The 576716-nt window shown below is 44.4% G+C and overlaps 1 protein-coding gene, 1 long non-coding RNA gene, 2 other non-coding genes and 1 pseudogene across 4 annotated transcripts; 1 reads left to right on the plus strand and 4 right to left on the minus strand.

Annotated features, from left to right (window-relative positions):
- Window positions 1-21124: 21124 nt before the first annotated feature.
- LOC126426518 (probable cytochrome P450 6a13) lies at window positions 21125-76661 on the minus strand. The gene is made up of 5 exons (XM_050088423.1): window positions 76623-76661; window positions 76324-76532; window positions 51692-51782; window positions 31712-31835; window positions 21125-21375 (listed from the first exon to the last, which is right to left on the minus strand). The coding sequence occupies exons 1-5, from the start codon at window positions 76659-76661 to the stop codon at window positions 21125-21127; spliced, it is 714 nt and encodes a 237-aa protein (XP_049944380.1).
- Window positions 42677-42751, minus strand: Trnat-ugu (transfer RNA threonine (anticodon UGU)). The gene has a single exon. It is a non-coding gene; the product is annotated as a tRNA-Thr (tRNA).
- A 27923-nt stretch (window positions 76662-104584) lies between the features above and the next one.
- LOC126427330 (uncharacterized) lies at window positions 104585-440300 on the minus strand. Its single transcript, XR_007576634.1, has 3 exons — window positions 440197-440300; window positions 290064-290164; window positions 104585-104620 (listed from the first exon to the last, which is right to left on the minus strand). It is a non-coding gene; the product is annotated as an uncharacterized LOC126427330 (long non-coding RNA).
- On the minus strand, window positions 343869-343986 carry LOC126427498 (5S ribosomal RNA; annotated as a pseudogene).
- A 70132-nt stretch (window positions 440301-510432) lies between the features above and the next one.
- Window positions 510433-510507, plus strand: Trnas-cga (transfer RNA serine (anticodon CGA)). Its single transcript has one exon. It is a non-coding gene; the product is annotated as a tRNA-Ser (tRNA).
- The last annotated feature ends 66209 nt before the right edge of the window (window positions 510508-576716 follow it).

Raw genomic sequence — 576716 nt, forward strand, 5'->3', positions numbered from 1 at the left:
TCTATCTTACCCCTAGTGAGATAAGCCTCTACATCCTTACATTTGTCCTCTAGCCATCCCTGCTTAGCCATTTTGCACCTCCTTTCGATCTCATTTTTGAGACGTTTGTATTTGTTTTTGCCTGCTTCATTTACTACACTTTTATATTTTCTCCTTTCAGCATTTAAATTCGATATTTCTTCTGTTACCCAAGGATTTCTATTAGCCCTCGTCTTTTTACCTGCTTGATCCTCTGCTGCCTTCACTACTTCATCCCTCAAAGCTACCCATTCTTCTTCTACTGTATTTCTTTCCCCCATTCCTGTCAATTGTTCCCTTATGCTCTCCCTTAACTCTGTACAACCTCTGGTTTAGTCAGTTTATCCAGGTCCCATCTCCTTAAATTCCCACCTTTTTGCAGTTTCTTCATTTTTAATCTACAGTTCATAACCAATCAAGTGTTAGCTATGATTAAGTTGTGCTCTGTCAAAAATTCTACCAGGCGGCTTCCTCTTTGATTTCTTAGCCCCAATCCATATTCACCTACTACGCTTCCTTCTCTCCCTTTTCCTACTATCAAATTCCAGTCACCCATGACTATTAAATTTTCGTCTCCCTTCACTACCTGAATAATTTGTTTTATCTCATCATACATTTCATCAATTTCTTCGTCATCTGCAGAGCTAGTTGGCATATAAACTTGTACTACAGTATAAGACGTGGGCTTCATGTCTATCTTGGCCACATTAATGCGTTCTCTATGCTGTTTCTAGTAGCTTACTCGTACTCCTATTTTTTTTATTCATTATTAAACCTACTCCTGCATTACCCCTATTTGATTTTGTATTTATAACCTTGTATTCACCTGACCAAAAGACTTATTCCTCCTGCCACTGAACTTCACTAATTCCCACTCATCTTACTTTAACCTATCCATTTCCATGTTTAAATTTTTTAACCTACCTGCCCGATTAAGGGATCTGGAATTCCGTGCTCTGATCCATAGAATGCTAGTTTTCTTTCTCCTGATAATAACATCCTCCTGAGTAGTCCCTGCCCGGAGATCCAAATGGGGGACTATTTTACCTTCGGAATATTTTACCCAAGAGGATGCCATCATCATTTAACCGTACAGTAAAGCTGCATGCCATCGGGAAAAATTACGGCTGTAGTTTCCCCTTGCTTTCAGCCGTTCGCAGTAACAGCACAGCAAGGCTGTTTTGGTTAGTTGTTACAAGGCCAGATCAGTCAATCATCCAGACTGTTGCCCCTGCAACTACTGAAATGGTTGCTGTCCCTCTTCGGGAACCACACGTTTGTCTGGCCTCTCAACAGATATCCCTCCGTTGTGGTTGCACCTATGGTACGGCTATCTGTATCCCTGAGGCACGCAAGTCTCCCCACCAACGGCAAGGTCCATGGTTCATGGGGTGGGGGGGTGGGGAGGGTGGGGGTGGGGGGGGGGCAAATGCCATGCATTTTACTTTTTCTTCGCACTGTTTGATAATGTTGTCCAGGACCACATTGAATAAAAGTGGTGAGTGACGATCTCATCATGTGGTCGCTATACGTATCTCAAACGCTTCTGAGATTATTGATTGGCGACTCCATGTTGTCTTGTGCACTACGACCAGGTAACAGGTATACTTGAAAAAAGAGACAGCATTGGTCGTATATTTTTTACTATTGCAAAATCGATTTTCAGTCACTGAGTGACCATCTTCACAATATAGCACTGAAGATGGTCACTCAGTGACTGAAAATCGATTTTGCAATAGTAAAAAATATACGACCAATGCTGTCTCTTTTTTCAATCTTCTGAGATTATGTTTTAATTTTCCTGACGCTAATTAAATTAACAGAGAACTGTAATTAAGTTTAAATCCACCCAAAATTAATGTTGCCTTTTGAGAAACTACACCTGTTAGTTTCAAAATTTTGACATACTTTAGTTGCCTTAATTTTTCTGTACTGGTTGACACCCTTATTAACTTTTCAAGCCCCTAATTAAGAATCTGCATAGTTTCAAATATGGCAGCTTTACTTGTAAGATTGAATTGCTGGAGTAGAGATAAAAAATAGTTTTTTTAACCTTTGTAAATTACTAATTAACTACTCATTATGTAAACCAAGTCAATGTTGTGATTATAGTCATTCACTGTAGTAAATTTCAAACATTGAGAGTCATAAACAAAAACATAGCTTCCAAAATCCAACAGTATTCATATGCAAGTCCTTAAATATCTAATCCCACCCAAAAATCTGCAGTCCCGAGTGAGCTTGCAAATAGGTGATAACTATGTAATGAGCCCGCATTGAGCTAGCACACGATAAACATTTACAGAGTCTGATGCTAGCTATTACCAAGTTAACAGCTATGTAACAAGTCTTTGACCGACAAACACGTGAGGAAGAACTATGTAATGTGTTATAGGTGAGTTGTATGATCAACGTATGTGTGTGACTCACGCAATGTGTTAGCATCAAGTTGTGACTCGCAGTACTCTCTATTAACTTCTGGTGTAATTTTCATTCCAGTCACATCTTTATTTCAACAAATGCACTTTTATGTACAAGGGGCGTTAAAAAGAAACGAGCCGGAGGCATAATTACAGAAACCAGTACCTGTATGTTAGAAGTATTGACCCTGGCTGTTGAGACAGAAGTCCCGCTGTGACAGAAGGTAGTGAACGGCTGTCTCATAAAATTCCTGGGGCTGCGATGTTAACTAGTTCCATACATACAGCTGGACATCATTGTCCTAGGTAAATCGTTTGCCCCTCAGAGCCTTTTTAAGGGGTGTAATCACAGGGAGAGAGGTCCAGACCGTATGGAGTGTGGCCGAGAACCTCCAATCCGAATCTCTGTAGGAGTGCCGCAACTGTGTTTGCTGTATGAGGCTTTGCACTGTAGTGGAGCAGAGTGACCCCACGGGTGAGATTGCCTGATTGTTTTGATATGATCGCTTGGCAAAGGGTGGTCAAGGTTTGTGAGTAACACTGGGCATTCACTATTGTCTCGTGCTCCAAGAAGTGAATCAGAAGGGGGCCATGTTGGTCAAAGAAGAATGTCAGCATAACCTTTCTTGCACCGTGTGGACGGCAACATCCAGCTGTATGTACAGAACTCGTTAACATTGTAATCACAGAAGTTTAATGAGACAGCCATTCACTGCCTTGTGTCACATTGGGACAAGTGTCTCAACAGCCAGTGTCAGAACTTCTAACTTACAGGTACTGGTTTCTGTAATTATGCCTCTGTCTGCTTGTGTCTGTATATGTTCGGATGGACATGAGTGTGTGTGCGCGAGTGTATACCTGTCCTTTTTTCCCCCTAAGGTAAGTCTTTCCACTCCCGGGATTGGAATGACTCCTTACCCTCTCCCTTAAAACCCAAATCGTTTCGTCCTTCCCTCTTTCCTGATGAAGCAACCGTTGCTTGCGAAAGCTTGAATTTTGTGTGTGTGTTTGTGTTTGTTAGTGTCTCTATCAACATGCCAACACTTTCGTTTGGTAAGTTACATCATCTTTGTTTTTAGATATATTTTTCCCACATGGAATGTTTCCCAAACAAAGATGACGTAGCTTACTAAACGAAAGCACTGGTAGGTTGAATGACACACAAACAAACACAAACATACACGCAAAATTCAAGATTTCGCAACCAATGGTTGCTTCTTCAGGAAAGGGAACGAGAGGGAAAGATGAAATGATTTGGGTTTTAAGGAAGAGGGTAAGGAGTCATTCCAATCCCGGGAGCGGAAAGACTTACCTTAGGGGGAAAAAAGGACAGGTATACACTCGCATACACACACACATCCATCTGCACATACACAGACACAAGCAGACATTTGTAAAGGCAAAGAGTTTGGGCAGAAATGTCAGTCGAGGCGGAAGTACAGAGGCAGAGATGTTGTTGAATGACAGGTGAGGTACGAGCAGCGGCAACTTGAAATTGGCGGAGGTTGAGGCCTGGCAGATAACGAGAAGAGAGGATATACTGAAGGGCAAGTTCCCATCTCCGGAGTTCTGACAGGTTGGTGTTAGTGGGAAGTATCCAGATAACCCGGACGGTGTAACACTGTGCCAAGATGTGCTGGCCGTGCACCAAGGCGTGTTTAGCCACAGGGTGAGCCTCATTACCAACAAACACTGTCTGCCTGTGTCCATTCATGCGAATGGACAGTTTGTTGCTGGTCATGCCCACATAGAAAGCTTCACAGTGTAGGCAGGTCAGTTGGTAAATCATGTGGGTGCTTTCACACGTGGCTCTGGGTTTGATCGTGTACACCTTCCGGGTTACAGTACTGGAGTAGGTGGTGGTGGGAGGGTGCACGGGACAGGTTTTACACCGGGGGCGGTTACAAGGGTAGGAGCCAGAGGGTAGGGAATGTGCTTTGGGGATTTCATAGGGATGAACTGAGAGGTTACGAAGGTTAGTTGGACGGCAGAAAGACACTCTTGGTGGAGTGGGGAGGATTTCGTGAAGGATGGATCTCATTTCAGGGCAGGATTTGAGGAAGTCGTATCCCTGCTGGAGAGCCACATTCAGAGTCTGATCCAGTCCCGGAACGTATCCTGTCACAAGTGGGGCACTTTTGGGGTTCTTCTGTGGGAGGTTCTGGGTTTGAGGAGATGAGGAAGTGGCTCTGGTTATTTGCTTCTGTAACAGGTCGGGAGGGTAGTTGCGGGATGCGAAAGCTGTTGTCAGGTTGTTGGTGTAATGGTTCAGGGATTCCGGACTGGAGCAGATTCATTTGCCACAAAGACCTAGGCTGTAGGGAAGGGACCGTTTGATGTGGAATGGGTGGCAGCTGTCATAATGGAGGTACTGTTGCTTGTTGGTGGGTTTGATGTGGACGGATGTGTGAAGCTGGCCATTGGACAGGTGGAGGTCAATGTCAAGGAAAGTGGCATGGGATTTGGAGTAGGACCAGGTGAATCTGATGGAACCAAAGGAGTTGAGGTTGGAGAGGAAATTCTGGAGTTCTTCTTCACTGTGAGTCCAGATCACGAAGATGTCATCAATAAATGTGTACCAAACTTTGGGTTGGCAGGCCTGGGTAACCAAGAAGGCTTCCTCTAAACGACCCATAAATAGGTTGGCGTATGAGGGGCCCATCCTGGTACCCATGGCTGTTCCCTTTAATTGTTGGTATGTCTGGCCTTCGAAAGTGAAGAAGTTGTGGGTCAGGATGAAGCTGGCTAAGGTAATGAGGAAAGAGGTTTTAGGTAGGGTGGCAGGTGATCGGCGTGAAAGGAAGTTCTCAATCGCAGGGAGGCCCTGGACGTGCGGAATATTTGTGCATAAGCAAGTGGCATCAAAAGGTTACAAGGATGGTTTCCGGGGGTAACAGATTGGGTAAGGATTCCAGGCATTCGAGAAAGTGGTTGGTGTCTCTGATGAAGGATGGGAGACTGCACGTAATGGGTTGAAGGTGTTGATCTACGTAGGCAGAGATACGTTCTGTGGGGGCTTGGTAACCAGCTACAATGGGGCGGCTGGGATGATTGGGTTTGTGAATTTTAGGAAGTAGGTAGAAGGTATGGGTGCGGGGTGTCGGTGGGGTCAGGAGGTTGATGGAGTCAGGTGAAACGTTTTGTAGGGGGCCAAGGTTCTGAGGATTCCTTGAAGCTCCGCCTGGACATCAGGAAGGGGATTACCTTGGCAAACTTTGTATGTAGTGTTGCCTGAAAGCTGACGCATTCCCTCAGCCACATACTCCTGACGATCAAGTACCACAGTCGTGGAAGCCTTGTTTGCCGGAAAAATGACAATGGAACAGTCAGCCTTCAGATCACGGATATTCTGGGCTTCAGCAGTGGTGATGTTGGGAATAAGATTAAGGTTTTTTAAGAAGGATTGAGAGGCAAGTCTGGAAGTCAGAAATTCCTGGAAGGTACGCATTTCTCCTCCTTACACGAGGCATCAGAACAACATTTCACTGTGCAACACCGGTCAACTTTTGTTTGTGTATGAGAAATTGGTTGGAATCTTTCCTCATGTGAGCACGTTGTAGGTGTCCCCACCGGCGCCAACCATGTGTGAATGCTCTAAAAAGCTAATCATTTGCATATCACAGCATCTTCTTCCTGTCGGTTAAATTTCGCGTCTGTAGCACGTCATCTTCGTGGTGTAGCAATTTTAATGGCCAGTAGTGTATACTGATGACGAGTTTTGTTTAATAAGTTCACACTGACTGCATTTTTTGAAGTTAAACAGCATGCCGGGTGTACGCCACTATGGGAATAAGTGGGTTTCGTGAAATGCCAACTATGAGTGCTGACTTCATATACAGACTTCATGTTTTCAAATGATCAAAAGCTGTATTGTGAGGATAACTCCCATCTACACAGTTCAGAAAAGGATCCTAGCAGCAGAAGTTGTGAAGCAGCTATTGTTGAATTCGGAGCACGCTACGCTCAGCATTGTGTTCTGCTACTGGCCGATCAGTTCTGCTCTCGACCACAGTTTGGCGGTGGTCATTCATTCTGGTGGACAGCTGACTGATGATCCTGCCCACGTAAAATGCTGTGCAGAAGTTGCAGCACAACTGGTGTATGACGTGAATGCTGTCACATAGGTGGCCTGGCTCTGATGGAATAGGAGAAGCCTGTTACAGGGCCGGAGCAGGACGTGTTGGGTGGGTGGATTGGACAGGTCTTCCACCTGGGTCTCCCACTGGGATTTTACCTGTGCGGCAAAGGGTCAGAGAGAAAAACGACAGTTCAAAAATACAAGAACATTGCAGCGAAAAATAATAAATCTGATACTATGTTACAGATCATATTTATTTTTTTAGATAAAATATTTATTGTCAGTCTCAAAACCACATATAAATATGACTGAGGTAACAAATTTTAAGTACATAAAAATTTGACATCAACATTATAAATATTTTCAGAGAGTGCACAATGTCATGATGCATTTATGATACTTTTTTTTTTAAATTTTAGATAAGTATTCTTAATTCTTATTCATTCATGTTTAGTTGTATTTACAGATTACATTAACAGCTTGTGTGCAGCTGTAAAGGAGAAGAAGAGGTTTCAAAATCTGAGTCTTTTACTGTCAGCACAATAATGACATGACAATTTCGTGACTGATGGAAATCTGTTCCAGAGTCGGACACGAACCGGGACTTCCTGCTCATAACAAGAAGCAGCCACAACTGTCAGGCCATCTGAGCACGCCTCCTGGCCTCATCAGACTTCCACTGTCAGTCATATTTACAGTTACAATTTCAGAATACTACCTTTGACGTAATTCAGTTGATAATAATCACAAGTGTCATTGGTTACATATCACTAAGGAATTAAGGCAAGGATAATATATTTGCTGAACACTATTTAACGAATTGTAGACGGAGCTCAATTAGGACTTGGGAGTGGCACAGTTGCTTAGGTGGGCCATGCCTGAATGTCACTCACTACTGCTCTCTATTAGTAACCGTGTAGGTTGCAGAAGGGAGAGTCACTGCATTGTTATACCATATACAAGGCGTGTTTTTTAAGTAAGTACCATTTTGAAATTTAAAAAAGACGTGCTAAGACATCCCAATAATTTTATTTTTACATGAAAGCCTGTACCTTAATCTATACGCACTGACGCCATTACAGTCTGATTCTTCCTCGTTTATGTTGTGTACTGAGTGTTTAAGATGCCTCCGATAATCGTGAGTCCCACCTACTGTGAAGTACGGGCTGTTATAAGATTTCATAGTGCTAAAGGCCTAAAACCGATCGATTTTCATCGTGAGATCTGTGCAGTTTACAGAGAAAACATTATGAGTGATGAAATGGTAATAAAGGGGGTGAGAGCATTTAAAGATGGCCGCACAAATGTGCATGATGAACAACGGAGTGGGCGTCCTTCGGTCATTAGTGAAAGTTTGGTGCAGGAAGTGGACAATAAGGTGACAGAAAACAGACGGTTTACAATTTCGTCCTTGCGGGATGACTTTCCTAATGTTTCTCGTAGTGTTTTGTACGTCACTGTGACCGAGCACTTGAATTACTGAGAATTGTGTGCACGTTGGGTACCAAAAATGTTGACAGTGCATTTCCTTTCCTTGAGCAGTACCAGAACGACGGTGATGATTTCTTAAGCCAAACTGATATGGGCAATGAAACACGGGTGGCCAACGTCACACCAGAATCAAAGCAATAGTCCGTGGAAGTTGAGCAAGGGTACCGTTTTGCTGCAAGACAATGCCCATCCGCATGTGGTGAATCAGACCACAGATCTCATCACATCTTTTCGATGTGAAACTCTAGATCATCCTCCATACAGCCCCAATCTTGCACACAGTGACTACCGTCTGTTCCTGCACTTGAAGAAACACCTGGGCAGTCAGCGTCTTCAATACAATGACGAAGTCAAAACAGTTGTGATGCAGTGGTTAACAAGTCAGGCGGCGACTTCTATGAAGAGTGTATTCAAAAACTGGTATAACTTTATGACAAGTGCCTCAATATTGACAGAAATTATGTAGAAAAGTAGATTAAGGTACAGGCTTTCATGTAAAGATAAAATTATTGAGATATCTTAGCACGTCTTTTTTAAATTTCAAACCGGTACTTACTTAAAAAACACGCCTTGTAATTCTCCTATTCTGAACTATCTGTACCCCAAAAAATCACATTCTGTGTTTCTGCTCTGTACTGAGTCCCATACTGCTTTCGTCTGCTACCTGTATCTTTGTTGGCCCACTCCTCGTGCTCAAGGTAGTTCTGATAATGTGCATTTTGATGACAGCAATGTTTGCAGTGCCCTGGAAGAAGAAATCAGCAATTCTGACTCAGAAGGGGAAGCCGATGATATTATTTGGATATGTAGCTGACAGTGCAGCCTTAGCAGAATCAGAGGAAGAGATGGCAGAAACTCAGGAGATTTAGCAAATAATGCCAGTGGATTAAAGTGGAAAAGAGTGAAATGATAGAAGTATCCAGACAGGCCCCTAAAAACGCCCCATCACATTTAGGAATACAGAACTTAGCCAGAGTGGAAAATTTTGAATACCTCAGCACCTGGTTGGACAGGCATAATAACTTTGACAAGAATTCAAACAATATATTGCCAATGGGTCTAAAACTTATTTCAGTCTGAAACAGGTAATGTTATCAAAAAAATGTGTCAATTAAGACCAGACTCCAAGCCTATAATGCAGTGAAAGTACCAGTTTTATTATATGGACCAAAAACGTTTAGTACTGCAAAAAAGATTAAGAGAACCTGGTGATCCTTGAATGGGAAACCACGAGAGAGATCTTCAGACTAATCCGCTAAGAGAATGCCTGGAGCTGTAGATAGAACTGAGAACTGTAGGATGTGATGAAACATCCGAAAATTGTGCAGTAAATGGAAGTGGAGAGGGCACATTTCCAGGATGCCAGACACCTACTGGGCCGATGGCAGGATGAACTGCAGAAGGAATTTCAGTAGCTGGGCATGAATGAGAACTCAATCCAAATTGCACAAGATTGCCATCTGTGGAGGAACACTGTAAAGTTGGCACATGTCTTCAGGGTTTGTCATCAGTAGTATGTATGTATGTATGGATGGATGGATGGATGGGTGGGTGGGTGTATGTATATATGAATGTATGTGCATATTAATAAGAACCTGAACTGGAAGTCGTATGTTACAGATTCTCTTGAACATTTACTCTCATTGCAGACAATATCAGATTTTGGAGGTGAAAATGTCAAAAAACTTTATCTTTCCCATTTTCATTCATTAATATTGGTGGCATGATATTCTGTGGTAATCCATCATTGAGGAGAAAAGTGTGTGTTGCACACGAGGCTGCAATAAGGGTGGCATGTAGTGTTCACACTAGGACCTCTTGTAGAGAACTCCATAAGCAGTTGAGTATACTGACCACAGCCACACAGTGCATCTACCCCCTTATGGAGCTTGTTGCCAGTGATCAATAAAGGTTAAAAAAGAAGAGTACCATTCATAAATATAATACTAGAAGTATAAATTGAATATTAGAAGTATAAATAATGTACTCATTCACCCTTAGTGTGGCCCAGAAAGGAGTGAAGTACTCAGTCATAAAAAATCTTTGACCACCTATACAATGATTGAAGTACTTAATGGATAAACTTCAGGCACAAACTGAAATCATATACAGGGTATCCCACGAGGGATGGACAATATTCAGAGATAAGGCAGGAATAATCATTTGAATTGAAAAATCTTCATACAAAGATATGCCGTATTCCGAATGGTTTCCGAGATAGAACGCATTTAATGTACCTTGTTATTTACTTTCTGTATTGTTCAGTACACTGTCATTGTTTACAACAAGCCTCTATAGTGCTGAGACAAGCAATTTGATATAGAACACATGTGGTCTTTCAAGTCGGGAACCTACCTCGAATTGTTCCACAAAAAGTACCTAAGCTACAGCAAACGCAAGTGGTGCGTAATTTTCAGAATTATCTCCCTCTCTTCAAGCTAGCTGTTAGTCCTAAAGAAAAAATGAATAGGAACTTTTTTGTAGAAAATCTGATGTAGTTTAATTTTGTACTGTGACTCATTTTCGTTAGGTGCCACAGTTTTCGAGTTATTCAAAAAACAGGTAGAAAAGTGACATGTAACACGTTTTATCTCAGAAACCATTTGGAATAGGGTGTATGTATATATAAAGTTATTTGCTTCAAATGAGTGCTCATGTCTTCTCCCTGATATTGAATGTTCCTCCTGGGACACCATGCATACGCTTGACAGTTGACACGGAGGGAGGGGTTAGAGACAAGATGGGAGACATACAGACAGATGGGAAGGGGGGGGGGGAGGGAGAGAGGGAGAGAGAAAGAAAGAGAGAAGAGAGAGAGAGAGAGACTGAACATAGTTAAGTATAAATCACTGTACACATGTAAAAAAATTAAAAATTATAACTTAAGAAATTGTGTGAATGGCCAGCAGAATGGCATATTTTGCATTGAGAAAGTGTTCACAGAGTGGAAATGACTAAACTAAACTAATTTGTTTGTGGCATCTCCTATTTCCAAACTGGCAACGTGCTTCAAAGAGTTAACAGAGGCGTATGTGGCTGTAGGTGGTGAGGGAAATGCATGCACTCCTCCTTATCAGCACCTCTGTTCCATGCAGAGGGCTCCAAGTGAGTACAAGGAGAGTACGAGTTACTTCGTAGTCACTGTTTCAAATGTCAGGAAGAACTCTTTCTTATTTATATATGACATACGTCAATTTGAAATTTCCTTCTGTATCTTCTTGCAGCTACCTTTTAGGAAAAAAGGAGAGATATACAAGGTTATTTTAAAAGAAGCATCCAATTTGATTAACACAATGAAACATAAGTTGATGAAGCCAATGAGTGCTATATGCGAAAAATTATTTTTTGTACTGAAGGGTTGTAGAGATAGAGAGAGCTGTAACATAGCCCGAGGTCTAGGTTATGCTGTGCCATAATGGAATAGTTGCGAGTAGGAGGAGGCTAATGAATGTGATGTCTAGAGAAAACACTCATAATCACTTGCTGATGCTGTGACAATAAGCCTCACTGACCAGTATTGAACCATTCAAGTTGTAATTTTGGCTGCACATTGTGCATCATAAAATTAGTTTTATTGTCATAGTGAATATCTTGCCACCTAATGATCAGCACTGTTCTTGTGAATAAATTGCACATTCCATGGTTATATACACATCAGAGTTTGGCACAATTATCTCAACTCTTTGCGAAGTACAGTGTACTGGGAGAATTGTACCTGTAAAGGAGACAGCCTACAGAACAGTTGTGTGACACATTCTCAAGTACTGCTCAAGTGTTTGGGATATACAGAGTGTAAGACTAATGGAAGACATTGGAGCAATTCAGAGATGTGTTACGTGTCAGTTGACCATTAACAGCGTGTTAAAAAAGCAAGTAATTTTGGCTGCACATTGTGCATCATAAAATTAGTTTTATAGTCATTGTGAATATGTTACTAATTAATTATCAGCACTGTTATTGAGAATAAATTGCAACAATGACACTCTACAGAGGATGTTAAGGGAACTAACATTTGTGACAGACTGCACAACAATTTATTGCCTCGAATTTTCATACTTTATGAGGATCATGAGGATAAAGTAAGGGAGATTAGGGCTTGTAAAGAGGCAAACAGGAATTTCTTTTTGCAAGTGAAAACAAAATGGGGCGATGACTCATAATCGTACAGAGAAACACTGTACGCTGGCTTTGAGAGTGTGCATGTAGATGTGGCTTCCACAACAGAAGTCAATTTACTGTATAGCCTGTACTTTTATTGTGAAATTATCACTTGATTCCATTATTTAGCAATCGATTCCATTATTTAGCAATCAGTTAATTTCATCCTCTTGGATGTTCTCAGGCTATTAAAAAATTGGTTTTGGCATGTCATGATCCACACAGCATTTGTGGAAGAGAAAGCAACATATGATGGCAACCCCAGTAAGAGTTCTCTGCAACCATGCTTGCTAGGTACAGCCACAACTCTCCCAATGTGAAGGCCACCTGTAAAATGTAAGGAATGCTGCCCTTATGCAGGTTTCATCACTGCACCAGCATACATGGCTTATTGCAGTATGGTAGTGTAGCTGATAAAGTGCAAACACACATGGTGTGGTCAACATATTTTAACAGGGATGATTTTTTTTTCATTTTTACATGTGGACTTAACATATGCAATAGGATGGCAACATTATAAGTAATTTGTATTTTTGCACTTTTTCATGTCAATTGTGTTAAATGTTGATGTATACAGTTTGTGCCCATACTAATATGGTTGCGTGGAATTATTATTCGGGACATCATCACTAATTTGTGGACCATGACATTATAATAATAATTTTTTTGTGATATAGCTCAATAAATGCACCTCCGTAGCTGAGGTTGCTAATGCCCACTCTTGCGGTGGCACTCGACTTGCAGGCATATTGGTTCGTATCCTGGTGATGGAAAATTTTCAATGCCAGTATTAGGCTGGCAAGGGGAGCAGAGGTCATGGCATGAAGTTTCTGACTGCCAGACTTTGCACCAATGCGCTGGATTTCATTCCAGACCTCTCCACAGTCTCTCATCAAAATGATACTGCGACAATGTAGGTGGTGATCCCTCCACCAGAAGGAACTGTTAAGCTCGGTAGCCCTGACGGTGCTATTCGAGAAGAGCCGGATGTGTGCCGGCACTAAGTTTCATCCTCTTCCTTAAAAACTAAACTAAACGCCTCCCAAACAGGCCACGAAGGCCCAATGGTACCAACCGGCCGCCATGTCACCCTCAATCCATAGGCGTCACTGGATGCGGATATGGAGGGGCATGTGGTCAGCACACCGCTCTCCCGGCCGTATGTCACTTTCCGAGACCGGAGCCGCTACTTCTCAATCGAGTAGCTCCTCAGTTTGCCTCACAAGGGCTGGGTGCACCCCGCTTACCGACAGCACTCGGAAGACCGGATGGTCACCCATCCGAGTGCTAGCCCAGCCCGACAGGGCTTAACTTCGGTGATCTGACGATAAACGGTGTTACCACTGCGGCAAGGCCGTTGGCCATCCTCTCCCTTACCTTCATCCAAAACAGCACAAAGCCAACACTAAACTGTACAAGCATTCGTAACAGTCACCCGTATGACACAGGTACACATTTGGCACTCGGTAACAGGTCGGGGTAACGCAATGGCGAACAAACTCCACTACAGTGCGCCTGGAATGGTGATGCAGGATTCCTGCACCTGTTCTCCCAAACTAATTCCCTGAATATGGGACTACCTTGACTCTGAACTGAACAGGATGCTACCCAAGTGGGCGAAATCAGCTGATTGCTGAATAATGAAATAAAATGTTCATTTCAAAATTGAAACAACAGCCTATGCAAGAAAATGACTTTCTCTGAGAATTCTATAGTGATTGCAGATCCACACACAAATAAGTATTTAGATGTAGAATTTTGTCCCATTCAGTGACAAGCAGAATAGAAAAGAAAGGAAGTAACAGTTATTCCAGGTACCCTCTGCCATGGCTTGTGGGACATGCAGATATAGGCTGTAAATAATGATGGCATAGTAGCTGCTGTTTCTGATAATGATGTCAGTAGTGAAATATTACCTGCATAGTGAGCACACCAACAAAAATTGTACTAGAAATGGACCTGAAGAGTTACAACAATTACCTACCCACTTTTTATACAGCTTTATTTATGTCAAAATGCCTTTCAGGTCTTCAGCAGTTTTCGGTTGGTGTAATAAATTTCACTGCTTCTAGTGGCTATTTTGAATGCTACAGTGGACCAGTACAAAATAGTAATGTTGCTTTTACTGTGTGAAATATGCCATATCACTTTTGTAAAATTCAATATAATTTAGTTATCATTCTATTAATGCTACCCAGCCATTATTTTACTAGACAGATATGCATTCATGTTAATTCCTATTAGTAACCATTTTGTATCATTAACACTAAGAAAATCGAAAAGAAGCTAGCCATAAAATAACCTAGCACGATTCATTACAGAATACACATTGTATATTAACCAGGTTTGTAGTCTCATAAAAGTGTGTCGGAAATTTTAAGGTCGGCAGAATTAGGTCTGTAGACATAACTGAATTGAGAAATAGTTTTTGCAGTCTGTGAGGAAAGCTGTTAACTTGACTTTCGATGTAATTTCCAATAAAAACATTTGGGGAATGCTGCATTGCATCAGCACATCTGAAAGTGTATGGGCTGCACAGATAAAGGAGAAGGCACCTAACTATTAATTAAACGTAAATATAGAGCTTGAGAAATTAGACAGTCACTATTTTGCACAGGACAGCTGCAGCATGCAAAATACAGTCAACAAAAATGTTATACTCACGAAGATATAAATCTATTACTCCAATTAAAAGTGGACATAAGCCCAAAACAAATCTCATTGTAAATCCTTTCTTCTTGTGCCTGTTCCTGTTTCTCTGTGATGTCGGAATATGAAGCAGGTTGAGTTATGTTACCGGCAGTCGGTGGCCAGATACCATTCCTGATGCGATCGCTGCTCACCTGGGACAAAAGTCGCGTACCCCACGTGTATGAGTTTAGAGTAAATCTCGTGCTCAAGTTTGTGACTGCTTTTTTAAATGTTTCCATAGCGCATATCAGAGATGGGATGTTTGTACCAGTCCAGTATTTACCTAGTTGGATGTGGGAAACTGCCTAAAAACCACATACACATCGCCCAGCCCACTACCCCCACTATCCACGAGGCGGATTCGATCCGAGCTAGGGTCGACTCCTCACATGTTGGAAGTGGCACGTTACTACACTCAGGTATATGGGCAGGTCAAAATCTTTCTATAAATAGAGCTGCATAATAAGTGGTTGGTTGCTGTATCTCTTCCAGTAATTTATTCCAGTCTCAGAGCTCAACTGCCATTAACATGGATAACTTAATGAGAACTTGTTATGTGAGCAGTGATTAATTCTGTGCTGACAGTAAATGAAAATAGAGGTGAGTGTTAACAACTATATCACGCTTACTGCTACATGCCAGTACACAGAATCACGTTTCAAATTTCTTACTTCAGTTTGTGTAAACAAAAAAAATATTTCATATGTGACTTTTAGCCATTATCTGTACTTCTGTCTGATACAAAATATGTATTACGAAGTGTGTGCTAAGGCTACACACGGTCACATAGCGTCTCGGCATATTACGGCACAGGATACGCGTGTGTAGACACCGACAGTGCCGAGAGGGCAGCTGTCGTCGCTGTCGATAGTGAAGTCGGTATTGAAACGTTAATCGAATGGCGAGGACACTGGTAACAGATACTGTGGTAACAGTCTAGGAGTGTGCGTGGCACGCAGACGTATGAAGTGTGTGGAGAAGTGGGCTCGACGCAGCGTACTCCAGAACGACACGAGGTCGGCCCGCAGCCTCTCTCCTACGACTGCGTCTGCCGAGGCGTGAAGCGCACCCACGCGCCGTCCCGCGGTGCCACCACCTGCGCCCGCGGCTCCAGCCGGGGAGGGAAGACCGTGCGGCCCGGCACGGGCGACAGCTCGAAGTGCCTCACCACGGAAGCGATGGCCAGTTTCAGCTGCAGCATCCCCAGCCGCTGACCTGAAACACCGCACTGAGCTGCACTCGGCGCACTGTCCACTCCTCAATCTTGCCTAAAATGACACATTATTTAATTTTGGTGCCAATATACCTGTGGAAACTCATTTGTGTGATACCCTTGAAGAACACGTTGACTGTATTGTGAGCAGGGATGTATTGCACTCTGTCTTTCTATTGATATAAGTAGTTTATTCAGTTTCCTTTTGTTTTTCACAACATCACAAAATACCAAAAAATTTTACGTTAGTCAGCATGGCATTGCCTCGGGCCAAAAGGAAATGCTTCATGGTTCAAGTACAATAAGGCATCAGGCAAGTGGACAAAAACATACATGTGGGCACCCCATGCTAGGACTGTTATGGCAGAACCACAGCCAATATAAAGGAATCTTTCAGATTTAAAACTCCTGGAAACATGTTTACGTGCAAAATGCAAAATTCAAATGACAGTTTCAATAGCTGCAATTGGCAGACCAAAAATATGTTTTTTTTGGCATGTTGGCTTTTCAGATTGGTGTGCTGGATGCCATAATGCGTTTTGATGATGGAGTAACAAGCAGATTAAAAACTGTGAGCAGACTAGGTATCAAAACTGGGGACAACATGTAAAATGGACTACTATGAGTGGACAGACATGTCTCTGATGTTGAAAAAGCAGCTCAAAGATTGGCAAAGGAGACCAGAACAACAAAGGAAAGAAAGAAAACATAAGATGAAAAGGAACCAGAGACAGCAAGTGTTTTAGCTTAGGTATCTTCACCTCATCTAATGTTAAAGGTACAAAAACAAAATTTTGCACGAATAACAACACAGTACTTGCCTACAAAGTGAACATCATTATCCCACGAAATATTCAATATCTTAAGTTGGAGCTCGTCATCTGTTCTTAATTTATCACGAGAAAAAAATCAGTTTCTAAAAAACATTTTTGTAAATACACAAAACAAGAAATTGGTAAATTTTCCTACTTTATTCTTTTAACATCTTGACAATTAAAAGAATATAATTTGTTTTAATCTTTTATTTGTGATAGTATGGAAGTATAGGGTACCCAAAATAAAAATTAAACATAATTCCTTATTGATTTTTCTCATTATGAGAGTATTGAAGGGCAATCTGTTTTAATTGTAAAAACCATTGAAAAGTCAAGATTGCACAAATATTTTTCTTTTTTATTCAAGACAACCAGTTTCAATTATCTTAATCTTAGGCCTGAGGATGACAGCTACGACTGTTGAAACCAACTGCCTTGGAGAGAGAGGGGGGGAAAAAAAGTGATCTCGGCTTTTGAACAGTTTTTAACAATAATTTGTTATGTAAGATAAAAATCAATTTTCACTCTATTATGAATTCCACAGTTTCTATATTTTCTTTGCATAGACACCAAAATATACTAACTGTTTGGTTAACGTTTCATTTCAATATACATTAAATTTTTTGTATTATTATATTTCAAAATACCAATAAAAATGATATCCAGATCTCCTTACGTTCTTATCCACTTTAAATCTGAGGAATATGATCATGTCGATCCCTTCCAAAAAGTGATTGTTATATTGTATTTTAAGTCCCACACATTTCAGTTGTTTAGTTTTTAAATGTACCGTGTGCATTTTTAAATGTTCACTTTCAACCCACAGGAACATTTGTTGGGCAGGCAGCACCTCGGCCGTACGTACCGATGCAGACCCTGGGCCCGTCGCCAAACGGCATGTAGGCGGGGTTCCCCCTGGAGCTAGCGACGAGAAACCGCTGCGGCCGGAAGTCCTCCGGGTCCGGGAAGTGGCACGCGTCTCGCTGTATGGCGAACACGGGCACCACGAGCCGCGTGCCCGCCCCCACCGACACCTCCCTCGCTCCTCCTTCCTCACCCTCCTCGCTCCAGTGCGGCAGCCGGTACGGCTGCGTGGCAACGCGCACCAGGTTTGGGCTCGGAGGGTACTTCCGCAGCGTCTCTGCAAATGTACACACATAAATAAAGTTTGAGAACAGCTGCAGCCTCCACACTGTTTCCCGTGCCTTCGTGAAAGTCTCTCTCTGAGACAGTCACACGACATCTGAGCTATTAATAACCACAAAGGAACCACCATTACACAATGAGACAACAATTCTGTAATTTTGTCTTCTGGGCACGCTTGAATCTCTGTGATATGATATGTGTGGCTGCACAAGATACTACCATATAGGTACTAGTAAGGTAGCCAAAAGTTTTGGGCTCATCCAATTTTAAGAACTCAAGATATATACCACTTTTAATCCCCCTTTTTAAAATGTATATAATATTAAGGGAAAACTTTACAAAATTTCTAAATTACGTTATTTGAAACTTCCTGGCAGATTAAAACTGTGTGCCAGACCAAGACTCTAACTCAGGACATTTGCCTTTCACGGGCAAGTGCTCTACCATCTGGGCTACCGAAGCACGACTCACACCCCGTCCTCACAGCTTTACTTCTGCCTGTAACTCACCTCCTACCTACCACATTTAACAGAAGCTCTCCTGTGAAACTTACAGGACTAGCACTCCCAGTAGAAAGGATATTGTGGGGACATGGCTTTGCTGCAGTCCGGGGTATGTTCTCAGAATGAGATTTTCTCTTTGCAGTGGAGTGTGTGCTGTTGTGAAACTTTCTGGCACATTAAAACTGTGTGCCCGACTGAGACTCGAACTCACGACCTTTGCCGTTCACAGGCAACTGCTCTACTGACTGAGCTACCCACGTGCATGTCACGACCCATCCTCGCAGCTTAACTTCTGCCAGCATCTAATCTGCTACCTTCCAATCTTAACAGAAATTCTCCTGTGAAACTTGCTGCGAGGAAGAGTCGTGAGCTGTGCTTGTGTAGCTCAGTTGGTAGAGCACTTCCCTGTGAAAGGGAAAGGTCCCGAGTTTGAGTGTCGGTCTCACACACAGTTTGAATTTGCCAGGAAATTTCATATCAGCACACTCTCCACTGCAGAGTGAAAATCTCATTCTGTATACTTTGTTATGGCTCTGGTGTAATTCGAATCAAGTAAGGTACTTAAAAAAAAAAAAAAAAAAAAAAAGGAGGAGGTCAGAGTAACTCAAAACAGATATCTACTTTGTAGCTAAAAGATGATATTCTAATGAGGTTCAATTAAAATATTACTGAAAATACATCCATAATTTTCAAAATACAAAGCACAATTTCTGACTTGTACACCCCAAACGTTGTAGGTATTCAAATTGAATACAAAAATTTAAAAGAAAAAGACCAAAGCAAGTTTTGAACCAGATATCCATAGAAAACCTGATTACTATTCACTGATGCTACTGAAACAGCCACACATCTTGTTCACAAAACTGGCTTAACTTTAGTAAGCAAAGTTCCTGAGAAAACTTCAAAGCAGATTTTCACTTTAACCTTGTGAAAAACATTAAAAAAACTGTTCCTCATCTGTTTTCAAGGGTGTCCCATGAATGTGTTTCACTACACAGCAGGAGACGGCATAAACCATTTTTACAGTTCATATTACCATTGTGATAATCTAAGAACAACTAGCGTTTACACAGACTGTACACTATTTTTTAGATACAAACTACATAGCTCAGGTATGATTAAGAAAATGTTGATGGCTGTTAATACATTAGAATGTCTTGAATTTTCATTTACAAAAGATACCTAATTTTTTTCTGTATAAGATATCTGATATATAAGTGTAACAACTTCCAAGAGAATAGTTACAAAACAGCCTCACCCCCTTCTAAAGACTCTCCACTACAACTAATACATTTGTCCCACTGGTGCTTCCACTGTTCGAAACATTTTTTGTAGTCATCTTTAGAAATGGCTGACAGCTCCTCCCTGGTTTTTTTCTTGACTTCTTCAGTGTTGTCAAATCACTGTCCTTTCACACCCCTTTTCTTATGTGGAAACAAGAGAAACTTACATGGAGCTAGGTCATGTGAGCAAGGTGCATGGGGCAGTGGAACAATGCCATTTTTAGCTAAAAACTGCCTAACAGAGATGGCTGGGTGTGCAGGTGCGTTGTCGTGCTGGAAGAACCAGTCTCCTGTCTGCCACAAATTGAGTCTTATTTGATGAACACAGCTGTGCAATGTTCTTAAAACTTCCAAATAAAAGGTGTGATTGACGGTTTGATCTTTGGGAACAAACTCTGAATGAACTATTATGTTCTTGGCATCAAAAAAGCATATTAGCATTGTTTTGATGTTTGACTTAACTCGATGACATTTTTTTGGACTGGGTGATGATAACACCTTCCATTGGCTTGACTGTTGTTTTCTTTCTTTGGTTGTAACCATGTCTTACCACCAGTAATGACCTTCAACAGAACATCTGGAACAGTTTCAAGCTGTTGTTTCAAAGCACAACATGTTTCAATTCGAAATCCCTTTTGATTGTCATTCAGAACCCGATGAACAAACTTGCCAGCAACACTTTTCATTCCCATATCTTCTATTAAAATTCACTGACGAAGCCCCAAGATAACTCACTAACGTCTGATAGTTGATCAATTGTCTGTCGATGGTCTGCGAGTGCAAGCACTCGAATTTTTTCGTCGATTCGGGCAGTTGATGGATGTCCAGAACGAGGTTTGTCATCAATCGACATGTCACCATTTCTTAAATCGAGCCAACCATTCGTACACTTGAGTTTTTCCCATAATGTCATATCGGTAAGCTGTTTTCAACATTAAAACAGTTTCAGCAGCGTTTTTATCGAGAAGAAAACAAAATTAATTTCACAGCTGCTCATTGTCACTTAAATTTCCAGTTATATATATAAAAGAAAAAAAAAGGGAATAAAATAGCGCTAGCAAAAACAATCACTGCAGATGAACAGAACAAGCCAAGCTGATGACACAGGCGGCAATGAACTGACAATGAGTTGCGCTATACATGGCTTGTGGCAGTTTTTTTTTTTTAAGAACCCTCATCATATGTGTGCTACTGCGCTAACAAATCATGTTTGAGTTTGTTTACGTCAGGTTTATTCTTACGACAAACAAATCATAATTACGCTGGAAATTCTGCTGCAGAGTGAAAATGCTTTTAGGACAGTAACGGTTAAGTACAATGATAAAGTGGCTCAGACAACGTACCGGCAACGATGGCATCCAAAAAGGGCAGTCCCTGGAGCTCCTCGTAGGCAGGCGGGTCCTGCACCCCGGCCTTCTCCAGCTCCAGGAAGGCCTGCTGCTGGATGTCCGGGGCGTGGGCCAGCTCCAGCAGGCACAGGCAGACGGCACTGGCCGTCGTCTCGAGCCCCGCCGCGAAGAACGCCACCGCCTGCGCTGCCACCACCGCCTCCGTCAGCTCTGCGCGCCGACGCAGTGGGGTAAAGTGAGAGTGAGCAAGAAGCTGTATACTTGCACACATAGTAGTCTCAACAAAAATAGCTACTACTATACAAGTCCCTTTACGAACCTCGAGCACTTGTAGAGGGGAGTGAGTACATAATATTTTAAATAGGACTCCATGTGCAGAAACATACCATTTCCATTCTACGATGGTTTCAATTCGCATGAGTAATGCACACATCTGATGAAGGAAAGAGAAAACTCTCAAAGCTGCTTGTCCTGGTATGCAATATAGGGTTGACAAGATGGTGTGTACTGTATCAGACGATTACCTGATTTCACTTAACATCTGCCCTGCTGCGAGACCTATTTCGTACCTGTGAGTTTCCGGTACAGTAAATGTGGTTCGTTACACATTTTTGAAACATGCAGACATGCTACTCGCTTACAATGTAGCTCAAGCTAACAGAAGAGTAGCTAGTCGGCCGTATCACGAATGTTTTCTGCAATGTAACATGTCATAGCACAAAAGTTTTGCTAAAGTTATGCAGTGGCTCCAAGAAACAGGTACATTCAACATGAGGAGACAAGACTGTGGTGCTCCAAGGCAACACCGCACACACTAGGTACAATGTCTGCAACAATGTCGACGGTCAACACATCAAGCTGCTGATGTAGTACAAAGGGCATTCAAAAAGTTTTGCACATTCGTCTCTATTTTTTTTATTTTTTGCAGGAGGAGAATGAAATTTTTTGTGAAGGTACTTGGAACATTTAGCTATAAATTGGTATATAAAAGTATTTTCTTTTATTTACATGTGAGCCATAATGGACCGTGAAGTAGGTGTCAGGTTGCGACAACAGTCGGCGACGGAGTTCCTCTTCGAGACTGGCGATGACTCTGCCACATTGGTTCACAGGAAGTTGCTCCCTGTTTGTGGGGAGGACACAGTGGATCACAGCAGTATCCAGCGGTGGTTCAGAGGTTTAAAGAAGGTGATTTCTCTCTACTGGACAATCCACGATATGGTAGACCATTGACAGCAGTGAGTGATGTGAATTAGGAGACCACTGATCAAATCATCGAAAATGACAGATGTGTGATGACACGACAGCTTGCTGAAATGACTCGTTTGTCATTGGGTAGTGTGGTACCACTGGTGCAGTCACTAGGGTACACAAAAATCTGTGCACAATGGATGCCTAAATTACTGAGAAAAGAAATGAAAACAATGTGTGTGAGGGTCTCATGAAGACCTTTACTGAAGAGTGGATACAGTGTTTTGATATTGTCATTGCCCAGGATGAAACATGGGTGTTTTTGTCCGAACCTGAGAGCAAAACCCAATCCGTGTAGTGGTGTCATCCGAGTTCCTCTCGGAAGAAGAAACCGAGAATTTCACAAACAGCAGGCTGAAAGGTGATGGTCTCCTTCTTCTGGGATCAGTGTGGTGTCATTTTCATGGACTTTTTGGAACCTGGCTCCACAATTAACCAGGACTATTACTATTTGTCACTGGACAAGCTGTGACGTACCATCAAGGCCCACAGACCACAGCTTCAAGGTCAGCTCATCAGACTACGCCATGACAATGCCAAACACCATACAGCTCTTATGACGCGCAAGAAAATCGGGAAAATGGGTTGGAAAATTGTTCCCCATCCTCCCTACAGTCCAGACTTGGTTCCATCTGATTTTTACATCTTTGGTCATCTGAAGGCCCACCTGCACGCTAAAACATTTGATAGTGAAAAAGACCTTATTTCCTGTGTCAGGCGATGGTGTAAAAGTCAATCCCACAATTTTACCAAAGTGAATTTACATCACGGAAACAAAGTTGGCCCAGATGCGTCACAGCTGACGGAGGCTACACTGAGTAGGCTCAATGTAGAGTTAAACATTCCAAGTATGAAACTTCCTGGCAGATTAAAACTGTGTGCCAGACCGAGACTCGAACTTCTGTAAAGTTTGGAAGGTAGGAGACGAGGTACTGGCAGAATTAAGGCTGTGAGGATGGGGCGTGAGTCATGCTTGGGTAGCTCAGTTGCCAGAGCACTTGCCCGCGAAAGGCAAAGGTCCCGAGTTCGAGTCTCGGTCCGGCACACAGTTTTAATCTGCCTCCTGCAAAAAATAAAGAAATTGGAGATTACTATGAAAAAATTTTTGAATGCTCTTTGTGCATCAGTACTGTTCTGTACAGTATCCTGGGTTCTTTTTTGTTTTGGAAAAACGTAAACATATAATGCTTAAGTGTTAAAACAAACAAATGTGCTGTCCACAGCTCACGGTCTAGTGGCTAGCGCTGCTACCTCTGGATCACGGGGTCCTGGGTTCGACTCCCGGCCGCATTGGGCATTTTCTCTGCCTAGGTCATGGTGTTTGTGTTGTCCTCATCATTTCATCATCGTCCTCATCATTCGTGACTGTGGCTAGATTGGACTGTGAAAAAAATTGGACAGCGAAAAAATTGGGGACTTTGTACGGGCACTGATGACCACGGAGTTGTGAACCCCACAAACCAAACATCATCACCAACAGATGTGCTTAAATGATAAATGGATGTTTCATTATGTTTCCTTTCAAACTATTACTAAATAACTGTACAGCAGCATGGCTAATTCAATTCCTCAAGCAGAAGTGGATGAGTTAAACACCTGAACTGAAACTGTCATAGAATGGAAATGGTACATTTTTCAGGCATCAGTTCCTAATCAAAGTATTATGCACTCACTCCCTTCTACAAGTCCTAGAAATCAGTAACAAGAATTTATGAACATCCTATGTTTGTATCAGTACTGAGCAAATCAAATGGTGGGTATTTCAGTTTAAACTGTCACTGGGTCCACCAGGTTCTAATGGAATATATGATACTTTATTTTCGTGAAGAAGCTTATACAAGTGGATTTTTTGATTTTCTTCCCCGAATTTTGGTGCTGTCATACAGTTTTTAGTGGATAATGATTTTGCTTCATCTTAAAATTAGGTTTTGCATTTTGCAAAGTTAATAATGTCATGTATGATTGACACTATTGCACTCTGGGGGAAATCTAGGTTGACATGAAAATAGAAGTAACAAATTTCAAAATGTGAAGCTCACTTTAGTGGAGCAGTTATTTGTATTATCAGTGGAGTCTAAATGTGGTTTTTAAGTGAGCCTGAGCTTATATATTCGGTGCACTATGTTATTTAATGATTCTTTTACTTTTGACATGTGAATATACTACCCCACGCATTTCATTGGAATGGCTGTTCATTATATGACACAAATTATTGTACATATGGACAAGATTTTTCAAGTGTAGTGCATAAGATCCGAAGATGGCAACATAGTTTGTCGAAACTGGTTATCTGAATAAATGCTCTGCTAAAGAGACTGTGGCATTTTGAAGTTTGTTTCTTCCATATTCAACATAATAATGTCAGTTAAAAATATACATGTATTGCACACTTAAATGCATATGTAACCTAAATTATGAAATTTTACACAATGGTTGTTTTATTTTAATCAAAATTAAAACTGATTATGAATTTAGTTCCATTTTAAGTACAGTAGCGTTCGCTCAAGGTGTTCATGGTGAAACACTTTCAATGTCTATCAGTATATTTATAGATACCCTAGCAGAGGGCAGAACTATCTCAGATTCATTTACTGCACATATTCCAGCCACAGAGATGAACGAGTTGTTGAAAAAAAATTTCTCTTTCACCATAACAATCCGTTAGCCCCCACACCTGTTGTTACCACAGCATATTATCACGGTTTTGTACCACAAAGCGGTGCATCACCCCACCCTGTTCTCAATTCTGCTCTGAGTGACTTCTCTCCTCACTGCAAACCTTAAAAATTCGTTATGTGGGAAGAAATTCACATCCAGAGAAGATGTCAAGGCACCAACAAACTCTTAGTTCACAGAACTCATAAAATCATATTATTTTCTTTTTCTGGAAAGGTTTCTTTTTTATTTTTATTTTCCCCTCAGTCTTGTGACTGGTTTGACGCAGCCCATGACAAATTCCGCTCCTGTGCCAACATTTCCATCTCAGCAGCAGCAACCCACCTCTTCAATTATTTGCTGGATGTATGACAACCTCTGTCTTCCTCTACGTTTCTTACCATCTACAGCTCCCTCTAGCACTATGGAAGATTTTATTGGACATCTTAACAGATGTTCTACCACCCTGTCCCTTCTTCTTGTCAGTGTTTTCCATACATTTATTTCCTTATTGATTCTGTAAAGATCCTCATCATTCCTTATCAGACCAACTAATTTTCAACATTCTTCTGTAGCACCATATCTCAAATGCTTCAGTCCTTTTCTGCTCTGGTTTCCCCACAGCCCGTCTCTCACTATCATACAATGCTGCAGTCCAAACATGTTGTCCTCGATGGTGAGTGTTCATCAGGGGTGAGGGTATCGTCTGGAGTGCCCCAGGGAAGTGTGGTAGGTCCGCTGTTGTTTTCTACCTACATACGTTATCTTTTGGATAGGGTGGATAGCAATGTGCGGCTGTTTGCTGATGATGCTGTGGTGTACGGGAAGGTGTTGTCGTCGAGTGACTGTAGGAGGATACGAGATGACTTGGACAGGATTTGTGATTGGTGTAAAGAATGGCAGCTAACTCTAAATATAGATAAATGTAAATTAATGCAGATGAACAGGAAAAAGAATCCCGTAATGTTTGAATACTCCATTAGTAGTGTAGCGCTCGACACAGTCATGTCGATTAAATATTTGGGCGTTAACATTGCAGAGCGATATGAAGTGGGACAAGCATGTAATGCAGTTGTAGGGATAGCGGATAGTTGTCTTCGGTTCAATGGTAGAATTTTGGGAAGATGTGGTTCATCTGTAAAGGAGACCGCTCATAAAACACTAATACGACCTATTCTTGAGTACTGCTCGAGTGTTTGGGATCCCTATCAGGTCGGATTGAGGGAGGACATAGAAGCAATTCAGAGGCGGGCTGCTAGATTTGGTACTGGTAGGTTTGATCATTACGCGAGTGTTACGGAAATGCTTCAGGAACTCTGGTGGGAGTCTCTGGAGGAACGGAGGCATTCTTTTCGTGAATCTCTACTGAGGAAATTTAGAGAACCAGCATTTGAGGCTGACTGCAGTATAATTTTACTGCGGCCAACTTACATTTCGTGGAAAGACCACAAAGATAAGATAAGACAGATTAGGGCTCGTACAGAGCCACATACGCAGTCATTTTTTCCTCGTTCTGTTTGGGAGTGGAACATGGAGAGAAGATGCTAGTTGTAGTACGAGGTACCCTCCGCCACGCACCGCATGGTGGATTGCAGAGTATTTATATAGATGTAGATGAATCACGCACATTTCATACTCAAAGTAAGATCAATGTTTGATACTAGTAGACTTTTCCTGGCCAGGAATGCTCTTTTTGCCAATGCTAGTCTGCTTTTTATGTCCTCCTCACTCCGTCCATCATAGATTATTTTGCAGCCCAGGTAGCAGAATTCCTTAAATTCATGTTCTTCATGATCTCAATTCCGATGTAAAGTTTTTCACTGTTCTCATTTCTGCTACCTCTCATTACTTCCATATTTCTTCAATTTACTCTCAATCCATATTCTGTGCTCATTAGACTTTTTCATTCCATTCAACACATCCTGTGTAATTCTTCTTCACTTCCACCAAGGATAGCAGTGCCATCAGCAAATCTTATCATTGATATTCTTTCACCCTGAATTTTAATACATTCTTGAATCTTTCTTTTATTTCCCTCATTGTTCGTTGAGGTAAAGATTGATACATCCCTGTCTAACACCCTTTTTTATCTGAGCACTTCTTTCTTGGTCTTATACTGTCATTGTTCCCTGTTGGGCCATCTACATACAGTATACTACCCGTCTTTCTCTATAGCTTATTCCTACTTTTCTTAGGATTTTGAACATCTTGCAGCATTTTACACTGTTGAACGCTTCTACAGTTTGTCAAATCCTGTGAACGTTTCTTGATTTTTCTTCAATCTCGCTTCTGTTATCAAGCATAACATCAGATCAGCCTCTCTGGGGCCTTTCTTTACCTTTCCTACAGCAAAACTGACTGTCATCTAACAGATCCTCAATTTTCTCTAGTCTTTTGCGTATTATTCTTGTTAGCATCTCGGATGCGTGAGCTGTTAAGCTGACTGCACGATAATTCTCACACTTGTCGGCTCTTGCTATCTTTGAAATTGTTTGGATGACGTTTTTTTCCGAATGTCTATTGGTGCATCGCTAGTGTCATACATTCTACACTCCAGGGTAAACAGTTAATGTTATAAATTATGATGAGAAATAAAGGTGAATTTTTTTGAGAATAATGCTATTTTGTTTAACCCTTTCACTACCACTGAGACGTACGTGTCCTGCAACACATTATCAGAGACCCAGTGGGAATTTGCTGCATGTTATTGTTATGTATCAATGTCCCATTGGCAAAGGGAAGCCTGCTGGCAATCTGCAAAATTCTTACAATTACAAGTTGCACCCACACACTGAGGTGAGGAAAGTCATGGGATGCACATATACAGATGGCGGAAGTATTGCATACACAAGGTGTAAAAGGACAGTGTATTGGTGGAGCTGTCATTTGTAAGCAGGTGATTCGTACGAAAATGTTTCCGACACTATTACGGCCGTGTGATAGGAATCGGCAGACTCGGAACGCGGAATGGTAGTTGCAGCTAGATGCGTGGGACATTTCATTCCAGAAGTTGTTAGAGAATGCACTATTCGGAGGTCCTCCGTGTCAAGAGTGTGCTGAGAATACCAGATTTCAGGCATTACCTCTCACCACGTACAATGTAGTGGCTGACGGCCTCGGTTAATAACCGAGAGCAGCAGCATTTCTGTAGAGTTGTCAGCACTAGCAGATAAGCAACACTGCGTGAAATAACTGCAGAAATCTACACGGATCATACAGGGTGTTTCAAAAATGACCGGTATATTTGAAATGGCAATAAAAACTAAACGAGCAGCGAGAGAAATACACCGTTTGTTGCAATATGCTTGGGACAACAGTACATTTTCAGGCGGACAAACTTTCGAAATTACAGAAGTTACAATTTTCAACAACAGATGGCGCTGCAAGTGATGTGAAAGATATAGAAGACAACGCAGTCTGTGGGTGCGCCATTCTGTACGTCGTCTTTCTGCTGTAAGCGTGTGCTGTTCACAACGTGCAAGTGTGCTGTAGACAACATGGTTTATTCCTTAGAACAGAGGATTTTTCTGGTGTTGGAATTCCACCGCCTAGAACACAGTGTTGTTGCAACAAGACGAAGTTTTCAACGGAGGTTTAATGTAACCAAAGGACCGAAAAGCGATACAATAAAGGATCTGTTTGAAAAATTTCAACGGACTGGGAACGTGACGGATGAACGTGCTGGAAAGGTAGGGCGACCGCGTACGGCAACCACAGAGGGCAATGCGCAGCTACTGCAGCAGGTGATCCGACAGCGGCCTCGGGTTTCCGTTCGCCGTGTTGCAGCTGCGGTCCAAATGACGCCAACGTCCACGTATTGTCTCATGCGCCAGAGTTTACACCTCTATCCGTATAAAATTCAAACGCGGCAACCCCTCAGCGCCGCTACCTTTGCTGCACGAGAGACATTCGCTAACGATATAGTGCACAGGATTGATGACGGCGATATGCATGTGGGCAGCATTTGGTTTACTGACGAAGCTTATTTTTACCTGGACGGCTTCGTCAATAAACAGAACTGGCGCATATGGGGAACCGAAAAGCCCCATGTTGCAGTCCCATCGTCCCTGCATCCTCAAAAAGTACTGGTCTGGGCCGCCATTTCTTCCAGAGGAATCATTGGCCCATTTTTCAGATCCGAAACGATTACTGCATCACGCTATCTGGACATTCTTCGTGATTTTGTGGCGGTACAAACTGCCTTAGACGACACTGCGAACACCTCGTGGTTTATGCAAGATGGTGCCCGGCCACATCGCACGGCCGACGTCTTTAATTTCCTGAATGAATATTTCGATGATCGTGTGATTGCTTTGGGCTATCCGAAACATACAGGAGGCGGCGTGGATTGGCCTCCCTATTCGCCAGACATGAACCCCTGTGACTTCTTTCTGTGGGGACACTTGAAAGACCAGGTGTACCGCCAGAATCCAGAAACAATTGAACAGCTGAAGCAGTACATCTCATCTGCATGTGAAGCCATTCCGCCAGACACGTTGTCAAAGGTTTTGGGTAATTTCATTCAGAGACTACGCCATTTTATTGCTACGCATGGTGGATATGTGGAAAATATCGTACTATAGAGTTTCCCAGACCGCAGTGCCATCTGTTGTTGAAAATTGTAACTACTGTAATTTTGAAAGTTTGTCTGCCTGAAAATGTACTGTTGTCCCAAGCATATTGCAACAAACGGTGTATTTCTATCACTGCTCGTTTAGTTTTTATTGCCGTTTCAAATATACCGGTCATTTTTGAACCCTATATGACTAATGTACCCATTAGGAAATTTGGCATTAATAGGCTATGGCAACGAACAACCAAAGTGAGTGCCTTTGCTAACAGCACGGCATCGCCTGCAGCACCTCTCCTGGGCTCCTGACCGTATCGGCTGGACCCTAGATGAGTGGAAAACTGAACTGGTTATGTAAGTCGTGATTTTAGCTCATAAGAGTTGATGGTAGGATTCAAGTGTGGCACAGACCCCAAGAGGCCGTGGATCCAAGTTGTCAACAAGTCACCGTGCAGGCTGGTGGTGGTTCCACAATCATGTGGGCTGTGTTTACACTGAATGGCCTGTGTCTTCTGGTCCAAACTTAACCGATCATTGACTGGAAATTGTTATGTTTGGCCACTTGGAGACCATTTGCAGCCATTCGTGGACTTCATGCTCCCAAACAATGGTGGAATTTTATGGAGTTCACATTTGGTTTGAAGGACATTCTACACAACTTGAGTGAATAGTCACCCACTGAACATTTATGAGATATAATGTAGAGGTCAGAATGTGCAGAAAATCCTGCAATGGTCTTTCACAATTATGGATGACTTTAATGGCAGCACGGGTCAGTATTTCTGCAGGGGACTTACAATGACTTGTCGAGTCCGTGCCAAGTTAGGTTGCTGCACTAAAATGTCGTGTCATTAGGGTCTCCTGTCGGGTAGACTGATCGCCGGGTGCAAGTCTTTCGATTTGACCCCACGTCGGCGACTCGGGTGTCGGTGGGGATGAAATGATGACGATTAGGACAACACGACACCCAGTCCCCGAGCAGAGAAAATGTCCGACCCAGCCGGGAATCGAACCCCTCTCCTCAGGATTGACATTCTGTCGCACTGACCACTCGGCTACCGGGGGTGGACAGTTTCTGCACTATGCCAGGCAAAAGGAAGTCCGACACAATATTAGAAGGTACTCCACGATTTTTTTCACCTCAGTGTAGGTCATGGTGTGTTGAAGTTTCATTGTTAACCCTTTGCTCCGTATTGTCACACTAATTAGCTCAGGCCTGCAGACAGGCAATTCAGTGAACAGGTTTGCAAAGCAGGCTACTGTCGCAACGTCTCAGACAATTTATCTGTATTGTATTGTATTGTATGTCATCCGGGGGCCTAGAAACAGCGGAGAGGCTCCGTCCCCACCGCAGCCACAGTGGTCCACAACTCCACGACGGCTACCGCAGTCCGCTTCACACCTCCACCGCCCCACACCGAACCCAGGGTTATTGTGCAGTTCGGCCCCCGGTGGAACCCACAGGGAACGTCGCACACCAGACGAGTGTAACCCCTATGTTTGCACGGTAGTGTAACGGTGGTGTACGCGTACATGGAGAACTTGTTTGCGCAGCAATCGCCGACACGGTGTAGCTGAGGCGGAATAAGGGGAACCGGCCCGCATTCACCGTGGCAGATGGAAAACCACCTAAAAACCATCCACAGACTGGCCGGCTCACCGGACCTCGACACAAGCCTGCCGGGCGGTTTCGTGCTGGGGACCAGGTGCTCCTTCCCACTCTGGAAAGCCGTGCATTAGACCGCATGGCCAATTTATCTGAGTCACAAAACTGCATGCCATATTGACATTTCCAGCATTACAAATGGTGCTGACATTGAGCAGCTGCAATGTGAGCTCAAATCTGGAGAGATACTCTGTTTTTGTATATCTTTTGGTGTTTGCACAGTTATCTTCTGAGACCCTGGAGATATTTCTGAGTAACCCTGTAGGTGCTACCCATTCCCACAATGAGCAATATTTTTTCGTATTTTTGTATGTGACTAAGACTTTAATTAAGAAAACTCCAAAAGATATACATAATGAAAGTATTAAAAAGTGACGGATTTATCAGCACACGGAGAGACGTACCGATGCCGCCGAGGGAGTTGTCGCCGTCCCTCCGCCCCTCGCTCCTCAGGTCGAGCAGCGTCTGCAGAAAGTCCTTCCGCGCCACGCCAGACTGCTCGCGCTCGTCCATCGAGTGACGCACCACCTGAAATACACACGCTACATATGTATAAGGGAAATTTATCTGTTTATCGAGTTCTGTGGAACCACGGCAGCCACAGCTACTCGGTCCTCAAATGAGTCTGTAGGCACACGGTCCAGTCACACGAAGGTCATCATAGCCTACATTATATGTCAACATGCAACAACCAGTCAAAGACAGCAGACAGCAGCATTAGCAGTGGAGGGTATATTAAGCGGGTTGGAGGATGTGGAAACAGAGCAGCAGTTGTAACGTGGAAACAGAGCAATTTATCTGATGTCCAAATGGGCACAATCAGTGGTTTTCAAGACAAGGATACAAGTATTTCAGAGATGACTAACTTTAGGGGTGCAGCCACGGTTAAAGTGTGCCACGCACGGCAAAATAGCGCTCTCTAAAATTGGCACCTGTCGTGCACCGTGGACCATGGACCGTGGATGAGAGGAACAAATGATGGCTTTGGGGATGTGCACTGTAATGGTACTCGAATTACGTAACCATTATGGCACCTCACCTCAACCTCTCGACACCAGCAATATTCTACTGTGTTTCTGTAAAATACGAGGTGCGGCTAGAAAAAAACCGGACTGATGCTGGAAAAAACATTTATTTACAATTTCATGTTATCTCCTTCAATGTACTCTCCTCCTCGGTCTCTACACCGCTCCATACGAATTTTCCACTGTTCATAGCAATGCTGCAGATCATTTTCGGTAAGTCCATACATTACTTCCGTCGCTTTTTCTTTTACTGCTTCAACAGTCTCAAATCTAGTTCCTTTCAAAGCTGACTTGACTTTAGGGAAAAGAAAAAAGTCACAGGGGGCCAAATCAGGTGAGTAGGGTGGATGATTTAAGATGGGAATGTTGTGTTTTGTCAAAAACGTCTTCACTGACAACGCACTGTGAGCTGGGGCATTGTCTTGGTGAAGGATCCATGACTCTTTTCTCCACAAATCGTTCCGTTTTCTCCGTACTCGCTCACGTAGGGTAGCCAGGACGCTAATGTAGTAATGCTGATTCACTGTTTGTCCCTCTGGTACCCAATCAATGTGCACAATCCCTTTGATGTCAAAAAAAAAAAAAAACAATCATCATTGCCTTGAATTTCGATTTTGACATTCGTGCTTTTTTTTTGTCGTGGAGAACCAGGAGTTTTCCAATGCATCGATTGCCGTTTAGTTTCGGGATCGTAAGTAAAAAACCACGATTCATCGCAAGTAATAATATTTTGTAAGAAGGTGGGATCACTTTCAATGTTTTCCAGGATGTCAGAACAAATCATTCTTCGGCGTTACTTCTGTTCAATTGTGAGACACTTTGGAACCATTTTTGAACACACTTTGTTCATGTTGAAACTTTCATGAAGCATCTGCCTAACACTTTCCTTGTCAACTCCTGTTAACTCAGACACTGCTCTGATTGTTAAACGGCGACCTTGTCGAACAAGTTTACCGATTTTTTCAATGTTTGCATCAGTTTTTGCTGACAATGGTCTCCCAGTGCGAGTGTCATCACTGGTGTCTTCGCGGCCATCTTTAAATCGTTTAAACCACTCAAACACTTGTGTTCGCGATAAACAATCATCGCCGTACACTTGTTGTAACATTACAAACGTTTCACTTGCAGATTTTCCTAGTTTGAAACAGAATTTGATGTTAACACGCTGTTCTTTCTGTACACTCAACATTTTCCGACGCACAGACAAAACGTCAACTACTTAAAACAGACGCCACGGGCAGACTGAGTGCAGGAGGCAGATGAAACTCGAGCAGTAGGCGGAGCGAGAGTCACGTGACAGGCCACGCGACTTTCAGCCTTATTGCATTCGTTTTATTGTTTCACCAGTACTATTCCGGTTTTTTTTCTAGCCACACCTCGTAGTTAACATATTTCTGTGACAACATTCAGATTTGATTTCATTAATGTAGAGGTACTCCGATACATCGGTATGTATATATTGCAATGATATTTTTCTTATGTGTATTCTTTCTTTTGTCACTATGATCATTGACGTACTTGTAACTCTGATTTTTGGGCACGTAAGCAGTTATTAGAGAGTCAAGCTTTGGTCGTCATGTTAAAAAAGATGCTAATTGCAGTCAGTTTATGAAATGTGAACTTTAACAGTGAGGAAGATATTTTTAAGTATGTTTTATATTGTGAAGTGATGTTTTGGAACAAGTTACGTGATAAAAAAGAAGTGTAACTTAAATTTGGAGTGCTGATTACTTTTTTACATCACCATTGTCCTAATTTGCAAAAGTTTAATCTTCAATAATGGTTTATGGAACACATCTGTAAAACTTTTAAATATCGCAGAATAACACCTAGGCCTCTTTGCATCCGAGCTTGGAATCATCACTACTTACATTTTCGACAATTGAGCCACGAGTTCACAATGAGACCAGCGTGGGAAACACGAAAAGATGAGTGCCTAGTTTATCCATTATTTCAAGAAACGACTTTATTAACTGTGCTCTTATGACACCTGCCACATAAAATAACTTTGTTGTTGCCTTAAAATGCAATATTTATCAGCGTGAGCAACATTACAATCATAATTAATTTTTGACCTTTGTTGTGGTAGGGTTGTTAGAGCATCTACCAATAGAGATGCAATTATTGAGGAACTGATTGCAAAGTTGAATCAAGGCAAAACCAACAGTGTGTTCTCGACAACCATTTACCAAACGTTGTTTTGTACGGGTCTCCGCAGTAGGCACTCGGTTCGTGCACCCGTGCCGACTGTTGTTCATCAGCAACGAAGGCTGGAATTTGCTTGCCAATATCGCAACTACATATCCACTGAGTGGTGACATGTGACCTTTTCAGATGAATCATGTTATGACTGTCAGTGTCTGTGGCACAAAAGGTCTGAAAGCAGACACTATGCAACAACAGAAGGAGTGTTAGCGAGTTGTGAATGCTTTTGTGGCATTCCCTAGGTGATCTTGTTATTTTGGGAGGCACAATGAATAAAAACAATTATTCAATATAATAGAAGGAAACATTCCACGTGGGAAAAATTATATATAAAAACAAATATGAGGTGACTTACAGAACGAAAGCGCTGGCAGGTCGATAGACACACAAACAAACACAAACATACACACAAAATTCAAGCTTTCGCAACAAACTGTTGCCTCATCAGGAAAGAGGGAAGGAGAGGGGAAGACGAAAGGAAGTGGGTTTTAAGGGAGAGGGTAAGGAGTCATTCCAATCCCGGGAGCGGAAAGACTTACCTTAGGGGGAAAAAAGGACAGGTATACACTCGCACACACGCACATATCCATCCACACATACAGACACAAGCAGACATGGTCTTTAAATATGTCTGCTTGTGTCTGTATGTGTGGATGGATATGTGTGTGTGCGCGACTGTATACCTGTCCTTTTTTCCCCCTAAGGTAAGTCTTTCCGCTCCCGGGATTGGAATGACTCCTTACCCTCTCCCTTAAAACCCACTTCCTTTCGTCTTCCCCTCTCCTTCCCTCTTTCCTGATGAGGCAACAGTTTGTTGCGAAAGCTTGAATTTTGTGTGTATGTTTGTGTTTGTTTGTGTGTCTATCGACCTTCCAGCGCTTTCGTTCGGTAAGTCACCTCATCTTTGTTTTTATATAAGACAATTATTCAACTATTCTTGAGCCAATGACCACACCCAAATGCAGTTTGTTTTTCCTCGGGCTGACAGTATCGACCAGCAGGACAGTGCAACACATCGTACAGCTAGCAGTGTATGTGTGTGGATCAGAGATCACCAGGATGAGTTTAGCTTACTCTGCTGGCCATCAAACTCTGCAGGTTTAAACCCAGTTGAGAATCTGTGGGACAACCTACACTACTGGCCATTAAAATTGCTACACCAAGAAGAAATGCAGATGATAAACGGGTATTCATTGGGCAAATATATTATACTAGAATTGACATGTGATTACATTTTCACACAGTTTGGGTGCATAGATCCTGAGAAATCAGTACCCAGAACAACCACCTCTGGCCGTAATAACGGCCTTGATACGCCTGGGCATTGAGTCAAACAGAGCTCGGATGGCGTGTACAGGTACAACTGCCCGTGCACCTTCGACACGATACCACACTTCATCGAGAGTAGTGACTGGCGTATTGTGACGAGCCAGTTGCTGGGCCACCATTGACCAGACGTTCTCAACTGGTGAGAGATCTGGAGAATGTGATGGCCAGGGCAGCAGTCGAACATTTTCTGTATCCAGAAAGGCCCGTACAGGACCTGCAACGTCCGGTCGTGCATTATTCTGCTGAAATGTAGGGTTTCGCAGGGATCGAATGAAGGGTAGAGCCACGGGTCGTAACACATCTGAAATGTAACGTCCACTGTTCAAAGTGCCGTCAGTGCGAACAAGAGGTGACCGAGACGTGTAACCAATGGCACCCCATACCATCACGACGGGTGATACGCCAGTATGGTGATGACGAATACACGACACAGCCACGGTCTCTGAGCTGATGGTCCATGCTGCTGCAAACGTCGTCAAACTGTTCGTGCAGATGGTTGTTGTCTTGCAAACGTCCCCATCTGTTGACTCACGGATCGAGACGTGGCTGCACGATTCGTTACAGCCGTGCGGATAAGATGCCTGTCATCTCGACTGCTAGTGATACAAGGCTGTTGCGATTCAGCACCCTCCTGAACCCACCGATTCCATATTCTGTTAACAGTCATTGGATCTCGACTCATGCGCGCAGCAATGTCACGATATGATAAACCGCAATCGCGATAGGCTACAATCCGACCTTTATCAAAGTCGGAAACGTGATGGACCGAATTTTTCCTCCTTATACGAGACATCACAACAACGTTTCACCAGGTAACGCCGGTCAAATGCTGTTTGTGTATGACAAATCGGTTGGAAACTTTCCTCATGTCAACACACTGTAGGTGTCGTCACTCGTGCCAACCTCATGTGAATGCTCTGAAAAGCTAATTATTTGCATATCACACCATCTTCTTCCTGTCGGTTAAATTTCACGTCTGTAGCACGTCATCTTTGTGGTGTGACAATTTTAATGGTCAGTAGTCTAGATCGGGGAGTCTGTGCCGTGGATCCTCAATTGGGAAACGTAGTACAGCTGACTATGGCGCTGGAGCCCGCCCCGTTAGCTGTGCAGTCTAACGCACGTCTTTTCGGGCAGGAAGGAGCGCCTGATCCCCAGCACGAATCCACCCTGTGGACTTGTGTCGAGGTCCGGTGAGCTGGCCAGTTTGTGGGTGGTTTCTAGGCAGTTTACCATCTGCCACGGCGAACACGGGCCGGTTCCCCTTATTCCACCTCAGCTTTTGACAGGTAGTTACATTGATGGGTCTGGACAGTGTAGTTTGCAGACAACTGACAAGATCTTCAGATAAAAACAAACTGAACGAAACTGTTCAGATAACTGTATGCATTTGCATGCCACTCGTGAGATTTGAAGCTACAGATGACCCTGGATCAAATCCACTGGGAGGATTAATAACAGGAGCCAGTGTGTTGCCCAGCCTGGATGTAGTTTATGGGTGGTTTCCCACATCCGACTAGGTGAAGAGTGGGTTGGTATTCACGTCCCACCTCAGCTACACAATGTTCCCACACTTTCACACTGGATAACACCTGACGCAGAGAGTCTGGGATACACAAATTCCGTCTTAGGGGATGGGGTGATGCGGTGGGCGAGGGATAGTGACAGGAAGTTGATGCAGCCACTCTCTACCATTAACATTTCCAAATACAGAACAACATGCCAGGAAAAAGAAGAAGAAGAAGACAAAAAGGAACTACACAAATAATGAAACATGGAAAAAAATTATGAGAGTAAGGGAAATAAGTAACATACACTCCTGGAAATTGAAATAAGAACACCGTGAATTCATTGTCCCAGGAAGGGGAAACTTTATTGACACATTCCTGGGGTCAGATACATCACATGATCACACTGACAGAACCACAGGCACATAGACACAGGCAACAGAGCATGCACAATGTCGGCACTAGTACAGTGTATATCCACCTTTCGCAGCAATGCAGGCTGCTATTCTCCCATGGAGACGATCGTAGAGATGCTGGATGTAGTCCTGTGGAACGGCTTGCCATGCCATTTCCACCTGGCGCCTCAGTTGGACCAGCGTTCGATCTGGGCGTGCAGACCACGTGAGACGACGCTTCATCCAGTCCCAAACATGCTCAATGGGGGACAGATCCGGAGATCTTGCTGGCCAGGGTAGTTGACTTACACCTTGTAGAGCACGTTGGGTGGCACGGGATACATGCGGACGTGCATTGTCCTGTTGGAACAGCAAGTTCCCTTGCCGGTCTAGGAATGGTAGAACGATGGGTTCGATGACGGTTTGGATGTACCGTGCACTATTCAGTGTCCCCTCGACGATCACCAGTGGTGTACGGACAGTGTAGGAGATCGCTCCCCACACCATGATGCCGGGTGTTGGCCCTGTGTGCCTCGGTCGTATGCAGTCCTGATTGTGGCGCTCACCTGCACGGCGCCAAACACGCATACGACCATCATTGGCACCAAGGCAGAAGCGACTCTCATCGCTGAAGACGACACGTCTCCATTCGTCCCTCCATTCACGCCTGTCGCGACACCACTGGAGGCGGGCTGCACGATGTTGGGGCGTGAGCGGAAGACGGCCTAACGGTGTGCGGGACCGTAGCCCAGCTTCATGGAGACGGTTGCGAATGGTCCTCGCCGATACCCCAGGAGCAACAGTGTCCCTAATTTGCTGGGAAGTGGCGGTGCGGTCCCCTACGGCACTGCGTAGGATCCTACGGTCTTGGCGTGCATCCGTGCGTCGCTGCGGTCCGGTCCCAGGTCGACGGGCACGTGCACCTTCCGCCGACCACTGGCGACAACATCGATGTACTGTGGAGACCTCACGCCCCACGTGTTGAGCAATTCGGCGGTACGTCCACCCGGCCTCCCGCATGCCCACTATACGCCCTCGCTCAAAGTCCGTCAACTGCACATACGGTTCACGTCCACGCTGTCGCGGCATGCTACCAGTGTTAAAGACTGCGATGGAGCTCCGTATGCCACGGCAAACTGGCTGACACTGACGGCGGCGGTGCACAAATGCTGCGCAGCTAGCGCCATTCGACGGCCAACACCGCGGTTCGTGGTGTGTCCGCTGTGCCGTGCGTGTGATCATTGCTTGTACAGCCCTCTCGCAGTGTCCGGAGCAAGTATGGTGGGTCTGACACACCGGTGTCAATGTGCTCTTTTTTCCATTTCCAGGAGTGTATTAGAGAGGAAAGTTCTCAACTAGGATGTGGAATTCTTGTACAGAGCAGAAGGAGTGTACGGCAGTGAAACTTGGAATTGAAAACTTAAGGTTTATCACTCAACGTCTTATGTTCTGCTGAATACTGCACACGTTTCTGTACAGTGCTTAATGAAGTGTGATCCAAAAGCATATCACTGTTCTGTCCGGCGGCCACTAAATAAATGTTGCAGTTTCTTCTGAATGACTTAATACTGACAACAACAAATTGCACGACTGGGTATATGTACAGGGATGGCAGACTCACAGTTCCAACGCATCTGAACAATGATCTACACGAAGATCACGAACTGACATTGCAGATCAGTCTGACTGCCCTTTTCTTGCCACAAAAAATTCTTGGTGAGCACAAAGAGTTAGCACATAGTGTGATAAAGAGTTTTGTAAATGAAAATATGTGCTAAATTCTAGCATTATCAGAAGGGTCTTAGGAAAACTACTTCAAACAAGCGTACGTGCCCATGTTTACACAGATAGCTTTTCTGGAAACAAGTAAGCAGACAAAAGGCTTTATAGAAAGATGGGAGTCTGGCATCTGCGGTGTTTATACCGCAATAGCTCCTTTAGCCAACCTTCCCCTTTGGTTTTACACATTTATTGGATACTTTATACACACATGCTCATAAATTAAGGATAATTGCAGAATGTGGTGCCACACAATGTGGTACTACACAAAACTGGCACTAATAGCATAGGCACATAGGGAACACACACGACACAGGTCTGTAAGTCCACGGTATTGGTGATAAGTTGAGAAAACCGTCCCGAAACGTTGTTACAAAACGCCACTGTTTCCTGTGCATGTATCCCGACATCAACATGGGATATGATCGCCGTGCACACGTACACAGGCCGCACAACGGGTTGGCACACTCTGGATCAGGTGGTCGAGCAGCTGTTGGGGTATAGCCTCCCATTCTTGCACCAGTGCCTGTCGGGGCTCCTGAAGTGTCGTAGGGGTTTGAAGACGTGCAGTGATACGTCGACCGAGAGCATCCCGGATGTGTTTGATTGGGTTTAGGTCTGGAGAACAGGCAGGCCACTCCATTCGCCTGATATCTTCTGTTTCGAGGTACTCCTCCACGACGTCAGCTCGGTGGGGCTGTGTGTTATCATCCATCAGGAGGAAGGTGGGACCCACTGCACCCCTGAAAAGGCGGACATACTGGTGCAAAATGACGTCCCGACACACCTGACCTGTTACAGTTCCTCTGTCAAAGACGTGCAGGGGTGTACGTGCACCAATCATAATCACACCCCACACCATCAAACCACGACCTCCGTACAGGTCCCTTTCGAGGACATTAAGGGATTGGTATTTGGTTCCTGGTTCATGCCAGATGAAAACCCAGGGAGAATCACTGTTCAGACTGTACCTGGAGTCGTCCGTGAACATAACCTGGGACCACTGTTCCAATGACTGTGTACTGTGTTCTTGACAGCAGGCTTTATGGGCTCTCCTGCGACCAGATGTCAGTGGAATGCATCTTGCAGGTCTCCGGGCGAATAAACTGTCTGTTCAGTCATCTGTAGACTGTGTGTCTGGAGACAACTGTTCCAGTGGCTGCGGTAAGGTCCCGAGCGAGGCTACCTGCAGTACTCCGTGGCCATCTGCAGGAACTTCTTGTGGTGTTGTACACTGTGGACGTCCAATACTGTAGCGCCTGGACACTTTTCCTGTCTGCTCGAATCATTGCCATAATCTTGAGCTCACGCTTTGTGGCTCACGGAGGGCTCGTGCTACGACCTGCCTCCAGTCACCCTAGTATTCTACCCTTCATAACGTCATCAATATGTGTTCTTTGAGCCATTTTCGACACACAGTTACCAGTAGCACGTCTGAAAACGTCTGCACACTTACTCACTGCACCGTACTCTGACGTGCACCAACACACCTCTGTGTATGTGGACTGCTGCCAGCGCCACCGTGCGACAACCGCAGGTTAGATGCACCGCCTGGTCATACCCAGAGGTGATTTACGCCTGCAAACTGCCCACCAGAGCGTTGTTTCACCATGTACCAGCATTATATTTAACTTATGAGCATGAGTGTAGAAAAGTTTCAATATCAACCTTATTAAAGTGTTATAGTATCATACTCTTTATTTAGAGAGCTTCCAAATGTTGTTAGGGAGCGTATAACTACATTTAAAACAACCATAGTTTCTTCAGTATTTCAGCTGATACAACAGCTAAGAGTATTAGACATACAATCAAATTGTGTGCCCCTCTGTTACTATCATTCGCTGAAGAGCTCGTTTCAGTATCAGTATCATAAACTGAGGATAAATAAAAAAGAAGTGTTGTGTCTTACGTGACTACCTGCAGACTATCTGATCGTATCCAGAGACGCTCACTTAATGCAGAATTGAGCACTACATATCACAAGGGGCTGACCTAGCATTATAAAGGAGGCGGGTCGTATTGTGCTGAGTAGAGAAGCAATTAACAGCTGAAAGGGTCGGTCAGTAGGGCTCAGTTACTTGCAGCATGGACTGGTCATTGGATGTCATCTGAGTAACAAATACAGGGTGTTTATAAATGGATATTGGGGTTTTAATGCTTTATAATACTTATTACATTAAACTTACAGTTATAAATGATATGTCAAATGAAAGAGCAACTCAAACAGTTGTGTTTGGCACCAGTGCGCATGCGCAGTGCAAAGTGTTTCCGCCACAATCTGCTAGACAGCGGTAGTAGCAAAGATGGTGACTAGTGAACAGAAAACGTTTTGTGTTTTGCAAAGACCGAATCTGTAGTTACTGTGCAACTTGCATTCCGGCTGAAGTTCGTCTGTGATCCTCTAAGTGATAATAACATTCGTAGATGGTATCATCAGTTTAAAGATACTGGCTGCCTTTGTAAAGGGAAGAGCACAGGACGACCAAGATTTAGTTAAGAGAATGTTGAGTGAGTGAGAGAGTCGTTCACTCGTAGCCCAAATAAATCAGTACGGAAGGCTAGTCGTGAATTACAAGTTCCCATGTCGACTCTCTGGAAAGTTTTAAGAAAATGCGTACAACTACGTCCTTACCATTTACAGTTATTACAGCCTCTAAAGCCGGCAGACCGTGGATTATGTGCCAACTTCGCAAACGAAATGTTATTTCGTTATGAAGATTTTCTGGATCATGTTGTCTTCAGTGATGAATCGACCTTTTACCTCAGTGGACATGTTAACACTCATCCGGGTCTCAGAAAATCCTCAAAAGGTGGTACAAATGCAATGAGATTCCCCTAAAGTGACCGTTTTGTGTGCTGTATCCTGGCGGAAAGTTTATGGGTCCTTTTTTGGTGAACCTACTGTAACTGGCACTTCTTACCTTGATACACTAGAGCAATAGCTCTTCCCTCAGTTGGAAGAAGATGAGTTAGAGAATTTCATATATGAAGACAGTAACTGTTCTTGAAAGAACAGATTACTGTTGTTGACCGTGCGGCTTTTCCCTGGAATAAATGATGACTAACCGAAACCCTCAGCTGCCGACAGGTGTTGTTGATATACCTCGATGTGGACAGCTGAAAATGTGTGCCCCGACCGGGAATCGAACCCGGGATCTCCTGCTTACATGGCAGACGCTCTATCCATGTGAGCCACCGAGGGCACAGAAAAATAGCGCGACTGCAGGGACTTATCCCTTGCACGCTCCCCGTGAGACTCACATTCCCAACTGTCCACAATTCTGCACGGTCAACAACAGTAATCTGTTCTTTCTAGAACAGTTACTGTCTTCATATATATAGTTAAAGGCTACCCAGCCATTGACCTTCGTCTGTGCGAATGCGCACAGGTTGCCCAAACTCTTACGGGAGTTGCCAAAGCGTGCGCGAGTAATGAGTGGGTGGGCAAATGTCTATAAGGTACTTTACATATGTAGAATTGTGGACAGTTGGGAATGTGAGTCTCACGGGAAGCGTGCAAGGGATAAGTCCCTGCAGTCGTGCTATTCACCTGTGTCCTCGGTGGCTCAGACTGATACAGCATCTGCCATGTAAGCAGGAGATCCCGGGTTCGATTCCCGATCGGGGCACACATTTTCAGCTGTCCACATCGAGGTACGTCAACAACACCTGTCGGCAGCTGAGGGTTTCAGTTAGTCATCATTTATTCTAGAGAACTTCACTTTCCAGCAAGACGGTGCGCCACCTCACTGGCATAGCGAAGTATGCGATTGGTTGAACTTCACTGTACCCGAGCGCTGGATAGGCCGCAAGGGGCTCAGTGACAGGGGTCGCTTTGCACGGCCTCCACGTTCACCCGACCTAATGCCATGCGATTTTTTCCTTTGGGACTCCATCGAGGATCGTGTATACGTGCCTCCGCTACCGGCAGACCTCCACAAATTATGAAACCGGATTGAAGCAGCCGTTGCTACAATCACTGAAGACACACTTATCGACATTTGGGAAGAACTCGGCTGTAGACTTGGTGTGTGCCGTGCGACAAATGGTACTGACATTGAAAATTTATAAGGTTCTTGGTAAAACTGTTTGAGTTGCTGTTTCATTTGACATACCATTTATAACTGTAAGTTTAATATAATTAATATTATATTATAAAGTGTTAAAACCCCGATATTCATTTATAAACACCCCGTACATCAGGGACAGTTCAACCTTCCTACAGTAATCCAAATCGACTGTTGTTGACCTGACTGTGAAGTGGAAAAGCAAAGGAACAGTCACAACTAAACTGACACCAGGCAAACTTCGTGTACTGGTGGACAGCGACTGTCGAGCACTGTAGAGGGCGGTTGTAAAAAATTGCACGAAATCAGTGGAAGGGATCACTCGTGAACTACAAAGTGTGGTGTCACCGCCAGACACCACACTTGCTAGGTGGTAGCCTTTAAATCGGCCGCGGTCCGCTAGTATACGTCGGACCCGCGTGTCGCCACTGTCAGTAATTACAGACCGAGCACCACCACACGGCAGGTCTAGAGAGACTTCCTAGCACTCGCCCCAGTTGTACAGCCGACGTACCTAGCAACAGACACTGACGAAGACTCTCTCATTTGCCGAGAAGATAGTTAGCATAGCCTTCAGCTAAGTCAATTGCTACGACCTAGCAAGGCGCCGTATTCAATTGCTATAATACTTCTGTATCATCAAGAGCGATGTTCTCCAATTATGAATTAAAGTTAAGTATTCCAGAAGCTATGTACTATTTTTGGCAACTATAATTTCCGTTATTGTTCCAGACCTCACGCCATCCTGCGTGAGCTTATAGCGTGCATTTCGGCTTCATCAAACAACACGGTGTTGGCACTTCTGCCGACACTTCACAAAGTGTTACCAGCAGTTCACCTAGAACAATGAGTGTGTATAGGGAGATAAAGAATGAAGTACAATGGTCGAGGAATCCACACGTTTCTGTAGTGAGTGCTAAGCAACACTTAAGGTCGTGTAAATGTTGAGTGTTTATGGAAAAAGTTCAAGGCAATCGTAAAATGCGTTTTAGACAGGTACGTGCCGAGTAAAACTGTGAGGGACGGGAAAAACCCACCGTGGTACAACAACAAAGTTAGGAAACTACTGCGAAAGCAAAGAGAGCTCCACTCCAAGTTTAAACGCAGCCAAAACCTCTCAGACAAACAGAAGCTAAACGATGTCAAAGTTAGCGTAAGGAGGGCTATGCGTGAAGCGTTCATTGAATTCGAAAGTAAAATTCTATGTACCGACTTGACAGAAAATCCTAGGAAGTTCTGGTCTTACGTTAAATCAGTAAGTGGCTCGAAACAGCATATCCAGACACTACGGGATGATGATGGCATTGAAACAGAGGATGACACGCGTAAAGCTGAAATACTAAACACCTTTTTCCAAAGCTGTTTCACAGAGGAAGACCGCACTGCAGTTCCTTCTCTAAATCCTCGCACAAACGAAAAAATGGCTGACATCGAAATAAGTGTCCAAGGAATAGAAAAGCAACTGGAATCACTCAATAGAGGAAAGTCCACTGGACCTGACGGGATACCAATTCGATTCTACACAGAGTACGCGAAAGAACTTGCCCCCCTTCTAACAGCCGTGTACCGCAAGTCTCTAGAGGAACGGAGGGTTCCAAATGATTGGAAAAGAGCACAGATAGTCCCAGTCTTCAAGAAGGGTCGTCGAGCAGATGCGCAAAACTATAGACCTATATCTCTTACGTCGATCTCTTGTAGAATTTTAGAACATGTTTTTTGCTCTCGTATCATGTCATTTCTGGAAACCCAGAATCTACTATGTAGGAATCAACATGGATTCCGGAAACAGCGATCGTGTGAGACCCAACTCGCCTTATTTGTTCATGAGACCCAGAAAATATTAGATACAGGCTCCCAGGTAGATGCTATTTTTCTTGACTTCCGGAAGGCGTTCGATACAGTTCCGCACTGTCGCCTGATAAACAAAGTAAGAGCCTACGGAATATCAGACCAGCTGTGTGGCTGGATTGAAGAGTTTTTAGCAAACAGAACACAGCATGTTGTTATCAATGGAGAGACGTCTACAGACGTTAAAGTAACCTCTGGCGTGCCACAGGGGAGTGTTATGGGACCATTGCTTTTCACAATATATATAAATGACCTAGTAGATAGTGTCGGAAGTTCCATGCGGCTTTTCGCGGATGATGCTGTAGTATACAGAGAAGTTGCTGCATTAGAAAATTGTAGCGAAATACAGGAAGATCTGCAGCGGATAGGCACTTGGTGCAGGGAGTGGCAACTGACCCTTAACATAGACAAATGTAATGTATTGCGAATACATAGAAAGAAGGATCCTTTATTGTATGATTATATGATAGCGGAACAAACACTGGTAGCAGTTACTTCTGTAAAATATCTGGGAGTATGCGTACGGAACGATTTGAAGTGGAATGATCATATAAAACTAATTGTTGGTAAGGCGGGTACCAGGTTGAGATTCATTGGGAGAGTGCTTAGAAAATGTAGTCCATCAACAAAGGAGGTGGCTTACAAAACACTCGTTCGACCTAAACTTGAGTATTGCTCATCAGTGTGGGATCCGTACCAGGTCGGGTTGACGGAGGAGATAGAGAAGATCCAAAGAAGAGCGGCGCGTTTCGTCACTGGGTTATTTGGTAACCGTGATAGCGTTACGGAGATGTTTAATAAACTCAAGTGGCAGACTCTGCAAGAGAGGCGCTCTGCATCGCGGTGTAGCTTGCTCGCCAGGTTTCGAGAGGGTGCGTTTCTGGATGAGGTATCGAATATATTGCTTCCCCCTACTTATACTTCCCGAGGAGATCACGAATGTAAAATTAGAGAGATTAGAGCGCGCACGGAGGCTTTCAGACAGTCGTTCTTCCCGCGAACCATACGCGACTGGAACAGGAAAGGGAGGTAATGACAGTGGCACGTAAAGTGCCCTCCGCCACACACCGTTGGGTGGCTTGCGGAGTATCAATGTAGAATGTAGATGTAGATGTAAAGAGTGACAGTACTGGACAGTGGATGACTGGAAATGAGTAATTTGGAGGGACGGGTCATGCTATATCCTTTGGCTGTCCAGTGGAAGGGTTTGGGATTAGTGAAAGCCTGGAGAACTTTACCTGCCATCATATGTAGTGCCAACAGTGAAGCGTTTAGGAGTCAGTGTTGCGGTATGGGAGTGTTTTTCACAGTTTGAGTGTGGCCCTCTTATGTGCCGAAGAAAATGCTAAATGTGGAAGGATATGAAAACATTTCACAGTACTGTGTACTCCGTGTAGTGCAGCAACAGTTCAGAGGCAATAACTGTTTTTATCAGCATGACAGTGCACTCTGAATAAGCAGCCAATGGTTTGAGAACAATGACGTTCTTGCAATAGACTGGTCTGTCAAGAGTCCTGACCTGAACCAATTGGAACACGTTTGGAATGATTCCAGAATAAAATTTTCGCTCTGCATGCAAGTGTGCACCGATATGAAACTTCCTGGCAGATTAAAACTGTGTGCCGAGCTGAGACTCGAACTCGGGACCTTTGCCTTTCGCGGGCAAGTGCTCTACCATCTACCCAAGCATGACTCACGCTCCATCCTTACCGCTTTACTTCCGCCAGTATCTCATCTCCTATCATGTTCTGCAAGGTTTTCAGGAGAGCTTCTGAGAAGTTTGGAAGGTAGGAGACGAGGTACTGGCAGAAGTAAAGCTGTGAGGACGGGGCGTGAGTCGTGCTTGGGTAGCTCAGTTGGTAGAGCACTTGCCCACAAAAGGCAAAGGTCCCGAGTTCGAGTCTAGGTCCAGCACACAGTTTTAATCTGCCAGGAAGTTTCATATTGGCAGACACTCCGCTGCAGAGTGAAAATCTCGTTCTGGAAACATACCCAGGGCTGTGGCAAGTAAATTTCCGCAATATCCTTTCTTTCAGGAGTGCTAGTTCTGCAAGGTTCGTAAGAGAGCTTCATTAAAGTTTGGAAGGTAGGAGACGAGGTACTGGCAGAAGTAAAGCTGTGAGGACGGGGCGTGAGTCGTGCTTGGGTAGCTCAGTTGGTAGAGCACTTGCCCACAAAAGGCAAAGGTCCCGAGTTCGAGTCTAGGTCCAGCACACAGTTTTAATCTGCCAGGAAGTTTCATCTTTGGGATGAGTTGGAATATCAACTTCGAGCCAGACCAGGTCTGGATCTGGAGGCGGGAAACCAGGGTATCTGCTCTGGGTGCCAATTTTGGGGGGCACCAAATTCATATTGTTGAAGAAAAAAAACTTGTTTCACAAAGCGCATCCAGCGCATATTTGTCTATCAATTATTCATATGATTTTAACGCATTCCTGTTGGTTTGTGAACATTTTTGAAATCATTCTAAGTTGATTTCTGAATGAATTGTAAGTTGAATTTGAATGCATGCGTAGTGTCCATGAGAGGAAATGCAATCTGAAAACAAAGGAAGTATGTTACAGCACACTTGTTCCCCCAACTGCTCGAATATTGCTCACCAGTGTGGGATCCATACCAGATAGGGTTGATAGAAGAGATAGAGAAGATCCAACAGAGAGCAGCGCGCTTCGTTACAGGACCATTTAGTAATTGCGAAAGCATTATGGAGAGGATAGATAAACTCCAGTGGAAGACTCTGCAGGAGAGACGCTCAGTAGCTCGGTACGGACTTTTGTTGAAGTTTCGAGTACATACCTTCACCGAGGAGTCAAGCAGTATATTGCTCCCTCCTACGTATATCTCGCGAAGAGATCGCGAGGATAAAATCAGAGAGATTAGAGCCCACACAGAAGCATACCGACAATCCTTCTTTCCACGAACAATACGAGACTGGAATAGAAGGGAGAACCGATAGAGGTACTCAAGGTACCCTCTGCCACACACGGTCAGGTGGCTTGCGGAGTATGGATGTAGATGTCTGCCAGGAGAATCCCTGTCACGTCTAGAAATAAACAACTTTCCAGCAGAAAAAAGGGGATGGGGCTATATGAGCTGAGTCGAATAAACCGAAATGGGTGAATGCCAGTCACTGTTTATATGGTTGATTGGGAGTGTGAATGGTCAGTGTTATAATTATCAGCAAAATCCACAGATTCAGGCTACCAGAGTGGAAATAAATGACCAACCAGAGTGGAAATAAACAACCAACAGGAATAACAGGTAATAAACATTACAAATTATCATCTCGGCATACACAAAAAAATGAAATTTTGATAGAAAGTTTTTGCCAGATCGCTACACTACTAGAGGCCTATTGTAGAGTCCTCTGTTAGCAGCTGCTTAAGTATGGTTGTCAGAATAGCAGCATAATGTGTTGTTCAAACATGTAATAATACCTAAATGGAGAATAAATGCAGGATAATTAAACTGGTGGTTCTGGCAAGATTAGTGAAGTTAACCAGAGAATTAATTTTCACAATGGCAGGAATAGTTACAGAATTTGTGATGACAAGATTGTATGTTAGAACAAGGAAGGAGAAGAAACAGGGACATCACACAAATTATATCGAAGGATATGACAATTCCAAATTTATATGAAGAATTCGTACTACTACTTTTTGATCTCATGCTTGAGAAACTGGAGCATATGGATGGAATGTGAAACTATTTGCTAACTTTTTGCTTGTAGTAGCCTTAACAGGCATTTGATATTGGTACTTCATGAATTATACTCTGTCACGTTATTGATATAAATGAGGTACAGAAAAATGACCGTTTGTGCCAGAACACTCCCACATATTTCGCGTGTGTTACAATTGCTGCAATATTAGAAAAGCCTATTTCATTTTATCTAACAGACAGTGACAAAATAGAAGTGATCAAATAGAGAAACCTCACCGGCCTTGTGTACTATATGTATTAACAGCTTTTTCAGTATTAGACAACAACATTTTGATTTTTCATGCAGCAAAGTGTTTGACTTTGATGAGGTAATAGATTCTCTAGCAGAAAGGAAACTATGCCGTGTAAAGCTGTAGCCAGATTGGAGAGGAAAAAAATTCTGGGACCTAAGGACTGAAGAAATGTGTATTGTCTCTTGTCTTTCCTGGTTTTATGTCTCCTATATTTCATTTCATGTCACACAAAAGAGAAAGTTCTTAGCTAGCAAACAACAAAGAGTGCCAATTTTCTGAAGAGTTCTCATTCTCCTGGTCACAAATAATCTGACACAGTATTAATTGTGAGTCCTTTTTTAAGCAGGGTAGGATGTCAAACAGGCTGACTGGAAGCAGAAGAGGCACCATGAGACTTTTTTTTCCACTGTCCTGAATACAGGTTTGATGGCTTTCATTACAAAATATATACGTTTGTATTCGACAGAGAGAAACACAGTGATATGGATTAATAATGCTTTGTGAAGAGGCATGACACTGCACTTTGGCACACTTAAGACCAAACAACACGTCTTACATTTCCTCGAACATGTATGTTTTATATGCCAAACCTCTTCAGAAAGATGTATGCTACAAAATGAACAATTTTTGGAAAATCAATATACGGAAGCGTACGATCCCGCCCATCTACTTTCACCCATGACGTCACAAATACGGCGGAAACGACCATAAACCACGATTCCAATATGGCGCATATAATGTCGTTACGTACACATTATGAGGACGGAAATACATCGAAAAACAAACACACACACGTTCCACAAAAAGCCTAATGACACTAACAGGACAAGCGCGGGAAAAAGGGGGATTTTGGGTGAGGACAAACTAATTATAAACAAATTTAGACACCCACCCCCATACAAAACGACGAAAAAAACAGACATCACAAAACTCCCCAAATACCACTAAACACAATATCATCTGGAATCGGACACTTCCCTTGACCTATATAGCTCAACAGCAGCTCCCGATCCCATAAATTAGGACCTAACACTTCCCTTGACCTATATAGCTCAAAAACATCTCCCGATACCAATCCCAACATTCACAGCCACACATTGGGATCGAACACTTCCCTTGACTTGTTATCCTTACGACATCTCCACATACAGCCGTCCCTGGCCCGAGACGCCGGAACTTTAAGTAAGCCTCATTTCTTCACGACATACTGAACACTTCACGACTTCATCAAAAAACCAGAATAGTTGAAGAAATTTTATTAGAGACAACGGACTGTTCCTGACAACCGAAAACCCTGTCAGTCATATCCATACCTACCAAAGACATAAAAAAAGCAATTTACCAAAATTCACACACGACGCCACACTCGCAAACTAAACCAAAAACATCACCTAACACACCACCAGAGAGCGCAACCGATCGCATCAAAATGACACCTACAAACACGCCACTCTCACAAACTAAATTCCTCGCCGTCGTGACGTCACACACCACAACAGCATTACGTCACAGGTCAAAGGCGACGGGTGGGATCGGACGCTTCGGTCGACCCTATTTTTAAATTTTTGACACCTTATCTCAAATGCTCAAGAAGGAGGGGGGGATGCGGGGCAGGAGGGGGGAGATGATACTATCCAGGTTTTGCTTCAGTTCAGAGATATCGTAGATCTGGGGCTGCTCCAGACCCTAGCTTCCAACATAACTACTTTCTCTGGTTTGGGCTGTTGAGGGAGAATGGGCTGCCATTAGTCTACAAACATTCAGACAGCACATTGACACTGCCCCCGGGAGTTCTGAATCTGTCATAAAGGCAAAGGTTTGACGCACCCCATACTGATGTCCACTAATAAGCATCCAGATACTTTTTAACAGGCAGTGCACATGAAGAAAAGCAATAGGTGCAGAACACAACCTGCGGCTCCTGTCACTTTACATGAACAGAGTCAGATTCAAACCTCTTCCTGTCTATGGACACTGGAGGACAATCAATGGTTTTCCAATCTCCAGATCTCAAGCTTTCACTCCAATGCCATAACGTAAACTAATGTAAAAGTACTGCACGGTCCACAAAATCAAATGCTTTCATTCAGTCAAAGAAAATACAGAATGTTCCCAAACTATCAACTCCTGCTGCAGCCTCACACAAAGAAAATAAATAAACAGCAAATACAGTGGATACTCCCTTCCTGAAGCAAACTGGTGACAAACTACGTGCACTGATTTATGCCACTGCTCTGACACAGAATGCTTTCCCAGTGAGGCCGGCACGTACCTCACAGAAGAAATCCGCCACGTCCTGCGGCACAGAGCGCACCTTCAGGCGCCGGTAGAACCACTCGGGGAGCAGCAGCCTTGCAAACCTCCTGCAAATTGACAGAATTACAAAATAAAAACACTACCCGAAATCACCTATCTGTTATGTATAGATATATACACTAGGCCTACTGGCCATTAAAATTGCTACACCACAAAGATCACGTGCTACAGACGCAAAATTTAACCGACAGGAAGAAGATGTTGTGATATGCAAATGATTAGCTTTTCAGAGCACTCACACAAGGTTGGCGACGCTGGCGACACCTACAACGTGCTGACATGAGGAAAGTTTCCAACCGATTTCTCATACACAAACAGCAGTTCACCGGCGTTGCCTGGTCAAACGTTGCTGTGATGCCTCGTGTAAGGAGGAGAAATGCGTACCATCATGTTTCCGACTTTGATAAAGGTCGCATTGTAGCCTATCACAATTGCGGTTTGTCGTATCGCAACATTACTGCTCGCGTTGGTCGAGATCCAATTACTGTTAGCAGAATATGAAATCAGTGGGTTCAGGAGGGTAATACGGAACACCGTGCTGGATCCCAACGGCCTCGTATCACTAGCAGTCGAGATGACAGGCATCGTATTCGCACGGCTGTAACGGATCGTGCAGCCACGTCTCGATCCCTGAGTCAACAGGTGGGGGCGTTTGCAAGACAACAACCATCTGCACGAACAGTTCGACGACGTTTGCAGCAGCACGGACTATGAGCTCGGAGACCGTGGCTGCAGTTACCCTCGATGCTGCATCACAGACAGGAGCGCCTGCGATGGTGTACTCGACGACGAACCTGGGTGCACAAATGGCAAAACGCATTTTTTCGGATGAATCCAGGTTCTGTTTACAGCATCGTGATGGTCGCATCCGTGTTTGGCGACATCGCTGTGAATGCACATCGGAAGCGTGTATTCGGCATCTCCATTTTGGCGTATCACCCGTCGTGATGGTATGGAGTGCCATTGGTTACACGTCTCGGTCACCTCTTGTTCGCACTGACAGCACTTTGAACAGTGGACGTTACATTTCAGATGTGTTACGACCCGCGGCTCTACCCTTCATTCGATCCCTGTGAAACCCTATATTTCAGCAGGATAATGCACGACCACATGTTGCAGGTCCTGTACGGGCCTTTCTGGATACAGAAAATGTTCGACTGCTGCCCTGGCCAGCACATTCTCCAGACCTCTCACCAATTGAAAACGTCTGGTCAATGGTGGCCGAGCAACTGGCTCGCCACAATACGCCAATCACTACTCTCGATCAACTGTGGTATCGTGTTGAAGCTGCATGGGCAGCTGTACCTGTACACGCCATCCGAGCTCTGTTTGACTCAATGCCCAGGCGTATCGAGGCCGTTATTACGGCCAGAGGTGGTTGTTCTGGGTACTGATTTCTCAGGATCTATGCACCCAAATTGCGTGAAAATGTAATCACATATCAGTTCTAGTATAATATATTTGTCTTATGAATACCCGTTTATCACCTGCATTTCTTCTTGGTGTGGCAATTTTAATGGCCGGTAGTGTATAAAGCAGTGTGTATGTGTGTGTGTGTGTGTGTGTGTGTGTGTGTGTGTGTGTGTGTAGTGGAGAGTGTAAGTACATGAAACAATTACTGAAAACTGTGAGTATTTAAGCCTTTGTCCACAGCTCACGGTCTAGTAGCTAGCATCATTTCTGCCTCTGGATCACGGGGTCCTGGGTTCGATTCCTAGCCGGGTGAGTTTTTTTTTTCTGCCTGGGGACTGGGTGTTTGTGTTGTCCTCATCATATCATCATCATTCGTGACAGTTGATAATTGGACTGAGTGAAAATTGGACTGTGTAAAAATTTGGACTTTGTATGGGCGCTGATGTCAAACATCATCATCATTATCATTTAAGCCCTTTATTGTGCAGTCGAGTTATGTGATGCCTGATGCCACAGTGGGCAGGCAACATCTTAAAAATCCACCAAAATAAAACCAATGAAAATAACACATGAAATGAAGTATTAAATTTTTGTCTGAGTAAATTATTTGAGTTAGTTTAACGAAATCTTATTGCTAATTTACGTGAATTACTTGCGAAACATCACTGAAATATACTTTGTGTAACAAGAAAATAACTCTCAAATTGAATGTAAGCTACCTAACCTAATGGCTGCTTTGTTGTGCAAGGACACTTCTTTTTTTTATGCTGGAAAATAATGCCTCCGAACTTTTTAATCTGTTCTCAAGATCAGTTGAGATATTACGTGTCGTGCACGTTATTCGGTCGACTTTCCCCTCTTCGCTCAAGCAAGTTACAGCCCTTTGCCGCTAGAGGACTCAGAATTGTAGCATGTAACATGGAGATGTGTAATATGACTATATCAGTGCATGCGAGGGCCTCAGAAAACTGAAAGCACAAATTCGAAGAGTTCGTCCACATATGGAGCACCTTATAATTCAGCATAACAATGCGAGGGCAAGGACATCTGCAACAATCCGACGCCTTATTTTCACTGTCACCGGCCATACTCCATACTGTAAAGATGTAAAATGGTAATAAAATTTATTTATTTAAAAAGCTTTAAGAGTTTTCATATAAAAAAATTCGGAGGTATTACTTTTCAGCACGCCGTCTTAAAACCGACCTCCACCAAGCTGCTCACAATGATCGCAATCTAATCCTGGCGGAGGTTCGAGTCCTCCCTTGGGCATGGGTGTTTGTGTTTGTCCTTAGGAGAATTTAGGTTAAGTAGTGTGTAAGCTTACGGACTGATGACCTTAGCAGTTAAGTCCCATAAGATTTCACACACATTTGAACATTTCTTTGATCGCAATGTTTCATGAAACCCTGCAAGTGTGTCATTCATGATCGAAACAATAAGACACTAAACCAGGTACGTATTTTATCATCCATAACAGAATCTATTCTCATTATCAAGCGCAAATATTTGTGTTGACTGAGTCGTGGTAAAAATGGCTGTTTTGAAGAGCGCGGCGGAGCGCGTAATGTGAAGCAGTCGCCCTCCGTTTCTGGCGGTGGCGCCGCTGTGGCAATCGCAGCTTTGGTGTCTCCCTCTGGTGGGGAAGGGGAGAGGTTGCCTGTTCACCTGCATTTAAGGGGCGCTACGAGCTCGCCAGTCCATCAACTCCTCCTCCCGTATGATGCCCTCCTACCAACTCTGATCCTCACTCCCCCTCCTTTCCTCTGTCCTTTTCCCGGGCTCCCTCTCCCCCCTTCCATCCTCTTTCTTCCCCCCCTCCCCTCTCTTTGCCCCCTTCTCTCCCCCGCGTCCTTTTCCATTTCCCTCCTCTGCCTCCTCTCATTCCCTCTCGTGTCTGCCCTTCTCCCCCTTTATTAGTCCTCTCCCTCCTTGGTTCCCCCCCCTTTTCGTTTATTCCTCTCCTCCCTCCTTGTTTTCCCCCTCCTGCAGGTCCCCCCCCCATCTGCCTTTGGATCGGGAGTGCCCTATTTGTGCCGCCTTTTTCGTGCAGTGTTTTACGGTGTGTTTTTCCAGTGAGTGTTCCGTGTTGTGTCTTTTGGGAAGTGTCGCGAACAGCCATCATACTGTCGCTGGGTGTGCTTTTTTTTTTAATCTCTTGCGAACAGAAACCAGACTGTCGCCATGTCTTTTTTTAATTGTGTGTCTACTATGTTACTTGTCTGATTCCTGTGTATTTTATCTACATTGCCAACCCCTTTTGCTTTCTGTTTTAACTTTCCGCATTTTTACGCCATTTTACACTTTAAATCACCATCTTATCGCCTGTTTTTCCTTGTTTCTTTCTTGTTCCTTTATTTAAAAAAAAGTCTGTAGGCTGTAGAGCAGCGTAGTAAGCTGCCGCCAGCCCGCCCTTCGGGGGGGGGGGGGGGGGGGAATTGAAAATCAATAAAGAAAAAAAAAAAACTCGCCAGTCGGTCAGTCTGGGTCTTGGGTCTGTCTCTCGTCCGCATTTGTTAGTGTCGGCAAAATGAGTCTTTCCACTCCGCCAGTAAGAGAACTCAGCGAGTGGTCGCCCGGTCGGGGCTGAGTTCCTGCATCCGAGTCTGCGCGTTAGGCCGCCAGTCTGCTGCAGTTTGCTCAGGCAACGGTCATTGGCGGTTGGATCGATCGGTTAGTCGGTCGCGCACTGACAAGGAAAAATCTCCATCGCACCCCTCTCAGTTGGCACAGTGGATAGGCATTAAAAAACTGAACACAGATCAATCGAGAAAACAGGAAGAAGTTGTGAGGAACTATTAAAAAAATAAGCAGAATATACCATGCGGAAGATAAACGACATCAAGGAGAGTATGAACTCGGGAGCGCCGTGGTCGCGTGGTTAGCGTGAGCAGCTGCTGAACGAGAGGTCCTTGGTTCAAATCTCCCCTCGAGTGAAAAGTTTAATTTTTTACTTTCAGACAATTATTATCTGTCCGTCCGTCCGATGCGAGGTAACTGCGCCGTAGTATGGGGACGCTACACCTAAACAAACATCGAAACACACGACGTCAGTCGACTACAGCGCGCGGAAGAGAGAGTATTCCTGCTAACGAGGCTCCCTGGCTGGCAGTTTACTGTTCGCTACTTTGAACGAGAGTGCATTAAATACGTGAGATGCATTCCGTGGGCAATATGAATCCAGCAAATATAGCTCGCCACTTCAATAACAATGTCAATGAATATTTTCCGAACTGTAAGGCATCGGAAAGTTCCTTAAGGGATCGAACGATTGTCGAATATTTGTATGATTATTTCCTACATTTGTTGATAAACAGTACGTGTGGTGATGATTGTCTGAAAATAAAAAATTAAACTTTTCACTCGAGGGAAGACTTGAACCAAGGACCTCTCGTTCCACATCTGCTCACGCTAACCACGCGACCACGGCGCTCCCGAGCTCGCAATATCCTTGATGTTGCTTATCTTCCCCATGGACTACTCAGTTTGTATATTTTGCTTATTTTTTTCATAGTTCCACACAACTTCTTCCTGTTTTCTCGATTGACCTGTGTTCAGTTTTTCAAGGACTATCCACTTGCCAATGTATAACTAAATCTGACAGGGGTGCGGTGGGGATGTTCCCTTGTGAGACACAAGATTGTGTGCTGTTGTGACTGTGTATTGTTCTACTTCTCTTGCTCTGCAGTCGTCTTTTTGCGGTTTTACTGCAATAGAAAAATATTAAGTCTCGTAATAATGCTAAAAAATAGTATTTTTCTGTCTGTTTACTTGCAGGTATTCCGCAATCTTCGTGGTGCAGAAATCGACCCACAACCAAAACATCACTGACACCGCAGTCTAAAATAACAATCGCGACCATAGACAAAATAATGTATGTCTATGATCGCGACCATCATGGCGACCATAGAGTAGAAATATCTCTGGAGTGAGCATTCAGAAGCGCAGAATTGATTTTGTGTTGTCAACATACGTTGCCGCAATAGTCACGTGATCTCGGGACGCCGTAGATTTGTCCGACATTTGTCCTATAAATTTTGAATGGTGTCATATCGCTAGTAAAGACATATTCCCTTCGTAAGTGCTGTGGATTTAGTATAGACGTTTTGCAGGCACCATAGCAGTTTACGTCTGATCTTTGAAATAAATTGGGCTCTTAGCTTTGAAGTGCAAAATGAACGAGCATGATGCCACAGAAGCTTCACGTCAGCATGTATTTACAACGTCTTTTATGTCACATATCGTCAAGTCGCTTAACTCAGTACCGAACGGCGAAATTGGGGTTTTGAGTCACCATCCCTAATATGCATAAAATGTAAAGTATCAGAACTGAGGAGCTAACAACGACAAAATTTGTCAATGGCCGAAGCAAACTTTATAACCTATGTTCTTGATCAGTTATGTTTGGTAAATTACTGAGAAGTGAGACAACGTTTCAAAACATCGACAATTATTTGCCAGGGAAAATATGTACATTCATACACATCAAAGAAAGCTTCAAACGAATTAATGAAGCCTGTTAAACTTATCCATGATGTTTTTTCTTACGTAATTAATAACGTCATAAACAACTGTATTTTACTCCTTCATTAAAGCTGACTTTTTTGCTTAAAATGTCATTGGGTGGAATTTGCTTCGTCTACTTATGTTCTTATACATATACATTGTGGGCGTCAGCGCTGCTGTGTTATCGTAAAACCTAAATAACTTTCCGCCTTCAGATATACGACCTCGGTTGTGTAAGAAAGTGGAAAAAATATCCCAGTCGTCATGGAACATCTCCAGTTTGTCACTAAAACAAAGCGCTATTCTAAAATATAGATTATGAAGATATAACAGCACAAAATCCACTATTATAAGGAGAATGAGCGCGGGCGAAAATTGGTTAACTTAAGACGTTAACAGACTGGTACCGTCAAAATTTTCTTCCCGAGAAACCTTGACGTACCGTGAAATGACGTGACGTTCCGTTGACGGCCTGTGCGAATGCCTCCATTCGAAAGATATTGTAGAACGTCTTGGTGTTGTGTGTCGAGACGTGACGTCACCTGATGGCGGACGCGAATTGGCGTTAAACAATTGACGTCGTCCCTATATCACGTGGCAATTCCAGTTTAATGTTGACAGCATGCGCAGGACGCAGTGCTCACTCCAGAGATATTTCTACTCTATGATCGCGACAAAGACCTTGTAAAAAATAACTAGACTCACTGATGGCGCTGCAGTTGCGGGATAATTTGAACCTTCGGCTGGACGCCATTATAGTGGTTGTAGTCTGATGTGTTGTGTAGTACTGTTGTTTATGAAGACCCTGATTCAACGTCGTATATTTGTTGGGGGCGTATATACAGTATTTGTTACTCGTAATTCTACTGTCTGTACGTTCCAATCAAAAGAAGTACAATGGTGAAGAGTTGTGCAGCGATTAATTGTACAAATAAATTCGAGAAAGGAACGAATATTACATTTCACAGGTATGTGGATGTTTTAAGTTGTTTTGTATGTCAGTGCACTTTCTTAGTAAATGTTTTTGTAACACGGTATTAGCATAAGGTCTGTGCATATATTTGCAGGTTTCCTTTCTCAAACCCACAGCTGTTACAAAAATGGTTACACGCTGTCAGGAGGCAACATTTCCGACCGACAGAATACCATTTTATATGTTCTGATCATTTTGAAGAAAGTTGGCTGATCTGTAGTGTTTTCATGGTCTAGGTTAGGTTGAAACTTGATAATTTGGTCGTGAGTTGCCAAAGCACTATGCCATATATAACGCACTTCTCGTCATAAAATCTAAAGCAAGGTAGAGTCAGAAAATATCTATGAATATAGTGGGCAAATCTTCGAGTATTTTGATGCATTTTGCGTACATCTATCGTAAATGAACTACGAAAAATGCTAGGGGTCCAGTACGTAACTTTTAGCTACGGCAGATTCCATGTAGTACGTAAGATAAATTCATAAACAGTGACTAGTTGCTGTTTGTTCATAAATTAAAAAGTATACTGTAGTGACGTATTTAAATGAGGCATTATGTTTGTGACCTAACTCAAGGGAAGGCATTTTATGACCAAAAGCGATGTATAAACATTTGAACTCCGCGCGTCAGTTTACCACTCTAATGGCCGCCGCCCAGCTACTCAATTTGTCGGCTCTTCACAGTCGACCACTCGTGCGGTTGTGGGGGCCTGGATCGCGACCATACACCATATATAACATAGACTGTTTTAACGCTTGAAACCAACATCTAAGTCACGTGACTCGGGGCAGAAGGCCGAGTTTCTGTCACGTCCAGTGTGAAGTGGAGCTGACACTTAACAGTTTCTCTCGTTCTTAGCTGAAATTAAGCTCTGATTTTGACAGTGCAACGAACTGTAATACTACTCTTATACATGTGGTAGTGCAGTTAACCTAGTTTCTCCGAAATTCCTGATAATAAATCAATGTTTATCGTTTCTACATGTGGCCAAGTTGAAATGTATTGATAGTTCTTTTAACAAGCGACAGAACGACTGTTCTGTACTGTATACTTTTTTTTTTTTCCACTGTGAATTCTTGTAGCTCACCGCTTCCACAGGAGTGGAAGACAAAATAACAATTTTGAATACAGCATTCGTTTTCTACAGATTCCACAAGAATATGTGTGAAATGCTTTAGTAAGCTTCTGTAAGAAAGGAAATTCGTTCATGTGCGTAATATCATCTATTTACGTAAAATAAGCACATATGTTTTTTGACTTTTACTTAATCCATTACAGATACCGAAACGATATCAAGATAGGAAGCGTAATATATTACAAAACGTTGACTATACTTGTTTAGTGAGCTATACAGGGTGTTACAAAAAGGTACGGCCAAACTTTCAGGAAACATTCCTCACACACAAATAAAGAAAAGATGTTATGTGGACATGTGTCCGGAAACGCTTACTTTCCATGTTAGAGCTCATTTTAGTTTCGTCCACCTACACTCAATGGAGCACGTTATCATGATTTCATACGGGATACTCTACCTGTGCTGCTAGAACATGTGCCTTTACAAGTACGACACAACATGTGGTTCATGACCGATGGAGCTCCTGCACATTTCAGTCGAAGTGTTCGTACGATTCTCAACAACAGATTCGGTGACCGACGGATTCGTAGAGGCGGACCAATTCCGTGGCCTCCACGCTCTCCTGACCTCCACCCTCTTGACTTTCATTTACGGGGGCATTTGAAAGCTCTTGTGTACGCAACCCCGGTACCAAATGTAGAGACTCTTCGTGCTCGTATTGTGGACGGCTGTGATACAATACGCCATTCTCCAGGGCTACATCAGCGCATCAGGGATTCCGTGCGACGGAGGGTGGATGCGTGTATCCTCGCTAACGGAGGACATTTTGAATATTTCCTGTAACAAAGTGTTTGAAGTTACGCTGGTACGTTCTGTTGTTGTGTGTTTCCATTCCACGATTAATGTGATTTGAAGAGAAGTAATAAAATGAGCTCTAACATGGAAAGTAAGAGTTTCCGGACACATGGCCACATAACATATTTTCTTTCTTTGTGTGTGAGGAATGTTTCCTGAAAGTTTGGCCGTACCTTTTTGTAACACCCTGTATAACACAGACAGCGTGTTAACGCTTGAAACCAACGTCTAAGTCACGTGACTCGGGGCAGAAGGCCAAGTTTCTGTCATTACGTCCTGTGTGAAGTGGAGCCGACAGTTACGGTCTCTCTCGTTCTTAGCTGAAATTAAGCTCTGATTTTGACAGTGCAACGAACTGTAGCACTACTCTTATACATGTGGTAGTGCAGTTAACTAGTTTCTCCGAAATTCCTGATAATAAAGCAATGTTAATCGTTTCTACATGTGGCCAAGTTGAAATGTATTGATAGTTCTTTTAATAAGCGATAGAATGATTGTCCTTTAGTGAACACTTTTTTTTTTTTTTCACTGTGAATTCTTGTAGTTCATCGCTTCCACAAGAGTGGAAGACAAAACAATAATTTCGAATGCAGCATTCGTTTTCTACAGATTCCACAAGAATATGTGTGAAATGATTTAGTAAGCTTTTGTGAGAAAGGAAATTCGTTTATGTGCGTAATATCAATTATTTACGTAAAATAAGCATATATATTTTGTGACTTTTACTTAATCCAGTACAGATATCAAAAAATGGCTCTGAGCACTATGGGACTCAACTGCTGAGGTCATTAGTCCCCTAGAACTTAGAACTAGTTAAACCTAACTAACCTAAGGACATCACAAGCATCCATGCCCGAGGCAGGATTCGAACCTGCGACCGTAGCGGTCTTGCGGTTCCAGACTGCAGCGCCTTTAACCGCACGGCTACTTCGGCCGGCGTACAGATATCGAAACGATATCAAGACAGGGAGCGTAATATATTACAAAACGTTGATTATGCTGGTATAGTGAGCTATATATTAACGATGTCGTCTCAAAATCTTAGTCATTCACCAAGTTTTACTTGCAAGAACCAACATCCATCCTAACTTTCAACTTATGGAAGTACCTCTGCAAGTATTTTAAAGTAATTCATTTACACAACGGAGATTTTTGTCACTTTATCTAATCAGTAGGATACAAAACAAGACTTGTCTGAGCATACGTGAAGGTCTTTACTTCTGCATCTAGTAAAAAGCACAACATTTGATCTGTAACAAAAGTGTCATTAATTGCGCACTATAAATGAGTAATGATCTGAGTCACGTGACTTAGACGTTGGTGTCAGTAAAATGCCGTCATGCGCAGTCTACGTTATCCATGGTCTATGATCGCGACACTCCGTTTGGTTTCTGTTGCTCCCCAGCGATTGCAGCGCTCGAAGTGGCCAGCAAGTGACACTTCTGAATATGATTTCGGATGAGTGCGAATACGAACGTTTCTATTGATTTGTAACATAGTTTTTACAACAAAGAGTGTATGTAGTTCCATAAAAATCTAATAAAAGAATTACACCAAATTTGTGATTATTTAGTTTCCTAAGGACCTTTGGAGATATGAAACGGTGCATTACATGACAGTTTATCTACGATTCTCTTGTAACGTACAGACATGTACGGGATAGTGTCGTTTTCCTTCAATAACAAAAACCTGTTAGTAAACACCAGGAGACCTGAGCTTTTGCAGAAAGAAGTCGTATATCTATCCAACAAAGCAGAGTTTTGTTCACTACATTTTCAGTCAAATCAGTGAATGTGGAAAGTACTAAACCTTTATGGAATGTAAGACCTACATTATTTCACGCACCAAATAAGCCACACATTTGTAGCTTACAGGAAAACCACACAGACGTGATAATAAATCGTCAAAAGCAAATTCCACAATTGTTGCTAAATATGAGCCTTACACGGCAAGAAAATTCAACACATTCGCTTTTGAACCAAAAGTAATTAAATTTATAAAAAAATTCGTGTATCAGAAAATCGAGTGAACTACACTCCTGGAAATGGAAAAAAGAACACATTGACACCGGTGTGTCAGACCCACCATACTTGCTCCGGACACTGCGAGAGGGCTGTGCAAGCAATGATCACACGCACGGCACAGCGGACACACCAGGAACCGCGGTGTTGGCCGTCGAATGGCGCTAGCTGCGCAGCATTTGTGCACCGCCGCCGTCAGTGTCAGCCAGTTTGCCGTGGCATACGGAGCTCCATCGCAGTCTTTAACACTGGTAGCATGCCGCGACAGCGTGGACGTGAACCGTATGTGCAGTTGACGGACTTTGAGCGAGGGCGTATAGTGGGCATGCGGGAGGCCGGGTGGACGTACCGCCGAATTGCTCAACACGTGGGGCGTGAGGTCTCCACAGTACATCGATGTTGTCGCCAGTGGTCGGCGGAAGGCGCACGTGCCCGTCGACCTGGGACCGGACCGCAGCGACGCACGGATGCACGCCAAGACCGTAGGATCCTACGCAGTGCCGTAGGGGACCGCACCGCCACTTCCCAGCAAATTAGGGACACTGTTGCTCCTGGGGTATCGGCGAGGACCATTCGCAACCGTCTCCATGAAGCTGGGCTACGGTCCCGCACACCGTTAGGCCGTCTTCCGCTCACGCCCCAACATCGTGCAGCCCGCCTCCAGTGGTGTCGCGACAGGCGTGAATGGAGGGACGAATGGAGACGTGTCGTCTTCAGCGATGAGAGTCGCTTCTGCCTTGGTGCCAATGATGGTCGTTTGCGTGTTTGGCGCCGTGCAGGTGAGCGCCGCAATCAGGACTGCATACGACCGAGGCACACAGGGCCAACACCCGGCATCATGGTGTGGGGAGCGATCTCCTACACTGGCCGTACACCACTGGTGATCGTCGAGGGGACACTGAATAGTGCACGGTACATCCAAACCGTCATCGAACCCATCGCTCTACCATTCCTAGACCGGCAAGGGAACTTGCTGTTCCAACAGGACAATGCACGTCCGCATGTATCCCGTGCCACCCAACGTGCTCTAGAAGGTGTAAGTCAACTACCCTGGCCAGCAAGATCTCCGGATCTGTCCCCCATTGAGCATGTTTGGGACTGGATGAAGCGTCGTCTCACGCGGTCTGCACGTCCAGCACGAACGCTGGTCCAACTGAGGCGCCAGGTGGAAATGGCATGGCAAGCCGTTCCACAGGACTACATCCAGCATCTCTACGATCGTCTCCATGGGAGAATAGCAGCCTGCATTGCTGCGAAAGGTGGATATACACTGTACTAGTGCCGACATTGTGCATGCTCTGTTGCCTGTGTCTATGTGCCTGTGGTTCTGTCAGTGTGATCATGTGATGTATCTGACCCCAGGAATGTGTCAATAAAGTTTCCCCTTCCTGGGACAATGAATTCACGGTGTTCTTATTTCAATTTCCAGGAGTGTATAAGAAAGAGCAAATCATCTGACACCATACAAAATTTTTTTTAAGTGTCAAGAAAAGTGTCTATGAAGACGACAACGTACGACAGCAGTAGCGCATGAAATGTGTTTATATTCTCTTGCATTCAGCGAAATAAGCTGTAAGTATAGACATATTCGAAAGTATTTCTTCATGAATGAGTTATGGCTCATGTCACTGAATCAGTGTGATTCGTCTGTTTTTACATATATTTCGCAGTAATCCGCACCTCTTGGTAACTTTTTAATGCATGGAACGCAAAAATATAACAATTATTCCGTTAATTAAGTCGAAATTTTCATCTAGTTACCGAATTTAAACATTTGTCAAAATCTACAAAGTAAAACGTACAATTTTACACCAAAGGTTTAACACAGTAAGACAAGGCTTACAGTCAGAATCAGTGCACGTTGTCTGTACAAAAAATTCCGGAACATTCATAATTTCGCGCAAGTGGCTTGTTGGAGCGAAATGCGGCTGGCATCCCTGCAAAGTTTCATTGTTGCATGTCTGTTAGTTATTGTTCAGTGCTGCAAAGAGTAGAAAGTTGTGTCGCACAGTTTGCGAATTTCGAGGTGGCAGAGTTAGAGGAGCAACGCGTCTGCATTAAATTTTGCGTGAAACTCACAAAAACCTTTACAGACACACACCAATTCATGCAGGAAGCCCACGGTGTCGAGTAGTTGAGCTGTACTCGGTGTTATGTATGGTTCACGGAGCTTAAAAATGGCCGGGTGGACGTTAAAGACGACCTTTGATGTCTACCGACGACGCTCGTGTCAGGAATGTCAACGAAATTGTACGTCACAATAGAAGAATGACTGTCCGAGAGATTGCACTACTGGCCATTAAACTTGCTACACCAAGAAGAAATGCAGATGATAAACGGGTATTCATTGGACAAATATATTATATTAGAACTGATATGTGATTGCACTTTCACGCAATTTGGGTGCACAGATCCTGACAAATCAGTACCCAGAACAACCACCTCTGGCCGTAATAACGGCCTCGATACGCCTGGGCATTGAGTCAAACAGAGCTCGGATGGCGTGCACAGGTACGCTTCAACACGATTCATCGAGAGTAGTGACTGGCGTATTGTGACGAGCCAGTTGCTCGGCCACCATTTTCAGTTGGTGAGAGATCTGGAAAATGTGCTGGCCAGGGCAGCAGTCGAACATTTTCTGTATCCAGAAAGGCCCGTACAGGACCTGCAACATGCGGTCGTGCATTATCCTGCTGAAATGTAGGGTTTCGAAGGGATCGATTGAAGAGTAGAGCCACGGGTCGTAACACATCTGAAATGTAACGTCCACTGTTCAAAGTGCCGTCAATGCGAACAAGAGGTGACCGAGACGAGTAACCAATTGCACCCCATACCACCATGCCGGGTGATACGCCAATATGGCGATGACGAATACACGCTTCCAATGTGCGTTCACCGAGATGTCGCCAAACACGGATGCGACCATCACGATGCTGTACCTGGATTCATCCGAATAAAATGACGTTTTGCCATTCGTGCACCCAGGTTCGTCGTCGAGTACACCATCGCAGGCGCTCCTGTCTGTGATGCAGCGTCAAGGGTAGCCACAGTCACGGTCTCGGAGCTGATAGTCTATGCTGCTGCAAACGTCGTCGAACTGTTGGTGCAGATGGTTGTTGTCTTGCAAACGTCCCCATCTGCTGACTCAGGGATCGAGACGTGGCTGCACGATCCGTTACAGCTGTGCGGATAAGATGCCTGTCATCTCGACTGCTAGTGATACGAGGCTGTTGGGATCCAGCACGGCGTCCCGTATTACCCTCCTGAACCCACCGATTCGGTATTCTGCTAACAGTCATTGGATCTCAACCAACGCGAGCAGCAGTGTCGCAATACGGTAAACCGCAATCGCGATAGGCTACAATCCGACCTTTATCAAAGTCGGAAACGTGATGGTACGCATTTCTCCTCCTTACACGAGGCATCACAACAACGTTTGACCAGGCAACGCCGGTCAACTGCTGTTTGTGTATGAGAAATCGGTTCGAAACTTTCCTCATGTCAGCACGTTGTAGGTGTCGCCAGCGTCGCCAACCTCGTGTGAATGCTCTGAAAAACTAATCATTTGCATATCACAACATCTTCTTCCTGTCGGTTAAGTTTTGCGTCCGTAGCACGTGATCTTCGTGGTGCAGCAATTTTAATGGCCGGTAATGTAACATTTCGGTTGGATCATGTCACGAAATTCTGACACAGCATTTTGGAATGCATCGTGTTGCCGCCAAGTTCGTCCCACGGCTGATGAGTCGAGACCAGAAAGACCTTCGCCTAGCAATGTGTGAAAAGCTTTTGGATCGCGCGAATGAGAAAGAGACGTTCCTTAAGAGAATCATAGCTCTTGAAGAGACGTATGCCCAGGGTTATGAGACCATAGTTCAGTCTTCACGATGGGTCAGTAAAGATTCTGCAAGACCAAAAAAGCTCGTCAGGTCAGGCCAAATGTCAAAGCCATGCTGATAGTGTTCTTTGACTTTGAAGGATTAGTTCATCATAAATTCGTACCACAGGGACAAACTGTCAATCGATGGGACGTTTGCGAGTAATGTGAGAAGGAAACGGTCTGAAATGTGGCCGAGGTAAATGCACTGTAAGATCACGTTTTTATGCACGGCGTTTCGGAACATACTGGCAACACATGCTGTGACATGCATACCGATTTGTAAATTAATCAGAAGTTTGAATCTGTATTAAACATGGGAGTTAGAATGCTTCAAAATCGGGTATTTACTGGTTATACTATTTCCTTGCGTATATTGAGCGACATGTATGAAGAAACGAATATATACAGGGTGATTCAAAAAGAATACCACAATTTTAAAAATGTGTATTTAATGAAACAAACATAATATAACCTTCTGTTATACATCATTACAAAGAGTATTTAAAAAGGTTTTTTTTTTCACTCAAAAACAAGTTCAGAGATGTTCAATGTGGCCCCCTCCAGACACTCGAGCAATATCAACCCGATACTCCAACTCGTTCCACACTCTCTGTAGCATATCAGGCGTAACAGTTTGGATAGCTGCTGTTATTTCTCGTTTCAAATCATCAACGGTGGCTGGGAGAGGTGGCCGAAACACCATATCCTTAACATGCCCCCATAAGAAAAAAATCACAGGGGGTAAGATCAGGGCTTCTTGGAGGCCAGTGATGAAGTGCTCTGTCACGGGCTGCCTGGCGGCCGATCCATCGCCTCGGGTAGTTGACGTTCAGGTAGCTACGGACAGATAAGTGCCAATGTCGTGGCGCTCCATCCTGCTGAAATATGAATTGTTGTGCTTCTTGTTCGAGCTGAGGGAACAGCCAATTCTCTAACATCTCCAGATACTGTAGTTCAGTTACAGTAGCACCTTCGAAGAAAAAGGGACCAAAAACTTTATTGACTGGAATGGCGAACAAATGTACAACTAAATGAAACTTTATAGCTTCCTTAATTCGCCGACAGATAGTGCTTAGCTCTGCCTTTTGTCGTTGCAGAGTTTTAAATTCCTAAAGTTATGGTATTCTTTTTGAATCACCCTGTATATTGTCAATGAAAATTTTTTCTCCTTGCTTTTTGTGGTGTACAAGCTCTTTCATTAAATCCACTGTATTTGATTTCTGGAAGTGATGGAGTATTCTAAGATCTCCTTCTATACTTGCGAATTGGTTTCAGCGTTTTCTTATGTGTTTTGTAAATGCCTGATTTTGCGAACTGGTTAGGTGTGTAACAGGTCCATAGAAGCCGAACACAACACACACACACACACACACACAATCGCCACATAAAATACCGACCTAGATATTTTCACCTGATAATATTCCCGAAAAACGTCGTGCTATGCATGAAGAATCGTGACTGGTGCAGTGTTTTGTTATTTAAATCATAAATGAAGCTGTTGAATTGCGCCGTTCTCATGCCACTGATGCAACCCCGCAATGACGTCAAGTGCAGCGGGTTGCCGATAAACCTGGTGTCAGGCGTCAAGTGTTGGAAGAGTGGATACTTAAGCCTGGTTTACACTGGGGCACTGGGGAAAACCGACCTGTTGAATCTGATAATGGTATTTTAGCTCCGTTTAACCGGTACTTTAGGTTATAACAGGAGTTTTTTTTATTTTTACAAAAACAGAAATATCAATTATCCATTGCAGCAGTGCCACAATTTCTTGTTTTTAAATAAACCTTTCTTGGTTCAAATGGCTCTGAGCACTATGGGACTTAACATCTGTGGTCATCAGTGCCCTAGAACTTAGAACTACTTAAACCTAACTAACCTAAGGACATCACACACATCCATGCCCGAGGCAGGATTCGAACCTGCGACCGTAGCAGTCCCGCGGTTCCGGACTGAGCGCCTAGAACCGCTAGACCACCGCGGCCGGCTAAACCTTTCTTGAAAGCAAAGTAATTTTATACGTAAAATTTGGGTTATTCTGAAATATTGAGTTATTGCAGAAAATGTGAGAAACGACCATTGCTTTCTTTAATAACAATGCCGACAGAAACGAGCAGTAAAGACATGGCATAAAAATTAGTACAGTACTGGTGAGACAACAATGCCGCTGTTGCCATGTGTCGTGGCTCAGGTACGCGCGTACTTGCCGTGCGCAAGATTGCCCCCGCCTGGTCTATACGGTAGTTTCTTGTAGTCGTCACCGGGCACCCGCTGTATTGCAGAATGGCACCAACCCTAGACTGGAAATATTTCGACGAAGTGACGTAGCAATGAAGTACAATGCTCCATTTGCTTTAAAAGATTAAAGAGTTGTCTGAAGAGGGAGGAAATTATCGTAAGACTAATAAATTAAAAACTTAACAAAAGTCCATTCACAGTTGACAATAAAAATAGACAGTAGCTGATCTGCTGCCGGTGTCTATATACCGGGTGATCAAAAAGTCAGTATAAATTTGAAAACTGAATAAATCACGAAATAATGTAGATAGAGAGGTACAAATTGACACACATGCTTGGAATGACATGGGGTTTTATTAGAGCCAAAAAATATAAACGTTCAAAAAATGTTCGACAGATGGCGCTTCATCTAATTAGAACAGCAATAATTAGTATAGCAAAGTACGACAAAGCAAAGATGATGTTCTTAACAGGAAATGTTCAATATGTCCGACAGCAGTCCTCAACAATAGCTGTAATCGATGAATACTGTTGTGAACAGCACTGTAAAGCATGTCCGGAGTTATGGTGAGGCATTGGCGTCGGATGTTGTGTGGTGTCACCGCCAGACACCACACTTGCTAGGTGGTAGCCTTTAAATCGGCCGCGGTCCATTAGTATACGTCGGACCCGCGTGTCGCCACTGTCAGTGATAGCAGACCGAGCGCCACCACACGGCAGGTCTAGAGAGACTTACTAGCACTCGCCCCAGTTGTACAGCCGACGTTCATAGCAATGGTTCACTGACAAATACGCTCTCATTTGCCGAGACGATAGTTAGCATAGCCTTCAGCTACATTTGCTACGACCTAGCAAGGCGCCGTATTCAATTGATAATTAATATTATGAAGCATGTACCGTAACGAGAGATGTTCTACAATTGTGGATTAAAGTTAAGTATTACATCATCTACGTACTTTATTTGCAATTCTCAAGATGTCCTGTTCCAGACCTCACGCCAGTCAGCGTGTAATTAAACGCGTGCATTTCGGCCTCCTCTAGAAACAAAGTGTGGGCTCTTCTGCCAACACTACATGTTGTCTTTCAGCATCCCTAGAGATGTCGGTCGATCACGATACACTTGCGACTTCGGATAACCCCAAAGCCAATAATAGCACGGTAAGTGGGGACCTGCGTCTAGCAATATGGGGTGTTTTTTTTTTTTGTTCTAATAAAACCCCATGTCATTCCAAGCATATGTGTCAATTTTTACCTCTCTATCTCTATTATTCCGTGGTTTATTAAGTTTTCAAATTTATACTGACTTTTTGATCACCCGGTAATATGCCTCTATCTATTTGTAGCCCTCGAAGACGGACAAATTAACACGAAAAATAGAGTTCTCGAACCTCAGTTTTCACTCTAACATTTTCATAATGGCCAAAGATTGATATGATCCCGGTGACAACATGATTTTTGAGCAGAGTTTCAAGAATCAATAAGAGAATACTGGTGATCTGTACTTTTCAGCCACTTACTATCACTTTTCAAGAATAACAACGAACGGTGGACGGAGGAAGTTTTCTTTTATTTGCCTATTAAATATTTTGATTCTATGAATCTCTAAACTTAGAGACTAATTTTCTCAGTCTTTGTTCGACTTCTGCGTTTATTAGAGGAAATAATAGGAACAAGAAACAAAAAAATCAGTTATTTCAGAAACCAGCTATTTTGAGCAGTTTTAACAGCCAACTTAAACAGACATGGAAAAAAAGCGACATAACGTAAAACGGGCTGTTTCAGCGCTAACTGCCATCGCTAACAATGACAAGGGGACGGCCTCAGACACGGACAACCGATTTGGCACGTCGCTTGTGTACAACCTAAAACGAAGGAATATAAGTTATTTTGGGTCAACACCCCCGCGTTTTTGAGAAAATCACTCCTAAAGGTTGTAAAGAGCAATCGACTCAAAATTGGAGGGATCGATAGATAATTGTAAATAGAGCATTTTTCATCATCGGGTATGGGGTCCGCAAACGCAAACTTTTCCAGAAATCGAGGAAAGAAACTTATATAGCTGCCGCTCCTGTACCCACATGGTAAACGCTATTCGCCGACAGCACTGATAGCGCACCGGCCAAGGCTGGGTCTCGAAGACCCCGGGTTCGAATCTCGAAAGATAGGACACAACAAACAATAACTAGTTACTACAGCATAAACAGACGAGCTAATTACTACAAACTACATACAGTACTCGTCATATGTTACTTACGGAAGGGCACTTTATTTATTCACAAAACGTATTTCATTCGGTGCATTAACGATGGAAAAATAACTACATGTATCCGCGAGGTTCGCGGCAGCCTAATGACGGAAAACAACTCTTTCCGATTGACTTCTATAAGGCTCGTGCTGGACACCTCCACTCTTCACAACTATGATATGACGAAGAGGCACACCGTGACAACTTAACTCTCCGCGCGTGCATTCTATGCCGTGCCTCGCTGTAAACAAGCGTCGCGCGGTTGGCAATCTGTGATCCCTCGTGAGGAATTCGCAGCACTCTTACTCCGAGTTGTTCTCATGTGACAAGCCTTGAAAGTTTAATACTTTACTAACTCACGGCGTTTGGGAAATTAGTTTGCCTACCTTATTATTATCATTCCTTATTGATTTACTTACAGGGTGTTTCAAAAATGACCGGTATATTTGAAACAGCAATAAAAACTAAACGAGCAGCGATAGAAATACACCGTTTGTTGCAATATGCTTGGGACAACAGTACATTTTCAGGCAGACAAACTTTCGAAATTACAGTAGTTACAATTTTCAACAACAGATGGCGCTGCAAGTGATGTGAAAGATATAGAAGACAACGCAGTCTGTGGGTGCGCCATTCTGTACGTCGTCTTTCTGCTGTAGCGTGTGCTGTTCACAACGTGCAAGTGTGCTGTGGACAACATGGTTTATTCCTTAGAAGAGAGGATTTTTCTGGTGTTGGAATTCCACCGCCTAGAACACAGTGTTGTTGCAACAAGACGAAGTTTTCAACGGAGGTTTAATGTAACCAAAGGACCGAAAAGCGATACAATAAAGAATCTGTTTGACAAATTTCAACGGACTGGGAACGTGACGGATGAACGTGCTGGAAAGGTAGGGCGACCGCGTACGGCAGCCACAGAGGGCAACGCGCAGCTAGTGCAGCAGGTGATCCGACAGCGGCCTTGGGTTTCCGTTCGCCGTGTTGCAGCTGCGGTCAAAATGACGCCAACGTCCACGTATCGTCTCGTGCGCCAGAGTTTACACCTCTATCCGTACAAAATTCAAACGCGGCAACCCCTCGGCGCCACTACCATTGCTGCACGAGAGACATTCGCTAACGATATAGTGCACAGGATTGATGACGGCGATATGCATGTGGGCAGCATTTGGTTTACTGACGAAGCTTATTTTTACCTGGACAGCTTCGTCAATAAACAGAACTGGCGCATATGGGGAACCGAAAAGCCCCATGTTGCAGTCCCGTCGTCCCTGCATCCTCAAAAAGTACTGGTCTGGGCCGCCATTTCTTCCAAAGGAATCATTGGCCCATTTTTCAGATCCGAAACGATTACTGCATCACGCTATCTGGACATTCTTCGTGAATTTGTGGCGGTACAAACTGCCTTAGACGACACTGCGAACACCTCGTGGTTTATGCAAGATGGTGCCCGGCCACATCGCACGGCCGACGTCTTTAATTTCCTGAATGAATATTTCGATGATCGTGTGATTGCTTTGGGCTATCCGAAACATACAGGAGGCGGCGTGGATTGGCCTCCCTATTCGCCAGACATGAACCCCTGTGACTTCTTTCTGTGGGGACACTTGAAAGACCAGGTGTACCGCCAGAATCCAGAAACAATTGAACAGCTGAAGCAGTACATCTCACCTGCATGTGAAGCCATTCCGCCAGACACGTTGTCAAAAGTTTCGGGTAATTTCATTCAGAGACTACGCCATATTATTGCTACGCATGGTGGATATGTGGAAAATATCGTACTATAGAGTTTCCCAGACCGCAGCGCCATCTGTTGTTGCCAATTGTAACTACTGTAATTTCGAAAGTTTGTCTGCCTGAAAATGTACTGTTGTCCCAAGCATATTGCAACAAACGGTGTATTTCTATCGCTGCTCGTTTAGTTTTTATTACCGTTTCACATATACCGGTCATTTTTGAAACACCCTGTACCTTATTAACCCTCCTATCCCTATCAATTGAGATATGGAAAGATAAAAACGAAAAGAATAACATCCGCTAGGTTTCTTCGAGATTCGAACCTGGGTTCTCCCATTCCGAGCCAGTTACCTTGGCCATTGCGCTATCGGCGCTGCCGCCGAAAAGCTTTTTGCATGTCGGTACAGAAGCGGCAGTTATAAAAGTTTCTTACCCCCATTTCTGGAAAAGTTTGCGTTTTCGAACCCCATACCTGATGATGAACAATGCTCTACTTACAATTATCTATCGATCCCGTCAATTTTGTGTTGATTGCTCGTCATACATTTACGGGTGATTTTCTCCAAAACGAGGGAGTGTTGACCCAAAATATCTTAGATTCCTTCATTTTACGTTGTACACAAGCGACCTGCCAAATTTGAGGCGAATCGGTTGGCCGTGTCAGAGGCCTTCCCCTTGTGAGTCGCGAAACTTGAGGCACGACTGTGAAACTAGTTTAGTAAATGGCTGTCTACACGGCGACGTGAATGTGCAGTTCTGTTTCGACATTTTGTGAGTATCGAAGCTCAATTTTTGTCTCTGAAATTAAATTGATAAGACTGAGAAATTCGCTTCTGTGGTACAAATATATAATATGTGGTCAACAGTATCCGGATACCTCCAAAAACATACGTATTTCATATAAGGTGCATTGTGCTGCCACCTACTGCCAGATACTCCATACCAGCGACCTCAGGAGTAATTACACATCGCGAGAGCGGAATGGGGCGCTCCATGGAACTCACGGACTTCGAACGTGGTCAGGTGACTGTGTGTCACTTACGTCATACGTCTGTGCCCGAGATTTCCACACTCCTAAACATTCCTAGGTCCACTGTCTCCGACGTGATAGTGAAGTGAAAACGTGAACGGATACGTACAGCACAAAAGCGTTCAGGCCGAATTCGTCTGTTGACTGACAGACACCGCCGACAGTTGAAGAGTGTCGTAATGTGTAATAGGCAGACATCTATCCAGACCGTCACACAGGAATTCCAAACTGCATCAAGATCCACTGCAAGTACTATGACAGTCAGGCGGGAGGTGATCAAACTTGGAATTCATGGTCGAGCGGCTGCTCATAAGCCCCACATCACGCCGGTAAATGACAAACGACGCCTCGCTTGGTGTGAGGAGCGTAAACATTGGACGATTGAATAGTGGAAAAACGTTGTGTGGAGTGACGAATCACGGTACACAATGTGGCGATCCGATGGCAGGGTGTGGGTATGGCGAATGACCGTTGAACGTCATCTGCCAGCGTGTGTAGTGCCAACAGTAAAGTTCGGAGGCGGTGGTGTTATGGTCTGGCCGTGTTTTCCGTGGAGGGGTCTTGCACTCCTTGTTATTTTGCGTAGCTCTATCACAGCTCTGGCCTACATCTTCTTGTTTCCCACTGTTGAAGACCAATTCGGGGATGGCGACTGCATCTTTGAACACATGTTCATAATGCACGGCCTGTGGCGGAGTGGTTGCACGGCAATAACATCCGTATAATGTACTGGCCTGCACAGATCCCTGACCTGAATCCTACTGGGGTGTTTTGGAACGCCGACTTCGTGCCAGGCCTCACCGTCCGACGTCGATACCTGTTCTCTGTGCAGCGCTCCGTGGAGAATGGGCTGCCATTCCCCAAGAAACGTTCCAGCACCTAATTGAACAAATGCCTGCGAGAGTGGAAGCTGTCATCAAGGCTAAGGGTGGCCAACACCGTATTGAATTCCAGCATTACCGATGGAGGACACCACGAACTTGTAAGTCATTTCCAACCAGGTGTCTGGATACTTTTGATCACATAGTGTACTTTATGTTATTAACTATTTTCATTTGCACTCGTATTAGCTTTCCTCTTAGCATAAACTTACTTAACATATTATGAAACAAAATTGTCCATCGTTCATCAGCAGAACAATGCTCTTAATGAGATTGCAGCGGAGTGTGCGCTGACATGAAAATTCCTGGCATATTAAAACTCGAGACCTTTGCCTTTCGCGGGCAAGTGCTCTACCACCTGAGCTACCCAAGCACGACTCACGCCCCCTGCTCACAGCTAGGAGATGAGTTACTGGCAGAAGTGAAACTGTGAGAACTCGGCGTGAGTCGTGCTTGGATAGATAAAAAAAAGGAGAGAGAGAGAGAGAGAGAGAAGTAGAGCACTTTCCCGCAAAAGGCAAAGGTCCCGGGTTCGAGTCTCGGTTCGGGACACAGTTTTAATCTGCCAGGAAGTTTCTCAGGATTAAATACTTTTTGAGTCCCATTCATTAAAAAAAATTCATTTTGGATGGCAGTTATAAGAATCGAGGGACATGAAAGGGAAGCAGTGGTTGGGAAGGGAGTGAGACAGGGTTGTAGGCTCTCCCCGATGCTATTCAATCTGTATATTGAGCAAGCAGTAAAGGAAACAAAAGAAAAGTTCGGAGTAGCTATTAAAATCCATGGAGACGAAATTAAAACGTTGTGGTTCGCCGATGACATTGTAATTCTGTCAGAGACAGCAAAGGACCTGGAAGAGCAGTTGAATGGAATGGACAGTGTCTTGAAAGGAGGATATAAGATGAACATCAACAAAAGCAAAACGAGGATAATGGAATGTAGTCGAATTAATTCGGGTGATGCCGAGGGAATTAGATTAGGAAATGAGACGCTTAAAGTAGTAAATGAGTTTTGCTATTTGGGGAGCAAAATAACTGATGATGGTGGAAGTAGAGAGGGTATAAAATGTAGACTGGCAATGGGAAGGAAAGCGTTTCTGAAGAAGAGAAATTTGTTAACATCGAGTATAGATTTAAGTGTAAAGAAGTCGTTTCTGAAAGTATTTGTACGGAGTGTAGCCATGTATGGAAGTGAAACGTGGACGATAAATAGTTTGGACAAGAAGAGAATAGAAGCTTTCGAAATGTGGTGCTACAGAAGAATGCTGAAGATTAGATGGGTAGATCACATAACTAATGAAGAGCTATTGAATAGAATTGGGGAGAAGAGGAGTTTGTGGCACAACTTGACAAGAAGAAGGGATCAGTTGGTAGAACATGTTCTGAGGCATGAAGGGATCACCAATTTGGTACTGGAGGGCAGTGTGGAGGGTAGAAATCGTAGAGGGAGACCAAAAGATGACTAAGCAGATTCAGAAGGATGTAGGCTGCAGTAGGTACTGGGAGATGAAGCAGCTTGCACAGGATAGAGTAACATGGAGAGCTGCATCAAACCAGTCTCAGGACTGAAGACCACAACAACAACTGTTTGGGAGTGGAACAGGGAGAGAAGATGCTAGTTGTGGTTCGCGGTACCCTTCGCATGGTGGGTTGCGGAGTATTTATGTAGATGTAGAAGCATTAAACAATGATACTGACAGTCTAGGGGCAGCTTCAGTGAAGGCAGCTTCCCGGTACAGACCTGAGCACGGCCGAAGGAGTGGGCCGGATGACGCGCCGCGCCATGACGCCGAAGCGCTGCGAGGAGTCGACGTCGGCGTCAGCGGCGCCGCGCCCCCGCAAGGAGCCGAAGTCGAGCGCGAAGGCGACGCGGCCGATGACGTCGGTGGCGTAGTGGGCGGCCAGCTCCCTGGCCTCCAGGTCCGCCGAGCCGGCGCCGGACTCCAGCGCCTGGTGCCGCAGCGCGGCGGCGAGGGCGGCGGCGCAGTGGGCGACGGCGGGGGCGGCGGCGGCGACGCGGCCCGGCGAGAAGGGCGGCGCCAGCTTGCGGCGCAGCGCCGCCCACGCGGGGCCGTCCATGGTGAGCAGGTGGGCGGCCAGCGGGTCGCCGCGCGCGTCCCAGGGCACGCCGCGCGACGAGAAGCTCACGAAGTCGGGGCCCAGCAGCCGGCGCGCCAGCACCGGGTCCCGCACCTGGAAAAAAATGTGTGCAATCTCATAGGAGAGGAGGAGGAGATTACTGTTTAACGTCCCGTCGACAACGAGGTCATTAGAGACGGAGCGCAAGCTCGGGTGACGGAAGGATGGGGAAGGAAATCGGCCGTGCCCTTTCAAAGGAACCATCCCGGCATTTGCCTCAAGCGATTTAGGGAAATCACGGAAAACCTAAATCAGGATGGCCGGAGACGGGATTGAACCGTCGTCCTCCCGAATGCGAGTCCACTGTGCGAACCACTGCGCCACCTCGCTCGGTAATCAGCGAAAAGCAGCGCGATTCGTCATGGGGACATTTAGTCAGCGCGAGAGCGTTACGGAGATGCTGAACAAGCTCCAGTGGCGGACACTTCAAGAAAGGCGTTACGCAATACGGAGAGGTTTATTATCGAAATTACGAGAGAGCACATTCCGGGAAGAGATGGGCAACATATTACTACCGCCCACATATATCTCGCGTAATGATCACAACGAAAAGATCCGAGAAATTAGAGCAAATACGGAGACTTACAAGCAGTCGTTCTTCCCACGCACAATTCGTGAATGGAACAGGGAAGGGGGGATCAGATAGTGGTACAATAAGTACCCTCCGCCACACACCGTAAGGTGGCTCGCGGAGTATAGATGTAGATGTAGATGGGACTTAGCTGCTAAGATCATCAGTCCTTAAGCTTACACACTGCTTAACCCAAATTATCCTAAGAACAAACACAAACACACCCACGCTCGAGGGAGGACTCCAACCTCCGCCGAGACCAGCCGCACAGTCCACGACTGTAGCGCCTGAGACCGCTCGGCTAATCCCGCGCGGTGCCTCACCTGACACGTACGTACAGTACAACACGAGAAGGCACAGCACACAGTAAGCAGGCAAAGTGCGCGACCACTGCCTGCTACATAGGTGAAGCACCCAGAAGTCACGGTCGGATGTCAATGTAACTTCATACAAGCATATAACATCATTGGGTTTCTAAATATACACACATCAAAAAAGGTTTTGCATCACCTCGGTTCCGAGACTTCCGGAACCTGTACAGAAAACTGGAATAGATATCAACATAAACATCATTTACGCCCTTTTTATTGCTCACCATACATCGCATGTTGTACCACCATATAGCGAGACCTTCAGAGGTGCTGGTCCAGAATGCTGTACACACCGGTACCTCTAATACGTCATCTTGCACTGATCCATGGCTGTATTCGTCGTGGCATACTATCCACAAGTTCATCAAGGCATTGTTGGTCCAGATTCTCCCACTCCTCAACGGCGATTCGGCGTAGATGCCGCAGAGTGGTTGTGGGTCACCTCGTCCATGCCGGCCGGAGTGGCCGAGCGGTTCTAGGCGCTTCAGTCTGGTACTGCGCGACCGCTACGGTCGCAGGTTCGAATCCCGCCTCGGGCATGGATGTGTGTGATGTCCTTAGGTTAGTTAGGTTTAAGTAGTTCTAACTTCTAGGCGTCTGATGACCTCACAAGTTAAGTCGCATAGTGCTCAGAGCCATTTGAACCATTTTGTCGCCACTATCAGTGATTGCAGACCGAGCGCCGCCACACGGCAGGTCTAGTCTAGAGAGACTCCCTAGCACTCGCCCCAGTTGGACAGCCGACTTTGCTAGCGATGGTTCACTGTCTACATACGCTCTCATTTGCAGAGACGACAGTTTAGCATAGCCTTCAGCTACGTCATTTGCTGCGACCTAGCAAGAATCTATTCTGAGCAGATAATATTGTGAATCATGTGCCGCCAAGAGCGACGTTCCTCATTAATGGATTAAAGTTAAGTATCAAACTAATTACGTATCGCTTTCTGAATTCTAATTCCTTGTCATGTCACAGACCTCACGTCAGTGTAGTTCTTCTCTCCTCACGCCAGCTTGCGTGAGCTAAAAAGCGTTCATTTCGGACTCCTCTAGTAACACTGTGTTGGCTCTTCTGCCAACACAACAGTATGTGCATCAAAAATGTTTCCAGACTTTGAAGAAATCATTAGTAAAGCTGGAAGAGAAGTGTGAGCTAATGTAAGAATCCAAGGTTGTACATTTCATATAACAAAAGAACTAGTGGCGAAAGATACAAATGTTGTGACTTGCACGTCACAACTGTTCCAGAAATGAAATCGGAAAGTTTCTACCTTATACATTCGATTTGCCAATGCTGGATCCCAATATGCTTGGTGATCGCTATATTGAGGACTTAATGACAACGATGCCTGTTTCTGAAAAAAAACTGCAAACTTTTTGCGACCACTTAGTGGATAGTTATACCAGCGAAAACGCACTCTTCCGCTCATCCGCCTGTGCAAAACTAAGTTGCACTAGACAGAGAACCGCCAATGCTTCCGAAAGTTTCCACGGAAAGTAGAATATACACAAAGACAATTATTGAATTATATGAAATAAAAAGTCATTGCCGGCCGGAATGGCCGAGCGGTTCTAGGCGCAACGGTCTGGAACTGCGCGACTGCTGCGGTCGCAGGTTCGAATCCTGCCTCGGGCATGGATGTGTGTGATAGGTTAGTTACGTGTAAGTAGTTCTAAGTTCTAGGGGACTGATGACCTCAGAAGTTAAGTCCCATAGTGCTCAGAGCCATTTGAACCATTTCAGCTATTAACGGACATTATATTCCAATGGTATACCCTTTGCTAAGCGATAAAAGAACGCCACCTTAACAGCATAACTTTTGATCAATGGTTGCTAAATCTAGCTCTGAAAGTATCTGTGGTGTCACCGCCAGACACCACACTTGCTAGGTGGTAGCCTTTAAATCGGCCGCGGTCCGTTAGTATACGTCGGACCCGCGTGTCGCCACTATCAGTGACTGCAGACCGAGCGCTGCCACACGGCAGGTCTAGTCTAGAGAGACTCCCTAGCACTCGCCCAGTTGGACAGCCGACTTTGCTAGCGATGGTTCACTGTCTACATACGCTCTCATTTGCAGAGACGACAGTTTAGCATAGCCTTCAGCTACGTCATTTGCTGCGACCTAGCAATAATCTATTCTGAGCAGATAATATTGTGAATCATGTACCGTCAAGAGCGACGTTCATCATTAATGGATTAAAGTTAAGTATGAAACTAATTACGTCCGCTTTCTGAATTCTCATTCCTTGTCATGTTCCAGACCTCACGTCAGTGTAGTTCTTCCCTCCTCACGCCAGCCTGCGTGAGCTAAAACGGTTGCATTTCGGCCTCCACTCGTAACACGGTGTTGGCTCTTCTGGTAACACAAAAATCAGTCCCTACGCTTACACACTACTTAACCTAAATTACCCTAAGGACAAACACACACACCCATGCCCGAGGGAGGACTCGAACCTCCGCCGGGACCAGCCACACAGTCCATGACCGCAGCGCCTCAGACCGCTCTGCTAATCCCGCGCGGCATCGCACCTGACATGTACATACAGCACAACACGATAAGGCACAGCACACAGTAAGTAGGCAAAGTGCGCGACCACTGCCTGCTAAAAAGGTGGAGGACCCAGAAGTCACGGTCGGATGTCAATGTAACTTCATACAAGCATATAACATCAGTGGGTTTCTAAATATACACACATCAAAAAAGGTTTTGCACCACCTCGGTTCCGAGACTTCCGGAACCTGTACAGAAAACTGGAATGGATATCAACATAAACATCATTTACGCCCTTGTTATTGCTCACCACACATCGCATGTTGTGCCACCAAACAGCGAAACATTCAGAGTTGGTGGTCCAGATGGCTGTAGACGCCGGTACCTCTAATACCCAGTAGCACGTCCTCTTGCATCGATGCATGCCTGTATTCGTCGTGGCTTACTATCCACAAGTTCATCAAGGCACTGCTGCTGCAGATTGTCCCGTTCCTCAACGGCGATTCGGCGTAGATCCCTCAGAGTGGTTGGTGGGTCACGTCGTCCATAAACAGCCCTTTTCAGTCTATCCCAGGCATGTTCGATAGGGTTCCTGTCTGGACATGTTGGCCACTCTAGTCGAGCGATAAGTTATTCACAAGATGTGCACGATGGGGGCGCGAATTGTCGTCCCTGAAGACTAATGCCTCGCCAATATGCTGCCGATATGGTTGCACTATCGGTCGGAGGATGGCATGGACGGCACTTTCCATGAACACCAATGGCGTACGTCGGCCCACATAATGCCAAAACTGTAGTAAACCTCGACGTTGCTGCACTCGCTGGACAATGTGTCTAAGGCGTTCAGCTTGACTGAGTTGCCTCCAAACACGTCTCCGACGATTGTCTGCTCGAAGGCATATGTCACACTCATCGATGAAGAGAACGTGATGCCAATCCTGAGCGGTCCATTCGGCATGTTGACCGGCCCATCTGTACCGCGCTGCATGGTGTGGTTGCTAAGATGGACCTCGCCATGGAAATCGGGAGTGATGTTGCGCATTATGCAGCCTATTGTGCACAGTTTGAGTCGTAACACGACGTCCTGTGGCTGCATGAAAAGCATTATTCAACATGGTGGTGTTGCTGTCAGGGTTCTTTCTTTTGCTTTTTTTTTTTTTTTGCTACTGCCTTTATCCCGCAGTGAGCGCAGGGTTGGCAGGGGTTAAGTAGGGAATTGGCATGATTAATTTTAAGGGGTGGCCAGATGCCCTTCCTGCCGCTACCCCATACCCCAGCTGTCTGCATCTAGTGTAAATCGTGAAAGGGTGTGAATGTGTTTCAAATGTCTGCGAGTCGTGTAACTGAGGCGGGACGTGGGCACCAGCCCGGTATTCACCTAGTAGGATGTGGAAAACCGCCTAAAAGCCACATCCAGGCTGGCTGCCGCACCGGCGGTCGTCGTTTATCCGCCGGGCGGATTCGATCCGGGGCCTACCTGAGTCCAGGAAGCAGCGCATTAGCGCTCTCGGCTACCCTGGCGGGTTTGTTGCTGTCAGGGTTCCCCCGAGCCATAATCCGTAGGTAGCGGTCATCCACTGCAGTAGTAGCCCTCGGGCGGCCTGAGCGAGGCATGTCATCAACAGTTCATGTCTCTCTGTATCTCCTCCATGTCCGAACAACATCGCTTTGGTTCACTCCGAGACGCCTGGACACTTCCCTTGTTGAGAGCCCTTCCTGGCACAAAGTGACAATGCAGACGCGATCGAACCGCGGTATTGACCGTCTAGGCATGGTTGAACTACAGACAACACGAGCCGTGTACCTCCTTCCTGGAAGAACGACTGGAACTGATCGGCTGTCGGACTCCCTCCATCTAATAGGCGCTGCTCATGCATGTTTCTTTACATCTGTGGGCGGGTTTGGTGACATCTCTTAACAGTCAAATGGACTGTGTCTGTGATACAATATCCACAGTCAACGGCTATCTTCAGGTGTTATGGGAACTGGGGTGATGCAAAACTTTTTTTGACGTGTGTAAATATACACTCCTGGAAATGGAAAAAAGAACACATTGACACCGGTGTGTCAGACCAACCATACTTGCTCCGGACACTGCGAGAGGGCTGTACAAGCAATGATCACACGCACGGCACAGCGGACACACCAGGAACCGCGGTGTTGGCCGTCGAATGGCGCTAGCTGCGCAGCATTTGTGCACCGCCGCCGTCAGTGTCAGCCAGTTTGCCGTGGCATACGGAGCTCCATCGCAGTCTTTAACACTGGTAGCATGCCGCGACAGCGTGGACGTGAACCGTATGTGCAGTTGACGGACTTTGAGCGAGGGCGTATAGTGGGCATGCGGGAGGCCGGGTGGACGTACCGCCGAATTGCTCAACACGTGGGGCGTGAGGTCTCCACAGTACATCGATGTTGTCGCCAGTGGTCGGCGGAAGGTGCACGTGCCCGTCGACCTGGGACCGGACCGCAGCGACGCACGGATGCACGCCAAGACCGTAGGATCCTACGCAGTGCCGTAGGGGACCGCACCGCCACTTCCCAGCAAATTAGGGACACTGTTGCTCCTGGGGTATCGGCGAGGACCATTCGCAACCGTCTCCATGAAGCTGGGCTACGGTCCCGCACACCGTTAGGCCGTCTTCCGCTCACGCCCCAACATCGTGCAGCCCGCCTCAAGTGGTGTCGCGACAGGCGTGAATGGAGGGACGAATGGAGACGTGTCGTCTTCAGCGATGAGAGTCGCTTCTGCCTTGGTGCCAATGATGGTCGTATGCGTGTTTGGCGCCGTGCAGGTGAGCGCCACAATCAGGACTGCGTACGACCGAGGCACACAGGGCCAACACCCGGCATCATGGTGTGGGGAGCGATCTCCTACACAGGCCGTACACCACTGGTGATCGTCGAGGGGACACTGAATAGTGCACGGTACATCCAAACCGTCATCGAACCCATCGTTCTACCATTCCTAGACCGGCAAGGGAACTTGCTGTTCCAACAGGACAATGCACGTCCGCATGTATCCCGTGCCACCCAACGTGCTCTAGAAGGTGTAAGTCAACTACCCTGGCCAGCAAGATCTCCGGATCTGTCCCCCATTGAGCATGTTTGGGACTGGATGAAGCGTCGTCTCACGCGGTCTGCACGTCCAGCACGAACGCTGGTCCAACTGAGGCGCCAGGTGGAAATGGCATGGCAAGCCGTTCCACAGGACTACATCCAGCATCTCTACGATCGTCTCCATGGGAGAATAGCAGCCTGCATTGCTGCGAAAGGTGGATATACACTGTACTAGTGCCGACATTGTGCATGCTCTGTTGCCTGTGTCTATGTGCCTGTGGTTCTGTCAGTGTGATCATGTGATGTATCTGACCCCAGGAATGTGTGAATAAAGTTTCCCCTTCCTGGGACAATGAATTCACGGTGTTCTTATTTCAATTTCCAGGAGTGTAGGACTTAAGTGAAAGCAAAAGCTTATTACTAAGAGAATTGAACCAGCCTATTCACAATTATAAAACTTTTGCTCTAAATACTGCGCTACCAGGGACTAAAATGAAATGTTTTGTGCTTGAAAGGTGCTGGTATTTTTTTAATTTCAAAGGCGTTTTCTTTTAGAGATACTTTACACGACAAAGCTTAATACTGCATACGATAATTTGCAACGTATCAAAAAGGTCTTAATAAACCTACATCTCATATATGTACATACTCAATTTTATCTGATGACATTTTGTGGGAAAAGAGAGAATGAGAGAGCATAACAGTAGAGCCCCACCTGACCATGTTTCCACCGCAACAAAGAAATGGTTCAAATGGCTCTGAGCACTATGGGACTTAACTGCTGAGGTCATCAGTCCCCTAGAACTTAGAACTACTTACACGTAACTAACCTTAGGACATCACACACATCCATGCCCGAGGCAGGATTCGAACCTGCGACCGTAGCGGTCGCGCGGTTCCAGACTGTAGTGCCTAGAACCGCTCGGCCACTCCGACCGGCACAGCGCAACAGCCGGCTTTTTCGGCCACCTTCCCCTTCAGGTTTATCTCATTTGTCGGACATTTTCACTGAAAGTTTCAGGGGCACTATTAACAATCCGTGTGTGTCTGTACTTGTCGTCTCAAGAGCTTTAGAATGTCGCTGAAAAGTAAATCGTCCCATTCACATTTCGCGACACTTTAGGCCAACGAACTGCACCATAAAAGGTGCATTTTGGAGACATCTTTAATGCAGTGTTTGACTGAAACTGTATATTTTCGTAACACGCTTTTACAAATATGAAAACCACTAAATACGGCAGGTTAGCTTCGTAAACATTAAAAGTCAACATGGCGACTGCTTGGTTTTCTTCTGTCAGCCAATCACAGCACAGGACACGGGACAGCGCCAACAAATCACAGCACAGGGGATGTGACTGAGGTTGAGGTTAAGTTGGGATCTATTAGCACAGGCTAATAGTCTTGGTTATCACAAATATTTGTTTTTTCGAAAATATCACAATTGCTGATTGCGCATTGTGTAGGATGTACCGCAACCTGGAAAAACTCTGATAGAAGTCCGTCCCATGAACAAAGTGTAAGAATGAAACAGAAAGAAAAACTACATGTTAATCTAAAAACACCTATTACCCACAGTTGTAAGCAAATGTGAAACCGCGGAAAGAGGAAAAACACCTACAGATTGTATTAGTCCAAAGATCCCATATTATAGAAAGTCCTTGATTATGAACTACGTGTCTGACGGTAAAGAAGAATGCTTTTACTTTTTTTCTAGAAACGAAAAGCTACGGACGTAGCGGTGAATATATGTATCTTTTCGCAATACACAGTGTGTTCTGAAATTCCTGTTACACGCTTTTACGAGTTGTAGAGGAGATTGAGTGCATAATATTTCGGATAGAAACCCACGTCCGTAATCATACCGTTTCCGTCCCTCAACGGTTTCAATTCAGATAACTCATTCACTTCTGCTTGAGGGATTTAATTAGGCGTGACCGAATACAGATATTAGGTTATTCGAAAGGATTGCCGGATTCAGCTCCTATGAACTACACGCAAAGTTTAATTTGCAAGACTCCTGTAGAGACAGAGAAAGGTCTGCTGATACGAGTTAAATATCTGAACTGAAACCGTCGTAGAAGAGAACCGGTACGTTTCCGGACATAGATTCCTTTTGAAAATATTATGTGCTCACTCTCCTCTACAAGCCCTACAAGTCTGAAACGGGAATTTCCAAACACCCAGTATGTATTAAACGTAATTATCTGTACCTCCATTTCATCTCCCTCCATGTGAAATAATTAAGAAAATAATAACACAAGAATCTGGTAGGGAGATTCTTTTGAACATCTGCTTTTCATTTGTGGTAATGGCGCAGAGGCAGCCATTACGTTAAACTTGGAAACATTAATTATTTACGGCCTTCAGCCGAAAAGATAAGCGTAGGAAATAGTTTCAATCAGTCTTGCGTAATATCTGAAGGTCATTACATTAAAGTCTGACTGATTGCAATCTGAATTTAAGTAATATGCTTGATCAATAACAGTGAGATAACAGCTTTCGTTAAAAAATAAAATTAATTTCTATCGAAATACTTAAAAGCATTTCGTCGTCAAATCAGGTCAGAACAGGATATTATCATTATGACTGTTGCCTCAATATAGCTACATAGGTGATTACGTCATCTCTCTCTTCAACACCGTTTTGTACCCGGCAATATTGATGTGATTTTTAATAAGCTACCTGTATGGTATATGCCTGGAGCGTATTTGTATTTGGAGGCCGGACGGAGTGGCCGAGCGGTTCTAGGCGCTACGGTCTGGAACCGCGCGACCGCTACGGTCGCAGGTTCGAATCCTACCTCGGGCATGAATATGTGTGATGTCCTTAGGTTAGTTAGGTTCAAGTAGTTCTAAGTTCTAGGGGACCGATGACCTCAGATGTAAAGTCCCATAGTGCTCAGAGCCATTTGAACCATTTGTATTTGGAGAACTTCTGCAAATTCTGTTTTTGCCTGGGCAGCGCAATTCATTGCTTCCAACATATAAAACTTGCCGCTCGTGCGAACATGTGAAGCCCATATTAAAAATTGTAGGCGCACTTGAAGGAAAGAGGGACAATATAGGGATCTTACAGTACAGTTTAAATTGGTGTGAGAAAAGACAGACAATTATTACAGGCAACCAAGGTTATAAAACGTGATTCCTACTCACTTTACTGGGAGCAATTTTAGATGTGCTGTTATTTCCCAACCTAACTGCAATTCCAGCCCTGTGCTGTCATATGCTGACTATATCAAGTGTCCCGTATTGTGATTGGCTAACAGAAACAAACAGGGTTGCCACCATGCTGACTTCAGTGCTTGTAAAACTAACATGCCGCATTCGGTGATTTTCGCATTTATACTTGCATATTTCGAAAATATGGACTTTCAGTGTTACACCACATTAAAGATGTCTCGAAAACGGACCACTTTTGGCGCAATTTTTTTGGCTAAAGTGTCGGCAAATGAGACGCGGGTATATAAAAACGTTACCAAAAAAATTTGCACTTGATTTAATACACTCCTGGAAATGGAAAAAAGAACACATTGACACCGGTGTGTCAGACCCACCATACTTGCTCCGGACACTGCGAGAGGGCTGTACAAGCAATGATCACACGCACGGCACAGCGGACACACCAGGAACCGCGGTGTTGGCCGTCGAATGGCGCTAGCTGCGCAGCATTTGTGCACCGCCGCCGTCAGTGTCAGCCAGTTTGCCGTGGCATACGGAGCTCCATCGCAGTCTTTAACACTGGTAGCATGCCGCGACAGCGTGGACGTGAACCGTATGTGCAGTTGACGGACTTTGAGCGAGGGCGTATAGTGGGCATGCGGGAGGCCGGGTGGACGTACCGCCGAATTGCTCAACACGTGGGGCGTGAGGTCTCCACAGTACATCGATGTTGTCGCCAGTGGTCGGCGGAAGGTGCACGTGCCCGTCGACCTGGGACCGGACCGCAGCGACGCACGGATGCACGCCAAGACCGTAGGATCCTACGCAGTGCCGTAGGGGACCGCACCGCCACTTCCCAGCAAATTAGGGACACTGTTGCTCCTGGGGTATCGGCGAGGACCATTCGCAACCGTCTCCATGAAGCTGGGCTACGGTCCCGCACACCGTTAGGCCGTCTTCCGCTCACGCCCCAACATCGTGCAGCCCGCCTCCAGTGGTGTCGCGACAGGCGTGAATGGAGGGACGAATGGAGACGTGTCGTCTTCAGCGATGAGAGTCGCTTCTGCCTTGGTGCCAATGATGGAAATGGCATGGCAAGCCGTTCCACAGGACTACATCCAGCATCTCTACGATCGTCTCCATGGGAGAATAGCAGCCTGCATTGCTGCGAAAGGTGGATATACACTGTACTAGTGCCGACATTGTGCATGCTCTGTTGCCTGTGTCTATGTGCCTGTGGTTCTGTCAGTGTGATCATGTGATGTATCTGACCCCAGGAATGTGTCAATAAAGTTTCCCCTTCCTGGGACAATGAATTCACGGTGTTCTTATTTCAATTTCCAGGAGTGTATTTCGACTGATATAAAAAGTTGGATGATTAAATATGTAACAAAATTTACCTACCCTCTCCATTGTAACGTTTGTTGAAACCTTAGTTTCTATCTAAAGAGCGCAATTTCAATACGTGTAATGTCCACTGGAGGAAAAAATTGAGTTTGATATGAACTCGTGTATCTACTGACCCGTTCTACACACTCCTACGCTCAGATATTGTCAAAAGTCGTTTTAAAACCATCGAAAGCAACAAGCAAATTCCATTGAACATCATGAGAGAGCAGAATGGGGCGCTCCGCAGAACTCACGGACTTCGAACGTGGTCAGGTGATTGGGTGTCACTTGTGTCATACGTCTGTACGCGAGATTTCCACATTCGTACAGGCCGACCTCGTCTGTTGACCGACAGAGACCGCTGACAGTTGAAGAGGATCGTAATATCTAATAGGCAGACATCTGTCAAGACCATCACACTGGAATTTCAAACTGCATCAGGATCCACTGAAAGTACTATGACAGTTTGAACAGTGGAAACACGTTGTGTGGAGTGACGAATCACGGTACACAATATGGCGATCCGCTGGCAGTGTATGCGTTTGGCGAATGCCCGGTGAACGTCATCTGCCAGCGTGCGTAGTGACAACAGTAAAATTCGGAGGCGGTGGTGTTGCGGTGTGGTCGTGTTTTTCGTGCATGGGGTTTCCACCCCTTGTTGTTTTGCGTGGCACTATCACAGCACAGGCCTACTTCATGTTTTAAGCACATTCTTCCTTCCCACAGTTGAAGAGCAATTCTGGGTGGCAATTGCATGTTTCAACACGATCGATCACCTGTTCATAATGCACGGCCTGTGGCGGAGTGGTTACACGACAATAACATCCCTGTAATGGACTGGCCTGCAAAGAGTCCTGACTTGAATCCTACAGAACACCTCTGGGATGTTTTGGAACGCCGACTTCGTGCCAGGCCTCACCGACCGACGTCGATACATCAGTGCAGCACTCTGTGAAGAATGGTCTGTCATCCCCCAAGAAACCTTCCAGCACCTGATTGTACGTATGCCTGCGAGAGTGGAAGCTATCATCAAGGCTAAGAGTGGGCCAACACCACATAGAATTCCAGCATTACCGATGGAGGGCACCACGTACTTGTAACTCATTTTCAGCCAGGTGTCCGGATACTTTTGACCACATAGTGTATGTGAGTGGATGGAAGACTTCTTAAGTAATAGAAACCAGTATGTTGTCCTCGACGGCGAGTTTTCATCAGAGACAAAGGTATCGTCAGGAGTGCCCCAGGGAAGTGTGGTAGGACCTCTGTTGTTCTCTGTATGCATAAATGGTTTGGCGGATAGGTTGGGATGCAGTGTGCGGTTGTTTGTTGATGATGCCGTGGTGTACGGTAAGGTGTCGAAGTTGAGTGATGTAGGAAGATACAAGATGACTTAGACAACATTTCCAGTTGGTCTGATGAATGGCAGCTAGCCCCACACGTGGAAAAATGTAAGTTAATGCGGATAAATAGGAAGATCAAACCTGTAATGTTCGGACACAGTATTGCTAGTGCCCTGCTCGAGACGGTTAGGTCGTTTAAGTATACGGGCGTAACGTGGCAAAGCGATACGAGATAGGACGAGCGTGTGAGAACTGTGGCAGGGAAGGCGAATGGCCGACTTCGGTTTATTGGGGTTTATTGGCTACAGAGCCAGGGATCATCAAATGGTTCAAATGGCTCTGAGCACTATGGGACTTAACTTCTGAGATCATCAGTCCCCTAGAACTTAGAACTACTTAAACCTAACTAACCTACGGACATCACACACATCCATGCCCGAGGCAGGATTCGAACCTGCGACCGTAGCGATCGCGCGGTTCCAGACTGTAGCGCCCAGAACCGATCGGCCACTCCGGCCGGCTGCAGCAATTATCGGCATAATAAAAGAAGGGAAATCAGAACTCGCGCGGAAGGATACAGGTGTTCGTTTTTTCCACGCGCTGTTGGAGAGTGGAATACCAAAGAATTATACAAATTTGAGGATATCTCTAAAGCAGATATCTACATCTACATGGATACCTTGCAAATCACATCTAAGTGCCTGGCGGAGGGTTCATCGAACCACCTTCACAATTCTCTATTATTCCAATCTCGTATAGCGCGCGGAAAGAACGAACACCTACATCTTTCCGTTCGAGCTCTGATTTCCCTTATCTTATCGTGGCGATCGTTTTTCCCTATGAAGGTCGGTGCCAACAACATATTTTCACATTCGGAGGATAAAATTGGTGATTGGAATTACGTGAGAAGATTTCGTCGCAACGAAAAACGCCTTTCTTTTAATGATGTCCAGCCCAAATCCTGTATCATTTCTGTGACACTCTCTCCCATATTTCGCGATAATACAAAACGTGCTGCCCTTCTTTGAACTTTTTCGATGTACCCCGCCAGTCCTATCTGGTACGGATCAAAATTGGCTCTGAGCACTATGTGACTTAACTTCTGAGGTCATCAATCCCCTAGAACTTAGAACAACTTAAACCTAACTAACCTAAGGACACCACACACATCCCTGCCCGAGGCAGGATTCGAACCTGACACCGTAGCGTGGTAGGGATCTCACACCACACATCAGTATTCTAAAAGCGGACGGACAAGCGTGGCATAGGCAGTCTCCTTAGTAGAGATCGCACGTAGCACGTTGGTGCGACCTACTCTTGAGTACTGCTGGAGTGTTTTGAGATCCGTACCAGGTCGGACTGAAGGAAGTCGTGGAAGGAATTCAGAGGCGGGCTGCTAGATTTGCTACCGGTAGGTTCGAACAACACATGAGTGTTACGGACATACTTAGGGAACTCAAATGGGACTCCTTGGAGGGAAGACTACGCTCTTTTCGAGAAACACTATTGGGATAATTTAGAGAACCGGCATTTGAAGCTGACTGCAGAACGATTCCACTGCCGCCAACATACACTGTGTGTAAGGACCACGAAGATAAGATACGAGAAATTACGGCTCATACGGAGGCATACAGATTGTCGTTTCTTCCTCGCTCTATTTGTGAGTGGAAAAGGAAAGTACACTACTGGCCAATAACAGTGCTACACTTCAAAGACGACGTGCTACAGACGTGAAATTCAACCGACAGGAAGAAGTAGCTGTGATATGGAAATGATTAGCTTTTCAGAGCATTCACACAAGGTTGGCGCCCGTGGCGACACCTACAACGTGCTGAGATGAGGAAAGTTTCCAACCGATTTCTCATACACAGACCACAGTTGACCGGCGTTGCCTGGTGAAACGTTGTTGTGATGCCTCGTGTAAGGAGGAGAAATGCGTTCCATCACGTTTACGACTTTGATAAAGGTCGGATTGTAGCCTATCACGATTGAGGTTTATCGTATCGCGACATTGCTGCTCGCGTTGGTCGAGATACAATGACTGTTAGCAGAATATGGTATCGGTGGGTTCAGGAGGGTAATACGGAACGCCGAGCTGGATCCCAACGGCCTCGTATGACTAGCAGTCGAGATGACAGGCATCTTATCCGCTCGGCTGTAACGGATCGTGCAGCCACGTCTCGATCCCTGAGTCAACAGATGGGGACCCCCTCCGTCTAATAGGCGCTGCTCATGCATGGTTATTTACATCTGTGGCTGGGTTTAGTGACATCTCTGAATGGTCAAAGGGATTGTGTCTGTGATACAATACCCACAGTCATCGTCTATCTTCAGGAGTTCTGGGAAACGGGATGATGCAAAACATTTTTTGACATGTTGTAAGTAGGCTGTTTAGGGTCTTATATTGGTAACGCCACGTAGCTCTGTATGAAAATCACTGGCTGTGCTGTGTGCAGTATGTGGCTAGTTTGCATTGTTGTCTGCCATTGTAGTGTTGGGCAGCGGCAGTTGGATGTGAACAGCGCCTAGCGTTGTGCAGTTGGAGGTGAGCCGCCAGCAGTGGTGGATGTGGGGAGAGAGATGGCAGAGTTTTGAAATTTGTCATGAACTGCTATATATATTACGACTATTAAGGTAAATACATTGTTTGTTCTCTATTAAAATCTTTCATTTGCTAACTATGCCTATCAGTAGTTAGTGCCTTCCATAGTTTGAATCTTTTATTTAGCTGGCAGTAGTGGCGCTCACTGTACTGCAGTAGTTCGAGTAATGAAGATTTTTGTGAGGTAAGTGATTTGTGAAATGTATAGGTTAGTGTTAGTCAGGGCCATTCTTTTGTAGGGATTTTTGAAAGTCGGACTGCGTTGCACTAAAAAATATTGTGTATCATTTTAAGGACAGTCATGTATAATTGTTTAAAGGGGACGTTTCATATGGCGACCCTGCCAGGATACCTCACTGGGATCTTCTGATTTTTTTCTCGTAGTTTGTGTAATTAGTGTAGCTATTGTTTATTGCTAGCATGTAATTGTAGAGAGAATCTCCTTTATCGTTGCAGCCTTTCATTGTTGTACAGTAAAACAGTTGTGGCATGCATGTAGATTTGCACCAAGTATTTCGCTGCTGCGCTTCCAATTAACGAGATATTATTTTCAGTGCTATGTTAATGTGTTCTCTTATGTTTGCTCCAAATTGTGCTTTTCTGTGTTATTGTGTGAAATATTGTGACAATAATGGCGTGTGAAAAACGTAACACTAGGCTCCAAAGTAAACTGAGAAATAATAGTGACGACGAGTGTAGCTTACCAGCACCGCTGTGTAATGAATTAACAGACATTCAAAGTAGTAATTTGGTAACTGTGTGTAGGGAAATGGAGCGGGCGTCAAATAATGGTGTAGACAGTGAAACAGGTAGTGAACAGGGAAGCATTATCGATCGATCGGTCGGCAACAGCTCACCTCAGGAATCGGGAATGACAGAACACAATATTGCAAATACTGTAGACTCAGGTTTTGGGTTCTCACCGTTTTCTCAAATGAGTCAAGAAACATTTTCTGCTTGTCAAAATGTGAATGTTGCCGGTGCAACTTCACTGCCGAAAAGCACTGAGGAACATGTTTCAGACACCAGTGCATTGTTGTTACAGTTAATGCAACAAATGGGACAAAGGCTACAAAAATTGGACACAATGGAACAAAATCTTCAAAAGTTAGACACAATGGAACAACACCAGAGACAAACACAGCAACAGTTAGACACAGTGGAACAAAATCTCAAAAAGTTAGACACAGTGGAACAAAATCTTAAAAAGTTAGACACAATGGAACAAAATCTTCAAAAGTTAGACACCACACTCGAACAAACACGTGAAGATTTAACTACTGAGTTACATAACATTGAATCGAAATGTCAAAAAGTCTGTAATGACGTAAAAACACAAATTTGTGAGCATTTTCAACCTATTTTTTCGCGGCATGAAAATGCATTACAGAGTCATGAAGCAGCCATAAAAGAACTGCAAACCATTGTTCATGAAAATCATGAGACCTTGTGGGCTAAAATTGACTCTGTTGCATCTACCGATTCGGTTACGCAACTTGCAAAAACTCAGGAAATCTTGAAGGACACAGTAGATTCGATTTCAACACAAATGGACACTCTGAAACTTGGTTCAGAAAAACACACTGAGGAAATGTGTTCACTATCGGAGAAAGTAGCCGAACTTTCGTATCAGGTCACTAACTTATCTACAAAGGTAGATGATGATCTGAATGACACAAGACCTGTAGCCTTCACTGACACAGAAGAGTATGAACAAATTAGAAAATTCAAACAAAATCAAAATCAAATCAATACACAGTACAAAAGAGAAATCCGGGAAGTACAAGATCAGTTGACGCAGGTAATACAAGAATTACATATTTCAGAGGACACTCGCGCTCCAGTACGGGAAGAGGGACATAGAAACACAGAACAACCACAAAATAATAACACAGGACACTTCGGAAATTATGAAAGAAATTGGCAAGGCGCATTGGATTTTGAGATGGAACCGCCGACACGACGTAACAATGACCGATATGCGACTCGCCGACATGATGATTTTGACTATAAGCTGTTCATTACTACACGTAAATTCAAAACGTTTAAGAATTCTGCCAACGACATTCATCCACTAGCGTGGCTCCATCAATTCTCTCATTGTTTTCCTCCCAACTGGTCATTGGAGCACAGGTTAGAATTTATGTGTGGCTACTTGGAGAATGAACCAGCTGTAAGAATGCGATCGGTCATTCACGATTGTCACAGTGAAGGAGAATTTTATCATGCCTTCCTCTCAGTGTATTGGTAAGCTACACAAGACCGAGTAAAACATAGCATCATAATGATGAAACGTTTCGAACAATCTGAATTTTCCAGTCTTATGAAATATTTTGAAGACATGTTGCATAACAATCAGTATCTTTCAAACCCATACAGCCCCTCAGAACTCGTCCGCATATGCTTAATCAAATTGCCTGAACATTTACGGCATATTATTTTGGCAGGACGTTGCAAAGACGACATAGAAGCTTTTCAAGGACTCTTACAAGAATTAGAAATTGACACAGATAGTCGCCGGATGCGAAAACAGGAAAATAATCACTACAGGTCACATACGTCACAATTCCGTGACGACAGAAACAATAACTGGACACGACAAGTCTATTCTTACAACGCAAATCGTGACCAAAACAGACACCACCCATATGACAACCACTGGCAGAGTAATAATAGTTACAGAGAAAGATCGCATTTCCGTAGTAATGAATATGACAGAGACAATCATAGAAACAGACAATATGGTAACCAGAACTATTTTTATCAAGGGAGACAGAATACTTTCAGACGCAACAGTTCAGCGTGCAGTTACGATTCAGGAAGAAATTCTCCACCACATGACCGACAAGAAAGGAAGTATGAAATCTACCGACATGACGACAGACGAGATAATCATAAGGACAGACCTGAATTTCATCAGAACTGGCGGGATTCAAACACAGCAGGGCACTTTCGACGACGTGAATTTGTAGAAGCTAGGTCTCCAAATCCCAATAACGACGCGCGCCAACAAAGAAACAGACAATGACTCGCACCGCAGGCAGCCACCTGCGCCGGCTGGCTCAGGAAAAAATAGCATACAGGCTAACCTTGAGAAAAGATTTAGCATTCCTTACCGACGTATACAACATGATAATTGCATTCAAATCAAACTGTGAGTACTATGAAGAGTAAAGGATAGCACCACACTTCACATGTAAAACCATTAATTTAAAGATAATCTGTTTTTTAACTTAGTCTTTGCTATAAAATTTTTCACTTTACATTGCTAGTATGCTTTGTCAGACTTAGAATCTGTTAACATACAACAATGTTTGAAGTTAAATATCCAATCAAGAACCAAGAGAACTTATTTAAACAGAAATTACGAATGCATTGTTATAGTGAACAGAAGTCACAGTGTTATTGTGTGTGTACATTCTTGCTTGTTAGTTGCACGATTATGTAACGACTATAAGGCTTACATACTTAGAACATTTACCAGTACTGCTAATGAGATTTTAATGCAACATTTTGGTTTACTTGAAAATACATTCTGGAGTTTATGTGACAACTACACGGCTTTATCACGACGCTACTAATGAGTGACAATTTACAATGTTGCTTTTGCGGTGTTTCTGTTTTATATCTGCACAGTTTTTCTGCATTATTCTGGAAAGTAAAACATGTTTTAGTAGTAACTTTTGTGGTATAGCAATAATGAGACAGCCTTTTCCGTAGCACAACAATACGTTACAGCACAGTACTTTCTTCATCACGGAAATAAGCATGATAACTACGATATCTATACGCAAAGCATTTCACTTTTGTTTATGATGAGGTAAGTACATTGACTTCAGCAGAACTACGACACTTCCACAGAGATTATCTTACAACAAGACGCACAGTTTAGCGCTACAGTACACGTATTTGAGTGATTAATTTTATACTTAAAACATTTATTTTTAAAGATATTTGAAGTACAATGATACAAAGGTTTTCCATAATAATTTCATTCCATTGTTGTAATCTGTAACACCTGGGGGTATAATTACATTAATCCTCAGGGGGGTACACGCTTACTTTGTGTACCATGTGTTTGGCAAGCACAAGGAGCCCTAGCTAATATGGTATTTGCTTATACAACTTTACACATCGGTACCATGTTTCTCTAACACACAATTACACAGATATCTGATTATTTAACAGAGAAACAAACATTTCTTTACTACATCAGTGACAGATGTTTACGTAATTACACAGTTGGATAACTTCACACTTATGAAATTGTATTTTGTCAGTACTTTGTGAACTCTTCATATTTTTTCAGAACCATTATGATACTATGAGAGCTTTGAATGATGTATTTGGTAAGGGATCATGATTTTTAAGGTAGGTTTGAGGTAGATGACACTACTGACATGAGCAGAGAATTTTTTTTAGGTTTTGAAATTATTGGAGGTAGCTACGACGATTTTGAGAGTTGACTGAGGTGTTATGATATTATTACGATGACTATGTGTATTATGCTGTTGCGGTATGTTTATGATCAATAAGCTGATGCTATATGAGTTATTTGAGTATACTACGTATCTGTTATGATGAAATATTGAAGAAGTGTCGACGAGTAAGGTAAGGAATAATGAATAGTGGTTAGGGACCCTGGTTTGTGAAAAAGGATGTTGGAAACCAAGAATCGTACTTTAAGAGTTATGAAACGTGTGTAAATGCGTTAATGTATCACAATGCTGGCGAAAATTTTTTTGGACACTGTTATATTCATAAGATTTTGTATCTACACATTTGCAATGCAAATTCTCGACCTCTGAAATTTTTTATATGAGACTGCCACTGTAGCGGAAACTGCTGTCGTAAATATTTCCGTAAGAAAGTTAAGTGACCACCTGCACGTAATGTGTCATGGGCACCCAGCTGTGTCAGACGCCTGGAGAAAAAGCCATTAGTGTGTGTGCCATTTCAGAGGCACAGGTAGAAAAGACAAAAAAAAAAGGGAGGCCATTATCCTCGCTATTGACATTCCTTTGTAGAAAGCACCGCAAATACGACACGCTCATTACTTGGAAAGATACTTACATCTGCACACCTGATTATGACAAGCGTCTTTCTCGAGAATTGAGAGAATTTTTACTGCCTTATGAAATGCCATATGGCTAATGAATGATGTTTCATGCCGTCCTTTGTACATATTTGCTCATTTTCTTTAATATCTAGTTTCTAGCTGCACTGCAGCATTGGTTAAAATAAAATTTAATATATGTACTAATATAGTTATTTTATGCCTACAGATCCAGTCAATAAGAAATTTATGATCGACTTCCAAGAAAACGAGGGCACATAAATAGACATTTCCCTTCACAGGAATTGCATAAATAATTTCTTTACGATTTGGTAACTTATCTGGTAGTGTAAGTTCTCGTGATGCATCACTCTAGTGTTAAGATGTGACATAGGTATTAGACATGGCCATTTTTAGTGTAATATTTTTTTCTGCTTGAGCTTTGTCATATTTAGGTATAAGTTATTTCATTTTCTGCTGCTGTTTGCCAGGCATAGTGCTACTGAATTTTAATTTGTGTTACTCTGCTAAGCCAGATTTATTTCTCTTGTTTGCTGCACATTGCCTTATATTAGTTGTAATATTGCAATTGCTTTGCTAATTTCTATAATGCTGCTTGCTTTGCAAATTTGAATTTTTTTGTCATTGCTGTTTGTGTTAATTGTTTTGTGCTGCTGCATTGCCTCGTCCCTTAGTTTAGCATCTGAGCTCAGTAGATTTAAGTTAGCTTAGGAGGGGGTAGACTATATAAGAGAATGAGTTGCGATGAATTGGAAGAAACGCATTGAGAAGATATAAGAAACAGATTTGGCAAAAATGAGTATTGTGCACTGAGAAATAATTATTTTGAAAGAAATATGAATAGAATACAGAAAGCAGGTACGGATACGACTTTTTGGGAATAATGATGAATGAAGGGAGATCTCCAAGAAGTAAAGAAAGTTTTGTTTGCAAAATACTGCAGTAAAACAAACCCTGTCCTTTCCTTTTGTATTATTATGCTATGTGTTTGTGTACCCTTGTGTATTTCTTTTCTTCCTGTCTCTGTGTACTGTTTCATAGAAATTTTTTTTCTGTTCTAGTACTATGATGAGGAATACTGTTATCCTCAAATATAATTTGCATTTATAATATGTTATTTTCTTTGTAAAGATGTTTAGACATTATTTATTCTGTTTTGTTTTAATGCTCATGTGTGAAGTTGATGTTTCGAAAGTTATTCAGACCTTTTATGTATGTACTTATGTCATAATTCCTGTAACACTGATGTATATGTTCTTTCAATTCTTTTGCAAAGCCCATATTACTACAAATGTTATCTGTACTATTATGTTCTTTAATGATGTATTTTGTACGTTTGTAATTTTATTTTCATGTTGTAAATTTATAATTGTATAGACACCAGTTCTTCAAATTAAGTTACATTTCACTGCACATGTTTCTGTTGGTCATAGTATATGGACAATATGTGAGAAGTAGGGACTGATAGTGTTTGCACGTGTGTTAATAATTCAGCAAGGGACTGGATAACAGCATTGCTGGTTCTAAAGACATTTCAAACAAATTTTTTGTGAATGGACAAGTGGTGGTTTATGGACTTGCTATATTATCCGCAAGACTCTTCAATAGTTATTGTGCACCTGCACAGTCACAACAGATGGCTGCTGGCCATCTCTACAAGGACTACAGTGGGTCTACACCTTCAGTGATCCACCAATACCATTATTTCTACAAGGACTACAGTGGGTCTACACCTTTGATGATTCATCAGTGCCATTATTTCTACAAGGACTGTAGTGGGTCTGCACCTTTGGTGGCCCACCAATACCATACTCTCTACCAAGACTATAGTGGGTCTGCTCTGTGATGACCTACCTACCAATATTCTTCAAAACTTCGAATGACTCTGCTGTGGGTTTGCTCTGTAGTGGCCCATTACCTGTCTGCATGTCAAGAGTCAGCACTGTCTTTCCGTTGGAAGGACAACACTGCTTCTTCCAGACTGCATGGAAATCCACTACTTCCGTGTGCATTTTCTGTTACTACTCAGACTTTGAGAAAAACGCTGCTATTTTACTGTAATGAACGATCAGGACTGTCTTTAGGACTGTGAGAAAATTTTAGCTTTTGACCAACATTGTATCAATAAGTGCGTGCATTTGATATCTTTGTTATTGTAATTATGAAAAATTTCTTCAAATCATTCTTGGCCACTGCCCAAAACAATTTGTAAAATTTTTTGTGGGGAGCCTGGTGGCTATGTAAGTAGGCTGTTTAGGGTCTTATATTGGTAACGCCACGTAGCTCTGTATGAAAATCACTGGCTGTGCTGTGTGCAGTATGTGGCTAGTTTGCATTGTTGTCTGCCATTGTAGTGTTGGGCAGCGGCAGCTGGATGTTAACAGCGCGTAGCGTTGCGCAGTTGGAGGTGAGCCGCCAGCAGTGGTGGATGTGGGGAGAGAGATGGCGGAGTTTTGAAATTTGTCATGAACTGCCATATATATTATGACTATTAAGGTAAATACATTGTTTGTTCTCTATTAAAATCTTTCATTTGCTAACTATGGCTATCAGTAGTTAGTGCCTTCCGTAGTTTGAATCTTTTATTTAGCTGGCAGTATTGGCGCTCGCTGTACTGCAGTAGTTCGCGTAACGAAGAGTTTTGTGAGGTAAGTGATTTGTGAAACGTATAGGTTAGTGTTAGTCAGGGCCATTCTTTTGTAGGGATTTTTGAAAGTCAGATTGCGTTGCGCTAAAAAATATTGTGTATCAGTTTAAGGACAGTCATGTATAATTGTTCAAAGGGGACGTTTCAATGTGTATCACAGCTGCTGCATGATGGCCATAGAACGTCACTATTTATACTGAAGCTAAAACATTCTCGGAGGTCTTGCAATCCCTGAGATCGATATATCAACCGTAGTAGTGTCGACAACAGGTGAAAATATTCCATATTCTCGATTCTCGGAATTGATGAACTCTATGTATATACGTAATTAAGTTTGAACGGAACCCTTATTTGCGAGTCCTACTCACCACTGGCCAGTTTTTGCAAAATACTAACGCGAATTCTTTACAGACGAATGGAAAAACTGGTAGAAGCGGACCTCGGGGAAGATCAGTTTGGATTCCGTAGAAATGTTGGAACACGTGAGGCAATACTAACCTTACGACTTGTCTTAGAAGAAAGATTAAGAAAAGGCAAACCTACGTTCCTAGCATTTGTAGACTTAGAGAAAGCTTTTGACAACGTTAACTGGAATACTCTCTTTCAAATTCTGAAGGTGGCAGGAGTAAAATACAGGGAGCGAAAGGCTATTTATAATTTGTACAGAAACCAGATGGCAGTTATAAGAGTCGAGGGACATGAAAGGGAAGCAGTGGTTGGGAAAGGAGTGAGACAGGGTTGTAGCCTCTCCCCAATGTTATTCAATCTGTATATTGAGCAAGCAGTAAAGGAAACAAAAGAAAAATTCGGAGTAGGTATTAAAATTCATGGAGAAGAAGTAAAAACTTTGAGGTTCGTCGATGACATTGTAATTCTGTCAGAGACGGCAAAGGACTTGGAAGAGCAGTTGAACGGAATGGACAGTGTCTTGAAAGGAGGATATAAGATGAACATCAACAAAAGCAAAACGAGGATAATGGAATGTAGTCAAATTAAATCGGGTGATGCTGAGGGGATGAGATTAGGAAATGAGACACTTAAAGTAGTAAAGGATTTTTGCTATTTAGGGAGTAAAATAACTGATGATGGTCGAAGTAGAGAGGATATAAAATGTAGACTGGCAATGGCAAGGTAATCGTTTCTGAAGAAGAGAAATTTGTTAACATCGAGTATAGATTTAAGTGTCAGGAAGTCGTTTCTGAAAGTATTTGTATGGAGTGTAGCCATGTATGGAAGTGAAACGTGGACGATAAATAGTTTAGACAAGAAGAGAATAGAAGCTTTCGAAATGTGGTGCTACAGAAGAATGCTGAAGATAAGGTGGGTAGATCACGTAACTAATGAGGAGGTATTGAATAGGATTGGGGAGAAGAGAAGTTTGTGGCACAACTTGACTAGAAGAAGGGATCGGTTGGTAGGACATGTTTTGAGGCATCAAGAGATCACAAATTTAGCATTGGAGGGCAGCGTGGAGGGTAAAAATCGTAGAGGGAGACCAAGAGATCAATACACTAAGCAGATTCAGAAGGATGTAGGTTGTAGTAGGTACTGGGAGATGATGAAGCTTGCACAGGACAGAGTAGCATGGAGAGCTGCATCAAACCAGTCTCAGGACTGAAGACCACAACAACAAACAACATGCGCACTGCAAAACGTGAGCAATATTTTCTTTCCGCCCCTCTACTGTACAAGCATCCTGTCTTCTCCTATTACGTAGAAGAATATTTTTATGCCCATTGTATTACATTTGCCAGTTGAGTCGTGGTAAAAATTGCTGTTTTGAAAAGCGCGTAGTGTGAAGCAGTCGCCCTCCGTTTCTGGCGGTGGCGCCGCTGTGGCAGTCGCGGCTTTGGTGTCTCCCTATGGTGGGAAAGGGGAGAGGTTGCCTGTTCACGTGCATTTAAGAGGCGCTGTGAGCTCGCCATGGGGAGTCTGGTCAGTTGGTCAGCCGGGTCAATGTGGGGCAGTCAGTGTCTGTCTGTCTGTCGTCCGGAGTGCTAGTATGTGTCAGGCCGCCAGTCTGCTCGAGTTTGTTCAGGCAACGGCCATTGGCGGTTGGATCGAATCGGTTGGTCGGTCGCGCACTGAGACACGAGATGACTTGTCCGCCTGGAGCGTCGGCGCATGTGAGGTCGCCACGTGAGTCCAGTGGGCCGCGCCGTATAGCGAGGGGTAGTGGCTTCGCGGCCGACACGAGAGCAACAGGAGTCAAACCACGACGTCGGTCTGGCCGGCGCGAGCTGCGACGCCGTGAGACGGGAGATCGGCGCGCCTTCCTGCGTCCGTTGAAGCGGCTGGCAGCGGACGGTTCGGGAGAGCGATTTGGGGGTGCTGCGCCAGGTCTTCGCCAGAAATCGCAGTTTATTAGAAGTTAAGTGACTGGTGATATGTTGTTTGATTTATTCTTGTGAAATTCTACTTCTTTTCTTGGTGAGGTCACCAGCCGTTTTGTCTTGGGGTCGTCCCAGCATTCTTCTCCGTTTGCTCACTCGCGGGAAGGTGGTTGTTTATAAATTGGGTGGTCCGTCTTTCCCTTGTGGAGTACGGGCGGGTCAGAGCAACCTGCGGTTCGGGTTGTTCGGTAATCTGCCTATCAATCTACCATACGTTAGTAGCTGCCTCTGTCATGTTTGTCGGATTTGGAGTTAACAAATTTATTGCTTGGAGTGTAACGGCCTAATACCTGAAATATGTTTTGATCTTTGGAAACTTTGATATTATTGCCTATGATCTTGAGAGGCGGTATCTGTGTACTGTAGAGCATCTAAACTATTGTTTGGGCAACCTTGTAGAATTTTATATAAGATTGCATTTCATGAGCTTTTATTTAAATGATCAGTTTAGTATATAAAGTTGCCACCCTTTCACCGTAATACTTTTCTTAGAAGTTAAAATCAACTTGCACCTTCGGTGGCAAGATTAATATTTTAACTGTAAGTGTTTTGTACTATTTCCATCCCTTCTACAGGGGGGTGCATAGTTTGTGCGTGTGTATAAATTGTTAAATCTCTTAGTTTAGAGTTATCTGGTGTGTTGCAGATTTTCACCAGTGTAGTCTTTCAGAGCCTGTTGTGAGCTGTCGTAACTACGGCCGTGTCAAAAGGGAACAGCAAGCTTCTCTGCCTGAAAGCTCATACTATCAAAATTTGTTTTTTTCTGCCTCTGAATAAATAGTAACCTTGATACTTAGAGGGTGCTTTCTGATTATAATTTTAAATCTGTTTCTTTTAAAAAATTCTTTTAGGCACTATTAAAGTCAATAAAATTCCCATTTGTTAAAAGGAGTTTGGTTATGATTTGATCAGTTACTCCCTGGCACCTACTTCCATGCTTACATGTTGTTGTTGTGGTCTTCAGTCCTGAGACTGGTTTGATGCAGCTCTCCATGCTACTCTATCCTGTGCAAGCTTCTTCATCTCCCAGTACCTACTGCAGCCTACATCCTTCTGAATCTGCTTAGCGTTTTCATCTCTTGGTCTCCCTCTACGATTTTTACCCTCCACGCTGCCCTCCAATGCTAAATTTGTGATCCCTTGATGCCTCAAAACATGTCCTACCAACCGATCCCTTCTTCCTGTCAAGTTGTGCCACAAACTCCTCTTCTCCCCAATCCTATTCAATACCTCCTCATTAGTTACGTAATCTACCCACCTTATCCTCAGCATTCTTCTGTAGCACCACATTTCGCAAGCTTCTATTCTCTTCTTGTCCAAACTAGTTATTGTCCATGTTTCACTTCCATACATGGCTACACTCCATACAAATACTTTCAGAAACGACTTCCTGACACTTAAATGTATACTCGATGTTAACAAATTTCTCTTCTTCAGAAGCGCTTTCCTTGCCATTGCCAGTCTACATTTTATATCCTCTCTACTTCGACCATCATCGGTTATTTTACTCCCTAAATAGCAAAACTCCTTTACTAATTTAAGTGTCTCATTTCCTAATCTAATTCCCTCAGCATCACCCGACTTAATTTGACTACATTCCATTATCCTCGTTTTGCTTTTGTTGATGTTCATCTTATATCCTCCCTTCAAGACACTGTCCATTCCGTTCAACTGCTCTTCCAAGTCCTTTGCTGTCTCTGACAGAATCACAATGTCATCAGCGAACCTCAAAGTTTTTACTTCTTCTCCATGAATTTTAATAGCTACTCCGAACTTTTCTTTTGTTTCCTTTACTGCTTGCTCAATATACAGATTGAATGACATCGGGGAGAGGCTACAACCCTGTCTCACTCCCTTCCCAACCACTGCTTCCCTTTCATGTCCCTCGACTCGTGTAACTGGTTTCTGTACAAATTGTAAATAGCCTTTCGCTCCCTGTATTTTACCCCTGCCACCTTCATAATTTGAAAGAGAGTATTCCAGTTAACATTGTCAAAAGCTTTCTCTAAGTCTACAAATGCTAGAAACGTAGGTTTGCCCTTTCTTAATCTTTCTTCTAAGGTAAGTCGTAAGGTTAGTATTGCCTCACGTGTTCCAACATTTCTACGGAATCCAAACTGATCTTCCCCGAGGTCCGCTTCTACCAGTTTTTCCATTCGTCTGTAAAGAATTCGCGTTAGTGTTTTGCAGCTGTCACTTATTAAACTGATAGTTCGGTAATTTTCACAATGCTTACATAGTGTGATTAAATGTGTTAATGTTCTTGATGAGTCGCTAGTAAATAAAATAAATTCTTAAGATTATACTTTGAAAATAAATCACGGTTCACCAGTTTCAGATACACTTGATAATGGCCTAATACGAAGATCGAAACCTCTCGTGTGTGGAAAGTTCGACTTGAGCAACGGGAGCATCTTTTCATTAATCAAAATGCATCACGCCCAAATTAGCTTATATCAAATAGAAGACAAGGACCACAGCTGAGTATGTAGCAGGTACTGACCAGCAGGGTGGGGTGGCGGGCCTGGTAGATGCCGATGTACCTGGCCCGGGGGAAGGCCTCGTAGAGCCGGCGGTAGCCGTCGGCGGCCGCCTCTCGGAACGTGAGCACGGGCCGCACGTTGCCGAACAGCGGCTCCGGCGGCGGGTGGGGGACGCCGAGCGCCGCCCACGTGCCGTGCAGCAGCGACGAGTAGCGCCGCAGCGCCACCCACGCCGCCCACAGCAGCGCCGCCCACCCCGCCAGCAGCCACCCCGCCGCCGTCACCCACCACATGGCCGCAGCCCCCTCCTCTCACTGCGGGCCTGCAGGCGCACCGAGTCACACGTCACACATAGAGTGCCGAGGCAGTCGAGGTTGTGGGGAAGAATATGATACATATGATGGTGGTATTGTCAGGGGCAGTGAGGAGACAGAAAAGAAGGAGAGAGATGATGAACGAACAGGTCGGGGTGAAGAAGCTGACAGGTAACAGAAGAAATTAAAGGAGAAGATACATACCTGAAAGAAAAAGCATGTGAGATACAATAACACAATGAAGGAAAAGTAGCATACAATGAAGGAAAAGTAGCATACAAATGAATAGGTAGAAACAGACTACGTGGAAGAAACATGTGCCCTGGATGAAAGAGATGAGGCAGATGAAAGAAATGAGGTGGCCAAAATAGATGAGATGGAAGAGAGAAAGATGAAGTGTGAGAAACAGCTGAGGTGAAACAAACAGGTGACCTGCAAGATGACGTGGAAGAAAGAGATGGGTGTGAAAGAAAGATGGGGGGGGGGGGAGGAAGGGTGCAAAAGAGAGGTGAGGTGGAAAAGGCAGATGAGGTGGAAAGGAAAAAGGTATGGAAAATACAGATGGGATGGAAGGCAGATATGATAAAAGATAGATGGGATAGAAAATACAGATGGGGTGGAAAAGAGAGATCGGGTGGAAAACAGACATCATGTGGTAAAGAGAGATCAGGTGCAAAAGACAGATGGGGTGCCAAAGAGAGATGAGGTGGGAAAGACAAATGAGATGGAAAAGACAGATGAGATGGAAAAGACAGGTGGGGTGGAAAGGGAGAAGCTATGGGAAAGACAGATGGGATGAAGAGAGACATGATAAAAGGTAGATGCGGTGAAAAGACAGGTGGGGTGGAAAAGAGAGATAGGATGAAAAAGAGAGATGATGTGCAAGAATTAGATGATATGGAAGAACGGATGAGATGTAAGAGAAGAGCTACGGTGGATGAACCAGACAATATGGAATACCCAGATGAGATGCAAGAGATGAGGTAAAAGAAATAGATGAGCTGGAAGAATGAGATGAGATGGAAGAGAGATATGAGTTTCGAGAAACAGCCAAGGTGGAAAAAAACCACATGACCTGCAAGAAAGAGGTGAGATGGAAGAAACAGATAAGGTGGAAGAAAAAGATTAGGAAGGATAAGCAAATAACTAAGAAGAAGCAAATAAGATCCACATCAAGTGGATAAAGAGATGATAGAAACAGGTGAGGAAGAACAAGCAGGTTGATAAGTGTAATTAAACAAATCAGGAAGAACAAAATGTTGATGAAGATAGAGGAGGAAGGGAAAAGAAAGCAGTTGCAGGACAACAAGAAATTGATGAGTAGGGAAAATGGATTGGATAAAACAAAATGGTGTGAGTACAGGAAAGGGGGGGGGGATAAATGTATGAGAGAACATAAGATGAAGAAATGTTTATAAGGAAGAGGAAACAGATGAGACAGAACGAAAAAAGAGGCGGAATAGGGCGGGGGAGGATATACAGATGGAGGACAGAGAAATAGATGAGGTGTAAGAAATAGTAGAGATAGAACAAACAGACAATGCAGAACAAGGATGTGAAGGAAAAGTTGCAGATGTGAGGAAGAAATAATTCAGAGTTATGAAACAAAGCAACAAGTGAAGTGGGAAAGAAACAGATGACAGGGCATATGCATCAGAGGACGAATATCAATATGAGGGTAAAGAAATAAATGAGGAAGGACAGGATAGGAAGAAGGAGTAACTTGGGATTTATATACAGATAAAGAAAAAGAAACAAATTAGATATACGAAAATCACGATGGCAATTGTTGCAAGCACAGGACTCAAGAAACACCTGAATATCAATACAGCTAACGCCTCAGCGATTGGGACAATTCGTTGTACCACAAGACTACGATGTCATATGCTGAACTGTTTGGAATGTTACTAATACTATTAATCGTGTAGTATATGATTCTTTCACTTTTTGAAAAAAACATACAGATTCTTCTCCATCCACTCATACAGCAACTTATACTATTAATCGTGTAGTATATGATTCTTTCAATTTTTGAAAAAAACATACAGATTCTTCGCCATCCACTCACATAGCAACTTAGTGTTTTTAAAGAACAGTACAACATACGTCCAAAAAGTTACGAGATTGATTTCATTCCTTGCGTATAAGGACCGTCGGCGCAGCAACTTGAACTAACAACCGCAAACGAGAGGTGTGCATTCAACCAGTCACTTCTGAACAGGCAGTGTTAAGCAGTGAATGTGCAGCCGCTGTGAGTCGCAAATCGCAACGTAGCGAGATTCATAAATCAAGTATTCAAGACATTCTCCACAGTTTTTCGTACAAGAGATAAACGTGTTCAAAGGTTGCCCACTCACCTCCCGATCAAACGACGACGTCAGGAGCGATTTGACTAAAATTAAAAACGAAACTACCACAAAACGAAAAAGTGCAGAAATTCGGATGTTCGGTGAACGCTTTGAAGCAGGTTGGTTCAAATGGCTCTGAGCACTATGGGACTTAACTTCTGACGTCATCAGTCCCCTAGAACTTAGAACTACTTAAACCTAACTAACCTAAGGACATCACACACATCCATGCCCGAGGCAGGATTCGAACCTGCGACCGTAGCGCTCGCGCGGTTCCAGACTGTAGCGCCTAGAACCGCTCGGCCACTCCGGCCGGCTTTGAAGTAGGACTGTTGATATTTTTAAAAATATCGGTAGTCCGATACATCGACGTTTACCAAAATATCATTAACGGCTTTCGACATATCGAAAATAATACATGTTTATGATATATTGAAGGAAGAATATCGACGCACCCGCCTATAAAAATATCGGCTTCACATTGTAAATGTACTGCCAGTTTTGGAGCTGTATATTTAAGTATTAATTTACTATTAGATATTCTGTACACCAACAAGCTAGCAGCGTGCTTATCCCCCCCTTACAGCGAGAATTGAAAGGACAACGAAGCTGGTTTACGTTTGGCGATAACCGCTTTGCTAACAATGGTAGCTGCATGTAAGTGGCACAATATAAAGTGTCCGATGGATCCATCGTTCACTGATTTATCCGGAAGACTTCATATCGACTTTCCTGTTTGTTTTTTTCCATTTCTGCAAAACGCCTACGACGTAGCAGCTGTCGTGTCAAAACTGCGTGGTACAGTTAGACATTGGAGTTTCTGTTGGTAGCGCTAAGCGCCGAATACGTCAACATTTCCCTTCACACGTCTCCGATGACCGCAAAGAACAATGTTGTGATTTAGATTTTTGTTCGTCATTTTCAGCAAATGTTTTTCAAGTACGCTGGCGTCAAGAAATAGCACACTAGTTACGTTAAACATTTTTTTAAGGCAACTAGAGTGCTGTTTATTAACATCGGATATCTTGTCGTTCCACTGACACAGCCAGCCCCTAGTGCAATCGGACCTTTTTTTGTGCCACATACACTCCTGGAAATTGAAATAAGAACACCGTGAATTCATTGTCCCAGGAAGGGGAAACTTTATTGACACATTCCTGGGGTCAGATACATCACATGATCACACTGACAGAACCACAGGCACATAGACACAGGCAACAGAGCATGCACAATGTCGGCACTAGTACAGTGTATATCCACCTTTCGCAGCAATGCTGGCTGCTATTCTCCCATGGAGACGATCGTAGAGATGCTGGATGTAGTCCTGTGGAACGGCTTGCCATGCCATTTTCACCTGGCGCCTCAGTTGGACCAGCGTTCGTGCTGGACGTGCAGACCGCGTGAGACGACGCTTCATCCAGTCCCAAACATGCTCAATGGGGGACAGATCCGGAGATCTTGTTGGCCAGGGTAGTTGACTTACACCTTCTAGAGCACGTTGGGTGGCACGGGATACATGCGGACGTGCATTGTCCTGTTGGAACAGCAAGTTCCCTTGCCGGTCTAGGAATGGTAGAACGATGGGTTCGATGACGGTTTGGATGTACCGTGCACTATTCAGTGTCCCCTCGACGATCACCAGTGGTGTACGGCCAGTGTAGGAGATCGCTCCCCACACCATGATGCCGGGTGTTGGCCCTGTGTGCCTCGGTCGTATGCAGTCCTGATTGTGGCGCTCACCTGCACGGCGCCAAACACGCATACGACCATCATTGGCACCAAGGCAGAAGCGACTCTCATCGCTGAAGACGACACGTCTCCATTCGTCCCTCCATTCACGCCGGTCGCGACACCACTGGAGGCGGGCTGCACGATGTTGGGGCGTGAGCGGAAGACGGCCTAACGGTGTGCGGGACCGTAGCCCAGCTTCATGGATACGGTTGCGAATGGTCCTCGCCGATACCCCAGGAGCAACAGTGTCCCTAATTTGCTGGGAAGTGGCGGTGCGGTCCCCTACGGCACTGCGTAGGATCCTACGGTCTTGGCGTGCATCCGTGCGTCGCTGCGGTCCGGTCCCAGGTCGACGGGCACGTGCACCTTCCGCCGACCACTGGCGACAACATCGATGTACTGTGGAGACCTCACGCCCCACGTGTTGAGCAATTCGGCGGTACGTCCACCCGGCCTCCCGCATGCCCACTATACGCCCTCGCTCAAAGTCCGTCAACTGCACATACGGTTCACGTCCACGCTGTCGCGGCATGCTACCAGTGTTAAAGACTGCGATGGAGCTCCGTATGGCACGGCAAACTGGCTGACACTGACGGCGGCGGTGCACAAATGCTGCGCAGCTAGCGCCATTCGACGGCCAACACCGCGGTTCCTGGTGTGTCCGCTGTGCCGTGCGTGTGATCATTGCTTGTACAGCCCTCTCGCAGTGTCCGGAGCAAGTATGGTGGGTCTGACACACCGGTGTCAATGTGTTCTTTTTTCCATTTCCAGGAGTGTATACTTGCTTACACAGTCAAAGAGAAAGGTTGGACTCTATGAATGTTCAGGAAGTAGTAAGACTCCTTCACACAGTCAAAGTACGAGGGTAGTCCCAAAAGTAAGGCCTCCAATTTTTTTTATAAGTACAGAACTCTGTTTGTGTGGCAGTTGGCCACACTGTTATGAAGAGTGCTTCACGCGCTGTGTGTGAACATATGCACGCCGCGCTGAGGCGCTGTCTAGGCTCGGCACCCGTCGAGAATGGAGCTTCCGTTGGATGTTACCGCCAAGTGCGAATTGCGCGCAATTATTCGGTCTTTGAACGCAAAGGGCACTACGCCGATTGAAGTCCATGCACGGATGTCAGAAATGTTCTTAAGTGGTTTAGAGAGTTTGCAGCTGGTCGGACCGAAATTCACGACGAACAAAGGAGCGTGTAAGGGGTCCGTAGACCCTTACTATAAGTTTTGCGACAGCACAGGTCGACAGGACAAACAATCGATAGTGTGCGTCGGGTGGCGAGAGCGAGAGCGAGTGTTGAGATAGCAGTAGAGTGTGGTACGCGCTGCGGGCCGAGCCGGGTGGAGTTCTGTTACTGGAATGCAGGACCGTACCGACAAAGGGAGTGGCCACCGCCGTGGTTTAACCCCTTTGTGTTAAAAATATACGGGAAAGTGAAAAAGTATAATTACTAGTGTGATTCAGTGACATTTTTGTGCCGATATTGTAATTACGCGTCTACCGCGCCGGCATCATTTGGATTGCAGTGTTGGATACAGTGATTAAAATTTGCGTGTGACGATAATGAATAACAAAGAGGCCTGTGCTGTGATTAGCCGTTATTAATTCTGTACGACGAAGGCGGTGGCTGTCTCCTTACGTTGTGTTTTTGGTGATAAATATAGGTTGTTGATTAATGAAGCTGTGTTGCTGTTCTTCTTGGCACCAGACAATCATTATTACAGCATTTGAGAAGGACAAAATGGAATGTAACAATTCCGTAGCAGTCCAATCCGATTGCCAGCCCCATTAGGTACACGGTCACATTAATTAATATCTATTTGGGCTGCTATCAGATCCCGGTCGAGCGGGATAAGTCAGTAAGAATAAACCGGAGTGTTACAAGCGGGAGACAGCCAGTTTCTGAGGAGACAGTGTTGAAGGTTGAGCAAAGGATGCGCGAAGATCGGCGGATCACTCTGGATGATCTCTGCACGTTGGTTCCTGAATTTTAACGGAAACATTGAACTACCGGAAGGTGTGCGCAAGATGGGTGCCACGCATGCTGACTGAGGACCACTTGAGGCAACGAGTTGATGCTTCCCGCGCATTTCTTCACCGCCTTGCAGCCGAACAGGACAACTTTCTGGACTCAACTGTCACGGGTGACGAATCCTGGGCATACCACTTTACACCTGAGACCAAGCAACTTTATTAACAGCATGGCGACGAGCTGGTATGACATGGGCATACAAAAACTCACACAGCGTCTACAAAAATGGATCGACAGAAATGGTGATTATGTCAAAAGATAACTAAATGTTCGAGTTGTAAACTGATGTAAACCATTGTAGAAATAAACAGGTCTATGTACTTACAAAAAAAGTAGGAGATCTTACTTTTGGGATTACCCTCGTAAGATTATGTTCTACTACAATTTCAAAATAATAACTTGAAATATTTACCGAAAATTGTAAAAAAAAACATAATATTAAAAATATATCGTCACTCTATATTGACATTTTGATATCGATATATCTGTGGAGAAGTGTCGATATATCAAATGGTTCAACTGGCTCTGAGCACTATGGGACTTAACATCTGAGGTCATCAGTCCCCTAGACCTTAGACCTATTTAAACCTAACTAACCTAAGGACATCACACACATCCATGCCCGAGGCAGGATTCGAACCTGCGACCGTAGCGGTCGTGTGGTTCCAGACTGAAGCGCCTAGAACCGATCGGCCACTCCGGCAGGCCATCGATATATTGATGTTTTCTAAACAGCACTTCTTTGAAGACGTACCCGACGTTCAAATCCAATGTGACACTCGAGTTTGCAAAACATCTCAAAAAAGGATTATTCCGACAGTTGTGTGAACGTTCTGTGCGTTGTGCTCAAGTCGGGACCGAACGTCTGCAGAGGGAAAGAGAAAAGTTTCAGAGCTGCTTCTTCTGGTGTAGCATAGGATAGAGAGGACGACGTGTTTTACGTACTACGGACTACTTCCGGTGAGGTCGTATGCAAAGTTTAATTTACGAAACTCCTGTAGAGACAGAGGAAGATGCTGGCACGAGATCTGACCGCTGCGCTACAAACTGAACAGACACCGGCCAGGTGCGATGAAGAGTGTGTACAAGAACAGTAACAAAATTGCTGGTCGTCACATCGAGCATGGTTCTTTTTTCTTTTGGATTAATATAAGCAGGTAACGTTTAAGTGTTAATACAGACAAATGTAGTTAAGCGATAAATCGATGTTTCGTTATGCTTTCTTTAGAATTAGTACCGAATAATTTTACTGCATCACCGCTAGTTCAGTTCCTCAAGCATAAGTGGATGAGTTAAGCATCTGAATTGGAACCGCCATAGAAAGGAAACGGTACGTTTCCGGACATGGGTTACTAGTCAAAGTACACAATGTGATCAAAAGTATCCGGACACCTGGCTCACAATGACTTACAAGTTGCAAAGCTGCAATTCAGAATGGCGTTGGCCCACCCTTAGCCTTGGTGACAACTTCCAGTCGCGCAGACAGGTGCTGGAAGGTTTCTCGGGGAATGGCAGCCCATTCTTCACGGAGTGCTGCACTGAGGAGAGGTATCGATGTCGGTCGGTGAGGCCTGGCACGAAGTCGGCGTTCCAAAACATCCCAAAGGTGTTCTGTAGGATTCAGGACAGGACTCTGTGCAGGCAAGTACATTAGAGGGATGTTACTGTGGTGTAACCACTCCGCCACGTGAAAAACACGACCACACCATAACACCAACGCCTCCGAATTTTACTGTTGGCACTACACACGCCAGCAGATGACGTTCACTGGGCATTCGCCATACCCAAACCCTGCCTTCGGATCGCCACATTGTGTACCGTGATTCGTCACTCCACACAACGCTTTCCCACTGTTCAATCGTCCAATATTTACGCTGCTTACACCGAGCGAGGCGTCGTTTGGAATTTTCCGGCGTGATGTGTGGCTTATGAGCAGCCGCTCGGCCATGAAATCCAAGTTTTCTCGCCTGCCGACCAGCTGTGATAGTACCTACAGTGACTCTTGATGTAGTTTGGAATTCCTGTGTGATGGCCTGGATAGATGTCTCCCTATCACACATTACGACCCTCTTCAACTGTCGGCGGTCTCTGTCAGTCAACAGACGAGGTCGGCCTGTACGCTTTTGTGCTGTACGTGTCCCTTCACGTTTCCACTTCACCACCAGATCGGAAACAGTCGACCTAGGGATGTTTAGGAGTGTGGAAATCTCGCGTACAGACGTATGACTCAACTGACACCCAATCACCTGACCACGTTCGAAGTCCATTAGGTCAGCGGAGCACCCTAATCTGCTCTCTCACGATGTCTAATGACCACTGAGGTCGCTGATATGGAGCACCCGGCAGTAGGTGGCAGCACAATGCACCTAATATGAAAAACGTATGTAAGTCAACACGTGCCAAACAGGCGGATATTGCCCTAAACCACACATGTAGAATTATAACAGGCTGCCTGAAGTCAACTCCAGTCAAACGGCTCTGCCACCTTGGAGGAATTGCACCACCTAATGTTCGAAGAGAAACTGCTGCAAACAGGGACAGAACGAAACCCGAGCAGGAAAAAACGCAGCCCATGCATGGGCAACAACCCTATCCACGACGACTACGGTCGAGGAAAAGTTTCCTCAGGACATTGTAGAAACTAACAAATACTTTTGAAGAAGCCAGGCTGCAACTGTGGATGGCTGAGACATCCCACCCTTCTGGTTAGAAACTATTTTCAGAATCTTTACGCCCTGTCACGATGACAATTGGCCAGTCTGGAATTCCTCGAACAGGCTCAGGTCCCCACTGGGCAGATCACGGTTTAACCTGGCAAAATGGGGATACGTTGAAGATAGAAAACCCATTATGACTGAGGGTAAGTAAAGGCTGTTCAAGATGTGCTACAGTATCGACTGTGTCCGGCCGACGTCAGAGAAGATTGCCTTCATCAGGCAACGGAAAATGCCCTGGAAGTTGCCAAATTTTGGTCAAATATTATACAAACTGTCAACAATTGCCCTGTGTTTTATCTATTTTTCTGACACAATAATAATAATAATAATAACAATAATAACATATACAGAGTGAGTCACTAACTATTGCCACCTTGAATAACTCTGAAAGTATGATAGGAGCCGAAATGTTTGTGGGACAAAAGTTGCATGGGACAACGGGGGTCATAATATGACGTTGGTTTTTTGCTGCTAGGAGGGGTCACGTCAGAAATACGAAGGTCAACTATGTTTTTTTTTTTTTCTTTCAAGAGTAGTGCTATAGTTTGGTACTTATTTTCTGATAGCGGATATCGAGACGAACAGTGATGTGTAACAATAAGGTCTTGGAAGGTCAACGAAGGTCACATAGGGGGCATGAACTTCTATCTACGGAAGGTGTTCGAAGTGATGACCATTGGTATCAGTGCTGTGCTGCAATCTTCTTATCATGGATTGAGTGGTATTCCGTATCAAAAAAATGTAGAAATGTGTGTGAAATCTAATGGGACTTAACTGCTAAGTTCATCAGTCCCTAAGCTTACACACTACTTAACCTAAATTACCCTAAGGACAAACACACACACCCAAGCCCGAGGGAGGACTCGAACCTCCGCCGGGACCAGCCGCACAGTATTCCTTATCACTTCGGCACTTACCGAGGCACAAGCTCTTGACAATTCTCTCTCGTATATCGTGCAAATAGCAAACATTCTCCTAATACGGCATGTCCATCTAACGTGCCATTGACAAGTACACACCATTCGACGGTTTCGCAATACAACACTAATAGGAACGGTAAGGCAAGTATTGTCGAATCAAGCGAATGTGAATGAAGCATTTCTTACAAGGGAACCTCCCCATCGCACCCCCCTCAGATTTAGTTATAAGTTGGCACAGTGGATAGGCCTTGATCAACTGAACACAGATCAATTGAGAAAACAGGAAGAAGTTGTGTGGAACTGTGAAAAAATAAGCAAAATATACAAACTGAGTAGTCCATGGGCCACATAAGCAACATAATGGACAATGTGGGCTCACGAGCGCCGTGGTTCCGTGGTAGCGTGAGCAGCTGCTGAACGAGAGGTCCTTGGTTCAAGTCTTCCCTCGAGTGAAAATTTTACTTTCTTTATTTTTGCATAGTTATTATCTGTCCGTTCGTTCATTTACGTCTCTGTTCACTGTAATAAGTTTAGTGTCTGTGTTTTGCGACCGCACTGCAAAACCGTTCGATTAGTAGACGAAAGGACGTGCCTCTCCAATGGGAACAGAAAACATTTGATCGCAACGTCATAGGTCAACCGATTCCACCACAGGAAAACACATCTGATATATTCTATACGACACTGGTGACGGCATGTGCGTCACATGACAGGAATATGTTGTCGACCCACCTAACTTGTACTCTTGGCGAATGGGTAAAAAGATTCTTCTACCTTGCCCGATTTACGTTTTCTTGTGGATGTGATAATCACTCCCAAAAAAGTGATGAAAACATTAGAGTTTGACACATAACCTGAAAATAAAAAATTAAACTTTTCACTCGATGGAAGATTTGAACCAAGGACCTTTCGTTCCGCAGCTGCTCATGTTACCACGAGACCACGGCGCTCCTGCGTTCACAGTGTCCTTGATGTTGCATATCTTACCATGAACTACTCAGTTTGTATATTTTGCTTATTTTTTCACAGTTCCACACAACTTCTTCCTGTTTTTTCAATTGATCTGTGTTCAGTTTTTCAAAGCCTATCCACTGTGCCAACTTATAACTAAATCTGAGGGGGATGCGATGGGGAGGTTCCCTTGTTAGAAGAACAAGTCGATATGCTTCTCATTTACGCCGGCCGCGGTGGTCTCGCGATTCTAGGCGCGCAGTCCGGAACCGTGCGACTGCTACGGTCGCAGGTTCGAATCCTGCCTCGGGCATGGATGTGTGTGTTGTCGTTAGGTTTAAGTAGTTCTAAGTTCTAGGGGACTGATGGCGACAGCAGTTGAGTCCCATAGTGCTCAGAGCCATTTGAACCATTTTTCTCATTTACGGAGAATGCCAACGAAATTGAGTGAGAGCTAGAGAGTTATACGCTCAAAGGTATCCTCAACGTACTCACGCTACACGTCGTACATTTAAATATGTGTGTGATAAACTGAGAACAACTGGATCTTTAATGCATCGGAAACATATACGGCAAAGGAATGTTACCAACGAGAAAACGGAAATTGGTACTGTAGCCACTGTGATTCGAGATCCTTGTGTCAGTTCGCGTCATATCGCAAGGCAATCAGTCATGAGCCAGAGTAGTGTTGTTCGTGTTCTGCATCGCCATAAATATCATCCTTACCATATCAGTCTCCACCAAGAATTAACTGGTACGGATTGTATGCGTCGCATTGAGTTCTGCCGTTGGGCTCGACTTCAGATTCAGAGGGATGACACATTTTTAATTTGATTTTATTTACTGATGAGGCTACATTCACCAACCATGGAAATGTTAATTTGCATAACATGCATTATTGGGCAACAGAAAACCCATGTTGGCTGCGGCAAGTTCCACACCAAAAACTGTGGTCGGCGAATGTATGGTGTGGGATTCTGGAGAACAGATTGTAGGCCCCTGTTTCATCGAACCAAACCTTAATGGTAGGAAATAGACCACATTTCTGCAAGAAACATTAGGTCTGTTATTGGAAGAATACATTTCGGAAAAGTAATAGAATTTGGTATCAACACGATAGATGTCCGGCATATTTTTCGCTGATAGCTAGACCAGGCTGCTGTTGCCGAGCGGTCCTAGGCGCTTCAGTCCGGAACCGCGCTGCTGCTACGGTCGCAGGTTCGAATCCTGCCTCGGGCATGGATGTGTGTGATGTCCTAAGGTTAGTTAGGGGACTGATGACCTCAGAAGTTAAGTCCCATAGTTCTCAGAGCCATTTGAACCATTTGAGAAGCGCGTAGCGTTGTGCAGTTGGAGGTGAGCCGCCAGCAGCGGTGGATGTGGGAAGAGAGATGCCAGAGTTTTGAGCGGACCACCTGGACGTGTGTCCGCCAGAAAAAGGAAATTTGTCAAATTGGATGTAACGAACTTATATGTATTCGAGGCGTGTCTTTTAAGTAAGTACCGTCATGAAATTAAAAAAAGACGTGCTAAGATATCTCAGTAATCTTATTCTTACACGAAAGTCTGTACCTGAATCTACGCAATGACGCCATTACAGTCTGATTCTTGCTTGTTTACGTTGTGTACTGAGTGTTTAAGATGGCTCCTGTAATAGTGAGTCCCGCCTTCTGTGAAGTACGGGCTGTAATAAGATTTCTTGGTGCTAAAGGCCTAAAAGCGATCGATATTCATCGTGAGATTTGTACAGTTTACGGAGAAAACATTGTGAGTGATGGAATGGTAAGAAAGTGGGTGAGAGCATTTAAAGATGGCCGCACAAATGTGCACGATGAACAACGGAGTGGACGTCCTTCGGTCGTTAATGAAAGTTTGATGCAGGAAGTAGACAGTAAGGTGGGAGAAAACAGACACTTTACGATTTCCTCCTTGCGGGATGACTTTTTCTAATGCTTCTCGTAGTGTTTTGTATGGCTTTGTGTCCGAGCACTTGAATTACCGAAGATTGTGCACACATTGGATAGTACCGAAAATGTTGACGGATGTGCACAAAACCGAACGTTTAGACAGTGCAATGACTTTCCTCGAGTGGTACCACGACGACGGTGATGATTTCTTAAGCCAAATTTTTACGGGCGATGAAAAGGGGGTGGCCTACGTCACACCAGAATCAAAGCAACAGGGCGTGGAAGTTGAGGAAGGGCATCGTTTTGCTGCAAGACAATGCCCGACCGCATGTGGCGAATCGGACGAAAGACCTCATCACATGTTTTAGATGAGAAACTCTAGATCATCCTCCGTACAGCCCCGATCTTGCGCCCAGTGACTACCATCTGTTCCTGCATTCGAAGAAACACCTGGGCGGTCAGCGTCTTCGAGGCGATGACGAAGTCAAAACAGTGGCGATGCAGTGGTTAACAAGTCAGGCGGCAGACTTCTATGAGGAGGGTATTCAGAAACTGGTACGACGTCATGACAAGTGCCTCAATTTGGCCGGAAATTATGTAGAAAAGTAGATTAAGGCACAGGCTTTCAAGTAAAAGTAAAATTATTGAGATATCTTAGCACGTCTTTTTTTAATTTCAAAACGGTACTTACTTAAAAAACACGCCTCGTATTATGACTTTTGAACACTATTAAGGTATATACATTGTTTGTTCTCTACCAAAATCTTTGATTTGCTAACTATATGCCTATCAGTAGTTAGTGCCTTCAGTAGTTAGAATCTTTTATTTAGCTGGCAGTATTGGCGCTCGCTGTATTGCAGTAGTTCGAGTAACGACGATTTTTGTGAGGTAAGTGATTAATGAAGGATAGGTTATTGTTAGTCAGGGGTATTCTTTTGTAGGGATTACTAAAAGTCGGATTGCGTTGCGCTACAATATTGTGTGTCAGTTTAGAAATGATCAGAACAAGTAAAGAAAAAACTGTCTGAGGACGTTCAGTTTTCCTCAGCTGTTTCAGTACCAAATAACGTAGAAGTTTACCAGCACAGTCTTTCTTTACATTCAAAGGGGAAGTTTGAGTTTCAAAGGAGATGATTTGAGTTATTTGAGTTTGTGTGTGTGTTTGGGGGGGGGGGGGGGATGGTGGTGTGCGCTTGTTTGTCTGTTTGTGTGAGAAATACACGGTTTTTACAAATGATTGAAGCGATTTCACAGCTCTACAATAACTTTATTATTTGAGATATTTTCACAATGCTTTGCACACACATACAAAAACTCAAAAAGTTTTTTTAGGCATTCACAAATGTTCGATTTGTGCCCCTTTAGTGATTCGGCAGACATCAAGCCGATAATCAAGTTCCTCCTACACTCGGCGCAGCATGTCCCCATCAATGAGTTCGAAAGCATCGTTGATGCGAGCTCGCAGTTCTGGCACGTTTCTTGGCAGAGGAGGTTTAAACACTGAACCTTTCACACAACCCCACAGAAAGAAATCGCACGGGGTTAAGTCGGGAGAGCGTGGAGGCCATGACATGAATTGCTGATCATGATCTCCACCACGACCGATCCATCGGTTTTCCAATCTCCTGTTTAAGAAATGCCGAACATCGTGATGGAAGTGCGGTGGAGCACCATCCTGTTGAAAGATGAAGTCGGCGCTGTCGGTCTCCAGTTGTGGCACGAGCCAATTTTCCAGCATGTCCAGATACACGTGTCCTGTAACGTTTTTTTCGCAGAAGGAAAAGGGGCCGTAAACTTTAAACTGTGAGATTGCACAAAACACGTTAACTTTTGGTGAATTGCGTATTTGCTGCACGAATGCGTGAGGATTCTCTACCGCCCAGATTCGCACATTGTGTCTGTTCACTTCACCATTAATAAAAAATGTTGCCTCATCACTGAAAACAAGTTTCGCACTGAACGCATCCTCTTCCATGAGCTGCTGCAACCGCGCCGAAAATTCAAAACGTTTGACTTTGTCATCGGGTGTCAGGGCTTGTAGCAATTGTAAACGGTAAGGCTTCTGCTTTAGACTTTTCCGTAAGATTTTCCAAACCGTCGGCTGTGGTACGTTTAGCTCCCTGCTTGCTTTATTCGTCGACTTCCGCGGGCTACGCGTGAAACTTGCCCGCACGCGTTCAACCGTTTCTTCGCTCACTGCAGGCCGACCCGTTGATTTCCCCTTACAGAGGCATCCAGAAGCTTTAAACTGCGCATACCATCGCCGAATGGAGTTAGCAGTTGGTGGATCTTTGTTGAACTTCGTCCTGAAGTGTCGTTGCACTGTTACGACTGACTGATGTGAGTGCATTTCAAGCACGACATACGCTTTCTCGGCTCCTGTCGCCATTTTGTCTCACTGCGCTCTCGAGCGCTCTGGCGGCAGAAACCTGTAGTGCGGCTTCAGCCGAACAAAACTTTATGAGTTTTTCTACGTATCTGTAGTGTGTCGTGACCATATGTCAATGAATGGAGCTACAGTGAATTTATGAAATCGCTTCAATCATTTGTAATAGCCCTGTATATGAGATATATCATTTTTCGTGGTCACTTGAAACGGTGATAGCTACTTCCTGCAGCACGCTGCACTGTTAGGAGATAAACGACAAATACGTAAACAGCTGCAGCTGGCGGAACAAACATATGGTCCGCTGTATCGCGTTTGACCTCCCAGTTCAGGGAACAGAGAGAGCGTCAAATACGGCAGCGAACCCCCTGCTGCCCGCACTCACAAGGGGACTCACTTAAACCGTCCACACACGGAACGTGTCTCTCATCGCGATGCACGCCAGAGGAGGTGTTCATCGTGTTCGCTGCGTACTCTGAAACAGCCCGGCTACATCTCATCGTGATTTGCGACCGCAGCGCTCTCCAGCGGCAGTTCTCCGCTTTATTTGGCTCGCAGACAGCACAGTTTCTTTACCAAAATGGACGAGAGTCAAAATAGCTGCGTCACCTGTCGGAGAAGAGCGGAAAAAAATCGTGAAGAAGATTCTGGACTCACCGATGACTTGAATAGCGAATTGCTCGTAGAGAAACAATACATAATTATGTACAACAATCTAAGATACAAGTTATTCTCTAACTCAACTGAACCTTCATACCATTTTCGCTTTTAAATTAAATATCGTTAATGTATAGTGTCTAATGTCAGTTTGTGCATCCACAATATTTGTATTCTCTGTGTCCTTTTGACTACCATCACTGTGGAGCAATGCACTTCATCAGACAGATCTCAAGATCGAGATCCGGTTCCTAATTCCATTTGAATAGAAGAGGAGACTTTTTCGAAGTTGCTCCCCATCAGTGGAAAAGATATTTAACGGTAAGATACAAACATGAGTCTGTTTCATGTATATAACTTGTGTTTGCTTTTGACATAGACTGGCAGTCACGTTAACATTACTGGTCACTGCAAGAACATTTCAGTCAATTGGCCTTCGCAACAGGAATTGCCGAAAATACATGATTTATAATAAATAATAAAAACATATAATACAATTATACATACCAGCAAGGCATTTTCTTCAGCTTCTGAACTCTCCTGAACCAAATCATAATATGGAATTTTCAGATATTAATGAAAATGTGGAAGAAGATTTACCACCAGCTATAGAAGCAATTGAAGAAATAATTAAAACCTTCAAAGCCAGTACAGCTAATGGAGAAGACTCTATTACAACTGATCTTTTTAAGTGGCCCTTGCGAAATATAGCAAAGGAGCTAAATTTACTCTTTGAAGAAATCTGGAAAACAGAAAAAAATCCCAGAAGAATGGAAAATAAACAGGATGTAAGCAACTACAGACGAATCTCTTTGCTGCCAGTAGCGTATAAAGAATTTTCCAAGACTTTATTAAGCAGAATAGAACAACACTAGACAGTCATTTAGGTGAGTATCAAGGTGGTTTTAGGAAAGGAAGGATGTACTCAGAGTAAATATTTAATCTCGAGTCAGTAATTCGCCACAGATTACATACTTAATTCAAAGGACATTATAATTATGTTTGTGGGTTTCAAAAAGGTTTTTGATTCTGTTGACTGAGAATCGATACATAAAATGATTCGAAAATTTGGTGTAAACTCTGAACTGGTACACCTAATCCTTGAAACACTTACAGTCTGTGAAGTAAAATTTATGGTAGAAATTATCCCCAATTCTTTTTAATAGTGCGTTAGAGGAAACAGTGAGAATTGGAACGAAAAACGTATTGAACTCAACATCTCGCCTATAAGGTCAGGAAGAGGAAGCAAAAAGATCGAAATCAACTGTCTTGCATTTGCTGAAAATGTGGCATCTGTTATCACACAGCCGGCCGGCCGAAGTGGCCGTGCGGTTAAAGGCGCTGCAGTCTGGAACCGCAAGGCCGCTACGGTCGCAGGTTCGAATCCTGCCTCGGGCATGGATGTTTGTGATGTCCTTAGGTTAGTTAGGTTTAACTAGTTCTAAGTTCTAGGGGACTAATGACCTCAGCAGTTGGGTCCCATAGTGCTCAGAGCCATTTTTTATCACACAAATAAACGTCCTGGAAGAAATAGTCAGCAGAACTGGCTTACGAATTTCAGTAGAAAAAACAAAATTTATAACTAACGTTTAAGGATGGTCCAAAATTCCTGTAAACAGATATCGGCCAGGATAAAAAGATTCAAATATCTAGGAGACATAATTCAAGAAAAATCTGCAATAGACGAAAGGTTGCATAAAACGGTGAGAGCATAAGGTATCACCAAAGACATCTACAATAAAAAGAGCCCATCCAAAAATGAAAACAATTAGGCATTACAACACAGTAGAGGAGCCAGATGCCTGGCTATACACATGCGGTTGCCTGGCATGAAACTATAATTCAGATAAATCAGAAGTACTAGAAAGCCGAATTATAAGCAATATATTAGGATTGCAAAATTTTGTACATGACTGCACGTTCAGAGACCGTGAATAGTTACAATTGAAAGAAAAACAGCCCTCGGTCACTATTTTTAACGAATTAACCGGGTTTCAACACCGCTAGGAGTTTCTTCCTCAGAATTCAAATCAAAGAATGGTCTGTGACCATGTTACACTGCTAGGAGTTTCTTCCTCAGAATTCAAATCAAAGAATGGTCTGTGACCATGTTACAGACTATTCTTTGATTTGAATTCTGGGGAAGACACTCCTAGCAGTGTTGAAACCCGGTTAATTCGTTAAAAATAGTGACCGAGGGCTGTTTTTCTTTCAATTGTATATATTAGGATCATAAACACGGCAGAAGATTGGAAATTACGAAGTAATGCTGAAATATACCAAAATATAGAAAATATTTCAAACATAAAGAGAGAAATAAGACTCGTGTTTTTTGAACATTTGTTTCGAATACAAGACAGTAGATTAACTAATAAGATTTTCAACTATTTGTGGGGTAAGAAGTCCATAAAAAGTTGGGTCACATTAACTAATGCGATTTTCAAATATTTGTGGAACTAATGATGAAGTATTGAATAGAATTGGGGAGAAGAGGAGTTTGTGGCACAACTTGACAAAAAGAAGGGACCGGTTAGTAGGACATGTTCTGAGGCATCAAGGGATCACAAATTTAGCATTGGAGGGCAGCGTGGAGGGTAAAAATCGTAGAGGGAGACCAAGAGATGAATGCACTAAGCAGATTCAGAAGGATGCAGGCTGCAGTAGGTACTGGGAGATGAAGAAGCTTGCACGGGATAGGGTAGCATGGGCGGGCTGCATCAAACCAGTCTCAGGACTGAAGACCACAATAACAAAAACAAGAAGTCCACAAAAAGCTGGGTCAACGAAGAGTTAAAAAAAAGGGTTTGAAAGAAACAACATAAAAAAAGAAAATATAAACAACAGAGAGGCGTTTCGGGAAAAAGTATTGAAAATGGAAACATTTCAAGGGAGAGTAGCTAAAAAGACTGGTTAAAAATGGTCTAAAGACAGAAAGAAGAAACACAATGAACTGTTGAAAGTATAGTGGAAGTAAATAAAAGAACAAAGAACGAGGAACTGGAATTGGAATGTGGTCCTCAGATGGCCCATTCGCAGTAAAAAAAATAATAAATTTACAATAAATAACATCGACTATTGAAGACAATTATTAAATTAATTAGAAAGACCCGCAATATTTTAGAAAATAAAATGCGAAAAAAAATTTGGAATGAGTGAGGCACGAAACTGTAACATATCTCTTAGCAACACAGAACGCAATCAATTAAGCTGCAGCTTCGCCATAGTAATGAGTTCTCCATATAAGGAACAACCCATTTAAAGACCATATCTACAGAATTTGACGTGTAAATATTATCAATTGTACCAAAACGATGCGCTTTTGACAGATCATCATTGTGCCATACCATTTAAAGGGTACACTTTCGTAGCACACAAATTATGACATTAAAAATATCAAACACTGGAAGCCCATAACCACCGTTATGTCGTTTCCTGTCAATTAATTTATTATAACAAATCGAAGGCATTTTCGGGAGAGCCATAATTTGGTTATGCTTTGAAGCAGCTTATATTCACGCCACATTCTCTACGACAAAGAAAAACCCACCATATACGAAAGCGTGCGATGTGGCGCGGTGATCAGCACACTGGACTCGCATTCGGGAGGACGACGGTTCAAACCCGCGTCCGACCATCATGAGTTAAGGTTTCCGTGATTTCCCTAAATCGCTTGAGGCAAATGCCGGGATGGTTCCTTTGAAAGGGCACGGCCGATTTCCTTCCCCATCCTTCCCTAATCCGAAGGGACCGATGACGTCGCTGTCTGGTCCCCACACCCACATCAGCTAACCAACCAAATACGAAATTTCATTTGACACAATATGGCGGCTCTTGTGGTCTGCACGTGACGTGAAAGAGAAGTCGTATCACACGGGCCACGTCCCTGTGCACGAGGCAGATGTCTGACTTGCCAGATTCTTCGTTTCACGCTCCGCCGAATAGTGGGACGTTGAATACCACGCGGTGACGTCACCAGCTCCTGGTCCACGAGTTTTTTCACGTCCCGTGAGAGGACGGCTTTACGGGATGGCTCTCATATCTAAGGGAATAGGAGGTCAGCTACCGGCCACCTATATCACTAACCGAAACCAATCATTCCAGCTGACCCTTACATACGAGCTCTCTTTAAAAAATTCCGGAACATTCGTAATTACACGCCAGTGGCGTTTTTGAGCGAAATCCCTGTACACGCCTGCGTTAAATGTGTAACTGCCGGGAATCGAACCCGGGACCCAGAGGTAACAACGCTAGCCACTAGGCCACGAGCTGACAGTTTCATTATCGTATGTCTGTTAGTTATTGTTCAGTGCTGTGTTGAGTAGAACTTCGTGTCGCACAGTTTGTGGATTTCGAGATGGCAGAGTTAGAGGAGCAATGAGTCTGTATGCAGGAGGATCTGCAGCGGTTAGGCACTTGGTGCAGGGAGTGGCAACTGACCCTTAACATAGACAAATGTAATGTATTGCGAATACATAGAAAGAAGGATCCTTTATTGTATGATTATATGATAGCGGAACAAACACTGGTAGCAGTTACTTCTGTAAAATATCTGGGAGTATGCGTACGGAACGATTTGAAGTGGAATGATCATATAAAATTAATTGTTGGTAAGGCGGGTGCCAGGTTGAGATTCATTGGGAGAGTCCTTAGAAAATGTAGTCCATCAACAAAGGAGGTGACTTACAAAACACTCGTTCGACCTATACTTGAGTATTGCTCGTCAGTGTGGGATCCGTACCAGGTCGGGTTGACGGAAGAGATAGAGAAGATCCAAAGAAGAGCGGCGCGTTTCGTCACAGGGTTATTTGGTAACCGTGGTAGCGTTACGGAGATGTTTAGCAAACTCGAGTGGCAGACTCTGCAAGAGAGGCGCTCTGCATCGCGGTGTAGCTTGCTCGCCAGGTTTCGAGAGGGTGCATTTCTGGATGAGGTATCGAATATATTGCTTCCCCCTACTTATACCTCCCGAGGAGATCACGAATGTAAAATTAGAGAGATTAGAGCGCGCACGGAGGCTTTCAGACAGTCGTTCTTCCCGCGAACCATACGCGACTGGAACAGGAAAGGGAGGTAATGACAGTGGCACGTAAAGTGCCCTCCGCCACACACCGTTGGGTGGCTTGCGGAGTATCAATGTAGATGTAGATGTAGAAGTTTCTTTGTTGATGTTTGGTTTGTGGGGCGCTAAACTGCGTGGTCGTCAGCGCCCTTACAAATTCCCAGTCCAGCCAATTTCACGAATGATGATGGAAATAATGCGGACAACACAAACACCCAGCCCCCAGGGAGAGAAAAATCGTCAAACCCGGCCGGGAATCGAACCCGGGACCCAGAGGTAACAACGCTAGCCACTAGGCCACGAGCTGACAGTTTCATTATCGTATGTCCGTTAGTTATTGTTCAGTGCTGTGTTGAGTAAAACTTCGTGTCGCACAGTTTGTGGATTTCGAGATGGCAGAGTTAGAGGAGCAATGAGTCTGTATTAATTTTTTTTTTTTTTACAGAGACACACCAAATGCCGCAGCAAGCCTACAGTGATGAGTGCTTAAGCCGTGCTCGGTGTTACGAATGGTTCACACGGTTTAAAAATGGCCGGACGGAAGTTAAAAGATGACCTTCGTTCAGGAAGACCTTCGACGTCTACCGACGACGCTCATGTCAGCAACGTCAACAAAATTGTGCGTCGCAATCGAAGATTGAATGTCCGAGAGATTACAGAGGAATGTAACATTTCAGTAGGATCTTGTCATGAAATCCTGACACAGCACCTTGGAATGCGTCGCGTTGCCGCCAAGTTCGTCACGCGGCTCGCGAGTCAAGACCAGAAAGGCCTTCGCCTTCCAATCCCTGAAGAGATTTTGGATCGTGCAAATGAGAACGAGATGTTCATTGAGAGAATCACTGGTGCTGAGACGTGTGTCTACGGTTATGAAACTGAGACCAAGGTTCAATCTACACAAGGGATCGCGAAAGTTTCTCCGAGACCGAAGAAAGCTTCTCAGGTCCGGTCAAATGTAAAAGCTGAGCTCGTGGTTTTCTTTGAAGGATCAGTTCATCATGAGTTCGCGCCACAGGAACAAACTGTTAATCGATGGTATAATCGGGACGCGTTGCGACGCCTGTGAGAAAATGTGAGAAGGAAACGGCCTGAAATGTGGCGAGGCAATTCGTGGCTCTTGCATGACGATAACGCACCCGCACATTCGTCCCTGTTGGTGCGTGACTATTTAAAAAAAAAAAAAAACATGTTTATTTAAACACAATACACTACAACTACATAAGATACATCAATAACCCACTACCTGAATGATTAGTGGGTCTATTTATTATACTACTACTAGAAGACTGCAAATACTACATTTCATTATTTCAACTGGCTATCTTATGGGCAAGGTTAGTCTATTGTCTATTCTACTTTTCTGATGTATTCTGCAGCGATTACAAGTGTGCCAGTTGGTGTTATAAACCTACTATTCAGGCCTGCTCACTGAGCTAAACCCATGTGAGCTTGCCCCTGGCACTGGGCTGACCAAATCTGTGTTGTCGCTGCAGTCCCTACTTGTTAGTGTTGTTAGTGTTCTACTCTACTAATACTACAATTTAATGGTACTATGTCTAAGAGTGCAGTTGTCATATCCGGTGGGGGTGATGCACTCGCTGGCCTGGTCCAGTGGCGCGGCGGATTCCAGTCTGGGGAGACTGGCCAGCTCCGCGCCCGGCGGTATGGCGAGTGCATCTCGGTCAATTCCGGGTTCAAATTCGTCCGTCTCGTGTTCTTAAGAATTCTCGCAATATTTTTTGAGATACCTCATTTGCCAGAGTATTGATGATGCTGAATGTATCGGCACGTCGCAGTAGGGCATATGTGTTATGATCGGGTAATTGCGCTCGCAGGTCATGCGTCACATCATCATATAACGGGCAGTTATAGATGATGTGCTCAGGTGTTCCGTCTAGGGCACCACAGTCACACGCTGGTGTAGCCCTTTTCCCAAACCGACATAGATATGTCGGGTATGGTCCATGTCCTGTGAGAAAGTGCAACAGTCCCCTGCTAGGCTCGAAGTAGGTCATCCCAAGTCGCTCTTTGATGTTTGGCAGTGTGCGTGACTATTGCGCAAAAAATGAAAACATTGTGGTGGCACATGTGGTGTCACCGCCAGACACCACACCTGCTATGTGGCAGCCTTTAAATCGGCCGCGGTCCGTTAGTATACGTCGGACCGCGTGTCGCCACTGTCAGTGATTGCAGACCGAGCGCCGCCACACGGCAGGTCTAGTCTAGAGAGACTCCCTAGCACTCGCCCCAGTTGTACAGCCGACTTTGCTAGCGATGGTTCACTGACAAATTTCGCTCTCATTTGCCGAGACGATAGCATACCCTTCAGCTACGTCATTTGCTACGACCTAGCAAGGCGCCATTATCATTTGCTATTTATCTTGTGATGAATGTACCGTCAGACCGATGTTCACCAATTATGGATTAAAGTTAAGTATCCCAGAAGCTACGTACCTTTTTTGCTAGACTCAATTTCCTTACCTGTTCCAGACCTCACGCCAGCCTGCGTGAGCTTAAAGGCGTGCCTTTCGGCTACCCTTCATTGTGGATTGGCTGTCTTGCCAGTCCACAACACCACATCCTCCGAATTCTCCGGATCCGGTCCCCGCAGACTTTTTTCTATTTCCAAAGCCGAAAACCCCGTTGAAAGGACGAAAAGCCGGCCGCGGTGGCCGTGCGGTTCTGGGCGCTTCAGTCCGGAACGGCGGGACTGCTACGGTCGCAGGTTCGAATCCTGCCTCGGGCATGGATGTGTGTGACGTCCTTAGGTTAGTTAGGTTTAAGTAGTTCTAAGTTCTAGGGGACTGGTGACCTCAGAAGTTAAGTCCCATAGTGCTCAGAGCCATTTTTTTAAGCGAAGAAACAATTTGTGGACAAAGTTCTGGAATTTTGTGGACAGACCTCGTACGTTGAGTGCACACAAGCGAAGAACCCTAGCTCGAGTTCCCCGTCCAAGATACCTTACTGTCATTCCATCTTATTGTTGCTCTCCAAGGAAAAATGTGAAAGAAGGTCCTGCGAGCGAGGTGACCACATCTTTTTTAATATGGCACATTCCCCAAAACACTCTTCCGTAAGGCGTACAGTGTTGATAGCTATGTGCACAGTAGCGCTATCTTGTCGAAACCGTGAGTCTTCGATTTCGTCTTCCTTCAGCACGCGTATGAAACGATGGATCGTTAAACAGTAACGTTCAAACTTCACGGTGTCTTCAAAAAATAAACGTCTAGTAATACGCGATCTGGAGATAGCTGCCCTCACTCCAATTTCCCCATCATGCAATGGGGATTCGAGCACAGTGCTAGGTCGGCGTTCCAAAACATCCCAAAGGTGTTCTGTAGGATTCAGGTCAGGACTCTGTGCACGCCAGTCTATTACAGGGATGTTATTGTAATGCAGCCACTCCGCCACAGACCGTGCATTATGAACAGCTGCTCGATCGTGTTGAAAGATCGCCATCCCCGAATTGTTCTTCAACAGTGGGAAGCAAGAAGGTGCTTAAAACATCACTGTAGGCCTGTGCTGTGATAGTGCCACGCAAAACAACAAGGAGTGCAAGCCCCCTCCGTGAAAAACACAACCACACCACAACACCACCGCCTCCGAATTTTACTGTTGGCACTACACACGCTGGCAGATGACGTTCACCGGGAATTCGCCGTACCCACACCCTGCCATCGGATCGGCACATCGTGCACCGTGATTCGTCACTCCACACAACGTTTTTCACTGTTCAATCGTCCAATGTTTACGCTCCTTACACCAAGCGAGGCGTCGTTTGGCATTTACCGGCGTGATGTGTGGCTTACGAGCAGCCGCTCGACCTTGAAATCCAAGTTTTCTCACCTCCCGCCTAGCTGTCACAGTACTTGCAGTGGATCCTGATCGAGTTTGTAATTCCTGTGTGATGGTCTGGACAGATGTCTGCCAATTACACATTACGACCCTCTTCAACTGTCGGCGGTCTCTGTCAGTCAACAGGCGAGGACAGCCTGTGTGCTTTTGTGCCCCTTCACGTTTCCACTTCACTACCACATCGGAAACAATGGATGTAGGGATGTTTAGGAGTGCGGAAATCTCGCATACAGACGTATGACACGGGTGACACCCAGTCACCTGACCACGTTCGAAGTCCGTGACTGCCGTGGAGTGCCCCATTCTACTCTCACGATGTCTATTGAGGTCGCTGATATGGAGTACCTGGCAGCAGGTGGCAGCACGATGCACCTAATATGAGAAGTGTTTTTGGGGGTGTTCAAATGGCTCTGAGCAGTATGGGACTTAACTTCTGAGGTCATCAGTCCCCTAAAACTTAGGACTACTTAATCCTAACTAACGTAAGGACATCACACACATCCATGCCCGAGGCAGGATTCGAACCTGCGACCGTAGCAGCCGAGCGGTTCCGGACTGAAGTGCCTAGATTTTGGGGGTGTCCGGATACTTTTGATCACATAGTGTATTTGCGTTTGGCGTCCCAGAACAAGAAACAGACCTCTGTAAACACTGTGCGTCATTCTTAACCACTGATCAAGCAGCAGTCTGACCAGGGAATTACCGTCCCATGCGTCGGCTGCCGTTTACACCCGACACAAACGGCAGCGTTTGGGGCGATGCCGTTACCGGGAAACATAAATTCGTATTGGATGTGCGATTATTGGCAATTTTGTATGCTTATAGTTCGCGCAGGATACGGTGGACGAGTCGCAGTGAGCAGTTTCCGTCCAAAGCGGTGGGCGAGGTCATTCGTTTGTTCAGAAGGGCAGATCGACAAGCGTTTGCCAACTTTCGGCCGTTTGGCGATGACAGGATCGACGCGCAAGCCCTGCAGACTTTCTCAAACGATTTTACGGAAACTATTCGACAAAAAAAAAAAATCATTTTTGCTTCACTTGTAAGTTTATACGTCAGGTTCAGGATTATGTGCCCATCATTTCGTTAATGATCAAAGTTATTGTGAGATTTACATGGAAGTAACACACTGCGCGAAATTCGAAAAAGTTTGCAATGAAAAATAGGGGTCGCTATGGTATTGAGTTTGCCTCATATTACATTATATGTTGCTGTATACGAAATCTAGCTAACGAATTATACTTTAGAGTGGAGTAGTGGTCTCTGTCTGCCACCGATCTCGAGATAATATATCTGATATAGTGCACTCATTCGCGATCGCGCCACGCCAGAGTGAAATATCTACAACATTCTTCATATTTCATAAATGGTTTGAAATGGCGAAATGAGATTCTGGCAAGTGATCGCATGCAAAGACGAGAGTATTTTTCTGTACAGTTATTATGCAAAACGTCATTATCTACCGTGTTATTTCACTAGCTACACACTTTTTTTGATGAAACAATATAATTTTTAAGGGCCATCGTTAGTTGGTGAAACGAAAAATGCTATGGATTATGGAACACCATAAGTGAAGACGTTACAAGTTTATTTTATACTGAGGGTGTGATTTTTCACAAGGTACTGACTCCACTGTCCTCAGTTCCTCACTTAATAAACTTAATAAACCGCTGCTTCAGAATTCTCTCCCAACTGCATCTGCACAACACCTCAGTTACACTACTGGCCATTAAAATTGCCACACCAAGAAGAAATGCAGATGATAAACGGGTATTCATTGGACAAATACATTATGCTACAACTGACATGTCATTACATTTTCACGCAATTTGGGTGCATAGATCCTGACAAATCAGTACCCAGAACAACCACCTCTGGCCGTAATAACGGCCTCGATACGCCTGGGCAGTGAGTCAAACAGAGTTCGGATGGCGTATACAGGTACAGCTGCCCGTGCAGCTTCAACACGATACCACAGTTCATCGAGAGTAGTGACTGGCGTATTGTGACGAGCCAGTTGCTCGGCCACCATTGACCAGACGTTTTCAGTTGGTGAGAGATCTGGAGAATGTGCTGGCCAGGGCAGCAGTCGAACATTTTCTGTATCCAGAAAGGCCCGTACAGGACCTGCAACATGCGGTCGTGCATTATCCTGCTGAAATGTAGGGTTTCGCAGGGATCGAATGAAGGGTAGAGCCACGGGTCGTAACACATCTGAAATGTAACGTCCACTGTTCAAAGTGCCGTCAATGCGAACAAGAGGTGACCGAGACGTGTAACCGATGGCACCCCATACCATCACGCCGGGTGATACGCCAGTATGGCGATGACGAATATACGCTTCCAATGTGCGTTCAGCGCGATGTCGCCAAACACGGATGCGACCATCATGAAGCTGTAAACAGAAGCTGGATTCATCCAAAAAAAAAATGACGTTTTGCCATTCGTGCAGCCAGGTTCGTCGTCGAGTACACCATCGCAGTACCTCCTGTCTGTGATCCAGCGTCAAGGGTAACCGCAGCCACGGTCTCCGAGCTGATAGTCCGTGCTGCTGCAAACGTCGTCGAACTGTTCGTGTAGATGGTTGTTGTCTTGCAAACGTCCCCATCTGTTAACTCAGGGATCGAGACGTGGCTGCACGATCCGTTACATCTATGCAGATAAGATGCCTGTCATCTCGACTGCTAGTGATGCGAGGCCGTCGGGATCCAACACGGCGTTCCGTATTACCCTCCTGAACCCACCGATTCCATATTCTGCCAACAGTCATTGGATCTCGACCTACGCGAGCAGCAATGTCGCGATACGATACACCGCAACCGCGATAGGCTACAATCCGACCTCTATCAAAGTCGGAAACGTGATGGTACGCATTTCTCCTCCTTACACGAGGCATCACAAGAACGTTTCACCAGGCAACGCCGGTCAACTGCTGTTTGTGTATGAGGAACTGGTTGGAAACTTTCCTCGGGTCAGCACGTTGTAGGTGTCGCCACCGGCGCCAACCTTGTGTGAATGCTCTGAAAAGCTAATCATTTGCATATCACAGCATCTTCTTGCTGTCGGTTAAATTTCGCGTCTGTAGCACGTCATCTTTGTGGTGTAGCAATTTTAATGACCAATAGTGTATGTGAGACTGTGTTTTGGCATAGAAGCAAATGTCAACAAGGCAACACGAGAAATGTGTAGGTTTTATTCAAAATTAGCCACTCATGACACTTCTCTGAAAGTTACTAATGGGTAACAAGCCAGGCGAAAATAAATCTCTGCATTTTCGGCGGAATTCTTTTTAGATACTAACCAAAGCAGAGGTTGTAGTGTTGGCAGAAGAGCCAACACTGTTTTTCTAGAGGAGGCCGAAATGCACGCGTTTAATTACACGCTGACTAGCGTGAGGTGTGGAACAGGACAATATCTTGAGAATTGTAAATAAAGTACGTAGATGATGTAATACTTAACTTTAATCCACAATTGTAGAACATCTCTCGTTACGGTACATGCTTCATAATATTAATTATCAATGGAATACGGCGCCTTCCTAGGTCGTAGCAAATGTAGCTGAAGGCTATGCTAACTATCGTCTCGGCAAATGAGAGCGTATTTGTCAGTGAACCATCGCTAGCAAAGTCGGCTGTACAACTGGGGCGAGTGCTAGGACGTCTCTCTAGACCTGCCGTGTGGTGGCGCTCGGTCTGCAATCACTGATAGTGGCGACACGCGGGTCCGACATGTAGTAATGGACCGCGGCCGATTTAAAGGCTACCACCTAGCAAGTGTGGTATCTGGCGGTGACACCACAGAGGTGACAGTAGATCTTGAATGTTCATCATGCAGGTGAGCGCGTGGAGGGGCCCCGCTTAATATTTACAGAAAATGTTGTAAGTATGCTGTTTAGGTTTTTTATTGGTAACACCACCTCTGTATGACAATCACTGGCTGTGCTGTGGGCAGTCTGTGGCTGCTTTGCATTGTTGTAATACTCGCCATTGTAGTGTTAGGCAGCTGGCTGTGAACAGCGCGTAGCGTTGCGCAGTTGGAGGTGAGCCGCCAGCAGTGGTGGATGTGGGGAGAGGGATGGCGGAGGTTTCTGATTTGTAATGAACTGATATATATATTATGACTTGTGATGATATCAAGGTAAATACATTGTTTGTTCTCTATTAATATCTTTCATTTGCTAACTATCCCTATCAGTAGTTAGTGCCTTCAGTAGTTTGAATCTTCTATTTAGCTGGCAGTAGTGGCGCTCGCTGTATTGCAGTAGCTTGAGCAGCGAAGATTTTTGTGAGGTAAGTGATTTGTGAAAGGTATAGTTTAATGTTAGTCAGGGCCATTCTTTAGTAGGAAATTTTGAAAGTCAGATTGCGTTGCGCTAAAAATATTGTGTGTCAGGTTAAGGACAGTCGTGTATAATTGTTCAAAGGGGACGTTTCATATGGCGACCCTGCCAGGATACCTCACTGGAATCTTCTGATTTTTTCTTGTAGTTTGTGTAATTAGTGTAGATTTTGTTTATTGCTAGCGCGTAATTGTAGAGAAAATCTCCTTTGTAGTTGCAGTCTTTCATTGTTGTACAGTAAAACAGTTGTGGCATGCATGTAGATTTGCACCAAGTATTTCGCAGCTGCAATTAACTAGATATTATTTTCAGTGTTATGTTAATGTGTTCTCTTATTTTTGCTCTTCAAATTGTGTTTTTCTGTGTTGTCGTGTGAAATACTGTGACAATAATGGCGTGTGAAAAACGTAATACTAGGCTCCAAAGTAAACTGAGAAATGACAGTGAAAATGAAAGCAGTGTGTTAGCGCCACCGAGTAATGAATTAACTGATGTTCAAAGTAGTAATTTGGTAACTGTTCATAGGGAAATGGAGCAGGCGGCAAACAATGGCGTGGACAGTGAAACAATTAGTGAAGAGGGACGCATTATCGATCGATCGGTCGGCAACAGCTCGCCTCAGGAATCCGAAATGACAGGACACAATTTCGCAAATACTGTAGATTCAGGTTTTGGGTCATCACCGTTTTCTCAAATAAGTCAAGACACATTTTCTGCTTGTCAAAATGTGAATGTTGTCGGTGCAAATGCACTGCCGAAAAGCGTAGAGAAACAGATTCCAGACACTAATACATTATTATTGCAATTAATGCAACAAATGGAACAAAATCAGAGACAAACACAGCAACAGTTAGACACAGTGGAACAAAATCAGAGACAAACACAGCAACAGTTAGACACAGTGGAACAAAATCTCAAAAAGTTAGACTCATTGGAACAAACACTTGAACAAACACGTGAAGATTTAACTACTGAGTTACATAACATTGAATCGAAATGTCAAAAAGTCTGTAATGACGTAAAAACACAAATTTGTGAGCATTTTCAACCTATTTTTTCGCGGCATGAAAATGCATTACAGAATCACGAAGCAGCCATAAAAGAACTGCAAATTATTGTTCATGAAAATCATGAGACCTTGCAAGCTAAATTTGACTCAGTTGCATCTACCGATTCGGTTACGCAACTTGCAAAAACTCAGGAAAACTTTAAGGACACAGTAGATACTCTGAAACTTGGTTCAGAAAAACACGCTGAAGAAATAAGTACACTATCGGAGAAAGTAGCCGAACTTTCGGATCAGGTCACTAACTTATCTACAAAGGTAGATGATGATCTGAATGACACAAGACCCGTAGCCTTCACTGACACAGAAGAGTATGAACAAATAAGAAAATTCAAACAAAATCAGAATCAAATTAATACACAACACCAAAGAGAAATCCGGGAAGTACAAGATCAGCTGACACAGGTAATACAAGAATTACGTATTTCAGAGGACACTCGCGCTCCAACACGGGAAGAGGGACTTAGAAATACGGAAAAGACGCAAAATAATAACACAGGGCATTTCGGAAGTTATGAAAGAAACTGGCAATGTGCACCGAATTTCGATATGGAACCGCCGACACGACGTAACAATGACCGATATGCTACTCGCCGACATGATGATTTTGACTATAAACTGTTCATTACTACACGTAAATTCAAAACATTTAAGAATTCTGGGAACGACATTCATCCACAAGCATGGCTCCATCAATTCTCTCATTGTTTTCCTCCCAACTGGTCATTAGAGCACAGATTAGAATTTATGTGTGGCTACTTAGAGAATGAACCAGCTGTAAGAATGCGGTCGGTCATTCACGATTGCCACAGTGAAGGAGAATTTTACCATGCCTTCCTCTCAGCATATTGGTCTCAAGCCACACAAGACCGCGTAAAACATGGCATCATAATGATGAAACATTTCGAACAATCTGAATTCTCCAGTCTTGTGAAATATTTTGAAGACATGTTGCATAAGAATCAGTATCTTTCAAACCCATACAGCCCCTCAGAACTCATCCGCATTTGCTTAATCAAACTGCCTGAACATTTACGACATATTATTTTGGCAGGACGTTGCAAAGACGACATTGAAGCATTTCAGGGACTGTTACAAGAATTAGAAATTGACACTGACAATCGCGGAACGCGAAACCAGGAACACAACAATTACAGGTCACATCCGTCGCAATTCCGCGATGAAAGAAGTAATAACTTGACACGACAAGGCTATTCTCACAACACAAATCGTGACCAAAACAGACACCACCCGTATGACAACCGTTGGCAGAGTAGTAATAACTACAGGGAAAGATCACCTCTCCGTGGTAATGACTATCACAGAGACAATAAGAGAAACAGACAATATGGGAACCAAAATAAATACTATCAAGGGAGACAGAATAACTTTAGACGCAACGGACCAGCGCGCAGTTACGATTCAGGGAGAAATTCTCCACCATGTGACCGACAAGAAAGAAACTATGGAATCTACCGACATGACGACAGACGATATGATCGTAACGACAGACCTGAATTGCATCAGAACTGGCGGGATTCAAACAGAGCAGGGCCCTCTCGTCACGGTGAATTTGTAGAAGTTAGGTCTCCAAACCCCAATAACGACGCGCGCCAACAAAGAGACAATAGGCAATGACTCACACCGCTGGCAGCCACAAAACGTTCTTATGACACTAACGACGCAGCTGCCGTAGCTAGTAATTACGTAAAAATGGAAGATATTAGGGACATCTTACTCCAAGAGCACAACGTAAAACATAACAACGTTGCATATCCTGTGATTTGCATTACAGTAAATGACGTAAAATTTACGGCAGTACTTGACTCTGGCAGTCCCATTTCAGTAATCAGTGAAACAGCCTTTAGCAAATGCAACAAATCGAACGATTGCCCCACACTTCCGTTACGTAAGATTAAATTACAAGGTGCAATCTTTGGAAAAAGTGTAGATGTACGCCAACAAACCAACCTAGAATTCTTTTGTCAAAGCCACAGCTTCTCTACGAACTTCCTTATTGTTCCATTATTGTCGACGGAAATTATACTGGGAGTAGACTTTTTGAATGAATACAAAGCAATCTTAAACTTTCACGATGCTGAAATAACTTTAGAAAAAGAAGGTAAGTCAATAGCTTTGAAATTTGAAGATTGGCTCTCAAACCATGATGAGGAAATTAATCGGCTTTACGTTCTGTTAGACAACAGTTCGGAATTTTCTACGGAACTAGGCACTAACAATCACTCTGCAAGTACTGACAGGGATGATATCGACGGCGCATTTGACACTAATAAGTTAATTCAGAATAAAATTCAAACAATTGAGAATTGTAATGACACTGATAGGCAGGACCTTTTTGAGATTTTACAAGCACATTCCACAGTTTTTACTCATAAAACAGGAACAATCAAGGGATTTCAATACCAATTTCGTGTTCGTGAGCATACTAAATTTTGTGTTAGACCATATGTAATTCCAGCACATTATAGGGACCGTGTTAGAACAGAAATACAATCTATGCTCGATGAGGGCATTATTGAGCCTGCAGTAAGCTCATACAACAATCCATTACATGTTGTTGAGAAGAAAAATGGATCGATCAGGCTTGTCTTAGATTCGAGACAAATCAATACGATCATTATTCCTGAAACAGACAGGCCGCAAACGTTAGAAGAACTTCTTCAAAATTTTAATGGTGTAAAAGTGTTGTCTTCCATTGATCTCAGATCCAGCTTTTATCAGATCGAACTTCATCCAGAATGTAGAAAATACACAGCTTTCCTTTGTTTCGGCGTTTGTTATCAGTTTCGGAAACTTCCTTTTGGTTTGAACATTTCTTCGGCAGCATTCATTCGTGGGTTAAATTCCATATTACCTGAGTTCTTAAAACGTCACATCACCTTATATGTGGACGATATTCTGATAGCAGAAGCTTCATGGGAACAACATAATCGCATCCTCAACAGTTTGTTACGTATTTTTGCAGAATCTGGAATCACAGTTAACTTGGAAAAGTCTGAATTCGGTAGGACAAAGGTGAAGTTTTTGGGACATATTATTTCTTCTGAAGGGATTCAGCCGGATCCTGAAAAGTTAGAAGCAATCAGAGCCATTCCAGTTCCATCCACAAAAAGACAAGTCCGCAGTTTTCTAGGTCTCGTAAATTTTTACCGTCGTTTTCTGAATATGCAAATTCTTGTTACACCAAAACTTTGTTCTCTCACTGGAAAAAATACTATTTGGAACTGGGACGAACAAGCACAGTTGGAATTCAATTCTTTGAAAGAAGCGTTACTTCACGCGCCAATCTTAGCTCATCCAGATCTGTCACAAGATTTCTGCCTTAGCACGGATTCTTCTAAAGTCGGTCTTGGTGCCCATTTATTTCAAGAAGCCATAGAAAATGGCACTACCATTCAGAAAACCATTGCTTTTGCTAGCCGGGTGCTAACAAAATCGGAAAAAAATTATTCCGTTACTGAATTAGAAGCTTTAGCTATCGTTTGGGCATTTAACAAATTCCGTTTCTTTCTTTCTGGTAAGCACGTAAAAGTATACAGTGATCATCGTGCATTACAATTTCTTATGTCTTCAAAATTAAATCATGACAGGTTAAAACGTTGGGCATTGTTTCTGCAAGAATTCCGCTTCACAATAGTCTACATTCCCGGCAAGGAGAACATTGTTGCGGACGCACTGTCACGCGCACCGGCTGGGCTTGAGAAAAGTACCACAGAAGGCAACCTCGAGAAAAATTTCAGTATTCTTTACATTCAGAAAGTCGCCTTTGAAAACTTCATCACCACATCTTTAAAGGACATTGCTCATGAACAAGATAAAGATCCGATTTGGAAAGACATCAAGAGCAAATGGCATGAAAAGACACACACACAGATTCGGCATTATTATCTGGTTAGAAACAACATACTGTTCAAACGCTGCACTGTTGATGACAAGCTATGGGTACTTTGCATTCCTGACGATTTTGTTAATAAGCTCATTTGGTACATTCATTTCAGCTACGCACATTTTGGTCCACGAAAATGTTATCATATTCTTCGAACGACTTGTTATTTTAACAATATGGAAAAGCGAATTCGAAGAGTCTTGTCTATTTGTAAACTTTGTCAAAAGGCGAAACCATCTACTGTCTCACATCGTGCTCCGTTGTTTCCTATCATTCCTTCTAAATTAAAAGAATTTGCTGCTGTTGATCTCTTGGGACCGCTTGTCAGAACATCTAATGGATTTTCGTACGTTCTAGTCGCTGTTGAACTTACTTCAAAATTTGTTTCCTTCACTCCGTTACGTAAAGCCACTGGACGGTCTGTATCCAACGCCTTTGTTAAAAATTTCTTACGTGAAGTTGGACACGTTAGTAAAGTCATTTCAGATAACGGACCGCAATTCAGATCTGCTGTTTGGTCACGCATGCTTCGCAACCATAAAATCAAACCTGTTTTTATTTCATTGTACTCACCACATTGTAACCCGTCTGAACGGATTATGAAAGAAATCAATAAGCTTTGCAGACTTTATTGTCACAGAAAGCATCAGCATTGGGACAGATATTTACACTTATTTCAAAATGTGCTGAATGAAATGCCTCATGATTCCACTGCTTTACCACCTACTCTTGTACTAAAGAATGAAGAACCACCGAACAGAATCAGAGAGCTTGTACCTTTCCCAAATACACGTAAACTTCGACACAAAGACATAATTGATTTGGCTCTTAAAAATATAAAATCTGCAGCAGACAAAAGGAGAAAACTACACGGTAAAGCAAATACAAAGAAATTGTGTATTGGTCAGAAAGTTCTCATTAAAGCTCATTCATTGTCACATAAGAAGAAACACTTGAGTCACAAATTCTTTCTAGTTTACAATGGACCTTACAGAATCCGACGTATACCACATGATAATTGCGTTGAAGTTGAAACTCTGCGTACTAGGAAGAGTAAAGGTTTACACCACATTTCACATGTAAAACCGTTTATTGAAAGATAATCTGCTTTTTAACTTTGTCTTTGCCATAAAACTTTTCACTTCACATTACTAGTATGCTTTGTCAGACTTAAGAAACTGTTAACATGCAACAATGTTTGAAGTTAAATATCCAGTCTAGAACCTAGGGAACATTTTTAAACAGAAATTGCGAATGCATTGTTATAGTGAACAGACGACACAGTGTTGTATTTGTGCATTCTTGCTTGTTTGTTGCACGATTACGTAACGACTATAAGGCTCACATACTTAGAACATTTACCAGTACTGCTAATGAGATTTTAATGCAACATTTTGGTTTATTTGAAAATACATTCTGAATTTAAAGTGCTTTCTGAGAGATACCAGATGACACAGAGGTTAGTTTAAGTGACAGCTACACGATTTTATCACGACGCTACTAATGAGTGACAATTTACAATGTTGCTTTTGCGGTGTATCTGTTTTATATCTGCACAGTTTTCTGAATTCTTCTGGAAAGAAAAACATGTTTTAGTAGTAACTTTTGTGGTATAGCTACAATGAGACTGCCTTTTCCGTAGCACAACAATACGTTACAGCACAGTACTTTCCTCATCACGGCAATAAGCGTAATAACTAAGACATTTTTACGCAAAGCATTGCACTTTTGTGTATTATGAGGTAAGTACATTGACTTCTGCAGAACTTAGCTTTCGGAGGACGATAACTACGACACTTCCACAGAGATTATGTTGCAACAAGACGCACATTTAGCGCTACAGGACACGTATTTGAGTGATTAATTTTGTACTTAAAACATTTATTTTTAAAGATATTTGAAGTACAATGATACAAAGGTTTTCAGTGATACATTTCATTTCATTGCTGTAATCTGTAACACCTGAGGGTATAATTACATTAATCCTCAGGGGGGTACACGTTTACTTTGTGTACCATGTGTGTGGCAACCACAAGGAACCCTAGCTAATATGGTATTTGCTTATACAACTTTACACATCGGTACCATATTTCTCCAACACATAATTACACAGCTATCTGATCATTTAACTGAGACAGACAAACGTTTTTACTATATCAGTGACAGATGTTTACGTAATTACACAGTTGGATAACTTCACACTTACGAAACTGTATTTTGTCTGTACTTTGTAAACTGTTCATATTTTTTCGGAACCATTGTGATACTATGAGAGCTTTGAATGATGTATTTGGTAAAGGGATTATGATTTTTAAAGTACGTTTGAGGCAGATGACACTTTTGACATGAGCAGAGAATTTTTTAGGGTTTGAAATTATTGCAGAAAGGTACGACGTTTTTGAGATTTGACTGGGGTGTAATGATGTTATTTTTACGACGACGATGTGCACTATGCTGTTGAGGTATGTTTATGGTCACTAAGCTGATGTTATATGAGGAATCTGATTATGCTATGTAGTTATTATGTGTTGATGAATACGAATATGTATATGTGTAATAAGGTAAGGAATAATGAGTAGTGATTAGGGACTCTGATTTGTGGAAAAGGTTGTTGGAAACCAAGAATCGTACTTTAAGAGTTATGAAATGTGTGACTGTATCACAATGCTGACGAATATTTTTTTTGGACACTTATATTTATAGGATTTTGTTTCTACAGATTTGCAACGCTAATTCTTGACCTGTGAATTATGTGAGACTGTTACCGTAGCGGAAGCTGGTGTCGTAAATATTTCCGTAAGAAAGTTAAGTGACCACCTGCACATAATGCGTCGCGGGCACCCACCTGGGCGACAGCCGCCCGAAAAAAAAAGCCATTAGCCTTTCCGGAAGCACAGGTAGAAAAAAAAAAAAGGGAAGGCCATTATCCTCGGTATTGACATTTCCTTGTTGAAAGTATAATGTGGAGCTCGTAATTTATGATATTTACTGAAATGCCTAATGAAATGACGAGAAATATTCGTACATCTGCACACCTGATTACGACAAGCGTCTTTCTACGAGAGTTGAGAGAATTTCTACTAACTTATGAAATGTCACATGACTATTGAATGATATTTTTATGCTTTGGTTTGCGTAATTGCTTATTTCATTTGATACCTGTTTTTCAGCTGTGTTGCAGCACTGCTTTTATAAAATGAAATGCATTTGCTAATGTGAACACTTTCTGTCAACAGATCTATTAAATAATTATTTTATGATCCACATTCTTTAAAAAAAAGGAGCACTTGGAAAGGAAAGAACAATAAGAAGGAAGTAGTAACAGTAACACATAATTTTCTTTTCAAGTACATGGTAATATTTCTTTTTACAATCAGTTGTTGTGGTGCACCACTTTAATTACATAGACATTAAGATGTGATTATACATTTCCCTTATTTGCATTGTTATCTTTAGTGTACTATTTTTTCTGCTTGTGCGTTTGTCATGTTTAGATATAAGTTATTACATTTGCTGCTGCTAGCTTTGCCAATCTGTATTTTTTGTCATTGCTGCTTGTGTTAATTGTTTTGTGCTGCTGCATTGCCTCGTTCCTTAGTTTAATATCTGAGCTCAGTAGATTTAAGTTAGCTTAGGAGGGGGTAGTCTATAGAAGAGAATGAGTTGCGATGAATTGGAAGAAATGCATTGAGAATCTATACGAAAACCGTACAGAAACGAAAACCGTACAGAAAACAGGTTTAGGTAGGATTTTCTTGGAAATAAATGTTGAGGTAAGAAATATGTGAACATATAAATACAGAAAGCATGCTGGGATAGGATTTTTTTGGTGGAAACAAATGTTGAAATAAGAGGAAAGACATATGAAGTTTTGGGTTGGACTGCAGTACCACATGTTACACTGATAACGAACCCTGTCCTTTCCTATTGGTGTTATCCCACTATGAGTTTGTGTACCCTTGTATATTTGTTTTCTTCCTGTCTCTGTGTACTGTTTCATAGAATTTTTTTCTCTTCTAATACTAAGCTATATTCACTATGAGGAGGAATACTGTTATCCTCAAATATAAGTTGCATTAATAATATGTTATTTTCTTTGTAAAGTTGTTTACAATTCTGTTCTGTTTCAATGTTCATGTGTGAAATTAATGTTTCGAAAACTATTCTTATTATTTTATGTATGTACTTATGTCACTATTTTTGTAACACTGCTGTATATGTTTATTTCTATTCTTTTGTAAAGCCTGTACTACAAATGTTATCTGTATTATTATGTTTTTAATGATGTATTTTGTACCTTTGTAATTGTATTCTTATGTTATAAAATTGTAATTGTCACCAGTTCATGACATTATTAACTTGTTAGTTACATTTCACTGCACACGTTTCTGTTGGTCATAGTATGTGGACAATATGTGAGAAGTAGGGACTGTTAGTGTTTGCACGTGTGTTAATAACTCAGCAAGGGACTGGATAACAGCATTGCTGGTTCTAAGGACAATTTCAAAACTTTGTGAGTGCACAAGTGGTGGTTTATGGACTTGCTATATTATCCGCAAGACTCTTCAATGGTGATTGTGCACCTGCACAGTCACAACAGATGGCTGCTGGCTATTTCTACAAGGACTGCAGTGGGTCTGCACCTCTGGTGGCCCACCAATACCATTATCTCTACAAGGACTACAGTGGGTCTGCATCTTTGATGACTCACCAGTACCATTATTTCTACAAGGACTGCAGTGGGTCTGCACCTCTGGTGGCCCACCAATACCATTATCTCTACAAGGACTACAGTGGGTCTGCATCTTTGATGACTCACCAGTACCATTATTTCTACAAGGACTGCAGTGGGTCTGCACCTCTGGTGGCCCACCAATACCATTATCTCTACCAGGACTACAGTGGGTCTGCTCTGTGATGACCTACCTACCAATATTCATCAAAACTTCGACTGACTCTGCAGTGGGTTTGCTCTGTTGTGGCCCATTACCTGTCAGCATGTCGAGAGTCAGCACTGTCTTTCCGTTGGAAGGACAACACTACTTCTTCAAGACAGCATGGAAATCCACTACTTCTGTGTGCATTTTCTTTTACTGCTCAGACTTTGAGAAAAACACTGCTATTTTACTGTGATGAATCAGGACTATCTTTATGGACTGTGAGAAAATTTTAGCTTTTGACCAACATTGTATCAATAAGTGTGTGCATTTGATTTCTTTGTTATTGTAATTATAAAAAAATTTTTTCAAATCTGTATTGGCCACTGCCCAATCCAATATGTAAAAATTTTTGTGGGGAGCATGGGGGCTATGTAAGTATGCTGTTTAGGTTTTTTATTGGTAACACCACCTCTGTATGACAATCACTGGCTGTGCTGTGGGCAGTCTGTGGCTGCTTTGCATTGTTGTAATACTCGCCATTGTAGTGTTAGGCAGCTGGCTGTGAACAGCGCGTAGCGTTGCGCAGTTGGAGGTGAGCCGCCAGCAGTGGTGGATGTGGGGAGAGGGATGGCGGAGGTTTCTGATTTGTAATGAACTGATATATATATTATGACTTGTGATGATATCAAGGTAAATACATTGTTTGTTCTCTATTAATATCTTTCATTTGCTAACTATCCCTATCAGTAGTTAGTGCCTTCAGTAGTTTGAATCTTCTATTTAGCTGGCAGTAGTGGCGCTCGCTGTATTGCAGTAGCTTGAGCAGCGAAGATTTTTGTGAGGTAAGTGATTTGTGAAAGGTATAGTTTAATGTTAGTCAGGGCCATTCTTTAGTAGGAAATTTTGAAAGTCAGATTGCGTTGCGCTAAAAATATTGTGTGTCAGGTTAAGGACAGTCGTGTATAATTGTTCAAAGGGGACGTTTCAATGTAAACGTAGGCTTCAGTTCAGAACGGCACTTCCCCCCTAGTGCCCGGCATTTCCCCTGCACCGCCCGGCTGCAGCCCCCACCACTACTGCTCTCCCCCTCCCCTCTCCGCCACCCTCCATCAAGCGGTCACAGCATTCTCCGTGCAGTGCACCACCGGCTATGAACATCGATTTTCACCGACATATCAAGAGTAGGCTGAAGTCACCACAATTATAACTACAAGTGTTTCTGAATGACGTTTCAAATACTTGGGGACATTAGTCCTCACATCAAAACAAGAAAAAAAAAAGTCCAGTAAACATGAGCTGTAAAATGCAAGAGCTATAAGCATTTTCTTTCAGTAGAAGAGATATGTTTTACTGAAGCGAAATTGAACAAGTGCTCATTATTCTTAAGGTGTGCATTTCGGAGTCCATTGCTCACCAGATTTTTTTTTTCTTGTTCCGGTCCATATCACCTCCTCCCAAAATGTGAAAAGCAAAGAGCTTGCAGTAGAATAGCTACAGTTCACTGCATCGAGGATGAAGAAGTACTGCTGCTTTTAAGGAACGCACTATACAGGTCATGTTCACTGGACTTTTTTTTTCTTGTTTTGCTGTAATGAACCTGTCCCCAGATTTTTAAAACGTCCTTCTGAACTACCCTGTATATTATCGAGATACCTATTTGAGATGATTCTATGAATATTTCACCGGCCGGCCGAGGTGGCCGAGCGGTTCTAGGCACTACAGTCTGGAACCGCGCGACCACTACGGTCGCAGGTTCGAATCCTGCCTCGGGCATGGGTGTGTGTGATGTCCTTAGGTTAGTTAGGTTTAACTAGATCTAAGTTCTAGGGGAGTGATGACCTGAGATGTTAAGTCCCATAGTGCTCAGAGCCAATATTTCACCAAATGTATCACCTGAGTCAGGTGGTCGATAAAAGGAACAAATTATTAATTTATTCTGGTTGTCAAACATAACCTGTACCTCTGTGAACTCACAGGAACTTCTTCTTCTTCTTCTTCTTCTTCTGCTTTTACGGCCTCATTGGACCACTTCAGTCAATCATTTCTGGTCCTCTTCTTTGGTATTTTCCCCTTCCGAGTGGCCCAGTATCTCTTCACTCGTTCCGATGCTTTTCGTCGTTCCTTATCTGTAAATACCCTTTTCATTGTATGTCGCTTGTCAATTTTTGGTTTAAATCTTATTTCTGTGTCCCTCAACTTCTTTAAATTTGGCGTTTTGTTCTGCAAATCATCCAGAGTTATTTCCAGTTCTTCCACATCCTCTCTTATTTCCTTAAGCCATCCTCCTTGTTGTTTCAAATTCCTGAGTTTCTCAATAATTTTTCTTGATAATCTGGTTTCTGGTGTCCTCAGAATGTGACCACAAAAAGAGATCCTTTTCTTTCGTATAGTATCAGTGATGGGCTCCAGTTCTCTGTATACCACTTCATTTGGAACTATCCGCCATTGCCCAGCTTTTTGATATTTCTTATTTATGCATGTTCTAGCAATTCTTCTCTCTACTTTTAAAATTTTGTCAATTCTGTTTTTCTGGGTGACTTTAAAAAGAGTTTCACTTCCGTATGTAACCTCTGGTTGAACCACCGTCTTGCAATGTTTTAATTTTGTTTTAGTTGATAGACATTTTTTATTGTACGTAGACCATGTTAGTTTTTGAGATTTTATCATTTTATTAGTTCTTGCTCGCCATGCAGGTTTCTCGTCCAATTTATGTGTTATAATTTCACCCAGGTATTTAAATTGTTTCACTATTTTAATTTCCCTATTGTTCACTGTGATGTGATCTATTACAAGTGGATCCGTTACCATTATTTCAGTCTTTTCAAATGATATCTGGAGTCCTAATTTTTGTGCTATATTTTGTAAGCTTGTTATTTGTTTCGTGGCTTCCTGAATATTATTAGCTAGTAATGCTAGGTCATCAGATGCAAATCCCAAGCAATTTAGGTTTATTTTATCTTTCTCACAGGAACTATATACTTAAAAAATTTTTCTTTTTTCGGCAAAAAATGAAATGAGCGTGTGGTACTGTTGGCCCGATCCGGGGAAGTTCGGCCGGCGAGTGCAAGTCTTACTTCTATCGACACCACATTGGGCGACTTGCGCACTGGTGATGACGATGACATGATGATGATGACGGTAGCACAACACCCAGTCCACGAGCGGAGAAAATCTCCAAGCCGGCCAGGAATCGAACCCGGGCCCTCTGCATGAGAGGGAAGCACATTACCACTGAGCTAAGCAGGCGGACTTCATTATTCGATGAAATGAAATGTATCAAACTCGGCAAGTGTGTGCTATAAATAAGCACACCGTAATGCCTTCCAGGACTATTATCTGAACTAGATTTGCTGGTCACACATCCAGTCATAATCACATAATTACATTTTTTTGCAACTGTGAACGTTTCCAATGTTCTACATTGCCTGCTACGAGAGATGACGTCAACGACAGACCTGAACAGAACAGGTAGGAGGGAGTTTCGCGGGCCGGTTCAAAAACGGGGTGTAACGTAGTAAATTATTACGAGTTGTCACCTTGTATTGAAAGCGTAGCTTGCTGTGGAGCCGGTAGAGGAGCAGATTTTGGTTCTCATGCTGGTTCTGAAGAAGTGCTATTAAATATTAACTAATTCTCCTAGTATACCAAGTTCTACGGATAAAACAATCATACCGTTAAAATTTCGATTCAATAACTTCAATACTTTGGAGGGTATAAACTTTTACCTAAAATACATACTATCCGTGCTGGCATTGCGAAACCGAATTAGGGACTGTAATTTATTCATCTATAGTATCAACTGAAACTACAAGCAAGAGTATAGGTTCATATAATCTAATTTTCTGGAATTTTCTTTAGTTTCATTACCAGAGATTTCTCACGTAATTAAAAGTACCTTGGGAAATGATTATTTCATCGTGTTTTGGTTGTGTGAGTGTTTTGGAGAGACAGAGAGACAAAGTAGGATGTATGTAAAGCGAGGATGTGCTGTGGTATTAAAACTGTGTAAATGTATGCGTGAGAAATTTGTTGTGCAGTGGGGAAATGTGTGACGTATGTCTGAGTGTGCTTGCTCTTGTAAAAGGCAGCCAGAAGGGGCGTTGAGTATTAAATTTATTAGTAATTTATTTTGTAGAAAGGAATTGTATTTTGTTGTCATTAAATTTTACTTAGTTTCGGAATTAGGAAATTTTTGGTTTAAAGTGCTTGTGGTAATGTGATTGGCAGACATTAGAAATACCGCGAGTACGGATGTGCTCGAGATGATTTGATTGGATGCTTAACATAGTAGCCAGCAGGAATTCAGCATTTCCCGCGCGTTTCAGTAGGGCTTTGTGTCTCAGATCTATGAGTCGATTAGTCGCTCGGCAGCCGTCTTCTGTTGAACACCTACAGAGGCGGACAAAAGTATTCAGACACTGGGAGTAGACAGAGGTAAACCTGAAATGTGTTTTTAACTTAAAACTTGTATTTTATTCTTTACAAATGCGTAATACATAAGCCAATCTGAACATACGCAGAACAAGTAAAACAAAACGCCTTATGTAAAAAAAAGAAAATCGAAATATACAAAGGGCAATTATATTCTGACACTCAGCAGTCAGTATTTGGTAATGCGTCCCCTTCTCTGTATTACAGCCCTTAGTCTTTGTGGCATAACTTCTCGTTATATCCGAACCGATATTCACCCATTCTTCTTCTATCAATGCACGCAAAGGTGTCAAACTTCTCATATGCGTTTGTGTAGTCTCGTTTCCAGTTCATTCAAGATGTTTTCGATAGGACTGAGGGCCGGAGACTGCGGTAAGGTAATGAGGTGTGTTGCATAGGATCCACAGTTTGACAGTTTCCGCCGTAAGCTTAGGATCATTGTCTTGTTGGAAATAAAAGTCAGCCGGCCGCTGTGGCCGAGCGGTTCTAGGCGTTTCAGTCCGGAACCACGCGGCTGCTACGGTCGCAGGTTCGAATCCTGCCTTGGGCGTGGTTGTGTGTGATGTCCTTAGGTTAGTTAAGTTTACGTAGTTCTAAGTCTAGGGGACTGATGACCTCAGATATTAAGTTCAAAAATGTTCAAATGTGTGTGAAATCTTATGGGATTTAACTGCTAAGGTCATCAGTCCCTAATCTTACACACTACTTAACCTAAACTATCCTAAGGACAAACACACACACCCATGCCCGAGGGAGGACTCGAACCTCCGCTGGGACCAGCCACACAGTCAGATATTAAGTCACATAGCGCTTAGAGCCATTTGAACCAAATAAAAGTCATCTCCAAGATCCAACTTCGCAGCACTTTTCGTCAGATTCGTTATAGTGTATCGATATAGACAAATTTGTCCACGGTGCCTTCAGTAAAGACTAGCTCGCCAACACCTCTGCACATGCATCCCCACACCACCACACTGCCGCCTCCATGTTTGATGGTTGTTTGCATGTTTTTGGCCTCCCAAACGCCACACTTAACTGCGGCCATCCACGTGGCTCAAAGTAAATCTGCATTCATCACTCCACAGAATCTCGCCCCAAAAGGTCGCATCCTTGCCGACAAATTCTTCTGCAGAAGCCATCCGCTTTTTCGCGTTGCACTTACTGACGCACGGTTAGCGCCTTGGCTCTCTGGCATTGTACCCAGCCAGCCCTGTTCGAACCCTAACTTCGGTACCGACGCCTTCTGCCAGTTCTGCCGCTATAGCAGGGGGAGTTGTCCGCCGGTCGTTTTTCACCATTCGAGCTAGTAGTAGTAGTAGTAGCAGCTTTCAGAATGAGATTTTCACTCTGCAGCGGAGTGTGCGCTGATATGAAACTTCCTGGCAGATTAAAACTGTGTGCCCGACCGAGACTCGAACTCGGGACCTTTGCGTTTCGCGGGCAAGTGCTCTACCAACTGAGCTACCCAAGCACGACTCACGCCCGGTCCTCACAGCTTTACTTCTACCAGTACCTCGTCTCCTACCTTCCAAACTTTACAGAAGCTCTCCTGCGAACCTTGCAGAACTTCGCAGGAGAGCTTCTGTAAAGTTTGGAAGGTAGGAGACGAGGTACTGGCAGAAGTAAAGCTGTGAGGACCGGGCGTGAGTCGTGCTTCGGTAGCTCAGTTGGTAGAGCACTTGCCCGCGAAAGGCAAAGGTCCCGAGTTCGAGTCTCGGTCGGGCACACAGTTTTAATCTGCCAGGAAGTTTCAGTAGCAGCTTTATTCATCCGTAGATCTCTTTTTACAAGGATATAGGACATGTCAAAGTATTACTGTTCACTCATATCTCACTGCACACATTATACACACATTCTTTCATAACACTTCACTCACTCCACACACACACACACACACACACACACACACAACACACACACACACACACACACACACACACACAGCTGATCTCTGGGCCATTTTCTGTACCGCAACTTCCTATTTGCTATCCTGAACAGCTGAGCCAGCATCCCTTCATAATGAGTGAGATGTTGAGCTCAGAAAGAGGAAGATGTGTTAGTATTGTGCTATGCACATCTTGGGGGTAAGTATTTCTAGAAAGGGAAAAAAGAAGGAAAAAACAAAGTGATGATGTTATGTGGAATGTTGGATATTTTATAATAATAATAATAATTATTATTATTTATTTGTATAACATTTTTTTATCAAACCCCTACTCTGTTTTAGCTAAGTAATCCTTCAGTGTATAAAATGTATTGCATAATAGGTACTTTTTAGCTGCCCTTTTAAATAAGTGTATTTTGGCAATTGCCTTAATCTCTTTTGGTAATTTATTGTACAGTTTTATTCCTTGGTAGAAAATGCTGTTTTGAGTTTTATGTTTATTTTTTCTTGGTAAATGTAAGTTGAGTCTATCTCCTGTTGCATGGTCATGGACAGAGCTGTTTGTGCAGTAATTACCAATGTTATTTTTGATGTACACAACTGACCGGTAAATCTATTCACATGTAGCAGTTAAACTCCCCAGATTTTTACAATGACCTCGACTAGTATTTTTGGTTATTATTCTTGTGGCTCTTTTCTGGAGTTTGAAAATTGTGTTCATATTTTGTGCATTTGTTCCCCAAAAAAGAATTCCATAGCTAAGAATTGAGTGCACTTATGAATAATATGTAACGAAAAGACCTGCATGTTACACACTGATGATAGGATTCTAAGGGCATAACATGCTGATGACATTCTGTTTGCAAGTACCTTTGTGTGTTCACACCATTTCAACTGAGAATCAATATTCATTCCTAAAAATTTTGCATTTGTTACACAGTCTATAGAGGTGCCATCTACATTTAATGTAACATTGTCATCTATCATTCTCTTGTCTCCGTTCGTGAGTTTCTGAAGACGCCCCTGTCGTGGACGATTGACGAGAGTTTTTTCATCTTTCCATTTCTGGAGAATACTAAGTATAGTTTTTCGGTTGACCACCTCGCCTATTTCTGCACGTGGTCTTCCCTCACTGCACAGCCGCACAATAACCCTTCGCTCTTGCACTGTCGTTTCCTTACCTTTACGGGGCATGTCGCTACGTTCGTCTCTTTTGACCTGTGCTTTCCTGTAGTACGAGACGGCTGCCTTGCGTACACTGACTGCTTGCTGCCGCGCAGTTGTGCCTTCAGTCTGCGGTTACCTTGTCAAATGGGGCGGTGTCCGATTACTTTTGTCACGCGTGAAACACACGCCTGTGATGGTAACACAGAGCTAATGGTTCCTGTTAGAGGACACTGAGACATTCGCACAGTCGACATCATTCGAAATGTCCCGTGCGTTGTGGCATATACGCAGATACACATCCCGTGTTTGCATCAGTCATAACTGACCGTGAGATACGCGTGTGACCTGTTCTGAGCCGGCCGGAGTGGCCGAGCGGTTCTAGGCGCTACAATCTGGAACCGCGCGACCGCTACGGTAGCAGGTTCGAATCCTGACTCGGGCATGGATGTGTGTGATGTCCTTAGGTTAGTTAGGTTTAAGTAGTTCTAAGTTCTAGGGGACTGATAACCTCAGCAGTTGTTCCATAGTGCTCAGAGCCATTTGAACCTGTTCTGAATACTTTTATGCGCCTCTGCACACCTTCTAGACCACTTCCTCATCTTCTGTCATTTACTTTCTCCAGCTGTTCGCAGGGAGCGTATCGAATTTCTCCCGGTCACGACGGGAACTGACGTGTACCGTGCAGAACAACTGGTTCAAGTGGCTCTGAGCACTATGGGGCTTAACAGCTGAGGTCATCAGTCCCCTAGAACTTAGAACTACTTAAACCTAACTAACCTAAGGACACGACACACATCCATGCCCGAGGCAGGATTCGAACCTGCAACCTTAGCGGTCCCGCGGTTCCAGACTGAAGCGCCTAGAACCTCTCGGCCACACTAACGTGCAGTACATAGCATTGCGCAATAAATACTGTAAATGTGGGGGCCCCGTAAATGCGAAGAGCCTGACTGGTAAAATCTGAAATCTTGGCTGCGGTCACAGGTACATCTGTAGTGTAGACCGAGGTGGAAGATCCGTAACATAAACATGTAGTAGGCGACAATTCGATTCTCGCTCGAACCTTCATTTTAGTAGTACAAGTGCAAATTCTGTAATATTAAAAAAAATTGCAGCTACACCATTCGTTCGTGCTACCTTAGCCACGTCTAGGCGCTAAGCAAGTCGACTGTCAAATAGGACCTGCCTCTGTGTCTGCAGCCCGAAGCGTAGAGGTGCAGAGTGAAGTTCCGTGTACCTTACGAGGTTGAACGTATAAAGGGGAGTTTAGCAGATATCGGCAGGTACACATTTTCAGGAAAACTCTATGCATTTCTTCATATACTTGTCGACAGTTATAAATACGTTTGTTCTAACAAGTAAATTGAATTAAAAATGGAAAATGGTAAAAATAATGAAGTTAACTAAAACTTCTCGCAAATACACGTCGTTTTTTAAAATTATATTACTTCTAAAATGTCATCTAAATGAAATAATATGAGCATTGATGGAAAAAATAGATTAAAAATTAAGTTTGAGCGGGAGTCGAACGGTCGCCTCATACACGTTTGTCTGCCTCAACACGAACGCTAACCACTTGACCACCTACGCATACTTACTAAACCAGTTACATAACAGACATGTAAAACCTCTCTTTCCTGATGACCATAGATGTTAAGTCCCATGGTGCTCAGAGCCCTCTCTTGCGATTTTGTCGGATTTGCCAGTGTAGTGCAGCTTACTATATGCACATTATGTTGTTTTAATGGCACACTAAAGGTGTACAGAGTTGGAAGTAAATCCGTGATTTCACGTGTTTCTCATCTTGGCAGCGGCGCGAGAATTAAGTTGGGGTATTTTCATTTTTAAGGAATACGAGTGAAACGTCGCAAAACCAAAAGTTGGGGTAATTACAAGACACCGGTATTTTCCGGTATTTTCATTTGTAAAGGAATACGAGTGAAACTTCGCAAAACCAAAAATGATAATGAAAGTAAAATAAATTATAGGAAAAAAAAATGTTGTGTGGTTGAGCGATGCCAACGGCTTGCTGTACACTCTTCTTCGATGCGCGCGGAATTGATTCAGCACATCGCTAATCCAGGGCTCGTCTTCTCGAAGTTCTGCTTGCGCAGTGTTACCGATCAATTGTTTGACCATTGTCACGGGATTTTCCGTCAATTGAGTTTGATCTCCCAAAGGAAGCTTCATCTGGCTGCTGCGGTTTCCCGAGCGTGAGTTGCGTCTTCTGTAGCGCTGGGGTCGACGATTCGCCGAAGTTCTCTGCACAGCCATCTCAGTTGAGTCCACCGGTCGACGAAGGCACCGCGGACGCTTCTGAGCTCACGAAACGGCCGAACCTGCAGTTGTACCGCAGATCTCTCCCACACAACGGCCTCCCAGTAGCTTGGATTACAGGAGCGCGCCAACACTCCCAGCCGAGACACGTGCGCTTCTGAGGGGATGACCTGACCTTGCCGCTTCTCGAAGCGTCCTGCACCCCCTCTCTTCCTCGATGTTTTTCATGACGCTGAAGTCATTTTAATCATTTGTAACCCCACGGGATCCACTCAACAAGTCACTGTCACCAAGTAAAAATCGCATTGTTTTGAAGTTATCGAAATGTAACACAAAATTTAAAAAAAAATTATAAAGAGTACAAAACTAGGGCTGTAAACGTTTCATCGATCAGACAATATATTCATGTTGTAATCTACTACTGCACAGAAAGTACAAAACATGTTTCTCTCAGTATGTAATACTCTTTCTGTTCCATTTTGCTATTTCCGTTATTGCCAGCTACATAATACGGCGGGAGGGAGACGTGACGGTTGGGGCTTGCCGAGTTTACAATTTCGGCGGGCAGATGGCGCGCGCGTCGCCACGCCACTAACCGGAGCCCTTTTGTTCGTTCACAAAAAGGCACTGTTGTTGGAAGCTTCGGGAAGGCATGCACACATTGCCATTTTCTCTTCAACTTTGCGCTAGCGCTTACATTTCTATCAGCACAAGCACACACGCGTATTCATGACTGTTCAATTTCTTCGAGATGGAGAGCGCGCTTCATAACGCATTGCATCTCGGATTAGGTGGGAATCTCTCGTCGCTGTTTCGCAGACGACATCCAGCTGGGACCTATGTTTGTTTCGCTGGGTGATGTGCTGAAGCTAAATTTCAGCGCGGTTTCAGTGCAGTAATGTCTATTAACTAGAAAGAAAGCGCGCTGAAGTTTATGTATGATTACAGAGAGAAGTCATATAGAGTGCCGCTTCTAAAGACTATTTGAACAAAAATTTGAAATGTGGTGTCCTGAGCGTGAAGTTTTTATAGTCTCCAGTCATATTACTGAAAATAAAAACATAAGTGCTATTTTGGTGGAAACTGAAATTCTGATACCATGGCTGTGTGCAAAATACAGGTCGATTCTTGCAAAGAAGAAAACAGCAAGCAGCCAGTTTTAATAATGCCATTTATTCATACAAATAGCACCGCTACCCGTTTCAAACTGACAGTTTCATCGTCAGAAAGTTGTTCACGCTGGGATAACGTTCTGTTTATCTTTACATTAGGTTCCACTTTTGATTCCCTTTTGTGACGAAAATTCCTTGCCTTTCAAGCAAAACACGGTGTGAGAAACGACCTATTTAATTCTAATTGTACCTAACAACAACTGAATTCAATGTAGACAAATCAATAAAGTAAAACTGTTTAAATTTTAAATTACTTAGGTCGTAAATCCCACGTTATTACGTTCAAATGCTGACTGCTTGTATTGATGCAGTAGTGAAGAAGAGTATATGAAGCACTTTTTCCATATACAGAGGCGAACAAAAGTATTCAGGCACTGGCAGTAATAAGAGAAGTAAACCTTAAATGTGTTTTTAGCTCAAAACACAGAAAGTGAAAGCATCACGAAGTGTAGTGCTACGTTATTAAACTGTAATTGAACCACAAGGAGTCAACAGATGCTCGAACATTGTCCACTCTAGTTTAGTGAAAATAAGCACTCACTGTACTCATGTATTAGTTGTTAAGCTCAAGAGAAAGTAATTCCTGAATTCTATCCCCTGAAGTGCGAAATGAACGTTCACTTATTGTTATAAGCAAATATGGACCAAACTTAAATATGCACATAAATGTTAATCTTGGTATTATGGAATGAAGTGACTGATGAACAAAGAATGAAAAACTTTATTTTGAAAAATGATAAATATCTGATATATGTTTATAAATGTGATTTCAATTTATGTACTTTGTACGCCAGTAACGTTATGTAAATGTCACACCAAAAATCACGAATATCTCATGAGGACATGAGGATCGAGGTAATCCTTCGGCATTCCCTCTCTCCTCATGGGAGGCAATGTGATATTCGCTATTTTTGGCTTAATTAAAACAGCAAATTCAGCCAGAAGGCAAATACTTGTTTATAAAGAATGATTAATATATAATAAGGCGTCGCATGGCGACGGTGGAATTTTCTAGATAATGTAATTCGTCGTCTTTGGGCGGCAATATAAACAGAAAAGTACGGATGGATATGCGATCCTTCACTATTTTGTTCGCTGGAGAACAAATGAAGCCTTGAGCGCTAAAAAGACTTTTACTGTTTTTCTCGAGTAAGACGGACGCAGATTTGTGGCGGTCGGATCTAATTTTTACTAAATGTATAAAAACGTGTTATGTCTAAGTTTTGAGTGAAGTGTAGGAAGAAGAACTGTTGTAACTTACCGTGACGAAGCACGAGCGACTCAAGAGGACAATGGCTATATAAAAGAGCGCTCAATGGACATGATATGGACATAAAAATCTACCGTCATTGTAGTATTAAGCTTAAGGTACGATATATGTTTTAGTTATAATAAATATTTGTTCTGGGAATACTGAATCATTTAGCAGTGCTCATTTCTATTATCTCCTCAGTATTATTTTCATTTTAATTATGCATTTTGCTAATATTACAGACTCCAAGATCAGCAGTCCAATGTGCGTGTTACATTGATAAAAAGAAAACTGTTTTATCGTCTTCTTGCATCAGCTTTAATATTGAATTTCTCTTTTGTGTGATGTTACAGTTGTTTTTGCGCCCTTAAGAACTTTCTGGCCCCTTAGGAAATTTTTTTGTCATAACAATAACTTCACAACCGGGTATGATCGTATCTACGATCATGAAGTAATTAGAAAGACGATAACGCAACTTCTTAATCAATAGCACGCTAGTTGTGACTGCCTCAAGCCACGCGAAACCGCAAGTAAAAACTATTCACATCTCATAATGCAATATTTTATGACAATGGTCAATCCATGATTCTTACGCCAATTGTGATTGATAAAACAGTTAGTTAAATCTCAATTTCCAACTTTCCATTGAATAGCAACATCACTTCTATTTTGTAACATCACACTTGGCGCCCGAACAGGGACTTGACCAAAAATTAGTTCAAATTCTTGGAAAATTTTCTGTGTGCTTGTGTTAATAAATGTTCTGTCGTTTCATGTACACATCGTCTCTCTGTGAGAATAACGGTCAATAATGCAGTTTAATTACCGAGAGAAAAGAAAAGAAAAGAGACGTGAATTTGCTGAGACAACATAGCGGTATTCAAGCCATCAAAAAGTAAGTCAGAATTTTGCATACGCAGTGTAGTGCTTCAGTAGCAACGTTGCTTTTCCAAGTCGATCCACATCCTTTCTATCTCCTTCCCGCTATAGAAAATCTGCTTTATTTTATCTTTCAAAGTAAAATTCTTCGTAGTCTGATAATAGAAATTATTTCTCCCCATTGTTAGTATACCTGTATTGCATTTACAACATGGTGGATAGTGTGCGCAATTTGCAGTGAAGAGCATCTTCATTCATTTGTCTGAAACGGTTAGGTTCCATCTTGTCTTCTTGCCAGATAGAATTTCATTTGTTGCTCACGCGAGGGCGGTGCTCTTAGCGGACTCACCACGTCACTGACAAACGACGAAAGCCTTGCGTAGCACCTGATTTACTGACGAAAATGGCAGATAGTAAACAGAGACAGGTGACAACAGGAGACGGGAGTGAAGACGTTAATAGTATTCCATACCCTTTACGATCGCGAACGGTAGGTTCCCGTGTGGAAACTGAACTAACCATGTCTGTAACAGGGGAAAGTGGCCCTGAAGTCCAAACCCGTCCCGCTGCAGCTACAAATGACCTCGGTGCGTTAATGGAAATGCTGAAACAACAGTTTGACGCAGTAAATGAGAATATAAAAACACAAAATGAGACTATAAAAACACAAAATGAGACTGTTAACGCCCGACTAGATGCTGTAAGCGAATCATTAAAAACAGAGCTAGGCACAATCAAAACAGATCTGCATAAAGAAATTACGGCTGAATTAAATACCCATTTGGGTGAGGTGCAAACTAAGATCAGTGATCAAATTCAGAAAATGCAGAAACAGGTGAAAAGTGAAATAGCTGAAGTATCTGGAACATTAAACACAAAAATTCAGGCAGCTACCAAAGAAACAAACTCAGTTAGAAATGCAGTATCTGACATTGAAGGTGTAGTAGAGGATCTGTCGAGGCAGATAGACTCAATCAATATCGAAGAACAGGTTAAGAGCACCGTGAAAGCACACGCGGAGGCATTGTCGGAACACTACAGTGAATGGATAAAGGGTAAAGATATTTTTATCGAAAAGAAGGTCAGGGAGGAGCTTAGGGAGACTGTCAAGGATGTAACTTATGAAATCTTAGCTGCTCCTGGTAAGTCGGGAGACACAGTAGTTTCTGAATTGGGACAGATTCGGAGGACACTTACACGGGATCTTCCCGAGTGGAAGCAGCAAGTAGTGGACGAAGTCAGAATGCTGAGAAACTGGGTAGAAAATCCGCACACACATACGCAAACTATAGGGAACAACTCTTTAGACGGTGACGAATGTCAGTCAACTCCTTATCGTTCACCGCCTGATTACATGCAAAACAACAGTCCTGTTGAGTCCCGAGTAGGGAAGCTAAATGATCCGCCCACAATTGTGAGTTTAATGCAAGAGGAAAGTGTGATTGAGCATCGCACTTTTCCTGTTTTTCATCCGCAGAAGCGAGAAATACACCCCATCGTGTTCCTAAAGAATTTTTCCGGCATATTTCCCAGGAGCTGGACAGACAGACAGCGTATTCAGTTCGTCACTGGCTTTATTTCTGGTGATGCAGCATTATGGGGAACGGAAATGGTAGACACGTGTAGGAATTATGAAGAGTTTGAGAAAATGTTCTTGGCAAAATTTTGGAGTAATGGGGTACGGCAAAGATTAAGGAAGGAGGTGTATGGTGCGGAAATTTTCAATGAGAAGCATGGAAGTCTCCGGCGATACTTTGAGAAGTATCTAGCAAAAATTAAATTCTGGGATTCTCCGATTTCTTCCAAGGACGTAATTATGATTCTCAAAAGCAAACTCCCTGTGTCTATTAGAGAGAAACTAGTAAATGTGTCCGAAGAAGACACGGATGTATTCCTTTCTGTGCTGGATTCCTTAGATTTAATTAGCGAGGATGTGCGCGCCAAGGTTGGCAGCGGCAAATTCTTCCCTGGCTGCCAGCAGAACGCATCGCACGCGGACAACAATGCGCCCAAGGAGAGAGCGAGCTACTGCGACCGCTGTTACCAACCTGCCAGCGGTTATCAAAACGCAAACGGCAATAACTTTAAACGGAAGCAGAAAACCAATTACAGTAATCAGCAGAGATACCACCCAATTTACAACCACCAGGTACAACATCAGTACGGAAACCCACCCTTTAATTCTGCGCCTGAGCAGTATGGAAATTCTCCACAAACTAGTGGTAATTTTTCAAATGGGCCAGTGTACAATCAAAGTTATAGGTCGAAATATAGCAAGTGGCATGGGCAAGGCGGAGGCCACTCAGCACAACATAAGAACAACTATTCACAGGATAGAGGACCGCGGAACAATTTTCAAATGGCACCAAATGCGAACTTTCCTTCACAAGGAAATGGTTTTGCCGGCAACCAAAAGATCGGGCGACATCAGCCTTCTCAAGTATTCTATTCACAAGTGAATGCACCCAGTGGATTTGACCCCTTTACACCGGCATTTGTACCACATAACCAGCACCAATATGAAACGGAACAAACACTTAAGGCCATGAATGACAAACAGGTTAAACATCCTGCGGAAAATTAGAGGCAGCGCCTTTCAGCCTCCTAGAGGTCGCTGCCGGTTCCAGTGGGGGTACTAACGAATACTCTGATTCTGAGTATGTTAATGCGATACGGTACGACCATGAGACCGACTTACGAGATGACCTTGCACCTGACCTAGAAGCTCAAGACATTAATGACATTTATGATGAACAGGTCCAGGCTTCGATTAAGATTTCTATTACTAACATTCCTGTCACAGCCATTGTTGATACAGGAGCAAACATCAATGTGATGTCATCATGTCTTTTCAGACAGGTGTCTTCTGTTTCAAAAGTTTTATCATTGCCGATTCAGGGTTGCTCCATATCGGGAGCGATTGGTCCATTGAAACAGAGAGTTAGTTTACAGACGCAGCTTCAACTGCAGATAGAATCTGTTTTGGTTTTTTGCCACTTTCTAATAGTAAAGAACTTGTCAGTTCCATGTCTCTTGGGGATGGAGTTTCTTCGACAAACAAAAGCAGTGATAGATATTGAATCTGGAGTGTGTACCTTTATCGTAAATCAACAACAAGTTGTTGTTAACTTGTTAAGGAGTAAGGTGAAGGCAGTGTTGACATTGCATCAGGTTTGGAGACGACAGAGGACAGGCAAACCGTGCTTTGATCAGACAAATGACCTGACTAATGGGATGACATAAATGACAATGAGTATGAAGACTTACTTCCTGACAAAGACGAGATCGATGCTAAAGCCAAGGAATCGACTGAACTCAGGGGGGAGCAGAAATATGAGTTGTTCCATTTATTAGTAAGTTACAAGAAAATCTTTTCAAAGAAACCAGGAGTAATAAAAGGGTTCGAGTATAAAATGGAAGTGCTTCCCCACTCAACGTTCTGCAAAGCAAGCTATTCAGTACCCTACGCCCGACGAGAAGCTGTAAAGCATGAGATTAGGAAAATGCTGTGTTGGGATGTTATCGAGTTATCGAATTCGCCGTACTCAAGTCCCTTGTTGTCCGTACTTAAACAGGACGGTAGTGTCAGACTAGTACTGGACGCCAGATCAATAAACAAAATAATTGTACCGATAAGGACTCGACCTGAAGCACTTGAGGAGCACTTGCAAAAATTTCATGGCGTTAGATTTTTGAGTACACTTGATTTAAGAAGTAGCTATCGGCAGGTGAAATTGGCCAAGGAATCCAGAAAATATACTGCTTTTATATTTGCCGGCCGCTCATATCAGTTTAAGGTCATGCCTTTTGGTTTAAATGTAAGCTCGGGAATATTTATTTCTGCTCTCGATTTTGTGTTAGGACCTGAACTTCTGGATGAGGTAACTGTTTATGTAGATGACGTGTTGATAGCCACTAAGAACTGGGAAGATCATTTAGCTATTCTACGAAAGGTGTTTCAGAGATTTCAAGAACATGGTGTTACAGCGAATCTGAAAAAGTCAAAATTTGGAAAACGTGAGGTAAAGTTTTTAGGTCATGTGATTACACCTGAAGGGATTAAACCCGACCCGGAAAAGTTGTCTGCGATTAAGAATTTCCCTACGCCGGTAACTAAGAGGCAGCTAAGAGGATTTCTCGGTCTTTCGTCTTTCTTTCGACGATTTCTGTCTGGTCAAGTAATGAACAATCCCGCTTTGCACAATCTTCTGAAGAAAAGTACGCATTGGATTTGGACACCAGAGTGTCAGAAAGCTTTTCAGGCAATTAAAGATGGTCTTTTAAACAATAACATTCTCTGTCATCCACAAATGGACAAAGAATTTTGTATCACCTCAGACGCTTCGTTTGTTGGAATTGGAACTTGTTTGTTTCAGATTGAATTAGTAGACGCAACAGAGCAGATCAGAGTGATTAGTTTTGCGAGTAGGGTCTTAACAGAATGTGAAAAGTCCTAGTCAGTTACTGAGCTGGAGGCACTTGCAGTTATTTGGGCCTTCAAGAGGTTTAATTATTACATTTTTGGCAGAAAGATAAAAGTATTTACGGACCATCAAGCACTTTCGTATCTTTTGACCTGTAAATTACAACATCCGCGCCTGACCAGGTGGTGTTTATTTTTGCAAGAATACGACTTTGATATTGTGTATATAAAGGGCAAGGATAACATTATTGCAGACGCACTTTCTCGTTCACCAGAAGGTCTGCCTGAGACAAGTGAGTTTGTAGAACAGATGTCAAATTACAAAGTTCTTCTTATGCAGGATCCCATTCATAGAAAATATTTCTTGGAACTGTGCAAGCAAATCCAGACACTACAGAGCACAGATCCTAAGTGGGGAAAAATAATCAGACTTCTTCAAGAAAATCCAAACCATAAGTTGTCCAAATTCTTCAAGATTCATAATCAGGTATTATTTCATCGTACCTCTGTGTCATCAGACAACTGGCTTGTTTGTATACCTAGCAGTTTTGTCGAACATCTTTTGTGGTATACCCACATTTCTTGGGGCCACTATGGTCCAGAGAAGTGTAAAAAGAAGATTGCTACTTACTGTTATGTGCCCAACCTACATCGTCGGATACACAAATTGCTAAAATTCTGTGTCATCTGCCAAAAGGCGAAAGCTCTGAATATTCCTACTTTAATTCCATTGAATCCGATCATCGCAGAAAGACCTAATCAGCTCATTGGCATTGACCTGGCTGGCCCTCTACCGATGGGTAGGGGAGGTGTCAAGTACCTCGTTGCTGTTCTCGACAACTTCACAAAATACGTTCGAATGTATGTTATGAAGACATCTTGTGCTCCGCCTATTATACGCTGTCTTGAAAATGACTATTTCCCTCGATTCGGAGTCCCCGAATCTATACTTTCAGATAATGCATCCAACTTTACTTGCCGCAAATGGCGTGAGTTTTTGGCCCATCACAATGTCAAGCAGATCTTAATATCACGTTTTAGGCCTCAGTCGAATTTGACTGAGCGGATCTTCAAGGAGTTTAACAGATTTGTTCGGACGTACATTCCAGACAAGCAAACTCGTTGGGTTGATTTTGTGACACCTTTTGAGGAGATAGTTAATAATTTGCCACACACTTCCACAGGTTTTACTCCACACGAGCTGATATCTCGAAAGAAGGAACAGAATGAGTGGGTTGACCCTCTTCCCAAGATACCTAGCCCTGAGATAGATCGCCGGCCGAAGTGGCCGTGCGGTTAAAGGCGCTGCAGTCTGGAACCGCAAGACCGCTGCGGTCGCAGGTTCGAATCCTGCCTCGGGCATGGATGTTTGTGATGTCCTTAGGTTAGTTAGGTTTAACTAGTTCTAAGTTCTAGGGGACTAATGACCTCAGCAGTTGAGTCCCATAGTGCTCAGAGCCATTTGAACCTGAGATAGATCTAGATGTCAAAATTCGAGAAGCTTTAAGTTCCATTACCACCAATGCTCAATTAAGGAAGAAAGTCTATGATAAAAAAGTAAACAAAGTTGTAAATTACCATGTAGGTGAAAAGGTATTACTTAAGACTCATTTCAAGCCATCCTTAATATGTAAAAAAAATCGCAAGTGGCAACACATGTACCAAGGTCCTTGCCTTATTTTAAGGAAACCGCACATAGGGAGTTATTTATTAACTGACCCGGCTACGGGGAGAGTAAAAGGCTTATTTCACCACCAAGACTTAAAGAAATTTTATAATGGTAGTGGTTAAATACTGTCGTGGAAATGAATTCTTGCTTACTGGAAATTCCCTTGTGTGAACTGTTAATGATAAGTATTGTGTTGAACAGCGCACTGACTACATGGTAACGGCTACTACATGTCATCTTTAAGTATTAAATGCTATGTATGGAAAAATTGTTTATAGTGATGGACATGAACTGATATTTCTTCAACAAGCTGAAGCAGGAAATTGAGGTTGCACCAAGAATTTCAATTTAATTTTAAGTTAGTAATAAGAAAAAAAGTGCTTGCGAGGTGATTGCCCGGAGCTAAATAAAATATGTAAAGGTGAGAAATGGAGGAGGATGCGTAAATAAGCACTTCTCTCAAGGTACAAGAATATTTATAGATTTATTTTTAGTAATGTAAGTACTTGAAGTTCTGTAGTAAAAGCCCAAATTACCTGCTTAAAAAAAAGGGTACATGTTCAAACACTCCAGGCAGTGGACAGGAGTAGAGGAAATAGCTTAAAGTTCAGTTAAAGCGTGCTGTTAAATGGAAAAACAAGTGGTAACCCGCATGTGTTCACGCAAGGAGACAATAAGCTGTAGTAAACTAAGTTAGGTGAAATACAGTACAAATAGAGGCAAACCATGAAGCATCAATAATGTAGCGTAAGTACTCCACGAGGCCATTAATTGCTATGAAAGTATACTATTTCCCTGTGATCTGAGCCCAATGTAAAGAGTATATGAGGAATGTTAGCTGACGAATTGATTTCAGTAGAATAAAGGTACTAAATAACCACACAGCAAGCCCCCTGTATTATAAATAAGTCCAAGTAAAGATCTTCAGAAGATTTGTAGTGTAATCTAGCGACCATTCAATACCCTAATTGAAGGCTAATCCAAAGAACAAGCAATTCAGTGATATTTAAACTTAATACTGACTATAACCAGAGTAAGACGTAGAAGTAGCAAAGCATGCTGTAATGAAAGATGTTGAAATTTATATATGTGCCTATGTTTATTATGATAATTTTATTTACATGCAAATTTTATTGTAAAAATGTCTCCTAAGACACTCCTCTTATGAAATCCATTTTCCTTGTGCCCGTTCCTTTTGATCCTGGTTCATTAACCCAGACCAAGGGTCGACTTGTAAAAGGCACGTGTGCTTCGAGGCAAAGCAGTGCTTATGAGAAATGAGACACGTAGCGTGATGAACTTCGCTAGCTTTGGTAATGTTTGTTATGGACCGGTTGCGTAAACCCAGTGAACTGTCGGTAATTCCATTCATGCAAAAAAAAATAGTAGACACGCGTTACCCTATTTTTTTTTAACAGAGAACGATTGCTGAGTACATGAAGCGAAGAGGGAGAACTATTGTTATCCAGTCTGCCCTCAAATATAAAAAAAATTTGGCAAGCACAAAGGAAAGCACAAAAAGAAAAAAAAAAGATTCAGCGTTAAATGTGTACTCGTTAAGTAGTAGATATGCTGCGTGGCAGTACAAAATGATCTTGGGTGCACTAAAGAATAAATGCAACGAGTGTTGCGAAACCTGTAGTTTTCATAATGAGGAGATGAGCACTTAAAAGAAAGTTTGAAAGAATATTTTTAGGTTCACTAGTGAAAGCAAATCTTGAGATATAAAGAGTCCATTCATAAAGCAGTTGTTCACTGGACTTAACAAAAGGAGTGACCATTAATTGTAAATATTAGCTCGTAAGTGATATTTTGTAAATAGTAGAATATAAGTCTTTCTATACCAGTGGAGGAAACGTGCAAAATTGATTGTTTTGTAAATGAACTCCATCGGCGAAGGAACTAAGCACGAATCCTGTGTGAAGATGCACACTAAAGTGCGACGTGCATAATAAAAATAACTGTTCACTGTATACTAGTGGTAGTGTTGTACTGCAAGTGTAAAAAAAGAAGTCAAGGCTACGACAACAGGTGCAACGCAAAGTTCAGTGTTGTTCTAAGTGCAGCGACAGCTAAAACATTCGTCGTCACTTACCTGTGAGCCTCATGGGAGGCAGTTGACAGAGAAGTATGGAGGCAACTTCAGTGTCCGGCTCCTCCGATGGGAATCGTGCGCGAGGTGTTTGTATCGATGCACTCGTGTGATACGAAGTTCACAAAAAAAAAAAGGGAGCAATCGACGACCAGCAGCTCTGTTACAGCCTGAGCGCGAACGGATACTAAGTATTGGAGCTCACGCAACACTGTGCAGCCGCTGTGAGTGGCTGACATGTGGGTGACGAAACAATCCAAACTTTAAACTGCTAACCGCCATGACTTCAATCGTACATACTGGAGGAAAGACATTTGTACACTTGTGTGACTACATTTTCATATGTAAATTAAGCAATTTTCTTGAGTTGAAGTTAAGATGAGTGAGAAGTAGATTGTTAGATTACTCAGGCCTTAAAGCCATTAATACCGGCACTCCTGAACACTGCTAAAATGAATTATAATCCTGTCTCTTGATGGACAAAGAAAATGAATGTGCACTATAGGAAGACCCTAAACTCCAGACCAGTCCCGATCCTTAACAAATGTATCCAGTAGCTTGTAAGTCATACTAATAATTTTCCACTTCTTCTATTTCATATTGTAAATAAAAACCCGGGAAGCCACTTGAATTCCTGGCACCACAGTGGAAAGGACAGATGTACTGCATGATGAACGCCGTAGACAGCTAACACAGAAAGTGAAAGCATCACGAAGTGTAGTGCTACGTTATTAAACTGTAATTGAACCACAAGGAGTCAACAGATGCTCGAACATTGTCAACTCTAGTTTAGTGAAAATAAGCACTCACTGTACTCATGTATTAGTTGTTAAGCTCAAGAGAAAGTAATTCCTGAATTCTATCCCCTGAAGTGCGAAATGAACGTTCACTTATTGTTATAAGCAAATATGGACCAAACTTAAATACGCACATAAATGTTAATCTTGGTATTATGGAATGAAGTGACTGATGAACAAAGAATGAAAAACTTTATTTTGAAAAATGATAAATATCTGATATATGTTTATAAATGTGATTTCAATTTATGTACTTTGTACGCCAGTAACGTTATGTAAATGTCACACCAAAAATCACGAATATCTCATGAGGACATGAGGATCGAGGTAATCCTTCGGCATTCCCTCTCTCCTCATGGGAGGCAATGTGATATTCGCTATTTTTGGCTTAATTAAAACAGCAAATTCAGCCAGAAGGCAAATACTTGTTTATAAAGAATGATTAATATATAATAAGGCGTCGCATGGCGACGGTGGAATTTTCTAGATAATGTAATTCGTCGTCTTTGGGCGGCAATATAAACAGAAAAGTACGGATGGATATGCGATCCTTCACTATTTTGTTCGCTGGAGAACAAATGAAGCCTTGAGCGCTAAAAAGACTTTTACTGTTTTTCTCGAGTAAGACGGACGCAGATTTGTGGCGGTCGGATCTAATTTTTACTAAATGTATAAAAACGTGTTATGTCTAAGTTTTGAGTGAAGTGTAGGAAGAAGAACTGTTGTAACTTACCGTGACGAAGCACGAGCGACTCAAGAGGACAATGGCTATATAAAAGAGCGCTCAATGGACATGATATGGACATAAAAATCTACCGTCATTGTAGTATTAAGCTTAAGGTACGATATATGTTTTAGTTATAATAAATATTTGTTCTGGGAATACTGAATCATTTAGCAGTGCTCATTTCTATTATCTCCTCAGTATTATTTTCATTTTAATTATGCATTTTGCTAATATTACAGACTCCAAGATCAGCAGTCCAATGTGCGTGTTACATTGATAAAAAGAAAACTGTTTTATCGTCTTCTTGCATCAGCTTTAATATTGAATTTCTCTTTTGTGTGATGTTACAGTTGTTTTTGCGCCCTTAAGAACTTTCTGGCCCCTTAGGAAATTTTTTTGTCATAACAATAACTTCACAACCGGGTATGATCGTATCTACGATCATGAAGTAATTAGAAAGACGATAACGCAACTTCTTAATCAATAGCACGCTAGTTGTGACTGCCTCAAGCCACGCGAAACCGCAAGTAAAAACTATTCACATCTCATAATGCAATATTTTATGACAATGGTCAATCCATGATTCTTACGCCAATTGTGATTGATAAAACAGTTAGTTAAATCTCAATTTCCAACTTTCCATTGAATAGCAACATCACTTCTATTTTGTAACATCACAGGATTACTATTACAAATAACTTAAATTTGAACGATCACATAGACAATATTGTGGGTAGAGCAAACCAAAGACTGCGACTCATTGGCAGAACACTTGGAAGGTGCAACAGGTCTACCAAAGAGACAGCTTACACTACGCTTGTCCGCCCTATTCTGTATTGCTGTGCAGTGTGGGATCCGCATCAGGTGGGACTGACGGATGACATCGAAAAAGTACAAAGAAGGGCAGTTCGTTCTGTATTATCGCGAAATAGGGGAGATAGTGTCAGAGACATGATACGTGAATTGTAGTGGCAATCATTAAAACAAAGGCGTTTTTCGTTGCGACGGGATCTTCTCACGAAATTTCAATCACCAGTTTTCTCCCCCGATTCCGAAAACATTCTGTTGGCACCCACCTACATAGGAAGAAAGGAACATCACGATAAAATAAGAGAAATCAGGGATCGCACAGAAAAATTTAAGTGCTCGTTTTTCCCGCGTGCCGTTTGAGAGTGGAACGGTAGAGAGATAGCTTGAAGGTAGTTCACTGAACCCTCTGCCAGGCACTTTATTGTGAATAGCAGAGTAATCACGTACATTGTGAGCTCAAATGTAATCAGGTTTGCTGGCATCTGTGGCCGAGCGGTTCTAGGCGCTTCAGTCCGGAACCGCGCTGATGCTACGGCCGCAGGTTCGAATCCTGCCTCGGGCATGGATGTGTGTGACGTCCTTAGGTTAGTTAGGTTTAAGTAGTTCTAAGTTCTAGGGGACTGATGACCTCAGAAGTTAAGTCCCATAGTGCTCAGAACCATCTGAACCATTTCAGCTATTAACGGACATTATATTCCAATGGTATTCCCTTTGCTAAGCGATAAAAGAACGCCACCTTAACAGCATAACTTTTGATCAATGGTTGCTAAATCTAGCTCTGAAAGTATCTGTGGTGTCACAGCCAGACACTTGCTAGGTGGCAGCCTTTAAATCGGCCGCGGTCCGTTAGTATACGTCGGACCCGCGTGACGCCACTGTCAGTGATTGCAGACCGAGCGCCACCACACGGCAGGTCTAGAGAGACTTCCTAGCACTCGCCCCAGTTGTACAGCCGACTTTGCTAGCGATGGTTCACTGCCTACAGACGCTCTCATTTGCAGAGACGACAGTTTAGCATAGCCTTCAGCTACGTCATTTGCTACGACCTAGCAAGCCGTCATATTCAGTTACTATAATAATATTGTGAATCATGTACCGTCAAGAGTGACGTTCATCATTAATGGATTAAAGTTAAGTATCAAACTAATTACGTCCGCTTTCTGATTTCCCGTTCCTTGTCATGTTCCACACCGCACGTCAGTATAGTCCTTCCCTCCTCACGCCAGCCTGCGTGAGCTAAAACGCGTGCATTTCGGCCTCCCCTAGTAACACGGTGTTGGCTCTTCTGCCAACACAACAGTATCTGCATCAAAAATGTTTCCAGACTTTGAAGAAATCATTATGAAAGCTGGAAGAGAAATGTGAGCTAATGTAAGAATCCAAGGTTGTACATTTCATATAACAAAAGAACTAGTGGCGAAAGATACAAATGTTGTGACTTGCACGTCACAACTGTTCCAGAAATGAAATCGGAAAGTTTCTACCTTATACATTCGATTTGCCAATGCTGGATCCCAATATGCTTGGTGATCGCTATATTGAGGACTTAATGTCAACGATGCCTGTTTCTGAAAAAAAACTGCAAACTTTTTGCGACCACTTAGTGGATAGTTATACCAGCGAAAACGCACTCTTCCGCTCATCCGCCTGTGCAAAACTAAGTTGCAATAGACAGAAAACCGCCAATGCTTCCGAAAGTTTCCACGGAAAGTAGAATAGACAGTTCTACTCCTGCAGCCAATATACACAATGACAATTATTGAAGTATATGAAATAAAAAGTCATTGCCGGCCGGAGTGGCCGAGCGGTTCTAGGCGCAACAGTCTGGAACTGCGCGACTGCTGCGGTCGCAGGTTCGAATCCTGCCTCGGGCATGGATGTGTGTGATAGGTTAGTTACGTGTAAGTTGTTCTAAGTTCTAGGGGACTGATGACCTCAGAAGTTAAGTCCCATAGTGCTCAGAGCCATTTTTGAAAAATATCATAAGTTCTGAATAGTTTGAGTTTGAACGTTCATACTGCGCAGTTGGCCGCATGGTTTGGTTTAGCGACGAAGCCCACTTTTATTTGGATGCGTTCGTCAATAAGTAAAATTGGGGCATTTGGGGGACTGAGAATCCATCTTTCGCGGTCGAGAAGTCTCTTTACCCTCAACTGGTGACTGTGAGGTGTGCAGTGTCCGGTCACCGAAAAATCATTGCGATATTCCTCGATGGCACGGTGACTACCGAACAGTACAAATGGCTCTGAGCACTATAGGACTCACCATCTGAGTCCACTAGAACTTAGAACTACCTAAACCGAACCAACCTAAGGACGTCACACACATCCATGCCCGAGGCAGGATTCGAACCTGCGACCGTACCAGTCGCGCGGTTCCGGACTAGAACCGCTCGGCCACAGCGGCCGGCCGGACGGTAGATGAATGTTTTGTAAGGTGATTTCATGCGGTTCATACAAGGCAGAGCTCGGCCCCATCGTTGCTGTCCTGGAGAAACACTTCGGGCACAGCACTGTGCCTCCGGGGTAACCAGAGGCCACTGGCATGGGCCTCGATTGGCCGCCGTATTCTCGGGATCTGAACACATGCGACTCCTTTTTGTGGGGCTGTATTAAAAACACCCCGCAGCTCGTGGTCTTGCGGTAGCGTTCTCGCTTCCACGCGCACGGTGTCCCGGGTTCGATATCCGGCGGGGTCAGGGATTCTTCCTGCCTCGAGTTGACTGGGTGTTGTTGTGTCGTCCTCTTTATCACCATTATCATTAATTCCCATTACGGTCGGAGGAAGGCAATGGCAAACCACCTCCACCAGGACTTTGCCTAGTCAGCGGTGTGTGTCTCCCGCATCGTCCCCTACGCTCCTCGGAGTATGGGACCTCATCAGCATATTAAAGGCAAGGTGTACGGCAATAACCCCAAAACCGTCGTTGTGCTGAAAACAGCCATACCGGAGGTCATCGACATAATTGATGGTCCGACAGTTCAGCGGGTCATGCAGAATTTCGTTATTCGTCTGCGCCACATCATCGCCAATATTGGCAGGCGTGTCGAACATGTCGTAACCTACATCCGAACATCTGTAGATTGACATATGTACAGGGTTATTACAAATGATTGAAGCGATTTCACAGCTCTACAATAACTTTATTATTTGAGATATTTTCACAATGCTTTGCACACACATACAAAAACTCAAAAAGTTTTTTTAGGCATTCACAAATGTGATTCGGCAGACATCAAGCCGATAATCAAGTTCCTCCCACACTCGGCGCAGCATGTCCACACCAATGAGTTTCAAAGCATCGTTGATGCGAGCTCGCAGTTCTGGCACGTTTCTTGGTAGAGGAGGTTTAAACACTGAATCTTTCACACAACCCCACAGAAAGAAATCGCACGGGGTTAAGTCGGGAGAGCGTGGAGACCATGACACGAATTACTGATCGTGATCTCTACCACGACCGATCCATCGGTTTTCCAATCTCCTGTTTAAGAAATGCCGTACATCATGATGGAAGTGCGGTGGAGCACCATCCTGTTGAAGTCGGCACTGTCGGTCTCCAGTTGTGGCACGAGCCAATTTTCCAGCATGTCCAGATACCCGTGTCCTGTAACATTTTTTTCGCAGAAGAAAAAGGGGACGTAAACTTTAAACCGTGAGATTGCACAAAACACGTTAACTATTGGTGAATTGCGAATTTGCTGCACGAATGCGTGAGGATTCTCTACCGCCCAGATTCGCACATTGTGTCTGTTCACTTCACCATTAAGAAAAAATGTTGCTTCATCATTGAAAACAAGTTTCGCACTGAACACATCCTCTTCCATGAACTGTTGCAACCGCGCCGAAAATTCAAAGCGTTTGACTTTGTCATCGGGTGTCAGAGCTTGTAGCAATTGCAAACGGTAAGGCTTCTGCTTTAGCCTTTTCCGTAAGATTTTCCAAACCGTCGGCTGTGGTACGTTTAGCTCCCTGCTTGCTTTATTCGTCGACTTCCGCGGGCTACGCGTGAAACTTGCCCGCACGCGTTCAACCGTTTCTTCGCTCACTGCAGGCCGACCCGTTGATTTCCCCTTACAGAGGCATCCAGAAGCTTTAAACTGCGCATACCATCGCCGAATGGAGTTAGCAGTCGGTGGATCTTTGTTGAACTTCGTCCTGAAGTGTCGTTGCACTGTTATGACTGACTGATGTGAGTGCATTTCAAGCACGACATACGCTTTCTCGGCTCCTGTCGCCGTTTTGTCTCACTGCGCTCTCGAGCGCTCTGGCGGCAGAAACCTGAAGTGCGGCTTCAGCCGAACAAAACTTTATGAGTTTTTCTACGTATCTGTAGTGTGTCGTGACCATATGTCAATGAATGGAGCTACACTGAATTTATGAAATCGCTTCAATCATTTGTAATAGCCCTGTATGATATTTGTACAATGTTTGGTTCTTGTGCAATAAATAACTGAAAGTGTTCCCGGACTTTATGTACACCCTGTATGTCGCAAATGATCAGATTTCTCCACTTGGCACTCCATTGTCAATTGTCAACAACTACACTCACTATCTCCAAATGACAAAATTACAAAATGAGGACTGAAATAACAACAATGAGCTACAAATAAAAAATGGCAATCGATATATGAAATCTACAGTAACAGGAATACCAACACGCAAAACCAAAACGTTACGAACTCATGCACGAACCTAATACTGCTATCCAGTAAGTGGCCAGGTCCTGTACGACGCTACAGAAACAAGAGCAAAGAGTAACTGCAGGGGGAACCGCATTTCGTGCCCCCAGTTCTTCGTCACCAAACCGACAAGAAGATTGCAAAGATCATGCCAACGTCAATCAGATAACAGGGGAGCAAGCAAGCACGCCGAGACAATGGCAGCCAGGAAGATTACAGGCTTTTAATCGGATTTTCAAGTATCCGCCGTTACATAAGAGCGCGCGGAATGCCACATCTGTAGCCGAACGTCCGCGATAAATCACTATCGGGGAAAAAAAAAGAAAAAGAAGTATTCCACTGACCCGCGGAGATAAGGGGCTCGCCTGCAGAGCGCTGGGTAAACGCTTTTGCAACGTCAAGTGTTTGCGCGAAAACAGGATAGAGTATTACGTTTCGTATGAGAGGGGGGCGGGGGGCGGAGTCAGTGAATGAGATAGCTGGGCCTGTCGTATCACATCGCACACTATCTAAACCTCGCACTCTACATCTACATCTACATTTATACTCCGCAAGCCACCCAACGGTGTGTGGCGGAGGGCACTTAACGTGCCACTGTCATTACCTCCCTTTTCTATTCCAGTCGCGTAAGGTTCGCGGGAAGAATGACTGTCTGAAAGCCTCCGTGCGCGCTCTAATCTCTCTAATTTTACATTCGTGATCTCCTCGGGAGGTATAAGTAGGGGGAATACATTCGATACCTCATCCAGAAACGCACCCTCTCGAAACCTGGACAGCAATCTACACCGCGAAGCAGAGCGCCTCTCTTGCAGAGTCTGCCACTCGAGTTTGCTAAACATCTACGTAACGCTATCACGGTTACCAAATAACCTTGTGACGAAACGCACCGCTCTTCTTTGGATCTTCTCTATCTCCTCCGCCAACCAGACCTGGTACGGATCCCACACTGATGAGCAGTGCTCAAGTATAGGTCGAACGAGTGTTTTGTAAGCCACCTCCTTTGTTGATGGACTACATTTTCTAAGCACTCTCCCAATGAATCTCAACCTGGTACCCGCCTTACCAACAATTAATTTTATACGATCATTCCACATCAAATCGTTCCGCATGCATACTCCCAGATATTTTACAGAAGTAACTGCTACCAGTGTTTGTTCCGCTATCATATAATCATACAATAAAGGATCCTTCTTTCTATGTATTCGCAATACATTACATTTGTCTATGTTAAGGGACAGTTGCCACTCCCTGCACCAAGTGCCTATCCGCTGCAGATCTTCCTGCATTTCGCTACAATTTTCTAATGCTGCAACAACTCTGTATACTGGAGCATCATCTGCGAAAAGCCGCATGGAACTTCCGACACTCATGCATCGTCTGATGGTTCAAATGGCTCTGAGCACTATGGGACTTAACTTCTGAGGTCATCAGTCCCCTAGAACTTGGAACTACTTAAACCTAACTACCATAAGGACATCACACACATCCATGCCCGAGGCACCGAGCGAGGTGGCGCAGTGGTTAGACACTGGACTCGCATTCGGGAGGACGACGCTTCAATCCTGCGTCCGCCCATCCTGGTTTAGGTTTTCCGTCATTTCCCTAAATCACTCCAGGCAAATGTCGGGATGGTTCTTCTGAAATGGCACGGCCGACTTCCTTCCCCATCCTTCCCTAATCCAATGAGACCGATGACCGCGCTGTTTGATCTCCTTCCCCAAAACAACCAACCATGCCCGAGGCAGGATTCGAACCTGCGACCGCAGCGGTCCCGCGGTTCCAGACTGTAGCACCTAGAACCGCTCGGCCACTCCGGCCGGCCATCATTTGATGCTGTACCACTATGTACAAGGCCTGTTCAAAAAATTCCCGCACTTTGTCTCCAAAATTTTTCTGCGCTTACCTTCTACTTATTGTCCATGGTCTCCTCCGCAATTGATTGAACGTTCCCAGCGTCATATCCACTTCCGGAAGAAGGAGGCTCGGTACGCCCCTTGCTGAATCGCGCCAAGTGTCGTTTGCGAGTTTTCTGTTTTCTCGCCTTGTTGCAAATCTTCCTCCTTTTAACGGGATATTCAACTGCGCAGGGGCCAGGTCTGGAGAGAGAACGGAGGATCAGAGAGCACAGTGAAGTCCGCCACCAGTATCTGAGTGGTCAGCGCGACAGAACGTCAGTCCTAAGGGCCCGGGTTCCACCAGCCACCTCATCACACTCACCACAAGAAGAACGTGTGCCGTGATGGTGATTGAGTGCAACAGAAAAGATAAAGTGCTTTCACCTCTCGCCTCAAACAGTAAAGTGTTTCTTCTTACAAGGGAACCTCCCCATCGCACCCCCCTCAGATTTACACTCCTGGAAATGGAAAAAAGAACACATTGACACCGGTGTGTCAGACCCACCATACTTGCTCCGGACACTGCGAGAGGGCTGTACAAGCAATGATCACACGCACGGCACAGCGGACACACCAGGAACCGCGGTGTTGGCCGTCCAATGGCGCTAGCTGCGCAGCATTTGTGCACCGCCGCCGTCAGTGTCAGCCAGTTTGCCGTGGCATACGGAGCTCCATCGCAGTCTTTAACACTGGTAGCATGCCGCGACAGCGTGGACGTGAACCGTATGTGCAGTTGACGGACTTTGAGCGAGGGCGTATAGTGGGCATGCGGGAGGCCGGGTGGACGTACCGCCGAATTGCTCAACACGTGGGGCGTGAGGTCTCCACAGTACATCGATGTTGTCGCCAGTGGTCGGCGGAAGGTGCACGTGCCCGTCGACCTGGGACCGGACCGCAGCGACGCACGGATGCACGCCAAGACCGTAGGATCCTACGCAGTGCCGTAGGGGACCGCACCGCCACTTCCCAGCAAATTAGGGACACTGTTGCTCCTGGGGTATCGGCGAGGACCATTCGCAACCGTCTCCATGAAGCTGGGCTACGGTCCCGCACACCGTTAGGCCGTCTTCCGCTCACGCCCCAACATCGTGCAGCCCGCCTCCAGTGGTGTCGCGACGGGCGTGAATGGAGGGACGAATGGAGACGTGCCGTCTTCAGCGATGAGAGTCGCTTCTGCCTTGGTGCCAATGATGGTCGTATGCGTGTTTGGCGCCGTGCAGGTGAGCGCCACAATCAGGACTGCATACGACCGAGGCACACAGGGCCAACACCCGCCATCGTGGTGTGGGGAGCGATCTCCTACACTGGCCGTACACCACTGGTGATCGTCGAGGGGACACTGAATAGTGCACGGTACATCCAAACCGTCATCGAACCCATCGTTCTACCATTCCTAGACCGGCAAGGGAACTTGCTGTTCCAACAGGACAATGCACGTCCGCATGTATCCCGTGCCACCCAACGTGCTCTAGAAGGTGTAAGTCAACTACCCTGGCCAGCAAGATCTCCGGATCTGTCCCCCATTGAGCATGTTTGGGACTGGATGAAGCGTCGTCTCACGCGGTCTGCACGTCCAGCACGAACGCTGGTCCAACTGAGGCGCCAGGTGGAAATGGCATGGCAAGCCGTTCCACAGGACTACATCCAGCATCTCTACGATCGTCTCCATGGGAGAATAGCAGCCTGCATTGCTGCGAAAGGTGGATATACACTGTACTAGTGCCGACATTGTGCATGCTCTGTTGCCTGTGTCTATGTGCCTGTGGTTCTGTCAGTGTGATCATGTGATGTATCTGACCCCAGGAATGTGTCAATAAAGTTTCCCCTTCCTGGGACAATGAATTCACGGTGTTCTTATTTCAATTTCCAGGAGTGTAGTTATGAGTGTAGTTATAAGTTGGCACAGTCGATAGGCCTTGGTAAACTGAACACTGATCGATCGAGAGAACAGGAAGAAATTGTGTGGAACTATGAAAAAATAAGCAAAATAGACAAACTGAGTAATCCATGTGCAGCATAGGTAATATAAAGGACAGTGTGAGCTCAGGAGCGCCGTCGTCCCGTGGTTAGCGTGACGAGCTGCGGAATGAGAGGTCCTTGGTTCAAATCTTCCCTCGAGTGAAAATTTTAACTTTTTGTTTTCAGTTTATGTGACAAACTCTCATGTTTTCATCACTTTTTTGGGAGTGATTATCACATCCACAAGAAAACCTAAATCGGGCGAGGTAGAAGAATCTTTTTACCGATTCGCCAAGTGTACAAGTTAGGTGGGTCGACAACATATTCCTGTCATGTGACGCACATGCCGTCACCAGTGTCGTATAGAATATATCAGACGTGTTTTCCTGTGGAAGAATCGGTTGACCTATGACCTTGCGATCAAATGTTTTCGGTTGCCATTGGAGAGGCACGTCCTTTCGTCAACTAATCGCACGGTTTTGCGGTGCGGTCGCAAAATACAGACACTAAACTTATTACAGTGAACAGAGACGTCAGTGAACGAACGGACAGATCATAACTTTGCGAAAATAAAGAAAGTAAAATTTTCAGTCGAGGGAAGATTTGAACCAAAGACATCTCGTTCCGCAGCTGCTCACGCTAACCACGGGACCACGGGGCTCCTGAGCTCATACTGTCCTTAATATTGCCTATGTTGAGCATGAACTACTCAGTTAGTATATTTTGCTTATTTTTTCATAGTTCCACAGAACTTCTTCCTGTTTTCTCGATTAATCTGTGTTCAGTTTTTCAAGGCCTATCCACTGTGCCAACTTATAACTAAATCTGAGGGGGGTGCGAAGGGAATGTTCCCTTGTTAGTGAAATCAGTGCTTCTCACCAAACATCTGTCATGCTCGCAGCCAAATCAGTGTCAGAAGTATGCACAGTAATACTAACTGTGATTTTTTTTCTTCCTCATTTTTGTACTATATTGTCTAGGATACAAGCATTACTGTTGTGACTTGGCAAGACAGCCAAGTCACTATGAGAGGAAGCCGAAAGGCACGCGTTTAACCTCACACAGGCTGGCGTGAGGTCTGGAACAGGACACGGAAATGAACTAGCAAAAACAGGACGTAGCTGTCGAATACTTACCTTTAATCCATAATTGGTGAACATCGGTCTGACGGTACATGCATCACAAGATAAATAGCAAATGATAACGGCGCCTTGCTAGGTCGTAGCAAATGACGTAGCTGAAGGCTATGCTAACTATCGTCTCGGCAAATGAGAGCGAAATTTGTCAGTGAACCATCGCTAGCAAAGTCGGCTGTACAACTGGGGCGAGTGCTAGGAAGTCTCTCTAGACCTGCTGCGTGGCGGCGCTCGGTCTGCAATCACTGACAGTGGCGACACGCGGTCCGACGTATACTAGCGGACCGCGGCCGATTTAAAGGCAACCATAGAACAAGTGTGGTGTCTGGTGGTGACACCACAATTACTTAGTGGAAAGTTCCAACTACTAACAATTTTTTTTGAATGATTTCCTATACTATGTGCCCTATAAAATTTATTTTGTTTACTCACACTTTCCTCTCTGCTTCTCTTATACAGCGTGTTACAAAAAGGTATGGCCAAACTTTCAGGAAACATTCCTCACACACGAAGAAACAAAATATGTTATGTGGACATGTGTCCGGAAACGCTTAATTTCCACGTTAGAGCTCATTTTATTACTTCTCTTCAAATCACATTAATCATGGAATGGAAACACACAGCAACACAACGTACCAGCGTGACTTCAAACCCTTTGTTACAGGAAATGTTCAAAATGTCCTCCGTTAGCGAGGATACGTGCATCCACCCTCCGTCGCATGGAATCCCTGGTGCGCTGATGCAGCCCTGGAGAATGGCGTATTGTATCACAGCCGTCCACAATACGAGCACGAAGAGTCTCTACATTGGTACCGGGGTTGCGTAGACAAGAGCTTCCAAATGCCCCCATAAATGGAAGTCAAGAGAGTTGAGGTCAGGAGAGCGTGGAGGCCACGGAATTGGTCCGCCTCTACCAATCTGTCGGTCACCGAATCTGTTTGTGAGAAGCGTACGAACACTTCGACTGAAATGTGCAGGAGCTCCATCGTGCATGAACCACATGTTGTGTCGTACTTGTAAAGACACATGTTCTAGCAGCACATGTACTGTATCCCGTATGAAATCTTGGCGGTGAATCGAGGAAGTACAGTACATACTGACGAAATTAAAATGAGCTCTAACATGGAAATTAAGCGTTTCCGGACACATGTCCACATAACATCTTTTCTTTATTTGTGTGTGAGGAATGTTTCCTGAAAGTTTGGCCGTACCTTTTTGTAACACCATGTATAATATGACATATTTTTTCCTCCTTCTTCAATTTATGTACAATCTGTAGCACATGTAAAAAACTTTTCTTCCACTTCTGCTCCATCTATCAAGCCGATGTTTTCCCTCATACTGCCCCACCTAACAGTGCAAACTAGCCGGCCGAAGTGGCCGTGCGGTTAAAGGCGCTGCAGTCTGGAACCGCAAGACCGCTACGGTCGCAGGTTCGAATCCTGCCTCGGGCATGGATGTTTGTGATGTCCTTAGGTTAGTTAGGTTTAACTAGTTCTAAGTTCTAGGGGACTAATGACCTCAGCAGTTGAGTCCCATAGTGCTCGGAGCCATTTGAACCATTTTTGAAGTGCAAACTAGAAGAAGAGATCAAACCAAAATACACAATGTGAATGGAGCATCACAAGTCCATGACATACAGAAATTTGAACTCGAAATGAATGTGTCAATGCTACTAATAAGTTTTTAGCCTGTACTGCAATGCTTTACCAAAACAAATAAGACGACAAATGGCCATGTAAAAGGGTTCAAGAAACAACAATAAGAGTAAAACGAAAAACGAAAAGAATATGTAAACCAAAACATCTAAAATGACAGTAATGTTAACCAAGTCTAGAAACAGGTTAATAGAATGAAATGTTCTTTTATTTAAATGTATCGTTGTTAGTATATATATATATATATATATATATATATATATATATGGCTACAAAAGAAGGTTCGATTCCCGGCAGGGTCGAATTTTTTTCTCCGCTCAGGGACTGAATGTTGTGTTGTCCTAATCATCGTCATTTCATCCTCATCGACGCGCAAGTCGCAGAAGTGGCGTCAAATCGAAAGACTTGCACCAGGCGAACGGTCTACCCGACGGGGGTCCTAGTCACACGACGTTTACATTTTAGTACAGCGATTTCGTTTCTTGTGCAATAGCCAAGCAGCAACAGGGATGAATGTGCCGGTGCGTTATAGTGATGCAAGAGCGCTGCATTGTCTCGCCACATTTCAATCCGTTTTCTTCTCACGTTTTCTCGCAGGCGTCTCAACACCTACCGATAGTACCATCGATTAGGCGCGCCCGGTTAGCCGTGCGGTCTAACGCACGGCTTTCCGAGCGGGAAGGAGCGCCTGGTCCCCGGCACGAATACACCCGGCGGACTTGCGTCGAGGTCCGGTGAGACGGCCAGACTGTGGATGGTTTTAGGCGATCTGCCTCAGCCAATGCGCCCTGTTTCGGTTAATCCGAGTCAGCTACACTACGAGGTGTGGCTAGAAAAAAACCGGACTGGTACTGGTGAAACAATAAAACGAATGCAATAAGGCTGAAAGTCGCGTGGCCTGTCACGTGACTCTCGCTCCGCCTACTGCTCGAGTTTCATCTGCCTCCTGCACTCAGTCTGCCCGTGGCGTCTGTTTTAAGTAGTTGACGTTTTGTCTGTGCGTCGGAAAATGTTGAGTGTACAGAAAGAACAGCGTGTTACATCAAATTTTGTTTCAAACTAGGAAAATCTGCAAGTGAAACGTTTGTAATGTTACAACAAGTGTACGGCGATGATTGTTTATCGCGAACACAAGTGTTTGAGTGGTTTAAACGATTTAAAGATGGCCGCGAAGACACCAGTGATGACACTCGCACTGGCAGACCATTGTCAGCAAAAACTGATGCGAACATTGAAAAAAATCGGTAAACTTGTTCAACAAGATCGCCGTTTAACAATCAGAGCAGTGTCTGAGTTAACAGGAGTTGACTTGTTGTCTTGTTTAAACCACTCAAACACTTGTGTTCGCGATAAACAATCATCGCCGTACACTTGTTGTAACATTACAAACGTTTCACTTGCAGATTTTCCTAGTTTGAAACAAAATTTGATGTTAACACGCTGTTCTTTCTGTACACTCAACATTTTCCGACGCACAGACAAAACGTCAACTACTTAAAACAGACGCCACGGGCAGACTGAGTGCAGGAGGCAGATGAAACTCGAGCAGTAGGCGGAGCGAGAGTCACGTGACAGGCCACGCGACTTTCAGCCTTATTGCATTCGTTTTATTGTTTCACCAGTACTAGTCCGGTTTTTTTCTAGCCACACCTCGTATGTAGACGATTGCTGCGCGTATGCGTACACCACCATTACTCTACCTCACAAACACAGGGGTTACACTCGTCTGGTGTGAGACGTTCCCTGGGGGGTCCACCGGGGGCCGAACCGCACAGTAACCCTGAAAGAGTGGTTCGGTGTGGGGCGGCGGAGGGGTGAAGTGCACTGCGGTAGTCGTCGTGGGGCTGTGGAGCACTGCGGCTGCGGCGGGGACGGAGCCTCTCCGTCGTTTGTAGCTCCCACGTTAAGGGGCTCCGGAAAGGTTCAAAATCATGAAAAGTTCAATTTTTACTTTTTTGCGTTTTCTGAATCTGCAGACTATTACCTTTTAATAGATATATAATTTATTCAATTCCGAAGACTACAACTATTTTTAAATTTTTTTTGAAATGTGTTCTACATGGGCGCTGTTAAACTGCTGTCAAATGGTGTTATTATTAACGTCCGTGTTCATCAGGTACATTCCGCCCCAGTAGCTGAGTGGTCAGCGTGACGGATTGCCGTCCTCTGGGCCCGGGTTCGATTCCCGGCTGGGTCGGAGATTTTCTCCGCTCAGGGACTGGGTGTTGTGTTGTGTTCATCATCATTTCATCCCCATCCGGCGTGCAGGTCGCCCAATGTGGCGCCGAATGTAATAAGACCTGCGATATGGCGGCCGGACCTGCCCCGCGAGGGGCCTCCCGGCCAATGACGCCAAACGCTCATTTCCATCAGGTACATTTTAGTGGTGTGAGATAAAGTATGTGTTGTGGCTAACCTGTGATGGTTCAATCTATATCGCTGGTGTGATTGTCGATTGTTTCATGTTTATTTACTCTGTCGTTATCTCGAAAATATTCGTAATTAATTCTGTTTCTTGAGTCTCTGTTTTGTTGAAGTATAATAATGAGTAAAAGTAAAGTTATTAGAAATCCTCTGAAGGCTTTTAAGAAAAGGAGAAATGTTGGAAAGCCAAAGGTATGTGTTATTACTGTAAACAATAAAGACGATAACCAAGTGAGTGAACCTTACCTCTCCAGTACACCTGCCCATAGCAGTCAAAGTGGGAAAGAAAATACTTCACAGAAGAAGCTTGGTTCAATGAGTGAAAACTATGAATGTTTTATGGGCGAATCGGATGTGAATGAAATATTTGATATGTCGGTTCTCAAAGAAATTTTTTCAAACTGTGTAAGATGTATTCATTGTAGTGAAGTTGGTCTGGAACTCTCCATAATAAAGCACGTAGGACTTGCTAGTGAAATACAACTGAAATGTGATAAGTGTTCATACATGACCACCTTTTGGAACAGTGTTGCAGTAACTGCAACTGAAGAAAATGGTAGCAAAATCTACGAACACAACAACGACCGATGCTTGCTTTAGACAAGGAACGCCTTCGGGCTGCAGACAGGGCTGTAAAGAGTCTAGAAATACAAGCAAGAGTAAACAGGAGGAGGAACAAGAGGAAGCTGGAGGAGGAGTTTGCAGAGGCTGAAGATAATCCATCCTATGGACCTGGAATGCACTAAAAAGTTAATCCAATTTTTGTTGCTCGATCCCAAAACTTTTATTTTCTCATACTAATTACATGTTTTCTAAGGATCTTCCAAACATATTTGTTTCAGACTTTCAGTAAATGTTACACAGTACCTTCTGCATAATTTAACACAGCCTTTTTTCCAAAAAACTGTATATTTTTGAATATATAAATAAAAAATTGCAAAAAATGTTGTGAATTTTCATTACAATTGAAAAAAAAAATCATCTTTAATAACTGAACTAAAATTTTGTAAAATCCCTGTGTTAAGTTGTAGCCCATATTCCAATAAATAATCTGTAAAAAGTTCAACTTCCTACCTCAAATACTTTGTGAGGAACGATGTAATTTATAAGCGTTATTTTAACATTGCAAGTATAGGGCGTTCCGGAGCCCCTTAACATACACCATACAAGCATTCGACGGTTTCGCAATACAACACTAATAGGAACGGTAAGACTAGCATCGTCGAATCAAGCGAATGTGAATGATGTATTCGTTCGAAGAACTAGTCGATATGTCAATATATGCTTTCCCAGCGTATACAGCTGGTGAAGAGTTCTCGGGCTTCCAGCCGGGGGGGGGGCGATGTCTTCAAACTGCGACGTTTCGACGAGTGACATACTCATCATCTTCTGGCGAAGTGCCGAGACTTTGCGGATGTCGGTCCCTTTATACCTGGCGACACTATTGGAACCACTGGTGGGACACTGCAGTCATCACTTGAAAAACTCCGCAGATTTCGTTAGAAAACTGAAGGACATCCGAATACAGAGTGATGACCTACTCGTGAGCTTCGACGTCACGAAAGTACCGCTACAAGACGCCGTGGCGCTCCTTAATCAGCACTTCGAGCCTGAAACAGTGAAGCTCTTTGAACATGCACTTACGACCACCTACTTCAAGTGCAATGGAGAGCATTATGAACAAGTGGATGGAGTGGCCATAGGATCTCCCCTTGCTCCAGGGATCGCGAATCTTTGTATGGAACACTTTGAGGAGGTGGCACTTCTTCCGCTATGTGAACGACACTTTCGTGATTTGGCAGCATGGCAGGCAGGCACTGGAGGAGTTTATGGACCACCTAAACGGCATACATGAGAATATCACCTTCACGATGGAAGTAGAAGAGAATGGCTGTATTCCATTCCTGGACATACTGATCAGGAAGAAAGCGGATGGCACGCTGGGCCATTCAGTATATAGAAAAAAGACGCACACAGACCTGTACCTCCGTGCAACCAGCTGCCACCATCCGGCGCAACGCCAGTCAGTACTGACCACCCTGGTACATAGGGCGCGCGTCATTTGTGACAAAGAAAGCCTCTCAGACGAATTACACCACCTAAGAGAGGTATTTCGGAAAAACGGGTACAGTGAAACACAGATTGGCAGGGCCTTCAAGAGGAGACAGGCTGACAAATTTCAGGAAGAGGAAGAGGAAGTTAACAAGAGACTCGCCTTTCTTCCATATTTGGGGCCCACATCAGGCAAAATCGGGAGGCTATTAAGAAAATCTAACATAAATACCGTCTTCCGACCACCGCCGAAGACGAAAGAGCTGCTGGGCTCAGCTAAAGACCCACTCAAACTAAACACACCTGGTATATACAGCATTGCCTGCGAATGTGGTGTGCAGTACATTGGTCAAACGCAGCGCTGCATCTCTAAAAGGTGCGAGGAACACATCAGGCATGTTCAACTTGGACAGATAGAGAAATCTGCTATAGCTGAACATAGCATCAAAGAAAACCACACCTTTGACTTCGAAAACACCAGGGTGCTGTGCCGAGCCGGGAGCTATTGGGATAGCGTCATTAAAGAACCAATATAAATACGGGTCCACGAGAATCTTGTGAACAGGGACGAAGGCTATCAACTGAGCGCGGCCTGGAATCCAGCATTAGCCGCAATACGCCAGGAACGCAACAAGAACCGTCCAGCTCACGAGACGCAATCAGAATGCTCTGACGGAGACACGAACGGCGCACCCGCTTCCCCCTCCACCCCGCCCGCCGGCTCCTCTGGACCCAGCCTCCCGCGGCCAGGTGGTGGGGGCCACACCGCAGGTATAAAGGGAACGGCATCCGCCAAGTCTAGGCTACAGGAAGGTCTGCGCCAGAATGTCCATCCTATACCCTATCCTGAACACAACCAGCTCCCTTCCCTGCCCAGTAGCAGTAAATGTATACCAGGCCCTGATCCGGCCAGTAATGGAGTATGCGTGCCCTGTCTGGGGATACGCGGCAAAGCAGCACCTGGACAAACTCCAGACGCTGCAAAACCGCGCCCTCAGAAGGGCACTGCATCTACCTCCCGGATTCCCCACAGACGACCTGCACGCCGCAGCCGAAATCCCACTCCTGAGAGAGTGTTTCCAGGATCTGGCAAGGGCCTTCTATGAAGGTTCTTCCAGATCCGGAAATGCACTGATCCACTCCCTAGGTCGGTATGACATGTCCCGCGATAAACACAAGCGCCCTATGACGATCTTCGACGATTAAGTCGAAGAGAAAATCTCAATACCCAATCCCTAATCCAGTTCCTTCCCATATATCACCAATCATCTCGCCTACCTCAGGCAAGTACCAGACACACTCACAACAATTCATCACATATCACAGACACCAAATATATATAGAAAAATCACACACACATGTACACAGGGGAGTAAAAGCCAAAAGGCTGCAAACTCCCCCTCACACTTCCCCAAAGAGGGGAAAGTATAAGATGAAACCAGGCAGGCAAGTCTAGGCACTTCGCCAGAAGATGATGAGTATGTCACTCGTCGAAACGTCGCAGTTTGAAGACATCGCCACCCGGCTGGAAGCCCGAGAACTCTTCGCAAGTCGATATGCTTCTCATTTACGGAGAATACCAACGAAATTGAGTGAGAGCTGGAGACTTATACGCTGAAAGATATCCTCAACGTACTTACGCTACACGTCGTACATTTAAATATGGGTATGATAAACTGAGAACAACTGGATCTTTCACGCATCGGAAACATATAGAGCAAAGGAATGTTACCAACGAGAATACGGAAATTGGAACTCTTGCCACTGTGGTTCGAGATCCTTGTGTTAGTTCGCGTCATATGGCAAGGCAATCTGTCATGAGCCAGAGTAATGTTGCTCGTGTTCTGCATCACCATACATATCATCCTCACCATATAGGTTAAAATGGTTCAAATGGCTCTGACCACTATGGGACTAAACATCTGAGGTGATCAGTCCCCTAGAACTTAGAACTACTTAAACCTGACTAACCTAAGGACATCACACACTGCCATGCCCGAGGCAGCATTCGAACCTGCTTTTTGAAATGGTTCAAATGGCTCTGAGCACTATGGGACTAAACATCTGAGGTGATCAGTCCCCTAGAAGGTAGAAGTACTTAAACTTAACTAACCTAAGGACATCACACACTGCCATGCCCGAGGCAGGACTCGAACCTGCGACCGTAGCGGTCACGCGGTTCCGGACTGCAGCGCCTAGAACCGCACGGCCACCACGGCCGGCTTCACCATATAGGTCTCCACCAAGAATTAACTTGTACGGATTGTATGTGTCGCACTGAATTCTGCCGATGGGCTCAACTTCAGATTCAGAGGGATGAAACATGTACTAATTTGATTTTCTTTCCTGACGAGGCTACATTTACGAACTACGGAAATGTTAATTTGCATAACATGAATTATTGGGTAAATGAAAATCCATGTTGGCTGCGGCAAGTTGCACACCAAAAACCGTGGTCTGGAGGGCAGAATTATAGGCTCCTACTTCATCGAAGGAAATCTTAATGGTAGGAAGTACACCACATTCCTGGAAGAAACAATGGGTCTCTTATTAGAAGAAATACCTTTAGGAACAAGGAACAGAATGTGGTGTCAACACGATGGGTACTCGGGACATTGTTCGCTGATGGCTAGAAATGAGTTGCAGAGACAAGTCTCGAGTCGTTCGATTGGACGCGGAGGAGATGTGTCGTGGCCGGCTCGTTCGCCAGACTTGACGTCTCTGGAGTTTTTTCTTGTGGTGATTCGTAAAAGAAATTGTTTACAAAAATGTTCCAACTACAGCTGAAGATATGCGAGAGAGAACTGTCAGAGCATGTGCTTCGATAAGTGCCGAAGTGATACGGTTCAAATGGCTCTGAGCAGTATGGGGCTTAACATCTGAGGTCACCAGTGCCCTAGAACTTAAACCTAAGGACATCACACACATCCATGCTCGAGGCAAGATTCGAACCTGCAACCGTAGCGGTCGCGCTGTTCCAGACTGTAGCGCCTAGAACCGCGCGGCCACAGCGGCCGGCAAGTGATAAGGAATACCAGTCAATCAGTGATAACAAGATTGCAGCACTGCATTGATACGAATAGTCATCACTCGAAATTGGCGTTCATGCCACCTTTTAGACCTTCGTTGACCTTCAAAGACCTTACTGTAACACATTGGATTCGTCTCGATAAGCGCTGTCAGAAAATGAGTACCAAACTATAGCATCGCATTTAAAAAACAAAGTTGACCATATCTTTGAAGCGATCCCACGTAACAACAAAAAACTAACGTCATATTATGGCCCCCGTTGTCCCATGCAACATTTGTCGCACAAACTTTTCAGCTCCTATCATACTTTGAGAGTTATTCTTGGTGGCAATAGTTAGTGACTCACCCTGTATATCAAGTTTGAAGTAAATCCGTGGTCCGAAGTCGGACCTCGTCTTTCAAGCTCAAAAAAAACGCACTGGTACACGCATTTAATGAGTAATTTGTACAAAACTGTTATTACAATCTAAATGCCGGCCGGTGTGGCCGAGCGGTTCTAGGCGCTACAGTCTGGAACCGCGCGAACGCTACGGTCGAGGGTTCGAATACTGCCTCGGGCTTGGGTGTGTGTGATGATGTCCTTAGGTTAGTTAGGTTTAAGTAGTTCTTAGGGGACTGATGGCCTCAGAAGTTAAGTCCCATAGTGCTCAGAGCCATTTGAACAAACTAAATAACTTTACGAGAGCGCAAAAACTCGAATGTCTCGCCCGCTGCAGGGCTGCCAACCTTCCCAATGTGAAATGACGACTGGTGTCAAGGGTTAAGAAGATTGAAGTCCGTGCGAAACGCAGTGGCTATTGAGAAGTACTGGTAAAGATGTTCTAACAGAACAGCAGGAACAGTAGCGCTGCATTGCGTGAATATCGCTGACAGAAACAGCTTCCGAGTGTCCCCATGTCAATACAAGGGCCGCAGAGTACGAGGTGTGGCTAGAAAAAAACCGGACTAGTACTGGTGAAACAATAAAACGAATGCAATAAGGCCGAAAGTCGCGTGGCCTGTCACGTGACTCTCGCTCCGCCTACTGCTCGAGTTTCATCTGCCTCCTGCACTCAGTCTGCCCGTGGCGTCTGTTTTAAGTACTTGACGTTTTGTCTGTGCGTCGGAAAATGTTGAGTGTACAGAAAGAACAGCGTGTTAACATCAAATTTTGTTTCAAACTAGGAAAATCTGCAAGTGAAACGTTTGTAATGTTACAACAAGTGTACGGCGATGATTGTTTATCGCGAACACAAGTGTTTGAGTGGTTTAAACGATTTAAAGATGGCCGCGAAGACACCAGTGATGACACTCGCACTGGCAGACCATTGTCAGCAAAAACTGATACAAACATTGAAAAAATCGGTAAACTTGTTCGACAAGATCGCCGTTTAACAATCAGAGCAGTGTCTGAGTTAACAGGAGTTGACAAGGAAAGTGTTAGGCAGATTCTTCATGAAAGTTTCAACATGAACAAAGTGTGTTCAAAAATGGTTCCAAAGTGTCTCACAATTGAACAGAAGGAACGCCGAAGAATGATTTGTTCTGACATCCTGGAAAACATTGAAAGTGATCCCACCTTCTTACAAAATGTTATTACTTGCGATGAATCGTGGTTTTTTACTTACGATCCCGAAACTAAACGCCAATCGATGCATTGGAAAAGTCCTGGTTCTCCACGACAAAAAAAAGCACGAATGTCAAAATCGAAATTCAAGGCAATGATGATTGTTTTTTTTTTTTGACATCAAAGGGATTGTGCACATTGATTGGGTACCAGAGGGACAAACAGTGAATCAGCATTACTACATTAGCGTCCTGGCTACCCTACGTGAGCGAGTACGCAGAAAACGGAACGATTTGTGGAGAAAAAAGTCATGGATCCTTCACGAAGACAATGCCCCAGCTCACAGTGCGTTGTCAGTGAAGACGTTTTTGGCAAAACACAACATTCTCATCTTAGATCATCCACCCTACTCACCTGATTTGGCCCCCTGTGACTTTTTCCTTTTCCCTAAAGTCAAGTCAGCTTTGAAAGGAACTAGATTTGAGACTGTTGAAGCAGTAAAAGAAAAAGCGACGGAAGTAATGTATGGACTTAACGAAAATGATCTGCAGCATTGCTATAAACAGTGGAAAATGCGTATGGAGCGGTGTAGAGACCGAGGAGGAGAGTACATTGAAGGAGATAACATGAAATTGTAAATAATTGTAAATAAATGTGTTTTCCAGCATCAGTCCGGTTTTTTTCTAGCCGCACCTCGTATAGTCAGGAAAGTTGAAGAAGCAGGTAAATTAGGCGGTGCAGCAGGGAGATGGGGGCGGCCCATTCCCGTGTCAGCTGTTGCTGAGGTAGCCGTAGCTACAGCCGACCCTGCTGCACATGTCTCAAATTCTGAAGAAAGCGCTCGGGCTCTCTGCCCCGGCCGACGGTTCCAAACATTTTGCGGCGCATTTATTGTGAAACACAACTAGCTCTTTACTCACGCGAGGTGCTGAGTGCTATTGACAAGGGATTTCCAACTGATTCCGTATTTCTAGATTTCCAGAAGGCCTCTGACAAGATACCTCACAAGTGGCTTTTAATCAAATTGCGTGCTTACAGAATATCGTCTCACTTATCCGACTGGATTCGTGATTACATGTCGGAGAGGTCACAATTCGTCGTAACTGACAGAAATTCATCGAGTAAAAAAGAAGTGTATCCTGGCGTTCCCCAAGGCAGTGTTATCGTCCATCTGCTGATCCTTATATAGAGGCTGTCTCCATTTATCTTGACCACCCTAACTTACTGTTTGTCCAGATGCAAAGTACAAAATGTTTCAAGAAAACGTTCTTTACCCGTCAGGGGGACATCAATCACCATTCGTTGTAGCTTGCTTTTCTACAAAGATATGAACAGCGGTATGACTTTCTTAAATGGCACCCAGTATTTTTTATTCGGTAATTCATTTCCTCTCCTGAAGAGTTAATCAAAAATGTATTGTAAGTAGGCTGTTTAGGTTTTCTTATTGGTAACGCCACCTCTGTATGAAAATCACTGGCTGTGCTGTGTGCAGTCTGTGGCTGCTTTGCATTGTTGGAATATTCGCCATTGTAGTGTTGGGCTGTTGGTTGTGAACAGCGCGTAGCGTTGCGCAGTTGGAGGTGAGCCGCCAGCAGTGGTGGATGTAGGGAGAGAGATGGCAGATTTTTGAGAGCGGATGATCAGGACGTGTGTTCATCAGAGACAGTACATTTGTAAGACTGGATGTCATCAACTGATATATATATATGTTGTTGTTGTTGTTGTGGTCTTCAGTCCTGAGACTGGTTTGATGCAGCTCTCCATGCTACTCTATCCTGTGCAAGCTTTTTCATCTCCCAGTACCTACTGCAACCTACATCCTTCTGAATCTGCTTAGTGTATTCATCTCTTGGTCTCCCTCTACGATTTTTACCCTCCACGCTGCCCTCCAATACTAAATTGGTGATCCCTTGATGCCTCAGAACATGTCCTACCAACCGATCCCTTCTTCTGGTCAAGTTGTGCCACAAACTTCTCTTCTCCCCAATCCTATTCAATACTTCCTCATTAGTTATGTGATCTACCCATCTAATCTTCAGCATTCTTCTGTAGCACCACATTTCGAAAGCTTCTATTCTCTTCTTGTCCAAACTATTTATCGTCCATGTTTCACTTCCATACATGGCTACACTCCATACGAATACTTTCAGAAATGACTTCCTGACACTTAAATCAATACTGGATGTTAACAAATTTCTCTTCTTCAGAAACGCTTTCCTTGCCATTGCCATCTTACATTTTATATCCTCTCTACTTCGACCATCATCAGTTATTTTGCTCCCCAAATAGCAAAACTCCTTTACTACTTTAAGTGCCTCATTTCCTAATCTAATTCCCTCAGCATCACCCGACTTAATTAGACTACATTCCATTATCCTTGTTTTGCTTTTGTTGATGTTCATCTTATATCCTCCTTTCAAGACACTGTCCATTCCACTCAACTGCTCTTCCAAGTCCTTTGCTGTCTCTGAGAGAATTACAATGTCATCGGCGAACCTCAAAGTTTTTATTTCTTCTCCATGAATTTTAATACCTACCCCGAATTTTTCTTTTGTTTCCTTTACTGCTTGCTCAATATACAGATTGAACAACATCGGGGAGAGGCTACAACCCTGTCTTACTCCCTTCCCACCCACTGCTTCCCTTTCATGTCCCTCGACTCTTATAACTGCCCTCTGGTTTCTCTACAAATTGTAAATAGCCTTTCGCTCCCTGTATTTTACCCCCGCCACCTTCAGAATTTGAAAGAGAGTATTCCAGTCAACATTGTCAAAAGCTTTCTCTAAGTCTACAAATGCTAGAAACGTAGGTTTGCCTTTCCTTAATCTTTCTTCTAAGATAAGTCGTAAGGTCAGTATTGCCTCACGTGTTCCAGTGTTTCTACGGAATCCAAACTGATCTTCCCCGAGGTTGGCTTCTACTAGTTTTTCCATTCGTCTGTAAAGAATTCGTGTTAGTATTTTGCAGCTGTGACTTATTAAGCTGATAGTTCGGTAATTTTCACATCTGTCAACACCTGCTTTCTTTGGGATTGGAATTATTATATTCTTCTTGAAGTCTGAGGGTATTTCGCCTGTTTCATACATCTTGCTCACTAGATGGTAGAGTTTTGTCAGGACTGGCTCTCCCAAGGCCGTCAGTAGTTCCAATGGAATATTGTCTACTCCGGGGGCCTTGTTTCGACTCAGGTCTTTCAGTGCTGTGTCAAACTCTTCACGCAGTATCGTATCTCCCATTTCATCTTCATCTACATCCTCTTCCATTTCCATAATATTGTCCTCCAATATTCCAGTCAACATTGTCAAAAGCTTTCTCTAAGTCTACAAATGCTAGAAACGTAGGTTTGCCTTTCCTTAATCTTTCTTCTAAGATAAGTCGTAAGGTCAGTATTGCCTCACATCGCCCTTGTATAGACCCTCTATATACTCCTTCCACCTTTCTGCTTTCCCTTCTTTGCTTAGAACTGGGTTTCCATCTGAGCTCTTAATATTCATGTAAGTCGTCCTCTTATCTCCAAAGGTCTCTTTAATTTTCCTGTAGGCGGTATCTATCTTACCCCTAGTGAGATAGGCCTCTACATCCTTACATTTGTCCTCTAGCCATCCCTGCTTAGCCATTTTGCACTTCCTGTCGATCTCATTTTTGAGACGTTTGTATTCCTTTATGCCTGTTTCACTTACTGCATTTTTATATTTTCTCCTTTCATCAATTAAATTCAATATTTCTTCTGTTACCCAAGGATTTCTACTAGCCCTCGTCTTTTTACCTACTTGATCCTCTGCTGCCTTCACTACTTCATCCCTCAAAGCTACCCATTCTTCTTCTACTGTATTTATTTCCCCCATTCCTGTCAATTGCTCCCTTATGCTCTCCCTGAATCTCTGTACAACCTCTGGTTCTTTTAGTTTATCCAGGTCCCATCTCCTTAAATTCCCACCTTTTTGCAGTTTCTTCAGTTTTAATCTACAGGTCATAACCAATAGATTGTGGTCAGAGTCCACATCTGCCCCTGGAAATGTCTTACAATTTAAAACCTGGTTCCTAAATCTCTGTCTTACCATTATATAATCTATCTGATACCTTTTAGTATCTCCAGGGTTCTTCCATGTATACAACCTTCTTTTATGATTCTTAAACCAAGTGTTAGTTATGATTATGTTGTGCTCTGTGCAAAATTCTACCAGGCGGCTTCCTCTTTCATTTCTGTCCTCCAATCCATATTCACCCACTATGTTTCCTTCTCTCCCTTTTCCTACACTCGAATTCCAGTCACCCATGACTATTAAATTTTCGTCTCCCTTCACAATCTGAATAATTTCTTTTATTTCATCATACATTTCTTCAATTTCTTCGTCATCTGCAGAGCTAGTTGGCATATAAACTTGTACTACTGTAGTAGGTGTGGGCTTCGTATCTATCTTGGCCACAATAATGCGTTCACTATGCTGTTTGTAGTAGCTTACCCGCATTCCTATTTTCCTATTCATTATTAAACCTACTCCTGCATTACCCCTATTTGATTTTGTGTTTATAACCCTGTAGCCACCTGACCAGAAGTCTTGTTCCTCCTGCCACCGAACTTCACTAATTCCCACTATATCTAACTTCAACCTATCCATTTCCCTTTTTAAATTTTCTAACCTACCTGCCCGATTAAGGGATCTGACATTCCACGCTCCGATCCGTAGAACGCCAGTTTTCTTTCTCCTGATAACGACATCCTCTTGAGTAGTCCCCGCCCGGAGATCCGAATGGGGGACTATTTTACCTCCGGAATATTTTACCCAAGAGGACGCCATCATCATGTAATCATACAGTAAAGCTGCATGCCCTCGGGAAAAATTACGGCTGTAGTTTCCCCTTGCTTTCAGCCGTTCGCAGTACCAGCACAGCAAGTCCGTTTTGGTTAGTGTTACAAGGCCAGATCAGTCAATCATCCAGACTGTTGCCCCTGCAACTACTGAAAAGGCTGCTGCCCCTCTTCAGAAACCACACGTTTGTCTGGCCTCTCAACAGATACCCCTCCGTTGTGGTTGCACCTACGGTACGGCTATCTGTATCGCTGAGGCACGCAAGCCTCCCCACCAACGGCAAGGTCCATGGTTCATGGGGGGATATATATATATATATATATATATATATATATATATATATATATATATATATATATATATGACTTTTGAAAACTATTAAGTTAAATACATTGTTTGTTCTCTATCAAAATCTTTCATTTGATGACTATGCCTATCAGTAGTTAGTGCCTTCAGTAGTTTGAATCTTTTACTTAGCTAGCAGTAGTGGCGCTCGCTGTATTGCAGTAGTTCGAGTAACGAAGATTTCTGTGAGGTAAGTGATATGTGAAAGGTATAGGTTATTGTTAGTCGGGGCCATTCTTTTGTAGGGATTATTAAAAGTCAGATTGCGTTGCGCTAAAAAATATTGTGTGGCAGTTTAAGCACAGTAATTCATTAATTTTTCTAAGGGGACGTTTCAGTATCACAGTGTACCACTCACTGAAACACAACATCATTAATTACATAACACAACACTGACGTTGACGCTCCCACGGCTTAGTGCAGATACTCGGGGTATAGGAACACATCCACGTGCTGACGTTGACAGGGGACAAATGTAAACACAACTAGAATGCACACCCGTCATTCTGTCAGCCATCGTCAGTTGAAGAGTTGTGTGAGTAGAATCTACACCAACGTAGAGAAAGAAATGCTGCTCATTTATGGGGAATGTAAGTTAGCAGAACACTAATTGCAATACTGTTTTCTTACGTACGGGTACGGGTACATTTAGTACAGTAGTTTAGTCCTTTTAAATACTGTTGTGTAGAGTAGGCATACTGTAAAGGCTGTCCTTCCTACAAATTGCATCGACATAACGTTTCTTTTATTGTTTTGTTGTTTTTGTTGTTGAAGGTAGGCGAAATGCTTCGCAGGCAGCGGAACTGTACAAAATGATTAAAATGGCTCTGAGCACTATGAGACTTAACATCTGAGGTCATCAGAACTGCTTAAACGTAACTAACCTAAGGACATCACACACATCCATGCCCGAGACAGGATTCGAACCTGCGACCGTAGAGGTCGCGCGGTTCCAGACTGAAACGCCTAGAACTGCACGGCCACAGCGGCCGGCGGAACTGTACAGAGAGAGATATCCTGACAAGAACCCAAATTACCTACGGATGTTTCCTCGTCTTGATGCGACGCTTTTGGAAACGGGAAGTTTCAACCCACGACATCGCAATCGTCGTAGCAGTCGCTTACTGTTCTCGCTTCCGTTGCTATGAATCCACATGTGTGCACACGACAGCTTGAATACGAGACCGGCATTCCTAAAGCCAGTGTACATCGTATTCTTACACGTCACAGGCGAATTACCATGTACACCTACATCAAGAATTGCACGGGAATAATTTCCAAAATCGTGTACACTTCTGTCAGTGGACACAGCAGCAAATCCTCGCCAACCCGAACTTCTCCAATGTTCTACACTCCTGGAAATGGAAAAAAGAACACATTGACACCGGTGTGTCAGACCCACCATACTTGCTCCGGACACTGCGAGAGGGCTGTACAAGCAATGATCACACGCACGGCACAGCGGACACACCAGGAACCGCGGTGTTGGCCGTCGAATGGCGCTAGCTGCGCAGCATTTGTGCACCGCCGCCGTCAGTGTCAGCCAGTTTGCCGTGGCATACGGAGCTCCATCGCAGTCTTTAACACTGGTAGCATGCCGCGACAGCGTGGACGTGAACCGTATGTGCAGTTGACGGACTTTGAGCGAGGGCGTATAGTGGGCATGCGGGAGGCCGGGTGGACGTACCGCCGAATTGCTCAACACGTGGGGCGTGAGGTCTCCACAGTACATCGATGTTGTCGCCAGTGGTCGGCGGAAGGTGCACGTGCCCGTCGACCTGGGACCGGACCGCAGCGACGCACGGATGCACGCCAAGACCGTAGGATCCTACGCAGTGCCGTAGGGGACCGCACCGCCACTTCCCAGCAAATTAGGGACACTGTTGCTCCTGGGGTATCGGCGAGGACCATTCGCAACCGTCTCCATGAAGCTGGGCTACGGTTCCGCACACCGTTAGGCCGTCTTCCGCTCACGCCCCAACATCGTGCAGCCCGCCTCCAGTGGTGTCGCGACAGGCGTGAATGGAGGGACGAATGGAGACGTGTCGTCTTCAGCGATGAGAGTCGCTTCTGCCTTGGTGCCAATGATGGTCGTATGCGTGTTTGGCGCCGTGCAGGTGAGCGCCACAATCAGGACTGCATACGACCGATACACACAGGGCCAACACCCGGCATCATGGTGTGGGGAGCGATCTCCTACACTGGCCGTACACCACTGGTGATCGTCGAGGGGACACTGAATAGTGCACGGTACATCCAAACCGTCATCGAACCCATCGTTCTACCATTCCTAGACCGGCAAGGGAACTTGCTGTTCCAACAGGACAATGCACGTCCGCATGTATCCCGTGCCACCCAACGTGCTCTAGAAGGTGTAAGTCAACTACCCTGGCCAGCAAGATCTCCGGATCTGTCCCCCATTGAGCATGTTTGGGACTGGATGAAGCGTCGTCTCACGCGGTCTGCACGTCCAGCACGAACGCTGGTCCAACTGAGGCGCCAGGTGGAAATGGCATGGCAAGCCGTTCCACAGGACTACATCCAGCATCTCTACGATCGTCTCCATGGGAGAATAGCAGCCTGCATTGCTGCGAAAGGTGGATATACACTGTACTAGTGCCGACATTGTGCATGCTCTGTTGCCTGTGTCTATGTGCCTGTGGTTCTGTCAGTGTGATCATGTGATGTATCCGACCCCAGGAATGTGTCAATAAAGTTTCCCCTTCCTGGGACAATGAATTCACGGTGTTCTTATTTCAATTTCCAGGAGTGTATTTATCGATGAATGCTGCTTCTCAAACAAAGGACAGGTAAATACAAGGAACATGCATTATTGGTCCAGCGACAACGCACAATGACTTAGACAGGTGGAACATCAGCGTCAGTGGAGAGTTAACGTCTGGTGTGGGATGCTTGGTAGTACAATTATTGGCCGTTATTTCATCAATGGTAGTCTAAACGGCACAGGGTGTGCAAACTTCGTGTTCTGAACCGGAGGTATCCTGCCAGATGGACTGGTCGAGGAGGAACAGTTACTTGGCCTGCTAGGTCTCCTGATTTAAGTCCTCTGGACTTTTTTCTTGCCGGTCGGTGTGGCCGTGCGGTTATAGGCGCTTCAGTCCGGAACCGCGCGACTGCTACGGTCCCAGGTTCGAATCCTGCCTCGGGCATGGGTGTGTGTGACGTCCTTAACGTTAGTTAGGTTTAAGTATGGGATTGATGACGTCAGATGTTAAGTCCCATGGTGCTGAGAGCCATTTGAACCATGTGTGAAGGTGGTTCGATGACTCCTCTGCCAGGCACGTAAGTGTGCTTTGCAGAGTATCCTCGTAGATCTAGATAGATCGCTACACAATTCAGAATGAGCACCAAATGAAACCCCCAATGTAGACTACAACGCCGTGACTACGCCCTTCGTTTATGGCACGAAAATGGATGACAGGTGACCAGGGGCTATTCTTTGGACGGACGAGGCTCATTTTACTCTGCACGACGCCGTGAATGCACAAAAATATCGCATATGGGGATCTGATCCAGGGCAGTCGACTAAGGTGACGGTGTGATGCGGATTCTGAAGCTACTTCATTCTCGGTCCGTTTTCCTGTATCACACCTCGCACTTCTGCTAGGCCTGCAGTGACTGAGTCGTCCGTGGCTCGTGTTCCCGCCATCATGTATTTTACGCCCTGTTTTTAACGTACTTGCACCTCACTAAGTTAATTGAAATTACTACTGCCACTGAGTCGCTGCTTTGCCTGACCGTCAGCGGCGTTAGCAGCGGGTATCGGTATATCCCATGGAGGTAAGAATAGAGGGAGACGCCGTGACGTCACAGCTGTGAAGCTATATGAAGCCGAGGGTAGCCATCTCAATCCGACCAAAACATTGCTACTGTAAGCTTGTGTGCATAGGCTTGTCGCTCGCTTTTGGAAGGATTTTGCGCTATTATGGTGACTTGTGTGGTGTTCGGATGTACCAATCGTTCTGATTGTGATGCGAAATCGAAGGAAATAACATTTCATGTGTAAGTTGTCTCGTTAAGTGTGATTTTACAACTTCATTGTGAACGAACGTGTGCTACATCGGTACTTGTACTATAGCGTGTTTTTCTCCTGTATGATTTTATAGATTTCCTAAAAATGAAAGTCGGAAAGCTCTGTGGGAGAATGCCGTGAGGAGGGAGAATTGGCGTGCGTCTAAATGGAGCTCTGTATGTCCTCAGCATTTCCGAGAAGAGGACATAGACCGAACTTCCCTTTCAACAGTAAGGCTCCGAGAAAATGCTGTACCATCAGTTTTCCCTACACACCCAAAACATTTGCAAAAGGTATGTTAATTCAAAGAATTAAATTCTTAGTTTTCAAGTTCACGTTTCAGTACAATACGTACGTATCGTCGATAATCGATGTGTTGAGTAACTCACTTTGTCTTCATCATGTACCAAATTAAAAGCTAACACTACATTAACTGGCGTAAAGTACAGGCCTAAACAGGACACTGTGTAGATTTGCCACTCTATGTACCGTATTTCAGTAAATATTGGTGGTAATGAACAGTGTTTCACAGTAGTGTAACGTAACTGAAATGTCCCAGTACGTATTACAAACAAGATGTATTTATGGGACTTTGGAGGGAGGGTATAGCTAACTTAGTTTTCAGTTTCTATTATTTAGTTTGTGATACACGTTTATTACTGAATTAACAAAATTGAATCGTTTACGTTGAAGGCTAGCTATTCGTAATATTACATTAAAAACTATTTTTAATAAGAAGAAATGCGGAATTTCGCCTTTACGAGATTTTATTTTAAACAAAAACTTTGAAACAACCAATCTGATAACGTTACATGCGTATATGGTGCAATTAGCGACTGTAATACACGCAGCGCTACAGCACACTGGCAATGTTTTGGTCAGAGTGTCATGGCAGCGAGCCACGCCCCCATGGCTTCAAAACGTAGTACGGCTGGGATACGTAGCGCCATCTCCCCTTATTCTTACCTCCATGGTACATCCCCTCTCGTAGTATCTTTGCTCGACTGCTATTACTTCCCGGTCGTTGTCTGTCGTATGGTAGTTTGGGTCGGCCAGTTCGGGCCGCGAGTTTCGGTCTGCCAGTCAGTCGGTACGCGTCTGGAACGCAGTCCGTACTAGAGTGCTGCAACGCTCAATGTTTGACCGGTGACGGCTCGCCGGTTGAGGGCACACACACACACAATGTATTAATGTATTTATCTCTGTCTCTCTCTCTCTCTCTTTTAATACAAAAGTAACGTTTGCAAGAACGGGTACGTGACACAGCTAAATTCATAAAGCACTTGGAAAGCAAAATGATATTTCAATACAATCACGGATAGAAGACGAGCCTCATTTCCAAATAGAAGATATATTTTTTCTTCCATTAATAGGAAACATTAAAAATAAGTGCTGTCCCTGTAATCTGGAAGACAACCATCTTCATAAAGAAAGCATACAAAGAACATGAAACATTTACAGACGCAACTCGTCACACTTTTCAATTGTTTACCACATAAACAAATTTATAGTTATTGTTGATCAGCAGTAAATCACTAACGCGTTCCGGATTTAATTGGCTGCGGCGATTTGTTAGTAACATGCCGGCTTCACTAAAGCACCTTTCACTAGGTGCGCTTGTTGCTGGGATACGTAAAATACGTCTTGCAACTGCAGCCAGGACTGGCAGATCTGTTTCATGTCTGCTCCACCACTTTAAGCTATCATCACCATCTCCGGGGTGCATTAAGATGTAGAGATCTACTTCACCTGGTGCGGATGATCTGTTGTTCCTCTATTCCTTGAAACGATCTCTATTTCTGGGTGGTGATGACACAGTAGTTGAAGGATCTACGATAATAAACAAAAGAGACAAGTAATACAGAACTGATGTGGAAATCATCGAAACGTTCCCGTAAAAGGAGGTGTTTAACGTTAATGAAATATTATACGAATTATAACATTCCCGTTTCTCTATAATACACTATCCACTAACTATGCAAAAACGATTATGTTAATGATTGCATGTTGTATCTGCGTTAGTGGCATACATTTGTCGCACATTGCTAAGAATTTCCTGTTTTTCATTTATGTAAAGCTTATTAAGATCTCGGAAAGACGGCCAAAGTAACGTAGCAATTTTATGTCTGGAAGTCATCACAATCTTCTCGCAGACGAAAGTCAAGGCTCGATTTTTTAATCCTTTGTACCTCCTGTTAAAAAATACATATCTGCTAGTACACATCAATTACGCTAGTTAATTATAAATCTATCGCGTGTCATAACGAAACAGTGCTTTTAATTGCAGTAATTACTCATCTGACAGTCATTATCATTGACATTGCAAATTTGTTGCAGTTCGTGAAACCAAAGAAGAACTAACTCGATTGCCGTTTCTTTTTCGCCTTCTAATTCATCTGTGGCCTCTTTAAATGGTCTCAGAATATGCGCAAATTTTCCTGCAAGCTCAATTATCATATGCTCGCAATCTGTAAGCGGAGTCTTCCGTCAGCAAAGCAGCAACTTCGTTATACTGAGTGTGTAAGGATTGCAGCATAGTGTACAAGCTGTTCCAGCATGTACAGACGATGATTTCAAAGACGAGCAGAGGCCACCTTTCTTAATGTACCTTACAATGCATTTTGTAGTATTTATTGTTGATACGATGTTCAGGGCATGATTTAACAAGAAGTTATCTTCATCGAAATTATGGCTAAATGCTATGTTTATACAATGAGCAGCACAAGGAATCCTTTCGTGATTTTCCAAAGCCTTTATTACATTGGCACCCTGATCGGAGACAAAAAACAAAATTATGCAACATGTTCGGCGAAATGTTCCAATCAGCCATCTTCTATTCAATTTCTTTCATAATATTTACTCCCGTCTTCTTAACGTCCGGGAATTTTGTTATAAATAAAACATTGTTCTCAAGAGACCAATCTGTGTTAATGTAATGTGTTGTAAGCGTCAAATAGTGCACGTGATTATGCGAATCAGTCCGCATATCAACTAACGCAGCACATGTTTTATTAATAACTTCCGCAACAACAGAAGGCATTATGCTGTTACGCATTGCACCAGCTTGTTCTTTGACATTTCTTCTTATAGTAGAGGGATGTGGCGTGACATCTGCCGCGTTAACTTCTCCGTAATGCGCACCTAGATGTATTGATTCTTTGCCTAGTTCTCTGAAACCTTAACCGGAAACAGCATTAAAAGGTCTCATATCTTTAGCACACATTGCAACACACTTTGCTGTAATACTATTTTTATTACTGCCGGTATTCCTGAAGGTGCTGTATCTTTGTGTGGTTTCTTGCAACTGTGTCTCTTTAAATGAGTGGTTCCCGACTGGAAACACAATAATGTGGAGCAGTTTATGCACGATACGTACCCAGTAGACGCACTGTTTTCGTCTACAACCAACAGAAATCTACTCCACACTTGACTTTTTAGACCATCGCGTTTCTTCCATGCGTAAACATTGGTTTCAATCTTAGGTCTTACTGCACTGGCTTCCTCGCGCTGCATGGTTACAGAGAGAGAGACAGACACACACCACAAATGAGAAGCCCGTACTGGCTGCAGTCTCACACGGATAATGACACGTGTAATGTGTTTGCAGTTACGTGCTACGTATCCGGTCACGGCTTCTATGCCCGGTCACTACAACTAGTGCGGGCAGCCTATCCAGTTAGGGTGTGCTCGCCCCCCATCTCGTATTTTGTGCTCGCTTACTCGGTCATGCAGGACTCTAGTCAGGACCTGCCAGTCGGGGAGTCGCAATGCGGCAGTGGTGCAGTTGGGTTGGAGCAGCAGTGACATGGCTCGCTGCCACGCATCACTTGAGCCGGGTCACGCTCTTGGTCGATCGTCGGTCGGTCGTCCGGTCTTCACGAGTCGGCTGTGTGTGTGTACATCGACTCTCGATTTGTCTTCATGCGTGTTTAGTTCAAATGCCCGAAATGGCTGTGAGCACTATGGGACTTAACTTCTGTGGTCATCAGTCCCCTAGAACTTAGTACTTAAACCTAGGGTCATCACACACATCCATGTCCGAGGCAGGATTCGAACCTGCGAGAGTAGCGGTGGCGCGGTTCCAGACTGTAGCGCCTAGAACCGCTCGGCCACCCGGCCGGCACTCCTGCTTCGATGGGATCGAGCTTCGTCTTGCGAGAACCACATCTAGTCGAAATCAGCGTCACTTTGGATAATGGGTATAAAATCGCATCGTGCGGTAGTCACCGTGCCATCGAGGAATATCGCGCCGATTATTCCGTGACTGCCTGCCGCTGTGGCCGAGCGGTTCTAGGCGCTTCAGTGTGGAACCGCGCGACCGCTACGGTCGCAGGTTCGAATCCTGCCTCGGGCATGGATGTGTGTGATGTCCGTAGGTTAGGTTAGGTTTAAGTAGTTCTAAGTTGTAGGGCACTCATGATCTCAGATGTTGTCCCATAGTGCTCAGAGCCATTTTTAATCCGAGACTGGACGTTGCACACCACACGTCACCCTTGAGGGTGAAGAGACGACTCGATCGCGAAATGCGGATTCTCAGTCCCCCAAATGCGCCAATTTTTCGTTAGGTTTAAGTAGTTCTAAGTTGTAGGGCACTCATGATCTCAGATGTTGTCCCATAGTGCTCAGAGCCATTTTTAATCCGAGACTGGACGTTGCACACCACACGTCACCCTTGAGGGTGAAGAGACGACTCGATCGCGAAATGCGGATTCTCAGTCCCCCAAATGCGCCAATTTTTCGTTAGGTTTAAGTAGTTCTAAGTTGTAGGGCACTCATGATCTCAGATGTTGTCCCATAGTGCTCAGAGCCATTTTTAATCCGAGACTGGACGTTGCACACCACACGTCACCCTTGAGGGTGAAGAGACGACTCGATCGCGAAATGCGGATTCTCAGTCCCCCAAATGCGCCAATTTTTCGTTAGGTTTAAGTAGTTCTAAGTTGTAGGGCACTCATGATCTCAGATGTTGTCCCATAGTGCTCAGAGCCATTTTTAATCCGAGACTGGACGTTGCACACCACACGTCACCCTTGAGGGTGAAGAGACGACTCGATCGCGAAATGCGGATTCTCAGTCCCCCAAATGCGCCAATTTTTCGTTAGGTTTAAGTAGTTCTAAGTTGTAGGGCACTCATGATCTCAGATGTTGTCCCATAGTGCTCAGAGCCATTTTTAATCCGAGACTGGACGTTGCACACCACACGTCACCCTTGAGGGTGAAGAGACGACTCGATCGCGAAATGCGGATTCTCAGTCCCCCAAATGCGCCAATTTTTCGTTAGGTTTAAGTAGTTCTAAGTTGTAGGGCACTCATGATCTCAGATGTTGTCCCATAGTGCTCAGAGCCATTTTTAATCCGAGACTGGACGTTGCACACCACACGTCACCCTTGAGGGTGAAGAGACGACTCGATCGCGAAATGCGGATTCTCAGTCCCCCAAATGCGCCAATTTTTCGTTAGGTTTAAGTAGTTCTAAGTTGTAGGGCACTCATGATCTCAGATGTTGTCCCATAGTGCTCAGAGCCATTTTTAATCCGAGACTGGACGTTGCACACCACACGTCACCCTTGAGGGTGAAGAGACGACTCGATCGCGAAATGCGGATTCTCAGTCCCCCAAATGCGCCAATTTTTCGTTAGGTTTAAGTAGTTCTAAGTTGTAGGGCACTCATGATCTCAGATGTTGTCCCATAGTGCTCAGAGCCATTTTTAATCCGAGACTGGACGTTGCACACCACACGTCACCCTTGAGGGTGAAGAGACGACTCGATCGCGAAATGCGGATTCTCAGTCCCCCAAATGCGCCAATTTTTCGTTAGGTTTAAGTAGTTCTAAGTTGTAGGGCACTCATGATCTCAGATGTTGTCCCATAGTGCTCAGAGCCATTTTTAATCCGAGACTGGACGTTGCACACCACACGTCACCCTTGAGGGTGAAGAGACGACTCGATCGCGAAATGCGGATTCTCAGTCCCCCAAATGCGCCAATTTTTCGTTAGGTTTAAGTAGTTCTAAGTTGTAGGGCACTCATGATCTCAGATGTTGTCCCATAGTGCTCAGAGCCATTTTTAATCCGAGACTGGACGTTGCACACCACACGTCACCCTTGAGGGTGAAGAGACGACTCGATCGCGAAATGCGGATTCTCAGTCCCCCAAATGCGCCAATTTTTCGTTAGGTTTAAGTAGTTCTAAGTTGTAGGGCACTCATGATCTCAGATGTTGTCCCATAGTGCTCAGAGCCATTTTTAATCCGAGACTGGACGTTGCACACCACACGTCACCCTTGAGGGTGAAGAGACGACTCGATCGCGAAATGCGGATTCTCAGTCCCCCAAATGCGCCAATTTTTCGTTAGGTTTAAGTAGTTCTAAGTTGTAGGGCACTCATGATCTCAGATGTTGTCCCATAGTGCTCAGAGCCATTTTTAATCCGAGACTGGACGTTGCACACCACACGTCACCCTTGAGGGTGAAGAGACGACTCGATCGCGAAATGCGGATTCTCAGTCCCCCAAATGCGCCAATTTTTCGTTAGGTTTAAGTAGTTCTAAGTTGTAGGGCACTCATGATCTCAGATGTTGTCCCATAGTGCTCAGAGCCATTTTTAATCCGAGACTGGACGTTGCACACCACACGTCACCCTTGAGGGTGAAGAGACGACTCGATCGCGAAATGCGGATTCTCAGTCCCCCAAATGCGCCAATTTTTCGTTAGGTTTAAGTAGTTCTAAGTTGTAGGGCACTCATGATCTCAGATGTTGTCCCATAGTGCTCAGAGCCATTTTTAATCCGAGACTGGACGTTGCACACCACACGTCACCCTTGAGGGTGAAGAGACGACTCGATCGCGAAATGCGGATTCTCAGTCCCCCAAATGCGCCAATTTTTCGTTAGGTTTAAGTAGTTCTAAGTTGTAGGGCACTCATGATCTCAGATGTTGTCCCATAGTGCTCAGAGCCATTTTTAATCCGAGACTGGACGTTGCACACCACACGTCACCCTTGAGGGTGAAGAGACGACTCGATCGCGAAATGCGGATTCTCAGTCCCCCAAATGCGCCAATTTTTCGTTAGGTTTAAGTAGTTCTAAGTTGTAGGGCACTCATGATCTCAGATGTTGTCCCATAGTGCTCAGAGCCATTTTTAATCCGAGACTGGACGTTGCACACCACACGTCACCCTTGAGGGTGAAGAGACGACTCGATCGCGAAATGCGGATTCTCAGTCCCCCAAATGCGCCAATTTTTCGTTAGGTTTAAGTAGTTCTAAGTTGTAGGGCACTCATGATCTCAGATGTTGTCCCATAGTGCTCAGAGCCATTTTTAATCCGAGACTGGACGTTGCACACCACACGTCACCCTTGAGGGTGAAGAGACGACTCGATCGCGAAATGCGGATTCTCAGTCCCCCAAATGCGCCAATTTTTCGTTAGGTTTAAGTAGTTCTAAGTTGTAGGGCACTCATGATCTCAGATGTTGTCCCATAGTGCTCAGAGCCATTTTTAATCCGAGACTGGACGTTGCACACCACACGTCACCCTTGAGGGTGAAGAGACGACTCGATCGCGAAATGCGGATTCTCAGTCCCCCAAATGCGCCAATTTTTCGTTAGGTTTAAGTAGTTCTAAGTTGTAGGGCACTCATGATCTCAGATGTTGTCCCATAGTGCTCAGAGCCATTTTTAATCCGAGACTGGACGTTGCACACCACACGTCACCCTTGAGGGTGAAGAGACGACTCGATCGCGAAATGCGGATTCTCAGTCCCCCAAATGCGCCAATTTTTCGTTAGGTTTAAGTAGTTCTAAGTTGTAGGGCACTCATGATCTCAGATGTTGTCCCATAGTGCTCAGAGCCATTTTTAATCCGAGACTGGACGTTGCACACCACACGTCACCCTTGAGGGTGAAGAGACGACTCGATCGCGAAATGCGGATTCTCAGTCCCCCAAATGCGCCAATTTTTCGTTAGGTTTAAGTAGTTCTAAGTTGTAGGGCACTCATGATCTCAGATGTTGTCCCATAGTGCTCAGAGCCATTTTTAATCCGAGACTGGACGTTGCACACCACACGTCACCCTTGAGGGTGAAGAGACGACTCGATCGCGAAATGCGGATTCTCAGTCCCCCAAATGCGCCAATTTTTCGTTAGGTTTAAGTAGTTCTAAGTTGTAGGGCACTCATGATCTCAGATGTTGTCCCATAGTGCTCAGAGCCATTTTTAATCCGAGACTGGACGTTGCACACCACACGTCACCCTTGAGGGTGAAGAGACGACTCGATCGCGAAATGCGGATTCTCAGTCCCCCAAATGCGCCAATTTTTCGTTAGGTTTAAGTAGTTCTAAGTTGTAGGGCACTCATGATCTCAGATGTTGTCCCATAGTGCTCAGAGCCATTTTTAATCCGAGACTGGACGTTGCACACCACACGTCACCCTTGAGGGTGAAGAGACGACTCGATCGCGAAATGCGGATTCTCAGTCCCCCAAATGCGCCAATTTTTCGTTAGGTTTAAGTAGTTCTAAGTTGTAGGGCACTCATGATCTCAGATGTTGTCCCATAGTGCTCAGAGCCATTTTTAATCCGAGACTGGACGTTGCACACCACACGTCACCCTTGAGGGTGAAGAGACGACTCGATCGCGAAATGCGGATTCTCAGTCCCCCAAATGCGCCAATTTTTCGTTAGGTTTAAGTAGTTCTAAGTTGTAGGGCACTCATGATCTCAGATGTTGTCCCATAGTGCTCAGAGCCATTTTTAATCCGAGACTGGACGTTGCACACCACACGTCACCCTTGAGGGTGAAGAGACGACTCGATCGCGAAATGCGGATTCTCAGTCCCCCAAATGCGCCAATTTTTCGTTAGGTTTAAGTAGTTCTAAGTTGTAGGGCACTCATGATCTCAGATGTTGTCCCATAGTGCTCAGAGCCATTTTTAATCCGAGACTGGACGTTGCACACCACACGTCACCCTTGAGGGTGAAGAGACGACTCGATCGCGAAATGCGGATTCTCAGTCCCCCAAATGCGCCAATTTTTCGTTAGGTTTAAGTAGTTCTAAGTTGTAGGGCACTCATGATCTCAGATGTTGTCCCATAGTGCTCAGAGCCATTTTTAATCCGAGACTGGACGTTGCACACCACACGTCACCCTTGAGGGTGAAGAGACGACTCGATCGCGAAATGCGGATTCTCAGTCCCCCAAATGCGCCAATTTTTCGTTAGGTTTAAGTAGTTCTAAGTTGTAGGGCACTCATGATCTCAGATGTTGTCCCATAGTGCTCAGAGCCATTTTTAATCCGAGACTGGACGTTGCACACCACACGTCACCCTTGAGGGTGAAGAGACGACTCGATCGCGAAATGCGGATTCTCAGTCCCCCAAATGCGCCAATTTTTCGTTAGGTTTAAGTAGTTCTAAGTTGTAGGGCACTCATGATCTCAGATGTTGTCCCATAGTGCTCAGAGCCATTTTTAATCCGAGACTGGACGTTGCACACCACACGTCACCCTTGAGGGTGAAGAGACGACTCGATCGCGAAATGCGGATTCTCAGTCCCCCAAATGCGCCAATTTTTCGTTAGGTTTAAGTAGTTCTAAGTTGTAGGGCACTCATGATCTCAGATGTTGTCCCATAGTGCTCAGAGCCATTTTTAATCCGAGACTGGACGTTGCACACCACACGTCACCCTTGAGGGTGAAGAGACGACTCGATCGCGAAATGCGGATTCTCAGTCCCCCAAATGCGCCAATTTTTCGTTAGGTTTAAGTAGTTCTAAGTTGTAGGGCACTCATGATCTCAGATGTTGTCCCATAGTGCTCAGAGCCATTTTTAATCCGAGACTGGACGTTGCACACCACACGTCACCCTTGAGGGTGAAGAGACGACTCGATCGCGAAATGCGGATTCTCAGTCCCCCAAATGCGCCAATTTTTCGTTAGGTTTAAGTAGTTCTAAGTTGTAGGGCACTCATGATCTCAGATGTTGTCCCATAGTGCTCAGAGCCATTTTTAATCCGAGACTGGACGTTGCACACCACACGTCACCCTTGAGGGTGAAGAGACGACTCGATCGCGAAATGCGGATTCTCAGTCCCCCAAATGCGCCAATTTTTCGTTAGGTTTAAGTAGTTCTAAGTTGTAGGGCACTCATGATCTCAGATGTTGTCCCATAGTGCTCAGAGCCATTTTTAATCCGAGACTGGACGTTGCACACCACACGTCACCCTTGAGGGTGAAGAGACGACTCGATCGCGAAATGCGGATTCTCAGTCCCCCAAATGCGCCAATTTTTCGTTAGGTTTAAGTAGTTCTAAGTTGTAGGGCACTCATGATCTCAGATGTTGTCCCATAGTGCTCAGAGCCATTTTTAATCCGAGACTGGACGTTGCACACCACACGTCACCCTTGAGGGTGAAGAGACGACTCGATCGCGAAATGCGGATTCTCAGTCCCCCAAATGCGCCAATTTTTCGTTAGGTTTAAGTAGTTCTAAGTTGTAGGGCACTCATGATCTCAGATGTTGTCCCATAGTGCTCAGAGCCATTTTTAATCCGAGACTGGACGTTGCACACCACACGTCACCCTTGAGGGTGAAGAGACGACTCGATCGCGAAATGCGGATTCTCAGTCCCCCAAATGCGCCAATTTTTCGTTAGGTTTAAGTAGTTCTAAGTTGTAGGGCACTCATGATCTCAGATGTTGTCCCATAGTGCTCAGAGCCATTTTTAATCCGAGACTGGACGTTGCACACCACACGTCACCCTTGAGGGTGAAGAGACGACTCGATCGCGAAATGCGGATTCTCAGTCCCCCAAATGCGCCAATTTTTCGTTAGGTTTAAGTAGTTCTAAGTTGTAGGGCACTCATGATCTCAGATGTTGTCCCATAGTGCTCAGAGCCATTTTTAATCCGAGACTGGACGTTGCACACCACACGTCACCCTTGAGGGTGAAGAGACGACTCGATCGCGAAATGCGGATTCTCAGTCCCCCAAATGCGCCAATTTTTCGTTAGGTTTAAGTAGTTCTAAGTTGTAGGGCACTCATGATCTCAGATGTTGTCCCATAGTGCTCAGAGCCATTTTTAATCCGAGACTGGACGTTGCACACCACACGTCACCCTTGAGGGTGAAGAGACGACTCGATCGCGAAATGCGGATTCTCAGTCCCCCAAATGCGCCAATTTTTCGTTAGGTTTAAGTAGTTCTAAGTTGTAGGGCACTCATGATCTCAGATGTTGTCCCATAGTGCTCAGAGCCATTTTTAATCCGAGACTGGACGTTGCACACCACACGTCACCCTTGAGGGTGAAGAGACGACTCGATCGCGAAATGCGGATTCTCAGTCCCCCAAATGCGCCAATTTTTCGTTAGGTTTAAGTAGTTCTAAGTTGTAGGGCACTCATGATCTCAGATGTTGTCCCATAGTGCTCAGAGCCATTTTTAATCCGAGACTGGACGTTGCACACCACACGTCACCCTTGAGGGTGAAGAGACGACTCGATCGCGAAATGCGGATTCTCAGTCCCCCAAATGCGCCAATTTTTCGTTAGGTTTAAGTAGTTCTAAGTTGTAGGGCACTCATGATCTCAGATGTTGTCCCATAGTGCTCAGAGCCATTTTTAATCCGAGACTGGACGTTGCACACCACACGTCACCCTTGAGGGTGAAGAGACGACTCGATCGCGAAATGCGGATTCTCAGTCCCCCAAATGCGCCAATTTTTCGTTAGGTTTAAGTAGTTCTAAGTTGTAGGGCACTCATGATCTCAGATGTTGTCCCATAGTGCTCAGAGCCATTTTTAATCCGAGACTGGACGTTGCACACCACACGTCACCCTTGAGGGTGAAGAGACGACTCGATCGCGAAATGCGGATTCTCAGTCCCCCAAATGCGCCAATTTTTCGTTAGGTTTAAGTAGTTCTAAGTTGTAGGGCACTCATGATCTCAGATGTTGTCCCATAGTGCTCAGAGCCATTTTTAATCCGAGACTGGACGTTGCACACCACACGTCACCCTTGAGGGTGAAGAGACGACTCGATCGCGAAATGCGGATTCTCAGTCCCCCAAATGCGCCAATTTTTCGTTAGGTTTAAGTAGTTCTAAGTTGTAGGGCACTCATGATCTCAGATGTTGTCCCATAGTGCTCAGAGCCATTTTTAATCCGAGACTGGACGTTGCACACCACACGTCACCCTTGAGGGTGAAGAGACGACTCGATCGCGAAATGCGGATTCTCAGTCCCCCAAATGCGCCAATTTTTCGTTAGGTTTAAGTAGTTCTAAGTTGTAGGGCACTCATGATCTCAGATGTTGTCCCATAGTGCTCAGAGCCATTTTTAATCCGAGACTGGACGTTGCACACCACACGTCACCCTTGAGGGTGAAGAGACGACTCGATCGCGAAATGCGGATTCTCAGTCCCCCAAATGCGCCAATTTTTCGTTAGGTTTAAGTAGTTCTAAGTTGTAGGGCACTCATGATCTCAGATGTTGTCCCATAGTGCTCAGAGCCATTTTTAATCCGAGACTGGACGTTGCACACCACACGTCACCCTTGAGGGTGAAGAGACGACTCGATCGCGAAATGCGGATTCTCAGTCCCCCAAATGCGCCAATTTTTCGTTAGGTTTAAGTAGTTCTAAGTTGTAGGGCACTCATGATCTCAGATGTTGTCCCATAGTGCTCAGAGCCATTTTTAATCCGAGACTGGACGTTGCACACCACACGTCACCCTTGAGGGTGAAGAGACGACTCGATCGCGAAATGCGGATTCTCAGTCCCCCAAATGCGCCAATTTTTCGTTAGGTTTAAGTAGTTCTAAGTTGTAGGGCACTCATGATCTCAGATGTTGTCCCATAGTGCTCAGAGCCATTTTTAATCCGAGACTGGACGTTGCACACCACACGTCACCCTTGAGGGTGAAGAGACGACTCGATCGCGAAATGCGGATTCTCAGTCCCCCAAATGCGCCAATTTTTCGTTAGGTTTAAGTAGTTCTAAGTTGTAGGGCACTCATGATCTCAGATGTTGTCCCATAGTGCTCAGAGCCATTTTTAATCCGAGACTGGACGTTGCACACCACACGTCACCCTTGAGGGTGAAGAGACGACTCGATCGCGAAATGCGGATTCTCAGTCCCCCAAATGCGCCAATTTTTCGTTAGGTTTAAGTAGTTCTAAGTTGTAGGGCACTCATGATCTCAGATGTTGTCCCATAGTGCTCAGAGCCATTTTTAATCCGAGACTGGACGTTGCACACCACACGTCACCCTTGAGGGTGAAGAGACGACTCGATCGCGAAATGCGGATTCTCAGTCCCCCAAATGCGCCAATTTTTCGTTAGGTTTAAGTAGTTCTAAGTTGTAGGGCACTCATGATCTCAGATGTTGTCCCATAGTGCTCAGAGCCATTTTTAATCCGAGACTGGACGTTGCACACCACACGTCACCCTTGAGGGTGAAGAGACGACTCGATCGCGAAATGCGGATTCTCAGTCCCCCAAATGCGCCAATTTTTCGTTAGGTTTAAGTAGTTCTAAGTTGTAGGGCACTCATGATCTCAGATGTTGTCCCATAGTGCTCAGAGCCATTTTTAATCCGAGACTGGACGTTGCACACCACACGTCACCCTTGAGGGTGAAGAGACGACTCGATCGCGAAATGCGGATTCTCAGTCCCCCAAATGCGCCAATTTTTCGTTAGGTTTAAGTAGTTCTAAGTTGTAGGGCACTCATGATCTCAGATGTTGTCCCATAGTGCTCAGAGCCATTTTTAATCCGAGACTGGACGTTGCACACCACACGTCACCCTTGAGGGTGAAGAGACGACTCGATCGCGAAATGCGGATTCTCAGTCCCCCAAATGCGCCAATTTTTCGTTAGGTTTAAGTAGTTCTAAGTTGTAGGGCACTCATGATCTCAGATGTTGTCCCATAGTGCTCAGAGCCATTTTTAATCCGAGACTGGACGTTGCACACCACACGTCACCCTTGAGGGTGAAGAGACGACTCGATCGCGAAATGCGGATTCTCAGTCCCCCAAATGCGCCAATTTTTCGTTAGGTTTAAGTAGTTCTAAGTTGTAGGGCACTCATGATCTCAGATGTTGTCCCATAGTGCTCAGAGCCATTTTTAATCCGAGACTGGACGTTGCACACCACACGTCACCCTTGAGGGTGAAGAGACGACTCGATCGCGAAATGCGGATTCTCAGTCCCCCAAATGCGCCAATTTTTCGTTAGGTTTAAGTAGTTCTAAGTTGTAGGGCACTCATGATCTCAGATGTTGTCCCATAGTGCTCAGAGCCATTTTTAATCCGAGACTGGACGTTGCACACCACACGTCACCCTTGAGGGTGAAGAGACGACTCGATCGCGAAATGCGGATTCTCAGTCCCCCAAATGCGCCAATTTTTCGTTAGGTTTAAGTAGTTCTAAGTTGTAGGGCACTCATGATCTCAGATGTTGTCCCATAGTGCTCAGAGCCATTTTTAATCCGAGACTGGACGTTGCACACCACACGTCACCCTTGAGGGTGAAGAGACGACTCGATCGCGAAATGCGGATTCTCAGTCCCCCAAATGCGCCAATTTTTCGTTAGGTTTAAGTAGTTCTAAGTTGTAGGGCACTCATGATCTCAGATGTTGTCCCATAGTGCTCAGAGCCATTTTTAATCCGAGACTGGACGTTGCACACCACACGTCACCCTTGAGGGTGAAGAGACGACTCGATCGCGAAATGCGGATTCTCAGTCCCCCAAATGCGCCAATTTTTCGTTAGGTTTAAGTAGTTCTAAGTTGTAGGGCACTCATGATCTCAGATGTTGTCCCATAGTGCTCAGAGCCATTTTTAATCCGAGACTGGACGTTGCACACCACACGTCACCCTTGAGGGTGAAGAGACGACTCGATCGCGAAATGCGGATTCTCAGTCCCCCAAATGCGCCAATTTTTCGTTAGGTTTAAGTAGTTCTAAGTTGTAGGGCACTCATGATCTCAGATGTTGTCCCATAGTGCTCAGAGCCATTTTTAATCCGAGACTGGACGTTGCACACCACACGTCACCCTTGAGGGTGAAGAGACGACTCGATCGCGAAATGCGGATTCTCAGTCCCCCAAATGCGCCAATTTTTCGTTAGGTTTAAGTAGTTCTAAGTTGTAGGGCACTCATGATCTCAGATGTTGTCCCATAGTGCTCAGAGCCATTTTTAATCCGAGACTGGACGTTGCACACCACACGTCACCCTTGAGGGTGAAGAGACGACTCGATCGCGAAATGCGGATTCTCAGTCCCCCAAATGCGCCAATTTTTCGTTAGGTTTAAGTAGTTCTAAGTTGTAGGGCACTCATGATCTCAGATGTTGTCCCATAGTGCTCAGAGCCATTTTTAATCCGAGACTGGACGTTGCACACCACACGTCACCCTTGAGGGTGAAGAGACGACTCGATCGCGAAATGCGGATTCTCAGTCCCCCAAATGCGCCAATTTTTCGTTAGGTTTAAGTAGTTCTAAGTTGTAGGGCACTCATGATCTCAGATGTTGTCCCATAGTGCTCAGAGCCATTTTTAATCCGAGACTGGACGTTGCACACCACACGTCACCCTTGAGGGTGAAGAGACGACTCGATCGCGAAATGCGGATTCTCAGTCCCCCAAATGCGCCAATTTTTCGTTAGGTTTAAGTAGTTCTAAGTTGTAGGGCACTCATGATCTCAGATGTTGTCCCATAGTGCTCAGAGCCATTTTTAATCCGAGACTGGACGTTGCACACCACACGTCACCCTTGAGGGTGAAGAGACGACTCGATCGCGAAATGCGGATTCTCAGTCCCCCAAATGCGCCAATTTTTCTTATTGACGAACGCATCCAAATGAAAATGTGCTTCGTCGCTAAACCGAACCATACATGCGCATACTAATCGTGCCTCGCGTCCAACCATGCAGTGTTTGTCAGGTTGTGTGTGTAGTTGGCGTTATTTCCTCTGACGGCTATTTTAGATGTTGTCGGCTTTCTGCGGGAAGTCGGTCGGTTGCTGCGGACCAGGGAAGTTATCTCCGCGCGGCGCAGTCGGCTGGGTCCGCTGGCCGTCCCTGCGCAGTGTCGGAGTGTGTGTGGAGCTTCCCGATCGCTACGAGCTTCGTGGCTCACCGACCCAGGACGTCAAAGTTGAGTAGTGGTTTCAACTACCCAAGCCACGTCCTTTCGTGTTGTGTGGTTCGTTTCGGTGGTTCGCTGTTGGGAAGGTTTTCCTGTGAGCAACACCGAACGTTTGTATTGCTGAAATTTAGCCGCCATGCGGTGGAATTAACTATATTGGTTGACTACCATTCAAGTACACCAGCGGAACTTTCTGCCTCGTGCCGTTAGTGTTCCGGTTACCTGCCCTGGCTACTGACGTAATTTCAGGCAGTGTCCTTTTACTCACCTGTTCTCGCTGTCCAACATGGTGCGTAGTTTTGACAGCTTAATACGTATACAAATTTGATTGTGGATAATCACGCCCGTAACATTTCGTGTTTGAGTCCTCATGTACCAATTGGTGGCAAGCAAGTGGTTTGTCAGTTTGTCCGTGGCTGTCCCTTGGTTGGGTTCCGACGGATCAGGTGTAGTTGGGCTCACCACCTGTCTCACTTCAGTGAACGAGGGCAGACCGACCTCCCTGGAGGCTTCTGAGTGCCGTTGTCTTTACTGTCTTCCTCACCGGTGTTTAATTGTCTGTTTATAATCTATCATAGCCAATGATAAAAAAATTCTTGGTTTTGCTGTGTTTTATGTAAGTAAGTTTGAATTCCGGCAAGTGGATATTTGCTGAAAGGTTATTGCCATTGTCTTTTCTTTTAGTCCGGTTTCGGCTACTTTTAAAAAAAATGTTCAAATGTGAGTAAATCTTATGGACTTAACTGCTAAAGTCATCAGTCCCTAAGCTTACACACTACTTAACCTAAATTACCCTAAGGACAAACACACACACCCATGCCCGAGGCAGGACTCGAACCTCCGCCGGGACCAGCTGCACAGTCCATGACTGCAGCGCCTTAGACCGCACCGCTAATCCCGCGCGGCGGCTACTTAAAAGTTAAGGCTTATGGTTATATTTTTTTAAAGTTTTGAAAAATTGATTGTGGGCCTTCAGACTGGAACCTTATTCTTAAAATTACCTTTCAAGCTTAAACATTGCAGCCTTCTGCCTTTGAAAAGTTATGGTAATTTATTTTAAAATCTTGAAAATTTTATTGTGGGCCTTCAGCCGTTTCTATTGCATCATGTTTATGTTTGTCTATCTATCCTTGCCTTGAGGCTTTCAGCCTAGCAGTGTAATATATACACTCCTGGAAATGGAAAAAAGAACACATTGACACCGGTGTGTCAGACCCACCATACTTGCTCCGGACACTGCGAGAGGGCTGTACAAGCAATGATCACACGCACGGCACAGCGGACACACCAGGAACCGCGGTGTTGGCCGTCGAATGGCGCTAGCTGCGCAGCATTTGTGCACCGCCGCCGTCAGTGTCAGCCAGTTTGCCGTGGCATACGGAGCTCCATCGCAGTCTTTAACACTGGTAGCATGCCGCGACAGCGTGGATGTGAACCGTATGTGCAGTTGACGGACTTTGAGCGAGGGCGTATAGTGGGCATGCGGGAGGCCGGGTGGACGTACCGCCGAATTGCTCAACACGTGGGGCGTGAGGTCTCCACAGTACATCGATGTTGTCGCCAGTGGTCGGCGGAAGGTGCACGTGCCCGTCGACCTGGGACCGGACCGCAGCGACGCACGGATGCACGCCAAGACCGTAGGATCCTACGCAGTGCCGTAGGGGACCGCACCGCCACTTCCCAGCAAATTAGGGACACTGTTGCTCCTGGGGTATCGGCGAGGACCATTCGCAACCGTCTCCATGAAGCTGGGCTACGGTCCCGCACACCGTTAGGCCGTCTTCCGCTCACGCCCCAACACCGTGCAGCCCGCCTCCAGTGGTGTCGCGACAGGCGTGAATGGAGGGACGAATGGAGACGTGTCGTCTTCGGCGATGAGAGTCGCTTCTGCGTTGGTGCCAATGATGGTCGTATGCGTGTTTGGCGCCGTGCAGGTGACCGCCACAATCAGGACTGCATACGACCGAGGCACACAGAGCCAACACCCGGCATCATGGTGTGGGGAGCGATCTCCTACACTGGCCGTACACCACTGGTGATCGTCGAGGGGACACTGAATAGTGCACGGTACATCCAAACCGTCATCGAACCCATCGTTCTACCATTCCTAGACCGGCAAGGGAACTTGCTGTTCCAACAGGACAATGCACGTCCGCATGTATCCCGTGCCACCCAACGTGCTCTAGAAGGTGTAAGTCAACTACCCTGGCCAGCAAGATCTCCGGATCTGTCCCCCATTGAGCATGTTTGGGACGGGATGAAGCGTCGTCTCACGCGGTCTGCACGTCCAGCACGAACGCTGGTCCAACTGAGGCGCCAGGTGGAAATGGCATGGCAAGCCGTTCCACAGGACTACATCCAGCATCTCTACGATCGTCTCCATGGGAGAATAGCAGCCTGCATTGCTGCGAAAGGTGGATATACACTGTACTAGTGCCGACATTGTGCATGCTCTGTTGCCTGTGTCTATGTGCCTGTGGTTCTGTCAGTGTGATCGTGTGATGTATCTGAGCCCGGGAATGTGTCAATAAAGTTTCCCCTTCCTGGGACAATGAATTCACGGTGTTCTTATTTCAATTTCCAGGAGTGTATATAATTGGCTATTTTAACTACATTTTTATCTTGTTGATTTTTATAATTTCTTGTCTGGAGGCCTTCAGCTGGAAGAATTGCATTTTGAAACTCGTAGGTGTAAAGGTTTCGCTATGTGCCGCTTTGGTTGTAAATGTGTTATTAAATTACAATAAACTACAGTTTTAAGGTGAAACTGACCGCAATCTTCTTTGGACCTTTCCACAAGCCTAGTCACCTGTTCTGCCCAGCGGGTTTAGCGGGCTTATCAGTGACATCTACACGTTAGATAGACCTCCTCGTGCAACACGTAATTCCAGCTTCGCGAGAACGCAACTGTATTCACACCACTACTTTCATGAGAGACGTGACGACACCACATGTCACTTGGCATGTGAAAAACTTGCTTCGGGAAACCTGCAGTAATGATGACATCATTTACAGGCAGTTTCCAAAAGCATGGCCTTCCAGATCCCCCGACATAAATCCGTAAGGCTTCTGGATGTAGCTGAAAGATCATGTCTATCAAGGATATATCGGGACTCTTCCAGATATGAAGTACTGCACGCCAACCTTGTATAGGGCAGTAAAACGGATAAAATTTTCAAAGTCCCAGAGCGAAGCTATCTTGCTACATTACGGCAATGTCGACACGAGGCGGTTGCAATGCAAATACAGAGGGTTCCAAAAAAATGTATCGACTGTTTAAAAGCCCATAACTTGCAAACTAATTGACAGAGTTGTCTCATTTTTGGTGAAAGTGTAGCTTAAAGCCCAACTTAAAGATATCACTGTAGGTCTTCGAAATGGTCACCACTAACATCCACACACAAACGATGCCGGCGAACTGCCGCACCAACTACTGACTACAACGTGTTCAGTTGGATATTTGCACATGATAATGTACGATGGATTCTCGAAGTTCATCCAATGTGCGTGGCTTTTCTCAATAAACGACGTCCTTTAGTATTCCCCACAGGTAAAAGTCCAGAGGAGTTAGGTCTGGGGAACGTGGTGGATACTCCACAGCACCTCTACGGCCTATCCATCTTCCTGGTAGACTTTCGTCGAGATACGCCTAACACGAATTTGGTATTGAGCTGGGGCACCATCTTGTTGAAAGTAAACTCTTCCGTCTCCATACAAGTCTCGGATGGCAGGTAAAATGGATGTCTGAAGCTTCTGAAGGTACACCTCACCGGTAACTGTGCCGTCAAAGAAGAATGGCCCAATCGAGCCACGGTAAGACAACCCACGCCACACATTTACTCCTGGCAAATTCATCGCTTTGCCCACATGGACGTTCGGATTTTCGGCGGTCCAGTAGATGCAACTGCGGCGATTTACTGTACCATTGAGTTTGAACTGTGCCTCGTCAGACCACACAATCATCTCTGCAAACTCTTCATCGTTGTGCACCATGTTAGTAAACCACCCGCAGTACTCCATTCTACGATATGGGTCGTGCTCGTTCATTGCATGTAGCAATCGTTTGATACTCATTTCGCCATTTCCGTTGAACCTCATTAATGTTTTCGTACTTAAAATACCACTTCAAATGGTTCAAATGGCTCTGAGCACTACGCGACTTAACTTCTAAGGTCATCAGTCGCCTAGAACTCAGAAGTACTTAAACCTAACTAACCTAAGGACATCACACACGTCCATGCCCGAGGCAGGATTCGAACCTGCGACCGGAGCGGTCGCTCGGTTCCAGACTGTAGCGCCTAGAACCGCACGGCCACTCCGGCCAATACCACTTCAAAACTGACTTACTTTCATCGAATGTAAGCCTTGCGCCAGATATGTTTACTCGAGTAACTAGCTGCAACTAAGAACAAAACACTATCTGGCGACTGCCATCTGACAAAACAAAACAACCCAATACAACGCTTGTGTGGCGATCGCCGGAACTACAGACTATTACACTACCAAAGATGAGACAACTCCGTCAATTAGTTTGCCAGTTATGGGCTTTTAAACAGTGGATACATTTTCTTAGACCACTCTGTATTTTGCCACCGTGACTGGGGCGCGGCAAAACACATCAACGCTTCTGGAGAGCAAGCCACCAGACGTCAGCAGAATGTGGCGCGTAGGAGCAGCCGAACAGCGTCACGCCACCTTCGTTACGTGTCGAAAGAAAGGCTAAGGCAAATGCAACAAGCGGTACCATGAGATCTTACGAACCAGTTCTACACTACACTGAAGTGCTAAAGAAACTGGTATAGGCATATGTATACAAATACAGAAATATGTAAACAGGCAGAATGCCCGCATCTCGTGGTCGTGCGGTAGCGTTCTCGCTTCCCACGCCCGGGTTCCCGGGTTCGATTCCCGGCGGGGTCAGGGATTTTCTCTGCCTCGTGATGGCTGGGTGTTGTGTGCTGTCCTTAGGTTAGTTAGGTTTAAGTAGTTCTAAGTTCTAGGGGACTTATGACCACAGCAGTTGAGTCCCATAGTGCTCAGAGCCATTTGAACCATTTGAAACAGGCAGAATACGGCGCTGCGGTCGGCAACGCCTATGTAAGACAAGAAGGGTCTGGCGCAGTTGTTAGACCGGTTACTGCTGCTACAATGGCAGGATATAAAGATTTAAGCGAGTTTGAACGTGGTGTTGAAATGGCTCTGAGCACTATGGGACTTAACATCTGATGTCATCAGTCGCCTGGAACTTAGAACTACTTAAACCTAATTAGCCTAAGGACATTGCACACAACCATGCCCGAGGCAGGATTTGAACCTCCGAACGTAGCGGTCGCGTGGTTCCGGACTGAAGCGCCTAGAACCGCTCGGCCAGAGCCGCCGACGGACGTGGTGTTATAGTTGGCACACGAGTGATGGGACACAGCATCTGCGCGGTACCGATGAAGTGGGGATTTTCCCATACGTCCGTTTCACGATTTTACCGTGAATATTATGAATCTCGTAAAACATCAAGTCTCCGACATCGCTGCGGCCAGAGACAGATCCTGCAGGAACGGTAACAACGACGACTGAAGAGTATAACTCAATGTGACAGAAGTGTAACCTTTACCCAAATTGAAACTTCCTGGCAGATTAAAACTGTGTGCCCGACCGAGACTCGAACTGGGGACCTTTGCGTTTCGCGGGCAAGTGCTCTACCATCTGAGCTACCCAAGCACGACTCACGCCCCGTCGTCACAGCTTTACTTCTGCCAGTACCTCGTCTCCTACCTTCCAAACTTTACAGAAGCTCTCCTGCGAACCTTGCAGAACTTGCACTCCTGAAAGAAAGGATATTGCGGAGACATTGCTTAGCCACAGCCTGGGGGATGTTTCCAGAATGAGATTTTCACTCTGCAGCGGAGTGTGCGCTGATATGAAACTTCCTGGCAGATTAAAACTGTGTGCCCGACCGAGACTCGAACTGGGGACCTTTGCGTTTCGCGGGCAAGTGCTCTACCAACTGAGCTACCCAAGCACGACTCACGCCCCGTCCTCACAGCTTTACTTCTGCCAGTATCTCGTATCCTACCTTCCAAACTTTACAGAAGCTCTCCTGCGAACCTTGCAGAACTTGCACTCCTGAAAGAAAGGATATTGCGGAGACATGGCTTAGCCACAGCCTAGGGGATTCCAGAACGAGATTTCCACTCTGCAGCGAAGTGTGCGCTGATATGAAACTTCTTGGCAGATTAAAACTGTGTGCCCGGCCGAGACTCGAACTCGGGACCTTTGCATTTCCCGGGCAAGTGCTCTACCAACTGAGCTAAAGAAGTACGACTCACGCCCGGTACTCACAGCTTTACTTCTGCCAGTACCTCGTCTCCTACCTTCCAAACTTTACAGAAGCTCTCCTGCGAACCTTGCAGAACTTGCACTCCTGAAAGAAAGGATATTGCGGAGACATTGCTTAGCCACAGCCTGGGGGATGTTTCCAGAATGAGATTTTCACTCTGCAGCGGAGTGTGCGCTGATATGAAACTTCCTGGCAGATTAAAACTGTGTGCGCGACCGAGACTCGAACTCGGGACCTTTGCCCTTCGCGGGCAAGTGCTCTACCAACTGAGCTACCGAAGCACGACTCACGCCCGGTACTCATAGCTTTACTTCTGCCAGTATCTCGTCTCCTACCTTCCAAACTCTACAGAAGCTCTCCTGCGAAACTTGCAGAACTAGCACTCCTGAAAGAAAGGACGTTTCATATCAGCGCACACTCCGCTGCAGAGTGAAAATCTCATTCTGGAAACATTCCCCAGGCTGTGGCTAAGCCATGTCTCCGCAGTATCCTTTCTTTCAGGAGTGCTAGTTCTGCAAGGTTCGCAGGAGAGCTTCTGTAAAGTTTGCAAGGTAGGAGACGAGATACTGGCAGAAGTAAAGCTATGAGTACCGGGCGTGAGTCGTGCTTGGGTAGCTCAGTTGGTAGAGCACTTGCCCGCGAAGGGCAAAGGTCCCGAGTTCGAGTCTCGGTCGGGCACACAGTTTTAATCTGCCAGGACGTTTCATATCAGCGCACACTCCGCTGCAGAGTGGAAATCTCATTTTACCCAAATTGCTGCAGATTTCAATGCCGGCCCATCAACAAGTGTCAGCGTGCGAACCATTCAACGAAACGTCATCGATATGGGCTTTCGAAGCCAATGGCGCACTCCTGTGCCCTTGATGACTGCACGACACGAAGCTTTACGTCTCGCCTGGGCCCACAACACCGACATTGGACTGTTGATGAAATGGAAACATGTTGCCTCGTCGGACGAGTTTCGTTTCAAATTGTATCGAGCGGATGGACGTGTATGGGTATGGAGACAAACTCATGAATGAATGGACCCTGCATGTCAACAGGGTACTGTTCAAGCTGGTGCAGGCTCTGTAGTGGTGTGGAGTGATATGGGACCCCTGATACGTCTAGATACGACTCTGACAGGTGACACACCCTGTGTGATGACCTGCGTCCATTCATGTCTACTGTGCATTCAGACGGGCTTGAGCAATTCCAGCAGGACAATGAGACACCACAGCCCAGAATTGCTACAGGCTGGCTCCAGGAGCACTCTTCTGAGTTTAAACACTTCCGCTGGTTACGAAACTCACCAGGCACGAACATTACTGAGCATATCTGCGATGCCTGGCAACGTGCTGTTCAGAAGATATCTCCAGCCCCTCGTACTCTTATAGATTTAAGGACAGCCATGCAGGATTTTTGCGTCAGTTCCCTCCAGCACTACTTTAGACGAGTGCATGCCTCGTCGATTGCGATACTCCTTCGTGCTTACGGAAGCCCTACAGGATATTAGGTAGGTGTACCAGTTTCTTTGGCTCTTCAATGTATAGTGTAAGGAACTCGTCTCGCCGCCAACAGAGGGCAGAAACTTACAAACAGCACCAACTTGAGCCGCAGCACGGCTCAATGGATTGCAGAAATACAGAACGAAAGAAACATCAAAGAATCGGAAATAACAGATAGAAGCATTTTTAAGGATGAAATACTAAATTTAGCACTGCTTTCATGGGAGAAGAAATAAGAAATTGGCAGAAGATAGAAAAAGACGACACTGGGAGACGGTTGATTTCAGTAAGAACTTTGACACGGTCCCGCATTACTGTTTAATGAAATATATATACGAGAGCTATCCACAAAGTACATTACGTTTTGGAATTAAAAATAAATAAAGTATTGGAAATTTTTTTTATTATATACAGATGAAAGCCACACTTAAATACTACTTTTCTACGTAGTTGCCACTTAACTTAAGGCACTTATCATAGCGATGGACGAACTTGGAAATTCCTTCGTCGTAAAATTCGGCTGCCAGCGCCTTCAACTTCTTGAAGCTGTGCGTCGTCATCAAAACGCTGCATAGCCAGCCACTTCTTCATTGCTGGGAATAAGCGGAAGTCGCTCCGTGCCAGGTCGGGACTGTACGGCGGATGAGGAAACAACTCCCACTTAAAAGATTCGAGAACTTCACGAGTGGAATTTGCCGTGTGGGCCCGGGCGTTGTCGTGAATCGGCAAGATCTTTGAGCCCAACTTTCTCCTGCGCTTGTTTTGTATTGCTCTTCTGAGGTTGTGCAGAGTTTGGCAATACCTTCGAGAGTTTATCGTAGTGCCTCTTTCCAGGAAATCCACAAAAATCACACCTTTTCTGTCCCAAAAGAAGAGGTAACCACGTGGTTGAAGGCGCAGGCGGCCGAATTTTACGACGAAGGAATTTCCAAGCTCGTCCATCGCTACGATAAGTGCCTTAATTTAAATGGCAACTATGTAGAAAAGTTGTATTTAAGTGTGGCTTTCATCTGTATATAATAAAAAAAATTTCCAATACTTTATTTATTTTTAATTCCAAAACATAATGTACTTTGTGGATAGCCCTCGTATATATATATATATATATATATATAAAATAAATAAAGTATTGGAAATTTTTTTAATTATATACAGATGAAAGCCACACTTATATATATATATCTCAAAAATGGCTCTGAGCACTATGGGACTTAACATCTATGGTCATCAGTCCCCTAGAACTTAGAACTACTTAAACCTAACTAACCTAAGGACAGCACACAACACCCAGCCATCACGAGGCAGAGAAAATCCCTGACCCCGCCGGGAATCGAACCCGGGAACCCGGGCGTGGGAAGCAAGAACGCTACCGCACGACCACGAGATGCGGGCACACTTATATATATATATATCTGTCGATTTAGTTCCGTTAGGAGCGACGTGTTGAGTTCTATATATATATATATATATATATATATATATATATATATATACGAGCCTACTGAGTATCGGAGCAGACCTGCGATTGGATTCAAGACATTCTTGCTGATAGAACTCAACACGTCGCTCCTAACGGAACTAAATCGACAGATCCGGAGCACCACAGGGAAGTGTGATACCCTAGGCCGCACACAATTAGGTGGCTAGCGGAGTATGCTGTAGATGTGGATGAAGATTTCCTGGTAGAATAGGAAACAGCACACAGACAATGAAGACAGTTGAAGTTGCTAGACGTAACAACAGGAAAATTAGAAAAAATGATTTGTATCAAAAAAACGTTTCACTGATTCCATAAAGTAACGTAAACTGTGCACCTCGTATAAAGAGGTTGAGTATATCAGGTCGTTGGCCACACTGCCACTAAAATGGCGAACAGAAAGCAAATAGTTCGATTTAAAGCCAAACTCTACAGTAATATTGTTTGCACACCTGTCTTCAATCGGCGTTCGGGACTTTGTCCGTGGAATACAAAATGAGCTACTGTTGTAATCGAAAGTAATTAACAAGGCCTGGCACTCGAGATATCACCCGTTTTATCTCGGAGTGCTTCAAATATTGGTCATAGTACGGAGAATCACGGCTAATCAGACAGTACACAGGCTAATACTATTTAAAACCATCTATATAACTAAATGGCTGATCAGGTTCCCAGTGCACGGTCCCAAGTCGTTGGCTCTCTTCCAGCGACAAAAATTCGTATAATTATCGACGAATTTAAAAGTTTAGAATGGTGTCGTAATCTACTCGTTAAGAGGTATAATCTAAAGTTACAGGTGTAACACAGTGAGGCAACAATCAAGGTTGAAACGCTGCATATGTCTTAATGTAGCGTAGGTAGTGTCGGAAGTTCCATGCGGCTTTTCGCGGATGATGCTGTAATATACAGAGAAGTTGCAGCATTAGAAAATTGTAGCGAAATGCAGGAAGATCTGCAGCGGATAGGCACTTGGTGCAGGGAGTGGCAACTGACCCTTAACATAGACAAATGTAATGTATTGCGAATACATAGAAAGAAGGATCCTTTATTGTATGATTGTATGATAGCGGAGCAAACACTGGTAGCAGTTACTTCTGTAAAATATCTGGGAGTTCGCGTGGGGAACGATTTGAAGTGGAATGATCATATAAAATTAATTGTTGGTAAGGCGGGTACCAGGTTGAGATTCATTGGGAGAGTGCTTAGAAAATGTAGTCCATCAACAAAGGAGGTGGCTTACAAAACACTCGTTCGACCTATACTTGAGTATTGCTCATCAGTGTGGGATCCGTACCAGATCGGTCTGACGCAGGAGATAGAGAAGATCCAAAGAAGAGCGGCGCGTTTCGTCACAGGGTTATTTGATAAGCGTGATAGCGTTACGGAGATGTTTAATAAACTCAAGTGGCAGACTCTGCAAGAGAGGCGCTCTGCATCGCGGTGTAGCTTGCTGTCCAGGTTTCGAGAGGGTGCATTTCTGGATGAGGTATCGAATATATTGCTTCCCCCCACTTATATCTCCCGAGGGAATCACGAATGTAAAATTAGAGAGATTAGAGCGCGCACGGAGGCTTTCAGACAGTCGTTCTTTCCGTGAACCATACTCGACTGGAACAGGAGAGGGAGGTAATGACAGTGGCACGTAAAGTGCCCTCCGCCACACACCGTTGGGTGGCTTGCGGAGTATCAATGTAGATGTAGATGTAGATGTAGATGTAACGTTACACAAATTACCCAGACTTTCACAGAAGTTTAAAAGAAAAACACGTTTTGCAAGCTCCAATTTTTTTATTTTACTTGTGCATCGAGACGCATTTCTCCTTATTTACAAGGCATCTTTAGTGAGCCTCCTGAAATATTATATGATTTTTTTTTCGTTTGCAGATATAGGTTATAGTTGAGAACAGTTCGTGGAAGTTTTTACTATAAAATCGAAAGGTACTTACGCATGAGCGTGTAATACAGTTTTCTTCTGATATGCGTTATTTTTCGATTATCAAGCAGTTCATGCTGCGTTTTTTCTGTATATAAGTAATTACTTGCAGTTTGTTGACATCTGCATTTTCTCTTACCTGGTCTGGAGGTCGCACTACCACTTCAGTTCCGAAACATCAGTACATTTTTATATTCCGAACTATACCACTGAGTAAACAGTGAGTAGAGTAAAGAAAGGCGAATCGCGTCTAGAAGAAATAAATGACAGTAGCAAGAAAAAGCGATTTTATTTACAAAACAAATACTTCTATGCTTGCTGCGGAGGGTGGCCACGCAAACAAACTTGTTTTATTTGTATGTATCAGCAGTCATAGCCCTCACGATACTGTCCTTTATGGACGAAATATTCGTATGCAGTGGATCTATTCTGTATGTTTCCGTCATTTTGCCGATCGGTTCGGTACGCGAGCACACCGAATGGTCTTGGTTTCGAAACAGAGCCCCAACATTATTCAGTAAGCATTTCGAAAGCGATGCCGAACGGTCCCAGCGAACCGAAATGCTGTTGTCACGCCTTCTCGCGCCACCCAATCAAAAGCAATCTGCCTCAGATCCGCGCATGCGCACTGCAGCGCCACAGCGGCACGAACTCGAAGCGGTTAGCAGCCGACACATGCATTCCGTTCTTCACAGTACCGAAAAGTGTGGTTAGAGTACGTAATACTGTTCAAATATCGCTGACCGTGGGGGCCCACGAATTCATGATAACGATAGAATATTGACTGAGTTCTGGAAACTGTCGTAAATGTCACATTACGAGGTGCATTCAAGTTCTAAGGCCTCCGATTTTTTTTCTAATTAACTACTCACCCGAAATCGATGAAACTGGCGTTACTTCTCGACGTAATCGCCCTGCAGACGAACACATTTTTCACAACGCTGACGCCACGATTACATGGCAGCAGCGAAGGCTTCTTTAGGAATCTGTTTTGACCACTGGAAAATCGCTGAGGCAATAGCAGCACGGCTGGTGAATGTGCGGCCACAGAGAGTGTCTTTCATTGTTGGAAAAACCAAAAGTCACTAGGAGCCAGGTCAGGCGAGTAGGGAGCACGAGGAATCACTTCAAAGTTGTTATCACGAAGAAACTGTTGCGTAACGTTAGCTTGATGTGCGGGTGCGTTGTCTCGGTGACACAGCACATGCGCAGCCCTTCCCGGACGTTTTTGTTGCAGTGCAGGAAGGAATTTGTTCTTCAAAACATTTTCGTAGGATGCACCTGTTACCGTAGTGCCCTTTGGAACGCAATGGGTAAGGATTACGCCCTCGCTGTCCCAGAACATGGACACAATCATTTTTTCAGCACTGGCGGTTACACGAAATTTTTTTGGTGGTGGTGAATCTGTGTGCTTCCATTGAGCTGACTGGCGCTCTGTTTCTGGATTGAAAAATGGCGTCCACGTCTCATCCATTGTCACAACCGCCGAAAAGAAAGTCCCATTCGTGCTGTCGTTGCGCGTCAACATTGCTTGGCAACGTGCCACGCGGGCAGCCGTGTGGTCGTCCGTCAGCATTCGTGGCACCCACCTGGATGACACTTTTCGCAATTTCAGGTCGTCATGCAGGATTGTGTGCACAGAACCGACAGAAATGCCAACTCTGGAGGCGATCTGTTCGACAGTCATTCGGCGATCCCCCAAAACAATTCTCTCCACTTTCTCGATCGTGTCGTCAGACCGGCTTCTGCGAGCCCGAGGTTGTTTCGGTTTGTTGTCACACGATGTTCTGCCTTCATTAAACTGTCGCACCCACGAACGCACTTTCGACACATCCATAACTCCGTCACCACATGTCTCCTTCAACTACCGATGAATTTCAATTGGTTTCACACCCCGCAAATTCAGAAAACGAATGATTGCACGCTGTTCAAGTAAGGAGAACGTCGCCATTTTAAGTATTTAAAACAGTTCTCATTCTCATCGCTGGCGGTAAAATTCTATCTGCCGTACGGTGCTGTCATCTCTGGGACGTATTGACAATGAACGCGGACTCCTTTTAAAACAATGTGCATGTTTCTATCTCTTTCCAGTGCGGAGAAAAAAAAATCGGAGGCCTTAGAACTTGAATGCACCTCGTATGTCATTTTATTCTCATTCACATCGACGTCTTCTTTTGGATTTTACGTTTCGACATATGAATTAGTTGAGCTGGTGCGTTTGTGGCGCAAGTTTCCATCGACCGTCATTTTGGTCTTTGTGTCGACTTCGATGCTTACTTGTCTTCTGCTCATCTTTGGCTGCGCGGATTTAACGGCAGCTCCAGCGCTCTGGTAGGGGGGTGAGCAACAGTCACGTGGGACTGTGTACGTAGAGAGGGCGGCAAGAGGACGAGTCGGACAATGAAGGAGCGGGGACAGCGGCTACGGCGTGCTGAGTCGTGCGTGTGCGAAATCTGATGGGATTTAACTGCTAAGGTCATCAGTCCCTAAGCTTACAGACTACTTAACCTAAACTATCCTAAGGACCAGGGCCGGCCTTAGCCATCCAGGTGCCCCGGGCGAGTCGTCCAGTTGGGGCCCTCTATTGTATAAATAGCGAACCTGGCAGTGCTTTGCAACACGGTATTTGACTGTTTTCTAGAAATAGTCTTAAGTGGTTAATGGCGTCATCTTATGATCATAACATGGTTTTTTCCATCGTAAATTTGAGTATTTTATTTTTGTAAATGGAAATGAAATCCAAATAATCTGAAAGCCCGCTAAGACGCTCCATGTGAGTCTTGTGTAGCCTGTGACGTCAGTCCAGCATGCTGCTGTCGCTGCCGTAGCAGTCAGTATAGCAGTGATATATTGTTTGGGCATTCACGTTTTGGGAAATTGTCTAAAAATATTGCGTAGTACTGCACTGTACATCCACAACAACTCCAGAAAATTGTTTTTGCGTGTTCCAAACAAAGAAAAGATGCGTAAAATGTGGTTGAAACAGCCTCGTATATCCCAAATATTTCTTTTCTTTTCTGAAGCACCCCTGTGCTAAAGCGAACAAAACAAAACAAAAATTATTTAAATTGGTCAAGCCATTTCTTTGTTTTGGTGAGACTAACACACAACAATTGATTTTTATATATATAAGGTAATATGTATAACGAAAAAACACTAATTTTGAATTGGGTACCATATTTTTGTTGAATTTAATATAACTGTAAGCCATAAACCTATATTTTCTGTCAGTCATCTGAACACAAAACATATTACGCCTAATGAAAAACAATTATAAACGACTAAAATTTTACTTTTCTCGCTTTTCTGTCGGCAAAGTCTCTGATCAGATTAGCAAAGTCCAGGTTTTCTGCAACTTCATTTTCAATGGACAGTGAGGCCAAACTGGTTAGTCTTGTTTGAGACATTGTAGACCGCAAGTACGTTTTTATCAACTTCAGTTTGGAAAAACTGCGTTCGCCGCTTGCAACAGTCACTGGTATTGTTAGCAAAATACGTAACGTTATCCAGATGTTGGGATATAACTCTTGAAGATTATGCTTTTTTATGAAGTTTAAGGCTTCAATAGGCGTTGCCTGGCTGTCTTCGAGATAGTGTTGCAGGCCTAAAATTTCGTCGCACAGCAAATTTCCATCAATATCTGACTGCATGTTGACAGTTAACTTTTCTTGTAATTTAGAACAGCATTGTATTAGTTCTTCTTTATTTTGATTTTTTTTAATGTCAAACAAGAAACTCCACGTCGCAGAAAATTCTTGCATCTGTTCAAATCTTTCTTTCATGGATATGTGCACGGTGTCCAACAGTGCATTGAAAAACTCTACTTTAAACTTCTTTTTTGGGTCAGTTATTTGATCATCAACAGCCTCTTCACCCGGCCTGCGTTTAATACGTCTTAATCGCATTTGTGGTTTAAATAATGGCTGCGTATCAAGATCCGAAGCCAGTTCAGTTGCTGTTACAATAGCTTGTTCGAAACCTGTTTGTCTATATGTTTCCAAATAAGAGCAACATTTGTCAAGGATTCCCATAAACTCGACAAAGTTGATTGTGGGTGACTGACTTGCTTTACTCACAACGTTAATTTGAAACAGAACATCATACCATGTCACGAGAGAAACAATGAAGCTGAAGTCTTTTAATTGTCCTCCTAGTGTTGTCGCTTCGTGTGACACCGCAGCATCGCTTTGTTCAGTAGCATCGGCCAAGGAAACCAAAGCGTCATGCATTTCGCATAATTGATAACGAACCGCTTTGACGCTATCAATTCGAGCTTCCCAGCGTGTGTCACTTACATTTTTCAGGGTGTATATCTTCAAATGGTCGGTCAAAATTTTCCATCTATTTACCGATCCAGCAAATAGATTAAACATTTTTTGTAACATTCCGAACAGTGTCACGGATTTTACTGATGATTTTGCCGCATCACACAATACCAAATTATAACTATGGCATCCACATGGCACAAAAAAAGCTAGTGGATTTAACTTCTTAATTCTGTTCTGGACGCCTTTATTTTTCCCCTTCATGTTCGCGCCGTTATCGTAGCCCCGTCCTCTGCAGTCATTAATGTTAAGGTCAAGATCACTCAATGCTTTTAAAATGCTTTCTGTGAGGCCTCCACCGGTTGTATCATCTATTTGCAGAAATGAGATGAAATGTTCTTTTACACTTACGCCATCCTCTGTTATGTCGGCGCATCTTAAAGTTATCGAAAGTTGTTTCTTGTGGCTTATATCTGGAGTACAGCCAGCTATGATTGCATAATACTTTGAACCCTATATGCGGGATACGATTGTAGACATAACGTGTGATGCCATGAGTTCTATTAATTCATTTTGTATATTTTTGCCGCAATAATGGTCAGCCAAATCACCGTTCAATGCCAGTCTGAGGTGCTCTTCCATGATTGGATCAAACTTTGCCAATAACTGTACAAGACCTGAGAATTTTCCATTGTTTGGGGTTAATAATTTATCTGATAACCCTCTGAACGCCATATTATTTTCAGCCAAATAGAAAGTAATGTGCATCAATCTTTGAAGCACATTGCTCCATCGTAAACTTTCTTTAGAAATTAGCTTTTGTTCTTCCTTGTCAATAGTTAATCCAGACTTAAACCTGATTTCAGCTTCAGTCAATTGAGTAAATGCTTTTTTGTGGTTAGGACTATTTTCATGCAGTTTCAGAGCTTCACTTAAATGTTTCCAATTTCTGAAACCCACAGTGGTAGTCAAATTAGTAGTTGACTTTAAATCAAACAGTCGACAACAAAAGCAAAAGACAATGTCGTTGGATACAGAATAAACTAGCCACCGTCGTCTGATGGTTTCTTCGTTTGATAGTTTTCTTGTGTAATGAGTTGAAGAGAAATGACGCCCATTTTCATCTTTTGGAAAGTTATTTAGACATACTTGTGAGGGTCCACATATTATAATGCGATCTATATCTCTAGCATTAAGTACTTTTGGCCACGTACCTACATCAGAAACTTTGTATTCTTTTATTGCAAGAACGTTGATACTTTCATCGACCACAGATGTCATGTGTTGATTTTGACTTGGAGAAATATCAGAGGATTCATGCAAAGATGTACTGCGCTGGTCAATTTGATCACCTTCAATAGGTGATTGTATATTTTTTGTGTATAATTGTTCACAGTCTGAAGAAATATTTGCTGATACATGGACTTTTGATTCAATATCTGAAGTATTTGCCTTAGAATTTCCTTTAAGGTACTTATAAATATTCATGTGCTTTTTAGTTTCTTCAAGAACTTTTTCTTTTTCAGCTTTTCTTTTCCGATTTTCTGAACCAGAAAGCTTTTTTTTAATCATTTCCTTTTCTTCTGGCATGATTTAATAATTTGACAAATTATTGCTTGGACACTGCTCTATTTCGCGACCACAATATTCGATCTATAACAAATAAAGAAATTCACCTATCAGTAGACGTAACTAGAAAAAAACCTGAACTGAAAGATAAAAATGTTTTTCGCACCTACCAGAAAATTAAAATGTTGACACAGTCACGACACTCGTTTCACTCACAATTATTCAGCCACGAAAACATGACCGCTGCCTCCGACTCTTACTGACAATTACTGACATGCGGGTGCAAATCGTAGCGCTGCCAACATATGCAGTCTAACAAACATTGTGTGGCGCTGTATTATTTCAGTAAGTTAGGGGAGAATTCTCTATGAATGCAGTGTACGCATTGCATGGTCTATTAATTAATGTACATGAGTCATTAAGTAACAAATATTCGATATAAATACATTCGTATTAATTAAATCATAATGTAATGTATATTTCACAGTCTGTATTTTCTTTTATTTGGAGCGGCCGGTAGTTTCTGCTGTAAACGAGAGATGGTCCGGCTGCCTTCCTTGTTGCAGTTCTTGAAACAAATAAGAGAGGCGCTTTGGTAGAGCCCGTGCTAGCCCGCGTCAAACATGGATGGTTGCAGACAATACGAAGATTGCATTCAGCATGATTTCTCTTCTGCTACCCCGAATTCATCGCGCATTCGTGAGATTAGCGACATATGTTGAATGAGACTGAATAATATTTTAGTTTCGCGAAATGGGTGATTGTAAACTGTAATTTTTTTTACATGCGTTTAGTACGTGGCGCCCCTTGGGCCCCGGCGCCCTGGGCGACCGCCCGAGTCGCCCCACCCTAAAGCCGGCGCTGCTAAGGACAAACACACACACCCATGCCCCAGGGAGGACTCGAACCGCCGCCGGGACCAGCCGCACAGTCCACGACTGCAGCGCCCGAGACCGCTCGGCTAATCCCGCGCGGCCGCCCATGGTGATTTGCTTGTCCTAGAGATCGGAAGGACAAGCTCCTTCGCGTCTGTTATAAGCTACGCCGGCCGATTGAATTGGAGTCGCCGAGTTGCTTCGGTGGGTTGGGGCAGAAATCCATTCCAGTACGATTATGCCATAGGTGGTAAATCATTGAAAGCGGTAACGACCGTAAAATACTTAGGAGTTACTATCCGGAGCGATCTGAAGTGGAATGATCACATAAAACAAATAGTGGGAAAAGCAGGCGCCAGGTTGAGATTCATAGGAAGAATTCTAAGAAAATGTGACTCATCGACGAAAGAAGTAGCTTACAAAACGCTTGTTCGTCCGATTCTTGAGTATTGCTCATCAGTATGGGACCCTTACCAGGTTGGATTAATAGAAGAGATAGACATGATCCAGCGAAAAGCAGCGCGATTCGTCATGGGGACATTTAGTCAGCGCGAGAGCGTTACGGAGATGCTGAACAAGCTCCAGTGGCGGACACTTCAAGAAAGGCGTTACGCAATACGGAGAGGTTTATTATCGAAATTACGAGAGAGCACATTCCGGGAAGAGATGGGCAACATATTACTACCGCCCACATATATCTCGCGTAATGATCACAACGAAAAGATCCGAGAAATTAGAGCAAATACGGAGACTTACAAGCAGTCGTTCTTCCCACGCACAATTCGTGAATGGAACAGGGAAGGGGGGATCAGATAGTGGTACAATAAGTACCCTCCGCCACACACCGTAAGGTGGCTCGCGGAGTATAGATGTAGATGTAGATGTTGTGTGCGGCTTAAGGGGCTCCGGAACGCCCTAGACTTGCAATGTTAAAATAACGCTTATAAATTACATCTTTCCCCACAAAGTATTTGAGGTAGGAAGTTGAACTTTTTACAGATTATTTATTGGAATATGGGCTACAACTTAACACAGGGATTTTACAAAATTTTAGTTCAGTTATTAAAGATGATTTTTTTTCAATTGTAATGGAAATTCACAACATTTTTTTGCAATTTTTTATTTATATATCCAAAAATATTCAGTTTTTTGGAAAAAGACCATGTTAAATTATGCAGAAGGTACTGTGTAACATTTACTGAAAGTTTGAAACAAATATGTTTGGAAGATCCTTAGAAAACATGTAATTAGTATGAGAAAATAAAAGTTTTGGGAATCGAGCGACAATAATTGGATTAACTTTTTAGTGCATTCCAGGTCCATAGGATGGATTATCTTCATCCTCTGCAAACTCCTCCTCCAGCTTCCTCTTGTTCCTCCTCCTGTTTACTCTTGCTTGTATTTCTAGACTCTTTACAGCCCTGTCTGCAGCCCGAAGGCGTTCCTTGTCTAAAGCAAGCATCGCTCGTTGTTGTGTTCGTAGATTTTGCTACCATTTTCTTCAGTTGCAGTTACTGCAACACTGTTCCAAAAGGTGGTCATGTATGAACACTTATCACATTTCAGTTGTATTTCACTAGCAAGTCCTACGTGCTTTATTAGGGAGAGTTCCAGACCAACTTCACTACAATGAATACATCTTACACAGTTTGAAAAAATTCCTTTGAGAACCGACATATCAAATATTTCATTCACATCCGATTCGCCCATAAAACATTCATAGTTTTCACTCATTGAACCAAGCTTCTTCTGTGAAGTATTTTCTTTCCCACTTTGACTGCTATGGGCAGGTGTACATGAGAGGTTAGGTTCACTCACTTGGTTATCGTCTTTATTGTTTACAGTAATAACACATACCTTTGGCTTTCCAACATTTCTCCTTTTCTTAAAAGCCTTCAGAGGATTTCTAATAACTTTACTTTTACTCACTATTATACTTCAACAAAACAGAGACTCAAGAAACAGAATTAATTACGAATATTTTCGAGATAACGACAGAGTAAATAAACATGAAACAATCGACAATCACACCAGCGATATATATTGAACCATCACAGGTTAGCCACAACACATACTTTATCTCACATCACTAAAATCTACCTGATGAACACGGACGTTAATAATAACACCATTTGACAGCAGTTTAACAGCGCCCATGTAGAACATATTTAAAAAAAAAATTAAAAATAGTTGTAGTCTTCGGAATTGAATAAATTATATATCTATTAAAAGGTAATAGTCTGCAGATTCAGAAAACGCAAAAAAGTAAAAATTGAACTTTTCATGATTTTGAGCCTTTCCGGAGCCTCTTAATTGAATATGCCAGAGTACTAAAAATCACTTGGAATTGTTTCATTGTTTATCACCTACCTCGGTGTCGTGACTATCTTGACGCCCAACCAACCGACATGAAGTGTGGTTAGAGACGTAGCTAGAAGTTCAACGAATAGTGACTAAATCCGGCTCTGGCGTTTCAAGACACGCCGAGATACGTCCTCTATTCTATCTTGTAGTTCAGTTGGTAGTTTGGCGTGTAAATGTGCGCCGAGATAATTCTGGTCATCTTAACTTTAGGGCATGATTTTTAGCGAACTTATTAATCAAAGTTTAAGGGCTGCCACCGGCCACGTAACTCACGGAGGCTAATTTGTTTCTATTCAGTTGTACTGATCGCCTGTTCTGTAGACAAGATTGTGTAGGTTATGTCTCAGAATATTGTCTGCCGTTGATGTGTGCTGTGTTACAGATAACTGGCAGCGGTCGACAAGAGCAGAGCACCACGGGGGCAGAGAGGTATTTAAGGCCCTGTCCTCTCCCTTACATCTTGGGTTATGTTGTCACTGTTGCCGGATTCCATCTTTCAGGTGGAGAATTGTAGCATCTGTGACATTACAGCCTTTATCACTGCGATTTTTAACATGTAAAAGTTTTTTTTCTGTATTCGCGTCAGTATGTGCGAACTTTTAACATATACCAATGAATGTTGTAACCAGATATCTTTGCCGCGCTCCTGAAAAGCGCAGAATATCACGATAGCTATAAAGTGTTATACGCTGCTATCGATCAGAAAAAAAAAAAAAAAAAAAAAAAAAAAAAAAAAAAAAAAAAAAACGATGCACCTATCATTCAAAATAACAATTGCCAATTTTTACTTCTGCAGGGAGCCGCGCCGCTCTCTAGCTGTTCTGTGAATGTGTTGCGAGAGTCGGACGCAAAAGTATTGTGCTCCATACTGATATAATCATTTTATTGTAACTTTAAGAATTTAAGTGATTAAAAAATATATGTAGCCACAAACAAGCGAGAATGTATATCGTGAAAATTCGCTCCACCGCCACAATGGGTGGCCATGTTAATGTAAGTTTCCGTTTCATAATATAATACTTGAAGCCTTGAAGTTTATTTAATTTCAAAGAAAATCTCTCAACCTTATTTTCATTAATTATACTTGTGATAATCTTTTCTGTTTAAAAGATTTATGCAGCTTATGATCCAGCGTGTGTTCTGTCGGAACAGGAGGCTGTCGTGACGACATCGTTATAGTATTTATTCCAAGTTCTTTCAGTTCCGTTTATATGTTCGTACGAATCCCATTAGTTGGTCCCTTAGGTTTCTTTCATGTAACTTCTGTCTGTTTTCTCCGCGCGATCTTCCTCCGAAAAAAAAAAAATTCTGTTCATTTTTTAGTAATTTTCGATATCGTGAATGAGAAAAGACAGCCGCCTGCCTCCTGCTCCGAACGGAACACCACGACTTTTCTAACGTCGGAGAGTACCGCACGAATTTTCCGCTAAAAGGTAATAGAATTTCTTAAAGCTGGATCAATTACACATGTTGCTGCTGTTCTCCGACAAATCTGGTGTGATTAATAGTAATTTATTCTGTCACGACAAAAAGAACCAATTTGATTTTTACCAAAGCAACAAAGCTTTCAATTAAATTACTAAAAAAAATAAATCATACCAGACATCCGAAGTTAAATCGCAGTGCAAAGTTGAGTACATTTCTATGTCATTTCCTGTCTCGTGGATCTCTCGTATTGATTTGAATCCTTGGTCTGCTCGCGTCTATCGCTAATTCACACGCAATATTGAAGCAACCTCATTTTGGGGGTATTGTCATATGGTTCAAATGGCTCTGAGCACTATGGGACTTAACATCTGAGGTCATCAGTCCCCTAGAACTTAGAGCTACTTAAACCTAACTAACCTAAGGACATCACACACATCCATGCCCGAGGCAGGATTCGAACCTGCGACCGTAGCGGTCCCGCGGTTCCAGACTGAAGCGCCTAGAACCGCTCGGCCACACCGGCTGGCTATTGTCATATGGTCATGTTCTAGTTGTAATCATTCTAAGAATATTGTTGATTAATGAACTAAGTAAATTTGAAGATTCGTTTGGTCAAAATTAAAGCGTGTCCTTAATTGTTTACGTATGAGAGTTCTGATGGGAATTGTATGGACATTCGTACTATTTAAGTAAAGCTTTACCTGAGTATATCTACCTAGTCATATTCAAATTTCAAGTTTTATGGGTCTTGTTCCGGTCAAAGAAATTTATTTGTCCCAGTGATCTGGACTAGTAAGGCAGTCTGCTGTATCATTGTGATTGCGATTTCATGATGATTTTCATTGCAATAAAATATGTAGCACCTACAACGGATTACTGTTGTGATTGTGGTGTGTCACTACCATCACCACATTTCATCAGGAATGGAGTGTAGTACCACTCTGCACAAACACAGGGTGATTCAAAAAGAATACCACAATTTTAGGAATTTAAAACTCTGCAACGACAAAAGGCAGAGCTAAGCACTATCTGTCGGCGAATTAAGGGAGCTATAAAGTTTCAATTAGTTGTACATTTGTTCGCTTGAGGCGCTGTTGACTAGGCGTCAGCGTCAGTTGATGCTAAGATGGCGACCGCTCAACAGAAAGCTTTTTGTGTTATTGAGTACGGCAGAAGTGAATCGACGACAGTTGTTCAGCGTGCATTTCGAACGGAGTATGGTGTTGAACCTCCTGATAGGTGGTGTATTAAACGTTGGTATAAACAGTTTACAGAGAATGGGTGTTTGTGCAAAGGGAAAAGTTCAGGACGGCCGAGAACGAGTGATGAAAATGTAGCACGCATCCAGCAAGCATTTGTTCGCAGCCCAGGAAAATCGACTCGCAGAGCTAGCAGAGAGCTGCAAATTCCACAATCAACTGTATGGAGAGTCCTACGAAAAAGGTTAGTTATGAAACCTGAACATCAACTACCCGAGGCGATGGATCGGCCGCCAGGCAGCCCGTGACAGAGCACTTCATCACTGGCCTCCAAGAAGCCCTGATCTTACCCCCTGCCATTTTTTCTTATGGGGGTATGTAAAGGATATCGTGTTTCGGCCACCTCTCCCAGCCACCATTCATGATTTGAAACGAGAAATAACAGCAGCTATCCAAACTGTTACGCCTGATATGCTACAGAGAGTGTGGAACGAGTTGAAGTATCGGGTTGATATTGCTCGAGTGTCTGGAGGGGGCCATATTGAACATCTCTGAACTTGTTTTTGAGTGAAAAAAAACCTTTATAAATACTCTTTGTAATGATGTATAACAGAAGGTTATATTATGTTTCTTTCATTAAATACACATTTTTAAAGTTGTGGTATTCTTTTTGAGTCACCCTGTACAACTATAGAAACACCCGAAAAATTCATCATTGATTCTGTTTTCCGTCGTTCCTTAGTTGCTTCACACTTCATGGATGGGTGTTCGTCTATGCAACTAAGTGAAGGCTGTCTGCTTATTGCCGTACGCGTATCGCTTCCTTTATTCGTGATTATGGGCCACAAATAAAAGAAGCGAAATGCGTATGGGAATAAACAGCCTTCAATTAGTTGAATAGACGGAACACATCTCCACAAACCCGAAAAATTGTTTACGAGAGTGTCAAAGATTAAGAAGGTGTGTAGAATGTGGTTATAGCTCGCTGCTGCAGATCCAAGTGATGAAGAAGCTTACTTCCCAATATGATACATCAACGGTTTGATTCACAGAAACAAAATTTAAAAAATCGAATTTTCAAGAGCGTGTGGCGAGTGCAGTTTATAACATGCATCTGATGAATCAAAATGTTTCATATACGGTGGTATAGTCTGAAAATACTGTGGTGGGAACCTTTCATCTCTGTCTACTCTTGTTAACGATTCGATCGCAGATAAGTACTTGTGACAAACTGGAGTATGGCCGGCCGGTGTGGCCGAGAGGATCTAGCCGCTTCAGTCTGGAACCGCTACGGTCGCAGGTTCGAGTCCTGCCTCGGGCATGGATGTGTGTGATGTCCTTAGGTTGGTTAAGTTTAAGTAGTTCTAAGTTCTAGGGGACTGATGACCTCAGATGTTAAGTCCCATAGTGCTCACAAGGGAACCTCCCCATCGCACCCCCCTCAGAATTAGTTATAAGTTGGCACAGTGGATAGGCCTTGAAACACTGAACACAGATCAATCGAGAAAAGAGGAAGAAATTGTGTGGAACTATGAAAAAATAAGGAAAATATACAAACTGAGTAGTCCATGTGCAAGATAGGCAACATCCAGGTGAGTTTAAACCAAAGAGCGCCGTGGTCTCGTGGTTAGCGTGTGCAGCTGCGGACCGATCAATATCTCTGCTTAGCAACGTAAACAGAGATCGCAGTTTGGTTCGCATTGTGAAATAATTTTAAAATATAGTTGTATTACAGACAGTTATTGTTGTGTCGGCAGATTAGCCAACACAACGCACATTAATTGAGAGAGGAGGACGAAATGCACGCTATAAGCTCACGCAGGATAGCGTGAGGTCTGAAACAGGATATGTAATGAATGCTATAAAGAAAAGTACGTAGCTTCTGGAATACTTAACTTTAATCCATCATTTGTATACATCGTTCTTGATGAGACATGCTTCATACGATAACTATCAACTGCTGTGGCGCCTTGCTGGGCCGTAGCCATTGACTTAGCTGAAGGCTATTCTAACTATACTTTCAGCGGTGTCCATTATCGTTCATAGCCTTCTGACAAGCAATTACACAAAAGTTTCGTTTGTCTGGGACCAGAATAGCAGAATATCGGCTTTTGCGGCCGTCCTCAGCGGACGCGCTGCGGCGCTTCTGTTTGGATTTCATGACTCTGCGTAACAGTGTTGTGTAAAATTGTGATTGTGGTGATGCAGCATTTTAGTTTCCTTGTTTTCGCGAGCTGTTAACTGCTGACATGGCAGCAATGTTTCCCAGAAAGCTTACCCTAAGATTTGGATTTGACAAAGCAACCCGTAATGTTCAGCCAAGTTCACTAGAAATTCATGACTGGATCGTTGACGTCATTGGCGTTACTTCGGATCAGACGCACACTGCTTATTATGACTTGGCGCAATACTGCTTTTTTGTGAAGCTGCTTTCCCCGTTGGTGCTGGAAAGGATTTTGCAGAAATTTGAAGGAAAAGCTGAATTCCGCCATCGCGATAATTCGGTGAGTACAGTTATCATTTCAAATGCTGATGTTGATTATAAACAAGTCAGAGTATTTAATTTGCCCCCTGAGGTAGAAAACTGCTACTTAAAAGACGCATTATCTAAATACGGTGACATCAGGCAAATTAGTAATGAACGATGGTCAAGCCAGCATAGACTGCGATGCTTTAGTGGCGTTTGTTCTGTCGATATGCATGTCAAACAAAACATTCCATCTCATATTTTGGTTTGTGGCTACAAAGCGCACGTTATATACACTCCTGGAAATTGAAATAAGAACACCGTGAATTCATTGTCCCAGGAAGGGGAAACTTTATTGACACATTCCTGGGGTCAGATACATCACATGATCACACTGACAGAACCACAGGCACATAGACACAGGCAACAGAGCATGCACAATGTCGGCACTAGTACAGTGTATATCCACCTTTCGCAGCAATGCAGGCTGCTATTCTCCCATGGAGACGATCGTACAGATGCTGGATGTAGTCCTGTGGAACGGCTTGCCATGCCATTTCCACCTGGCGCCTCAGTTGGACCAGCGTTCGTGCTGGACGTGCAGACCGCGTGAGACGACGCTTCATCCAGTCCCAAACATGCTCAATGGGGGACAGATCCGGAGATCTTGCTGGCCAGGGTAGTTGACTTACACCTTCTAGAGCACGTTGGGTGGCACGGGATACATGCGGACGTGCATTGTCCTGTTGGAACAGCAAGTTCCCTTGCCGGTCTAGGAATCGTAGAACGATGGGTTCGATGACGATTTGGATGTACCGTGCACTATTCAGTGTCCCCTCGACGATCACCATAGTGTACGGCCAGTGTAGGAGATCGCTCCCCACACCATGATGCCGGGTGTTGGCCCTGTGTGCCTCGGTCGTATGCAGTCCTGATTGTGGCGCTCACCTGCACGGCGCCAAACACGCATACGACCATCATTGGCACCGAGGCAGAAGCGACTCTCATCGCTGAAGACGACACGTCTCCATTCGTCCCTCCATTCACGCCTGTCGCGACACCACTGGAGGCGGGCTGCACGATGTTGGGGCGTGAGCGGAAGACGGCCTAACGGTGTGCGGGACCGTAGCCCAGCTTCATGGAGACGGTTGCGAATGGTCCTCGCCGATACCCCAGGAGCAACAGTGTCCCTAATTTGCTGGGAAGTGGCGGTGCGGTCCCCTACGGCACTGCGTAGGATCCTACGGTCTTGGCGTGCATCCGTGCGTCGCTGCGGTCCGGTCCCAGGTCGACGGGCACGTGCACCTTCCGCCGACCACTGGCGACAACATCGATGTACTGTGGAGACCTCACGCCCCACGTGTTGAGCAATTCGGCGGTACGTCCACCCGGCCTCCCGCATGCCCACTATACGCCCTCGCTCAAAGTCCGTCAACTGCACATACGGTTCACGTCCACGCTGTCGCGGCATGCTACCAGTGTTAAAGACTGCGATGGAGCTCCGTATGGCACGGCAAACTGGCTGACACTGACGGCAGCGGTGCACAAATGCTGCGCAGCTAGCGCCATTCGACGGCCAACACCGCGGTTCCTGGTGTGTCCGCTGTGCCGTGCGTGTGATCATTGCTTGTACAGCCCTCTCGCAGTGTCCGGAGCAAGTATGGTGGGTCTGACACACCGGTGTCAATGTGTTCTTTTTTCCATTTCCAGGAGTGTACAATGGACAGACTTTGACTTGTCATATATGTAATGAAAGTGGGCGTGTCCGGCAAAACTGTCCAAAAAAGGTGTTTGTATTGCAGAATAATTTACAACAGCGTAAAAGGTTAACACTGGCTGATCTTGTGACTGAAAATCAGATGACGGGTGGTGAAGTTTCCAGCATTTCGGTGAATGTAGGCGACAGGCCACAAAATACTCTTGAAGCATTTCCACCTTTACTGAGCAAAGACACTGTAGACAATCCGGCTGGAAAAAGTAGTATAGTCACTAACAAGAGACGTCGAAATTGTGACGGCAGTAGCACAGATGAAGAAGATATCAACCTGTCGCTGAAAGCTGTAGGTGACATTCAGAAAACAGTACTGGAAACTGTTTCAGACAATATCGTCAGCATAGATTCGAACTCTGAGTCAAGTACGTCAGTAGACAAATCGAATCCGCCACCATCACCCGAACAGGCCGAAGTGACACTACAGTCCCATTCTGTAGCGCTGGACCGACACCCCCGGGATAACAAGGCCGTCCAGCAGTGTTAGTGACGTCACACTAAGCGGCCCATAGCCGAGGCAGCAGTCCACGGATACCTCCGTTCAGACGCGGCTCATGCTAACCATCTTGTGTCCGTCATACAGAAAGGAGCGAACTATAATTCGAACCAAAGACCAAATTATATATAAACAGCATAAAGGTTCATAACGAAATACCGATTACATATACGGGCAGGAATAGGTTCTAGAACTCCTCTGAAAAGTGTTCATCTTCAGTACCAGAATGAACATCAAATTGTCAGGTTTTCTAAATAGAAAAGCACTTTGTTAGTAGCAGACAGCAATAATGAGACTTGCAGTTGGTGATTTCTACGTGGAAAAGGAAATAAGCTGTAGAGAGATTGAAAATGGTAAGTGAAGAGAGCCTCAGCCTTTTGCTCACATTCTTACATGCAATGCACTTGGTTGTTTTTCATTTCCTTACCTTTCATAACATTTTTAATATTGTTTCAAGAAGTGTATCTTCAATAGCAGAGTGAACTTCAAATTGTCAGGCATTTCTTAAAGGAAAAAGCAGTCCCTTAGTATCACAGTGCAAGACAGAATCTTGTGTTCAGTGATGTCTATGTTAAAAGGAGAATATTTGATATCTATCTTTTGTTTCCATTCTTTATTACTGGGGATACGTTTGTAAAAATTCTTGAAAAGAGCTGTCACCATGAACATATGAGTAAATTCACAATAGTCATGTGTTTTATGAGATAAAGCGAACTCTTGTTACCTTATTGTAAACGAAAGTTGTGAGGGTTTTGCTATGTATGACAGTGTTTAAGATAATTTGCTTTCAGTGTAATAGCTTGAAAATGTTAAGTCCTGCTGTCAGTTGGCATTTGCCACCACCTGTATGCGAGTTTTAAAGCTAAATAGTGTTCTGACAATTATAAAATAGTGGCAAAGTTCCTCAATCGATTAAACTTATTCCTGCCCGTATATGTAATCGGTATTTCGTTATGAACCTTTATGCTGTTTATACATAATTTGGTCTTTGGTTCGAATTATAGTTGGCTCCTCTCTGTAAGACGGACAGAAGATGGTTAGCATGAGGCGCTTCTGTACGGAGGTGTCCGTGGACTGCTGCCTCGGCTATGGGCCGCTTAGTGTGACGTCACTAACACTGCTGGACGGCCTTGTCGGCTGGACGCGCCAGTAGATGGCAATGCGCTGCTTTTGGTGACGCCACAACCCCGCGCTGCAGTACCCGTACGTCAATCAATGCAGACAGATTCACTCGCGGATGCAACTGAAAGCAAACATGACGAGGTAGCGAGTGATTGTCAACAACAGGAGACGTCACAGCCCAAATCCCAAGACGAAGAAGCGGAGTTTTACAGCAATAAGACACAAACAGTAAACGAAAGTGTTCATAGACGTGAAGGGGCATTGGAAAAATGTTTGCAAACTGCTTCTGCGCCGCCTTTGGCAGGCGAGATGGTGGCACACGACTGCCCCTCAGATCCACCGACACCGCTCTCGGTGGAAAACTGCTCAGGGGGTGGGCGGAGCACACATTCGGTGAAGGCTAGTGACAATGCAAACCGCAAGAAAAGTAAAAAGGAAGGTTCTAATGCAAACCGGGACGGTGGTCTCCAGTCAGATTCTCAGGAAGTATCCGGCATGGAGTGGCATCAAATGATAGACTAGCGGGAAAAAGGTCACTCCCCTATGTTACAGTCATATACGATTACCACGTTCGACATTAATACGATACAGTCGGATGTTAAAATAGCTGCTCTGAAACAGTTTCTGTATGAGCCAGCGACGGATATTGCCCTCCTACAGGAAGTGGTATTCCCACAATTAAATTTTTCCAATTACGTTGATTTTTACAATATTTCCACTGAAACGAATGTTGGCACGGCCATTTTAGTTAGAGAAGGCATCCCCGTACATGACGCTGTGAAACACGTATGTTGTGTGGCGGCGATGGCGAGGCATTGCAGAGTCTCTGACCAGAGAGGTATTTGTCGTTGGTAGTCTGCGCTTGACCGCGCGAGAGTCGAGTGCAGTAGTCTGTAGGTAGCAGTAGCGCAGTTCAGTTGCTAATGGCAGTCTGTTAGCAGTAGTGGTCTTATACAGTTGCGAGAGAGTCGCGAGCGGGACGCAGTCCGCGGGCGTCGACATGGGTCTCTGGTCAAGATGCTGAATGGGGTATATTGTTAATTAAGGTAACCAAGCTGCATTGCGCACATCAGATAATGTAAAGTTTATTCATTGTAATTAATTTTCAACAACTGCCCCAATAATAATTTTGATTTCAAAGCAATTTTTTAACAAAAGAACTATTTAATTGAACGAACGATTTCCTTCCATTTCCTTTAAAGAAAAGTTTCAGTTAAATTTCAAAAAAAAAAAAAAATATATTACTTGCGATGCATTTCCTCCAAGCCGTGGCCAACAATAAGAGCAGAAATTTGACATGCAGTTTCAATGAGGTAAGAAATTAATTCTGATTTTTTGCACAGGGCCAAAGACCGACATTTCGGTCTAATTTAGTTTTCATTGTCACTGAAGTTTCATTAGCATTGAATTTTTTATTATTTTTGTGGGAGCTTACATCTTGAGTCAGATTGCGATTTTTCACACTTAACTGTCTTTGTCCGTAGATTTCATTGCAGGGAGGTTACGCTTGGCTTCCATTCATTTATTATATTTCTGTCATACAAAATTACGGTGGGGAGGTTACAGTTGATAAATTAGAATCGGGGTGAGGTATTGGAATAAATGTAGCAGGAGTTACTATAGTCAATTTATATGCTCCTTCTGGCAGCAGTTATAGAGCTGCAAGAGCCACATTCTTTAATGAAAGCGTAATTTATTTACTGAGGAGAAACCCCCTCCAACTTATAATAGGGGGAGATTTTAATTGTTTATTGAGTCGAAAGGATCAAATCCCCAACTTCAATTACTCAACTGACTTGAGACGTCTTGTTGTTGATCTAAAATTAAAAGATGCGTGGGAAATAAAATACCCAACGATGGTGAACTTCACTCATATTGTTGCGAATTCCTGTAGTAGAATTGACAGAATTTACGTATCGGAAAATTTAGCAGATAAAGTACTGAAAACAGAAACTGTTCCCGTTAGTTTTTCCGATCGCAGTGCGTTGTTGTCCTGCGTAAATTTAACACCACAACCTACCCGAAGAGTACGAAACCAGTGGAATCTAAATATATCTTTATTATCAGAAGAAGACTTAGAAGATGCCCTAACCAGAGCTCGGGAAATGTGTCTCCATTCACTGAACAACATTCCAAGTGTGATAGAATGGTGGACCCAACGAGCGAAACCGAAGCTAAGGAAAGTTTTAGTATCTTTTAGTATAGATATGGCCAGAGAAAGGAAACAGACTGTAGAATTCTACTACAGCGTGCTCAGGGACCTCTACGATCAGAGAGATGTAATTCCTACAAGATTAAAAGACATCAAGAAAATAAAAGCAAAATTGATAAGTCTGAAACGTAAGGAACTAGAGGGACTTAAAATAAAATCTAAAGCAAAGTCAGTCACTGAAGATGAGACTGCTGCATTGTGCCACCTTGTCAGACACGCCAAGAATAGAAGTACACTCCTGGAAATGGAAAAAAGAACACATTGACACCGGTGTGTCAGACCCACCATACTTGCTCCGGACACTGCGAGAGGGCTGTACAAGCAATGATCACACGCACGGCACAGCGGACACACCAGGAACCGCGGTGTTGGCCGTCGAATGGCGCTAGCTGCGCAGCATTTGTGCACCGCCGCCGTCAGTGTCAGCCAGTTTGCCGTGGCATACGGAGCTCCATCGCAGTCTTTAACACTGGTAGCATGCCGCGACAGCGTGGACGTGAACCGTATGTGCAGTTGACGGACTTTGAGCGAGGGCGTATAGTGGGCATGCGGGAGGCCGGGTGGACGTCCCGCCGAATTGCTCAACACGTGGGGCGTGAGGTCTCCACAGTACATCGATGTTGTCGCCAGTGGTCGGCGGAAGGTGCACGTGCCCGTCGACCTGGGACCGGACCGCAGCGACGCACGGATGCACGCCAAGACCGTAGGATCCTACGCAGTGACGTAGGGGACCGCACCGCCACTTCCCAGCAAATTAGGGACACTGTTGCTCCTGGGGTATCGGCGAGGACCATTCGCAACCGTCTCCATGAAGCTGGGCTACGGTCCCGCACACCGTTAGGCCGTCTTCCGCTCACGCCCCAACATCGTGCAGCCCGCCTCCAGTGGTGTCGCGACAGGCGTGAATGGAGGGACGAATGGAGACGTGTCGTCTTCAGCGATGAGAGTCGCTTCTGCCTCGGTGCCAATGATGGTCGTATGCGTGTTTGGCGCCGTGCAGGTGAGCGCCACAATCAGGACTGCATACGACCGAGGCACACAGGGCCAACAGCCGGCATCATGGTGTGGGGAGCGATCTCCTACACTGGCCGTACACTATGGTGATCGTCGAGGGGACACTGAATAGTGCACGGTACATCCAAACCGTCATCGAACCCATCGTTCTACCATTCCTAGACCGGCAAGGGAACTTGCTGTTCCAACAGGACAATGCACGTCCGCATGTATCCCGTGCCACCCAACGTGCTCTAGAAGGTGTAAGTCAACTACCCTGGCCAGCAAGATCTCCGGATCTGTCCCCCATTGAGCATGTTTGGGACTGGATGAAGCGTCGTCTCACGCGGTCTGCACATCCAGCACGAACGCTGGTCCAACTGAGGCGCCAGGTGGAAATGGCATGGCAAGCCGTTCCACAGGACTACATCCAGCATCTCTACGATCGTCTCCATGGGAGAATAGCAGCCTGCATTGCTGCGAAAGGTGGATATACACTGTACTAGTGCCGACATTGTGCATGCTCTTTTGCCTGTGTCTATGTGCCTGTGGTTCTGTCAGTGTGATCACGTGATGTATCTGACCCCAGGAATGTGTCAATAAAGTTTCCCCTTCCTGGGACAATGAATTCACGGTGTTCTTATTTCAATTTCCAGGAGTGTATAAAGCGGCTTGCTAAATTGCGCATTGAGTGGGCGAACCATGTTAATGAACGCAAAGCTCTTGGAATAGCATTGACAACTCCCCTTTTAAAAATGATAGCAATAATTTGGCGGGAGGTGGCAAGAAAAATCAAGGGAGCTTTGATTGAAAACTGTCAACGTAGCATAGACCAGTTCCAGAGAATACTGTTTATCAACACGTATATTTTATCCAAGGCCTACTGCATAGCACAGGTTCTCCCCATTCCATCAATGATGGAGAAGGAGATCATGTCCACCTTAGCAAAGTTCTCGTGGAAAGGGGAATTGTTTCGAGTGCCGGTGAAGACAGCAGTTTTGGATCCAAGCAATGGAGGAATGGGTCTAACCGACATCAAGTCTAAAGCGATGGCACTGTATGTCAAACGATCATGGAGCATAATGTGTAATGATCCAGGGTGCATTACAGCAAAACTATACGACATTGTCAGGCCAGAAAGTGTAGAGCCGCCGATAAATACACAAAAAATAAGTTTTAAGCTGAAACACATTAGGGAGTATTATCTTGAACTAAGTTATCTCAGCAAAAAGATTTTAAACTCCAAAAACGTTACAGCAAAGGTGATTTTAGCTGAAAGACGGAAACATGAAAGGAACAATAACATACGAGGTGCGGCTACAAAAAAACCGGACTGATGCTGGAAAAAACATTTATTTACAATTATTTACAATTTCATGTTATCTCCTTCAATGTACTCTCCTCCTCGGTCTCTACACCGCTCCATACGAATTTTCCACTGTTCATAGCAATGTTGGAGATCATTTTCGGTAAGTCCATACATTACTTCCGTCGCTTTTTCTTTTACTGCTTCAACAGTCTCAAATCTAGTTCCGTTCAAAGCTGACTTGACTTTAGGGAAAAGAAAAAAGTCACAGGGGGCCAAATCAGGTGAGTAGGGTGGATGATCTAAGATGGGAATGTTGTGTTTTGCCAAAAACGTCTTCACTGACAACGCACTGTGAGCTGGGGCATTGTCTTGGTGAAGGATCCATGACTTTTTTCTCCACAAATCGTTCCGTTTTCTCCGTACTCGCTCATGTAGGGTAGCCAGGATGCTAATGTAGTAATGCTGATTCACTGTTTGTCCCTTTGGTACCCAATCAATGTGCACAATCCCTTTGATGTCAAAAAAAAACAATCAACATTGCCTTGAATTTCGATTTTGACATTCGTGCTTTATTTTGTCGTGGAGAACCAGGAGTTTTCCAATGCATCGATTGGCGTTTAGTTTCGGGATCGCAAGTAAAAAACCACGATTCATCGCAAGTAATAACATTTTGTAAGAAGGTGGGATCACTTTGAATGTTTTCCAGGATGTCAGAACAAATCATTCTTCGGCGTTCCTTCTGTTCAATTGTGAGACACTTTGGAACCATTTTTGAACACACTTTGTTCATGTTGAAACTTTCATGAAGAATCTGCCTAACACTTTCCTTGTCAACTCCTGTTAACTCAGACACTGCTCTGATTGTTAAACGGCGATCTTGTCGAACAAGTTTACCGATTTTTTCAATGTTTGCATCAGTTTTTGCTGACAATGGTCTGCCAGTGCGAGTGTCATCACTGGTGTCTTCGCGGCCATCTTTAAATCGTTTAAACCACTCAAACACTTGTGTTCGCGATAAACAATCATCGCCGTACACTTGTTGTAACATTACAAACGTTTCACTTGCAGATTTTCCTAGTTTGAAACAAAATTTGATGTTAACACGCTGTTCTTTCTGTAAGCTCAACATTTTCCGACGCACAGACAAAACGTCAACTACTTAAAACAGACGCCACGGGCAGACTGAGTGCAGGAGGCAGATGAAACTCGAGCAGTAGGCGGAGCGAGAGTCACGTGACAGGCCACGCGACTTTCAGCCTTATTGCATTCGTTTTATTGTTTCACCAGTACTAGTCCGGTTTTTTTCTAGCCACACCTCGTAGAAACCAAATATGCTGGAATAGCATGGAATGTGGTCTGGAAAAACATCAGTAGTGATGTTCTTTCGTCTGACGTGAGAACAGCGTGGTACAAGGTAGTCAACAACATCATCAGCACTAATGAGCGCCTCTTTGCCGTCAGTTTAAGTGACACTTACCTCTGCAGCAAATGCAACCTCGTTGATAGTGTGCCTCATCGTTACACTTGTGGAGATCGGATTATCAACTGGAGGTGGACCAGCGAGAAAATTGCTCAAATAACAAGTACTTCAGCTAACAATGTACCGACTAACATTTTCTTCAGACCAGAGGAAAGTTACTACCCTCAGGCAAAAAATAACGCAGTGATTTGGTTAATGGGCAAACATACAAGTTATGTTTTTAACAATATTGGGAGCGATGAACATATTGAATACAAGATGTATATGGAAAATGAATTCGAGAAAATACTCAAATATCAGAATCACAATAAGAAATATGGTAACATGCTCCGAATTGTCTTCAACCGAATGCGTATAGGTTAGGAACTGGATTCCTAGTAGAGAGGGAATGGATTGGGTCACGTTCCCGACCCCAACCTCACCTGCAAGTCACATATGAAAAATAAATGGGTAGTGCAGCAGATACAAGAATATGACGGCAAACATCTGGTGTCTGAATGAAGGAAGATCTTGAACTCCCTATAGATGCGTTTAGAAGGCTGGAACTGACGAACATAACAAGGCAATGCAATATTTTGCGATGTCGCTGTTAAGGACTGCTCCTCTGTCCACGTAATTTACCCTGGAAGGAACACACGTCAAGGATTTACTGAATGATTAATTTGGGTCTGGGGAATGACGGTGAGGGACCTCAGGCTGCAGAAGAAGAAAATGTGCGTGCTGAACTGCCACCAGCTGAAGGTGACAGTGAAGGTGCTAAATTGTGCGACTGCTAAAGACTCATTTTTTGAATGCTGAAATTATCTGTCACCTTATTTATGTCATTTCATTGTACCATTTTTGTTACTGTTTTTGGTAAATAAAAAAATAGGTCCTTGCTTCAAGTCTTCCCTCGGGAGAAAATTTTAATTTTTTATTTTCAGACAATTATCAAAGTTCAGGCACTCACATATAATCATCTTCGCTCTCCAAAATTCCAGGACATGTTCAGGTTTGCTTGGACAAACGCAGGATTTGACGGTCTACACACGGAAAAATTTGAAAACGTTAAAAACATGTTTTGACAGAGCACAGACAAAACTGTGCGACTGTGAAACTGTTGCATTCTTTTGTTGCAGTTTATGTGACAAACTCTTATGTTCAAATTCAAATGGCTCTGAGCACTGTGGGACTTAACCACTGTGGTCATCAGTCCCCTAGAACTTAGAACTACTTAAACCTAACTAACCTAAGGACATCACACACATCCATGCCCGAGGCAGGATTCGAACCTGCGACCGTAGCAGTCGCGCGGTTCCGGACTGCGCGCCTAGAACCGCTAGACCACCGCGGCCGGCCTAAACTCTTATGTTTTCACACTTTTTTGGGAGTGATTATCACATCCACAAGAAAACCTAAATCGGGCAAAGTAGAAGAATCTTTTTACCCATTCGCAAGTGTACAAGTTAGGTGGGTCGACAACATATTCCTGTCATGTGACGCACATGCCGTCACCAGTGTCGTACAGAATATATCAGACGTGTTTTCCTGTGGAGGAGTCGGTTGACCTATGACCTTGCGATCAAATGTTTTCTGTTCCCATTGGAGAGGCACGTCCTTTCGTCTACTAATCGCATGGTTTTGCGGTGCGGTCGCAAAACACAGACACTAAACTTATTACAGTGAAAAGAGACGTCAATGAACGAACGGACAGATGATAACTTTGCGAAAATGAAGAAAGTAAACTTTTCACTCGAGGGAAGACTTGAACCAAGGACCTCTCGTTCCACAACTGCTCACGCTAACCACGGGACCACGGCGCTCCTGCGCTCACATTATCCTTGATGTTGGCTATCTTGCGCATGGATTACTCAGTTTGAATATTTTGCTTATTTTTTTTTCATAGTTCTACACAACTTCTTCCTGTTTTCTCGATTGATCTGTGTTCAGTTTTTCATGGCCTCTCCACTGTGCCAATTTATAACTAAATCTGAGGGGGGGGGGGGGGGTTGCGATCGGGAGGTTCCCTGGTTAGAACTACTTAAACCTAACTAACCTAAGGACATCAGACACATCCATGCTCGAGGGAGGATTCGAACGTGCGACCGTAGCAGTCGCGCGGTTCCAGACTGAACCGCCTAGAACCGCAAGGCCACACCGTCCGGCCTACTCAGTTTGTATATTTTGCTTATTTTTTTTCATGGTTCCACACCTTCGCGTTTTCTCTATTGATCTGTGTTCAGTTTTTCAAGGCCTATCCACTGTGCCAACTTATAACTAAATCTGAGTGGGTGCGATGGGGTGGTTCCCTTTTACGTTCTGGGGGACTGATGACCTCAGTTCAGTCCAGTAGTGCTCAGAGCCATTTGAACCATTTTTGATACAGAATAGGGCCCCAGGCAACAACGCAGAGACGCCCAGAGCTGCTGGACTGGAAACGGCATCATGCGTAGTTGGGAACAGGCGGTGGCGGTACTTGTGGAGCGCCCTGTGCCGCGAGGCGATTGTGTCTGCGGGCTGCGTGCTGCGCCGCGCCAGCATTGTGTGGGGGCGGAGGCGGCGGACCCGGAAAGGCTGCCGTGCGTCAGTGGGCCACGCACGCACCACACACATACTCGCTTTGATGCGTGCCGGCCCGGACGTCACGTGACCTGTGTCGGCGCAGGGAGGGGGTCCTCACTTGAGCCGCGCGCAGCGCGTGCCTGGCATGTTAGCGCGTCCTGCCCGAGCCTCAGCGCACACAAACACGGCGTTTACACGCCGCTCCCAAACCTGCTCTTCCATAAGCCACAGGGCGGCTCGCGGCTGAAGTCTATGTGGCACTGCAGACACGGAGAGACAATACGTTACGATACGCACTGTCCAGTCACATTAACGTGACCCCCGCCCAGCCCCAGATCTACGATATTTCCGAACCGGGGCAAAACTTGATAGTGGCAGGAACCCCCCCCCCTTCTCCCCGCCCCCCTTTGAGATACGACGTAAAAATTTTAAAAAATTGATTTTCAGAAATACGTTCATTTTGTAACCCACATCTTTCTGGAGACTTTGATATATAATGAAACTTTTTCTAAGGGGCGTTTCATATGGCGACCCTGCCAGGATTCGAACCTGGAATCAACGTCCCCTTAGAAAAATTATGAAATGACTGTGCTGGTAAACCTCTTACGTTATTTCATTTTCAAACAGCTGAGCGAAACTGAACGTACTCACACATTTCTCTCTTTACTTATTCTGATCATCACTAAACTGACACACAATATTTTTAGCGCAACGCGATCTAACTGTCACTAATCCCTACAAAAGAATGGCCCTGGCTTACAGTAACCTATGCCTTTCATTACTCACTTACCTCACAAAAATCTTCGTACTCAAACTACTGCAAATACAGCGTGCGCCAATACTGCCAGCTGAATTAAAGATTCTAACTACTGAAGGCACTAAATACTGTAGGCATAGTTAGCAAATGAAAGATTTTGATAGAGAACAAACGATGTATTTACCTTAATAGTGTTCAAAAATTATAATATATATACCAGTTCATGAGATCCAGTCTTACAAATTTCGTTTTTCTGATGGACACACGTCCAGATTGTCCGCTCTCAAAACTCCGCCATCTCTCTCCCCACATCCACCACTGCTGGCGACTCACCTCCAACTGCCCACCACTACAATAGCGAATATTCCAACAACGCAAACCAGCCACAGATTGCACACAGCACAGTCACTGAATTTCATACAGAGCGCTACGTGGCGTTACCAACATAAAAACCTAAACAGCCTACTTACAATATATTTAAACACATATTTTCGAGAAAATGTAAGACATGTTGATTGGTAGTAAGTGCGCCAAAGTGCAGTGCCACGCCTCTTCACACAGCATTCTTCTATCACTGTATTTCCCTCTATCGAATTCAAACGTGTCTTGTTGTTGTGGTCTTCAGTCCTGAGACTGGTTTGATGCAGCTCTCCATGCTACTCTACCCTGTGCAAGCTGCTTCATCACCCAGTACCTACTGCAACCTACATACTTCTGAATCTGTTTGGTGTATTCATTTCTTGGTCTCCCTCCACGATTTTTACCCTCCACTCTGCCGTCCAATACTAAATTTGTGATCCCTTGACGCCTCAGAACATGTCCTACCAACCGATCCCTTCTTCTAGTCAAGATGTGCCACAAATTTCTCTTCTCCCCAATTCAATTCAATATCTCCTCATTAGTTATGTGATCTACCCATCTAATCTTCAGCATTCTTCTGTAGCACCACATTTCGAAAGCTTCTATTCTCTTATTGTCTGAACTATTTATCGTCCACATTTCACTTCCATACATAGCTACACTCCATACTAATACTTTCAGAAACGACTTCCTGACACAAATCTATGCTCCATGTTAACAAATTTCTCTTCTTCAGAACCGCTTTCCTTGCCATTGCCAGTCTACATTTTATATCCTCTCTACTTCGACCATCATCAGTTATTTTGCTCCCCAAATAGCAAAACTCCTTTACTACTTTAAATGTCTCATTTCCTAATCTAATCTCGTCAGCATCACCCGATTTAATTTGACTACATTCCATCATCCTCGTTTTGCTTCTGTTCATGTTCATCTTATATCCTCCTATCAAGACACTGTCCATTCCGTTCAACTGCTCTTCCAGGTCCTTTGCTGTCTCTGACAGAATTACAATGTCATCGGCGAACTTCAAAGTTTTTATTTCTTCTCCATGGATATTAATAGCTACTCCGAATTTTTCTTTTGTTTCCTTTACTGCTTGCTCAATATACAGACTGAATAACATCGGGGAGAGGCTACAACCCTGTCTCACTCCCTTCCCAACCACTGCTTCCCTTTATGCCCCTCGACTCCTATAACTGCCATCTGATTTCTGTACAAAACTGTAAATAGCCTTTCGCTCCCTGTATTTTACCCCTGCCACCTTCAGAATTTGAAAGAGAGTATTCCAGTCAACATTGTCAAAAGCTTTCTCTAAGTCTACAAATGGTAGAAACATAGGGTAAGTCGTAGGGTCAGTATTGCCTCACACGTTGCAACATTTCTACGGAATCCAAATTGATCTTTCCAGAGGTCGGCTTCTACCAGTTTTTCCATTCAAAGGTGTATATTTTATAATGGAAGCCGTCAAACCAATAGCCGGCCGAAGTGGCCGTGCGGTTAAAGGCGCTGCAGTCTGGAACCGCAAGACCGCTACGGTCGCAGGTTCGAATCCTGCCTCGGGCATGGATGTTTGTGATGTCCTTAGGTTAGTTAGCTTTAACTAGTTCTAAGTTCTAGGGGACTAATGACCTCAGCAGTTGAGTCCCATAGTGCTCAGAGCCAGCCAGCCAGCCGTCAAACCAATATTCGGGACAGTAGAAATTAAAATGTCCTGTGGTGCATCTGCTAGTCACAGTCGGCGGTTTGATACCCCCCTTTAAAAAAAACTCAAAATTAATACTCGATGGGATTATTTGTGAGCGGCAGAATAAGAACTTTTCAGAAAGTTTGCAATCCTTATCGCCTATTGGCTATGAACTTTCTCTTTTGTGTGACATAAATATAAATATAGGAATCATAAAACCAGTAAAGGCAAGACACACGCAAGACAGTACACAATTCTTCAATCCTTAGTCCCCAGCTATTTCTTCTGTCTGATCTGGCTACAGCATTATACGGTGTGCTTTTCTTTCTGCAAAAGAAGCTGTTATTCCATCAAAATTCGTGAAACGTTTTGCTACATGAAAAATATAAATGTCGTTGGGTAATATTGGAAAGTCTGTTAATACGGGTAGTGCCCCAGACTGAAACCGTTTCTCGATTTCATTACGTCTATTGTGTCACTGTCTGCAAGAAGAAAAGAAATAGGCCTTCCGAATACTGCAGCAATTGTAACACACGTCAAATAAGCGAGACTGTTTTGGCACAATCGTCAATTTTATCTACTGAAACGTCCCCTTTGAACAATTATACAAGACTGTGCAAAACTGACACACAATATTTTTAGCGCAACATTATCTGACTTTCAAAAATCCCTACAAAAGAATGGCCCTGACTAACATTAACCTATACGTTTCACAAATCACTTACCTCACAAAAATCTTCGTTACTCGAACTACTGCAATACAGCGAGCGCCACTACTGCCAGCTAAACAAAAGATTCAAACTACTGAAGGCACTAACTACTGATAGGCATAGTTAGCAAATGAAAGATTTTGATAGAGAACAAACAATGTATTTACCTCAATAGTCATAATATATATAGCAGTTCATGACAAATTACAAAACTCCGCCAACTCTCTCCCCACATCCACCACTGCTGGCGGCTCACCTCCAACTGCGCAACGCTACGCGCTGTTCACATCCAACTGCCCAACACTACAATAGCGAATATTCCAACAACGCAAACCAGCCACAGACTGCACACAGCACAGCCAGTGATTTTCATACAGAGCACTACGTAACGTTGCCAATAAGAAAACATAAACAGCCTACCTACACTACCTCATTTACACAAATAACACGAGAGAATACAATTCATGAAGTACCAATGTTAGGGCTATTACAAGCAAAAATATATTAGGAAATAGTTTGACATTTCATTCATATGCTCCAGTTTCTTAAGCATGAGATCGAAAATTCGTGGTAGTACGAAATTTTTATATAAATTTGGATTCGTCATATTCTTCCATATAATTTGTCTGACGTCCTTGTTTCTTCTCCTTCCTCAGTCTAACAATCAGTCTTGTCATCACTAATTCTGTAACTATTCCTGCCATTGTCAAAACGTATTCTCCAGTTTACTTTATTAACGCTGCTAGAATCACCAGTTTAATTATCCCACATTTATTCTCCGGCCAGGCGTTATTACGTTTCGTACAACGCGTTTTCCGCGCTGTTCCAAGAACGGAACTTAAGCAACTGCTAATCGGAGACTGTACAACTGCCCCTTATAGTGTAGCGATCTGGCAAAAATGTTCTGTCAAAATTTAATTTTCTTGGATACACCGAGAATATATGAAAACTTTCTTACCCGTTATTCCTGTTAGCGGTTTCTTTCCACTCTGGTGATCTGAATCCATGCAGTTCGCTAATAATTATAACAACGCTGATAATTCGCACACCCAGTGAATCACATAAACAAACAGCGATTGGCCTTCACCCGTTCGTGTTTTATTCGGCTCAGCTCTTATAACCCCGTCCCTTTTTTCAGCGGGAAGTTTATTTCTAGATGCGAGGGGGATGATGAGATGTTGGTCTGCGGTTATGATGTTGAGGCCAAGGTTAAATCTTCACAATGCATCGGGAAAGGTTCTCTGAGACCAGAAAAAGCTCGTTACGTTCGATCAAATGTCAAAGCCGTGCTATTACGGGGAGGGGGAGAGGGGGGGAGGGGGGGAGGGGGAGAGGGGGGAGGGGGAGAGGCGGGGGATAGGGGGGAGGGAGTGGGGGGAGAGGCAGGTAGAGGGGGTGAGGGGGGAGGGAGGGGGGAGGGAGTGGGGCCGAGGCAGGGAGATGGGGAGGGAGGGAGATACTCAATGAAACGCGTTTGGCCTTCAGTGAGTACTGTAGCAGAATACCTTGGAATCAAACATAATTTGCCTGATAAAGTACCCTCAATGTCCTCAGAGAAAGCTCTTCGTCGCAGTTCACAGTTATGATATCAGTAAACTGCACGATCATAAAAGAATAGGTCCCAAAATTAGTGTCGCTTAATGAAGGTTATAATGCACGGACAACACACTGCGGTCGGCAACGCCTATGTACGACAAGTGTCCGGCGCAGTTATTAGGTCGGTTAATGCTGCTACAGTGGCCGGTTATCAAGATTGAAGTCAGTCTGAACGTGGTGCACGAGCGACGGGACACAGCATCTCCGAAGTACCGACGAAGTGCCGATTTTCCCCTACGTCCATTTCACGAGTGTACCGTAAATATCAGGAATCCGGTAAAATCTCCGACATCACTGGGGCCGGAAAAATATCCTGCAAGAACGGGGCCAACGACGACTGAAGAGAATAGTTCGACGAGACAGAAGTGCAACCCTCGCGCAAACTCGTGCAGATTTCGATGCCGGGCGATCAACAGTGGCGGCGTGCGACAGACGTGAAGATAATTTCCGGTGTGCCCCAAGGAAGTGTGATAGGACCGTTACTGTTTACAATATACGAAGTTAAGTCAATTATTATGCGCGATTTAGTTATATTTTGGTTTATTTTGGTAGTACTGTCATTTTAATTTGACGACAAAAAAAATGGTTCAAATGGCTCTGAGCACTATGGCACTTAACTTCTGAGGTCATCAGTCCCCTAGAACTTAGAACTACTTAAACGTAACTAACCTAAGGACATCACACACATCCATGCCCGAGGCAGGATTCGAACCTGCGACCGTAGCAGTCGTGCTGTTCCAGACTGTAGCGCCTAGAGCCGCTCGGCCACCTTGGCCGGCAGTTGATGAGGCATGCTTTGTTTATCTGTTGTTATATCTTTGCAGTTTTCAACTTGCTAGGTTAGTTTCGTTATCGCTGCCGTGCTGTTAATCACGGCTTCTCCGCTGTCTATTTGCACAAAAGAAAAACAACGTTCAGTGATCCGTTTTCTGTGGTCGGAAGGCGTATCAGGGGCCGAAATTTATCACACACTTTCGGTACAGTACGGGAACAGTGTTTTGCCACAACGGAGTGTCTACGAATGGATTGTAAAATTCCGAAATGGCCGCACAAGTGTTACTCACGATGAAGGAGCCGGACGACCGTTTACCGCCACAAATGAAGAGACCATTGAGCATTCACGTGAAATGATTCTCTTAGACAGACGATTAACTACTGACGAAGTGGCACATCGTCTGCAAATTAGTCACGGTTCTGCCTACGAAATCATCCACAACAGACTTGGGTTTCATAAAGTTTGCGCAAGATGGGTCCCAAAACATCTCAGGCAGTTGCATAAACAAACGCGCTTGAACATCTGCAGAAAACATTTGGATCGCTATGGTAACAAAGGGGACAACTTCTTGGACAGGATCGTTACTGGTGACGAAACATGGATCCATCATTACGAGCCGGAGAGTAAACGGCAGAGTATGGAATGGAAACATCCAATTTCGCCGTCCAAGGAGAAGTTCAAGACCCAACCGTCCGCAGGAAAACTGATGCTTACGGTTTTTTGGGACGCACAGGGTCCAGTACTGGAACGTTTTGGAGAAAGGGGGACAACAATAAACAGTGTATGTTACAGTGAGATACTTACTGTCAGGCTAAAGCCTGCAATTCGGAGCAAATGCCGAGGATTGCCGTCAAAAGGCGTTGTGTTGTTGTTGTGGTCTTCAGTCTTGAGACTGGTTTGATGCAGCTCTCCATGCTACTCTATCCTGTGCAAGCTTTTTCATCTCCCAGTACCTACTACAACCTACATCCTTCTGAATCTGCTTAGTGTATTCATCTCTTGGTCTCCCTCTGCGATTTTTACCCTCCACACTGCCCTCCAATACTAAATTGGTGATCCCTTGATGCCTCAGAACATGTCCTACTAACCGATCCCTTCTCCTGGTCAAGTTGTGCCACAAACTTCTCTTCTCCCCAATCCTATTCAATACTTCCTCATTAGTTATGTGATCTACCCATCTAATCTTCAGCATTCTTCTGTAGCACCACATTTCGAAAGCTTCTATTCTCTTCTTGTCCGAACTATTTATCCTCCACGTTTCACTTCCATACATGGCTACACTCCATACAAATACTTTCAGAAACGACTTCCTGACACTTAAATCTATACTCGATGTTAACAAATTTCTCTTCTTCAGAAACGATTTCCTTGCCGTTGCCAGTCTACATTTTATATCCTCTCTACTTCGAGCATCATCAGTTATTTTGCTCCCCAAATAGCAAAACTCCTTTACTACTTTAAGTGTCTCATTTCCTAATCTAATTCCCTCAGCATCACCCGATTTAATTAGACTACATTCCATTATCCTTGTTTTGTTTTTGTTGATGTTCATCTTATATCCTCCTTTCAAGACACTGTCCATTCCGTTCAACTGCTCTTCCAAGTCCTTTGCTGTCTCTGACAGAATTACAATGTCATCGGCGAACCTCAAAGTTTTTATTTCTTCTCCATGAATTTTAATACCTACTCCGAATTTTTCTTTTGTTTCCTTTACTGCTTGCTCAATATACAGATTGAACAACATCGGGGAGAGGCTACAACCCTGTCTCACTCCCTTCCCAACCACTGCTTCCCTTTCATGTCCCTCGACTCTTATAACTGCCATCTGGTTTCTGTACAAATTGTAAATAGCCTTTCGCTCCCTGTATTTTAACCCTGCCACCTTTAGAATTTGAAAGAGAGTATTCCAGTCAACATTGTCAAAAGCTTTCTCTAAGTCTACAAATGCTAGAAATGTAGGTTTGCCTTTCCTTAATCTTTCTTCTAAGATAAGTCGTAAGGTCAGTATTGCCTCACGTGTTGTGTTGTTGCACGACAATGACCGACCGCATTCTGCTACCCACACTGCTGAAACGCTCCAGAAACTCAAATTTGAAGCCTTTTGAATACATTATGGGAGTGAAGAGTGATCAATGTGTTACAAATATTTACTATCAAAACAGACTTGATCACAATTGATTTATTACGGTGACTGGTTTCGATCACTACTGTGGTCATCTTCAGACCAATGGTGGTGATTTACCACCAGAAGGAGGTTCTTACTCTTTGGTCTGAAGATGACAACAGTTGTGGTCTAAACCACCAGAAGGAGGTTCTTACACATAGGTCTGAACATGACCACAGTAGTGATCGAAACCGGTCACCGTAATAAATAAATTGTGATCAAGACTGTTTTTGATAGTAAATATTTCAGATTTGAAGTACTGGATCATCCTCCACATAGTCGCGATTTTGCCCCTTCTGACTGTCACTTGTTTAGTCCACTCAAACAGGCATTAATGGGCTGTCGGTTTGCCTCGGACGAAGCAGTGAAAGAAGCGGTGCATTCCTGGCTCGCAGCTCAACCGAGAAACTTCTTTTATGAGGGCATCAGGAAGCTTGGACAACGATGGACGAAATGCGCTGAAACGCAAGGAGACTATGTCGAAGAATTATGTTTTTGTAAGTTTCCTATTTGATTACAACAAAATTTCATAACTACTTTGCGGGTAATAATTGACTTACCCTTGTATCTAAGTTATCTAGTAGAAAGCGTCCGATACTCTTTAAGGCTGTTCGCAGATGATGCTGGAGTCTATAACATGATAGCAACGGCAGAAGATAGTAACGATTTGCAGAATAACATCCAGAGAATTGATAAATGGTGTACGCTCTGGCAGTTGACTCTGAACTCACATAAATGTAGCGTATTGCGAATACATAGGAAAAGAAATCCGCTACTGTACAGCTACACTATTAATGACAAACCGCTGGAAGCAGTATCTACAGTAAAATATCTAGCAGTAACTATCCAGAGTGACCTTAAGTGGAATGACCATTTAAAACAGATAGTGGGAAATATCAATAGCTGGAATAAATGTAAACAACCTCAGGTACGCGGATGATACGATCCTGTTGGCAGAAAGTGAAGAAGAATTGAGAACACTCTTACTGAAGGTGAAAGACGAAAGTGAAAAGACCGGTCTTATGCTGAATGTGAAGAAAACGAAAATTATGGCAACTACACCTACCAATTCGTGGGATATAGCAGGAGAAACCATGGAGGTAGTGACCACATTCAGTTATCTCGGTTCCCAGATCTCTGCTGACGGCGACTGCAGCCATGAAATCCGGAGACGCCTGTTGCTCGGTAGACAGGCGATGTCAAACCTTGACAAGGTTATAAGGTCCAGAGATACAACACTAGCAACAAAAATCCGTATTGTGAGGGCTATGGTCTTTCCATTTGTGATGTATGGATGTGAGACCTGGACCATTAGAGAGGCTGAACGGCGAAGAATTGACTCCTTCGAATTGTGGTGTTGGAGGAAACTTCTTAGAGTTCCATGGACTGCAAAGAGAACCAACAGATCAATATTGGAGCAAATTAAACCAGATTTCTCCCTGGAAGGTCTAATGTTAAAACAAAAGCTGACCTACTTTGGACACACAATGCGAAGGCATGCGTCGCTGGTAAAAACATTAATGCTGGGGAAGATTGAAGGAACTAGAAGAAGAGGACGTCAGAGGATGAGATGGATCGATGGCATCACAGAAGCAATGTGTTCCAACCTGGAAGGTCTACGGGAGAAAGTGCAAGACAGAAAAAAGTGGCGTGATTTGGTTCATGGGGTCACGAAGAGTCGGAACCGACTAAACGAATAGAGAGAGAGAGAGAGAGAGAGAGAGTGGGAAAAGCAGACACCAGACTCAGATTCATCCGAAGAATCTTAAGGAAACGTAACTCATCCACGATGGAAGTGGCTTATGAGGTGCTTGTTCGCCCGATTGTTGAGTACTGTTCACCTAGCTGGGATCCCTACCAGGTAGGACTGATAGAAGTAGAGAAGATCCAAAGAAGAGCGGCGCGTTTCGTCACAGGACCGTTTAGTCGGCACGAGAGCGTTACGGAGATGCTAAACAAACTCCACTGGCAGACGTTACGAGAGAGGCGTTGCGGACGACGTAGATATTAACTATCGGGATATCGGGAAAGCACTTTCCGGGAAGAGTAGGGCAACATATCACTTCCCCCTACATACGATGGGTGTTTGAAAAGTCTGTGCAAAAATAAAAACCACTTATTTTTTTGGGGCACCCTCTTTTTATTTTTCGTCATAGTCTCCTTTTAGACTTATACACTTCTTCCAACGCTGTTCTAATTTGTTGATCCCTTCCGAATAATAGGAATTGTCCAAGAGTGCTAAATAGCTATTAGTTGCTGCAATCAGGTCGTCGTTTGAATAAAATATTTGTCCCGCCAGCCATTTGTTCAAATGAGTGGAATAAATAGTAGTCCGAGGGAGCCAAGTGTGGAGAATAGGGGGCATGTGAAACGAGTTGGGATCCTATTTTCATTAATTTTGCGACCACGAATGCTGAGGTGTGTGCTGGTGCATTGTCGTGATGGAAAAGGACTGTTTTGCGGTCCAATCGCCGGCGTTTTTCTTGCAGCTCGGTTTTAAAACGGTCCAATAATGATGAATAATATGCACCTGTAATAGTTTTACCGTTTCCCAGATAATCGATGAGGATTATCCCTTGCGAATCCGATACGGCTAAAACTGGACAAAGCTCCAAGGTTGGCGCCGTCAAGTTGCATAAAAAATTTCCAAATAATTTTAATGATAGAATACCGTAAATGGTTCAAATGGCTCGGAGCACTATGGGACTTAACTTCTGAGATCATCAGTCCCCTAGAACTTAGAACTACTTAAACCTAACTAACCTAAGGACATCACACACACCCATGCCCGAGGCAGGATTCGAACCTGCGACCGTAGCAGCCCCGCGGTTCCGGACTGCAGCGCCAGAACCGCTAGACCACCGCGGCCGGCAGAATACCGTAAATCTCTCTAACACAAAACACTGCCCAGTGGATGGCAGAAATCATGTACGAAACTTCCCTCGACTATCCTTCACATGCATTTGTTGTAAGAGCTTGGCAGACATGGAGAGCTCAAATGTAATCAGGTTTCTCGAACCGAATAACCTCCTCAATGGCAATAAGTTTCTATGGGTTTCGAAAACATCAGACATGTAAATTCCATCTCGCGCTTTTCTCAATCACATCTTCAAAGCCTTAGATCAATAACCGTCTCACGCCAGTTACGCGATTGGATTCTTGATTTCATGTGACATGTGTCACAGTTCACAGTAATTGACAGAAATTCAGGGAGTAAAATGAAACTGATTTCTGGCGTTCCACAAGCTAGTGTTATAGGCGCTCTGCTGTTCCTTATCTATATAATCGATGTAGGAGACAATCTTACCAGCCGTCTTCGGTTGTTTGCAGATGATGCTGTCGTTTATCGTCTAGTGAAGTCAATAGAAGATCAAAACAAAATGCAAAAATATTTATACAAGATATTTTACGGTGCGAAAATTGTCAATTAACACTAAATAATGAATGGCTCTGAGCACTATGGGACAACATCTGAGGTCATCAGTCTTCTAGAACTTAAACCTAACTAACCTAAGGACATCACAAACATCCATGCCCGAGGCAGGATTCCAACCTGCGGCCGTAGCGGTCGCGCGGTTCCAGACTGAAGCGTCCAGAACCGCTCGGCCATTCCGGCCGGCTATATAATGAAAAGCGTGAAGTTACCCACATGAGTGCTAAAAAGAGTCCATTAAACTATGGTTACACGGTAAATCAGTGAAATATAAAGGCCGTAAATCCCAGTAAATATCTAGATATTACAATTATGAACAACGTGAATTGGAAAGAACACGTGGAAAATGTTGTGGGGAAGGCTGGTTGGGGGTTGTTTTGGGGAAGGAGACCAGACAGCGAGGTCATCGGTCTCATCAGATTAGGGAAGGATGGGGAAGGAAGTCGGGCGAGCCCTTTCAAAGGAACCATCCCGGCATTTGCCTGGAGCGATTTAGGGAAATCACGGAAAGCCTAAATCGGGATGGCCGGACGCGGGATTGAACCGTCGTCCTCCCGAATGCGAGTCCAGTGTCTAACCACTGCGCCATCTCGCTCGGTGTGGGGAAGGCAAACCAAAGATTCCGTTTTAGTGGCGGAACACTTAGAAAATGTAGCAGATCTACTAGAGACTGCCTACACTACGCTTGGCCGCCCTCTTTCGGAGGACTGCTGCACGGCCTGGGACGCTTACCAGATAGAATTAACGGAATACATCGAGAGAATTCAAACAAGGGCAGCACGTTTTGTATTATCGCCAAATAGGGCAGAGACTGTCACTGACATGATACAGGTTTTGTGATGGACATTATTAAAACAAAGGCGATTTTCTTTGCGGCAGAATCTCCTTACGAAATTTCAATCCCCAGCTTCCTGTTCCGAATGCGCAAAAAGTCTTTTTCACGACGACCTGCACGGGGAGAGACGATCATCAAAATAATATAAGGGAAATCAGAGCTCGCGTGGGGAGATATCGGTGTTCGTTTTTCCGCGCGCTGTTCGAGAGTGGATTAATAGAGAATTACTGTGAAGGTGGTTCGATGAACCCCCTGCCAGACACTTAAGAGTGATTTGCAGAGCATCCATGTAGATGTAGATGTAGACGTAGAATGCAGGCACGTTGATGCAGTATGTCTTGATTTTAGAAAATCGTTTGACTCGGGACCACATTAACGTCTGCTGTGAAAAGTTTTATTTATTTATTTATTGTTCCGTGGGACAAAATTAAGGAGAAGTCTCCATGGTCATGGAACGAGTCAATACATGAAATTATAACACGATAGTAGAAACAGATAAAATGAAATATAAAAAAAAAACATATTCACGTGACAATTCGTAAGTTTAAATAAAGAAAATCAACAATGTAACACTGGAATTTGCTTAATTTTTCAGCTCTTCCAGGAGCTCCTCGACAGAATAGAAGGAGTGAGCCATGAGGAAACTCTTCAGTTTAGACTTAAAAGTGTTTGGGCTACTGCTAAGATTTTTGAGTTCTTGTGATGGCTTATTGAAAATGGATGCAGCAGAATAGTGCACTCCTTTCTGCACAAGAGTCAAGGAAGTGCATTCCCCATGTAGATTTGATTTCTGCCTAGTATTAACTGAGTGAAAGCTGCTAACTCTTGGGAATAAGCTAATATTGCTAACAACAAACGACATTAAAGAAAATATATACTGTGAGGGCAATGTCAGAATTCGCAGACTATTGAATAGGGGTCGACAAGAAGTTCTCGAACTTACACCACATATAGCTCGAACAGCCCGTTTTTGAGCCAAAAATACCCTTTTTGAATCAGAATTACCCCAAAAAATAATACCATAGGACATAAGAGTATGAAAATATGCGAAATAGACTACTTTTCGTGTTGAAGTGTCACTTATTTCAGATACTGTTCTAATGGTAAATAAAGCAGCATTTAGTTTCTGAACAAGATCTTGAACATTGGCTTTCCACAACAGCTTACTATCTATCCGAACGCCTAGGAACTTGAACTGTTCCGTCTCGCTTATAATATGCCCATTCTGTCTGATCAAAATAACGGTTCTTGTTGAAATTGTAAAAACTGAGTCTTACTGTGATTTAGCATCAAATTATTTTCCACAAGCCACGAACTTATTTCATGAACTACATTATTTGATGCTGTTTCAATATAACACACAAGATCCTTCACTACCAAGCTGGTGTCATCAGCAAACAGAAATAATTTGAATCAGCTGTAATATTAGAAGGCATATCATTTATATAAATAAGAAACAGCAGTGGCCCCAGCACCGACCCTTGGGGAACGCCCCACTTAACAGTGCCCCATTGGGACTGAACATCACTACCACTCTAAATACTGCGGAGAATTACCCTCTGCTTTCTGTTCTTAAAGTAAGAGGCGAACCAATTGTAAGCTACTCCCCTTAGTCCATAATGGTCCAACTTCTGCAGTAATATTTTGTGGTCAACACAGTCAAAAGGCTTCGTTAAATCAAAGAAAACACCTAGCGTTCGCAACCTTTTTATTTAATCCGTCCAAAACTTCACAGAGAAAAGAGAAGATAGCATTTTCAGTTGTTAAACCATATCTAAAAGTAAACTGTACATTTGACAGCAAATTATGTGAATTTAAATGCTCCAGTAACCTTGCATATACAAACTTCTCGATAACTTCAGCAAACACCGATGGCATAGAAATAGGTCTAAAATTGTCAACATTGAGGATGTATGGTGGTATCAAGCGAGATTTATGACTGGATCGATGACTTTTTTCCTAGGAAAGGTGCAGCGTGTTATCTTTGGTGGAGAGCCATCGACAGATGCAGAAGCAACTGCAGGTACGCCCCAGGGAAGTGTACTGGAGCGCCTGATGTTCAAGTTGCACACTAATGACGCAGATATAGCTATTCTGAAGTCTTCTTACATAGCGACCGCTGGCAGCTCGGTTATTATTGACATGAGGCTGCGCATGCGCAAACCGGCTACATTGTGTCCATTGGCACTCAGGCAGTTAGCCAATCGCATGACGCGGGTAGCCGAGCAGATAGCACGCTCTGAATGCAAACCGCCTCCTTAGTCTGAAGTCGCCGCGAGACTTGCAGTTGTCGCTTTGCACACTTCAGTGCTAACAAACGTCTACCTCTACATCTACATCCATACTCCGCAAGCCACCTGACGGTGTGGGACGGAGGGTACCTTGAGTACCTCTATCGGTTCTCCCATCTATTCCAGTCTCGTATTGTTCGTGGAAAGAAGGATTGTCGGTATGCCTCTGTGTGGGCTCTAATCTCTCTGATTTTATCCTCACGGTCTCTTCGCGAGATATACGTAGGAGGGAGCAATATACTGCTTGACTCTTCGGTGAAGGTATGTTCTCGAAACTTCAACAGAAGCCCGTACCGAGCTACTGAGCGTCTCTCCTGCAGAGTCTGCCACTGGAGTTTATCTGTCATCTCCGTAACGCTTTCGCGATTACTAAATGATCCTGTCACGAAGTGCGCTGCTCTCCGCTGGATCTTCTCTATCTCTTCTATCAACCCTATCTGGTATTGATCCCACACTGCTGAGCAGTATTCAAGCAGTGGGCGAACAAGCGTACTGTAACCTACTTCCTTTGTTTTCGGATTGCATTTCCTTAGTATTCTTCCAATGAATCTCAGTCTGGCATCTGCTTTACCGACGATCAACATTATATGATCATTCCATTTTAAATCACTCCTAATGCGTACTCCCAGATAATTTATGGAATTAACTGCTTCCAGTTGCTGACCTGCTATTTTGTAGCTAAATGATAAAGGATCTACCTTTCTGTGTATTCGCAGCACATTACACTTGTCTACATTGAGATTCAATTGCCATTCCCTGAACCATGCGTCCATTCGTTGCAGATCCTCCTGCATTTCAGTACAATTTTCCATTGTTACAACCTCTCGATATACTACAGCATCATCAGCAAAAAGCCTCAGTGAACTTCCCATCTTATCCACTAGATCATTTATGTATATTGTGAATAGCAACGGTCCTACGACACTTCCCTGCGGCACACCTGAAATCACTCTTACTTCGGAAGACTTCTCTCCATTGAGAATGACATGCTGCGTTCTGTTATCTAGGAACTCTTCAATCCAATCACGCAATTGGTCTGATAGTCCATATGCTCTTACTTTGTTCATTAAACGACTGTGGGGAACTGTATCGAACGCCTTGCGGAAGTCAAGAAACACGGCATCTACCTGTGAACCCGTGTCTATGGCCCTCTTAGTCTCGTGGACGAATAGCGCGAGCTGGGTTTCACACGACCGTCATTTTCGAAACCCATGCTGATTCCTACAGAGTAGATATCTAGTCTCTGAAAAAGTGCACTGGGTGTTGTGCTGTCAGCATCATCATGTCATCGTCATCACGGGTGAAGTTGCCCAATGCGGCGTCGATAGAAGTAAGACTTGCACTCGCCGGCCGAACTTCCCCGGATCGGGCCAACAGTACCACACGCTCATTTCATTTTTTGTCGAATAAAGAAAAATTGAAGTATATAGTTCCTGTGAGATCACAGAGGTACAGGTTATGTTTAACAACCTGAATAAATTAATAATTTGTTCCTTTTATCGCCCACCTGACTCAGGTGATAAAAAACGTTGAAATGTGTGTCAAATCTTATGGGACTTAACTGCTAAGGTCATCAGTCCCTAAGCTTGCACCCTAAATTATCCTAAGAACAAACACAAACACACCCATGCCCGAGAGAGGACTCGAACCTCCGCCGGGACCAGCCGCACAGTCCATGACTGCAGCGCCTGAGACCGCTCGGCTAATCCCGTGCGGCTCGGAAGTAGTGCTGGAGAGTACTGACAGCATGAATCCTGCAGGGCTGTCCATAAATCCGCAAGAGTACGAGGGGGTGGAGATCTCTTCCGAACAGCACGTTGCAAGGCATCCCAGATATGCTCAATAATGTTCATGTCTGGGGAGTCTGGTGGCCAGCGGAAGTGTTTAAACTCAGAAGAGTGTTCCTGGAGCCATTCTGTAGCATTTCTGGACGTGTGAGGAAGTATCATTGAATGGTTCAAAAATGGTTCAAATGGCTCTGAGCACTATGGGACTTAACTTCTGTGGTTATCAGTCCCCTAGAACAGAACTACTTAAACCTAACCAACCTAAGGACATCACACACATTCATGCCCGAGACAGGATTCGAACCTGCGACCGTAGCAGTCCCGCGGTTCCGGACTGCGCGCCTAGAACCACTAGACCACCGCGGCCGGCATCATTTAATGATTCGCACTCTCTGACACTTGTTGATGGTCCAGCATTGAAATCTGCAGCAGTTTGCAGAAGGGTTGCTTTTCTATCACACTGAACGATTCTCTTCAGTCGTCGTTGGTACCGTTCTTGTAGGATCTTTTTCCGGCTGCGGCGATGTCGGAGTTTTGATCTTTCACCGGATTCCTCGTATTCACGATACACTCGTGAAATGGTCGCACCGGAAAATCCCCACTTCATCTCCACCTCGGAGGCGCTGTGCCGGCCGCTGTGCCCGAGCGGTTCTAGGCGCTTCAGTCCACAACCGCGCTGCTGCTACGGTCGCAGGTTCGAATCCTGCCTCGGGCATGGATGTGTGTGATGTCCTTAGGTTAGTTCGGTTTAAGTACTAAGTCTAGGGGACTGATGACCACAGATGTTAAGTCCCATTGTGTTTAGACCCATTTGAACCATTTTTAGACGCGTGTGTCCTAGCGGTTCTAGGCGCTCAGTCCGGAACAGCGCGACTGCTACAGTCGCAGGTTCGAATCCTGGGATGGGCATGGATGTGTGTGTTGTCCTTATGTTAGTTAGGTTTAAGTAGTTCTAAGTTCTAGGGGACTGATGACCTCAGATGTTAAGTCCCATAGTGCTCAGAACCATTTGAAGCAACGCTGTGTCCCATCGCTCGTGCGCCGACTGTAACACCACGTTCAGACTCACTTAAATCTTGATAAGGTGCCATTGTAACCGGTCTAACAACCGGGCCAGACACTTGTTGTCTTATATAGGCGTGCGAAACATTGCACACTTTTCCCACACATAAGAGCGTCTCATGCGAGGACGGTGATTTTGGGAAGGCATTTCACCCTCTACCGCATACTCGTCGTAATGGGTGTAAATGGAATAAGCTCATGGAAATGTCCTGTTAGTGGAACACAAGTAATTGATGAGAAATGTCTATGCGACATAATTATAACACAAGAAACAAGCAGGACCTAGTTTCTTTCCGATGTAACTATAAAAAAACACAAAAGTGCTTCTTATACAAGTCCATAATTTTTTTAATGCCATACCCCAACATATCAGGGATCTTCCAATTCAACAATTCAAAAAAAAAAAAAAAAAAGTAAAAGAATTTCTTCTTGAGCTCAGCATTTATGAAACTGATGAATTTTTAAGGGAGGCAAAGAATATGGTATGACTACACTTTGTGATCAGTTTTTATACGCTTCTATATGTGAGTAAGTCTGTAGTTGGCTAAATTTACTATGCAATATCAATTTTTACCAGAAGTTTCTCTGTTTTGTTTTTGTGTGAAGGTACCATAATTATTTGTATAATATTTATATTGTGTAATATTTTTCTTGTTTTTGTAATTATTTGTGTAACATTTATAGTATGTAATATTGACTTTTGTAATGCCTCAGATGATCTCTGAGGCCACTACAACAACAACAAAAATCAATCAATCAATCAGTAATATGTTTGTCCATTTTCGACGGTTGCCCCCCCCCCCCCAAAAAAAAAGAACTGTTGATCTCGGGACAATGTTTTTGGAAAAGCAGTCATTACTGCTGCGCGTAATGATATCGCGAGTGTGAGTCGGAAACACGTGTGCACAATGGTCTGCTAGGCTCAGTCACTGGAATATGCCGATCGTCGAGTTGGCAGTGCAGACGTTAAATGATAGGATGGAACGGAGATTTACTATCACTGAACTATGCGATATTCATTTAATTGATGGCGAGGCAAAAGGTGTTCCGAAGGCAGTTGTACGAATTTATCGAGAACACTTCCCACAATAAAGACTTCCTGCACGGTCGATGTTTGTCGCTGTTCGCCAGAGGCTTGGATGATCGTAATTCTCTACTTTTACTCGATTATTTTCCGATTCATCCCTAAAAAAGTACAGTAGTTACAATAGTTCTGTATCCCACACGCATTGTCTGTTGTGATATGCTTTCATTCTTTTTTTTTAAATTCCGATTTTGGCCGTCTAGGGACCGCGTTAAACAACTATTTTTCAATGCACATTTCTCCTATTGCGCTCCTCCTCTTTTCTCTTCTGCCAATATGTCTTCATCCTCTCTCCGTGCTGCTCCCTTCGGTCTTCTGTCCACACTGTTCCTCCAGTTCTTCTCTTCTTCACTTAAAATCCTTCAAAATGTTGAATTTTGTCTCTCATTAAGTCTCTGTTGGTTATATCATCTTCTCCTATACCCATCTCCTCCAAGTCTGCTTTGACTTCTTTGAACCAGGTAATTTGGGTTCTGGGGTTCTTGTCAAAAAACACGAATATTTTCTTTGTCAGCCTTTCATCATTCATTCTTTTCAAATGGGCGTAAAAGCTTACTCTTCTCTTCCTCATAGTATCTCCCACTTTCTCAATTTTGTCATACACTTCTCTATTACTTCTAAGCTTCCAAGTCCCATTCTCAAACCTCGGCCCAAGTACTCTTCTAATGATTTTTCGCTCCTTTTTTGCTATAGCTTCCATTTCCTTGTTAGTGTTCATTGCTAAACATTCAGATGCATACAGACACTCTGGCTTAATCACAGTGTTGTAGTGCCTTATTTTCGCGTTAATTGATACTGACTTCTTGTTGTACACATTCTTTGTTAGCTGGAATGCCATTTCCATTTTTCTTGTTCTTGTTTTATTTCCTTCTTTATCTGAAGCATTGGGCTGGATGATTTCCCCTAAATATTTGAAATTAGAAACCTTCTTTATCTGGCCATACTTTGTAATCATATTGTTCGGTGCCTCTTTTACATTGGTTAGGTACTCTGTCTTTTCAAAGGAGATTTTCAGTCCTGCTTTTTCTGCTGTTTCATTCAGAATATTGATCTGTTTGACTGCTTCTTCCAAACTTCCTGCCAGAATCGCTAAGTCATCAGTAAAAGCGAGGCAATCTACTTCTAATCCATCCTTTATTCTTCCTAATCTGATTTTTTGTATTCCTTCTTCAGTCGTTTTCTTCCTCCACTCTCTAACAACTTTTTCTAACACACAGTTGAATAGGGTAGGTGACAACCCATCTCCTTGTCTTAACCCTGTTCTGATTTTGAATGGTCTGGATACCTCACCACGGAACTTTACTTTTGCATAGGTATCCGTAAGTGTTTCTTTGACGATGGCGACTGTTTTCTTGTCTGCTCCAAACTCCCTAAGGATGTTAACCAAGGTTGTTCTGTCAACGGAGTCGTACGCCTTCTTGAAGTCAACAAACGTGATAAAGCTGTCTTTTCCTCTTAATCGTCTATATTTAATAATTAACTTCAAGTTTAAAATTTGCTCCACACAAGATCTTCCCTTCCTAAAGCCTGTTTGGTATTCACCAATTTCTTGATCAAGTTGTTTCTCCAATCTGTTTTGTAGGGCCTTAGATAGAATTTTATACGTTACCGGAAGTAAAGATATCCTTCTGTAGTTATTTGCATCGGTTTTATCCCCTTTCTTGAAGATGGGGTGGATTAATGCAGTTTTCCATTCTTCCGGTATACGTTCCGTTCTCCAAATCTCATTGATTATTCCCAGTAGTTTTTCTTGAGTTGTATTATCCACACTTTTCCACATTTCTGCAATTATCATGTCTTCCCCTGGTGCTTTATTGTTATTAAGGTTTTTAATGATTTCTCTGATTTCTATGAGGCATAGGGGTTCAGAATTATTGTTTACTGTGTCTGGGGTGTTGGCTGGTAATTTTTCAATAGGTTCCTGACAGTTGAGGAGTTGTTCAAAATATTTTGCTAATATTTCACAATTTTCTTCATTATTCATTGCCAGTTTTCCACTGGTATCTTTAAAACACAGATTCGGTGCTACATATTTTTGTAGTTTCTGTCTGAATGTGCTGTAAAAGGATCTGTTATTGTTTCTCTTAAAATCTTTATCCATTTGTATAAGTTGGTTCTTTTCAAATAGTCTTTTTACTGATCTAATGAGTTTTGCTGTAGAAGTTCTTTGCTGTTTGAACTCCAGGTAGTCCTTATCACTTTTGGTTGAGTGCCATTTCTTCCATGCCTTCATCCTTTGTTCTATTGCTTCCTCACATATCTCATCCCACCATTCGTGTTTCTTTCTCTTTTTCATTTTTGCGACTTCTTGAGCAGATCTTATCATTCCTTCTTTTATATCTTCCCATTTATCCGAACATATAACTATGTTTTGACAGAATTCTTCTCTTTTCTCTTTCAAGATGTTTGCGTCTATCTTTTGAGTTTTCCTGTTTTGTATTTGTTTCTTTCTTTGTGGTATGAAATTTAATTTGATTGTCGATAAGTAGTGGTCAGTTACAATGTTTGCCCCTTTCCGAACTCTCACATTCATTATTTCTTTTTGATTATAGCGTGTGATGGCTATGTGATCTATTTGGAACTCTCCAATACTTGTGTTTGGTGATTTCCATGTTTTCTGTTTCTTAGGAGGTTTTTTGAAATTTGTAGACATTAATTTTAAGTTATGACCCTAGCATAGTTCTATTAATCTTTCTCCATTTCTGTTTGTCCTTTTGTGAGCCGGGTAGTTTCCTACTGTTTTTTTGTATTTTTTTTCTTGGCCTATTTGTGCATTGAAGTCCCCAAACAGTATTTTCACATTTGATGTTGGGATTTTGGAAAGTTCGTGGTCTAGAGATTCCCAATATGTATCTACTTTCTGAGGGTTTTTCTTATTGTCATTGTTGATGGGTGCATGGCAATTAATAAGTGTATAGGTTTTATTTAGGGCGCGGAATGTGAGAAAAGACAAGCGTTCATTAGGTGACTGGAAGTCGGTTATTGAGTTTACCCAGTTAGATTTCACGATGAAGCCTGTTCCAAGGTAGGGAAGGCCTCTTCCACATAGGTTCCAGCCTTTCTTTCCTTTAGATATCCTGTATCCTTCATAATCCATTAAATCTTCATCTGTAAATCTGGTTTCCTGCAGCAGCACATATTTGGATTTTATATACCTTCAAGACTTTGGTGAGCTGCTTCAGTTTTCCCGGCTTCAAGAGCGAGTTAATATTTAGGGTTACAAAGAAATGTACGTTGTTTTTCTTCAGTTTAGAGGATTTTGAATTTCTTGAAAGACATGGTGCTTCAGGCTCTCCAGAATCCTTAGGCCTGATTGTGCTGCTGTTAGCGGCGGAGGATTGGTTACCTCCTGGAGTAGTTCTATCTAGAGAAATTGACATCATGCATAGTTGTTTGAAATTCAGGGGGGAGATGGCTTTTTGGGCCATTCCGAGGTTATTTTATTATTAAGTAAATCACGACGGAATAGAGATTACGAGTACGTATTTTATTTGCACAGACTGAACGATACTGGCTCTTTAGTACCCCGCGCGGAAAGCAGAGGTCCACAATGCGAAGAAAGCTGTAGAACAAATTCTGGACCGCATCCACAAAGATTCTATTGTGAAACTTCCTGGCAGATTAAAACTGTGTGCCTTTCGCGGGCAAGTGCTCTACCATCTGAGCTACCCAAGCATGACTCACGCCCGGTACTCACAGCTTTACTTCTGCCAGTACCTCGTCTCCTACCTTCCAAACTTTACAGAAGCTCTCCTGCGAACCTTGCAGAACTAGCACTCCTGAAAGAAAGGATATTGCGGAGACATGGCTTAGCCACAGCCTGGGGGATGTTTTCAGAATGAGATTTTCACTCTGCAGCGGAGTGTGCGCTGATGTTAATATATCCGCAATATCCTTTCTTTCAGCAGTGCTAGTTGTGATAGGTTCGCAGGAGAGCTTATGTAAAGTTTGGAAGGTAGGAGACGAGGTACTGGCAGAAGTAAAGCTGTGAGGATGGGGCGTGAGTCGTGCTTGGGTAGCTCAGTTGGTAGAGTACTTGCCCGCAAAAGGCAAAGGTCCCGAGTTCGAGTCTCGGTCCGGCACACAGTTTTAATCTGCCAGAAATTTTCATATCAGTGCACACTCCGTTGCAGAGTGAAAATCTAAGGCTGTAAGATTGTATTCTGTTCATCGCACTGCGAAAGACGTGCGTGAGCAGCCTTAGGACATTCAACGCGTAAAAGCACTGGTAGAGCAAGATTTCCCGCCGCGACGAGAATTCTCAGCGTGGTTTCTGCAACAAAGTACGCAGAATGATTTTGTAAACAAAATGATCGTCACAGATGAAGCGTGTTTCTATCGCGACGGACTAACCAATGCCCATAAAATGTGGACGTGGAGTGTACAGAGTCCGCACCAAGTAGTGGCAACACATTTTCAGCACCGCTTTTCCGTAAACATACTGAACGTGGTGTTACAGTCGGCGCACGAGCGATGGGACACAGCAGCTCCGAGGTAGCGATGAAGTGCGGATTTTCCCGTACGACCATTTCAGGAGTGCATCGTGAATATCGGGAACCCGGTACAATATCAAATCTCCGACGTCGCTGCAGCCGGAAAAAGAGCCTGCAAGAACTGGACCAACGACGAATGAAGAGAATCGTTCAACGTGACAGAAGTGCAACACTTCCGCAAATTGCTGCAGATTTCAATGCTGGACCACCATTAAGTGTCAGCGTGCAAGCCATTCAACGAAACATCATCGACATGGGCTTTAGGAGCCGAAGGCCCACTCGTGTACCCTTGATGCCTAAGCGACACAAAACTTTACGCCTCTCCTGGGCTACGCGGAGTGGCTGTGCGGTTTGAGGCGCCATGTCACGGATTGTGCGGTCTCTCCCGCCGGAGGTTCGAGTCCTCCCTCGGGCATGGGTCTGCGTGTGGTCCTTAGCATAAGTTAGTTTAAGTAGTATGTAAGTCTAGGGACGAGGACCTCTGCAGTTTGGTCTCTTAGGAATTCACAGACGTTTGATATTTTTTGGCCCCTCCTGGGTCTGTCAACTCCGACAGTGGACTGTTGATGACTGGAAATACGAGAGCAGTTCAATAAGTAATGCAACACATTTTTTTTCTGAAACAGGGGTTGTTTTATTCAGCATTGTAGTACACCAGGTTATTCCCCAATCTTTTAGCTACACAACACTATTTTTCAACGTAACCTCCATTCAATGCTACGGCCTTACGCCACCTTGAAATGAGGGCCTGTATGCCTGCACGGTACCATTCCACTGGTCGATGTCGGAGCCAACGTCGTACTGCATCAATAACTTCTTCATCATCCGCGTAGTGTCTCCCACGGATTGCGTCCTTCATTGGGCCAAACATATGGAAATCCGACGGTGCGAGATCGGGGCTGTAGGGTGCATGAGGAAGAACAGTCCACTGAAGTTTTGTGAGCTCCTCTCGGGTGCGAAGACTTGTGTGAGGTCATGCGTTGTCATGAAGAAGGAGAAGTTCGTTCAGATTTTTGTGCCTACGAACACGCTGAAGTCGTGTCTTCAATTTCTGAAGAGTAGCACAATACACTTCAGAGTTGATCGTTTGACCATGGGGAAGGACATCGAACAGAATAACCCCTTCAGCGTCCCAGAAGACTGTAACCATGACTTTACCGGCAGAGGGTATGGTTTTAAACTTTTTCTTGGTAGGGGAGTGGGTGTGGCGCCACTCCATTGATTGCCGTTTTGTTTCAGGTTCGAAGTGATGAACCCATGTTTCATCACCTGTAACAATCTTTGACAAGAAAATGTCACCCTCAGCCACATGACGAGCAAGCAATTCCGCACAGATGGTTCTCCTTTGCTCTTTATGGTGTTCGGTTAGACAACGAGGGACCCAGCGGGAACAAACCTTTGAATATCCCAACTGGTGAACAATTGTGACAGCACTACCAACAGAGATGTCAAGTTGAGCACTGAGTTGTTTGATGGTGATCCGCCGATCATCTCGAACGAGTGTGTTCGCACGCTCCGCCATTGCAGGAGTCACAGCTGTGCACGGCCGGCCCGCACGCGGGAGATCAGACAGTCTTGCTTGACCTTGCGGCGATGATGACACACGCTTTGCCCAACGACTCACCGTGCTTTTGTCCACTGCCAGATCACCGTAGACATTCTGCAAGCGCCTATGAATATCTGAGATGCCCTGGTTTTCCGCCAAAAGAAACTCGATCACTGCCCGTTGTTTGCAACGCACATCCGTTACAGACGCCATTTTAACAGCTCCGTACAGCGCTGCCACCTGTCGGAAGTCAATGAAACTATACGAGACGAAGCGGGAATGTTTAAAAATATTTCACAAGAAATTTCCGGTTTTTTCAACCAAAATTGGCCGAGAAAAAAAATGTGTTGCATTACTTATTGAACTGCCCTCGTATGTTGCGTGGTCGAAAGAGTCTCGTTTCAAATTGGACGGAGCGGATGGACGGGTAGGGTATGGAGCTAACCTCATGTCTCCATGGACACTGCATGTCAGCAGGGGACTGTTGAAGCTGGTGGAGGCTCTGTAATGGTGTGGAATGTGTGCAGTTGGAGCGATATGGGGCCTGTAATACGTCTAGATACGACTCTGACAGGTGACACGTACGGAAGCATCCTGTCTGATCACCTGCATCCATTCATCTCCTTGTGGATTCCGACGGGCTCTGGCAATTCCAGCAGGACAATGCGAGAATTGCTTCAGGGTGGCTTTACGAACACTCTTCCGAGTTTAAACACTTCCGCTGGCCACCAAACTCCCCAGGCATGAATATTATTGAGCATATCTGGGATGCGTAGCAACGTGCTGTTCAGAAGAGATCTCCACCCCCTCGTACTCTCACGGATTTATGTACAGCCCTGCAGGATTCATGGTGTCAGTTCCCTCCAGCACTACTTCAGACATTAGTAGAGTCCACGGGACGTCGTGTTGCGTCACTTCTGCGTGCGCGTGGGGGGCCCTACACGATATTAGGTATACCAGTTTTCTGGCTCTTCACTGTATTTTCTGCTGGCAACCAATTCAGACCTGTCTGACAACATGGTTTCTACGTGCAGCTTGGTAACTGAATTCACGTAATAACCCTTTGCGGCTTCCCTCCCAGAAGCGGCAAACGTTTTGAAAGCTTGTGGGTGAGAGGCAGGCATATCTCCACCGTAGTTTACTCAGAAAACGTTACCCAATCCAACCCACACCGATCAGTCACCTCGGTAAGATAATGCAGAAATCATGAAATCGTTCACGCTATTGCATTGTCGTTATCACTCTCTTTCTCTAGCGCTCACTTACCGCCTGTGAAATGGTTCGAAACACGACTTGACGGAAATTCCGCTTATCAGGATGAGTAACACTGAAATTACCGTATCAGTTTGGTTACACGTGGGTATGTTCATAACGTAATCAACAGATTTTTTTTAAAGAGCACCAGAAAAGAGTTGGGCTTTTTCGAGCAGATTGCCCTCCCAAGCAGCTGTATCCATTCAAGCCAAGTGACAGAAACAAAAAAAGTACTGTGATTAATTACGAGTGACTGACGAACACAATGAAGCCGTAAGCTGTTGGAGTACAAAAGGGCGAAACATTCCAGCGGCCTTCTCACGAAGAGTGTGTATTTTAAAAATTGATAGAAGTAGCATTTCACGTTATTGCTTTGAGACGTTTCACTTTATTCATTTTTTCTCGCCGTAGGGTATTTTAAGTTTACGTGCAGTGCAGACTTAAAAAACGCAAAACTGACAAAACTGCAGAATTGAGGAAAAATAAACCTCCCGAAAATATGGGAAAAAGAGATGTAATTGGCATATATGATTACAAATCGCAATCCTCTACAATAGTTTATATGAAATCTTACTAAGCGACGGAAATCAAACGTACAATATAATGTTTATACATTAATTTTGTGGTAACGAGTCTCATAGGTACTTAAAACATCACAAATGGGTAAGAGCAAGTAAATACTCACTTAAAAATCGAAATTGGTATCTGGCTATAAGGTAATCGAGCTGTTTTCCGACATGCTACGACTACAAATTATACGTTCCAAACACGCGTTTTTGAGAAATCATCTATTGCGCTCACCCAGAAAAAAGCAAAAATTGACGAATATGTTGAATTAGACAGCCACTGTGGCCGAGCGGTTGTAGGCGCTTCAGTCTCGAATCGCGCGACCGCTACGGTCGCAGTTTCGAATCCTGCCTCCGGCATGGATGTGTGTGATGTCCTTAGGTTAGTTAGGTTTCAAATGGTTCAAATGGCTCTGAGCACTATGGGACTTAACATCTGTGGTCAACAGTCCCCTAGAACTTAGAACTACTTAAACCTAACTAACCTAAGGACATCACACACATCCATGCCCGAGGCAGGATTCGAACCTGCGACCGTAGCAGTCGCGCGGTTCCGGACTGAGCGCCTAGAACCGGTAGACCACCGCTGCCGGCAGTTAGGTTTAAGTAGTTGTAGGGGACTGATGACCTCAGATGTTAAGTCCCATAGTGCTCAGAGCCATTTGAACCATGTTGAATTAATCAAAAATTTCACAGCGGCTAAGTGGTTAAACAATAAGCATAAACGCAGATATCTGCTTAATGACATACTTTGTCACCACTCCTGTTATTGTTTAATACGTTTCTTAAAAGCCGCGCTTCGTATCCTCACCGCCGTTACAGCTTTATGTTAGGCTTGATCAGAGAAAGAGACTCGTAAAAAATGAGTTTAATTCCATAATTAACGTTAGAAGCTTATTAGACGTCGGCTAAGTGGATTTCTGCACACTGTGTGAAATGTAAATATGAAAGAACGCTCAAGCGCTACAGTTTCACTTCAAGCCCTGTATCACTGCTGGCAGACTTTACGATCTACAATGTGTGGTGTGCGTGGAGCAAAGTATATACATGAGTAGTATGTGTAGTTGTTGCAACTGTATCGTGTCAGATTTGAAGACGAAAGTCTTTAAAATGTGCCATCGTAAAACCCTTGAGGACACTGAAGAGACAAAGAAACTGGTACACCTACCTAATATCGTGAAGGGCCCCTGCGAACACGCAGAAGTGCCGTAACACGACGTGGCATGGACTCGACTAATGTCTGAAGTAGTTCTGGGGGCAACTGACACCACGAATCCTGCAGGGCTGTCCATAAATCCGTAAGAGAACAAGGGGGTGGAGATCTCTTCTGAACAGCACGTTGCAACGCATCCCAGATATGCTCAATAATGTTCATGTCTGGTGGCCAGCGGAAGTGTTTAAACTCAGAAGAGTGTTCCTGGAGCCATTCTGTAGCAATTCTGGACATGTGGGTGACGCATTCTCCTGATGGAATTACCCAAATCCTTCGGAATGTACAATGGATATGAAGAGATAACCGAGCTGCCAGCGGTCGCTATGTAAGAAGACTTCAGAATAGCTATATCTGCGTCATTAGTGTGCAACTTGAACATCAGGCGCTCCAGTACACTTCCTTGGGGCGTACCTGCAGTTGCTTCTGCATCTGTCGATGGCTCTCCACCAAAGATAACACGCTGCACCTTTCCTAGGATAAAAGTCATCGATCCAGTGATAAATCTCGCTTGATACCACCACACATCCTCAATGTTGACAATTTTAGACCTATTTCTATGCCATCGGTGTTTGCTGAAGTTATCGAGAAGTTTGTATATACAAGGTTACTGGAGCATTTAAATTCACATAATTTGCTGTCAAATGTACAGTTTACTTTTAGATATGGTTTAACAACTGAAAATGCTATCTTCTCTTTTCTCTGTGAAGTTTTGGACGGATTAAATAAAAAGGTTGCGAACGCTAGGTGTTTTCTTTGATTTAACGAAGCCTTTTGACTGTGTTGACCACAAAATATTACTGCAGAAGTTGGACCATTATGGAGTAAGGGGAGTAGCTTACAATTGGTTCGCCTCTTACTTTAAGAACAGAAAGCAGAAGGTAATTCTCCGCAGTATTGAGAGTGGTAGTGATGTTCAGTCCCAATGGGGCACTGTTAAGTGGGGCGTTCCCCAAGGGTCGGTGCTGGGGCCACTGCTGTTTCTTATTTATGTAAATGATGTGCCTTCTAGTATTACAGCTGATTCAAATTATTTCTGTTTGCTGATGACACCAGCTTGGTAGTGAAGGATCTTGTGTGTTATATTGATGCAGGGTATCAGACGGAATGCTTACGTACGTGTCACCCATCAGAGTCGTATCTAGACGTATCAGGGTTCCCATATCACTCCAACTCCACACGCCGCACACCATTACAGAGCCTCCACCAGCTTGGACAGTCCCCTGCTGACATGCAGGATCCATAAATTCATGAGTTTGTCTCCATACCCGTACACGTCCATCCGCTCGATACAATTTGAAACGAAACTCGTCCGACGAGGCAACATGTTTCCATTTCATCAGCAGTCCAATGTCGGTGTTGACGGGCCCAAGCGAGCCGTAAAGCTTCGTGTCGTGCAGTCATCGAGGGTACACGAGTGGGGCTTCGGCTCCGAAAGACCATATCGATGATGTTTCGTTGAATGGTTCGCACGCTGACACTTGTTGATGGGCCGGCATTGAAATCTGCAGCAATTTGCGGAAGGGTTGCACTTCTGTCACATTAAACGAATCTCTTCAGTCGTCGTTGGTCCCTTTCTTGCAGTATCTTTTTCCGGCCGCAGTTATGATGCAGATTTGATGTTTTACCGGATTCCTGATATTCACGGTACACTCGTGAAATGGTCGCACGGGAAAATCGTCACTTCATCGCTACCTCGGAGATGCTGTGCCCCATCGCTCGTTCACCGACCGCAACACCACGTTCAAACTCACTCAAATCTTGATAACCGGCCATTGCAGTAGCATAGCCGATCTAACAACTGCCCCAGACACTTGTTGTCTTCTACAGGTGTTGCCGACTGCAGCGCCGCATTCTGCCTGTTTACATTACCTCTGTGTTTGAATACGCATGACTGTACCTGTTTCTTTGGCGCTTCAGTGTATTTCCGGGTGACACCTCCGTCATAGCACGTCATCGGTACGAAAAGTATATTTTCAGCACTTCACAAAATGCTTTCACCCTTATCTCACTTTGCACGTGTTAGTGTGGTGTGGTGGCTGTTGCGCTGGCTATTGCGTGACTTAACACGTCACCAGCCAATAAGAGTTCGCTAGCCGGAAATAAGCGACGTTTCCCCGATTATGACCGACCATATTCTTCGACCCCCGGGTGTTTGAATGTGAAAGATTGACGATTAATATTGTTGCAGAATACAGCACAGCAGAGATACGTGCAGAAAGATGAAACCGAGTTATAACTGGCACAATAAAAGGTGGTGGCTGGACCCGTTTGTCACGCATTGGCTCAGTCCAGAACACTTTGCATCCACTGTCTTCTTTTTCAAATACACTCCTGGAAATTGAAATAAGAACACCGTGAATTCATTGTCCCAGGAAGGGGAAACTTTATTGACACATTCCTGGGGTCAGATACATCACATGATCACACTGACAGAACCACAGGCACATAGACACAGGCAACAGAGCATGCACAATGTCGGCACTAGTACAGTGTATATCCACCTTTCGCAGCAATGCAGGCTGCTATTCTCCCATGGAGACGATCGTAGAGATGCTGGATGTAGTCCTGTGGAACGGCTTGCCATGCCATTTCCACCTGGCGCCTCAGTTGGACCAGCGTTCGTGCTGGACGTGCAGACCGCGTGAGACGACGCTTCATCCAGTCCCAAACATGCTCAATGGGGGACAGATCCGGAGATCTTGCTGGCCAGGGTAGTTGACTTACACCTTCTAGAGCACGTTGGGTGGCACGGGATACATGCGGACGTGCATTGTCCTGTTGGAACAGCAAGTTCCCTTGCCGGTCTAGGAATGGTAGAACGATGGGTTCGATGACGGTTTGGATGTACCGTGCACTATTCAGTGTCCCCTCGACGATCACCAGTGGTGTACGGCCGGTGAAGGAGATCGCTCCCCACACCATGATGCCGGGTGTTGGCCCTGTGTGCCTCGGTCGTATGCAGTCCTGATTGTGGCGCTCACCTGCACGGCGCCAAACACGCATACGACCATCATTGGCACCAAGGCAGAAGCGACTCTCATCGCTGAAGACGACACGTCTCCATCCGTCCCTCCATTCACGCCTATCGCGACACCACTGGAGGCGGGCTGCACGATGTTGGGGCGTGAGCGGAAGACGGCCTAACGGTGTGCGGGACCGTAGCCCAGCTTCATGGAGACGGTTGCGAATGGTCCTCGCCGATACCCCAGGAGCAACAGTGTCCCTAATTTGCTGGGAAGTGGCGGTGCGGTCCCCTACGGCACTGCGTAGGATCCTACGGTCTTGGCGTGCATCCGTGCGTCGCTGCGGTCCGGTCCCAGGTCGACGGGCACGTGCACCTTCCGCCGACCACTGGCGACAACATCGATGTACTGTGGAGACCTCACGCCCCACGTGTTGAGCAATTCGGCGGTACGTCCACGCGGCCTCCCGCATGCCCACTATACGCCCTCGCTCAAAGTCCGTCAACTGCACATACGGTTCACGTCCACGCTGTCGCGGCATGCTACCAGTGTTAAAGACTGCGATGGAGCTCCGTATGCCACGGCAAACTGGCTGACACTGACGGCGGCGGTGCACAAATGCTGCGCAGCTAGCGCCATTCGACGGCCAACACCGCGGTTCCTGGTGTGTCCGCTGTGCCGTGCGTGTGATCATTGCTTGTACAGCCCTCTCGCAGTGTCCGGAGCAAGTATGGTGGGTCTGACACACCGGTGTCAATGTGTTCTTTTTTCCATTTCCAAAAGTGTAGTTAAAAATGGCTCTGAGCACTACGCAACTTAATCTCTGAGGTCATCAGTCGCCTAGAACTTAGAACTACTTAAACCTAACTAACCTAAGGACATCACACACATCCATGCCCGAGGCAGGATTCGAACCAGCGACCGTAGTGGTTGCGCGGTTCCGGACTGAAGCACCTAGAACCGCTCGGCCACCACGATCGGCTCTTGTTTTTCCATTACCGGTGGAACCTAGCAGTAGTTGTATCACAAGTGCTGCGGCGAAAATAAATGCGCAAGTTGTGTTGCCAACACCTATCGTGGTTTACGTCAGCATTTTCCCTCTCACATCTCGCACCTTCAGAATGGCCTAATATGTTCCCTTAAACCTCGTCACCACCCGTGGCGTGAACTGCCTGTCTTTTGAGCCACCTTATAACTCGTTCAGTCACATTAAATGCAGACAGGAAGAAAAGGGGCGAAGTGAAGTACGACGTTGAGTAAGAACTTGGGATCGAGGTAACCCTTACTAGGCAGAAATGTTAAATCGGGAAATTTTGAGCATTGATCGTATGGGTTTTTTTTTTTTTTTTTTTCACAGGGGCTACGAATTTATGGTGTAGAATCGCGGAAAATGTTAAATCGTAGAATGTAAAATCGAAGTTCCGCTGTACAATTATTTAAAAGGAAATTGTGTCTGGTTATTTTGTTTATTTATTTTATTTATTTATTTAGTTTTGGTCCTGCGACATCTTGTACAGATATAGGACAGGTCAATGAATGATACAGAAATTTAAAAATCACACACACACACACACACACACATTATATATATATATATATATATATATATGTATATCGGGTGTTACAAAAAGGTACGGCCAGACTTTCAGGAAACATTCCTCACACACAAAGAAAGAAAATATGTTAAGTGGAAGTGAAGCACGACGTTGAGTAAGAATATATATATTACAAAAAGGTACAATGCTGTGGACTACAAATATCTACGTTAATGCAATGTTGCATGTACAAGTAGTACACTTTCCGAGCGGTCTAAGGCGCTGCAGTCATGGACTGTGGGGCTGTTCCCGGTGGAGGTTCGAGTCCTCCCTCGGGCATGGGTGTGTGTGTTTGTCCTTAGGATAATTTAGGTTAAGTAGTGTGTAAGCTTAGGGACAGATGACCTTAGCAGTTAAGTCCCATAAGATTTCACACACATCTGAACACTTTGGCTACACTTTAATAAACAAATAATTTGTTCGATGAAATTTATTTTGTGCTGCACAATCGGCACGGTTCTGAAGTAACCAGCAACCGCCGCCCCCAGCCCCTCCCTGTCATTCTTTAAGGAACTGAAGTTGCGTATACAAAACAGCATCAAAGCTCTCATTGCTTTAAAAATGAGTAAACGTGTTAAATATTTGACAAGCAGCACGTAAAACGTTTGTACTTGATGACATTGTAGTTTTTCACAGATCTCAGTGTTTATGACGTAGCACATCCCGAACCGTGTCTCGTACAATTATTGCAGACACATGCGGTGCTATACGAGAGGGTTGTTTGTTGTTGTTGTGGTCTTCACTCCTGAGACTGGTTTGATGCAGCTCTCCATGCTACTCTATCCTGTGCAAGCTTCTTCATCTCCCAGTACCTACCGCAACCTACATCCTTCTGAATCTGCTTAGTGTATTCATCTCTTGGTCTCCCTCTACGATTTTTACCGTCCACGCTGCCCTCCAATGCTAAATTTGTGATCCCTTGATGCCTCAAAACATGTCCTACCAACCGATCCCTTCTTCTAGTCAAGTTGTGCCACAAACTTCCCTTCTCCCCAATCCTATTCAATACCTCCTCATTAGTTACGTGATCTACCCACCTTATCTTCAGCATTCTTCTGTAGCACCACATTTCGAAAGCTTCTATTCTCTTCTTGTCCAAACTGGTTATCGTCCAAGTTTCACTTCCATACATGGCTACACTCCATACAAATACTTTCAGAAACGACTTCCTGACACTTAAATCTATACTCGATGTTAACAAATTTCTCTTCTTCAGAAACGATTTCCTTGCCATTGCCAGTCTACATTTTATATCCTCTCTACTTCGACCATCATCAGTTATTTTACTCCCTAAATAGCAAAACTCCTTTACTACTTTAAGTGTCTCATTTCCTAATCCAATTCCCTCAGCATCACCCGACTCAATTCGACTACATTCCATTATCCTCGTTTTGCTTTTGTTGATGTTCATCTTATATCCTCCTTTCAAGACACTGTCCATTCCGTTCAACTGCTCTTCCAAGTCCTTTGCTGTCTCTGACAGAATTACAATGTCATCGGCGAACCTCAAAGTTTTTACTTCTTCTCCATGAATTTTAATACCTACTCCGAATTTTTCTTTTGTTTCCTTTACTGCTTGCTCAATATACAGATTGAATAACATTGGGGAGAGGCTACAACCCTGTCTCACTCCCTTCCCAACAACTGCTTCCCTTTCATACCCCTCGACTCTTATAACTGCCATCTGCTTTCTGTACAAATTGTAAATAGCCTTTCGCTCCCTGTATTTTACCCCTGCCACCTTCACGAGAGGGTACCAAAAAAAAAAAATGGCGGAGCTTGTGTAGTACGCACTTCTGCCGCTAGGCATGTAGAGCGCAAATCATTGCCAGTTCAGTGCCGCCTGGCTCGTTCTGTGTATCTGCAGTGATCGTTTTCGCTAGCGCCGTTTTATTCGTGTTTCGTTTTTGATGATGGCAACTGTAAATGAACAATGTGCAGTTGTTAAATTTTGTTTTCTACTCGGTAAAAATGCTGCTGAATCTGTTTTGTTGTTGAAAACAGCTTACCAAGATGACGGACGCTATGGGAAAAACTCAAGTGTTCGAGTCATTTGCTCGATTTAAGGGGAGGTTTACTATCTATTGGTTAAAAAAAATCGATTTTTTTAAAATTTCATTTCTGGATCCATAAAAGTGAATACACCCCTGAAACGGTTTTTCCGAATACGGAACGGAGATGTTTGTCATTCGCAGTTGAACAGATAAATGCACCTGCCTGAAATCCACCTTTTTCAAGCTCGAGCTTTTTTTCTTTCGGAGGACGAGTTATTGTACCTGTGCTTGGGAGGAAACACACAAAATTCAAATGGAAGTTTGAACGCGTGTGTTTGGAAGTTAGCCCCCAAGCATTTGCATTCTGTTGCGAAGACTGTGGAGATTGCCACTTTCCTGGCAGTGAGCTGCTTCAACGAAGGGTATTCAGCAATTCTGAAGGGCGTGACAACGACGGACGTCACCCTGGGACTCTATTCGACGCAGTTCGCCAAACATTCGGACGACCACCGGATTCGAGCGGCCGAGAACCGGTTGTCACCGGCCGTACGAGCGGCTCTGGAGCAGCGCAGGATGTCCCAGATGAAGCAGAACGCCTTCTATGAGGAAGAGGAAGGACTAGTTTATGGACCCGGGATAGTAGATTGAACGTAAGTTGCATAATATTGCATTTGTATGTAGTCAAAACTTCAAACGCGTTTTTCTCGAAATGACCTTTTTTTTTTATCGCGCGGTATGGTAACTTCAAATCTATTGAACCGACTGTCATGATTCTTTGTTTCCGACGAAGCTAACTAAATTGTCTAGGAGTTGTACCACTTTTATTCCGATCCATCAACTATAAATATTTTTACTTGGCCGACGAAGTCAAAAACTCGATGCAAAAAAAAACCATTTTTTCCAAATGGCTGCCATTTTGTTTCCTATGGTTCAAATAACTCAAGAGAGGTACAACTCCTAAAGAATCTTATCTACTTCGCTGACGTCAACTCAATTTTGATTTCAGATGAGCCGGCTGACCTGTGAGATACCGCGCGTGGAGGTCTGCATCGAAATTTTGTTTCGTTCCGACGGCACTTCCGCCTTAGCTCTTCGCCATTTCCATTAATAATTAATGCGCAAGGTGTGTGTGTGTGTGTGTGTGTGTGTGTGTGTGTGTGTGTGTGTGTGTGTGTGCGCGTGCGTGTGTGTGCATTTATTTACATTACAAAAAAAATCGCAAGTGAAACATAATGTAAATAAATACACACTCACACACTTTTCACATGAATTATTAATCTGAGGCATAGCCATAACAGTTCAGAAATCGTAATTTTTGCGTAAATGTTTTGCCCATATTAAGTTGTATATAGTTGCAGGTGACAAACTGTAAAGAAAAACAGTCACTGTAAAAACGTAATACAGCAGGAAAACCACATCATGTGGTAAGAAGGTATGAATACACAATTTTATATTCTCTTCAAAAACCTGTGATTACGATTTAGAAACCCATATTTGTGTGCATTTAAACAGTAAAGAACATTCCTTATGTTTAACAGCCATAATAATAAATAACATACTGATGATGCTGCAACTGCAGTGAAACATGTCTGGGATAAAAAACAAAACTTTGTTTTGCTAAAGGCTGACCACTCAAAACATATGTTATTGTTAAACCAAACACAGACAAAAGAGCTTCAACATCAAGATGATTATATGCTAAGTTTGTTGGAAGTCGCTATCTGTCGCAAATACTGGACAAATGCCTAAAGACTGGACGATTGAACTGTGGAAAAGCGATGTGTGGAGTGACGAATCACGGTACACAATGTGGTCCTCCGATGGCAGGGTGTGGGTATGGCGAATCCTCGGTGAACGTCATCTGCCAGTGTGTGTAGTGCCAACAGTAAACTTCGGAGGCGGTGACGTTACGGTGTGGTCGTGTTTTTCACGGAGGGGGCTTGTTGCCCTTGTTGTTTCGCGTGGCACTATCACAGCACAGGCCTACATTGATCTTCTAAGCACCTTCTTGCTTCCCAATGTTGAAGAGCAATTCGGGGATGGCGACTGCATCTTTCAAGACGATCGAGCACCTGTTCATAATGCACGGTCTGTGCCGGAGTGGTTACACGAGAATAACATCCATGTAATGGACTGGCCTGCACAGAGTCCTGATCTGAATCCTTTCGGATGTTTTGGAACGCCGACTTCGTGCCAGGCCTCACCGACCGACATCGATACCTCTCCTCAGTGCAGCACTCCGTGAAGAATGGGCTGCCATTCCCCAAGAAACCTTCCAGCATCTGACTGAAAGTATGCCTGCGAGAGTGGAAGCTGTCATCAAGGCTAAGGGTGGGCCAACACCATACTGAATTCTAGCATTACCAATGGGGGGTGCCACGAACTTGTAAGTCATTTTCAGCCAGGTGTCTCGATACTTTTGATCGCATAGCGTAAATGAAACTGTCTGCAATACCGTGGAAGGTCAATGGCCACAAAAGAAGACTTCAGAATGAGATTTTCACTCTGCAGCAGAATGTGCGCTGCAATGAAACTTCCTGGTAGATTAAAACTGTGTGCCGGACGGAGACTAGAACTCGGAACCTTTGCCTTTCGCGGGCAAGTGCTCAACCATCTGAGCTACCCAAGCACGACTCACGACCCGTCCTCACAATTTCAATTCTGCCAATACCTCGTGTCCTACCTTCAAAACTTCACAGAAGCTCTCCTGCGAACCTTGCAGAACTAATACTCCTGAAAGAAAGGATATTGCGGAGACATGGCTTAGCCACAGCCTCGGGGATGTTTCCAGAATGAGATTTTCACTCTGCAGCAGAGTGTGCACGGAAGTAAAGCTGTGAGGACGGGGCGTGAGTCATGCTTGGGTAGCTGAGATGGTAGAGCACTTGCCCGCGAAAGGCAAAGGTCCCGAGTTCGAATCTCGGTCCGGCACACAGTTTTAATCTACCAGGAAGTTTCATTGCAGCGCACACTCCGCTGCACAGTGAAAATCTCGTTCTGCAAACATCCTCCAGGCTGTGGCTAAGCCATGTCTCCGCAATATCCTTTCTTTCAGGAGTGCTAGTTCTGCAAGGTTCACAGGAGAGCTTCTGTAAAGTTTGGAAGGTAGGAGACGAGGTACTGGCAGAAGTACAGCTGTGAGGACGGGGCGTGAGTCGTGCTTGGGTGGCTCAGTTGGTAGAGCACTTGCCCGCGAAAGGCAAAGGTCCCGAGTTCGAGTCTCGGTCCGGCACACAGTTTTAATCTGCCAGGAAGTTTCAGTATGTTTGGTTAGTTAGTTAGGTAGTCAGATGTTGTGTTTGATAATTAAAAGTTGTGTGGCCTCATGTCCACGAAACAAACAAAACTTAACCGAACCTGCGGAAAAAATTATTTGGGTCAACAATTGTAAAACTCTAATTCCTCTGTCTCAAACTCCACCCTACCGGGAAAGAGGGAGAGTTTTAGTTTTAGCGAATCAATCTTTACGAAGTAAATAAGAATTTTTTATTTATCCGTAACCATTTTCCACGCAAAAATGAAAACATGGAATTTCGTGAATTACAGCGCCACCTACCAAGAATCAAAACAAATGTTTAAGACAAAGTGTACGTAGTTTTTTATGTAGATTCTGATTCTGCAATAAAAAATGGTGGTTCCGCTTTGAAATTTTAAAGTTTCCTCCCGCCGCACCCGCAGGGGGCCTGGTGTGGCGGACCAGCAGATGTACCCCTCGAAAATAATCAACATCGGATTCTACACATTTTTTTTTCGAGCGAAGTTTATTTTTCGAGTTATTCTGGTTTGTCAACGTAAAATTTACACCCTGTATAGAGAACAACACGCTCCTATCACACATCCCTGGGGCACACCTGACGATACCTTTGTCTCGATGACAACATACTGGGTTCTATTCTATAACAAGTCTTCGTGTCACGTACCTGCGAACGTATTGCATATTGGTCATCCTGCGGGATATATGTCTTATTTTTGAATGGAACATCTCGATGGTCCCTTTGTGGTGGATGTTCGGATTTCATTTGCCTGCCCCCTTAGTTCATTCTATACTGTTACAAGGTTTTAGATCTAGAAACGCATATTCCGTGGCATATTGAAAGTAGTTTCTAACTGAAGAGAAGAGAACCACTTGTATGAATATCAAGAGCTCAGATGGCAACCCAGTTCTAAGCAAAGAAGGGAAGGCAGAAAGGTGGAAGGAGTATATAGAGGGTTTATACAAGGGTGATGTACTTGAGGACAATATTATGGAAATGGAAGAGGATGTAGATGAAGACGAAATGGGAGATAAGATACTGCGTGAAGAGTTTGACAGAGCACTGAAAGACCTGAGTCGAAACAAGGCCCCAGGAATAGACAACATTCCATTAGAACTACTGACGGCCTTGGGAGAGCCAGTCCTGACAAAACTCTACCATCTGGTGAGCAAGATGTATGAAACAGGCGAAATACCCACAGACTTCAAGAATAATATAATAATTCCAATCCCAAAGAAAGCAGGTGTTGACAGATGTGAAAATTACCGAACTATCAGTTTAATAAGTCACAGCTGCAAAATACTAACTCGAATTCTTTACAGACGAATGGAAAAACTAGTAAAAGCGGACCTCGGGGAAGATCAGTTTGGATTCCGTAGAAATGTTGGAACACGTGAGGCAATACTAACCTTACGACTTATCTTAGAAGAAAGATTAAGAAAAGGCAAACCTACGTTTCTAGCATTTGTAGACTTAGAGAAAGCTTTTGACAATGTTGAATGGAATACACTCTTTCAAATTCTGAAGGTGGCAGGGGTAAAATACAGGGAGCGAAAGGCTATTTAAAATTTGTACAGAAACCACATGGCAGTTATAAGAGTCGAGGGACATGAAAGGGAAGCAGTGGTTGGGAAAGGAGTGAGACAGTGTTGTAGCCTGTCCCCGATGTTATTCAATCTGTATATTGAGCAAGCAGTAAAGGAAACAAAAGAAAAATTCGAAGTAGGTATTAAAATTCATGGAGAAGAAGTAAAAACTTTGAGGTTCGCCGATGACATTGTAATTCTGTCAGAGACAGCAAAGGACTTGGAAGAGCAGTTGAACGGAATGAACAGTGTCTTGAAAGGAGGATATAAGATGAACATCAACAAAAGCAAAACGAGGATAATGGAATGTAGTCAAATTAAATCGGGTGATGCTGAGGGGATTAGATTAGGAAATGAGGCATTTAAAGTAGTAAAGGAGTTTTGCTATTTAGGGAGTAAAATAACTGATGATGGTCGAAGTAGAGAGGATATAAAATGTAGACTGGCAATGCCAAGCAAATCGTTTCTGAAGAAGAGAAATTTGTTAACATCGAGTATAGATTTAAGTGTCAGGAAGTCGTTTCTGAAAGTATTTGTATGGAGTGTAGCCATGTATGGAAGTGAAACATGGACGATAACTAGTTTGGACAAGAAGAGAATAGAAGCTTTCGAAATGTGGTGCTACAGAAGAATGCTGAAGATAAGGTGGGTAGATCACGTAACTAATGAGGAGGTATTGAATAGGATTGGGGAGAAGAGAAGTTTGTGGCACAACTTGACTAGAAGAAAGGATCGGTTGGTAGGACATTTTCTGAGGCATCAAGGGATCACCAATTTAGTATTGGAGGGCAGCGTGGAGGGTAAAAATCGTAGAGGGAGACCAAGAGATGAATACACTAAGCAGATTCATAAGGATGCAGGTTGCAGTAGGTACTGGGAGATGAAGAAGCTTGCACAGGACAGAGTAGCATGGAGAGCTGCATCAAACCAGTCTCAGGACTGAAGACCACAACAACATATCTAACTGGAACCCAGTCCAGGCCAAATGCGTTCATTATGCACGCCGAAGACCGCTAACTTCTCGAGTAAAACAATGTGTGATTACGTTTTTGTCACAGAGCACAAAGTATTTCCAGACTTACCTTCAGCGAAGCACAGCTGTGGCTAGAGCTGTAGTGGACACTGGACGTACTCCCCGTTATCGTCCCAGTGGACCACGCCGTCGAAGTTACGCGAGCAGCACCTGAGGAGAATGGAGATCAGAGATTAAAGAGCCGTATGCAGTGGGATCGCTATTCACTAGTCATTAGCTCCACTACTGGACGTTAAATTGCTGCACCAAGAAGAAATGCAGGTGATAAACGGGTATTCATTGGATAAATATATTATACTAGAACTGACATGTCTTTACATTTTCACGCAGTTTGGGTGCATAGAACCCAGAACAACCACCTATGGCCGTAATAACGGCCTCGATACGCCTGGGCATTGAGTCAAACAGAGCTCGGATGGCGTGTAGAGGTACAGCTACCCATGCAGCTTCAACACTATACCACAGTTCATTAGTGACTGGCGTATTTGTGACGAGCCAGTTGCTCGGCCACCATTGACCTGACGTTTTCAGTCGGCGAGAGATCTGGAGAATGTGCTGGCCAGGGCAGCAGTCGAACATTTTCTGTATCCAGAAAGGCCCGTACAGGACCTGCAACATGCGGTCGTGCATTATCCTGCTGAAATGTATGGTTTCGCAGGGATCGAATGAAGGGTAAAGCCACGGGTCTTAACACATCTGAAATGTAAGGTCCACTGTTTAAAGTGCCGTCAATGCGAACAAGAGGTGACCGAGACGTGCAACCAATGGCACCCCATATACCATCACGCCGGGTGATACGCCAGTATGGCGATGACGAATACACGCTCCCAATGTGCGTTCACCGCGTTGTCGCTAAACACGGATGTGACCATCATGGTGTTGTAAACAGAACCTGGATTCATCCGAGAAAATGACGTTTTGCCATTCGTGCTCCCAGGTTCGTCGTCGAGTACACCATCGCAGGCGCTCCTGTCTGTGTTGCAGCGTCAAGGGTAACCGCAGCCGTGGTCTCTCAGCTGATAGTCCGTGCTGCTGCAAACGTCGTCGAACTGTTCGTGCAGATGGTTGTTGTCTTGCAAACGTCCCCATCTGTTGACTCGGGAATCGAGACGTGGCTGCACGATCCGTTACAGCCGTGCGGATAAGATGCCTGTCATCTCGACTGCTAGTGATACGAGGCCGTTGGGATCCAGCACGGCGTTCCGTATTACCCCCCTGAACCCACCGATTCCGTATTCTGCTAACAGTCATTGGATCTCGGCCAACGCGAGCAGCAATGTCGCGATACGATAAAACGCAGCGGCGGTAGGCTACAATCCGACCTTTACCATAGTCGACTTCGTGACGGTACGCATTTCTCCTCATTACACGAGGCATCACAACAACGTTTCACCAGGCAACGCCGGTCAACTGCTGTTTGTGCATGAGAAATCGGTTGGGAATTTCCCTCATGTCAGCACGTTGTAGGTGTCGCCACCGGCGCCAACCTTGTGCGAATGCTCTGAAAAGCTTGTCATTTGCCTATCACAGCATCTTCTTCCTGTCGGTTAAATTTCGCGTCTGTAGCACATCATCTTCGTGGTGCAGCAATTTTAATGGCCAGTGGTGTATTTCTACCAAGAAGATGAACGAAATGTCAAGTGCCCAACTCGAAGGAATTCAGTTGTTTTAGGAAAACAGGAAGAAATGGTCACGATGACCTAAAGTCGTCTTCCACGGGTATGTAAAGACTTTGTGTGTGGCAAGTAGAAACGCCTGCAGAGTGGATCAGTGTTGTTCGCGTTTATTGTTCTTATCAGACCTGTTAGGGTATATAAGGGGCGTGAATAGCGGCAGCTTAATGCGTAATGTGGAATTGTGACGTAATTCGTATCCCGTTAGTAGCAGCTTTTTTTACATTTCCACCAGTTCCATACTTATCAGCAAATGAAAATCGAAATTAACAAATATCTAATGATAAGTTTTTAATAAAAATGACGGAGGAGGAGGAGAGGGTTAGAGTTTAGCGTCCCGTCGACAACAGGGTCATTAGAGACGTAACAGTAGTTCTAGGTAGGGAAGAATGGAGAAAGAAATTGGCCGTGCGCATTCAAAGGAACCATCCAAGTATTTGCCTTAAGGGGTTCAGGGAAATCGTGGAAAACATAAATCAGGATGGCCTGACGCGGGTTTTAACCGTCGTCTTCCCGAATGCGAGTCCAGTGTGCTAACCACAGCGCCACCTCGCTCAATTTACCGTTTTAAGCACTTTCATTTTCTCGAAGAATAGGTACGGAGCTGCTGAGATTTCGGCCAGCACCCTTCTCACGTCATGTCTGGCAGGTGTAACGGCGCCGGATGACAAAACCTCGCTCGACCACCACTTCTTACGTATGCCGTTCTTGACATACGTCACTGAATGATTCGGGGGAGGGTACCAAACGGAGAGGTCATCGGCCCCATCGGGTTATGGAAGCGTGGGGAAGGTGTGTGTGTGTGTGTGTGTGTGTGTGAGAGAGAGAGAGAGAGAGAGAGAGAGAGAGAGGAGAGAGAGAGAGAGAATTCCTAAGCGACCGCCGGCCGAAGTGGCCGAGCCGTTCTGGGCGCTTCAGTCCGGAACCGCGCGACCGCTACGGTCGCAGGTTCGAATCCTGCCTCGGGCATGGATGTGTGTGATGTCCTTAGGTTAGTTAGGTTTAAGTAGTTGTAAGTTCTAGGGGACTGATGACCATAGATGTTAAGTCCCATAGTGCTCAGAGCCATTTGAACCATTTGAACGTTCCAATTTAAGATGTTCGTAACTGTAACTTTATTTAGTTCAACTGACACCCTTTAGGTTTATATGATTTACCGTATAACCGAAATTTTACGTGATTTTTTAAATTTAGTACTCATGTGGATGTCTTCACATTTTTCAATATTTAGGGTCTTTCGCACTTTTCGCACCATGTCTGTCTGACTTTGCAATTGGTGTGATGACTTTACTTGGCGGAAAATGACAGCATGATCTACAAAAAAATCTAAGAGGTCTCCTAAGTAGTTTATATATAAAGGTTAGGAACAGCAGAGGGCCTGAAATCATTTCTGTTTTACTCCGTGATTTTCCGTCGGGTACTACGAACTGAGACCTTTCTGACAAGAAACCACAAATCCAGTCGCATAACTGACAAGGGAAGGCCACGACAGTAGGATCACAGATTTACTTAGAACTTGGTACACGTTTAGTAGGCCATTAAAACAACATAATGTGCAAATAACAAGGTGCAGGTAGTCTGGTAATTCGTAGAAAATCACAAGATAAGTTTTACGCGTCTATTACGTAACTGATGTATCAGTGCAAAGGTGCGTACGGCAAGAAGTCATTGTGGTAAGACGGTCGTTGACCAGGCGCCGGTTCGAATCCCGCCAACAGTGATTTTCTTAATCTACGCATTTTTCGTCACTGCTCACAATATTTAATTTGTATGACGATCGACAGGTAATACAATGGGAAGAAACCCTCATGCCTTTCATGAAGATGTAGTGAATTTCATATATTCAGTTCATATATTCATATATTTAATTTCATATATTCAGTACTTCATATATTCAATTTCAGTAACAATTCTTAATTAAATTTTCAAGGACGAAGGACAGGTTTGGAAAGCCCAAGTTACACTTCGATACATAATGATGCGAATGACGTTAATCACAACCAGTAATATAGTACACTATGTGATCAAAAGAATCCGGACACCTGGCTGAAAATAACTTACAAGTTCGTGGCGCCCTCCATCGGTAATGCTCTAATTCAGTATGGTGTTGGCCCACCCTTAGCCTTGATGACAGCTTCCACTCTCGCAGGCATACGTTCAGTCAGGTGCTGGAAGGTTTCTTGAGGAATGGCAGCCCATTCTTCACGGAGTGCTGTACTGAGGAGAGGTATCGATGCCGGTCGGTGAGGCCTGGTACGAAGTCTGCGTTCATAAACATCCCAAAGGTGTTCTATAGGATTCAGGTCAGGACTCTGTGCAGGCCAGTCCATTACAGGGATGTTATTGTCGTGTAACCACTCCGCCACAGGCCGTGCATTATGAACAGGTGCTCCATCGTGTTGAAAGATGCACTCGCCATCCCTTAATTGCTCTTCAATAGTGGGCAGCCGGAAGGTGCGTAAAACATCAATGTAGACCTGTGTTGTGATAGTACCACGCAAAACAACAAGGGGTGCTAGCCCCCTCCACGAAAAAACACGACCACACCATAACACCACCGCCTCCGAATTTTACTGTTGGCACTACACACGCTGGCGGATGACGTTCACCGGGCATTCGCCACACCCACAGCCTGCCCATCGGATCGCCACATTGTGTACCGTGATTCGTCACTCCACACAACGTTTTTCCACTGTTCAATCGTCCAGTGTTTACGCTGCTTACACCAAGCGAGGCGTCGTTTGGCGTTTACCGGCGTGCTGTGTGGCTAATTAGCAGCCGCTCGACCGTGAAATTCAAGTTTTCTCACCTCCCGCCTGACTGTCACAGTACTTGCAATGGATCATGATGCAGTTTGGAATTCCTGTGTGATGGTCTGGATAGACGTCTGCCTATTACACATTACGACCCTCTTCAAGTGTCGTCGGTCTCTGTTAGTCAGCAGACGACGTCGGCCTGTACGCTTTTGTGCTGTACGTGTCCCTTCACGTTTCCACTTCACTATCACATCGGAAACAGCGGACCTAGGGACGTTTAGGAGTGTGGCAATCTCCGGTACATACTTATGACACAAGTGACACCCAATCACGTGGCCACGTTCGAAGTACGTGAGTTCCGCGCCACATTCTGCCCTTTGACGATGTCAGAACCAATTACAAAGTGACACACACACACACACACACACACACACACACACACACACACGACATATGTATGGTGCGAAAAGTGAGAACTGACCCTAAAGTATGAAAAATGTGAATACTGAAGTTGCTGATATGGAGTACCTGGCAGTAGGTGGGAGCACAGTGCACCTAATATGAAAAACGTATGTTTTTGGGAGTGTCGAGATACTTTTGATCACATAGCTAAGTCACAATGTCCCAGACCGCAAGAGTAATGTACAATTACTCATCAGATGTGCTCTCGACATCACATCCTTCAGCATGCATTTGACATACAGACATGAGAAACATAAACTGAAACTTTCGATCAAATACAAATGCTTTTTTTTTTCATTATATTATCTCTCAAATGTCATATAAATTACATAATATCCGCAGTGATGAAAAAAATAGATCAACAATTGAGTTTGAGCGGGAGTCGAACCGTCGTGGACATACGTTCTACGAAGCTCGAACGCTATTTATTTGACCAACGTGAATTCCAACGTCCGGCACCGACGAAAAGCTACATAAGGAACATAATAGAGGAGTAAAACTTCTCGCGGTTTTCTTGGAATTGACAGAGTAGTGCACCTTACTGCTTGCACATTGCATTGCTTTAATGGTGCACTAAAGGTGTACAAAGTTTGAAGCGAGTTTGTGATCCCAAAGTCGCCGTCTCCCCTACTGAGACGGTACTCCACAAGTACGCATTTCATTAAGAGTCGCTCGTGAGGCAAAATGTCAAAAGCATTCTGGAAATCTAGACATACCGAATCGATTTGAAATCCCTTGTCGATATCACCGATTACTTCGTGGGAACATTCTTAACAGCGTTCAGAGATAATTGCGTCGTAGTGGTTTAGGAAACTCATCCCTAGGCACTGAAGTTCAGACGTCCAGCAAGGAGAAAGTCGCAAACACGGTGATCTCCTTGTGAGGGTGGAACTCGGCGCGATAACACATGGGAGCGGCGTGGAGCGTTTGTGGTTTGTTGGGAAGCCCTATAAAAATTATACTAAACCTATACCAATGTGAAGTGCAAATAAAGTACAAAGATGAGTGTATTTTTGTCGATAACAACCGTAGCTAATACGACAGATGAAGACAAAACCTACAACCCCTTCAAAGGAATTTTTCTTGTTAAAATGTAATAAAATATTATTTTAGTATCAAGGAATAACTATAAAATTTAAAGACGTTCTTTGTATCCATGGAAATCCTATCTCATTAATGTTAAAAATATTTGGTTCAAACATCTGTACTACTTTCGTCTCTGTCGTTGAAAATTGAAGGCTCAAAATGGTTCAAATGGATTTGAGCACTATGGGACTCAACTACTGAGGTCATAAGTCCCCTAGAACTTAGAACTACTTAAACCTAACTAACCTAAGGACAATACTCACATCCATGCCCGAGGCAGGATTCGAACCTGCGACCGTAGCGGTCGCGCGGTTCCAGACTGTAGCGCCAGAACCGCTCGGCCACTAGCGGCCGGCAAAAGTGAAGGCGCTTCCCTGTTTTGGCGCACAGTCTTTGATGTACGTACTTTCTGTTACAATACAGAGGGGTCCAAAAAATGTATCCACTGTTTAAAAGCCCATAACTTGCAAACTAATTGATGGACATGTCTCATTTTTGGCGAAAGTGTAGCTTAAAGTCCAACTTAAAGATATCACTGCAGGTGTTCGAAATTGTCACCATTAACATCCACACACAAACGATGCCGGCGAACTGCAGCACGAACTACTGACTGCAACGTGTTCAGTTGAATATTTGCACACAAATGTACGATGGATTCTCGAAGTTCATCCAATGTGCGTGGCTTTTGTCGATAAACGACGTCCTTTAGTGTTCCCCACAGGTAAAAGTCCAGAGGAGTAAGGTCTGGGGAACGTGGTGTATACTCCACAGCATCTCTACGGCCTATCCATCTTCCTGGTAGACTTTCGTCGAGATACGCCCTAACACGATTTTGGTAGTGGGCTGGGGCACCATCTTGTTGCAAGTAAACTCTTCCGTCTCCACACAAGTCTCGGATGGCAGGTAAAATGGATGTCTGAAGCTTCTGATGGTTGGTTCGTTGTTTTGGGGAAGGAGACCAGACAGCGAGGTCATCGGTCTCATCGGATTAGGGAAGGACGGGGAAGGAAGTCGGCCGTGCCCTTTGAAAGGAACCATCCCGGCATTTGCCTGGAGTGATTTAGGGAAATCACGGAAAACCTAAATCAGGATGGCCGGACGCGGGATTGAACCGTCGTGCTCCCGAATGCGAGTCCAGTGTCTAACCACTGCGCCACCTCGCTCGGTCTGAAGCTTCTGAAGGTACACCTCACCGGTGAAGAATGGCCCAATCCAGCTCCGGTAAGACAACCCACACCTCACATTTACTCCTGGCAAATTCACGGCTTTGTCTACATGGACGTTCGGATTTTCGGCGGCCCAGTAGATGCAATTGCGGCGATTTACTGTACCATTGAGTTTGAACTGTGCCTCATCAGAGCACACAATCATCTCTGCAAACTCTTCAACGTTTCACACCATGTTAGTAAACCACTTCGCAGTACTTCATTCTACGATCTGAGTCGTCCTCGTTCATTGCGTGTAGCAATCGTTTGATACTGATTTCACCATTTCCGTTGAACCTCATTAATGTTTTCATACTTAAAATACCACTTCAAATGGTTCAAATGACTCTGAGCACTATGCGACTTAATTTCTGAAGTCATCAGTCCCCTAGAACTCAGAACTACTTAAACCTAACTAACCTAAGACATCACACACATCCATGCCCGAGGCAGGATTCGAACCTGCGACCGGAGCGGTCGCTCGGCTCCAGACTGTAGCGCCTAGAACCGCACGGCCACTCCGGCCAATACCACTTCAAAACTGACTTCCTTTCATCGAATGTAAGCCTTGCGCCAGATATGTTTACTCGAGTAACTAGCTGCAACTAAGAACAAAACACTATCTGGCGACTGCCATCTGACAAAACAAAACAACCCAATACAACGCTTGTATGGCGATTGCCGGAACTACAAACTATTACACTACCAAAGATGAGACAACTCCGTCAATTAGTTTGCCAGTTATGGACTTTTAAACAGTGGATACAATTTTTGGACCCCTCTGTATATGGTACACAGCGCTAATGCGCTGCTTCCTCGACTCGGGTAGGCGCGCCGGCCCCAGATCGAATCCGCTTGGCGGATTAACGACGAGGGTTGGTGTGCTGGCCAGCTTGGATGTGGTTTTTAGCCGGTTTTCCACATCCCACTAGGTGAATACCGGGCTGGTCCCCACGTCCCACGACTCACAGATATCTGAACACGTTTGCACTCTTTCATGGCTTACAAACTATATTTAGACAGATGAGGTAGACTAATTCCGTCCTGGACGGGGGTGGCGGGTGGCGGAAAGAAGTGCAACCGCCCAGCCCTTAACATTAACCTTGCCAAATCCGATTCTAACAATGCTCACCATGCGAAACGCAGGATCACGGCACAAGCGAAAGAAAGTGATTTTCTACTGTTCTTATTCAAAACCTCTCCCTCTTTGTAGACATATGTAAATAAATATAATTATTTAAAGTGAGCTATCTAGAAGATTTCGCATCTGTCTCTCGTTTGTCGTAATCATAGACCACAGACAACACAGACTGCGCGTGATGTCATTACACTGAAACCTACATCTGAGTCACGTGACTCGGGGCTGGACGCCGAGTTCCTGTTATTAGACCCTGTGTGGGGCGAAGTTGGCTCAGGTTTCCTCATTTATAGCTGAAACAAAGCATTAATTTTAACAAGAAGGTAATTTGCCTTGCTGCCATTATACATGTAGTAGTGCAGTTAATCTGATTTCTCCGAAATTCCTAACATTAATGCGATGGTTATCGTTTTTACGTGCGGCCAGGTGAAACTTACTGACAGTTCTGTTTACAGACAACAGAATTACAGTTCTTCAGTGAAAACATCCCGAGAGAAGTCTTGTTTTGACCCTACGCGCTTCACAAAAGGGATGAAAATCTCAATTGTGAAAGGGGACTGTTTCAAAATACTTGCAGAGAGACTTCCATGAGTTAAAAGTTAGGATGCAAAACTTTATGAATGGCTAAGATTTTAAGACGACATATTGTTAATATCTAGCTCACCAAACAAGTATAATCAACGTTTCGTAATATATTACACTTCCGAGCTTGATATCGTTTCGGTATCTGTACTGGACTGAGAAAAAGTCAGAAAATATATGCGCTTATTTTGGGTAAATACCTGACGTTATGCAGATAAACGAATTTCCTTTCTTACAAAGGCATATAACATTTCACACACATTCTTGTGGAATCTTTAGAAAACAAATGCTGCGTGAGAATGATTGTATTGTCTTCCATTCCTGCGGAAGTGGCGAACTACTAGAATTCACAGTGCCAAAAAACAGTATTCACTAAGAAACAATTACTCTGTCGCTTGTTAACAAGAACTGACAATACGTTTCAACGTGACCACATGAGAAAACGATAACCATTGCTTTAGTATCAGGAATTTTGGAGAAACTACGTTAACTGCACTAGTACGTGTGTAACAGTAGTACTACAGTTCGTTGAATCGTTGAATGCATGCTTGTCCTTAGCTATAAATGGAAAAAATTGTAACTGTCAGCTCCACTTAACACAGCGCGTAATGACAGGAACTCGGCTTTCTGCCCCAGTCACGTGACTTAGATCTTGGTTTCAAGCCTCACGCCGTGGATAGGGACATGCGCAGTCTGTGTTATATACGGTCATTGCTACACTACTGGCCATTAAAATTGCTACACCACGAAGATGACGTGCTACAGACGCGAAATTTAACCGACAGGAAGAAGATGCTGTGATATGCAAATGATTAGCTTTTCAGAGCATTCACGCAAGGTTGGCGCCGGTGGAGACACCTACAACGTGCTGACATGAGGAAAGTTTCCAACCGATTCCTCATACACAAACAGCAGTTGACCGCCGTTGCCTGCTGAAACGTTGTTGTGATGCCTCGTGTAAGAGGAGAAATGCGTACCATCACGTTTCCGACTTTGATAAAGGTCGGATTGTAGCCTATCGCGATTGCGGTTTATCGCATTGCGACATTGCTGCTCGCGTCGGTCGAGATCCAATGACTGTTAGCAGAACATGCAAGGGGTTGGTCAAGGAGGGTAACACGGATCGCCGTGCTGGATCCCAACGGCCTCGTATCACCAACAGTCGAGATGACAGGCATCTTATCCGCACGGCTGTAACGGATCGTGCAGCCACGTCTCGATCCCTGAGATGGGGACGTTTGCAAGACAACAACCATCTGCACGAACAGTTCGACGACGTTTGCAGCAGCACGGACTATCAGCTGAGAGACCACGGCTGCGGTTACCCTTGACGCTGCATCACAGACAGGAGCGCCTGCGATGGTGTACTCGACGACGAACCTGGGAGCACGAATGGCAAAACGTAATTTTCTCGGATGAATCCAGGTTCTGTTTACAACATCATGATGGTCACATCCGTGTTTAGCGACATCGCGGTGAATGCACATTGGAAGCGTGTATTCGTCATCGCCATACTGGCGTATCACCCGGCGTGATGGTATGGGGTGCCATCGGTTACACGTCTCCGTCACCTCTTGTTCGCATTGACGGCACTTTGAACAGTCGACGTTACATTTCAGATGTATTAGGACCCGTGGCTCTACCCTTCATTCGATCCCTTCGAAACTCTACATTTCAGGAGGATAATGCACGACCGCATGTAGCAGGTCCTGTACGGGCCTTTCTGGATACACAAAATGTTCGACTGCTGCCCTGGCCAGCACATTCTCCACATCTCTCACCAACTGAAAACGTCTGGTCAATGGTGGCCGAGCAACTGGCTCGTCAGATTTACGCCAGTCACTACTCTTGATGAACTGTGGTATCGTGTTGAAGCTGCACGGGCAGCTGTACCTGTACACGTCATCCGAGCTCTGACTCAATGCCCAGGCGTATCAAGGCCTTATTACGGCCAGAGGTGCTTATTCTGGGCACTGATTTCTCAGGATCTATGCAACCAAACTGCGTGAAAATGTAATCACATGTCAGTTGTAGTATAATATATCTGTCCAATGAATACCCGTTTATCTTCTGCATTTCTTCTTGGTGCTGCAATTTTAATGGCCATTAGTTTATATACGGTCTAAGCGCGGTCTATGGTATATATGGTCTATGGTCGTAACGGAGCACAGGCGGCCATTACATGGAATTTAATTAAAATATTAAATATTGGGCTTCACCCTCAAATTAACATAATAAATACTTTGGATACTGGTAACAGTTTTCAAGTGTTAATATTTGTAATGTTAATTTTATCAGAATATTCACGAAATTGCACAGATAAATTTAACTGCAGTAGGTGACAAGGTTGAGGTTTGCTTCACGATATCTCTGAGTTTTCGATTAAATTTATACGCTACATAGATGGTTATATCGCCTCTCTCTTCGCAACAATTAATTTATCGGGAAATAATAGGAGTAATTTCACGCTGTTCCATAAAAACACGGGAGAACTGCCGGATGCCAGTAACGTCCTGCCACGATATTTCGGCGCAGAGTCTTGTGGCCATCTTCAGATGAGTGCCACTGTAGTAGTTGTACTCCTACTACAGTAGTACTACTACAGAGGCACTTACCTGAAGATGGCCACAAGACTTTGCGCCGAAATATCGTGGCAGGACGTTACTGACATCCGGCAGTTCTCCCGTGTTTTTATGGAACAATCAGTACGTCGGGAAAGCTTTAAACATCAATTTCACGCTACTTCTGATTTCCTTGAGCTAGCCGCGAGTTTGGATAGTGAAATTTAACTATTGCAAGCAAAACTGTACCTGTTTTTACTAATACAAGGTGTTTCAAAAGAATATACGTATTACAAAGCATTACTTTGTCCAAACTATCGATCGCTGCACCTCGCCTCCGGTATTGGAGAAACAAATACACAGTCTCGCTACGGTCGCAGGTTCGAATCCTGCCTCGGGCATGGATGTGTGTGATGTCCTTAGGTTAGTTAGGTTTAAGTAGGTCTAAGTTCTAGGCGACTGATGACCTCCGATGTTAAGTCCCATAGCGCTCAGAGCCATTTGAACCATTTTTTGCAACTGCCTACAACAACAATTTGGCGTGTTTTGAGACGTCGGTTGGTTATGAAGCCGTACAGGTTACAGCTGTTACAAGCTCTGCGTTCTGATGACAAACGCAAACGTTTGGCATTTTGTAACGAGATTCTTGATGCTATTGACAATGATAACACTTTCGCTCAAGGCATCGTGTTCAGTGATGAAGCGACTTTCCATGTTAGTGGTCAGGTAAACAAACACAGTTCGAATGTACAGAACCCACATGCAACCATGTACGAGGTTCGCCCAAAGTCAATGCGTTTTGTGCAATGTCCCGACCATCTGTTTACGGCCCATTCTTCTTCGTTGGAAACGCGGTTAACGGTCAGCAGTAACTTGCTTTGTCGCAAAACTGGTCGTTTCCAAGGCTGCACGAAGACAACTTCAGTTTTCAATAAGACGGGGCACCCCCCCCCCCCCCCCTCACCGGAGTCGCCAAGTGCGTGAATATCTGAATGAAAGTCTACCGAACGGTTGGATTGGTCGCCAAGGAGCTGGCGACTTAGCATGTCTCGGCTGGGCTCCACGGTCACCGGATTTGACACCCCCTCACTTCTTGCTGTGGGGTTTCGTTAAAGACAACGTCTATGTACCACCACTCCCCCAGAACCTGGAAGAGTTTAAGAACCGGATCCGTACTGCCATAACATCAGTGACGAAGGATATGTTTGCCATTTTCCTTGACTTCCGGAAGGCATTCGATACAGTTCCGCACTGTCGCCTGATAAAGTAAGAGCCTACGGAATATCAGAACAGCTGTGTGGATGGATTGAAGAGTTTTCAGCAAACAGAACACAACATGTTGTTCTCAATGGAGAGACGTCTACAGACGTTAAAGTAACCTCTGACATGCCACAGGGGACTGTTATGGGACCATTGCTTTTCACAATATATATAAATGACCTAGTAGATAGTGTCGGAAGTTCCGTGCGGCTTTTTGCGGATGATGGTGTAGTATCCAGAGAAGTTGCAGCATTAGAAAATTGTAGCGAAATGCAGGAAGATGTGCAGCGGATAGGCACTTGGTGCAGGGAGTGGCAACTGAACCTTAACATAGACAAATGTAATGTATTGCGAATACATAGAAAGAAGGATCCTTTATTGTATGATTATATGACAGCGGAACAAACACTGGTAGCAGTTACTTCTGTAAAATATCTGGGAGTTCGCGTGGGGAACAATTTGAAGTGGAATGAGGATATAAAATTAATTGTTGGTAAGGCGGGTGCCAGGTTGAGATTCATTGGGAGAGTCCTTGGAAAATGTAGTCCATCAACAAAGGAGGTGGCTTACAAAACACTCGTTCGACCTATACTTGAGTATTGCTCATCACTGTGGGATCCGTACCAGATCGGATTGACAGAGGAGATAGTGAAGATCCGAAGAAGAGCGGCGCGTTTCGTCACAGGGTTATTTGGTAAGCGTGATAGCGTTACGGAGATGTTTAGCAAACTGAAGTGGCAGACTCTGCAAGAGAGGCGCTCTGCATCGCGGTGTAGCTTGCTCGCCAGGTTTCGAGAGGGTGCGTTTCTGGATGAGGTATCGAATATATTGCTTCCCCCTACTTATACCTCCCGAGGAGATCACGAATGTAAAATTAGAGAGATTCGAGCGCGCACGGAGGCTTTCCGGCAGTCGTTCTTCCCGCGAACCGTACGCGACTGGAACAGGAAAGGGAGGTAATGACAGTGGCACGTAAAGTGCCCTCCACCACACGCCGTTGGGTGGCTTGCGGAGTATAAATGTAGATGTAGATGTATGGGAGGAATTTGAGTATCGATGTGATATTGTTCGTGTCGCTGATGGAGGGCATATTGAACATCTGTAAACTTGAGGGGTTCGTAAATACGTGTGGCCGGCCTTTGTCGACGAGCGGTTCTAGGCGCTTCAGTCCGGAACCGCGCTGCTGCTACCGTCGCAGGTTCGAATCCTGCCTCGGGCATAGATGTGTGTGATGTCCTTAAGTTAGTTAGGTTTAAGTAGTTCTAAGTCTACAGGGCTGATGACCTCAGATGTTAAGTCCGATGATAGTGCTTATAGCCATTTGATCTGAAATACGCGTGTAACGTTTCATATTCGTATGCCTTCATGATTAATAAATACATGCATACGAAACCCGCCAGGATAGCCGACTCGGCTAGCCTGGACTCGGGTAGGCGCGCCGGCCACACATAGAATCCGCCCGGCGGATTAGCGACGAGGGCCGCTGTGCCGGCCAGCCTGGATGTGGGTTTTAGGCGGTTCTCCACATCCCGCTAGGTGAATACTGGGCTGATCCCCACGTTTCACCTCAGTTAACGACTCGCAGACATACGCTCGCACTATTCCATTGATTGCAGTCGAAAGGGACAGTTGTAGTACACTAATTCCGTTCCGGGGGGTACGGGATGGCGGTCGAAGGGCTCCCGGTCACCCCTAACACTGCCAAATCCGTTCCTAATGTAGTGTCGGCAGACTTGCCAACACTACGCACACTAATAGAAAGAGGCGGCCAAGATGCACGCGCTAACTCACGCAGGCGGGCGTTAGGTCTGAAACAGGATACGTAATGAATGCTATAAAGAAAAGTACGTAGCTTCTGGAATACTTAACTTTAATCCATCATTTGTACATCGCTCTTGATGATACAAGTGAGACTCTCTCTAGATAAATGCAATATAATGCTAATGGCGCCTTGCTAGGTCGTAGCCATGGACTTAGCTGAAGGCTATTCAAACTATCTTCTCTGCAAATAAACGAGGCTTCGTCAGTGTTGCATCGCTAGCAATGTCGTCCGTACAACTGGGGCGAGTGCTAGTAAGTCTCTCGAGACCTGCCGTGTGGCGGCGCTCGGTCTGCTATCACTGACAGTGGCGACACGCGGGTCCGACATGTACTAATGGACCGCGGCCGATTTCAAGCTACCACCTAGCATGTGTCGTGTCTGGCGGTGACACCACACCTAACAATGCCGACCCCGCGTCCACGCGGGACATGGCACCAGTGAAAGAAAGAAAGAAAAGAAATATATGCATTCGAAATAGGTATATTATTTTGAAACAGCCTGTATTTTTGCCTGTGTAGCAACTTTGAGTATCGTCGGCGCATATATAAGCCGCACCTACGAGCGATCAGATTAAATGCGACGGCAGACTTTAGTTTTTTCCAAACAATCCGGACCACATCTTACATTAAATTCAAAACGGTTTAACACCAAAGAAGAGAGAGAGACAAGATACGTTTCAGTGTTTACAGCTACTGTAGTCGCCAGGGCTGACCGCGTCTTGGGTGGTGGTGACGTGGACGCTGGGTTTCGTAACGGCCCGCAGCGTCCACACGCGGCGGAATGCAGCTCTTCCGACAAATTAGCGGCCAGTTAGAGCCGCCGCCAAAGGTACATACATGCACGTCCGAGCCTCGACGCTTACGTAAGCCAGGAAGGAAGCGTCAAGCCCAGACACCAGTGTCCTGTGTCCGTCATGATGACCGTGTCACCGGTGACTGGCCATCACGCTGGCTTTGCAAGCGCATGAATTCCTTAGATGTACAGTCGTGGACAAAACGAGCGAGACACCTCGCCTTTTCGTTATGCTGATCCGCACAGCTTTAATGTCTGCTACACAGCATAACAGGTAAGGCGACGAAGTGCTACCAACGTACTACGCACAGGCGTGAAATTGACAAACTATAGGAAACTTTGCCAGACTGTTTTCAGTCATTTCTAAGACTACATTAATGCTGATTAGTGTGTTAAACACAACACGTAAATATAAGAAACAAATGGAAGAAGAAACGCTAATTAGTATGAACTGTACCAATAAAAATAAATTTCAGGTTACCGAGATAAGCCGGCCGAAGTGGCCGTGCGGTTAAAGGCGCTGCAGTCTGGAACCGCAAGACCGCTACGGTCGCAGGTTCGAATCCTGCCTCGGGCATGGATATTTGTGATGTCCTTAGGTTAGTTAGGTTTAAGTAGTTCTAAGTTCTAGGGGACTAATGACCTCAGCAGTTGAGTCCCATAGTGCTCAGAGCCATTTGAACCATTTTTTTACCGAGATAACATCAGTGTTTTAGTAAGACAAAGTACCCCAGATCGTTACGAATTAGCAAAATATTATGCGCATTCGGTCGCGATACGGTCTGTGTCAATGTTCAGACCAGTCATACTGGATTACCGTTGCTGCCCTACCATGAAAGTGATCAAATTTAGTAATGCGTGAAGATTCATAACGAAAATCAGTTAAAAATCATTCAGTGCCACACATAAGTCAATTCAGTTATTGACAGAAGCAGAAAAAGTAGGCAGTAACAAGTATGAAATTCTACAAGAATTTCATATTGACATTCACAAGGCGCCGGCACAGAATAAAGATAGCAAGAAAACGTATTGGGGGCGCGAGAATTTCTTATAATTGCTTTACTGATAGTCTATCTGTCTCCATCGAGATTAGAACCGAAAACAAACCAGACCTCCCTTGCAGTAGCAAAGCAAACACCTCACACTACGCTAGCAGACAACCCAGGCAAACAGTCCTCTTTTATTAGCCCAGACATGAATAAGCCGGCAATTTTCCAATGAAAATGGCAAAATGATCTGCAGTTTCTGTTGCATAGAGCTTTCTGGACTCAAAAACATGAATTCTCTACCTTTATGTCACCGCTTTTGTGACAATCATTCGAGATGTTTATCGAAATAAAAAGAAATGGTTCAAATGGGTCTGAGCACAATCGGACTCAACTGCTGAGGTCGTAAGTCCCCTAGAACTTAGAACTACTTAAACCTAACTAACCTAAGGACATCACACACATCCATGCCCGAGGCAGGATTGGAACCTGCGACCGTAGCGGTCGCGCGGTTCCAGACTGTAGCGCCTAGAACCGCTCGGCCACTCCGGCCGGCTATCGAAATAACAAACTACTGTTATAGCGATTAAATTTAGTAGGAGAATTGTGCATTACCCCAGGAAATAAACGGCTACATAGCTGCCAAACATATTCTACAATGTTTCAAATTTTCCATTAGACTCGCCACAGCCAGAAAATGTTCATCAGCCGAAGTGTTTCTTAAGCTAGCTAGCAATGGGAATACTCGCACTTTTAAAACGCGATGACATTAATACTGGGATGTGAATTACCACTTGTTTCTTCTTTCATTTATTTGCGTGTTGTGTTTAACACACTAATCAGCATTAATATAGTCTTACACATGATTGAAAATAGTTCGGATGGTTTGTTAATTTCACGCTTGTGCATAGTACACTCCTGGAAATGGAAAAAAGAACACATTGACACCGGTGTGTCAGACCCACCATACTTGCTCCGGACACTGCGAGAGGGCTGTACAAGCAATGATTACACGCACGGCACAGCGGACACACCAGGAACCGCGGTGTTGGCCGTCGAATGGCGCTAGCTGCGCAGCATTTGTGCACCGCCGCCGTCAGTGTCAGCCAGTTTGCCGTGGCATACGGAGCTCCATCGCAGTCTTTAACACTGGTAGCATGCCGTGATAGCGTGGACGTGAACCGTATGTGCAGTTGACGGACTTTGAGCGAGGGCGTATAGTGGGCATGCGGGAGGCCGGGTGGACGTACCGCCGAATTGCTCAACACGTGGGGCGTGAGGTCTCCACAGTACATCGATGTTGTCGCCAGTGGTCGGCGGAAGGTGCACGTGCCCGTCGACCTGGGAACGGACCGCAGCGACGCACGGATGCACGCCAAGACCGTAGGATCCTACGCAGTGCCGTAGGGGACCGCACCGCCACTTCCCAGCAAATTAGGGACACTGTTGCTCCTGGGGTATCGGCGAGGACCATTCGCAACCGTCTCCATGAAGCTGGGCTACGGTCCCGCACACCGTTAGGCCGTCTTCCGCTCACGCCCCAACATCGTGCAGCCCGCCTCCAGTGGTGTCGCGACAGGCGTGAATGGAGGGACGGATGGAGACGTGTCGTCTTCAGCGATGAGAGTCGCTTCTGCCTTGGTGCCAATGATGGTCGTATGCGTGTTTTGCGCCGTGCAGGTGAGCGCCACAATCAGGACTGCATACGACCGAGGCACACAGGGCCAACACCCGGCATCATGGTGTGGGGAGCGATCTCCTTCACCGGCCGTACACCACTGGTGATCGTCGAGGGGACACTGAATAGTGCACGGTACATCCAAACCGTCATCGAACCCATCGTTCTACCATTCCTAGACCGGCAAGGGAACTTGCTGTTCCAACAGGACAATGCACGTCCGCATGTATCCCGTGCCACCCAACGTGCTCTAGAAGGTGTAAGTCAACTACCCTGGCCAGCAAGATCTCCGGATCTGTCCCCCATTGAGCATGTTTGGGACTGGATGAAGCGTCGTCTCACGCGGTCTGCACGTCCAGCACGAACGCTGGTCCAACTGAGGCGCCAGGTGGAAATGGCATGGCAAGCCGTTCCACAGGACTACATCCAGCATCTCTACGATCGTCTCCATGGGAGAATAGCAGCCTGCATTGCTGCGAAAGGTGGATATACACTGTACTAGTGCCGACATTGTGCATGCTCTGTTGCCTGTGTCTATGTGCCTGTGGTTCTGTCAGTGTGATCATGTGATGTATCTGACCCCAGGAATGTGTCAATAAAGTTTCCCCTTCCTGGGACAATGAATTCACGGTGTTCTTATTTCAATTTCCAGGAGTGTATGTTGGTAGTACTTCGTCGCCTTTCCTGTTATGCTGTGTTGCAGACTTTAAAGCTGTGCGGGTCAGTATAACGAAAAGGCGAGGGGTCTCGCTCGTTTTGTCCTCGACTGTACAAGCCCCACTACCACAAGCCAAAGCCATCTGACGTGTGGAAACACCATACTTGCACACTATCATGCCAACTTGTACGTGAAGTCGCGAAAATTCCAAGGCGTTTAGTTTTTTTTGCACGTCACTTGCCCCACCAAAACGTATGAGCTCCGACAGCTGCCGCTAGGTGGATCTTCTGTCATTCTGTTCTGGTTCGTTCGACAGAACAGACCTTGAATCGTTTGTTTATGTGTGTGAAAAGCAACCGCCGTGCCAAATTAATGTCCCGGCCGTGGTGGCCGAGCGGTTCTAGGCGCTTCAGTCCGGAACCGCGGGACTGCTACGGTCGCAGGTTCGAATTCCGCCTCGGGCGTGGATGTGTGTGTCATGTCTTTAGGTTAGTTAGGTTTAAGTAGTTCTAATTTCTAGGGGACTGGTGACCTCAGATGTTAAGGGGCTCCGGAAAGGCTCAAAATCATGAAAAGTTCAATTTTTACTTTTTTTGCGTTTTCTGAATCTGCAGAATACTACCTTTTAATAGATACATAATTTATTCAATTCTGAAGGCTACAACTATTTTTAAATTTTTTTTGAAATGTGTTCTACATGGGCGTGACCCACTATGGTGCTGTTAAACTGCTGTCAAATGGTGTTATTATTAACGTCCGTGTTCATCAGGTACTTTTTAGTGATGTGAGATAAAGTATGTGTTGTGGCTAACCTGTGATGGTTCAATATATATCGCTGGTGTGATTGTCGATTGTTTCATGTTTATTTACTCTGTCGTTATCTCGAAAACATTCGTAATTAATTCTGTTTCTTGAGTCTCTGTTTTCTTGAAGTATAATAATGAGTAAAAGTAAAGTTATTAGAAATCCTCTGAAGGCTTTTAAGAAAAGGAGAAATGTTGGAAAGCCAAAGGTATGTGTTATTACTGTAAACAATAAAGACGATAACCAAGTGAGTGAACCTAACCTCTCAAGTACACCGGCCCATAGCAGTCAAAGTGGGAAAGAAAATACTTCACAGAAGAAGCTTGGTTCAATGAGTGAAAACTATGAATGTTTTATGGGCGAATCGGATGTGAATGAAATATTTGATATGTCGGTTCTAAAAGGAATTTTTTCAAACAGTGTAAGATGTATTCATTGTAGTGAAGTTGGTCTGGAACTCTCCATAATAAAGCACGTAGGACTTGCTAGTGAAATACAACTGAAATGTGATAAGTGTTCATACATGACCACCTTTTCGAACAGTGTTGCAGTAACTGCAACTGAAGAAAATGGTAGCAAAATCTACGAACACAACAACGAGCGATGCTTGCTTTAGACAAGGAACGCCTTCGGGCTGCAGACAGGGCTGTAAAGAGTCTAGAAATACAAGCAAGAGTAAACAGGAGGAGGAACAAGAGGAAGCTGGAGGAGGAGTTTGCAGAGGATGAAGATAATCCATCCTATGGACCTGGAATGCACCAAAAAGTTGATCCAATCTTTGTCGCTCAATTCCCAAAACTTTTATTTTCTCATACTAATTACACGTTTTCTAAGGATCTTCCAAACATATTTGTTTCAAACTTTCAGTAAATGTTACACAGTACCCTCTGCATAATTTAACACAGTTTTTTTCCAAAAAAACTGTATATTTTTGAATATATAAATAAAAAATTGCAAAAAAATGTTGTGTATTTTCATTACAATTGAAAAAAAATCATCTTTAATAACTGAACTAAAATTTTGTAAAATCCCTGTGTTAAGTTGTAACCCATATTCCAATAAATAATCTGTAAAAAGTTCAACTTCCTACCTCAAATACTTTGTGAGGAAAGATGTAATTTATAAGCGTTATTTTAACATTGCAAGTATAGGGCGTTCCGGAGCCCCTTAAGTCCCGTAGTGCTCAGAGCCATTTGAACGATTTTGAATTAACAGGACGAATTTTGATGGTGTCTACATGAAAAACATTACAGCTGTTTTTTTTTTCTTTTTTAATTAAAAATCTAACGGCAGGCAGCTAAAAAGGCTACGCGAGAGGTCAGTCTTGTTACCACAGGGTTTATTTGGGATTCGCCTACTCTTTGCCTGACCTAGATCTCGGGCTACCCGCAGGTCTGCCACCACAACGAAGACGACCTCTTTCAGCTGAACGTCAGTTACGCCGAACTCATTTTAGCGAATTGTGGAAAAAGAAGTCGGACGTTGAGGTTTAGGAAGGCCGGCCTGTTGGCAGCGGCCGTGCTCTAGACCTCAGCCCACACATACACACACACGGCGACGCACACACACGTGTGTTTGATTTCTCACGGGCGCCAGCTGGGAGACGAGTGTGTGAACTCAGCCCTCTGGCGGGCGTCCTGTGTAATTAAACAGACCCGGCCAAGGACGTGACTCCGCGATTTGCATGCGACGCCGCTTAGGAGAACTGTTTATATAACCCCAGAGAGAGAGAGAGAAAGAGAGAGAGAGCGCTAGTATTCCTCTACCTCCGGTGCAGCACTCGCGCTGAATAACTCTAGAGCATATTCTAAGTTAGAATATAATACAATTCCTGTCCCATATAAAATTGTGTGTCCTGGACCAAGCACAACGGTAATTTAAATGAAAAACCGGACAATACATGTCAAGCAGGTTTGAAACCAAGTAGACCCGTGGTCTAGCGCCGGCACGGTAGCTCAGCGTGTTCGGTCAGAGGGTTAGCTGCCCTCTGTAATAAAAAAAACTGAGTTAATCGATCAACAGCGAACTCAAAAGGGTGTCTTACGACGTCCGCCCCGATCAGATTCAACGAACAAAAACGAACAAAATGAGATTTAACAAAAAAAAAAGGTAGCGTCTTTGACTCATAATCAAAACGTCTTCGGTCCCTGGTTCGATCCCCGCCACTGCCTAAATTTTGATAAATAATCAGCATTGGCGGCCGAAGACTTCCGGCATAAGAAGTCAGCCTCATTCTGCCAACGGCCTTGTCAAAGAGGGCGGAGGAGCGGATAGAGGTTCAGGGCACTCTCTTGTCCTAGGGGTGGGAAATTGCCCCTAAAAGCGGAAGAATCAGCAATGATCAACGACATGAGGATGCAGAAGGCAATGGAAACCACTGCATTAAAGACACGTAACGTGTATCCACAGAACATGTGTCCTGTAACTGAAGAAGTGTCATGACAATCTCTCCAGTGGCAAAAGATTCCGGAATAGTCCCCCATTCGGATCTCCGGGAGGGGACTGCCAAGGGGGAGGTTACCAGGAGAAAAAGATTGAATAATCAACGAAAGGATAACGTTCTACGAGTCGGGGCGTGGAATGTCGGAAGCTTGAACGTGGTAGGGAAACTAGAAAATCTGAAAAGGGAAATGCAAAGGCTCAATCTAGATATAGTAGGCATCAGTGAAGTGAAGTGGAAGGAAGACAAGGATTTCTGGTCAGATGAGTATCGGGTAATATCAACAGCAGCAGAAAAAAGCATAACAGGTGTAGGATTCGTTATGAATAGGAAGGTAGGGCAGAGGGTGTGTTACTGTGAACAGTTCAGTGACCGGGTTGTTCTAATCAGAATCGACAGCAGACCAACACCGACAACGATATTTCAGGTTTACATGCCGGCGTCGCAAGCTGAAGATGAACAGATAGAGAAAGTGTATGAGGATATTGAAAGGGTAATGCAGTATGTAAAGGGGGACGAAAATCTAATAGTCATGGGCGACTGGAATGCAGTTGTAGGGGAATGAGTAGAAGAAAAGGTTACAGGAGAATATGGGCTTGGGACGAGGAATGAAAGAGGAGAAAGACTAATTGAGTTCTATAACAAGCTTCAGCTAGTAATAGCGAATACCCTGTTCAAGAATCACAAGAGGAGGAGGTATACTTGGAAAAGGCCGAGAGATACAGGAAGATTTCAATTAGATTACATCATGGTCAGACAGAGATTCGGAAATCAGATACTGGACTGTAAGGCGTACCCAGGAGCAGATATAGACTCAGATCACAATATAGTAGTGATGAAGAGTAGGCTGAAGTTCAAGACGTTAGTCAGGAAGAATCAATACGCAAAGAAGTGGGATACGGGAGTACTAAGGAATGACGAGATACGTTTGAAGTTCTCTAACGCTATAGATACAGCAATAAGGAATAGCGCAGTAGGCAGTACAGTTGATGAGGAATGGACATCTCTAAAAAGGGCCATCACAGAAGTTGGGAAGGAAAACATAGGTACAAAGAAGGTAGCTGCGAAGAAACCATGGGTAACAGAAGAAATACTTCAGTTGATTGATGAAAGGAGGAAGTACAAACACGTTCCGGGAAAATCAGGAATAGAGAAATACAAGTCGCTGAGGAATGAAATAAATAGGAAGTGCAGGGAAGCTAAGACGAAATGGCTGCAGGAAAAATGTGAAGACATCGAAAAAGATATGATTGTCGGAAGGACAGACTCAGCATACAGGAAAGTCAAAACAACCTTTGGTGACATTAAAAGCAACGGTGGTAACATTAAGAGTGCAACGGGAATTCCACCGTTAAATGCAGAGGAGAGAGCAGATAGGTGGAAAGAATACATTGAGAGCCTCTATGAGGGTGAAGATTTGTCTGATGTGATAGAAGAAGAAACAGGAGTCGATTTAGAAGTGATAGGGGACCCAGTATTAGAATACTGGAGCTTTGGAGGACTTACGGCCAAATAAGGCAGAAGGGATAGATAACATTCCATCAGAATTTCTAAAATCATTGGGGGAAGTGGCAACAAAACGACTATTCACGTTGGTGTGTAGAATATATGAGTCTGGCGACATACCATCTGACTTTCGGAAAAGCATCATCCACACAATTCCGCAGACGGCAAGAGCTGACAAGTGCGAGAATTATCGCACAGTCAGCTTAACAGCTCATGCATCGAAGCTGCTTACAAGAATAATATACAGAAGAATGGAAAAGAAAATTGAGAATGCGCTAGGTGACGATCAGTTTGGCTTTAGGAAAAGTAAAGGGACGAGAGAGGCAATTCTGACGTTACAGCTAATAATGGAAGCAAGGCTAAAGAAAAATCAAGACACTTTCATAGGATTTGTCGACCTGGAAAAAGCGTTCGACAATATAAAATGGTGCAAGCTGTTCGAGATTCTGAAAAAAGTTGGGGTAAGCTATAGGGAGAGACGGGTCATATACAATATGTACAACAACCAAGAGGGAATAATAAGAGTGGACGATCAAGAACGAAGTGCTCGTATTAAGAAGGGTGTAAGACAAGGCTGTAGCCTTTCGCCCCTACTCTTCAATCTGTACATCGAGGAAGCAATGATGGAAATAAAAGAAAGGTTCAGGAGTGGAATTAAAATACAAGGTGAAAGGATATCAATGATACGATTCGCTGATGACATTGCTATCCTGAGTGAAAGTGAAGAAGAATTAAATGATCTGCTGAACGGAATGAACAGTCTAATGAGTACACAGTATGGTTTGAGAGTAAATCGGATGAAGACGAAGGTAATGAGAAGTAGTAGAAATGAGAACAGCGAGAAACTTGACATCAGGATTGATGGTCACGAAGTCAATGAAGTTAAGGAATTCTGCTACCTAGGCAGTAAAATAACCAATGACGGACGGAGCAAGGAGGACATCAAAAGCAGACTCGCTATGGCAAAAAAGGCATTTCTGGCCAAGAGAAGTCTACTAATATCAAATACTGGCCTTAATTTGAGGAAGAAATTTCTGAGGATGTACGTCTGGAGTACAGCATTGTATGGTAGTGAAACATGGACTGTGGGAAAACCGGAACAGAAGAGAATCGAAGCATTTGAGATGTGGTGCTATAGGCGAATGTTGAAAATTAGGTGGACTGTTAAGGTAAGGAATGAGGAGGTTCTACGCAGAATCGGAGAGGAAAGGAGTATGTGGAAAACACTGATAAGGAGAAGGGACAGGATGATAGGACATCTGCTAGGACATGAGGGAATGACTTCCATGGTACTAGAGGGAGCTGTAGAGGGCAAAAACTGTAGAGGAAGACAGAGATTGGAATACGTCAAGCAAATAATTGAGGACGTAGGTTGCAAGTGCTACTCTGAGATGAAGAGGTTAGCACAGGAAAGGAATTCGTGGCGGGCCGCATCAAACCAGTCAGTAGACTGATGACAAAAAAAAAAAAACGTCTTGCCCAGAGGAAATTTTAATTCTGAAAGTAATTCCCGGGTATCAAAAAGTTTAGAATGAAAAGGATAGAGATGCGCGGGGTAGCCGTGCGGTCTAGGGGGCGCCGCGTCACGGATCGCGCGGCTCCTCCCGTCGGAGGTTCGAACCCCTCCTAGGGCATGGGTGTCTGTGTTAGCGTAAGTTACTTTAACTTAGATTATGTAGTGCGTAAGATTGGGGACCAATGACCGCAGGAGCTTGGTCCCATAATACCTTACAAAATTTTTTTTATTTTAACAAGGTAGATATACCGAACGTTAGTCTCCTCCAGAATCGTTCAACATATAACTAGTTCTAATGCAATATAATAGATTTTCGTGAGACCGAGAAACTTTGGCCACAAATGAAAGCATTGCTCGTACAAAACTCAGCTTGCGCTTTTCCCACATGATTATGTGATCAAAAGTATCCGGACAGCTGGCTGAAAAGACTTACAAGTTCGTGGCGCCCTCCATCGGTAATGCTGGAATTCAATATGGTGTTGGCTCACCCTTAGCCTTGATGACAGCTTCCACTCTCTCAGGCATACGTTCCATCAGGTGCTGGAAGGTTTCTTGGGGAATGGCAGCCCGTTCTTCACTGAGTGCTGCACTGAGATGTATCGATGTCGGTCGGTGAGGCCTGGTACGGAGTCGGCGTTCCAAAACATACCAAGGGCGTTCTATAGGATTCAGGTGAGGAGTCTGTGCAGGCCAGACCATCACAAGGATGTTACTGTCGTGTAACCACTCTGCCACGGGCAGAGTATTATGAATAGGCGCTCGATGTTGAAAGATGCCATCCCTGAATTGCTCTTCAACACCGGGAAGCAAGATGGTGCTTAAAACATCAATGTAAGCATGTTCTGTGATAGTGCCACGCAAAACGACAAGGGGTGCAAGATCCCTCCATGAAAAACACGACCACAGCATAACACCACCGCCTTCGAATTTTACAGTCGGCATTACACACGCTAGCAGATGACATCCATCGGGCATTCGCCATACGCACACACTGCCATCGTATCGCCACATTGTGTGCCATGATTCGTCACTCCACACAACGTTTTTCCACTGTTCAGTCGTCCAATGTTTACGCTCCTTACACCAAGCGAGGCGTCGTTTGTCATTTACCGGCGTGATGTGTGGTTTATGAGCAGCTGCTCGACCATGAAATCAAAGTTTCCTCACCGCCTAACTGTCATAGTACTTACAGTGGATCCTGATGCAGTTTGGAATTCCTGCGTGATGGTCTGGATAGATGTCTGCCTATTACACATTACGACCCTCTTCAACTATCGCCGGCCGGTGTGGCCGAGCGGTTAAATGCGCTACAGTCTGGAACCGCACGGCCGCTACGGTCGTAGGTTCGAATCCTGCCTTGGGCATGGATGTGAGTGATGTCCTTAGGTTAGTTAGGTTTAAGTAGTTCGAAGTTCTAGGGGACTGATGACCACAGATGTTAAGTCCCATAGTGCTCAGAGCCATTTGAACCATTTCTTCAACTATCGGCAGTCTCTGTGAGTCAACAGACATTGTCGGCCTGTACGCTTTTGTGCTGTACGTGTCCCTTCACGTTTCCACTTCACTACCACATCGGAAACAATGGACCTGGGGATGTTTAGGAGTGCGGAAATCTCGCGTACAGATGTATGACATTAGTAACACCCAGTCACCTGACCACATTCGAAGCCCGTGAGTTCTGCGGAGTGCCTCATTCAGCTCTCTCACGATGTCTAATGAGTACTGAGGTCGCTGATATGGAGTACCTGGCAGCAGGTGGCAGCACAATGCACCTAGTATGAAAAACGTATGGGTTTCGGGGTGTCCGGATACTGTTGATCACACGGTGTAAGTCGCCTCTACAATCTCTAGAAGTCTGTAACATGAACTGTAAAACACTCTATATATTAAGTACAGAGATGTCGGTACCAACTTCTCTTTTTCAAATGGAACTGCAGTAATTTCTGATGCTATAGCTCGCGTCACGGAAGACGGCGCTTCTGCGCGTAGACGCGGAGCAGTGAAGGTATGAGAGCTGCGCATGCGCGGCAGCAGAGACCGGCCAAAGTTCACATTGCCAAACTGCGTTGCTGTGAACAAGTCAGGCTCATTTGGCTACAGTACATAATACTTTATGGTTCGGATCTATGAGGGGAACAGTAAATACTGAAACCAGCCGCATGAAGTACAGGGTTATTACAAATGATTGAAGCGATTTCACAACTCTACAATAACTTTATTATTTGAGATATTTTCACAATGCTTTGCACACACATACAAAAACTCAAAAAGTTTTTTTAGGCATTCACAAATGTTCGATTTGTGCCCCTTTAGTGATTCGGCAGACATCAAGCCGATAATCAAGTTCCTCCCACACTCGGCGCAGCATGTCCCCATCAATGAGTTCGAAAGCATCGTTGATGCGAGCTCGCAGTTCTGGCACGTTTCTTGGTAGAGGAGGTTTAAACACTGAATCTTTCGCATAACCCCACAGAAAGAAATCGCACGGGGTTAAGTCGGGAGAGCGTGGAGGCCGTGACACGAATTGCTGATCGTGATCTCCACCACGACCGATCCATCGGTTTTCCAATCTCCTGTTTAAGAAATGCCGAACATCGTGATGGAAGTGCGGTGGAGCACCATCCTGTTGAAAGATGAAGTCGGCGCTGTCGGTCTCCAGTTGTGGCACGAGCCAATTTTCCAGCATGTCCAGATACACGTGCCCTGTAACGTTTTTTTCGCAGAAGAAAAAGGGGCCGTAAACTTAAAACCGTGAGATTGCACAAAACACGTTAACTTTTGGTGAATTGCGAATTTGCTGCACGAATGCGTGAGGATTCTCTACTGCCCAGATTCGCACATTGTGTCTGTTCACTTCACCATTAAGAAAAAATGTTGCTTCATCACTGAAAACAAGTTTCGCACTGAACGCATCCTCTTCCATGAGCTGCTGCAACCGCGCCGAAAATTCAAAGCGTTTGAGTTTGTCATCGGGTGTCAGGGCTTGTAGCAGTTGTAACCGGTAAGGCTTCTGCTTTAGCCTTTTCCGTAAGATTTTCCAAACCGTCGGCTGCGGTACGTTTAACTCCCTGCTTGCTTTATTCGTCGACTTCCGCGGGCTACGCGTGAAACTTGCCCGCACGCGTTCAACCGTTTCTTCGCTCGCTGTAGGTCGACCCGTTGATTTCCCCTTACAGAGGCATCCAGAAGCTTTAAACTGCGCATACCGTCGCCGAATGGAGTTAGCAGTTGGTGGATCTTTGTTGAACTTCGTCCTGAAGTGTCGTTGCACTGTTATGACTGACTGATGTGAGTGCATTTCAAGCACGACATACACTTTCTCGGCTCCTGTCGCCATTTTGTCTCACTGCGCTCTCGAGCGCTCTGGCGGCAGAAACTTGAAGTGCGGCTTCAGCCGAACAAAACTTTATGAGTTTTTCTACGTATCTGTAGTGTGTCGTGACCATATGTCAATGAATGGAGCTACAGTGAATTTATAAAATCGCTTCAATTATTTGTAATAGCCCTGTAAGATCTGTTCTGAACTATGCTGGATCTTGCGCTCATGGGATTTTTGGTTTTGTTTTGATCCCGACTATTTGGGTGTCAGGAATATGGAACTGTGTTGTTAATGTTTGGCTTGAACAGCGGATACGCGGCTAGTTTAGTACGTGTGTAGTGGCATGGCATCCTTGTGAAGGCGTGCCCACTAGATTGCTATTGCGTCTACTCAAAGTGTAATTTCCACCATACTAAAGCCCCCTTGTTAAAAGGGAGGAAGAAAAAACTTTAGAAATACCTTCTATTTGCATTAACTATCTTACCTGTCGCATAAGTAAATAACTGCTCAGTGAGTAAGCTAATGGGAGCACCTATCCTAAAAGGAACTAGCGCACTTCTGTTATGGTGGTCCTCGTGCCTATTTTGGTCCGAAAGATTGTATAAACAGGCTTACATGCTCCGTATCGAACTTCTGATGTTGTTTTTCGAGTGATTGTAGGTTCCCGGGTTCGATTCCCGGCGGGGTCAGGGATTTTCTCTGCCTCGTGATGACTGGGTGTTGTGTGTTGTTCTTAGGTTAGTTAGGTTTAAGTAGTTCTAAGTTCTAGGGGACTGATGACCATAGATGTTAAGTCCCATAGTGCTCAGAGCCATTTGAGTGATTGTGGATTATTAAAATTGATTATAGTGCAAACGTTTGCATTTTACCAACAGTACTTATAAGTTATTAATGTGATTGGCTGGAATGTAATACGAAAGTTTTAGGACCATAGGTTGTCCAGGTAGAAATATTGAAGCGATGCTGTGTTGTGAATTCATCTATTTATGTTTTATATTGCAATGAGAATTTAAATGTGGTAAACCCACGCTTTGTGATTAATAATTAATGATTTAAGAGTGCGTTCACTTAGTGCTTACTTATGTGTTGTGTTATCTCGCAAATGATGAGGAAGGAGGAGGGGGAGGAGTAACACCTCGTAAAGAAAAACCTGGCTCCATCTGGCTCCGGATGGTAGCACCCTGCGAGGGCCCCTGCATAGGGTTACATGCGAAGCCCCAAAACCCAGACACGTCTGCGTGGCAGCTACCGGTACTCTGGTCAGCATCTGTTGGCTGTGTGAGCTCGGCTGTAAGTTAATCTTCTGGAACTCAAAACTCCAGTCGAAATTATGTGAGATCCTTCGTGATTTCACCACCAATACCTCAACACAAACCAATAATCATGACAGAACAACGGGAAAGAATCCACTACCCTGGGCCCCAGTCAGTAAGACTGGGTAATAGACCTGATCTTCGGATTCCAGGGGATCAGGCATGTCATGAAGAGAAGAATCGGAGCCTCTCAAAAACCCTCAAGACGAAGAAAGTATCTTACATGGGAACACTCAACACCAACACACTACTGAGGCCAGGTAAACTGAAACAATTAACAAACGCCATGGATAAATACAACATAAAAGTTATGGCAATACAGGAAACACGATTTGCAGATGAGAACCACTTTGATTCTGAAAATTACAGAATATATAAGGGGAAACCAGCCATAACCATCCCAGGAAGAAATCTCAAACTCTTCGGAACTGGTTTTGTAGTACATAAATCGATACTGGACTCCGTAATAGATTTCACCTCAAAATCAGAAAAAAATGTCGACACTCACGATAAGAACTGGAAACAAAGCCTATACATTAATCAATTGACATGCCCCCACAAACAATTATAACAAGAAGAACCCAGAGATGATTTGAGGAATTCTGGGAAGATCTGGAAGAAACTACCAGCAAAATCCCCAAGAATCACATAAAAGTGTTACTAGGAGACTTCAATGCCCAGTTAGGCAAGGAAAGAAAATTACGAGACACGACAGGGAAACACACCGCCCACATGAGAACAAACAAAAATGGAGAGAACTTGATAAACTTCTGCAGAAATGTTGATCTGAAAATCATGTCAACGCAATTCCAGAAACCACACAGAAAACTTGTAACTTGGAAATCCCCCAACCATGCTCTAGGAGAATTTCAGATAGACCACGTAGCAATATCTACAAAAAACACCAGAGAAATAATGAACGTAAGAACAAGGAAAGGAGTTTTCGAATCTGATCATCAACTTCTCCAAATTAAAGTAAAATTTATACCCAATAGACAAATCAAGAGAACCAACAGATCTTTCAGAACAGATCCAGAGTACCTACAAATAAACAAGAAAGAAATAATAGAAGAAATTACGAAAATCAACAGCAACAACTGGACAGAACTGTCAGAAAAAATAAAAGAACTGATAAAATTGGGGCAGCCACCGAGAAAAAGGAAACACCGATGGTGGAACATGACATGCGACAGGGCCATATAAGACAGAATACAAGCCTGGAAAAAATTTAACAGCCATATAACACAAGAAAAATTGGAAGGATTCAACAGGATCCAGAAAAACACTTCAAAAATAATCCGAAGAGAAAAAAGAGGTTACGAAAACAGCAGGTTGAAGGAGATAGAAGAAGACTTCACCAGAAACAACACACGAAATTTTTACAGAGTATTCCGAGAAAATATGACAGGATATCAGCCACCAAGCTTATGCTTCAAAAGACAAGATGGAACACTGGAGACAAATCCGAAGAAAAACTGTGAAATATTAGCCAGATACTTTGACACGCTACTTAACTGTGATAAACCAAAACAGAGATTACAGTTTACAAAACCAGAACCCAACCGGGACTCCGAACCCCCAACATATGAAGAAATCGTGAAAATAATAAAATCCTTGAAAAATAATAGAGCACCAGGAGAAGATGGACTGATTGCAGAAATCTGGAAATTAGACCATGAAAACATTACACCCAAAACTCATAGTATAATCAAAAACATCTGGGAAACAGAAAAGATACCAGAAGAATGGAAGTCAGCCCTAATACACCCCCTCCATAAGAAAAGAGACAAAACAGATCCTAATAACTATAGAGGAATTTCGTTACTGCCGGTGACATACAAAATTATGTCAAAAGCTCTGTTAAATCGCCTAGAACCTCAGATAGATCCACAGATCGGAGAATACCAAGGAGGGTTCAGGAAGGGAAGATCATGCAGTGAGCAGATCTGGTGTCTGAGAACACTATTAACAACGAGAAAGTCCAGAAACACCGCAGTAACATTTGTTGATTTCAAGAAGGCTTACGATTCCATAGAGAGAGAAACACTTTTTAATACACTAGAAGAAATGAAGGTAGACAATAAGACCAGAAAACTAATTCAGGAAACATTAACAAATACAAAGTCAAAAGTGAAGTTCATGGGCGAGATCTCAGAATCTTTCGAAATCAAGACAGGAGTGAGACAGGCCGTCACCCATTTTATTTAACGCTGTTTTAGAGAAAATAATCAGGACGTGGGGCAAAGGAGTTAATGGGGTAAAGATGGGGAGAGAGAAAAATAGAACCGTCAACATAAAATGTCTGGCCTTTGCCGACGATATAGCCATCATTACAAATGACAGAATAGAAGCCAGAGAAGCCCTAGAGATATTGCATGAAATCGCAGCCAGAACAGGACTGCAAATATCATATGAAAAAACCCAGTCCGTGGACACAAAATCTGCAGACAGAAGCCCATTGATAACAAAGTACGGAAAGATAACACAAGTAGAGAGTTTCAAATACCTGGGAGAGATTATACAGAAAACAGGACTGAATTCAATAGCCAATGAAGAAAGGGTTACAAAACTACAAAAAGCATACAGACTTACATGGAACCATTACAAAAAAGAAATATTTCTGTCAATGCCAAATTAAGACATTACAAAACAGTAGTCTTACCGGAGGCCTTGTATGTCTCAGAAACAACAGTAATCAGAGGAAGAACTAAAATCAAGGAAATGGAAAAGCAAGAGAGGAAAATTCTGAGAAAGATCTATGGGCCAGTTCAGAGACAGGGGATCTGGATAAAGAGACCAACAAACGAATTGTACAAACAGGCAGAGACAATTACAGACAATATCAGAAAAAGAAGGGCAAAATTCTATGGGCACATTCATAGGATGAATGAAAATAGGCTGACCAAGATTTTTAACATAGTGGTGACGAATAAGATGAAAACTAACTGGGTAAAGGAAACCACGGAAGACCTCAAAAATCTAAACATCTCCACAGAAGAAATATCAAACAGAGGAAAATACAGAGAAAAAATCAACAAACAGAAATTCGAAGATACACCAAAAGAGAAGAAACCAGGAAAGAAGTGGACAGAAGAGAAGAAGAAGAAACACAGTGAATTTATGAAAGATTTTTGGGAAGAGAAAAGAAAGAGACAGAAAAAAGTGCCATGAATTTGAAATGTACCAATTTATGTACCATATTGTCATTGTGAATATTGATTGTGTTTTAACGCTCTCCTTAATGGGGAATTAACGATGATAATAATAATAATAATAATAGGCGTTTTAGTTTCTTAAATTAAAGCCTTTCCAATTCGAAAGGGGTGGCCCTCCCATTTTGGGCAATTGTAAGCATCGAAGCAGGATTTACGTAGTTGGTGTTATGTATCGTATGTTATGAATAAATTATGTATGTGTTAAATCGCGTCTGATATGTCAATCCCTTGGCCCCGTCCACACCTTGGTCGTAGTCTTTTAATATTAAATGATCAGACCACCGTTCCAAGAGAAATATTAGTTCACGTCTTGACGACGTTTCATCCACTGCTCCACAGATTTACTCTGCATGAAGTCGGGAGGCGAGAACAGCCGACACAGCTTTGTAAAGACGTGAAGTACAATTTTTCTCAACATGACAATTGCCTAAAGACAAGATCATTGAAACTGCTTGTAATAATAATTATTATAAGTAAAAATATACAGCAAACAGTACCGTTGCTCTAAAAGGGGCAAATTCAACGCGGTGTCTTTCGTCAAAATGTGATTACCGCTTTCGGAGAAATTACAGTGTTTGTCTGTGTTGGAACCGACTGCTGTCTCGTGCGAAAGTTGGCGTTGTTATCCGGAACCGGCGAGTCACGCTGATGCGGCACTCCAGCTAAGAGAGTCTGCTTGTTTAAGCTGGAGAGTGGCGAAACGTTTAACGTGAAAATGATACTAATCACACCTGTCTATACGCGGCTAGGGCGACAAACCAGCTGGGAGCCAGGGGACAAGGTGACCGCTCTCGCTGCTGTAGGAGCCTCGAAAGAAAGGCCTGTAGCCGGTTTCTGGTTCGGAGGAATTGAAACGACTGGATTCGTGATTTCCTGTCGGAAGGTCGCAGTTCGTAGTAATAGACGGCAAATAGTCGAGTAAAACTGAAGTGACATCAGGTGTTCCCCAGGGAAGCGTCCTGGGACCTCTGCTGTTCCTGGTCTATATAAATGACCTGGGTGACAATCTGAGCAGTTCTCTTAGGTTGTTCGCACATGATGCTGTAATTTACCGTCTAGTAAGGTCATCCGAAGACGAGTATCAGTTGCCAAGCGATTTAGAAAAGATTGCTGTATGCTGTGGCAGGTGGCAGTTGACGCTAAATAACGATAAGTGTGAGGTGATCCACATGAGTTCCAAAAGAAATCCGTTGGAATTCGATTACTCGATATATAGTACAATTCTCAAGGCTGTCAATTCAACTGAGTACCTGGGTGTAAAAATTACGAATAACTTCAGTTGGAAAGACCACATAGATAATATTGTGGGGAAGGCGAGCCAAAGGTTGCGTTTCATTCGCAGGACACTTAGAAGATGCAACAAGTCCACTAAACAGACAGCTTACACTACACTCGTTCGTCCTCTGTTAGAATATTGCTGCGCGGTGTGGGATCCTTACCGGGTGGGATTGACGGAGGACATCGAAAGGGTGCAAAAAAGGGCAGCTCGTTTTGTATTATCACGTAATAGGGGAGAGAGTGTGGCAGATATGATACGCGAGTTGGGATGGAAGTCATTAAAGCAAAGACGTTTTTCGTCGCGGCGAGAACTATTTACAAAATTTCAGTCACCAACTTTCTCTTCCGAATGCGAAAATATTTTGTTGAGCCCAACCTACATAGGTAGGAATGATCATCAAAACAAAAAAGAGAAATCAGAGCTGGAACAGAAAGGTTTAGGTGTTCGTTTTTCTCGCGCGCTGTTCGGGAGTGGAATGGTAGAGAGATAGTATGATTGTGGTTCGATGAACCCTCTGCCAAGCACTTAAATGTGAATTGCAGAGTAGTCATGTAGATGTAGATGTAGAAATAAATGAGTTCTGCCTGTGACCGTTTTCGCTGCCACCAGCTTCAAAGGACCTCACGCGACATTTGCTGCCCTTCTGAATCTTGGCGGCGTCGAGGTCCGCTTCACTACTGCGAGGATTTCGATTGGTGATTAAATTAATTGATCAACTGAGAGAACAGGGGACTGCAGACCAGTACCAGCTGAAAGGAAAGCAGATCTATAGGATGAGTGAGGAAGAAGATTAGATATTTTGAGGGGTATTAGTAGTATGGACATATACCCTATTCCGTGTGGTTTCCGACATAAAACACATTTAATATCAGATTAACAGCATCTTCCGTCGGTTCTTGGTAGAACAACATTATAATAAATGAAAAGCACCAGTTTGCTTTTGTTCTACAGTATTACTTTTATTGTTAACCGGTTTTCGGCTTACAAGGCCATCTTCAGACATTTACTGAGTATTATCACCAAAATTAAAGAGACGTTTGGAGAAAAGAGAGCCACTTGTATGAATATCAAGAGCTCAGATGGAAACCCAGTTCTAAGCAAAGAAGGGAAAGCAGAAAGGGGGAAGGAGTACATAGAGGGTCTATACAAGGGTGATGTTCTTGAGGGCAATATTATGGAAATGGAAGAGGATCTAGATGAAGATAAAACGGGAGATACGATACTGCGTGAAGAGTTTGACAGAGCACTGAAAGACCGAAGTCGAAACAAGGCCCCGTGAGTAGACAACATTCCATTAGAACTATTGACAGCCTCGGGAGAGCCAGCCCTGACAAAATTCTACCATCTGATGAGCAAAATGTATGAGACAGGCGAAATACGCTCAGATTTCAAGAAGAATATAATAATTCCAATCCCAAAGATAGCAGGTACTGACAGATGTGAAAATTACCGAACTGTCAGTTTAATAAGTCAGAGCTACAAAATACTAACGCGAATTCTTTAGAGACGAATGGAAAAACTGGTAGAAGCCGACCTCGGCGAAGATCAGTTTGGATTCTGCAGAAATGCTGGAACACGTGAGGCAATACTGACCCTACGACTTATCTTAGATAACAGATTAAGGAAAGGCAAACCTACATTTCTAGCATTTGTAGAGAGAGCTTTTGACAATGTTGACTGGAATACTCTCTTTCAAATTCTAAAGGTGGCAGGGGTAAAATACAGAGAGCGAAAGGCTATTTACAGTTTGTACAGAAACCAGATGGCAGATATAAGAGTCGAGGGGAATGAAAGGGAAGCAGTGGTTGGGAAGGGAGTAAGACAGGGTTGTAGCCTCTCCCCGATGTTATTCAATCTGTATACGGAGGAAGCAGTAAAGGAAATAAAAGAAAAATTCGGAGTAGGTATTAAAATCCATGGAGAAGAAATTAAAACTTTGAGGTTCACCGATGACATTGTAATTCTATCAGAGACAGCAAACGTCTTGGAAGAGCAGTTGAACAGAATGGAGAGTGTCTTGAAAGGAGGATATAAGATGAAGATCAACAAAAGCAAAACGAGCACAATGGAGTGTAGTCGAATTAAGTCGGGTGTTGCTGAGGGAATTAGGTTATGAAATGAGACTCTTAAAGTAGTAAAGGACTTCTGCTGTTTGGGGAGCAAAATAACTGATGATGGTCGAAGTACAGAGGATATAAAATGTAGACTGGCAATGGCAAGGAAAGTCTTTCTGAAGAAGAGAAATTTGTTAACATTGGGTATAGATTTAAGTGTCAGGAAGTCGTTTCTGAAAGTATTTGTATGGAGTGTAGCCATGTATGGAAGTGAAACATGGACGATAAATAGTTTGGACAAGATGAGAATAGAAGCTTTCGAAATGTGATGCTACAGAAGAATGCTGAAGATAAGATGGGCAGATCACATAACTAATGAGGAGGTATTGAATACACTCCTGGAAATTGAAATAAGAACACCGTGAATTCATTGTCCCAGGAAGGGGAAACTTTATTGACACATTCCTGGGGTCAGATACATCACATGATCACACTGACAGAACCACAGGCACATAGACACAGGCAATAGAGCATGCACAATGTCGGCACTAGTACAGTGCATATCCACCTTTCGCAGCAATGCAGGCTGCTATTCTCCCATGTAGACAATCGTAGAGATGCTAGATGTAGTCCTGTGGAACGGCTTGCCATGCCATTTCCACCTGGCGCCTCAGTTGGACCAGCGTTCGTGCTGGACGTGCAGACCGCGTGAGACGACGCTTCATCCAGTCCCAAACATGCTCAATGGGGGACAGATCCGGAGATCTTGCTGGCCAGGGTAGTTGACTTACACCTTCTAGAGCACGTTGGGTGGCACGAGATACATGCGGACGTGCATTGTCCTGTTGGAACAGCAAGTTCCCTTGCCGGTCTAGGAATGGTAGAACGATGGGTTCGATGACGGTTTGGATGTACCGTGCACTGTTCAGTGTCCCCTCGACGATCACCAGTGGTGTACGGCCAGTGTAGGAGATCGCTCCCCACACCATGATGCCGGGTGTTGGCCCTGTGTGCCTCGGTCGTATGCAGTCCTGATTGTGGCGCTCACCTGCACGGCGCCAAACACGCATACGACCATCATTGGCACCAAGGCAGAAGCGACTCTCATCGCTGAAGACGACACGTCTCCATTCGTCCCTCCATTCACGCCTGTCGCGACACCACTGGAGGCGGGCTGCACGATGTTGGGGCGTGAGCGGAAGACGGCCTAACGGTGTGCGGGACCGTAGCCCAGCTTCATGGAGACGGTTGCGAATGGTCCTCGCCGATACCCCAGGAGCAACAGTGTCCCTAATTTGCTGGGAAGTGGCGGTGCGGTCCCCTACGGCACTGCGTAGGATCCTACGGTCTTGGCGTGCATCCGTGCGTCGCTGCGGTCCGGTCCCAGGTCGACGGGCACGTGCACCTTCCGCCGACCACTGGCGACAACATCGATGTACTGTGGAGACCTCACGCCCCACGTGTTGAGCAATTCGACGGTACGTCCACCCGGCCTCCCGCATGCCCACTATACGCCCTCGCTCAAAGTCCGTCAACTGCACATACGGTTCACGTCCACGCTGTCGCGGCATGCTACCAGTGTTAAAGACTGCGATGGAGCTCCGTATGCCACGGCAAACTGGCTGACACTGACGGCGGCGGTGCACAAATGCTGCGCAGCTAGCGCCATTCGACGGCCAACACCGCGGTTCCTGGTGTGTCCGCTGTGCCGTGCGTGTGATCATTGCTTGTACAGCCCTCTCGCAGTGTCCGGAGCAAGTATGGTGGGTCTGACACACCGGTGTCAATGTGTTCTTTTTTCCATTTCCAGGAATGTAGTTCCGGGTACCTTACAAGATTGCATGTACAGGGAGACACACTTAAACGGGAAGATTTCCACAATCCAATAAAACTAGAATTGATGAAGGAAAGAATTGCATTCATAGTAACTGAAACATTACAACTTCGCCATTTACGAATCATTGATGTCATTTATCATTTTTTAAAAAATTACATCCTTTAGATGCCATCTTCCTGTACAGTTACATTCGTGAATTCTGCATTTGAGATTCCTTATTGATCGCTGCAACATTACAGCTGGGATACTGTGAATTGCATCCCGACTTCTCTGTTTTAACTCATCAAAGGTTGTTAGTCGAGTCGTGTAGACTTTGCTTTCGATGTTACCCTACAAAAAAAAGGATAAATCTGGCGATCTAGGGCGCCAGGGAACGTTACCGAATCGTGATATCACACGGTTGCCAAACAATTCTCGCACATATGCCATTGATTGACGGGCAGTGTGTTATGTCGCTCCGTCCTGTTGAAACCAGCCTTCTTGAACGTTTGGAAAGTTGTTCAGTGCAGGTGAAACGAAAGTTCGTAACATCTCTACGTAACGATCGGCATTGACAGTTATTGTGTTTCCTTGTTCATTTGCGAAAAAATACGGTCTGATAATCCTATGTGACGAAACACCACACCATACTGTCACTTTACTAGCGTGTAGAGGGCGCTCATGAATGTCATCAGGATTTGTGTTTGTCCAGTAACGGTAGATATGTTTATCCACATAACCAGTGAGATGAAAATGTGCCTCATCTGACACCCACAACTTGTTTACAAATTCATCGTCATTGTTTAGTTTTGTTATCATTTGTTGACAGAATCCTAATCGTAACCGGTAATCGTTGTGCATCAATTGCTGCACCATCTGTAGTTTGTACGGATGAAATTTTAAATCGAAATGAAAAATTGTGCGAACACTCCGACCACTGCTGCTTGCGTACGAATCGAACGCTGCGGGCTCCATAAGACAGACTCGTATACAATATCAATGTTTGATGGAGGACGCACACTTCTTGATCGTCCTGTCGCTTTCTTCTTGAGGGCACACCCAGTCTCTTCAAAGTTACTTATGCAACATTTTACCTCGTGTTTCGACGGGATGGCATCATGATGTGCTAAATTACAAAAACGTCGAAACTCCCTCTGCGCTGCTATCAAACTATCATTGTTTTTATAAAACATTTTTATGGCTAACGCATTCTGTTAAACTTTTCACTGATCCACGATTACTGAAATGGCGGACTGTTTACTCGCCAACTGTCACGAACCCGCAGTGCTGCCACCTGCCCATGGCTGCCACTACTCATTTCTAACATTTCCCTTATTCTGTGTCAGCCTGAATAAGGGATTTCGCAAATCACGACAGGCATACATTTTCGGGAAAACTCTACGCGTTTCTTCGTTTACTTCTCGATAGCTCTAAATGTGTTTGTTCTAATAATTAAGTTAAATTAAAAGTAGTAAGTAGTGCAACGACATGGCCGGCCGGGGTGACCGAGCGGTTCTAGGCGCTACAGTCTGGAACCGCGAGACCGCTACGGTCGGAGGTTCGAATCCTGTCTCGTGCATGAGTGTGTGTGATGTCCTTAGGTTAGTTATATTTAAGTAGTTCTAAGTCTAGGGGACTAATGACCTCAGAAGTTAAGTCCCAAAGTGCTTCGAGCCATTTGAACCATTTTTGAAACGACATGAAATTCACTAAAACTTCATGCAAATAGACGTGTTTTTTTAAACTATATTATCTCTCAAATGTGATATAAATCAAATAATATGACGCGTGATGAAAAAAAAAGATTAAAAACTAACCACTTGACCACCACGAATTCTAACATCCGGCACCTAAAAACAGATAAATCAAAATTCTCTTGCGATTTTCTTGGAATTGCCAGAGTACGGCACCATACTAGTTGCACATTATTTTGTTTGAATGGCCTACTAAAGGTGTGTATTGTGTATTGAAACTGAGAACCTAGAAACGACGGAGAGGCTTCGTCCCGCCGTAGCCCCCAGTGGCCCAACAAACCACGACAGGCTACAGCAGTCCACCCACCCCACCGCCGCCCCACACCGAACCCAGGGTTATTGTGCGGTTCGGCCCTCGGTGGACCCCCCCAGGAAACGTCTCACACCAGACGAGTGTAGCCCGAAATGTTTGAGTGGTAGAGTAATGGTGGTGTACGCGTACGTGGAGACAGTTTTTGCGGAGCAATCGCTGACACAGTGGAAATGAGGCGGAATGAAGAGAACCAGCCTGCATTCGCCGAGGCTGACGGAAAACCGCCTAAAAACCATCCGCAGGCTGGCCTGCACACCGGACCTCGACACTAATCCGCCGGGCGGATTTGTGCCGGGGACTAGGTGCTCCTTCCCGCTCGGGAAGCAGCGCGTTAGACCGCGGGGCTAGCCGGGCAGGCTTTACTAAAGGTGAACAAAGTTTGAGATAAACCCATAATCCCAACGTCGTGTCCTTCCCTTGTAACTCCGCTCTATCACCTGCAGAAGTGTGTTACATAAATTGTGAAACACCCTGTAGCTATCATAACTGCGTGGCGTTTGGTGCGACTATTTCACAATTCATTTGGGTAACAACAGAACAGCCAGCTCAAAAAATATCATAAGCGATCAGCTAGGCTCAGCCACCAGCTGCGGAAGATAGCTACACACAAAATGGCATAAAAAAATAGATAGGGGAAGACTGGAAATACATTCCTTTGCGCGTATTGCTTCATAGCCGCTGAGAATTTCTTCTGAGAAGTCATTTTCATGCAGGCTGGTTATTGTTCAAATTTACAACTTTACTTCAGATCTACTCATTAGCTAATTTCGACTCCCTGGGCGTTCTCTAGCTGCCTGGTGATAAAAACGGTATCAAACATTACAGCAGCTTCAAAATTAAACAATAAATAATATCAAACTACATAAAGACAGGATTTTTTAACATCGTTTTCAAAAATTTCAAACAGGAACAGCCCTTTCAGGCAAAAACCTTCATTTGAATACCGAGACAGGACACCTGTAATGTACACTCTTATACAGTGAAGCGCCAAAGAAACTGGTATAGGCATGCGTACTCAAATGCAGAGATATGTAAACAGGCAGAATACGGCGCTGCGGTCGGCAACGCCTATACAGGGTGGAAAGTATTTAAACCGACACACTTTGGTAAGTTGTAGGGGACATGCTAACAAATATTTTTTTCCCTAATGTCATTTTTTCCTATAAGGGTTATTTAAACGGTCCCGGCGGAGGTTCGAGTCCTCCCTCGGGCATGGGTGGGTGTGTTTGTCCTTAGGATAATTTAGGTTAAGTAGTGTGTAAGCTTAGGGACTGATGACCTTAGCAGTTAAGTCCCATAAGATTTCACACACATTTGCACATTTTTGATTATTTAAATCGGTGGAGGCTGTATTACGATCTTCAGTTGTTAGAGGCCGTATTACGCTCTTCAGTTGTAGGCAACTGCTGTCCACCAGTGTAGTAGTGCATTGTCTCTGTTTACTAATGGAGCGATACGCCTGGAGTGAGTACACTGATATGGTTGGTGCGTAGTACGTAGCGCACCACAACGGACGAGCTGGACAGCGGGTTTATCAACAACAACATCCTAATCGCCGTGTCCCGCATCGTACGACCTTTGCTGCTGTGTACCGACGTCTGTGTGAGACCGGGTCATTTAGCAGATTCCCTGGACAGGGACGCCGTCGCACGGTAAGAACGCTGCAATTTGAGGAAGCTGTCTTGCAGCATGTGGAGCGGGATCCTTCAATCAGCACTCGTGCAACTGCACGTCACATGCGGACGAATCAGACGAATGTAAGAACAGTCCTTCGAGAGCAGTTGTTACGTCCATTTCACTTACAGCGTGTCCACAACCTGGAACCAGTTGATTATCCACGCAGAGCACAGTTTTCGCAGTGGTACCTGGAACAGTGTGAAATGCATCCTACATTTTCATCCTCTGTGTTGTTTACCAATGAAGCAACGCTCGGGTGTGATGGAGTCTTCAACATTCACAATTCGCATGTTTGGAGTGAGGATAACCCACATGCCACAGTTACTAGCGCTCGTCAACTGCGGTTCTTCGTTAATGTGTGGGTCGGTGTTGTTGGGGACTGTTTAATTGGGCCGTATCTGCTACCTAGGCCATTAAATGGCAGGCACTATTACAATGGGGGCAACCTTGTTAACCAACTCCTGTTGCATCAGAAAAGGATCTGGTTGCCTGGATTGTAGCAGCAGCAGCAGGAACAATTCAGGATACTCCTGGGGTTTTTGCCCGTGTCAGACAGAACAGAACATCAAATGCGCAACTTCTTGGGTTAAGCTTTCCGCATCGAGCTGCTCCTTTTGTCCGAGCTCATGTTGAGACGTCAACAAGTACACTGCGAGTGGTCAGGTGTGTGAGACTACGAATAACGATGAATGATCACTGCACCTGGTGGCCATAGTTGGAACTGGACGGTGGCGCTGTGACGCATGGAAATCATGCACCCCATACTCTGGACATTAATGCTATCATGTTTGGTACTCGTACAGAAATTAGTTTCCGCCTTGTTGTTGTTGTGGTCTTCACTCCTGAGACTGGTTTGATGCAGCTCTCCATGCTACTCTATCCTGTGCAAGCTTCTTCATCTCCCAGTACCTACTGTAGCCTACATCCTTCTCAATCTGCTTAGTGTATTCATCTCTTGCTCTCCCTCCACGATTTTTACCCTCCACGCTGCCCACCAATACTAAATTGGTGATCCCTTGATGCCTCAGAACATGTCCTACCAACCGATCCCTTCTTCTGGTCAAGTTGTGCCACAAACTTCTCTTCTCCCCAATCCTATTCAATACTTCCTCATTAGTTATGTGATCTACCCATCTAATCTTCAGCATTCTTCTGTAGCACCACATTTCGAAAGCTTCTATTCTCTTCTTGTGTAAACTATTTATCGTCCATGTTTCACTTCCATACATGGCTACACTCCATACAAATACTTTCAGAAATGACTTCCTGACACTTAAATCTATTCTCGATGTTAACAAATTTCTCTTCTTCAGAAACGCTTTCCTTGCCATTGCCAGTCTACATTTTATATCCTCTCTACTTCGACCACCATCAGTTATTTTACTCCCCAAATAGCGAAACTCCTTTACTACTTTAAGTGTCTCATTTCCTAATCTAATCCCCTCAGCACCACCCGACTTAATTCGACTACATTCCATTATCCTCGTTTTGCTTTTGTTGATGTTCATCTTATATCCTCCTTTCAAGACACTGTCCATTCCGTTCAACTGCTCTTCCATATCCTTTGCTGTCTCTGACAGAATTACAATGTCATCGGCGAACCTCAAAGTTTTTACTTCTTCTCCATGAATTTTAATACCTACTCCTAATGTTTCTTTTGTTTCCTTTATTGCTTGCTCAATATACAGATTGAATAACATCGGGGAGAGACTACAACCCTGTCTCACTCCTTTCCCAACCACTGCTTCCCTTTCATGCCCCTCGACTCTTATAACTGCCATCTGGTTTCTGTACAAATTGTAAATAGCCTTTCGCTCCCTGTATTTTACCCCTGCCACCTTCAGAATTTGAAAGAGAGTATTCCAGTCAACATTGTCAAAAGCTTTCTCTAAGTCTACAAATGCTAGAAACGTAGGTTTTCCTTTCCTTAATCTTTCTTCTAAGATAAGTCGTAAGGTCAGTATTGCCTCACGTGTTCCAGTATTTCTACGGAATCCAAACTGATCTTCCCCGAGATCGGCTTCTACTTTTTCCATTCTTCTGGAAAGAATTCGTGTAAGTTTTTTGCAGCTGTGGCTTATTAATCTGATAGTTCGGTAATTTTCACATCTGTCAACACCTGCTTTCTTTGGGATTGGAATTATTATATTCTTCTTGAAGTCTGAGGGTATTTCGCCTGTTTCATACATCTTGCTCACCAGATGGTTATAAAGTGTTAAATAGGGAAAGTTTAATTACAACAACCCGGTATTTTGAACGGGGCAATATTATTGGTTGGAAAGAAGTAACTTTTGTAGATAAAAAATCACTTTGATTACTTATGTCATACACCTGGTACTCAAGGGTATGGATCAACGGGGTGGATAGGTAGCACACCTTGGGTGATTTCAGTGAGGATGCGCCGTTCTCTTGGCGCCGACACACGCCAACGAAACCAAAGGCGACTCCCCCAGCTCGGCGGCGTGCCAATGTTTTACGGTGAGGTTAAGTGCGGAGTTGCGTCAGGGCGCGCCTCCGAGAAGGGAAGACCATTATTGTTGCGGGGATACACCGACCGCCACGGGCGCGTGAGGTGACGGCTCATGTGGTTCTGCTGCGTGACACCCCCCCGCCCACTCACCTCGCCCGCCCACGCTACCCTTTTCCTACTTCTAGCTGCGTAACGTCACCCCACAGTCCCATCTTCGTCTCTCCAGGGACTCCACAAGGTAGACTTTGCCAAATATTTTCTGACTCACCGGAGGTCACCCATGTGTACAGTCGACTCTCAATAGTTGCAAGTATGATACCTGCTCAACATTTCGAATAATTGGAAGTTTCATTTAACTAGAGTTTTATGAAATGCGTACTAACGTAATTAAGTTCCACCAGTGTTGCTTTTTCTATATTTTATTTACTGCTACCGGTTTCGAGCGCTGGCTCATAGTACCCAGATACAAACAAGCTATTGTCGAAACATACACTGACGGAAAAAAATCGCAAGACTAAAAAATAATTAATGTAGAATATTGAAATTTTGGGAATTCATTTGTCTAGGTAACGTGTTTAAATGAGTAACATTGCAAGATCCCTAACGTGCACTGTAGGGGATATAAAGATCTAAAATATATGCAGAAAAGTGGGTGACAGAAAAGTGGGCGTGGCACATACACAGACGTGGTAGGAAAATGCTTTTTAAATGGTCGAAAAAAAAATTTTCAGCAGAATCCTTTTCAGAGAACTTAAATAAAACCTTAATCCATCAAAATATGATGAAAACTGAAAATCGATTTTTTTCGACCTGAACCACGGTAGAGGGGTAGAACGTCAAAAATGTAAAAAAATACGGTTTTTCAAAAATATGCCTATTTTGTAGCGTACATCACCCTGAATAGTTTGATCTATAAAACATATATATCTGAGAGATTACAAGGCACATTATTTGGTCTGACGCAGCACCACACCCCTTTCCACAGCATCCTTCTGTCTTACGGAAGAGTATTTCGCTTCGTAGAATTCGAATGTTTATATTTGCGCCAGAGATTGTCATACGCGAAACAAAGGACTAGTGATTTCGATACTTTCTCTGCTGCTATTGACGTGCATTGTTTTGATCGGTGATTTTGTTTGTTCTATGTTTTGAAAGGCTTGCAATGTGGAGTTGTGAATTTTGTAACGATTTTCATTTGGCTTGCCAATAAGAAGTAACACAGGTGACTTGAAAAATATGAAGCAAGCAGTTTGGGACTTTACTTCCAGAAAATGTCCACAGACGATAACCCTATCCACCGCTTGTCCCCAAAAGGAAGTGAATCATCGTGTGGTTGCTGGTGGTAAAGAATATCATCGCAGGAATTCTCTACCAATTGCTGTAATGGAAGCCATCAAACCTATATTCAGGGACCTTGTAAATGAAAACTTATTGAAGAAATGTCTTCATGGCGGTACCCGAAACCCAAATGAAAGTTTTAACCAATGAGCCGGCCGCTGTGGCTGAGCGGTTCCAGGCACTTCAGTCCGGAACCGCGTAACTGCTTCGGTCGCAGGTTCGAATCCTGCCTCGGGCATGGATGTGTGTGATGTCCTTAGTTCGTTTTAAGCAGTTCTAAGTTCTAGGGGACTGATGACCTCAGAAGTGAAGTCCCATAGTGCTCAGGGCCATTTGGATCATTGTTTTAAACCAATGTGTATGGGAGAGAACGCCAAAAACCATTTTTGTGAGACGAAATGCACTTGCTAAACGGTGTTTACCACGCACTTGCATGTTTTAATGATAGTGTGCAAAGACAGAAATATGTTTTACAGAAAATGGGAGTTAAGCATCAAAGCTTTGTTTGCGATAGAAAGCGTGTAGTGTAAGCAAATAAATCATTTATGGAGGTGATAAAATCAACAAGAGTACATCATAGGAATGTGAAAAGGAAGAAGACTGATTTAGAAATTGAAAAGAAACCTGCTGATGGTGCTGCACACTTCTAAAAGAATGCTAATACAAGCAGAAACTTTAACGGCCATTTTCCGCAAAACACAAATTTCTGTAGTTAGGTACATGTAACACCCATGTCCGAAAGAACAGACACCATATCCATATAAGCATATAGTTCTGGCAATACCGGCCATGACCTCCTTCTGTACGGATGCACATACCGGGTGATCAAAAAGTCAGTATAAATTTAAACTTAAACCACGGAATAATGTAGATAGAGAGGTAAAAATTGACACACCTGCTTGGTATGACATGGGGTTTTATTAATACAAAAAGAAACAATGACATGGGGTTTTATTAGAACCACAAAAATACAAACGTTCAAAAAATGTCCGACAGATGGCGCTTCATCTGATCAGAGTAGCATAACAAAGTAAGACAAAGCAAAGATGATGTTCTTTTCAGGAAATGCTCAATATGACCTCCATCATTCCTCAACAATAGCTGTAGTCGAGGAATAATGTTGTGAACAGCACTGTATAGCACGTCCGGAGTTACGGTGAGGCATTGGCGTCAGATGTTGTCTTTCAGCATCCCTAGAGATGTCGGTCGATCACGATACACTTGCGACTTCAGGTAATCCCAAAGGCAATAATCGCACGGACTGAGGTCTGGGGACCTGGGAGGCCAAGCGTGAGGAAAGTGGCGGCTGAGCACACGATCATCACCAAACGACGCGCGCAAGAGATCTTTCACGCGTCTAGCAATTTTGTTTCCTTCTAATAAAACCCCATGTCATTCCAAGCATGTGTGTCAATTTTTACCTCTCTATCTACATTACTCCGTGGTTTATTAAGTTTTCAAATTTATACTGACTTTTTGATCACCCGGTATAATTCTAAATACGTTTTTACTTGTATCTTGCACAAAAACAGCATAGTATCCACCTGTTGCACTGAAAAATTACAAAAATGATTCAAATGGCTCTCAGCACTATGGGACTTAACATCTGAGGTAATCAGTCCCCTAGAACTTGTAACTAGTTAAACCTAACTAACCTAAGGACATCACACACATCCATACCCGAGGCAGGATTCGAACCTGCGACCGTAGCGGTCGCGCGGTTCCGGACTAAAGCGCCTAGAAGCGCTCGGCCACCGCGGCCGGCAGGAAAATTCATCTTTGGCCAAAGTTATATTTACCTACAAGGTATGGAAGTACTATTTCTAGTTTAAGATGTTGTAGGATTAGATGCTTAGTGTGAATTTCCTGACTGCAAGTATGGTTATTAATAGTGCAATAATGACTCCCATAAATGATCGAAGGGCGTCATGTCGGGCGACCTGGGTGGCCAAATCATTCGCTCAAACTGTCCAGAATGTTCTTCAAACCAATTGCGAGCAACTGTGGACTGGTGACATGTCGTCGTTGTATGGGTTGTAACCTCCCCACACGAAATTTTGTTAAATGATAATCGAAATTGAGCCAAGCGTAAACTCCCCACACAAAAATTAATGAATGAAAATTGACCATAAACCCACAATAATATTAATTAAATAATGAACCATGAACGAAATGTAACCTCCTAACAGAAATAATAATATCTGGTAAATTTTATAAGGACAGCGGCGCTGACCTTCGGCCCTGTATTCTGAATAACAAAAGCAAAAATTCTTACCTCAATAAAAACTGCAACTATTTCTGCTCTTACTTATCGACACAGCTTCGTGCAATGCCGGCATATATATAATGATAATGCATTAGAAAAATTCTTTAAATTGAAATGAATGCTTTTTCTTCAAAAGAGTTACTTTATATTGTAAAAATTATTATTGGGGCATTTTTTTGAACAAATTAAATTACAATTAACATACAGGGTGATTCAAAAAGAATACCACAACTTTAAAAATGTGTATTTAATGAAAGAAACATAATATAACCTTCTGTTATACATCATTACAAAGAGTATTTAAAAAGGTTTTTTTTTTTCACTCAAAAACAAGTTCAGAGATGTTCAATATGGCCCCCTCCAGACACTCGAGCAATATCAACCTAATACTCCAACTCGTTTCACACTCTCTGTAGCATATCAGGCGTAACAGTTTGGATAGCTGCTGTTATTTCTCGTTTCAAATCATCAATGGTGGCTGGGAGAGGTGGCCGAAACACCATATCCTTAACATACCCCCATAAGAAAAAATCGCAGGGGGTAAGATCAGGGCTTCTTGGAGGCCAGTGATGAAGTGCTCTGTCACGGGCTGCCTGGCGGCCGATCCATCGCCTCGGGTAGTTGACGTTCAGGTAGTTACGGACAGATAAGTGCCAATGTGGTGGCGCTCCATCCTGCTGAAATATGAATTGTTGTGCTTCTTGTTCGAGCTGAGGGAACAGCCAATTCTCTAACATTGCTGGATGCGTGCTACATTTTCATCACCCGTTCTCGGCCGTCCGGAACTTTTCCCTTTGCACAAACACCCATTCTCTGTAAACTGTTTATACCAACGTTTAATACACCACCTATCAGGAGGTTTAACACCATACTTCGTTCGAAATGCACGCTGAACAACTGTCGTCGATTCACTTCTGCCGTACTCAATAACACAAAAAGCTTTCTGTTGAGCGGTCGCCATCTTAGCATCAACTGACGCTGACGCCTAGTCAACAGCGCCTCGAGCGAACAAATGTACAACTAAATGAAACTTTATAGCTCCCTTAATTCGTCGACAGATAGTGCTTAGCTCTGCCTTTTGTCGTTGCAGAGTTTTAAATTCCTAAAGTTGTGGTATTCTTTTTGAATCACCCTGTACATTATTAATTATGTGCAAGGCTGCTTCTTTACCTTCTACAACAATACTCATCCTGCAGAGTCCTGACCAGAGTCGCGACCAGAGCACACGGCCGACGCATGCAGACTCCCGCAGACTACCGTATCCGACTGACTGCTACTGCAGACTGACTACTACTGTCGACTCGCGCAGACTAGACAAGCAACAACTAACAATAAACTACTCTCTGGTCAGAGATTCTGTCATGCCTCGCCCATCGCCGGCGAAGCGGACGTCTTACAGGGTACATGATGTCCATGAACGACTGCAAATGGTCACCAAGTAGCCGAACATAACCATTTATAGTCATTGATCGGTTCATTTGGACCACAGGACACAGTCCATTCTGCGAGGGCAGTTCAATAAGTAATGCAACACATTTTTTTTCTCGGCCAATTTTGGTTGAAAAAACCGGAAATTTCTTGTGGAATATTTTCAAACATTCCCGCTTCGTCTCGTATAGTTTCATTGACTTCCGACAGGTGGCAGCGCTGTACGGAGCTGTTAAAATGGCGTCTGTAGCGGATGTGCGTTGCAAACAACGGGCAGTGATCGAGTTTCTTTTGGCGGAAAACCAGGGCATCTCAGATATTCATAGGCGCTTGCAGAATGTCTACGGTGATCTGGCAGTGGACAAAAGCACGGTGAGTCGTTGGGCAAAGCGTGTGTCATCATCGCCGCAAGGTCAAGCAAGACTGTCTGATCTCCCGCGTGCGGGCCGGCCGTGCACAGCTGTGACTCCTGCAATGGCGGAGCGTGCGAACACACTCGTTCGAGATGATCGACGGATCACCATCAAACAACTCAGTGCTCAACTTGACATCTCTGTTGGTAGTGCTGTCACAATTGTTCACCAGTTGGGATATTCAAAGGTTTGTTCCCGCTGGGTCCCTCGTTGTCTAACCGAACACCGTAAAGAGCCAAGGAGAACCATCTGTGCGGAATTGCTTGCTCGTCATGTGGCTGAGGGTGACAATTTCTTGTCAAAGATTGTTACAGGCGATGAAACATGGGTTCATCACTTCGAACCTGAAACAAAACGGCAATCAATGGAGTGGCGCCACACCCACTCCCCTACCGAGAAAAAGTTTAAAGCCATACCCTCAGCCGGTAAAGTCACGGTTACAGTCTTCTGGGACGCTGAAGGGGTTATTCTGTTCGATGTCCTTCCCCGTGGTCAAACGATCAACTCTGAAGTGTATTGTGCTACTCTTCAGAAATTGAAGAAACGACTTCAGCGTGTTCGTAGGCACAAAAATCTGAACGAACTTCTCCTTCTTCATGACAACGCAAGACCTCACACAAGTCTTCGCACCCGAGAGGAGCTCACAAAACTTCAGTGGACTCTTCTTCCTCATGCACCCTACAGCCCCAATCTCGCACCGTCGGATTTCCATATGTTTGGCCCAATGAAGGACGCAATCCGTGGGAGGCACTACGCGGATGATGAAGAAGTTATTGATGCAGTACGACGTTGGCTCCGACATCGACCAGTGGAATGGTACCGTGCAGGCATACAGGCCCTCATTTCAAGGTGGCGTAAGGCCGTAGCATTGAATGGAGATTACGTTGAAAAATAGTGTTGTGTAGCTAAAAGATTGGGGAGTAACCTGGTGTATTTCAATGCTGAATAAAACAACCCCTGTTTCAGAAAAAAAATGTGTTGCATTACTTATTGAACTGCCCTCGTATGTAAACACACTCCACAGCGTTATGGAGCGACCACCAGCTTGCGCGGTGCCTTGTTGACAACTTGGGGTCATGGCTTCGTGGGGTCTCCGCCACACTCGAACCTTACCATCCGCTCTTACCAACTCAAATCGGGCGTCATCTTACCAGGCCACGGTTATCCAGTCGCCTAGAGTCCAACCAAAATCGTCACCAGCCTTATAGAGGCACTGGAGGCGATGTCGTGCAGTTAGCAAAGGCACTCGCGTCGGTCGTCTGCTGCCACAGCCCTACAACGCCATATTTCGGCGCACTGTCCTAGCGGATACGTTGGTCCTACGTCCCACATTGATTTCTGCTGTTATTTCACGCAGTGTTGCTTGTCTGTCAGCACCGACATCCGTGCGCAAACGCCGCTGCTCTCGGTCGTTAAGTGAAGCCCGTCCGCCATTGTGTTGCCTGTGGTGAGAGGTAACGCCTGAATGTTCAAATGTGTGTGAATTCCTAAGAGACCAAACTACAGTGTGTAAACTTTTAGATGGCAGACCCCTCCCTAGTCCCGAATCGGTAGAAGTCGGTAAACGTCGGGAGGCTTCGGTAGGCACGCAGTTTCGACTGCTGCCAACATTACGTAGCTGACTGTGCTGTACAAGGTAGCCATTGTCGTCGGCTTCGTTATTGTTGTGCGCTGTACTGTTCTGCGTGTTTTTATCGTGCAGTTGTGCTAAACATTATCAAAATGAGTGAAGAGGCAGTTGCTGGCCCATCTCGGGAGTCGCCAGCAACCCCTACCGGTAGGCCTACAGTTAGAAGGAAACCAGTATTACGTAGCGATGCTCGCAAAATTATATTGCGTGTGATTGAATGCTGCGAAAGGGAAAGGGGGCTGAAAAAATTGCTTCACCCCATTTACAAATCTTCAGTGAGAGCTGCTACATACACAGGACAAAGCACGCGCAGCATTGGAAGATTCAAACAGTTTTCCAAGAATCATCCTGGCGTATCACCACAAACGCCTGGCAAGAAAAGGTGAGTTTCCATTTCAGATATTTTGTTAGCGATCACTTTGAAGGAACCCCCTATTTCGTCCGAACTACCTTATATTTCATTTTTCCTTGCTACCGTATTGCTTTGTATGGAAACACCACTGGTTACTGTATTATTTCGAAACACATTCATATTACAGTACATTTCCAAATGGTTTGTGAGCGCATAGTAGACAGACATATATATATATATATATATATATATATATATATATATATTTATATATATATATATATATATGACGATTTCAGTTTCGTTTACGAACAACATTTAAAGCGAGTTTTACCTCCAAGCCTTTCGTCTGCTTTCGTGTAAGCATGACGCGCAATTTGTAGTGCCAGCACTGCAACTGGTAGGCGTGTCTTGTCCCCCCCCCCCCCTCCTCATAGGCTCAACTCCCCTCCCCACGCCAGCCAATGCTTGCTTCCTCCTCTCCCCGCACTCCCCTCACAACTCTGCCGTCTTACAGTTAACACACTGTACCGAGGTCATCGGTCCCTAGACTTACACCTAACTTATGCTAAGAACAACAGACACACACACACACACACACACACACACACACACACACATGCCCGAGGGAGGACTCAAAGCTCCGACCGGAGAGGTCGTGCAATCCGTGACATGGCGCCTCAAACCGCGCGGCTACTCCTAATGCCTGAAATTTTGGTATTGGTTCAAATGGCTCTGAGCACTACGGGACTTAACATCTGACGTCATCAGTCCCCTGGAACTCGGAACTACTTAAACCTAACTAACCTAGGGACATCCATTCCCGAGGCACGATTCGAACCTGCGACCGCAGTGATCGCGCGTTTCCAGACTGAAGCGCTTAGAACCGCTCGGCCGAATGGGCCCGGGAAATTTGTTATCGACACACTCTTGATACCGTGGATTTCGGAATACTGAATTCGCTAACGATTTCCGAAATGGAATGTCCCATCCGTCTAACTAAAACTACCATTCCGCGTTGAAAGTTTCTTAGTTCCGGTCGTGCTGCCACAATCACGTCGGTAACCATTTCACATGACTCAGCTGGGTACAAATGACAGCTCCGCCAATGCACTGCCCTTTTATACTTTGCGTACACGATACTACCCTACATCTGTACATGTGCATATCGCTATCCCTTAACATACTTACGATATTCAGTGTAGTTACATTAATCAGTCACCACTCCACTTACTAGATAAACATGCTAGCACTCATCAAATTCACACTAAGAATTTCGTCATTATTTCATTTAAATAGCATGAGGGTATCATCAATATAACTAAACTAAAACTAAACTCTCCCCGAACAGACCACAAACGCCCAACGGTACCGACCGGCCGCCGTGTCATCCTCAGACCATGTAGTAGACATGGACTTCATGTCTGTCTTGGCCACAATAATGCGTTCACTATGCTGTTTGTAGTAGCTTACCCGAACCCCCATTTTTTTATTCATTAGTAAACCTACTCCTGCATTACCCCTATTTGATTTTGTATTTATAACCCTGTATTCACCTGACCAAAAGTCTTGTTCCTCCTGCCACCGAACTTCACTAATTCCCACTATATCTAACTTTAACCTATCCATTTCCCTTTTTAAATTTTCTAACCTGCCTGGCCGATTAAGGGATCTGACATTCCACGCTCCGATCCGTAGAACGCCAGTTGTCCTTTTCCTGATGACGACGTCCTCTTGAGTAGTCCCCGCCCGGAGATCCGAATGGGGGACTATATTACCTCCGGAATCCCGCCCGGAGATCCGAATGGCGGACTATTTTACCTCCGGAATACTCTATCCAAGAGGACGCCATCATCATTTAACCATACAGTAAAGCTGCATGCCCTCGGGAAAATTTATGGCTGTAGTTTCTCCCCGCTTGCAGCCGTTCGCAGTACCGGCACAGCAAGGCCGTTTTGGTTAGTGTTACAAGGCCAGATCAGTCAATCATCCAGACTGTTGCCCCTGCAACTACTGCAAAGGCTGCTGCCACTCTTCAGGAACCACACGTTTGTCCGGCCTCTCAACAGATACCCCTCCGTTGTGGTTGCACCTACGGTATGCTGAGGCACGCAACCCTCCCTACCAATGGCAAGGTCCATTGTTCACGGGGCGTCACTGGATGCGCATACGGAGGGTCACATGGTCAACACACCGCTCTCCCTGCCGTATGTCAGTTTCCGAGACCGGAGCCGCTACTTCTCAGTCGAGTAGCTCCTCAGTTTGCCTCACAAGGGCTGAGTGCACCCCGCTTGCCAACAACGCTCGGCAGACCGGATGGTCACCCATCCAAGTGCTAGCCCAGGCCGACGGCGCTTAACTTCGGTGATCTGACGGGAACCGGTGTTATAACAGCGGCAAGGCCGTTGGCTATCATCAGTATACCGTTCCTAAGAAGTGACTACATCTCTCCATTGGATTTGTTCTCTGAAACATTTATTTTCTAAGCGATGAAAGAAAGTACAGTATTTGCCGGGCAGAAAGTGCCTTCCGGCTGCCATTTGAATTACGAAAGAGTTGAAAACGTTTTCATTTCGAACCGGTTGTTGTTGTTGTGGTCTTCAGTCCTGAGACTGGTTTGATGCAGCTCTCCATGCTACTCTATCCTGTGCAAGCTTCTTCATCTCCATGTACCTACTGCAGCCTACATCCTTCTGAATCTGCTTAGTGTATTCATCTCTTGGTCTCCCTCTACGATTTCTATCCTCCACGCTACCCTCCAATTGGTGATCCCTTGATGCCTCAGAACATGTCCTACCAACCGATCCCTTCTTCTAGTCAAGTTGTGCGACAAACTTCTTTTCTCCCCAATCCTATTCAACACCTCCTCATTAGTTATGTGATCTACCCATCTAATCTTCAGTATTCTTCTGTAGCACCACATTTCGAAAGCTTCTATTCTCATCTTGTCTAAACTGTTTATCGTCCACGTTTCACTTCCAAACATGGCTACACTCCATACAAATACTTTCAGAAACGACTCCCTGACACTTAAATCAATACTCGATGTTAACAAATTTCTCTTCTTCACAAACGCTTTCCTTTCTATTGCCAGTCTACATCTTATATGCTCTCTACTTCATCACTTATTTTGTTCCCCAAATAGCAAAACTCCTTTACTACTTTAAGTGTCTCTTTTCCTAATCTAATTCCCTCAGCATCACCCGACTTAATTTGACTACATTCAATTATCATCGTTTTGCTTTTGTTGATGTTCATCTTATATCCTCCCTTCAAGACACCATCCATTCCGTTCAACTGCTCTTTCAAGTCCTTTGCTGTCTCTGACAGAATTACAATGTCATCGGCGAACCTCAAAGATTCTATTTCTTCTCCATGGATTTTAATACCTACTCCGAATTTTTCTTTTGTTTCTGTTGTGACTTGGCAAGACAGCCAAGCCACTATGAGATAGCCGAAAGGCACGCGTTTAAGCTCACGCAGGCTGGCGTGAGGTCTGGAACAGTTAAAGGAGTTGAGTCTAGTAAAAAAAGTACGTAGCTTCTGGAATACTTAACTTTAATCCATGATTGGTAAACATCGGTCTGACGGTACATGCATCACAAGATAAACAGCAAATGATAATGGCGCCTTGCTACGTCGTAGGAAATGACGTAGCTGAAGGTTATGCTAACTACCGTCTCGGCAAATGAGAGCGTAATTGTCAGTGAACCATCGCTAGCAAAGTCGGCTGTACAACTGGGGCGAGTGCTAGGGTGTCTTTCTAGACTAGACCTGCCGTGTGGCGGCGTTCGGTCTGCAATCGCTGATAGTGGCGACACGCGGGTCCGACGTATACTAACGGACCGCGGCCGATTTAAAGGCTACCACCTAGCAAGTGTGGTGTCTGGCGGTGACATCACAGTTTCCTTCACTGCTTGCTCAATATACAGATTGAATAACATCGGGGAGAGGCTACAACCCTGTCTCACTCCCTTCCCAACCACTGCTTCCCTTTCATGCCCCTGAACTCTTATAACTGCCATTTGGTTTCTATACAAATTGTAAATAGCCTTTCGCTCCCTATATTTTACCTCTGTCACCTTCAGAATTTGAAAGAGAGCATTCCAGTCAACATTGCCAAAAGCTTTCTCTACGTCTACAAATGCTAGAAACGTAGGTTTGCCTTTCCTTAATCTAGCTGCTAAGATAAGCCATAGGGTCAGTATTGCTTCACATGTTCCAACATTTCTACGGAGTCCAAACTGATCTTCCCCAAGGTCGGCTTCTACTAATTTTGCCATTCGTCTGTAAAGAATTCGCGTTAGCATTTTGCAGCCGTGACTTATTAAACTGATTGTTCGGTAATTTTCACATCTGTCAACACCTGCTTTCTTTGGGATTGGAATTAGTATATTCTTTTTGAAGTCTGAGGGAATTTCACCTGTCTCATACATCTTGCTCACCAGATGGTAGAATTTTGTCGGGACTGGCTCTCCCAAGGCCGTCAGTAGTTCTAATGGAATGTTGTCTACTCCCGGGGCCTTGTTTCGACTCAGGTCTTTCAGTGCTCTGTCAAACTCTTCACGCAGTATCATATCTCCCATTTCATCTTCATCTACATCCTCTTCCATTTCCATAATATTGTCCTCAAGTACATCGCCCTTGTATAGACCCTCTATATACTCCTTCCACCTTTCTGCTTTCCCTTCTTTGCTTAGAACTGGGTTTCCATCTGAGCTCTTGATATTCATACAAGTCGTTCTCTTATCTCCGAAGGTCTCTTTAATTTTCCTGTAGGCGGTATCTATCTTACCCCTAGTGAGATAGGCCTCTACATCGTTACATTTGTCCTCTAGCCATCCCTGCTTAGCCATTTTGCACTTCCTGTCGATCTCATTTTTGAGACGTTTGTATTCCTTTTTGCGTTTCACTTACTGCATTTTTATATTTTCTCCTTTCATCAATTAAATTCAATATTTCTTCTGTTACCCAAGGATTTCTACTAGCCCTCGTCTTTTTACCTACTTGATCCTCTGCTGCCTTCACTACTTCATCCCTCAAAGCTACCCATTCTTCTTCTACTGTATTTCTTTCCCCCATTCCTGTCAATTGTTCCCTTATGCTCTCCCTGAATCTCTGTACAACCTCTGGTTCTTTTAGTTTATCCAGGTCCCATCTCCTTAAATTTCCACCTTTTTGCAGTTTCTTCAGTTTTAATCTACAGGTCGTAACCAATAGATTGTGGTCAGAGTCCACATCTGCCCCTGGAAATGTCTTACAATTTAAAACCTGGTTCCTAAATCTCTGTCTTACCATTATATAATCTATCTGATACCTTTTAGTATCTCCAGGGTTCTTCCATGTATACAATCTTCTTTCATGATTCTTAAACCAAGTGTTAGTTATGATTATGTTGTGCTCTGTGCAAAATTCTACCAGGCGGCTTCCTCTTTCATTTCTGTCCCCCAATCCATATTCACCTACTATGTTTCCTTCTCTCCCTTTTCCTACACTCGAATTCCAGTCACCCATGACTATTAAATTTTGGTCTCCCTTCACAATCTGAATAATTTCTTTTATTTCATCATACATTTCTTCAATTTCTTCGTCATCTGCAGAGCTAGTTGGCATATAAACTTGAACTACTGTAGTAGGTGTGGGCTTCGTATCTATCTTGGCCACAATAATGCGTTCACTATGCTGTTTGTAGTAGCTTACCCGCATTCCTATTTTCCTATTCATTATTAAACCTACTCCTGCATTACCCCTATTTGATTTTGTGTTTATAACCCTGTATTCACCTGACCAAAAGTCTTGTTCCTCCTGCCACCGAACTTCACTAATTCCCACTATATCTAACTTAAACCTATCCATTTCCCTTTTTAAATTTTCTAACCTACCTGCCCGATTAAGGGATCTGACATTCCACGCTCCGATCCGTAGAACGCCAGTTTTCTTTCTCCTGATAACGACATCCTCTTGAGTAGTCCCCGCCCGGAGATCCGAATGGGGGACTATTTTACCTCCGGAATATTTTACCCAAGAGGACGCCATCATCATGTAATCATACAGTAAAGCTGCATGCCCTCGGGAAAAATTACGGCTGTAGTCTCCCCTTGCTTTCAGCCGTTCGCAGTACCAGCACAGCAAGGCCGTTTTGGTTAGTGTTACAAGGCCAGATCAGTCAATCATCCAGACTGTTGCCCTTGCAACTACTGAAAAGGCTGCTGCCCCTCTTCAGGAACCACACGTTTGTCTGGCCTCTCAACAGATACCCCTCCGTTGTGGTTGTACCTACGGTACGGCTATCTGTATCGCTGAGGCACGCAAGCCTCCCCACCAACGGCAAGGTCCATGGTTCATGGGGGGGAGTTGAAATGTGTGGAACTTAAAATACAATATAACAGTCAATTTTTGGAAGGAGTTGACATGATCATATTCCTTGGCCTCAATGGGGATAAGAACGTAAGGAGATGTGGACATCATGGTATGTGTTTTTATTAGTATTTTGAAACATAATAATACAAAAAATTTAATATATATTGAAATGAAACTTTAACCAAACAGTTAGTATATTTTGGTGTCTATGCGACAAAAATATAGATACTGTGGAATTCGTAATGGAGTGAAAATTGATTTTTATCTTACTTAATGAATTAGTGTTATAAACCGTTCTAGAGTCGAGATCAGACAGTATTTTTTTTATCCAAGACAATAGATTTCAGCAGTCTTGGCTGTCATCTTCAGGCCTAAGATTAAGATTATTGAAACCGGTTGTCTTGAATAAGAAAAATGTTTTGTGTAATCTTCGCTTTTCAATGGCTTTTAACAATTAAAACAGATTGCCCTTCAATACTCTCATAATGAAAAAAATGAATAAGGAATTATGTGTAATTTTTATTTTAGGTACCCTATACTTCCACACTATCACAATTAAAGGTTAAAACAAATTATGTTCATTTAATTATCAAGATGTTAAGAGAATAAAGCAGGAATATTTTCCAATTTCTTGTTTTGCGTAATTAAAAAAATGTTTTTTAGAAGCTGATTTTTTTTATCCTGATAATTTAAAAACAGATGACAAGCTCCAGCTTAAGATATTGAATACATTATGGAATAATAAAGTTCACTTTGTAGGCAAGTACTGTTATTATTTGTGCAAAATTTTGTTTTTGTAGCTTTAACACTGGATGAGACAAAGATAACTAAGTATGCCAAAACACTTGCTGTCTCTGGTTCCTTTTCATCTTATTTAGTTTCCTTTCTTTCCTTTGTTGTTGTGGCCTCCTTTGCCAATATTTGAGCTGCTTTTTCAACATCAGAGACATGTCTGTCCACTCATAGTAGTCCATTTTACATGTTGTCCCCAGTTTTGATACCTAGTCTGCTCACAGTTTTTAATCTGCTTGTTACTCCATCATCAAAACGCATTATGGCATCCAGCACACCAATCTGAAAAGCCAACATGCCAAAAAAAACATATTTTTGGTCTGCCAATTGCAGCTGTTGAAACTGTCATTTGAATTTTGCATTTTGCACGTAAACATGTTTCCAGGAAACTTCCTGGCAGATTAAAACTGTGTGCCCGACCGAGACTCGAACTCGGGACCTTTGCCTTTCGCGGGCAAGTGCTCTGCCAACTGAGCTACCGAAACACGACTCATGCCCGGTACTCACAGCTTTACTTCTGCCAGTACCTCGTCTCCTACCTTCCAAACTTTACAGAAGCTCTCCTGCGAACCTTGCAGAACTAGCACTCCTGAAAGAAAGGATATTGCGGAGACATGGCTAGCCACAGCCTGGGGGATGTTTCCAGAATGAAGTTTGGAAGGTAGGAGACGAGGTACTGGCAGAAGTAAAGCTGTGAGTACCGGGCGTGAGTCGTGCTTTGGTAGCTCAGTTGGCAGAGCACTTGCCCGCGAAAGGCAAAGGTCCCGAGTTCGAGTCTCGGTCGGGCACACAGTTTTAATCTGCCAGGAAGTTTCATATCAGCGCACACTCCGCTGCAGAGTGAAAATCTCATTCTGGAAACATCCCCCAGGCTGTGGCTAAGCCATGTCTCCGCAATATCCTTTCTTTCAGGAGTGCTAGTTCTGCAAGGTTCGCAGGAGAGCTTCTGTAAAGTTTGGAAGGTAGGAGACGAGGTACTGGCAGAAGTAAAGCTGTGAGTACCGGGCGTGAGTCGTGCTTCGGTAGCTCAGTTGGCAGAGCACTTGCCCGCGAAAGGCAAAGGTCCCGAGTTCGAGTCTCGGTCGGGCACACAGTTTTAATCTGCCAGGAAGTTTCATATCAGCGTACACTCCGCTGCAGAGTGAAAATCTCATTCATTATGTTTCCAGGAGTTTTAAATCTGAAAGATTCCTTTATATTGGCTGTGGTTCTGCCATAACAGTCCTAGCATGGGGTGCCCACATGTATGTTTTTGTCCACTTGCTTGATGCCTATTGTACTTGAACCATGAAGCATTTCCTTTTGGCCTGAGGCAATGCCATGCTGACTAACATAAATTTTTTTTGTTGTTTTGTGATGTTGTGAAAAACAAAAATAAACTGAATAAACTACTTATATCAATAGAAAGACAGAGTGCAATACATCCCTGCTCACAATACAGTCAACGTGTTCTTCAAGGGTATCACACAAATGAGTTTCCACAGGTATATTGGCACCAAAATTAAATAATGTGTCATTTTAGGCAAGATTGAGGAGTGGACAGTGCGCCGAGTGCAGCTCAGTGCGGTGTTTCAGGTCAGCGGCTGGGGATGCTGCAGCTGAAACTGGCCATCGCTTCCGTGGTGAGGCACAGTCGTGTGAAGTTAGCACCCCTTTTTCGAGAAATATACATTTTTTTCACAGTTCTTGTTAGATGTGCCATAGTTCTAGAGTTCTTTCCACAAAATTTCAATAGTTCTGCAAAATGTAACGAAGAAAACAACAATACTCGAAAAAATTTTCGTATCGAAAACATTCTCTGACAATTTCCACAAAATGTAAATAAGTACAAGAGTTCTGAGCACAGTTCTGAACAGAGCTCCAAGAGTTCTTTCGAAAATCCAAGTAACATTTTTTTGTGCAGCTAATAGTTTACGAGATAATTGCAATTTAAGAGAAAATCTTTTCACTTACTGTGAAGTTGGCACCCTTTTTTTTACAAATGTATACTTTTTTCAGATTTCTTGATAGATATGCCATAGTTCTAGAGTTCTTTGTACAAAATTTCAATAGTTCTGCAGAATTTAGCGACGAAAACAATATTCAAAAAAAATTTCGTGTCGAAAACATTCTTTGTCAATCTTCGCAAATTGTAAATAAGTACAACAGTTCTGAGCACAGTTCTGAACAGAACTCCAAGAGTTCTATCGAAAACCAAAGTAACATTTTTTTGTGCAGCTAATAGTTTACGAGATAATTGCAATTTAAGGAGAAAATATTTTCACTTACTGTGAAGTTGGCACCCTTTTTATCACAAATGTATACTTTTTTCAGATTTCTTGATAGATATGGCATAGTTCTAGAGTTCTTTGTACAAAATTTCATAGTTCTGCAGAATTTAGCGACGAAAACAATATTCGAAAAAATTTTCGTATCGAAAACATTCTTCGTCAATTTTCGCAAATTGTAAATAAGTACAACAGTTCTGAGCACAGTTCTGAACAGAACTCCAAGAGTTCTATCGAAAACCCAAGTAACATTTTCTTGTGCAGCTAATAGTTTACGACATAATTGCAATTTAAGAAGAAAATCTTTTCACTTACTGTGAAGTTGGCACCCTTTTTTTCAGAAATGTATATTTCTTTCACAGTTCTTGACAGGTATGCGATAGTTCTAGAGTTCTTTGTACAAAATTTCAATAGTTCTGCAGAATTTAGGAACAAAACAACAATACTCGAAAAAATTTTTCTATCGAAAAATTTTTTTGTCAATTTTCGCAAAAATTAAACTTGTACAACAGTTCTGAGGACAGTTCCGAACATAACCCCAAGAGCTCTATCGAAAATCCTAATAACATTTTTCTATGGCGATAATAGTTTGTGATAAATTGATTTAATGTGGGACACACTTTCTCTACAGAAAATATAAATATATTCGTACAACAGTTCTGATGACAGTTCTGGACACCACGTGAAGAGTTCTATTGAAATTCCTAGTAGAATTTTTTAGTGCAGGTAATAGTTTAAGAGGTAATTGCAACTTAATTAAGAACCCCCTAAGAGCTCCTACTGTGAAGCTGCCATCCTTCTTTTCAGAAATATGTATATATTATTCAGAGTTCTTGATAGTAAGTCATAGTTATAGAGTTCTCTGTACAAAATTTCAATAGTTATGCAGAATTTAGCGAAGAAAACAACATTGTATAACAAAGCTGATTCAGGAACCCTTTCCTTCTGATACAGTTCTTACTGTTGCCACAATAAATCACTTGTGCATAGATTCCAACTGTACTGATCATTACAAAAATACAACCATTGACCGGCGACGCACATTTCTTGCAGCGTTGTACATAGCATTCGGCTTATCCGCTGTGAAAATACCACACTTAACGCTATTTTAAAATTCACGGTGGATGGCTTCCGTTTATCTACAATGTCAGCATCTATCGAATTATATTCCTGCAAACGTGATGCCTGGATCACTCACTTCCCCTTTTTAGGTACGGAGGAAACTAGAGTTCAGTCTTGTGGAAGCCAAAAAAGGAAATGTGGGCAGCCCTTCGTTTACTGATAGCAAACTCTAGAGATATCTCCACGCTTGTCTTTCTTCATCATGCCAACAAAAGAAAAATTCTCCCTTCATAGCTCTATTATCATTCCAGTACTAGTAAACCAGTTGTCCGCTTTCACATTTCGACCTGACTGATATATAGGTTTACACAGTCACAGAACAACATCAAAATGTTTATTGCTCAGTTGGTAAATCCTTCTGGTTGCAACACAGCGTATATTTCCAAATTGTACAGGTAAAATACTTAAGAATCCACACTTAAGAATCCATACTCGTTTGTTTTGATTGATACATATTGGCAAAAACTGTACCTTCCACAGAATCCTTCCAGCTTCTTATCTACTGTAACATTTTCTCCAAGGATGTAAGATTTGTGGTAGTTGCGTACAAACACAGTAAATATTTCACGAATAGCTGTTTGCTTGTCTAATTGTCTCCTTTCATCACGAATAGCGCGACTGTAAAATCTAAGGCTCTCCAGAATAAATTTGAAACGTTTTATGTTCATTTGGAAGGTGAAATTTTTCAATGCCATCACCATCAGTTCCACACAGATCTTCCAGGCTTTATCTGTTACTTTTGTTAACAACAATTAAAAACAAGAGACTGATGAAGGCTTTCAATTCAATATCATCTATTGATTTTACCCCTCTCTCACGCTGAAATGAGGCTTTGATGCTCTCAAAATTCTGATTGGAATACAAAACTACAATAGACAAATATCGTTATCTATGAGATAATTACAGCATCACAAATGCTGCTTTGGCTGCACCTATTGGTACAGGTAAATTTTGAATAATATTATGCTCTTCGAACAATATGCTTTGGATTTCTTCAACATTATCTAGTACTTCCCACTTACAATAATAAAATTCCTATAAAATAACGCAACCAGGCGCAGTGTATTAATCTGAAATTTGACGTTCAGACAGCGGACACTGCCTATTAAACAGTTCAACCAGAATTTAAGTGCAGTTTACATTCTGGATTAGCTTTGTACTACTTACTACGTTGATAAACAAATAAATTAATTGCTGAAATGAAATTCGAAAGGGCGCAGTGGATAAAAACGAGCAATCCGCTCATATCTCATCAAGAGAGCATTAGCGTCGATACTGAATCATACAACATTGAAAGGCACACGTGAAGTGTATATTTTTAGAATCAGGAAGAACCAGATGAATTTTATTACGTAAAACAGTAATTGTTTTGAGCTCGCATGACATCCAGGATCCACTAACAGCTAAAAATATGTCCAGGACCCTCATGGATGAAAGTTACGTGGCAACATCACCAGCCGCTAGGATACATAAAAACATGTGCTGTGTGTAACGAACAAATTTGAAATTGCTGTCGTTAATATTGTTGCAAACATTTGTTCTAGTTAGAAAGGAAGTGTGGAAGTTTGATGAGTTACACTACAGCGAGATTTAAAAGTCTTTACAATGTATAGAAATGTAAGTATATTTACTGAATATATCGTACAAACGAACTAAGTAGTATGTTTAAATCCTAATTCAATACATGACTGATAGAGGTGTTATAATGTTGAGGGGATACAGTATTAAAGTTAATAACAAGTTCGAAATTTGTAAATAAGAACCTCGTTTATTTGGTCCTCAGTAATCCGGATTTCCGGTTTATCCGGATTCGTATTTTGTGTCCCTTGGTATTTTTCTCTTTTTTTCTTATAACACGAAGATGTGTAGTCGATGAGGTACATAGGCTGCTTACCACTAGGCTGGTAATTTAGTCTAGTACTGAGTGATAAGGAACTCGGAGTGTGTGAATGACGTTGTTTCTCAAGTATTGTACATTAATATAACGGTGTATTGATGCCCAACAAGTAAGTTGCATAGTAACCACGACAACAGCACTCCACCACAGCTCATTGTACCTCTGGTGCGATTCTCGACAGGTGTGACACCATCTGGTTAGTGGCGCGTGTGAATGTATCTGCTCTCTCGGCCATCTGTTTGTTTTGCACTGACGAGCCTTCTCTCCTTGAATCATCTAAGCGTGCACATCCCACGCTTCCACCTACAGTTGCTACAGTCAGTCTTAAGAAGGTGTACTGGCATTTGTATAGTGCTGAACATTTAGACTTTTTGTATTTAGTAGAATATACATCCGGGTTTTCGATTTTCGGTTTTCCAAAAATAAAAGTGAGAATTTACGATCGTCCTCATAGCTGTACTTCCAGCAATACCTCATCTCCTGCGTTCCCAATTTCGTAGAAGTTGTCCTACGAAAATTGCAGAAGCACTCTTGGACGAAAGGATATTGTGACGATATTCTTTCGTCACAGTCTGGGGTTAGAGACCCGGTCCGGCACACAGTTTTTATCTGCCAGTAAGTTTCACATCGGCGCACACCCACTGCAGAGTGAACACACAATCTGTTTTATAATCTACTGGCACCATAAAAATGTTATGAGGGTTTTTAAAAGAACTCTTTCGGTGCTATCCAGAACTGCAGCAAAAGGGTTGTGCCAATTTATTATAATGTAGACCAAGTGGGTCTCTCGAAAATGCTATTATCTCATTAACTGTTATCCCCACAAAAAATGTTATTACAGTTGTCGGTAGAACTCTTAGGGTCGTATTAAGAAATGCCATCAGATCTTTTGTACGAATTTATTACTTTTACATGACAAAAGTGAGTCCCACATTAATTATCTCATTTAATGTCATCGTCACAAATAAAGTTATTATAGTTTTTGGTAGAACTCTGTGGGTGATATTCAGAACTGTTATCAGAACTATTCTACGAAATTTGCTATATTAGATAAAGTGAGTATCAGATTAAAACAAATATTGTATAAACTATTATCGCCACAAAAATGTTATTATCATTTTCAATGCAACTCTTCCAGTGCTATCCAGAACTGCCAACAGAACTGTTATACAAATTTATTTTTTCCAAACTGGCAAATAATTTTTTACCATACCAAAATTTTGCCGAGTTATTGTTTTCTTCCCTAAATTCTGTAGAACATTCGTGTTTTGAGCAGGGAATTCTAGAAGTATTGCATATATATCAAGAACTGTGAAAAAAATTTATATTTATCGTAAAAGGGGTTCAAACTTCACGGGAAATGCTCATAAGCATTCCTTAATAAAGGCAGTTACTACGTAAACAATTACCTGCACACAATATGTTACTAGTATTTTCGATAGAACTCTTACAATGCTATCCAGAGCTGGCATCAGAGCATACGAACAGACATAATTTTTTTTTTTTTTTAGTAAGAGTGCCCCACAATTAATCAATTACCATACAAACTATTATAACCACAAAAAATGTTATTATGATTATCGATAGAAGTCTTGAGGTGTTAACCAGAACTGTTCATCAAAACTGTTGAACGAATTTACTTTTTCTGTGGAGAAAGTGGGTCTAACATCAAAGCAGTTACCGTATAAACTATCATCGCCACAAAAAGATATTATTAGGATTTTCGATAGAGCTCTTGGTGTTCTGTTCAGAACTGTTGTACGAATTTACTTTTTGCGAAAATTGACAAAGAATGTATTCGATAAGAAAAATTTTTCGAGTATTGTTGTTTTTCTCGCTAAATTCTGCAGGACTATTCAAATTTTGTACAAATAACTCTAGAACTATGACATTTCCATTAAGAACTCTGAAAAAATATATATTTCTGAAGAAAAGGATTCCAACTTCACAGTAAGTGAAGAGGTTCCCTCCTTAAATTGCAATTATCTCGTAACATGTTAGCTGCACAAAAAATTGAAATTAGGATATTCGATAGAACTATTGGGGTTCTGTTCAGAACTGCCCTCAGAACTGTTAACCGAATTTACTTTTTGCGAAAATTAATAACGAATGTTTGCTATTCGAATTTTTTGAGTATTGTTGTTTTCTTCGTTCAATTCTGCAGAACTATTCAAATTTTGTACAAAGAACTCTAGAACTATGGCATAACTGTCAAGAACTGTGAAAGAAATATACATTTCTGAAAAAAAGGGTGCCAACTTCACAGTAAGTGAAAAGATTTTCTTCTTAAATTGCAATTATCTCGTAAGCTGTTAGCTGCACAAAAAAATGTTACTTGGGTTTTCGATAGAACTCTTGGAGTTCTGTTCAGAACTGTGCTCAGAACTGTTGTACTTATTTACAATTTGCGGAAATTAACAAAGAATGTTTTCGTTACGAAAATTTTTTCGAATATTGTTTTCGTCGCGAAATTCTGCAGAACTATTGAAATTTTGTACAAAAAACTCTAGAACTATGACATATCTACCAAGAAATCTGAAAAAAGTATACATTTCTGAAAAAAGGGTGCCAACTTCACAGTAAGTGAAAAGATTTTCTCTTTAAATTGCAATTATCTCGTAAACTATTAGCTGCACAAAAAAATGTTACTTGGGTTTTCGATAGAACTCTTGGAGTTCTGTTCAGAACTGTGCTCAGAACTGTTGTACTTATTTACAATTTGCGGAAATTAACAAAGAATGTTTTCGATACGAAAATTTTTTCGAATATTGTTTTCGTCGCTAAATTCTGCAGAACTATTGAAATTTTGTGCAAAGAACTCTAGAACTATGCCATATCTATCAAGAACTCTGAAAAATATATATATTTCTGAAAAAAAGGGTGCCAACTTCACAGTAAGTGAAAAGATTTTCTCATTAAAATGCAATTATCTCGTAAACTATTAGCTGCACAAAAAAATGTTACTTGGATTTTCGAAAGAACTCTTGGAGCTCTGTTCAGAACTGTGCTCAGAACTGTTGTACTTATTTACAATTTGCGAAAATTAACAAAGAATGTTTTCAATACGAAAATTTTTTCGAATATTGTTTTCGTCGCTAAATTCTGCAGAACTATTGAAATTTTGTGCAAAGAACTCCAGAACTATGATTTATCTATCAAGAGCTCTGAAAACAATATATATTTCTGAAAAAAAGGGTGCCAGCTTCACAGTAGGAGCTCTTATGGAATTCTTATTTAAGTTGCAATTACCTCTTAAACTATTACCTGCCCAAAAAAATTTCACTAGGATTTTCGATAGAACTCTTCACGTGGTGTCCAGAACTGTCATCAGAACTGTTGTACGAATATATTCATATTTTCCGTAAAGAAAGTGTGTCCCATATTAAATCAATTTATCTCAAACCATTATCGCCATAGAAAAATGTTGTTGGGTTTTTTCGATAGAGCTCTTGGGGTTCTGTTCAGAACTGTCCTCAGAACGAACTGTTGTACAAGTTGAATTTTTGCGAAAATTGACAAAAAATGTTTTCGATACGAAAAATTTTTCGAAATTTGTTGTTTTCTTCGCTAAATTCTGCAGAACTATTGAAATTTTGTACAAAGAACTCTAGAACTATGCCATATCTATCAAGAACTCTGAAAAAAATATATATTTCTGAAAAAAAGGGTGCCAACTTCACAGTAAGTGAAAAGATTTTCTCATTAAAATGCAATTATCTCGTAAACTATTAGCTTCACAAAAAAATGTTACTCGGATTTTCGAAAGAACTCTTGGAGCTCTGTTCAGAACTGTGCTCAGAACTCTTGTACTTATTTACATTTTGCAGAAACTGCCAAAGAACATCTTCGATACGAAAATTTTTTCGAGTATTGTTGTTTTGGTCGCTAAATTCTGCAGAACTATTGAAATTTTGTACAAAGAACTCTAGAACTATGCTACATCTATCAAGATCTGCGAAAAAAATGTGTATTTCTCAAAAAAGGGGTGCTAACTTCACACGACTGTGAGGCACTTCGAGCTGTCACCCGTGCCGGGCCGCACGGTCTTCCCTCCCCGGCTGGAGCCGCGGGCGCAGGTGATGGCGCCGCGGGACGGCGCGTGGGTGCGCTTCACGCCTCGGCAGACGCAGTCGTAGGAGAGAGGCTGCGGGCCGACCTCGTGTCGTTCTGGAGTACGCTGCGTGGAGCCCGCTTCTCCACACACTTCATACGTCTGTGTGCCACGCACACTCCTAGACTGTTACCACAGTATCTGTTACCAGTGTCCTCGCCATTCGATTAACGTTTCAATACCGACTTCACTATCGACAGCGACGACAGCTGCCCTCTCGGCACTGTCGGTGTCTACACACGCGTATCCTGTGCCGTAATATGCCGAGCCGCTATGTGACCGTGTGTAGCCTTAGCACACACATCGTAATACATATTTTGTATCAGACAAAAGTACAGATATTGGCTAAAAGTCACATATGAAATATTTTTTTGTTTACACAAACTGAAGTAAGAAATTTGAAACGTGATTCTGTGTACTGGCATGTAGCAGTAAGCGTGATATAGTTGTTAACACTCACCTCTATTTTCATTTACTGTCAGCACAGAATTAATCACTGCTCACATAACAAGTTCTCATTAAGTTATCCACGTTAATGGCAGTTGCGAATATGGTGCGTACATTTCCCAACAAAAGGTCTCAGTAGCGAAGCCAATCGTGGAAAGGAGTCGATGAGACCCTGCTGCGATCCCGAAATCTTGTCGAATATTCGATACGCCGGGAAAATTTCAAGAGTCATTTCAATTATTTATTGCACAAGAACTAAACATTGTGCGGATGTCATACATATTGTATTTTGAAGAGAAACTCTGTAAGTTTTTTTTACAAACATCCGATATCCGAACCATGAGTGACCCAGCAGACGTCAGAATTCTTGCCATACCGCCCCACCATGGCATCGTCGACTGTGGCAGTCGCCTCCCGTATTCTCTCCCGGAGCTCTGCTACATACACCAGATCTGTAATGTGTCCCCACAGAAAAAAGTCACACGGAGTGAGATCTGGTGATCCGGGAGGCCATTTCGTGAAACAGCTGTCCCCTTCTGTAGCACGGCCGATTCATCGATGCGGCAGCTCCGTGTTTAGGTATCCAGGAACTTTAAGATGAAAACAGGTTGGAGCCCCATCCTGCTGAAAGGTGAACGGAGAGTCTGATTGCATTCGAGGCATCAGCTGCAACGTCTCCAAGTAGGAATATCCAGTGACGGTGCTCTCGGCGAAGAAGAATGGCCCGTACAGTTTTCGACGTGACAATGCACAAAAACATATTTACCTTTGGGGAATCACGCTCAAATTCAGTGCATTCGTGTGGATGCTTTGTTCCCCAGATTCGACAATTATGCCTGTTCACTTTCACAATAGTGTGAAAAGTGGCTTCGTCTCTAAAAATTAAGCGATCAACAATGACATTCTCATCCTCATCCAATTGTTGCAAATCCGAACAAAACTCAAAACGCTTGTCTTTGTCGTCGTCATTGAGCTTCTGCACTAGCTCCAATCTGGTTTCACAGACAGCTTCCGCCGCAGGACTTTCCACACTGTCATCGGAGGCATTGCGAGTTCACGGGATGCAAGACGCACCGATTTCTTTGGACTACTTACGAATGTCTCTCTTACGCACTCCAAATTCGCTTCACTCACACTGGGACGTCCGCTTCTCTTTGTCGGGCACAAGCAACCCGTGGTAACGAATTTTTGCGCCAGCGGTAAATGGCTTTCCTTGTTGGTGGCTTCTCACCGTACTTTGTTCTAAAGATCCGTTGAACATCCGTAGCACACTTGTGTTTGTCGAACTCCAACACACAGAAAGCTCGCTCCGCACCTGAACTTGCCATGTTTGCGACCAGCGCCGACTATCGGCAAATAACCAAACTACGCTGTGGCGGTGTACATGAAAAAAAAACTTACAGGGTTTCTCTTCAAAATGACATATGTATAATATCTGCACTATGTTTGGTAATTTTGCAATAAATAACTGAAAGTGTTCCCAAACTTCAAGTACACCCTGTATTAATGAGCCACTGTTGTGTACTTTGGAGAGAAGGGTTACCTGAACGTCCTACTATGTCTCAGAAAGAGCGGTACAAGATTCGTCTGAAAACCATACGCGACCTCTATTTCCCCATTTCGAGAGGACTGGAAGCTGTTTTGAACGCCAACGGTTTTCCAACACCGCACTAGGAAGTCTTCTCTGAACGTATTCGTATGGAGTGTAGCCATGTGTGGAAGTGAAATATGGACGATAAACTAGACAAGAAGAGAATACACTCCTGGAAATGGAAAAAAGAACACATTGACACCGGTGTGTCAGACCCACCATACTTGCTCCGGACACTGCGAGAGGGCTGTACAAGCAATGATCACACGCACAGCACAGCGGACACACCAGGAACCGCGGTGTTGGCCGTCGAATGGCGCTAGCTGCGCAGCATTTGTGCACCGCCGCCGTCAGTGTCAGCCAGTTTGCCGTGGCATACGGAGCTCCATCGCAGTCTTTAACACTGGTAGCATGCCGCGACAGCGTGGACGTGAACCGTATGTGCAGTTGACGGACTTTGAGCGAGGGCGTATAGTGGGCATGCGGGAGGCCGGGTGGACGTACCGCCGAATTGCTCAACACGTGGGGCGTGAGGTCTCCACAGTACATCGATGTTGCCGCCAGTGGTCGGCGGAAGGTGCACGTGCCCGTCGACCTGGGACCGGACCGCAGCGACGCACTAATGCACGCCAAGACCGTAGGATCCTACGCAGTGCCGTAGGGGACCACACCGCCACTTCCCAGTAAATTAGGGACACTGTTGCTCCTGGGGTATCGGCGAGGACTATTCGCAACCGTCTCCATGAAGCTGGGCTACGGTCCCGCACACCGTTAGGCCGTCTTCCGCTCACGCCCCAACATCGTGCAGCCCGCCTCCAGTGGTGTCGCGACAGGCGTGAATGGAGGGACGAATGGAGACGTGTCGTCTTCAGCGATGAGAGTCGCTTCTGCCTTGGTGCCAATGATGGTCGTATGCGTGTTTGGCGCCGTGCAGGTGAGCGCCGCAATCAGGACTGCATACGACCGAGGCACACAGGGCCAACACCCGGCATCATGGTGTGGGGAGCGATCTCCTACACTGGCCGTACACCACTGGTGATCGTCGAGGGGACACTGAATAGTGCACGGTACATCCAAACCGTCATCGAACCCATCGTTCTACCATACCTAGACCGGCAAGGGAACTTGCTGTTCCAACAGGACAATGCACGTCCGCATGTATCCCGTGCCACCCAACGTGCTCTAGAAGGTGTAAGTCAACTACCCTGGCCAGCAAGATCTCCGGATCTGTCCCCCATTGAGCATGTTTGGGACTGGATGAAGCGTCGTCTCACGCGGTCTGCACGTCCAGCACGAACGCTGGTCCAACTGAGGCGCCAGGTGGAAATGGCATGGCAAGCCGTTCCACAGGACTACATCCAGCATCTCTACGATCGTCTCCATGGGAGAATAGCAGCCTGCATTGCTGCGAAAGGTGGATATACACTGTACTAGTGCCGACATTGTGCATGCTCTGTTGCCTGTGTCTATGTGCCTGTGGTTCTGTCAGTGTGATCATGTGATGTATCTGACCCCAGGAATGTGTCAATAAAGTTTCCCCTTCCTGGGACAATGAATTCACGGTGTTCTTATTTCAATTTCCAGGAGTGTAGAAGCTTTAGAAATACTGTGCTACAGAAGAAAGCTGAAGATTAGATGGGTAGATCACATAACTAATGAGGAGGTACTGAATACAATTGAGAAGTAGAGGAATTTGTGGCACAACTTTACTAGGAGAAGGGATCGGTTGGTTTTTATACCCCCTCTTCCCCCCCCCCCCCCCCCACACACACACACACATACTACCCTGTATACTCCGTTGCCCGTAAGAATAAACCTCGTGTAAACATTACACTACGTATTATTCTGCAATTGCTGGAACCTCACTGGATTTCGTTCCATGTGGGGCGGAAGTCAAGCTTTCGTGAGTACAGTCAAGCAGGATAATGAGGATACGGTTTATGCTGTGCGTATCGACTCAGCGATAATACGGGGCAACAGCTTCACCGGAGCATTTGACTTGGACAGCACTGGCCAGGCAAGTCGTCCACCTAACCTCCAGTGATGTGAATGGTTGAAGTAAAGACGCAAAAGGGGACGAGAAGAGAACAATATAGCTTTGAATGTCATTTAATTTTGAAACACAAGGAAATAATATACAGGATGGTCCATTAATGCCGCGCGGGATTAGCCGAGCGGTCTGGGGCGCTGCAGTCATGGACTGTGCGGCTGGTCCCGGCGGAGGTTCGAGTCCTCCCTCGGGCATGGGTGTGTGTGTTTGTCCTTAGGATAATTTAGGTTAAGTAGTGTGTAAGCTTAGGGACTGATGACCTTAGCAGTTAAGTCCCATAAGATTTCACACACATTCGAACAACTTTTTTTTCATAACGGAAATCAACTGCGTCTTTTAAAAATATGAACCCCCATTTTTTATTACATATTCGTGTAGTACGTAACGAAATATGAATGTTTTAGTTGGACCACTTTTTTCGCTTTGTGATAGATGGCGCTGTAATAGTCACAAACGTACAAGTACGTGGTATCACGTAACATTCCGCCAGTGCGGACGGTATTTGCTTCGTGATACATTACCCGTGTTAAAATGGACCGTTTACCAATTCCAGAAAAGGTCCATATCGTGTTGATGTGTGGCTATTGTGATCAAAATGCCCAACGGGCGTGTGCTATGTATGCTGCTCGCTATCCTGGACATCATCCAAGTGTCCGGACCGTTCGCCGGATAGTTACGTTATTTAAGGAAACAGGAAGTGTTCAGCCACGTGTGAAACGTCAACCACGACCTGCAACAAATGATGATGCCCAAGTAGGTGTTTTAGCTGCTGTCGCGGCTAATCCGCACATCAGTAGCAGACAAATTGCGCGAGAATCGGGAATCTCAGAAACGTCGGTGTTGAGAATGCTACATCGACATAGATTGCACACGCACCATATTTCTATGCACCAGTAATTGCATGGCTTCGACTTTGAACGTTGTGTACAGTTCTGCCACTGGGGACAAGAGAAATTACCGGACGATGACAGATTTTTTGCACGCGTTCTATTTAGCGACGAAGCGTCATTCACCAACAGCGGTAACGTAAACCGGCATAATTTGTACTATTGGGCAAAATCGACGATGGCTGCGACAAGTGGAACATCAGCGACCTTGGCGGGTTAATGTAAGGTGCAGCACTATGGGAGGAAGGATAATTGTCCCCCATTTTATCGATGGCAACCTAAATGGTGCAATGTATGCTGATTTCCTACGTAATGTTCTACCGATGTTACTACCAGATGTTTCACTGTATGACAGAATGGCGATGTACTGCCAGCACGATAGATGCCCGGCACATTGCTCGCGTGCGGTTGAAGCGGTATTGAATAGCATATTTCGTGACAGGTGGATTGGTCCGTCCAAGCACCATACCGTCGCCCGGACGTTCACCGGATCTGACGTCCCCGGATTTCTTTCTGTGGGGAAAGTTGAAGGATATTTGCTATTGTGATCCACCGACAACGCCTGACAACATGCGTCAGCGCATTGTCAATGCATGTGCGAACATTACGGCAGGCGAACTACTCGCTGTCGAGAGGAATGTAGTTACACGTATTGCCAAATGCGTTGAGGTTGACGGACATCATTTTCTGCATTTATTGCATTAATGTAATCACGCTGTAACAGCATGCGTTCCCAGAAATGATAAGTTCACAAAGGTACAATTATAACATTGGAACAACCGAAATAAAATGTTCAAAAGTACCTACGTTCTGTATTTTAATTTAAAAAAGCCACCTGTTAGCGATTGTTCGTCTAAAATTGTGAGCCATATGTTTGTGACTATCACAGCGCCATCTATCACTAAGCGAAAAAAGTGGTACAACTAAAACATTCATATTTCTTTACGCACTACACGAATATGTAATAAAAATGGGGGTTCCTACATAAAAAACACGCCGTTGATATCCGTTTGACCTATGGTAGTGCCATCTAGCGGGCCAACCATAGCGCCAGCTGGTTTCCCCCTTCAAGCTAGACAAGTTTCGTTCTTTGTAGTTTTTTTCGTTTGACGCTTATTTCGTGAGATATTTGACCCAGTGACGATGAATGAACCAACCTGTATAGTAAAACTTAGGCGATACGCTTCTTAGGTGACTGGACGGGAAACAACACGCTCTATCGTAGCTAAAATAGTACTGTAATTAAAAGCAGGAGTAATAAGAATTGCCGACGTAAACTCGACCCTCCTCACCCACCCCCTCCCGCTGCCGCGCCTGTATTCCCACGTCCCACCCGGTCTCCATCCTTCAACCCTCCTTACCCTCTCCCAAGGTGGCTTCCGCCAGCTCCCCCTCCCTGATGATGCCCTCCTCCCCTCCATCTACCTCTCCTACCAACTTTGATCCTCCCCCCCACCTCCTGTGTCCTTTCCTTTAGGCACCCTCCCTCCCCCCCTTTCCCTTCCCTTCTCTTTCCTTTCCCCCCTCCCTCCTACCCTCTCCCCTGGGCTTCCCCTCCCCATTCCTCCCTCCCCCTCTCTCCTTTGCCCATGGCATCTCTGCTCTCCCCTCTCCCATTTCCCCTTCCTCCTCCTCCACCTCCTCTCTTGGCAGGTCCCCGGACTCGTACACGCTCAGTGAACATTCGCGCGCCGGAGATCATCGCCATCAGTGTTTTGTGTGTGTGCATCGTTTTGTGTTTCGTGCAGTTACAACTCAACTGTTCACATGTGCCGTCGCCTGTTCTCCGTGTTTTGTGCGCGCCGTGTCTCCAAGTGTTTGTGTTTTTTTCGTCCAACGTGAAGGGCTTCTTGTTTGTTTTTTTGTATCTCCATTTTTTTGCCCGCCGTTTTTTGTATTGTATATATCACCTCTCTGTCATGTTTATTGTTCCACTTAAGGCTGAAGAGCAGCGTACTATGCTGCTGACAGCCCGCCTGTATAGGTGTTTAAAATTACAATAAAGGAAAAAAAAAAAAAAGAATTCCCGACGTAAGCAATGGTAATTTTGCTGCATGAGCTATGTGCGGCACAAAAGCGCACTGATCAGATTTTACCACGATGTTAAATACTGAAGCCACTGTAGGTATTACAGTCATTCGTCCGCTAATTTCCGAATTCCTTAAATATCGGACCCCAGATGAATGCATTTCAGTACAGCTACGTTGAATACCAGGCGATCAGCAACAGATTCCCAATCCACCAAAAAGTCCACATTCCCTCCTCCTCCTCTTTTATGACAGGCTGTTCTGCATTTCGCCATCGTTCGGCAATGACGTGTCAGAAAGGGTCGTGCATCTGTTCAAATGTGTGTGAATTCCTAAGGGACCAAAGTGCTGTGGTCTTCGGTCCCTAGACTTAACACACTACTTAAACTAACTTACGCGCCGGCCGCTGTGGAAAAGCGGTTCAAGGCGCTTCAGTCTGGAACCGCGCGACTGCAACGGTCGCAGGTTCGAATCCTGCCTCGGGCGCGGATGTGTGTGATGTCCTTAGGTTAGTTAAATTTAAGTAGTTCTAGGTTCTAGGGGACTGATGACATCAGCAGTTAAGTTCCATAGTGCTCAGAGCCATTTGAACCATAGCTTGTGCAGAAAAATTTGCCTGTGGTTCAGTCAGAAATTTTCATCACTCTCGTTTTTAATTACAACAGTACGTTTAGCTAAAAACGATAATATGTTGCGTTTTTCGTCTAGTCGGCTAAGGGGCGTATTGCGGGAGATTTGCAGTGTATTATTTCATTCTGGTTAAAAATTAAATGACATTCGAAGCTGTATTGACCGGGCAGTGCTGTCCGAGTCAAATGCGCCGCTAAGGCTGTTGTCCCGTATTGTCGCCAAGTCGATGTGCGCGTAACGCACAGCACAAAACGTATCCTCATTACCGTACATGACTGTACTCAGCTTGGCTGCAGTCCCATGTGAAATCCAATCACGTTCCAGCAAACGCGGAAGTATAGATAGTGCAATGTTCACATCAGGTTTATTCTTACTATGAACGGATTATAGAAGAAGGACTCGGTCGGTAGGACACGTCCTGAGGCATCAGCTATCACCAATTTCGTATTGGAAGGAAGGGTAAACTCGTAGAGGGAGACCTAGAGATGGATACACTAAACAGATTGAGAAGGATGTAGGTTGCAGTAGGTACTGGGAGATGAAGAAGCTTGCACAGGATAGAGTAGCATGGAGAGCTGCATCAAACCAGTCTCACGACTGAAGACCACAACAACAACAACAGCCTAGTTGTTATAGCTGTGCCTGTCTGACCGACATACAGTTCTTTCCAGTCATTGCAAGACCACAACAAAACATGGTAATGTGCTTTTGGTGTTTGCATCTTTTTCTCCACTCCCTGTACATTCTGACAACAAGCTCAACCACTAGGTCGCGTAAGACGAACAAATTGCATCTAGAAGTGGCACCTCTTTGCCAACGAGGAACTATTCGCTGTACAACCTTGGAGCTTTCTGCGCTGCAACCAAATCGTTCTCTTCTCTCTCTCTCTCTCTCTCTCTCTCTCTCTCTCACTCCACATATCTTTCACTCGCGTCAACATACGCGTGTTTTTACTTTTTTTCCACCGGTGCTGAGTCATGAACAGTTTGCGGCTACGGCCTGAGACACCACAGAAAGATGACGACTCTTGCAAATGCTGCATGATGTAAGTTCTGCGGTCTTCACCTTCCCCACAGACGCTCTGCCCTTCCCCCTACACAAAGCTCGGCAGGACTAAGGAACAAACAAACGTCTGCGTTCCAGCGCTCTGCTAAAACTGGCCACGGCGGAAACAAAAATAAAGCGAGATGTTTTCCATGGTCTCGAGCCACAGTCGCGCAATATTTTTGTAAAAGAGTATACCGCCATTTCACTCTGTACTACTATATCTATCTTCTGTACTAGCCTAGATGTCGGCTTTTATGCCTTTATTAAGTACAATGCTAAAATATGTTAGACCATTATTATGACATATCTGTTACGGCAGACAAAGGAGGTAAACAGATATGACGTAGCAATGGCCTAACATCTTTCAACATTTTACCTGATAACGGCATAAAAGCCAAAATCTAGGTAGTACAGACGATAAATATGGTAATATAAGAGGCAAACAATAATTTATTCTTTCAAAAACGTAAAGCAGATTTTTCTAAAATCTTCTTTTTTTGAGTCATCAGCCTTGGGAGAGCCAGAACTCACTAAACTCTACCATCTGGTGAGTAAGAGGTACGAGACAGGTGAAAAACCCCCAGACTTTGACAAGAATATAATAATTCCAGTCCCAAAGAACGCAGGTGTGGACAGATGTGAAAATTACCGAACCATCAGTTTAATAAATCACGGCTGCAAAATTCTAACACGAATTCTTTACAGACGAATTGAAAACATGGTAGAAGCCGACCTCGGGGAAGATCAGTTTGGATACTGTAGAAATGTTGGAACACGTGAGGAGACTGGGTTGTGGCCAATCCCCGATGTTATTCAGTCTGTATACTGAGCAAGCAGTAAAGGACACAAAACAAAAATTCAGAGAAGGAATTAAAATCCATGGAGAAGAAATAAAAACTTTGACCTTCGCCGATGACATTCTAATACTGTCACAGACATCAAAGGACTTGGAAGACCAGTTGAACGGAATGGACAGTGTCTTGAAAAGAGGAAATAAGATTAACATCAACAAAGGCAAAACGAGGATGATGGAATGTAGTCGAATTAAGTCGGGTGATGCTGATGGTATGAGGAAATGAGACACTTAAAGTAGTAAAGGAGTTTTGCTGTTTGGTGAGCAAAATAACTGATGATGGTCGAAGTAGGGAGGATATAAAACGTAGACTGGCAATGGCAAGGAAAGTGTTTCTGAAGAAGAGAAATTTGTTAACATCGAGTATAGATTTAAGTGCCAGGGAGTCGTTTCTGAAAGTATTTGTATGGAGTGTAGCCATGTATGGAAGTGAAACATGGACGATAAATACACTCCTGGAAATGGAAAAAAGAACACATTGACACCGGTGTGTCAGACCCACCATACTTGCTCCGGACACTGCGAGAGGGCTGTACAAGCAATGATCACACGCACGGCACAGCGGACACACCAGGAACCGCGGTGTTGGCCGTCGAATGGCGCTAGCTGCGCAGCATTTGTGCACCGCCGCCGTCAGTGTCAGCCAGTTTGCCGTGGCATACGGAGCTCCATCGCAGTCTTTAACACAGGTAGCATGCCGCGACAGCGTGGACGTGAACCGTATGTGCAGTTGACGGACTTTGAGCGAGGGCGTATAGTGGGCATGCGGGAGGCCGGGTGGACGTACCGCCGAATTGCTCAACACGTGGGGCGTGAGGTCTCCACAGTACATCGATGTTGTCGCCAGTGGTCGGCGGAAGGTGCACGTGCCCGTCGACCTGGGACCGGACCGCAGCGACGCACGGATGCACGCCAAGACCGTAGGATCCTACGCAGTGCCGTAGGGGACCGCACCGCCACTTCCCAGCAAATTAGGGACACTGTTGCTCCTGGGGTATCGGCGAGGACCATTCGCAACCGTCTCCATGAAGCTGGGCTACGGTCCCGCACACCGTTAGGCCGTCTTCCCCTCACGCCCCAACATCGTGCAGCCCGCCTCCAGTGGTGTCGCGACAGGCGTGAATGGAGGGACGAATGGAGACGTGTCGTCTTCAGCGATGAGAGTCGCTTCTGCCTTGGTGCCAACGATGGTCGTATGCGTGTTTGGCGCCGTGCAGGTGAGCGCCACAATCAGGACTGCATACGACCGAGGCACACAGGGCCAACACCCGGCATCATGGTGTGGGGAGCGATCTCCTACACTGGCCGTACACCACTGGTGATCGTCGAGGGGACACTGAATAGTGCACGGTACATCCAAACCGTCATCGAACCCATCGTTCTACCATTCCTAGACCGGCAAGGGAACTTGCTGTTCCAACAGGACAATGCACGTCCGCATGTATCCCGTGCCACCCAACGTGCTCTAGAAGGTGTAAGTCAACTACCCTGGCCAGCAAGATCTCCGGATCTGTCCCCCGTTGAGCATGTTTGGGACTGGATGAAGCGTCGTCTCACGCGGTCTGCACGTCCAGCACGAACGCTGGTCCAACTGAGGCGCCAGGTGGAAATGGCATGGCAAGCCGTTCCACAGGACTACATCCAGCATCTCTACGATCGTCTCCATGGGAGAATAGCAGCCTGCATTGCTGCGAAAGGTGGATATACACTGTACTAGTGCCGACATTGTGCATGCTCTGTTGCCTGTGTCTATGTGCCTGTGGTTCTGTCAGTGTGATCATGTGATGTATCTGACCCCAGGAATGTGTCAATAAAGTTTCCCCTTCCTGGGACAATGAATTCACGGTGTTCTTATTTCAATTTCCAGGAGTGTAGTTTGGACAAGAAGAGAATAGAAGCTTTCGAAATGTGGTGCTGCAGAAGAATGCTGAAGATTAGATGGGTAGGTCACATGAGCTTCTGTAAGGTTTGGAAGGTAGGAGACGAGGTACTGGCAGAAGTAAAGTTGTGAGGACGGGGCGTGAGTCGTGCTTGGGTAGCTCATATGGTAGAGCACTTGCCCGCAAAAGGCAAAGATCCCGAGTTCGAGTCTCGGTCCGGCACACAGCTTTAATCTGCCACGGGGTTTAATTACATTTCCAAGTTGCCGATGTTAATATTAAAGTGAGAAAATGTTAAATCTGTTGCAGCAGCATTAAGAGGGGTCACAGGAAAACTTCACGCTGGTTTGCTATTTCCCAATGGAAATGTGATGGAACGTGGCGTCAGAGCTCACCGCCCCCTCCCGGAATTTGCGGGAATTAGGTCACTTCTGTGTGCAGGTGTGGTTCCAGCTCCCTCCAGTGACGTAGCAACGCCTCGTAGGTTCGACGCCACGGTGCGTTGCCGCTGTTATCCGTACCAAATGTCCTCATTCCGACTATTAGCTAGGTGGTCATAATGTTTTGGCTCACTGACTTGTTGTTGTGGTCTTCACTCCTGAGACTGGTTTGATGCAGCTCTCCATGTTACTCTATCATGTGCAAACTGCTTCATCTCCCAGTACCTACTGCAGACTACATCCTTCTCAATCTGCTTAGTGTATTCATCTCTTGGACTCCCTCTACGATTTTTACCCTCCACGCTGCCCTCCAATGCTAAATTTGTGATCCCTTGATGCCTCACAACATGTCCTACCAACCGATCCCTTCTTCTAGTCAAGTTGTGCCACAAACTTCTCTTCTCCCCAATCCTATTCAACACCTCCTCATTAGTTATGTGATCTACCCATCTAATCTTCAGCATTCTTCTGTAGCACCACATTTCGAAAGCTTCTATTCTCTTCTTCTCCAAACTATTTATCGTCGACGTTTCACTTCCGTACATGGCTACACTGCATACAAATACTTTCAGAAACGACTTCCTGACACTTAAATTTATACTCGATGTTAACAAATTTCTCTTCTTCAGAAACGCTTTCCTTGCCATTGCCAGTCTACATTTTATATCCTCTCTACTTCGAACGTCATCAGTTATTTTGCTCCCCAAATAGCAAAACTCCTTTACTACCTTAAGTGTCTCATTTCCTGATCTAATTCCCTCAGCATCACCCGATTTAATTCGTCTACATTGCATTATTCTCGTTTTGCTTTTGTTAATGTTCATCTTATACCCTGCTTTCAAGACACTGTCCATTCCGTTCAACTGCTCTTCCAAGTCCTTTGCTGTCTCTGACAGAATTACAATGTCATCGGGGAACGTCACAAGATTAAAAATAATGGCTCTCAAAGGAAATTTAAATCTCTGTGCTGTTCATACCTGCCTCCACTGAGTAGTGGACGAGCGGTTCTAGGCGCTACAGTCTGGAACCGCGCGACCGCTACGGTCGCAGGTTCGAATCCTGCCTCGGGCATGGATGTGTGTGATGTCCTTAGGTTAGTTAGGTTTAAGTAGTTATAAGTTCTAGGGGACTGATGACCTTAGAAGTTAAGTCCGATAGTGCTCAGAGCCATTTGAATCCACTGACTAACACGTTTGCCTGCCACTGTCCTCTAGTATGAAGGAGTCGGTTTGTCTGTTAACTACCAGTACGGGCGGCTACAACGTCAGAGGAAATCGAGACACGCGGAGGGGCGGCGTCCGATAGCGCTCTACGGAGTTTGGACGGAACCTCGGCTAGACAATAGCAGTACTCCGCTGACGTCACAACCTCCTCAGTCGGCGAGGCCGTTGTCTCACTGCAAGCGAGCATTGAGAGGCTTTCTGACTCAGCGCGAAAACGTCGACTTATCGCTCGCTGCCGTGATAGGGCAGCTGACCGCCGCTCCGTCACGCACGGCTGCCTCTGTGCCACTGAGGGTGTTGTCCTCCACACACACACACACACACACACACACGGTAACCCACTGCAGCTGCTACTCGCCACGGCAACGTGCACCTGCACTTCTATATCTACGTCTACATCTACATCCATATCCCTCAAGCCACTTGACGGTGTGTGGCGGAGGGTACCTTGAGTGCCTCTATCGGTTCTCCCTTCTATTCCAGTCTCGTATTGTTCGTGGAAAGAAACATTGTCGGTATGAATCTGTGTGGGTTCTAATCTCTCTGATTTTATCCTCTGTGTGAGCTCTAATCTCTCTGATTTTATCCTCACGGTCTCTTCGCGAGATATACGTAGGAGGAAGCAATATACTGCTTGACTCCTCGGTGAAGCTTCAACAAAAGCCCGTACCGAGCTACTTAGCGTCTCTCCTGCAGAGTCTTCCACTGGAGTTTACCTATCATCTCCGTAACGCTTTCGCGATTACTAAATGATCCTGTAACGAAGCGCGCTGCTCTCCGTTGGATCTTCTCTATCTCTTCTATCAACCCTATCTGGTACGGATCCCACACTGCTGAGCAGTATTCGAGCAGTGGGCGAGCAAGCGTACTGTAACCTACTTCCTTTGTTTTGGGATTGCATTTCCTTAGGATTCTTCCAATGAATCTCAGGCATCTGCTTTACCGACGATCAACTTTATATGATCATTACATTCTGAATCACTCCTAATGCGTACTCCCAGATAATTTATGGAATTAACTGCTTCCAGTTGCTGACCTGCTATATTGTAGCTAAATGATAAGGGATCTTTCTTTCTATGTATTCGCAGCACATTAAACTTGTCTACATTCAGATTCAATTGCCATTCCCTGCACCATGCGTCAATTCGCTGCAGATCCTCCTGCATTTCAGTACAATTTTCCATTGTTACAACCTCTCGATATAACACAGCATCATCCGCAAAAAGCCTCAGTGAACTTCCGATGCCATCCACAAGGTCATTTATGTATAATGTGAATAGCAACGGTCCTACGACACTCCCCTGCGAAACACCTGAAATCACTCTTACTTCGGAAGACTTCTCTCCATTGAGAATGACATGCTGCGTTCTGTTATCTAGGAACTCCTCAATCCAATCACACAGTTGGTCTGATAGTCCATATGCTGTTACTTTGTTCATTAAACGACTGTGGGGAACTGTATCGAACGCCTGACGTTGCCACTGCGTTCTTTCCACTACGCGGCTCTGCTACCGAACCCGTCACTGGCTCATTCCCAACGGCAAGTTCTACATCCACATTATGCAGTCCTCTGTTTGGTGCATCGTACAGGCCACGGTGTAGTATTATCTCCATTTACTGTCACTTCTCTCTTTTAGCGCAAATATTTATCTGTAACTATCTAGTCATCCATACGGATCTGAATGCGAGAGACGAATTATCTCTGATTGGTGATACGAGGCGTGTTTTTTTAAGTAAGTACCGTTTTCAAATTTAAAAAAGACGTGCTAAGATATCTTACTAATTTCATTTTTACGAGGGCAGTTCAATAAGTAATGCAACACTTTTTTTTTCTCGGCCAATTTTGGTTGAAAAAACCGGAAATTTCTTGTGGAATATTTTCAAACATTCCCGCTTCGTCTCGTATAGTTTCATTGACTTCCGACAGGTGGCAGCGCTGTACGGAGCTGTTAAAATGGCGTCTGTAACGGATGTGCGTTGCAAACAACGGGCAGTGATCGAGTTTCTTTTGGCGGAAAACCAGGGCATCTCAGATATTCATAGGCGCTTGCAGAATGTCTACGGTGATCTGGCAGTGGACAAAAGCACGGTGAGTCGTTGAGCAAAGCGTGTGTCATCATCGCCGCAAGGTCAAGCAAGACTGACTGATCTCCCGCGTGCGGGCCGGCCGTGCACAGCTGTGACTCCTGCAATGGCGGAGCGTGCGAACACACTCGCTCCAGATGATCGACGGATCACCATCAAACAACTCAGTGCTCAACTTGACATCTCTGTTGGTAGTGCTGTCACAATTGTTCACCAGTTGGGATATTCAAAGGTTTGTTCCCGCTGGGTCCCTCGTTGTCTAACCGAACACCATAAAGAGCAAAGGAGAACCATCTGTGCGGAATTGCTTGCTCGTCATGTGGCTGAGGGTGACAATTTCTTGTCAAAGATTGTTACAGGCGATGAAACATGGGTTCATCACTTCGAACCTGAAACAAAACGGCAATCAATGGAGTGGCGCCACACCCACTCCCCTACCAAGAAAAAGTTTAAAGCCATACCCTCAGCCGGTAAAGTCACGGTTACAGTCTTCTGGGACGCTGAAGGGGTTATTCTGTTCGATGTCCTTCCCCGTGGTCAAACGATCAACTCTGAAGTGTATTGTGCTACTCTTCAGAAATTGAAGAAACGACTTCAGCGTGTTCGTAGGCACAAAAATCTGAACGAACTTCTCCTTCTTCATGACAACGCAAGACCTCACACAAGTCTTCGCACCCGAGAGGAGCTCACAAAACTTCAGTGGACTGTTCTTCCTCATGCACCCTACAGCCCCGATCTCGCACCGTCGGATTTCCATATGTTTGGCCCAATGAACGACACAATCCGTGGGAGGCACTACGCGGATGATGAAGAAGTTATTGATGCAGTACGACGTTGGCTCCGACATCGACCAGTGGAATGGTACCGTGCAGGCATACAGGCCCTCATTTCAAGGTGGCGTAAGGCCGTAGCATTGAATGGAGATTACGTTGAAAAATAGTGTTGTGTAGCTAAAAGATTGGGGAATAACCTGGTGTATTTCAATGCTGATTAAAACAACCCCTGTTTCAGAAAAAAATGTGTTGCATTACTTATTGAACTGGCCTTGTACATGAAAGCCTGTACGTTACTCTACTTTTCTACACAATTTCCGTCAATATTGAGGCACTTGTCGTAACGTTGTACGAGTTTTTGAATATCCTCCTCATACAAGTCTGCTGCCTGACTTGTTAACCACTGCATCACCACTGTTTTGACTTCATCATCGTCATCGTCTTGAAGACGCTGACCGCCCAGGTGTTTCTTCGAGTGCAGGAGCAGATGGTAGCCACTGGGCGCAAGATCGGGGCTGTACGGAGGATGATCTACGAGTTTCCCATCGAAAGATGTGATGAGATCTTTGGTCCGATTCGCCACATGCAGACGGGCATTGTCTTGCAGCAAAACGATGCCCTTGCTCAACTTGACACGTCTTTTGTTCTGAATTGAACGGCGCATATCGCGCAATGCCTTTCAGTAAGCTGCTGCATTGATTATCTCATTACGTCAGTGCTTTCATTTATTGTTTACTTCAAATATGTTGGACGCAATGATTACTTACACCAACGATGAAATGAAAACACGACGTTCTCAATACAAAGATTCGCCTAGCTTCACAAAAGAAGTAACAAATGCTGAATTCGATTCCCTGTTTGGATTGCTTGTGATGAGTGCTGCTAAAAAGGACAATCACATGTTAGTTGAAGTTCTGTTTGATACGACGAGGTCCGGAGAAAGATATCGAGCCGCAATGTCATAATCAAGATTCAAGTTTCTCATAAACTGCTTGCGATTCGTTGACAAAGAAACGAGAGCAGAAAGGCGAAAGGTAGACACATCAGGCCCTCTTGTCTGCCATATGGGACCCATTCCTTGTAAAAGCAACTACAGACCAAGCCCTTATGTTACTATTGACGAGCAGCTGGTTGGATTTCGAGGCCGTTGTCCTTTCAAGATGTACCTTCCATCGAAACCCAATAAGTACGGGGTTAAAATTTTCTTTACATGCGATCATTCAACAAGCTACATGTTCAATGCTGAAATATACACCGGCAAAACAACGCTCCGAAGAGAAATGTCCTTTAGCGAATTCATCACTACTAAACTTGTGGAGCCTCTGAGCAATTCCAACCGCCGGCCGGGGTGGCCGAGCGGTTCTAGGCGATTCAGTCCGGAACTGCGCGATCGCTACGGCGCAGGTTCGAGTCCAGCCTCGGGCATGGATGTGTGTGATGTCCTTAGGTTAGTTAGGTTTAAGTAGTTCTAAGTTCTAGGGGACTGATGACCTCAGCAGTCAAGTCCCATAGTGCTCAGAGCCATTTGAACCATTTTGGAAGCTGTAACCGTAACTTGACGTGTGACAACTGGTTCAGTAGCATGCCTCTTGCATAGACCTTACTCACCAGTCATGGAATAACTATGCTTGGGACAATAAAGAAAAATAAGCGAGAACTACCGAAGGATTTTTACTAATCCCAGGTTCATGAACAGGGGCCCCACCTCAAGCTTCTTCTTGTTTCCCGAGGACATCGCCGCAGTTTCGTTCAAACCAACCAGGAAAAATAAAATTGTTATTCTTATTTGGTTCAAATGGCTCTGATCACTATGGGACTCAACTGCTGAGGTCATTAGTCCCCTAGAACTTAGAACTAGTTAAACCTAACTAACCTAAGGACATCACAAACATCCATGCCCGAGGCAGGATTCGAACCTGCGACCGTAGCAGCAGCGCGGCTCCAGACTGCAGCGCCTTTAACCGCACGGCCACACCGACCGGCTATTCTTATTTCTATGATGCATTGTGACAACAGCATAAATGAAGAAACTGGCAAACCATAAATTGTAATGAATTATAATTCTACAAAAGGAGCAGCGGATACCTCGGACCAATTGTGCAGTAATATGAATTGTGGTAGAAAAACTAGACGTTGGCCGCTCTCCCTCTTCTATAACATGGTGAACATAGCTATTCACAACTCCTATGTCATCTATGTTGCCAATCTTCCGAATAACCAAAGAGCACCTACAAAGTTTGCATTCGCCATGACATTGGCTGACGAATTGATGTCGCCTTGGATGCACATTCGACTCACACAACCAATCCCACGATTGCTCAACAGTATGATATGCAGATGCCGGAATGTAATGCAACCAGCTGATAATAGCCACCAACAACCTAGTCGTCTTCATGGCGATAGAAAAATATGTGCATACTGTCCTTACAAAGAAAGAAGAATGACAAAATCAATATGCGAAAAGCGCAATAAAAATATTTGTGGGGATCATAAACACATGCTTTGCGGAGATTGTTTGGCTTCTTTGTGAGCTCTGATATATATATATATGTGATATTTGTGTACTCGTAATTTACCGAGACTGATTGGCTGTAGTAGTACGTAAAGTACACGTTCAAAAGCCTTTATTTACTAGTTTTCAATTCACGAACATGTATGGTGAGGAGCCCCTGAAGAATAGGTGTTTCTTTTTTTTTCTAAATCTCTACATAGTAATGCGTTACTTTTATTCTTGCAGTATTACTCTGATTGTTACAGTGGAATCTATTGTAATGGTTATTTTTACATAGTTATATTGTTCTTTTTCTTACAGATTTTCAAGTGACAGTTGCCCAAAAGACAGAAGGAATTTGATTGTTTGCTCTTACATTAATAAACATCGAACCAAACCTACCTCTGAAACAGTTCTTTACCTATATCTCCATACTAGTCCTCGTTTGAACTCTACTTATTTTGAAATGCTATTGATTGTAAACGAGGCTCAGATCTACATAAACTGCTGTTATTGTTGATTATACACCTGAAAAGTGGTGGTGTTCGTCGAATCGACGAATAGGTAGCTGTGATCGTCAAAAATTCTTGGGTAGCATTCCAGGGTTAAAGAAGAAGAAGGGAAAAAAGCCGCTGGTCTATGGGTTTGTTTAAAATGAGAAATATACAACTGGACACCTATTAACGGGAACATTTCACTCAGAACTTGATCATTACATCAGTTTTCTACTGATGGACAGTGAAATGTTTAATAATTCGTTTAATGTTGCTCCGTCCTCACAGTGAAAAAGACGACACAAGTACGCGACAATTTTTTTCTTCTAATTGGGCCTCTCACGACAGGTCATTAAAATACCGCTACGTGGAAACAAACAGCCCATATCGTCCGTGCAAGAACCAGAGAACTTCGATTTCATTTCATTCCACTGCACTAGTACCTAACTTTATGCGTAAAATATTGATTTTGTTCATAACCTTTTCATGCGGAATATAGGGCTGGGAAAGTTGTGGTAGCTCCACCATTTTGATAATTGTCAGTGCTGTTTTGCTTTTGCCAGCCGCTGTGAGCGAGCGGTTCTAGGCGCTTCAGTCCGGAACCGCGCTCCTGCTACGGTCGCAGGTTCGAATCCTGCCTCGGGCATGGATGTGTGTGATGTCCTTAGGTTAGTTAGGTTTAAGTAGTTCTAAATCTAGCGGACTCATGACCTCAGATGTTAAGTCCCATAGTGCTCAGAGCCAGTTGAACCTGTCTTTTTTTTATTTTTTATACATGATCGTAGTTTTCATAGTGCCGGGAACTCACGATGCAGTGAGATAAATCCCAATAAAAGAATTTTGCGGTAAACATGTGTTCCGAAACGTCGACACAGACACGTCCGCCATCTTGTCAGACTTCCTGGATATCAAAATTTTTCTCAAACACGATCTATGCTTGACGAAAACGCCGAACTGCACAGTACAGTAGTCCTCTCAGAATAACAGCAAGCTCTGCACCTGGGTTTAAGGCTGGATACCCAATTTTCGTTTCATGCTGAGGAGCTATTCCAGAACATGGAGAGCCCGGCATTTCTGTTGGTGTTTGAATGGGGAATTTAAAGTAGACTGGGGCGGCACTGAGAATTTGAATCGAGGAGCGAGGCGTGCAATTGTGTGAACCGCTGTGTCAAAGTGGCTTAGTGGGCCAATGCGCCTGCCTAATAACCAGGGGACCTGGGTTCAGTTCCAGGTTTTGATACAAATTTTCATTCGCCACTTCAGGCCACATACATATACGGGGTGTTCAAAAAGTCTCTCCGCAGTGCCGTATGATTGTTAGCCGCGCGTGCCGTATGCCGCAGTGAATACACCGAAATGAAACTCAGCGAAATACAAGTTATTAATTTATTACAATTAAAAGAAAACAGCCCTCGGTCACTAATTTTTAACGAATTAACCGGGTTTCGACACTGCTAAGAGTGTCTTCTTCAGTATTTACACCAAAGAATGGTCTATAAGGTGGTCACATAATTATGACTAAAAACGTATGATACAAATTATAAGTACGGAATTTTCGTGAAGGACTGGCAGTACTTATATGTCATTTATAAAATAATAACTTTGCCAAAAGGGCATTAGTCCGTTTACAAGTAACGAGCAGCCCTTAGTGGCTCGCCATTACGGTTTTTTTATATTAAGTATCTTTGTGACTAATGCCCTTTATGCAAATTTATTATTTTATAAATGACATATAAGTACTGCCAGTCCTTCACGAAAATTCCGTACTTATAATTATCATACGTTTTTAGTCATAATTGTGTGACCATATTATAGACCATTCTTTGCTGTAAATTCTGAGGAAGACACTCTTAGCAGTGTCGAAACCCGGTTAATTCGTTAAAAATTAGTGACTGAGGGCTGTTTTCTTTTAATTGTACCTATTCACGGTCTCTGAACTTGCAGCCATGTACAAAATTTTATTAATTTATTGAATATTCATTTTTACTTACAAATTTTCACATTAAACGTTGAAAGTGTCCCCCCTGTTGTTAAATATACAATTCAATTTGTCTAATCATGTTTCCAAACACAAACTGTAACATTCCTTCTGTAACAGAACACTGAAAGTAGACATTGCAGTTTTCAATTCATCGATGGATTTTGGACGGTTTTTTATAGACAGTTGCTTTCGCTGCACGCCAAAAGAAAAAGTCGAGTGGTGTTAGGTCAGCCGATCGTGGAGGCCAAAGTCCCCGTGAAATTATGCGATCACCAAAAACATCAGCAAGCTGCGACACTGAAACGCGAGCTGTATGCGCGGTTGCACCATCTTGTTGAAAATAACCGTTCAGTATTTCACTTAACACAAGTTCTCCTACGAATGGGTCCAGAATATCACTGCAGTATCGTAGTACGTTTATTGTTTCGTTGAAAAATATGGGACCCACAACCAGACGTCTAGAAATTGCAATCCAAACTCCTATTTTCACAGAATGAAGTGGTTCCTCATGAATACACAATGGATTTGCAGTACTCCACATCCGAGAATTTTGATATTTCGTGTACCCGGATAAATGAAACCTCGTCTCATCAGTGAGAAACGTTTCATTAAGTATATCTCTTCCATTTTGAACGAAATTTTTGAACCATTGACAATAATGCAGTCTCTTGCCATGATCAGTATTTTTCAGTTCTTGTACGACTGTCACTTTGTATGGGAAAAGTTCTAATTTTTTTTGTTCACAGCTGTGTGGTCCATTCCGACACTAACATCGATTTCCTGGTCGAGTTTTCTTACTGACTTGTTCGGACTCGTGGACATTTTATCGGAAATATCGAGTAGTTTATCCTCAGAGAAAACGCTATGACGACCACTTCTCGGTGCATCTGTCACTGAACCCGTTCTTTGAAATTTGTAAATCAAATCTCGCACAGTATCGCGATGTGGGAGTGTTGTCTCCGGGAAAACTGAATTAAATGTTTGACGAACTGAAACTGTGTATTTACCGCCAGCTTTGAACACCTGTTCGACTAAAAACACACGTTCTTCAATGGTTGGCATTTTAACACTGACAGAAACGAAACAAACGAACAAAGGAGCTAAACTTGAACGCTCACGTCAACACGTAACGACACACACCAACGATACTACTGACGCTGGCTGAGATAAACGAAACAGAGGAATGTTGGGAGAGTCCACTTGAAGGGAAGTGACCCACGCAGAGCGAACAGTCATACGGCACGCGCGGCTAACAATCGTATGGCACTGAGGAGAGTGTTTTTGAACACCCCGTATAATCATATCTGTATGAGACCAGTAAAGTCTCTGAAATTGTGTCATGTTATTTGTATAAATTTGAGTTTGTACTACTGTTTTTGTGTGTTGTTTTGAAATTAAACCACTGGGCTATCTAGTTTTCCTACAAAATTTATTATGTTTTAGCCTCTTTTTTGCTTGTTATTTGGGACCATAATTTGTTTTAGGCACTCAATAAGTCAGTTTTTGACAACAATATGTCAGTTTTTGACAAAATAGAAATAGTTGTTTGGTACATTTACCTAGGCTTCGATACCTCCAAAGACGACTTCATCAGAACCAAATACTAGAAGCAGTAAAGTTACATTGCGGGAAGGAAATAGTCGAAGTTCAGAGCAGATATGCTCAACTCAAAAATTAAAAATTAAAAACGTTCCAAAGGCTGCAACGTTTTTAATTTTTGACTTGGGCATGTCTGCTCTGAACTTCGACTGTTTCCTTCTCACTGACATTACGACTCTTAAAAACTGATTCTGATGAAGATGGTGTCGAATCCAAAGTCAATGTACTAACTTATTTGCAACCGGTTGCCTGTATTGTTTCTCCGCTGAAACTAATATACGGATGCTCGAAGACAGCAATGTTCAAAACTGTTCCGAAAAGAATCTGATTAGCATTCCATCGCGCCTGGAGCCTTCTTTAGGCATTAACCAGATACCAGTAATCCCCACGATAAGAATGTAACTGATAATAAGATAATAAAACGTCAAGAAATAAGTACGTCCTGACAGACGTTAATAATGCAGACAATAAGATTAAAAATACCAGTCATGTTGACAAAAGGGAGACCGTACAGCCACTCAGTGTACAGTATACCAAAACAAACTAAATGACAATGCTGCGGCTGATAATTGCCACGTTGCGAGTACTTCGAAGAAATACAGTAAATGCTGCAGCAAAAATACACACATCGAAAAAGTTTTGCATCACCCCGGTTCCCAGAACTCCTGGAGATAGACATGGACTGTGAATATTGGATAGCAGACACAGTCCCTTTGACTGTTCAGAGATGTCACTAAACACGCCCAAAGATGTAAACAACCATGCATGAGCAGCGCCTCTTAGACTGAGGGGGTCCGACAGCCGATCAGTTCCAGTCATTCCACCAGGAAGGAGGTACACGGCTCGTGTTGTCTGTAGTTCAACCATGCCTAGACGGTCAATACCGCGGTTATATCACGTCCGCATTGTTACTTTGTGCCAGGAAGGGCTCTCAACAAGGGAAGTGTCCAGGCGTCTCGGAGTGAACCAAAGCTATGTTGTTCGGACATGGAGGAGATACAGAGAGACAGGAACTGTCGGTGACATGCCTCACTCAGGCCGCCCAAAGGCTACTACTGCAGTGGATGACCGCTACCTACGGATTATGGCTCGGAGGAACCCTGACAGCAACGCCACCATGTTGAATAATGCTTTTCGTGCAGCCACATGACGTCGTGATACGAATCAAACTGTGCGCAATAGGCTGCATGATGGGCAGCTTCACTCCTGAAGTCCACGGCGAGGTCCATCTTTGCGACCACGACACCGTGCAGCGCAGTACAGATGGGCCCAACAACATGCCAAATGGACTGCTCAGGATTGGCATCACGTTCTCTTCCCCGATGAGTGTCGCATATGCCTTCAACCAATCGTCGGAGACGTGTTTGGAGGCAACCCGGTCAGGCTGAACGCCTTAGACACACTGTCCAGCGAGTGCAGCAAGGTGGAGGTTCCCTGATGTTTTGGGGTGGCTTTATTTGGGGCAGACGTACACCGCTGGTGATCACGAAAGGCGCCGTAACAGCTGTACGATACGTGAATGCCGTTAGTGCAACCACATCGGCAGCATATTGGCGAGGCATTCGTCTTCATGGTCGACAATTCGCGCCCACATCGTCCACATCTTGTGAAAGATTTCCTTCAGGATAACGACACCACTCGACTAGACTGGCCAGCATGTTCTCCAGACATGAACCCTGTCGAACATGCCTGGGATAGATTGAAAAGGGCTCTTTATGGACGACGTGACCCACCAACCACTCTGAGGGATCTACGCTGAATCGCCGTTGAGGAGTGGGACAATCTGGACCGACAGTGGCTTGATGAACTTTCGGATAGTATGCCACGACGAATACAGGCATGCATCAATGCAAGAGGACGTGCTACTGGGTATTAGAGGTACCGGTGTGTACAGAAATCTGGACCACCACCACTGAAGGTCTCGTTGTATGGTGGTGCAACACACAATGTGTGGTTTTTATGAGCAATAAAAAGGGCGGAAATGATGTTTATGTTGATCTGTATTTTAATTTTCTGTACAGGTTTCGGAACTGTCTGAACCGAGGTGATGCAAAACTTTGTTTGATGTGTGTCGGATTAAGTGGAAAATTGAAGAAGAAACAGACTATGTTAAAAAAGTCATTCCACAAAACTTAAAGCAACAAGTAGCAAAACAACCTTCACTGAGATTGACAGTATTATGAAAGTTCCAAACAGAAAAGCTCTTCTGGTGTTCGTGGGATTTTAAACATAATTCTGAAAAGTTGTTCCAACTTAATAAATGTCCTTAGCGAATAATGTAATGCATCATGTCCATAATTAATTTATTCTGGACGTATAAAATATGGAGTTATGCATTTGCAGTTTATCATTATTTATCATTATTTGGGCAGTTATAAGAGTGGAGGGGCATGAAAGCGAAGCAGTGGTTGGGGAGGGAGTGAGACAGGCTTGTAGCCTCTTCCCGATGTTACTCAATCTGTATATTGAGCAAGCAGTAAAAGGAACAAAAGAAAAATTCGGATTAGGTATTAAAATCCATGGAGAAGAAATAAAAACTTTCGTGTTCGCCGATGACATTGTAATTCTGTCAGAGACAGCAAAGGACTTGGAAGAGCAGTTGAACGGAATGGACAGTGTCTTGAAAGGAGGATATATGATGAACATTAACAAAAGCAAAACGAGGATAATGGAATGTAGTCGAATTAAGTCGGGTGATGATGAGGGAATTAGTTTAGGAAATGAGACACTTGAAGGGGTAAAGGAGTTTCGCTATTTGGGGAGCAAAATAACTGATGATGGTCGAAGTACAGAGGATATAAAATGTAGACTGGCAATGGCAAGGAAAGCGGTTCTGCAGAAGAGAAATTTGTTAACATCGAGTGTAGATTTAAGTGTGAGGAAGTCGTTTCTGAAAGTATTTGTATGGCCGTGTATGGAAGTGAAACGTGGACGATAAATAGTTTGGACAAGAAGAGAATAGAAGCTTTCGAAATGTGGTGCTACAGAAGAATGCCGAATATTAGATGGGTAGATCACATAGCTAATGAGGAAGTTTTGAATAGAATTGGCGAGAAGAGGAGTTTGTGGCACAACTTGAGAAGAAGAAGGGATCGGTTGGTAGGACATGTTCTGAGGCATCAAGGGGTCACCAATTTAGCATTGGAGAGCAGCGTGGAGGGTATAAATCGTAGAGGGAGACCAAGAGATGAATACACTAAGCAGATTCAGAAGAATGTAGGTTGCAGCAGCTACTGGGAAATGAAGAAGCTTGCATAGGATAGAGTAGCATGGAGAGCTGCATCAAACCTGTCTCAGGACTGAAAACCACAACAACAACATCATTATTCGATGTGGAATTTCATTTTCTGGAGTAGACCTCTCTTCAGTGTTGAGTCGCGATTCGAATTAAATCCAGATGACAAGTGAAGACGTGTATGGAGATGCCCCGGGCAGTGGTGGTATAGGAATCTGATTGTCGGTCGCCACACAGCCCCCAAAACCGGGAGTGATGGTCTGGGATTCCATTCCATTTGACAGCAGGACCGCTTTGGTTGTCATTCGAGTCACAGCGGTACGTCGACATCCCATTTTGTTGCCCTTCATGGCATGCCAAAATGTTCAGATGTGTGTGAAATCTGATGGGACTTAACTGCTAAGGTCATCAGTCCCTAAGCTTACACACTACTTAACCTAAATTAACCTAAGAACAAACAACCACACCGATGACCGAGGGAGGACTCGAACCTCCGCCGGGACCAGCCGCGCAGTCCATGGCTGCAGCGCCTGAGACCGTTCGGCTAATCCCGCGCGGCTCATGCCCATGCCATCCCGGGGGTTACACTTCAACAAGATAATGCCCGTCCACACACAGCGAAAGTTTCTACTGCCTGTCTCCGTGCTTGCCAAACCCTACATTATCCAGCAAGGTCGGCAGATCTCTCCCTAGTTGAGAACGGTTGGAGCATTTCTCGCGCCTATCGGACGCCGTAATTTAATGTATTGTTTACTATAGAAATTTATTGGTAGCGGTGATTGTTAACGACTTACGTGGTGGGCCTTAATCGGTCCGGCACACAGTTTTAATCTGCCAGGAAGTTTCATATCAGCGCACATTCCGCTGCAGAGTGGAAATCTCATTCTGGAAACATCCCCCAGGCTGTGGCTAAGCCATGTCTCCGCAATATCCTTTCTTTCAGGAGTGCTAGTTCTGCAAGGTTCGCAAGAGAGCTTCTGTGAAGTTTGGATGGTAGGAGACGAGGTACTGGCAGAAGTAAAGCTGTGAGGACGGGGCGTGAATCGTGCTTGGGTGGCTCAGTCGGTAGAGCACTTGCCCGCGAAAGGCAAAGGTCTCGAGTTCGAGTCTCGGTTATGTAATATGACAAAATTTTCTCTCTTCTTCAACTAGGTATATTCTGTAGTATATGTAAAAAAAAAAAAAAAAAAAGAAAGAAAAGTTTCTTCCACTTCTGCTCCACCTATCATGGTGACGTTCCTTCATACTGTCCCACTAAACAGTGTCACTAGAGGAAGAGATCAAACCAGAATACACAATGTGCCTGTGTCATCACAAGTGCATCACATACAGAAACATAAACTCAAATCAATGCAACGATGCCAAATATAAACTGTTATGCCTGTCCTGCAATGTCTACCCCCCCTAAAAAAAAGACGACAAATGGCCATGTAAAAGGGTTTAAGGAACAAACAATAAGAGAAAAACGAAAAAGGAAAATATAAAAACGAAAACATATAAAATGACAATAATATTAACCATCACTAGGATAATAGATTAATAGAATAAAATGTCTTTTTTTTTAATGTACCGTTGTTAAAATATTTAAATAAATATATATAGTTACAAAAAAAAAAAAAGGTCCGGCACACAGTTTTAATCTTCCAGGAAGTTTCATTATATCTCACGTTAATAAACGTTAGACTCGCTGAATCTTAAAACATGAACATATTAGTTGAAAAATGGAATAAACTTTTCATATTGATTTCCTCGGCTAGTCAGTTCACTTTAAAGCAAAAGATCTTTAGTTATTAATTACAATTGCGGCCCACACACGCGCGAGAGTATATCTTCTTACCTCCGTTAACCATTGTATGGGAGTCCAGGCTCTGGCTCTCGGCTGTGGTACTGAAAGTAAGAATCTTAAAGCTACGTATTTTCTGCAGCGTCAGGCGGCTGTGGAAAAAAATGTATACTATGTTAATAGCGGGCGAGTTTTTCGCTTCCGCTAATTTTTGTAAGTTAATATCGCCACGTAATGGCGCCGTTGGCTGCATCGGCCGCTGCGATTGTTGCACTGTAAATTATTCGAATGCAGGTTAATTCAAGGGAAGGCGGACATGAAATCGGGATCACCTCTTACAAATTAAAAGTGAACAATAATATTAGATCAATATACTATCTGCTTAATTAGTACAAATATGCTTCCATTTGCCGGCACTCGCAGGATGTCCGTCTACACGCAACCGAGACAAGAGAAGAAGCGAAGACGACTAAAAAATTAACAAAAGAGCATATCTTGTCGTCTCTTTACATCATTTTGTTATATTTCTTTGCCCTCGAAACTTACACAGAGAAATTATTATAATACGGATACATGAGAAAAACGTATGTTCGCCTGAGCGGCTAGTGTCCACTTACTATTCAATTTTTAAATGTGTCTTCTTTATAAATACTGTTTTTTAAGTCTTTTCTTATTATTTCACTGGGGACGCTATACATTATGGGCAGAGCCTTCCCAACATCTCGGAATTTTAACGATCTAACACGACAACTGGACAGAATTTGACATTACATCCCTCGGGAGGGCATTCAGCAACTCTGTCGATAAATGCCAAGCCGAATAACTACTTGCATAATCGCCAGAGGTCGACCAACGCGTTATTGACTTGCTCAATTTATGAAGTCTCTCTCTTGAATAAATCATCCAATTTTTCTGTAATAGCTATCATTTTTTTTTTTTTACCCCTTAGAGCGTGCAGTTTACGTAAGGAGCCAGTGACATAAGAAATCAGAGCTCAAACAGAGGCATATACCCCGTCGCTCCTTCCCCGAGTGGAACAGAAAATGAGTTGACTGCTAGTGGTGCAAGGTACGATCCGCAATGCACCGTACGCTGGCTTGAGGACTTACGTATACGAGGTGCGGCTAGAAAAAAACCGGACTGATTCTGGAAAAAACATTTATTTACAATTTCATGTTATCTCCTTCGATGTACTCTCCTCCTCGGTCTCTACACCGCTCCATACGAATTTTCCACTGTTCATAGCAATGCTGCAGATCATTTTCGGTAAGTCCTTACATTACTTCCGTCGCTTTTTCTTTTACTGCTTCAACAGTCTCAAATCCTTTCAAAGCTGACTTGACTTTAGGGAAAAGAAAAAAGTCACAGGGGGCCAAATCAGGTGAGTAGGGTGGATGATCTAAGATGGGAATGTTGTGTTTCGCCAAAAACGTCTTCACTGACAACGCACTGTGAGCTGGGGCATTGTCTTGGTGAAGGATCCGTGACTTTTTTCTCCACAAATCGTTCCGTTTTCTCCGTACTCGCTCACGTAGGGTAGCCAGGACGCTAATGTAGTAATGCTGATTCACTGTTTGTCCCTCTGGTACCCAATCAATGTGCACAATCCCTTTGACGTAAAAAAAAAAAAAAACAATCATCATTGCCTTGAATTTCGATTTTGACATTTGTGCTTTTTTTTGTCGTGGAGAACCAGGAGTTTTCCAATGCATCGATTTTGTAAGAAGGTGGGACCACTTTCAATGTTTTCCAGGATGTCAGAACAAATCATTCTTCGGCGTTCCTTCTGTTCAATTGTGAGACACTTTGTAACCATTTTTGAACACACTTTGTTCATGTTGAAACTTTCATGAAGAATCTGCCCAACACTTTCCTTGTCAACTCCTGTTAACTCAGACACTGCTCTGATTGTTAAACGGCGATCTTGTCGAACAAGTTTACCGATTTTTTCAATGTTTGCATCAGTTTTTGCTGACAATGGTCTGCCAGTGCGAGTGTCATCACTGGTGTCTTCGCGGCCATCTTTAAATCGTTTAAACCACTCAAACACTTGTGTTCGCGATAAACAATCATCGCCGTACAGTTGTTGTAACATTACAAACGTTTCACTTGCAGATTTTCCTAGTTTGAAACAAAATTTGATGTTAACACGCTGTTCTTTCTGTACACTCAACATTTTCCGACGCACAGACAAAACGTCAACTACTTAAAACAGACGCCACGGGCAGACTGAGTGCAGGAGGCAGATGAAACTCGAGCAGTAGGCGGAGCGAGAGTCACGTGACAGGCCACGCGACTTTCAGCCTTATTGCATTCGTTTTATTGTTTCACCAGTACTAGTCCGGTTTTTTTCTAGCCACACCTCGTATACATCTATATGGTTACTCTGGATATCACAGTTAAGTACCTGGCAGAGGGTTCACCGAACCACCTTCACAATAATTCTGTTTCAAAATCAAATAACGTAAGGGGTTTATCAGCACAATCATTCATAAATTTTTCTAAGGGGAACTTTTAACAAACACCTGTATCTTTCCGTACGAGCTCTGATTTCCCTTATTTTATCATGGTGATCGTTTCTCCCTATGCAGGTCGATGTCAACAAAATATTTTCGCATTCGCAGGAGAAAGTTGGTGATTGGAATTTCGCGAGAAGATACCGTCGCAACGAAAAACGCCTTTCTGTTAATGATGTCCAGCCCAAATCCTGTATCATTTCAGTGACACTCTCACCCCTGTTGCAGAATAAGACAAAAACGAGCTGCTGTTCTTCGAAGTTTCTCGATGTACTCCGTCAGTCCTATCTGGTAAGAATCCCACAACGCGCAGCAGTATTTTAAAAGAGGACGGAAAAGCGTAGTGTAGGCTGTCTCCTTAGTAGATCTGTTACATTTTCTAAGTGTCCTGCCAAAAAAACGCCTTCCCCACAACATTTTCTGTGTGTTGTTTGCAATTTAAATTTGTTATTGTATTTCCAAGGTATTTAATTGCATTTACGGCATTTTATGGCATTTAGATTTGATTGTTTTACCGTGCTAATCACAGTTTTACAATTCATGTGGACGATTTCACTCTTTTCTTTATCTAGGGTTAAATGCCAATTATTGCACCATATAAGTATCGTTTCTAACTCGTTTTGCAATTATTTTTTTTTTTTTGATCTTCTGATGATTTTACTAGACGATAAACTATAGCATCATCTCCAAACAACCTAATAAGGCTCCTCAGATTGCCTCCCAAATCTTTTATATAGACAAGGAACATCAGAGGACCTATAACACTATCTTAACGCCAGAAATCACTTCTCTTTTACTCGATGACTTTCCGTCAATTACTACGAACTGTGTCCTCTCTGACAGGAAATCACAAATCCAGTCGCATAACTGAGACGATATTCCATAAGCACGCAATTTCACTACACGCCGCTTGTGTGGTACAGTGTCAAAAGCCTTCCGGAAATCCAGAAATATGGAATCGATCTGAAATCCCTTGTCAATAGCACTCAGCACTTCACGCGAATAAAGAGCTTGTGTTTCTCAGGAACGATGTTTTCTAAACGCATGTTCACTGTGTGTCAAAACAAAAATAAAAATAAAAATGGTTCAAATGGCTCTGAGCACTATGTGACTTAACATCTGAGGTCATCAGTCCCCTAGAACTTTAACTACTTAAACCTAACTAACCTAAGGACATCACACACATCCATGCCCCAGGCAGGATTCGAACCTGCGACCGTAGCAGTCCCGCGGTTCCAGACTGAAGCGCCTAGAACCGCTCGGCCACAGCGGCCGGCTGCGTTCTTCACCCGTGATGCACACTCAAGTGCTGAAAATTTTGCACCTGTCTGGATTAACAGCGCTTGTCACGCCCAACTGCATACCACCAAGCGCATAGTATCTGGCGATATCACGTTTACCCCAATCCATTGGCTCCCGCTGTTAGCAGGTATTATGCCGTCTGAGTTGGCTCTGACCACTACACGACTTAACATCTGAGGTCATCAGTCCCCCAGGACTAGAACTACTTAAACCTAACTAAGAACATCACACACATCCATGCTCCAGCAAGGATTCGAACCTGCGACCGTAGCAGCAGCGCTGTTCGAGACTGAAGCGCCTAGAACCGCTCGGCCACAACGGCTGGCTCGTCTGAATTGCTCAGACCTACTGCTCTTACAGAGTGTTTCAAAAATGACCGGTATATTTGAAACAGCAATAAAAACCAAACGAGCAGCGATAGAAATATACCGTTTGTTGCAATATGCTTGGGACAACAGTACATTTTCAGGCGGATAAACTTTCGAAATTACAGTAGTTACAATTTTCAACAACAGATGGCGCTGCAAGTGATGTGAAAGATATAGAAGACAACGCAGTCTGTGGGTGCGCCATTCTGTACGTCGTCCTTCTGCTCTAAGCGTGTGCTGTTCACAATGTGCAAGTGTGCTGTAGGCAACATGGTTTATTCCTAAGAATAGAGGATTTTTCTGGTGTTGGAATTCCACCCCCTAGAACACAGTGTTGTTGCAACAAGACGAAGTTTTCAACGGAGGTTTAATGTAACCAAAGGACCGAAAAGCGATACAATAAAGGATCTGTTTGAAAAATTTCAACGGACTGGGAACGTGATGGATGAACGTGCCGGAAAGGTAGGGCGACCGCGTACGGCAACCACAGAGGGCAACGCGCAGCTAGTGCAGCAGGTGATCCGACAGCGGCCTCGGGTTTCCGTTCGCCGTGTTGCAGCTGCGGTCCAAATGACGCCAACGTCCACGTATCGTCTCATGCGCCAGAGTTTACACCTCTATCCGTACAAAATTCGAACGCGGCAACCCCTCGGCGCCGCTACCATTGCTGCACGAGAGACATTCGCTAACGATATAGTGCACAGGATTGATGACGGCGATATGCATGTGGGCAGCATTTGGTTTACTGACCAAGCTTATTTTTACCTGGACGGCTTCGTCAATAAACAGAACCGGCGTATATGGGGAACCGAAAAGCCCCATGTTGCAGTCCCATCGTCCCTGCATCCTCAAAAAGTACTGGTCTGGGCCGCCATTTCTTCCAAAGGAATCATTGGCCCATTTTTCAGATCCGAAACGATTACTGCATCACGCTATCTGGACATTCTTCGTGAATTTGTGGCGGTACAAACTGCCTTAGACGACACTGCAAACACCTCGTGGTTTATGCAAGATGGTGCCCGGCCACATCGCACGGCCGACGTCTTTAATTTCCTGAATGAATATTTCGATGATCGTGTGATTGCTTTGGGCTATCCGAAACATACAGGAGGCGGCGTGGATTGGCCTCCCTATTCGCCAGACATGAACTCCTGTGACTTCTTTCTGTGGGGACACTTGAAAGACCAGGTGTACCGCCAGAATCCAGAAACAATTGAACAGCTGAAGCAGTACATCTCATCTGCATGTGAAGCCATTCCGCCAGACACGTTGTCAAAGGTTTCGGGTAATTTCATTCAGAGACTACGCCATATTATTGCTACGCATGGTGGATATGTGGAAAATATCGTACTATAGAGTTTCCCAGACCGCAGCGCCATCTGTTGTTGAAAATTGTAACTACTGTAATTTCGAAAGTTTGTCCGCCTGAAAATGTACTGTTGTCCCAAGCATATTGCAACAAACGGTGTATTTCTATCGCTGCTCGTTTAGTTTTTATTGCCGTTTCAAATATACCGGTCATTTTTGAAACACCCTGTATGAGGTAATTGATCAGAGTCAGCTCGAATCGTTATCTATCCACGGACAGAAACCAGTCACTTTTAAATCAGGCTACAATCACGACATCCTACTCTCACATGCTTGCCAGAAGTTTAACCTCTTGAGGAGTGAAAAGGTCGTTGAGGAGCAGTAGGAGGTGCCCAACTGCGTAACATCTTCTCAGGTGCTTAGCCCACAACTGGATCTCACCTGCCGCGCAAGACCTGGACTTCTCTGAGTCGAATCCGAACAGGCCATGGCAGGTTCAAAGATGCACTCCACAAGTGGAATAAGTTGCCCAATCGACATTCCGACTGCAGAACTCCGCGCCACACTATACATCACATTGTCGAGCACACGGCGGTAGTGCAGAAGATTTACCGCTAGCAGCACCAGAAGCTGATCGCTGGATTGAAGAACTGGACATTCAATTATTGAACACATGCAAACTTGTCGAGATGACACTTTCTCATTTGTATATAAAATATCTGATCACAAGGATCCAGAAACCCATGAGTGGACACTAATAGCATGCGTGTCGACTCTTGGCCTTAATAACAGCTTCAACTCTTCTTAGGACACTCACAATGAGGTGTCGCCTGTGAAGAATGGCAGCCCATTATTTCTCAAGAGCCACAACCAGAGAAGGTAGTGATGCTAGACGCTGGAATCTGGTGCAATAGTCGTATAAACTACCTGATCAAAAAATCTGGATGCTCATGAGTGGACATTAATACGGGATGGGACCACCCTTCGCCTTTACGATGGCTTGAACTGTGCTTAGAACACTTTCGATGAGGTGTCGTCTGTGGAGGAATGGCAGCCCATTCTTCCTCAAGAGACAAAGAGAAAATAGTGAGTTGGACGCTGGAATCTAGTGGAATAGGCATATAAACTATCTGATCAAAAATATCCAGATATCCATCTTGTGGACGTTAATATGATATGGGATCACCTTTCGCCTTTGCGATGGCTTCAGCTGTGCTGAGAACACTTCCAAAGAGATGTCTAAATGTCTGGAGGAATGGCAGCCCATTCTTCCTCAAGAGCCGAAACCAGACAAGGTAGCGATGTCTGGTGCTGGAGTCTGGTGCGATAGTCGACGTTCTATCTCATCTCAAAGGTGTTCCGTTGGGTCCAGGTCAAGAATTTGGGCAGGCCAGTCCATTTTAGGAATGTCATCCCCCAAAAACCCTTGCCTCACTGATACTGCTTAATGATAGGGCGCATTGTCATGCTGGAACAATGAATCATCCTCTGCGAACTGTTCCTCTACAGCAGGGCTTAACAACTGGCCGGTTTTGAGCGCGAGTACTCGCGTCTGCTCAGGCGCGTGCTCGCGAGCAGGTGCAAGGTCGCGGAGTAGGGAGGGAGGGTAGGGAGGGGAAATGCGCGCGAACGCTTGAATGTGATCTCGCGTTCTTAGCAGATTTAACTAGCCATCTGAATGCTTTTGAACATTTTACTACAAGGTAAAGATCTGCTAATTACTCATTTCATAGATCGAATACGAGCTTTTAAAATGAAATTGACACTTTGGGTGAGTCAGCTGGAAACAGGAAACCTAGCTCATTTTCCTAAATTATCATCCAAGCAAGACGTTCACAAAGACTGTGAACGTTATTCACATAGTTTAGTTGATCAGCGCTTTCAAGATCTGACAGCACTAGACAGTGATTCTGATCTGTTCTCCTCTCCATATTCAGCGAATACTGAAGAGATTCGTCCTGAGCTGCAACTAGAAATTATTGACCTGCAGTGTGACATAGATTACAGAGACAAATTTCAGAACACGAAAAACATTTTGGAATTCTACAGACACTTCCCTCAGGATAGATTTCCTCGTTTGCACAAACTGGTGGCTACAATACAACGTTCGGTTCCACGTATGTTCGCGAACAACTGTTGTCTGCAATGAAATGTAACAAGACGCGCCTGAGAAACGCACTGTCTGATCGAAATTTAAACTGCACGCTGCGCCTAAAATGCACAAGAACAATTACTCCGAACAGAGACGCAATTGTAAAGGGCAAAAAGTACATGATAACGAAGAATCCCACACTTCAGCGACACCTTTTATTGTGTAACAGTTCACAAATTAATACGAATGTAGAGGCATACACTAAGCTAATAAAATTATGTGGCACGTGTACATTCTCCTTTATTTGTTTCACTTGTCGCAGCAATACTTCGTGAGTGATATCCCTGCAGGTGGCCGCGGATTTACATTGACTGGCGGCAGCTGCTGGGTGCCCCACGTGACTCTCCCCACTCTCCGCTCTGGTCCGGTAGTGGGGGTAGCGTGCTCGCGCTGCTCCGTGCTCGCGCCTTGCTGCTCACAGCTTGCTCCGCGAGCACGTGTGTTGTGAAGCCCTGCCCTACAGCATGCCATACACAATTCTGTCAAATGTGTTCCTATGCTTCTGCATTTAGCTTTCGCTTAAATGCAATAAATGGACCACTCCCTAACCACGAATAGCACGCCAACTGTGGTACTACACACTCTCCAAACCTTCCCATCGGATTACCACGGGGCATAGCGGAATTGATCACTCCAAATCGCTCGTTCGCTTCCAGTCATCCACTGTCCAGTGACGTCATTCTCGAGACCAGCTCAAGCATCACTTAGCACTGTCTGTACAAGGAGCTGCTCCACTGCCATTCCCCATTACTTTTAACTCTCTGCACACAGTCGTTGTTTCAGCTGGATGGCTGGTAGCTCTTTGGAACTCAAAACCGATTCTTTACATTTGTTTCCTGTGAACCACTGTTTGCAGTGTCAGATGGTCGGTGTCCATCATTACAAGAGGTTTGCGTAGTCTCGCATAAGCAGCGGTTCTTCCTTTGCATCTGCGCTTCGGAATCACGTCACCGACAGTCGATCTTGGGCGCCATTAGAAGGTTCAAACGGCTCTGAGCACTATGGGACTTAACATCTGAAGTCATCAGCCCCTAGAACTTAGAACTTCTCAAATCTGACTAACCTAAGGACATCACGCACATCCATGCCCCAGGCAGGATTCGAACCTGCGACTGTAGCGGTCGCACAGTTCCAGACTGAAGCCCCTAGAACCGCTCGGTCACACCGGGCGGGACCTTTAGAAGGCCTGGAACGTTCGTGATTGGTTTGTTAGCCAGGTGATATTCAACCAAAGTCCCTGAGCTATCCTGATAGACCGATTCTGCTGTTACTGCTTCCGTACTGACAGTGCAACATCGCCCACCTGCTGTTATACTGGGGGATTCGCCTCTCTTGATATCTGGTGGGCAATTATGCATTACACAGATTGAAAGTGCCTAATCAGATTTTGTTGTGTGGTAATGTATGGTTATATTTAGCCCACCCGGATAGCCGCGCAGTCCAACATGCAACTTCCCGAGCGGGAAGGCGTGCCGGTCCCCAGCACGAATCCGCCCGGCGGATTAGTGTCGAGGTCCGGTGTGCCGGCCAGCCTGTAGATGGTTTTTAGGCGGTTTTCCATTTCTCTCGGCGAATGCAGGCTGGTTGCCCTTATTCCGCGTCAGTTACACTGTGTCGGCGATTGCTGCACAATCATGGTCTCCACGTACGTGTACACCGTAATTACTCTACCACTCGTCTGGTGTTACCGAAGGTGTCCACCGGGGGCCGAACCGCACAATAACCCTGGGTTCGGTGTGGGGCGGCAGTGGGGTGGGTGGACTGCTGTAGCCTGTTGTGGAGTTGAGAACCACTGAGGGCTACGGAGAGATGAAGCCTCTCCATCGTTTCTAGCTCCCCAGTTCAATATACAATACACACACACGGGTTATATTTACGCTATTTCGTCTGTGTGTTAATGTCAAGTTCAACACGTGATTAGTGAAATAAAGCTCATTATTAAGTTCGTAAGTAATCTCGTAATTCTTGGAAAGCGAACAGCAACGCAAAAATTTTTCAGACACGGAACAATAAACTGTGTACTGCAACGCTCGTGGCGAGAGAACAGTCTGTTCTATTAAATTTAATAAAACTGTCCTGTTTTAGACGTAAAATAAGAAATCTGAATACGAGAAAAATATTAAGTATAAATACACTATGTGATCAAAAGCAACCGGACACCCCAATAAACATAGGTTTTTCATATTAGGTGCATTGTGCTGCCACCTACTGCCAGGTACTCCGTATCAGCGACCTCAGTAGTCATTAGACATCGTGAGAGAGCAGAATGGGGCGCTCCGCGGAACTCAACAGACTTCCAACGTGGTCAGATGATTGGGTGTCACTTGTGTCATACGTCTGTACATGAGATTTCCACACTCCTAAACACACCTACGTCTACAGTTTCTGATACGATAGTGAAGTGGAAACGTGAAGAGACACATACAGCACAAAAGCGAATAGGCCGACCTCGTTTCTTGACTGACAGAGGCCACCGACAGTTGAAGAGGGTCGTAATGTGTAATAGGCAGACATCTATCCAGACCATCACACAGAAATTCCAAACTGCATCAGGATCCACTGCAAGTACTACGACAGTCAGACGGGAGGTGAGAAAACGTGGATATCATAGTCGATCAGCTGCTCATAAGCCGCACATCACGCCGGTAAATGCCAAACGACGCCTCGCTCGGTGTAAGGAGCGTGAACATTGGACGATTGAGCAGTCGAAAAACGTTGTGTGGAGTGACGAATCACGGTACACAATGTGGCGATCCGATGTGTGGGTGTGGGTATGGCGAATGTCCGGTGAACGTCATCTGCCAGCGTGTGCAGTGCCAACAGTAAAACTCGGAGGCGGTGGTGTTATGGTGTGGTGGTGTGTTTCATGGAGGGGGCTTGCACCCCTTGTTGTTTTGCGTGGCACTATCACAGCACACGCCTAGATTGATGTTTCAAGCACCTTCTTGCTTCCCACTGTTCAAGAGCAATTGGGGGGGTAGCGATTGCATCTTCCAACATGATCGAGTACCTGTTCGTAATGTCCGGCCTGTGGAGGAGTGGTTACACGACAATAACATCCCTGTAATGGACTTGCCTGCACAGAAACCTGACCTGAATCCTATAGAACACCTTTGGGATGTTTTGTAACGCTGACTTCGTGCCAGGCCTCACCGACCGACATCGATACCTCTCCTCAGTACAGCACTCCGCGAAGAATTGACTGCGATTCGCCATGAAACCTTCCAGCACCTGATTGAATGAATGCCTCCGAGAGTGGAAGCTGTCATCAAGGCAAAGAGTAGGCCAATACCATATTGAATTCCAGCATTACCGATGGAGGGCGCCACGAACTTGTAAGTCATTTTCACCCAGGTGTCCGGATGCTTTGATCACACAGAGTAACCAATGCAAATTACCTATCTGAAACGTATGTCACTGTTGAAATGTTAAATGTATCACCCCTAAATTATAAATGGGCTACTTGTTCACAATGAATAAATGCTATGCTGCTGCTATCTCCAAACTACTGCGGTTGCTGCTGTTATGCTAGTTAAAAAGCAAAAATTCAGAATACTAGCAAGGCGATGTGCATTGCGTGCTTTAAACTGTAGACACATCCACAAAACGGTTGTGCTAATAAATCTCTTTACTGCAATGATCAATGTCAAATAAAGTTCTGTTACTGAGAAACTCGGGAAAGCAAAGTGATATAGATGAAACGGACGAGTACTGATTGATTGAAAAATAATAAAGTAACTGTATTAGCAGAACTTTACTAACATTTGAAATATTAAAAATTCACTTTACATTAATAATGGATAAACCTGAACAAATTATCTTTAGTGTCTTATAAACACCAATGCTATCAATCTTTGAAGAAAAATCAGTAAATTACACATTGCGCTGTTATGGTATATTTTGAGGTCTTCTTAGTGAATTTACAAAATGTCTCTTCATAAATGAAATATAATGTAATATAATTATTGCCACAAACAGCACAGCCTAAACACATCTTACTCCATCACAAGATACAATTGATCTTTCTCTCTCTCTCCCTCTCTCTCTCTGTCATTCTCTCTCTCCCTCCCTCCCTTCCTAAGATTGCAAAGGCGAATGCTATCAATCTTTGAAGAAAAATCAGTAAATTACACATTGCGCTGTTATGGTATATTTTGAGGTCTTCTTAGTGAATTTACAAAATGTCTCTTCATAAATGAAATATAATGTAATATAATTATTGCCACAAACAGCACAGCCCAAACACATCTTACTCCATCACAAGATACAATTGATATTTCTCTCTCTCTCCCTCTCTCTCTCTGTCATTCTCTCTCTCCCTCCCTCCCTTCCTAAGATTGCAAAGGCGAATGCTATCAATCTTTGAAGAAAAATCAGTAAATTACACATTGCGCTGTTATGGTATATTTTGAGGTCTTCTTAGCGAATTTACAAAATGTCTCTTGATAAATGAAATATAATGTAATATAATTATTGCCACAAACAGCACAGCCTAAACACATCTTACTCCATCACAAGATACAATTGATCTTTCTCTCTCTCTCCCTCTCTCTCTCTGTCATTCTCTCTCTCCCTCCCTCCCTTCCTAAGATTGCAAAGGCGAATGCTATCAATCTTTGAAGAAAAATCAGTAAATTACACATTGCGCTGTTATGGTATATTTTGAGGTCTTCTTAGTGAATTTACAAAATGTCTCTTCATAAATGAAATATAATGTAATATAATTATTGCCACAAACAGCACAGCCCAAACACATCTTACTCCATCACAAGATACAATTGATCTTTCTCTCTCTCTCCCTCTCTCTCTCTGTCATTCTCTCTCTCCCTCCCTCCCTTCCTAAGATTGCAAAGGCGAATGCTATCAATCTTTGAAGAAAAATCAGTAAATTACACATTGCGCTGTTATGGTATATTTTGAGGTCTTCTTAGTGAATTTACAAAATGTCTCTTCATAAATGAAATATAATGTAATATAATTATTGCCACAAACAGCACAGCCTAAACACATCTTACTCCATCACAAGATACAATTGATCTTTCTCTCTCTCTCCCTCTCTCTCTCTGTCATTCTCTCTCTCCCTCCCTCCCTTCCTAAGATTGCAAAGGCGAATGCTATCAATCTTTGAAGAAAAATCAGTAAATTACACATTGCGCTGTTATGGTATATTTTGAGGTCTTCTTAGCGAATTTACAAAATGTCTCTTCATAAATGAAATATAATGTAATATAATTATTGCCACAAACAGCACAGCCTAAACACATCTTACTCCATCACAAGATACAATTGATCTTTCTCTCTCTCTCCCTCTCTCTCTCTGTCATTCTCTCTCTCCCTCCCTCCCTTCCAAAGATTGCAAAGGCTCTACTAACGGTCTCTGGCAGCGCAACCTCTGTGGCAGCGATTTTGCCCGCTATTACTCAGATACTATTTTTCGATTTACTTTTCCACGTGACTCAAAAATATTATCAAAATTACAATCTACTGTACAAATAAATCCCGTACAAAATGTGTCGGGATACTTTAAATTGTATAGTGTATATATGTATGTACGTATTTATATGTATATGTTGACAATTGTACGTGTTAGCCATGCGGTAAATACATTGAAGCGTCAAAAAATCTTCGACATCGTGCGGACGGAAAAAAAATACTGCAACAAGGGGACCAACGACGACTGAAGAGAATCGTTCAATGTGAAAAAGTGTAACCCTCCCGCAAATTTCTGCTGATTTCAATGCTGGGCCATCAACAAGTGTCGGCGTGCGAACCATTCAGCGAAACATCATCGATATGGGCCTTCGCAACCGAAGGCCCATTCGTGTACCCTCGATGACAGCACGACACAAAGTTTTACGCCTCGCCTGGGCCCGTCAGCACCGACATTGGACTGCTGATGACTGGAAACATGTTGACTGGTTGGACGAGTCTCGTTTCAAATTGTATTGAGCCGATGGACGTGTACGGATATGAAGACAGACTCATGAATCCATGGACCCTGTATGTCAGCAGGGGACTGTTGAAGCTGGTAAAGGCTCTGTAATGGTGTGAGGCCCGTGCAATTGGACCGATATGTGATCCCTGATACGTCTAGATACGACTCTGACAGGTGACAGGTAGGTAAGCATCTTGTCTGATCACCCGCATCCATCCATGTTCATTGTGCATTCCGGTGGACGTGGGTAATTCCAGCAGGACAACGCGACACCCCACACGTCCAGGATTGCTACAGAGTGGCTCCAGGAACACTCTTCTGAGTTTAAACACTTCCCCCGGCCACTAAACTCCCCAGACATGAACATTATTGAGCGTATCTGGGATGCCTTGCAACGTGCTGTTCAGAAGAGATCTCCACTCCCTCGTACTCTTACGGATTTATGGACAGCCGTGCAGGATTCATGGTGTCAGTTCCCTCCAGCACTACTTCAGACATTAGTCGAGTCCATGCCACGTCGTGTTGCGGCACTTGTGCGTTCTCGTGGGGGCCCTACACGAAATTAGGCAGGTTTACCTTTTTGTATGGCTCCTCAGTGTAACATAATCATTCATATATGTTACTGCAAGAAGACGTTAGCTAGTTTAAACTGCTGGAATAGAAAAGACAAGAAACCGTAGGATCAGTTCTCAGGTGGTCGTTAGCTCCAGACCCGGTGAAGCTGTAATCAGCAACGCTTAGCCAACGCCAGTGGGCCGTAATCTTATCTGCAGCTCTTAAGCATGTTTCTGATGACGAGTTATCGGCATAATCAGCGCGGAAAGGAATTTCGCGTGTCCAGCCTGGCGGACAAAGAAATGGCACCGCGCCAATTTAACGCAGCATCGATATAGGAGAACAAAATATTTGTTTTCTTTCATCTAGCGAGTATAGATACGTTTGCTACTGCAAAGTAGCGGTCCCAGTAAACGTCACTACCTCTCAAAACATCAACAACCTGTACCTGTTTCCATATTTTACTGTTGGCAATCACATAATCCGTCATTGACCTCTATTCCCGCTTGCTCCAAATATATTTATGTATATCTTTCTTCCTAAAAAAGAATTAATAATTTTCAGTCCATAACTTGTCACCTATGTCGTTAACATAGATCAGCAACAATAGGGGGCCTCGAACACTTCCTTGCAGAACACCTGATATTACTTCTGTTCTACTCAATGACTTTTCGTCTATTACTACGAACTGTGACCTTTCTGACAGGAAATCACGAATCCAGTCGCACAACTGAGGCGATATTCCGTAGGCACGCAGTTTGGTTAGAAAACGATTGTGAGCAGCTGTGTCGAAAGCCTTCTGGAAATCTAAAAATATGAAATCAATTTGACATCCCAAGCCGATAGCATTGATTCCTTCCTGAGTATAAAGAGCTAGTTGTGTTCCACAAGAACGATATTTTCTGAAACCGTGCTGACTATGTGTCAATAAATCGTTTTCTTTGAGGCACTTCATAATGTTCGAATACAGTATATGTTCCAAAACCCTACTGCAAATCGACGTCAGTGATATGGGCCTGTAATTCAGCGGATTACTCCTACTTCCCTTTTTCCGTATTGGTGTGACTTGAGCAATTTTCCAGTCGATCCCATTGCTGGGAACTCTCATTGTTAAGTACTTCGGCAACGCCTATAATAGAAAGTACAGTCTCTTGCACTACTAGACAAAATTGGTCAGGGGATTGAGGCTTTCTCAGTATGGAAGACGACGCAACATGTTACACTACTGGCCATTAAAATTGCTACACCACGAAGATGACCTGCTACAGACGCGAAATTTAACCGACAGGAAGAAGATGCTGTGATATGGAAATGATTAGCTTTTCAGAACATTCACACAAGGTTGGCGCCGGTGGCGACACCTACAACGTGCTCACATGAGGAAAGTATCCCACCGATTTCTCGTACACAAACAGCAGTTGACCGGCGTTGCCTGGTGAAACGTTGTTGTCATGCCTCGTGTAAGGAGGAGAAATGCGTACCATCACGTTTCCGACTTTGATAAATGTCGGATTGTAGCCTATCGCGATTGCGGTTTATCGTATCGCGACATTGCTGCCCGCGTTGACTGTTAGCAGAAATGGAATCGGTGGGTTCAGGAGGGAAATACGGAACGCCGTGCTGGATCCCAACGGCCTCGTATCACTAACAGCCGAGATGACAGGCATCTTATCCGCACGGCTGTAACGGATCGTGCAGCCACGTCTCGATCCCTGTGTCAACAGATGGGGACATTTGCAAGACAACAACCATCTGCACGAACAGTTCGACGACGTTTGCAGCAGCACGGACTATCAGCTGGGAGACCGTGGCTGCGGTTACCCTTGACGCTGCATCACAGACAGGAGCGCCTGCGACGGTGTACTCGACGACGAACCTGGGTGTACGAATGCCAAAACGTCATTTTTTCGGACGAATGCACGTTCTATTTACAGCATCATGATGGTCGCATCCGTGTTTGGCGACATCGCGGTGAACGCACATTGCAAGCGTGTATTCGTCATCGCCATACTGGCGTATCATCCGGTGTGATGGTATGGGGTGTAATTGGTTACACTTCTCGGTCATCTCTTCTTTCATTGACGGCACTTTGAACAGTGGACGTTACATTTCTGATGTATTACGACCCGTGGCTCTACCCTTCATTAGATCCCTGCGAAACCCTACATTTCAGCAGGATAATGCACGACCGCATGTTGCAGGTCCTGTACGGGTCTTTCTGGATGCAGAAATTGTTCGACTGCTGCCCTGGCCAGCACATTCTCCAGATCTCTCACCAACTGAAAACGTCTGGTCAATGGTGGCCGAGTAACTGGCTCGTCATGATACGCCAGTCATTACTCTTGATGAACTGTGGTATCGTGTTGAAGCTGTTCACGCCATCCCAGCTCTGTTTGACTCTCCCTGATTTGTTATGATCTATGCACCCAAATTGCGTGAAAATGTTATCAGATGTCAGTTCTAGTATAATATATTTGTCCAATGAATACCCGTTTATCATCTGCATTTCTTCTTGGTGTGGCGTTTGTAATGGCCAGTAGTGTATTTTGTACGAGCCGTAAATAAATAGTTCCAACCCTCGCACAACCGCTCGGTTGACGAAACGTTCGTAGCCAAAGACTGGAAAGTTGCACAGGTCACATCAATACTCAAGAAAGGTAGTAGGAGTAATCCACTAAATTAGGGGACCACATCATTAACGTCGATATGCAGCATGATTTTGGAACATATATTACGTTCGAACATTATGAATTACCTCGAAGGAAAAGGTCTATTGACACACAGTCAACATTTTCAAATGTTCAAATGTGTGTGAAGTCTTATGTGACTTAACTGCTAAGGTCATCAGTCCCTAAGCTTAACACTACCTAACCTAAATTATCCTAAGGACAAACACACACACTCATGCCCGTGGGAGGGCTCGAACCTCCGCCGGGATCAGCTGCAGAGTCCGTGAGTGCAGCACCTCAGACCGCCTGGCTAACCCCGCGCGACCAGTCAACATGGTTCTAAAACAACGTTCTTGTGAAACACAACTAGCTCTTTATTCGCATGATGAGTGCCATTGACAAGGGATTTCAGATTGATTCCGTATTTCTGGATTTCTGGAAGGCTTTTGACACTGTACCACACAAGCGGTTTGTAGTGAAATTACGTGCGTATGGAATATCGTCTCAGTTATCTGACTGGATTTGTGATTTTCTGTCAGAGAGGTCACAGTTCGTAGTAACTGACGGAAAATCACCGAGTAAAACAGAAGTGATTTCTGGCGTTCCCCAAGGTAGTTTTATAGGTCATCTGCTGTTCCTTGTCTATATAAACGATTTGGGAGACAATTTGAGCAGCCGTCTTAGGTTGTTTGTAGATGACGCTGTCGTTTATACTCTAGTAAAGCCATCGAAAGATCGAAACAAACTGCGAAACTATTTAGAAAATATATCTGTATGATGCTGAAATTGACAGTTGACCCTAAATAACTAAAAGTGTGAGGTCATCCACATAACCGCTAAAAGGAACTCGTTAAACTCCGGTTACACGATAAATCAGTCAAATCTAAAGGCCGTAAATTCAACTACATGCGTAGGAATTGCAATTACGAACAACTTAAACTGGAAGGAACACATAGAAAATGCTGCGGAAAAAGATAACCAAAGACTGCGTTTTATTGGCAGGACACTTGGGAAACGTAACAGATCTACTAAGGAGACTGCCTACACTACGCTTGACCGTCCTCTTTTAGAATGCTGCTGCGGGGTGTGGGATGCTTACCAGATAGGACTGACAGAGTACATCGAAAAAGTTCAAAGAAGGGGAGCATGTTTTGTATTGTTGCGAAATAGGGGAGAGAGTGCCACTGAAATGATACAGGATTTGGGGTGGATATAATTAAAACAAAGGCTTTTCTCATTGCAACGATAATCTTGTCACGAAATTGCAATCACCAACCTCCCCTGCGAATGCGAAAATATTTGTTTTGACACCGACCTACATAGGGAGGAACGATCACCACGATAAAATAAGGGAAATAAGAGCTCGTACGGAAAGATACAGGTGTTTGTTCTATCCGTGCACTGTGGGAGATTGGAATAATAGATGAACCCTCTCCCAGGCACTTAAATGTGATTTGCAGAGTATCCATGGAGATGTAGATGAGTATTTAAAAGTTTTTTACCCCGTCTATATATGACATACTGAAAATGTTATTTTTGTTGCCCCTGTATACCGTCAGATAGGCAAGCCGCTACAGCAACTGGCTGACCGTTTTGGACGTTCAGGGAACTAGCCGTGGATGTACGGAGAGGAGCAGCGCCTCATCCAACAGCCTAGCGAGATGGTCGCGCCAAACGTTCAGTTTGATGACTCCTTTAGGACATTTTACGACCACTAGCTAGCAGGCTTCCACGTAGTACTTAGCGGAGGACAAAGGGATATCGCAACGAGGCAGGCGACTGCAATGCAACGAAGCATCCAGATGAGCAGTTTATTTTGTCCTACTCTATTTTTTACTGCCGAAGATCTTCCGTTTGTCCTTCAGCTACGCCGCAGGGTTTCGGTTCAGAGCGCTTGTCGACGCCTCCTGCCTATGCTAGTGGCACGGCTGGAAGTGTGAAAGTGGTTAATCGGACAGACTCACGCCTCTGCTAACTGAACTACACTGGAGCGAAAAACTTATGGACGAAAGTAAATGTCGCACTATGTGTGGCTGACGAGTTGCTGGAGTTTGCGGTCGTGTGACCCTAAGGTGTGCGTCTTTGAACGTCGTGTGTGTATTTCTCTTTTACTAACGAAGGCTGTGGCCGAAAGCTGCATTTGACTGTCTTTTAATCGTCCCTGTCAGCAACTTGACGTGTCTTCTCTAGGGTATATAGCAATCCATCTTTTCCTCCATTGTTGACAAGTAACAAACTTCCATGAAACTTGGAATATACAGGATGTTTACGTAAGAGCGTGCAAAAATCTAACAGGACACAGAGAATGCTCGGCTGAAGAATTTTAGGTAAGGAACCTGCGGTCGCAGTAGCCGCCTTAAGGACATACGGAAGAAAACTTGTCTATCGTTTTGTCTAGCATTACTGTTTTCCAGCTTGTTTACAACTCACATGCGTGCAAGTTTACACGTATTGCGCTGTTTATTTACATCTTATAACACCCCAACGACCTCCTTAAAGTCAATTAAGACAGAATATCATAATATGAAGTAGGAAAGAGTTATTTTGGCAAATACGACATCTTTGCCGATAAGCTAACACCAAAAAGTTTTGATAACAACTACATTATACATGACTGAGAATTTTTGTTATGAAAAGAGGAGGAATGAACATCAGATTTAATTAATGGACAACTATCCAAGTGATAATTGCAAATAATGTCTTGAAAGCTAAGTCCAAGGTGATGTTAGTCAGAGATAACTTTTATGTGGAAGAGAGTTGCAAGCGCAACGAAGAAATCCAATGCGTCTACAAGACTCTTTCACAGAAGAAGTCGCTTGCTGGCTCTCGTCCTGTAAAGACAATTCTCGTCTTAGTTACTGAGAGTACGGAACGCGACGAGATTGTTTTGCGTTCAGAAGTGTTTCTTGCGTGACGTGATTCACGAACTTCGGAAACTTATTTTCTAAGCAGAGACAGGAACTGATAGACGCATTTAACCGTGCACAACGGGTTGGTTGAACTTTATTGACGAAACTAGTGAATATTGGACTTGACTTTCAAATAGTTGGAACTAAAAGAAGAGTGGATAGTATATCAAAGGACTACACTCAATTAGTCTCGAGTAGGACACAATTACACGACTTCACGAAGATAATACAATTACGCTGAAGATTCAAGTTGTTGTAATTGTCAAGAAACTTAATTTTCGTTAAAATTAAGTTTACCAACCAACTGCGTGTGCGTGTGGTGCGAAGGTTATAAAGTATTTCGTGGCCAAGGAACAATAAACTGTTCGTTCCAAGTGAAATATCAAGCGTGGACTACATTATTAAGTGATTTAATCAACGATAGTTAACCAACACTGTTCAGCAGGGACAATTTAATCTGAATATCAAAATACCTACTTCATTAATTGAAAAGACAACTTTACTTAAAGTAGTAAAGGAGTTTTGCTATTTAGGGAGTAATAAAGTAGAGAGGATATAAAATGTAGACTGGCAATGGCAAGGAAATCGTTTCTGAAGAAGAGAAATTTGTTAACATCGAGTATACATTTAAGTGTCAGGAAGTCGTTTCTGAAAGTATTTGTATGGAGTGTAGCCATGTATGGAAGTGAAACATGGATGATAAACAGTTTGGACAAGAAGAGAATAGAAGCTTTCGAAATGTGGTGCTACAGAAGAATGCTGAAGATTAGATGGGTAGATGACATAACTAATGAGGAGGTATTGAATAGAATTGGGGAGAAGAGGAGTTTGTGGCACAACTTGACTAGAAGAAGGGACCGGTTGGTAGGACATGTTCTGAGGCATCAAGGGATCACCAATTTAGTATTGGAGGGCAGCGTGGAGGGTAAAAATCGTAGAGGGAGACCAAGAGATGAATACACTAAGCAGATTGAGAAGGATGTAGGTTGCAGTAGGTACTGGGAGATGAAGAAGCTTGCACAGGATAGGGTAGCATGGAGAGCTGCGTCAAACCAGTCTCAGGACTGAAGACCACAACAACAACGGCTTAGGTTTACTCAGACGTGATCAAAGAGGATCTGTGGATCTCGCTTCATACAGGTTCAACAACTCCATAGCAACGAGCCAACAACGTACGAGAAGACTGATAACTACAATGTTTCCTCGCAATTGGTGGTGTGTACGATGCGGATAAGATTTAACAACTACTGCATATCCGGGCAATGAATCATTCAGTCTTAAATCAGAAGTAGCATCCATCGTACGAGTTCGCATTTCTGTCTCCCGTTCACCGACGGGGACCTGCGTCATCGCGCATCGTGTCTCATCTCCACTGCGAGAGCTGTGGCAGTAGCAGCTCTACGGCGTCGACAATGTACATCCCTTACATCGTCCAAGGAAACAAGGAGGACGAGCCTCATTACTTGGAAGTCTTGATGAAGGTTTTGTTTACTTCGCTTGTCATAAGGTGGCTCTGTTGTGTCATGTTTACACTGCCCCATGACAGAAAGTGCTATGAATCACCGTCAGACCCATTCATTACTCAATGCTATTCAAAGACGAACCAAAGGCCTCCCCGCAATGGTAACACCGGTTCCCGCCAGATCACCGAAGTTAAGCGCTGTCGGGCTGGGCTAGCACTTGGATGGGTGACCATCCGGTCCGCCGAGCGGACTGAGATGCAGCGGCTCCGGTCTCTTATACTGACATACGGCCGGGAGAGCGGTGTGCCGACCACATGCCCCTCCGTATCCGCATCCATGACGGCTGTGGCCTGAGGATGACACGGCGGCCGGTCGGTACCGTTGGCCCTTCCAAGGTCTGTTCGGACGGAGGTTAGTTTATTCAGAGACGTACGGTACAATACGATGGAGTAATCTACATCTACGTGACTACTCTGCTATTCACAATAAAGTGCCTGGCAGAGGGTTCAACGATCCACCGTCAAGCTGTCTCTCTACCGTTCCAATCTCGAACGGCACGTGGGAAAAGAAAAACGAGCACTTAAATTTTTCTGTGTAAACCGTGATTTCTCTTATTTTATCTTCATGATCATTTCTCCCTATGTAGGTGGGTGCTAACAGAATCTTTTCGCAGTCGGAGGAGAAAACTGGTGACTGAAATTTCATGGGTAGATCCCGTCGCAACGAAAAACGCCTTTGTTTTCATGACTGCCACTGCAATTCACGTATCATGTCTGTGACACTATCTCCCCTATTCCGCGATAATACAAAACGAGCTGCCCTTCTTTGTACTTTTTCGATGTCATCCGTCAGTCCCACCTGATGCGGATCCCACACCGCACAGCAGTACTCCGGAATATGCGGTGTAAGCAGTCTCTTTGGTAGACCTGTTGCACCTTCTAAGTGTTCTGCCAATGAATCGCAGTCTTTGGTTTGCTCTACCCGCAATATTATGTACGTGATCGTTCCAGTTTAGGTTATTTGTAATTGTAACCCCTAAGTGTTTAGCTGAATTGACAGCCTTCAGATTTGTGTGACTTATCGCGTAATCTAAATTTAGCTGATTTCTTTTAGTACTCATGTGAATAACCTCACACTTTTCTTTATTCATGGTCAATTGCCACTTTTCGCACCATACAGATATCTTACCTAAATCATTTTGCAAATCGTTTTGATCATTTGATGACTTTGCAAGACGGTAAATGACAGCATCATCTGCAAACAATCTAAGACGGCTACTCAGATTGTCTCCTATGTCGTTAATATACATATATATGATTATCGTAACGAAATTAGTCCCAAACAGATTACGGTTACATTATTTCCTACATTATATTTAGATTAAAGTTCAGTCTTGATCACGTTATGTCTGTTTTAATGAGTAACCGGTTTCGGTTTTTTTTTTTTATAAAACCATCATCAGACCCATTGGCTCCCTTGGGTTGGTAGGTGGAGCTCTCCTTGCTGCTGCACAGCTCCACCTACCAACCCAAGGGAGCCAATGGGTCTGATGATGGTTTTATAAAAAAAAAAAAAACCGAAACCGGTTACTCATTAAAACAGACATAACGTGATCAAGACTGAACTTTAATCTAAATATAACAATTAATTGATCACTGTATTCCAAAAATGTTTACCAAAATTTCCTACATTTTTGGTTTCTGCATACTGGTACCTTCGGAATGTCAGCGTAGTCCAGCCAATGTCGCCAAAAGCTTCCTCTAAAATGCTGTAAGACATAGGGTTCCTTCCTTTAACGCAAATTTTAAGATAAATCGTAAGGTCAGTATTGCCTCGCGTCTTCCTACATTCCTCCGGAACTGCAAGTGATCTTCCCCGGCTGAAAGTTTAGAGATTTCGTTTACAGACCTAATCGTATAACCAAATGTTGTCACTGGAGTGAACTTCGGTAACTGCAACTAAACGGTAAAGCCGGCGACAGACGGAGGAGATCAGTTGCATCAACGAAGCGTCGTCTTCAGCCTGCAACAGCCGAAGGCCGCGGCAGCGACAGGCGTGACATGTTTACCTGCGCGGGCGGGCGAGCGCTGCTATGCAGTCAAATGGGGCCCTGGCCGGTGACGACAGCGCGCGGCTGTGTTTACCCGCGCAGCTAACCGCAGCAGGCGCTCCGAATCACTCGGTATACAGTAGGGGCTAGTTGTTACACGGGGCAAGTTGTTACTTGACGATAAAAATTTCCGCGCTAGAGCAGTTTACGTGTTGCTCCGCCAGATGGTAGCACTGAGAAACCCCCTCCTCCCATCTTACGTACAGTGTGTAAACTTTTAGATGGCAGACCTCTCCCTTGCCGTTGGTGGGGAGGCTTGCGTGCGTCAGCGATACAGATGGCCGTACCGTAGGTGCAACCACGACGGAGGGGTATCTGTTGAGAGGCCAGACAAACGTGTGGTTCCTGAAGAGGGGCAGCAGCCTTTTCAGTAGTTGCAGGGGCAACAGTCTGGATGATTGACTGATCTGGCCTTGTAACATTAACCAAAACGGCCTTGCTGTGCTGGTACTGCGAACGGCTGAAAGCAAGGGGATACTACGGCCGTAATTTTTCGCGAGGGCATGCAGCTTTTACTGTATGATTAAATGATGATGGCGTCCTCTTGGGTAAAATATTCCGGAGGTAAAATAGTCCCCCATTCGGATCTCCGGACGGGGACTACTCAAGAGGACGTCGTTATCAGGAGAAAGAAAACTGGCATTCTACGGATCGGAGCGTGGAATGTCAGATCCCTTAATCGGGCAGGTAGGTTAGAAAATTTAAAAAGGGAAATGGATAGGTTAAAGTTAGATATAGTGGGAATTAGTGAAGTTCGGTGGCAGGAGGAACAAGACTTTTGGTCAGGTGATTACAGGATTATAAATAAAAAGTCAAATAGGGGTAATGCAGGAGTAGGTTTAATAATGAATAAAAAAATAGGAATGCGGGTAAGCTACTACAAACAGCATAGTGAACGCATTATTGCGGCCAAGATAGACACTAAGCCCACGCCTACTACAGTAGTACAAGTTTATATGCCAACTAGCTCTGCAGATGATGAAGAAATAGATGAAATGTATGACGAGATAAAAGAAATTATTCAGGTAGTGAAGGGAGACGAAAATTTAATAGTCATGGGTGACTGGAATTCGTCAGTAGGAAAAGGGAGAGAAGGAAACATAGTAGGCGAATATGGATTGGGGGGAAGAAATGAAAGAGGAAGCCGCCTTGTAGAATTTTGCACAGAGCATAACTTAATCATAGCTAACACTTGGTTCAAGAATCATAAAAGAAGGTTGTATACCTGGAAGAATCCTGGAGATACTAAAAGGTATCAGATAGATTATATAATGGTAAGACAGAGATTTAGGAACCAGGTTTTAAATTGTAAGACATTTCCAGGGGCAGATGTGGATTCTGACCACAATCTATTGGTTATGAACTGCAGATTGAAGCTGAAGAAACTGCAAAAAAGTGGGAATTTAAGGAGATGAGACCTGGATAAACTGAAAGAACCAGAGGTTGTAGAGAGTTTCAGGATGAGCATAAGGGAACAATTGACAGGAATGGGGGAAAGAAATACAGTAGAAGAAGAATGGGTAGCTCTGAGGGATGAAGTAGTGAAGGCAGCAGAGGATCAAGTAGGTAAAAAGACGAGGGCTAATAGAAATCCTTGGGTAACAGAAGAAATATTGAATTCATGAAAGGAGAAAATATAAAAATGCAGTAAATGAAGCAGGCAAAAAGGAATACAAACGTCTCAAAAATGAGATCGACAGGAAGTGCAAAATGGCTAAGCAGGGATGGCTAGAGGACAAATGTAAGGATGTAGAGGCTTGTCTGACTAGGGGTAAGATATATACTGCCTACAGGAAAATTAAAGAGACCTTTGGAGAGAAGAGAACCACTTGTATGAATATCAAGAGCTCAGATGGCAACCCAGTTCTAAGCAAAGAAGGGAAGGCAGAAAGGTGGAAGGAGTATATAGAGGGTTTATACAAGGGCGATGTACTTGAGGACAATATTATGGAAATGGAAGAGGATGTAGATGAAGATGAAATGGGAGATAAGATACTCCGTGAAGAGTTTGACAGAGGACTGAAAGACCTGAGTCGAAACAAGGCCCCGGGAGTAGACAACATTCCATTAGAACTACTGATGGCCTTGGGAGAGCCAGTCATGACAAAACTCTACCATTTGGTGAGCAAGATGTATGAGACAGGCGAAATACCCACAGATTTCAAGAAGAATATAATAATTCCAATCCCAAAGAAAGCAGGTGTTGACAGATGTGAAAATTACCGAACTATAAGTTTAATAAGTCACGGCTGAAAAATACTACTGTGAATTCTTTACAGACGAATGGAAAAACTGGTAGAAGCCGATCTCGGGGAAGATCAGTTTGGATTCCGTAGAAATGTTGGAACACGCCAGACAATACTGACCCTACGACTTATCTTAGAAGATAGATTAAGGAAAAGCAAACCTATGTTTCTAGCATTTGTAGACTTAGAGAAAACTTTTGACAATGTTGACTGGAATACTCTCTTTCAAATACTGAAGGTGGCAGGGGTAAAATACAGGGAGCGAAAGGCTATTTACAGTTTGTACAGAAACCAGATCGCAGTTTTAAGAGTCGAGTGACATGAAAGGGAAGCAGTGGTTGGGAAGGGAGTGAGACAGGGTTGTAGCCTCTCCCCGATGTTATTCAATCTGTATATTGAGCAAGCAGTAAAGGAAACAAAAGAAAAATTCAGAGTAGGTATTAAAATTCATGGAGAAGAGGTAAAAACTTTGAGGTTCGCCGATGACATTGTAATTCTGTCAAGAGACAGCAAAGGACTTGGAAGAGCAGTTGAACGGAAAGGACAGTGTCTTGAAAGGAGGGTTTAAGATGAACATCAACAGAAGCAAAACGAGGATAATGGAATGTAGTCGATTTAAGTCGGGTGATGCTGAGGGAGTTAGATTAGGAAATAAGACACTTAAAGTAGTAAAGTAGTTTTGCTATTTTGGGAGCAAAATAACTGATGATGGTCGAAATATAGAGGATATAAAATGTAGACTGACAATGGCAAGGAAAGCGTTTCTGAAGAAGAGAAATTTGTTAACATCGAGTATTGATTTAAGTAAGTCGTTTCTGAAAGTATTTGTAAGTAGCCATGTAAGGAAGTGAAACATGGACAATAAATAGTTTGGACAAGAAGAGAATAGAAGCTTTCGAAATGTGGTGCTACGGAAGAATGCTGAAGATTAGATGGGTAGATCACATAACTAATGAGGAGGTATTGAATAGAATTGGGGAGAAGAGGAGTTTGTGGCACAACTTGACCAGAAAAAGGGATCGGTTGGTAGGATATGTTCTGAGGCATCGAGGGATCACAAATTTAGCATTGGAGGACAGCGTGGAGGGTAAAAATCGTAGAGGGAGGCCAAGAGATGAATACACTAATCAGATTCAGAAGGATGTAGGTTGCAGTAGGTACTGGGACATGAAGAAGCTTGCACAGTATAGAGTAGCATGGAGAACTGCATCAAACCAGTCTCTGGACTGAAGACCAAAACAACGAAATACGGTTCGGATTGTTGTTATTCTGACTGACTGTAAGATATAAGTAGCATTTACGGTCAGTATTCTCACAAAATATCTTTTATTTTTGTGTAATTAAAGCATAAAAGTCGTTAAATATCAAGATCGGGTAATATCATCAACAAGTTTCTGTTATTGGCTTATGCTCTGGTGACGTCATAGACTAGGGGAAGACGAAGCTATAAGTGTGTTATAGGAGCCTTAGCCGAAGTTACGTTACGATGTTTCTCCGTACTTTTTATGCAAATCGTTTTTGGTATCTAGGGATGGAAAATGCAATTACAACAACAGAAAGGAATTTTGTGAATGCTGATAGTGGAATCCTTGCACAAGTTAATGTATTTACCCTCCACCCATTTAAAGCGGCGACATGTGCAACGACGAACATTCTTTGCCTTCTCCCCGAAATATCATTAAGCTTGCTGAAACTACCGAATTGTAGAGCTTTTGCAAATGGGTCCGTATAGTATAACTATATTGTGACTATCGGTCATGAGCTATGACCCAAAGCACAATAAAATTATTCTTGGCAAATCATAGTGCTTATTTCCTCTCCAGAACATACTCAGCAGAGAGTCCGCATCCAACAGGTGTCTGGTAACGCGATAGCGCTTTCGACTGCAAACAAAGGGGTCACATTGTGTTTAACAGTTTTACGAGTCCGACGCCTGTAGCTGAGTGGTCAGCGCGGCCAATCCTAAAGGCCCGGGTTCGATTCCCGGCTGGGTCGAAGATTTTATTCGTTCAGGGGCTGGGTGTTGTGTTGTCCTAATCATCATTATTTCATCCCCATCGACGCGCAAGTCGCCGAAGTGGCGTCAAATCGAAAGACTTGCACCCGGCGAATTGTCTACGGAAGGCCCTAATCACACGACAACAGTTTTATGAGAAATACGAAAACAGCGTTAGCAAGAAGTGATTATAGCAACAGCTTCATGTTAGTCTTACAAGGGGAAGCCGCCAATTGTGAAATTCAGATTCGATTCATACTGCGCATAATAAAAGCTCATGGCCAGAGGTGTAATGTGGCAAAGCACCAAGATGCACTTCTCAGCCGTTGTCGAGAAAATCTACAGCTAAAAGAAACCGTTGCAGTGAAATACTATCTATGATTAATAATTTTCTACAGCGTCGTGGCGCAGCGGTAAGCTCTCGGGTTCATAATCCGAAGGTCGCCGGATCGAATCTCGCCCCATGCAACCTTTTTTTTATTTGTTTTTTGTAATTCAAATGTGTATATACACACAAACACACACACACACACACACACATATATATATATATATATATATATATATATATATATATATATATATATAAAATTCCCGGCAATCAGTTGCAACAATTATGCAAATAATAAGTTTTTGAAAGTCGTTTGTCGTGAAAAAACTGGCGACTTCGAACATCATTATGTTTTCCGCAAACAAAGTTGTATTTCACAAATGTTATTAATTGTCTTCGTAATGTTTACCACGTAGACGTAGAAACGATATTCCGAAACGAATACGTATAGCGTAAGTCAAACGGTCGAATTAGAATAGATACCCAAGAACACAAATTTGCTGTGGCAGGTATGAAATATGAACTCCGTTACTCGCTCGTTACACTTGAAGGACAGATGTTGAATGGGCCGAAACGAGCCGCCGCATAACAGCGTAGTTGCCTGCTAACTTCGGAAGAAGGTAGATGCGGTTCCTAGCGCAACTTATAACATCGTCGAAAATCAGTGCGGACGGGAGAGCTTTGGTACACCCTGTTAAAGAAACGGAAAAATGGAGGCGGTACGCCGGCCGAAGTGGCCGTGCTGTTAAAGGCGCTGCAGTCTGGAACCGCAAGACCGCTACGGTCGCAGGTTCGAATCCTGCCTCGGGCATGGATGTTTGTGATGTCCTTAGGTTAGTTAGGTTTAACTAGTTCTAAGTTCTAGGGGACTAATGACCTCAGCAGTTGAGTCCCATAGTGCTCAGAGCCATTTGAACCATTTTTGGAGGCGGTACAATTGGAGAGCGATCCGCTTTCACCAACATGCATAAGCAATTCATTAATAGTTTGTGTGTGTGTGTACATTTGAATTACAAAAAACTAATAACAAAAAAAGTTGCATGGCGCAACATTCGATCCGGCGACCTTCGGATTACGAACCCGAGCGCTTACCGCTGCGCCACGACGCTGTAGAAAGTTATTACTCGCAGAGAGTATTTCACCGTAACGGTTTCTTGAAACCGTCGATTTTCTCGACAACGGCTGAGAAGTGCATCTTGGTGCTTCGCCACATTACACCTCTGGCCATGAGCTTTTATTGTGCGCAGTATCAATCGAATCTGAATTTCACAATTGGCGGCCTCCCCTTGTTAGTCTGAAAAATAGACAACAGAGGATAAATACATTTAGTTTGCGAACAAACAATTCACTTTTTTTGGAAAGCATTGCTAGTAGTGAAGACATGACCATACAACGAGGTGTAGTTCGATGACGTTACACGGAGAGATATAAAGCGTGTACAACATGCAGGTGACGCAAACGTAAGGAATTGGAAATTTGTGGTAAGGTCTTACAGGGCCAAACTGCTGTAGTCATCGGTCCCGAAGTTTACCCACAACTTAATCTAACTTAAACTAACTTACGCTAAGGCACATCCATGCCCGAACAGACCCGAACCACCGACGGGGCTGGGGGGGGGGGGGGGGGGGGGGAGAGGGGGAGGGGCGGGGCAGTGCTAACCATGGCCAGGCGCCCAAGACCGCGCGGCTACGCAGCCCGGCCAAACGTAAAACCACTCCGTCTTCAGACCACAAGTGGCCTACCGGGACCAACCGACCGCCGTGTCATCCTCAGTTGAGGATGCGGATAGGAGGGGCGTGGGGTCAGCACACCGCTCTCCCAGTCGTTATGATGGTTTTCTTTGACCGGAGCCGCTACTATTCGGTTGAGTAGCTCCTCAATTGGCACCACGAGGCTGAGTGCACCCCGAAAAATGGCAACAGTGCATGACGGCCCGGATGGTCACCCCTCCAAGTGCCGGCCACGCCCGACGGCGCTTAACTTCGGTGATCTGACTGGAACCGGTTTACCCACTGCCGCAAGGCCGTGGTGAAAAGGGCTAGGCTCAAATGGAGACGTGTGCAGCACGTGTGACGTGACACGACACTACAGCGCGACACGCACTTTCCGCAAAGTCGCGCTTGTCCAGCGCATATTGCGACGCGTACACCATACGTCGCACGCGCCGACTGGCGACGCTCCGCGCTGACAGAACCTAAGCTCGCGCAACCTGTTATCTGTCTCAAACGATTTTACAGAAACTATCCACTGAAAATATATGATTTTTGCCTTACTTGTAGCGTCATATGTCAGTTTCGTGGCGACGTGCCCATCATCTCTCTAATGGTCATGCTTATTGTGATGTACACATTTTAGTAAGACACTAGGCAAAACTCAAAAGTTTGCAACGAAAATTAGGGGTCGCTACGATTTTGCGTATTACACTATATGTTGCTGAGTATGAAATTTAGCTAACATACTGAATTTTTGTTTAGACCTGGGAGGAGGTCTCTGTCTCCGATCGCAAGAGAATGGATCCTATGTAGCGCATTGCCTCCCGATCTCACGCCCGCGGCAGTGAAATATTCTTACATCCCTCGTATCTCCTAAACCGCTCGAGACATCGAAACGAGATATTGGCCAGTGATGGTTCACAAGGAGCAAAGTACTTTGCTAGTTCGCAAAAACACTCAACTTTCTTATCTTCGACGATATATCAGAAGTACTTTCTATTTTCGTTTTTTCATTCCAGTGACTGTAATTCTTTAAGAGTTATCGACAGCTAGTGAGACAAGAGTTTTCTAGTATGAAAAGAAGAATGAAATTTCTTCTCTCATGTTACCACAAACCGACACAATGAGATCTTTCGTAAGCTACTGAGCTCTCTGGTCGCCAACTACTTGTTTAATGAGGCACACTTTCAGAATTCTGTCGCAATAGCTATTGCAAAAATGAGTTTGTGCAAAATATATTGTGTTTTGGCAAAAGAAGTACCATCAAACCAGTCAGCAAGAGTCATGTGGCCGCTACTCATAAATGGTGATGCTTCTTCGAATGAGAAAAGATTTAAAAAAAAAAAAGTTCAAATGGCTCTGAGCGCTATGGGACTTAACTTCTAAGGTCATCAGTCCCCTAGAACTTAGAACTACTTAAACCTAACTAACCTAAGGACATCCCACACGCCCGTGCCCGAAGCAGGATACGAACCTGCGACCGTAGCGGTCGCGCAGTTCCAGACGAAAAGATTAATTCACACAAAAATAAATCACCAATTCTGTTGGAATTGCCGGCCGAAGTGGCCGTGCGGTTCTAGGCGCTGCAGTCTGGAACCGCGAGACCGCTACGGTCGCAGGTTCGAATCCTGCCTCGGGCTTGGATTTGTGTGATGTCCTTAGGTTAGTTAGGTTTTACTAGTTCTAAGTTCTAGGGGACTAAAGACCTCAGAAGTTAAGTCCCATACTGCTCAGAGCCATTTGAACCATTTTTTCCTGTTGGAATTTGGGTCGAATCCCCATAATCCATCCTATTTTTAACACTGAACAACTGGAATGGAAACTTACCAAAGGATTTTATTCCTTTTCTTCATCTGAGCTGTATCAAAGTCATGACGAACACACCCTTCAGGCGGAATGACACACACACACACACACACACACACACACACACACATACCAGTTGCTGGTTACTCAACTACGCCTTGACAAACTGATAATGTGTGATTCGCACATAAAATAGTTGTTATTGAGAAAAGAGAAAAGTAAACAATTGATGTGTGGCACAACGCAATGGCCAGTGTATCGCCAACAGCTGAGAACATGCGCGCGACAGGAATGCAGAAGTGTGTTTTGTGAGAGGAAGAGTTCACGTCGTTCGAAAAACATTGTCATTTGATTAGATCTGTCTTTGTCAGCAACACATTTCAACGACTTAAATATATCAAATCACCGCACTCTTTGCCCGTCCCCGGTAGCTGAGTGGTCAGCGCGACAGAACGTCAATCCGAAGGGCCCGGGTTCGATTCCCGGCTGGGTCGGGGATTTTCTCCGCTCAGGGACTGGGTGTTGTGTTGTCCTAAACATCGTCATTTCATCCCCATCGACGCGCAAGTCACCGAAGTAGCGTCAAATCGGAAGACTTCTACGCGGCAAACGGTCTATCCGACGGGACGCCCTAATCACACGACACTTAACTTACCACACTCTTTCAGGATACTCACACTTTTGTAATAGTACCAACGACTACTTCATTTGTATAGCCTATTGTATAATTAGTTTATTAATGCTGATAGTGTGTATGCCACTAATGAAATGCTTTTTCTCGTCGCGACGAGCCGATTAAACCATCGTTATTCGTGAGGGTTTCTCGACTGTTTCTAGCTTGCAGTGGAAATGTAATATCCACATGTACGTAGTATAATGTCTCTTATTACATCAGTATCCAAATAATGATAATGAAACTTATGTACATCATATCTCGGACGCTTTTTAGCAGGAGCACAAAGGGTCATACCCGTGGAAATTACGCGTTTTCGACTTTTTGTAACAGATTGTAGAGATACGCCAGCATAACAGGCAGCAAGTGTATAACCTTGTTTTACTTCCCTGCCTTGCTTCTACGTCACATGATTTTATAATATTCCTATCAACTCACTTGCAACTCCTGTCAGGCCCAATACACAGGACAAACAAGCAGAAACTTCCGAACGAGGTACACAGAGCAGATGAGAGCTCTCAAGAGTGACAGCAAGCATTCATCTTTTGCAGAACATCTAATGAACAAAAACCATAACCCCACTAATATCGAAAACGATCAACGCATTCGGGGAAACAGCAACAGTCTATGCCGACAACTAACAATAGAAGAAAATTACTACATACAAAAGGCTATAGTTGACGGGAAAAATGTAATAAACGAAAACAGAACACTTTGCAAACAACACACTCTTTACCGCTCTGAGAGAACTGACCAAGGACACAGAACAGAAAGCACACACACGCAAAAGAACCACTACCCCATCACACACAGAGACATAAATAATAAACAGAAGTCGTCGTAATTCGCGCTACAGTTTTTTTCATAGCCTTTCTCGCCACATGCGATACACCTCTCGCGACACACGCGAACAGCAAGATGGCGTAATATTCTGGATCAGAAACAAGGTGCAAAAGTTTTGTTTTTCTGTGTATAAAAGCAGCTACGTACCATCCAACGAACGTGAGTACACGAATAGCTAACAAGGAAACCTCCCCATCGCACCCCCCTCAGATTTAGTTATAAGTTGGCACAGTGGATAGGCCTTGATAAACTGAACACAAATCAATTGAGAAAACAGGAAGAAGTTGTGTGGAACTGTGAAAAAATAAGCAAAATATACAAACTGAGTAGTCCCTGGGCCGCATAAGCAACATCATGGACGAAGTGTGCTTAGAAGCGCTGCTGAACGAGAGGTCCTTGTTTCAAGTCTTTCCTCGACTGAAAATTTTACTTTCTTTATTTTTGCATAGTTATTATCTGTCCGTTCGTTCATTGACATCTCTGTTCACTGTAATAAGTTTAGTGTCTGTGTTTTGCGACCGCACTGCAAAACCGTTCGATTAGTAGACGAAAGGACGTGCCTCTCCAATGGGAACAGAAAACATTTGATCGTAAGGTCATAGGTCAACCGATTCCTCCACAGCAAAACACGTCTGATATATTCTATACGACACTGGTGACGGCATGAGCGTCACATGACAGGAATATGTTGTCGACCCACCTAACTTGTACACTTGGCGAATGGGTAAAAAGATTCTTCTACCTTGCCCGATTTAGGTTTTCTTGTGGATGTGATAATCACTCCCAAAAAAGTGATGAAAACATAAGAGTTTGTCACATAAACTGAAAATAAAAAATTAAAATGTACACTTGATGGAACATTTGAACCTAGGACCTTTCGTCCCGCAGCTGCTCACGTTACCACGAGACCACGGTACTCCTGCGTTCCTATCGTCCTTATTGTTGCTTATCTTCCCTTGAACTACTCAGTTTGTATATTTTGCTTATTTTCTTCATAGTTCCACACAACTTCTTCCTGTTTTCTCAATTGATCTGTGTTCAGTTTTTCAAGGCCTATCCACTGTGCCAACTTATAACTAAATCTGAGGGGGGTGCGATGGGGAGGTTCCCTTGTAAGTAACGGCTCAGTACACACCAAATAACTAGTTTCCACAACACTACCACAACCCCAAGTATGTATTGACATACCAAGTTCACCTTTTAGTATTTTGTTTACTAACAGTCGCTCACATGGTTGCAGATGACATGATGTTCGCCATATAAAAAAACGGCAACAGAAAAAAGCGCACAGAAAATATGTCGCAAACAGCGACAATAATTGCTTAAAACATGCTGTAACATACAATAAATAAGGTAGTATGAAAGTATCCATAGAGAACTATATTTGAAAAAACGAATAGTAAAAAAAAATGTAATAATGTGCTACTGTGTGTGCATAACCAAGCTACTTTCTGCATGTTTTACATTTTAAAAAAAACACTGACGATGGTGATACTTGTCGCCGAAACTAGTTTGGGAGAATAAAGAAATAAACGAATAACAAGGTGCTTTGCAGCAAGGCGGACTCAATTTCTGATATTACTGTTTTTCTATGCAAACACGACCCAATGGAAGAGTTCCAAGGTATTATTATTGTTCCTTACTTCCTTATTCACTACTCTCACGTTGAATCGTCTGTCCCGTCTTACGTTCTGAAAATATTGTGGAGGAAAAAGATATACTTCCAGTAGCTAATCGTTCGCCAGTTATTGAACTGTGCATTGTTCTTGACAAAAGAATAAACAAAACAAAAACGTATACTGATATATGTAACTGAAAATTATTATGAATAACGAAAAGAAATGGAGCGCTTAAGAAATGGCTCTGAGCGCTATGGGACTTAACTTCTGAGGTCATCACTCCCCCAGAACTTAGAACTACTTAAACCTAACTAACCTAAGGACATCACACACATCCATGCCCAAAGCAGGATTCGAACCTGCGACCGTAGCGGTCGCGCGATTCCAGACTGTAGCGCCTAGAACCGCTAGGCCACCCCGACCGGCTTGGAGCGCTTAAACGGCGGAAAACGAAACACTAGTCAGTGACAATAAAACGCAGTATACGGTAATGCTGATTTTTCTCATGGGCAATACATCACGTTTGCGTCTGAAACAGACTTACTTCATCTTTTTGTAAGATGATGGAACTTCGAATGTTTGAACAATAAGGATCCTAGGTGGGCAGCAGAAGATGAAAACATTGCAATGAAATGAATACCCTTAGCTGCATACAGGCGTTGATATAAGTCAACGGGGACAGTTGAAAATGTGTGCCCCGACCGGGACTCGAACCCGGGATCTCCTGCTTACATGGCACACGCTCTATCCATATGAGCCACCGGGCACAGACAGGAGTGCTTGCGATGGTGTACTCGACGACGAACCTGGGTGCACGAGTGGCAAAACGTCATTTCTTCGGATGAATCCAGGTTCTGTTTACAGCATCACGATGATCGCATCCGTGTTTGGCGACATCGCGGTGAACGCACATTGGAAGCGTGTATTCGTCATCGCCATTCCCGGTGTATCACCCGGCATGATGGTATGGGGTGCCATCGGTTACACGTCTCGGTCACCTCTTGTTCGCATTGACGGCACTTTGAACAGTGGACGTTACATTTCAGATGTGTTACGACCCGTGGCTCTACTCTTCATTCGATCCTTGCTAAACCCCACATTTCAGCAGGATAATGCACGACCGCATGTTGCAGGTGCTGTACCGGCCTTTCTGGATACAGAAAATGTTCGACTGCTGCCCTGGTCAGCACATTCTCCAGATCTCTCGCCAATTGAAAACGTCTGGTCAGCGGTGGCCGAGCAACTGGCTCGTCACAATACGCCAGTCACTACTCTCGATGAACTGTGGTATCGTGTTGAAGCTGCACGGGCAGCTGTACTTGTACACGCCATTCAAGCTCTGTTTGACTGAATGGCCAGGCGTATCAAGGCCCTTATTTTGGCCAGAGGTGGTTGTTCTGGGTACTGATTTCTCAGGATCTATGCACCCAAACTGCTTGAAAATGTAATCACATGTCAGTTCTAGTATAATATATTTGTCCAATGAATACCCGTTTATCATCTGTATTTCTTCTTGGTGTAGCAATTTTAATGACCAGTAGTGTAATGTCAGCAGCGATGGTCGCACCTTGGGGAAGCAATTCATAGCCCGCCACACTGCCGCTGTCCCACCACATGCATAACATTGCCTCTTGCGGACGCAAGGAGGTCTTTGTACGCGGACCTGCTCCGTTGTTTGGGCTCAGCCATTGCTTTTGTTCCCTTGTGTTAGAATAAATGCACCATATCTCGTCACCACTAACGATAAAAAGATAGGAATGGTCGGCGTTGTTCACGGAGCAATGGACGACGACCAAGCACAAATGCACATATGGCCACCTGCTGATTTCTGTGAGTTTCGCTTAGAGTCTGCGGTCCTTGTACGCCTGATTTTCGAATCTTCCACATTGCACGATGGTGGAATGATCACATTTCATCATGGCTGCCAGTTCTCGACCACACTGACATCGATCACTGTGGATTAATGCGTTTAAACGGTCTTCATCAAAACCTGAAAGTCTTCCTGGACGTGCGGAGTGACTAATGTCAAAACAAACCTCCCTGAAACGAGAAAACCATTCTCTTGCAATGCTCTGTCCAATAGCATTATCCCCATACACGGCGTAAATGTTTCTGGCTGCCTCCGCTGCTGTCACTCCTCTATACAACTCAAACAGAACAATCCGTAGGAAATGTTCTGTTTTCTCCACTTACAACACCATTTTCTAGCGTCCACAGCCCTACTCACTATACAGGGTGGTCCACTGATAGTAACCGGGCCAAATATCTCACGAAATAAGCGTCAAACGAAAAAACTACAAAGAACGAAACTTGTCTAGCTTGAAGGGGGAAACCAGATGGCGCTATGGTTGGCCCGCTAGATGGCTCTGCCATAGGTCAAACGCATATCAACGGCGTTTTTTTAAAATAACAACCCCCATTTTTTTATTACATATTGGTCTACTGCGTAAAGAAATATGAATGTTTTAGTTGGACCACTTCTTTCGCTTTGTGATGGATGGCGCTGTAATAGTCACAAACGTACAAGTACGTGGTATCACGTAACATTCCGCCAGTGCGGACGGTATTTGCTTCGTGATACATTACCCGTGTTAAAATGGATCGTCTACCAATTACCGGAAAGGTCGATATCGTGTTGATGTTTGGCTATTGTGATCAAAATGCCCAACGGGCGTGTGCTATGTGTGCTGCTCGGTATCCTGGACGACATCATCCAAGTGTCCGGACCGTTCGCCGGATACTTACGTTATTTAAGGAAACAGGAAGTGTTCAGCCACATCTGAAACGTCAACCACGACCTGCAACAAATGATCATGCCCAAGTAGGTGTTTTAGCTGCTGTCGCGGCTAATCTGCACATCAGTAGCAGACAAAATGTGCGACAATCGAGAATCTCAATGACGTCGGTGTTGAGAATGCTACATCAACATCGACTGCACCCGTACCATATTTCTGTGCACCAGGAATTGCATGGCGACGACTTTGAACGTCGTGTACAGTTCTGCCACTGGGCACAAGAGAAATTACGGGACAATGACAGATTTTTTGCACGCGATCTGTTTAGCGAAGAAGCGTCATTCACCAACAGCGGTAACGTAAACCGGCATAATATACACTATTGGGCTACGGAAAATCCACGATGGCTGCGACAAGTGGAACATCAGCGACCTTGGCGGGTTAATGTATGGCGCGGCATTATGGGAGGAAGGATAACTGGCCCCCATTTTATCGATGGCACTCTAAATGGTGCAATGTATGCTGATTTCCTACGTAATGTTCTACCGATGCTACTACAAGATGTTTCACTACATGACAAAATGGCGATGTACTTCCAACATGATGGATGTCCGGCACATAGCTTGCGTGCGGTTGAAGCGGTATTGAATAGCATATTTCGTGACAGGTGGATTGGTCTTCGAAGCACCATACCGTGGCCCGGACGTTCACCGGACCAGACGTCCCCGGATTTCTTTCTGTGGGGAAAGTTGAAGGATATTTGCTATCGTGATCCACCGACAACGCCTGACAACATGCGTCAGCGCAATGTCAATGCATGTGCGGACATTACGGCAGGCGAACTACTCGCTGTCGAGAGGAATGTCGTTACACGTATTGCCAAATGCACTGAGGTTGACGTACATCATTTTGAGCATTTATTGCATTAATGTGGTATTTACAGCTAATCACGCTGTAACAGCACGCGTTCTCAGAAATGAAAAGTTGACAAAGGTACATATATGACACTGGAACACCCGAAATGAAATGTTCAAACGGAGCTACGTTCTGTATTTTAATTTAAAAAACTTACCGGTTACCAACTGTTCGTCTAAAATTGTGAGCCATATGTTTGTGACTATTACAGCGCCATCTATCAGAAAGCGAAAAAAAGTGGCCAACTGAAACATTCATGCTTATGTACATACTACACGAATATGTAATAGAAAATGGGGGTTCCTATTAAAAAAAAAAACGCAGTTGATATCCGTTTGACCTATGGCAGCGCCATCTAGCGGGCCAACCATAGCGCCATCTGGTTTCCCACTTCAAGCTAGACGGGTTTCGTTGTTTGTAGTTTTATCGTTTGACGCTTATTTCGTGAGATATTTGGTCCGGTCATGATCAGTGGACCAACCTGTATATACACAATATGTGATCAAAGTATCCGGACACCCTCAAAAACATACGTTTTTCATATTAGGTGCTTTGAACTGCCACTTACTACCGGGTACTCCGTACCAGCGACCTCAGTAGTCATTAGACATCGTGAGAGAGCAGAATGGGGCGCTCCGCGGAACTCACGGACTTCGAACGTGGTCAGGTGATTGGGTGTCACTTGTGTCTGTACGTGAGATTTCCACAGTCCTAAACATCACTCGGTCCACTTTTTCAGATGTATCAGTGAAGTGGAAACGTGAAGGGACACGTACAGCACAAAAGCGCACAGGCCGACCTCGTCTGTTGACTGACAGAGACCGCCGACAGTTGAAGAGGGTCGTAATGTGTAATAGGCAGGAATTACAAACTGCATCAGAATCCAGTAAAAGTACTATGACAGTTAGGTGATGGAGGGCGTAAGTCTTTTCCGCCAGGTGTCGGGTTACTTTTGATCATATAGTGAAAACTCAAACGGCAACAGTGAACTTCAAATAAAAAATGACAGTCGACAAATAAATTCCTAGAAACTACCAACGTAATATATATAACTAAAAACTTTTAAAATTCAAATAGTTCAAATGGCTATGAGCACTATGGGACTTAACTTCTGAGGTCATCAGTCCCCTAGAACTCAGAACTACTTAAACCTAAGTAACCTAAGGATATCACACACATCCATGCCCGAGGCAGGATTCGAATCTGCGACCGTAGCGCCTAGAACCACTCGACCGGCTTCAAAAATTCAAAATATTTCACAAATATAAGGAAAGTTTTTAATAACTGGTCCATTAAAAAAAAAAAAAAAAAACGAGAACACGTTAATAAGAACAGAAATCACACACGAAGTAGTTGTCTTCCTTAGCTCTGGAAAATTGTTCACGAGATTGACACTGCGTCCATGCCTCATTGTATAATGAGTCTGAATACAGCGCATTATAGAATACGCATCTTCATCTTGGATTTTTTGCCTGATGCAGTCGAAGAATCTTTTTAATTACATCCATATTTTGCAGCTGCGTAAGTGACCACATTCAATACACAGGAAGTCTGAATGAAAACGCCTTCAGTCAAAATCTTTTCGTCTATTATTAAATTACGCGATGCATTTCCGACCCTGCGCGTCCATCTGCAGGTACAGATGGTCTAATACCTAATTAACATTTGTCCTTACCGAGCGAGGTGGCGCAGTGGTTAGACACTGGACTCGCATTCGGGAGGACGACGGTTCAATCCCGCGTCCGGCCATCCTGATTTAGGTTTTCCGTGATTTCCCTAAATCGCTCCAGGAAAATGCCGGGATGGTTCCTTTCAAAGGGCACGGCCGACTTCCTTCCCCGTCCTTCCCTAATCCGATGAGACCGATGACCTCGCTGTCTGGTCTCCTTCCCCGAAACAACCAACCAACATTTGTCCTTGAATAAGGCAAAATGCATTTTCCTGTTCTGAGGAAGCTAGATGTTAGGTTTCGTGTTTCGTGAATCGAGTGCGGAAATATGTGAGAAACAGTGGAAAAAACAGTCAAAACCTTACTGAATAATTGCTAACATTAAATAAAAAAACAATTTCATACTGCATTGTTCATCAGTGATAAATTACGACACTTACTAGCTCACAACATAAAAAGAGATAGCCAAAAATTCAACAGCAGTGGAGTGTATAAAGTATAATGCCCGAATCGTCCTGCCTACTATGTAGGGAAAACTGGCAGAAATTTCAAAACCCGTTTCCAAGAACACATAAATGCTTTCAGAGTGTAATACTTTGAAAAATTAGTTACTGGACAGCACCTGCTGAAAATCAAACATGCGATCAACAGGCTCGAAAACAATTTGGTAGTACCGGTGCTATACCACGTAGCCAGTGGTAAGATTCTAAATCTGTTAGAACAATTGGAAATATACCTGCACGAAATCAAAGATCCGAAATCTTTGTCAAATGAACAAACACAATTCGCTAGCCATAGTTGTTTTAAACACACATTAAATTTATTCCTTGCATGTACCAACTTCTTAAAACTCATATCTCTGACACTACGTGATAAACGTTATCTTCGATCACATCAGGTTGAACTACATCTGCGAAGTGTTTTTAAAAAATTGGAAACTAATGTGCGACGACAGTATGAATAAACCAACAAATGCGATCTACAAAGATTAAAAGTGTTCTTTCTTGTTTGTTCGGCATGTTTTTCACTGCTTCTTCCACTGTTTCTCAGGTCTTTCCACCGTCGACTAACTAAATATGAAACTAACATCTAACTTCCTCGTAACAGGAAAATGCATTTCATCTCACTTAAGAGCAAATTTAAATTTTGTGTTAGACGATAAGCACCTGAAGATTGAACCACAGGGTCCGAAATGCATCGTGCATGTAATTTATCTAATAAAACGTGCAAAAATTGTGACTGAAGGCATTATTGTTAAAAATTTCCCTTTATAGAAGAAGCTTGTCTTTTCAATTTTTTTTGGGCTGGTTTGGACTTTCCAACTGTCGTTTTCTGCTACTCCACCTTCGTTGCAGCTTGATCCTTTTGTCTCTTCCCCATAATCAGTTTCTCTTTTCTTTATCTTTCCTGGCTTTTTTTTTCGACTTCCAAATCATTTTTGTATGGAAGTCAATATCACTGTTTTGCCTATTTGTGATTTTTTTGCACTTTCCGCCAAGTCAACGTCTGCGGGAGGCTTTTATTCCACTCAGTATATCAGATTTTGCTCCACAGTGCAAGACTGAAGAAAACGTGGCGTTGGAAAATTAGCATTCACATAATGTGCATCACACAAACATTGAAAGATGTGCTTAATCGAAACACTTACGAGGGCCGTTCAGAAAGTAACCTCCGGTTGATTTAAAAAAATACACCAAGTTAAATAAAAATATTTTAATATATACATCTTACAACTACATCTTTGCACTATTTTTCTACATAGTCTCCATAGCGATTGAGGCACTTATCGTATCTCTTCACAAGCTTTGAAATTCCTTCTGCATAAAAATCACCCGCTTGTGCCTGGAGACAGCCTGTGACCGCATCTTTGAGCTCTTCGTCGTCATCAAACCGCTGTGACCCGAGCCATTTCTTCAAATGCACGAAGAGGTGATAATCACTTGGCGCCAGGTCTGGGCTGTAAGGTGGATGGTTGATAACGCCCCACTTGAAGGACTCAAGAAGGGCCGTTGTTCTGCGAGCAGAGTGAGGACGGGCGTTATCGTGCAAAAAAACGATACCGGAAGTCAGCATACCACGGCGTTTGTTCTGTATAGCCCGTCGCAACTTTTTTATTGTTTCACAGTACACGTCTTGATTAATGGTCGTACCACGTTCCATGAATTCAACCAACAACACCCCTTTGGCATCCCAAAACACCGTTGCCATCAGTTTTCTGGCAGAAAAATCTTGCGAGGCTTTTCTTGGTTTGGTAGGCGAATTTGAATGTGCCCACATCTTTGATTGTTCTTTTGTCTCAGGGTTCACGTACTTAATCCAGGTTTCGTCACCGGTCACGATTCTGTTTAACAATGGTTCTCCTTCGTCCTCATAACGTGACAGAAAGTCTAATGCAGAGGCCATTCTTTGAGTTTTGTGGTGGTCGGTAAGAATTTTGGGCACCCATCGTGCACAGAACTTACGGTAACCCAATCTTGCTGTCACTATCTCGTACAAGAGAGTCTTAGCAATCTGTGGAAAACCAGTAGACAACTCCGACATTGAGAAGCGTCGATTTTCACGAACTTTTGCATCAACTGTCTGAACGAGTTCGTCAGTCACCAATGATGGTCTACCACTCCTCTCTTCATCATGAACGTTTTCTCGTCCACTTTTAAATAAACGTACCCATTCACGGACAACTCCTTCACTCATAACTCTTGGTCTGTACACGGCACAAAGCTCACGATGAATAGCTGCTGCAGAATATCCTTTGGCTGTAAAAAACCTTATGACAGCACGCACTTCACATTTGGCTGGGTTTTCTATTGCAGCACACATTTCAAACTGCCACAAAAACTAAACTAGCGCAGGTACGACGTTCACTCGACCACGGCTTGATGCCGACTGACCTGTTGAGTGCGTGAACGCACAGATGGCGTCGCTACTCCCCCCACAACCCGCACTGTGACCAATCGGAGGTTACTTTCTGAACCGCCCTCGTAATTAACTGTGTTTTATTAGATAATGCTTACCTTTGAGGTACTGCTCCAAGAAGCAAACAGGACACATTCACCAAACACATTTACATTTACAATAACTGCACGCTTCTATGGATCCCCTAAGCCTGCATTCCATATTTAGTCGAACGTTATGGGCACCTCTTCGTATGTTGTGTATTTGATCATATCCGTTTTGGATACGCTACCCATGACATCGACTTTGGACAAGTGAGCTGTATACACCGAGGGTTGTAACGTCCCCAAAGTAAAAGGAATCCAAAATCGGGCACGCAATGCAATGCAATGGCTCCCCCTCGAAACATCCACGTGTTCGGAAACTGTGAACCTCCTTGAAGAAATAGGGATATGTCCACTTGCACACAACACTCTTTTAAATTTACTGAACGAACAAACCGATCTAGAGCACAAAATATCAACTGAAAACATCACAGATATTATAAAGCAGGAAAAAAGGTAAAATAAACAAACCACAGAGATGCTTCACATTCACAGTCACATTCACCGTACAACAAGATATAACACCAAAAAAACATCACAGACCATAAACCAAAACAAAATTATTAAGTAAAAATAAAAAATATATAACAATCTCAATACAAACTAGACGAAGTGTCGGATAAAAACACAAGCAGAACCAAGCCTAACAAAATTTAAAACGTAACCGGATTCCCACACATCATCTACTTCTAGCAGCGTTTACGTAAACATGTAATACCGCTGATGCATTGTCATGCACTGTCATGTGGAAAAATAACACACTAAAACTGACTAATCTATACCTAACAATCGGATATAGCAGTACGTCTACAACGAACTTTCTAGTAACGTCTAAATGCAAATTCCAACAAAGACAGCACACGGCAGGATTGATATTACACATAAAGTAAAAACAGCACTCGAATACATGCTACCTTTGCGATTGCAACAGTTTACAATAGTATCCAGACCATCACCTATTAACCCTTAACTAACGAAGTATGGTCCCTCAGACCGCGCGAAAATTTTCGAATTCTTTCTCCAAGGTCGGTTCTGGCAGAATATTACTCTACTCCCCCTACCCTAGTTAAATTGCCCACTCTACATTGTTTTATTGTTGGTTGCATTGTCGCCTTCTTTGTTCGTTACCAACACATGTCACTGACATGTGTTGAGATCTGCAAGACTGCACGTCGTGAACTACACTCCTGGAAATTGAAATAAGAACACCGTGAATTCATTGTCCCAGGAAGGGGAAACTTTATTGACACATTCCTGGGGTCAGATACATCACATGATCACACTGACAGAACCACAGGCACATAGACACAGGCAACAGAGCATGCACAATGTCGGCACTAGGACAGTGCATATCCACCTTTCGCAGCAATGCAGGCTGCTATTCTCCCATGGAGACGATCGTAGAGATGCTGGATGTAGTCCTGTGGAACGGCTTGCCATGCCATTTCCACCTGGCGCCTCAGTTGGACCAGCGTTCGTGCTGGACGTGCAGACCGCGTGAGACGACGCTTCATCCAGTCCCAAACATGCTCAATGGGGGACAGATCCGGAGATCTTGCTGGCCAGGGTAGTTGACTTACACCTTCTAGAGCACGTTGGGTGGCACGGGATACATGCGGACGTGCATTGTCCTGTTGGAACAGCAAGTTCCCTTGCCGGTCTAGGAATGGTAGAACGATGGGTTCGATGACGGTTTGGATGTACCGTGCACTATTCAGTGTCCCCTCGACGATCACCAGTGGTGTACGGCCAGTGTAGGAGATCGCTCCCCACACCATGATGCCGGGTGTTGGCCCTGTGTGCCTCGGTCGTATGCAGTCCTGATTGTGGCGCTCACCTGCACGGCGCCAAACACGCATACGACCATCATTGGCACCAAGGCAGAAGCGACTCTCATCGCTGAAGACGACACATCTCCATTCGTCCCTCCATTCACGCCTGTCGCGACACCACTGGAGGCGGGCTGCACGATGTTGGGGCGTGAGCGGAAGACGGCCTAACGGTGTGCGGGACCGTAGCCCGGCTTCATGGAGACGGTTGCGAATGGTCCTCGCCGATACCCCAGGAGCAACAGTGTCCCTAATTTGCTGGGAAGTGGCGGTGCGGTCCCCTACGGCACTGCGTAGGATCCTACGGTCTTGGCGTGCATCCGTGCGTCGCTGCGGTCCGGTCCCAGGTCGACGGGCACGTGCACCTTCCGCCGACCACTGGCGACAACATCGATGTACTGTGGAGACCTCGCGCCCCACGTGTTGAGCAATTCGGCGGTACGTCCACCCGGCCTCCCGCATGCCCACTATACGCCCTCGCTCAAAGTCCGTCAACTGCACATACGGTTCACGTCCACGCTGTCGCGGCATGCTACCAGTGTTAAAGACTGCGATGGAGCTCCGTATGCCACGGCAAACTGGCTGACACTGACGGCGGCGGTGCACAAATGCTGCGCAGCTAGCGCCATTCGACGGCCAACACCGCGGTTCCTGGTGTGTCCGCTGTGCCGTGCGTGTGATCATTGCTTGTACAGCCCTCTCGCAGTGTCCGGAGCAAGTATGGTGGGTCTGACACACCGTGTCAATGTGTTCTTTTTTCCATTTCCAGGAGTGTATTTTGTTGACACACACCGACGTAGGTAGAAAAGATCTTCATAATCTACATCTACATCAACATAAATACTCCGCTAGCCACCAAGCGGTGTGTGGAGGAGGGTACAATTCGCGCCAAAGTCATATTTCCCCCCCCCCCCCCCCCCCCCCCTCTGTTCCACACGCGGATCGCACGAGGGCAAAACGACTCTCTGAACGCCTCAGTACGAGCTCTAATTTCCCTTATTTCTGAATCGTGATCATTGCGCGATTTGAAAATGGTTCAAATGGCTCTGAGCACTATGGGACTTAACAGCTGTGGTCATCAGCCCCATCAGTCAACTTAGGACTATTTAAACCTAACTAACCTAAGGACATCACACACATCCATGCCCGAGGCAGGATTCGAACCTGCGACCGTAGCGGTCGCGCGGTTCCGGTCTGAAGCGCCTAGAAGCGCTCGGCCACACCGGCCGGCTCGCGATTTGAAAGTTGGTGGTAGTAATACATGCTCTACAACCTCGGTGTACATCGGATTTTGGAATTTAGTGAGCAGCCCCTTCTGTTTAGCGCGTCGTCTGTCTGAAAGTGTGTCCCACTTCTAACTTTCTATGAGATTTGTAACGCCCTCGCGATGGCTAAATGTACCAGTCACGAATATTGCCGCTCTTCTTTGGACTTTCTCAATTTCTTGAATGAGACCCAACTGGTAAGGGTCCCATACAGACGAACAGTACTCTATCACTGGACGAACTAACGTATTGTAAGCTATTTCCTTTGTTGAAGGACTGCATCGCTTCAGGATTCTACAAATAAACCGCAATCTAGAGTTTACCTTACCCCTTACTCGCGTAATCTGATCATTCCATTTGAGATCATTTCGATTTGTCACACCCAGACACCTGAATGATGTTTCCGCTTCCAAACACCGGGCATTTATTTTGTACTCGTACATTAACGGGGATTTTCGCCTTGTTATACGCAGTAGGTTACACTTACTAATATTGAGAGATAATCGCCTATCATTACACCTGGCATTTATTTTCTGCAAATTCCCATTGATTCGTTCACAACTTTCGTGTGATACTACTTTCCTGTAGACTACAGCATCATCGATAAACAGTCTAATGCCTCTGTCAATACCATTAACCAGATCGTTTATGTAAATCGTAAAAAGCAGAGGACCTATTACGCTGCCCTGGGGCACATCTGAAATTAACGCTTGTTCCTGTTGAAGTAACCCCGTTCAGTACGACATACAGTTCCCTGTCTGTCAGAAAACTTTCTATCCAACCGCATATGTCATCGGATAGACCGTAAGCGCGCACTTTTTTGGAGTATGTAGGCTTTAAAGCTTGTTAACAACTGTAAACGAAAAGGACGAATTGATTTCTTGGGACTACCCGTGATACGACTGGCTCGTTCAAGATGTTTTCCATTCGTTCTTGGTCGTTCCATACTCTTCCCTTTGCGCATGGGTATACAAACAAATCTGAGTTGCTCTTTCATTTGGTGCGTTATTTACAACTGTAAGTTGAATATAATAAATGCTACCAAGCCTTAAAACCCTTATATTCATTTTGAAATACCCGGTCGGGAGCATTTGTTACCTTTCAGATTGGAGGTGTTGTTCGATGTTAGTCAAGAACGCCTTTCAGGCGACAAAGACGACGTTATGAGGGTCACTCCAAAATAAATGCACACTATTTTTGTAGAAATACAGTTTTCATTCTGCACGTGTGAAAGTTTTACAGTGTATAGTTACATCCTTCCCGCTTGTTTTCACATTTAGTTCAACCTGTTCCCGTGAGTGGCGCCGTCACACCACATCTTCAAAATGGCTGCTACACTTGACGTTCGTCAGAAGCAACGTGCTGTCATAGAATTCCTGTGCTGCGAAAACGAGACAGTGGGAAACATCCACAAGAGGTTGAAAAAGGTGTACGGAGATGCTGCTGTCGATCGCAGTACAGTTAGTCGGTGGGCGAGCAGGTTACGTGATGAAAGCGGGCACGGCAATATTGAGGATTGTCCTCGCAGCGGCAGGCCTCGTACTGCACACACTCCAGACAATGTGCAGAGGGTTAACGAATTGGTGACTGCTGACAGACGCAAAACAGTGAACGAATTGTCACGCTACGTCGGGATAGGGGAAGGAAGTGTTTGCAGAATACTGAAAGTGTTGGCGTTAAAAAAGGTTTGTGCCACGATGTTGACAGTGGTTCACAAAGAAACAAGAGAAACGGTATGCAACGAACTTTTGGAACAGCACGAGAATGGTGGAGATGAATTTCTTGGAAGAATTGTGACAGGTGATGAAACATGGCTCCATCATTTTTCACCAGAGACAAAGAGGCAATCAATGGAGTGGCATTATGCAAATTCACCCAAGAAAAAAAATTCAAAACCACACCTTCTGCTGGAAAAGTTACGGCTAAGGTGTTGTGGACATCGTGCCAAGTGGAACCACCATAAATTCTGATGCACATCTGACGATACTGAAGAAACTTCAAGTGCGACTGAGTCGTGTTCGACCACATCAGCAAAAGCAGGATGTTTTGCTGTTGCAATACAATGCACGGCCACGTGTCAGTCAAAAAACCGTGGAAGCGATCACAAAACTCGGATGGACAACGCTGAAACACCCGCCTTACAGTCCTGACCTGGCTCCATGCAACTACCAGCTATTTGGGAAACTGAAAGACTCTCTTCGTGGAACAAGGTTTGAAGATGATGACTCCCTTGAGCACACTGCCAAACAGTGGCTCCAACAGGTTGGTCCAGAATTTTACCGTGCGTGTATACAGGCGCTGGTTCCAAGATGGCGTAAGGCAGTTGAGAGGGATGGAAATTATGTGGAGAAATGAAAATATTGTTCCTAAAGGATGTATCTACACGCTTTAAAACTTTCAAACACGTACTGGGTGATTAAAAAGTCAGTATAAATTTGAAAACTGAATAAATCACGGAATAATGTAGATAAAGAGGTACAAATTGACACACATGCTTGGAATGACATGGGGTTTTATTAGAACCAAAAAACTACAAAAGTTCACAAAACGTCCGAGAGATGGCGCTTCATCTGATCAGAATAGCAATAATTAGCATAACACAGTAAGACAAAGCAAAGATGATGATGTTTACAGGAAATGCTCAATATGTCCACCATCATTCCTCAACAATAGCTGTAGTCGAGGAATAATGTCGTGAACTGCACTGTAAAGCATGAAACTTCCTGACAGATTAAAACTGTGTGCCGGATCGAGACTCGAACTCGGGACCTTTGCCTTTCGCGGGCAAGTGCTCTACCAGGGTTCGCAGGAGGGCTTCTGTAAAGTTTGGAAGGTAGGAGGCGAGGTACTGGCGGAAGTAACGCTATGAGGGCGGGGCGTGAGTCGTGCTTGGGTAGCTCAGATGGTAGAGCACTTGCCCGCGAAAGGCAAAGGTCCCGAGTTCGAGTCTCGGTCCGGCACACAGTTTTAATCTGCCAGGAAGTTTCATATCAGCGCACACTCCGCTGCAGAGTGAAAATCTTATACTGTAAAGCATGTCCGGAGTTATGGTGAGACATTGGCATCGGACGTTGTCTTTCAGCATCCCTAGAGATGTCGGTCGATCACGATACACTTGCGACTTCAGGTAACCCCAAAGCCAATAATCGCACCGACTGAGGTCTGGGGACCTCGGAGGGCAAACATGACGAAAGTGGCGGCTGAGCACACGATCATCACCAAACGACGCGCGCAAGAGATATTTCACGCGTCTAGCAATTTTGTTTGGTTCTAATAAAACCCCATGTCATTCCAAGCATGTGTGTCCATTTGTACCTCTCCATCTACACTATTCCGTGTTTTATTAAGTTTTCAAATTTATACTGACTTTTTGATCACCCGGTAGAATAAAAGATGGATTTAAAAAAAATAGTGTGCATTTCTTTTGGAGTGACCCTCGTATAAACCACCTCACTAAGCTTGAAATACAGGGTGTGGTAGATAAGTAATGAGACTGGCCGCCGCGCGGCGCCCCAGTCGCTCGCAGGGCGGTCTCCACCTGTACGTCACGTGGTGGGGGATCTGAGCTAACAATGGAACCGGTTCGCAGTCGCGTCGGGGCTCTGGTGCAGTGAGGGTCGAGCTTCGCGTATTACGTTGTTTGTGTGCCCGTGACACTTGTGAAAACGCTGAAGATGGATCGCTCGATAGAACAGCGGTATGCAATCAAATTTTGCTTTCGCTTGGGCAAAACTGCTTCGGAAACTTTTCCTATGATTACGGAGGCCTACAAAGAAGACTCCCTATCAAGAGCTCAAGTGTTCCGGTGGTTTAATGAATTTAAAAACGGGAGGGAATCCGTTGAAGACATGGAACGATCTGGACGCCCTTCAACGAGTCGTGTGGATGAAACGGTGGCCAAAGTGAAAGAACTCCTGGACTCCGACCATCTAAGTCTCAAAATGATCGCCGATGAGGTCTCTGTGAATAAATTTACAGTTCACCAAATTGTTACGCAAGATTTGACGATGAGGAAAGTTTGCGCAAAATTGTTTCCCCGAGTGCTCACTGCCGAACAAAAGCAACGACGAGTGGACGTTTGCCATGAGATGTTGAATGATTTGGAAAATAATCCACACTTTTTAGACAACGTAATAACAGGCGACGAATCGTGGAGATTCCAGTACGACCCGGAGACGAAAGCCCAGAGCTCGGAGTGGCACACACCGGCCTCCCTGCGGCCGAAGAAACCAACAATGTCAAAGTCCCACATCGAGACAATGCTGATTGTGTTTTTCGACAAGCAGGGGTTAATTCACAAAGAGTTTGTCCCTCAGGGGAAGACTGTCAATGCCGAATTCTACAAAGAAGTCCTTCAGCGATTGCACAGAGCCGTCAAACGGAAGCGACAGGACCTCGCTCGAGGCTGGCGTCTCCACCACGACAACGCTCCGGCGCACACAGCGTTCCTCGTGACCTCCTACTTGACCCGAATTGGAGTTGAAGTTTTGCCACAGCCACCATACAGCCCTGACTTGAGTCCTCCTATTTCCGAAGGTCAAAAGATGCCTGAAGAGTCATCGTTTCGACGATATTCCGAACATCCAACGTGCTGTCACGAAGGTACTGACTGGGATAACTCAAACAGACTACAGTGGGGCCTATGAAGCTTGGAAAACGCGCTGGCAACGTTGTGTCGACGCCCAAGGCGAGTACTTTGAAGAATATTAACGTTTTGTACAAATTGGACCAATAAATTTGTTTTTCTAGACTGAGTCTCATTACTTATCTACCACACCCTGTAGGTCGTGTAACAGAGCTACAACATCCTGCATGTTCGTTCTGGCAGGAATGTGGCCACTGTGCATGATTGCTGGCAGCAGTGGTCACGGGAATGACTGCTCGCAAGAAAACCGGGCTCTGGACGGACCACATGGCACTACCGAGAGGGAAGGCCGTCGTGTTAAGCGTATGGCCCTGGCGCATCGTACTGCGTCTGCAGCAGCAATCTGAGCAGCAGTTGGCACCACTGTGACACAACGAGCTGTCACAAATCGGTTACAGCTACGAGACGTCCTGTAGCAGGCATTCAACTGATCCCAAACTTCCGCCATTTGCAACTTCAATGATGTCAAACGAGAGCTCACTGGAGGGCAGATTGGAGGTCTGTTGTGTTTCCTGATGAAAGCTCGTTCTGCCTCAGTGCCAGTGATGTCCAGTTGATCTACAACCAACCTGTCTGAGTGCTCTACACACGGGACCTACACCTGGAGTTACGGTCTGGAGCGAAATTTTCTGTGACAGCAGGAACACTCCCGAGGTTATCCCACGCACTCAGGTCAGTCAGGTGATTCGACCTGTTGTGCTACCATTCATGAACAACATTCCAGAGGATGTTTTCCAACAGGATAACGCTCCACAACACACCGCAACATACGGGACATCATTAAAAGACAACTCCAGTGTCATCCACGAACAATATTAACCGACCAAGTGCAACAGGCATACAATTCCATCACACGAACAGACATCCGGCACCTGTACATAACGCAAACACGTTTGCCTGCTTGCAGTCAACATTCTGCCAGGTACACCATTTCACATTTACATCTACACCTACATTCCGCAAGCCACCCAACGGTGTGTGGCGGAGGGCACTTCACGTGCCACTGTCATTACCTCCCTTTCCTGCTCCAGTCGCGTACGGTTCACGGGAAGAACGACTGCCTGAAAGCCTCCGTGCGCGCTCTAATCTCTCTAATTTTGCACTCGTGATCTCCTCGGGAGGTATACGTAGGGGGAAGCAATATATTCGATACCTCATCCAGAAACGCACCCTCTCGAAACCTGGACATCAAGCTACACCGCGATGCAGAGCGCCTCTCTTGCAGAGTCTGCCACTCGAGTTTGCTAAACATCTCTGTAACGCTATCACGGTTACCAAATAACCCTGTGACGAAACGCGCCGCTCTTCTTTGGATCTTCTGTATCTCCTCCGTCAACCCGACCTGGTATGGATCCCACACTGATGATCAATACTCAAGTATAGGTCGAACGAGTGTTTTGTATGCCACCTCCTTCGTTCATGGACTACATTTTCTAAGGACTCTCCCAATGAGTCTCAACGTGGCACCCGCCTTACCGACAATTAATTTTATATGATCAGTCCATTTCAAATCGTTCTGTACACATGCTCCCAGATATTTTACAGAAGTAACTGCTACCAGTGTTCGTTCCGCTATGCTTGCAATGGCTTATGTCGTTTTTGTGTTAACCTGTGATCTTGCAGTTTTAATTACGTAAATACATTATCTGGATAAATGTATTACCGAAATTTAGTTATCTACATTAATTATATTTTGGTGCTGCATCTTTTCCGTCAGTGTATTTCCAGAATGCCTGTGATTGTATTACAGTTGCGTTTAGGACAGAGTAATATGAAGATGGAGAAAAAATAAATAAAGTGGAACTTGGAAGGAAGAGGGAGAGATAGAGACTGAGTCTCTAAACTAACTTCTTAGCTTTAGCTGATGACCTAGTAACCTTAGTCGTAACCTACAAGATATAAAAGAGGCATGAAAAACACTGGATTACAATATGGAAAAATCCTGTACGTGACAACGTTAAAGGAACATTACATATTGATTGAAAATATGGAAAAAATTAAAACTGTTCCCTAATTTAAATACTGTCCGCCCCTGGTAGATGAGTGCTCAGCGCGACGGAATGTCATACCTACCGGCCCGGGTTCGTTTCCCGGCTGGGTCGGAGATTTTCTGCACTGAAGGACTAGGTGCTGTCCTTATCATCATAATTTCATCCCCATCGACGCGCAAGTCGCCGTAGTGGCGTCAAATCGAAAGACTTGCACCAGGCGAGCGGTCTACCCGACGGGAGGCCCTAGCCAAACGCTATTAACATTTTAATTTAAATACTTCGGAGAAATACTCGAGCCAAGTTCTGTGGACAAAGCGACTAACATAAAAAGAGCCAGGAAAACGAACATGGCGTTCCACTTAACTAAAAAACAAGTACTAACCAATATCGATATCTATTAATACTAGGATTGGAACTTTTTAATAGTGGCAACTATTTATTCACAACAGATACAAAAGAGTTACATGTTTGCACCTTTTACTGTCCTTCGAAGTAGTCGCCAGCGATGTAGAAGGCGTAGTATACCGTCAGCAGAGCCTCTTCTGTTGATGGTGCGAATGGAGCGGTCTAAAGTTGTGGTGGTTCTCGTGTACGACTGTGATGGTGTTATCCTAACGCATTACGTTCCTCCACGGCAGACCCTCAATGCACACTATTACTGTTCGTTTTTGGAGCATCACCTGCGACCGGCTTTGCGAAAGAAGCGGCGACACTTTTTGCGCAACCCACCCATCATTTTGCACGACAATGCGCGGCCGCATACAGCGCAAGCTGTGGCTGCTCTGTTCGGTCGGTGGGACTGGGAAGTACTGTACCATCCACCATACTCCCCGGACTTAAGTCCTTGTGACTTTGATTTCATTCCGAAGACAAAGGAACCACTTCGTGGCATTCGCTTCAGAATTGTTCCTGAGGCACTAGACCACTCAATTCGCACCATCAACAGAAAGAGGCTCTGCTAACGGAATACTGCGCTTTCCACATCGCTGGCAACGGGTTCTACACAACGCTGGTGACTACTTTGAAGGACAGTAACAGGTGCAGACTTGTAACTCTTTTGTGTCGGTTGTGAATAAATAGTTGCCACTATTTAAGTTCCAACCCTAGTACAACACTGAAGGATAACAGAGTTGTGATTGGAACTGGGTGTACTTATTCCTCAGAACGACTCGCCATAAACAGTTAAATAACTTGGAGAAGATGAAAAGAGAAAGAAGAATTTTAGTCAGATCTTTCCTGAAGGTGCCACAAACTAGTTTGAAATAATTAAAAATCAGTAGAACAAAGACAGTGTACTTGTTATTCAACGCTAATATTCAACATCAAATATGGAATTTTTCTACCCAGAAGTAACGGAAGAATGCATAATTAAGAATAAATGACGGGGAAATTGACCAGCGACAAGTAGGTGTATGAGAAAACTGAAAATATAACAAGCACATAGAGAAGTAAGAGGGTTACATTTTTAACGTAATAGATAACAGGCTGATAAAAAAAAAATAACATTCTTTGGTGAAACTCACATTTCATGGTTTATAGAAGTTGAGAGGGATCTATAGCAGTTATAAATAACAAAGTTCAAGAAAACAGGTAGTGGCTGCATGGCATTCAGGGGAGGGGAAGGCAGAAAACCTTGAGCGGGAAGGGTTTACAGAAGAAAACACAAAAGAAGAGCGGAAGTGCATGGCAGAAGAAAGAATAACAGAGCGCAGGAACGAAGATGTATTAGTAAGTAAAAAAGAAAGATAAGACATAAATAAGCTGTTCACGTGGTCCTGAGCTGGTCAAAACAAAACAATAATAATGAAATTTGTAGCTGCGGCACTCGATATGATAAAAAGGCCTGGTTTGCCTTTTGCTTGTGTCATTTGCGATAGTCCCGTTATCACGCACACATTGGAAAACATAACGCAATGGCGCGGAAGGTAACGCAACATTTCAGATTTTGTTTCCAGCCTTCGGAAATGGAAAAACAACGAGATGTGTGTACTCACCGGAACACGTGTGGTGTTTCAAATGGTAGGGCGAGGCGAGAGAAGGCCGAGTAGGAAACGCTCACAGAGCAGCTCGCGTCGGATGCAGCTGGCGTGACTTCGCGATGTTGGTACGCGGAGGAGAGTCAATCACACGTCCGATACCTCACCGCTAGCTGCGCTGCGCAGCAACTGAAAGGCGTCCCTTGTTGATAACGCTTATATGAGAGGATAGCGTGGCGGGACCGCGCATGCGCAGTTGGGCGCGTCTCGGGAAAGCCGGGCACACTCGTCCGTTTAGACCGGCCGTGTTAAACGGCGGAAGAACAGTTGCCATAATAGAACGCCGACCTCTGTGATACTATGTCGGTAAGGGTTACGTAAAACGCCGACTGCGTCTTCATACCGAAGTTTTTTTCCATTACGTGACCATATTTGTTAGGCGTCTGGCATACCAGCTCCGGATCTACGATATTTCCGAACCGGGCCAAAACCTGATTGTGGCGCCCCACCCCCCCTCTAGCGTTTTACACAGGACTTCAAAAATTTAAAAGAAATCAATTTTTCAAAAATTCATTTTGAAGCGCACATCTTTCCGAAGAGTTTGATATTTACACTACTGGCCACTAAAATTGCTACACCACGAAGATGACGTGCTGCAGACACGAAATTTAACCGACAGGAAAGAGATGCTGTGCTATGCAAATGATTAGCTTTTCAGACCATTCACACAAGGTTGGCGCCGGTGGCGACACCTACAACGTGCTGACATGAGGAAAGTTTCCAACCGATTTCTCATACACAAACAGCAGTTGACCGGCGTTGCCTGGTGAAACGTTGTTGTCATGCCTCGTGTAAGGAGGAGAAATACGTACCATCACGTTTTCGACTTTGATAGAGGTCGGATTGTAGCCTATCGCGACTGCGGTTTATCGTATCGCGACATTGCTGCTCGCGTTGGTCCAGATCCAATGACTGTTAGCAGAATATGGAATCGGTGGCTTCAGGAGGGTAATACGGAACGCCGTGCTGGATCCCGACGGCCTCGTATCACTAGCAGTCGAGATGACAAGCATCTTATCCGCACGGCTGCAACGGATCGTGCAGCCACGTCTCGATCCCTGAGTCAACAATGGGGACGTTTGCAAGACAACAACCATCTGCACGAACAGTTCGACGACGTTTGCAGCAGCACGGACTATCAGCTCGGAGACCGTGGCTGCGGTTACCCTTGACGCTGCATCACAGACAGGAGCGCCTGCGATGATGTACTGGACGACCAACCTGGGTGCACGAATGACAAAACGTCATTTTTTCGGATGAATCCAGGTTCTGTTTACAGCTCACGATGGTCGCTTCCGTGTTTGGCGACATCGCGGTGAACGCACATTGGAAGTGTGTATTCGTCATCGCCATACTGGCGTATCACCCGGCGTGATGGTATGGGGTGCCATTGGTTATACGTCTCAGTCACCTCTTGTTCGCATTGACGGCACTTTGAACAGTGGACGTTACATTTCAGATGTGTTACGACCCGTGGCTCTACGCTTCATTCGATCCCTGCGAAACCCTACATTTCAGCAGGATAATGCACGACCGCACGTTGCAGGTCCTGTACGGGCCTTTCTGGATACAGAAAATGTTCGACTGCTGCCCTGCCCAGCACATTCTCCAGATCTCTCACCAATTGAAAACGTCTGCTCAATGGTGGCCGAGCAACTGGTTCGTCACAATACCCAAGTCACTACTCTTGATGAACTGTGGTATCGTGTTGAAGCTGCATGCGCAGCTGTACCTGTACACGCCATCCAAGCTCTGTTTGACTCAGTGCCCAGGCGTATCAAGGCCGTTATTACGGCCAGAGGTGGTTGTTCTGGGTACTGACTTCTCAGGATCTATGCACCCAAATTGCATGAAAATGTAATCACATGTCAGTTCTAGAATAATTTATTTTTCCATTGAATACCCGTTTATCATCTGCTTTACTTCTTGGTGCAGCAATTTTAATCGCCTGTAGTGTCAAACGTATATGTTTGAGGAAATGTACGGCATGTTAAATGGTTCAAATGGCTCTGAGCACTGTGGGACTCAACTGCTGAGGTCATTAGTCCCCTAGAACTTAGAACTACTTAAACCTAACTAACCTAAGGACATCACAAACATCCATGCCCGAGGCAGGATTCGAACCTGCGACCGTAGCGGTCTTGCGGTTCCAGACTGCAGCGCCTTTAACCGCACGGCCACTTCGGCCGGCCCTATGGCATGTTATTTGGTGATAACTGTGCCAAAGTACAGTGCACGCTTCTTCAAACAGCATTGTTCTATCACATGTCTCTGTATTTCGCTCTGTGGAATTCAAACGTGTATACTCTTAATGGAAGCCATCAAGCCTATATTCAGGACAGAGGAAACGAAAATATCCTGCTCTCGGTAGGCTCCCTCTTAGCCGGCCTTGTGGCCGAGCGGTTCTAGGCGCTTCAGTCCGGAAACGCGCTGCTGCTACGGTCGCAGGTTCGAATTCTGCCTCGGGCGTGGATGTGTGTGATGTCCTTATGTTAGTTAGGTTTAAGTAGTTCTAAGTCTAGGGAACTGATGACCTAAGATGAAAACTTGCAATTAATACTGGTTGGGATTATTTGTGACCGGGAGAATGAGAACTATTCAGAAAATTTGCACTCTGTATTGCCTATTACCTAGTAACTTTCTCTTTTGTGTGACACAAAATTATAGGAAACATAAAACCAGTGAAGACAAAAGCAAGACAGTATACATTTCTTCAATCCTTACGTCCCAGTATCTTTTTCTCTCTGATCTTGCTACAGTTTTACACGCCGTGCTTTCCTTTACGCAAAAGGATCTATTACCTCATCAATGTTCGGCAAACGGTTTGCTACATGAAAAACCAAAATGTCGTTGTCTAATACTGAAAAAGCTGACAATACGAATAGTACCCAAGACTGGTGTGGTTTCTCGATTTGATTACGTCTAATTTATCACTGTCTGCTAGACAAAACGAAATAGGCCTTTCTAATATTGCAGCAATTGAGGCATACGTCAAATAAGCGAGACTGTTTTGGCACAAATGGTGATTTTTTATCTACCTCATTTACACAAATAACACGACAGAACATGATTCACACAGTACCAATATCAAATGTGTGTTACGCCTACTACAAGCAAAAGGTTTTACGTTTGGAAAATTATTTCAGTTTCTCAAAACATGAGATCGAAAAGTAGTAGTAGTACGAAATTTTTATATAAATTCCGGACCGTCAAGTTGTTGTTGTTGTGATCTTCAGTCCAGAGACTGGTTTAATGCACCTCTCCATGCTACTCTATCCTGTGCAAACTTCTTCATCTCCCAGTACCTACTGCAACCTACATCCTTCTGAATCTGCTTAGTGCATTCATCTCTTGGTCTCCCTCTACGATTTTTACCCTCCACGCTGCCCTCCAATGCTAAATTTGTGATCCCTTGATGCCTCAAAACATGTCCTACCAACCGATCCCTTCTTCCAGTCAAGTTGTGCCACAAACTTCTCTTCTCCCCAATCCTATTCAATACCTCCTCATTAGTTACGTGATCTACCCACCTTATCTTCAGCATTCTTCTGTAGCACCACATTTCGAAAGCTTCTATTCTCTTCATCTCTTGTCCAAACTATTTATCGTCCATGTTTCACTTCCATACATGGCTACACTCCATACAAATACTTTGACAAACGACTTCCTGACACTTAAGTCTATACCCGATGTTAACAAATTTCTCTTCTTCAGAAACGCTTTCCTTGCCACTGCCAGTCTACATTTTATATCCTCTCTACTTCGACCATCATCAGTTATTTCGTTCCCCAAATAGTAAAAGTCATTTACTACTTTAAGCGTCTCATTTCCTAATCTAATTCCCTCAGCATCACCCGACTTAATTCGACTACATTCCATTATCCTCGTTTTGCTTTAGTTGATGTTCATCTTATATCCTCCTTTCAAGACACTGTCCATTCCGTTCAACTGCTCTTCCAAGTCCTTTGCCGTCTCTGACAGAATTACAATGTCATCGGCGAACCTCAAAGTTTTTATTTCTTCTCTATGGATTTTAATACTTACTCCGAATTTTTCTTTTGTTTCCTTTACTGCTTGCTCAATATGCAGATTGAATAACATCGGGGAGAGTCTACAACCCTGTCTTACTCCTTTCCCAACCACTGCTTCCCTTTCATGTCCCTCGACTCTTATAACTGTCATCTGATTTCTCTACAAGTTGCAAATAGCCCTTCGCTCCCTGTATTTTACCCCTGCCACCTTTAGAATTTGAAAGAGAGTATTCCAGTCAAAAGATTTCTGTAAGTCTACAAATGCTAGAAACGTAGGTTTGCCTTTCGTTAATCCGGATCGTCATATTCTTCCATGTAATTTGTGTGATGTCCACGTTTCTTCTGCTTCCTCTTTCGAGCAATCTATCTTTTCTTCGCTAATACCGTAACTATTCCTGCCATTGTGCAAACTTATTCCCTGGTTAACTTCACTGATCCCGCCAGAATCACCGGTTCAGTTATCCCGCGTTTATTCTCCGGTCAGGCGTTATTACGTGTTCGTACAACACGCTTTCAGCGCTTTTCCGAGAATAGAGCTTCAGCGGCTGCTAACGGTTGGTTGTACAACTGGTCTTTAGTAGTGTAGCGTACTGGCAAAAATTACCTGTCAAAATTCCGTTCTCTTGGATACACTGAGAAGATAATATGTAACCATGCTTACCTGTTATTCCTGTTAGTCGTTTACTTTCACTCTGGCAGTCTGAAAGTGTGCGTTTCGCTAGTAATTATAACAACGCTTTTCATTTTCACACCCAATCAACCACATAAAAAAACAGCGATTGGCATTCACCCACTCGGGTTGACTCGGCTCAGCTCGTATAGCCCAGTCCCCTTTTGTCTGCGGGAAAGTTTTTTATTTCTAGGCGTCAGATAGACCCCGAACTACTAAGGAGACTGCCTACACTACGGTTGTCCGTTTTGTTTTAGAATACCTTAACAGGTAGGACTGACGGAGTAGATCGAAAAAATCCAAAGAAGGGCAACACGTTCTTTATTATCGCGTCACTGAAATGATACAGGATTTGGGCTGGACATCATTAAAAGGTGGTGGTGGTGGTTAGTGTTTAACGTCCCGTCGACAACGAGGTCATTAGAGACGGACATCATTAAAAGAAAGGCGTTTTTCGTTGCGACAGAATCTTCTCACGGAATTCCAATCACCAACTTTGTCCTCTGAATGCGAAAATATTTAGTTGACACCGACCTACATAGGGAAGAACGATCACCACGATAAAATAAGGGAATTCAGAGCTCGCACGGAAAGAATAGGTGTTCGTTAGAAAACTCCCTTTAGAAAAATTTATGAATGATTGTGCTGATAAACCCCTTACGTTATTTGATTTTGAAACAGCTGAGCAAAACTGAACGTACTCAGACATTCTATCTTTACTTATTCTGATCAACAGTAAACACAAACACAATATTTTTAGCGCAACGCAATATGAGTTTCAATAATCCCTACAAAAGAATGGCCCTGACTGACAATAACCTATACCTCTCATGAATCACTTACCTAACAAAAATCTTCGTTACACGAACTACTGCAATACAGCGAGCGCCAATACTGCCAGCTAAATAAAAGACTTGAACTACTGAAGACACTAACTACTGATAGGCATAGTTAGCAAATGAAAGATTTTGATAGAGAACAAACAATGTATTTACCTTAATAATGTTCAAAAGTCATCATATATGTATTAGTTCATGACATCCAGTGTTACAAATTTCCTTTTTCTGGCGGACACACGTCCAGATCGTCCGCTCTCAAAACTCCGCCATCTCTCTCCCCACGTCCACCACTGCTGGCGGCTCACCTCCAACTGCGCAACGCTACGCGCTGTTCACATCCAGCTGCCCAACACTACACGAGCGAATATTCCAACAATGCAAACCAGCCACAGACTGCACACAGCACAGCCAGTGATTTTCATACAGAGCACTACGTGGCGTTACCAATATAAAAAAAAGAAACAGCCTACTTACACGTTCTTTTTCCGCGCGCTATACGTGATTGGAACAATAGAGAATTGTGAAAGTGGTTCGATGAACCCTCTGCCAGGCACTTAAATGTGACTTGCAGAGTATCCGTGTAGATATAGACGTAGATGCTGGCAGTGACTTCATTATGGTGTTGGCCCTAATTACGTGGAATGGACTGGGTTAAACTGAACTGATCACTGACTGGAAATGGTTATGTTCGGCTACCTGGAGGCCATTTGCAGCTATTCGTGGAATTCATGTTCCCAAACAACGTTGGAATTTTTATGGATGACACTGCCCCATGTCACTGGGCCACGGCTGGTTGGGATTGGTTTTGAGAACTGGACAAATCGAGAGAACGATTTGGCCACTCAGAGCGCCCGACATGAGTCCCATTGAACATTTATGGGACGTAATCGTGAGTTCAGTTCGTGCACAATATCCTGCACCGGCAAAACTTTCGCAATTATGGACGGCTAGAGAGGCAGACTTTCTGTAGGCGATTTCTAACGACTGACTGAGTGCAGGCCAAGTCGAGATTCTTCACTCATCATCATCATCTTGGACAGTTTCCAGCCACTGGCTGGGTCTGTCGGGAACACAAGCCTCTCCATCGTGTTCTGTCTTTCCACCATTCCCCTTCTTCCACCTTCGTCCAGTTCTCATCACACATTCCTTCACTCCCTTCACCCACCTATCTCTTGGTCTTCCTCTGGGCCTCTTCCCCTCCAGTTGCAGATCAAACATCCTCTTTGGAATTCTTCCCTCATCCATTCTCTTCATGTGTCCATACCACTGCAGTCTTGATTTTTCTATCCTGTCCTGTACTGGTTCCTCCTTTAGTCTTTCCCTCACATACAAATTTCGCAATCTGTCTCGTCTTGTTACACCCAACCTGCTCCTCTGGAACTTCATTTCACTAGCCTGTATTCTACTTTTGTCGCTTTTGTGCATTACCCATGTCTCACTTCCGTATGCCAATATGGGGACAAAGTAGGTTCGGTATATAATTCCCTTGGATTTCTGTGGCACCTCCTTGCTCCAAATAAACCCCCTAATGCATTTGAAGAACTGCCCTGCTTTTCTGCACCTTTCATTTATTTCCATTGCGTTTCCCCCCTTACTTTCAATCATGCTTCCCAGGTACTTGAAGTTCTCTACCACTCGTAGTTTTTCCCCTCCACAAGTTATATCCACATTTGGCCTATTCTTCTTCCTTGTTGTGACGATTATTTCACTTTTCTTTGCAGAGAAATGCATTCCATATTGTGCTGCCGTTGCCTCCCATACATCTAACTGCTCTTGCACCTCCTTCACGCAATTTCCCCATAACATCAGGTCATCGGCAAAAAGCACTGCTTTCATTTTATGATCTCCAATTGCATCTGATACTTGCTGTAGGATTTCATCCATAACAATAATAAACAATAAAGGCGAAAGAGCATTTCCCTGTCGCAGCCCATTTTGCAGCTTGAACCATGCAGTACGTTCCCTCCCCACTTTCACACAACTCTCACTTCCCTCACACATTTTTCTGACTTTTCGTGTTATCTCTTCATCTATCCCTTTTGCGTTCAGCACATCCCAGAGCTTGTCCCTACAGATACTGTCATACGCCTTCTCAATATCTAAAAAGGCCATGATTAAGTCCTTCCCGTACTCATAGTGCCTTTCCTGCAGTTGCCTTACCGCAAATATGAGGTCCGTTGTTGATCTTCCCCGTCTGAAACCATACTGCTCCTCTTGCAGTCTACTTTCAATACTGCTTCTTATTCTCTTCTCCAGGATCTTTTCATAGATTTTTCCACAGTGGCATAGCAGGGTGATTCCTCTGTAGTTCTCACATCTCCTTTTATCCCCTTTCTTGAAGATCGGGACTATAATTCCTTTCTTCCAATCCTCAGGAATTCTGTTCTCCTTCCACACCACCCTCAGCACTCTGTATAGCCACTGGATTCCTACTTCTCCTGCTGCTCGTATCATATCCACTGTTACTTCATCCCAACCTGGTGCCTTGCCCCCTTTCATCTTCTTTATGGCTTCTTCCACTTCATTCCAAGTTAGATCATCAATTTCCCCACTATTATAATCGTCTGCTGCCTTAGGCTCTCCATCGCTGTTAGTTACCCGTTTGGCGGTATTCAACAGATCTTCAAAGTACTCCTTTTTGAGCTCATGCATTTCCTCCACAACTCTTCCATTATTATCCATGATCCTCAGGCACTCGTTTCTGTCGTTCCTCTTATTTCTTACCATGGTGTAAAGTACTTTTTTGTTCCCTTCACTGTCCTCTTCTAACATTCTTGTCCATTTTTCCATCCACTTCTTCTTCTCCGCCCTTACTATGGTCTGTGCCGCTTTCTTGCTTTCCTTATATTTTACCCTAGCTTCCTCTGTTCGGGTCTGGAACCATTCTCTGAAGGCTTTGTTCTTTCGAAGTACTGCCTCTTTACATATGTTGTTCCACCATGGGGTTTCCCTACTTCTCCTCTTTGTGCTAGTTCTTCCGCACACAGTCTCAGCTGCCTCAACTAGAGCCCTCTTAAAATCGCCCCATTCTTCTTCCACTGTTCTCTGATCTTCCTTTGGCAGCTTCTTCCTGGTCAGTCTCTTCACTACGCCCGACAAAACGTTGGCCGGTAAGATATCAGGAGGTATCCCATGAGATGTGTCAACTGAGTACAGTAATGGAGTACATTCATGAACATAATTTAAGGATAATGCTGATACATGGTGAAACAACGCTCCGGCGGGCGGTTTTCGGGTTTAAGTCACCTCGGGGTGTGACCGTGCGGTACATTTGACCTGCGGTCGTCGCACGGTCGCGCTGGCAGCAGTCCACATACACAGAGGTGTGTTGGTGCACGTCAGAGTACGGTGCAGCGAGTAAGTGTGCAGACGTTCTCAGGCGTGATAATGGTGACTGTGTGTTGAAAATGGCTCAAAGAACACATATTGATGACGTTATGAGGGGTAGAATACTAGGGCGACTGGAGGCTGGTCAGACACAGCAGGTCGTAGCACGGGCCCTCCGTGTGCCACAAAGTGTGATCTCAAGATTATGGAAACGATTCCAGCAGACAGGAAACGTGTCCAGGCGCTACAGTACTGGACGTCCACAGTGTACAACACCACAACAAGACCGATACCTCACCACCAGTGCCCGCAGACGGCCACGGAGTACTGCAGGTAGCCTCGCTCGGGACCTTACCGCAGCCACTGGAACAGTTGTCTCCAGACACACAGTCTACAGACGACCGAACAGACACGGTTTATTCGCCCAGAGACCTGCAGGCTGTATTCCACTGACCCCTGGTCACAGGAGAGCTTGTAAAGCCTGGTGTCAAGAACACAGTACATGGTCATTGTAACAGTGGTCCCAGGTTATGTTCACAGACGAGTCCAGGTATAGTCTGAACAGTGATTCTCGCCGGGTTTTCATCTGGCGTGAATCAGGAACCAGAAACCGACCCCTTAATGTCCTTGAAAGGGACCTGTATGGAGGTCGTGGTTTGATGGTGTGGGGTGGGATTATGATTGGTGCACGTACACCCCTGCATGTCTTTGACAGAGGAACTGTAACAGGTCAGGTGTATCGGGACGTCATTTTGCACCAGTATGTCCGCCTTTTCAGGGGTGCAGTGGGTCCCACCTTCCTCCTGATGGATGATAACGCACGGCCCCTCCGAGCTGCCATCGTGGAGAAGTACCTCGAAACAGAAGATATCAGGCGAATGGAGTGTCCTGCCTGTACTCCAGACCTAAACCCCACCAAGTACGTCTGGGATGCTCTCGGTCGACGTATCGCTGCACGTCTTCAAACCCCTACGACACTTCAGGAGCTCCGACAGTCACTGGTGCAAGAACGGGAGGCTATACCCCAGCAGCTGCTCGACCACCTAATCCAGAGTATGCCAACCCGTTGTGCGACCTGTGTACGTGTGCACGGTGATCATATACCCTACTGATGTGGGGGTACATGCGCAGGAAACAGTGGCCTTTTGTAGCACATGTGTTTCGGGACGGTTTTCTCAACTTATCACCAATACCGTGGACTTACAGACCTGTGTCGTGTGTGTTCCCTATGTGCCTATGCTATTAGCGCCAGTCTTGTGTAGTGCCACGTTCTGTGGCATCACATTCTGCAATTATCCTTAATTTATGATCATGAGTGTAGTAGCCTTAAGTCTATTCGCAGATGATGCATTTGTCTATACCCAAGTATAAACGCCAGAAGACGGTAAGAATTTGCAGAACGACCTGCAGAGAACTGATGAATGGTGCAGGCTCTGACAGTTGACCCTGAACGTAAATAAACGAAACACATTGCGCATACATAGGAAAAGAAATCCACTGCTGTAGAGTTACACTATTCATGATAAACATCTGGAGACAGCGTCTGCCGTAAAATATCTAGCCGTAAATATCCAGAGCGACCTCAAGTGAAATTACCATTTGAAACAGATAGTGGGAAAAGCAGAGAGCAGACTCAGATTCATCGGAAGTTCCTTAAGAGGAACTGTAACTCATCCACCAAAAGAAGTGGCTTATAAGGCGCTTGTTCCCCAGATTCTTGAGTATTGTTCTTCTATCTGGGGTCCCTATCAGGCACGACCGATAGAGGACATAGAGAAGATGCATCTACATCTACATCTACATGGATACTCTGCAGATCACTTTCAACTGCCTGCCAGAGGGTTCGAACCACCTTCACAATTCTCAATTATTCCAATCTCGTATGGCGCGCGGAAAGAAAGAAAAACCTTATCTTTCCGTACGAGCTCTGATTTCCCTTATTTTATCGTGGTGATCGTTCCTTCCTATGTAGGTCGGTGTCAACAAAGTATTTTCGCATTCGGAGGAGGAAGTTGGTGACTGGAATTTCGTGAGAAGATTCCGTCGCAACGAAAAACGCCTTTCTTTTAATGATTTCCAGCCCAAATCCTATATATTAAGAAACTAGGAACAGGCCTCGATTGCGAAAAAAGTACCTAGTGTTAACCTAGGTTTCGGCGTAGATAACTACACCTTCTTCAGAACAATCAAACCCACAAGCGGCTAAGAAGACCTTTGTCAATGATTAAAAGAACACCATAGCTATACATTTATAAACGTAAAAAAGGGAAACATAAACAGTACATATGTACAGAGTCTAAACCGTTATTTAACCTAATGGTGTAACCACCACCTCACACCGGCCTATGTCCGACGGGCCATGACCCGCCATGGTGGAGGTTACACCATTAAGTAACGGTTTAGACTTTGTACATATAGGGTGTTTCAAAAATGACCGGTATATTTGAAACGGCAATAAAAACTAAACGAGCAGCGATAGAAATACACCGTTTGTTGCAATATGCTTGGGACAACAGTACATTTTCAGGCAGACAAACTTTCGAAATTACAGTAGTTACAATTTTCAACAACTGATGGCGCTGCGGTCTGGGAAACTCTATAGTACGATATTTTCCACATATCCACCACGCGTAGCAATAATATGGCGTAATGTCTGAATGAAATTACCCGAAACCTTTAACAACGTGTCTGGCGGAATGGCTTCACATGCAGATGAGATGTACTGCTTCAGCTGTTCAATTGTTTCTGGATTCTGGCGGTACACCTGGTCTTTCAAGTGTCCCCACAGAAAGAAGTCACAGGGGTTCATGTCTGGCGAATAGGGAGGCCAATCCACGCCGCCTCCTGTATGTTTCGGATAGCCCAAAGCAATCACACGATCATCGAAATATTCATTCAGGAAATTAAAGACGTCCGCCGTGCGATGTGGCCGGGCACCATCTTGCATAAACCACGAGGTGTTCGCAGTGTCGTCTAAGGCAGTTTGTACCGCCACAAATTCACGAAGAATGTCCAGATAGCGTGATGCAGTAATCGTTTCGGATCTGAAAAATGGGCCAATGATTCCTTTGGAAGAAATGGCGGCCCAGACCAGTACTTTTTGAGGATGCAGGGACGATGGGACTGCAAATGGTTCAAATGGCTCTGAGCACTATGGGACTCAACTGCTGTGGGCATAAGTCCCCTAGAACTTAGAACTACTTAAACCTAACTAACCTAAGGACATCACACACATCCATGCCCGAGGCAGGATTCGAACCTGCGACCGTAGCGGTCGTGCGGTTCCAGACTGTAGCGCCTTTAACCGCTCGGCCACTCCGGCCGGCTATGGGACTGCAACATGGGGCTTTTCGGTTCCCCATATGCGCCAGTTCTGTTTATTGACGAAGCCGTCCAGGTAAAAATAAGCTTCGTCAGTAAACCAAATGCTGCCCACATGTATATCGCCGTCATCAATCCTGTGCACTATATCGTTAGCGAATGTCTCTCGTGCAGCAATGGTAGCGGCGCTGAGGGGTTGCCGCGTTTGAATTTTGTACGGATAGAGGTGTAAACTCTGGCGCACGAGACGATACGTGGACGTTGGCGTCATTTGGACTGCAGCTGCAACACGGCGAACGGAAACCCGAGGCCGCTGTCGGATCACCTGCTGCACTAGCTGCGCGTTGCCCTCTGTGGTTGCCCTACGCGGTCGCCCTACCTTTCCAGCTCGTTCATCCGTCACGTTCCCAGTCCGTTGAAATTTTTCAAACAGATCCTTTATTGTATCGCCTTTTGGTCCTTTGGTTTCATTAAACCTCCGTTGAAAACTTCGTCTTGTTGCAACAACACTGTGTTCTAGGCGGTGGAATTCCAACACCAGAAAAATCCTCTGTTCTATGGAATAAACCGTGTTGTCTACAGCACACTTGCACGTTGTGAACAGCACACGCTTACAGCAGAAAGACGACGTACAGAATGGCGCACCCACAGACTGCGTTGTCTTCTATATCTTTCACATCGCTTGCAGCGCCATCTGTTGTTGAAAATTGTAACTACTGTAATTTCGAAAGTTTGTTCGCCTGAAAATGTACTGTTGTCCCAAGCATATTGCAACAAACGGTGTATTTCTATCGCTGCTCGTTTAGTTTTTATTGCTGTTTCAAATATACCGGTCATTTTTGAAACACCCTGTATGTACTGTTTGTGTTTCCCTTTTTTACGTTTATAAATGTATAGCTATGGTGTTCTTTCAATCATTGACAAAGGTCTTCTTAGGCACTTGTGGGTCTGATTGTTCTGAAGAAGGTGTAGTTATCTACGCCGAAACCTAGGTTAACACAAGGTTCTTGTTTCGCAGTCGAGGCGGGTTTCTAGTTTCTTAATATATTTACCAACGATTACTGACGCGCTGCGATGTTGAAGGTTCTCAAACCCTGTCTCATTTCTGTGACACACTCTCCCATATTTCACGATAACAGAAAACTTGCTGCCCTACTTTGAACTTTTTCGATGTACTCCGTCAGTCCTACCTGGTAAGGATCCCACACCGCGCAGCAGTATTCTAAAGGAGGACGGACAAGCGTAGTGAAGGCAGTCTCCTTAGTAGGTCTGTTACATTTTCTAAGTGTTCTGCCAATGAAACGCAGTCTTTGGTTAGCCTTTCCCTCAACATTTTCTGTGTTCCTTCCAATTTAAGTTGTTTGTAATTGTAATACTTAGGTATTTAGTAGAATTTACGGCTTTTATATTAGACTGATTTATCGTGTAACCGAAGCTTGAGTTCCTTTTGCACTCACGTGGATGATCTCACATTTTCGTTATTTAGGGTCAACTGCCACTTTTCGCACCATTCAGATATCTTTTCTACATCGTTTTCCAGTTTGTTTTGATCTTCTTATGACTAAAAATCGTAGAGGGAGACCAAGGGATGAATACACTAAGCAGATTCAGAAGGATGTAGGTTGCAGTAGGTACTGGGAGATGAAGAAGCTTGCACAGGATAGAGTAGCATGGAGAGCTGCATAAAACCAGTCTGAGGACTGAAGACCACAACAACAACAACAACAACATGACTTTATTAGTCGATCAACGACACCGTAATCTGCTGTTCAGATTGTCTCGCAAATCGTTTATATAGATAAGGAACAGCAATGGACCTATAACACTACCTTGGGGAACGCCAGAAATCACTTCTGTTTTACTCGATGACTTTCCGTGAATTACTACGATCTGTGACCTCTCTGACAGAAACTCACAAATCCAGTCACGTAACTGAGACGATATTCCTTAGCAGGCAATTTCACTACGAGCCGCTTGTGTGGTACAGTGTCAAAAGCCTTCCGGAAATCCAGAAATTTGTGTTTCACAGGAACGATGTTTTCTAAACGCATGTTGACTGTGTGTCAATAGACCGTTTTCTTCGAGGTAATTCATAATGTTCGAACACAATACGACGTTTGTCCGGAAAATACGTATAAAAGCTGAATAATAACTTTATTTTACAATTATTCAGGTATTACAATATGGTCTCCTTCGAAGTACTCGCCCTGAGACGCGATACACTTCCGCCAACGCCGTTTCCACTGTTGATAACATTGCTGAAAGTCTTCAGTTCTGATGTTGTTCAGTTGCCGTGTCGTTTCCGCCTCGATGGCTTCCACATCCCCCAAGTGCCGCCCCGGAAGCACCATTTTGCATTTCGGGAACATGAAGAAGTCACACGGGGCTAAATCGGGTGAATAAGGCGGGTGGTCTGTCACGGTGAGCCAAAAACTCGCGCACAACGAGCGACGTGTGAGCGGGCGCATTGTCGTGATGAAGGATCCACCTGCCTCCTTTTGCCAACTCCGGTCGAACTGGGGCCACACGAGCTCTGACATGTGTCAGAACTTCAACGTAAAAATTTCCGTTCACTCTCTGGCCGGGAGGGACAAATTCCTTGTGAACAATGCCCCTAGAATCAAAGGAAACAATCAACATTGTCTTCACATTGGACCTTGATTTTCGCGACTTTTTTGCTCTCGGTTGTCCTGCTAGTTTCCATTCCTTGCTTTGAGATTTGAGCTCCACATCGAATTCGTAAAACCAGGACTCGTCTCCAGTGATGACTCGGCTGAGAAAGTCCCATGGTTCCTCTGCTTCCGACCAATCCTCACAGCACTCGACCCTCTTTGCTTTCTGTTCTGGCGTCAAGAGCTTCGGTACGATTTTCGCACACAATTTCTTCATTTCAAGTACTTATGTCAGGATTTCGTGAACGATTGTTTTGGGGATTGACAGTTCGTCAGCAATCATTCCGACTGTCAATCTACGGTCTTAAAGAACACAAGCCCGAATTGGTTCAACATTTGCATCGGAACTCGATGTCGACGGGCGTCCTGGGCGAGGGTCCCCGTTCACTTCTTCTCGGCCATCCCGGAACCTTTTTAACCACTTGTTCACGCTCGGTTCCTTCAGAGAATTGTCTCCGTAATCCTGTTTCAAACACTCAAAAATCTCACGGCCATTCTTGCCTAGCTTTGCAAGAAACTTGATACTGACGCGCTGCTCTTCAATCAGAGAGAGCTTCTTGCCGACGGCAGGTGAAAAAGGGTGACTGTCAACAAGCTGCCGCACACTCCCACCTCCACGCAGAGTGTTCTGGCTCGAATTGAGCGTAGATGGGATTCATTACAGCAGTAGTCCCACCTGGCGGTGACTGCAGCTTGTAAGATAAAGACGTTATTCAACTTTTATACGTATTTTCCGGACAAATCTCGTATACGAGGTGTGGCTAGAAAAAAACCGGACTAGTACTGGTGAAACAATAAAACGAATGCAATAAGGCTGAAAGTCGCGTGGCCTGTCACGTGACTCTCGCTCCGCCTACTGCTCGAGTTTCATCTGCCTCCTGCACTCAGTCTGCCCGTGGCGTCTGTTTTAAGTAGTTGACGTTTTGTCTGTGCGTCGGAAAATGTTGAGTGTACAGAAAGAACAGCGTGTTAACATCAAATTTTGTTTCAAACTAGGAAAATCTGCAAGTGAAACGTTTGTAATGTTACAACAAGTGTACGGCGATGATTGTTTATCGCGAACACAAGTGTTTGAGTCGTTTAAACGATTTAAAGATGGCCGCGAAGACACCAGTGATGACACTCGCACTGGCAGACCATTGTCAGCAAAAACTGATGCAAATATTGAAAAAATCGGTAAACTTGTTCGACAAGATCGCCGTTTAACAATCAGAGCAGTGTCTGAGTTAACAGGAGTTGACAAGGAAAGTGTTAGGCACATTCTTCATGAAAGTTTCAACATGAACAAAGTGTGTTCAAAAATGGCAATGATGATTGTTTTTTTTTGACATCAAAGGGATTGTGCACATTGATTGGGTACCAGAGGGACAAACAGTGAATCAGCATTACTACATTAGCGTCCTGGCTACCCTACGTGAGCGAGTACGCAGAAAACGGAACGATTTGTGGAGAAAAAAGTCATGGATCCTTCACCAAGACAATGCCCCAGCTCACAGTGCGTTGTCAGTGAAGGCGTTTTTGGCAAAACACAACATTCGCATCTTAGATCATCCACCCTACTCACCTGATTTGGCCCCCTGTGACTTTTTTCTTTTCCCTAAAGTCAAGTCAGCTTTGAAAGGAACTAGATTTGAGACTGTTGAAGCAGTAAAAGAAAAAGCGACGGAAGTAATGTATGGACTTACCGAAAATGATCTGCAGCATTGCTACGAACAGTGGAAAATTCGTATGGAGCGGTGTAGAGACCGAGGAGGAGAGTACATTGAAGGAGATAACATGAAATTGTAAATAATTGTAAATAAATGTTTTTTCCAGCATCAGTCCGGTTTTTTTCTAGCCGCACCTCGTATGTTCCAAAATCCTGCTGCATATCGACGTTAACGATATGGGCCACTAATTTAGTGGATTACTCCTACCACCTTTCGTGAATACTGGTGTGACCTGTGCATCTTTCCAGTCTTTGGGTACGGATCTTTCTTCGGGCGAATGGTTGTATCTGATTAAGTATGGAGCTAATGCATCAGCATTATACCTAACTGGTATACAGTCTGGACCAGAAGACTTGCTTTCATTAAGTGATCTAAGCTGCTTCACTACTCCGAGGATATTTACTTCTACGTTACTCATGTTGGCAGCTGCTTTCGATACGACGAAGAGCGGGGCGTTTCGTCATGGGATCGTTCAGCTGCCGAGAGAGCGTTACGGAGATGTTAAAAAAAGTCCACTGATAGACGTTAGAAGAGAGGCGTTGTGAATCACGGATAGATTTACTACTGAAATTTTGGGGCAGCAGTTTTCAGGAGGAGTCGGACAACATACGAGGGTTGGAACTTTAATAGTGGAAACTATTTATTTACAGCTCGCACAAAATAGATACATGTTACAAAGTTTTACTGACCTTCAAAGTAGTCACCAGCATTGCGTATAACTCGTTGCCAGCGATGTGGAAGTCGTAGTCTACTCTTAGCAGTGCCAGTTGTGTTGACAGTTGGAGCGGCGCGGTCTGTTGCCCGACGAATTTGTAGCAGTTCTGAAGCGAATGCCGTGAAGTGTTTCCTTCAGTTTAGAAATCGAGTCGAACTCACGAGGGCTTAAGTGAGGGGAGTGCAGTAGGTGGTACAGCACTTAACAGCCCCATCAGTGAAACAAATCAGTAACAGCTTGCACTGTACCTGCTTGGGCATTGTCCTCCTAAATGGTGGCCAGGACCTGCAGAAAGTGTCATCACCTCTGTCTGTGTGCTGTTCATTTTTGGCACACAACCTGCGACCAGATTTAAATCTAACTTTTTAACTCAATTCGTTTGTCACATAATTTTAATAATAATATCAGCTTCTTCCTTTTCTCTCAGTTTTCTTCCTGTCATTCTTTCTCCACTTAAAATCTTTATTCGTGTGTTTTTGATTAGTTTTATGTATTAATTTCGATTTAATTTCTGTTGTTTTATCACCATGTTTTTTCGTCCACATTATTGCGTTCATTATATCTATTTCTGATTTTGCTTGAATATCGTTTTACTTATGAACGCTACTTTCACTTAAATTTTCATCTGCGTTATTTTCTCCTAGTGCAATAGGTACAGGATGACAATTATTGAACTGTATGAGAAAGAAGCTTAAACTAATTACGAACTACGGCGTGCACACACCGTATTCAACATGTAAACGTCAGAACAGATATTCCGATTTAGGTTATGACATGTTCGATATGCCTGCCGCTATTGGCGGTGATGTTGCGCAGACGAATAGTGAAATTCTGCATGATCCGCTGAAGTGTTGAAACCTCGATGCTGTCGATGACCTCCTGAATGGCTGTTTTCAACTCAGCAATGGTTTTGGGGTTATTGCTGTACACCTTGTCATTAATATAGACCCACTAGAAGGAGTCGCATGTGTTCAGATCCAGAGAAGAAGGCGGCCTATCAGGACTCGTGCCAGTGGCCTCTGGGTGCCCCAGAGCCAGAATGCGGTCCCCAAAGTGCTGCCTCAGGACATCACTCTCATTCTATGGGATCGAGCTCCGTCTTGAATGAACCACATCTTGTCCAAATCCAAGTAACTTTGGATAATGGAGATGGATCATTTTCCAAAAGCTCCACGTACCGTTCGGTAGTCACCGTGCCATCGAGGAATGTCGCAGCGATTATTCCGTGACTGGACACTGCACACCACACAGTCACCCGCTGAGCGTGAAGAGGCTTCTCGATCGCGAAATGCGGATTCTCAGTCCCCCAAATGCGCCAATTTTGCTTACGTATCTATTTTGTACGAGCTATAAATAAATAATTGCCGCTATTAAAGTTCCAACCCTGGTAATACTTCCCCCAACATACATCTCGCGTATTGATCACGAGGAGAAAATTCGAGAAATTAGAGCCATTACAGAGGCTTACCGACAATCAGGGTTGGACGGATCAGCTAGTGGTGCCGAAAGTACCCTCCGCCACATACCGTTAGGTGACTTGCGGAGTGTGATGTAGATTTAGATGTAATAGATAACGTCCGAACATACATGACGCTTTTCGCGGATGACGCCGTTGTACACAGCGATATCGCGTCGCTGGAAAATTGTAACGAAATACAGGAAGACCTGCAGATTACTCGGTGGAGGGAGTGGAAATTGACCCTCAATATAAACAGAGGTAACGTACATATCCTCGATGTAACAGAGCAGCTTAAATCACTTAATAAAGGCAAGTCCTCCGGTCCAGATGGTAAATCAGTCAGGTTCCTCTCAGAGTATGCTGATAAAATAGCTCCATAATTAGCAATTTTATACAACCACTCGCTCACAGAAAGATCCGCACCTAAAGACTGGAAAATTGCTCAAATCACACCAATACCCAAAAAGGTAAGTAGGAGTAATCTGGTGAATTAGAGGCCAATGTCACTAACGGAGATTTTCAGTAGGGTTTTGGAACATATACTGTCTTCGATCGAACATTATGAATTACCTGGAAGAAAACGATTTATTGACAGATAGTCAGCACGGTTTCAGAAAATATCGTTCTTGCGAAACACAGCTAGCTCTTTATACTCATGAAGTAATCAGTGCTATCGACAGGGGATGTGAAATCGATTCCATATTTTTAGATTTACAGAAGGCTTTCGACACCGTTCCTCACAAGCGTCTTATAACCAAACTGCGTGTCTACGGAGTATCGCCTCAGTTGTGCGACTGGATTCGAGATTTCCTGTCAGAAAGGTCACAGTTCGCAGTAATAGACGGAAAGTCATCGAGTAAAAGAGAAGTAATATCCGGCGTTCGAGAAGGAAATGTTATACACTCTCTATTGTTCCTAGTCTATATTAACGTCATAGGAGACAATCTGAGTATCCATCTTAGATTGTTTGCAGATGATGCTGTCATTTACCGTCTTGTAAAGTCATCAAATGATCAAAACGACTTGTAGAATGATTTAGATAAGATATTTGTGTGGTGCGAAAAGTGGCAATTGACCCTGAATAAAGAAAAGTGTGAAGTTATTCATACGAGTACTAAAAGAAATCCGCTAAATTTCGATTATGCGATAAGTCACACAAATCTGAAGGCTGTAAATTCAGCTAAATACTTAGCGATTACAATTACAAATGCCCTAAATTGGAACGATCACATAGATAATATTGTCGGTAGAGCAAACCAAAGACTGCGATTCATTGGCAGAACACTTAGAAGGTGCAACAGTCTAGTAAAGAGACTGCTTACACCACGCTTGTCCGCCCTATTCTGGAGTACTGCTGTGCGGTGTGGGATCCGCATCAGGTGGGACTGACGGATGACATCGAAAAAGTACAAAGAAGGGCAGCTCGTTTTGTATTATCGCGAAACAGGGGAGATAATGCCACAGACATGATACGTGGATTGGAGTGGCGATAATTAAAACAAAGGCGTTTTTCGTTGCGACGGGATCTTGTCATGAAACTTCAGTCACCAGTTTTCTCCTCCGATTGCGAAAACATTCTGTTGGCTCCCACCTACATAGGGAGAAGAAATGATCATCACCATAAAATACGATAAATCAGGGCTCGCACAGTAAAATTCAAGTGCTCGATTTTCCCGCGTCCCGTTCGAGAGTGGAACGGTAGAGAGACAGCTCGAAGGTGGTTCATTGAACCCCCTGCTAGGCACTTTATTGTGAATAGCAGAGTAACCACATAGATGTAGATTTATATAGAAAGATCTGTTATTGTATGATTACACTATTACAGAACATTCACTGCAAGCATTTACTTCTCTTATATACCCAGGCGTAAGTGTACGGACTTATTTGAAACAGAATGAGCACATAAAATTAATCACTGGTCAGGCAGAAGCCAGACTGAGATTCGCTGGGAGAATCCTCAGTGAGTGCAGTCCTTGAACTAAAGAGGGAGCTCTTCCGAGCTGTGTTTGGATATTTCTCGTCAATATGTGACCTGTAAAGGTAAATGCCGTGTGGCTGGGGTCTCCCGTCGGGTAGACCGTTCGCCGGGTGCAAGTCTTTCGAGTTGACGCCACTTCGGCGAGTTGCGCGTCGATGGGGGATGAAATGAGGATTATTCGGACAACACAAAACCCAGTCCCTGAGCGGAGTAAATCTCCGACCCAGCCGGGAATCGAACCCGGGCCGTTAGGTATGAGATGCCGTCGAGCGGACCACTCATCTAACAGGGGTGGACATGGGAACTGTACTAGGACGGTTGATATTTTTTAAAAATATCGGGAATACGAAATATCGATATCTAAAATACATAGCTATCGGTTTTCGATACACCGGAAAAAAGTAGCGATATATCGCCATCACGACTTTAAAAATATGAAGTACCTGCGTATAAAAAGATCATCTGAACATTGTAAATATACTGCCGGTATTACAGCTGTATAATTAAGTATTGATTTATTATTGTATATTCTGTACATGTAGACTGTAAAATGTAGACTGACAATAGCTAGGAAAGCGTTTCTGAAGAAGAGAATTTTGTTAACATCGAGTACAGATTTAAGTGTCAAAAAGTCGTTTCTGAAAGTATTTGTATGGAGCGTAGCCATGTATGGAAGTGAAGCATGGACGATAAATAGTTTAGACTAGAAGAGAATAGAAGCTTTTGAAATGTGCTGCTACAGAAGAATGCTGAAGATTAGATGGGTAGATCACATAACTAATGACGAGGTATTGAACAGAATTGGAGAGAAGAAGAGTTTGTGGCACAACTCGACCAGAAGAAGGGACCGGTTGGTAAGACATGTTCTGAGACATCAAGGGATCACCAATTTAGTATTGGAGGGCAGCGTGGAGGGTAAAAATCGTAGAGGGGGACCAAGAGATGAATACACTAAGCAGATTCAGAAGGATGTAGGTTGCAGTAGGTACTGGGAGATGAAAAAGCTTGCACAGTATAGAGTAGCATGGAGAGCTGCATCAAACCAGTCTCAGGACTGAAGACCACAACAACAACAACAAGATTCTGTACATCAATAGGCTACCAGTCTGCCCATTCCCCTCATGGCAAGAACTGAAAGGAATACGATACACGTTCTTGCTTGGCGTTAACCAATTTGCCTAACGACGGTAACCGCATTGAAGTGGGACGATTGAAGATGTCAGAGGGTCCGTCGTTCGGTTTCCTCACGTGTCGGATCTGTCCGGAACACTTCATGTTGACTTCCCCGTTTTCTCATTTCTGCAAACACCAGCGAATCGATAGCTGTAGCGCCAAAATTGTGTGTTGAAGCTAAATGTTGCAGTTTCTGTTGGTAGCGCCGGAGCCGGCCTTGGTGGCCGAGCAGTTTTAGGCGCTTCAGTCCGGAACCGCGCTGCTGCTACGGTCGCAGGTTCGAATCCTGTTTCGGTCATGGATGTGTGTGATGTCCTTAGGTTAGTTAGGTTTAAGTAGTTCTAAGTTCTACGGGACTGATGACCTCAGATGTTAAGTCCCATAGTGCTCAGAGACATTTGAACCATTTTTTGGTAGCGCCGATTACGTCAGCATTACCGCTTCACATCTCTCCGCCCACCGCATAGACCAATTTTGTCGTTTGGATTTTTGTTCATCATTTTAAGCAGCTGTTTTGTAAGAGCGCCGATGTGAAGAAATAGCTCACTAGTTGCGTTCCATTCTTTTCTTTTCTTTTTTTTTTTCTTTAATGCAACTGGTGTGCTATTTCTTCACATCGGGTATCTTGTTATTCCATGCACACCGACACTCCCCCCCCCCCTCTCTCCCCCCTCCCACGCAAGTGAATCGGATTTCTTCATTGTGCCACTTGCACTTGCTTCGCACAGAGAGACAAAGAGGAAGACTGGACGTAATGAAAGTTCAAATAGTAGTAAGACTGGAAGTAAAATTATATTCTACTACAATTTCAAAAGAACAACTCCAAATATGTACCGAAAACTTTGAAAAAAATATATATAAAATAAAAGTTTTGTTTCGCGATATGGCCGTTTTGATATCGATATATCCTTAAAAAATCGCCGATGTATAAAAAATTATTGATATGTCGATATTTTATCAATAGCCGTAATCTGTCCTGCATAGGATACAGCAAACAGAGAAGATTCAAAGAAGAGCGGCGCATTTCCTTACTCGTTCATTTAGTAAGGGCGAAAGCGTCATAATATATATAAATGACCTAGTAGATAGTGTCGGAAGTTCCATGCGGCTTTTCGCGGATGGTGCTGTAGTACACAGAGAAATTGCAGCATTGGAAAATTGTAGCGAAATGCAGGAAGATCTGCAGCTGATAGGCACTTGGTGCAGGGAGTGGCAACTGACCCTTAACATAGACAAATGTAATGTACTGCGAATACATAGAAAGAAGGATCCTTTATTGTACGATTATATGATAGCGGAACAAACACTGGTAGCAGTTATTTCTGTAAAATATCTGGGGGTATGCGTGCGGAACGATTTGAAGTGGAATGATCATATAAAATTAATTGTTGGTAAGGCGGGTACCAGGTTGAGATTCATTGGGAGAGTCCTTAGAAAATGTAGTCCATCAACAAAGGAGGAGGCTTACAAAACACTCGTTCGACCTATACTTGAGTATTGCTCACCAGTGTGGGACCCGTACCAGGTCACGTTGACGGAGGAGATAGAGAAGATCCAAAGAAGAGCGGCGCGTTTCGTCACAGGGTTATTTGGTAACCGTGATAGCGTTACGGAGATGTTTAATAAACTCAAGTGGCAGACTCTGCAAGAGAGGCGCTCTGCATCGCGGTGTAGCTTGCTGTCCAGGTTTCGAGAGGGTGCGTTTCTGGATGAGGTATCGAATATATTGCTTCCCCCTACTTATACCTCCCGAGGAGGTCACGAATGTAAAATTAGAGATTCGAGCGCGCACGGAGGCTTTCCGGCAGTCGTTCTTCCCGCGAACCGTACGCGACTGGAACAGGAAAGGTAGGTAATGACAGTATCACGTAAAGTGCCCTCCGCCACACACCGTTGGGTGGCTTGCGGAGTATAAATGTAGATGTAGATGAAGATGAGCAACCAACTCCCGTAGCAAACAGTGCAAGAGAGGCGTTCTGCATCAAAGTGTGGATACTGCTGAGGTTCGTGGGGGCTTCTTTCCTAGAAGAGACAAGCAGTATACTGCTTCTTCCTGCGTATATCTCGGGAAATCAGAAGCTTGCTGGCAATCGTTCTCCCCACGAACCATCTCCGACTGGATTGGGGAAACGGGGAATCGACATTGACAGACGAAGTACCTTCCGCCACGCACCGTGAGGTGGCTTTCAGAGTGTATATGTATAGGCAGGACACTTTTTTGGACGTGCCAGTTTAGGATTAACAGTCTGACGTAAGAATCGTGTTACAATACCGACACCAGATGCTGCGCACCAAACGCCGATCTTGAGATTATGCAACGGCTCTTCAATGTACTGGTGGGAATTTTCTGTTACATAACGGCGAGTTCACGTAACCTGACAGGCCGAATCAGGTCCCACCTGAAGAAACGAAAAACTGACAATCCAAAAGTTCCGAGTGCTCTCCACTCAGCAACCACGTGCAGAACTCGACACGCGGTAGTTCGCCAGGGCGCCTTCACTAGTGCACAGTAGTAAATGTGGAAGGATATAGAGGCTGTCCGGCAAGTAGGGACGAATATTAAAGTTTTATTGATTGGCGACTCCATGGAGTGTCCTGTGCACCACGACCAGATAATGGATACACTTGGAAGGAGAGACAGCCACCATTGGTCGTATTTTTTTTGTTTTATTAACCGCAAAATCGATTTCCGGTCACTTAGTGACCATCCTCAGTGCTAGAAGTTAAAAATTTTCACATAACGATCAGAGAGTATAAAACAGAAAATCACAACTACATCTGCACATGATCATAACAGTTGGTAGGAACATACCCGAAATATACAATTAAAATTGGTAGGCACTGGTATTAACAAGCTTAGGGCGATCACATAAACTGAGGCAGCTGTTTACATGCACTTGTTCAGCAGACCTCGGTGTGACAGGGCTTGGAACGCCCTGTATGTGACATGTGTCACGTGAAGACTTAATATTACTGGTTTTGCGAGATATCAACACTAAATAACTCTTGTGCATTTGTGAATCATGAAGTAATTCAAATTTAAAATGTACGTAAAACACATAGCAGACGAAGGGGGAAGGAAACATCTAAAATACATTGGCGTATTGTTTTTAAAAAACAAACTTATAAAACATAAAACAGATCGATAATAAGTTGTCAGAGTGCAGGACAGGCAAAAGAGAAAAAGACAATAAAAAAGAATAATGTATGAATAACATGAAATGAGGTATAACACAGGTTTTTAAAAAACATAATACCCACCATCTGGCGTGGGAAGTTACAAGTACAACGTTCGTAACATTTTACGTAAATCATGAGGTGACCGAAAATCGATTTTGCGGTTAATAAAACAAAAAAATACGACCAATGCTGGCTGTCTCTCCTTCTAAGAATATTAAAGTGCTACAGAACATACACTCCTGGAAATTAAAATAAGAACACCGTGAATTCATTGTCCCAGGAAGGGGAAACTTTATTGACACATTCCTGGCGTCAGATACATCACATGATCGCACTGACAGAACCACAGGCACATAGACACAGGCAACAGAGCATGCACAATGTCGGCACTAGTACAGTGTATATCCACCTTTCGCAGCAATGCAGGCTGCTATTCTCCCATGGAGACGATCGTAGAGATGCTGGATGTAGTCCTGTGGAACGGCTTGCCATGCCATTTCCACCTGGCGCCTCAGTTAGACCAGCGTTCGTGCTGGACGTGCAGACCGCGTGAGACGACGCTTCATCCAGTCCCAAACATGCTCAATGGGGGACAGATCCGGAGATCTTGCTGGCCAGGGTAGTTGACTTACACCTTCTAGAGCACGTTGGGTGGCACGGGATACATGCGGACGTGCATTGTCCTGTTGGAACAGCAAGTTCCCTTGCCGGTCTAGGAATGGTAGAACGATGGGTTCGATGACGGTTTGGATGTACCGTGCACTATTCAGTGTCCCCTCGACGATCACCAGTGGTGTACGGCCAGTGTAGGAGATTGCTCCCCACACCATGATGCCGGGTGTTGGCCCTGTGTGCCTCGGTCGTATGCAGTCCTGATTGTGGCGCTCACCTGCACGGCGCCAAACACGCATACGACCATCATTGGCACCAAGGCAGAAGCGACTCTCATCGCTGAAGACGACACGTCTCCATTCGTCCCTCCATTCACGCCTGTCGCGACACCACTGGAGGCGGGCTGCACGATGTTGGGGCGTGAGCGGAAGACGGCCTAACGGTGTGCGGGACCGTAGCCCAGCTTCATGGAGACGGTTGCGAATGGTCCTCGCCGATACCCCAGGAGCAACAGTGTCCCTAATTTGCTGGGAAGTGGCGGTGCGGTCCCCTACGGCACTGCGTAGGATCCTACGGTCTTGGCGTGCATCCGTGCGTCGCTGCGGTCCGGTCCCAGGTCGACGGGCACGTGCACCTTCCGCCGACCACTGGCGACAACATCGATGTACTGTGGAGACCTCACGCCCCACGTGTTGAGCAATTCGGCGGTACGTCCACCCGGCCTCCCGCATGCCCACTATACGCCCTCGCTCAAAGTCCGTCAACTGCACATACGGTTCACGTCCACGCTGTCGCGGCATGCTACCAGTGTTAAAGACTGCGATGGAGCTCCGTATGCCACGGCAAACTGGCTGACACTGACGGCGGCGGTGCACAAATGCTGCGCAGCTAGCGCCATTCGACGGCCAACACCGCGGTTCCTGGTGTGTCCGCTGTGCCGTGCGTGTGATCATTGCTTGTACAGCCCTCTCGCAGTGTCCGGAGCAAGTATGGTGGGTCTGACACACCGGTGTCAATGTGTTCTTTTTTCCATTTCCAGGAGTGTAGTTAGAATTGACGCCGGCCGGAGTGGACGAGCGGTTCTAGGCGCTACAATCTGGAACCGCGCGACGCTACGGTCGCAGGATCGAATCCTGCCTCGGGCATGGATGTGTGTGATGTCCTTATGTTAGTTAGGTTTAAGTAGTTCTAAGTTCTAGGGGACTGACGACCTCAGAAGTTAAGTCCCATAGTGCTCAGAGCCATTTGAACCATTTAGAATTGACGGTAAATTGAGTTCATGGTTCAGAGTAGTTTCAGGGGTAAGGCCGGTATTACACTATCAAATTTCTTTGTCCAATATCTTTGTCCAATATCTTTGTCAAAGATATTTGATAGTGTAATAGGGATCTTTGACAAATGTCGTCCAATATTTGATCAAATCTAGGCCGAGGCCGCATATTTGATCAAAGAAATCGCTTGTCTTCTGTTCACTGCAATGCGAAATGTTACCACGCGGAGCGCTAGCATCGCTGCAGCATTCTGTCGTCTGTAGTGTTTTTATAACCATTGCCGGTAAATACAATTGGTGTGTGCCGACAACTACAAAATTAATAGAGATGTCTGAAGCTGATGAGGCGCTTTACAACGTGAGGCACCCTGAATACAAAAATAGATTAAGAACATTGGAGACTTAACCTGACCTAACCTAACATTACCCTCTCCTGTAGCAAGGAATCGGAGTGTTACAGTGAGTCTGTCTTCTGAAGACGTAGCAGTTCTTAAGTGAATATTGTGCTTTGTGATATGAGGATACACTTCATTGAGCACATACAGAAATGTATGCTCATCCATTCTTAAGTAATTGATGTACGACTTGGCGTCTTCCACTGTAAGCTCACGTAACAAGTTTTGTTGAATGCTTTTATCGTGTCGTCGTAAAACCCACGGCTTCACCCAGATTAGATTAGTTTTTCGTTCCATAGATCCGTGCTGAGGAGATCCTCGTGGATGTGGAACATGTCGATTTTTTTTAAGCTGAAATGAAAATACTAATAGTATGAATAAATACATCATTTGTTTCTATTAAAAATTTCGCCAATGGAGTAGAAGGAGTTGGCCAGTAGTAAGTCTTTCAGGCTCCTTTTAAACTGATCTTTATTTCTAACTAAATTTTTTATGTTTCCTGGCAAATTATTGAAGATGAGTGTTCCTGAGTAGTGGACCCCTTTTTGAGCTAAAGTAAGTGTTTTTAAGTCCTTGTGCAGATCATTTTTGTTCCTGGTATTGTATGTATGAACTGAGTTGTTTGTTGGAAAAAGAGATATATTATTTACGACAAATTTTATTAACAAGTAAATATACTGAGAGGCAGTAGTTAACCTGCGAGCCGGAAGTATAGTGAGACTCTGTCATTTGGGCCTACGAGAGTTATAGTTTTTTTTTGTTTGTTTCTCATGCCTAGATAACTGTACAAACATATCGTTGCATGTATTGTAATAATCATTACATATAATGATCCACATGCAACAATATCTCTACGGAAGTATCTAGGCATGAAGTACAAAACAAAAAAAGCTAACCTGCAAATCTTGTACGTCCAAACGACAGTCTCACTGTACTTCTGGCCCGCCAACAGTTTCATTTTCTTTCTTATTTTCCCCCAGTACCAATGCAAGAATCTGAAGTACCCAGTTCTTTGAAGAGGTTTCTGCAGGAGGTCCGTGAATTTACTCCACAAATAATACGTATTACACGCTTTTGGACCTTGAAAACTTTTGTTTGACTTCAAGATTTACCCCAAAATATTATCCCATATGACATTATGGAATGAAAGTATGCCAATTTTTTCATTTTTATGTTGCCTATGTCTGCTAACACTCGAATTGCAAATACAGATTTGTTAAGGCGTTTCTGCAGTTCTGTGGTGTGCTCCTCCCAACTGAATTTATTATCAAGTTGTAATCCCAGGACTTTTAAGACTGTCAACCTCGTATGTATGGTTCCATTTTCTCCCCCTAACTTCTTTTGCGCATGTGCACACAATGCAATTGGAGTACATAGAACTGCTGCGGTTAATAACAAGTTGTTGTCAGCCATCTTGAACTTTGACGAAAAATTTGATGACAGTGTAATACCCCTTGTAGCGCTACGTCAAAGATCTTTGTCAAATATATTGGACGGAATATTGGATCACATCTTTGATCAAATCTTTGACAAAGAAATTTGATAGTGTAATACCGGCCTAAGACAAGGCTGCAACCTGTCTCCACTGCTGTTCATATTATTTATAGATCATATGTTGAAAACAATAAACTGGCTGGGTGAGATTAAGATATGTTAACACAAAATAAGCAGTCTCGCATATGCGGATTACTTAGTTGTGATGGCAGATTCGATTGAAAGTTTGCAAAGTAATATTTCAAAGCTAGATGAGAAATGTAAGGAGTATGGTATGAAAATTAGCATCTCCAAAACGAAAGTAATGTCAGTGGGAAAGAGATATAAACGGATTGAGTGCCAAATAGGAGGAACAAAGTTAGAACAGGTGGACGGTTTCAAGTACTTAGGATGCATATTCTCACAGGATGGCAACATAGTGAAAGAACTGGAAGCGAGGTGTAGCAAAGCTAATGCAGTGAGCGCTCAGCTACGATCTACTCTCTTCTGCAAGAAGGAAGTCAGTACCAAGACTAAGTTATCTGTGCACCGTTCAATCTTTCGACCAACTTTGTTGTACGGGAGCGAAAGCTGGGTGGATTCAGGTTACCTTATCAACAAGGTTGAGGTTACGGATATGAAAGTAGCTAGGATGATTGCAGGTACTAGTAGATGGGAACAATGGCAGGAGGGTGTCCACAATGAGGAAATCAAAGAAAAACTGGGAATAAACTCTGTAGATGTAGCACTCAGGGCGAACAGGCTTAGATGTTGGGGTCATGTTACACGCATGGGAGAAGCAAGGTTACCCAAGAGACTCATGGGTTCAGCAGTAGAGGGCAGGAGGACTCGGGGCAGACCAAGGAGAAGGTACCTGGATTCGGTTAAGAATGATTTTGAAGTAATAGGCTTAACATCAGAAGAGGCACCAATGTTAGCACTGATAGGGGATAATGGAGGAATTTCATAAGGGGGACTATGCTCCAGACTGAACGCTGAAAGGCATAATCAGTCTTAAATGATGACGATGATGATTAAGTAACTATAAATCGCAGTTGTTTCAAAGAAAATGCCTTTTGCATGCTGCACATGGAAATTTTTATTTTTATTTATGCAGCCAGGTGCGTTTCGCCTTTTTTACAAGGCATCTTCAGTGGGGTGTCCTGAAATGTTACACGATTTGTCCTTTTTACACATAGGTTATGGTTTCACATCTAGGTTATAGATTTAAAAACAGTTCCTTAACGTTTATTTTACGAAATGGAAAGGTACTTACCGGTAAAGTACAGGGTGATTCAAAAAGAATACCACAACTTTAAAAATGTGTATTTAATGAAAGAAACATAATATAATCTTCTGTTATACATCATTACAAAGAGTATTTAAAAAGGTTTTTTTTCACTCAAAAACAAGTTCAGAGATGTTCAATATGGCCCCCTCCAGACACTCGAGCAATATCAACCCGATACTCCAACTCGTTCCACACTCTCTGTAGCATATCAGGCGTAACAGTTTGGATAGCTGCTGCTATTTCTCGTTTCAAATCATCAATGGTGGCTGGGAGAGGTGGCCGAAACACCATATCCTTAACATACCCCCATAAGAAAAAATCGCAGGGGGTAAGATCAGGGCTTCTTGGAGGCCAGTGATGAAGTGGTCTGTCATGGGCTGCCTGGCGGCCGATCCATCGCCTCGGGTAGTTGACGTTCAGGTTTCATAACTAACCTTTTTCGTAGGACTCTCCATACAGTTGATTGTGGAATTTGCAGCTCTCTGCTAGCTCTTCGAGTCGATTTTCCTGGGCTGCGAACAAATGCTTGCTGGATGCGTGCTACATTTTCATCACTCGTTCTCGGCCGTCCAGAACTTTTCCCTTTGCACAAACACCCATTCTCTGTAAAGTGTTTATACCAACGTTTAATACGCCACCTATCAGGAGGTTTAACACCATACTTCGTTCGAAATGCACGCTGAACAACTGTCGTCGATTCACTTCTGCCGTACTCAATAACACAAAAAGCTTTCTGTTGAGCGGTCGCCATCTTAGCATCAACTGACGCTGACGCCTAGTCAACAGCGCCTCAAGCGAACAAATGTACAACTAAATGAAACTTTATAGCTCCCTTAATTCGCCGACAGATAGTGCTTAGCTCTGCCTTTTGTCGTTGCAGAGTTTTAAATTCCTAAAGTTGTGGTATTCTTTTTGAATCACCCTGTATAATTCAATGCATCTAAGCAAACTGCTTTTCGTCATCTGGCAACCAGGTGGACATCTTACAGTTCACTTTCATTTCACTGTTTACGTTACACATCACTGTAACTGCCATCTTTTTAATACAGAGATTCATTTGTTGTTCTACATGTTACCAACTGTTTTGTGAAGAGGTGTGTGTGTGTGTGTGTGTGTGTGTGTGTGTGTGTGTGTGTGTGTGTGTGTGTTAGAGAGGGAGAGAGATTTCTTATTTTTCTATTTATTTATTTTTTATTATTAAAAATAATAATACTAATAATAATAATAATTATTATTATATTTTCCTGTATATATTTATGAGAGGACTCAGATGTGTAACCATTTGTTAGGATTTCTATCTGTTATATGATCAATCAGTGTAAACAGTGAGTTGTTAGTCATATTTACTTGGTCATTTAGTAATTGTTTCTTTTCAGCCTTTGTTTTGTATATATGATAATCTTCCTGCAATGTTAGGAGATCTCTTACATTATTTATTCTAATTATTTTGATATCATTTTCTCTTGTAGTAGTGCATGGGGGCTTAATTAAATAAAATGCAAATATTTTTGGTAGCTGTTTGTCCGATTACGCTGTCTCGTAAACGGTTGGCCCTGACTAGTATTATTACGCTATCTGACTGCATAGAACAACAACAAAGAATGAAATGAAAATTTTCTGTTAACACAATTAATTAATTAAGTCCCCAGCAACTATAAAACCTACGAAACCAAAGCACAAGTGTAATTGTTCTGTGTGTGGGAGTGTGACTCAACGTACACATCTGGCACGGTTCTTCTTCAACAAGACAAGAAATTTTAAATACCATTTATACTGACGTGATAAAAAAAATTAGAAATACTATAATTGCGTAAGGAAAGCAGAATTACAATCTAATACAAGAACAGAAGCCAGATGCTTTGTTGACTGAACCTGTAATGATGCATTATTCAGGACATTGAAATAATGAGAAAAAAAAGAAACGGAGTTTGTTACCTCATTTATATTGATGAAAATCGCTCTAATCCTTACAATATATCTCCACACCGACTCTCTACTACCACATCTCAACCAGAACTCTCCAATATCACATCTCAGCAAGCACTGCCTACTAGCACATCTCAACAAACACTCTCTGCTACAACATCTCAGCACTGACTACTACGAGTCCTCGACAGGCACTGACTACTACGAGCTCTCCCCAAGCACTGTGGAGGCGGCTGAATAATACTCTTTGGCGCAATCTCTGGCGCAGTGGCTCAGTGTAGCCACCTTTCAGTAGGCTTGTGGTTATTTTCTCTCATTAAGTAACTTCTCCCATTTATGTATGAAAAATTGTATCCTCCATAACCCCCCAGGGCCGCGCGGCAACAAGCAAAGCGTTCATTGAAGTTCTCGACGACGCGTTCACAAACATCTGGTGGTTAATAACCCTTTTAATTTCATCCTTCAATTCGTGTATTGTTTGTGGTTTGTTCACGTACACTTTTGATATCACGCATGTCCACAAAGAAAACTCACGAGGCGTAAGATCATACGATCTGGCAACCATTACCAGCTGCCACGGAAAGAGACAATTTTTTGACGAGACTTTTCATTCAGTAGAGCAATAGTTTCACGGGACGTGCGACATGTCGCACCATCTTGCTGAAGCCAAAAGCTGCGCGGAGTGGCCGCCATGTCACAGACTACGCGCGTTGTCCGTCACGGAGAGATTTACTATTGATACACTCCTAGAAATTGAAATAAGAACACCGTGAATTCATTGTCCCAGGAAGGGGAAACTTTATTGACACATTCCTGGGGTCAGATACATCACATGATCACACTGACAGAACCACAGGCACATAGACACAGGCAACAGAGCATGCACAATGTCGGCACTAGTACAGTGTATATCCACCTTTCGCAGCAATGCAGGCTGCTTTTCTCCCATGGAGACGATCGTAGAGATGCTGGATGTAGTCCTGTGGAACGGCTTGCCATGCCATTTCCACCTGGCGCCTCAGTTGGACCAGCGTTCGTGCTGGACGTGCAGACCGCGTGAGACGACGCTTCATCCAGTCCCAAACATGCTCAATGGGGGACAGATCCGGAGATCTTGCTGGCCAGGGTAGTTGACTTACACCTTCTAGAGCACGTTGGGTGGCACGGGATACATGCGGACGTGCATTGTCCTGTTGGAACAGCAAGTTCCCTTGCCGGTCTAGGAATGGTAGAACGATGGGTTCGATGACGGTTTGGATGTACCGTGCACTATTCAGTGTCCCCTCGACGATCACCAGTGGTGTACGGCCAGTGTAGGAGATCGCTCCCCACACCACGATGCCGGGTGTTGGCCCTGTGTGCCTCGGTCGTATGCAGTCCTGATTGTGGCGCTCACCTGCACGGCGCCAAACACGCATACGACCATCATTGGCACCAAGGCAGAAGCGACTCTCATCGCTGAAGACGACACGTCTCCATTCGTCCCTCCATTCACGCCTATCGCGACACCACTGGAGGCGGGCTGCACGATGTTGGGGCGTGAGCGGAAGACGGCCTAACGGTGTGCGGGACCGTAGCCCAGCTTCATGGAGACGGTTGCGAATGGTCCTCGCCGATACCCCAGGAGCAACAGTGTCCCTAGTGGCGGTGCGGTCCCTTACGGCACTGCGTAGGATCCTACGGTCTTGGCGTGCATCCGTGCGTCGCTGCGGTCCGGTCCCAGGTCGACGGGCACGTGCACCTTCCGCCGACCACTGGCGACAACATCGATGTACTGTGGAGACCTCACGCCCCACGTGTTGAGCAATTCGGCGGTACGTCCACCCGGCCTCCCGCATGCCCACTATACGCCCTCGCTCAAAGTCCGTCAACTGCACATACGGTTCACATCCACGCTGTCGCGGCATGCTACCAGTGTTAAAGACTGCGATGGAGCTCCGTATGCTACGGAAAACTGGCTGACACTGACGGCGGCGGTGCACAAATGCTGCGCAGCTAGCACCATTCGACGGCCAACACCGCGGTTCCTGGTGTGTCCGCTGTGCCGTGCGTGTGATCATTGCTTGTACAGCCCTCTCGCAGTGTCCGGAGCAAGTATGGTGGGTCTGACACACCGGTGTCAATGTGTTCTTTTTTCCATTTCCAGGAGTGTATTTCGGAGCAGTACTTTCCAGAAGGAGTCAGACAACGTATTACTACCGCCACATCCATATCGCGTATTGACCTCGAACAGAAAATACGAGGAATTAGAGCCAGTACAGAGGCTTACCGACAACCATTCTTTCCACGCACTATTCGCGAGTAGAACAGGTTTGAGGAATCAGGTAGTGGTACCCGAAAGTACCCTCCGCCACATACCATTAGGTGGCTTGCGAAGTATGATGTAGACATAGATGTAATTTAAAATCAGACATGGTAAAATAGTCTATATTACATTGATTTACGGTCCAAATCTGCAGCAGCTGTATAAATTGGGTCAAATGGCTCTGAGCACTATGAGACTTAACTGCTGTGGTCATCAGTCCCCTAGAACTTAGAACTAATTAAGCCTAACTAACCTAAGGACATCACACACATCCACGCCCGAGACAAGATTCGAACCTGCGACCGTAGCAGCAGTGCGGTTCCGGACTGAAGCGCCTAGAACCGCTCGGTCGCAGCGACCGGTGCAACAGCTGTCAATTGTTTTTTCCATGTATGAAGACGGGTTTCATACCGTGGAAATATAACTTCAGGTCATATCTGCATATGCACTGAAGCGCCAAAGAAACTGGTATAGGCATGCGTATTCAAATACAGAGATATTTAAACAGGCAGAATACGGAGCTGCGGTCGACAACGCCTGTAAACAGAACAACTGTCTGGCACTGCTGTTAGATCGGTTACTGCTGCTACAATGGTAGCTTATCAAGATTTGAGTGAGTTTGAACGTGGTGTTATAGTCGGCGCACGAGCCATAGGACATCTCCGAAGTAGGGATGAAGTGGAGATTTTCCATACCACCATTTAACTCGTGTACCGTGAATATCAGGAATCCGGTAAAACGTCAAATCTCCGGCATCGTTGCGGCCGGGAAAAGATCCTGCAAGAACGGGAGCAATGACGACTGAAGAGAATCGTTCGAGGTGACAGAAGTGCAACCCATCCGCAAATTCCTGCAGATTTCAATGCTGGGCCATCAACAAATGTCAACGTGCGAACCATCTACATCTACATCTACATCTACATCCATACTCCGCAAGCCACCCGACGGTGTGTGGCGGAGGGTACCTTGAGTACCTCTATCGGTTCTCCCTTCTATTCCAGTCTCGTATTGTTCGTGGAAAGAAGGATTGTCGGTATGCCTCTGTGTGGGCTCTAATCTCTCTGATTTTATCCTCTTGGTCTCTTCGCGAGATATACGTAGGAGGGAGCAATATACTGCTTGACTCTTCGGTGAAGGTATGTTCTCGAAACTTTGACAAAAGCCCGTACCGAGCTACTGAGCGTCTCTCCTGCAGAGTCTTCCACTGGAGTTTATCATCTCCGTAATGCTTTCGCGATTACTAAATGATCCTGTAACGAAGCGCGCTGCTCTCCGTTGGATCTTCTCTATATCTTCTATCAACCCTATCTGGTACGGATCCCACACTGCTGAGCAGTATTCGAGCAGTGGGCAAACAAGCGTACTGTAACCTACTTCCTTTGTTTTCGGATTGCATTTCCTTAGGATTCTTCCAATGAATCTCAGTCTGGCATCTGCTTTACCGACGATCAACTTTATATGATCATTCCATTTCAAATCACTCCTGATGCGTACTCCCAGATATTTTATGGAATTAACTGCTTCCAGTTGCTGACCTGCTATATTGTAGCTAAATGATAAAGGATCTATCTTTCTGTGTATTCGCAGCACGTTACACTTGTCTACATTGAGATTCAATTGCCATTCCCTGCACCATGCGTCAATTCGCTGCAGATCCTCCTGCATTTCAGTACAATTTTCCATTGTTACAACCTCTCGATACACCACAGCATCATCCGCAAAAAGCCTCAGTGAACTTCCGATGTCATCCACCAGGTCATTTACGTATATTGTGAATAGCAACGGTCCTACGACACTCCCCTGCGGCATACCTGAAATCACTTTTATTTCGGAAGACTTCTCTCCATTGAGAATGACATGCTGCGTCCTGTTATCTAGGAACTCCTCAATCCAATCACACAATTGGTCTGATAGTCCATATGCTCTTACTTTGTTCATTAAACGACTGTGGGGAACTGTATCGAACGTCTTGTGGAAGTCAAGAAACACGGCATCTACCTGTGAACCGGTGTCATCCAACGAAACATCATCGATATGGGCTTTCTGAGCCGAAGGTCCACTCGTGTGCCCTTGAAGACTGCATGACACGAAGCTTTGCGCCTCTCCCGGGCCCGGCATTGGATTGCTGATGACTTGAAACTGCCTGCTCGGACGAGTCTCCTTTCAGATTGTATCGAGCGGATGGGCGTGTACGGGTGTGGAGATAGCCTCACGAATCCATGGACCCTGCATATCAGCAGGGGATTGTTCAAGCTGGTGGAGGCTCTGTAATGGTGTGGAGCGGCTGCAGTTAGAGTGATACGGGACTCCTGGTACGTCTACATGCGACTCTGACAGGTGACACGTACATAAGCATCGTGTCTGATCAGCTGCATCCCACGTACGTATGCATCCTGTCTGATCACCTGCATTCATTCATGCCCACTCTCCATTCAGACGGGAAATTCCAGCAGGACAACGCGACATCCCACACGTCCAGAATTGATACAGTGTGGCTCAAGGAACACCCGTCTGAGTTTAAACACTTCCGCTGGATACCAAACTCTCCACACATGAACATTATTGAGCATATTTGGGATGCCTTGAAACGTGCTGTCCAGAAAAGATCTCCACCCCCTCGTACCCTTCAGATTTACGAGAGGCGTCCAATGAATTCGAAAGTAAAGTTCTATGTACTGACTTGCAAGAAAATCCTAAGAAATTTTGGTCTTATGTCAAAGCGGTAGGGGGATCAAAACAAAATGTCCAGACACTCTGTGACCAAAATGGTACTGAAACAGAGGATGACAGACTAAAGGCCGAAATACTAAAAGTCTTTCTCCAAAGCTGTTTCACAGAGGAAGACAGCACTGAAGTTCCTTCTCTAGATTGTCGCACAGATGACAAAATGATAGATATCGAAATAGACGACAGAGGGATAGAGAAACAATTAAAATCGCTCAAAAGAGGAAAGGCCTCTGGACCTGATAGGATACCAGTTCGATTTTACACAGAGTACGCGAAGGAACTTGCCCCCCTTCTTGCAGCGGTGTACTGTAGGTCTCTAGAAGAGCGTAGCGTTCCAAAGGATTGGAAAAGGGCACAGGTCATCCCCGTTTTCAAGAAGGGACGTCGAACAGATGTGCAGAACTATAGACCTATATCTCTAACGTCGATCAATTGTAGAATTTTGGAACACGTATTGTGTTCGAGTATAATGACTTTTCTGGAGACTAGAAATCTACTCTGTAGGAATCAGCATGGGTTTCGAATAAGACGGTCGTGTGAAACCCAGCTCGCGCTATTCGTCCACGAGACTCAGAGGGCTATAGACACGGGTTCACAGGTAGATGCCGTGTTTCATGACTTCCACAAGGCGTTCGATACAGTTCCCCACAGTCGTTTAATGAACAAAGTAAGAGCTTATGGACTATTAGACCAATTGTGTGATTGGATTGAGGAGTTCCTAGATAACAGGACGCAGCATGTCATTCTCAATGGAGAGAAGTCTTCCGAAGTAAGAGTGATTTCAGGTGTGCCGCAGGGGAGTGTCATAGGACCGTTGCTATTCACAATATACATAAATGACCTTGTGGATGACATCGGAAGTTCACTGAGGCTTTTTGCAGATGATGCTGTGGTGTATCGAGAGGTTGTAACAATGGAAAATTGTCCTGAAATGCAGGAGGATCTGCAGCGAATTTACGCATGGTGCAGGGAATGGCAATTGAATCTCAATGTAGACAAGTGTAATGTGCTGCGAATACACAGAAAGATAGATCCTTTATCATTTAGCTATAAAATAGCAGGTCAGCAACTGGAAGCAGTTAATTCCTTAAATTATCTGGGAGTATGCATTAGGAGTGATTTAAAATGGAATGATCATATAATGTTGATCGTCGGTAAAGCAGATGCCAGGCTGAGATTCATTGGAAGAATACTAAGGAAATGCAATTCGAAAACAAAGGAAGTAGGTTACAGTACGCTTGTTCGCCCACTGCTCGAATACTGCTCAGCAGTGTGGGATCCGTACCAGATAGGGTTGATAGAAGATATAGAGAAGATCCAACGGAGAGCAGCGCGCTTCGTTACAGGATCATTTAGCAATCGCGAAAGCGTTACGGAGATGATACATAAACTCCAGTGGAAGAGAGACGCTCAGTAGCTCGGTACGGGCTTTTGTCAAAGTTTCGAGAACATACCTTCACCGAAAAGTCAAGCAGTATATTCCTCCCTCCTACGTATATCTCGCGAAGAGACCATGATAAAATCAGAGAGATTAGAGCCCACACAGAGGCATACCGACAATCCTTCTTTCCACGAACAATACGAGACTGGAATAGAAGGGAGAACCGATAGAGGTACTCAAGGTACCCTCCGCCACACACCGTCGGGTGGCATGCGGAGTATAGATGTAGATGTAGATGTACGGACAGCCCTTTAGGATTCATGGTGTCAGTTCCTTCCAGCACTACTTCAGACATTAGTCGAGGCCATGCCACGTCGTGTTGTGGCACTTCTGCGTGGTCGCGGGGGCTCTACACGATATTAGGCAGGTGTAGCAGTTTCTTTGGCTCTTCAGTGTAGTTTAGTATGTTGATGAGTCCGAATGATTGTGTATTCTTTAATTCTTTGTTGCCCCCTCGGATTTCGACGGTGGCAGGTTTCTCGTCTTTTACACTCCACGTACATCGCGAGCTGTGGTTTAAATTACGTGCATTCTACAATGTTTTGTGCTCATAGGTTTTATCCTATCATACGTCCGCCCCTGGCAGCTGAGTGGTCAGTGCGACGGAATGTCATACCTACCGGCCCTGGTTCGTTTCCCGGCTGGGTCGGGGATTTTCTCCGCTCAGGGACTGGGTGCTGTGTTGTCCTTATTGGCCGGTCGGAGTGGCCGAGCGGTTCTAGGCGCTACAGTCTGGAACCGCGCGACCGCTACGGTCGCAGGTTCGAATTCTGCCTCGGGCATGGATGTGTGTGATGTCCTTAGGTTAGTTAGGTTTAATTAGTTCTAAGTTCTAGGGGACTGATGACCTTAGAAGTTAAGTCCCATAGTGCTCAGAGCCATTTGAACCATTTTGTTGTCTTTATTATCATCATTTCATCCTCTTCCACACGCAAGTCGCCGAAGTGGGGTCAACTCGAAAGACTTGCACCAGGCGAACGCTCTACCCCACGGGAGGCCCTAGCCACACGGCATTTCCATTTCCTATCATAGGTGAGTTGTCATGTTTTGTCCGGGTCGCTTTTTGACAGAGTATTGGAGGTGTTTTGCTGATGATGCGTGCTTCGGATCGGATGCCCATCTGCCAATTCATCCAAGGTTGTAACGAGAAGTGAAATATTCTTATGCACACTTGCAACTCGAAAGTCGTCACATATGTAGTATTTGTTTTGTGAGTACATTGCTTTACTGTCTGTATTGTTCGGTATGTTATGTTGACTTTTAGCTGTTTTACCTATGTAGTTTCATTCTATATGTAGATATATCCTGAAGTTTAAGCTTCAAGATACGAAACCTGTCGTCATACATTTAAAATACGATAAACTGCTGTTGCGGGTTTGGACAGTCACTCAGTTTAAAGTAGACTATTGTACCATCTCTGAATTTACACTCCTGGAAATGGAAAAAAGAACACATTGACACCGGTGTGTCAGACCCACCATACTTGCTCCGGACACTGCGAGAGGGCTGTACAAGCAATGATCACACGCACGGCACAGCGGACACACCAGGAACCGCGGTGTTGGCCGTCGAATGGCGCTAGCTGCGCAGCATTTGTGCACCGCCGCCGTCAGTGTCAGCCAGTTTGCCGTGGCATACGGAGCTCCATCGCAGTCTTTAACACTGGTAGCATGCCGCGACAGCGTGGACGTGAACCGTATGTGCAGTTGACGGACTTTGAGCGAGGGCGTATAGTGGGCATGCGGGAGCCCGGGTGGACGTACCGCCGAATTGCTCAACACGTGGGGCGTGAGGTCTCCACAGTACATCGATGTTGTCGCCAGTGGTCGGCGGAAGGTGCACGTGCCCGTCGACCTGGGACCGAACCGCAGCGACGCACGGATGCACGCCAAGACCGTAGGATCCTACGCAGTGCCGTAAGGGACCGCACCGCCACTTCCCAGCAAATTAGGGACACTGTTGCTCCTGGGGTATCGGCGAGGACCATTCGTAACCGTCTCCATGAAGCTGGGCTACGGTCCCGCACACCGTTAGGCCGTCTTCCGCTCACGCCCCAACATCGTGCAGCCCGCCTCCAGTGGTGTCGCGACAGGCGTGAATGGAGGGACGAATGGAGACGTGTCGTCTTCAGCGATGAGAGTCGCGTCTGCCTTGGTGCCAATGATGGTCGTATGCGTGTTTGGCGCCGTGCAGGTGAGCGCCACAATCAGGACTGCATACGACCGAGGCACACAGGGCCAACACCCGGCATCATGGTGTGGGGAGCGATCTCCTACACTGGCCGTACACCACTGGTGATCGTCGAGGGGACACTGAATAGTGCACGGTACATCCAAGCCGTCATCGAACCCATCGTTCTACCATTCCTAGACCGGCAAGGGAACTTGCTGTTCCAACAGGACAATGCACGTCCGCATGTATCCCGTGCCACCCAACGTGCTCTAGAAGGTGTAAGTCAACTACCCTGGCCAGCAAGATCTCCGGATCTGTCCCCCATTGAGCATGTTTGGGACTGGATGAAGCGTCGTCTCACGCGGTCTGCACGTCCAGCACGAACGCTGGTCCAACTGAGGCGCCAGGTGGAAATGGCATGGCAAGCCGTTCCACAGGACTACATCCAGCATCTCTACGATCGTCTCCATGGGAGAATAGCAGCCTGCATTGCTGCGAAAGGTGGATATACACTGTACTAGTGCCGACATTGTGCATGCTCTGTTGCCTGTGTCTATGTGCTTGTGGTTCTGTCAGTGTGATCATGTGATGTATCTGACCCCAGGAATGTGTCAATAAAGTTTCCCCTTCCTGGGACAATGAATTCACGGTGTTCTTATTTCAATTTCCAGGAGTGTATATTATTTTGTTGTGCGTCACATTATGTAGCAGTCTGATGTGTGCGTTATGTAAGTTTTTGTTTTTCTCAAATCCTTCTTAAACTGAGTTACAATTGCGTGCCGAGTAGACCCCTGTTCGATATGTCTGAAGAATACAACGCTCCGAATGGGGTTTCCGGTTAGTTGTTACGAAACACTGGCCTGTCCCACCCACACAGCGTGGATCTGAGGTCCCACAAGCCAGTCGATATTCAACGGCCATTCAGTAGCATGTCGTAAATAACGAGCCTAACTTTGAAGTTTTCAAAGTTGCCACCCCCCCCCCCCCCTCCCTCCCCCGTCAGAGGTACGAGTCCTCCCTCGGGGATGTGTGTGTATTGTCCTTGGCGTAAGTTGGCTTAAGTTAGATTAAGTAGTGCGTAAGCTTAGGGACCGAAGACCTCAGCAGTTTGGTCCCATAAGGTCTAACTACAAATTTCCAAATTTCCATTCCCCCCAGCCTCCCAATCACGGGTTGGGCGAGGTGGTCCAGTGCGGTATATTGGATGTCCCTCTCCGAGAAAAAAATGGATTTTTTTTGGTCCGATGCGTAGTTTTCGAGGTATTTCAATGTCTGCGGTTAAAATGAACACCCTGCATAATAAATGTACGTCATTTATTGTGAGACCAAGTTGTAATTTCAAAATTAATAATAATAAGTAGAGACCAACATCTTCAATATCGCTTTGCCGCACAATTCTTGAACACATTCTCAGTTCGAACATAATAAATTTTCTTGAGACGGGAAAGCTTCTGCCTACAAATTTACACGGATTAATAAAGCATCGCTCCTGCGAAACTCAGCTTGCCCTTTTCTCACATGATATCCTACAAGCCACGGACGGAAGGCAACATGTTGCTTCTATATTCCTAGCTTTCCCGAAAGCGTTTGACAAGGTGCCCCACTGCAGGCTCTTTACGTACGTCCGAGTATACAGAATAGGTTCCCAGATACGACAGTGTCTTGGAGACTTCTTAAGTAGCACAACCCACTACGGTCACCTCGACAGCGACAGTTCATCAGAGAGGAGGAAACTGTCAAGAGAGAACTGTGGCAAGACCTCTGTTATTCTCTCTATATACTCATGCTCATAAATCAAGGATAATACTGATACGTGGTGAAACAACGCTCTGGTGGGCGGTTTTCGGGTTTCTATAACCTCGGGGTATGACCGTGCGGTGCATTTGACCTGCAGTCGTCGCACGGTGGCGCTGGCAGCAGTCCACATACGCAGAGGTGTGTCGGTGCATGTCAGAGTACGGTGCAGCGAGTAAGTGTGCAGACGTTTTCAGACGTGCTAATGGCGACTGTGTGTCGAAAATGGCTCAAAGAACACATATTGATGACGTCATGAGGGGTAGAATACTAGGGCGACTGGAGGCAGGTCGTAGCACGGGCCCTCCGTGAGCCACAAAGTGTGATCTCAAGATTATGCCAACGATTCCAGCAGACGGGAAACGTGTCCAGGCGCTACAGTATTGGACTTCCACAGTGTACAACACGACAAGAAGACCGATATCTGACCATCAGTGCCCGCAGACGGCCACGGAGTACTGCAGGGAGCCTGACTCGGGACCTTACCGCAGCCACTGGAACACTTGTCTCCAGACACACCGTCTACAGACGACTCAACAGGCACGGTTTATTCGCCCGGAGACCTGCAAGGTGCATTCCACTGAGCCCTGGTCACGGGAGAGCCCATAAAGCCTGGTGTCTAGAACACAGTACATGGTCACTGGAACAGTGGTCCCAGGTTGTGTTCACGGACGAGTCCAGGTATAGTCTGAACAGTTATTCTCGCTGGGTTTTCATCTGGCGTGAACCAGGAACCAGATACCGACCCCTTAATGTCCTTGAAAGGGACCTGTATGGAGGTCGTGGTTTGATGGTGTGGGGTGGGATTATGATTGGTGCACGTACACCCCTGCATGTCTTTGACAGAGGAATGTAACAGGTCAGGTGTATGGGGCGTCATTTTGCACCAGTATGTCCGCCTTTTCAGGAGTGCAGTGGGTTCCACCTCCCTCCTGATGGATGATAACGAACGGCCCCACCGAGCTCCCATCGTGGAGGAGTACCTAGAAACAGAAGATATCAGGCGAATGGAGTGGCCTGCCTGTTCTCCAGACCTAAACCCCATCGAGCACGTCTGGGATGCTCTCGGTCGACGTATGGCTGCACGTCTTCAAACCCCTACGACACTTCAGGAGCTCCGACAGGCACTGGTGCAAGAATGGGAGGCTATACCCCAGCAGCTGCTCGACCACCTGATCCAGAGTATGCCAACCCGCTGTGCGGCCTGTGTACGTGTGCATGGTGATCATATCCCATACTGATGTCGGGGTACATGCGCAGGAAACAGTGGCGTCTTGTAGCACATGTGTGTAGGGACGGTTTTCTCAACTTATCACCAATACCGTGGACTTGCAGACCTGTGTCGTGTGTGTTCCCTATGTGCCAATGCTATTAGCGCCAGTTTTGTGTAGTGCCACGTTGTGTGACACCACATTCTGCAATTATCCTTAAAATATGAGCATGAGTGTACATAAATGATTTAGCGGACAGAGTGGGCAGCTATCTGCAGCTGTTTGCTGATGATAGTGTGGTGTACGGTAAGATGTCAAAGTTGAGTCACTGTACGAGGATGGAACATGACTTAGGCAATATTTCTGGTTGGTGTGATGATGGTAGCTAGCTCTAAATGTAGAGAAATGTAATTTAATGCACATCAGTTGGAGGGTCAATCCTGTAATGTTCGGATACAGTATTACTAGTATCCTGCTTGACACAGTCCAGTCGTTTACATATCTGGGCGTAACGTTGCAAAGCGATACGATTTGAAACGAACATGTGAGAGCTGTGTTAGGGAAGGCAAGTGGTCGACTATTGGGAGAATTTTAGGAAAAGAGTGGTTCACCTGTAAAGGGGCCCGCATATAGGACGCTGGTGCAACCTATTCTTCAGTACTGCACGAGTGTTTGGGATCCGTACCAGATCGGATTGAACTGAGACATCGAAGCAATTCAGAGGCGGGCTGCTAGATTTGTTACCGGTCGATAAAATTCTTCAGGGTATCAGACCGCATCGTCATAATTTAAAATGCGCCAACGTTTCGGCCAGCGTTGCAGCTAGCCTTCATCAGGGCCTTACGTTAACTGCTAAATGAACACACTTGGTTCCTTAAATAGCTGCACGAGAAAACCGTGTCGTTACTTGATTGGCTGTAAAAGGAGAAGGAGGAGGGGTGAAAGGTATGCTTTATTGGTGTTTCCTTTATTATCTGTCATTGGCTGAAATAGCTGTTTTCTATTGGTCTTTATATTAATCCACCCCATTGGAGGAGACGGACGAATAGCGAACAGGTGATGGGTGTGACGTCACACTGTTTCCATGCTGTCCAGAAGCCGGCTGCGGCGTGCCATTGCTTTGTGAGATCGCGACCACTACTGCGGCTCTCCGCGTGTCTGCATGGGCCGCCACGGCTCTGCCGCCGCTCCGTAGCCCTGCTATTGCAGGCAGCCAAGACCTCGGAAGCTTGTACCCGTCCTCTCTATTCATGTTGGCGGGTCTTTTGGCTATTTCTATCGCCTCTCTAATCTTTCTTTTGAAAGTGAGAGGCTGTTTCGCCAGGACGCGTGCTTCTTGGAAAAATATTGGTTTCCCGCACTCGTCTCGGTGTTCCGCCACTGCTGACTTAGTGTGTTGTTTCAGGCGGATATATCTTTCATGTTCCGAGAGCCTTGTGCTAATCGGACGTCCCGTCTCACCTATGTAGACTAATCCACACGCACAACCAATTTCATACACGGCAGCTGTGTGTAGTTTGTCAACTGCATCCTTGGTAGAACCGAGCATGTCTTATATTTTGTTTCTGCTTCGGAAAATTGGTTTGATGTCGGCTTTTCGTAGAATTTTGCCAATACGTTCGGTGACCCCTTGTACATATGGTAACACAGCAATGCTCTGTGCCTCCTTCTCCTCTTCCCTATTAGTCTTCTCCCTTGTCGACATGGTGCTGTCTATCAGGAAACACCAATAAAGCATACCTTTCACCCCTCCTCCTCCTCCTTTTACAGCCAATCAAGTAACGACACGGTTTTCTCGTGCAGCTATTTAAGGAACCAAGTGTGTTCATTTAGCAGTTAACGTAAGGCCCTGATGAAGGCTAGCTGCAACGCTGGCCGAAACTTTGGCGCATTTTAAATTATGACGATGCGGTCTGATACCCTGAAGAATTTTATTGAAGAAGACAACGGCCGCGGAAGCCTACGCTTATATATTACCGGTCGGTTCGAAGAGCACGTAATTGTTACGGACATGCTTCAGGAACTCAAAGGGGAATCCTTGGAGGGAAGGTGACGTTCTTTTCGAGAAACATTACTGAAAAAATTTAGGGAACCAGCATTTGAAGAAGACTGCCCAACGACTCTATCACAGCCAACATACATTGCGAGCAAGGACCACGAAGATAAGATACGGAAAATTAGGGCTACGGAGGCGTACAGACAGTCGTTTTTCCGTCGCTCTATTTGCGAGTGGAACAGGAAAGGAAATGACAAGTAGTGGTACAGGGTACCCTCCGCCACATACCATACGTAGACTTTCGGAATACCTATGTAGATGTAAAAGTCTGCACCTGAAACTACGGACGTATATTATTTTCTGCTTGCCGGTAATTATAGCGATGGTAACAACGTGGAATAGTGGCTGAGCTGTGGTAAAATTTGCTGTTTTGAAGAGCGCGCCGCAGTGCGTAGTGTGAAGCAGTCACCCTCCGTTTCTGGCGGTGGCGCCACTGTGGCAATCGCAGCTTTGGTGTCTCCCTCTGGTGGGAAAGCGGAAAGGTTGCCTGTTCACGTGCATTTAAGGGCCGCTATGAGCTCGCTAGGGGTCGTCCCATCCAGCTCACCCCCACCCTGAAATACCTTGGCCTCACCCTCGACGGACACCTCACCTGGACCCCTCATCTCCAGACCGTCCAGCAGAAAGCCCATTCCCGCCTCCGCCTTCTGGAGCTCCTGTCTGGCCGGACATGGGAATTGCATCCTTCTACCATCCTCCACACCTAGAAATCCCTCATCCATCCTATTCTCTGTAATGCCAGCATTGCCTGGATCTCCGCCCCCACCCGCTTTTACAAGGCCCTCCAAATCCTTGAACGCCATGCGCTCCGCCTTGCCTTCCGTATCCGCCTTCCTTCCCCCACACGGCTCCTGTGTGAACTGATCCCCTTCCCCCACCTCCTCCTGTTCCTCCAACATCTCCGCATCCTTTACATTGTCCGCAGGTTCGATCCCCCCCACCCTCTGGTTTCCTCCTTCCTCTCCACCCCCCGCCCATTGCCGCGCCTCTATCGCTGTATCCCTCCATCTCTCCACCTCCACACCCTCCATCTCCTTCATCAGGGCAATTTCCAACGCCTACCCCTCCCGGATGACGAACTTCGCCGTGACATCTACCCTTCCTTCCGACTGTAACCTGGCCTTGTTCCCCCCACCCCACCCCAGGGCCCCCTTTTTCCTCTTCCCTCCTTCTCCCAGAGCGGATTTTCCTCCATCCCCCCCTCCCCTGAGACCCTGCAGCCCATACTTGCCTCTTTCCTTCCCACATCCCTCCCTACCTGGCCATCTTCAGCGCGCCCCCCGCTCATCTCCCCCATCTCTTCCCCTCCCTGAAGGTCTCCCTCATCTCCTAGCGCCTGGCAGATCCTCTGTATTGATAATCAGTGTGCCACATCAGTGTTGTGTTTAGTGCTGTTTCTCGTGTGCGTCAAGAGGTGTGATTTTAATTGTGTACTGCCTTGAGGTTCGCTGTCAGTGTTTGTTATGTGCTACGCCATCCGTCGATACCTTTATGCTCCAGTCATACTGTGCCTTGCGTTCTTTTAATCGTCGCAGTGTGTTGCTTTTTGTGTGTGCTACTTTTAAACAGTTTTTTATCTCCTTTTTACAGTCACCCCGTTTTTTTGTCTATTGCCTTCCATGACGTTCCCCCTTTTTTATATCTATGTTCACCATATTCTCTCCTTTGCTATTTTTAAATGTCTTCTATTGTTTGTTCTATGTCTTTCGGCTGAAGAGCAGCGCATATGCTGCTGCCAGCCCGCCCCGATGGGGAATTGAAATACAATAAAGGAAAAAAAAAAAACTCGCTTGGGGTTCAGTCTGGGTCAGTCTCTCGTCCCCAGCTTGCTAGTCTGTCTCTCGTCCGCATTTGTTAGGCAGTTACTGTCTGTCTGTCGTTCGGAGTGCTAGTATGTCCGCCGTTTGGATCAATCTTTAAAGCCGGCAAGATGAGAGTCTTTCCACTCCGCCAGTAAGAGAACTCAGCGAGTGGTCGCCCGGTCGGGGCTGAGTTCCTGCATCTGAGTCTGCGCGTTAGGCCGCCAGTCTGCTAGAGTTTGCTCAGGCAGTGGGCATTGGCGGTTGGAACGATTGGTTGTTCGGTCGCGCACTGAGACACGAGATGACCTGTCCGCCTTGAGCGTCGGCGCATGTGAGGTCGCCACGTGAGTCCAGTGGGCCGCGCCGTATAGCGAGGGGTAGTGGCTTCGCGGCCGACACGAGAGCAACAGGAGTCAAACCACGACGTCGGTCTGGCCGGTGCGAGCTGCGACGCCGTGAGACGGGAGATCGGCGCGCCTTCCTGCGTCCGTTGAAGCGGCTGGCAGCGGACGGTCCGGGAGAGCGATTTGGGGGTGCTGCGCCAGGTCTTCGCCAGAAATCGCCGTTTATTAGAAGTAAAGTGATTGGACATATGTTGTTTATTTTAGTTGTTAAATTCTACTTATTTTCTTGGTGAGGTCACCAGCCGCTTTCTTTTGGGGTCGTCCCACCATTCTTCTCCGTTTTCCCATCCGTGGGAAGGTTGTAAGACGTGTATATTTCTATTGTTTATTGTTAAATCACAATTTATGAAAGATGTTTATATTTTATTAATAGGATTAAGTAGAAATAATATTTGTCATGTTGGAAATAATTGTGGTAGCAGGGAATGTCTGCACCAAAGTATTGTTGACAAGAGAGACCGCACATTTAACCCTTAACTACTATCGACCATCTCTCAGACCGCTACTAATTTTTGTGTCGAGATATTTCTCACACCCCTGCAGAGCCAAATGGACTCATCCATGTACCTTCCTATGGGCTGTCAAGCTCCACATACTAGCATTCTTGCATTGTTGCTGCTCTTTGTTTCGTAATTATTAGCCTTGAGAGGTCTCACAGACGTACCATAGTGTTTGCGTGCCGCGTTTTTATTGCATGCTACTCCATGGCGGGGAGAGCTGGGCCTTCTCTGCAATGTGTGTGAAAAGTGAGAAATGTCTTCACTTGCAAGATGAGCCTCAGACATCGAAAGAATAATTCGAAAGTCGAAAAACGTGCACCTTTTGCCCTCCTCGTCTGAAGACGAAAACTAGGTATCCATGTCAACAGCGTGGTGGTGTTCCGATTTGTTTGGAGTGTTCCAGGAAGGTCTGCGTGAAGTTTTCGCAGGTGGAAATTGACTAAAGTATGATTCAGTGGCACATGAAAACAAGTATTTAGTTTTTACTTGTAATTTTAGAACCAAAATGGTGGCAAAGTTTATCCATTCATAGACTTGTGGACTGAAATATTCGCTCTGCATAGCAAAGTGAGTCGTAGACTGAAAGCTGACTTCGCACACAATTTATCGTAAGTTATGTCGGATTTTTCCACCTAGTTATATTGCCAATTTGTGATATAATCCCTCTGATGAAAATGTGTGAGAAGAGAGCTAACTATTTGCTGTTATTTTCGTAACTCATAAAATAAAAGTATACTCCAGATGTCGATTTGTTTTAATTGTCGAAGTGTTTAAAATACCGCAGTGTTTAAAAAAAATCAAATTTCTACAAAAGCCACCTGTAAGAAGTGTAATGAATGACTGGAAGTCAAGCAACTATATATATTCAGCAAAATTCTGGTTTGATATATAAAATAGAAAAATGTGGTCTGCGAGACCCCCTCCATAGTAATTGTGTTCCTGTGAATGACCATAGGAGTTGAGGGTTAAAAAGGGCGGGAGAGACCGCATACGGATACGTTTTAAGAAAAGAGCGGGAAAGAGCGCGCAATGATACATTTTGTAATGGTAGCAGGGACTGTCTGCACCAGAAAGCATTGTTGGCGGGAGAGACCGCACTTTAGCGTTCGTAGGAAGTGAGTAGTAAGCGAGATGTGAAGAGAGTCGTTAGCAGGTCTGAAGCGAGATGTTGAGAGGAGCGGTGTGCCTGCCAGCCACCATCTGTGATCTACAAGAGATTATAAACGGATGTACAGAGACATCAGCTAACTATTATCATAAGAGGAGCTAATATTATTGAATTATTTTCTTTGCGAAGCTCAGGACTACTGAAGGTATGTTTGCGCATTGTTAGTTGTAAGATTATTGTAAAAAGTAAGTCCCATTTGAACGTTTGTAAAATCATTTCATTCAGAATATAGTTAACTTTTGCCAGCAATATTGCATTTCTAATTATAATCCATCCCAAAAACCATCGACGTAAAACTTTGCAAAATTTTATTGTTGTCAAGAAAAAGTTTGACTAAGAATCACGTAACTTCAGTCAAATTAATTAAAGAATAACGTCAGCTTTGCTGTTAAAGAATAACATCAGCTTTGGTAATAAATACAGCCACTTATTATGAGAGCCCACCAGCAGCTAAGAGAGTATAGTAAACCAGAGTAAGTATATTCATGTCGCAGTTCGATGTAGCAGTCAGATGGTGATCCAGTAACAGTGAAAAAGGTGAGGAACAGTTTTGGGTTATTGCAGGTAACGACTGAGGACCACGACGACGACACATTCTATGTTTCGTCGAAATAATCAGAAAATCACTTTCAATAAGCAGCAATTAAATTTGTATGCGAAGATAAAGTGAATAAATTTCAAAGGGAAGATTTCATTTGTTATTATTAAGCAAGAGACAGAAATCCTAAGGGAAGGTTACGTAGTTTATTGTAAAAAGGAAGGTTATCAATAACAAAAGAGGTACAGAGGAGACGGGAAAGTTTCACTTGGCGACATCCAATCGGTAAGACTCTTTAGTGAATCTACTGTGAAAATGAATATACTGACTCTGACAATTGTATGAATAAGCTAGTGTTAAGTGGCGCAACGATTATACTAAACTGTATACGTTTAATTCACAGCCCTCGGCAATTCTGTTTGCTCTATTGATTCTGCGATGAAAAGTTTGTCCAGTGTTAAATCCGCTTTGAATAGTGATACATTTTGTTGAGTGTGTTAATTATAGACAATGTCCCGCAGAATAATTTCTCGTTCTCAAAGCGATAAAAGTGTAGAAAATAGTGACGAGAAATTCTTTTCAGGAATAGACAGAAATAATACGTGAGAAAAACGCGGTACTGAAACATTAGGTGAACAGACATTCGAGAGCAGTAATAATATGAATTCTTTTGACGAACAATCAACTTCAGAAATGCCAGCTGATAATGAGACGTTAGTGCAAAATAATTTGTTTTCAAATACAACAGACGCTACACAGTCACAAATTATGCGTAGCAGACATAATAGTTTTAGTAATGAAACCACTATAATGCAGTCAAACAGTGTGACTCCATCACGTGGCGAAACAGATTCAAACGGTACACAGCTACACAATCTGCGGAACAGATACCACTTTTTTATTGACAAAAATTCCGAAACCACCAGAAGTCAATCCGAAACGGATCCAATAATGGCATTTTTGCTAAAAATGAGACAAGACATGAATCAAAACTTTAACAGAAGGGCACAAGAATCAGCAGACCTAAAAAACGAAATCAAGGCAGAACGCACACACACAGATCAGAAATTAGACAAAATGTACCAAAATCTGAACCACGAAATAAAAGTAGAAATTCAAGCAGTCGCTGAAAAATCAAACCAAGAATTACACGCATTCGCGGTAAGGATACGAGAAACAATGACAGAGAACGTTTCTAAACAAAACGCTCACATTGATGAACGTTTTAACAATCACACAGAAGACTGCGATCGCAGAATAAAGAACGAAAAGAACTATCACAAACAATTAATAAACAGCGACAGGACGACAAAAAGAAAGTGTTTGCTCAGGAAAAAACTTACGTGGACAATCACATACACTCGATTTCGGAAGAAATCGAAACGGTTAAGGAGACAAATATTCAAATACAAGAGAGGCTCACGGAACTCCAGTCACATACAATTGAGGCGAAAATTTCTACACACACTGAAATCCAGAATATTAGGGATAAATTAACAGAAGAAGTTCTGACACCAACTGACAAAATGGAACACATAGAAATCAACCAAGACTCAGAAATTTTGAAAGCAGATTTTAAGAAAGTAACCAAAAGTAATCGTAAATTACGAAACGAATTGACAGAAAAGATCAACGAACTCACTACAAGAATAGACCTGTTAGATACTACCAATGAGAGTAAATCAGATAACACTACACCAGTCTCAGTTCAACAGATTTCTAATAGTAAAGATACGCAAATTACAAATGTGCAGCAAACAATCGCAGACCTAGAATCACGTAATAATTTTTTACATCTGAAAATCAATTCTTTACAGCATAGGATAGCTGACACACAAGAAACAACTGCAAACAATCAGTTCCAACAAAACACACACTATTACGACATGCCTCAGATGCACAATATATGTAATGTCGATAGACTTCAGGGAGTAAGAGGCAGAAAGACACACAAATTCATATTCACAAAATTACGAAAATAATTACACACAAAGACATGACGGTTTCGACCACAAGCATTTCCTTTGAGTGAGAAAGTTTAAAACATTTAAAAACGACAAAACGCAAATACATCCACTGGACTGGATCCAACAATTCAATGCGGCACTCCAACCATCATGGCCAGTTCAACATAAGCTAGAATTTATTATTAGTTTTCTTGAAGGGGAACCAACGAGAAGAATGCGACCAATTGCTAGACAGTGTTTTTGGTTCAAAGGGCTCTGAGCACTATGGGACTTAACATCAATGGTCATCAGCCCCCTAGAACTTACAAGGGAACCTCCCCATCGCACCCCCCTCAGATTTAGTTATAAGTTGGCACAGTGGATAGGCCTTGAAAAACTGAACACAGATCAATCGAGAAAACAGGAAGAAGTTGTGTGGAACTATGCAAAAAATGAGCAAAATACACAAACTGAACGCCGGCCGGAGTGGCTGTGCGGTTCTGGGCGCTACAGTCTGGAACCGAGCGACCGCTACGGTCGCAGGTTCGAATCCTGCCTCGGGCATGGATGTGTGTGATGTCCTTAGGTTAGTTAGGTTTAAGTTGTTCTAAGTTCTAGGGGACTGATGACCTCAGAAGTTAAGTCCCATAGTGTTCAGAGCCATTTGAGCCATACAAACTGAACAGTCTATGCTTAGCATAGGCAACGTGAGGGAAACTGTGCGCTCAGTAGCGCCGTGGTCCCGTGGTTAGCGTGAGCAGCTGCCGAGTGAGAGGTCCTTGGTTCAAGTCTTCCCTCGAGTGAAAAGTTTAATTTTTTATTTTCAGACAATTATCAAAGTTCAGGCACTCACACATAATCAATTTCGCTCTCCAAAATTCCAGGACATGTTCAGATTTGCTTGGACATATGCAGGATTTGACGGTCTGCACACGGAAAAATTTGAAAACGTTAAAAAGATGTGTTTTGACAGAGCACAGGGAAAACTGTGCGACTGTGAAACTGTTGCATTCATTTGTTGCAGTTTATGTGACAAACTCTTGTGTTTTCATCACTTTTTTGGGAGTAATTCTCACATCCACAAGAAAACCTAAATCGGGCAAGGTGGAAGAATCTTTTTAGCCATTGGCCAAGTGTACAAGTTAGGTGGGTCGACAACATATTCCTGTCATGTGACGCACATGCCGTCACCAGTGTCGTATAGAATGTCAGACGTGTTTTCCCGTTGGGGAATCGGTTGACCTATGACCTTGCGACCAAATGTTTTCGGTTCCCTTTGGAGAGGCACGTCCTTTCGTCTACTAATCGCACGGTTTTGCAGTGCGGTCGCAAAACACAGACACTAAACTTATTACAGTGAACAGAGATGTCAATGAACGAACGGACAGATAATAACTATGCAAAAATAAAGAAAGTAAAATTTTCAGTCGAGGGAAGACTTGAAACAAGGATCTCTCATTCAGCAGCTGCTCACGCTACCACGGGACCACGGCGCTTCTAAGCACACTTCGTCCATGATGTTGCTTATGTGGCCCATGGACTACTCAGTTTGTATATTTTGCTTATTTTTTCACAGTTCCACACAACTTCTTCCTGTTTTCTCAATTGATCTGTGTTCAGTTTATCAAGGCCTATCCACTGTGCCAACTTATAACTAAATCTGAGGGGGGTGCGATGGGGAGGTTTCCTTGTTAGCTATTCGTGTACTCACGTTCGTTGGATGGTACGTAGCTGCTTTTATACACAGAAAAACAAAACTTTTGCACCTTGTCTCTGATCCAGAATATTACGCCATCTTGCTGTTCGCGTGTGTCGCGAGAGGTGTATCGCATGTGGCGAGAAAGGCTATGAAAAAAACTGTAGCGCGAATTACGGCGACTTCTGTTTATTATTTATGTCTCTGTGTGTGATGGGGAAGTGGTTCTTTTGCGTGTGTGTGCTTTCTGTTCTGTGTCCCGTGGGTCGACAACATATTCCTGTCATGTGACGCACATGCCGTCACCAGTGTCGTATAGAATGTCAGACGTGTTTTCCCGTGGGGGAATCGGTTGACCTATGACCTTGCGACCAAATGTTTTCGGTTCCCTTTGGAGAGACACGTCCTTTCGTCTACTAATCGCACGGTTTTGCGGTGCGGTCGCAAAACACAGACACTAAACCTGTTACAGTGGACAGAGATGTCAATGAACGAACGGACAGACCACAACTTTGCGAAACTAAAGAAAGGGAAATTTTCACTCGAGGGAAGACTTGAACCAAGGACCTCTCGTTCCGCAGCTGCTCACGCTAACCACGGGACCACGGCGCTCCTGAGCTCACCCCCTTCTTGATGGGGCCTATCTTGTGCATGGACTACTCAGTTTGTATATTTTGCTTATTTTTTTCATAGTTCCACACGACTTCTTCCTGTTTTCTCGATTGATGTGTGTTCAGTTTTTCAAGGCGTATCCAATGTGCCAACTTATAACTAAATCTGAGGGGGGTGCGATGGGAAGATTCCCTTGTTAGAACTACTTAAACCTAACTAACCTAAGGACATCACACAACACCCAGTCATCACAATGTTTTTCAGTAGAAGCATTCCAGGAAGCTTTTCTAGCAGCATATTGGTCAGATACCACACAGAGTAGAATTAAAGATCTCTTAATTAGTCTACCAAATTTCGAGAATTCTACTTTCCCAACAATCACACAATTTTTCGAGTATATGGTTGAACAAAACCAATACCTCAATGAGCCATACAGTCAATCCGCATTAACACAGCTGTGTATTTCAAAACTCCCCAGAGCACGTAAAGTGTCATTATTAACAGGCCAGCAAAAGGACAGCGTGTACGCATTTAGAGACATCCTGCAATTGCTAGAGGTACACCGGGCAGATTATGCGTTTGTTAATAAGAACTTTTCACGACATAACGCAAACCAAACAAACAATACTAATTTTGAGCAAACACGATTTGGCAATAACAATCATAATAAACGCTTTCGCAGCGAAAATGAAAACTTTAATCGAGAATGCACACAGGGATTCAATGAACAGCAGTATAACAACAATGTACATTACAACTCAAGACAACAACAAAGCCATCCAAATAACACGACACATATACGACAGGAAATGCCGAACCGGTCAAACTTTCACATGACTCGTCGCCAAGAAAAGGCGACAGGTGCAAACAATTACATGGGTCAGCCGCAAAATACACAAAACGAACAAAGACAGCCTTTTCAGAGAAACACGCGTGCCTCGCTGTAGAACCACAGTCATGACGACAGAAGGAGAGAAAACGAACACCGACCGCAAAGGACATTCTACAATGATAATTTTCATAGAAATTCAAACAGTGCACAACAACCAAGTTATCGTATGAATGTACCAGACACAAGATTTCATCCGCCACCTACCGCTAATAATCAAAACGGTAGAACAGTACAGCTCATAGAAAACACACAACACTCCCCAACAGAAAATGAAATGTCAGAACATTTATGACTGGAGATAGCCTGTGATGAATCTCTAAATGACGACACTATGGATAAGGACAGAGAAAAGATAACGATAGAGAATGCCATTACATTCGATGACGTGCGAGACACATTGTTACAAGAAAAACCGATCATGCAGAAAACTATTATGCCACCCAATAATCCAGATAAATTTGAAGTCACAAAATATTTTAGCAATAATTGATTCAGGCTCAACAATGTGCGTAATTAACGAAGACACATTTAACAGATGCAATAGCGATAATGATTATCCAGTGTTCCCGTTACACAAAACTAAAGTTAAGGGAGCATTTCCAGGAAAAATCATTGAAATCAAAAGACAGACACAATTAACGTTTGTTTTTGCAGGGCAAATTTTCCATAGCAATTGTTGGATAGTTCCACATTTAACAACTTATATAATATTAGGAATGAATTTTCTCGTACAGTACAACGCAAAGATTGACTTTAAATCGTCATACCTAACATTACAGAAGGAAGACAGTGAAGTGGTAGTGAGATTTCAAAACACAGTATCCTCAGAACAAAATATGCACAGGATCGAGATTATTGCAGATTCTAAGGTTAAAGATTGTTATCTCACTCTATACACGAATACACATAATAACGACATGGCAGAGGAACAGGAGTATAATGTATTAGAGACAATTACACGCAGGGTTGGAGACAGTAAAGCAAAAGACGACACAGAGCGCACAGAATTAGAAAATATTCTTGTGCAACATAAAACAGTTTTTAACAATGTTCCAGGAACGATGACAGGATTTATGTACGAATTACAGGTGAAACCACACGAGACTTTCAAAGCAAAACACTATCCAATCCCGCATATATACACAGAAGCAGTTAAGAAAGAGCTACGAGCTATGACTGATCAGGGTATAACTGAACCAGCAGCAAGCCAATATATAAATCCATTACGCATCGTTGAAAAGAAGGATGGATCACTCCGTTTAGTTTTAGATTCACGTGAGGTTAATAAAATAATCATTACAGAAACTGACCGACCACAGACGTTAGAAGAGTTACTGCAAAAGTTTCATGGCACCTCTATATATACCACCCTCGATCTCAAATCAGGATTTTGGCAAATCCAGTTACATCCAAATTGCCGAAAGTATACGGCATTCCTTTGCTTTGGTGAATGTTACCAATTTTGTAAACGTCCGTTTGGACTAACGATTTCGTCTGCAGCCTTTATACGAGGCATGAATACAATTCTCCCACAGGATCTTAAAAACAAAATTACTACATATGTAGATGACATTCTAATCGCAGCAGAAAACTGGGAACACCATTCAACAATTACTGAATACATTCGAGCAAAACGGTGTAACTATAAACCTCCGTAAATCTGAATTTGGAAAAGCCTCAATAAAATTTCTAGGTCATATCATTTTACAAACAGGTATTGCACCAGACTCCGAGAAATTGCAAGCATTGAAAGATATCGACGTGCCAACAAATAAGAAGGAACTTCGGAGCTTTTTAGGCCTTATTAATTATTTTAGAAAATTCATTCATTATAAAGCATTAGACACTCCCTTGCTATACCAGCTCACAAGTAAAAAAAAAAACAATTTGGTAATGGAATGAAGACGCTGAAGCTGAATTCGAGAATTTGAAAGAAGCTTTACTAAGGGCACCTTTGTTATCGCATCCTGACCCAGCACAAAACTTTTCCATTGCAACAGATAGTTCAACTACAGCACTAGGAGTACATATTTTCCAGGAAGTAGAGGAGGACGGTAAGACAATCGTTAAAAAAATGGTTCAAATGGCTCTGAGCACTATGGGACTCAACTTCTGAGGTCTTCAGTCCCCTAGAACTTAGAACTACTTAAACGTAACTAACCTAAGGACATCACACACATCCATGCCCGAGGCAGGATTCGAACCTGCTACCGTAGCGGTCGCGCGGTTCCAGACTGATGTGCCTGGAACCGCTCGGTCACTGGCGATTGCATCTTTCAACACGATCGAGCACCTATTCGTAATACACGGCCTCTGGCTGAGTTGTTAGACGTCAGTAACATTCCTGTAATGGACTGGCCTGCACAGTCCTGACCTGAATCCCACAGAACACCTTTGGGATGTTTTGGAACGCCGACTTCGTGCCAGGCCTCACCGACCGACATTGATGCCTCTCCTCTGTGGAGCACTCCGTGAAGAATGGTCTGCCATTCCCCAAGAAACCTTCCAGCACCTGATTCAACGTATGCCTGCAAGAGTGTAGGCTGTCATCAAGGATAAGGCTGGGCCAACACCATACTGAATTCCAGCATTACCGATTGAGGGTGCTACGAACTTGTAAGTCATTTTCAGCCAGGCGTCCGGATATTTTTGATCACATAGTGTATCTAGGGACAGATTTTCTTTCTTCCCATTTTCTTGTTCGTTACTATGTTTTCAATGACCCATGCATTTATTGCCGCCATGTCCAGTATGTTGAAGAAGACATGCATTGGCCATCCATTGGCCGTCTCTTACATGCAACCGTCGTAGTATATTTACTGGTCATTTGATCAACCACGTCCACCCTGTACTTTGTTTCATTGTAGTAGGTTACGGTTTCAGGTATTTCCTCTCCTTCCTTGCTTACTGCTACTTCAGCATGCTTTGTACTCAGAAGAATGACATTTTTATGCTTCTTTCCTTGGCATACAGTCAAGGTGCATTCTGTGTCGCCACTATTGCGCAATATTGTGGTGGAGTGTTTTCCAGCTTTCGGCTTCCTTGCTTCATTGGGGATTTCACGGCGAGTCTTGTTCATTCTACCAACTAATAAAGCTTTCTTTTCTTTGTGGTTTTTAGCAAGTTGAAGAGACATAAAGAAGTTGTCTGTGGTACATTTCTTCCTTGATTTATAAATGGGTTCATGAGATGGAGAACGACGTACTTTCCAAATGATTATCTCTAAGTGTATCCTCTTTGCCGTGGGGTCGGCAGCTCGTGGTCGTGCGGTAGCGTTCTCGCTTCCCGCGCCCGGCTTCGATTCCCGGCGGGGTCAAGGATTTTCTCTGCCTCGTGATGACTGGGTGTTGTGTGATGTCCTTAGGTTAGTTAAGTTTAAGTAGTTCTAAGTTCTAGGGGACTGATGACCATAGATGTCAAGTCCCATAGTGCTCAGGGCCATTTGGACCTTTTTTTTTGCCGTTGTATGGAGAAAGCATTACATATATACTTCGTCGCTACATCAACAGCCAAGCAGAATTTGAGACCATATTTGTCTCGTTTGATGGACATCGATTGCATAAACTTGGTAACAGCTGCTCATCAATGGTTATATTTTCTCAAATATGGTCCAAATGGCTCTGAGCACTATGGGACTTAACATCTGAGGTTATCAGTCCCCTAGACTTAGAACTACTTAAACCTAACTAACCTAAGGACCTCAAACATATCCATGCCCGATGCAGGATTCGAACCTGCGACCGTAGCGGAAGTGCGGTTCCAGGCCGGTAAGTGTGAATGTCGTTTTCAATGAACTATCTCCAAATTTCAGATACAAGAGCAAATTTGTTGGCTGCCAGGCGTCCAGCCCAGGATCATTTTTCATCAAAACAGACAAATCCGTCCCTTGGCATAATGTCCTTGACAAAAGCAGCCGCCCCCAAGACTGCGGCCAAAGATCATCCACAGACATACTTGTGTGCGCAATACACCCCGAACATACATGATGGCTATCAGTTTCTCCAGTTCCTCAAGTGGCACAGTCCAGTCATTGTTTTTTTAGTACTTTTCAAGCATTTGATTCTGTGTATTTCTTAATGAGACAGAGCATTGCTTCATCAAAAATGGAAGGCACTGATGACAGAGATGTCTACTCGTTGGCAACCATAAGCAGTGGGACCTCCTCTCTCCTTCAGAACATTCGGAGCTGACCGCCTTCCAGAAGATGAATAATTTCCCACATGGTTCCATTCCTTGCAATCATCTTCGTAGATGCTTCCAACTGTACCCGCTGCGGTGAAAGAGGTGATCACTGACGTATATCAGATTCCACTATTCGCCCCTCATTCACAATGTCTTCATCTTCACTTGTGTTAAGTACATAATCATCATCTTCATCAATGAATTCAATTTTCGATTCAACTTCGGAATTCCCTACGAAATGTAACACTTCTTCATTAGAAAGTCAACACTGACGATACATGTCGGAAAACGTGTTTCACGGACAATGACTGCCTGGAACCGCGCGACCGCTACGGTCGCAGGTTCGAATCCTGCCTCGGGAACGGATGTGTGTTATGTCCTTAGGTTAGTCAGGTTTAAGTAGTTCTAAGTTCTAGGGGACTGATGACCTCAGCAGTTAAGTCCCATAGTGCTCAGAGCCATATGAACCATTTTGACTTCCTGAGTGACAGAACATAAGCTGTGGCGGACTGGAATGTATACATGCCAAGTTGCAACAATGAGGAGCAACTGCTCTGCGTTACTGCTCTCTGTTGCCACTGCATTGTTGGATAATTTACTTATATTGAGAGAAGAAAGTACGGCGGGTTCAAATTGACCCCTTCCTCCACTCTAGGTATACTGAATGAAATGGCGAAGAAAATTAAATGGTTCAAATGGCTCCGAGCACTATGGGACTTAACATCTGTGGTCATCAGCCCCCTAGAACTTAGAACTACTTAAACCTAACTAACCTAAGGACATCACACACATCCATGCCCGAGGCAGGATTCGAACCTGCGACCGTAGCAGTCGCGCGGCTCCGGACTGAGCGCCTAGAACCGCTAGACCACCGCGGCCGGCGAAGAAAATTAAAATATTTTGTAAATACTAAAACATCTTCAGAAGGAGGAGAAAAAATCAGGAAAAGTCGTATGAGTTCATTAACGAAGTAAATAAATTGGATAGGGCAATGAACGAAAAACGTATGACAGGGGTCATTTTGACCCCTTCCGCCGTTCTAGTGTTAACGCCAAATTTCGCCGTACTGTCCTAACATATACGTTCATCGTACATCCTACATTGATTTCTGTAGTTATTTCCCGCCGTGTTGCTTGTCGTGTAAGGTGGCTATAATTTCGCACCTTACAAGCACTCATCCACGTACTTTGCCGTGAACTACAACCACAATTAGATATCATTTGATAGGTTGTAGATCGTATGGCAATAGTGAGATGTGGGGAACATCAACAACAAGCAAAAATTAAACAGGGTGTGAGACAGGGATGTGCACTCTCCCCTGTCCTCTTTAATATGTACATACAGAAAAAGCAATGGACGAGGTCAGAGAAAAGTTAGGACAAGCTAATGGAATCAGGATCCAGGGAAAAATAGTTGATATGCTGCGTTTTGCGGATGACATTGCTGTCCTAGCGGAAAATGAGGAAGAATTACAAGTAGTGTTGGAGGAAATGGAGAAAACACTCTTGCTACACGGTACAACATGAAAATTAATAAGTCAAAAACAAAAATCTTACTTGCAAGCAAACAAAATAATCAAGCAATTACGAATATAAGGCTGAATGGAGAGAAGCTGAAAGAAATATAAGACTCTGTCTACTTGGGAAGCAGAATAACATCAGATGGTCGTAGTAGGAAAGATGTAATAAGTAGAATAAATCAGGCAAAGATTGCATTCTATAAAAGGAAAGGACTCCTCACATCAAATATGATAAGTCTGGCGTTAAGGAAGCGGTTAATAAAGACCTTTGTTGGGAGTGTGCTTCCCTACGGCAGCGAAACCTGGACACTTGGAGAGGACGAAAGAAGAAAGATTGAAGGATTCCAAATGTGGTGTCTGCGAAGGATGTTAAAAATTCCATGGACGGCCAGGATGACAAATGAAGAAGTCCTGCAGAGAGCGGAGGAAGTTCCAGTTCTTTGGAAGACGGTCAAGAAGAGGAGAGATATATGGATGGGACACATTCTGAGACATGAAAGTCTTCTCCACACTATAACGGAAGGCCTTGTGGAGGGCAAAAGGGCAAGAGGCAGACCTAAAAGAAAGTACATAAGCCAGATAATGCAGGACCTAGGATGCGGAAGTTTCACGGAATTGAAGAGGCTGGCCGACAATCGCACTGAATGGAGAGCTGCTGCAAATCAATCTTAGGATTGGCAACTTAAGAAGAAGAAGATCGTATCTATGAATATTTTATATATCGTGTATATGAATATTTTACTCACGTACGCCTCGTAAATAATTGTTAACGCTTATTGCATGTAAGGTGACGGAGTGTCCTTATTATAAAAACGGCATAATGAATGATTGCCTATCCTAGCAGAGGCTGGAACGACAGTGGGAATGAAACAGCAGGCGGAATTAAAGCCCTGAGTATAAGGCCCACAGCCGGCCGAGGTGGCCGAGCGGTTCTAGGCGCTACAGTCTGGAACCGCGCGTCCGCTACGGTCTCAGGTTCGAATCCTGCCTCGGGCATGGATGTGTGTGATGTCCTTAGGTTGGTTAGGTTTAAGTTGTTCAAAGTTCTAGGCGACTGATGACCTCAGCAGTTAAGTCCCATAGTGCTCAGAGCCATTTTATAAGGCCCACACAGGTGTGGTCGTTCAGTTTCACATAGGAAGTGCCAAGACGGACGTCGTGACACCTGACAAAGGAACCTCCACATCGCACCCCCCCTCAGATTTAGTTATAAGTTGCCACAGTGGATAGACCTTGAAAAAGTGAACACAGATCAATCGAGAAAACAGGAAGAAGTTGTGTGGAACTATGAAAAAATAAGCAAAATATACAAATTGAGTAGTCCATGCGCAACATAGGCCACATCAATGAAAGTGTGAGCTTAGGAGCGCTGTGGTCCCGTGGTTAGCGTGAGCAGCTGTGGAACGAGAAGTCCTTGGTTCAAGTCTCCCCTCGAGTGAAAAGTTTAATTTTTTACTTTCAGACAATTATTATCTGTCCGTCCGTCCGATGCGAGGTGAATGCGCCGTAGTATGGGGACGCTACACCTAAACAAACATCGAAACACACGACGTCAGTCGACTACAGCGCACGGGAGAGAGAGTATTCCTGCTAACGAGGCTCCCTGGCTGGCAGTTGACTGTTCGCTACTTTGGACGAGAGTGCATTAAATACGTGAGGTGTATTCCGTGGGCAATATGAATCCAGCAAATATAGCTCGCGACTTCAATAGCAAGGTCAATGAATATTTTCCGAACTGTAAGTTTGCGGTGCGGTCGCAAAACATAGACACTAAACTTATTGCAGCGAACAGAGACGTCAATGAACGGACGGGCAGATCATAACTTTGCGAAAATAATGAAAGTACACTTTTCACACGAAGGAAGATTTGAACCAAGGACGTCTCGTTCTGCAGCTGCTCACGCTAACCACGGGACCACGGCGCTCCTGAGCTCACCCCCTTCTTGATGGGGCCTATCTTGTGCATGGACTACTCAGTTTGTATATTTTGCTTATTTTTATCATAGTTCCACACAACTTCTTCCTGTTTTCTCGATTGATCTGTTTTTCAAGGCCTATCCACTGTGCCAACTTATAACTAAATCTGAGGGGGGTGCGATGGGGAGGTTCCCTTGTGAGCAGAGCGAGGTGGCGCAGTGGTTAGCACACTGGACTCGCTTTCGGGAGGACGACGGTTCAATCCCGCGTCCGGCCATTCTGATTTAGGTTTTCCGTGATTTCCCTAAATCGCTCTAGGCAAATGCCGGGATGGTTCCTTTGAAAGGGCACGGCCGACTTCCTTCCCCATCCTTCCCTAATCCAATGAGACCGATGACCTCGCTGTCTGGTCTCCTTCCCCAAACAACCCAACCCAGCCCTGAGCGCGAAGACACAATACAGGGGCGACCGGCCGCTATCAGCCGCTATTGTAGTTGGGCCAGAAGGATAACCGGATAATACTTCCGAACTCTGCAAATTTTGGACGCAGGTGCGAGGAACGAAGAAACCACGCAGGCTGGGTTATTACCGAGGATTTTTATTCAGAAACGTACCATTGTAAGAGTATAGGTTTCTCCTCGCCAACCTTCCGCGCTGGGCGACAAAAGACTAAAATATGGTTGGTCGGCGTTCGGAAGAATCTGTAGAGAGGCAGAATAGTCCGTGTTTTCAGGGACTATGATTCGTTTTCGGAATTACAATGGTGGGGAGCCGAGCCTTGCTGGGAAGCCAGCAGTGGAGAGGTGAGGTCTTCCGTTGTGATCGCACGTCTGTGACGGTCGCTCTGTATCAGCTTTGTTGGAATGGACGGACTAGCTGTCTTTGGCCTCAGTAGAGTTTATAGTTAGAACAGTTAGGCACTGTACTGTTGCGAACCTATACCATTCTGGACTTCACCTCCAGGTTGGAAGTCGTCGTTGAGTACGCAGCGTTCAGTGATTGAGAGCACTTCCTCTGCCTATACTTACGTTGAGACGTTATGTGAAGTCCGTCCTTGTGGCTGGGAGTTCGCGTTTCTCGTCTGTAGAACAGAGGAGAAGACAGTATTAGAGTATATTAGTCAGAGGACCGCCTACTGCCGTCCTAGTGTTTGAAAGAGTTTATTTGTGGCTGGAGTTCTTCCATCGTCGCACACGAGTACGAGAAACATCACTTCGACGCACGGGACGCAGTACATACCGTGATATCGCCAATTGCTTCGGCTTATTAGGGCTGTAAAAGCTAAACAGCTGTGATGACGTTAGTTTATTTCCACTGAGGTCCCACACCAACTTAGATCATCTTTGAAAGTAGTGTCTTCAGTATGTAGATGATGTCAGTCATTTCGTGTTATTGATATTACACCGCGCAGTCATAATAAGGGGCAGAGTTGGGTAATTGATTAGTAATTTTACTTAGCAAATGTAAACTTCGTAATATAAAGGTTTTTTTTAAAATTTACAATAAACATATAAGCAGGAACAACGTTTATCATTTAGTAGGATTAGTTGCCTTTATCATTCATTTATGTTTAGATTGTAATTTATAGAATTAAGAGATCCTAAGTTCTGCTTCAGGGGGTAGTCAGGGCCAAATCTCCACTTTAGCCTTCAATATTCTCCGTCGCGCACATTCATTTTACACCCGCCTGGAGTAGCATCTTGGAGTCAGTTAGCACTGACAACTCTACGCAAACGCCGCTGCTCTTGGTCGTTAAGTAAAGGCAATCGGCCACTGTGTTGTCTGTGGTGAGAGGTAATGCCTCAGATTTGGTATTCCCGGCACGCTCTTGACACGGTGGATCTCGGAATATTGAATTCCCTAACGATTTCCGAAATGGAACGTCCCATGCGTCTAGATCCCACCTAGCATTCCGCATTCAAAGTTAGCTAACTACTGCAATCACGTCTGAAACCTTTTCACATGAGTCAGCTTACTACAAATTACAGCTCCGTCACTGCCCTACCCTCTTTGTGTACGCGATACTGGCGCCACCTGTACATGTGCATATTGCTATCCTACGACTTTCCTCACCTCAGAGTAATCCTGTGTTAACAGTTCAACACGTTAAGACAAATATTACAGTTAGAAACTTTGTTAGTCTTGAATAAGCCTAAAGGATGGTGGGCGAAAACCTAGACTTTTTATTCATCCAGGGTTTGAGAATGTGAGCCCTTGGCCACATCCAACAATCTTCACACATAATTTCAAACTTTTCCTAAACTTCTTCCAGGATAGCTGCTTAAAGGCAAATATATAACATGTATTTAACAGGGCAATCATCGTAGGTCGTACCACTCACTCCTTCTGGCTCCTGGATTTCTCCCTTACTGTCTGCGCCCGTCCTGTCCACCTCACCCCCACCCTCACCTACCTTGGCCTCACCATTGACCGTCACCTCACCTGGATCCCTCATCTCCGCTCCATCCAATCCAAAGCCCACAACCGCCTCCGACTCCTCAAACTCCTCTCTGGCCGGACGTGGCGGTTGAACCCCTCTACCATCCTCCACACCTACAAATCCTTAATCCGTCCCAGCCTCTGTTATGCCAGTCCCACCTGGATATCCGCCCCCCCCCCCTCCAAATTCTATAAGTCCCTCCAGATCATCGAGCGCCATGCACTCCGCCTCGCCTTCTGTATACGCCTCCTGTCTCCCACACGAGTCCTGTACGACCTGATTCCTTTTCCCCATGTGTTCCTCGAACATATCCGCTGCATTGATCCCCATCATCACCTGGTTGCTTGTCTACTCTCTAACCCCCGTCCTCTACCATGCACTGTTGTGTCCCTCCTACCCTTCACCTCTCCTTTCCTAAGGTGGCTTCGGTTGACTCCCCCTCCCGGATGATGCCCTCTCACCCTTTGTTTATCCCTCCTATCAACTCTGATCCTCTCCTTTCCTCTGTCCTTTCCCTGGGATCCCTCTTGTCCCCCTTCCATCCTGTTTCCCTTCTCTCCCCCGAGTCCTTTTTGCTCTCCCCTCCACTGCCTTTCCTTCTCACGTCCGCCCAGCCCCCCTTATCTATGTCCCCTCCCTCCATCGGCTCCCTCTTTTTTCTTTTTCTCTCTTCCCCCCTTTTCCCCCTCATAGGTCCAGGTGCCCCCCCCCTCCGTCACCTGCCGCCTTGTCACCTGTATAGTGCTGTTATAAATGAGTGTTCAGTGCTGTACATCCCCTGTCAGTGTTGCAAACAGCTGCCATACTGTCGCTAGCTGGCCAGCCGTCGTGGCCGAGCGGTTCTAGGCGCTTCAGTCTGGAACCACACTGCTGCTACAGTCACAGGTTCGAATCCTGCCTTGGGCATGGATGTGTGTGATGTCCTTAGGTTAGTTAGGTGTAAGGTGTCAGGCAAATCCAACACCTTCCATGAAAACCCTGACATGATAAGCGAATCCAGTAGTATGTCACATAGCTCCGAATAAATCGTGACATTAAATTAACCAAAGTAATACGAGTAGCGAGTGAGCAAATCGAATACCACAGACTAACAGAAGAACGCCTAAATGAATGTCATACCTTCCCACTGTGAGACAGATGCAGTTCCGAGGGGAGAAACGAGAACAGAAGCCAAGAGCTGAACCGTGTTAAGCTGGAAGGCCCCACGATAAGGGACGGACACCCACGTCGCCAGCTAACCGCTAGGACCACCCCCCAGCCCATGTTAAAAGCTAGAGCCCTTTAGAAGAACAGTATAGATCTTACAATAACACGAAAAGGGCCACACAAGCTGCAAGTTTTAGCGTTAGACTTTTTCACCTATCTGTTACGTTGCAAACTTTAAAAACATTGCCCCACCACGAAAAATATAACGTTTCTAATTGGATGGACAGAATTTTTGTACGCGGAGCTTAAGGTTAACATTGAGACCCTGATTGGTCAGATGAAAACACAGCCACATAGTTCTTTTTAAACCAACTTCGGTAAATTGTAGTGAGGAGAAGTTAGGAGAGAGTTGCTACCGAGATGGCGAGGTGAGCGGAGCTGCGCCGGCCGCCGCCCCCTGACGAACACCGACAAGGTAATGAAAGCACGCGATGCCGCATAACAGCGCATAAGGCTGCACTCAGAACTGCAAAAGTCTCATCTGTTACATCCCCTTTTTACGTAATGCTAGTGTCGATCGTCGATTAAATCTCATGGTATTCACATTTGCCACTTCAAGTAAAATTCTGAAACGCGATGATTTTTCTGTTATATAGTTATTGAGAAGCCACATCAGCCACTGTAATTTACGACAAGTTAGATAAGTAATTAAAGATAATTGAGGGTCACTGTAGACCATTTTGATAGTTTTCTCTCTTGTGAAACTTAATTTAAACCTAGATTATAGATGTGATATGGCATAGGTCATCCTTCGATCCATTGTAGAACTTGGAAACCCACTCAGGGAATATTCATTCACATTTTTGTTGAACGCAGTTGGTTTTTACCATCCTGTATTAAAACATTTCCTTTTATCAATAGTGCAATTTATAAACAGTGTTTTGTGAGTAGAATAAATTTTCCAATGGTAAACTTAACTGCTTTCTCGACGTTATTTTACCAGCTAACTAAAAATAGGAAAGCCTTGAACCCCTTCCACTAAATATAGTTAGTATTAAGATTCTTTTACAGGGAGTGCAGTGGAGCTGACGCTGAAATCATTAAGTATCTGGTTACGTCATCGCTAGTCTCACTGAACTCTTCTGAACTCTACATGTCATGTGTGGTCTGGCGACTCCTTACGAGAAACAGGTCCCAGGTTCAAACTAGTCAATTCCCTAAAAAACACGCTCAGAGCGTCGTTGCCCGAAAGTGGTAGGGAGACACGACATAGAACAAACAGACACCACGCAGAATGTTAGATAGGTTTAAGTAGTTCTAAGTTCTAGGGGACTGATGACCTCAGCAGTTGTCCCATAGTGCTCAGAGCCATTTGAACCATTTTGTTGTTGTTGTTGTTGTGGTCTTCAGCCCAGAGACAGGTTTGATGCAGCTCTCCACGCTACTCTATCCTGTGCAAGCTACTTCATCTCAGAGTAACTGCTGCAACCTACTTCCCTCTGAATCTGTTCACTCTGTTCATGCCTTGGTCTCCATCTACGATTTTTACTCTCTGCGCTTCCCTGAAATACTAAATTAATGGTCCCTTGATGCGTCAGAACATCTCCTACCAACCGATCCCTTCTTCTACTCAAGTTGTGCCACAAATTATTTTTTTTCCCCAATTCTGTTCAATACCTCCTCATTAATTACGCGAAGTGCCCATCTAATCTTCAGCATTCTTCTGTAGCACATTTCGAAAGCTTCTATTCTCTTCGTCTCTAAACTGTTTATCGTCCATTTTTCACTTCAATACATGGCTACACTCCATACAAATACTTTCAGAAACGACTTCCTGACACTTAAATCTATACTCGATGTTACCAAATTTCTCTTCTTCAGAAACGCTTTCCTTGCCATTGCCAGTCTACATTTTATATCCTCTCTACTTCGACCATCATCAGCTACTTTGCTCCCCAAATTGTCTCATTTCGTAATCTAATTCCCTCAGCATCACCTGACTTAATTCGACTATGTTCCTTAATCCTCTTTTTTTATTTTTTTATGTTCATCGTATATTCTCCTTTCAAGACACTCTCCATTCCGTTCAACTGCTCTCCCAGGTCCTTTGCTGTCTCTGATAAAATCACAATACCGTCGGCAAACTCCAAAGTTCTTATGTCTTCTCCATGGATTTTGATTCCTACTCCAAACGTTTCTTTTGTTTACTTTACTACTTAAATAACATCGGGGTAGGCTATAACCACCGCTTCCCTTTCATGCCCCTCGACTCTTAGAATTGCCATCTGGTTTCTGTACAAATTGTGAATAGCCTTTCGCTCCCTGTATTTTACCCCTGCCACCTTCAGAATTTGAAAGAGAGTATTCCAGTCAACATTGTGAAAAACATGCTAGAAACGTCGGTTCCCCTTACCTTCTAAGATAAGTCGTAGACTAAAGTCTCAGATAAGCCTCGCATGTTCCAACATTTCTACAGACTCCAAACTGATCTTCCCCGATTTCGGCTTATACCAGTTTTTCCATTCGTCTGTAAAGAATTGGTGTTAGTATTTTGTAGCCCTGACTTATTAAACTGATAGTTCGGTAATTTTCACACCTCTGAACACTTGCTTTCTTCGGGATTGGGATTAATATATTCTTCTTGAAGACTGAGGGTATTTCGCCTGTCTCATACATCTTGCTCACCAGATAGTAGAGTTTTGTCGGGACTGGCTCTACCAAGGCTGTCAGTAGTTCTAATGGAATGTTGTCTACTCCCGGTGCCTTGTTTCCACTCAGGTCTTTCAGTGCTCTGTCAAACTCTTCACGCAGTATCGTATCTCCCATTTCATCTTCATCGACATCCATTTCCATAATATTGTCCTCAAATACATCGCCATTGTATAGACCCTCTATATACTCCTTCCACCTTTCTGCTTTGCTTAGAACTGGGTTTCCATCTGAGCTTTTGATATTCATGCAAGTGGTTCTCTTTTCTCCAAACGTCTCTTTAATTTTCCTATAGGCAGTATCTATCTTACCCCTAGTGAGATAAGCCTCTTCATCCTTACATTTATCCTCTAGCCATCCCTGCTTACCCATTTTGCACTTCCTGTCGATCTCATTTTGAGATGTTTGTATTCCTTTTTGCCTGCTTCATTTACTGCATTTTTATATTTTCTCCTTTCATCAATTCAATATTTCTTCTGTTACTCAAGGATTTTTACTAGCCCTCGTCTTTTTACCCACTTGATCCTCTGCTGCATTCATGATTTCATCTCTCAAAGTTACCCATTCTTTCTCTACTGTATTTCTTTCCCCCGTACTTGTCAATTGTTCCCTAATGCTCTCTCTGAAATTCTATACAACGTCTGGTTCTTTCAGTTTATCCATTTCCCATCTCCTTAAATTTTCATCTTTTTTGGAGTTTCTTCAACCTTATTCTACAGTTTATAACCAATAGATTGTGGTGAAAGTCGACATCTGCCCCTGGAAATGTCTTACAATTTAAAACCTGGTTCCTAAATCTCTGTCTTAACGTTACATAATCTATCTCAAACCTTCCAGTGTCTCCAGGCATCTTTCACGTATACAACCTTCTTTCATGATTCTTAAACCAAATGTTAGCAGAACCTTCCTGTAAAGTTTGGAACGTAGGAGTCGAGATACTGGCAGAAGAAAAGCTGTGAGGACGGGGCGTGAGTGGTGCTTGGATAGCTCAGTTGGTAGAGCACTTGTCCGCGAAAGGCAAAGGTCCCGAGTTCGAGTCTCGGTCCGGCACACAGTTTTAATCTGCCAGGAAGTTTCATATCAGCGCACACTCCGCTGCAGAGTGAAAATCGCATTCTGCAAATGTTAGCTATATCCTTAATGGAAAAACAACACAATATGACGCTTGGATTGTAAAAGGAAGGAAACACAATCATTGTTTACAAGAACACGCTTGCCCACAAAAGTGCTGCGCTAATGAGGAAACTTGTGGATTTGGGATACGGAACCGTTGTGATATCTACTCCATGCAAGACAATGGCTGCCTCTGAGATCCCAGTATTCGCAAAAGAAACTTGTCGACGGATGCGATGCCCTTTGTCGAATGTAAATGTGGCCGTGGCAGCATAGGACAGGCGGTAACGGACGCAAACCACTCGAAGCGTGTCCTGTCCATTGTTGTCTGTCCAGTCGCGTATGGGGACGTTTACGACTCTTGGTAGGCTCTGTCTAGCAGAGGGATATCCTGCCTGCGTCAGCTAAGGAGGAAATGACGAGCCAGCCTCTAGAGAAAGGCCGGCCGCCGCGCTTACGTCACGGCACGTGATTCTGCAGGTCTTACGAGAGCCAGCGAGTAACTGTATCAGACGAGTCACACTACTGGCCATTAAAACTGCTACACCAAGAAGAAATGCAGATGATAAACGGGTATACATTGGACAAATATATTATACTACGACTGACATGTGATTACATTTTCACGCAGTTTGGGTGCATAGATCCCGAGAAATCAGTACCCAGAACAACCACCTCTGGCCGTAATAACGGCCTCGATACGCCTGGGCATTGGGCCAAACAGAGCTCGGATGGCGTGTACAGGTACAGCTGCCCGTGCAGCTTCAACACGATACCACAGTTCATCAAGAGTAGTGACTGGCGTATTGTGACGAGCCAGTTGCTTGGCCACAATTGACCGTACGTTTACAATTGGTGAGAGATTTGGAGAATGTGCTGGCCAGGGCAGCAGTCGAACATTTTCTGTATCCAGGAAGACCCGTACAGGACCTTCAACGTGCGGTCGTGCATTATCCTGCTGAAATGTAGGGTTTCGCAAGGATCGAATGAAGGGTAGAGCCACGGGTCGTAACACATCTGAGATGTAACGTCCACTGTTCAAAGTGCCGTCAGTGCGAACAATAGGTGACCGAGACGTGTGACCAATGGCACCCCATAACATCACGCCGGGTGATACGCCAGTATGGCGATGACGAATACACGCTTCCAATGTGCGTTCACCGCGATGTCCCCAAACACGGATGCGACCATCGTGATGCTGTAAACAGAACCTGGATTCGTCCGAAAAAATCACGTTTCGCCATTCATGCACCTGGGTTCGTCGTCGAGTACACCATCGCAGGCGCTCTTGTCTGTGATGCAGCGTCAAAAGTAACCGCAGCCACGGTCTCCGAGCTGATAGTCCGTGCTGCTGCAAACGTCGTCGAACTGTTCGTGCAGATGGTTGTTGTCTTGCAAACGTCCCCATCTGTTAGGGATCGAGACGTGGCTGCACGATCCGTTACAACCGTGCGGATAAGATGCCTGTCATCTCGACTGCTAGTGATACGAGGCCGTTGGATACAGCACGGTGTTCCGTATTACCCTCCTGAAGCCACCGATTCCATATTCTGCTAACAGTCATTGGATCTCCACCAACGCGAGCAGCAATCTCGCGATACGATAATCCGCAATCGCGATAGGCTACAATGCGACCTTTATCAAAGTCGGAAACGTGATGGTACGGATTTCTCCTCCTTACACGAGGCATCACAACAACGTTTCACCAGGCAACGCCGGTCGACTTTTGTTTGTGTATGAGAAATCGGTTGGAAACTTTCCTCATGTCAGCCCGTTGTAGGTGACGCCACCGGCGCCAACCTTGTGTGAATGCTCTGAAAAGCTAATCATTTGCATATCACAGCATCTTCTTCCTGTCGGTTAAATTTCGCGTATGTGGCACGTCATCTTCGTGGTGTAGCAGTTTTAATGGCCAGTATTGTACATGGGAGTACTACTACTCCTCCGCGTGTTTAAATGTGTGCAAGCTGTCGACAGCACACGACACACTTAAACCCTTACTTTTTCTTTTTTTTTTTTTAACTATCAGAAACAGTCTTGATCACAATTTATTTATTACGGTGACCGGTTTCGCCCACTACTGTGGTCATCTTCAGACCAATGAGCAAGAAGCTCCTTCTGGTGGTAAATCGCACAAAACTGTGATCTAATGACTCTGAGCACTATGGGACTTAGCAGCCGAGGTCGTCAGTCCGCTAGAACTTAGAGCTACTTAAACCTAAGGACATCTCACACATCCATGCCCGACCGTAGCGGTCGCACGGTTCCAGACATTAGCGCCTAGAACCGCTCGGCCACAGCGGCCGGGTCCAGTGAAGTTCGGTAACAGGAGGAAAAGGACTTCTGGTGAGGTGAATACAGGGTTATAAATACAAAATCAAATAGGGGTAATGCAGGTGTGGGTTTAAAAATAAATAAGAAAACAGGACCGCATGTAAGCTGCTACGAACAGCATAGTGAATACATTATCATAGCCAAGGTAGAAGTAGACACGAAGGCCACACCTACCAAGTAGTTCAAATTTACACGCCAACTAGCTTCACGGATGATGAAGAAATTGAAGAAATGTGCGATAAGATAGAAGAAACTATTCACATTGTTAAGGGGGACGAAAATTTAGGGGTGTGTGTGTGGGGGGGGGGGGGGGGGAGGTTGGAATTCAATAGTAGAAAAAGGAAGAGATGGAAAAATAGTGAGTGAATATCGACTGCAAGAAAAGAATGATAGAGGAAGCTGCCTGGTAGAATTTTGCGCAAAGCATATTTTAATCATCACTAACTCTTGGTTAAAGAACCAGGAAAGAACGCTGTATATGTAGAAGAGACAGGGAGACACTGCAAGGTTTCAGATCGATTATATAATGGTAAGGAAAAGATTTAGGAAACGGATTTTAAATTGCAAGACTTTTCCAGGGGCAGATATGTATTCTGACCACAATTTATTTGTTAAGAACTATAGATTAAAACTGAAGAAATTGTAAAAAGGTACGAAATGAAGGAGATGCGACCTGGATTAGTTGAAAGAACCGTAGGTTGTCGAGAGCTTCTGAGGAAGCATTAGGCAATGGTTGATTTGAACAGGCGAAAGAAATACAGTAGAAGACTAATGGGTAGCTTTAAGAGATGAAATAGTGAAGGTAGCGGACGATCAAACAGATAAAAAGACAAGGGGTAGTAGAAATCATTGGATAACACAGGAGATATTTAATTTAACTCGTGAAAGGAGACCGTATAAAAATACAACAAATGAAGAAGACGAAAGGGCTGAGCATGATATTTCATTAGGGGTAAGATAGATACTGCGAAAAGAATTTGACAGAGCATTGAAAGTCGTAACACGAAACAAGAGTCTAGGAGTAGACGGCATTACGTCTGATAGCCTTGTGATAGTCAGCCATGACAAAACACTACCATCTGGTGTACAAGATGTATAAGACAGGCGAAACACTTCAAGAAGAATATAATAATTTCAATTTCAAAGAAAGCAGCTGGTGACAGGTTTGAATATTACCGAACTATCAGTTTAATGAGTCCTCGCTGCAAAATAGTAATACGAATTTTTTATAGATGAATAGAAGCTGACCTTGGTGAAGATTAGTTTGGATTCCGGAGAAATGTAGCAACAAGCGGGGCAATACTGACCCTATGACTTCTCCTAGAAAAGAGGATAAGGAAAGACCAACCTACATTTATTGCATTTGTAGTCTTAGAGAAAGCTTTTCACAATGATCATTGGAACAATGTTGTTGTTGTTGTGGTCTTCAGTCCTGAGACTGGTTTGATGCAGCTCTCCATGCTACTCTATCCTGTGCAAGCTTTTTCATCTCCCAGTACCTACTGCAACCTACATCCTTCTGAATCTGCTTAGTGTATTCATCTCTTGGTCTCCCTCTACGATTTTTACCCTCCACGCTGCCCTCCAATACTAAATTGGTGATCCCTTGATGCCTCAGAACATGTCCTACCAACCGATCCCTTCTTCTGGTCAAGTTGTGCCACAAACTTCTCTTCTCCCCAATCCTATTCAATACTTCCTCATTAGTTATGTGATCTACCCATCTAATCTTCAGCATTCTTCTGTAGCACCACATTTCGAAAGCTTCTATTCTCTTCTTGTCCAAACTATTTATCGTCCATGTTTCACTTCCATACATGGCTACACTCCATACAAATACTTTCAGAAATGACTTCCTGACACTTAAATCAATACTGGATGTTAACAAATTTCTCTTCTTCAGAAACGCTTTCCTTGCCATTGCCAGCCTACATTTTATATCCTCTCTACTTCGACCATCATCAGTTATTTTGCTCCCCAAATAGCAAAACTCCTTTACTACCTTAAGTGCCTCATTTCCTAATCTAATTCCCTCAGCATCACCCGACTTAATTAGACTACATTCCATTATCCTTGTTTTGCTTTTGTTGATGTTCATCTTATACCCTCCTTTCAAGACACTGTCCATTCCATTCAACTGCTCTTCCAAGTCTTTTGCTGTCTCTGACAGAATTACAATGTCATCGGCGAACCTCAAAGTTTTTATTTCTTCTCCATGAATTTTAATACCTACTCCGAATTTTTCTTTTGTTTCCTTTACTGCTTGCTCAATATACAGATTGAACAACATCGGGGAGAGGCTACAACCCTGTCTTACTCCCTTCCCAACCACTGCTTCCCTTTCATGTCCCTCGACTCTTATAACTGCCATCTGGTTTCTGTACAAATTGTAAATAGCCTTTCGCTCCCTGTATTTTACCCCTGCCACCTTTAGAATTTGAAAGAGAGTATTCCAGTCAACATTGTCAAAAGCTTTCTCTAAGTCTACAAATGCTAGAAACGTAGGTTTGCCTTTCCTTAATCTTTCTTCTAAGATAAGTCGTAAGGTCAGTATTGCCTCACGTGTTCCAGTGTTTCTACGGAATCCAAACTGATCTTCCCCGAGGTTGGCTTCTACTAGTTTTTCCATTCGTCTGTAAAGAATTCGCATTAGTATTTTGCAGCTGTGACTTATTAAGCTGATAGTTCGGTAATTTTCACATCTGTCAACACCTGCTTTCTTTGGGATTGGAATTATTATATTCTTCTTGAAGTCTGAGGGTATTTCACCTGTTTCATACATCTTGCTCACCAGATGGTAGAGTTTTGTCAGGACTGGCTCTCCCACGGCCGTCAGTAGTTCCAATGGAATATTGTCTACTCCGGGGGCCTTGTTTCGACTCAGGTCTTTCAGTGCTCTGTCAAACTCTTCACGCAGTATCGTATCTCCCATTTCTTCTTCATCTACATCCTCTTCCATTTCCATAATATTGTCCTCAAGTACATCACCCTTGTATAGACCCTCTATATACTCCTTCCACCTTTCTGCTTTCCCTTCTTTGCTTAGAACTGGGTTTCCATCTGAGCTCTTGATATTCATACAAGTCGTTCTCTTGTCTCCAAAGGTCTCTTTAATTTTCCTGTAGGCGGTATCTATCTTACCCCTAGTGAGATAGGCCTCTACATCCTTACATTTGTCCTCTAGCCATCCCTGCTTAGCCATTTTGCACTTCCTGTCGATCTCATTTTTGAGACGTTTGTATTCCTTTTTGCCTGTTTCACTTACTGCATTTTTATATTTTCTCCTTTCATCAATTAAATTCAATATTTCTTCTGTTACCCAAGGATTTCTACTAGCCCTCGTCTTTTTACCTACTTGATCCTCTGCTGCCTTCACTACTTCATCCCTCAAAGCTACCCATTCTTCTTCTACTGTATTTATTTCCCCCATTCCTGTCAATTGCTCCCTTATGCTCTCCCTGAATCTCTGTACGACCTCTGGTTCTTTTAGTTTATCCAGGTCCCATCTCCTTAAATTCCCACCTTTTTGCAGTTTCTTCAGTTTTAATCTACAGGTCATAACCAATAGATTGTGGTCAGAGTCCACATCTGCCCCTGGAAATGTCTTACAATTTAAAACCTGGTTCCTAAATCTCTGTCTTACCATTATATAATCTATCTGATACCTTTTAGTATCTCCAGGGTTCTTCCATGTATACAACCTTCTTTCATGATTCTTAAACCAAGTGTTAGTTATGATTATGTTGTGCTCTGTGCAAAATTCTACCAGGCGGCTTCCTCTTTCATTTCTGTCCCCCAATCCATATTCACCTACTATGTTTCCTTCTCTCCCTTTTCCTACACTCGAATTCCAGTCACCCATGACTATTAAATTTTCGTCTCCCTTCACAATCTGAATAATTTCTTTTATTTCATCATACATTTCTTCAATTTCTTCGTCATCTGCAGAGCTAGTTGGCATATAAACTTGTACTACTGTAGTAGGTGTGGGCTTTGTATCTATCTTGGCCACAATAATGCGTTCACTATGTTGTTTGTAGTAGCTTACCCGCATTCCTATTTTCCTATTCATTATTAAACCTACTCCTGCATTACCCCTATTTGATTTTGTGTTTATAACCCTGTAGTCACCTGACCAGAAGTCTTGTTCCTCTTGCCACCGAACTTCACTAATTCCCACTATATCTAACTTCAACCTATCCATTTCCCTTTTTAAATTTTCTAACCTACCTGCCCGATTAAGGGATCTGACATTCCACGCTCCGATCCGTAGAACGCCAGTTTTCTTTCTCCTGATAACGACATCCTCTTGAGTAGTCCCCGCCCGGAGATCCGAATGGGGGACTATTTTACCTCCGGAATATTTTACCCAAGAGGACGCCATCATCATTGAATCATACAGTAAAGCTGCATGCCCTCGGGAAAAATTACGGCTGTAGTTTCCCCTTGCTTTCAGCCGTTCGCAGTACCAGCACAGCAAGGCCGTTTTGGTTATTGTTACAAGGCCAGATCAGTGGATCATCCAGACTGTTGCCCTTGCAACTACTGAAAAGGCTGCTGCCCCTCTTCAGGAACCACACGTTTGTCTGGCCTCTCAACAGATACCCCTCCGTTGTGGTTGCACCTACGGTACGGCTATCTGTATCGCTGAGGCACGCAAGCCTCCCCACCAACGGCAAGGTCCATGGTTCATGGGGGGGGGGATTGGAACAATATCTTTGATATTTTGAAGGTAGTGGGGGTAAAACACAGGGAACGAAAGGCTATTTACAATTTGTACAGAAACCACACGGCAGTTACAAGAGTCGACGGGCATGAAAGGGAATCAGAAAAATGTTCAAATGTGTGTGAAATCTTAATGGGACTTAACCGCTAAGGTCATCAGTCCCTAAGCTTACACACTACTTAATCTAAATTATTCTAAGGGCAAACACACACATCCATGCCCGAGGGAGGACTCGAACTTCCGCCGGGAAAGGAAGAAGTGAGACAGCATTGTAGCCTATCACCAATGTTATTCAATTTGTGCATTGAGAAAGCAGTAAAGGAAACTAAAGGAAAATTTGGAGAGGAAATTGAGGGAGAAAAAAAAAACACTTTGAGGTTGATCGATGACATTGTAATTCTGTCAGAAACAGCAAAGGACTTGGAAGAGCAGTTGAACGAAATGAGCAGTGTCTTGAAAGGAGGATGCAAGATGAACATCAACAAAAGAAAAACGAGGATTATGAAACTTCTTCGATTTAAACCAGGTGGTGCTGAGGGAATTAGATTAGGAAATGAGAAACTTGAAGTTTTGCTATTTGGTCAGCATAATAACCGAGGATGATCGAAGTAGAGAAGATATAAAATGTAGACTGGCGATTGCAAGGAAAGCGTTTCTGAAGAAGAGAAATTTGTTAACGTCAATACACACTGAAGCGCCAAAGAAACTGGTATAGGTATGCGTATTCAAATACAGAGAGACGTAAACAGGCAGAATACGGCACTGCAGTCGGCAACGCCTGTATAAGGCAACAGGTGTCTGGCGCAGTTGTTACATCGGTTACTGCTGCTACAACGGCAGGTTATCAAGATAGTCGGCTGTCGAGCGATGGGACACAATGTCTAATGACTATTGAAGTCGCTGACGTGGAGTACCTGGCAGGAGGCGGCAGCACAATGCACCTAATATGAAAAACGTACACTATGTGATCAAAAGTATCCGGACACCCCCAAAATCATACTTCTTTTTTCATATTAGGTCACCTACTGCCAGGTACTCCATATCAGCGACCTCAGTAGTCATTAGGCATCGTGAGAGAGCAGATTGGGGCGCTCCGCGGAACTCATTGACTTCGAACGTGGTCAGGCGATTGGGTGTCACTTGCGTCATACGTCTGTACGCGAGATTTCCACACTCCTAAACACCCCTAGCTCCACTGTTTCCGATGTGACGGAAGTGGAAACGTGAAGGGACACGTACAGCACAAAAGCGTACAGGCCGACCTCGTCTATTGACTGACAGAGACCGCCGACAGTTGAAGAGGGTCGTAATGTGTAACAAGCAGACATCTACCCAGACCGTCACACAGGAATTCCAAACTGCATCAGGATCCACTGCAAGGACTATGACAGGCGGGCGGTGAGAAAACTTGAATTTCATGGTCGAGCGGCTGCTCATAAGCCACACATCACGCCGATAAATGCCAAACGCCGCATCGCTTGGTGTAAGGAGCGTAAAAATTGGACGTTTGAACAGTGGGAAAACGTTGTGTGGAGTGACGAATCACGGTACACAATGTGGCGATCCGATGGCAGGGTGTGGGTATGGAGAATGCCCGGTGAACGTCATCTGCCAGCGTGTGTTGTGCCAACAGTAAAATTCGGAGGCAGTGGTGTTGTGGTCGTGTATTTCATGGATGGGACTTGCACCCCGTGTTCTTTTGCGTGGCACTATCACAGCACAGGCCTACATTGTTGTTTCAAGCACATTCTTGTTTCCCACTGTTGAAGAGCATTTCGGGGGTGGCGATTGCATCTTTCAACACGATCGAGCACCTGTTCATAATGCACGGCGTGTGGCGGAGTGGTTACACGACAATAACATCCCTGTAATGGACTGGCCTGCACAGAGTCCTGACCTCAATCCTATAGAACACCTTTCGGATGTTTTGGAGCGCCGACTTCGTGCCAGGCCTCACCGACCGACATCGATACCTCTCCTCAGTGCAGCACTCCGTGAAGAATGGGCTGCCATTCCCCAAGAAACCTTCCAGCATCTGATAGAATGTATGCCTGCGAGAGTGGAAGCTCTCATCAAGGCTAAGGGTGAGCCAACACCGTATTGAATTCCAGCAATACCGATGGAGGGCGCCACGAACTTGTAAGCCATTTTCAGCCAGGTGTCCGGATACTTTAGATCACATAGTGTATGACACACACGTACTGTCACTAATGCCGTATGTGACACACCAGACGTGTTTCCCGGTGGAGGATTTGGTTGAATTATCACTTATCATCAAATGGGAAGCCGCTTCCTTTCGACTGCTAATAGGGTAAGACTGCAGAATCAATTGCCTTACAACTCGCTGTTGCAAACGGTCGTTACACCACGCCACAAACACAAATTTGAATAAAGCGAACACCGAAAAAAAAATTAATTGGAACGTGGGAAGTTCGAACATGCCTCAACCGCTTGGCACTTCAACACCGTAACCACTTATCTACGACGCCATTTCTCTTCCAGCATCTCTTTATTGCACTTCTCATTCTTGGACCATTCGTTGTTTCTACGTTGTTTTTTTTTTCATTGTTCAGTACACTTTCCTGCTGTTTTCATGCTTGACATCAGTTTTCGACGGGCTGTCCACTGAGCCAGTCTTACCATTAAATCTGAGGGGGGTTCGATAGGAGTTCCCCTCGTCAGCAGTGCTGTACCAATTCTTATGCCAATGTGTTTGTTGCTCGTTGTCCGCAGCTCGTGGCCTCGCGGTAGCGTCCTCGCTTCCCGCGCACGGGGTCCCGGGTTCGATTCCCGGAGGGGTCAGGGATTTTCTCTGCCTCGTGATGACTGGGTGTTGTGTGTTCTTCATCATCATTGACTCGCAAGTCGCCGAAGTGGCGTCAACTAAAAAGGACTTGCAATACGGCGGCCGAACTTCCCCACATGGGGCCTCCCGGCCAACAATGCCATACGATCATTTCACTTCATTTCATGTTGCTCGTTTCTGTCGCCATTGTTATTAAAACGGCATCGATCGCTTATCCCATTTTCTGTAATAAAAAAAAATGGCTTTGAGCACTATGGGACTTAACTTCTGGGGTCATCAGTCCCCTAGAACGTAGAACTACTTAAACCTAACTAACCTAAGGACATCACACACATCCATGCCCCAGGCAGGATTCGAACCTGCGACCCTAGCGGTTGCGCGGTTCCAGACTGCAGCGCCCAGAACCGCTCGGCCACACCGGTCGGCCTTTTCTGTGATAACGCAATACTTCAATCCAATGCAAGTTTTACGAATATAAATTACTTCTTCTATAAAAAGGTTTATTCAAAAACGAGAGATTTCAGCACTGCTGTTACAGCGAATGAAGTTCGGTTCTTTTACGCGGTCATTAGCAAAAAAATTAAAAGAAAAACAACTGTTATAACTGAGACCAAACAAAGACCGGAAAATACCGGTTATTCTGGACTAAAATACCAGAATCTGTTTTAACCGGTCGGTTTTTCCCGTCCCTAGTTCAGATCCCCATCCAGCCATTTAGCTTTCTCATGACTTGGTAGACAATATTAATAGTAAAATCAGTCTTTTTGCAGATGATGCAGTTATTTATAATGAAGTACTATGTGAAAGAAGCTGCACAAATATTCAGTCAGAAGAAATGTAAGATAGTGCACTTAACAAAACGAAAAAGATAGTATCTTATAACTACAGTATAATGAGTGACTGTTGGAATCGGCCAATTCAGACGAATACTTGCGCTTCGTAGGGATATGAAATGGAATGATCACGTAGGTTCGGTCGTGGGTAAAGCAGGTGATAGACTTCGGTTTATTGGTAGAATACTGGGTAAGTGCAATCAGTCTGCAAAGGAGTTTGCTTACAAAACACTCGTGCGACCGGTTCTAGAATATTGCTCAAGTGTGTGGGACCCATACCAGATAGGACTAACAGGGGATATTGAATGTATACAGAGAAGGGCAGCACGAATGGTGACAGGTTTTTTTGATCAGCGGGAGAGTGTCACAGAGATTATGAATTGAACTGGAAGACCCTTGGAGATAGACGTAGATTATGCCTAGGAAGTGTAATAACAAAGTTTCAAGAACCGGCTTTAAATGGTGACTAGGAATGTACTATAATCCATTACGTATCGCTCACACAGGGATCGTGAGGAAAAGATTAGAATTATTACTGCACGCACGGAGGCATTGGAACAATCATTCTTCTCGCGCTCCATACTGAATGGAACAGGAAGAAACCCTAGAATCAGTGTATCGTAAGAATAAACCTGATGTGAACAAACACAAACGCGATCATTGGTCGGAAGCCATAGCACACGTACACTGGTGTTGTTACGCTCTTGGAAGTAAGTCCTACTTATGTATTAGATATACAGGGTGATTCAAAAAGAATACCACAACTTTAGGAATTTAAAACTCTGCAACGACAAAAGGCAGAGCTAAGCTCTATCTGTCGGCGAATTAAGGGAGCTATAAAGTTTCATTTAGTTGTACATTTGTTCGCTTGAGGCGCTGTTGACTAGGCGTCAGCGTCAGTTGATGCTAAGATGGCGACCGCTCAACAGAAACCTTTTTGTGTTATTGAGTACGGCAGAAGTGAATCGACGACAGTTGTTCAGCGTGCATTTCGAACGAAGTATGGTGTTAAACCTCCTGATAGGTGGTTTATTAAACGTTGGTATAAACAGTTTACAGAGAATGGGTGTTTGTGCAAAGGGAAAAGTTCTGGACGGCCGAGAACGAGTGATGAAAATGTAGCACTACAGTATCTGGAGATGTTAGAGAATTGGCTGTTCCCTCAGCTCGAACAAGAAGCACAACAATTCATATTTCAGCAGGATGGAGCGCCACCACATTGGCACTTATCTGTCCGTAACTACCTGAACGTCAACTACCCGAGGCGATGGATCGGCCGCCAGGCAGCCCGTGACAGAGCACTTCATCACTGGCCTCCAAGAAGCCCTGATCTTACCCCCTGCGATTTTTTCTTATGGGGGTATGTTAAGGATATGGTGTTTCGGCCACCTCTCCCAGTCACCATTGATGATTTGAAACGAGAAATAACAGCAGCTATCCAAACTGTTACGCCTGATATGCTACAGAGAGTGTGGAACGAGTTGGAGTATCGGGTTGATATTGCTCGAGTGTCTGGAGGGGGCCATATTGAACATCTCTGAACTTGTTTTTGAGTGAAAAAAACCTTTTTAAATACTCTTTGTAATGATGTATAACAGAAGGTTATATTATGTTTATTTCATTAAATACACATTTTTAAAGTTGTGGTATTCTTTTTGAATCACCCTGTATTATTACTGTTACTTTAAATAAAACTTGAACATGTTCAAATATATTAACAGCCATCAACCTTTTCCTTAATAACGCTTTAAAGTCCCATAGTGCTTAGAGCCATTTGAACCAATTAGTAACGCTTTAGCTACCTAGTTTTTCTTTCAGAAATCCTTTTTTTTTTTTAGTCACAGCCTCTGCACGGTTCAGCTCTGATTGTCGCGCTGAATACGCAGTAGGAAAATAGCTGAGCCTGCGGCCAGTTCCGTAGTGAAACACGGTTAAAAAGTGCTGAAAAATATATTGTTCTTAATGTTTTTCATAAATTTATCGGCTTTGAGGTTTTCCCAGCACTGTATATACTGGAATGAGATTTTCACTCTGCAGCGGAGTGTGTGCTGATATGAAACTTAAGGGCAGATTAAAACTGTGTGCCGGACCGAAACTCGAACTAGGGACCTTTGCCTCTCGTGGACAAGTGCTCTACCAACTGAGCTGAGTCGTGCTTGGGTAGCTCAGTTGGTAGAGCACTTGCCCGCGAAAGGCAAAGGTCCCGAGTTCGAGTCTCGGTCCGGCACACAGTTTTAATCTGCCAGGAAGTTTTATTGTATATACTGTAGTTGATAAACAGATTCAAATTGAACGTGTAGTGCAGTCGGTAGCGTAAAGCTGTTCCTAATGTTATTCGTAAATTTACGGGGAGAATCGGCTTTGAGGTTTTCCCAGCACTGTATACACTGCAGTTGATAAACAGCTTGACATTGCACGTGTAGTGCAGTCGGTAGCGTAATGAAATTTAAACCAAATGCCGATACTCGTGCGTTGGTTCAAATCTCCCCAGCATAATCTTTTCTCTTTCAATTTGAAATACCTACATCTCGTAATTATAAAACTGATCAATTTTTATGATTAATGCACGTCTTGTTGTTTCTAATTACATAGTGGACGCGAAATTCCTGTTTCCATTTCTAACACAAATTCTTAATCATCGACGTTTTATGAAAGACTGTTGATGAAAGTTGTTTAAGTTAAGAAAAGACGACTAATTTTTAAGGTAATAATGAAAAACCAAATCCTCGTTGTTTGGAGTATGTCCATTGTTTTATACCACAGAGGTAGACAAGTATCGAAGAAATATGAAAAACAATCGTTTTCACAGCATCGTGCATATCATACAAATGCTGCATTTTTTCATTTGCTGCTGTGCCGTTACAATATGAACCCAACAGAACTGATCTGGAGCCAAGCTGCGGAATTTGGCCCGAGAAGTGACAAGACTGTTGAGCTACCACACGTCCCGGAACTAACGCACGCAGCTTTTTCACACGTCACTGCCGAACGCTGTCGGGATATAGAACGGCTCGTCGTAAAAGAAGAGGAGAAAATGCTGTGCCTGGTTGGCTTCGTGGATTCTGTTGTTGATAGGGTCATTATCAACGTAGCAGGTGACACTTCCAGAACTGAAATGTATTTCTCGGATTGGAATAAGGAAGGGGGTAAGAGATTACCAGACCACTGACTGTAAGTAATACCTTCAGTGCCTCCAATATTTAACTATACGGTGAAATCCTTCGGTACTCTCTTACGTTACGTACAGCTTACGCAGAAAAATTACCGTGTGGTTAAGTCGGGAATGTTCATCATTCTCGTTTTTAGTTTCAATAGTAAGTTAGCTAAAAACGACTACGTGTTGCGGTTTTTCGTCTACTCGTCTAAGGAGCGTATTGTGGGAGATTTCATTCTGCTTACAAATTAAATGACATTCGAAGCTGTATTGCTCCTCTGCTCGTCTCTTTTTACGTGTGAACTGCAGCTGTCCACGCCACTGCAGGCTAGCTGTAACAGCTGACCGGCCACTGCTGTCAAAGTTAAATGCGCCGCTAAGGCTGTTGTCCCGTATAATCGCGAAGTCGATGTGCGCGTAACGCACAGCACAAAACGTAACCTTATTACCGTACTTGACAGTACTCGAGACAGCTTGGCTGCAGTCCCACGTGAAACTGAAATCCAATGAGTTTCCAGCAAACGCCGAAGAATACATATTGCAATGTTTATATCAAGCATATTCTTATGATGAACGGATTATAGTAACTGGTACAATGGGGCGTAGGCTCTGTCATGCACCTAACGGATAGTATACACTACTGGCCATTAAAATTGCTACACCAAGAAGAAATGCAGATGATAAATGGGTATTCATTGGACAAATATACTAGAACTGACATGTGATTACATTTTCACGCAATTTGGGTGCATAGATCCTGAGAAGTCAGTACCGAGAACAACCACCTCTGGCCGTAATAACGGCCTTGATACGCCTGGGCATTGAGTCAAACAGAGCTCGGATGGCGTGTACAGCTACAGCTGCACATGCAGCTTCAACACGATACCACAGTTCATCAAGAGTAGTGACTGGCGTATTGTGACGAGCCAGTTGCTCAGCCACCATTGACCAGACGTTTTCAATTGGTGAGAGATCTGGAGAATGTGCTGGCCAGGGCAGCAGTCGAACAGTTTCTGTATCCAGAAAGGCCCGTACAGGACCTGAATCATGCGGTCGTGCATTATCCTGCTGAAATGTAGGGTTTCGCAGGGATCGAATCGAGGGTAGAGCCACGGCTCGTAACACATCTGAAATGTAACGTCCACTGTTCAAAGTGCCGTCAATGCGAACAAGAGGTGACCGAGAAGTGTAACCGATGGCACCCCATACCATCACGCCGGGTGATACACCAGTATGGCGATGACGAATACAAGCTTCCAATGTGCGTTCACCGCGATGTCGCTAAACACCGATGCGACCATCGTGATGCTGTAAACAGAACCTGGACTCATCCGAAAAAATGACGTTTCGCCATTCGTGCACCCAGGTTCGTCGTCGAGTACACCATCGCAGCCGCTCCTGTCTGTGATGCAGCGTCAATGGTAACCGCAGCCACGGTCACCGAGCTGATAGTCCGTGCTGCTGCAAACATCGTCGAACTGTTCGTGCAGATGGTTGTTGTCTTGCAAACGTCCCCATCTGTTGATTCAGGGATCGAAACGTGGCTGCACGATCCGTTACAGCCGTGCGGATAAGATGCCTGTCATCTCGACTGCTAGTGATACGAGGCCGTTGGGATCCAGCACTGCGTTCCGTATTACCCTCCTGAACCCACCGATTCCATATTCTGCTAACAGTGATTGGATCTCGACCAACGCGAGCAGCAATTTCGCGATACCATAAACCGCAATCGCGATGTGCTACAATCCGACATTTATCAAATTCGGAACCGTGATGGTACGGATTTCTCCTCCTTACGCGAGGCATTAGGACAACGTTTCACCAGGCAACGCCGGTCAACTGCTGTCTGTGTACGAGAAATCGGTTGGAACTTTCCTCATGTCAGCAAGTTGTAGGTGTCGCCACCGGTGCCAACCCTGTGTGAATGCTGTGAAAAGCTAATCATTTGCATATCACAGCATCTTCTTCCTGTCGGTTAAATTTCGCGTCTGTAGCACGTGATCTTCGTGCTGTAGCAGTTTTAATTGCCAGTAGTGTAGATATAGGTTTCCGTAAATGGCTCCAGACAGATGCTGGGATGCGTCCTTTGCAAGGTACCGGCTGATTTCTTTCCCCATCCCTGAAACACTCCGAGCACGTGGTCCGCCCGTGAAGACCTCGATGTCGACAGGAGGTTATACTCCCCTACTCTCTTCCTCCTCGCTTCGACGTAGTGTCAGCTACGCAGCCAACCGGGGATCAGCACAGCCCGACGTAACGCGACCTCGCAAGAGTCGTTGGCCCAGAGGGGAATACCAGACTGCGGTACTAGGCAGCACGCAGCTGTCGATCTGCTTCGACGGCCGAGCGGGAAATTTCTGTTTAGCGCGCTGGTGTACACACGGGCTGGTTTTGCCCCCACCGGTTAACACCGTTTCTCTCCTCTCAGGTACCGCTCGGGGGGCCAGTTCTTTGCGGACACCTTATAGCGACCCCGTACCAACATCCTATAACAATATTTTTTTGCAAGTGAAGTGGGGAAAAAAAGGGGTCGTGTGACCATGAAGTCAGTCAAGACATCTACATCTACATTTATACTCCGCAAGCCACCCAACGGTGTGTGGCGGAGGGCACTTTACGTGCCACTGTCATTACCTCCCTTTCCTGTTCCAGTCGCGTATGGCTCACGGGAAGAACGACTGTCTGAAAGCCTCCGTGCGCGCTCTAATCTCTCTAATTTTACATTCGTGATCTCCTCGGGAGGTATAAGTAGGGGGAAGCAATATGTTCGATACCTCATCCAGAAACGCACCCTCTCGAAACCTGGAGAGCAAGCTACACCGCGATGCAGAGCGCCTCTCTTGCAGAGTCTGCCACTTGAGTTTGTTAAACATCTCCGTAACGCTATCACGCTTACCAAATAACCCTGTGACGAAACGCGCCGCTCTTCTTTGGATCTCCTCTATCTCCTCCGTCAACCCGATCTGGTACGGATCCCACACTGATGAGCAATACTCAAGTATAGGTCGAACGAGTGTTTTGTAAGCCACCTCCTTTGTTGATGGACTACATTTTCTAAGGACTCTCCCCAATGAATCTCAACCTGGCACCCGCCATACCGACAGTTAATTTTATATGATCATTCCAGTTCTAATCGTTCCGCACGCATACTCCCAGATAATTTACAGAAGTAACTGCTACCAGTGTTTGTTCCGCTATCATATAATCATACAATAAAGGATCCTTCTTTCTATGTATTCACAATACATTACATTTGTCTATGTTAAGGGTCAGTTGCCACTCCCTGCACCAAGTGCCTATCCGCTGCAGATCCTCCTGTTTTTCTAATGCTGCAACTTCTCTGTATACTACAGTATCATCAGCGAAAAGCCGCATGCAACTTCCGACACTGTCTACTAGGTCATGTATTCGTATTGTGAAAATCAATGGTCCCATAACACTCCCCTGTGGGGAGTGAACAACTACGAAAATTAATACTTTTAAAAAACTAAGACAATAATAATCTATTTAAAAAGTAAACGATGTCCACACTACATCGTACTCCCCAAACCTGTGTGGCGTGTGGTGTAATTGCGTGCTTTGTGTTATACTAGTTCCGCAAGATTACAATAAAACTACTTACTTATTATAAATGTTACATGAGGTTTTGTTTAATCACTCCTTTACCTGGCTAATGGAAACGGAAATGAGTGTTTGGCGTCATTGGCCGGGAGACCGGTTGCGGGGCAGGTCCGGCCGCCTTGGTGCAGGTCTTATTACATTCGACAACACATTGGGCGACCTGCCCGCCGGATGGGGATGAAATGATGATGAAGACAACACAACACCCAGTCCCTGGGCGGAGAAAATCCCCGACACAGCCGGGAATCGAACCCGGTCCCGTAGGACGGCTATCCGGCACGCTGACCACCTTTTTTTTTTTTTTTTTTAAATCTCATTTTGTTCGCTGCGTCTGCTCGGTGCGGACGTCGTAAGACACCCATGTCAGTTCGTTGTTGATCCATTAACTCAGTTATTTTATTACAGAGGGCAGCTAACCCTCTGACTTGAACACGCTGAACTACCGAGCCGGCACCACTCAGCTACCGGGGCGGACTCCTGGCTAACGGTCCTCATTTTGTTAAAGAAATCTCCACCTGGGAACGTGTAGCAATGTTGTCTGTCAAGCAGTGCAAATATCACTAGGTTCACTCACTAAAAAATCATTTATAACCAGCAAACAAGCTAAATATAAGGAATCTGAACTGAACAAAATGATTTTAAGGGGCTCCGGAACGCCCTATACTTGCAATGTTAAAATAACGCTTATAAATTACATCTTTCCTCACAAAGTATTTGTGGTAGGAAGTTGAACTTTTTACAGATTATTTATTGGAATATGGGCTACAACTGAACACGGGGATTTTACAAAATTTTAGTTCAGTTATTAAAGATGATTTTTTTTTCAATTGTAATGAAAATTCACAACATTTTTTTGCAATTTTTTATTTATATATTCAAAAATATACATTTTTTTTGCAAAAAAGGCTGTGTTAAATTATGCAGAAGGTACTGTGTAACATTTACTGAAAGTTTGAAACAAATATGTTTGGAAGAGCCTTAGAAAACATGGAATTAGTATGAGAAAATAAAAGTTTTGGGAATCGAGCGACAAAGATTGGATTAACTTTTTAGTGCATTCCAGGTCCATAGGATGGATTATCTTCATCCTCTGCAAACTCCTCCTCCAGCTTCCTCTTGTTCCTCCTCCTGTTTACTCTTGTTTGTATTTCTAGACCCTTTACAGCCCTGTCTGCAGCCCGAAGGCGTTCCTTGTGTAAAGCAAGCATCGCTCGTTGTTGTGTTCATAGATTTTGCTACCACTTTCTTCAGTTGCAGTTACTGCAACACTGTTCCAAAAGGTTGTCATGTATGAACACTTATCACATTTCAGTTGTATTTCACTAGCAAGTCCTACATGCTTTATTATGGAGAGTTCCAGACCAACTTCACTACAATGAATACATCTTACACAGTTTGAAAAAATTCCTTTGAGAACCGACATATCAAATATTTCATTCACATCCGATTCGCCCATAAAACATTCATAGTTGGCACTCATTGAACCAAGCTTCTTCTGTGAAGTATTTTCTTTCCCACTTTGACTGGTATGGGCAGGTGTACTTGAGAGGTTAGGTTCACTCACTTGGTTATCGTCTTTATTGTTTACAGTAATAACACATACCTTTGGCTTTCCAACATTTCTCCTTTTCTTAAAAGCCTTCAGCGGATTTCTAATAACTTTACTTTTACTCATTATTATACTTCAACAAAACAGAGACTCAAGAAACAGAATTAATTACGAATATTTTCGAGATAACGACAGAAACAATCGACAATCACACCAGCGATATATATATTGAACCATCACAAGTTAGCCACAACACATACTTTATCTCACATCACTAAAATGTACCCGATGAACACGGACGTTAATAATAACACCATTTGACAGCAGTTTAACAGCGCCACAGTGGGTCACGCCCATGTAGAACACATTTCAAAAAAAATTTAAAAATAGTTGTAGTCTTCGGAATTGAATAAATTATATATCTATTAGAAGGTAATAGTCTGCAGATCCAAAAAACGCAAAAAAGTAAAAATTGAACTTTTCATGATTTTGAGCCTTTCCGGAGCTCCTTAGTAATTTCAGTGCTGTTGTTTAAAAGACTCTTTGCTAGTTGCACGTCTTTTATCGAATCTAACGCAACTGTTACTCGAGGTGGCAACACTCTTCTTTAAGAAAAACGAACAGTTTTGTCACACAATACCACACGTACACAACACTAATGTATTTTCCTGTCAAAATATTTCATAAAAGTTGTTACGAACTAACCAGGCCTCACACATCAGCAGATAAGAATTTATAGGTATGTAAGATGTTGTTTGCATTCGTAGTTCAATATATTCACAGTCTAACTGGAATTTATTACCTCAGAGTGGATCGTCAGCCACCAATACACTTCATCGCAATTATGACCGAGAACATTTATGTCTGTATAGAAAATCAGTTTAAAACTGCCCCTGGAATATTTCACTAAGATAGCGGCTACCATAAGACAATCACTTATCGATTCTGGTTCAGGGTGTTTTACTCCTAATAAATAATATATATATATAAAATCTCTTTGCACCTTCGATATATGCATTAACAGTTGAAAATATTTCTCAATGTTAATGGCTTAATATTCACCATTTACTAATAAACTGCGCTGTCGATCGATAGCGCCAATGGCTGCGCTCTTGTGTAGCTGAGCAGAAAACATAACATTCATATAGGACTAGAATTACAATGAAATAAAACTCCAAACCAAGAAGATTCATTTCAATAACACATAAACTCTATTTTTAAAAAAAATTGGTTAGCAACATAATACAGTTTTCTACAGTGTTACGAGACATCAATCGCATCCTATCAGTACAACAGTTCGAACAAGAAGAAGGATTTTTCTCCAAAAACTATAGATAACAAAAGTTTGAGATTTTCATTATCTTTTTACATGGGATTGTCTGATATATAATTTGTTAAAATATTAAATTATGTCGTTGATAATAATTATTTATTATTTTATTAAAGATGAAGTCCCTTTTATTGATATTATGAGAATAGGATCAAATTTCAGTCACATTCCAAGTACAATGCTGTCGTGAATATTATTTTGAACGAAATACTGGCGTGGATATTACACCACCTAGGAGTATGGGACCTGATCATCGTCATCAATGGTGTCTGACGGAGGGTACCTTTTGTACCACTAACTGAGCTCTATAACCCTGTTCCACTTGCGAATAGCGCGTGGGAAAAATTATTGTCGGTAAACCTCTGTACTGGCTCTAATTTCTCGAATTTTCTCCTCATGGTAATTACGCGAGATGTGTGTGTGGGGGGCGGCGGGGGGGGGGGGAAGTACTATGTCGCCCCACTCTTCCCCGAAACTTTGTCGAAGTCTCAGTAGTAAATCTCTCCGTGACGCACAACGCCTCTGGAGTGCCAATGGAGTTTGTTGAGCATCTGCGATACGCTCTCGTGCCAGTACCTCGTCTCCTACCTTCCAAACTTTACAGAAGCTCTCCTGCGAACCTTGCAGAACCAGCACTCCTGAAAGAAAGGATACTGCGGAGACATGCCTTAACCACAGCCTGGGGGATGTTTCCAGAATGAGATATTCACTCTGCAGCGGAGTGTGTGCTGGATACATCGCCAAGGCAGTGGCTAAGGCCGGTATTACACTATCAAATTTCTTTGTCCAATATCTTTGTCCAAAATCTTTGTCAAAGATATTTGATAGTGTAATAGGGACTTTGTCAAATGTCGTCCAATATTTGATCAAATCTAGGGCCTCGCTGTATATTTGATCAAAGAAACCGCTTGTCTTCTGTTCACTGCAATGTGCCATGTTACCACATGGAGCGCTAGCATCGCTGCAGCGTTCTGTCGTCTGTAGTGTTTTTATAACCATTGCCGGTAAATACAATTGGTGTGTGCCGACAGCTACAAAATTAATAGAGATGTCTGAAGCTGATGAGGCGCTTTACAACTTGAGGCACCCAGAATACAAAAATAGATTAAGAAGATTGGAGACCTAACCTGACCTAACCTAACCCAACCTAACATAACCCTCTCCTGTAGCAAGGAATCGGCGTGTTACGGTGAGCCTGTATTCTGAAGATGTAGCAGTTCTTAAGTGAATATTGTGCTTTGTGATATGAGGATACACTTCACAGAGCACATACAGAAATGTATGCTCATCCATTCTTAAGTAACTGATGTACGACTTGACGTCTTCCACTGTAAGCTCACGTAACAAGTTTTGTTGAATGCTTTTATCGTGTCGTCGTAAAACCCACGGCTTCACCCAGATTAGATTAGTTTTTCGTTCCATAGATCCGTGCTGAGGAGATCCTCGTGGATGTGGAACATGTCGATTTTTTTAAGCTGAAATAACAATACTAATAGTATGAATAAATACAATACATCATTTGTTTCTATTAAAAATTTCGCCAATGGAGTAGAAGGAGTTGGCCAGTAGTAAGTCTTTCAGGCTCCTTTTAAACTGATCTTTATTTCTAACCAAATTTTTTATGTTTGCTGGCAAATTATTGAAGATGAGTGTTCCTGAGTAGTGGACCCCTTTTTGAACTAAAGTGCTTTTAAGTCCTTGTGCAGATCATTTTTGTTCCCGGTATTGTATGTATGAACTGAGTTGTTTGTTGGAAAAAGAGATATATTATTTACGACAAATTTCATTAAGAAGTAAATATACTGAGAGGCAGTAGTTAGTATACCCAGTTCTTTGAAGAGGTTTCTACAGGATGTCCGTGAATTTACTCCACAAATAATACGTATTACACGCTTTTGGACCTTGAAAAGTTTTGTTTGACTTCAAGATTTACCCCCAAAATATTATCCCATATGACATTATGGAATGAAAGTATGCAAGCTTTTTCATTTTTATGTTGCCTATGTCTGCTAACACTCGAATTGCAAATACAGATTTGTTAAGGCGTTTCTGCAGTTCTGTGGTGTGCTCCTCCCAGCTGAATTTATTATCAAGTTGTAATCCCAGGACTTTTAAGACTGTCAACCTCGTATGTATGGTTCCATTTTTCCCCCCACTTCTTTTCCGCATCTGCACACAATGCAATTGGAGTACGTAGAACTGCTGCGGTTAAATAACAAGTTGTTGTCAGCCATCTTGAACTTTGACGAAAAATTTGATGACAGTGTAATACCCCTTGTAGCGCTACGTCAAAGATCTTTGTCAAATATATTGGACGGAATATTGGATCACATCTTTGATCAAATCTTTGACAAAGAAATTTGATAGTGTAATATCGGCCTAAGCCATGTCTCCGCAATATACTTTCTTCCAATAGTGCTAGTTCTGCAAGGTTCGCAGGAGAACTTCTGTAAAGTTTGGAAGGTAGGAGACGAGGTACTGGCAGAAGTAAAGCTGTGGGTACCGGGCGTGAGTCGTGCTTCGGTAGCTCAGTTGGTAGAGCACTTGCCCGCGAAAGGCAAAGGTCCCGAGTTCGAGTCTCGGTCGGGCACACAGTTTTAATCTGCCAGGAAGTTTCATATCAGCGCACACTCCGCTGCAGAGTGAAAATCTCATTCTGGATTCCACATAATGTTTTTCCACTGTTCAATCGTCCAATGTTTGCGCTCCTTATACCAAGCGAGGCATCGTTTGCCATTTATCGACGTGACGGGTGGCTTACAAGCAGTCGCTCAGCCATTAAATCCAAGTTTTCTCAACTCCCGCCTACCTGTCAAAATACTTGCAGTGGATATCGATCCAGTTTGGAATTTCTGGGTGATGGTCTGGATTGATGTCTGACTATCACACAATATGACCCTCTTCAACTGTCAGCAGTCTTATTCAGCTAACAGACGAGGTCAACCTGTACACTTTTGAGCTTCATTATCACATCGAAAAGAGTGGACCTAGGGATGTTTAGGAGTGTGGAAATCTCGCGTACAGACGTATGACACAAGTGACACCCAATCTCCTGACCACGTTCGAAGTCCGTGCCTTCCACAGAGCACCACATTCTGTTGTGTCACTATGTCTAGCAACTACAGAGGTTGCTGATATGGAGTACCTGGCAGTAAGTCTGAATCAGAGGCTGAGACGGTTCTGCAACCGTGTGGGCTGCAGATTCCTCGACTTGCGCCATAGGGTGGTGGGGTTTCGGATTCCGCTGGATAGGTCAGGAGTCCACTACACGCAGCTACCGGCTACACGGGTAGCAGGGGTTGTGTGGCGTGGACTGGGCGGTTTTTTAGGTTAGATGGCCTCGGGCAAGTACAGAAAGGGCAGCAGCCTCAAAGGGTGCGGGGCAAAGTCAGGATATGCGGGGGCCAAGCAACAATCGGAATTGTAATTGTAAACTGTCGAAGCTGCATTGGTAAAGTACCGGAACTTCAAGCGCTGATAGAAAGCACCGATGCTGAAATTGTTATAGGTACGGAAAGCTGGCTGAAGCCAGAGATAAATTCTGCCGAAATTTTTACAAAGGCACAGACGGTGTTTACAAAGCATAGATTGCATGCAACCGGTGGTGGAGCGTTCGTCGCTGTTAGTAGTAGTTTATCCTGTAGTGAAGTAGAAGTGGATAGTTCCTGTGCTAGGTTAATAATTGGCTCCTTTTACCGACCTCCCGACTCAGCAGCATTAGTCGCAGAACAACTGAGAGAAAATTTGGAATACATTTCACATAAATTTTCTCAGCATATTATAGTCTTAGGTGGAGATTTCAATTTACCAGACATAGACTGGGACACTCAGATGTTTAGGACGGGTGGTAGGGACAGAGCATCGAGTGACATTATACTGAGTGCACTATCCGAAAATTACCTCGAGCAATTAAACAGAGAACCGACTCGTGGAGATAACATATTGGACCTACTGATAACAAACAGACCCGAACTTTTCAACTCTGTAAGTGCAGAACAGGGAAGCAGTGATCATAAGGCCGTTGCAGCATCCCTGAATATGGAAATTAATAGGAATATAAAAAAAGGGAGGAAGGTTTATCTGTTTAGCAAGAGTAACAGAAGGCAGATTTCAGACTACCTAACAGATCAAAACGAAAATTTCTGTTCCGACACTGGCAATGTTGAGTGTTTATGAAAAAAGATCAAGGCAATCGTAAAATGCCTTTTAGACAGGTATGTGCCGAGTAAAACTGTGAGGGACGGGAAAAACCCACCGTGGTTCAACCCAAACTTAGGAAACTACTGCGAAAGCAAAGAGAGCTTCACTCCAAGTTTAAACGCAGCCAAAACCTCTCAGACAAACAGAAGCTAAACGATGTCAAAGTTACCGTAAGGAGGGCTATGCGTGAAGCGTTCAGTGAATTCGAAAGTAAAATTCTATGTACCGGCTTGACAGAAAATCCTGGGAAGTTCTGGTCTTACGTTAAATCAGTAAGTGGCTCGAAACAGCATATCCAGACACTCCGGGATGATGATGGCATTGAAACAGAGGATGACACGCGTAAAGTTGAAATACTAAACACCTTTTTCCAAAGCTGTTTCACAGAGGAAGACTGCACTGCAGTTCCTTCTCTAAATCCACGCACAAACGAAAAAATGGCTGACATCGAAATAAGTGTCCAAGGAATAGAAAAGCAACTGGAATCACTCAACAGAGGAAAGTCCACTGGACCTGACGGGATATGAATTCGATTCTACACAGAGTACGCGAAAGAACTTGCCCCCCTTCTAACAGCCGTGTACCGCAAGTCTCTAGAGGAACGGAGGGTTCCAAATGATTGGAAAAGAGCACAGGTAGTCCCAGTCTTCAAGAAGGATCATCGAGCAGATGCGCAAAACTATAGACCTACATCTCTGACGTCGATCTGTTGTAGAATTTTAGAACATGTTTTTTGCTCGAGTATCATGTCGTTTTTGGAAACCCAGAATCTACTATGTAGGAATCAACATGGATTCCGGAAACAGCGATCGTGTCAGACCCAACTCGCTTTATTTGTTCATGAGAACCAGAAAATATTAGATACAGGCTCCCAGGTAGATGCTATTTTCCTTGACTTCCGGAAGGCGTTCGATACAGTTCTGCACTGTCGCCTGATAAACAAAGAGCCCACGGAATATCAGACCAGCTGTGTGGCTGGATTGACGAGTTTTTAGCAAACAGAACACAGCATGTTGTTCTCAATGGAGAGACGTCTACACACGTTAAAGTAACCTCTGGCGTGCCACAGGGGAGTGTTATGGGACCATTGCTTTTCACAATATATATAAATGACCTAGTAGATAGTGTCGGAAGTTCCACGCGGCTTTTCGCGGATGATGCTGTAGTATACAGAGAAGTTGCTGCATTAGAAAATTGTAGCGAAATGCAGGAAGATCTGCAGCGGATAGGCACTTGGTGCAGGGAGGGGCAACTGACCCCTAACATAGACAAATGTAATGTATTGCGAATACATAAAAAGAAGGATCCTTTATTGTATGATTATATGATAGCGGAACAAACACTGGTAGCAGTTACTTCTGTAAAATATCTTGGAGTATGCGTGCGGAACGATTTGAAGTAGAATGATCATATAAAATTAATTGTTGGTAAGGCGGGTACCAGGTTGAGATTCATTCGGAGAGTCCTTAGAAAATGTAGTCCATCAACAAAGGAGGTGGCTTACAAAACACTCGTTCGACCTATACTTGAGTATTGCTCATCAGTGTGGGATCCGTACCAGATCGGGTTGACGGAGGAGATAGAGAAGATCCAAAGAAGAGCGGCGCGTTTCATCACTGGGTTATTTGGTAACCGTGATAGCGTTACGGAGATGTTTAATAAACTCAATTGGCAGACTCTGCAAGAGAGGCGCTGTGCATCGCAGTGTAGCTTGCTGTCCAGGTTTCGAGAGGGTGCGTTTCTGGATGAGGTATCGAATATATTGCTTCCCCCTACTTATACCTCCCGAGGAGATCACGAATGTAAAATTAGAGAGATTCGAGCGCGCACGGAGGCTTTCCGGCAGTCGTTCTTCCCGCGAACCGTACGCGACTGGAACAGGAAAGGGAGGTAATGACAGTGGCACGTAAAGTGCCCTCCGCCACACACCGTTAGGTGGCTTGCAGTGTATAAACGAAGATGTAGATGTAGACTAAACGATCCCGTGGCGAAGCGCGCCGCTCTTCCTTGGATCTTCTCTATCTCCTGTATCAGTCCTACCCGGTAACGGTGCTAGATAGATCAACAATACTCAAGAAGGGGTCGAACAAGGACCTCATAAGCCACTTCCTTCGTGGATGAGTTACATTTCCTTAAAATTCTTCCTTTGACTCTGCGTCTGCTTTTCCCACTATTTGCTGTATATGGTCATTCCACTTAAGGTCGCTCTGGAAAGTTACTCCTAGATACTTAACGGCAGATAGTTTTTCCAGCGGTTTGTCATCAATAAAGTAGGTATACAGTAGTGGATTGCTTTTACTATGTATGCGCAGTATGTTACGTTTATTTACGTTCAGGGTCAACTGCAGGAGCCTGCACCATTCATCAGTTCTTTGCAGTGCATTCTTCAAATCGTTACTACCTTCTGGCGTTGTGACTTTGTTACAGACAACCACATCGGCTGCGAACAGAGAGCATCCGACGCTTTCCACTATAAGATTCGTATTCGCTGTATTCCTTGGGGTACACCGGAAATTACCTTTACATCTATCCATTTTTTTCCGTTAAGAGCAACCTCTTGCGTATTGTCTGCAAGGAAGTCCTGAATCCAGCCGCAAATGTGCTCCGATACACAATAAGCTTGTAGATTTTAACTAAGCGGCAGTGCAGGGCGGTGTCAAATGCCTTCCTGAAGTCAAGGAAAACGGCATTAACCTGAGCACCGTTGTCTACGGCACTGTGGATCTCATGAAGGAACTGAGCGATTTACACTATGTGATCAAAAGTATCCGGACACCCCCAAAATCATTCGTTTTTTTTATAGAGTTGCACTGTGCTGTCACCTACTGCCAGGCACTCCATATCAGCGACCTCAGTAGTCATTAGACATTGTGAGAGAGCAGAATGGGGCGCTCCGCGGAACTAACCGACTTCGAACGTGGTCAGGCGATTGGGTGTCCCTTGTGTCATACGTCTGTACGCTAGACCTATGGATATTTAGGAGTGTAGAATCTCTCCTAAACATCCATAGGTCCATTGTTAACGATGTGATAGTGAGGTGGAAACGTGAAGGGACACGTACAGCACAAAAGCGTACTGGCCGACCTCGTCTGTTGACTGACAGAGACCAACGACAGTTGAAGAGGCTCGTTATGTGTAATAGGCAGACATCTATCCATACCATCACACAGGTCTTCCAAACCGCATCAGGATCCACTGCAAGTAGTATGACAGTTAGGTGGGAGGCGAGAGAAATTGGATTTCATCGTGGAGCGGCTGCTTATGAGCCACACATCACGTCGGTAAATGCCGAACGACGCCCCGCTCCGTGTAAGGAGCGTAAACATTGGACGATTGAACAGAGGAGAAACGTTGTGTGGAGTGAAGAATCACGGTACACGATGTGCCGATGCGATGGCAGGGTGTGGGTAAGGCGAATGCCCGGTGAACGTCATCTGCCAGCGTGTGTAGTGCCAACACTAAAATTCGGAGGGTGGTGTTACGGTGTGGTCGTGTTTTCCGTGGAGGGAGCTTGCACCCCTTGTTGTTTTGCGCGGCACTATCACAGCACAGGCCTATATTGATGTTTCAAGCACCTTCTTGCTTCCCGCTGTTGAAGAGCAATTGGGGGGTGGCGATTACATCTTTCAACATGATCGAGCACCTGTTCGTAATGCACGGCCCGTGGTGGAGTGGTTACACGACAATAACATCCGTGTTATGGACTGGCCTGCACAGATTCCTGACCTGAGCCCTATAGAACACCTTTGGGATGTTTCGGAACGCAGACTTGGTGCCAGGCCTCACCGACCGACATCGATACCTCTCCTCTGTGCAGCACTCCGTGAAGAATGGGCTGCCATTCCCCAAGAAACCTTCCAGCTGCTGACGGAACGTATGCCTACGAGACTGGAAGCTGTCATCAAGGCTAAGGGTAGGCCAACACCATACTGAAGTCCAGTATTACCGATGGAGCGCGTCACGAACATGTAATTTTCAGCCAGATGTCCGGATACTTTTGATCACATGAGTGTACTCATTATTACTGGAGATGTACGCGTCAATAGTTTACCATGCCTAACTCGTATTACGATGAGGTATGGTAAACTAACGCTACATTATTAGTAAAAATATCGTTATGAGTCTTGTAACGATATCATTACTGAGAAATTACCAGGAATTACTATTATTAATGCTTGACAATCAACTGATGACTCTCACTCTTGACCAGTCTTGCAGGATTCAACCAGGACATTTTTCTTATTTATTCTTCAGTCTTAATATTTCTGCTTCTGAATGTAAACTAGTTTCCTTTCCGGCGAATATCCCGTATTCATAACGCTACGTATCGAAGGTTCTCTGTACAAGAAAACAGTAGAATATTTGCGAGTTTTCTCTAACAAATGCCAGGCAGAAAAACATATCGAGATCAGTAGAATGGCCGCGACTTTTCTCGTAGGTACGTGTTAGCTATCTGTGCCAGAGGGAAACGTATAAAAGACGACGACGCGGACGCGCGCGCTACACAGGAAAGCACAACTACTCGATAACTCGATTCAGTCGAGTCGGCTGACGGAAGAAGCGAACGAGTGGCGTGCGGGCTGACTTGGCAGGAGGATGCTAAGTTCACCGGACTTGGATACGATGTGACGTCATTATGACGTATACACGCTACATCGAAAACGATAGAAACCGTATATCGACTATTCGACTTTTGTGAACTTTCGAGAGGTTGTGACACGGTAGCGCTGTGCTCTGCACCATTCGTTTAAATGTGTTTTGCGTTCCTTGCGTTTAATCGTGTATTGTACTGTGTTTGTGCCCTGTGCGTTGTTTTTCGTTTGCTCGTCTCTAATTATGTGTTCAGCATTCGAGAGACTAATGAGAGAAAAGCTGAAAGAGTTCAGCATCGATGACGACGGGCAATTGCGTGGTTATTGTGAATCTCAAGCAGAAATTGATGTACTTCTGACCCAGCTGAAGTGCGTCGGTTATTCGTACTCGGTGAGAAGAAGCACTCAGCAGCCAAAATCTTTAGATGCGTCAAGACACTAACCTTTGGTTAAGATTACATTGAGAAATCCACTTCCCCTCGTATTTCATCTCCGGTTGACGATTTTTCTTCAACAATGCCTCATATTTTTCTTTTTAATTTCGAAATTCAATCATTCTATACACCAGTCATTACTGGACACTAAGGTACCTGTCTCTGCGGTCCGAGTGTAAAATTACTTGGAATTATGGTTGATAAAAGACTATCTTGGGATGGACATATAAATTACTTAGCTAACAAACTTGCACGAGTTCTCTTTCAGCTATATAAATTAAGAAAAAAAAGTCAGCAAGAGTATGCTACTACAATCTAATATGTACTGACAAGACCAATTGTATGAAACCATACTAAAATATTGATAATAAATAAATATCATTTTCGGCATAAGCGTTCAATACAACAATCACACAATCTAATCTGGTCGGGACATAAGAAGACTTCACTTTTTTACGAAACGTGTTGTCCGTGGTGTTTTCAAGGCCACGGTCAGGAATATTTCTATTAATATCCAGCTCTTTTACTTTTATTTTGGCGACATACATATACGCTGCCACACTGAGCTGCTATCAGAATCGCACGTGTCAAAACAAACCACTAGCTGACGACAGTTTAGAATCTCGAACGTTCGTAAAAGTCGATAGATGTGTTAATCGACTAAAGCGTATATACGTCATAATGACGTCACATTATATCCAGGTTGGGTGAACTTAGCATCCTCCGACTTGGCAGGGGCGGTGCAGGTGCCAATTAGAGATGGGTCGAACTCGTTCATTCCCGTGAGCTACTTCATTCATTTCACTCTTTGCCGTGAAGCGTTCAAATGAAGTAGTTCATTCATGAAGTACGGAAGCCTGGCGAAGTTGCCCAGTTCGCCGCTCAACCGCGGCTGCGCTCGTACAATAAAGCTTCGTAATACTTCATAATTTTATCAACAGATGGCAGAACTATGCAGTAACGTGCACGCAACGGTTTACGCTCTTACAGCGTCTGAGTTAACTTAGATAGAGCATGGTCGAAGGGGACAAAGGAAAGATAAACAGAGAAGCCTGTCACATAAAAAGAAGGTATTACATTTAATCTTGCTCGACATTTTCTCATGAAGCGCCCAAAACAGTCTTTATCTGCCAAATGAAACATTATTTGTTGTATTCATGTACTGAAAAATAGGACTACCAACGAAATGCAGTCCAATTTTATGTTCCTTTTAAAATTTAATCCAAAATAGAATGACTATGTTTACCACTGTCACAAAGTCTATATACCTACGTTAAGTAATTATTCAGAAGTTTTCCTGTCGATTTTATTTTTGCTGAGAATAATAACCTTCCAGATTCAAAATGTAAACTGTCACCTGTAGTCATTGGTACGATTTCAGGTAAAATTCCTCTTTCAGTGTTATTAACAAAGCTCTTATTTTCATGTTGGCTGTGCCTGCTCACACAGCCAGCCTCTTCGTTTGTATCTTTAATATTCATTTGTCTGCAAGCGCTGCCAACGGTAGGCTACCGGTAGATGCGAAGTTAAACTGCACTAATAGTCACGGGTAATGTTGTCACCACTGCAGGAAGCAGCTGACGCAGGCCCCCACAACCGCACGAGTGGCCGACTGTGAAGAGCGGACAAATTGAATAGCTGGGCGGCGGCCATTAGAGTGGTAAACTGACGCGCGGAGTTCAAATGTTTATACATCGCTTTTGGTTATAAAATGCCTTCCCTTGAGTTAGGTCACAAACATAATGCCTCATTTAAATACGTTACTACAGTATACTTTTTAATTTATGAAGAAACAGCAACTAGTCACTGTTTATGAATTAATCTTACGTACTACATGGAATCTGCCGTAGCTAAAAGTTACGTACTGGACCCCTAGCATTTTTCGTAGTTCATTTACGATAGATGTACGCAAAATGCATCAAAATACTCGAAGATTTGCCCACTATATTAATAGATATTTTCTGACTCTACCTTGCTTTAGATTTTACGACGAGAAGTGCGTTATATATGGCATAGTGCTTTGGCAACTCACGACCAAATTATCAAGTTCCAACCTAACCTAGACCATGAAAACACTACAGATCAGCCAACTTTCTTCAAAATGATCAGAACATATAAAATGGTATTCTGTCGGTCGGAAATGTTGCCTCCTGACAGCGTGTAACCATTTTTGTAACAGCTATGGTTTTGAGAAAGGAAACCTGCAAATATATGCACAGACCTTATGCTAATACCGTGTTACAAAAACATTTATTAAGCAAGTGCATTGACATACAAAACAACTTAAAATATTCACTTACCTGTGAAATGTAATATTCGTTCCTTTCTCGAATTTAATGGTACAATTAATCGCTGCACGACTCTTCACCATTGTACTTCTTTTGATTGGAACGTACAGACAGTAGAATTACGAGTAACAAATACTGTACGTACGTCCCAACAAATATACAACGCTGAATCAGGGTCTTCATAAACAACAGTACTACACAACACATCAGACTACAACCACTATAATGGCGTCCAGCGGAAGGTTCAAATTATCCCGCGACTGCAGCGCCATCAGTGAGTCTAGTTATTTTCTACAAGGTCTTTGAGCTGACGCTACATTCCCCTCACCCCTCACCACAACAACCGCTCCTAAACCTATCGTTCCCCACAAACACGGGCGCGATTCGTCGACAGGCAGTAAAGGGAGGACTGAAGGGAGAATGAGTGACGTAGTGCCGATGTAGTGGGAGAGGGAGAGGGGAAGACAGTGAGTGAACTAGAAAAAAGTGTGGAGCGTGCTATCTGTGAAGAGTTTGAAGTACCAGTTCATTGAAATTGAGTGGTTAGTTCACACTTCACTGGAGTGAAGCGTTCATTTGAACGACTCATTCACGAACTCCCCACCACTAGTGCCAATGCCGCCGACCCCGCAAGTTGTGTGGCGGTGGGGAGGGGGGGGGGGGGTGTCATGCGCCCCTCGCGCCCCCATATGTATAGCAATCGGTGAGCATTTGGAGAGCATGTAAAAGATAGTAAACATGAAGTGAGTAATATAAATGAACAAATGGAGGTGCTACATAAAACTCCAAAAAGTCTCTATCTTAGCGTGCTCGAAGAGATTGAAATATGCGCTAATCTAAGAAAAAACCCCGATCTACTACTTAATGAGCAAAGTGATTTTATGCACAGAAGTTATTAGGAGATTTTTGAAGACCTGTGTTAGGCTTAGTCTTGAATGCAACAGCACGCCCCAGTGAGACACAGCTGCAGCGTACTGGCGGCGAGGTGAATTGGGCGCGGCGGAAGAGGACTCGGCGTGGCGTTGTGTACGTTCTGGCGTAGGGAAATCCACTCCACCACCAATCAAAACAAAGAAGAGGAAACGCATATTTTCGAAAGAATATCTACATTTTAATTATATTTTTAAGTTTCTGTATTAAAAAAATTTTACATTAGTGTAAATTATTTCGGTTCATGGCCCACTAAAAAGAAATTGTTTTATTAAAAAGTATATTCGCTATTAGTATGTACGCTGAAAAAATAACATATGCACAATTCTTATAGGTAGAGGGCACTTTTTACTGTTTCCAATCAGGTTTCTCCAAAACTACGATATAAGCTTTTAACAGATTAAAATTTGCCTTAGTTATGACAGTGAACGGATAGTTATATACTGACAAGTTACTCTGTAACTGCAATATATGGTATGTTGGCATTTAATACATTCCAAAATTTCCCTTCTTTTTGTAAACTGCGATATTTCTATCAGTAAATGTTATCTCTCTTGTTACTTTTAACTTTGTCTAACAGATCTGAAGATGGGCAGCTAGCCTGAAACCGGTAACTGAAAATTAAAAAAATAGCGATCAAAGACTGTAATGCCATATTTTTATTTAAAGAACGATCGCGGAAATCCCATTAAGACAATCATGTCTAGTTTTGATAAACCCATATGTATCCGCCAGTGGCTTCACTTTGTTGCACGTGGAAGAATAGAACGGATTAAAAATTGGTTCAAGGGGAGCAATAAGATCAGTGGTGAAAACTTGTTGAGAGAGCTGAGGGGAACGAAAACAAAGATCATCATAACTGTCTGTGTGCTGATGGTCCAACATTTGATGCGTTACTGGAAATGATCTTCCCCATACACTGGTGCCCGCATACAGATGCACGCACTTGCCTCCCCAACGTGTCTCCCTCCCCGGCAAATTTCCGCAAACGCCCATATCCGTATCATAGAGGAAAAGTCGGGCAGTGTAAGAAAGACGTGTTCTCACAGGGTTCTGAACAAACGTTAATTCACGAAGTCACTGTACTGTAGGATACTACGAGGTGCGGTCTTTGAGATCCATATGTTTAGACTGAGATTTCGGGGATAAATCATTCGAAAATTTTCATTTACATTTAACATTGATTTGTACAATTATTTCAGTGTTCTTTAAATAGTCATTGACTTTATGGCGTTGAATAAACCCTACATATTTTAGTTTTCATCACACAAAAACACGTGAGGTAATACTGACCCTACGACTTACCTTAGAAAATAGATTAAGGAAAAGCAAACCTACGTTTCTAGCATTTGTAGACATAGAGAAAGCTTTTGACAATGTTGTCTGGAATACTTTGTACTTTTTTCGTTTGACGCTTATTTCGTGAGATATTTGGCCCGGTCACCGTCAATGGACCACCCTGTATATGAAGATAGTAACTGTTCTCGAACAGTACTAACAAATTAAATTGTAGCCTGTAATATAATACATCTCATACAAAATCAAATGAAATTCTTTCACTGAAACAGCCGAAAAGGTTCACCTATGCCAGATTCAGGGTTAATCGTGGTGTCAGCTACTTCTAAAAAAAAAAAAAAGTTATGTTAGGAAAGGGTGTCGCATTACAAGGTTCTTGTCTGAATTTTCGCGGTTTCGTCACGGGATGTCACTCACTGGATTGACGTCTATCTCTGCATAATCCACGTTTAGTCACTGGTTACAATGTGACTCAAGAACTCGCCACCGTCCTTGTGATAACGCTTCAAAACGGACGTACTGTGCCATTCGGTTTGTTTTGTATCCTTCTGTCACCATTTTCGGCGCCCATCTCGCACACATTTATTTGCAGTGCAGTTTGTCAGTAACAATGTGAGAAACTACTGACTGACCTTGAAAGTTGAGGAAGTTTCTGAGGCAGCTGATCAATAGCGTTTTGGCGAACTGCCTGATCAGCTTTTTGTGTCGAGTCTTCATTCGTGATAGTAGGCCGTCCACATCGTTCTTCTTTGTGACATTTGTTCTTCCTTCATTACCCAGGCTACACCATTTACGCACATTTCCATCTTTCATTATACCTGCACAGTAATCATCAACAAGCTGCCGGTGAGTGTCAGCAGGACGAACTTGTTTGCCTATAAGAACCGAATGACCGGGCGCACTTCACAATCGGCGGAATTACTGATTGACATGGCGACAAACTAAACAGCATAAAGCTCCTATTACACCATGCGCTTAAGCCGTATGGCGTACACCTATGCACCAGCGCTCCAAGTGTGCATATCTGTAACTACATGCTGGTCCAGGTAGACCTATTACACCATCCACGCTGGATATACCTGGAGCACATGCGCAGTAGACGGTAATAACTCGCGAAACACAGCTGGAAGCGTCTTATCTCTTGTAAATTCGTTCGTTCCATCGGGCGAAACAGAAGGGGGACTGTGTAACATATTGGAACGTCATTCGTTCAAATTATTTATGTAAGCTAAAGGTTCATATTTAATAAGAAATTGTTTTTTATCATTATTTATGAAGTAATTGTTATACTGTTATGTAGGGTACTACTGATGTGGTATACAGATACGACGGTTTTACACTCCTGGAAATGGAAAAAAGAACACATTGACACCGGTGTGTCAGACCCACCATACTTGCTCCGGACACTGCGAGAGGGCTGTACAAGCAATGATCACACGCACGGCACAGCGGACACACCAGGAACCGCGGTGTTGGCCGTCGAATGGCGCTAGCTGCGCAGCATTTGTGCACCGCCGCCGTCAGTGTCAGCCAGTTTGCCGTGGCATACGGAGCTCCATCGCAGTCTTTAACACTGGTAGCATGCCGCGACAGCGTGGACGTGAACCGTATGTGCAGTTGACGGACTTTGAGCGAGGGCGTATAGTGGGCATGCGGGAGGCCGGGTGGACGTACCGCCGAATTGCTCAACACGTGGGGCGTGAGGTCTCCACAGTACATCGATGTTGTCGCCAGTGGTCGGCGGAAGGTGCACGTGCCCGTCGACCTGGGACCGGACCGCAGCGACGCACGGATGCACGCCAAGACCGTAGGATCCTACGCAGTGCCGTAGGGGACCGCACCGCCACTTCCCAGCAAATTAGGGACACTGTTGCTCCTGGCGTATCGGCGAGGACCATTCGCAACCGTCTCCATGAAGCTGGGCTACGGTCCCGCACACCGTTAGGCCGTCTTCCGCTCACGCCCCAACATCGTGCAGCCCGCCTCCAGTGGTGTCGCGACAGGCGTGAATGGAGGGACGAATGGAGACGTGTCGTCTTCAGCGATGAGAGTCGCTTCTGCCTTGGTGCCAATGATGGTCGTATGCGTGTTTGGCGCCGTGCAGGTGAGCGCCACAATCAGGACTGCATACGGCCGAGGCACACAGGGCCAACACCCGGCATCATGGTGTGGGGAGCGATCTCCTACACTGGCCGTACACCACTGGTGATCGTCGAGGGGACACTGAATAGCGCACGGTACATCCAAACCGTCATCGAACCCATCGTTCTACCATTCCTAGACCGGCAAGGGAACTTGCTGTTCCAACAGGACAATGCACGTCCGCATGTATCCCGTGCCACCCAACGTGCTCTAGAAGGTGTAAGTCAACTACCCTGTCCAGCAAGATCTCCGGATCTGTCCCCCATTGAGCATGTTTGGGACTGGATGAAGCGTCGTCTCACGCGGTCTGCACGTCCAGCACGAACGCTGGTCCAACTGAGGCGCCAGGTGGAAATGGCATGGCAAGCCGTTCCACAGGACTACATCCAGCATCTCTACGATCGTCTCCATTGGAGAATAGCAGCCTGCATTGCTGCGAAAGGTGGATATACACTGTACTAGTGCCGACATTGTGCATGCTCTGTTGCCTGTGTCTATGTGCCTGTGGTTCTGTCAGTGTGATCATGTGATGTATCTGACCCCAGGAATGTGTCAATAAAGTTTCCCCTTCCTGGGACAATGAATTCACGGTGTTCTTATTTCAGTTTCCAGGAGTGTATATTAGACTTGGCTACAGAAGTACATGTATATCTAAATGTACAAAAATGGTTCAAATGGCTCTGAGCACTATGTGACTTAACTTCTGAGGTCATCAGTCGCCTAGAACTTAGAACTAATTAAATCTAACTAACCTAAGGACAGCACACACATCCACGCCCGAGGCAGGTTTCGAACCTGTGACCGTAGCGGTCGCTCGGCTCCATACTGTAGCGCCTAGAACCGCACGGCCACTCTGGCCGGCCTAAATTTACATTTTACACATGGAGGACCCACTTGTTTTTGGAGCTGTTGCCCTGGCAGTGACAGTAAATCTTCGGATTGGGGCAGAACGACGACGAAAACAAAAAGCCAGACGTTGTTGAGTTCGACGTTGGCTGAAGAGGAGGAACAATGGCACAGGATTACATTGCTTATAAAAGAACTGAGGCTCGAAGATCCGCAAGAATTTTGGAACATCGTGAGGATGGACATGGCCTGTTTTGGGAAGCTGCTGTCTATGACAGAACGTGGAATTAGCAGGTGTGACACAGTTATGAGGGAGACTGTCTCACTTTCTCGAATGTTAACGTTTAAATCAAATATTTATACAGGGTGAAAAGTATTTACACCGACAAACTCTGGGAGGTTGTAGGGGACATCAAAACAAATATTTTTCCTGTAGTGTTGGGAGAAGAGCCAACACTGTGTTTCTAGAGGAGGCCGAAATGCACGCGTTTAATTACACGCTGACTGGCGTGAGGTCTGGAACAGGACAATATCTTGAGAATTGCAAATAAAGTACGTAGATGATGTAATACTTAACTTTAATCCACAATTGTAGAACATCTCTCTTGATGATACATGCTTCACATAATAAATATCAATTGAATACGGCGCCTTGCTAGGTCGTAGCAAATGTAGCTGAAGGCTATGCTAACTATCGTCTCGGCAAATGAGAGCGTATCGGTCAGTGTAGCTTCGCTAGCAAAGTCGGCTGTACAACTGGGGCGAGTGCTAGTAAGTCTCTCTAGACCTGCCGTGTGGTGGCGCTCGGTCTGCAATCACTGACAGTGGCGACACGCGGGTGCGACGTATACTAAAGGACCGCGGCCGATTTAAAGGCTACCACCTAGCAAGTGTGGTGTCTGGCGGTGACACCACATTTCCCTAATGTCATTTTTGCCAATGACGAGTATTTAAACCGGTAGAGGAAGTTTTCTTTAGCGGCACGGTTCCCAGAAACGTGGACTGGCAGAGGTGGTCCTGTACCGTGGCCTGCTCGATCCCCAGATATGTCCCCTCTGGACTTTTTTGTGTGGGGAGAGATGCGCAACCTTGTTTACGCAACTCCTGTTGCGTCAGAGGAGGATCTGGTTGCCCGGATAGTAGCAGCAGCAGGAACAATTCAGGATACTCCTGGGGTTTTTGCCCGTGTCAGACAGAACATGATGCGACGGTGTAACCTTTGTTCACGTGTCAATGGAGGCAGTTTTGAAAATCTACTGTAATTGAAATTGGGTTGTGTTAATGTGTTGTCTCTTTGTCATAAAAAAAATGGAAAAGTATTTGTTGGTTTAAAGGACGAATACTTAAAGCTGCACTTGTGTTATTTTTCTGAGTTTGGACAAGTGAATCTAATGTGCAACGTCCTACTGACAGTTTTGCAGTCCTCGTCTGACGCACGGGGCAAAACTGCGCGGACTTTCTCGCCATCACTGCACGTTTCTCTTTTCTGGCGTGCTGAAATAAAGCAAGAGATGCAATCAAATCAAATATGAACTTTCGTAAGTTAAGGCATTGCTATACAAATCGAAAATCACCATGTAACGTTATATGCATTTTACTCAGAAAGAAACGGTTGCCAACGTACCGTATTACGATAAAGCGAGTACATACATAAACCTTTCCTCGCTGTATGCCTGAATTTAGACGCTTAACGCTTCTTTGGTCATTTCATTTCTCTAACATGATGTACTCAATAGCAAAAAAATGCTTTCACAAACAGCTAGTGTAAAAGAAAGACTACTGCAATAAAAAGTTTTTTTTCTATATGGAGATGGTATCTGATATTTCGGGCATGTCCGAAAGAACAGATACCATCTTCATATAGACAGGGTGTCCCAGCTATCTTGTCCACCCAAAATATCTCTGGAACAATGACAGCTATTGGAAAACGACTTTCACCGGTATCAATGTAGGGCTGGGGCCCATGAATGTACATATTTGGAAACATTCTAAAACGAAAGCATATGTGTTTTTTAACACAGACTTATGTTTTTTTTAAATGGACCTATATTTTTTCTTCAGCAATCCATAGCATGGCTCTTTTAAAATAATGTGGGGCCGTACTTATTGGACGGCCCTTGTACTTTCGCGAATGTTTGAATATTAAGTATGAGGCTAAATAACAGACGACAAATAGTGATAAAAATTCTTCTGGGTATTATGCCCAGTCATTGCTAAAAAGTAACAACAATAACGAACTACAACCGACGTTTCGGCCGTATTGCAACGGCCTTCCTCAGGGCACGCCGTTGCAATTCAGCCGAAACGTCGGTTTTAGTTTATTATGGTTGTTAGTTTTTAGCAGTGACGCGGCATAATACCCAGAAGAATTTTAGTCAATACGACATCGGCCGCGGAAGCCTACGTTCTTATACCAGACGCCAAATAATTTGTTTGTGCGATATAGTTACAAATTAACATTGTTCGGATTTTTTCCTTTCATTGTACTGCAAAAAACCTTGCTTCTTGCCAAATTTCAAGATTCTAGGTCAATGGGAATTACACTTTAGTTTTTGCTTGGTAAGTTTCCGAGTATCAAAATATTTGACATAAATTGTCGTATATTTTTATTGCACTGACTTAGAAGCTTCAATTGATTACACCGTCAAGGGATCGTAGATCTTAGTAAATTGCATAGACGTCTACCTGATTGGTACGTCGACCCATTCCTGAGAAAAGGGGATTTTATAACTGTCGGAAAAACTGTTCCGTTTTCACCTAATGAGGAACGGAACCCTAAAAACACAGTAATACAATGGGAAATGTAGACTGAAGCCCCAAACTAAATGATACAGGCATGCGTATTCAAACACAGAGATATGTAAACAGGCAGAATACGGCACTGAGGTCAACAACGCCTATATACGAGGTGCGGCTAGAAAAAAAACCGGACTGATGCTGGAAAAAACATTTATTTACAATTATTTACAATATCATGTTATCTCCTTCAATGTACTCTCCTCCTCGGTCTCTACACCGCTCCATACGAATTTTCCACTGTTCATAGCAATGCTGCAGATCATTTTCGGTAAGTCCATACATTACTTCCGTCGCGTTTTCTTTTACTGCTTCAACAGTCTCAAATCTAGTTCCTTTCAAAGCTGACTTGACTTTAGGGAAAAGAAAAAAGTCACAGGGGGCCAAATCAGGTGATTAGGGTGGATGATCTAAGATGGGAATGTTGTGTTTTGCCAAAAACGTCTTCACTGACAACGCACTGTGAGCTGGGGCATTGTCTTGGTGAAGGATCCGTTACTTTTTTCTCCACAAATCGTTCCGTTTTCTCCGTACTCGCTCACGTAGGGTAGCCAGGACGCTAATGTAGTACTGCTGATTCACTGTTTGTCCCTCTGGTACCCAATCAATGTGCACAATCCCTTTGATGTCAAAAAAAAAAAAAAAAACAATCATCATTGCCTTGAATTTCGATTTTGACATTCGTGCTTTTTTTTGTCGTGGAGAACCAGGAGTTTTCCAATGCATCGATTGGCGTTTAGTTTCGGGATCGTAAGTAAAAAACCACGATTCATCGCAAGTAATAACATTTTGTAAGAAGGTGGGATCACTTTCAATGTTTTCCAGGATGTCAGAACAAATCATTCTTCGGCGTTCCTTCTGTTCAATTGTGAGACACTTTGGAACCATTTCTGAACACACTTTGTTCATGTTGAAACTTTCATGAAGAATCTGCCTAACACTTCCCTTGTCAACTCCTGTTAACTCAGACACTGCTCTGATTGTTAAACGGCGATCTTGTCGAACAAGTTTACCGATTTTTTCAATGTTTGCATCAGTTTTTGCTGACAATGGTCTGCCAGTGCAAGTGTCATCACTGGTGTCTTCGCGGCCATCTTTAAATCGTTTAAACCACTCAAACACTTGTGTTCGCGATAAACAATCATCGCCGTACACTTGTTGTAACATTACAAACGTTTCACTTGCAGATTTTCCTAGTTTGAAACAAAATTTGATCTTAACACGCTGTTCTTTCTGTACACTCAACATTTTCCGACGCACAGACAAAACGTCAACTACTTACAACAGACGCCACGGGCAGACTGAGTGCAGGAGGCAGATGAAACTCGAGCAGTAAGGCGGAGCGAGAGTCACGTGACAGGCCACGCGACTTTCAGCCTTATTGCATTCGTTTTATTGTTTCACCAGTACTAGTCCGGTAGTCCGGTTTTTTTCTAGCCACACCTCGTAAGACAACAAGTGTCTGGTGCAGATGTTAGACCGGTTACTGCTGCTACAATGGCAGGTTATCAAGATTTGAGTGAGTTTGGACGTGATGTCACAGTCTGCGCACGAGCGATGGGACACAGCATCTGCGAGGTAGCGATGAAGTGGCAGTCTTCCAGTACGACCATTTCGCTAGTGTACCACGAATATCAGGAGTCTGGTAAAAACATCGAATCACTGACATCGCTGCGGCTTGGCAAAACATCCTGCAAGAACGGGACCAGCGCCGACTGAAGAGAATCGTTCGACGTGGCAGAAGTGCAACCGTTCCGCAAATTGCTGCAGATTTCAGTGCTGAACTATCAAAAAGTGTCAGTGCGCAAGCCATTCAAATAAACATCAGCGATGTGCGCTTTTGTAGCTGAAGGCCCACTCGTCTACCCTTGATAACTGCACGACACAAAGCTTTACGCCTCGCCTGGGTCCGTCAACACCGACGTTGGACTGTTGATGACTGGAAACATGTTGGCTGGCCGGACGAGTCTCGTTTCAAATTGTATCGAGCGGATGGACGTTTACGGGTATGGAGACAGCCTCATGAATCCATGGACCCTGCATATCAGCAGGAGACTGTTCAAGCTGGTGGAGGCTCTGTAATGGTGTGGGGCGAGTGCAGTTGGAGTGATATGGGACCCCTGATACGTCCAGATACGACTCTGACATGTGACACTTACGAACGCATCCTGTCTGATCAGCTGCATCCATTGATGTCCATTGTGCGGGAATTCCAGCAGGACACACACTTCCAAAATTGCTACAGAGTGGCTCCAGGAACACTCTTCCGAATTTAAATTCCTCCGGCAACCCAACTCCCCAGACATGAACATTATTCATCTACATCTACATGTGCCTGATTACTCTGCTATTCACAATGATGTGCCTGGCAGAGGGTTCAATGAACCACCTTGAAGCTGTCTCTCTACTGATCCACTTTCTACACAAATACATAAATTTTTCTGTGTTAGCCCTGATTTCTCTTATTTTATCGTGATGATCCTTTCTCCCTATGCAGGTCGGCGCCAGCAGAACGTTTTCGCAATCAGAGGAGAAGAAATTTCCTGAGAAGATCCCGTCGCAACAAAAAACGCCTTTGTTTTAATGATTGCCACTCCAATTCACGTATCATGCCTGTGACACTGTCTCCTCTATTTCGCGGTAACACAAAACGAGCTGTCCTTCTTTGTACTTTTTCGATGTCAGTCCCACCTGATGCGGATCCCACACCGCACAGCAATACTCCACAATAGGGCGGACAAGCGTGGTGTAAGCAGTCTCTTTAGTAGACCTGTTGCACCTTCTACGTGTTCTGCCAATGAATCGAAGTCTTTGGTTTGCTCTACCCACACTATTATCTATGTGATCGTTCCAATTTAGGGCATTTGTAATTGTAATCCCTAAGTATTTAGTTGAATTTACAGCCTTCAGATTTGGGTGACTTATCGCGTAATCGAAAATTAGCTGATTTCCTTTAGTACTAATGTGAATAACTTCACACTTTTCTTTATTCAGGGACAATTGCCTCTTTTCGCACCATACAGATATCTAAATAATTTTGCAATTCGTTTTGGTCATCTGATGACTTTACAAGACGGTAAATGACAGCATCATCTGGAAACAATCTAATATATTATAGATCAGGAACAATAGAGGGCCTATAACACTTCCTTGGGTGACGCCGGATATTACTTGTGTTTTACTCTATAATTTTCCGTCTATTACTACGAACTGTGACCTTTCTGACAGGAAATCACGAATCCAGTCCCACAACTGAGGCGGTACTCCGTAGGCACGCAGTTTGGTTAGAAGACTCTTGTGAGGAACGGAAGCCTTCTGGAAATCTAAAAATATGGAATCAATTTGACATCCCCTGTCGATAGCACTCATTACTTCATGAGTATAAAGAGCTAGTCGTGTTTTGCAAGAACGATATTTTTTGAATCCGTGCTATGTGTCAATAAATCGTTTTCCTCTAGGAAATTCATAATGCTCGGTCGAACACAGTATGTTCCAAAACCCTACTGCAAATCGACGTTAGTGATGTGGGCCTGTAATTCTGCGGATTACTGATACTTTCCTTTTTGGCTATTGCTGTGACTTGAGCAATTTTCTAGTCTTTAGGTACGGATCTTTCTATAAGCGAGGGGTTGTACATAATTGTTAATTATGGAGTTATTTTATCAGCATACTCTGAGAGGAACGTGACTGATATACCATCTGGAACGGAAGCCTTGCTTTTATTAAGTGATTTAAGCTGCTTTGCGACACTGAGGATGTCTACTTCTATGTTTCTCATCTTGGCAGTTGTTCTGGATTGGAATACAGGAATATTTACTTCGTCTTCGTGTTTAATAACTCTGCTTTATTGGCACTGTTATCAGTGACTTCTCCGTAGTGAAGTGACTTGAGCATATCTGGGATGCCTTGCAACGTACTGTTCAGAAGAGATCTCCACCCCCTCGTACTGTTACGGATTTACTGACAGCCCTGCAGGATTCATGGTGTCAGTTCCCTCCAGCACTACTTCAGACATTAGTCGAGTCCACGCCACGTCGTGTTGCGGCAGTCTTGCGTACTCGCGGGGGCCCTACACGGTATTAGGCAGGTGTACCAGTTTCTACGGCTGTTGAGTGTATACACTACTGGACATTAAAATTCCTACACCACGAAGATGACGTGCTATAGACGCGAAATTTAACAGACAGGAAGAAGATGCTGTGATATGCAAATGATTAGCTTTTCAGAGGATTCACACAACGTTGGCGTCGGTGGCGACACCTACAACGTGCTGACATGAGGAAAGTTTCCAACCGATTTCTCATACACAAACAGCAGTTGACCGGCGTTGCATGGTGAAACGTTGTTGTGATGCCTCGTGTAAGGAGGAGAAATGCGTACCATCACGTTTCCGACTTTGATAAACGTCGGATTGTAGACTATCGCGATTGCGGTTTATCGTATCGCAACATTGCTGCTCGCGTTGGTCCAGATCCAATGACTGTTAGCAGAATATGGAATCGGTGGGTTCAGGAGGGTAATACGGAACGCCGTGCTGGATCCCAACGGCCTCGTATCACTAGCAGTCGAGATGACAGGCATCTTATCCGCATAGCTGTAACGGATCGTGGATCGACGTCTCGATCCCTGAGTCAACAGATGTGGACGTTTGCAAGACAACAACCATCTGCACGAACAGTTCGACGGCGTTTCCATCAGCTCGGACTATCAGCTCGGAGACCGTGGCTGCGGTTACCCTTGACGCTGCATCACAGACAGGAGCGCCTGCGACGGTGTACTCGACGACGAACCTGGGTGCACGAATGGCAAAATGTCATTTTTTCGGATGAATCCAGGTTCTGTTTACAGCATCACGATGGTCGCATCCGTGTTTGGCGACATCGCGGTGAACGCACATTGGCAGCGTGTATTCATCGCCATACTGGCATATCAGCCGGCGTGAGGGTATGGGGTGCCATTGGTTACACGTCTCGGTCACCTCTTTTCGCATTGACGGCACTTTGAACGGCGGACGTTACATTTCAGATGTGTTACGACCCGTGGCTCTACCCTTCATTCGATCACTGCGAAACGCTACATTTCAGGAGGATAATGCACGACCGCATGTTGCCGGTCCTGTACTGGCCTTTCTGGATACAGAAAATGTTCGACTGCTGCCCTGGCCAGCACATTCTCCAGATCTGTCACCAATTGAAAACGTCTGGTCAATGGCGGCCGTGCAACTGGCTCGTCACAATACACCAGTCACTACTCTTGATGAACTGTGGTATCGTGTTGAAGCTGCACCGGCAGCTGTACCTGTACACGCCATGCGAGCTCTGTTTGACTCAATGCCCAGGCGTATCAAGGCCGTTATTACGGCGGGAGGTGGTTGTTCTGGGTACTGATTTCTCGGGATCTGTGCACCCAAATTGAGTGAAAATGTAATCACATGTCAGTTCTAGTATAATGTATTTGTCCAATGAATACTCGTTTATCATCTGCATTTCTTCTTGGTGTAGCAATTTTAATGGCCAGTAGTGTATTTAGGAACGGCTCCGCCTCAGAGCCTTTAAATAAGAGCCGCGCTTGATCTTAGACGTAAAAAGAATAGGACTGCGCCGTGTCTAACAAGCTGTCGTGGTGTGTCCCTTAGATTGAAGCTGATGACAACATCAGGAAATTTCACGCTCGCTAGTTAACAGGCTTCCGCGTAGTACTTAGAGGAGGACAAAGGGACATCAAAACGAGGAAACTGCTGTGACCATGAAGCACTCACACGAGCACTTTATTTTTATTTACTTTTTACTGTAGGACATCTTCTGTTTGCTCCTCAGCTACGACGCAGTGAGGGATAGATCGCGATAAAGCCGGGTTTTCCTAGTAGTGGCAAATCTGTGGTGCGCAATACATAGTGGGCCCGGCGTAGCGCGCCGTCATCTTGACAGCGACCAAATAGTGAAGGTGTTTTCCGAAACAGCTCCACGCGTGAAGTGTGACAGGGCAGCCGTCGGCACACGGACCGCACATTCGAACGTCGAGCGTTGAGCCTGCCGAGTCCTTGACGTCATAGCCTCGTAAAATCACGTTGGGCAGTCTTTCCGAAAGTGCAGACCAATATCTACACTCATGCTCATAAATTAAGCATAATTGCAGAATGTGGTGCCACACACTGGCGCTGATAGCATAGTCACACAGGGAACGCACACGACACAGATCTGTAAGTCCACGGTATTGGTGATAAGTTCAGAAAACAGTCCCGAAACAAATGTGGTACCAAACGCCACTGTTTCCTGTGCATGTATCCCGACATCAACATGGGATATGATCACCGTGCACACGTACACAGGCCGCACAACGGGTCGACATACTCTGCATAAGGTGGTCGAGCAGCTGCTGGGGTATAGCCTCCCATTCTTGCACCAGTGCCTGTCGGAGCTCCTGAAGTGTCGTAGGGGTTTGAAGACGTGCAGCGATACGTCGACAGGGAGCATCCCAGACGTGCTCGATGGGGTTTAGGTCTGGAGAACAGGCAGGCCACTCCATTCGCCTGATATCTTCTGTTTCGAGGTAGTCCTCCACGATGGCAGCTCGGTGGGGCCGTGTGTTATCACTCATTAGGAGGAAGGTGGGACCCACTGCACCCCTGAAAAGGCGGACATACTGTTGCAAAATGACGTCCCGATACACCTGACCTGTTACAGTTCCTCTGTCAAAGACATGCAGGGGTGTACGTGCACCAGTCATAATCCCACCCCACACCATCAAACCACGACCTCCATACAGGTCCCTTTCAAGGACATTAAGGGGTCGGTATCTGGTTCCTGGTTCACGCCAGATGAAAACCCGGCGAGAATCACTGTTCAGACTATACCTGGACTCGTCCGTGAACATAACCTGGGACCACTGTTCCAATGACCGTGTACTGTGTTCTTGACACCAGGCTTTACAGGCTCTCCTGTGACCAGGGGTCAGTGGAATGCACCTTTCAGGTCTCCGGGCAAATAAACTGTGTCTGCTCAGTCGTCTGTCGTCTGTGTGTCCGGAAACAACTGTTCCAGTGGCTGCGGTAAGGTCCCGAGCGAGGCTACCTGCCGTACTCCGTGGCCGTCTGCGGGCACTGATGGTGAGACATCGGTCTTCTTGTGGTGTTGTACACTGTGGACGTCCCGTACTGTGGCGCCTGGACACGCTTCCTGTCTGCTGGAATCGCTGCCACAATCTTGAGATCAAACTTTGTGGCACACGGAGGGCCCGTGCTACGACCTGCAGTGTTTGACCAGCCTCCAGTCGCCCTAGTATTCTACCCCTCATAACGTCATCAATATGTGTTCTCTGAGCCATTTTCAACAGACAGTCACCATTAGCACGCCTGAGAACGTCTGCACACTTACTCGCTGCACCGTACTCTGACATGCACCAACACACCTCTGCGTATGTGGACTGCTGCCAGCGCCACCGTGCGACGACCGCAGGTCAAATGCACCGCACGGTCATACCGAGAGGTGATTTAAACCCGTAAACCGCCCACCAGAGCGTCATTTCACCGTATATCAGAATTATCCTTAATTTTTGAGATCAGTTTACTTATCACTTATACTACACGTAATATGCGCGCTCAGATGTCGCACATTAGCAACCAGTGACAATAATAATGTCCATATTATTGACCGCATGGCCTACACAACAGAATACTTTGTCCTCAGAACAAAAGACGCTCTAAGCGACCTCCTTGCACGTCCAAACATTCCGCAACACGCAATATCATACAGTTCTGCACCTTTTGCAGCAAAGCTGCCTCCACAGTAACAAGAACAGCACCATGAATAACACTACCTATTCTTTCACAGTCGTCAGCAGAGCAGAGTTCATGTGCTCCTTCAGGTGTCCCCACAGGCAGAAATCCAGGGGCTTTACGTCAGATGAACAACTGGACCTCCACGTCCGAGCCATTTCCTTGGAAATGTTCTGTCCAAATACTGTTGCACATTAATTCCAGAGTGTGGAGGTGCACCATCACGTTGGAAGCGTATCCTCTGCCGAACATATAGTGGAACATCTTCCAGCGCATCAGGCTGAGAGGAATGCATGATACCTTCGTGCAGTCAACCAGGCAGGCAACGTGTGGGGTCCCAAACACCTGTCGTCCAATATTCCGGCCCAGACGTTGATGCTAGAAGTGAACTTGATATCCACGGTCGTGGGTGATGTGCCAGTTAACCTCACACCATTGGTGGGCATTGTGCATATTGAAGACACCCTCCCGAGTGAATGCTGCTTCGTGTTCTACATCTACATCTATCTACATGTATACTCCGCAAGCCACCCACCGGTGTGTGGCGGAGGGCACTTCACGTGCCACTGTCATTACCCCCCTTTTCTGTTCCAGTCGCGTACGGTTCGTGGGAAGAACGACTGCCGGAAAGCCTCTGTGCGCCCTCGAATTCGTGATCTGCTCGGAAGGTACAAATAGAGGAAAGCAATATATTCGATACCTCATCCGGAAACCTGGACAGCAAGCTACACTGCGATGCAGAGCGCCTCTCTTGCAGAGTCTGCCACTCGAGTTTGCTAAACAGCTCCGTAACGCTATCACGCTTACCAAATAACCCTCTTCTTTGGATCTTCTCTATCTCCTCCGTCAACCCGATCTGGTACGGATCCCACATTGATGAGCAAATACTCGAGTACAGGTCGAACGAATGTTTTGTAAGCCACCTCCTTTGCTGATGGACTACATTTTCTAAGGATTCTCCCAATGAATCTCAACCTGGTACCCGCCTTACCAACAATTAATTTTATATGATCATTCCACTTCAAATCGTTCTGCACGCATACTCCCAGATATTTTACAGAAGTAACTGCTACCAGTGTTTGTTCCGCTATCATATAATCATACAATAAAGGATCCTTCTTTCTATGTATTAGCAATACATTACATTTGTCTATGTTAAGGGTCAGTTGCCACTCCCTGCACCAAGTGCCTATCCGCTGCAGATCTTCCTGCATTTCGCTACAATTTTCTAATGCTGCAACTTCTCTGTATACTACAGCATCATCCGCGAAAAGGCGGTCCGCAGCTCGTGGTCGTGCGGTAGCGTTCTCGCTTCCCACGCCCGGGTTCCCGGGTTCGATTCCCGGCGGGGTCAGGGATTTTCTCTGCCTCGTGATGGCTGGGTGTTGTGTGATGTCCTTAGGTTAGTTAGGTTTAAGTAGTTCTAAGTTCTAGGGGACTGATGACCTTAGATGTTAAGTCCCATAGTGCTCAGAGCCATTTGAGCCAACATTTTGAGTTAGGTTTAAGTAGTTCTAAGTTCTAGTGGACTGATGACCATCGATGTTAAGTCCCATAGTGCTCAGAGCCATTTGAACCATTTTGAGCGAAAAGCCGCAAGGAACTTCCGACACTGTCTACTAGGTCATTTATATATATTGTGAAAAGCAATGGTCCCATAACACTCCTCTGTGGCATGCCAGAGGTCACTTTAACGTCTCTAGACGTCTCTCCATTGAGAACAACATGCTGTGTTCTGTTTGCTAAAAACTCTTCAATCCAGCCACACAGCTGGTCTGATATTCCGTAGGCTCTTACTTTTGTTATCAGGCGACAGTGCGGAACTGTATCGAACGCCTTCCGGAAGTCAAGGAAAATGGCATCTACCTGGGAGCCTGTATCTAATATTTTCTGGGTCTCATGAACAAATAAAGCGAGTTGGGTCTGACACGATCGCTGTTTCCGGAATCCATGTTGAGTCCTACAGAGTAGATTCTGGGTTTCCAGAAACGACATGATACTCGAGCAAAAAACATGTTCTAAAATTCTACAACAGATGGATCTCAGAGATATAGGTCTATAGTTTTGCGCATCTGGTCGACGACCCTTCTTGAAGACTGGGACTACCTATGCTCTTTTCCAATCATTTGGAACTTTCCGTTCCTCTAGAGATTTGCGGTACCCGGCTGTTAGAAGGGGGGCAAGTTCTTACGCGTACTCTGTGTAGAAACGAATTAGTATCCCGTCAGGTCCAGTGGATTTTCCTCTGTTGAGTGATTCCAGTTGCTTTTCTATTCCTTGGACACTTATTTCGATGACAGCCATTTTTTCGTTTGTGCGAGGATTTAGAGTAGTCACGAAATCATCGTTGGCTTCCTGTTGTTCTCAGAACCATTCACAGAATTACATGTAAATGTCACGTAACTACGGCCTCCCGCCGAAGAGACAGTTCGCCGGGTGCAAGTCTTTCGAGTTGACGCCACTTCGGCGACTTGCCCGTAGATGGGGATGAAACGATGATGATTAGGACAACACAACACCCAGTCCTGGAGCGTAGAAAATCTCCGACCTAGCCGGGAATCGAACCCGGGCCCTCAGGATTGACATTCTGTCGCGCTGACCACTCAGGTATTGGGGGCGGACATTCACAGAATTGCATCTGCAGGATACAGATGTTGCGTGAAAGCATAAAGATAGGGGTGCAGTCCATGCTTCTGCAGCACGCTAATGACCGTGCGTTGAGAGACGCGCAGCTGCCTTGCTACACTATGTGTCCTGCCTCGACCCAGGAACGAACCACCAACCCCCTGCATGGTAACCCAAAACTCGAACCACTGCACCAGCTGCGCAGCAAATGCGGGATGTACTCGCTGGACGAAATTCTGTGAAACACTTTTTTTTTTTTATCGGTGACACGTGAGGAATCGCGCTGCGAATCCCGAGTGCGTGAATTTCGCTTCACCATGTAGAAGTAGGTGTAGATAGGTACGGGTTTCAACTGAAAGCCAATATGGCGTCTCGCGATTCTGTACTGAAGGGAGACGGCGTGGATGTGACGGAGGTGGCGGCTTTCCATCTTACTGGTCAGCGTTCAACCGCAGGTTCAGAATGCCTGACATACTACCCTCATGCTCATAAATTAAGGATAATACTGATACATGGTGAAACAACGCTCTGGTGGGCGGTTTTCGGGTTTAAATCACCTCGGGGTCTGACCGTGCGGTGCATTTGACCTGCGGTCGTCGCACGGTGGCGCTGGCAGCAGTCCACATACACAGAGGTGTGTTGGTGCGTGTCAGAGTACGGTGCAGCCAGTAAGTGTGCAGACGTTTTCAGACGTGCTAATGGTGACTGTGTGTTGAAAATAGCTCAAAGAACACATACTGATGACATTATGAGGGGTAGAATAATAGGGCAGCTGGAGGCTGGTCGAACACAGCAGGTCGTAGAACGGTCTCTCTGTGTGCCACAAAGTGTGATCCCAAGATTATGGCAACGATTCCAGCAGACAGGAAACGTGTCCAGGCGCTACAGTACGGGACGTTCACAGTGTACAACACCACAAGAAGACCGATATCTCACCATCAGTGCCCGCAGACGGCCACGGAGTACTGCAGGTAGCCTCGCTCGGGACCTTACCGCAGCCACTGGAACAGTTGTCTCCAGACACACAGTCTACAGACGACTGAACAGACACGGTTTATTTGCCCGGAGACCTGCAAGGTGCATTCCACTGACACCTGGTCACAGGAGAGCCCATAAAGCCAGGTTCAAATGGTTCAAATGGCTCTGAGCACTATGGGACTCAACTGCTGTGGTTATGTCCCCTAGAACTTAGAACTACTTAAACCTAACTAACCTAAGGACATCACACACATCCATGCCCGAGGCAGGATTCGAACCCTCGACCGTAGCAGTCGCACGGCTCCGGACTGCGCGCCTAGAACCGCGAGACCACCGCGGCCGGCCATAAAGCCAGGTGTCAAGAACACAGTACACGGTCATTGATCCCAGGTTATGTTCACGCACGAGTCCAGGTATAGTCTGAACAGTGATTCTCGTCGAGTTCTCATCTGGTGTGAACCAGGAACCAGATACCAACCCCTTAATGTCCTTGAAAGGAACCTGTATGGAGGTCGTGATGGTGTGGGGTGTGATTATGATTGGTGCACGTACACCCCTGAATGTCTTTGACAGAGGAACTGTAACAGGTCAGGTGTATCGGGACGTCATTTTGCACCAGTATGGCAGCCGCAGTGGCCGAGCGGTTCTAGGCGCTTCAGTCTTGAATCGCGCGACCGCTACGGTCGCAGGTTCCAATCCTGCCTCGGGCATGGATGTTTGTGATGCCCTTAGGTTAGTTAGGTTTTGGTAGTTCCAAGTTCTAGGGGACTGATGACCTCAGAAGTTGTCCCATAGTGCTCAGAGCCATTCGAACCATTTTTTCCATAAGCGGTCGGCGACCAAATACATGTCGTCCGGTAAGACGGCCGCACGGACTTGTGGATAGTATGCCACGACGAATACAGGCATGCATCAATGCTAGAGGACTTGCCACTGAGAATTAGAGATACCGGTGTGTACAGCAATCTGGATCACCACCTCTGAAGGTCTCGCTGTATAGTGGAAAAATACGCAATGTGCGGCTTTCTTGAGCAACAGAAAGGGCGAAAATGATATTTATGTTGATCTCTACTCCAATTTTCTGTACAGGTTCCGGTACTCTCGGAACCGAGGTGATGCAAAACTTTTTTTGATGTGTGCATTAGACAACGCGAAGGCTAGTAATAAAAGAATTTGCAACCATTGAGGCGGGAACCAGCAACACACAGCTTCATAGCTTGTCGTCCTGCAAGGACTCTCTCCTGTAAGTTTTAATTGTAGACATGTTACTAACTGGTATTTAATAATAAGAAATTTTATCAAGAACATTGAATTTCTTATGCGTCCTCAGTATGCCGTTGCACAGAAACGACATAGACTACTGGCCATTAAAATTGCTGCACCACGAAGATGACGTGCTACAGACGCGAAATTTAACCGACAGGAAGAAGATGCTGTGATAATCAAATGATTAGCTTTTCAGAGCATTCACACGAGGTTGGCGCCGGTGGCGACACCTACAACGTGCTGACATGAGGAAAGATCCCAACCGGCGTTTCCTGGTGAAACGTTGTTGTAATGCCTCGTGTAAGGAGGACAAATGCGTACCATCACGTTTCTGACTTTGATAAAGGTCGGTTTGTAGCCCATCGCGATTGCGGTTTATCGTATCGCGATATTGCTGCTCGCGTTAGTCGAGATCCAATGACTGTTAGCAGAATATGGAATCAGTGGGTTCAGGAGGGTAATACGGAACGCCGTGCTGGATCCCAACGGCCTCGTATCGCTAGTAGTCGAGATGACAGGCATCTTATCCGCACGGCTGTAACGGATCCTGCAGCCACGTCTCGATCCCTGAGTCAACAGATGGAGACGTTTGCCAGAGACCAACCATCTGCACGATCAGTTCCACGACGTTTGCAGCAGCACGGACTATCAGCTCGGAGACCGTGGCTGCGGCTACCCTTGACGCTGCATCACAGACAGGAGCGCCTGCGATGGTGTACTCGACGACGAATGGCAAAACTTCATTTCTCGGATTTATCCAGGTTCTGTTTACAGCACCGTCACGGTCGCATCCGTGTTTGGCGACATCGCGGTGAACGCACATTGGAAGCGTGTATTCGTCATTGCCATACTGGCGTATCACCCGGCGTGATGGTATGGGGTGCCATCGGTTACACGTTTCGGTCACCTCTTGTTCGCATTGACGGCACTTTGAACAGTGGACGTTACATTTCAGATGTGTTACGACCCGTGTCTCTACCCTTCATTCGATCCTTGCGATACCCTACATTTCAGCAGGATAATGCACGACCGCATGTTGCAGGTCCTGTACGGGACTTTCTGGATATAGAAAATGGTCGACTGCTGCCCTGGCCAGCACATTCTCCAGATCTCTGGAGACGTCTGGTCAATGGTGGCCGAGCAACTGGCTCGTCACAGTACGCCAGTCACTACTCTTGACGAACTGTGATATCGTGTTGAAGCTGCATGGGCAGCTGTACCTGTACACTCCATCCGAGCTCTGTTTGACTCAATGCCCAGGCGTATCGAGGCCGTTATTACGGCCAGAGGTGGTTGTTCCGGATACTGCTTTCTCAGGATCTATGCACCCAAATTGCGTGAAAATGTTCTAGTATAATATATTTCTCCAATGAATACCCGTTTATCATCTGCATTTTTTCTTGGTGTAGCAATTTTAATGGCCAGTAGTGTATTAGCAGTCGGGTTAAAGTAACAACACTTTGTCTGAAGACACTTACGAGACATCACGTGTGGACTGAATAGTTAATGCTCTTGCGGTGACATTTCCTGGAAAACGCAAAAATGCGCAACAACTTTTAGTTTCGCGGCCCTGCCGAGGCAGAATGTCCTGCCCTATTCGCGAAGCGCAAAATGCATGCTCTTACGAAAACGACTTTATGGTGTCTGCACACGTTCAGTATTTGTTGACGCTACTAGTTTGCCAACCATGAGTATAGTGAAGCGAACTCACACTATCAATAACATTGGCAAAAATTGCCATTTGCAATGCGATTTTGCAAGGTTAAAGGTAAAAGAAAGCGTGTGCTTTATGGAAGGCAGGATTCGGTGTGGACGGGGCCTTACTCAATTACCGTTGGTTGCTCAGTTTTTTAAAAAAAAATCACGTACACTTTATTTGAAACCAATTGCAAACGAGGATGACAATAAGGAGCAGTTATCAAATTTTTACCATTAAGACACAATGTCTAATAAAAAAATTCTTAAAGAAGTTGCACACACGGCTGAAGGCCTTATTGACCAGAAATTCAAATTATTAAGTGGCTGAAGGCCTGGATAGAAAATTCTTAAGAACAGTTTAACTTCTCCAAGAGACACTAAAATACTCATCAAAATTTCGCCGGCCGCCGTGGCCGAGCGGTTCTAGGCGCTGCAGTCCGGAACCGCGCGATCACTACGGTCGCAGGCTCGAATCCTGCCTCGGGTGTGGATGTGTGCCATGTCTTTAGCTTAGCTAGGTTTACGTACTTCCAAGTCTAGGGGACTGATTACCTCAGATTTTGAGTCCCATAGTGCTTAGAGCCATTTGAATCATCAAAATTTCACTATTAAGGGACAATATCTAATTACAAAAGTTTCTTCACCAAAATTACATTCACGGCCAAAGGCCTTACTGACCAGAAATTCAAATTATTTGTCGGCTGAAGACCCCAATAGTATTAACTCCAAAACAGTTGAACGGCTGAAGGCCTGGATAACAATTCTTAAGAACAGTTAAACTTCTCCAAGAGACAATAAAATATTTAAAAAAAAACACAATCATCACAATGTGATCAAACCAAGAGAGACAGTGCTCCAAGGATCAGCCTGGAAGAAGTCGCTGAACTTCGTAACTGACGAGACAGGCAGCCAAGAATTGTATTCACTTAACCGGACGGCAACTCAAGCTAGTGACAGTTTAAATGCGGACCAACACCCTTGCAAAATCTACCAGAAGAAACCACTACGACCGAGGTAGTTCAAATGGCTCTGAGCACTATGGGACTGAACTTCTGCGGTCATCAGAACTAAATAAACCTAACTAACCTAAGGACATCACACACATCCATGCCCGAGGCAGGATTAGAACCTACGACCGTAGCGGTCGCGTGGTTCCTGGCTGTAGCGCCTAGAACCGCTCGGCCACCCCGGCCGGCGACCAAGGTAGTCCAAAAGAACAAAATATCCGAACCACAATCGAGGAGGCTGTCGAACTACACGCCTTACTACTACGACAGCAGCGGCAAGGCGAAGAAATGTACACCGCCGCGAAAATACGCTAACCTCCAGGGCAGGAGACTGGGGCGTTAGCGGCCACTCGGCAGAAAAATGCCGCTGGTTGAACTTCACGAATAAGCACAAGGAATTCAATGATTAATAGTAAGAGGTGGAGGATGGCTAATTAATGTGCCAACTCCAAACATTCCACTTGTTGCTCGTCGTCTCAGCGACCCTGCGAGCAGCAACGCCCGAACAAACTGCGTGATCTCAAAATAGTGGAGGTTTCACTACTGGGTTAATGTTCACTCAACTCAAACGTCCTGGAGAACGAGGTTGTGGCCCTCGCAGCTACAGCCCCTCGATCCGGCAGTGCCTGCATGCCGCTAGCAGTCCCAGCATGTCTACATCTACATCCATACTCCGCAAGCCACCCGACGGTGTGTGGCGGAGGGCACCTTGAGTACCTCTATCGGTTCTCCCTTCTGTTCCAGTCTCGTATTGTTCGTGGAAAGAAGGATTGTCTGTATGCCTCTGTGTGGGCTCTAATCTCTCTGATTTTATCCCCACGGTCTCTACGCGAAATATATGTAGGAGGGAGCAATATACTGCTTGACTCTTCGATGAAGGTATGTTCTCGAAACTTTGACAAAAGCCCGTACCGAGCTACTGAGCGTCTCTCCTGCAGAGTCTTCCACTGGAGTTTATCTGTCATCTCCGTAACGCTTTCGCGATTACTAGATGATCCTGTAACGAAGCGCGCTGCGCTCCGTTGGATCTTCTCTATCTCTACTATCAACCCTATCTGGTACGGATCCCACACTGCTGAGCAGTATTCGAGCAGTGGGCGAACAAGCGTACTGTAACCTACTTCCTTTGTTTTCGGATTGCATTTCCTTAGGATTCTTCCAATGAATCTGTCTGGCATCTGCTTTACCGACGATCAACTTTATATGATCATTCCATTTTAAATCACTCCTAATGCGTACTCCCATATAATTTATGGAATTAACTGCTTCCAGTTGCTGACCTGCTATTTTGTAGCTAAATGATAAGGGATCTATCTTTCTATGTATCCGCAGCACATTACACTTGTCTACATTGAGATTCGATTGCCATTCCCTGCACCATGCGTCAATTCGCTGCAGATCCTCCTGCATTTCAGTACAATTTTCCATTGTTACAACCTCTCGATACACCACAGCATCATCCGCAAAAAGCCTCAGTGAACTTCCGATGTCATCCACAAGGTCATTTATGTATATTGTGAATAGCAACGGTCCTACGACACTCCCCTGCGGCACACCTGAAATCATTCTTACTTCGGAAGACTTCTCTCCATTGAGAATGACATGCTGCGTTCTGTTATCTAGGAACTCTTCAATCCAATCACACAATTGGTCTGATAGTCCATATGCTCTTACTTTGTTCATTAAACGACTGTGGGGAACTGTGTCGACCGCCTTGCGGAAGTCAAGAAACACGGCATCTACCTGGGAACCCGTATCTATGGCCCTCTGAGTCTCGTGGACGAATAGCGCGGGTTGGGTTTCACACGACGGTCTTTTTTGAAACCCATGCTGATTCCTACAGAGTAGATTTCTAGTCATTATACTCGAACATAATAGGTGTTCCAAAATTCTACAACTGATCGACGTTAGAGATATAGGTGTATAGTTCTGCACATCTGTTCGACATCCCTTCTTGAAAACGGGGATGACCTGTGCCCTTTTCCAATCCTTTGGAACGCTACGCTCTTCGAGAGGCCTACGGTACACCGCTGCAAGAAGGGGGCAAGTTCCTTCGCGTACTCTGTGTAAAATTTCGCAGTACCAACACAGCATGGCCGTTTTGGTTAGTGTCCCCGCGCTACAACACCTCACAGCTGCTCTGTCCCAACTGAACTATCGACATACCCGACCCGTAAAACACTTGACGTCCCTCCAAAGATAGTAACACGGTACTAGATATCGATAAACACTGGTGCTGCCACTCGTGGACAGACAACGCTAGCGAATGTAGTGGCGCCAGTAAACACGAGAGGAAAACGAGATGCCACTATATCTATCGCACGATGCCAACCTTCCAACGGCATCAAAGCCGGCCACACACGGCTCAACCTCCCACCCTCAAACACCAACCCGGGGGTAACCGAACAAGTGGCCTAACTAAACTTAATTTGATTAAGATGGACCCAGTATTGCTACCCGTGCGGTTGTCCTTAACCAGAAATTTAAGTGGGCCTAAAATACGTCTTATGGTACAGGGACCCAGGAAACGGGGAATGAACTTACCAAGGTTTCTAACACGCACCTCCCTCCCGGGAAAATTACAGACATACACCTGGTCTCCCGGTTTACGCCTAAAGACTCGTCGAATACAGTTGTAACGGTCAGCTTGTTTGTTGTGTGCCCTGAGATTACAGTTGTAATGGTCAGCTTGTTTGTTGTGGGCCCTGAGATTGCAGTTATAACTGTCAGCTTGTTTGTTGTGGGCCCTGAGATTACAATTGTAACTGTCAGCTTGTTTGTTGTGGGCCCTGAGATGACAGTTGTGCCCGCCGCGGTGGTCTAGCGGTTCTAGGCGCACAGTCCGGAGCCGCACGACTGCTACGGTCGCAGGTTCGAATACTGCATCGGGCATGGATGTGTGTGATGTCCTTAGGTTAGTTAGGTTTAAGTAGTTCTAAGTTCTAGGGGACTGATGACCATAGATGTTAAGTCCCATAGTGCTCAGAGCCATTTTTTGATGACAGTTGTAACTGTCAGCTTGTTTGTTGTGGGCCCTGAGGTTACAGTTGTAACTGTCAGCTTGTTTGTTGTGGGCCCTGCAGTTACCGTTGTAACTGTCAGCTTGTTTGTTGTGGGCCCTGAGATTACAGTTGTAACTGTCAGCTTCTTTGTTGTGGACCCTGAGAGTACAGTTGTAACGGTCAGCTTGTTTGTTGTGGGCTCTGAGATTACAGTTGAAACGATCAGCTTGTTTGTTGTGGGCCCCGAGATTACAGTTGTAACGGTCAGCTTGTTTGTTGTGGGCCCAAAGATTAAAGTTGTAACGGTCAGCTTGTTTGTTGTGGGCCCTGAGGTTACAGTCGTAACGGTCAGCTTGTTTGTTGTGGGCCCTGAGATTACAGTTGTAACGGTCAGTTTGTTTGTAGTGGGCCCTGAGATTACAGTTGTAACAGTCAGCTTGTTTGTTGTGGGCCCTGAGATTACAGTTGTAACTGTCAGCTTCTTTGTTGTGGACCCTGAGAGTACAGTTGTAACGGTCAGCTTGTTTGTTGTGGGCTCTGAGATTACAGTTGAAACGATCAGCTTGTTTGTTGTGGGCCCCGAGATTACAGTTGTAACGGTCAGCTTGTTTGTTGTGGGCCCAAAGATTAAAGTTGTAACGGTCAGCTTGTTTGTTGTGGGCCCTGAGGTTACAGTTGTAATGGTCAGCTTGTTTATTCTGGGCTCTGAGATTGCAGTTGTAACTGTCAGCTTGTTTGTTGTGGGCCCTGAGGTTACAGTTGTAACTGTCAGCTTGTTTGTTGTGGGCCCTGAGGTTACAGTTGTAATGGTCAGCTTGTTTATTCTGGGCTCTGAGATTGCAGTTGTAACTGTCAGCTTGTTTGTTGTGGGCCCTGAGATTACAGTTGTAACTATCAGTTTGTTTGTTGTGGGCCCTGAGGTTACAGTTGTAACGGTCAGCTTGTTTGTAGTGGGCCCTGAAATTACAGTTGGAACTGTCAGCTTGTTTGTAGTGGGCCCTGAAATTACAGTTGCAACTGTCAGCTTGTTTGTTGTGGGCCCTGAGGTTACAGTTGTAACTGTCAGCTTGTTTGTTGTGGGCCCTGAGGTTACAGTTGTAACTGTCAGCTTGTTTGTTGTGGGCCCTGAGGTTACAATTGTAACTCTCAGCTTGTTTGTTGTGGGCCCTGAGGTTACAGCTGTAACGGTCAGCTTGTTTATTCTGGGCTCTGATATTACAGTTGTAACGGTCAGCTTGTTTGTTGTGGGCCCTGAGGTTACAGTTGTAACTGTCAGCTTGTTTGTTGTGGGCTCTGAGATTACAGTTGTAACGGTCAGCTTGTTTGTTGTGGGCCCTGAGATTACAGTTGTAACGGTCAGCTTGTTTGTTGTGGGTGTACTGATGGCCTCTTTTGATGCGAGGTAAGGGCCCCACATAATCGATATATAGTTTGTCCATGGAGCAGGATTCGCGCTCAGAACTAAAGAACCCCTGTTGAGGAGCGTTGTTAGGCTTGGCCACACGACACCATCGATACCGAGAAACCATCTCTCTAACGTCTCGGTCCATAGACGGCCAAGTCAAATGCTCGTTAATTTTCTGCAAGGTCTTGTCGGTTCCTAAATGCCCGCCAATCAACAAGTTCTGAAAGTAATGGAAATGGGGTGTACCAGGGCAGCTGGTATACAGATCTTCAACTCCTTGGCACATCCCATTCTTTTACACAAAACGCCTTTCCTGATGACGTATCCATCCAAAGGCTCCCCCGCCGACAACCATTCCTTAACCGCTCCCCAAGTGGGGTCCCTGATGGCTGGCAATGTCACTAAACAAATGAGTAATACTGCCTAACACGACACAACTAAGATTGCCGTCCTCTATTCCTTGGGCACGCTCTAGGTGGATGTTCAGTGAACATACGGCTGAGGACGTTCGCGAGCACATTCTCAGCCCCCTTAATGTGTTTAACCTCGAATTGGAACGCTGAAATGCGTAGTGCCTACCTGGCGATACGGCCAGTTTTACGCGGCCTGGCTAGCACTCAGTTTAATGCTTGATTGTCAGTTTTTTGGTGTAATACTTTATGCTCGAGATAAAAGCGATAGTTCTCCAGCGCGAACAAGACGGCCAATGCCGCACATTGGTGAACGGAATATTCAAGTTCGGCACTGGTTAACCGACGACACGCTGATGGCTGCCTTTGACCCCCGAACACCTGGACGGCCGAAATTCCCGCATTAGATGTGTCGGTTTGTACAATAAATTTTTTATTCAAATCAGGCACTCTGAGAACCGGAGGGTTGGCTATAGCTGCTTTAATGTGCTCAAACGCTGCCTCTTGACCACGCCCCTACACAAAATGCACCCCCTTTCGACGCAGTTCATTTAAAGGAGCTGCCAACTGAGCAAAATTAGGGACAAAACGCCTAAAGTAATTCACCTTGCCTATAAACCTGGCAATCCCACGTTTATCAGCAGGCGGCAGGAGAGCTCTCAATGCCTTAGTCCACTCCTGGTCAATGTGAATGCTCTCGCCTGATACTAAAGTGCGCGTCAGTTACGATGGCGGCCGAGTTTAGGTTAGTTCTGCGCATCTGACATCACAAAACAGCCAGCCAATGAACAGAGAACGACGTTGCCAGAGTTCGACTGCAGTGCAGAGCACGGACGAGTGTCTTCAGTTTTAGAAACATTCAGTCATAAATAAAGTAATTGAACAAAAGCAATGTCTTGATAGCAGACGTTCTTTTATAGAAAGTTTGGAAAAAGCATTCTTTGTAACACTTGCTTCATGTTCTATTGATTAATTAAACCAAACAAGCAATAAGCCTCCTAATTCAGGCGATAGCAAGGAAAGGTGTTTGTATCTTTCTCACTAACCGCTTTTTCGCAATGAAGAACGCCGGTAATTGTTTATTTCCTATCGTACTTCGACGAAACATGAGTAATTCACAGTCATACCAACAGTGTTTGTCGGTATTTTGCGTCCTAGTTTAAAGTCCTTCAGGAAGTCTGCCAAATAATAAACCGCGTTAGCATTACGGTTATAGTATTTGGCTGCTAAGCAAAAGGTTCCTAGTTCTAACCTTGTTTAGTGTTTAATATTTTCTTTATTTAAAAACAATATCGAAGTGTCTTACTTCATGAATTTTATTTGTTTGAATGTAATTTTTTGAAGTTTCTAGTGGCAACTAAAATCGACCATACAGAAAGTATACGCTATGGACTTTTACCTCTGCAAATTCTTCTAAATTTCGTTCAATGGTTTACAACATCTAATGCTGCATAATAACTGCGTTGAACATCGAAACAAAATTAAGTCATTTATGGGGGGAAGGTATCAGTCAAGAAGATGTGTAAAAATCAAATTTTTGGGTCAAATAGTTTTTGTGAAATCGAATGATAAAGTGTGTCAAAGCAGTGGGAGCACCATGTGTCTGCACAGGCGAGCAGTGCAGTGATGACAAAATGCGGGGAGCACGTCTCTGTAGCAGCGAAAGGGTTAATGCGGCCGTGGTGGCTTTACTTCATAAACTGCGCGCTCCCCCCTAAACGTAAGCTAGCGAACTATGCTATACTATGGCGCTGTTTCTCTTGGCGCGTACAACTGGCAACGCAGCAATCTCCCACGTCTGGACGGGCATGCGAGAGCCGCCAAGATAAAAGAATTGAACTATAGGTGACCTAAGAAGGATACTGGCTGCCTGGCTAATGTCACCTTACTGGGTTTAACAGTCAAACCGGCCCCCTGCAACCTAGCAAAAACTTGCTGGATATGTTCCAGATGCTCCTGAAACAACGGCTATAAATCACCAAGTAATTATAAACACAGACTAATTTAAAGTCTCCAAGAATATTATCCAGCAAACGAGCAAGAACGGCTGGGCCAGTACCCAAACCAAAAGGAACCCTTGAAACGTCCCCTTAGAAAAATTTGTGAATTACTGTGCTGATAAACGTCTTACATTATTTGATTTTCAAACAGCTGAGCAAAATTGAACGTGCTCAGACATTTCTCTCTTTACTTATTCTGATCATCACTAAACTGACACACAATATTTTTAGCGCAACGCAATATGACTTTCAAAAATCCCTACAAAAGAATGGCCCTGACTAACAATAACCTATACCTTTCATGAATCACTTACCTCACAAAAACCTTCATTACCCGAACTACTGCAATACAGCGAGCGCCAATACTGCCAGCTAAATAAAATATTCTAACTACTGAAGGCACTAACTACTGATAGGCATAGTTAGCAAATGAAAGATTTTGATAGAGAACAAACAATGTATTTACCTTAATAGTGTTCAAAAGTCATATATATATATATATCAGTTCATGACATCCAGTCTTACAAATTTACTGTCTTTGATGGACACACGTCCAGATCATCCACTCCCAAAACTCCACCATCTCTTTCCCCACATCCACCACTGCTGGCAGCTCACCTTCAACTGCGCAATGCTACGCGCTGTTAACAGCCAACAGCCCAACACTGCAATAGCAGATTCCAACAATGCAAACCAGCCACAGACTGCACACAGCACAGCCAGTGATTCTCATACAGAGCGCTACGTGGCGTTACCAACATAAAAACCTAAACAGGCTACTAACACCCTGTTAAATTCAAACAGATTCCAATCAGTACAAAATGCTGTAATGTGTTTACATTCTTCGGCTATGGGAATCCGACAATAGGCTCGATTCAGATCGAGCACAGTGAACCAATTATCGCCGGCAAACCGAGTAAAAGAGTTGTGAAGATCAGGTAAAGAAACTGATTCGACGACGACCTTGTTGTACTGGCGCCGGTACTCAACAACAGGCCGAAAATCCCACCCCTGATCCTTAGGAACAAAGAATATGGGGGAAGCATGAAAAGATGTAGAAGGCCTAACAACTCCGTGCTCGAGCATTTTAGGGATCTTTTCTCTTAGTATCTTCATCTTGGGCGGTGAGAGACGATATGGGGGCTGTCTGACGGGAATATGGTCAGATAGACGAATATAGTACTCAAGAACATTAGTAACCCCCAGTCTATCACAGAGAAGAGAGCAGATGCGCAAAACTATAGGCCTATTTCTCTGACGTCAATCTGTTGTAGAATTTTATAACATGTTTTTTGCTCGAGTATCATGTCGTTTCTGGAAACCCAGAATCTACTCTGTAGGAATCAACATGGATTCCGGAAACAGCGATCGTGTGAGACCCAACTTGCTTTATTTGTTCACGAGACCCAGAAAATATTAGATACAGGCTCCCAGGTAGATGCCATTTTCCTTGACTTCCGGAAGGCGTTCGATACAGTTCCGCACTGTCGCCTGATAACAAAAGTAAGAGCCTACGGAATATCAGACCAGCTGTGTGGCTGGATTGAAGAATTTTTAGCAAACAGAACACAACATGTTGTTCTCAATGGAGAGACGTCTAGAGACGTTAAAGTGACCTCTGGCATGCCACAGAGGAGTGTTATGGGACCATTGCTTTTCACAATATATATAAATGACCTAGTAGATAGTGTCGGAAGTCCCATGCGGCTTTTCGCGGATGATGCTGTAGTATACAGAGAAGTTGCAGCATTAGAAAATTGTAGCGAAATGCAGAAAGATCTGCAGCGGATAGGGACTTGGTGCAGGGAGTGGCAACTGACCCTTAACATAGACAAATGTAATGTATTGCGAATACATAGAAAGAAGGATCCTTTATTGTATGATTATATGATAGCGGAACAAACACTGGTAGCAGTTACTTCTGTAAAATATCTGGGAGTATGCGTGCGGAACGATTTGAAGTGGAATGATCATATAAAATTAATTGTTGGTAAGGCAGGTACCAGGTTGAGATTCATTGGGAGAGTCCTTAGAAAATGTAGCCCATCAGCAAAGGAGGTGGCTTACAAAACATTCGTTCGACCTGTACTCGAGTATTTGCTCATCAATGTGGGATCCGTACCAGATCGGGTTGACGGAGGAGATAGAGAAGATCCAAAGAAGAGTGGCGCGTTTCGTCACAGGGTTATTTGGTAAGCGTGATAGAGTTACGGAGAGGAGATGTTTAGCATACTCGAGTGGCAGACTCTGCAAGAGAGGCGCTCTGCATCGCAGTGTAGCTTGCTGTCCAGGTTTCGAGAGGGTGCGTTTCTGGATGAGGTATCGAATATATTGCTTCCCTCTATTTATACCTCCCGAGCAGATCACGAATTCGAGGGCGCACAGAGGCTTTCCGGCAGTCGTTCTTCCCACGAACCGTACGCGACTGGAACAGAAAAGGGAGGTAATGACAGTGGCACGTGAAGTGCCCTCCACCACACACCGTTGGATGGCTTGCGGAGTATAAATGTAGATGTAGATGTAGAGAAGCTCGAGGAACCTCTGCAACAAACCCCCTAGTTCAGAGGCTTGCTGTGAAGATAGATGGGTGAGATCAAACTCATTAACCTTAGCATCAACAGCCAGCATGCTGGCATTTCGACGCACCTGACCCTTAGCACATTCACAGAACCCAAACTTCTGAGCAGAAGCGAACTTAAAGAAGAAGGTGTACCAAAATAATCCAAGATAAGACCAGTTTTACTGATGAAATCCCATACCAAAATCAAATCAACCAGCAGCTTCTTAACCAAGGCCAAAGACAAGGGCCAGGAGGAATCACCAACCGAAATACTGCCTCGGACCCAACCACGCACAGGCAACACCTGCCTGTTGGCAACCCGACATCTCTCATCTCTGCGCCAAAGAAGGGACCGGCCTGTCTCACAAGATGAGCAAATTCAAGAAACCATTCCAAGCTTAACAATGAAAAGGAGCTACCAGAATCCAAAAGGGCACAAATAGGTTCGCCACTTAGTCGAGAACAAATATAGGGCAGTGGGGTGATGATGGAGCAGCGACACAGACACACCAGGGTTTAAAGGCTCGATCCCGGGGTCGTTGCTCAGCCGGGCGTGATTTCTTAACTCTAGATGTCTGTGGCCGAATGCAAGTACGAACTAAATGGCCAGTCCGACCGCACCTAAAACAACACCGCAATTCCTCTTTAGCAGACTCAGCTGGTGTTCAAAATGGTTCAAATGGCTGTGAGCACTATGGGACTTAACATCTGTGGTCATCAGTTCCCTAGAACTTAGAACTACTTAAACCTAACTAACCTAAGGACATCACACACATCCATGCCCGAGGCAGGATTCGAACCTGCGACCGTAGCAGTCGCGCGGTTCCGGACTGAGCGCCTAGAACCGCTAGACCACCACGGCCGGCTCAGCTGATGTTGGTAATCCAGAGTTCCACTCGGTGACGCCCAGGGGATGAACCTATACTTCACGATGTCTATCGTCCGAGAGTGGCAATGCGGATATTGTTACAACGATGGCACTAAGTTCTTCCCAAATAGAGGGACGACCATTAAAAACAAAATTTGACTCATCCGCTGCTCGCATTCCCCTCAGGACAACTGAAACCAACTCGCGTTCTGGAAATTCGACTAACGAGGCCGACCAGGCCGTCTTAACTCTACCCACATATTGATGCAAGTCCTCCCTATCTTGCTGCATCTGCCAACCATAGCGACAGTCGAGCCGTTTACGAACTCCCGTGGTCAGTCTTTAGCTAATCACAAGTTCCTTTAACTGCCTCAAGGACAACCCTTCTGCCATGGCCCTGGATACGTGAGTCCTTGATTCACCTCTTGTTAACGGATATAATAGAGACAAAGTTCCATAAAAACACGGGAGAACTGCCGGATGTCAGTAACGTCCTGCCATGATATTTCGGCGCAGAGTCTTGTGGCCATCTTCAGGTGAGTGCCACTGTAGTAGTAGTACTGACGAGTACGCTTTTTTTTCCCTTTATTGTATTTCAATTCCCCATCGGGGCGGGCTGGCAGCAGCATATGCGCTGCTCTTCAGCCGAAAGACATAGAACAAACAATAGAAGACAT

Source organism: Schistocerca serialis, chromosome 11, assembly GCF_023864345.2.
Source record: "Schistocerca serialis cubense isolate TAMUIC-IGC-003099 chromosome 11, iqSchSeri2.2, whole genome shotgun sequence".
Lineage (NCBI taxonomy): Eukaryota > Metazoa > Arthropoda > Insecta > Orthoptera > Acrididae > Schistocerca > Schistocerca serialis.

What these genes read in the sequence shown, in the direction of transcription:
- LOC126426518 (XM_050088423.1), bottom strand. Translation starts at nt 76,661, where the DNA reads ATGGACGGCCCCGCGTGGGCGGCGCTGCGCCGCAAGCTG. An exon ending in TGGCGGATTTCTTCTGTGAG is followed by an intron (nt 31,836 to 51,691) that starts GTACGTGCCGGC and finishes TGTGTATTTCAG; the next exon opens with GTGGTGCGTCACTCGATGGA. An exon ending in CAACTCCCTCGGCGGCATCG is followed by an intron (nt 21,376 to 31,711) that starts GTACGTCTCTCC and finishes GTCGGCGCGCAG; the next exon opens with AGCTGACGGAGGCGGTGGTG.